The 576,716-nt window shown below is 35.7% G+C and overlaps 1 protein-coding gene and 2 non-coding genes across 3 annotated transcripts; 2 read left to right on the forward strand and 1 right to left on the reverse strand.

Annotated features, from left to right (window-relative positions):
* Window positions 1–8,414: 8,414 nt before the first annotated feature.
* On the forward strand, window positions 8,415–430,366 carry CFAP47 (cilia and flagella associated protein 47). Its single transcript, XM_072956043.1, has 64 exons — window positions 8,415–8,609; window positions 12,884–13,035; window positions 16,691–16,806; window positions 22,251–22,389; window positions 24,021–24,249; window positions 24,690–24,850; window positions 26,479–26,606; window positions 29,440–29,675; window positions 38,768–38,957; window positions 39,689–39,902; window positions 43,023–43,175; window positions 43,961–44,147; window positions 44,247–44,343; window positions 48,068–48,284; window positions 48,596–48,837; window positions 53,314–53,444; window positions 55,407–55,529; window positions 56,789–56,920; window positions 62,362–62,439; window positions 65,429–65,573; window positions 76,778–76,872; window positions 90,815–90,956; window positions 101,177–101,271; window positions 107,560–107,719; window positions 115,536–115,731; window positions 124,422–124,631; window positions 148,272–148,372; window positions 152,192–152,317; window positions 153,474–153,702; window positions 161,205–161,426; window positions 171,924–172,005; window positions 172,912–173,040; window positions 187,310–187,502; window positions 203,040–203,137; window positions 203,425–203,541; window positions 210,103–210,237; window positions 213,654–213,769; window positions 222,317–222,467; window positions 225,603–225,691; window positions 235,896–235,982; window positions 244,495–244,565; window positions 245,866–246,011; window positions 256,537–256,648; window positions 257,420–257,646; window positions 265,057–265,231; window positions 290,723–290,919; window positions 291,850–291,993; window positions 292,591–292,761; window positions 301,483–301,594; window positions 319,910–320,050; window positions 327,318–327,415; window positions 335,187–335,362; window positions 336,948–337,055; window positions 339,469–339,577; window positions 343,044–343,157; window positions 346,992–347,148; window positions 356,223–356,321; window positions 388,482–388,641; window positions 390,666–390,760; window positions 394,167–394,319; window positions 404,466–404,637; window positions 408,895–409,056; window positions 422,785–422,953; window positions 430,134–430,366. Exons 1-64 carry the CDS (start codon window positions 8,415–8,417, stop codon window positions 430,344–430,346), a joined length of 9,519 nt encoding a protein of 3,172 aa, XP_072812144.1. The 3' UTR covers window positions 430,347–430,366.
* On the reverse strand, window positions 51,718–51,822 carry LOC116278283 (U6 spliceosomal RNA). Its single transcript, XR_004187670.1, has one exon. It is a non-coding gene; the product is annotated as a U6 spliceosomal RNA (small nuclear RNA).
* On the forward strand, window positions 325,311–325,382 carry TRNAT-AGU (transfer RNA threonine (anticodon AGU)). Its single transcript has one exon. It is a non-coding gene; the product is annotated as a tRNA-Thr (tRNA).
* Window positions 430,367–576,716: the final 146,350 nt, after the last annotated feature.

The following is a 576,716-nucleotide window of genomic DNA, read 5'->3' on the forward strand; positions in this document are numbered from 1 at the left end:
TGGTATAGGCAGACAAATATTTCATTCAAGAGTGGTTAAAGAAGGGAAGATAAATTCTTATCCTGGATTTGTGTGTATAAAATACAGAAATGGCTTAGGTTACTCATGTTAAAAGTCATTTTGTAAGTATACAGTATATGTCTACCTTTATTATAATATGTTATCTTAGCAAGCATCAAGGAAGCCTCTTCTATATCATAGTGGTCAAAAATTGCATGTATTACATTTTGTGCCCTCTGTCCAGCACAATAAGACATGATATAACATGTAATGCAAGACCAGGAAATGTAGAAAAAGGTCAGCAAGATTTGAGCACTATTTCTGACCATACTTTAGTGGGCTTGAGCTTTAATATATTAAAACCTTAAAATATCTAAGTAGGAAAAATGGCTGTTATAATCATGTTAAGTGATCAAGAGTAGTATAATATATATTTTAATATATAAGTATATATAAAGACTATACATTGATAAATTTACTGAGAATATACTTAAGAACATATAATGAATGCATACTATAGTATATGTGTTTGTAATGTATGAGAGTATGTTGATCTCTCCAACTGGTTTTATTCATAGGCTGAGTGGCTAGCTACCTACATAACATGATAGAGCACTGGATGCTTTTTCTCTACTCTTTCATGGTGGTTATCCTATGATGGTCAGCATAATACAGTGATTATGGAGAACAAACTGTAGAGTCGTACCATCCAGCTACAAATCCTAGCTTTTTACTTACTAGCAGTGTGACCTGGAGCAATGATTTAACCTCTTTGTGCCTCAGTTTCCTCTTCTGTAATAGAGGAATAATAATAGTACTTCCATAGAGTTTTATGGAAGATTAAAAGAATTACTGTTTATAAAGCACTTTAATAAATGTCTGTGATGCACAGTACGTACCATATAAATATTTGTCAAATGAAAAAAATTAAAATATCATTAACTAAGAGGTAGCAATTATTAGGGCATACGGTCAGTTATTAGAACCTCCCAGTTAAGTGCTTTTCCCATTACTCACCTGCAACTTGGGGTCAAATTCCAATTGGAGAAGCTGGCTTTCATAGGGTTCTAGCCTTCATAAGAGATAGTATATATTTCCCACTTACGTAGATTGCATTTGTAATATATTTATAAATGATTTGCTAAGAGCACTAATTTCTTCAACTAATTGCTTCCATCTGAAACATCTTATTAAATAAGAATGAAAAGAATGTAGTGACCTCTCTTCCATGTCCTCCCAATACAATGGACTCTTTCGGTCCATTGAAATCACACTTAGTAAAATGTTGTGGATAATTACCTTACTTATTCTCAAGATGTGAATTTAGGATCTGAGAAGACTCCGATTCTATAGGCCTTTAAGTTTATGTTTGTGGCTGAAAAATTCCCTAAAGGGACAAAAGGGGTGAAGGAAGGGAGGCCTGGAATCTCAGAAGAATCATTAGCTAAAGAGCTATGACATGACATATATCGTCTTCTTAAAGAATAATGGAACCAATGCAACCAGTGAAAATTTGTATCATAGTTATTTTAGTGCACATGTATGTACACACACACACACACACACACACACATACACACCCTGAAAAGAACCCGATTCCCAGAACATAGCCACTAGTTGAATGTGGAGTAAGAACCTAACCTGACAATTTCCCATAAAAATATCTCTTCTCTGGCTGTTTCTCAGAATTGACAAGCATACTGCCTCCTATGCTCCAACACAGTCTGTTTCTTTTCCTAAGGTCTTGTTCCATTCTTCCTGTCAAGGTTGAGGATACTCTTCAAGAGAGAAGAGCTGGTCTGTGCTGTACCTACTCTAAAGACCTTACTTCTAGTATGGAAAGGTTATCAATCAATCAGAATGGATGCCAGTTACAATGAACTCCCTATGAGTATGTGAAGACTGAAGTTTAGCTCCAAATTAATTAATTTTCAGCAGCACAAGGGAGATCCAGTCTGTGTTTTTAACTAGACTCTACTGAGGACTTACTTTTACGGGAGATTGCCTTTCTGTTTTCTTCAAGAAGCCACTTTTAGGGCCTAAAGATCCTGACCTTTTCTTCAGCTTCAGCCTCATTCCATCAGGCCTCACCTAGGGTGCTAGCTTAGTTCTCAAACCTGGGATTCTCCAATCGGCCTCACCCATATGGGAGTGCTGGTCTGTCTGCTCTTTGGCCCTGCAGAAAGGTGTAAATTCTTTCCTCTCTGCTGTCAGAATTCATCTCTTCCTCTATACCAGGATTGTAAATGATTAATGACATCTCGCTTTTCCCCAGGATGTGGCTTGGCCCATTCATCGGTTGACCGGGTCACCCACAACAATCAACAATGCATATCCAAAAATCTGGTTTATTTGACTTTAAATGAAACCATGTGTGGAACATCAGCAGTTGTGATCATGATGTCCTGTGGCAGATCTCATGAAATACCTTGCCAGAAGATTTTCTTCATAATAAGGACAAAGAATATAAGGCCTAAAAATATCAAATTGTTATTAATGTGTCTAAACTCTTCCTTTCAATTTCTGTACTAGTCATGGACCGGGAACAAAGCATTCATGGACTGACACACTTCCGCAAACCATACTTTGAGATGTACTTCAGATGTACTACTCAAATATCTTTATCTCCTCTAATCAGATTCTTGCATAAGCACACACACATTTCCCAAGAATGAACAAAAATTTTCAGGGAAAGGATAGATTATAGGGGAAAATTCCATTTTCGGAGGATCAGATCCACCTAATTCCCATCACTAAATAAAGAAATTAACATCCCAGTTTGAAGGACTACTTCACTGGTTCAGAAATTCCCTACAGAGAGGCTCTCCAATCTGTTTTCATATCGTGGCACACATCGAAAATAATATCTGTAAGTCGCTTTGCGGTGTGATAGTCTGAATAAAACATTCTTGTCAGTTGGAATTCAATTTTCTCTTTCCCCCATTCTCATTTTCTTTGGGTGTGTACATGTGTACATGCAACACACAGACACATACTTCTCTTGAACACTGGAAATTGAGAACTAAATTTTGAAGTTTCTGAACCCAGAAGTTTTTCTCTTTGTTTTTCTCTTTTTCCAGAAGCTTTTCTCTTTATTATCAGAAATTTTAAAATTATTCTACTTAAGTATCACAGCATCCCTTCATGTTACATCACTAAAGTCTTGGTATCATAATTTCTTTTTTTCTTTTTCATCTTATTGATATAAAAGAAATGTCAGTCATTTGTGAAAACTACTTGTAAATCTGGTTGCAAGAGAGATTATTGAAGGTTAAGCTGAAAAAGAAAGAGGAATGAGGAGAAGGGAGAGTGGGAGGGTTGGGGAGATGAGGAGGAAGAGACAAAATAAGAACACTTTGAAAGGCTCCTGTATGGAGGGGGGCCAGAGGAGAGAATTTCTGCTATATGCTTACAGGTTGAAAAGGTAATTTATCCAACATTAACTTATATGATGGAATTAGATACACTACAAGTTACATTTTCTCCAACTATTACACAGGAGCAAAACTTTCCTTTTCCCACCCCCACCTCCCCATGCCTGCCCCAAGGCTAGAATTGCTGGAATTCCTGATATACTTAAGTCTCTAAAGATCAGCATCCTTTCAAAGATTTGCTGGGGTTTTTTTGTTTGTTTGTTCGTTGTTAGGGTTTTTTGGGGGGCGCTTGGTAATTAAGTTTATTTATTTATTTACTTTTTTAAGAGGAGGTACTGGGAATTGAACCAGGGACCTTGTGCATGCTAAGCATGCACTCTACCACTTTGAGCTATACCCTCACCCCAAGACTTGCTCTTTATTATCAAAAATCGGCTACTTACAAACTTATAGATAAGGAAAGCATACTGAAAATGAATATATCACATTATATATACACAGATACTTATTTCTTTTAGAACGTGTAATTGAAAGATTTTTTTCATTACCTGTTTTACAGGTTTTTCCTCCCCTTTGGTTACAGAATGGGTTTTTAAATTGTCTCATTCATTTCACCAGTCTCACAAGCCCCTTGGAAACAGATTTTTTATTCTATTTCAAATAAGTAATACCAATGGAGTTTTGAAATTCACTGGGGTCAAACAGGAAATAAAGTACATACAGAGATATAAATGAATTGAGGAATGATAGAGTGTTGAATCATTTGATGAACAATACCTTTCATAATCACCACTTTGAGCCTTTTTTTCACATTGAGTTCAGCCATCAACTAGTCACATTTATCAGGTCCTAATTTGATGGTGGTTGCAGTTTATAACTCAATAAACATCAATATCTTACTGCCCAATAAAATTTGATACAAAGCCTACACTATGAGACTAGCCCTGTCTAAAACACTAGTGTTACATGGTTCACCAAATTCTGAACTCAAATAAAAGGATAATAAGAAGTGGCAATTTTTTACTTCAGCAAAAGTATAAACTTAGAGGGAGAAATGAGGAAAATGGAATTGAAAATGTAGGACAGACAGAATGGGGGAAAATGCAGGGTATATTGAAACCATGAAAACAGAGTAAAAAGGAATTAAAATAATAATTAGTAATAATAAAAAATTTCAAGAAATTTCCTGGATAATAAACCATAACAGAGAAATGCCATTATGAATACAAATGGGAGAGAGAAAAATAGATAAATCAATCTATGAAAGTGATAGTGTATTTGACAGAAATTTTGAATCTCAACAAAAAATTCCCAAAGAAAAGAATAAAGGAAAGTGCTATGAAGAGAATTTATGTCCACTTGTTAAGTGTAGCTAACCCAGCACTGAGTAAAACTTTTGAGGAACCATGTTCTGAAATTCTTTTTGTGAATTATTTAATAAATTATGTTGGGGTAATTTGGATCAATATTTCACTTTTATGCCAGGACAAATTTCATATGGATGTAAGATGTAAATGTTGCAAACAAAACAGTAAAAGCACTGTAAGAAACCATGGAAGAAATTTTGTATAAGCTTGACGTAAAGAAGTTCTTCCTAAGAACAAATAAGGATACTTTTAACACCCTGAAGCCATAAAGTGAAAAGTATTAAAAAGCAAAAAAAATTATAAAATTCAGCCCAGTTTTTTCCTAACCCTTCATATTGGAAAGTCCTGATTTTAGATTATTTTATTTTGGATTGTCTTCTCCTTGATTCTTTTGGACATCGTTTTCCAACTCTGCTGACTCTTTCTTGAGATTGATCAACATCATTTCACACAAGATGGGAGATGGTCTTGAAGGAGGGTAAGATAATGCAGAAGTGACTATCCTGTTACTGTCAAGTGAAGCCTGTCCTGCAGAGAAATATTATACTGGGTAATTGACTTTTAATCCATTGCTTCACTCAGGAACCTGTAATTACTCAGAAAGCAAAGGTATTATCTGCCACCAGTATTTGTGCCCACTGAGCATGAGGGGCAAAGGCAGAATCACCACAGCAGTTTGGAGATGGGAAGGGTTGGCAGGAGTTTCAGATGACTAAAAACAAGATTTTGCGAAAGTTACAACGCTCAATCTAATAGGGTAGTGTTACTGAAACTGGTCCTCTTCATGGGAACATGTCCTTTTGAGTTCCTGCCCTGTGTTGTTGTCTGTATTGATTAGCTGCAGTTGTTCTAAAGGGACTCAAATCAGAAGTGGATTAAACAATATTTAATTTTAATTGTCTCTCAAATAAAAATCCCAGCTGGGTTGGTGGCTTTGCTCTCCTGTCAGTGCCCAGGCTCCTTCTGTCTTCTTACTCTGTCTACCTTATAGTGATCGGATGAACCACAGCCGTGTTTACAGTAAGCCAGAAAAGCAGGATGAGAGGAAGAAGCATCACATCCAATTTTAAGGCACCACTTTAAGGGTACAATTTAGAAGTGGCACACATCAGTTCTACTCATACTCAGAACTTATATGCATGGCCATATCCAGCAGCAGAGGAGGCTGTAAAACGTAGAAAATGTAGTCTTAATCTGTACAGCATATATGTATATATATAAATTCTACCATGGAAGAAGAAGAAAATGAATACTGAGGCACAATTAGCAATCTCTGCAATGATGTCTGTGTGTAGTAAGACACACTCATTACTAACAGTAAAGAAACTTACATCCTTTGACCTGGATCACTAGGTGGCTTTCTGTCATTCACTGTATGCCTTGTGAAAATAATGGGTTATCTTTCTGTTGGTTTATGTTACTGCCCTCTAATTCATGCTTTTCTGCTCTATCCAGGCATTAGTCTCATCAGTTTATTCTTATTGGCATGGCTTTTTATAATCTGGAAGAACTTTTAAATGAATGCAATCTTAGTGAATTTCATTGCATACTACTTGCTTTCAAGTTGAATATTATAAACACGATGCTTTCCACACTTTTAATGCTCTTGTGCTTAGAAAAGTTTTGTGTATCTTTTTTCAGTAACTCCTGTTTCTAAGTCAGTACTCTAGCCACTGTAATAGGTTTTTCTGGATTTCATTCATAATTCTTTCCAAAAAATGATTCGAACTTTTTAAGATTTTAAATCATCAGAATAATATCCACTGTTTTTTCTTTTTCCCTTTGTCACCAACTTTTTCAGTCCCTTAAACATGTTCAGAAGTAAATATCGAAATATTCTACTGGGGATCATTTTGCTTACCTCTTCAATGTTACCCTTTCCTTAGTGCTCAGAAACTCTACCCACTAGTAGACTTTGCAGTAGCTGGGTATAAAGTAGGACTTCTGATGTGTAGTTCACATGGCAAAATTTATACTCAATTGATAGGAGTTACATTTTTTCTTTTATATAATTAATTATATAGTTAATTCAATTAATTATATAGTTAATTCAGAGTAGAAGAATGGCAAGTCTGCAGTGGACATTAGGATGTCTGCTTAACTTTCAAGTTCATCATTTATTATAATGAGGAATAAAATTGAGCCTTATTTATAATAAATTATTCCAGTCAGAATGCCTAATTTTTTATACAGAAGTCCTGCCAACTATGCTGCCTTGGAAACCTGAACAAAGATGAACACACACATTTCATCCATGATATATAATGAATATTCTCCATGAAGCCTCCATATTAAAAAACAATATATGTAAGATACTTTTATCTTTTCAATTGCTATTAGGTAAAAGTCTCTTGTTCTTTTATTTGTCCAACCTTAAAGTAACTACATAATCATGTGTAGTTGAAAATTTTGGCTAAAAACCACTTCCAGTTTGCTAAAATATGCCTTTTATGGCCATTATTTGATAATAGGAATTGAACAATACATTTTGGAGTTAAACATGTGATGCAAATGTTAGACTACTTCATCTAAAATTTACATTTAGAGTCAATTAAAAAGTGGGTGAAAAAATCAAGAAGGCATAATTATAGTTCCTAAGGGCAATGGATTGAGCTCTAGGCATAGTGAACTTGGAGAGAGCTATGTGACATTCTTCCTTAGTTGATGAGAGTACCAACAGAATAGGGAAACAAAATTGTTCTCCATTTGATTTGCATGTCTATAACTTTAGGATCTACACAGAAGTCTAGACTTGAGCCAGTCTTATTGAGAATGGGCAGGAGACAATTTTGAGAACTCTTTAGAGCTTCCAGTTTTTGCAGAAATTGATGGAAGGGCTTTGTATGGACTGTGGTCTTGGTTCAGTCAAGTTCCTTGGGCCCCTGTTGTCCTTTCAGCACTGTGCAGTTGTCCTGCATAGGGGCTCAAAGATATGGACTGGGTTTGTAATGTGGGAGCATAGTAGTGATTAGCATAAAATTCCAGGTGTGACTCACACCTGCCACTTGTTAAGCCAAAATATATAGAATTTTGAAAAATGATGAAGATGCTTTTAATCAGTCAATTCATAAGAATTTGCAAATAATAATGACCACGACCACTACTTCCACTGTTTTCAACTATTGACAACAATTCTAAGAAATGTTAAAACTTGTCTTTATATTTTGGGCTGCTTTATAGTGAAGTAATAACTTATTTATCTTGGCACTATGGGAACCTTGTAAAACAGTTGTGGTTAAGTTTTCTACAAAGATATTTAGGTTTTGAAGGGTCAGTTCTCAAAATTGCCTCCTGCCCATTCTCCATAAGACTGGCTCAAGCTAGACTTCTGTGTAGATCCTAAAGTAGATGGTCTTTAAGCTTAATCTTGAGAGATCTAGGAGCGTGCCTATCCATCAATGCCATCTTAAAATCCTGCCAGACAATGCAGGATGAGATGCCTCTGGGATTTGGGCTACCAAGCACGTTTTCCAGTTTATCTGAAGACACCTGCGATCCTGGGGATTTTACGCCGGCAGCCTCTGTTGGAGTCGCCAACTTGCGCGATTTAGGCTGCGCGCCAAAGCTGGTTGGGCTGGAGGATAGCGCGGTGTCAGGCGGTTGCCTAGCGACAGCGTCCACCCTACTCCTGGGTCAAATCCGCAACCGTTTGCCGGCTCCCTAGAGGACGGCTATGGCGACCGAGAGGAGCTCCCTCGTCGCCCGGAACTTGGAGACCCTGAAGAAGGACCTGCAGCTGCGGGTGACCCCGTCGGAGGTGAAGTTCCTGGACGCGGTGGCCGGGAAGGTCTACCGCCTCCCAGTCACCGTACAGAATCTCAGCCAATGCAGTCAGAAGATCCGGTTTCAGGAGCCTGTCAAACCACAGGTAACACCCCCAGGGGTGTTGGAAGAAGGTCCTCAGGAGGGCTGCAGATTTGAAAAAGACCCCCTACCTGGGCTTCTAACTTATCCTGGGGAGTAGGCACCCGGCTCCTGCGGGCATGCCGGCAGGATTGAACTTCCTGGGGAACGGTGATTTCGGTGTCTCTGTGAATTATGTGTGCTGGCTGGTTTGGTGGTTTGCGTCGTTGTTTTTCCTTTTTGCTTGGGGTTGGGAGACAGGGTGGAGAAAAGTTATTCTGGAGCCTCCCAATTTCTTTGGGAGTTTCGAGAGAAAGAAAGAGGATTCCGTATCTCTCTCCTCTTAACAGCCCCAAATCTATGCTTCACGATATTGTAGATTTATGACAACAGATTCTCTGTTAGCTACCCTTTGGATCATAAAGTGCCTGATTACTCCAGATACTGTAGGATAGTGGAAAGGTTTATCATTTCACATTCTAACACACATTTGTTGAGCACTGGATACGTAACAGGCAGTGGGTGTGAGGAGTGTAGGATGCAGACAGCTCTGCCCTCACACGACTTAGAAACTAATGAGGGAGTCAGTACAGGTCTGATTATCAGCAAAATTAATATTCTGAGAGGCTATCCCTATCTTCTGATTTAAAAGTTGACAGAATTTCATCTCTGTCTCACTGTTATTTTAGAGTATCTGTGTGAATGAATATTAGTTTACTATGATAACCTGCTCTCAGGGAGACGCTATAGGACAGGTGATAAGAATTTTTGATATGTAAGTAATAACTGCATTTCTTCGTAGGATAGTCTTAATGATAAATAGTATTGAATGCAGCTGGACTTCGATGTGTAGAATGAAAAGGTGTCTATGATTTGGTTAGTTAAAATCACATATATACATAGAGAAATGTACAGTAATGGTTAGAAGGGAAATGAGTAAAAGGACTTTTATGCTCTACATTTTACACTTTAAAAAGTTGATGTACTGTTTACCTACACTAAGGAGCACAAATCTTGGAGGTAAAATGATGAATTTTTATATACATATATACCTGTGTAGCCACCACTTGGATCAAATCGTAAAATATTTCCAGCACTCCAGAAGATTCCCTACAGTACCTGGAATAATCACCTCATGGAGGTGACCACTATACTGATTTGTGACAAACCAGATTAATTTTGTCAGTTCTTGAGTTTCATATAAATGGACTCTTCTTCATTGATTTTTGTATTTGCGTGTTTTAACAGTAGTAATGTGTTTATTTTGTAATAAAATAGTACGTCATAGAGACTATTAACTACTCTTTAAATCGAGAAGTACGCGGTTAGTCCAAACACTAAAATTAGAGAAAAAGTTTATTATTTCACTAACTTAATACATATTTATTGAATAATTGAATGCATATCTGAAAATACTGTCTTTTAAAACTCAAGCTGGCAAAAAATCCCAGATGTGGGCAAACACTATTTTATGGATGTTCAGGAGGCACTTGTATGTGTGGTTTTTATGTAGTCAGAAGAAGAATAATATAATTAAGTTTTATTTCAGTTTATACTTAGACCACAGGTCTTGACATTTGTTGTAGGTACACATGGCAACAGTGACACGTGGGTTGGTAGAAGAATTACCAGAGTCTGAGAAAAGTTTAGGAAAGTTTAGTATTTACGCTGCTATAGGCAACAGTGGGCCACACGGGCGAGAGGTGCCTGCTTGAGTGCCGAGGGTGGGTGTGCAGGGTCTTTTATTGCAAGGAGGGTACTGTGCACACAAGGAGTAGGGACTGCGTGATCAATTGGTGCACAGGTACCTGATTGGTTGTAAGATCTGTCAAGGACTTCTCTGAACAATAGGTTTTATGACTTTGATCAGGGCAGGATGTGAGGCCTGTTGCCTAGGGTATTGTGAGATGGGCTATCTCCTGGGGCGATGAGTTTTGTTAGGGTAAACACACATCAAGAGATAATGTTTTCTGTGTTGCAGAAATGCAGGTATGCGAAGGGTCCTGCAGTGGGGAGTGGGTGTTAAGGTGTCAATGGATCCATGCACACAAGAGAGTGGTGGGGATTTTATGACTCCAGAGAGTGCCAGGGGGCTCCACAACATTGGCAAGAGAATGGCCCTCCAGGCTTACTAGTTAGGGGTCAAAGCCATGTGCTCAGTATCAGTGTCGACTTCTCTTTGTTGCAAGACCGTGGTATGCACTCCTGGTCCTTCAGAGGCATGAAGGGAATTAGGGAAAGGATAGATGAGAAAAAAGTGTATTAACTTGTCTTTGAGGGAAAAAGAAAAAGTAAAAACAGGGTGCTATGTAACGGGCATTGTTATCAGCAGTATTGTAATTACTTAGAACATGATTCTCCTGACAGACCAGTATTTGTTTTCCACCCTGACTCAAGATCCTGCATCGCCTGTGTGTTGAGTACCTACTGTGTGCCACATGCAGTGCCATATGCCATCTCTGGGTGGCTGTTAGAAACTACTGAAGACACAATCCTTATCTTCAGTGTTGTGCTGACTCCTGTGACCTCCGGTTCAGTCAGGCCAGTGTTACTCATCATTGTCCTCTTATTTACTGTGGCTCAGACTTCCTTTTCTATTGACCCATGTTTTCACCCCACCTCTCCCTCCCCAGAATCACTGCCTTCCAAATCTCACCCATCCTTAAGGGTCAAAGTGAATTCTTATTTTCTCAAACAAGTCTTACCTCCAGATTGTTTCCTACCTGGATACCAATTGCATTTACAGGCATTCTTTATAGTTTGGACCTGTGTCCAGATGACTCCCAGTAATTGTTCCTTTTACCTCAACAGTCAGTTCAAGAGTTGGCGTGGTGCCTTACACACCTTTTCAGACCACTGAGGGAGCTCAGAAACGTAGTTTAGCCCAAATCACATGCTGCTGAAGCGCCAGTTTCCCTTCTTGAAGACAGAGCAGTTTTAAAGGTAGATGGTCATACCTGATAGGTGGGCTTCTAGCACCCAAAGACCTATGTGGGGAGTAACCTATCTCTTGTTTTCTTACTATTTAGTGATTGTTGGGAGGTGGAGAGTTGGGCTGTGGTGGTTACGAGGTATTGGAATCATTGTTTGCTGAAAGTAGGATGCTTTCAGAGCAGTGCCATCGACACATCGCACCTGTGCTTTATATCACTCATTGCTGGAAGCATTGCTTAAACTCAGTATAGCATGAAAAGCCCTGAATAATAAATTTCCACATGCCCTCCATTGTTACTGATTGAAGCTCTTGCCCAACAAGGCTAGCTTCTTAGCTGCCTGCTGAGAGAGTATTTTGCTTATTATTTTCTCTGCTTGTGCCTGAGCTATTCCTGCCCCCACAGGGAGCACCTTTTTGCTGCTTCTCCACCTTTGACATCTATCCTCTAAGCCTTGGTTAAGTGCACTCCTTTTGAGCCCACAGCCGTCATGTTCTCTCATGGATTTTCGTGATACTTACATCTGCATCACTCATATGATACTTGATTAATTCCTGTCTTACATTATTTAGTTTTCAAGGGGTCTATAGTCTGCTTCCTGTAAGAGATTGTATTTTCAGGAGAGAGACTCTAGCTGTAGGGGAAGACCTTAAGTTTTAGAGTCAGATAGATGTGTGTTTTGAATCCTCACTGAGGCTTTAGCTGCACTGGACAGGTCCCAGTTTCTCCTCTCTTTGCTGGGAGCCTTAGTATCCGCCATACAGGACTGTAGAAGTTTATTCAGTGAGCTAATAGATGTGGAAGCCTGACCCGTCAGAAGGACTCCACACACAGCAGTTCTTCTCTTTCCCCCTTCAGATTTTTCCTGGAGTCTAGCAAATGTTTTTCAAGAACAAAAGTTCTTTTTCCTCTTTGGTCTATTCCTTGTTATATTTTCTCCAAATTGGGAAGTCTAAGTCCTTATGCAAAGAGTATATAAAATGTCATACGTATTTATGTATATATCTATGCATGTATGTATATATTATGTGTATATAGATTGAGTAACACTTTCATTAGATTATTCTTCTTTTTTTTCCCCTGTATTTTAATACCTCATACTTCTAAAGGAGCCCATGAGTATTAACATATTTCTCAACTGACTGCATTTTCAGTTTCAATTCATGTACCATTAAAAGCATATCTGAAGCCTCTAGAATCTGACAGGTAAAAATACGGTCATTAAGTCTTTGCCCTTAGGGCAGGAATATTGCCTATGCCTTGATATACCTCTTGAAATAATGTACACTCCTAACCATAGTTGCTCATATTATTTTCTTATTAGCAGTTAAGATATATAGTTTGATTTTTTTTTCTTCCACTGAAGTTCAAACTGCTTTTGACCAATCTGGATAAAGCCCTTGCATCTGGCCTTCAGACGACAGCTATAGTGGAATATCATCCTAATAAAGATGAAGACACCTTCGACCAACTGCTTATTTCAGTAGGAAATAAAACACTAGAGATACCTCTAATTGGGTATGTATTCTTCATATTTCATGCTAACATTTTGAGCATTCTTCAGATAAAAAGGGTCAAAGTAATATCATATGTTCTCTCTAATAGTGCTTTTTATTTCTACAGTTTCCTTACAACTGAACTTAGGGAACAAATTTTTAGCAAATTGTGGTGTTCAGAACAAATGGAAGACAAGTTTTCTGTTGTTTTTGAAATTAAAATCACTTTAAAAAAGTTCGACAATTGCATATATTCTTTTTTCCTTGACCTCACATCCTATTTTATTTCCACCATTTTTTTTGAACCTCTTGACAGCAAGATTTATTAAAGAATGCTATTTTTACTGTCTCCACAATCTCACTTTCCATTCTCACATCAACAAACTCTAGATGAGCTGTCTTCCCCAGCTTTCCAGTGAAATGGCGCTTGCGTGTTGCCAGTCTATAGCTACCTCCTTCGTCTTCATCTTATTCCATTTCTCAGTAGTAGTAGACACAATTAACCATTGCTGCCTTTGTGGGCCACTTTATTCTCTTGACTTCCCTTCTACTATACTTCTTCAATGATTGTTCCTTCTCATCCCACTTTTCTTTCTTTTTTTAAAATTTGAATATAATTGGCATATAACATTGTGTAAGTTAAAGGTGTATATGTCGATATGATACATTTATACATTGCAATATGATTACTGCCATGAGGTTAGCTAACACCTGTATCACATTACATAGTCATCATTTCTTTTTTTGTGGTGGGAACAATTAAGGTCTAGCCTGTTAGCAACATTGAAGTTTATAGTAGATTGTTGCCTGTGATGACTATGCTGTTCATAAGCTCATTGGTACTTAGTTATCTACCAGTTCCTAGTTTGTAGCTTTAAACATTTCCCCAATTCTCCTACCCACCCAGCCTCTGGTAACCACCGTTCTACTTTCTGCTTTTATGATGAATGTATTCTTAAATGGATTATTGTGAACTCATATTCACATTTTAATTTTAAATTATGGTCATATTTACTTCATGGAATTTTAAATAATGTTGATGTTTGGCTTCAAAAAAATCAAGATAGTGTTCTTTTGAGATTGGCTGAAAAATATCGACCACTATAATGAATATAACACAGAACTAAGTAACTGATTGGGAGATTAACTTTGATACAAGTTATTTATTTGACCAGAACATTGTCCTTTTCATTCTATGCAGAAAAAAGTACAGTTCTGTTCTTTATAAAATTACGTGTTAAAGTTATTGTTAAAATTTTTAAGTATTTTTTTATGTATGATCCTTCTTTTCCCCAGCAAAATATGATTCCATTGATGTTGTTGTTTTGTTTCTGTCCATCACTATGAGAGTTAATATTGGAATATTAATATTAATATTGATTTTAGACATGTACCTTTTTATAATTTCCCTTATGTTTTTTCATTTTCATAAACTAAAGTTAGATCTGCAATTATTTTGGTTCTCCACGTTGTTAAGTTCTGCTTCAACACAACATCTCATCTGCAAATCAAACAGTTGACACGTTAGGAAAGGATTAAGCTATTGCTTTGTACCGTTGTAAGATATTTATTTAACTATCAGAGCATACCTGAGTACATGGCATTGGTGTGTTGGTCATTCTTCTACAGAATTTCCTTCAACTGTGGCCCTAAGATTGAGTTGAATTGGTAATTCATCTTGCAGAGAGTATTAGGAATCAGGAGGCACTTCTCTTGATAGGTGGCTAGATAGTTTATTGTCCTCAGAGGTCAACTATCTTGACATGTTGTATTGCATATGGGGCCAGAACAAGTTTTTTATACAGAAGAAGAGAAACCAATAGGAAAGCCAGAGAAACAGTTATATATTACCATATTACCATGCCCTTACTTCTAAGGTAAATCATAAAAATGTATATGCACATACGTACATGTGCATGTTTGTGAAGATTCTTAGGAAGTTATTCTTGGGAGGAGGGATGTAGCTAGTGTTAGAGTGCATACTTAGCATGCATGGTCCTGGGTTCAATCCCTAGTGTCTCCATTAAAGAAAAAGAAAAAATTATTCTTAAGATACACATCCACATCCAGCTCAAGAAATAGTTTGAAAAAAAAGTTCAGCTTCACATTGTATATTATTTGTATAACTAGTTCCTCTTTTAGATCCTGCATTCTTTCTCAGTGCAATTATGTATACACTAAGGTCATTGATCTTTCCTTTTCCTGTCACAAAATTAAGTTTATGAGAAGAACATAAGTATTTCTTAGAACATGCAGCATATATAAAACAGTCCTAGCTGATCTCTGGAATGTCTGTACCTATCCAAGAATACACAACCACTTATAAACACGGATCCCAGAAAGAAGGCCCAGACCACCAATGCATAAAGCATTATTTGTGAATGTTTTGTTCAGGTATTTTTGTTTATGAATTTTTGTGTGTATGTATGTATATATGATTGTGTGTGTGTGTGTATATATATATATATATATATATATATATATATATATATATATATTTATACTTTGGAGGTTGTATCCAAAGTGGAGTAAATCACTTAATTCATCTGTTTGGCACATTATCTAAGGACTCAATAGATCAGTTATTACTATATTTACTATTGATGCTATTCTTACTATTGTTAGGTTTGTAAGGGTAATGTACGTGAAGTCTAACAAAATGGATTTATGGTTAAGTTCACAAGGTTTTATCTGGATAATTCCTTAGAGAAATCATTTAAGCTTTTTAAGTCTTTGCCTTTTCAACTAAAACATAGGAGCTGTAGTACTTGCCTACCTTTCAGGAATTTTATTAGTATCAAACAGGATAATATACTTAATGGTACTTTATAAACCATAAATTATTTATCTATCTATCTTATCTATCTATCTATCTATCTTATCTATCTATATCCATCCTTATGAGATGTGTATGTACGATTAGAATGGGTTTTTAAAATGCATATGAAAGCATATGTTAAAGATATGCTACAGTGAGCCCTTTAGAGACACATATGAAAAATCAGTTGTATCCTTTTCCTCTTAGACCTTGTTTTAGCCCCCAAAAGGTATTTTATCTTATCACATCTGCTTTTATTTCATCAGATTTGGCATCATCCAAACTACTTTGTTAAGATCAGTCCCACCCTTTTTGAGGAGGGACAAAAGAATGTATTATAGGCTTAGGTGGAGATTCCAAAACAGAGTTCCATATAGGTTTTGATGTACAAAAATACTGATTGAGATATGTAGGTAGATTCTCAAAGTGAGTACTTGGGAGGGTATACCGTGTACTTATGCGTGAAGTCTGATTTCTTTGTTTAAAATGTCTCATCTTTTTTTTTTAAAGAGTTTATAGGTTTTTATTTAAAAATATTTTTAGGGGGGTAGGCAATTAGATTTATTTATTCATTTATTTATTTTTAAATGGAGGTACTGGGGATTGAACCCAAGACCTTGTGCATGCTAAGCACGTGCTCTACCACTGAGTTATACCCTCCCCACCTCATTACCTTTTTTCATGTCTTTATTTCACAGTTCCTTTTACTGACAGATGTGCCACTGGTAGACCTGTAAGGAAACTGAATTATCTTCTAAGAAGTTAAGATTAAAATGTCTGTGTATGTCCTCCTGTAGATTTAACTATGAGGTTATAATTGTTAAAATTCATGATATGGTTCTATTTTCTCCTCCTTTAGGTTGATTCCATCCTGTCAACTGGAAATTGAGTCAGAAGTTAATTTTGGGATTTTGGTTGCCAATAATAAAGTACATTGTAAAGAGATTAACATCGTTAACCATGGCACAGTGCCAGGTAAGTACTTTCTGTCATATAAATTATTTTACTCTTTTGGAAGAAAATTAGTATTATTTGAAATGTACACCTTGTATAATTAATAGATTCTCTGATTCACACCACTCCCCACCCCCAAAATGATGTCTATCATTTGAGACAGCTCAACACTGAAAGTCCTTAAATAAGATGACTGTAGAAGACTGATAGGCAATTTCAGGAAAGATGATTCCACCTGCTTATGATTCTTATTAACACTACCTGACTCTCAGATGATTGATGATCTCCCTGAGGATAGAAGGTAAGATGGTGTCATGGAAGTGACATAGTCCTTAGTTATCCAGCGATAGAATCAGGGCCCAGTGCCTTACTAGCTGTGTGATCTGGGGCAAGTATCTTTAAGGACATTGAACTTCGGATTCCTCATTTATAAATTGTGGCTAATAAAATGTACTGTGGTTAATTATGTATGTACTTAAGATTATAATATGGTACGTATCACAGGCACTCAATAAATACTTGTTCTTTTTCTCTGTCACATTCAACTTTGAATTCATACGATGATGCCTAAAAGGCTCTTACTTTTTGTTGAAAGAATAAGTGTCTCAATCTCTCTACTCCAGACTGGATTATTTCTAGAGATTCTTACTGTGTCCAAAGAGTTTCCATAAAAGCATAGGGTGTGTGTGTGCACATGTGTGCACATGCATGCACACTCTTCATTGATAGTATACAGTAGGCGTAAAATCACGTATCCTTGCATTCTCTTGATTGGATGGTCCACATCTGGGATGGCAAGACTAATATTTCTGCCAAGCTGAGATGAGAACTAGCTCCACACAGGGAGGGCATTTCTCAATGAGACTGCTTGTTGGATACATAGAACAGGTCTTAAATCCAAACTAGTTTGTACACTAAGTGAGGATGTTCTTTGGGGCTGCTTGAATGGACAGTGGGAATTATTAAAACAGAGGCAGTCTGTCATTTTACTGATTTTCTTCCTGGGGTATGAATAAATAAAACTGAAAATTGTCCCTCCTTGAATGTTGCTTGTTTCACTTGGCATGCTTTGGTTTTTAAATTATTGAATTTCTGATGCCTGTGGGGCTGTGGAATTTTAAGCTCATTTGTGGTCTGACTTTAATATTAAGGATAAAGTCCTTTCTGGTGAGTGACGATGGGCTGTACGGTCCTTTAGGTTCTCTGCTTGTATTTTAGAGCAGTGATATACGTGATTGAGAGAATTTTATTTGTATTATTTTACTTTCTAAAATCTCTCTTAAGTGTTGTCCATTCCAAATCCTTCAAAGTTTTGTTCATATCTTGCCTTTATTCTAAAGTCTCACCCCAGTGTATAGTTTTACTACATATAAAAGTTATCTCTAAGTAAAACAAAAATGGTTTTAATTTTAATTGAATATTTAATATTATTTTACTTAATAAAATTAAGCCTCAGACCTTGGTCAATACCTTTCAGAAAAAGTAATCCACATTAAATTTTAGTATTGTATTAATATTTTGTGTGCATAGTATTTGTAGTGAATACTGTACTTGGTAAATTATAATTGAGTACTGTTAAATGTTTGTTACTATTATGTTACAAAGTGAAACAAATTGTCATCTATGAAACACATTTTCTTAGTGTTAATTTTGTCCCTCATTCCTGAAGTTGAATGCTGTTATTTTTTCCACCCTTAACCAAAATTGATTGTATGTTTTATATTCACAGTAGCAAGTGCCTGTAAAGTGTCATAAAGTCCTCATAACCCACAAACATAATATATAAATATTCACAAGAACAATAATGTATTTTCATGAAGAAAAACACTTATGCAGAAAATAGATTCAGTGACCAAAGATGATTTTAATAAAATTTTCAAAAAGGATTTTATGTGAGATATTTTATAGTTTTAGAGTCAAAGATCATATTTACCATTGTATATGTATACTTAATAGGGCATTTAAAAGCCACACTCAGCAGATTCATGTTTTGTACAGCTTTATTTTCTCTCTCTGCTAGTGTTGCTGAGGTTATTCTCTTCTGTTTCGTAGATCGCAGAGAATATCTACATAACAACTTCATGATGTTTTATTTTAATAGTCTATTATGGAGTAACCATCCATGGATTTAGCTGAACGTTGTTGAATACATTTGTTTTCTTACACAAAGAATGTCTCCTAAGTTTACAAAGTAGTACTTGTCTTTTCATTTTGAAGAGACATGGTTCGGTCTTTAAAATGTTTCTAATATTAGTGTTTTGTGAGCTGGTGAACTCCATGTTCTCTTTCATGATTTTATTGTTTCCCAGTATTTTATCATTAAAAATTGAAAAAACATTATTTGAACATGCCTTGAATTACAATCATTTCCCTCTTCCCCTCAGTATTCTTAAATATTTGAGTATTTTTCTGCTACAGCATTACAATGAAGAATAGTCTCTAAAGTCCCTAGTGTGATCTTTACATACCATTTCTGGGTTTGAACAGCTACCTTTTATCATCCCTCAGATTTATTTCCAGTGTTTTGCCCTAAACATGTGACCTTTCTCTTGCTCTTAATGCCCGCTGTCCCTCTTCCCCCGATCATCAGCATCCTCTCTCTACTTCACTGTCTAGAAAAGTCTGGCATCATCTGTAAGTCAGGAAATTTGCTAAAATGGACCAAAACCAGAAGTAGTCCTTGAGATCCTCCCTGACTACCCAGAGAAGCACCCACTACTTATTCTCAGTGCTTTTTGTTTGTTTGTTTTCAGTTTTGTTTTATTGGGAACTGATGTCATGGAATGTCAACATAATTTTCATGTGTAACACAATGTTGGGGATATAACAGTCATTCAGTAAGCCTTTGTTTAATCAACAATCTCTTAGTTTCCAAGAAGAACCATTAAGTTTTCAATGAAAGGTGATTGAACTCAGAAGTAACCTGTTTAATCCCATGTGAGCATTCTGAAGTCTCCAAAACTTAATCATTTGGAGATATGTGGAGACTGGTACATCCTTGATATGCCTTGATATGACCCAAGGAAACATAAAAAATAAAAAGCATGCATAAGAAGTAACGATGGCCTTGGGTAGGTGACTTGATTTTCAGTAGAATCCTATTAAACCACAGACTGTGGGCCCTGACTTGATCTTAGAAATACTTTTACACAAAAATCTAATTGTTTCTAAAAGTATTTTGGGGAAGTAAAGGCAAAGTGACAATGACTACTTCACCACTCAGTGCCTAAGTTGCTTTTCTAGAGAAGGTAGAACAATTCAGATTAAAAAAACACAGGTTTGTGCAAAGAATCCTTCATCTTAGCCACAGCTATGGGTGCCCTCACATCCCACGTGCTCTCCTAAGTGTCTTCAGCAGACAAGTCTTTTTATTTGACGTGGCTTATTAACTACATTTGACACAGTTGGCCACAGCTGTTGTCTTGAAAATTTAAAGAAAAAAACCCAAACTTTGGCCTTCTATGACCTATCGCTCTTCTATATGAAATAGTGGTTAATAATAGCTTAAGTCTTGAAGTGAGGTCTTTCAGGGCCCAAATCTTGCTTGCAATATTAACTGGCTGGGAGGCCAGGCAAGGAATTTACATTTCTCAAACATTCATTGCCTCATTTATACATTAGAAATAAACATAGTGCCTTCCTCCCATACTTGTGATGATGAATAAAATGCTTAATTATAACAATCTTTGACGTATATTAAGTGTTCAGTAAGTATTCACTATTGATGTTAGAATTACTCTTTTTCTCCACCTCTTTTATTCTCTTTTGTAGAGTGCTGTCCTTTTTTTCAGTACATTAAAAGTGAATCCTTAGGATTTGTCCTGGACACTCATGTTTCCTCAGTCAACCTGGCTCAAAGTGGTTACAGTAGAGGAACTATTTCACTGACTCAGCCTTAACTGAACTCATAGAGTTTTCTTTTTCTGGAGAATTGAGTCAATAATATTTATTTATAATGGATTTAATTGTACCAATTTTTGTTTTATTTTATGGCAGAAAATAATAAACTTTAAATATATCATTAACATGTCTCTAAAGTGATTGGATTAACAAATTGTGTTACTGTAAATTTGTCTTTTTCATCAGATCATCTCTGTACTTAGTTTTATCGTCTTTTTATATTCTGAGTAACTTTATTATGCTAATATTTTATTCTCCTAAGTTAAATGAATAATTTTGGAAAATGTTATCAAATGTGAGTTAAAAATGGTGAATTGGGAATTTTCAAGGTGATTTATTTTGGCAGCATGCTCATTTGTGTTCATATTGTATAATGATCTTAAAGAATCTCAGGACTGGCTACTTCCCATTTGTTGGACATTTTGAGCACTGCTTGGTGCCACGTACTATGTGGGGTACCAGGACCACAGGGATGAAGAAGAGTATCTGATCTCAAGGATTGCATGCTCTAATAGTGGCCCCAAACATTACCATAAATTATGGGCCAATTCTGCTTTCAGAATAAGAAATTTTTGTAGCTTTCTTCTCATATGCTATTTGGTTCTAGAAATCCATTCCTTTAGCCCTTTCCTTGTGTGAATTGCATTACTTCATCTCTAGAGAAATGGCAGTGGCTTTAAGTATGAGCCCTGTGGTCAGGAACATCCAAGAGAAAATCCCATCTCTGTTAGTTACTAGCTGCAGTGGTCAGCTGTTGCTATGTAACAAACCACTCTATGATTCTGTATCTAAAAAAAGCAATTAGTTTTTAATTATTCATTTGTATGCAGATTAGCTAGAACTTGATGGATCTAAGCTGGTCTTATCTGGGTGGCTCTGCTTAAAGCTGAGGCAGCTGGGGCTGTTCTGTTACTGCAGGCCTGTGAGCTGGTGGCTCTGCTCCGCAATTGCTCATTCTGGGGCACAGGCCAAAGGGAAAGCAGCTACTTAAGAGAAACACTTTCCATGATAGAAGTGCAAGGGAACACCTGGAGTTGGAGCTGGCCTGTTGTCACTCTAATCCCATGCTATTGGCCAAAGCAAATCACATGATCAAACTCAAAGTCAAGGGGTAGGAAAACATACCTTAGTCCCTGGGAGGGTAACAGTAAGGATGCAGAGAAGGGTGAAGATTTGGGGTTGACAGTCTAATCTACCACAGTCTTTGGACAAGTCACTCAACCTTTCTAAACTTCTATTTCCTTGTTTATAAAATGGTGTTCATGATTGAACCTATATCATAGATTTCATTATGAGGATTAAATAGAATAACATATGCACAGTTCTTAGTGTAAGTATTTGAACACAGTAAGCAGACAATATATTGTAGCTATTGATGAGGGTTGAATCCTAGCAGTAGGTTCACATTTGTTGGATGACTCCAGAGACTGGACTTAGGATCAAAACTGTGATTCTTGGTCCATAGTAGACCATATCCTCTGTAATGTGTGTCTGTCTCCTACTAAGAGTGTGAATGTAACACTGTAATGATCCAAATGTAAACCATCTACTTTTGTTCTCCTCAGGTATGTTTAAAACAGAATACCAAGGACAATTACCCATTGTCTTTTTTCCAAGTAATGGTATTGTGCAACCCAAGTCATCAATGGTTATTAAAGTGGATTTCTGTGCAGACCAGCCCATAATTGTAAATGAAGTGGCAAAGTGAGTGTATACTATGGTTCTTAATTCTAGTATAGCAGTTAATACTTTTCTGTTTCACTTTTCATCTATGCCTTTTGTCTTTGAATATATGTTAGCTTCTTTGTTTTTCAGTCAGCATTTGTCTCTACTGTTTGCCAAGCCCTTGGGATTCAAAAATGGGAAGAACTGGAAGATGGCATATGGGTCCACATAATGGGAACTCCTAGTTTAGATTTTGTGGAGGGGAGGGATTGGATCAAGAAAGGGCTCCACCAAGGAGGTGATAATAGAACCAAACACTTGTAGGTGAATAGGAATTAGCCAGGCAAAGAGCAGTAATGTGACTTGGGCTGAGTGTGTGTGTGTGTGTGTGTGTTTGTGTGGGGCCAGTGTTTTGGTGGTGGGAGTGGGTTGGAGGAGTGATTTCAGGCAAAGCAAACAGAATTGAATTCCTAGAGGTAAATAGACAGTGTTACATACCATGAGATCTGAGGCAATGAAGAGGCAGAGAGATGGAATGGAGGTGAGGAGTGATGAGAGATGGGACCAGAAGAACAGAATGGTGCAGAGTTCCAGTTAAGGACCTCATAGGACATCATTTTTGCATGCTGTATATCTCAGTTCATTAGTAGGATGTGCAATCACTTTGATGCATCACCACCAGTATTGACACAGTGAAATAGAAAATATCAGAATGCACCTCACATAGTAAGGACAAATGTTGTTTTGTAAAACTTGTTTCGGGTGTGCGCGGTGTGTGCGTGTGTGTACTACGTTGCAATATACAATACATTTCTTACTGAAAGTCATAGCCAAAAAATATTTGAGAAACAGTTGTGAGCCCTGATAGGAACTTAAGTTTTATTGTAAAGGCTCTGGAATCTTAGGAACGGTTTAAGATGGGAGTGTCTTGATTAGTTTGCAGTTTAGAAAGGATATGTTAATAGCAGTGTACAAAACAAATTAAGGAGTACAGATGTGAAGTGGGTATCCAGACTGGAAACTATAATAGTAAAGCAGAAAAGACATGATAAATTGGGAGTATGGCGGGAAGTGTTCAGATTGGAGGTACATTATGCAGGTAGATTTTACTAGATTTAGTGACTGGTTATAGAAAGGGCAGGTCAGAGGAGGTTCAGGTCTTGGGAGAAGGTCCTGAGTTCAGTTTTGGAATGTTGAAATTGATTTGTGATTTGCTTTGCAGAATCCTAAGATACTTTACTGTATAAGGAATTGAGGAGTTAGGGTGGAGATGAGGTTGGCTGATGGACTTGGGGAAGTGGGATCAGAATTCCAGAACTAGAGGAAACCATATAAATTATCCCATCTAACTCTAGTCTTTACAGAATGATTGGTTATATGGACATATCAGTAAGTTCTTTTGGGGGTCACTTCATGCAATTGTTTTCCATCTTTGTTGTTTCCTGGGGGCAATGAATTAGGTGGTACATATGCCATTCAACTGTGCAGATTCAGACAGACAGAAGGACGTGACAGTCTCTGGCATATCTGTGAAAGGAATTGCTCTTAGGCCTTTGAATTTTAATTATAATGTGATTTTGTAAAATTTCTGTTTATATAAACATTTAGGAGATAAGTAATGTATATAGAGTTCTAATTAAAATATATGTGTATAATTCATTATCTTGTAGAGTGAGTTTGCAAGATCGTCCAGATGTATTCTTAAATATCAAAGCTCATGTGGTTGAGCAGATTATTGAACTATTAAACATGAGTAATGGTGCAAAGTTGAAATGCATAAGATTTGGTTCTGTTTTCTTTGGAGCTTCAAAGATTGAACAAGCACTTCTGTACAATAATAGCCCAGAACCCATAAACTGGGTAGCCATAATGCAAGATGATTCAGTTGGAGAAGAATTGGTAAGTAAATAGTACAGCAGAGATTATGTTCTGAAACAGATTGTTTTGAACTGATTAATAACCAACAAGCCTGTTAATTATTCTAAATAGGTTTTAACATGAAGATAGATACAATTGCATTTCATGTGTCTTCAAGGGTGACCTCAAAAAATTCAGTAAATTAAGCTAACCTTGATAGTAATCTATATTTGAAGTAAACCAGGTAAGTACTACTTAAAGATGAGAGGCTAATTGTGGGGGTTTCTGTTCTAATCAATTTTTCAATAGTTCTTTAAATTTTATGGTGTGCCTTGATCAAATTTATGTATGTTACTTTAAGGACATATTTTCTATATCTGGATTCTGGAAATTCAATAATTATTTTATGACCTCATCTTAAAATATTTTATTGTGTTTGTGTTTTGCCTTGATACTCTTTGATTTCTGATTTTCTATTACAGGGTACAAATACTCGACAAAAAACAGTTGTTGCTTTAAATAATCTTACCTACTTAAGGAAAATAAAGGACATAGATGTTACCACTTTTATCTCCTGTGTTCCTAATGAAGGAAGGTTACTACCTTATCAAAAGATTATAATTACATTTTGTTTCAGCCCAAAGTAAGCAAAAATTAATTCCATTGTGATGTTACTTATTGATGTAAAGTACATTAACCATACATTTGTCAGACTGATTTTAATAGTAAAAAATGTCAAAAGGCACAAATCGGATTTTTCTTACTATGATTCTAAGTATTTATAACATGGTTAATATAATTTCCAGTATCTAAAATATGTTTCTAAATAATTCATGTTAAATTAAAAATCTCTCCAGATCTTGTGGAAATGAGGTGATGGAAGTGGGAGTTTGGGGTTGTTTTGGATTGTGGCCGCAAACCAGTCTGTTCATCCAGGACCCCACTGTCCCTACAGAAATAGTCAGCTGACGGCCAGTGGCATGCAGTGTGTTTTCAGTGCCTCCAGAGAGGATGCAGTGCTCCTCCCAGGGCCAAATGCTTACTGACTATCATGAATATTCAACCTATAGCAGCTGCTGGAATCAACCACACTTGCTGTAATTCATACAGACATTTAGGACTTTTGCCAATGTATATATTTCTGTATACTTGGTTTGATTATTTAGTTTGAAAATATATTTGGAAATGCTGTTATAAAGCAATTTCAGCTACACTTGAGAGGTTGCAATGTGTGACAGTAACTGACCGAAGTTTAAGTATGTTCACCTTTGTTTGTAAGAAGGCAACATTTAATGTATTTCTCTCTGTGGCAATAAGGTCACTTGGTGATACCAACTGTTTGTTGAAGACTAAGTTGTGCTTCAATTTAAGGAGGGTAATAAATCAAGTAATTGTTCTATTTGTACAATCTAATTGCCTTATTAATTATCCTTTCATGCAGGAAATTTCTTTGATGAATCCGTAAGATTCTGTTAATACATAATCTTTGACATTCTAAATATTCTTTTTCACTACAGCATGTTAACTTTGAAAGTCTAGCATAAACTCATAGGTATGAGTATGATTTGAAGTCTTAGTTAAAGGTGTCCTCAATATGCTGTTTGAATTCCTATGTAATATTTCACATCAGCCTTTTGTGTATGTGTTTGAGTATCCACTGCTAAAACGCTGAGCTCTAGGTAAGGAAGTAAAGATTGCCCGAGCACAAGCCTATTATGTAACCCATCTCTGTCTTTGGTCCTACTTCCCTTCTTCCCATCTTTCCTTTCCTTTTCTTCTTTGACAAGAGTTGGCTGCTACCGAATCTTACTCTCCAAATTTCTTGTTCTCCTCTGACAAGAATGTGGCTACCAGTATGTGCTGAGTCCATGGGAGGAGACAGAAATGTAACAGAGGTTTGCAGTTACACCTAGGGGTTAAGAAGGACTATTGCAGAGAATTGAACAGCAATGAAGTTTGCCTGGAAGGAAAATCATTTACATAGAAAGTGGCATTGGAACCAGACCTTGATAACTTATTTAAATTCCTCTTGTCTTGCATATCATCATTCACTCATTTTTTGGGATCTTTTTTTAGCCTGAGTGTAGCCTTCTTTTTGGCAAGTCTCTATGTCTTGTGCAGTAATTTTTGAAAATGGATCACAGTCATCTTTTTATTCCTGAATTTCATCTGTTTGCATAAATTTAAGTATCAGGTTGATATTTCCTTTTGAGAGATAATAAAGTATATCATCTTTGCTTTAGAAATAACTGATCATAATTTGTTTTACAGGCTAATCAGTGATGGTCAAATGAATAATGATCCTTCACACAGGCAGGACTATGCTGTCTTTTTAAGATTTGAGTCTGTAGGAAGTAAAGATGGATTTTTGAGAGATGATAACAGTAAAACCATCAAAAGTAAGTGTGGAATGAACATTATGATCAAATGTATAGGATTTTAAATTAAGAGTTTGGATGGCGATATTTGTAGAGGCAATTTAATAAAAATACATCATTATTGAATAGAAGAAAAATGCGAACTTTGGGAGACCTTAAAACGTCCTCTGTGGTATGTTTAAGAAGTCAACCTCAGAATCATTTACATAATAATTTTCCAAGTCAGAATTTAGATGACTTTATCTTTTTTAATGACATTAGATAAACATGATGATCTAGAGTTAAAGGAATAAAAAAAGAAAAAAAAATAAAACAACCTGGCTTCTTTTCCTATGTAAACCTAGGTTTTCTCTTAGCAATTTATATGGGAATAAATGACTCATTCCATTTCTGTCAAACCTTCAGCTCTCTTAGAATCTACATACAGTGACAGTCAAAGTACAAGACCTAGAGCTCTAGTAAATAGGATACAATATCCTATTATAGGATATTGATAAGTGCATGTGTTTTGCTGGCCACATGTAAAGATGCAGTACACTTTTTACATTTTCAAGTAATATTGGGTGGGTTGCAGTGAGGAAAAGGGAATTGGAGTTCACTTCAGCAAGACAGAGTAAAGAAAAAAATAAATATAGAGGCAGATGAGGGATGAAATCCAGAAAGGTGAGCCATGGCAAGTCAAGAGTCTAGAAGATTTGCATATCAGTACGAGTGATACTGAGCAAGGCTGAACCGTGTTCCTAGGGCAGCAATTGATTGCTGTTACTGTTTATGTCATGGTTCTAGGCTTGCAAGTTAATCTAGTTTTCAGTGGCTAGAGATAGAGATGCTATGTTTGCCTTAAAGGTAATGTAGTCTAGGATTGGCTAGTAAGACATAAGTGAGGAAATACAAACTCTTTTGGGGGATTCTAGTTACAGTGCTTTCTCTGCAAAACTGTTCCTTTGTTGCCAGAGGATGTAACTGGTGTTCCAGGTTATTGTCCTGTCCCAGAAAGAATTCAGAGACAAGACATAGTGGTTAAAAAAAATTAAAGTGAGAATTTATTAAAGGATGGATAGTACACTCTCAAGGGGAGAGCAGGCAGGCTCAGGTAAGTGGCTGCCCTGAGTTTCTTTGACAAGTTAGCTACATAGGGTGTAAAAATGAATGGGCGGAATATTTATTGGGGAGGGAAGGGTTTGGGGTCATATTCAATGATTTTCATCCCAACTCCACCTTCCCAAAGGGAGGAGGGATTTTTGTCCTTATTTGGTCTGGATCGGAAGTGTCATGGTGTTGGTGCCTAATGGGTACTTCTGATCTGCAAGGGTAATTTTATTGAGATGAGGGCATAATGAGCAAAAGGTTACATTCGGACCCTGGAAATTCCTTCCTTTTCCCACCTTTCTTTGTCGGTCTCCAGGTCACTCATCACCCCAAAAGGTGTGACCACTTTATCAACCCAGAGGTTCCTGCTTTTCTTTCTCTGTTCAGGGACCTCTGGTGCTTACATGATGTATGGTTTCTTGTATTTGGCCTGTGCCCCTCCTTTCTGCCCAATTCCTGCCATTTGGTCTGTGTCCCCCTTTCTCTGCTCATATCTAGCTATCTGCTTGCTCTAACACCTTGACTCCATTAGAGTCCACAATCCATAGTTCCTACCTTCTTTCTGGTATTTCCGAAACTTCATGCTTATGTTATTATCCAGCTTATATTCCATTCTCCATTAATTTAATTACCTTTTTTCCTAGTACACACAGATCTCTTGGCCCAACTCCCATTGTGGCTGAGTGGAAAATCTCTAATCTGATTAAATTCAACTCTCAGCCTACTCTAAGGCTGCATCTATGAATCTGATTGGACTGGAGAAAAACACAAAACCAGACTATGAGGTTTCACTATATATCTATAATAACTAATCCCAACTGGGTCCTTTAAGGTATTTGCCATCCCTGCTGCCTTCCTCCATTCATTTACTTTCTCCCAATCTGAGATTAGTATCATACACCTTCTTCTCTCAAAACTCCAGTCCTTTTCTTCCTTCATATTCACTCTAAGCTTGCAAATGCATTTAGTGACCTGATAAGACATTTCCATGTGGATGTCTACAAGGCATATCAAACTTAACATGTCCAAAAAAAGAACTGGTTCCCCTGTAACCTGTCCTTCCTGCGGTCCTGCCTGTCTCAAGAAATGACAGTTCCATCACTTCAGTTGCTCAGGCCAAAAACCTTAGCATCATCTTTCATCATGTGTTCAATTTCCTATGCTACATCCAATTCATCGGTATATTTTTTAACTCTACCCTCAAAAGTATATCTTAAATCTGATCATCTCTTACCATTCTTCCACTGCTTTTCCCCAGTCATACTTGGTTCCTGAGGGGTTTTGTTTTTATTTTTTTGAATGCGCCAAGCAATTCCTACCTTAGTGTCTTTGTACTTGCTGTTCTCTCTGTTTGGAATACTCTTTTTTCCTAATTTTCACATGATTTACTTCCACAGTCCCTTATATCTTTGCTCAGATGTCTTCGTATCAGAGAGATCTTTTGGGCCTTCCCCATATAAAAGATTAGCCCCAGGACATTGTACTCTGTCTTATCCTACCTTACCTATTTATTTTATTGTCACTGTCATCTCACTAGAATGTAAATTCTCTGAGAGCAAGAACATTGTTTTATTCACTACCGTATCCCCAAGGCCTAGGAGAGTACCTGGCACAGAGAAGGCTCTCAATAATTGTGTTGAATAAAAGATTGAATGAACTACCAATGTCTCATCAAGTCTTTCAGATGACATTATTAGCACTGAGCAAATATATTATGGATTCCTACAACACTTTTTATGTTAAAAAGCTATTATTACTTTTACAGGTGATCGATTTCAGAAAGTGGAATTAGCCCTGACAGGTTCAGGACTTCCTGTCTTATTACAGTTTGATCCAGGAAGGGTCCTTAATTTTGCACCTTGTTTCATTGGTGGGCGTTCAGAGATTCAGTGTGTTATGCAAAATCGATCTAAATCACTTCCTGTGATGTACCACTTTAAGAAAACTGCACATTTTAAAATTGATCCTCAAAGGGGCAAGATTGATGAAGGAAGTATGCAGGTAAGGTAACTATTCTGTGCTTTCACATTCTTTAAATATTTTAAGGTTGGCTAAAAAGCCACACAGAAGATTAAAAACTACATTTGTTGTACCAGTGTTTATAAATTATATCTCTTTTTTGTGGCCTAGTCATGAATACTTGTGTCTTGGCACCCACACAGTATCTATAATTATTTGTTAAGTGCCTTTCATGTGCCAGGAAAAGCATTTCACACTGTAGGGTATGTGAAGAACTGTAAAACATAGTTGTTGCTTCTAAGGATTTGTGTGTGTGTGTGAGTGTGTGTGAGAGAGAGAGAGTGTGAGTGAGTGAGTGAGTGAGAGTGTATTTATCTACGTACCCAGGAGGTTGGCCCCTAAGCTTAAATATCCAACACAGAGCCTTGGCCCTCCTAGATGCAGAAATGGGTCCTGGAGCAATGAGACCCAGAGACCAGAGGTGCGATGCATCTGAGCCAGCAGCTGCCAATAACAGAAAAGGAGGTGCTCCAGGGACTCATCCCAATCCTAGAAATGCCGACGGGAGTGCAGGATGCTTTGGGCCCCACTGCCAGATGGAAGGTTGGGCAAGCTAGGGTACACACATGTGGGAGAAGTGGAGGTTCAGTGTGACAGGCAGAGACTAGAGCCCTGGTACCCGCCCTAGTGCAAGCTAACCCAAGACAGGAGAGGCGGGATGGTGGCAGTTTGCCACTGAGGCGTCCAGGCTTTGCCCTTCTGTGAAGTGAGGTGGTATGGGAGAAAGTGGGCACTGTAGTCTGAGTACTTGCTGAGGGATGTGTGCCCCACTTTCCCCTCCCCCTAGCTCAGCTCTTCAGAGTCTCGCCTGGAAGGTACCCTGCAACCACTGGTCACGGTCATTGTGCATTTGGAGCCCAGTGAGGGGTGGTGGGTGGGGGGTCAGATTGGTATTGGGAGGCTCGTTGTCATCAGACAGGCAAGCGTCAGGTGGGTAGCTGTCCGAGTGCAGGGAGGATGACTGGCTTAGGCCTTGGTACAGGTGCTTGTGGTCATGGATTGACTCGTAGAGCGCCTCCAGCTGGCATAGCAAGGGTGTGTCTGGCCGCCGCAGGCCCAGTGCCACCTGGGGCAGCGCTGCTAGTTAGCAGGGTCCACGTGGGCGGCGTGGCGGCATAGCAGGGCTGGTCCTGCACGCTGGCAGCATTACTCGGCTGCTTGCAGCTGCGGCTGCGCAGGCGTGGGCTGGGCTTCAGCTCCGGCTCCAGCCACAAGCCCTCCGCGCAATGAGCAGACCAGTGAGGTCACTGAGTAGCGGTGAGAGCCTTGAGGGTACGCAGCCAGAGCCGCCAGGCCCCTTGCCAGGGGCAGCCCATTCGCGTTGCCTCCTTTCCTACAATGTTCGGCCAGCTAAGAGGTTTTTTTAAAGCACTAAAAAAGTGTAAGACATAAACACAAACGGGTAGTGTTCAAGAAGGCGGCAAAATAGGTTAAAAGAAATTTGTAATAAGGTGATAATAGAAACTCAGAGGACAATGTGTTAACTTCCAGCCAGGTAGAAAGGTTATGATTGTAATAGATGAGCCAGATCTTGAAGGTTGAGTAGAATTTTCAAATTGGAAATATATGGTACTTAACTGGCCGAGACCTTGCACTGCTTGTGCAGAGCAGAAGAGTTGAACACCGAGGCACACCTGTGAGCACCAGTCTGGCCTCTGGCTGTCAGGGGCTGCTTTGTTCATTCTCACTACTCAGCTCTTTCTCAGATCCTTTAAACCAAGAGTTGGCTGACCATGGTCCATAGGCCAAATCTGATCTTTTTTTTTTTTTTAAGTACACTGTTATTCGAATGTAGCCGCTCTTATGTGTTGCCTATTGTTTATAGCTGCTTTCATGCTACAAGGGCAGAATTGAATAGTTGTGAGTGTTGTATGGCCCATAAAGCCTAAAATATTTACTGTATGGTAATAATTTATAGAAGTTTGCCAAGCTTTGCTCTAAACAGTAGCAAACTTGGGTGCTTTCAGTTTTACCTCAGGTTCTTATGTTATCTTTCCTCCGCTGCATACTGATAGGATTCTTAAAGTTATTGATAGCTTTCTCCCAATTGTGATCAAGAACTTTTGTATACATGTTTAAAGGCACGCAGCTCATATATATAACTTCTTCCTTCATTAGGATGACACCCCCCTCCCCAATTTCAATAGAGCTGATTAGTCTTCACAGAGAAACCAGTGTTAACCACATTATGTGAAACATTTTCTTTTTAGTGGCTTCTTAGACTTCCTTTAGTCTAAGTCTCTTAATCCTACTAACATAATCCATTTTCTCCAGTAACATGCATATCTTGCAAAATATAGCTGATTTTCTCTGATCACAGAAACTGAGAAGGAAGGATCCCAGGAATCTGGTCAACTTCTCTTAGCCCCCAGCTGCAAGTGTTAAAGATTTTGAAGCTGAAAGACACTGATTATCAATTTCCTGCAGAAGCTATACCAGCAAGAGGGAGTGGGGGTGGAAGTTGAGGAAAAACATCATACACACAAAGTGGTGAGAGGAGCAAAATGAGTGAAAGAGTTAAAAACAGCAGTTTTTTAGAAAAGATGGGAAATAATAGCACAAAGGAAACAAAGGCTGAAGTGAATTTATAATGTGGAAGGATATGTCCTGCACCCTTTGTGATGCTATATTTTTGCTAGCTGGAATAAGTTCCAGAACCTATTCTGGCCTGCAACCTCAGTTTTGACTAGCATTATCTTAAGAATGGGCCAAGTACTCAGGAGACAAGAGACAATTTATAGTGTGAAATACATATGAGAAAATGATACCAATAGGCTATCTTTTAATATATGGTAGGAATAAAATTAGTGACAGTAGGTTAGGGATGTGTTGAGAAAATGAGTAGGATAGCCAACAATTTAAGTGGACATGATATGAAAAGGCTAATTCCATTGGAGTGTAGAGGGGAAATCTCTGCGTTTAGAGAAGATGCGTGTGTGATAACTGATAAATATGTGGATGAGCAGGTAATAACTCATTGTTGAGAAAGGAATTTAAAGAGGGTATAGTAAAGGCCGTTTCCTTCCATATTAAATGAAAATTGTTTTATTGACATAGGTGTTTAATTTCTATAATACAGTACAGACCTGAAATATATTTGCCACTTAAATTTAGGTCAGCACATAATCTTCTGGGCATAAAAAGGAATATATACTTTTGTGCATCTCTGAAACCGATTTGGGAATTTCAATTGAGAGGGGCTCTTGGGAACTCCCCATGGCCTATGTAATTTTCAAACTCAAAAAAAAAAAAAACCCATAGCTGATAGTTAATTTCCTAACATAATTTTTAGCCCTCTACATTTCTGGATTCCTCTAGCACTGATACGTTTCAAATTAATGAAAACTCAATCTAGAAAATGTGAGGGACATTGACTGCCATAGTCTGGTCAAAGAGTATTTGGAAGTGTGGTAAGATTCTTTTTTAAAAAAATACCAGCTTTGGGTGGTGGGGATATAGCTCAATGGTAGAACATGTGCTTAGCACTAGCAAGGTCCTGGATTCAGTCCCCAGTACCTCCATTAAAAAAAAATGTTTAAGTACCAGCTTTATTGAAGTATAATTCACAAACCATAAAATTTACATATTTAAAGTATGTAATTCAGTGTTATTTAGTATATTCAGAGTTGTGTGACTGTCAGCACTAAGACCATAACATTCTCATCACCTCAAAAAGAAACACAATGTCCAGTAGCAATCACTCCTCCTGCTCCCCATTCCCCAGCTCCTGGTAACTACTAATCTATTTTCTATCCCTATAAATTTCCCTGTTCTTGACATGGCGTATAAATACAATCATACAACATGTGGATGTTGTTTCTGGTTTCTTTGATTTAGCACAATATTTTCAAGATTGATCAATGTTGAAGTATGTATCAGTACTTCATTCCTTTTTTTTGACCAAATTGTATTCCATGGAATGAATATGCTACCTTTTGTTTATCCATTCATCAGTTATTGGGCATTTGAGTTGTTTCCACCTTTTAGCTCTTATGAAGAGTACTACTGTAAACATACATGTACAAGTTTTTGTGTGCATATATTTTCTTATGTATGTAGTTTTTTAACATCAAAACAAAGTGTGTTGTAAAACAAAAGGAAACATTAGACCTTGTAATATATATCAAAGTACTTTGAAGGGATGTAGCAGTAAATATATATTTTATAATTATTTGTCAATTTTATCCTCAACATTCTTGGTTTTTTTTGGCCTCAACTTTATTGAGGTATAATTGATAAATAGGAATTTATGTATTTAAGGTGTACAACTTGATGTTTTGATGTATTTGTACATTGTGAAATGATCACCACAACAAATCTAATTAACATATTCATCACCTCATGTAGTTACCATTTGTTTTTACTGGTGAGAACACATAAGATTTACCCTTTTAGCAAATTTCAAGTATACAGTAGAGTATTGTTAGCTATAGGCATCATGCTGTACATTATATCTCCAAAGTTTACTCAGTTTTGAGTGACTGAAACTTTGTACTCTTTGACCAGCATCTCCCTGTTTACATCTCCTCCCTGCCTATAGTAGCCACCATTCTACTCTCTCCTATGAGTTTGAATATTTTAGATTGCACATGTAAGTGAGATCATGTAGTATTTGTCTCTCTGTGTTTGGCTTGTTTCACTTAGCATGATGTCCTCCAGATTCATCCATCTTGTGACAACTGGCAGCATTTCCTTCTTTTTAAAGCCTGAACAGTATTCCATTATGTGTTTGTGTGTGTACCGCATTTTCTTCATCTATTCATCCATTGATGAACATTGAGATTGTTTTTAACCCTTGGCTATTGCAAATAATGCTCCATTTTTACTTGGGATATTTGTCTTTTTGTTCTTCTGCAAGGGTTCTTTTATGTATTCTGGATATAAGTCCCTTATTGAATGTATGAATTACGAATGTTTTCTCCCATTTTGTAAGTTGTCTTCTCATTTTCTAGCTAGTGTCCGATGAAGTACAGAAATTTAAAATTTTGTTAAGTCTAATTTAACTATTTTTTGTAGTATCATATATAAGTAGTCATAGACTTTCCAAGGTTATTAAGATTTATTTCTATGTTTTCCTCTAAGAATTTTAGCTCATACATTTAAATGTATTATCCATTTGAATTAATTTTTGGTGTTTGTTGTAAATTATGGTGTTATTTAGAGGTTCAAACTTATTCTTTTATATATAAATGTCTAGTTATCTCAGAATTTTGTCACACTTATTGAAAAATCAATTGACCATAAATGTAAGAGTTTGTTTCTGGACATACAATTCTATTTTGTTAATCTATGTTTATCTTTATACCAGTACCACAATGTACAGATCAGCATTGTAGTAATTTTTGAAATTGTAAAATGTGAATCCTTCAAATTTGCTCTTTTTAAGAAATATTTTTGACCAGTATGGCACCTTTGAATATCCATGTGTGTTGTAAAATAAGCTTACTGATTTCTGGAAAGCACACACACACACACACACACAAACCCAAAAGCTAGGATTTTTGATAGGAGTTGTATTGAATCTGTAGACTTATTTGGGAGTATTGCCCTCTTGCAATTCATGAAAATTGAGTCTCTTTCCATTTACATGTCTTTTTAAATTCCTTTCAATGATGTTTTGTAGTTTTCAGTGTATAAGACTTACAATTATTTTTAAAAGTTTATTCCTAAGTATTCTTTTTGATTCTTTGTAAACCAAATTGTATTTTTAATTTGCAGACTAGTCATTGCTAGTGTGTAGAAAGGCAGTCGATTTTTTTATATTGACCTCGTATCCTGCAACTTTGAAGTAATTTATTCTGATAGTTTTTAATGTATTCTTTGGGATATAAGATCGTGTTATTTGTGACTAGAGATCATTTTACATCTTCCTTTCCAACTTGGATGGATCTTATTTCTTTTTTCTTAGCTAATTGCCTTGGCTAGAACCTCCAGTATAGTACTTAAATAGAAGTGCAAGGGAGGATATTTTGTCTTTTTCCTAATCTAAGGGGAAAGCATTTAGTCTCTCTGTTAAGTATGGTGTTAGTTGTGGGTGTTTCATAGATTGCCTTTATAAACTTGGGGAAGTTCTCTTCTATTTCAAAATTTTTGGGTGTTTTTATTGTGAAAATGTGTTGTATTTTCTCACTTTTTCTGCATCTATTAAAATGATAAGGTGGGTTTTGTCCTTTATTCTATTAGGATGATAGATTACATTGGTTGATATTTAGATTTATAAATAAATATTTTGACAAACCCAAGATAAGTCACAGTTGTACATAGCGAATAATCCTTTGTATGTGTTGCTGGATTCAATTGGTAATATTTGGTAGAGTTTGGCCTATATCCTCATAAAGGACATTAGTCTAGTTTTCTTGAATGTCTTTGGTTTTGATACTAGAGTAAAACTAGTATCATGGAAGGAGCTGGAAAGTATTCTCTTTAATTTTTGGAATGGATTGTGAAGAATTATTTTTTTAATGTTTGGTAAAATTCACCATCAAAGCCATCTGGTTCTGGACATTTTTTGGTCAGAAGTTTTTGAATTCCTACTTCAATGTCTTGTTATTCTAGGGCTATTCAGATTTTCTATGTCTTCTAGAACCATTTTCAGAAATTTATATCTTTCTGAGAATTTGTCCATGTCATCTAGGTTATCCAGTTGGTTGGCATATTTCCTCATACTCCTTTTTTATTGATGTAGAGTTGATGGTGATGTCCTATCTTTTATTCCTGATTTTAGTAAATTGAGATTTTTGTTTTTGTTTTTGTTTTGTTTTTTGCCTTGGTGAATCTAGCCAAAGTTTTCTGTATCATTGATCATTTCAAAGACAGTTTCAGGTCTGTTGATTTTCTGTTGTTGTCTATTCTCTGTTTTATGTATTACTGCTCTTGTCTATGGAGGTTTAGGTTATTGATGAAAGGCCTTTGTCTTTTATAATATAGGTGCTTACTGCTGTAAATTTATTTCTAATCACTGCTTTTGCTGCATTCTGTAAGTTTTGATATGTTGAATTTTAGTTTTCCTTCCTCTCAAAGTGTTCTCTAATTTCCCCTGAGATATCTTTTTTGACTCATTGGTTACTTATTGTTTAATTTACACTTCTTTGTGAATTGCCCACATTTCCTTGTCTTTATTCTTTTTTTAAAATTTCTACACTTTATTGATATTCTCTATTTTGTGACGTGTTGCCATATTTCTTTTAAGTCTTTAGAAATGTTTTTTTTTTTTTGGTCCTTTGAACTTATTTACAATAATCGACTTATTTTCTTTCTGTAAAATGTCCAACATGTAGGTTTCCTCAGAGGCAGTTTGTATTTACTGCAACTTTCCTATGTATTGGCTATAATTTCCTATGTCTTCGGGTGTCCCATGATTTTTTGTTGAAAAGTGGGCATTATAAATAATTTAGCCACTCTGGACACCACATCTCCCAACAGGATATATTGTCATTGTTCTTTGTTGTTGTTATTTTATTTGTTTAGTGAATTTCTAGACTAATTCAGTAAAAGTTGTTTTCCTTGTTATGTACAGCCAATCAAGGATTGTTCAGTTAATTTCGTGGTTCAGCTAATGATTGGGCAGCGACTTTCTTAAATTCATTGAATCCCTATGTCTCACAGCTTTTGCAGAGTACCTCTATGTAAGTGTGTTGCATAGCCACGTCTTCAGTGTTCTACAAGGTAGTTTACAACTCTTTCTGATTTTAATTCCTTCTTGTACGGAGTCTCAAAGTCAGCCAGAAGTAACAGATAAGATCTTTCTCAAATCTTTCCTGGGAATGTACACCCTCCTGCATGTTTGTGTAACAGTCTAGATTCCCAGGAATATACTGGAGCTTTTCTGATATCCTCTGAATATTTTGTGGGGTTTTTTTTTTTTGTTTGTTTGGTTTTTTGTTTAGCCTCTTATTAACCTTAAATCTCAGGTTGCTGTAATATTCAACAGTTGCAGCTGTTTTGTTGCTGTTGTTTTTGTCTGTCTGTCTGTCTTTCTTTCTCTCTCTCTGTCTCTCTCTGTCTCTTTCTCTCTCTCTCTCTTTCTTTCTTTCTTTCTTTCTTTTGAAGGGAGAGTGGCCAAACCCTGGGGAGAAAGTTGTTCATACAGAGTGAGTTCTGAATCAAGTCAATTAAAGACATGCCCTCGTAGTAGGCTTTTCTTCCAGACAAGACACATATGAATAGTTCTCTGGGGATGGGGTTTTTGGGGAGCTTCAAACCCATTCTCCCTCAGTGGCTGTTAGGCTTATAGTTGTCACAGCTACCATAGTTGCAAGGCTCTTGTTTTTCAAAGAGAGCACAGATCTGGAAATAAGAGGTTGGGATTACAGTAGGTAAAAATGCCACAGAACCTGCTATTTGTTCAGAGAGTCAGCCTTTTTTTCTTAAATAAATACTCTAGATTTTGCAAGATTTTAGGTAATTTTCAAATACCTGAGAAATTGATTTTGACAATTTTCCCAGTGTCTTGCTTCTCTTTGTGAAGGAGTACATTTTTTGGAGGTCCTTAATCTGCCATTCTGAAAGTGCTTCAGTACCATTAATCTTAATTTTTTCTTAAGTAATTTTCTAATAATTTATATCTTAAAGGGTTGTCAATGCTGTATACATTTCTTAAGACTTTCATATCACCATGATAAACTAGCTTTCCTTAAAATATTATAAACAATATTTTTTGATTTGCTTTTTATTTTGTCCTAACAGTAAAATATTTTTTTCTTAATTCATTTGGGCTGCTATAACAAAATACCATAGCCTGCAGAGTTTATAAATAGTAGAAAATTATTTCTCACAGTTCTGGAGGCTGGAAGTCCCAGATTGGGGTGCCAGCATGGTCAGGTGTGGGCCCTCTTCCTGGTCACAGGCTTTCTTTGGTATCTTCACGTGGTGGAAGGGGCTGGGGAGCTCAGTGGACCCTCTTTTATAAAAGCACTAATCCCATTCAGGAGGGCTCTGTTCTCATTACCTAATCACCTCTCAAAGACCCCATCTCCTGATTCCATCACAGGGGGCATTAGGATTCAATGTATGAGTTTCAGAAGTTCGTAAACCTTCAACCTATAGCAGTTGGTTACTTTTCTTCTTTTTTTCAGAATGTGACTTGTTCATTCATTCCGCATCAAGTTGGAGTCTTTAATGTGAAGCAGTTTATAGAGATTATTGGCTCAGTGGCAGATGAAACTTTGCAGTCGTCATCACTGAAACCTTTCCATCAGATATGTTTATATTTCAGTAGTGTCTGTAAATCTTCCACCAAGAAAGTTGTGATGAAAATTAATCCTGGTATGCTATTGGGGACATTTATCCTTTATTTATTTATTTATTTATTTATTTTTAGTTAATATCAGGTTATCTTAGCATACTAATGCTTAGCTGTATATATCAAATGTGGTCTTATCTAGTGGTCCTCACCTTTTGCATACGTCTAGGCCTGTTAAAACATATCACTGTCCTACATCCCAGGACTGATTATTCAGTAGATCTCTGTTGGGACTCAACGATTTGCACTTCTAACATGTTTCCAGCAGATGCTGTGTGTGCCATTTTGAGGATCTCGCTTTGAATAATACTGGTTTAGTGATCTATAAAATTTATGGAATATTTAAATTGTTTTTATATTTTATTATTCTACTTTTTTGTTTGAGTCTGTAATATAAACTGGTTTTGACCATTCTATGGATTTTCTTGCCGCTGCTTTTCATCTAATCCTCAGTTATCTTTTATACACTGAACCATATGAAATTGCTGATATTCAGCTCCCTTTAATGTATAAAAATATCACTTTCATATGGGCCAACCCACTTATTCAAATTGCCATGTTTTAGTTTTTATGTGTGCATTTTTATTACTTATGCATGAATTATTTTGCTAAATTATTTTATGTGGATCCATTTATTAAAATTGTATGTTCTAAATGTGTTTAGGGGTTTAGCTTTAAGTTAGAACCAATGTATTAATTAGTTCATAGAAATTCAAAAAGCCATATTTAAATTTAATATTCAATTCCCTAAAAGGTATATCCCCTTTGGTCAGTAATCCTACGGGACAGTTTGTAGTGGAAAACTTGGTGGAATACAAGGATCATGCACCTGTTGCAATGCTTCAGTCAACTGCAACGCAAATTCACAATCATAGCACAAATAAACAGTTAATAAAGGATGCAATGATAGCCTTTCCCAATGACCGAGCTGCAAGTATCAGGTCTGGAGATGAGCATACACATTTCAGGTAATGTGCTGTATAAAAAATCTGAAATTTTGAAAAATGCGGTAACTAACATGACATGCAGAGATCTTATCAGATCCTGCTGTAACAAATTAATGATGGTAATATTGATAACAATAGTAAAATTTTATTTCTCTTTTTTTGTTTTTACATTAGAGGAGTGGTTGTTGAATGCTACTGTATTTGCTTTATCTAACCTCTCATCGTCTCTGTTGTGTGCTTGCCAGGACTTACAGATGGTTTACCAGATGATTCTTAAAATATGCTGTTGACAAGTATAAAAGAATAAAAGAAATAATCACTTTTAGAAATGTATAAAGTCCTCAGAGTAGTCATGTTCATTCATTATGGCTAAGAGCTTGAATTTATTTAGGATTTAAAAAAAAAAACTTTAAACTGTGATAAACCAGTCATCCTCATTTTCAACATCATCTTCTTCATCCTTACCATCATCTTTGTTCAGTCCCCTCAGAGTCACATTACCAATAACCTTTCCCAAATTTAACTAAAACCTCCCCAAATAGGATTATAAGTGATAGTAAACCTCAATTTGAATTTATTCAAATTTGAAAGAAATTTCTACTGTGAAGGAAAAACCGGGCTGATCTAATAAGATAACTCACAAGTCTAGGAATGTGAAGGAGAGGCTGGGCTGGCCTAACAAGATAACTCACAAATCTAAGTATTGGAATACTGATCTGAGTTCTGCTAGACTAACTTGTAAATCTAGGTTAATTAGTGCTGGTTTGCTGTTCATGTTTTTTGCTAGCCAGCTGAGTTTTCAAAGATACATATCTGGCTTTGGAATGTTGGTTTGCTGCCTCCCCGCCTCCACTTTTGTGATGATAATGCTGCTAAAGCTGTTCCATGCCTATTAGCCGAATACCCCAAGCTTGTACTTTACCCTATAAAATCTCATGGGGACGTCTTGGAGGTGCTCAGAGCTTCGGAGCAGAAGCCCCTCTGAGCCCGCCGGTAATACATCTGAGTACTCCAACCCTCCGAGTGGTGCTTGTTTCTTCACTGGCCTGTCGTTTCCGTAACACTACCTTGTCAGTGCTTAGTGAGACTAAACCAGTCATCCTGACATCTTTATCTGGACCATTTAGCTCAAGAATGGTTTTTACACATTTGAGGGCAAACTGGGTTTCTTTTCTTCCTGCTTGTATGTTACTAGCCAACTATCTAAACTTGATAATATCCCTGGGCTTTCTCTACTTGTCTCTTTACTTTGGGTGAATCTTCAAGCTGACTTACTTTTACAGCCATTTTCTTAAAATACCATTTGATTTTTTAAGCCATAATTGTTTTATTATCCACAGTTGGAAAATTCTGGGTTTTTATATAGTCTGTGTTATGATTTTATTTTACAAATTCCATCCACATGGGCCTTTATCTCTCTTTTTTATTTGACAAGTACCATAAAACACAGAAGTGTAAAAATTATTCAGACTCCATTTTTAAATAATTACACAGTATAAAAAGAGAAAATCCATCCCACTCTGCAGAGATAGCTGCTGAAAACAATTTTTAAACGTATTGTTTTCAATTCTCTCCTGTGCTTATACAAATATATCTATATAGAGATGGAATGTGTTAATTTAACATTAACGTTTTGTTCCTAAGTCAGTATTAATCAGATGGTGTAAAAATGCCAGGATTTTTTTGAAGAAGGCTAATAAGCATTTGCTTTTTATCCCATGGACGTAATTATTTTCCTCAATTTACTCTTTTCCATGCTAATAGAAATACAAAATTTATCCAGTTATTTTCTGGCAAGCAATTCATAACAAAAATTTAAGTAGTGAGATTTTATGATGTATTAGATTGTTGGTAATTATAATCGCTATTTTATTTTTTAATGTATTTCATCTTTTCAATATTTGAGAAGAAAGTAAGATAAGAACATTTTTGTCCAGTTTTTATTTACTGCTGTATGCCCTGTGTTTAGAATAGTGTCAGGTATATAGTAGGCACTCAGTAGATAGTTTTTTAAATAAATAAATAAATAAGGTGGAATGTTTTATTTACATAGTAATTTTTGTCCCCTGTACTTTGCACATTAAAGAAAAATCACCTACTCAAAGCTTCAGAGGTATTTCTTGAAGTTCATTCTTTAAGGAGCTGATAAGCATAACCAGCTCTTTGTCCCTTCAGGCATCTACTCTACTACTCCTTTCTAAGTCCCTCCTTTTCTCTTTGTTACAGACATGGGGATTTGAAGTGTCAGAACTATTTCTAGGTCGTAAAGGTGGTTGAGGTTCCAGAGCCTGAAGAGAGATTTAAGTATATCAAAACTATCTTTGAATAACAAAGCATTTGTTTCACTTTTTGCCGCACTCTCTCAAAAGGCTTTAACTCAGTTAAAGCTGTCTTATTATAACCATTGAGGAATTGTTGAAAATGGGGAGAAATATTAGATTAAATTTCATTCGACTATATATGACTACTAGGTTTATACTTCTGAATTAATTATTGAGGGTGAGGATTTTAATGATTAATAAAATTTGCTGAAGTTGGGGTAGACCAAGGCCAAAAGAAGTGAATACTTTTTGTTTCTATGGAAAAAATGTGGTAGGTGAAAGGAAGAACATGATCCCAGTTGAGTGAATATGACTTGCAGTTCTTTTTTGGATTTTTTTTTCATGTATAGATTTATTGTTGATGGGTATTTCATAAGGTCTGAGATGTTAGGAGAGTAGCATGATTTAACAAAAGAGTTCATTACTCTCTATATATTTTTTCTGATTTTGATCACAATGACATAAAAGTAATTAACCCTTAGGAAACACTAATCAGATTGAGATCTAGTTCTATCTATAATCTAGAACTGCCCAAATTGCCTGCTTGACTCATTCCCCACTAATGGGTTGAGGGTAGGTACTATTACATCCCAGTGACTTTCGTGATTTTCTGTGATTAGATTAATAAAACCATTAGATATCATTGTAGTTCTACAGGTAATAATATCTTGATATATAATAGAATATGAAGGAAAGGACTACAACCTGTCCTTTTCATCATTCTGTGCCCAAGTCCTGTCTTAATAGGCACTCAATAAATACTGATTGAATAAATGCAAATATATATATAAATATTAATATGAGTTGCCTCATATTGTAGGACAATTTTCACAAAGATTCCAAGATATACCTATGTGGATCCTGATTTTGCGTATACTGAATTTGAAAAAATAGATAAGAAAGCACATGAAAACTCTTACACAGGATACATTAAATATTTAAGAAATGTGCGCCTGCAGAAACAAGCACAGAGGTAAAGTTCACTTCCTCAGACTATATGAAACAGATCGTGGTGCCTATAGAGCCAGACTTTTTTTCTTTCCTCCTTAGTTTCTTTTTAGTGATTTAAATGACTTTTTAATCAATGAAAAGAGCAAAACACTCAACTACTTTAACTGCAGTTATTTTCTTTCCTTTTTTAAAAAAATATTTTATTTTCTAATGGAGGTACTGGGAATTAAACCCAGGACCTTATGCATGCTAAGCATATATTCTACCACTGAGCTATTACCCTCCCCTTCCTTTCTTGCTTTTGATTTGGGAATGTCTTAGGTGCACTTCCCCAGAAACAGACTTTGAGACAGGAATTCCAGCACATGTGATTTCTGAAGAATGTTCTTTTTGGAGAAGCCTGTACAGGATGAGGGAAACAGGGTAGGGCAGGGGAGGTAACTCAGAAATAATGTGTTTCAAATAAAGTTTACTCTCAGCCCAAAGCCTAGGGTCTCTTAAGCATAAATTAAGACAGGAACACGTTGTTGTTCCTGTCTTGTGCCAAAGGGACTTGTCTTTTGTGCTCCATTGTCGGTCATTGACTGTGAGCTGTCCCTGGATGTGGTGGAGTGGGTGCAGCTTCTTTGGGCAGGTGTTGGAGAATAGGGTCCCCTCAGCAGAGGGCAATTTTATGCAGATTAGTGCTTCTGTCTACTTAAGTGGATCTGAGTGGATTCAGTAACAGCATGCACTTTTTGGAATATTTGGATTTAATGATGCATTTTCTAAAAGACTTAGCCTCAATTATAATTATGATTTCAGTAGGAAACATACGTACTCATATAATGATACAGACATCGGATTACAACCAGCGTCAGGTCTAAAGTCACCCACACTCTCACAAGCGGAAATAGAAGAGGAGTTACCTTCAGCACAGTGTCGGATCAAATGTAACCAGTTGCTAAGTACCAGGAACATAGCATCCAAGGAGACAAAGTCTCTGAGAAGAAAGGCATGTGCAGTATTTTAAATTTTATTATACCATGAGAATTCTTAAATATCTTTTGTTAATGTTGAACAATTAATTTTAGAATAATGTAATTTCTTACAGGTTCTCAAAAGACTTAAATCAGAGCCATCTACAGCCCATGAAAAACATGATTGTGGCTTAATTTTGACACCAAAGCTAATTCATCAAGTGATTGTTGGTGAGAATCTATAAAAACCTACTGAAGTCTTTAGGTTTTTTTAAAAAAAAACAAAAACAGATTTATTGAAGTATAATTTATATTCCATAAAATTTACCAGGTCCAAGCATGCAAGTCAGTGAATTTCGGTAAATTTACAGGTTTATGCACCATCATCACAATTCAGTTTTATAATGCTGCTATTACCCTCAATGACAATATGCATTTGCTTCCTATTCCCACCCCTAACCCCAGGCAACCATTGGTCAACTTTCATCTCTATAGATTTGCCTATTCTGAACATTTCATGTAAAAGGAATCGTACAGAATGTGGTCTCTCTTACATTGTTTCTTTTACTTAGCTTAGTGTTTGTGAGGTTCATCCATGTGGTAGTAGGTATAAATATTTTGTTCCTTTTTATATCTAAATAGTATTTCATTTTATTAGAAATACTGCATTTTGTTTATCCATTTACCAGTTGATGAACATTAAGCTGTTTCCATTTTGAGGCTATTGTGAATAATGCTGCTATAAACATTGACATATAAGTCTTTGAGTGAACATATGTTTTTATCTCTTTTGGTTACGAGTAGAATTGCTGGATGATATGGTAAATTTGTGTCTAACTTTTAAAGAAATTGCCGAAAATTTTCCGAAGTAACTGCACCAAGTTACAGCCCCACCAGCAATGTATGAGGGTTATAATTTCTCCACATTTTCACCAGTAATTTTTATTTTCTGTATTTTTGATTACAGCCGTCCTAGTGGGTGTGAAATGTTATATCATTGTGGTTTTGATTCACATTTACCTATTGACTAAGTAGTTGAATGTATTGTCATGAATTTACTTAGAGAAACAACTATTCAAATCGTCTATCTTATTTAGGAAAATGTCTTTGCCCAATTTTTAATTTGAATATTTGCCTTCTTATTATAGAGTTGTAAGAATTATTTATACATTCTGAATACAAGTCTTAGCAGATACATGATTTCCAAATATTTTCTCTTAGTCTGTTGGTTATTTTTGCTTTTAAAAATTTTATTCTTTTATAGCCCATGCTTTTCATATCATGTCTAAAAATCTGTAGCTAGCTCAAGGTCAAAAATATTTTCTATTTTCTTCGTAACATTTTATAATTTTAGATCTTATGTTTAGGACTGTGATTCCTTTTGAGTTAATTTTTGTTTATGGTATAATAGTCTAAATTCATATTGTTGTGTATGGATATTCAATTGTCTCAGGACCATTTACTGAAGATACTATCATTCCTCATTGAATTGCCTTGGTACCTTTGTTGAAAATCAATTGACCAAATACATCACGGTTTGTTTCTGGAATCTTAATTCTGTTCCATTGATCTGTATATTTATCCCAATGATGGTTTTACACTGTCAATAAGGTGGCTTTATAGTAGGTTTTGAAATCAAAGTGAAAGTTTTCCAAATTTGCTCTTCTTTTTCAGGATTGCTTTGGCTGTTCTGGTATAAATAAGGTCTTATTAAGACCCACTCTTTCTGTCTTATTCTTGGATCTCTCTTAATATTTCTGGCTCACCTGTCTATTGCTCGCCCCAGCCTGTACTGAAACCTCATAATTCATGGGACCCTGGGGCAGAGTACTCAGGAAGTTCTTTCCTCTGTAGTGGAGAATAATTATTACTATTCAGAGTACTACTGTGGACCCGGGTAACTTTTATAAAAGAAAGATCTGGAAGGACCAGGCTGTTTCAAAGTAAACTTCCTTCCAGAACAGAGCTCAAGAATATTATAGGAATATGAAAATATCCAGCACCTAATGAGGTAAAATTCACTATGTCTGACATCCAAACATAGGTTACAAGACATTAAAAGAAACAGGAAAGTACAACCCATAATAAAGAGAATTATTAATGAATTAAATCTACCCAATACTGATACATATGTTAGCATTATCAGACAAGGACGCAAAACAGTTATTGTAAGTGTATTCTATTTATTCAAAAAGTTATACAGAGATATAGAAGATAAGCAGAAATGATCCACATGATCTTCAAATTCAGCACAATTCCAGTCAAAATCCCATCACGATCTTCTGTAGAAACTGACAGGCTCATTTTAAAATTCACGTGGAAACACAAAGTAGTTAGACTAGTCAAAACAATTTTGAAAAAGGAGAACACATTGGAGACAGCACTGCTTGATTTCAGGATTTATTATAAAGCTACAGTTAGCAAAACAGTATGTTATTAACATAAATACAGACCAATGAAACATAAGTCAGGTTCAGAACTAGATCTCTACATATTGGACAACTGAATTTTGACAAAGGTACAAAGGCATTGCAGTGCAGAAGGGATAGTCTTTTCAATAAATAGTGCTGGAACTAAGAGTCACACACACACACAAACACACACAAAAGGAGTTTGTATCCATACCTTAACATCATGTGCCAAAACTAAATGGACTAGATCATAAGTCATGTGCCTCCCGCTTTCTAGAAGACATACAAATGACAAAGAAACACATGGAAAAATGCACAACATTGTTTGTTGTTAGGGAAACACAAAATAAAACCACAGTGATACTACTATTAATCTATTAGAATGGCTAAAAAACGTACCATTTCAATTGTTGCCAAAGATGTTAGGAAACTGGTACTCTTGTACACTGCTAGTGGGAATGAGAAATTATACAGCCACTTTAAAGCAGTTTGACAGTTTCTTCAATATTTAAATACACATCTATGATGTTGTCTATCCATAGTACTCCCAGATATTTATCCAAAAGAAATGAGGGCATCTTTTCAGGCAAATGCTTATGCACAAATGTTTTAGCAACTTTACTAGCTTTAATAGGCCTTACCTGGAAAGAATCCAAGTGTCAATCAACAGATGATAGACAAACATTCACCTATAATGGACACTGTTTATTGATGTAAAGGAATGGACTATTGACACATGAAACATCCTGAATGGATCTCCAGAGAAGTTGCTGAAACAAACCAGAGAAAACCCTTCCATGTTGTTTTACTCCAGTCAGATTAAACTCTAGAAAATGCAGACTGGTCTACAGTGATAAAAAGTATTTAGAGTGGCAGTCTGGGAAGAGGGAATAGGAAGAATGGTGGGACAGAAAAACTGAAGGGTCACAGGAAAACTTTTTGGAGTGATGGATGTTGACTCTCTTCATTGTGGTGATTGTTTTGCAGGTGTATACATACATCAGCACTTATGAAATGCTACACTTTAAACATGTATAGTTTATTGTATACCAGTTAAAATTAAACCAAGCTGTTAAAAAAGAAAAGCAGGATAAGGCTTACTAGTTATTAACATTGTTACAATGTAAAAAATTTTGGCATTTAAAGGAGAAATCTTAAAACTTAAACAGTGAGTCAAGGAAAAGGTACCAATTTCTGTAAATTCTGGATAAGTGAACATAAATACGTTGATGGAAGTGGAAAGGGTGTTAGAATACATACACTTGTGTACTGAAATGAGTTATAATTGGTGCTAATAATTTTGTCATGTAGTTTTCCATATAATCAGTATATATCTGTATTGAATTTTGGCCAGTAACCTCTGAACATCAAATTACGGACATTTAGATAAAAGCTTGGTTGATAATTTCTGATATTATAATAAATATTTTAAGTACCATTTTAAACAAATGGACTGATTACAATATGGTATGAAAACTTAAAAAAAATAACTAAATGAACACATTTGTCAGCATTAAACTTAATAACTTACTTTTTTTTTTCAGGGCCCTCTGTCCTTAACTTTGGTGATGTTTGTGTGAACTCAACAAATACTCGTTTACTGCATGTTGTTAATATGCTCCCTATGCATATTTTGATCCAGTTAGATGTTAATTTGGTAGAACTTCGGAAAACCAACCAATTTTCCTATGTGATTCCACCTACAGCCAGTACTTATATTTCAGTGGTATTTGAATCTCCCAGCATTGGAAAATTTTGGAAGTAGGATTTATTTTCTAATTTCTATTTGCTAGAATCAAAGTGTCCTTTTGTGAAATATGTATTTATTTGCCCCAATAATTGTTGTATATATTTAGTCCCAAAACATAGAAACTATATGTGCACCAATTTGTAGATTTGTAGATTCATGTATCACTGGTAGTCTAATTAACATTTATAATTATTTTGATGTATTGTTTACTAAGAATTATGAATGTCAATCAATTATAAAAGCATTTTTACATGTAACTGAATTCTACCATTCAGTAAAGAGCTGTGACCCGTTAAATTTGGATGCTTTTGCTGTGTTACAGGTCTTTCATCTTTACAGTGAACAATATACCCAGTGGGCACATCCTAGTGATGGCAGTTGTCCTGCCAGTCAGACTGGAGCTATCTTCTAATGAGCTTGTATTGAGACCACACGGCTTCTTGGTGAAAACATGTTTCAGGGAAACGGTTAGGTTGTATAACCATCAGAATTACTTTGTCAAATTTGCATGGCAACCAGTAAATGCAGGAAAAGGGATAGCATTTTCAATTCGTCCAGCTAAAGGTAATAGTTTATTCTATTTGTTTGATTTTGACATTCATTTATTCATGTATTCAGGCATTAATCATATCTTGAGTGTGCACTTTATAAAGATGCCAGGAAGACAGAAATAAATTAGATACGGTCATGGGACAGTGGGGCCTGCCTGCTTGTCTGCCTCCCTGCCTCCCTCCCTCCCTTCCTTCCTTCCTTCCTTCCTTACTTCCCTCCCTCCCTCCCTCCCTCCCTACCATCTTCCCTTCCCCTTCCCTCTCCTTCCCTCTTTATTGCTAATTTAGGAATAGTCTTCATTTGGAATATAAGTACACAATACTTCAGATCACAGAGGATTCTTGGTTTGTAGAATTCTTGCCTTAGGTGTATTTTCTTGTGAAAAATCAGTCATTTCCAAAATCATGACTTTTATATAACTCTACCAGTGTTTGTAACAGGGAATGTTATAAACAAGCTTAAGTATTAATTTAAATTCACTTAATTTTAGTGCAGATACAGGTGGAGATGTTGACAAATTTAACAAGTGGAAGGAGAAGACTGTCCCTTTTTATGACTAGAGATCATTGTTATAACCATTTTTAATCTTTTTACTGATCTGGATAGATTTAGCATAATCCAAGATTATAATTTATTAAGCATTTGAGGTATCCTTCCATCAGTATTTACTGGATTGATTTGACCAAGCTCTTTTTTTGTTGTCATTATTAATACTGGAAATACTCGATTCTGCCTCAATCGAGAGAAAAGCTGAGTGGATGATCAGAGAAGAAAGAGAGTATTTCTGCTGATTTCAGAGATACTAGATAAACCTTTTCCAGTTTTTTTTGAACAGCTATCAGTTGTTATTATATTATCATCTGCATTCCAGCTGTAGGTTCTGATTAAGCACAGGCACTTGTCCTTGTATTTCTCTATCCTGACCAAGGCTGAGTAACTGGACTTTCCCCTTGGGGCAGCCGTGGAAATGCCATGATGAAGCTTCATTTGTCATAAGTCGAATTACAGTGTTATAAACTTCTCTGGTTTTTAGAACTCTGTTTTTTCAGAGGAGATTTTAGTATCTACTTTTCTTTGGGTTGCTCATAATACCTCTTACATTTTTTTTTAATCAAAGCACAAAAACACAAACACATTTAATTCCATATACAATGTTTGGATGAGTAATACCATTAGCCTTTAAGTACTTTAAATTTTTTGAATGATATCAAATGATAACAATACTCAAATCTATTTCGTATAGCATTGAGAGAAGTATGCATAATTTATATTATATACATAGATTTCTCTAATGTCATTTTCCTTTTGATGCTCAGAATAGTCATATGATAATTACTCAATTTTGTTTTTGCCTTATTGTGTAAATCTTTTCATTGAGTCATTTTTCTTATATCCCTTTTGTTATATTGTGTCGGGGAAGGAGAAATTTTTCTCTACCCTTCTCTGTTCTTCTGGTTGGTCTAAGAATTAAATTGACATGAAACAGATTAACAGGAGAAAATCAAACAAAAGTTTAGTAACATGTATCCATGAGAGAGACCCAGTAATAACTCTCCAGAATGGCAAAAATCCTAACCTCAAATACCGTCTTCGGCTGAAGACAAAAGAGGGTGTTGAGGGGTAGTGGTTTGGCGCCTCAGAGGGGAGGAAGGTAATTCACATGGAGCTGGAAAAGCAAATGTTTGGTAAACAAATGTTTGCTGGGCCAGGCAGAGACAGTGGAACACCAAGTGGACTCTGATGCCCAGGCCCAACTGAGCTTCCCCACCCCATCTCACCTAAATAGCCCATATTCTCTGCAGGTATCTCTGGTGATAGCTCTATTCTGGGAACTAGCCCGTTATATAAATCCTTTCAGGTAGTTAAGGGGGAGATCACAAGAAAAAAAACTTCTTGAATCTTCTGTTTCTTAAAAATAATAAGCTTGAATTAATCCTCATGCCAAAGAGATACATTTTATGGTGGCAAATTTTGTTACCCTATACTTGGTTTTACATCCTGCATAATACATTTAAAAAAATATCTCTATGTTTTTGTAAACTAAAATGAGTAGTTTTAAGTTAAATTTCATGTTGTGATTGTTCTTTCTCTCTGAGGCAGGATACATTTTGGATGTGTATTTGGATAGTGGATACTGTAAGGGAAAGATGTAAGAGTAGATTGAGATTTTCTAAGATAGAATTGATTTCTGATTTGACTTTCTTTAGATATTGTTCATGTTTCTGCTTGTTTTGTTACGTGTTCCTCCTTGTTGTCTTTAACCATCCTGAATCCTTGAGCCTATTCAGTCCTTAAACATGTCTTCAGTCAATTCATTCGCACTATCTTCCTCAATTCTCTCACTCCTTGGCCATTTGTAGTATGTGCCCTGCCAGTCCAGCCTTGCTCAGTTCAGCCATCCAATTTATTTCCCCTGTCCCCCAATAGATATAATATTCCTAGAGAAAAATATATAGCCATGCTGGTTGAAGGGAAAATATTGACCTCAAGGTGACCCTTCCACATAGATCTGTAATCCTTGTGTTGCTCTCAGCTCTTTTCAGCAAGCTCAGGGTGTCTTTATAAATAGCATGGACTCTCCTTTTTCAGTTACTTCCCATCAGTCTTCTACAGACACCACTCTTTTCCAGTACTGTTCATTGACTTTTATACTTCCCCCAGGTTTTGTCCTCCTGCAGAGTTCCTGCTCTTCCTTTGGTCACACCTCAGATGCCTTGTCCTAATAATGAAGTTTCCTCCACTTTCTTGGGCTAATTTAGAACTCCTTCCTCAACCATTTTTACACTCCCATTATGTATTTGTTTTGTCATGTACAGTTATTTGTTTAAATCCATCTCCTGTTGTGATAGATGTTCTTATTTAGAAATCTCTTTTCCTCAGACTTTTTTTTTTTTTAATCTGAAACACTTCATGAATTTGCATCATCCTTGTGTAGAGGCCATGCTTATCATCCCTGCATCATTCCAATTTTAGTATATGTGCTGGCAAAGCGAGCACTGCCTCAGTCTTTCTTGCCAATGAGATATGGACAGAAATTATTTTAGCTCTATTTCCCCTCTGGTTGCCAGCACTGTTTGAAGTCCTTCTACTTATATTAGCTTGTTTAATCCCTACAATGATTCTCTGAGCTAGGTGCAGTTGTTATATCCTCACTTTATGTATGAGAAAATTATGTTACAAAGGTTAAGTAAATTGTCCAAAGTCTCAGCTAGTACGTATGAGAGCTGAAATTTGAACCAGGGAATCTGACCCTAGAATTTGTGCTCTTTTAACCTCTATGCTCTGGTATGTTTCCACACCGAGGAAGGCAACATGATAAGGAATGGAGGTGTGGGAAGCTAGGAGCATTGCTCCTTGGAGGCATTGGTTAGCCTCTTAAGGCAGTCCTGGAATACCTGCCCGTGGACTTATGATTGCATAAGATAAATAAACACGTGTCTACCTAACCCACTGTAATAGGACTTTTTGTTACTTAAAGACAAATATAATCTTAATGGATCCACTTTAGACTATTAGCTCTTCCACAAGCAGTTTCTCTTCTTTTTATAAATTACTGTGCCGACCATAGTATTTGCATTCAAAAGTATTAATAATAGTATCTCACAGTGGGTGCTTTCTAGGCATCACATACTATGTTACTCCCTATACATGTGTTATCTCCCTACGTGGCCACTGCAGAGCTAGGAGGTAGGAATTATATCTTTTTTGAGACTGGGGAAACTACCATCGTATGAGAGGCAACCTGACTCAAGGCAAAGTTTGTGATGGTCACTCATCTCTCTGTTCAGTATCCTGGGCCTTTGAATCTCAGGTGATCCTCTCCTTGAAAAACAAACTTCTAAGTCATTCTTTCCATCAAGTATTATTTTCTTAGTCCAGAGGAGATGATGAATTTAAATAGGCAAAGCAGCTCACAGCAAATGTGCCTGGTATCTCCTGGGATCTCAATATATTTGAGTTATAGAAATGTGTTTACTAATAGGTACATCAGAAGTTACATCTCTAGGGATATGAACATTAAAACAAAAAAAAATGCCTCTGGTAATGGTAATTCTTTCCTCCAAAAATTGAATGAGTGTTGTTAAGTAAGTATTTCTGAGTGTTGGGAAACCTGTTGGGAGGGGGGTACGTGTGATCAGGGATCACAAATGGTTTTCTACCATCCATGTGTAAAGCCAACTCTAATCTTAAAGTGTTCACTTCATTGATAAATTTCAATTTTTTTGCCAAATATTGGCATATTTTTTGTTGACTATTTTATCTGCCTATTAAAATTGAAAAGATAAGGTATAATTTTAGATTTTAATCAAATTTTCTGGGTTTATACTCAATTGTTAACCTCTCATTTAGTGTTTTTCTATATTTTGAGTTTAAATAATCTGTTATATAAGGTTAGCACATTTTTATGCCAGCTCTTATTTTGGATATTAAAAAAATAAATGTGATTAATATGTGGTAAATTTCTCATTCTCTCTGAATCCTCTGTAGGCACTGTTGAACCACATTCTTCACTGGAGTGTGAAGTAACATGGCAACCGGATTTTGATTCGCCAGAGAAGGGAGAGTTTCTTCTTCACATCGATGAAGGAAACACGCTGACACTGAAATGTTTTGCACGTGTAATGATTTCACTTAAATACGATTTCTGTTTTGTGGGCTCTAAATTGGTTGGGTATACATATGTGTATATAGTTGGGTATATATAGTATGTTACTAAAAACTGATTTTGCATGCAGTACTTAGTTAACTAAATTATTTTAGCATCTTCTTGCAGCCACTTCTCTTCCATAAATGAAGACTTTGCTAAAAAATGGGTTATTTAAAATTAACTCAGAAATCCAAAGCTCTTGTGCCAACAATACTAGAGTGTTATTAGAACTTTTATAAATATATACCACCATGGGAGCCACTTGAAATTAACTTATGTCATTAATAAATGCCAAAGGAAAATAGAGAAAATTATAGTTTTGCTCTACTACCTATTTAGTATTCTAGTTATAATTAATAATTCAGTATGAAATGGATCATGTGATTCACATAGCAAGAAAATATGGAAAATTCTTATAGAATATACTTCTTGTAATAAAAATGTAAGTAAAATGAAGGCTGCAATATGTAATGTTAACTTTCTTTCTGTGGTAGAGCCCAGAAGGCCTTAACTTCATGACTCTTAATCACCAAGGATCCATTTTACTCGTGTGCCAAATTCTCCTCCCAGTGTTCTTAGTAGTTTAGCACAACCCAATACTCTTTTACTAAATCCCATTTCTGTCTCCAGGCCATGATCACATTCTTACGTATTTCAGCTATGAAGGCACTTATATCCTTAAGGTGTAAGAGATTCATCCAGTTTAATGATGGCTAGTGGCAGTCAGAAATTAGTAGTGTCTTTCCTCTGCTCCAGGCTTGAAATAAGCTGGGTCCTAGTGCTTTCACTGTGTTTAAATCACTTCCTATTCTTTTTTAAACTTTCTGTTGAAGTATAGTATATATACAGAAAGGTGCACATATTATAAAGTATGTATCACTCAGTTAATCTTTGTAAACTGGTAACGCCTTTGTAACTCACACCCAGATAAACCAGATCAAGAAACAGAACATGACTAGCATCACAACAGAAACTCCCTGCTACGCCACACTTCCAGTCACTAAGTGTCCCTTCCAAGGTCATTACAAGTTAGGTGAACTGTGAAGTGTTATGCTTAAGAAAGTAAAGATGGAGGAACATGAAATGATTCAATAAAATGTTCATTTAAGGTTTGTCATTAGATGTGAAGGACTTACTGGACCATTTCATCTCCTGTTAGCCTTTTTTGAAAGTTTATTGTTCCGATTACTCCAATCATATTCTTCAAGTAATTATAAGAATGTAGTAAAATCTCCTAATACAATAAGAAATAATGTGTATTAGATAAAGGCAATAGGGTCTGTTCTAACGAGCACTGAATGAGGAGTTAGAAATCTTGGGTTCTAGTTCCCCGTGGTTACTGTTTGCTTTCCTGTAAAATGGGAGAGGTGGATAATACCAACATTTCCAAAAAGTTTTCTGTGAACTGATTTGTGTAGGACAAGGTGAGAGAGTCCTGTGGCGAGGTAACTCAGTGAGTCCCAGTGAATGACCTCCCCATTCTCAGATGAGCAGAGTGTACATTATCAGCATATTAAGCCCTATAAGAAGACTTTTGGTAGATACATGCCTGGATAATCTCTTTTGGCACCTGATTTCCCATACTTCTGTGACCTTTGAACTTTTTCCTTTTGCGTTAACATTTAGTAACATGCTGTATGTAGTGGGGCAGGTGATCTCTCACATCCCCTTCAGTGATTAATCTCCATAATTCTCAGTCCTGGTTCTACTTGGTCCTTAGAGTTCTCTTACTACCCCTGCCTTCTTCAGTTGAGAAGGACATTTTAAATATTCTATTCTCTTTTCCTTTCTCTTAAGCACACATAAACTCTGATAACACTTTGTATTTTAGAAATTTCTGTGAAGCTGAAAAAATCTGAGTTATCTGGTAGAGGATAAAAACGTGTTTACTGTTAATCCAATTTTATTTTCTCTTTCTTCCTCTTGTTATTAGCTTGGTCATACCGAGGTCAGATTTTTAGAACCAAGCTTATTCTTCAGTAATAGCCCTCAAGGGTTAACAACTTGGAGGAAAGCCATTCTTCACAATGTAGGACCAAACCATGCTTATTTCAAGGTAAGGTAGAATCTTGGAATCTTATTTGGATCAGACCACATAATTTAAATTAATTTTTTGTTATGATTACTATGCTGTGAATACTTTAGTCTTTATAGATTGACTAATGCTAATATTTAGGTATTTCATATGAGATTTATTTGAGTACACTTCATCTACTTTGTCCTTTTAATGTCCCATAAAATCTGTTTCTCTCTCTTCCGCAGTCTCTCCCTTTCTTCTCCTCTTACCCCCTTTTTCTTTCTGTCTCTTATTTTGTTTTATGGGGAAAAAAGATAGATGATTTTAAAACACCAACATTAGAAAATACACATTGTTGATGTTACATTCCATATTTAATTACATACTTTTCCTTTTTTCCTCACTTTAACTCTGTCATCAGGAATGTTATGGTAGCAACTGGGATCTAGATCCAGACCATTCTAAAAATACTCTATTTATAGTTGTTGTTCCTGATTTAAATTGTGGGCTGAGTGGTGTTTAAAGTGATGAAAGAGTTTTTTTTTTTTCTTAAACCAAGAAACATGTTAAGATTTCCCAAATAGTCACAGTAGAGGTTAGCATTTGAGATCTTTCATTCAAGCTTTATATTTACATGTTTTCTCCTGCCCAAAGGAGGATACTCATTTCTCCTCTGTTGCATCAGGATTAGTTCTGTAGTCTTTTACCTTATCCCCCAGAATATCTTAACCAATTTCTCTTTAAATTATTCTGACTTAAAGCGTAGTAGATAAACCTAAATTGGCCTATGACAAACCACACCATAACTCTTTTGGTAAGTCACTTTTTTGAAAGTCAAAATGATACCTTAGACACTAGGCTATAAAGAAAGTAATGAAGAAGAGGAGGTTACTTTATTATTTTGCCTCCGTACTAACTTTGCTTTCAGTTTTTTAAGATCAGGGAAGAGGCAAACTATCAAAATAGTATATAGAATTTTGGCATCTCTCTAATGGATATATCTCATCCTTTCCTTATAAGTTTTGCAAAGTCTTGAAAACACTTCATATGTTAAATTTCATCATCCTATTTCAGTGGAAGATGCCGCTACTAAAAATTCTGTTTCTTGGATTTGGGGCACAAATTCTTGTTGAAATTCAAACCATTTGTCTGGTGGTTAAAAATCTATTGCAAACTCATCTCATGCCCAGTGCCTACAGGTCTGCTCTCTAGGTAGTGGTTTGGAGGCTGTCCTGTGAAAACTTTGATGCAGTAACTTTAAAGGATAATGTAGCATTTCTGCAAATTTTTGATTACAGATTTGTGACCAGAGTCTTTTGTCTACAATTAATATTATTCCATCACAAGGAATAATCCCATTGGGAGGGCTAACTGTTCTCAATATCTCCTGTACATCTACCGTGGCAGAAAAATTTGATACAAGAGCAAAGGTATGTTGATACATATGTGTGTTCTCACCTTATATGTGTCTATGTGGATTTGTTTGGTTAAGATATTTATATATAGTGGATATAATGCTATAAAATGTTATATACATGTTTATTCTTAGCTTATTTTAGTAATTTCTTCTAATGGGAATGGGTTTTAATGCCATGATACTAAAGAGTAATTTTTAAAATTTGTTATTTTTCTATTCTAAATTTCTAATTGAGTTAGCTCTAAAGAGGTGCAGTTTTTAGAGATCTAAAAAATAAGGAACCTTACCTATACCATCTATTGTAAAAATTCTTAGCACAGCTTGGCAAGAGGATTTGTGGAACATATTTCTAGTGTAAGGTTGGTAATGGAAAGTTCTAGTAAGTTAAAATGGATATCTTTACATTAATATGAGGCATTTTTCACATGAACTTGGAATGATATTTAGCATCTCTAACTTGTGACAAGTTCTCACGAGTTACAGAGCAAAGAATGTTTTTTTCCTTAGCATTAATTAGATACGTTAGGAAAAAATAATCGTTTTGGAATGATAATTTTAAATAGCTTTAATAACTGTATGAATTGCAGGCAAATTTATATATTAGGTTAACATCTATATTTTGTGGCACACATAAGATATTTTACTATTTTATGTTCTGGGAATTATGTAAATGGAAAGATACTACCTTGATTTTAGGGGCTTCTCTAGGTGTTCATTAAACACAATAAAACCTGTAAGGCCAGTCTATAATAAATTCTATTTATTATAAACTCATGGAATGGAATACCTTTTTTTCATATATATATATATATTATTGAAGTATATTCACTTTACGATGTGTCAATTTCTGATGTACTGCATAATGCTTCATTCATACATGAACACACATATATTTGTTTTCATATCCTTTTTCACCATAAGTTACTACAAGATATTGAATACAGTTCCCTGTCCTATACAGTATGAACTTGTTGTTTATATATTTTGTATATATAAGTTAGTATCTGCAAATCTCGAACTCCCAATTTATCCCTTCCCACCCCCTCCCCCCTGGTAACTATAAGTCTGTTTTCTATGTCTGTGAATCTGTTTCTGTTTTGTAAATAAGTTCGTTCGTCTTTTTTGTTTTTTTTTAGATTCCATTCCACATGTAAGTGATACCATATGGTATTTTTCTTTCTCTTTCTGGCTTACTTCACTTAATCTTAAATCTCAGGATCAACTGTATGCATTTGCTCACATTAAAAAATAATATGTACACTGTCATGAGATGAAAATGGTGAATAGCTTTAGATGTATCCCCCATTTTATCCTTCCATTTTCCATAACCATTAATTCTTAAATAATATGTAGCCAAATGTAATAAATACTGATTTGCCTGACCCCGAAATAAACTACCTCATATCTCACTTTTATAAAGAAATATCTATTGAAAGATGTTTATAAATTATATATTGTGGTATGCAGCCTGAGATTTGGGCACAATTTTTTTACATGCTATTTTGGAAAAACTAAAAAAATACGGCCACTAAAATGTAGATTTTACTAAAAGATGACATGCTGTATCTTAGAGGATTATGCTGTTTTTTACAAAGCTTACCTTTTTTAAAATTTTAATTTAAGTATAGTTGATTTACAATGTTGTAGTAGTTTTTGCTGTATAGCAGAGTGATTCAGTTACATGTATATATTCTTTTCCATGTTCTTTCCATTATGGTTTATTACAGGATATTGAATATAATTCCCTGTGCTATATACAGTAAAACCTTGTTTATTTTATGTATAGTACTTGATATCTTCCAATCTCAAACTCCTAATTTATCCATCCCCCACCCCTTTCTCCTTTGTTAACCATAAGTTTGTTTTTTATGTCTGTGAGTCTGTTTTTGTTTTGTAAATAAGTTCATTTGTATCATATTCTAGATTCCACATGTAAGTGATATCATATGATATTTGTCTTTCTCTGTCTGACTTACTTCACTTAGTATGATAATCTCTAGGTCCATCTATGTTGCTGCAAATGGCATTATTGCATTCTTTCTCTCTGGCTGAGTGGTATTCCACTATATAAATATACCACAACTTCTTTATCCAGTCATCTGTTGATGGACATTTAGGCTGTTTCCATGTCTTGGCTATTGTAAATAGTGCTGCTATGAACATTGGGGTGCAAGTGTCTTTTTGAAGTAGGGTTCCTTCTAGATATATGCCCAGGAGGAGGATTACTGTATCGTATAGTAAGTCTATTTTTAGTTTATTGAGGAATCTCCATACTGTTTTCCGTAACAGGTGTACCAGTTCACATTCCTACCAACAGTGTAGGAGGGTTTCCTTTTCTCCACACCCTCTCCAAATTTGTTATTTGTAGACATTTTAATAATGGCCATTCTGACTGGTGTGAGGTGATACCTCACTGTTATTTTGATTTTCATTTCTCTGATAATTAGCAAAGTTGAGAATGTTTTCATGTGCCTTTTGGCCATTTGTGTATTTTTTTGTTTTTTTGAGAAATGTCTGGTTAGAACTTTTGCCCATTTTTTGGTCAGGTTTTGTTTTGTTATTGTTGTTATTGTCCTATATGAGCTGTTTGTACATTTTGGAAATTAAGCCCTTGCTGGTCGCATTATTTGTAAATATTTTTTCCCAGTCCATAAGTTGTCTTCGTTTTGCCTAAGGTTTCCTTTGCTGTGTAAAAGCTTGTTAAGTTTGATTAGGTCATTTGTTTCTTTTTGCTTTTGTTTCTGTTGCCTTCGGAGACTAACCTAAGAAAAATTTGCTACGGTTTATGTCAGAGAATGTTTTGCCTATGTTCTTTTCTAGAGTTTTATGATATCATGTCTTATATTTAAGTCTTTAAAAGCTTACCTTTTTAACAGTATAATATAATGAGATTCATCTCATTAATCCATTCAACACACACTTACTGGTCACCCGTTACGTGTTAGTCTCTTGTGTAGGTGCTAGGGATGGAAAATTGAACAAGATAACTAGGGTCCTTGATCTCTCGGAGCTTACAGTCTGGTGGAGGATACAAACAAGTTAAAAGAAAAGTAAAATATTGTGTAATAAGTACTCTGATAGAGAAAGGCAACAGGCTAAGGGCATACCCAGGAGAGGTTTACAACCCATGCTGAAAGGATCAGGGGCAGTTTCCTAGGGGAAGATACATCTAAAGACACCTGAAGTTAAGAAGCCAAAGGAAAGGAATAGTAGTGGGGCGGAGGAGGAAGGAGGAAAGAGTATTGAAGGAAGCAGACATTGAATGTGTTCATGCATGGAGGAAGAAAGATACAAACAACTTAGTGTAGCATGATTACATTATAGATCAAATTGATGATAGCGGGAAAAAAATCTATTTAGAGACCTGTGTAAGTTTTAGGTCATACAGGTCCTTATCAACAATGTTAGGAAGTCTAAATTTCATCTTAAGAGCTAGGAGTTTTAAGCATGGAGATTTCACAATCAAATTTACTTTTTCAGACATCACTTTGGACATGGAGCAGTGTTAAACTGGGGCTAGTGCAGTTACTAGTTGGTGAAGATGTCCAGACAAGAGTTGATGGTGTTCTCTTTTAGGAAGTAGAATTCTAGACAAATTCTAGTCAAATTTAAGAGACGAATACTTAAAGCTTGATAATTGAAAAGAGGTCACATACAAATAAAAGAGGTAAGTCAAGAGTGAGACAGGTAATGGCAACATTCATTTAGAAGGAGATTAGAGGATGAGTAGCAGATTTTGGAGGGCAATCATGAGTTTGAGGCAATTTTTGGATCTCCATATAGAGATGTCTAGTAAAAAGTCTATCACATATACATATATATGTGTGTGTGCATATGTGTGTGTATATACGTGTGTGTGTGTGTGTATATATATATATATATATATATATATATATATATATATATATGTCTGAAGGCTAAGGATTAATCCTAGAGATGGTAGAGATTATTTCTGTTACCCTGTAATGACCAAGATGAGTGTAAGTGGATCAAATATATTGGTGAGAATAATAAACTTTGAAAGAAGTTGAATAATAAGGGAGAAAATGAAGACATGTGAGTTGGAGATGATCTGGAAAACATCACAGACTTTGAAGTCCCTATAATGTGTGACCTCCCAGAAAATGAGTAAGAAAGCAGAGATGAGGGAGGGTTGTGAGACAGATGGATGGATGAATGTATGATTTCAGAGGCTGTGCATTTGTGAAGGGTGATTCTGTCCAGGGTATTACTTAAGTCTCCAGAGATAAAAGGCCAAGGGAGCAATGAGCAAGGGTAGTGAGTTACGACAGCCAGGAATCTTCAGTGACTGATGAACATTGAGAGGTGAATAAAAGGTAGCCATGAGGGACTGAAGCACATATCAGTTTGTAATTCTTCTGAATCGTTAAATTATGCGTCTTATTTTAGTCAAGTATTTTGTTTATGTACTATATATTCTGTATAAAATATAGAAATCTTACAGTATTATGAATTTAGCAGTTTGGATACTAAGCCTGTCTAGATGGCCCATCGCTTTCCCCAATAATTCTGAAAATATGGTATCATGTGGTGTCTTTGCCTTTAAACAATGTTGCTGATTCTGTCCAGAGAGTGAAAGACACTCATATTTATTTCTTAGATATACTGTACATTTAGATTTGAATTTAGAGGTTGACTCCTTCCTATTTTTATACAGGCAGGGCTTTCAGGGAATATTATTTTTGTGCTTCTGAGATTTTGACTAAACAATCATATGTTCAGATAATCTACAGTTCTTATTGCAGGAATTATACAACTAAATTCCTCTTTCACTGTCTTAATTTTCTTGGAAGAGGTTCAGTGTTCAGACAGTTGTTGGTTCAAGTGTAGCTACTTCTGCTTTCAAGTTTTGTGACCTCAAGAAAGAGATGAAATACTTGGCCTCTCTAAGTCTCAATTTTCCTCCTTTGAAAATTAGGGTATTAATAGAATACTGAGAATTAAATAAGAAATAATGTATTTAGCACTATACTTGGCCCATATACTCTGCAATTTTTAGCTGCTCTCATTAGAATTATGCTTGTTGTGGATATTAGCATCTTTCTGTGGGAAGAAGTATGTTTGCTCTCAGTTTCTTGTTTGGTTTAATTTTGAGTAATCCATTGGAATTAGGCAAATAGAAAAAGATCGCTCATAGTTTGAGGCAATAATACTGAGTCAAATGGGTCGAACTCCTCACTCAGATTTACAAGCTGTTGGCTAGTCCCATTTGTGGTGGAGGTTTTTAGGAGTTGAACATTCGCTCCTCTTAGGAATATCAATTCTGTACCACAACAAATGGTATGACAGCTACTCAAATAAACGTTGTGATATTTATAATATGTTATAATTACTTAAATTATAAAATAATGCATAAATGCCAGGTAGTACTTCAGCAGTATATGATTATATTTTGGTGTGGTTTCCACAGAGTTTTGTATTTCTCCTAAATAGGTTGCTATTCGCCATGGAAATGACATAGACCTTAGGATTGCGGGGTCTGTTGAGATTGCTGATGTCGAAATCAGTCCGGTGAGTATGTTACCTGTTTGTATAATCAATTTGTGAGTGTGGTGGTTTTTATTTCTGTGTCTCTATTCAGCCCATTTATGTTTAAAAAATTTTATTATGTGGTAGGTTGACACATAAGAATTAATATATATATATAATGTAAATGTAAGTGATGAAGCAGAATATTAAATGAAGGTTTAAGAATTCACCACTGAAGTGAAGTATTGTAACAGTACCAGTACTGTTAAATCATGTCTAGGCTTCATCATGGTTCCACCCCTCTTAAGAGAAAACCACTTTCCTGAATTTTGTGATTATTTCCCCTTTACTTTTCCTGATTGGGTTACTGCATTTCTGAATTCCTTAACCATTCATCATTTAGTGTAGTAGATTTATTTTTGAGCTTATAACAAAGATAAATTGTATTTGATGAATTAGTTTTAATTGAATATTCAGTTTTTAAACTTCATCTTGGTTATGTGTAGCTCTGTTTTATTCATTGTCACTGCCGCTTAATAGTCCACTACGTAGACATACTGTGGTTTGTAGACTCTTTCCATTGTCCATCCAATTAAGTGTGTGTGGTTTTCTTTGGTGTTACAAACACTATAGCTATGAACATTCATATACATATCTTCTGAGGTACTTATGTAAGAGTTTCTTTAGGAGTGCAGTTGCTGAGATAAAGAATATGTACATACTTGACTTCACAGGGTAATTTCCATATTTTCTTCTCAAGTTTCCATTGAGCCACATTCCATTGCTCTGTAAGTTGTATTGTAAGACTTAATGTATGCCAGTCTATTGAGTATAAAATGATACCTCACTATGGTCTCGATTTGCATTTTCTGAACTATAACCAAATTTATTTTTTGAATTATTGTTCTGTACCCTGAAAAAATTTTGTTCCACAATTGGTAGAGTCCACACGCACAAGCTTTTTATTTGTTTGTTTCTGGCTAGGCTTTCAGAGTTATATCTGGTCTTATCTACTCCTAAAAACTTTCCCTGATTTTTCAAAACAGGCCCATATTGCCCTCCCTTGTGACATTTATAAGATGTTACAAATATCTTAAACTCTGGGAACATCTCCATTATAGCCATTGTCATATTATTTTCAAGTTATCTACACTTTTGTTTTTCTCTCCCAGTAGTACCCCAGCATCTAGTACCATTCTGGTCCTGAACTAAATTGAATAGAAATTGATGAGGCTGCTGGTTGCCTCAGGTAGGGCCTCACTATTAGTCTATACTTCAGTGACAACACCACACTTCTAGGCTTTAAGTTACAATTTTCTAACCTTTCTTTTATTCAGTGTTGAAAGGATGGTAAGTCTAGATAGACTGACAGATACTAAACTAGGTTGTCTAAAACAATGTTGATTCCTGGAGATTAAACCCTGTGGTATCCAGAATGCCTTTTTTTCCATTGCTATGGTGTCGCTCCTTGAACAATGTTAGACAAATATTGGGACTTTTACTACTGTATTTCCTAGCCCTAAAGGCACTTGTGGCAGGCTTTGCTTGTTGTAGTACAACTGAATAATTTATAGGGCTTTACATTTATATATATTTATCAATATTCCCTAATTATGTTGGATTTTAAACATAACTGCCTAGTTGCCTTTAAAAAAAAGTTCTAGTATTACCAGATATTGTTAGAGATATATCTAGTAACTATATGGCATAGGCTATTTGTCTTAATAACAATTAGGATATTTTATCCAAATGAGCCCATGGAAAAGGCCAGAATGGGATAAAAGGAGTGATATTTTGCATGTAGAAAGCATCAAACTCTTACTGCCTGTTTTGGATTTTACAAATTTCACCTGTAGAACTGGGGTGATATTTTAAGTGAAACAAAGAGTAGATAGTTGATATTAATGCAGTATTTTTCTGAACATTAAGGTACTGTTGCTTCTTTTCCTTTTAATGTTATATATAATTCTTTTACTAAGGAACGTAGGGTATATATAGTAACTCTACCAGAAGAGGAATCCTAGAGCTTTGTGGTGTAGGCCCACAGGATCCACTCAATAAACAATTTTTACATATTTAAACTTGACATCAGATAGGTGCCAGGGTTGCAAAAATGAATGACACTTAAGGTCCACTAGGCCAGACAGATATGTAAGCAGATAAATGGACTTTGTGATGTCACATTGTACGTAAATATGAAAAACAGAAGTAGTCCTGAGCATAGTGTAATTAATTGCGGTTTGCCCAACTGGCTTTTGGAGGATGCGTAATATTTTATCAGGCAATTACAAGTTAGAAAACAGCCTAACTCACAGGAGAGTCACCTTGATAAAGATACAGAAGGGAGAAGGGTCAGGTGTTGGTAGGAAATTAGTCATACAGCTTGCTGAAGTATGAAGGTGTAGAATGAGAATGGAGCTAGGTGAAGCTGGAATGTGAGGCATGGGAAGGTAATGGTAAAATTTCTTAGCCCTGCTAACTAACTTGACGTTGTGCAGATGAAAAAGAATCATCAAATGTTAACACAGGAAGCAATGTGGACAGATTTTCGCTTAATTTAATTCTGACTTAATTGTGGAGAGGAGAATTGGAGAAAGTCAAAATCTGGAAATGAAAAGTGATGAGTTAGTACTTTCATATAATCAGAGTAAAGAGGTGAAGGAGGAGGTAAAATTAATGGGATTTGGTAACTGATTACTTATAGGGGGTAGAGGGAGGAAGGAAAATGTAACTAGTTTTATAGAGTACTGTAGTTAATAATGTCCTTGATAAACGTAATAGTATTATTTTTTATTGAGGTATAATTGACATACAACATTTTGTTAATTTCAGACGTACAATACAGTGATTTGCTATTTGTATGTATTTTGAAATGTTCACCACAGTAAGTTTAGTTCACATCTATCAGCATAGTTAGAAAATTTTTTTTTCTCGTGAGTTCTACCCTCCTATAGTATAATTTTGAGTTTACGTTATTTTCATAGACTGTTACTCTACCTAATTATTATTTCTTTTTTTTTTAATATTTTAGGATGTATTTAACTTCAGTGGCACATATGTTGGCGCTGCCCAGATTATTCCATTTTTAGTAAAAAACAAAGGTATAACACGTGCCAGAGTAGAGTTTAATCTAGAAGATTTTGAAGGTTTTTCAGTGCATTTTAAAGACAAATCAGGTATATATTTTATACCATAATATTACTGTAAAAGCAAGACAATTTTAAGTTGTTCTAAGGTGTAATGTTAAACAAATACATTAAGTCAAGAGCAGTTACTCTTAAACATTTTTAATGACTCAGTGCATGTCTTTCTTATATTCTATAACCCATCATGGTTTTATTTCTAGAATTATATCAATATTGATATCAGAATACTTCAGTAATATATGACATATAACTGTGCATATTAGTTGATTTAATATAGTCAGTTAAGTATGTTATATATAAGTATATACTATAAATGAAAGTAAAATTAATTGCTAGTTTTAATTGTTCAAGAATTGCAGGTAAATGTCTTTGGAGAGCTCTCTCTATATGTTTACTCATGTATTAGGTATCCTTATGTCAAATTAAGCTTGAAAAGGATATACTTTTATGAGTACATTTCATATGTTTACTCTGGGTTTTGACAGACTTAGGTCTGTGGGCCAAATCTGGCCTGATACCTGTTTTTATTGGAGTACGGATAAACTCATTTGTTTGAATATTGTTTATGTCTGCTTCCATACTGTAATGGCAGAGTTGGATAGTTGTGGTAGAAACCATAGGACTTGCAAAGTCTGAAATATTTACTGTCTGGGCCCTTACATAAAAAGTTTGCCGATCATTGGTTTATTAATTTCTTCTTCAGTACATATTTGTTGAATACCAGTTACAGGCCAGATACTAGACTTTGGGTCTGTAAAGATAATAAAACATCTTATATCTTCTCCAAAAGTGAACAGTAAGTTTATCAATCAAGGTCTTGGTAGTGAACAAATGACTTGTTCAGAGCATTTAACTGAGGATAATTTAATGAAGGAATTATCTATGGACCTAGGAGCCAGATTAAAAGAAACTGACAAGGGCTAGAAGCTGCCACTACCTCTAGGTCTGAAGAGCAAGAGAAGGCCAGATATTATTGGATCCCATGAATGATGATACTGTGAAAGAGGCCATCTAATAAAAGGTATAATTGTAAAAAAAAAAAAAAAATGTAGTCGTTGACAGAATTATACCCAAGGCAGGGAAGACATGGGGGCATAAATGCATCCTGCCCTCCAATATCTTGCTGGCATCTCCCTGCAGTTGAACCACATCAGAGGTAGAAAAGCAAAGGGCTTACCTGAATCAGCCCGTAGAGGTCAGGACAGAGCAGAGGAGAGAAATATGGCTATTGGATGTAAGTAACAAATGGAGACCACCTATGATAGTAGAAGAGAGAGACAAAGAATTGGGTTATCACCATATAGCATGGTGTATACTGTAAGATAAATTAGTACATGGTGCTAAGGGAGCATATATTAGGGAAAAAAGAATCAGTGATAAAGAAAGATTTCTTGGAGAAGTTGATGCCTAATCTAGATTTTAAAGAATGTAGAGATACAGAGAAGGTGATATGTGAAAGAATTCAAGTAAAGGCCTAGGACTGAGTCAGTATAGTAAGTAGTCTGGAATATCTAGAGCCATAGAGAACAGGACTGGAGGGGTAAATGAGACTTGGGTTACTAAGGATCTTTTCTGGACATTTATCCAAGAGGTTAAGCAACATCATTAAAGGATTGATATCCAGGCAATGGTGTGAGTAGGGTTCCCCTTTACTAATTCTCCTTTTGGAGTACAGTTGAGAATGGGCCGCAGGAAAACGTGGGGGTGGGAGGGGCAAAACCAGAGACAGGGAGGTCAGTGAGCTGTAGTGGCCATTCAGGTGAGAAGTGATGAGAGTCTGAGCTCAGGCACTGATGCCAAGAATGGGAAGGAGGAGAGGATAAAGGTGCCAATAAATTAAAAATGCTCTGACTTAGGGACCGAGTGGACATGAGTATTAGGGAAGAGGAAGAAGTCTTGAATCGTTTCCAGCTTTTGACTCTAAGAGGTAGGTGATTGGAGGGACAATTCATGATTGCTGGAATGCGTGAGGGGGATCAGGTCTAGGTGAGCGTGCTGTTTGAGGAGACTGAAACAGCCCATGAATGATAACCATAGGCAGTTGGAAATACATAAGACCATGATACTCATTTTTTAAAAATTTCGGACATTGAAATTTTAGTTGTTTTAACACTTGACTCTCACTGATTGCCTCATGTGCTTTCATGCACCTTGCTAATGGCTCACGGACTCTTCATGATTATTTTTTAGTTACTCTGCGGAGAGCATTTCTTCCCACAATTCTGCCTTATTCTAGCTCCAGCTTCCCTTCTCAGCCACTGTGTCATCTTTTCAAATGCTGTCCCTACCTCCAAGCCTTTTTCCTCATACCTCTTCCAGAAAGTGGTCTCGTTCAAGCAGAGATCTTAGCACATCTGTCCTCTGAAAAGCTTTGCTGGTTTCCTATCACCAGTAGCAGTGGTTCTTAGCAGCAGTCTGCTAACACAGTCTAGGAGGTACAGGTGTTGACCTTAATAATCATTAACAATTTGCAATAAAATTTATATTTAAAATATCCTGAAAACATATTCTATTGTTATGACTGTCTTAACACGTAAATGTCCTTCTGTGACAAATCAGATTTGGTTTTTCACGTGATGGTTTTAGGACAGAAGGAAGGGGAAATACTGAGATCCATTCAACTATGACTCTGCCTTGTCTTTCCAGTCCCCTCTCTCATTATGGGCTCCATCGGCTGTCTCTGCTACAGCCTAATTGTGTTACACGTGTCCTCCCAGTGGCACTGGGATTCCCTCCTCCTAGGGTAGTTTTTCCTCTTCTGTCCCTGCTGCCTGAGATCTACCCTCTTTTATAAATTGGCTTCAACCTCATGCACCCTGTGAGTCTTCAGCCCCATTCCCACCCCCCCACCTTCAGTCTTGTTGGTCAAAATTATGTTTTTACCTTTGCTCCCTTAGAATATTAGGTTTTATTTTAGCACTAACCAAATTCTGCCTTGTTTCAAAAGGAGGTACGTATCTGTTTGTCTCCCTGACTACATTGTAAACTTCATAAAGTCAAGGACTACATTTCCAATTTGTGTTTTCTGCTAGAGTCCTCAGATATAGTTCTGGGCACATTATAGGCACTCAAGAAGTACTTATTGATGCTATCTTGGGTTATTGTATTTCATGAACTATATGTTTATATGTATTTCAAATATATTTACAAGTATCTATTTTTATTATATTTTCTATATTTGAGATCTATATCCATTTCCCACACTACAGTATTTGTATTAATAAACACATAATGGTTCATTTGTTTAATGGTTTTTATATCATGCAACAAAGTGAAATTCAGTAGGATGAAAAGGGTGAGATCAGTTATTTGAGTTTATTTTTACACAGGGGTGGTTGAAATGATCATTCTTTAGATTAGTCTGAAAACTTGAGGGATAAAAAAGGATTTTTGAAATTGTTTAGATGAGGACAGAGGTTATACTGTAGCTAGCATTTGATCTTTTAGGAACTTCTTTTAGAAGTTTATTTAAGAGGTTATAATTTTTTACTCTGAAGTTTGTACTGTCTGACAATTATTCCTGTATCTCTACCCAATGCCTTGTATCTGGAGTGATTCCATTTTGTTGAAAAGTTTCTTCATATAAAATTGTGTTTATTTTCTTTGTGAATTCCTTAAGGCATCAGAGGAGGTCTGGATCTTCCCTGCTCCATCTTCACTGGAGAGGGAAACTCAACTTTCTTGGACCTAAGATTCCATCAGTTATTTGACTTTGACCTTTATACCTTTCCGTATTCATATGAATATACCTGTGATATCCTTGAACTTTGGAGATTTTAAAAAATGGGTTACTGTCCCTGTTCTGCTAATTGAATTTATGTTTGTTCCATTTTTTTTTACATTTTTTATTGATTCATAATCATTTTACAGTGTTGTGTCAAATTCCAGTGTTCAGCACAATTTTTCAGTCATTCATGGACATATACATACTCATTGTCACATTTTTTTCTCTGTGATTTATCATAACATTTTGTGTATATTTCCCTGTGCTATACAGTGTAATCTTGTTTATCTATTCTACAATTTTGAAATCCCAGTCTATCCCTTCCCACCCTCTACCCCCCCCCCCGGTAACCACAAGTCTGTATTCTCTGTCCATGAGTCTATTTCTGTCCTGTATTTATGCTTTGTTTTTGTTTGTTTGTTTGTTTTTGTTTTTTAGATTCCACATATGAGCGATCTCATATGGTATTTTTCTTTCTCTTTCTGGCTTACTTCACTTAGAATGACATTCTCCAGGAGCATCCATGTTGCTGCAAATGGCATTATGTTGTCGGTTTTTATGGCTGAGTAGTATTCCATTGTATAACTATACCACCTCTTCTTTATCCAGTCACCTGTTGATGGACATTTAGGCTGTTTCCATGTTTTGGCTATTGTAAATAGTGCTGCTATGAACATTGGGGTGCAGGTGTCATCCTGAAGTAGATTTCCTTCTGGGTACAAGCCCAGGAGTGGGATTCCTGGGTCAATGGTAAGTCTATTCCTAGTCTTTTGAGGAATCTCCATACTGTTTTCCATAGTGGCTGCACCAAACTGCATTCCCACCAGCAGTGTAGGAGGGTTCCCCTTTCTCCACAGCCTCTCCAGCATTTGTCATTTTTGGATTTTTGAATGACAGCCATTCTGACTGGTGTGAGGTGATACCTCATTGTAGTTTTGATTTGCATTTCTCTGATAATTAGTGATATTGAGCATTTTTTCATGTGCTTTTTGATCATTTGTATGTCTTCCTTGGAGAATTGCTTGTTTAGGTCTTCTGCCCATTTTTGGATTGGGTTGTTTATTTTTTTCTTATTGAGTCGTATGAGCTGCTTATATATTTTGGAGATCAAGCCTTTGTCAGTTTCACTTGCAAAAATTTTCTCCCATTCCGTAGGTTTTCTTCTTGTTTTATTTCTGGTTTCCTTTGCTGTGCAGAAGCTTGTAAGTTTCATTAGGTCCCATTTGTTTATTCTTGCTTTTATTTCTTCTAGGAGAAAATTTTTGAAATGTATGTCAGATAATGTTTTGCCTATGTTTTCCTCTAGGAGGTTTATTGTATCTTGTCTTATGTTTAAGTCTTTAATCCATTTTGAGTTGATTTTTGTATATGGTGTAATGGTGTGTTCTAGCTTCATTGTTTTACATGCTGCTGTCCAGTTTTCCCAACACCATTTGCTGAAGAGACTGTCTTTATTCCATTGTATCTTCTTGCCTCCTTTGTCGAAGATGAGTTGACCAAAAGTTTGTGGGTTCATTTCTGGGCTCTCTATTCTGTTCCATTGGTCTATATGTCTGTTTTGGTACCAATACCATGCTGTCTTGATGACTGTAGCTCTATAGTATTGTCTGAAGTCTGGGAGAGTTATTCCTCCAGCCTCTTTCTTTCTCTTCAGTAATGCTTTAGCAATTCTAGGTCTTTGATGGTTCCATATAAATTTTATTATGATTTGTTCTAGTTCTGTGAAATATGTCCTGGGTAATTGGATAGGGATTGCATTAAAACTGTAGATTGCCTTGGGCAGTGTGACCATTTTAACAATATTGATTCTTCCAATCCAAGAGCATGGAATATCTTTCCATTTTTTAAAGTCTTCTTTAATTTCCTTCATCAATGGTTTATAGTTTTCTGTGTATAATTCTTTCACCTCCTTGGTTAGATTTATTCCCAGATATTTTATTACTTTGGGTGCTATTTTAAAGGGGATTGTTTCTTTACTTTCTTTTTCTGTTGATTTATCGTTAGTGTAAAGAAAGGCAACTGATTTTTGAACATTAATTTTGTAACCTGCTACCTTGCTGAATTCTTCGATCAGCTCTAGTAGCTTTTTTGTGGACCTTTTAGGGTTTTCTATATATAGTAACATGTCGTCAGCATATAATGACACTTTTACCTCTTCTTTTCCAATTTGGATCCCTTTTATTTCTTTCTCTTGCCTGATTGCTGTGGCTAGGACTTCCAGGACTATGTTGAATAGGAGTGGTGATAGTGGGCATCCTTCTCTTGTCCCAGATTTTAGTGGGAAGCTTTTGAGTTTTTCACCGTTGAGAACTATGCTGGCTATAGGCTTGTCATATATAGCTTTTATTATGTTGAGATATGTTCCCTCTATACCCACTTTGGCGAGAGTTTTTATCATAAATGGGTGTTGAATTTTATCAAATGCTTTTTCTGCATCGATTGAGATGATCATGTGGTTTTTGTCCTTTCTCTTGTTGATGTGATGTATTACATTGATTGATTTGCGTATGTTGAACCAGCCTTGTGTCCCTGGGATGAACCCCACTTGATCATGATGTATAATCTTTTTTATGTGTTGTTGGATTCTATTTGCTAAAATTTTGGTGAGGATTTTGGCGTCTATGTTCATCAGTGATATTGGCCTATAATTCTCTTTTTTTGTAGTGTCTTTGCCTGGTTTTGGTATCAGGGTGATGGTGGCTTCATAGAATGAGTTTGGGAGTATTCCCTCCGTTTCAATGGTCTGGAAGAGTTTGAGAAGGACTGGTATGAGTTCTTCTTTGTATGTTTGGTAGAATTCCCCGGTGAAGCCGTCCGGTCCTGGACTTTTATTTGTAGGGAGGTTTTTAATTGCTATTTCTATTTCCTTTCTAGTGATCGGATTGTTCAAGTGTTCAGTTTCTTCTTGATTTCAGTTTTGGTGGACAGTATGTTTCCAGAAACTTGTCCATCTCCTCTAGGTTATCCAGTTTGGTTCCATATAGTTTTTCATAATATTCTCGTATGATATTCTGTATTTCTATTTTGTTTGTTGTAATTTCTCCATTTTCCTTTCTTATTTTGCTAATTTGTGCTCTCTCTTTTTTCTTCTTTGTGAGTTTGGCCAGAGGTTTGTCGATTTTATTTACTTTTTCAAAAAACCAGCTTTTGGTTCGGTTGATTTTTTCTATGGTCTTGTTAATCTCTATTGTATTTAATTCCTCTCTGATCTTTATTATTTCCTTCCTTCTGCTGCTTTTTGGGGCTTTTTGTTCTTCTTTTTCTAATTGATTCAGGTGGTGGGTTAACTTGTTTATTTGAGATTGTTCTTCTTTTTTGAGGAAGGCCTGTATCGCTATAAACTTCCCTCTTAGCACTGCCTTTGCTGTGTCCCATAGGTTTTGAGTGGTTGTGCTTTCATTTTCATTTATCTCAAGGTATTTTTTAATTTCAGCTTTGATTTCCTCATTGATCCATTGTTTTTTCAATAACGTATTGTTTAATCTCCATGCTTTTCTTTTTTTCTCCTTTGTTTCTCTGTTGTTGATTTCCAGTTTCATGGCATTGTGGTCAGTAAAGACGCTTGAGATAATTTCTATCTTCTTAAATTTGTTGAGGTTTCTTTTGTGTCCAAGTACATGATCGATCCTGGAAAATGTTCCATGTGCACTTGAAAAGAATGTATATTCTATTTTTTGGGGGTGTAAAGCTCTGAAAATATCCACCAAATCTAGTTTTTCTATTGTAGTATTTAATTTCTCTGTTGCCTTGTTTATTTTCTGTCTGGCAGATCTGTCTAGTGATGTTAATGCAGTGTTAAAATCTCCAACTATGATTGTATTCCCATCAATATCCCCCTTTATCTCTGTTAGTAATTCTTGTATGTACTTAGGTGCTCCTATATTGGGTGCATATATATTAACGAGTGTAATATCTTCATCTTGTATCACTCCTTTAATCATTATAAAATGTCCTTCTTTATCTTTCTTTATGGCCTTTGTTTTAAAGTCTATTTTGTCTGAAATCAGTACTGCAACACCTGCTTTTTTGGCTTCTCCATTTGCATGGAATATCCTTTTACATCTTTTCACTCTCAATCTATATGTGCCCTTCTCCCTAAAGTGGGTCTCTTGTATGCAGCATATTGAAGGTTCTTGCTTTATTATCCACTCTGCCACTCTATGTCTTTTGACTGGAGCATTTAGTCCGTTAACATTTACAGTAATTAATGATAGATGTGTGTTTATTGCCATTTTGAACTTATCTTTGCAGTTGAATTGGTATATCTTCTTTGTTCCTTTCTTCTTCCTTTTGTGGTTTGGTAATTTTCCTTTGTATTATCATGGATTTTATTTAATTTTTGTGACTCCCTTGTAAATTTTTGACTTGTGGTTACCCTTTTTTGTAAATCTATTAACCTATACCCGTTTTTATTAAACTGATAATAACATGATCTCAAACCCATCCTACTGTTAAAAAAATTTAAAAAAAGAAAGAAAAAAAAATTCTATATTTCCCTGCCTCCCTCTCCCACTCTCAGTGATTTGTATGTCTTCTTTTATAATTTCGTGTTTTCTTTATTTGTAATTCATGAGTTATCACCTTTCCAGTTGTACGTTTCTCATTTCTGTAGCATCCTGCTGCTTTTCTATTTAGAATAGCCCTTTCAGTATTTCTTTTAGCATGGGTTTAGTGTTGCTAAACTCCTGCAGCTTTTTTTTTTTGTCTGTGAAACTCTTTATTTCTCCTTCTATCCTAAAGGATAGCCTTGCTGGATAAAGTATCCTAGGCTGCATCTTTTTTTCATTCAGGGCTTTGAATATATCTTGCCACTCCCTTCTGGCCTGTAGTGTTTGTGTAGAGAAATCAGCTGAGAGCCTTATGGGGTTCCCTTGTAATTCACTCTTTGCTTTTCTCTTGCTGCCTTTAGAATCATTTCTTTATCCTTGACTCTGGCCATCTTGATTATGATATGTCTTGGTGTGGGTCTATTTGGGTTCTTCCTGTTTGGGACCCTCTGAGCTTCGTGTACTTGGATATCTGATTCCTTCTTTAAGTTTGGGAAGTTTTCAGTCATGATTTCTTCAAAAACCTTTTCAGTCCCCTTTGATCCTTCTTCCCCTTCTGGGACCCCTATTATGCGAAGATTGGGACGCTTTATATTATCCCATAGGTCCCTTATGCTATTATCATTATTTTTTATTTGCTTATCTTGTAGTTCTTCTGAATGGGTGCTTTCTGTTGCCCTGTCTTCTAGATCACTAATTCGTTCCTCTGCATTAACTAGTCGGCTTTGCACAGCTGTTAGATCATTCCTCATCTCTGTCAATGAGTTTTCCCATTTTGCTTGGCTCTTCTTTATAGCTTCAATTTCATTTTTGACATATTTTATTTCTCTAAGCACTATCTCTTTTAATTCCTTCAGCAATGTGATCACTCCTTTTTTGAAATCTTGATCTAGTAGGCTATCGATGTCTATTTCATTGAGCTTTCTTTCAGGGGATTCCTCTTGTTCTTTTAATTGGGAAAGGTTTCTCTGCTTCTTCATCTTGCTCATACCTCTCTGGCCCTGTGGTTTATGGAGTATCAGTTGTCTATTTTGGATCTTAAGGATTTTATCTGTCTAATGCCTATTTAGGAATAGAACTTAGAAAAAAAAGAAAAAATAAAAAAGAGAAAAAAATAAGAGAAAGATTTTTAAAAGAAGGGAGAAAGAGGGTTTGAAAACAGTGTATAATGAATAATAGAAGAGCGGGTTGAAGCAGAGTATTAATCGGGTGGAGACGTCCTTTTAAAACCTTTAAAAAAAAAGGGGGTGGGGAGTTGAATATATGTGTTTGAAGCCTGTGTCTAATCAATAACAGGACATCAAAACCCAAGAGAAATAGAAATGAATTAAGAAGTAAAAAGTAAGAGAGTAATTGAAAATAGAACAGGTAAAAACAGATTAAAAAAAACAAAAACAAAAACAAAAAAACAAAAAAAAACCAAAAACAACAACAACAACAAAAAGGGGGTTGTCGGTGTTCTCCTGGAGTGTGTGTGCTTTTAATGTGATATCCTTCTGTCTTCGTCCTGTGTGGAAGCTCAGCTTGTTTTCATAGGCCCTCCGTTGGCGCCCTCTTCTGTGCTGCTCCCAGCACCTGTCGGCAAGCAGATCGCGCCCCCTCCCAGCACTGGGTCAGGTGCAGCTCTCCTCTGCTGCGGGCGGGTGGGTCACTGCCCCTCCGGATGCCGCAGTCAGATGTTGCAGACTGGCCAGGCAGGAGGGCGGGTCGTGCCCCCTCCCAGCACCTCGGTCAGGGGTTGTGTTCCTGCCCGGCAGGCGGGGGGCCGCTCTCCCCCTGCCTGCGCCACCCGGTAGCTCCGCTGCTCTGTGCGGCTGCGCGCTCTGCGCCTGCGCTCCGCCCTGGTCGCGCTCCGCGGGTGGGCTCGGGGAAGACTGAGGGGCAGCCTCGTCCCTGCTCCGAGCCAAGACCCAGCTGCTTGTTTGTCTTTGTGGAGCAAGTTCTCTGAGGGACCAGGGTGGAAGGATCCTATCTGCCCCAGGCTGTAGGCCCGTCTCAGTCTGGCCTTTGAGGCTGCTGAGCCCTTCGGTGCAGATGCAGGTTTCGCCCCTGCCCCCGCCTGGGTGCTAAGCGCCGGAGAATATGGCGGCTCTGCCTGGGCCCTGCCTCTCTTCCCCTGAAAAGTTTCCACGGGTTTTCAGAGATGGGGGTATGCACCCTTCCCCCGAGAGCACATCAACCTTGCTGTTTTATGGAGGGCCCAGGTTGTTCTGCCCTGTACACCCACAGCCACGGCGCCCAGCCCCTTGCAGTCCCCCGGGGCTGCCTCCGTGCAGCCGCCCCCGTCCTCCGCCCGGCTTGTGCAGCCTGCCCCTGCCCGCCACTGCTGGCCCGCGTCTCAGGCTGGGTGTCGGGGGGACGCTCTGTGCCCGTTTAACTTAGTTGTGTCAGACAAGGGCTGCTCTGTACAGATCCGAGCCTCGGAGGCTCCCCCTCCGTCCCGCTGGCCTCTCAGTTGGAGAGGGAAGACCCAGGGAGCAAGCGCCAGTCCTCCTTTGCTGCTCCCTCCCCGCGGGACCTGTCCCGCGCTGCTTTGCCTTTTGTTCTTTCTTTTTTCCTTTTCTCCTACCAGATTTTTGGCGTCTTTATCTTTTGAAGAGGGCGATGATCTGTCGGAGTTCCGCAGGTGCTCTGGTTGGCTGAGTGGGTCTGTAGATGTGGGTCTTGGTGTATTTGTGGGAGAGGGTGACTTACAAGCGTCCTTCTACTCCGCCATCTTGCCTCCCTCCTCTGTTCCATTTTTAGATGTCAGTTTTGCCGATAGAATCTTGGCATTAAGAGTGATTCTTTAACCCAGTAACCTTAGGCAGCCCCACACAGATATTTCAGCAACTGCCTCTTGATTGTTATGAACATTCTGTCTGATAAAGTTTCTCAAGGTTTCATCTCCACATTTAACAAAGGTATCATAGGTATGTATCTGGCTTTTAAAAAATATATATGTTCTATTTCTTGTCTTACAGGGAAATTCACAGACCCTGCATTTCCTGCCATATATTTTTTGGAGTTAGAGAAAGAGACATCTCTGGAGTGTGGCATGGTTTTTTCTCCCAAAGAAGTAAGTTCAGCTTTCTATTACTCATGTTACTGGAGAGTAGTGGAGTTGAGATATTCCTAACTAAGAAGCTATCAAATATCACCCAAGCTCTTTTGTAGGGCATCTTTTTCTAACTTGTGAGCATGCCTGGATATGCCCTTTAATTCAGTTAAATGATTGCTAGAGGTGTCTGGCTTATGCTTGCCGAGTATCTCAAGAGGTGCAGAGGGCAGACACAAGGAACCCATGGTCTTGTGGTCTCAGTTATGGTCTCTAGAAAATTCAAGGTATGACATGTTGTGAAGGAGAGAAAAGTTGAGGCTAACTGAAAAAATTGTTCATATTTGAGCCAACATATGCTTTGTACTTAAATTTGAGTGGAATATGCTTGATGCTCTTGGAATCACTACCTGAAATCACCAAAGACATGCTGTGAAGAAGGGTTGCTATGACAATGTTTTTTTGTAGTGTCCATTGAGGTTAGTGATTTAAAACACCAACAAAACCAACCAACAAACAAAGAAAAGCAAACTCCTTTCCTGGAGTGTGCTCAGGAGGAAGAGGTACCACTGGCAAAGTTTCAGAGGCAGTCTGATACGTTTTTGCTTTAGAGGCAACAGAAGTGCCAAGGGAGAGACCTTCTCACTGCCCGTGATACAGAAAAGCGTTTTGCCGCATCCTCCAAAACCAGAATCACACTGCTACGTGGCATTGAGAGTAGAAAACTCTTAAGTCAAAACACGTTTTATATTCCAGCATAACTGGCATGATGCCTTGCACCTAATAGGTGTAGAATAGAATGAAATAAGTGGAAGGAATTAATAATACAATAAGTACTGAATGCTAATAAAGTACATCGTCAATAATCCATTTTTTATTAAGGTTAGTAGACTACAGAGTTTACTGAGATTGAAATTTTGGTTTAGGAGCAATAATAGCTGTTATTTACCTTTTAGGAGGCAAAAGTGAAGAAAGTTTAAGGACATGTTCAGATTTAAGAAAATGCTGAAGATTAATTTTGCCTTCTTAGGTGCAGTGTATTCATTGGGATGTGTTTTGTGGGTTTTGTGCACATATGATTCACATGGAATGATATTGTCTACAGAGTTCACTCTTTTGTATATTAAAGTTTTTGACAGGTGTAGTGGATGAGGTACCAAAGGCTACTTTCCTGATATTAAAGAAAATGATAGTTTTGTATCTTATACACAACATCAAGTTGTATTAAGTTGCGTTACATAACATTAAGATACATACCATACTATATTTGGTTTCTACAGGTTTGTTGTAAAATAATTAATCATCTACATTCATGAACCATTGACATTTAGATAGATACTGTTTAGAAAGATTATCCAGAGGAGAGAGAGAGCATCTTAGCTTTTTTCTTAAAATCATCTTATGAATAATTCCCTTTGGCCTAATTTAGGCTATGAGATAATATCAGAATATAAGTATTCTCTAGATTTTCCTTTTATCTTTTCAACAAAGGATTTTGAAGTACATGAAATATTGTCAAGGTATGAAAATTATTTGTTGAATAATACAATCTGTGATTTGTCTTTCTCATTCAGACAAAAGCATAATTAACAAGTTATTTGAAGAGATTCAGAGGATGTTTATCTTTTTAATTTTTACAGTATTTTAATGTCTTTCAAAGCCTGCTCAACTCACATATCCTGTTTGTGAGTTTTCTCAGCATCAACTTACATTTTAATCTTGCGTATCAATGATATTCTCCTGATAATTAAAATCTATTGTCGGAATTAAATAGGAAGATTAGAAGAGCATAGAGAAAAAATAATATAAATCCTAATACATAGCAGTGACTTCTTACTATATTTTGAGGTATCTTTGTTTTTACTCTTCCTGCTATCTCTATGCCTTTATTTCTACATCTATAATTGTAATGAAATGATACTTTATGAACTATATTTTTAACCTGCATTTTTACTGCGTATCAATTAAAATGTTATGTATTCCTTTTTGTGTCATTAAGTATTCTAAATGCAATTTAATTTTTTACAGATGGTATATTGCATTATTTTATGACTATATTCTGTCATAGTTACTAAACTAATCCTTGTAACCAATCCCACACTTAAGATTTTTTCCCCTTTTTTTGTTGTCTAAATGATACTGTAAGAAACATCCTTGTAGATAACTGCTTTCACATTATATGTTTTCATTTTACCTTCCTAGAAGTAGAATGATTGGGTCAAACACATATTTTAGACTGTTGATATGTGTTGTCAAATTGCTCTTCAGAAAGGTTACACCGGTTGTATTATCTACCAGTAACAGGGTAAAATGTTACTCACTGTCTTCTTTGTTCAACTATAGCTATGTATGTACATATGTATAATGTTCTGCCAGTCTAATAAGTGAAAGGTCAATTTTAAATTGCATTTAAAATTCTTTGAGTCTTCTTACATAACAAACAACCGTATAGCAGTAATGATGTATTTACCATTTGGCCTGGTTGGTACTATTAAAATTCTTTTAACTCTCTGGTAGGATAACTTGCTTCTGTTCTTTTCTTTTAAAAATATTATTGGCCATTTTTCTGTTGTATTCTTCTCGATGAACTTTGGGAATCATTTTCTAAAATTTATAACCCAAAGTACTTATGGTAATTTTGGTTTATATTGCATTAAATTAATACAAAATTTGGAGAGAAGTGATTTCTGTATGAAGTTCAGCTTCATATTCAGAAATGAGATATGCCTTTTATATTATTTTATGCTACTCAGCAAATTTTTGAAATACTGCAAAGTGATTTTTCTGTGTTGCTTTGTACAGTGTAAATGATTGGGTTTTATGTATTGTTATGGTTTTATATTTTGAAATGATGTTGATGAGGTATAAAACTGTTTAAACATAAATTACTTTATCCTGCTTTCGAAGATTTTTTTCAGGAATACTGTAATAGACTACAAATATTATTGTTTGTCTCTTCCATTTTAATAATGATAATTTTTACCTATTTTTTCTTATATTACGTTGTCTAGAATTTCTCAAATATGGTAAAATTATTTTTCCTGCCTTATCTTATTTCCTATGGAGCAGTATGTTTTAAGCCTATGTTGGGAAATACCTGTCTAACACTAATTTAACACAAATTTTAATCCAAAATAAATGTAGACTTTTTTTACCTAGTCAGCTATTTATATGTCATCAATCATATTGTTATTCAAAGGAAGAAAACAATTTCATATATAGTTCAACATTATATTTGTAGCATTAGTATTTTTTTGGCACACATTATCTGTTCAGTGGATGAATGAACATACAGTGACTAAACCAGCACATTCATTTCTGAGAACTTGTTCTGTTGTTTCTTTTGGATACTTGGAATTGATGAGGAAAGGTTATGTGCATTTTAATTATTGCTACATATATTCACATTGTCACCACAAGGCTTGTATCAATTTATGTTTACATCAATAATCATCATTCAGCAAATGTTTATTGGATACCTACTAGGTATCTTGCATTATTCTTGACCTTGGGATTATAGTAGAAAGCTACATCGCAGTGTGGTAGGCTGTCTTTTCTTCCCAACTTCACACTGGGTATTATTATTTGTCAATATGAAAGACACACCTGAAAAAAATTCAGTGTATCTATTTTTCTTTTGTCACTTGTGCTTTTTGGTGTCATATTTGGGAAGCTATTACCTAACCCAAGTCATGAGATTTCTATGTTTGCTTCTAAGAGTTTTATAGTATTAGCTTTTATATTTAGGTCTGTGATCCATTTTGAATTATTTTTGTGTATGGTGTGATATGAGAGTCAAATTTCATTCTTTTGCCTGTGATGTCCATTTGTTCCAGGACCATTTACTGAAAATACTTGGCCCCATTGAATTGCCTTCACCCTCTTGTCTAAAATCAAAGAAATATAAGATTTTATCTCTGGACATTCAGTTCTGTTCCATTGTTCTGTATGTCTGTCCTTATTCCAGTAACACAAGGTCTCAATTACAGTAGCTTTGTAGTTTTTTTAATTGGAAAATGTGATGCACCAGTTTTGTTCTCCTTCAGAAGTATTTTTGGCTAATTTGTGTCCCATGCATTTCCATATGAATTTTAGGGCCACCTTGTCAATTACTGCAAAAAAATCTAGCTGGGATTTTGATGCGGATTATGAAGAGTCTATAGATCAATTTGGGGAGCAGTGTTATCTTAACAATATTAAATCTTCTAATCCGTGAACATAGCATGTCTTTCCATTTATTTAGGTCTTTAATTTCTTTCAACAATTTTTTTTAACATTTTTTATTGTTTCAACGTTTTGTAGTTTTCAGTGTACAAATTTCCTATTTCATTTGTTTCTAAGTAATTATTTTTATGCTATTTGTAAATGGAATTGTTTTCTTAATTTTATTTTCAAATTATTCATGTCACATATATAGAAAAGCAGTTGATTTTAAACATTGATACAGTATTCTGCAACCATATTGAACTTATTCATTAGTTCTTATGGGTTTTAGTAATTTCTTACAATTTCCTATATGCAAGAACATACCGTCTATAAACAAAATTTTACTTCTCCCTTGCAAATCTGGATGCCTTTCGGTTTTTTTTAACTGCCTAATTTCTGGAATCTCCAGTACAATGTTCAATAGAAGTGGCAAGAGCAGACAGCTTTATCTTGTTCCTGATCTTGGGATGAAAGCATACATTTTTTACCTTTATATATGATGTTAGCAATGTTACTTAAAATTTTTTTGTCAATTCCCTTTATCAGGTTGAAAAGGTTTTCTGCCTTTCCTAGTTTGTTGAGTATTTTGATTATGAAATAATGTTGGATTTTGTCAAAAAAATTTTTTGCATCAAGTTTGGTGATCACATGATTATGCTCTTTATTCTAATAACATAGAATAGCATTATATGGATTGAATTTTATAGCCTAATCAGCCTTACATTCCTGGGATAAATCTCCCTTGATCATGGAGTATAATCCTTTTATGTATTTCTGGATTCAGTTTCTTACTGTTTTCTTGAGGAGTTTTACATCTATATTCATAAAGAATATTGGTCTCTAGTTTTCTTTCCTTTAGCTGTCTGTCTAGTTTTGGTATCAGGATAATATTGGCTGCTTAGAATGAGTTGAGAAGTATTCTCTCTTCAATTTTTGAAAGAATTTGTGAAGGATTGTATTAATTCTTCTTTAAATTTAGTGATATAGTCTACCATTGAAGTCATGTGATCCTCAGCTTTTCTTTGTCATATTTCTTGTAAATTACTAATTCAGTCTCTTTGCTTTTCTAAGTTACCAATTTGATCTATTTTCTTTGTCATATTTTTTCTAAATTCAGTCTATTTGCTGGTCCTCAGCTTTTTGTCATATTTTTCCTAAATTTATTCTATTAGAGCCATTCAAATTTTATATTTATTTTAAAAATTATAATAACAGTCGTTTAATTGATAATTACATAGTACTTAGGGTTTATAAAGTACCGTAATATCTAGTGTCACTTAATTTCCATATAAATCCAATAAGACAAGCATTGAGACCTTAGGTTTTTCTCTTTTTTCCAATTATAGAAGCTGATGCACAGTGAGGTTTAGGGGCTTGTCAAGGCTAGCTGTTGATGAGCTGTACAGCTTAGACCATAAATGTTACGTCCTCAGCCTGCTGACCTGTCATGATACCATGTTAGGCATCCAAACATGATGAAGATAGCATGTATGGCCACAACATTTTCACATCCATTCTTCAAGCTTATTACTTTTCTCTGAGTCATTAGCATTGAGAATCTTGAATTTAATTAAGTTGCCATCATCAAAATGTCAATGAGCATTTTTAATAGTCCCCTTGCAGTTCCATTTTCCATATCCATAGGAAGAAATTTGCAGTCACAATTTGTTTCTTCTGGGACTAAGTTTAGTTAAGGGACAATTACCAGATGCTTAAGCCTTGAATTATTATCTACAAGGGTATCTGTAGAAACTAATAAAATAAAAATCCATAATACATTGCACAGAAGGGAGAGAAATTGATAGAAATTGTCATTACTTTTTAGAATATTCAGAAATACCTGGAATTAAATAAATACATATCTGAACAAGACAACTCAGTCAAATTCATATAATTGGAAGTGGCAAGATTATATTACTTGATACAGAGTTTTTGCCATCCAGATTCTTAAACATGGATAGTATTTCTGTGTCAAGTCAAATCACAGGCAGCCTTCTTCGTTTTCAATCTTTGCATAGATACCTCTTAGTAAAATTTTATAACATCCACAACAAGAGGGGAGTTCCTCTTCTCATTCCTCAGTTCTTTCTTTGTCAGTATTGCCTCTTAGATTTTATATGGATTTCATGAGTTTCCTCAGTCTTATGCCCTGCTTTGGATGGAGCCCATTTAATGTTGGTTTAATTTCCTGTTACTCGTTCTCATAGGACTGATGTTCCTTTAGTATTTATATTTTCCCTCTTGGGAACTTTCTGTTTTGCTAGAATTAGCTTCCCTTGAGAAAACTAAGGCCAGTAGTTCTTCCCTACTCCCCTGCCCCCGCTCCCAACCTTCATCTGTATTTTAATAGTTTTATCTACACTTTTTCCTGGCAAGTTTCCGTGTTTATTTTTTATTGAGATATAATTGACATAAAATATGCATTTGTTTTAGGTGTGGAACATGATTTGATATATGTATGTACTGTGAAATAAATACCACAATGTGTTTAGTTAACAGCCATCATCACATATAATTACATTTTTTTTTTCTTGTGATGAGCTCTTGTAAGATCTACTCTCTTAGCAACTTTCAGGTATAAAATACAGTAGTTAACTAGAGTTACCATGCTGTGTATTACATCCTCAGGACTTATTTATCTTATAACTGGAAGTTGGTACTTTTGACCACCTTCACCCATGGGTGAAGGTGATCAAATTTTCTATTTATTTATTTGTTATCTAAGTTATCTAATTTGCTGACATACAGTTATTCATGGTGTTCTCTTACTATTTTTATTTCAGTAAGCTATGTAAAAATGTTCCCTCTTTAGTTTCTGATTTTATTAAACTAAATTATCTCTCTTTTCACCTTAGCCTATCTGAAGGTTTGTCCATTTTGTTGATAGTTTTAAGATTCAGCTTTTGGTTGATTTTCTGTAGTGTTTTTGATTCTTTACTGTATTCATTTCCACTGTATCTTCTTTTATGTACTTCCTTCTGCTTTCTTTGAGTTTAGTTTACTTTTCTTGTTTTTTTTAAGGTGGAAGGTTCGGGTAATGATTTGAGATTTTTCTTAATTTGTTATATAGGTTTTACACCTATACATTTCCCTCTAAGCATTATTTTACCCACATCCCAAAAGTTTTGGTATGTTGTGTTTTCCATTCATCAAATGTTTTGCAATTTCTCATGTAATTTCTTCTTTGACCCATTAGTTATTTGCGATGTTACTTAATTTCCACACATTTGTGAATTTACCAAATTTCCTTCTGTTTTTGATTTCTAATGTAATTCTGTTACAATTAGAGAATATTCTTTGTATTATTTAAATAAGTTTAAAGGTATTGAAGTTTGTTTTATGACACTACATTGTCGTACGTTAGCTGTGTTAAGGTAAATCTAAAAGAAAGAACTAAGAGTTGAAAATGATTGCATCTGGATTTTTGTGCATGTTTGTATGTGTGTGAATACACAATAGTGGAGGGAAGGGAATGCTGATTTTCAAAATAAACTTTGTAAGATGATTTTTGTTTTATTTCCTTAAGTAATCACTCTTATAATTTTGATAAAAACAGAAACTCAAAATAATCCTTTTGTGACAAGTTAGTGTTTTGAAACATTGTTATGTCATGCTCTTACCCAGTGCTTTACATTTGTATCTTTCTCGTGCACAGAGGTAGACACACACACACACACACACACACACACGCACACGCACACGCACACACACGCACACTCTTCAGTAGGGAAAATAAATAATTTTAAGCAGTAATTTAATCTATAGGTTCTTAAATATGCTGAGATCAACTTACATCTTTTCTTAATAAGTCTATTTTGTGATTTTATATTTTTATACAATAGAAGAATGTACTATGCTTTTAATATAATCCTTTATCAACAAAATAATTTAGGTTAAGAGTCACTAAAAATTAGAAAAAATATATAATCCAATTTAAATCCATTATATGACTTTTTGGGAGGATACATATGCAATTTGATATTTTTATTTTTGAGTCCAATATACTATTGAACACTTTACAATTAAAAACTTGTAAATCTGTTTCTCACTATTTAGGCTGTGCGTCTTCTAGGGTTCTACAAATTGATCATAAAAGTAAAATTAATTGTGTATATATATATTTATAGTTCTCTGGAGTGCCACACATTGCTTAAGATTTTTAATTTAAACCACCACATTTATTTGGTGGTTTAAAGGGCGATTTACTTAGTATATTGGAGTATAACTCATTTCAACGATGAGAAGAACATAAAAAACCCTGTGGAGACAGCATACCCTCTGAGATTTTTGCTCATTAAATCTGTGCCAGTGAGATAGTTGATGATCTGGTTGCCAAGCATTTCAGATGTCCTCCACTATATTGATAGCTGCTTGTAAGTTATATGTCTTAGCCTGTGTGTGTGTGTGTGTGTGTGTACATGTAAATAGCCAGTGGGTGCTCTCTTGGTTGACCTATGTCACAGGAAAATCTGAAATCAGCAATAAAGGACTTGATTTATTCTTAGTTGTAACCCTTCCTTTCCTACATTGCACCAATTTAGGTACAATCAAAAGTGCTGGTGGACAATGGTAATTGTATTTGGCATCCTTGACTGGACTCGTTTGTTTACACTAAGTCATCAAACCCTCCTTTTATTGTGGGCCACTCACATATCTTCTGGACCAGTGAATAGAGTTGTACTTCCTTATATGGTAGACACTAGCCATATGTGGATATTTAAATTAAACCTGAAGTTAATTAAAATTAACATTTTATTTCCTCACTCAAAATACCCACATTTCAAACTCTCAGTATCCACATAGGACTCTTGGATAGTGCCGAGCATTTCCCATCACAGAAAGTTACATTTGACAGTGCTAGTTTAGATCTTTCCCTATTTTTACCCTTAATTTTCCTGCTGTCCTGGCCCATGTCCTGCCCTGTGGCCCAGGCTAGTCAGTCTGCTCTCATCTCTGCTGCTCTGTGTTTGTCCTAAAGCTCTTGAAAATGAGGGAAAATTGTTCACTATTGTATTTCTTTCTATCAACTTTTTGCCTGCCCTTTAAAGATACCCAACCTTTGGGGAGACATTTCACAGTGGTGATTCTGGATTTGTAATTATTCTTACAGGAAGCTAAGAATGGTCCTTCAGGGATTAAAAGAGAGAAAATTTGAATGACACTTGCCCCTTTTCTATTCATAAGCATTTTTGTTTGCCAACACTGGCCAGGGAGGACTGAAATCTTTCCTTCATCTGAATATCATTTTGTAACTGGAGGTATTCCTCTGTTTGAATGACATCTAGGAAAGTTCATAGAATGGCACACATCACAAAACTTTCAAAGTTTTCCCTCTTCATTAATTTTCTCAGTGGTTTTGCAAAGATACTCATTTTCTTGATTGTCTGGATGTATCACTGAGTTTCTATGTAAAAAATGTGTTGTAGCCTTGTAATTTTGTTAAGGGGATGAGAAGTACATGGGTGAGGAAATCATGAAACCTCTCAAGTTTGCATTCTCTTGGGAACCCACATCCATCCATCACAATCAGATGAGGTGCTGCTTTGGGAAACGTACTTTTAGATATTATTTGACTTTAAAATACACCCATATTATATTTTAAAAAAACCCAAAGAATAGGACAGTAACCTAAAAATATATACTGTTAAAATACATGGATGGGAATGTATTGATTTCTATAAATACTCAAGTTTAAAAAAAAAGACACCGGAAGAGGAAAAATAGAAATAAGACAAGATATAATTAGTTACTGATGGCTAATAATAAGAAATTCCAGGGGAAATAAGACCAAGAAGAATTTTGTTTTGTTTGAAGGACTGAAATATGAAAGCAGGTAGTAATGTACATGAAATGTATCTTTATTCAATTTACTTCTTGACATCTGTGTGCTGGTATCACTGCTGAAATAGATTATTATGGGGATGAGTTGCTTACTCTGATTTGTAAAAATAAACATCCATGGAAATAAAGCATATTAAAGTATTTTTGTGCTTCTGTAATTCTGTTATGAGAATAGATTATTTACAAAAGATTCTATGACAGGAGATGAAATTGGCAGTAGTGTGGCAAGTGTCTTAGTCTCTTCTGGCTACTGTAACAAAATACCACAGACTATGTAGTTTATAAATAACAGAAATTTATTTCTTACAGTTCTGTAGACTGGAAATCCAGGATCATGGTGCCAGAATGGTAGGATGAGGACCCCCTTCTGGGTCACAGACTTCTTGCTGTATCCTCACATGATGGAAAGGGCTAGGAATCTCTTGGGTTCTTTTATCAGGGTCTCTATCAGGCATCAGTTATAAGGCTCTAATCCCAATCATGAGGGCTCACCCCTCATGCTTAAGCATCTCCCAAAGCCACACCTCCTAATACTATCATCTTTGGGGTTAGAATTTCGACATGAGTTTTGGGGGGACACTTTCAGATCATAGCAGCCAGCTAATGTGAAATAAAAACAAAATGAAAGCCAAAGTGTTTACCTAGTAGGGTACTATGTATGGTGAGCTGTAAGTATATTCTATTATTTAGGTCTTCTTTTTACTTAAAACTTCTCAGATTTTCAGCGTTGTCTTTATGAATATAACACAGAAATCATCAATGCTTGTTGTCATGATCTTAGAATCTTATGTAGGTCAATGGTACTGTTGTTCTTCCCTTTCCTACGTTTAAAATATATATCATTTTTGCTACTTTCTTCCTCTCCCTCCTAGAAACTTAGCAAGAAACCATAGAGCAACAGGATTCTCTGCAAGACTGATTTTTTTTTAATTATTTGAAACATAGAAAATGTTGAGTTTTAATAAAAAATCAGCATGTAGATAAATAATAAATGGGTCTTCAGAAAAAATGAATTTTGATCATTTTCATGTTTTAAAACTTGAATAGTTTGAAATGCAGTAATATATAAATATTTTAACATTGACATTACTTCAATTGCATTTTCAGTTCTTTTATATATTAATTTTATTTTTAGAATTTTGAATTTCTAATAAGTTGTATTATTTATAAAATTTGCAATCTAATTTCCAAAATTGATATCTGGGGTCAGAGCCACTTCCATATCCTACACATATACCCTCCTCCTGGTTCCTTACATTTTAATTGATGAGCTCTAGGTGAGGAAGGAAATTGCCAGTTAGAATTCAAAGATTTCGGCCATTTCAGTTTCCAAGTGAGTTGTTTGTCTATCGGAGGCATCCATCTAAAAGATAAGAGAGTATTAGTAAGAATAGTTAACCTGTTTAATTTCAGTAAGTAGAATAATCTCTTGTGAGACTTAATATAATACAGTCTCTCAATCATTTTGCAAAAATAAACTCCTGTTTCTTATTTCTCTAAAATCTTAGATCATCAAATGTTGGATGTCAGGAATTCCTGGAAACCTTTGGTTGACCTCTCCATTTATTTATTTATTTTTTAATTATTAAGGGGCAATTTCTATAACATAAGATTAACCATTTAAAAGTCAACAATTCAGTGCCTTCACAATGTAGTATTACCACCCCCTCTATCTCATTTCAAAACATTTCATCACTCCAAAGTCAAACCCTTTACCCATTAAGCAGTTTGTCCCTGTCCCTCTTTCCACCAGCCACTGGCAGCCACCAATCTGTATGCAGTCTCTATGAATCTACCTATTCTGCATATTTCATTGGAAATTACCTCTCCTCAGTTTTTCTTGTGCCTGTTTGTAGTCAGCCTCTCCCCCACCTTCAGTTCGGGCAAACACTGATCTCGTTTTGTTTGTATAATTTTGCCTTTTCACTTATATATTACATAAATGAAATCATGAAGTATGATGGCTTTTCAGTCTGGATTTTCTCTCACTTAGAATAGTGCATTTGAAATTCATCCATATTATTATGTGTAACATTTGTTCATTCCATTTTGTTGTTGAAAAATATTCTCTTATATGTATTCACCAAAGTTTGTTATCCATTCACTATTTGGAGGGAATTTGGCTTGTTTTCAGGTTTTGGCAGTTATGAATTAGGCCACCAAAAACATTTGCATGCAGGTTTTTGTATGAATAAGTTTTCATTTCTCATTGGTAAACACCAAGGACTGGGAATTCTGGGTCTTATGTTCATAAGTACATATTAAATTTTCTGAGAAATTGGAAAACTATTTTCCAAAATGAATATAAAATTTCACATTCCTATCAGCAATTCATAAATATATTAAATGCTTGCATCTTTATTAGCACTTCGTAATTGTGATAGGTGTGAAGTGTTACCTTCTGTGATTTCAAATTGCATTTACCTCATATCTGATAATGTTAAACATCTTTTTATGTGGTAATATGTCATATATATATTTTCTGAATTGTCTTTTCAAATCTTTTACGTAGTTTTTCATTGGGTACTTCGTGTTTTATTAATCTTTGTGTGTTCTTTATATATTTTGTGTACAAGTTGGATCTTTTGTAAGAAATGTGTTTTTGGCTTGTAATTTTAATTTTTTAATACTATCATTAATAGAACAGATACTTAAAATTTGATTAAGTACAATTTAATTATTTTTTCTTTTATAGATGATTCTTTTGGTATTGCATTTAAGAAAGATTTTTCTCCTACATTTTCTTCTTCAAAGTTTATAGTTTTAGGTTTTATATTTGGGTCTTTGGGCCATTTTGAATTCATAGGAATTATTTCAATTTTATTTATTTTTAAGAATTATTTTTGGACTCATGGAGGATAAACTAAGTCTTATTTTGGAAAAGAAATGGTACTTTCAGTGTCACAGGTAATTTTCTTTTGGAAACTGTCTTTTTTTAAACTGCTGTTTTGTTGTATCCATAGTGTCTCATTACATCTCCAGAGCTTATTCATCTTGCATAACTGAAACATTGTGCCCTTTGACCAACATCTCCCCATATCTCCCTCTCCCTAGTTCCTGGCAACCACCATTGTCCTCTCTGCTTCTATGAGTTTGACTGTTAGATTCCACATATAAGTGAGATCATACATATTATTTGTGTTTCTGTGTCTGGTTTATTTCATTTAGCATAATATTCTTCAGGTCCATCCATGTTGAAAATGGTAGGATTTTTGCTTTTAAAGCTAAAAAATACTCCATTGTATGTATGTACCACATTTTTTAATCTACTCATCCTTTAATGAATATGTAGGTTATTTCCATATCTTGACATCTTGACTATTGTGAATAATGCTACAGTGAACCCAGGAGTGCAGATAGCTCTTTGAAATTCTATTTTCAGTTCCTTTGGGAAAATTCTAGAAGTAAGGTGCTGGATAATATGGTAGTTCTGGTAACAGTACTGTACTTTATACTTGAAATTTTTTGAGAGGGTACATCCTAAGTGTTCTCACACACACACAAAGGTAACTGTGTGAAGTGATGGATATGTTAATTAACTTGATGGTGGTGGTTTTTTCATTATGTGTATTTATATCAAATCTTCAAGTTGTGAACTTTAATTACATACAATAAAAAATGGAATCAGGTGAAATAGGTGAAGGGAATTAAGAGATATAAACTTCCAGTTATAAAATAAGGCAAAAGGATGTGATATACAGCATAAGGAATCTGGTCAATAATATTGTAATAACTTTATATTGGGACAGTTACTAGATTTATCATGGTGATCATCTCATAATAAATACAAATGTCAAATCACTATGTAGTATACCTGAAATTAGCATAATATTGTATATCAGCTATATTTAAATAAAAAAAACCAATTCTGTATAGCAAAAATAGTCACGGGTACAATGTATTTTTTGTCTGTTAGGTGGCGATTTACAAGTTTAGCATTCAAGTTCGAATTAATTTCTTCGCGGCTTCAGAACTTTATACCCAATGTTGTAAGTCAAATACTGCTATGATACCCAAGACAGCACCACTTATTCGACCATGTTACATTAAAGCTATTGGTATGTAATATGAAACATTCAATGATGTGCATAAATCAAATATGTACACTTAAGCAACTAGAAGTTTAAAAAATTAGAATATATTTATTTTTTTAAAAAAGAAATACTAGAAAGTAAATTTATGATTCCTGGGGTGAGACTGAATTTTAATAAATAGCATGGATATAATCTCAGATGATTTACTCTTGCTTCAAAAAAAGTATATAATTAAAAACAAAGGTCAGTTTAGTACTGTATTTATTGTGTAAGCAATTCTAAATGATTAAATAAAAATAGAAATTCTTAAAATACATTGGTTATAAAATAAAATGAAGAAAATTTTATTCAAGAAAAAAGTTTTCCCCAAAGGAAGGGGTTACTGAAGGACTAAGTATGAGTAAAGAAGGATAAGTATATTAAAATTTTCAACTATTTGTTGAATATTTATTGACTCATTTTCTCCAAATATTCAAGTATAAAACTGATGCACTCTGCAAACCATACTTGTGACTGGCTTAGGCTTTGCATTTTATTTTATGTGGTTGATTATTTTTCTTGAGAAGTTAAGTCTAGTCTGTATTGTACTATATTTCATTTTTGTGGTTCTGACATTAATTGTCATGAATAATAAAATAGTTATCAGTTAATAGTTGTGCTTGCAAAAACAGACATATGGATCAGTGAACAGAACAGAGAGCCCAGAAATAGTCCCACACACTTATGGTCACTTAATCTTCAACAAAGAAGACAAGAACATACAGTGGAGAAAAGACAACGTCTTCAGTAAGTGGTGTTGGGAAAACTGGATAGCCACATGTAAATCAATGAAGTTAGAACACTCCCTCACACCATATTCAAAAATAAACTCAAAATGGCTTAAAGACTTATAAATATAAGACAAGACACAGTAAATCTCCTAGAAGAAAACATAAGCAAAACATTCTCTGACATAAGTTGTAGCAGTGATTTCTTAGGTCAGTCTCCCAAGGCAATAGAAATAAAAAAAAAAGAAACAAATGGGACCTAATCAAAATTACAAGCTTTTGCACAGCAAAGGAAAGCATAAACAAAATGAAAAGACGACATATGGACTGGGAGAAGATATTTATGAATGATGTGACTGACAAGGGCTTAATTTCCAAATATATAAACAGCACATACAACTCAATAACAAAAATGAACAACCCAATCAGAGTATGGGCAGAAGACCTGAGTTACACTTGTCTCCAAAGAAGACATACGGATGGCCAATAGGCACATGAAAAGATGCTCAACATTGCTGATTTGAAGTACAAATCAGAACTACAATGAAGTATCACCTCACACCAGTCAGAATGGCCATCATTCAAAAGTCTACAAATAATAAATGCAGGAGAGGATTTAGAGAAAAAAGGAACCCTCCTGCACTGTTGGTGGGAATGTAAATTGGTACAGACAGTATGCAAGAGTCTGGAGGTTCCTTAAGAAACTAAAAATAGGCTGCCTCTCTCACTCCCTCCTCTTTGGAGACAGCGCACGCTCTGTCTATGGAGTGTATATCTACTTTTACTTTAACCTGAGCACCCAACCCCTACACTTGGTGGCCTTTCTCTTGCCATTTGAAACAGCCTACTGTGGGTTCTGGCCCGCAGAAGTCCCACCCAGATGGAATGAATTACTGGAGACTAGTTGTGTGATGGAATGCAGGAATTTAGGGAAAGACAGGGTGGGATCGAGATTGTAGAGTCTGGCTCAAGGTCTGAAGACCCTTTATGTTTTGGTAAATCATGTTCCTGTTGGCATCAGCGAGCCTTACAGCTTATCAGGGTGGAATGTATGAGAAGCAGCTGCTTAACATTTTTCTTGGACTTAGGCGGCTGTGCCTGTCTTAGGTTGCCCTCCTCTGGGGATCTTACCCGTCATTGGCTAACCAGCTTTCTCACCTCTGAGTCTGCAGCTTTTTGTAACTTGTTTACAATTCCAGCCCAAGGCTCGTTCCTTTGGGGGCCTACAGTTTATCTTTAGGGAAGTCATGAGAAGAGGGGAACAAGATACATTCTTATAGATACGTTAAAGCAGACCACCAGACCAGCCAGTTCCTTGCTTTAGGGATAGAAGACTATCTAACAGCAGGCACGCCCAGCGCTTATAGCCGAGGTCCTGGGCGAGCAGAGTGCTCTCTAAAACCTCAACTCTGCAAGCAAGGCAGTTACTAAGCACATTTGCCCTTCTTTAAGAAGACAAGTGGCTGGGGTCTGTTAAAATTTGTTAACCCAATCTTGGGCTCCCACAGCCTACACTCTATGCAATATGTATCTCTCTAAATAAACCTACCTTTACTGAAAAAAAAATAGACTTACCATATGATCCAGCAATCCCAGTCCTGGGCATATATCTGTAGAAGACTTTAATCTGAAAAGATATATGCACCCCAGTGTTCACAGGAGCACTATTTACAATAGCCAAGACGTGGAAGCAACCTAAATGTTTATCGATAGATGAATGGATAAAGAAGATGTGGTATATAGATATAATTGAATACTACTCAGCCACAAATAAAGAATGGAATCTTGCCATTTGCAGCAACATGGATGGACATAGAGATTATCATAAGTGAAGTAAGTCGTACAGAGAAAGACAAATATTGTATAATATCACTTTAATGTGGAATCTAGAATATGATACAAATGAACTTAATTACAAAACAGAAACAGACTCACAGACATAGAAAACAAACTTTCCAAAGGGGAAAGGTAGGGGGAGGGATAAATTAGGAGTTTGGGATTAACAGATATAAACCACCATATATAAAATAGGTAAACTGTAATGTCCTACTGTATAGCACAGTGAACTATATTCAATATCTTGTAATAAGCCAGATAGATAGATAAACTGAATCACTTTGTTGTACAGCAGAAACTAACACAACATTGTAAATCAACTATATTTCAATTAAAAAAAAACTATACTTGGCACCTAATAAGAGAAGCTTCATTGAAGTAGCATATACAATATAGAGATTTATTTCACTCTCATTTGAAATACAGAATTTGGAATTCCACAGCTGGTAGAGAGGCTCCATGAAGTTAAAATATTCTCCCTGTTTTAAGACATCTTTTTATGGAAAGAAAATAATTATCATCTAGTTTTGTTTTCTGAATTAGGTAAATTACTTTAATAATGAAAAATAAAATAAAATTTACTTTTTTATAATTAAAAATTAATGTATCATTAAGGAAAACTGGAAAATGTAGAAACAGAAAACATTATTTGGAATGTGACTATTTGGAGCATAGTGTTATTAATATTTGGTGTCTTACTCTTCTTTTGTTCTATACTTTGCTTTTTAGTTTTTTAACATAATTGGTATCTTACTGCCTATGTTAAGTTGAAATATGATCACTAAATTGAAAATTTTACTTGGATGTTACCGACTCTTACTAATTTTATAAATTAACACTGAAAACTACCATGGACTTTCACCCAGTGTCTGTTATAGATTACTTAAGCATAATCATAAGCATTTAGGTTGCTTCCTTTTATTTTCTGGCTGATATAAATATTGTAGTAGTGAACATTTCTGTGTATAATACTTTTTCCCTATTTAGATTTTTTTGAAAGTGAGAGTCTCTAAATTGACTGTATTCCTTTTAAAGTGTATACATATTTGTCAAAGGGGCTTTTGTAAATGGTTGTGCTATTTCATCCATCCTCCTTTGTCAACTCTAACCAACGTTGAATCTAAGAAATTTGATCTCTTTCTGTGTGATTAAGTTCTTCTTTTCAATTTTCATTTCTTTAATTGCTCATGAGGATGAAAATTTTCTATCTTTGCTATTAATTATTTATTTCTTCTGTGAAATATCTGTTCATGAACTTTGCCTTTGTCACTGAGCTTTTGTATCCAGTAAATGTCAATGACTTCTTTATTAATATAATTTTTTTCATATTTACTGTCAATATTTTCTAAGATTTGTCATTTGCCTTTAGTTTTATTTATTTTTCAGTAGATCTTTTTAATAATTTTATGGTGAAATCTAGTTATCATTTCCTCTGGGATTTCTAACATTGCTTTAAAGATTAGATCATCTTCCCCATGCACAGGATTGGTAAATACGTAATTCTGGAGATTTTTCCTATTTTTAATGGTTTAAAATTTGTTCAGTAATTTTTATACTTTCTCAAAAATATGATTGTATTTACACCAAGGGTCAAAATGTCAAAGCAGACTTAATTATATCATATAACTTATCTATACCAAAATTGACTGTTGATTCAAATGGTACAGATAAAATGAGGCAGAGATGTAGTATTTCTTCCTGTAGAAGTTGGCATGTTCAAACTTGTCCTTTTATCCCTCCTTATGATGCCTTTGGTTTTGAATTAACAGATGACTTTTGAATATTTGTAGAAAACTAGTTCTCAAAGGATGCCAGTTTTGTTTGGAGCTCCCCTAGTTTTACTCTCAAGAGTTATGCAAATAATGCCTATATGATAAGTTCTTACTCTTCTACCAGCAATGCCCCAGAAACCTATAAATTCCAGATATTTTTAACGGGCCATTTAGACTGATACTGTATGTCATGGTTCTTCTTTGAATAAGTCCACTGCTGTGTACCATTTTTATGTTTACAAGGAGGTATGGTCAAGTCCGTGCTTCTCTCAGCCATCACCTTGGTAGGATGATGATGCCTCAGTAAGAGGCTCACAAGCCTGCTGTTATGTCTTTACTCCAAAATTACATGCATTCATTTTTGAATTTAAATAATGCTAACCCAGACTTGTAAACCATTACTTCTGTCCACCTCAAGACTTATCCTGCACCCTCGAGGCAATGATTTTCTTCATTAATTATCTAATGAAAAGACTTATTTCATGATAGGTATCTTTACTCAGCTGAAACTCTTAACTCCTTATCCATTTTCCTAATATAATTAAATCTTTATTTTCAATTAAAATTTTTATCAGATTTAATTATTATCATAGAGTGTTCATTGTTCAGCCAAGTTGGGTATCATGCATAATTATTTCATTTCCTTTATTTCAACTGTTTTTCTGGAGTTAATAATTGCTTAATTGTTCTAAAGTATTTCACTGACTCCTCCCATCCCATAAAGCTCTATAATATGTTTGTCAGTGCAGTGTCCCGCATAGTCTAACCCACCAGATTATATGTCATGTCTTATTCTCTTGAAACAGCCCTCCTAGAACACGTCATCCTCCTGCTCAGCCAACATGAGCTAAATGCTTTCTTTCCTGTGGCAGAGCTTCTGTCAGAGACTTCCCTTCACTCTGCTTGTGGTGATTCCTTTTGACTCTTTTTTTTTTTTTTCTTTTTTTAATCTTGAATCTCATGTTTCCTCAATTCCTTACCTTTCTGTTTTCTTGGTTTACTTCATTGTTTTGGTAGATTATATCTTCAGGAGCTTCTGAAGGAAAGGTACAAGGGACTTAATTTTTGAGAAAATCCGTATCTGAAAATACCTTTGTTTTACCTCCCATGCTTGAATGATAATTTGGTTGACTGCGGAATTCTAGATTGAAAATCATTTTCCCTCAAAATGTTGAAGGTATTCTGTTTATCTTCTAAGTCCTGTTGTTGCATTTAGAAGTCTGATGCCATTCTTCTTTCCCATTTGTTACATATTACTGAATAGTTTCCCTTTAGAAGCTTGTAGAAACTTCTGTTTATCCTTGTACTTCGTTATTTCACAATGATGACTTTGGTGTGACGCTTTTATCTTTACCATTGTCCCAAGTTCTTGTGGCTGTTTCCAGTCTGGAAACTAATGTCCTTCAACATTTTATAAAGTTTTCCTAAATTGTTTCCTTGAAAAATTCCTTCCCACCATTTTCTCTGTTTCTTTCTCTTATTCCTATTTGTTGGATTTTGTATGTCTTTGATTATGTTATATATTTTAATTATCTTATATATTCTCTCTTATTGTCCTTTTCCTTCTCTTTTTTTTAATTGAAGTGTAGTCAATTACAATGTGTCAGTTTCTGGTGTACAGCATAATGTCCCTGTCATTCATATATATACATAAATTCATTTTTATAGTCTTTTTCATAAAAGATTATTATAAGATATTAAATATGGTTCCCTGTGCTATACAGAAGAATTTTGTTTTTTATATATATTTTATATACAGTGGTTACTATTTTTATATATAGTGGTTAACATTTGCAAATATCAAACTCCCGAATTTATCCCTTCCCACCCACTTTCCCCTGGTAACCATAAGATTGTTTACTATGTCTACAAGTCTGTTTCTGTTTTGTAGATGAGTTCATTAGTGTCCTCTTTTTTTTTCTTTCTTTCTTTCTTTTTTTTTTTTTTTTAAGATGCCACATATAAGTGATATCATGCAGTATTTTTCTTTCTCTTTCTGGCTTACTTCACTTACAATGACAATGTCAGGGTCCATCCGTGTTGCTGTAAATGGCATTATTTTATTATTTTTATGGCTGAATAGTATTCCATTGTATAAATATACCAAAACTTCTTTATCCAGTCATCTGTCGATGGATATTTAGGTTGCTTCCACATCTTGGCTATTGTATTTAGTGCTGCTATGAACACTGAGGTGCGTGTATCTTTTTGAATTAAAGTTCCCTCTGGATATATGCCCAGGAGTGGGACTGATGGATCACATGGTAAGTCTATTTTTACTTTTTTGAGGAATCTGCACACTGTTTTCCTTTTCCTCATCTTTTTGTTTTACTTCCTAGGATATTTTTATCTGATGATATTTTATGTCTTAAAAAATTATTTCGGTGATTTTAAACTAATAAAAGTTTTAAACCTTTTTATTATTTCTTACAGAATTTTTAATGAAAGCAACATTTTATCTCTGTATTAGAAATTATTTGAACTTTTTTTCTGTTGACTATATTGTCTCAATTTTTGCTAAGTCGAGTTTTCCTGTATATCTTTCTCCCTTGTATTGAGGAGTTCCTTAAAAGTCTCAGTTCTTGCCTGTATCTCTTAGGTTTATGAATGAGTCTCACAAGGGTGGCTTCAGTGCCAACTCATATCATTTCCTGACAATCTGGATGCCAATGAATGTTTTAGTTTAGGGGTGAACCAAAATATTAGTTTGTGAGACTTTAATCTTGAGCAGTTCAGTTTCTCTGGAAAATGTTTCTCTAATAATCTGTGTTGGGTAGAATGTAACTTTCTATAAATGAAATAGAGGCCTCTAAATGGTGACATAATATGGCAAAACAGTGCTTTAGTTTTAAAGACAGAACCAATCTATTATTTTCACTGATTATCCTCAAGTACCAATTTGCAAATAGGCAGAATATCTTAGATGTGCTGTTTTTTGGATATGTGCCATAGCATCATCTTTTCTAGGATTTCTCATGTCCAGAGTTGAGAGTGACACAATGATGAACACCATCTACACATTTCTCTTATCCCACATGTTCAGACTTCCTGCCAAAGCATCTTTTAATTCCAGTAGTATAATAAAACCACTTACAAGATACATGAGTTTTTGGATCAGAAACTGGTTTCTTTCCTGGACTTATATTCCCATAAACTTCTAAGATGCTTGAGTTTTCATTAAGGATGACAAATATCTCCAAGGTAAGTTTTAAAAAGTATAGATTTTCAATTCTGGTTTCTGGTGCAGCATGTAAGAAGCTTGGAAGTCACCACTCTATCCTAAGAACAAGTTAAAAATCAAAACAGACTGAAAAAAAAAACTTAGATCTATAAGTGAGGTCACAGGGCAAACTGATGCCTCTCAAAATGGAGAGGCTAATTATAGGCTAAGGTCACTAATGGGTGAATACAGAGAATCACAACTTACTGGAATGGAACAGAAATCCATGGGCAGAAGTCACTTCAGGAATCAATTCCTGGATAAGAAAACATGAACTGTAATTGATGAATTGCTGGAGGCTCAGCATGAACAAGTCTGAGAGAAAATTTCCTTGGGGCCACAGTCATGAAGGCCTCCCACATTTCTGTGAATTTTGCTTTTAGGAGCTTAACTTGGTTTTCTCAGAAAATAGTGGAGAAAAATTCCCTCATGCTTCTGGCAGTGGTGAGGAAGAGGAATTATTTTGAAATGTGCAGGAGCCGAGTCTTCTCTTCTGCTTAGCCAGGTTCTCCCTCAGGAGAAGCTATTTGACCAGATCCTAGCCTTTTTATCAGAACATAACTGACCTTGGGGAAGGGAAATATCCAACTCCAGTCCCCTGTAACCATCTATGTGGGAGAAGTGGGACAGAAAAAAAAGGCCAGAATTAGGCCAACATAGATATAGTAAGCTGATCTTTGACAAAGGAGTAGAGGAAATACAATTCAGAATAAATAGGCTTTTTAAAAAATTTTCCTGAACCACCGAACATCCACAAGCAAAAAAAATGAATCTAAATACAGACTTTATACCCTTCACAAAAACTAACTCAGAATGGATCGCAGACCTGAAAATAAAATGTGGAACTATAAAACTCTTAGAAGAGAACATAGGAAAAAAATCTAGATGACATTGAGTTTGGCAGTAACATTTTAGATATAGCAACAAAGACAGGATCTATGAAAGAAAGAATAAGCTGGACCTCATTAAAATTAAAAATTTCTGCTCTACAAAAGACACTATCAAGATATGAAAAAGACGAGCCACTGACTGGGAGAAAATATTTGCAGAAGACATATCTGGTAAAGAACAGCTATTCAAAATATAGAGATGTCTTAAAAACTCAACAAGAAAAACAAACCAATTACAAAACAGGCCAAAGATCTGAACATACACCTTACCAAAGAAGGTATGCCAGTGGCAAAAAAGCACATGAAAAAATGTTCCACATCATATGTTATCCGGGAAATGCAAATTAAGGTAACAATAAGATACCACTATACACCTATTAGAATGGCTAGAATCCAGAACACTGCAAACACTAAATGCTGATGAGGATGTGGAACAATAGGGATTGGTAGGAATGCAGTTGCTAGTGAGACTGCATTGCTGATGGGATTGTAAAATGATACTTCTGCTTTGGAAAACAGTTGGGCATTCATTGGTTTCTTCCCACACTAAACATACTCTTATCATATGATCCAGCAAATCACTCTCCTAGGGTATTTACCCAAAGAAGTTGAAAACTTAAGTCTACACAAGAACCTGCTTGTACATTTTTATGGCAGTTTTGTTCATAATTGCCGGAAGTTGGAAGCGACCAAGATGTTCTTCATTAGGTGAATGGATAAATAAACTGTGGTATATCCACAGTAGAATATTCAGCACTAAAAAAAAAATGAACTATTAGGTCATGAAAAGACATGAAAAACCCTTAAATGTGTATTAGTAAGTGAAAGAATCTAATCTCAAAAGGCTACATGCTGTATCATCCCAACCACATGACATTTTGGAAGAGGTATGTGGTTTCCAAGGGTTGTTGGGGGGAGAGAAATGAATGGGCAGGCCACAGAGGATTTGGGGGACAGTGAATCTCCTCTGTATGAAATTATAACGGTGAATAGATGTTGTTATACATTTGTTCAGACCTATAGAATGTACAGCACCATGAGTGATCCCTAATGTAAACAGTGGATATTAGGTTATAATGACATGTCATTGGAGGTTCATGTGTAATGAATGTACCGCTGTGGTGGAGGATGTTGGTAATGGAGGGGGCTGTTTATGTGTGGAGGCAGGGGGCCTATGGGAAATCTCTGTACTTTCTGCTCAACTCTGAATCTAAAATTCCTCTAAAAATAAACATTAAAAAATACAGCATTTTGCAGCAGGTAATAATATATTCTCTAATATATTTTTACAGATACTTCCATTTCTTATCTTCTGTAGGATAGCCATTTTCTCCCTAGAACTTTTTTGTTTCATGTGTAAAATGTTATATGATATTCCATCTATGTATTTTCCATTTATTCCAATAATTTTTCCTTCTATACTTCTTTTCACTTCTGTACTTCTGCATTGGTCATATTCTAGTATGGAGATCATTTTAACTTTGTCTATCTGTTTCCTGAGGTCAATATTTAGCATATTTTATACTCTTAATGTCTCCAGGATGTATTTTTCATTTTACTTATAATTAATTACCATTAAAAAAACAAAATCAGAACTATAGATGTGATGAACCAAGATATTTCTGAAATGTTTTTAAAGATAATTTTGTTTTCTGGCTATGAATATAAAAATGGTAGAAAAATTTAAAAATACAGTAAGAATTATCTATGAGCTTATGTATATTAATATTTTAACAGTATGTCTTCTTTCCTCTCATAGCATTGCAAGCCCCATTGAGATTATCCAGCACTGATTTTATGTTTGAAATCCCATCACATACTATGGATCCTAATAACAAGATCACAAAAACTCAGGTATGTATAGGTAATTGATGCAGTTTACAACTTTTTCTGATTATTTTAATTTATTGGGTTGATTTTAATTTATTGGGTTGATTACTCCCAAGCATGTGTTGTAAGAATACTTTCATTTTTAGAGAACTTGCATATATATACATATACACACACACACATATATATATGCCATATTTCTTAAAGTAATTGCCAAAGTATACAAACACATATAAAGCCATTAATTTTATACATGTGTATATTTAATTCAACTGTTCAAAATACATTAAATAGAATTAAATTATCCCTCTCCTTACACAAATGGAAGCTATGATTAAAATTAATGTGAAATATGTTCTGTAAAGGTAAGGAAATATGGCAAGAGGCAGTAATAAAAACCAAAAAAGTCCAGGTATATAGTAAAGTGACTTTTATGATAATCTACTCTTTTTTCTTAATAGATATCTCTACCTCTCTTCTAATTATGACCTCATTTAGAAAGTAAAAAAGAGAGAGATGCATAAGAAAGAAGCTCATGCATACATTGTAGAAATCTGTATTTGTAGTCCACCTTTTTGTCTTACATGTCACTTTCTTTGCAATCACTTTTGAACCTCTAAACCCTTGAAAAAATTATATGGAGAAAATATTAAACATTGCTTCCATAAAATAATAGCATGCTATATGAAATTATAGTTGGAGAACAGTAAAGGATCTCTTCTGAAATGAAAATGTGACTCTTTCAAGTATAAGAAGTTAGCAAGACTTCTAACTTTAATGTAACTTCAAGGATGCAAAAGATCTTGTATGTGGGGCTAAAAGGGAGGCTTTAGGGATGCAAATTGGGTTGAATTCCAGAGAAAAAGTCTCTTCATAAACACGTTATTTTGTATCATTGAAATTTTAATTCAGTTGCTATGATAAAAGATGATCTTGACAATAAGAACCTTCTCTTTTGAGTCACCTTGGCCTCACAGGGAAGGGAATGTGACTCTAATACACTACTTGGGTTTGCCATGAATGATGTTTATAGTCATAATAAAATATATAATAAGGAGAAACCTTAATAAATTTATGTAGCAGAATTAAAATGTGATTTTATGTGATGTATTATATGTAAAATAACACATTTATGATATGTAAAATGTGTATGTGAAGATGAAGTTGACAAAGATGTCGACTAGAAGGTTCTTGTCGCAGAAAGAATCAAGAAACAAGACACAGAAGTCAAGAAAGCAAAGCAAAGATTTACTAAGGGATAGATGGTACACTCCTAAGGAAAGAGCAGACAGACCCAGGTGGATGGCTGCCCCGAGTTTCCTTGGCAAGCTCGTTATATGGGTTTATAAAGGAATGGGAGAATATTCACTGGGAGGGAGGGATTTGGGGTCGTCCTTTCTGATCTTCATCCCAGCTCCACCTTCCCAGGTGGGGAAAAGGGATTTTTTTTTGGTCCTCATTTAGTCTTGATCGGGGAGTGGGATGAGGCCATAATGAACAGAAGGTTACATTCGGATGAGGAGTATCATAAGCTAAAGGTTACATTTGGTCAGAGGTCATAATGATCGAAAAGTTACGTTTGGATGATATGATTCCTGTCTTATCCCACCCTTCTGCCTCCAGAACACTTGTCAGCCCAGAATGTATGGTTTTTTAAATCAGTCTGGAGGATCCTGTTTTTCTTGATGTGTCCAAGGACCCCCATTGTTCACAGGATGTATGGTTTTCCGCCGTTTGGCCTGTGCCCCCCTTTCTCTGCTCATCTCCAGCTACCTACCTGCTCTAATAGAAAGGTTGGGGATGGTGAAAGAAAGAGGAATTAAACTCATTTTATATTGTGAGTAATTAAAGCATATTGTCTAAAGGTGACAGCAAAGGAACTATAGATACAAATATATTGCTTAAAATTACTAAGTGACTAATGGAAGAATTAAAATATATAAATACCCAGAATTGGAAGATGGAGAGAGGAGTGGAGCTGATGTAAATGAGCTAAATCCTCATCCTTAGCAGTGGGCAGTCAAAAGACAGTATCCAAACTGGTAAATCATGAAATAGAGCAACAGCCCCCAAAGTTGTCCAGTTTCTCATCCCCAGAATTTGTGAATATAATCCCTTACATCGTAAAAGATACTTTGCTGATGTATAATGTGATGAAGATTAATGACCCTAAGCAAGAGAAGTCTCCGAGAGTAAGTAGGTGGTCCCACTCTAATCACACCAGGGGCTGAAAACAGAGATCCTTTCCTGACTGTGGTCGGAAGGAAACATGATGACAGAAGAAAAGTCAGAGAGATGCACTGTTGCTAGATTTGAAGATAGGGCAGGGAGGCCACCAGCCAAAGAATGTGTCTGACCTCCAGAAACTGAAAATGGCAAGGAAATGGATTCTTCCCTAGGACCTCCAGAAAGTATCATAGTTCCTTCTAACACCTTGGTCTTAGTCCAGTGATATCTGCAGACCTTCTAAGAGACATGACTGTAATATAATAAATTTGTGTTGTTTTAAACCACTAAGTTTGCCGTAATTTGTTACGGCAGCAGTTAAAAAACTTAAAGTAAGCCCTATCAGCGTCACTTTTGGAATAAGGTTATAATTGTTAGAGAAAATTGAAATAAGAATTGGCTAAAATTGGTTGCTTCTGGGAAGCAAAACTATTGTTAAGAAAGAGTTGAATGGGTCAGCTGTTTTTTATAAGGACTTTTGAATGATGTACATGTATCATTTTGATTAAGTTGTAAAGAAAAAGAATACAGTACTACACATACTAAACAAATTAAACCGTCGTTCATAGATGACTGGATCAATTCTATTCTGAGGTTAGGATATAGAATGTGGATATTTTTTAGAGATCTTACATCATTTCCTCAATTTCAGAATGAGAAATGTGAGGCAGTCACATAACTGGGATGATACCCTGCTCATCTTCTGTATTAAAAGATGTTTTGTTTATAAGGTGCAAATGAACTTTGTTACAGAGTACACAAATATTAGAACTAAATAGATGTCTCAGTACTTAGAGACATCTAGGAGTAGAATTGACTCTTTTTTTTAATCCTTAATATTTGAAATCAATCAAGCATGCTTTACAAAGAAACAAAAGTATATTTTGTTATGGTGACAATTGTGTGGATCATTCTACACTCTTCAAATTTTGAAGAATAAAGGTAATTTTAAAAACCTAGTTGAAGGTTTTATTTTAATGGTGTGTTGCACTGGAAAGATGAATCTGCCCACCATTTAGGTTCATGGCTCCCAGATTTCCAGGGACATCACAACGATGTACTTTGTACAACCATAGAACATTTTTTAAACTAAGAAATTAACATTAGTAAAATATTATTAACTTTATTAAATATTATCTGTATTAATATTAGCTATATTAACTTTAGTAATGAATATTATTAACTATATTAAACAACAGACCCTATTCAGATTTTAAGGTCCTCTTACTGTCCCATGGTCCATCCAGGATACCATATTGTATTTAGTCTCCTCTGATACGTGACAGGCTCTCAATCTTGCTAATGTTTTGACTCTATCAGACCAATTTTAAATTGGTCTGGCTTTTTTTTTTTTTTTTCAGAATGTTCTTCGGTTTCAGTTTGTCTGATGTTTTCCACCTGTCTAGAGTGAGTTCTTATTTTCCATGGGTTTTGAGGAAGAATGTCACTGAGGTGAAATGTTCTTTTTGTCATATTATGTGAATGGAGTACATAATATCTATATGACTTACCACTGGTGATATATGCCAGGTTTCTCTACTGTACAGTTGGAGAAACTATTTTTCCCTTTTCACACTCTATGCTTTGGAAGTGAGTCATCAGTTTCTGCCCGTACTCAACGGGTAGGAATCAAGTTCCACCTTCTGGAGGGGATATTTAAATATATTATTTGGAATTTTTCCATAAGAAAGACTATTCCCTTCCTCCATGTATTTATTTATTTAATTACTTTGTATATCGTTATGAACTCATGTATTTATTTTGTAATTTCAGTCATAATCTAACAATACATTTTTAATTTTGTTGTTAATATTGTTCCAGCTTTGGCTACTAGGACCTCTTTTCCCTCCTTGCCTCCGTTCCTTCCTTCCAGCCTGAGTTCAAACTGGTATCTCTGATTCTAATCTAGTACCACAAGATTCATTCTAGTCTTTCTCCCTTGTTCATTTTTAACTCCTTTCTCTGACAGTGAGAAGTCCGGTTCTCTTATTTGTAATGTGTTTACTTATTTTCTAACCCTGATATCCTTAATAAAGAAGTTTCAGAAGTTTTAATCTGCAACCTGTTAAATTGTTGACACATTATCCAAGTAGAGTACAGTGTTTTTGAAGAGTACCTTTTTGTTTTTAGCATTATAGTTTCCAGTCAAAATACTGTTCTCCATAGTTACTTGGGCTACTCCTCTCCACTTCCGCTGACTTCAGTGAGGTTTTTTTTTTTAATGTATTTGTGATATAGTTTGTCACAGTCTAGACCATCCTGGGATCCCCAGCATCTTGATTGATTGTTTTTAATTTATATATATATTTGAGTTCACCCTTTGCAGTTTACAGTTCTATGGGTTTTGAAAAATGCGTAGAATAACTTATTTACTACTTCAGTACCATACAGAACTGTTTCATCACGCTAAGGTTCTGTGTGTTACTCCTTAATTTCTCCTTCTACCAACACTTGGCAGCAGCTGATTTTTTTCTATCCAGATAATTCTGCATTTCTGGAGTGACAGGTAATTTAATTATACAATATGTAGCAATTTGGGTCTGATATATTTTACTTAACAAAATATATTTAATACTCCTTTATGTTTCTACATGGAATAGTATTTCACTTATTTTATCACTGAATTTTATTCCATTGTATGGGTGTATTACAGTTTGTTTATACATTCATTAGTTGAAGGAAATCTTATTTGTTTTTCCTTCCAGTGTTTGGTGATTATGAACAAAGTTATTATAAACATTCATATACAGATTTTTATATGAACATAAATTTTCATTTCACTTAAGAAAATACTTACAAGTGGGATTATTGGATCATTTGGCAGGTGTATGTTTAACATTATTAGAAATTGCCTCACCTCACACCAGTAAGAATGGCCGTCATTCAAAAATCCAAAAATGACAAATGCTGGAGAGGCTGTGGAGAAAGGGGAACCCTCTTACACTGCTGGTGGGAATGCAGTTTGGTGCAGCCACTATGGAAAACAGTGTGGAGATTCCTCAAAAGACTAGGAATAGACTTACCCTATGACCCAGGAATCCCACTCCTGGGCTTGTACCCAGAAGGAAATCTACTTCAGGATGACACCTGCACCCCAGTGTTCATAGCAGCACTATTTACAATAGCCAAAACATGGAAACAACCTAAATGTCCATCAACAGGTGACTGGATAAAGAAGAGGTGGTATATTTATACAATGGAATACTACTCAGCCATAAAAACCGACAACATAATGCCATTTGCAGCAACATGGATGCTCCTAGAGAATGTCATTCTAAGTGAAGTAAGCCAGAAAGAGAAAGAAAAATACCATATGAGATCGCTCATATGTGGAATCTAAAAAACAAAAACAAACAAAAACAAAGCATAAATACAGGACAGAAATAGACTCATGGACAGAGAATACAGACTTGTGGTTACTGGGGGGGGGGGTAGAGGGTGGGAAGGGATAGACTGGGATTTCAAAATTGTAGAATAGATAAACAAGATTACACTGTATAGCACAGGGAAATATACACAAAATGTTATGATAAATCACAGAGAAAAAAATGTGACAATGAGTGTGTATATGTCCATGAATGACTGAAAAATTGTGCTGAATACTGGAATTTGACACAACACTGTAAAATGATTATGAATCAATAAAAAATGTAAAAAAAAAAACCAGAAGAGAAAAAATTCAAAATTATATTAGGAGAAACTAAAAAATCTTGCTGTGTTTCTGGGTGATTTTAATGGACTTGTTAACAATAAAAATGCTGTAAAAAAAAATTGCCAAATTGTCTTCCAAAGTAACTGTACTAATTTGCTTTCTCCCCATCATGAATGAAGTTTCTTATTACTCTGCATACTTGCTAGCTAGCATTGCTCCTTTGTGTACTTCTCATAGTTCTTAACAGGCTGTGAATGTATTTGCATACCCCTTTATTTGCCAAACATTAGTTTTAAAACATGTTATCTGTGATTACCACTTTTAATTGCTTGACTTTGTGCATAGGCTCATCATGTTGCTGTGGCAATAGAAACTAAATTTTATGTTTCCTATTATAATCTTTATAAATTTACTCTTTTTTTATGTGTGAACAGGATCTTGTCTTACATAATGTTTCCAAAAAAGATGTAAAGTGGACTTTGAAAACTAGTAATACTGGCAAACTTTTTAAAAATGGCATATTCAAATTTAGCATGCTGAGTGGGACTCTGAGACCAAATGAAGAGTGTAATGTTTCTATAAATTTCTGTCCAAGTAAGTACTTTTTTTCCCTGTAATTGTTGTTTTTTTATATATCAATTTATTCTTCACATATTATTTTATCATGTATACAGAAGTTTAGATTATTAGCTATATGTTCTTAAGACAGTTTTAAGAAATTTCTTACTAGAATTTTGTGGTAACCGTCATCATAAATGACTCCCAGTCATCTTCACCTCCTGGTACTCACGCTGTTGTGTAGTCCCCTCCCACATCACATAAAGCTGATATATGACCCATAGGATATTATGAAAGTGATGGTGTGTGACTTCCAAGGCTAGGTCAGAAAAGGCATTGCAACATCTGGCTTGTATTCTTGGATTGCTTGCTTTGGGGAAGCTGGCTAGCATGTCTGTTTATCTATATTTCTACTTCTTTTATATTTTTTTAAATTACAGCAACTTTATTGTACCTTTTTATAATTGGTATGGCACATTTTCTCTCATTAAACATTTATTACAGAAATTCTTGGCAGTTCTTATACATTTGCTTTTCTAAATGAACTATCAGTTATTTTTTTCCAGTTGCTAAAAAAAAGGCATATAATTGAATATTTTTTCCTTCAAAGCATAGTATGCTTTTCCATTAATTAAAGCCTTACTTCATATGTGAAGAACAAGAATGTCTTTTCCCTATTAAGTTATTTTGGTACCTTTGTTGAAAATCAATTGACCATAAATAGAAGTGTTAATTTCTCTTACTCTGGTCTGAGAGAATAGCTTGGGAACTATTCTCTTCATTTCTATTTTTGTGAAGATTGATATTAATTCTTCTTGAAATGTTTAGTAAATTTCACTAATGAAGCCATTTGGGTTTTGACTATTCTATGTAGGAAGATTTTTGATTGCTACTTCAATCCCTTTCTATAAGTCTATCCAGATTTTATATTTCTTCTTGAGTCAATCTAAATAGTTTGTGTCTTTTTAGGAGTTTGCTCATTTCATCTAGGTTATCTGATTTGTTTATATACAACTGTACAGTGTGTTCCCTTTTAATCCTTTTATTAAATTTCTGTAAATTGTGTATTTTCCCTTTTTTATTCATGTTTCTGTAATTTGAATCCTCACTATTTTTTTTGGTCATTCTTGCTAACAGTTTTTAAAATTTGATAATGTTTTTGAGACCAATGTTTGATTTCTAAAATTTTGTCCTGTGCTTTCATTCAATTAATTTCTGTTCTAATATTTACCATTTTCTCTATTTTTCTTTGGTTGTAATCTTTTTTTTCTTGTTTCTTATAGTGCAAGGTTAGGTATTGATTTGAAACATCTTTTTTAATATAGGCATTTATAACTATAAATTTCACTCTGAGGACTGCTTTAGGTGCGTCCCATAAATTTTGGTATGTTTGGTTTCTTTTTAATCTCAAATTATTTTTTTTAAATGCATCTTGTCATTTGCTCTTTAACAATTATGTCTTTCGGAGTGTGTTGTTTAATTTTCACATATTTGAGAATTTCCCAAATTTCACTTTATTATTGATTTCTATTTCTATTCCATTGTTGTTGCAGAACGTACTTTATATGATTTCAGTCATTTTTAATGTATTGAGGCTCACCTTGTACCCTAAAATATGGTCTACCATGCAGAATGTTGCACATATACTTGAGAGGTATATGCATTCTGCTCTTGTTGGGTGGAGTGTTCAATAGATGTTTGTTAGGTCTCTTTCATTTATAGTGTTGTTTAAGTCTTTTATTTTTTAATGATCATCTACCTAGTTGACTTATCACAATTGAGAGTAGAATATTTAAGTCTCAAATAGTATTATTTAATTTTTTATTTCTCCTTTCAATTCTACCAGGATTTCCTTGTATACTTTGTGGCTTCATTAGGTGCATATGTGTTTATAATTGTTATATCTCCTTGATGAATTGCCTGTTATCACTATGTATATTGTCCTTATTTGTCTCTAATAGCAATTTTTATCTTAATATTTATTTTGTCAGATCCTAGCATAGCCACTGTATCTCTCTTTTCGTTACTATTTGCATATATATCCTTTTCCCATCCTTAAACTTTCAACTGAATTGTGTTTTTGAATCTAAAAAGTGTCTCCTGTAAATGACATGGATTTAGATTACATTTTGAAGTTTATTTCACATATCTCAGCCTTTTCATTGCTGTATTGAATTATTTTACATTTACCTGTTAATCACTAATGAAGTAGGTTAAGGAAAGATTTACATTTCCCTTTTTACTATTTGTTTTCAGTATGTCTTCTGTTTTAATACTTAACTTCCTTTGTTTCTTTCAGGATAAATTTTTGAGTTTTTTTAAAGTGATTTCCCTGGAAAATACAATTAACATATTTTTTAAATGTAATTGTGATTAATAACAACTTCATTTAAATGGTATACAAAAATTTTGCTCCAATATAGCATCCCCCTCCTTTGTACTATTATTGTCATACAAATTACATCTTTACACAATATCCTATCAACAGTTTTATGCTACTTTATACGTTTTATAAAAAATCAAATGGTCAAAGAAAGTACTTACAAACAAAACTACTTCTATCGTTTATATTTGCTCATATATTTACCTTTACTCTTTATTTCTGTGATTCAGTTTGCTGTCTAATGTCCTTTTATGTCAGTTTCAAGGACTCCTTTTAGTATTTCTTACAGTAAAGATCTGCTAGTGGTGAGGTCTCTCAGTTTTGTTAATCTGGGAATGTCCTAATTTCTTCTTCTTTTCTGAATAATACCTTTGTTGGATATGGAATTCTTGGTTCACAGTCTTTTTCTTTCAGTACTTTAAATATGTCTTCACACTGCATTCTGGCCTTCATGGGTTTTGATGAGAAGTCAGCTATTCACGTTATTGCAAATCCCTTGTATATAATGAGTCACTTTTCTTTTTCTGCTTTCAAGATTCCCTTTTCTTGGCTTTTTGGCAGTTTGACAAATGTGTCTGAGGGAAGATATCTTTGAATATCTTACATGGGGTTCATTGAAATTCTTACATATTTAAACTCATGTTTTTTGACTCAAATTTTGTATGTTTTTGGCCATTATTTCTTCAAATAATCTTTCTGACCTGTCTCTTTCTTATCTCTGGGATTATCATTTTGCATATAGTGGTATACTTAATGGTTCCCCAGTTCCCTGAGACTGTTGAGTTTTCTTCTTTCTGTTTTCTTTCTGTTCTTCAGACTAGAAAAACTCAAGTGACATTTTTTTTCTTCATATTGGCTGATTCTTTATTTAGCCAGTTCAAATCTATTCTTGAATCCCTGTTGAGTGAATTTTTCATTTCAGTTTCTGTAGATTTTAACTCCACAATTTGTATATAACACATTTATGTATAAATGTATGTGTATATGTCCAATGCTTGAACTTTCTCAGGGACAGTTTCTGTTGACAGCCTTTTTATTCCTGTGTACGAATTGTTCACTGTTGTTTCTTTGTGTGTCTCAAAATTTTATTTTTAGAAATGAAACATTATAAGTAATTTGGCAGCCATGGAAATAGAGCCTCACCTCCATTCAGTAGTCGTTGTTGTTGCAATTTTTTGTTTGTTCTTATTATTGTAACTGTTTCTTTAGTGACATCCCAGAACTAATTCTGTAAGATCTATATTCTTTTTCCTGTGTGGCCACTGAAGTCTCTTAATTTAGTGCTTACCTAATGATTAAATAGTGATTTCCTTACTTTAAATCAATAAGTTGTCTATATTTGCTGAGGGATTCTGTACACATGTTGGGGCATGTCATTGATGGATGAAAGGACAAAGATGATGTGGTATATACTTACAATGGAATATTATTCATCCTTAAAAAGAAGAAAATCCTACAGTATGTTACATGATTGAACCTTGAGAACATTGTGCTAAGTGAAATAGGCCAGTTACAGAAAGACAATTACTGCCTGATTCTACTTATATGATATATCTAAAATAGTCAAACTCATAGAAACAAAGAGTAGAAACAAACTCAGAAACAAAGGTGGTTTCCAGGGATTAAGGAAGGGGGAAATAGAGAGCTGTTGATCAATGGGTGTAAAATTTAAGTTATGAAAGATGAATAAGTTCTACTGTATAACACTCTTTATATATAAAAATATTATGCCCTTAAAAATCTGTTAATATGGTAGATCTCATATTAAGTTTTTTATCACAATAACATTTTTTTTCAAATGTGAGAAATAGAGGTATTTCTCTGCATCTGTATATTTCAAATAACTAAAAATTCCTCGTCATTTAAAAAAAAATCAAAACCAAAACTGTTAGACCAAATCAGTTTCCTTTTGGACAAGTTACAATAGTACCATTTTGGTTTTTGACTTAAAATCTGTTTTTCTATCCACTTCCTGCCCCAGACTGTATCCCTTTATCCTAAATCTGATCCATTTTCTAACTTCTTTACATGACCTCCCACTTATGTGCAAACCAGGATTCCAACAATCTTATTAAGTAACTTGTCACCCTCAGGTCACAGGGCTTTGGATAGACAGGGCAGCATAATAAGCATAATAAGTAGTTTGTAGGGGTGTGGGTATAGCTCAGTGGTAGAGCCCATGCTTAGCATGCATGGAGCCCTAGGTTCAATCCCCAGTACCTCCGATTAAAAAAAAAAAACATAAATAAACCTAATTACCCTTTACACCTGCCCCCCAAAAAAGTAGCTTGTTTACTTTTTCCCAGCCTCTTGAAGACAGTGGGTCTCTAACTGACTTAAGATTTCTTCTAATTATACCTGTAGCATCTGCATTTTATTCTAGGTGGATTGGTGATTGATGATATTTTTGTTCTGCCATTTTCTCCACTTATAATGTGACTGTGGTGTAAGCCTCTTATTCCAAACCACGGTCAGGGCCTTTATTTCTCCTTCTATTTCCTTTGCCTTGTAGATGCAACCTTTGTCATCCGTATCACCTAGAGTAAGGCAGATATACTTTATCTCCATTTTGGCTCACTTTGTTATATTGGTCACCAAGTAGGGCTGCTTATATTCTCAGAGCTTTGAAAAGTTTTACTGAGGTAGTTTTTAGTTTTCACTCCCCCTTTATTGCCCTTCCTTGGACTGCTACAGGGATAGAGGCGGGGGCTGTGAAAGTATGTGTTACCCACACTGATCTCTAAGCAAATGTCCAATTCGTTCTGAGTCTGGACCACTGTTCTTGAATCTCATTTGTGTGGCTAGACTCACTCCCTTTGGAGAAGATTATTCTTAGTTCTCATGTAAATAGCCTCAGTGCTTCATAAGCCTAACTCTCAGGGCATGCATATCCTAGAAAATTCTCAGCATGAGGATCCCTACTACCCAAAACAAGAATTTTTCCACTAATGAACTTTGGGAAGTGAAAGTATTGACAACTAGCTTCTTTAAGCAGACCGGAGCAAAGGAACAACAGATAGTTGCTTGAAAAAATATCTATGAAGCTTGTTTTTCCTCTTTTTGAGGAAGTCTGTACTAGTATTTGTCTCTAACTTAAAGCATCTGCTCAACTACCTTTATATTTTACATGCTATAACTAGGGAAGCATACCAAATGCCATTTTCAGACTATTTTTCTATTTCAGCGGGTATTAATAATAATTTACCTGTTATTCTTCCTAATTATTCTTATGAAGCAGCATTAAGATTACAGCCTCTTATATATGCTGTTTGGGCTTATCCAGTTCTCGTGACTGGGGTTTTCCATCCCTCTGTCAGTTGTGGGCATTGGTCCTGACAGGTGGTGTGTGTCTCCTTCTTTAGAGGATTGTCATTGTTTGGAGGAAGATGCCTCATGGAGAGATGCCTAGGAGGCTAAGTCTCATCACCACTGCTCCCTCAGTGGCCCAGCCCACTGTCCCTCCAGTCTCAGATAGTTGTTTGTGAATTCACATCCCAGAGCCCCCATGTGGGATCAGGTTGAATCTAGATTCTAAAACTATACCTTTTCATGCTTCTCCTCCTGCTTTATTCTGTCCTTATTTTACTATGCTTTCGTCTTGAGAGCATTCCCTCAGTAAATCACTCAGTAAATCAGAATCTCTGGGACACTACGATATATTATACATGTGGCAATATAATAAAATACCCACGGCTAGCCATGTTAACAATAGAAAAGGCATGATAAGAACCTGTTAATGCTTTTAAGCTTTTTGGAGAGTTCACTGAGCTGTGTGTTTGCTCTCAGTAATATTCCATTAGCACAATGTTGCTTTAAATATATGTCCAGCACATCTCTTAGCCTGGCGTTGTATATTCACTTCAGATTCATGTGTGTGAAACATTACTTAAGATACTGTCATTAGTGGATTTTTAAAAGGTTTCACCTTTATTACCTCTGTTTAGAACTCTGAAAATATGATCGAATCAAATATTCGCTGCATTCTGAAGTTGACTTTGTAAAAATACTTAGGTTTCATTATATATTTCTGTGTATTTTGATCTCTGTCTTGTTAGTTGCTACTGTGTCTCATCCTAAACTAGTCCAGCTAAAGCCACCATCTGTATTTCTGTACAGAGCTTCTCCTTTCTGTCCCTATCTACATTTATTTCCAGATGAAATGGACTAGATTACTTTGAAGGAAATAAGACATATTTCCATTTGACTTTTCCTTCAGTGTGGGGCTGAGCCCAAGCAGTCAAAACTAGGGTATTCCTCCTTATGATCTTAGCCTCTCTTAAAAAAATTAAACATGCCTATAATACCTTTATATCACATATCTTAGATGAGAGAGATGGCATACCTGAGCTTAAAAACATGTGTTATTAAATTCTTGGTAGCCTTACACAAGGAACTCTCTTCTCCATGGCCACAGAAACCTTGAACACTTCTGAAACACAGAAATACTCTCAAAACTCAGTATTCACGGGTTGGGGTATAGCTCAGTGACAGAGTACATGCCTAGCATGCATGAATTGCTCAGTTCAATCCCCAGTACCTCCATTAAAAACAAACAAACAAACCTAAATACCTTCCCCCCAAATAGTGGTGAGATAAGAATAAAGTTACTTTAAAAAAAAAAAAAACCTCAGTATTAAGTATGTTTTTGAATTCTGAGATACTATCTGGAATTCATACTCACCAGATCACATTTTTCTCCCTATGAAACTTACGTTTGGGGAGTTAAGTCTTAAAAGGCATCATCTATGACTGAAACATTATGCTGTACACTGGAAATTGGCACAGCATTATAAACTGACTATACTTCAATTGAAAAATAAACAACCCCTCTGGCCCCCCCATAAAAAGGCATTGGCAACTTGCTGTGATGACTCTTGTGATCTGAGATTAGTCTGCAGCCTCCTGTGCCCTTTTCTCCAACACAGAATTTCCTTTCATTTTGTGAGTTACCATGTGGGCACTTCCTGTCTTTTCCTACCAGGTGAAATTGGCTAGTTGACCCTGGCAGCCTTTTGTCAGAAAGCACCTTCCTTTCCTCTCAGCATCTTCATTTCTTAGTAGTTCCCTGAGATCCTTATGGAAATGATCTGACCTCATCTTCATACTGCAGATACTGAAGGATGGACAGCTCCTGTTTAGGCAGAGAAAACAATAAAAAAAAAGAAGTCCTGTTGTACTGTTTCCCCAGGGTATATGTATTTTCCCATAATAATTAAAATCTACTTTAAGGAGACTTGCTCTCTTTCTAGACAGAGTACACTTTAGAAGATTTTTATTTCAGTGACACCTCATTACATGTCTTAAGTTCCTTGGCAGGATAAATCGAGTTTCTGGGTAATCTCTTCTGCTCTATTGAGCTATAACTGTGTGCAGTACATTTTCATATATAGTAAGGATTAAACTATATAAATGCTTTTTGGTGTGTGTGAACTAATCCGAAGTACTTAACAAATGTTTTTCTCTCACTAGAACATCCTAGAAAATACACAGCTGATATTCCTGTACGTTTAAATGATAATCCACTTTGCTATCGAATGTTGTGTCTGGTTGGAGAGGTAAAATTACCCAAGTTATTGTTTGACCCTCCTTTCATATTTTTTACTCCTGTTCCTTTGAATGTAACAACTGTGATGGATATCAACATTTTACCTCAGAACTATTTCAGGTAAATACTTAATGTGAATTTACCACATTTTCTGTAGGTGTTTTTTGTGTGTGTGTTAGTGTTACACGAGTCATGAACAATGCCTGTCTTCTTTCTATAGTTCGAGTGAACTACTAAAATATTTAACTGTACATTTAAATTAAAAATACCCCACAAGCCCACTTAATTATCTCACAGTTATTTAATTTTCTTATAAAAATCTTTGGTATGTCTCTCTTAATGGTATAAGATGCAAGCTTAAAAATTCAGTGTATTAGTTTTCTTTCACTGTATGACAAATTACTGCAGACTTACTACCTTAAAACACAGATTTGTTCTCAGTTTCTTTGGGTCAGGAGTCTGGTTAGTTTATGTCCGCTGCTCAAGGTCTCAAGAGGTGGAAATCAAGGGCTATAGCAGCAGTCTCATCTAGGTCTCAGTCCTCTGAGCTCTCTGGTTGTTGGCAGAATTAATCCTTGTAGTTGTAGGACTAAGACATCATTTTCTTTCTGGCTGTTGGCTTAGACAACTCTCAGCGCTTAGAGGCCACCCTCAAGTCCTAGCCATGTCATTCCCTATTCACAGCATGATATTTAACTCAGTCCAGGGGGGTAGATGCAACTCAGTGGTAGAGCACGTGTTTTGCATGCATGAGGTCCTGAGTTCAATCCCCAGCACCTCCATTAAAAAGAAAAAAGAAAAACTATATTTAACTCATTCCAAGCCAGAAGCAGACCATTTCTCTGACCTCTCTGTCTCTAACCTCTAAACCTTCTTTTAAGATCTTACCTGATTAAATCTGATCCACCCATGTTTATCTCTCTTTTGCTTTATTCAAAATCCATTGACTAGGGATCATAGTTACATATAGAAGATCCCTTTACTGTTGCCATATAGCATAACTTAATCACCAAAGTGATGTCTCATCATATTTACAGTTCTGGCCACCCAAGGGATTGGAATTACAGTTTGTACACTGAAGAACAGGACCCTTGGTGCTCATCACACAATTCTGCCTATCCTATGCATGCAGTATAGAGGAATGATATCTGGTTTCATTTTTTTAAAGATTTACAAACAGCCCAAATCCCAGTACTATATTGGCCCAGAAACATTATGAACCTACACAGTACAAAACAAATAGAGCGTATGTGTGTGCGTGTTTCTGTATATATATCTGTAGATAACTGCTGGGCTGCTGAGAAGTGTGGGCAGTCTCCAAAGGGCTCAGATCAAATCAAACCAAAACAGTACATACTTATAAACTGAAACCAGAGTAGAAGCAGTGAGCTGTATTAACATGCCAAATGCAGGCTGATTCTTAAACCTTGGGATGGCTTCAAAATAGGAAAACTTAATCTCAGATTCCTAGGATTAATCCAGGAACACTGAAAGAGGCTAAAGTGGTTCCATGTGAGTAAATTCTTCTACCTTTCAGTAGAAGCAAGCAACTCTTCTCTAGAACAATGGTTCTTAAACTTTGTTGTATATCAGTATCATCTGAAAGACTTTTTAAAACAGATTTTTTGGGTTCTATTCCCAGAATATACGATTCGGTATGCCTGGAATGGGATATAATAATTTGTACTTATAATTAGTTTCCAGGTGATACTGATCCTCTTGTTTACTTTGGGAACTTCTACTCTAAATGAAGCCATCCCAAGTTTTGACTCTTATTTCAGTTTCCATAGATTGCTATCAAGTAGACATGAGCACAGTGTCAAGTATTAGAAAACTCCTCAGGATGGAGGACACTGTAACTTAAAGTCAGCACAAATAGCCGTCTTAAGATTTAGACTCATAAGTAATTTAGATAATGTAATTATCAATGCAAATTATAAATAATTTGCTTAAAAAGATGGCATTATGAAAATTAGTCATTAACATGGAATTGTACAAAAGAGATTGGAAAATGAACCAAATATAACTTTTAGAACTTTTAAAATAAAGTATGTAGGGTAGAATTTTAAGAGCATCCACTAAACCTAAGATTGTACATGAGTACACAAACAGTGTAGAAATAAAACCTCAAGTTAACTTTATAAGAGAGAAAAAGAGAAGCATACTTTTAAAAGCAAGAGAAACCTTCAACAAAAAATGGTGGCAGAAACTGAATAGTTGAGTAATGCAATAAAGTGTAAATAAATTACTCTGACCAGTTAAAAGAGAAATAATAGAGTAAATAATAAAGAAAATCCAGCTGCCTATTAAAAGAAGTATATGTGAAACATAAGGACAAAGAAAGATCGAAACAAAACAGGGTTTCTCAACTTTAGAACTGTTGAAATTTTGGGAAGGATAATTCTTTTTTTTGTTGGAGGCTATCCCCTACTTTGTAGGATGTTTACCAGCCTCCCTTGTCTCTATCCAGTGGCATCCTCCCTCTGGAGTTGTTACAGAAAGAAAATGTCTGCACATTGCTCAGTGTCCCCTGGGGAGCAAAACCACTCACAGTTGAGGACCACCAAAATAAAATCATGGGAAAAGATATACCAGTATAACCAAAAGAGAGCTGGATAGCAATATTAATTTCATATATAATAACCTTAAGAGGTAAAACATTTTTAATATAGAAATCATTATCAAAGATGCAGCTCACCTAGAAACTATCAGAATTCTAAAATTGTGTGCACAATTTAAATGATCTTAAAATATATGAATCCCAAATTGAAATAAGACAAAATTAAAAACATACCCTATATTGTAGGATATTTCAGCATCTATCTCAATTACTGGTGAGTCCAGAAGACAAAAACATTTGTATAGATAAAGAAGATTTGAATAAGATATTTAAGAAGTCTCATTCACTTAATACTAATATTATTAAAATTAGTAAAAATAGCATTATAAAATACTGCACCTTGCAGTTAGAGAATACACATTTTTCTCACTTATACTTAGGATATTTACAGGAACTGAAAGTGTATCATTCTGTGGTGCAAGTTTAACAGATTTTCATGAGTTGGCATCATATAGACTATGTTCTCTGATGATAATTATAATTAAAAATCAAAATATTAACAGATATCCCATACATTCAGAAATGTTTAAAACACTTCTATAGAGTCAAAGATATATTGAGTTTTGCAAATCAGTAATAATTAAAATACTATATATTAAAACATGTAAACAACAATATTCATTGAGAATTGTAAGTGTATAACACAATCAAATGCTGTAAACATTGTTTGAGTATTAGAGACAAAGACTAAACTTGAAACAGCTACTGTGACTTCTCTTGCTTTCTTTAGACAATTAGACCTGCATCTTTTGTTAAATAAACTACATCTGTTATATGAAATAAACACCACAATTCCAATGGTTAAGCAAAAAATAAATAAGTAAACTTAAAGAATGCAGCAAAAATAATACTTAGATGGAAATATATACTCTTTAATGCTGATATTAAATTAAAATTGTTGAAAGCTTGAATTATTCAATTTAATAAATAAGACTAAGAATAGTAGATTAAACCCAAGAAATGTAGAAGGGAAGATTTAATGAGTAATTAAAGGAATAGAAAATGCATATATAGAAGATAGGCTCACTGAAACCAAAGGCTGGCTCTTTGAAAGACCGAATACAATGGACACTATTACAGTGAAGTTGAAAGGAAGAAAAAAAGGCACAACTCAATAATACTAGGAATAATGGGGCCTAACCATATATCCACTGGAGAAAAATGAGATAATCAAAGTGCTATGAAGAAATTTATTCTAACACATTTTAAAACTTAAATGAAATGGGACATTTGTAAATAAATAAATAAATAAATAAATAAATAAATAAAATCAATCAATCTGTCTATCTATAATATATAATTTACTAAAACCACATTGGAAATAAAGTCTTTGAGTCAATACTTAAAATCTTATAAGGAAAACACCATCCTCTGATGTTTTTACAGGCAAGTTTTACTAAACTTCCAAAAAATTGATATATCAAACCTTGTATAAATTCTTCCAGAGAATAGAAAAAGAGAGAATGTGCCCTAATTTGTTTGGTGAAGTCAGAATTTTTTTATTATAAAATCTGATAATGACGGTCTAAGAAAGGTAAATTACAGGCCAATCCCTCTTATAAATGTAGATGCAATAATCGTTAATGAATTGAATTTTATATATACACACATTTATAATATAATCTATATCACATATGTAATGTAATATTAATCGATCATGATCAACCTGGGTGTATCCTAGGATTGCAAGGTTTGCCTAATGTCAGAAAATCTAAAATATCTTTTTATTTCATCTACTGCATTGACAAATAAAAATACTAGTTTACATTACATTAAAATAATGATTATGATCATTTCCATGAAGAAAAAAAGAATTTGATAAAATCATGTACTATAAAACTATTAAACAGGAATAAAAGAGATATTCTTTAAGTTGCTAAAGTTTCCTATCATAAACCTACAGGAGACATTATTACATATTACCAGAATTTAAATGAATTCCCTTTAAATAAAATAGAAAAGACAAGGATGCCTATTATCATTGCCTCCCCAACACATTTTCCCAAAGAACCTAGTCCATTCAGGGAGGTAAGAAAAGTAAAATACTTCTTAAAAGTAAAATAAGAGTAGGAAAAGAAGCTTCAAAACCATCATTATCTATAGATTAGATGATTTCCATATAGGAAATTAAAAAAATCTACAGGCAAATTTTGAAAGCTATGAAGATCATTTATCAACACAGATAAATGTTAAGTCCAATATTTAAAATTCAGTGTAACATTTCAGCATAAAACATTTTGAACATGCAACTGTAAAACTACTATTCATGAAAACATTAACAGTTAAAGATAATAGAAAGGATTGTATGGAACTCTACAGAGAAAATTACAAAACTTAAGTCAAAAAACTCATAAATATATGAAGATTAATGCCATATTCATGAATGGAGATATTCAATATTATAAAAAGGACAGTTCCCCACAAATTAATTTAGATATTCCATGCAACTGCAATAAAAATTCAAATAAAACTTTTCATAGAGATTGACAAGTAAAATTCTAAATTTTATATGGAAGAATTAAGGGTCAAGAATAGCCAAGCCACCACCAAAGAATAATAAGATGAGAAGGGCTTGCCTCCCCAAATATCAAGACTAAATCAGTGTCAGTGGTTCAGTGAGAGAGAAAATAAGCCAAGGTATAGAACAGAGAGACTTGAAAAAGGCCGACACATGGATGGATACTGAATGTATGACAAAGGTAGTATTTTAGATCTTTGGAGAAAAGAGATTACTATTCAGTAAATGGTGCTAGAACAATTGATTGTCTGTATGGAATATTTCATACTGGATTCCTGTCTTAATCACAGAAATTCATTACACATAGATTAAAAGCTTAAATGTAAAATGTAAAATGTGAAAAAAATTTGAAAAAACAATTTTAATATCTGGGTAGAGAGAGATTTCTTAAACAAGACTTAAAATCATGCTAGCAACAAAATAAATAATAAAAATTAATCTGAAGTATAGCAAATAATAGAAATGTTGACAAAAATTATCAATAGGTAAGAGCTTTGAATACCTCCAAAGTTGCTTCTAGCTACCTGGTAATGTCCCTCAGAGGTTCTTGAATCATAAATGGAAAATAAACATGTGAAAACATAATTGATCTGTTTGTAAACTTGGAAATGTATATTAGAGACTGTACAATAAGATATCATTTTGCCTGTTCTAGGTAGGTAAACTTTAAAAAGTCAGACTACTAGTTATAGTGTCAATGAGTAGGACTACACTGGATAATACTGTATAAAGTTTAACATCTGCATATTTCACAGCCCAACCATTCCACTTCATAGTATGTACAAGAAAAACTCATCAGGGAAATGTAAATCAAAACCACAATGATATTATCACCTCACACCTGTCAGAATGGCTATTGTAAAAAGACAACAAATGATAAATGTTGACTAGGATGTGGAGAAATGGGAACCCTTGTGCACTATCAGTAGGAATGTAATTGGTATAGCCACTATGAAAAGCAATATGGAGTTTCTTCAAAAAACTAACAATAGAACTACCGTATGATCCAGCAATTCCACTTCGGAGTATATATCCAAAGAAAACAAAAACACTAATTTAAAAAGGTACACGCACCCCAACATTCATAGCAGCATTGTTTACAGTAGCCAAGATAAGAAAGCAACCCAAGTGTCTGTCAATATAATAGATAAAGATGATATGGTGTATACACACACACACACACACACACACACACACACACACACACACACACACACACACACACACACACACACACACACACACACACACACACACACACACACACACACACACACACACACACACACACACACACACACACACACACACACTGGAATATTACCCAGTCATAAAAAGGAATAAAATAATGCCATTTGCAATAACGGATGGACCTGGAGGGTATTATGCTTAGTGAAAAGTCAGAGAAAGACAAACAGTATAATTTCACCTCATGTGGAATCTAAAAAAGAAAACAAACTAATGAATTTAACAAAAACAGAAATAGACTCATAGATAGGACAAACTAGTGGTTACCAGAGGGAAAGGGATGGGGAGAGGGTCAAGATAGGGGAAGAAGATTAAGAGGTACAAACTACTAGGTATAAAATAAATAAGATACAAGGGTGTAATGTACAGCACAGGAAATACAACCAATGTTTTATAATAACTTTGAATATTGAATCACTGTGTATACTGTACCCTTGAAATTAATATAATATTGTAAGTCAACTGTACTTCAATTAAAACAGAAAGAAGAAAAGCTCTTGCACATGTGTACTGCAAGGTTTGTTTGAAATTATTTGTAATTGCATTACAAAGAATAGCAAAATCTGGAAACTACACAAATGTCCTGTGACAGATGAAGGAATATGTAATTTTCAATACATATGTACATGAATATTCTATAGCTGTAAAGTGGAGGAACTTCAGCATAAGACAACTTTATTAAGTATCTTATAAACAAAATATTGAGATTAAATAAAAGTCAAGGAAGACTACATATATTGATATCCTTTATGAAAAATTATGATAAGGAAAGCCAGACAAATTTGTATTTAGAAATATATGCCTGTCTACAGATAGAAAGAAATAGATGTGAAGAGTGGCTAGTTGACATGTTAAAATTATGTAACTTTTGAGGATTTGTGTATCACCATGTATTACAAATAAGCATTATTTTCATAAACTACCAGATCTTGGACCCATCTCAGATCTTCTCTGGTTCAGTACCGTATTTTACAGTTAGGCATTCTGCGATCCAGAGAAAACAAGTTCCAAGTGTGATGTAGTAGTTGAAAATAAATGAAAATTATTCATGTTGAGAAGCATAGAATGGCCTTTAGTTTCCTGCCGTTTGGCCTCCAAGATATGAGTGCTTACTTCTGCCTCAGGGCCTGTTCTAAATGCTATTTTGTGAGAGAATGTAGTTTTTCAACAATAACTCGACAACTCTGGGATTCAGTTTTTTCAATACCCTATCTTGTAAGTAGACTCTAAACCCTGCTGCTTAAACAGGAAATAGAAATGACTTGAATTATGTTGTGCTAGAAAGTTTTTCTTTTGTCAAGAAACAGTCTCATATATGAATTCATCTTTTACTCTTTCAGCTTTTGAGTTAATGTATAATGGTATCAATTTAAAAACTACCTCAAGTTAAAAGCTGTCTTATAAAACATGGTATAGTGAAATGAGTGTGTGAAAGGGACTAGAGAGATGATGTAACCTAGTCTTCTCATTATATATACAATAAAATCAACAGTGTTAATGACTTATCCAATGACCCTTAGTTAATTAGCAACAGAATTGGATTCAAACCTGAATTTATAAACTACTTTTTCATGTTTTATCAAGTGAACTGTATGGATTTCACTAACTCAAAGTTTCTTTCTTTACTTAGATCTTTTCTTGAGATCTTTCTTTACTTTTTCTCGTTAATTAGCTGAACAATCCTCATTTTAATTAGAATACTAGGGAAAATTTCCATCTGATAACACTTATTTGCTTTAGGAACCTACATATATAATAAAATAAAACAAAGTAATATGGTGAAATATTTATTGACAACTAAAAGTTATCAAGTATTAAGTAGAATTGAAAGTGAATACTACATACTGTGCTATTAAAAATCACCAACATTTTAGGTTGGCTAAATATAATATATAGTGAAATATGTGAACATCAAGTAGAATTTTTAATAGTAATGATTGAAAAAAATTAATGATGTATGTATACAAGTGCATAATAGTATAAAAATTTTTAAAAAATGATATGTGTATGCATTTGTTAATATTGTTTAGTCTACATGCAATAAAGCTGTAGCTATTAAAGTGGTAATTTTTAGTAAATTTTTGTCAGGACATATTTAAGGATAATACTGTTTTTATCATGGCTGTGATTGAAAACACATTATATTTAATCATGTTTTAACCCTGTTTTGAATTCTGAGAGGACAAAAAGAAGTTCTGATTATCTTATGTGGTTCTTAGTTAAATTAACATATTATCAGTTTTACTTATGTTGTGACCAGAAAATGAGAGCTGATACAAAAATATTTTTAGTAATTGGGCATATTATTGTAAATATTTTTTGTTTTAATTTTCCTAAAGATTCAAAAAACAGAGAAAAATGCATTTAAATCCAATTGTTTGTGTGTATTTTGAGCTAAATATTTTTTTTTTAAATCTCAAACAGAGATTCAACTTTAAGTGTCCAGATTCCCCCAGCAACGCTTCTTAATGGTGATGAGATTCAGCCTCTTTCTGCGAATTTTCCAAAAGGCCAAGTCATCACAGGCTCTCCCAGTGGAACTAGCGCTGCGCTAACATGCCACTTCAGCTTCAAATCATCTAAACCTGTGTCATTTTTCACCCATGTTCTTTTCTGCGATAACAGCAATAACCGGTAAGACATTTAAATGTAGATTCTTTTGTGTCTGACAGTGAAGAATAGTAGGTTTTTATTCTACACTATTACAAAATGTTAAAAAGAGAGACATCTAAAATAATGATTTTGGACATAAAGATTTTCTTTAAGAAGTTCCCAGTGTAATGATGCTTTCATGAGAAACAGTGTAATACTGGCTGCTGACATGTAATCTGGAGCTAGGCTGCCTAGGTTTGAATCCTGGCTCTGTTAACTTTGATGAAGTTATTTAGTCTGAGCCTCTCAGTTCCCTCACCTGTAACATAGGGGTAATAGCAAAATCTAGCTCACCTGTAATTGTGAGAAATTCATTGAGTTAATTATTGTTAAGTGTACAAGAACTGGGACAAAGGAAATAGTAAATGAAAATAAGAAACATCAGCATAAGGAGTTTTGAACCAATAGGACTTTGTTACATGTTCCTTTAACAGGCTCAAGGAAATTAAAGCACACCTTGGTTAAACCATGTTTCTGGATTTCAGATCTTGTAGGGCCAGAAATTCTCCTTTTATATTACACCTTGAGATTGACTCACCAAATTATGAGGTGAATGTGTAGAGCAGTAAAATTTGGTAAAAATGTTTATAGTGTAAAGTGAATTTGTATACTGAAAATGAATATGTACTCTGTGTGATAGTTTATTAACTTTGAGTGAGATCATTACTATATAGTATATTTATGGTCAAAGGATTGATTTCTGTGTTAGGAGTTAGAAGGATGTGAGTCAGATGATGCTAGAATGTTGCATCCAAGGCAAAGTATGACCGTATCCAGGATGCAGTTCATGTAGATTTGAGCTCTAGCTTCCGTGTCCCATTTTCATGTATGTTGATGGATCAATTCATCTAAATTACACCTCTCAGACCCCCATTTTTCTCTTTTGATGCTAAAAGTCCCTCTTTTGTTGACATAAAAATTTTTTTTAAATGGCATTGCTTTAGGCTCCTATCAAGAACTAAACTCCATGTCTCTGTCCTGGGAGGAATTCCGCCTCTTTGTATGTTATTGACCTTGTTCATAGGAGTTTAGCTTTACTTTGCTCTAGTCCACAAATTCACACTTTGCCGAAGGCACTACATAAGGTGTACCTTTGCACTCACCAGTAAAAATCAATAATAGCTTATCCATGAGCGAAGCTCTCAGACCACATTAACAGGATGAGGAAGGAAATAATTTCACTAACTGCTGTGCTAACTAGATGGTTTCTTGGATGGTGGTACAGTTGCCTCTAAGAGAGGCAGGAACAGATTTAATTGTTGTGTCATGTTGACGTCTGGTCAGCAAACAGGATGTAAGGAGACCTGAAAACAGTCTCTAGAAGGAGGAGGGTCATCTGTTTGATGATTTTTGTGCCTTTTCTTTTTGTTGTTGTGTGCTTCCTTTCAGCCTTGAGACTTGTTTGCTCTTAACTGGCTTTCCCCACCCTTCTTCCCTGACCCGAAACTCCATTTCAACCCTCAGCAGGTTTGGGATAAAGCAGACCTTTTGGAACTAATTTAAAAACTTTGAAAATCCTAAATGGGCTCCAGGAGGCTTTTCCATGTGCAAGGAAACAAAATCATGAACATTCCCTGGAACCTTAATCCTGGCAAATCCTTTTACTGGTGCTTTGTTAAGTCCTTATAAGGTTCTCTTTTGAACTCTCCAAAGCTGCCTGCCTTTCTCTTGCCAGGCATTCCATCTTTCATCCCATTGAGATAAATGAGGTCTTCCAGCAATAAATTCCCTAGGAACCTCCCTTTCACCTCAGCCTCTTTGGAATAAATTTGATTCTCATGATTCTTTTATTACTTTTCATCTTTTAGTGTATATTTATTGTGAGTAATCCTTGTGTACTCTGCCCAAGATATTGGGGAAGCAAAGATGAAAAAGAAAGTGGTCTTTCCTTGTTAGAGGTCAATATAATAGGGAAGGTAGACTTTAAACAAGTATTTGGTACCAATAGAGGTAAATAGAGAATGCAACACAAAAGGAGCAACTAATAATGTCCTGGGGTGGTGGGGGTATTGGGGATGGCTGCATAGGTCTTAAATAGACTCTACACTCTAGAATTAGGGAATTGATCAAGAAATATGCTCTGAATAGAATACATTAATGAAGATTCCATGTTTGACATCTGATCATGATAGTAATTAATGTCCACTCACTGAAAACTTGGATATTATTCATTTATTTTTATTTTTCTATTGATGATGTATTGATGAGGCAAAAACCCAAAAATTGTCTCCATTGTTATAGCATAAATAAAGTGAATGTTTATAGTTTCACTGAGATAGCCTGTGTTAGAACTACCATCAGCAAACAACTCTACAGAAGATATTTACTTAAAAATAAATTTATATAGATACTTATATAACTTTTAGATATTTTAAATTAATAGTGTTTGCAAAACGCTTCAAATCAATGTATGAAATTGAAACCTAGTATCAAAACAACTGCTAAAGTGCTCTTTTGAAATTGTACATTTCACACATCAATGAAATTTCAAAATGAAAAATACATTCCTTGTAAAAATGAAAATATTTTCTCACAAAAAGGAAGCATGTGCTTACTATTGAAATAAAATTATATCTTATTTTAGAAGTTTATGGTTTTATATGGGATTTTTGTGTCCATTTATAAAGTCACTTAAATGATATTGAGAATGTTTTTTCAGAAACTAACCGAACATTGTAAATCAACTATACCTCAATAAAAAAGGGAAAAAAAAAGATTTTTGAGGGAGTCAAGGACCACAATAGTAAAATACATTTCCTCTCCTTGCTCCTTTTTGAATTTACCTGTATTTTAGATTCACTTGTTATCTTCCTTATGTCCTCATCAATTCCATTTTTTCTTCTTGATTTTCCTTATTTTTACTTTTGGCATATGAAGTAACAAAGCAGGAGCGTGTGTGTGTTTTTGAGAGGCAAGGGGAGGGAAAGGGAGATTTATCTGAGTAAAATGGCTTCTTGAGTATCTAGAATATGTTTTGTGTTTTTTTTTTCCTGGACTAAAGATTTTAGTTTTTATATTGCCGTTATATTCGGAGGAATTTAGTTTATAATTATATTAAGTACATTTTGAACTTAAAGTTTTAAATAGGCTCTGCTCTCTAGAATTAGGGAATTAAGAAATATCCCCTGAGTGTGAGAGGGGATAAATTAGGAGTTTGAGTTTAACATTGTAATGTAGGAGACAACTGATAAATAATACCGCGGTTTAATAAGGAAAGTATATGAGTTTAATGAGATCGAGAATAAGGGATACCTCCATGTATCAGACAGATGAGGCATCTCTGAGGATGTGATCTTTGAGCAGATGGTGATATGAATATTTAGTTAGAAAATACTTGTAAAATGCTCAGAACAGTCCCTGTGCTAGTATGTTGTAATATGTGAGTAAATGTTCTAGACTTGGCATTAGTTTTACAGTCAGTATTCTAGATTTCAAGAGTGATCTCAGGGCTACTATAGTGATATGAGAGTGATTGGATTTCTACTATTCAGAGAGTAATTGGGTTCACCCTGGGTAAAAGATAAATCCCCATACAGACAGTTTTGAGCAGAAAGAGAAGGGACAGGGGTAGGAATCCAGCTGTCGTGAGGGTGAGAAATTCTTTGGATAATCTCCAAATCATCTATATTATGTTTCAGAATTATGTGTTCTTATGTTTGAAAATGTGTCTTATCTGGGAATTCACACAGATATCAAATGGATTAAGAGGTGCCATAATGGTGTAATCCCCTATTTTTCACTGTGGTTTCCACTCCAGATGAAGGACAAGGGAACATTATACCCTGAAGGAACTTGTAATTAGGAGAATGAAGTCTTGCTACTTGCTCTTGCTTTATAAGTTCACTGTTACTTTACCTAGACCTTGCAAAGACTGAAAGTTATGGCTTTGGGTGACTAATTTTATAGAAAGCCTAAGATTGCCAAAGATAGTTTAATATTTTCCTATAATTAACCTCATATATAATAAGGTATTTACATTGATAAAATCGAGAGTAATTTCTACTTCATGTTTCAGGTAACTAGGAGATTAACCTGAGTTAGCAGTGCCTCATTGTTAAAATAGCAAACATTAACTGAGAATTCATTATTAGGAATGTGGCATGTTAGAACTCTGAGGTTCTTCATGCATTGTTTAGTCCCCCAAATATTTAACACATATGCATTATACTCAAAACTCATTATATCTTCCATAGGTTTTTAGTGTCCAAATTTAATTTCAGTAACTTTAGAGTAAAAGAAAACATTTCATCTGTTTTGTAATAGAGGTAACATGAGTAATTGAAAATTCAAATTTCAGCCAATTAAAAGAAATCTAAATGACTTATATATCAATAGATGTGGTGGGGGTGCTATTCAGATATCAGCTGTTTTCTTCTAGAGCAGTGATTCTTATGGCTGGGTGCTGGAATCACCTGGGGTATTTTAAAAATACACATGATTCAGTGCAACCCAGAGACTATGATAAAATTTGTCTACAGGGTGACTTTTTTTTTTTTAATTTTAAAAGCTCCCTGCTGAATTCTAATGGGAAGCCAAAGCTGAGAATCCTTGCTTAAGGTTCTCCAACTTTACCAACTTTACATTTAACTCACTTGGAGGACTTGTTAAAACAGATTCCAAGCCCCATCCCCGAGTCCTATCCCCAGAACTCCTGATTTGGTTGACTCTTGGATAGGACCTGAAGATTCGGATGTCTAACAGGTTCCCATTTAGTACTGAGGTTGCTAGTCTGGGGACAGATAATTGAGCTTGTTTGAAAGGCAGAATTTCAGGTCCACTCCAGACCTAAGGAGTCTGTATATATTTTAAAAATATCCCCATGTGATTCATGTACACAGTAAAGTTTGTGAAGCACTGGACCTAAAAATAATTAATAAAAGAATGCTGTCCAGAAAGATTAAATAGTGGAACAGTTAAACATTTGGCAAGAAATAACACTACCATTAGAAAATGGTGTTGCTGTGAGACTCTTTAAATACCCTTCGGTCTTTTAGAGTAAGTTTGTTTTAATTTGCTAATACATTATCTACCTTAATCTGTTTAGGAGATCTACATTGTAAGGTATACTCTCAAATTTATAGCAGAGGAAATTGAAGTACTACTACTGTTATTTATCTTCTGGAACCTCATCCAGTTGTAGAGTGAGAGAGCCTAGATTTGTGATCAAGTTCTATTATCTCTATCATACAACTTTACTTCCATTTAACTTTTCAAGCCCTAAGATTTTATTGCTGTAACATGGTCAGTTTAGTAAGAAAACTGAATAAACTTATTTTTCAGTTACGATATGTCATATGGTAGTATATAATTGATTGCTTGAATAGGAAGATTTTGTTTTAATACAAGTTAAACCACCTATTATATTCTAACTGAAAGGCCAATTAGAAATGTACAGTAAAAATAGTACAGGGATATTTGGTATAGATGGTTGAACTAAAATCAGAGCTGCGGTTTAGCTGGTACATAGTATATATCCTTTCCAGTGGAAAAAATCTTGAAATATTTCTTGGTGGATTGGTAACCATGCAGTCCTAAGTACTCACACCCTGGGCCTGACCTGCCCTGACAACTTCTTCTGGACCTTGGACCCACTGAAGACCTGGTAACTAAAGGCTAGATACTGTCATTGCCAGAGTTCTAAGGATCCTGTACTATTTTGTTTTGAGTCTGTCTCTGCCTATCAGTAGTGATGCCATTGGCTAGAAATTTGAGGGCGCTCACCTGATCCCTTATTCCTTAGGGGAGCCTCCACAGACATTTCCCCTTTCTGAGCCATTGTGGCTGGACCTGCCTTGGTGGTTCCTATTATGATTGCAAGATACACTTCAACAACAGCTGTCAGGGAATTTTGAAAAAACAAGGTTTACTACTCATAGGTACTGAAGGGTGCACAGCATTCTTAGGGCCACACAGTGAGGTGGGGTTGGGGAGGGTAGAGATGGGGAGCAGGTGAGCACAGGCCTGTGTTCCACCTTTATTGGGGTCTAAGGTGGGGTGCCTAGGGTTTCACAGGTTCACTCTTTATTGGTAAATTTAAAATGTAAGTGTGGGAATTAAAGCACAGGAGGGAAAAAATAAGCAGTGAGTCTGGTCAGTTATCTAGGTCAACCAGAGCTTTCTAAAAAGGGGAATTGCATGGGTGGGGCTGCTTGGCTCTTTATCTACTGTGTTCCTGCCAGTATGTTTATTTGAAATGGATATCTTTGAAGTAGAGAAGTTCACAATCAAAAGTTTAATGTCAGACACTTAAATTACAATCAAAAAAGCTCATTGTCAGGCCCTTATACTAGATATTGATATAAACTTCCCTTTTAGATTGTAGGATTCATTGATATTTAGAGATGAATATTTTGAATATCACCCCCTTTTTTCTTATGAAATATAGTTGTCTTTCCAAATAGCAAAATTAATGTAGTTCTAATGACATCAGGAGCCAGGGGTCCTGTACATTTGCAATTGACTGGTGTTCAGAAGCTTCAGCGTCCTTAGCTGTAAAGCTGCCACTGAAGTGTCTGCTCTGTGAATTTCTTGGCACACAAACTCCTGGGTAGTGCCTGACTGAGTTGCTCACTCGAAAGAAACCAATACAATTTGTTGTTTTCTTAATCATGAGCAAGATATGGTTTAGCAGAATTCTTGGGCTTTTCTTAAAAATAAGTAATCACAGTCTTGTTCTCTTTTGCAAGTTACTGGTTTTAAGGTACAGGGTTATATATATCTTCTGATGTTAAAACAAGTACAATAAGGATTTTGCATATGCAGATGAATTAATGCATTCGTGGGAGCTTAAATGATAAATTATAATTTCTACCTTATTCATTAATATAAATCATTCCTTTCTAACTTCAGAGATGAAGCACACAGTCTTAATTACAAGTATACTGAACATTTTGCTGGTGGAAGAAATATATTTTAAAATGTGCAGTTGTTACCAAACTCAGGTTCGACTGCTCACTACTGGAAAGCCAATACTCTAGAGACAAGTGCTGGTTGGAACGGGAAGTTTGCTTTATTCAGGAGGCTCATAACGTGGGAAGAAGGCAGACTTGTATTCTAGAACCAACTCCAGAGGTTCTAGTTAGCTGTGAAAGCTTTTAAAGGGAAAAAGGTGAAGAAATTTCAGTTAATCATCAAGATGGGGACCAGATCCTTAGCCATCTCCCACTGCGTGCAGGCTTCTTGACTCGTGATGTTTCCTTAGATGCTTTCTGTTCATGCAGTTTACTTGTGAGGTTACTGCAGGGGAATCTGGGGAACAGATCTAGTTATCTGTTAATTATTTATTCTTCATTTCTATCTACTTCATTAAGAAAAAAATCAACAGATTAGGCGAGGCATTGAGTGATCAAAAGGTTTGAAAGATGTGCTCGGGGCCAAGGTTAGTTAAAATACAGCTTTGCTAAAGTGACAAGACAGAAGCGCCCCTTGCCGAGAGCTGCTTCCTGGAAAGGGCTCTTTCCTGCAAAGAGCTGCTTACACAGATCTCTTGTTTAAAATTCAGAACATCCAGCTCTTAATTTTATCAACTCGTTATGTATATACAGTAGCATTTTATCAACCTTGTTATGGATTAAAAAACATTTTTGATGCATAATAAAACTAGTTATGCTTACCTTGTTAAAGTAATAGGGCATTGACAGTAACTTAAATTAAAATTATGTAGTTTTAAAAGCATTCAGTACAGTAAAAAGGAAATGAGGAGTAAGGAAAACTGATTCTAATTATTGTTTACTCAGTGCATAATTTGGTTTTTGTGTAGGGTGTCCTTGGCAACTTTGGGTCTGTTTCTAGTATTTTTAAAAGTATTTTATCATGCCTCTCACAGAGACCTTACTGTTTTTGAAATAGTAGCAACCTGCATCACATAAAGGAGACCAGCAGAGAATGAATCAGACCCAGAGGCATGTGGAGCGTTAATGCATTCAGGTTAGCAAGGCCACTTGAGTAACTATAGTGTAAATTAGTATCTGCTCTTTATGTGCTTTTCTAGGATATTTGGATATTTAAAATAAGGATGTGATTGGATAGTTACAAAGATTATTTAAATTAATATTTAAAATAAGTACAGAAAGTGATTCAAGAACCTCTGAGGGACATTACCAGGTAGCTAGAAGCAACTTTGGAGATATTCATAGCTCCTCTTATGGATTCAGAAGAGCAGTGTTTAGGATATGTTCATCTTTTGGAGACTCCATTCTTAGCACAAACCTGCTGCCCATTGACAATGGAGCACCTAGAGTTTTAGCATTGTGGCTGCTGAAAGTCAGATAATGGGAAATCTCAAGGGGATTTCAGTAACCATCTAATAGATCATAACTGAAGACAGTGTTGGAGTGGTGCCTTGAAATATTATCTTTTGTGTTTGGGGAGGGGTCTGGGTTATGCATGATACCATGTCTACCTTTTTTGATGGTGTGAGTGGAAATAGAATGGGCAGTCAGTAGGGGGAGTACAGTTCATAAAGGACTATGCTTTGTTCTGATATAATCATCTATTCCTTACTCTTTGACCTAGCCTTATGGAAGGCAGTTTGTAATGGCACCTTCATTCTTTCAAGAACATTATTTTCATGGTAGATCTGTCAAAACAAATCACAGGACTATTGCACAGTCTCTGTTATAAAGTAGGATGTTTGTTTATATTTAACCAAAACAGAAGATACTGGTGTATTATAATAAACTGTCAATGGAAAAATGTTCATAATTATGATTTGTTCATTATTCACTTGTGTGGGGTTTAAGCTTTGTATAGAAATTACAAAAGCCCAAAACTTCCAAGAGAATATTTACCATATTATCTCAGATTTTTAAAATCATGGTACTTTTAATACCAGGTTGTAGAATAAAAAGTTAACCATAAATGAGGCGATTTCTCTCTTTTCCTCCTTTTTCTTCTCTCCAGCCCCATTCTCTTTGGAGTCAGTAATAGTTGGTTGGAGAGGTGCTGCCCTGCCTCGAGATTTTTCATTTTAGAGGAAGTTCCAGTGTCTTTCCCTTTGTCTTTTCCTTAGTAACTGTGAGCACCTATCTGGTTGCTGGTCTTCACAGAGCTTCTAGAAGTTGGACACAGTTGGCTGCCACTTTGGGACCTCCTAGTAGTCCTCTCTATCTCTCCTTACTCAGTCCCAGTCTGGCTGCCCAGTTCCTCACCTGTTTTTAATATGAATTGGTTAATCAAGAAACTATTTTAACAAGATTATAATATTTGATTGCTACATTTGCCTTATGCATAGAAAATTATGCATTTAAATAACAAACGGGAACACATGCTCATTATAACAATTCACAAGTTTACAAAAGTTTAAAACATACCATTGATCCCTAACTTCTCCAGCTTTCAGTTTTACACATGATCACATCATATATTAAAAATATGATGTCTTTTCTTTATCACCTTTGGCTTTACAAATAAATGCAACCCTATCTCTGTGTGTATACATAAATATATATATGGATTATTTTAAGATAATATTGTGCCTATTAATGTATGGCTTTTCCCCCCACATATGGGACCCAGTAGAATGGAGTGGGAAGGCAGACTGGGGTATGTGGGTCAGCTCTATCATTTTTAACACCTGGCTTCTGAGGTGGCTTCCTGCTGTGGTCGTTTCTAGGCTAATGTAATAGAATGCAGAGAAGGTAGGACACGAGTTTGTAAGGAGATGGACCGGAACAAGCACTCATCACTTTTGCTAATTTGTCACTGACCCAGGCTTAGTCCCATGGGCACATGTTGGTGTGTACCTGTGTCGCTGTGTGTCCTGCTGACACTTGAGAAAGGGGATTCTGTTTCTCTGAAGAGGATGGCCTCTGAGTGATGCAGACTCTACCCCAAATAGTAGCGGCTCTTTCTTTTTTTCAGTATTTTGAATATTTTGTTAAATTTTAATTTTTTTTATGTTTTATAAACCCTTATTAGTGTTCGAATTTGCATTTCCTACAGTCGGGCCTATCAGGCAAACTGCAGACTTGGTCTCTTCAACAGAAGTTCCACGACACCCCCCGGGCTCTGACACTGGCACCCAGTCTGCACCAACAGGCTTGGTGATGGTTGTTTTAGGAGGGTCTGTGTGGAAGAGGGTGACAGGACTGCACATCACCCCAACTTTCCTGAATTTTCATTTTGCTGCTCAGATATGTTCATCTTTTTCTGTTTGTGGTGAATCCTTGAATCTGTTTTTAAACATATCCTGACTTCTAGGTTTGTCTATTCTGCATTTCAAATTCCTTCAAACGAGTATACTGGTATAACTGTATCCTGATCTACTATGAATAAAAAGAGGTTTGTTCACATACTTCATGGTTTGGTGTTTGGGCTTTTTCTCTATTGAGCTGAAGGTTGCTTGCTGCTGTCCTTGATGGCTGACTCTAATCTTAGTTTGGGGATAATGTGGGGAGATATTTGTGCTAACCTTCCCAATTCTTAACTGCCAGCATTGACTCCATATTTGCAAGGAAATTTCCAGTCTATTTGAAATTTCTACTCAGTGGAAGTGATAATTCTATAATGATAACTTTCAACCACCCCAGCAGTATCAATTTGAGGGCATTTGGTTTACAAGTTGCTTTTTTGATTCATTGTTTAGCTTGTTTTGAAAGGTCTTTTTTTTCCTTCTAAAACAATACAGATCAAACTATGTGAAACTAATTTATGCATTTTAGCAAATCATTGTGAAGTAAACCTCGTATTTACAATTCTGGTCAGGAAATAGAGTATCACTGATGGCCCCGAGATCTCTTGTATATGTGTCTTTCCCAGTCACAACTTGGTTTAGATTCTGTAGTCATTAGTTTTCTGTAACTATTGCCATCTGTAGTTTGGGGTTTTTCATGTTAGATAGCTGATCTTCAAACCTAGGCTTTCTATGCTTATTAGAAGAATTCATTTACTTCCTTCAAGTTAAAAAGAAAGGACAGAATATGATACAACTAATTGAAATTTTTTTCTCTTTACAAATATCCAAATTAATATTCAACATAAAGCTAATGATATTACTTCTACTCCTCATTTAATTGCTTTTATTAAATGTATTGAACTATCTTAATATCCTTAATTTTATGTAATTTGACTACTTAAATTTCTTTGATCTTTACCTATAGCCTGAACATTTTCAGTATTCCAACCAATAGAAACTAATATAAAAAAAATGCTTTAGTCATTGTGTTTCAGAATTTCTGCAGACTGCTTAAAATTTATCATTTAAATGCTTGAATTTTATTTAAAGGTGAATGGCATTATAGTGAATCTTGGAGTATGTAGTCATGCCCTTATTTTCAAAGTAAAAGTGTTGTCTACTTGCATTCAGTTGGTTCCCACTTGATAAAACCATAACTTTAAAAACCATACTGTACACCTTGGTCATTAGGTATTCAAGTAATAGTTATTGCAGGAGATGAGTGATATGTGATATATATAATGAGTTCATACTAATGAATAAAAGTTGAGCATGGGGAAAATTGACTAAGACGTGCATTGCACATTTACTGTCAATAGAATTCCAACAAGAACCTCAAGATTCCTTGCTCTCAAAAGGGGCTTCATGGATTTAGGAGGGATATAAAGTTCTTAACTGGCCATTGTGTCTCTCCTTGATTAAATAGGACTGCTCAAATGATATATTGACCTATGTGTATCTCCTCTGTTATAAAACACACCAAGAGTTTTAGGTGAGCAATTTGTACAGCTTGCTGTGCCAGATGATCATCTCACCTGTTAGATTTTTCTGATTAGAAATCAAGATTGAGATGCATTGATGAAAATGGGAAGAGAAGGGACTGCACCTCCTACTGCCCCTTTAAGGTAGGATTTGCTGCCTAACCTAATAGAATGAGGTCAGCCACCTACCTCCATTTGTCAGCTCCTACAAGATCTTAACTGCAGGGTTCACTTAGTCTGAAGTTATACATCACCAGGCAAGCCAGCATCCACTGACTGGGTGAGGCAGGTTTAAAGGGCTGGACATTTCAGCCTAAACCTAGAAACTCTGAAGGGCAATCCAGAGCTCTCTGCCCAATTGGCTAAGGCCTCGTTGGATCTGCATAGCTGTTCTACATCATCCTGTTCTCCACATCCTTCAATCCTGCCCCTTCTTCCTGCTCTGTTCTCTTCCCATTTCCTCCCCCTTTCTTATATAGATGTTGATCCTAATAAACCTCTTAAACCCAAGCTTCTTCCAGCAAACCCAACTGTAATAATTAGAGATTGGATATTATGCTTGTGGGGTCCTGATGATGGCTATGAAGTAGTCTTTTCTTTTAGTTCATATGGATCTTGAAGATATCTATCACTCGGTCCATCCATCCATCTATCCATCCATCTGCTGCTGTATGCAGTCAAAACTTCCAGGTATTGTTTATGTGCTGTGTGCTGGTCTTTGCCTTTATGGAGCTTTAGTTAGATGAAAGCGGTAAGATATTCATGTGTTAGGTGACTATGAAAACACAAAGGCCAGAATTAAGAAGACCAGTAAATAAGCTCTCCCAGATTGATGCTGTGAAGAGGTACAGAACCATAGTGTTTGTAGTTACAATGGAAGAAGAAGATGATGACTGGAAAAGAAAAAGTGATTTTGATTGAATAAATATAGGGACATGGCAACTGATAGCAATGTCAGACTTCAGCAAAGCTTTGAAATGAAAGAGAATTAAAAATCAGCATATATGAGTGTAAGTTAGGTGCTCCACCTTCACTAATCTATCTTTGTAGCTGGCTGTACTTTGTTTTGTGTAATTGAATATTTTTGTAACTTTTATTTGTAAACAAAATATCCTATATCTTACTAATCTCCCAAATATAGCCCTTGTAGTTGTTAATAAAACTCCAAACCTTATCAATTTATTGAAACAGCCATGTGAATTTATTATGTTTTATACTCTCTTTGATGTCTCTCTTTCCTCCCACTCTCATACTTCTTTGTTCTCTTGACAGCTGTTTACTTTAGGGTTATTATATTTTAAGGATTTTGTTTTCTAATTTTCAAATCCAGTAGGAGATATTTGCCCTATGATCTTAATAACCTACTCCCTGTGACTGTGAGAGTTAGTCTCCAACTGCTTGTAGCCGGCATGTCAGTGTTTATAGATACTGGAAATTGATCTTTTCCAGGGTTTTGATGAACCACTTCTCTATTGCCAAGAGTCCTCAGCTGATACCACCCTCTGCAACGTAGTCTGGCATTGTTTCCACAGGGACTGTCTCCTGGTTTCCCAAGCCCTTGTGGTCATTTCATCATATCCAATTGATTACTAGTAAGCGTTCCTTTGCTTAGGTGCTAATATTTAGCCTCCAAGCTACTAATTTATAGTCAACAAATATTTGTCAGCATTGCATTCCTCTAACCAATGAGAATATATGTTTCATGGTGGTATTTTAGGCCTTTGGCCAGATGGTTGGGAAAATTATTTCTCACAAGGAATTCTATTAGAGGAATTTCCATCATGACACAGAGATGACCTCCAGTTCTGACCAACTCCAATCTTAGTCTGTGTTACTGTTTATTAAAACCCTTTCCTTAGAATAAATTAATTTCAGATGTTTCAAATCATAAATATCCCTTCTTTTCTGTTAGGTTCATTTAAAAAATTTATATATTCCTGAAATCTTCTAAGAGATAAAATGAAAATAGCCTAAAAGTTACCTACTCTGTGTTTTAGCTAGATCATGGCTGTTTTCTAGAGCAAAGTGCATGACAGTATTCTTGGAATGAATTAATACAAATGAGCTTGTTTTATATAACTTTATGGTGTCATGGAGGAAGTTATAGTGTTTGTTCCATTGGGTTGTGGATGTTGACCTCTATAATGTATCAAATAGCTAGAGTTTCAGCTCTGAGTTTTTTTTGGAATTAACCATTAAGTATACAGGGATGCAAGCAGCAGAACAGCTAATGATTCACCCAACTTAGAAATAATTTTTCAGTTCAGCTTTATTAGACATTGTTGCATTAATTGCATTATAGGGCAAGCCACGATATTTAGCAATTCTACTTTTGAGGGGTTGTATTCCTTAGTTAAAATAATCTGTATTTATTTCTGATTAAAGTAAATTTTTCCTGTATATTTTTGGAATGTGATAAATTTACATATCTTTGTGAAAACATAAATAAGCACATAGTTTATACATTAATAGTATATATATCTATTTACAATACAAATATGTCCATATGTAAATATATATAATTTTTCCAAACATGACCTTATTTCAGTAGTGATAAATTTTGGCTTTTGCCACATTTCTTTCTTGGAAACTTCATTTTAAAACTGTTAACAACTATAGTGTTTTCCCATAAAAACCCTGAATTAAAAATAAAGCATATTAATATATATTAATCAAAGTTAATGATTTTAAATTGTGAAAATAGGCCCTAAAGAGAGATTTTAAGATTTCAAATTTGATTTGTATCAGTTACGGGGTTATGTCCAGATTATTGGGCAGACTAAAAATGAGATGATTCTTGTAAAAAGAACTGATATATACTTCAAATATTGCTAAATGGACATAAATTTCTAGACTTGATGAATATCTGTGGAGCTCTTATGTGTCTAAAGAATTCTCTGCCCTTACCTTATTCTACTGTGATACAAATCAATAGAATATATTCATATGTGAAGCTTACTTCCATGGATTTATGCACATTTTGATCAAACCTGCAATCTCTTTGATGAAACCTGCAGTCACTAAATTGGTTAATAGCACATATTTGCCAGAATTATTAATATTCATAAATAACAGCATCTTGATGAACTGCAGATAATATATTGTGGTTTATTGCCATGCCCAGAGGAGCAGCTATAATTTTACACCTTTTCCCTCCACTCACAAAAAGATACTGAAAAACAAGTGAGAATTACATTATCACTGGGAATCTTTTCAGTTTGTTTTGATCTATTAAAAATAAATAAACCAAAACTCTGTAATTTTATCACTGATGAACAAGATGACAAATGATGTCTTCACTTGCGATAGATTTTTCTGTCTGGCAACATCATGGATGACCTAGACTGTTATAAATGTATATTATATTACCAGATTAAGACCAATTGACCTAACATAAAAGTGTTAGCTATAGTAAGCATTAGATATTTAAATAAACATATCAGTCCTGTTTTGTGTGTAAGTTTAGTTACATGTAAATTATTTTGCTAGCAGTTATTGAATTGAGTAACATTGTAAGTAAGTATGGGTAAGCTACTTTGGGAAAGTTGTTCAAGGATGTTTCTTTTGTGTCATAAATTCTTCTAAAGCAAATACTATCATCCAAAGTCATTTCATTATTTGTCTTTATTTAAATACTGTATGGATAGCAGTAAGACTTGTTTTTGATGATGATGTTGGTGGTAGTGGGTTTTAAAATGAAAAGAATTTTCGAAGAGCTGACCCAGATATTTTCTTCTCCTTCTATTTCTCACTTTATTCAGTCCTATAAATAGGAATCTTAAGCAGTGTTAGCTATAAACTCTTTTTTAACCCTTTATAGCCATTGCCAGTCTTCCCAAAATGTAATTCTGTAATTTTCTAGCTGCCTTGTGGCAAAAGATTTGGACAGACGGCCAGATTAAACTAAAGAGATGTGCTTCCAAAAACCACACCATGCAACCCTGCCCCTTCTTCTTGCTCTGTTTGTCTCCCTTTGAATTAAAACCATGTTAACTAGGGCTGCTTTTAGAATGTAAGATATGCCTATATATAGTGCAGATAGGAGCAGATCCTTAGTTACGATGAAAAAGATATAAATAATATCATAATATTTCTCATGGTATTTGACGTATTGTTGATAGACCATCACAGTACTTCATATAATATTGGAAAGTGATAAAATACTATAATTAGCAGGCCATTTATCACAGAGATTTAACATAGAGCTTCAATGTTTCATTTCTAAAGTGATTTGGGATGGCAAGCATAAGAGTCTCTTATCTTCACTATTGATGGGGAAAGAATTAGAGATGTATAATTAGAGTATTAATTATTCACCAGCTAATGACCAGAGAGATGAATAATGAGACTTTCCACATCTTACTTAATGAATTATATGTTGTCACCATGCCATTCAATATCAAAATTGTGATTTGCAAAAAGATAATTTGCATTTTATTGGTTATTCTCTGTAGTAAGCATAAACATTCTTATTTGACTTCTTTTTCTAATTTATAGATTTTTTTAGTTGGTTTTACCTTCTCTTGCTTATTATGGCTTTCTTTGTAGAATCCAGTAACGTGGAGAATAATCAAATAGGCTTAAAACAGTAACGGCTGATTTAGTATGCAGAAAGGTGTACAGTGTTTGTGTGTATGTGTGTGTGTGTGTGTGTGTGTCTGTCTGTCTGTCTGTGTGTACATGTGCTCATGCACTTAGAGTGAGGGAGGCAGATATATTAGGCCAATTTTATGAAGTTGAGTATCATAGATTAAAAATTATGAATAGTAGCAATTTCATTTCATTCAGTATAATATTTAAAGATATTTTTATGATACCTACAGATTTAGTAGAGATGAGACAATGCCAGTGACACTATAGGAATATCTTGTTTTTAAAATTGTAGCATCCAGAGGCGTCTTTTTGTAGTAACAAAAAATAAAGACAAGTCTAAAATAGCATCATGAGAATATTAAAGTAAAAGTGAATGAGAGTTATTTTGTGACCCTAAAACTGAAGTCATTTTTGTTTTATTGAAAAAAAATCTATCAGTCATAATTCTGGAACTTTATCACTATACTGCCGTGTATTTATTTTCTTATCTTCTCTTAATTGATTTTTAAAAACAGTTGCATAAAACAATATCTATAAAGTTGTATAGTTGAGCTAATAGCCTACAGAGACATTTTGTAAATAACATTGCAAAGCAGGGCAATAGAAATGAAACTATATGGAATAAGGAAATGACACTGTATAGTAAATTGAATCCACAGGAAGAAAAGATGAGAACCAAAAATGATAATGAAATCTAATATAAAAAGTATATAAATAGATTTTTCCTTTCTACTCTTAACATCTTCAGAAGACGTAAGATTATATAAAACAATAATTGTAACACTAGATCATTGTGTTTGTAACACATAAAGATGTAATTCTTTATGACAGTAAAAAAAAAATGGGCTACATTGGAGCAACATTTCATAACATATTGGAATTGAGTTAGTATAACTCTGGAGTAGATGCCAAGTTGACATGCATATTATAATCCTCAGAACAACCAATAAGAAAATAACTTAAAAATGCAGCTGAAAATCATGGAGGAATTAACATGGTATACTAGGAAGAATCCACTTAATACAGAATAAGGTGATGAAGAGCAAAAGAAAAAATGTGAAGCATACAGAAGACAGACAGCAGTTATAAATTCAAATATATCAATAATAATAATTTGAATGGATTAAGCAATCTAATCAAAGAGCAGAAATTGTCAGCTTGATTGGAAAAAAATGCTATTATATGCTGTTTACAAAACATACACTTTAGATTCAAAGATATGATTGAAATTAGAAGGATGGAAAAAGTTATACCATGTAGTTAGCAACTATAAGAGAAGTCGAATGGCATTACTAATACTAGTAAAAAGAGACTTTAAAACAAAAAAGGTGCCTAAAGAAAAAGATGGATATTTTGTAATGATAAAATTGTCAATCCATCAGGACTGTATAAAAATTATAAACAAATATGCACCTAACATACAGTCCAAAAAATCTATGGAGCAAAAATGACAGATTTGAAAGGAGAAATAGATAATTTAAAAGTAATAGTTGGAAACTTCAATACCTCAATATCCATAATGGAGACAATATCTAGAGAGAAAATCTACAGGGGTATAGAAAACTTGAAAAACACTATCAACTAAGCAGTCTTAATAAACATCTATAGAATAAACCACCTAACAGCAGCAGAAAGCACATTTTATTTCAAGTGCACATGGATCATTCTCTAGGACAGATTATATGGTAGGCTATAAAACAAGTCTCTATTTTTAAACATGATTGAAATCATACAAAATATGGACACCAACACAATGAAATGAAATTAAAAGTTCACAGCAGAATTTGGGAATTTCACAAATGTGTGGAAATTAAACTACATACTCCTAAATAACCCATGAGTCAAAGATTAAATCATAAGGTAAATTAGGAAGTATTTTGAGATAAGGGAAAATGAAAACACATAATTTCAGAATTTATAGAATGCAGCTAAAGCAGTGCTTAGAGAGAAATTTATAGATTTAAATACCTGTGTTCAACAAGATGAATGATTTTGCATCAGTAGCCTAGCTTTCCATGTTACAAAACTGGAAGAAACTAGAAAAAGAGGAGCAAATTAAATGCAAATAAAGAAGAAAGAAGGGAATAATTAGTCTGTATGTCAATAGATTAAATAATTTAGATGAAACTGGCAATTTTCTAAAAAGACATAAACTATCAAAACTCAAGAAGAAATAGAAAATATGAACATTTTTATAACAAGTAAAAAGGTTGAATAATTATTTAAAAATTTTTCCACAGTGAAAAGTCCACTCCCAGAGGATTTCATTGTTGAATTGTACTAAACATTAAAAAAAATCAAGACTAATCTTTCAAAAACTCTGTCTCGCAGTGTGCTTTTCACTTTTGAGACCTGGCTCAGTAGTTGTCAACCTTGAGAGCCACTGACATAGCTGCTTGGAGGAGCCCTTCCAGAAGGCTTTATACAACCCAAACACATAGTATATACTTTATATACATTAGGTGAAAGGTTGATGAGGTTCCATGATTATTCACATTTTTTCCATAGATTACTTATTACTTGCTTTTAATTGTGAATAATAATTACTAATTCATGTCCAGAATAAGCAAATCTATTGAGACAGAAGTTCAAAGCATGACTTCTAGGGGCTAAGGGGAGAGGCCAATGGGGAATGAATGCTAATGTATTTGGGTTTTATTTACAGCTTATGAAAATACCTTAAAATTAGGTAGTGGTGATATTCCATAACTCTGTAGATATATTAAAAACTACCAAATTGTACATCTTTAAAAGATGGATTTTATGATATGTAAATTGTATTTTTAAATGCTGCTATAAAATTGAAGACATCTGATGGACACCACCATCCTAAATGGCCAAGCTCAGCATCACAAATAATGAGGAACAGTAACCTGCTATGTTTCCTAATGCAGTTAAATAGCAGCTGTGCCACCATGCACAAGATTTTCTTGCCAGGAATGTTTAAACCTTATCCAGTCGTGAGGGGACAATCAGAGCAATTCAGACAACTAGCCTTGACTCTTAAAATATGTCAGTGCTATGAAGGATCAAACAAGACTAGGGGATTGCCCTCAACTAAAGGAGACTGAATTCAGTGGGTGATCCCAGTTTGGACCCTGGCATTATTGGGACTCCTGAATATGGGCTATAAATTAGATCATATTCTTGTACTAATGTTAAATTTGATGCTAGTGACAAAAGAATTATGATTATGTGGAAGAATGTTCTTGTCCTTAGGGAATACATGCCAAATATTGAGGTACACACACTTTTCCAGAAAAAAAAAACTGCAAGTAAAAGGGGAAAGAGAAATAAATGTGGCAAAATGGTAATTGATGAAGTAGGTGAAGGGTACATATGTGTTTATTAGTCTTTCAGTTCTTCTGTGAGTTTGGAAAATTTTAAAGTTGGGGACAGAGGAGAGAAATCATTAATGAGAAATGTTGGGTGAGCCCTAAATAACATAAGATAAAAATAAACTGTGCACTTCATATATGACTTTCCATACATTATGGTATTTACTGTTTGACTAATCATGCTAAATTATCAGTAATTTGTGTATAAAAATTATGTCTGTAAGAGTGGCCAGAAGTGTTTTATTTTCTTAATCCCATTTTGCATTGTCCCTGAAGGTACAGCAGTACCTTTTGTTTCTGTGCACAACTTCAAAATTTCCACCTCTAGGAGAATTTTTATGCATCCAACAGGAGGACTTATTTACATCAGTTTTGTAAATACTGGTTATGGTTTACTTAGAAGAGCATCTGAAGTCAAATTTTTCTTCCTGAGGGCCCAGGAGAATATTTATAGCTTCCAAAAGAGCCTTTTATTTAAGCCAGTTTTTAATGGGAACTTATGTAATTGAATATTATTAGAATAACCAGAAGTATTAAAAGGGCACACTATTTAATGAGATAATTGATGAAGTAAGTTAGTGAAAAAAGTTTGTGTTTACATTCATCATCATATATATGATTTTATGTAGACTTCCTAACTTTGAGCATTTATGCAAGACAGATCTGGAAGATAACCTTTCCTTTGCAGTGGTTAATATCATAACTTTGTTTCAGGCAGATTGAATTTGACCTTGAACCCTCTGATTTCTCAGTGTGTGACTTTAAACAACTATTGCCTTTTTCTGGACCTTGTTGTTGTAACCAAAGGCTGAGAAGGTTAATGATAGGTCTTCTCTAACACTGTTGAGAAGATTTATGTAAATGAAGTAATGCATGTTAGATGCTCAGCACAGTAGCTGCCACAAATAGTGTGAGCCCATATCCACCATGTTTATCAACATCTGTATCATATCAACTCTGTTGTTACCAGGAATCTCCATTCTGATTTTGGTCCAGTGAAGCATTCTAAATCACTCATGCCTGGGGGAGGGTATAGCTCAGTGGTAGAGCGTGTGCTTAGCATGCACGAGGTCCTGGGTTCAATCCCCAGTCCCTCCAATCAATCAATAAACTTAATTACCTACACCCTTCCCCCCAAAATAAACAAACAAAAAAATAAATAAATAAATCACTCATGCCTGAAAATTGCTATTTAAATCCCAGAATGAAATGGAAACCCATAATGTCAGAGTGCCTTTTCGTTTCACTGTTACTGTCATATTGAATATTTTTAGAGTAAATTCTCTATCACTAATGGTTCTTGTCTATATGGATTGGCATAGAGAATCCATAAATAATACCATTATTCTCTGATAAGATACCATAAAGTGCCCTATTTTCCCAGAAATATTTTTCTTAATGTGTGGCATGTTAGTATTACCAACTACAAGTCCCTTTTCTGTTTTAGTGAATTTTTAATAATAATGATGTCAATGTATAAAGCGTCCACATTCCCATATTGTATTAACTTGTATAATTTCTGTATCATGTGCTTGATAGAAGAATAAGGTCAGATATGGTCAAATGAATTTTGTATATGTTATTTATCCTTTACTCTGAAGAGCGTCTGAAATCACATCATCTCTGAAAAACTAGTTCTATAAAAAGAGATATATTTATTCCCACTTCATTCTCAGAATGAAATTTTATTTCAACCTTATTTTCCTTAGTTTTGTACCATTTTATAAATGTTTCAAGTGATAGTGCTTCTTTTGTTTGTTCAGTTGGTAGTTATCTTGGGTAGAGTTGTCCACAAGCTGATTTTTAGATGAGGACTCATGGGTACATGATTTATTAAGGAAGTGCTCCCAGAGGGGGGAAAAAAAAGAGTAAGGGGGTAAGAGAAGCAGAACAGGGAATCAGTCATCCCAAATAAATGTATATTTCAGTCAAAGTCCCAACCTTAGCTTGATCCCATAGGGTTTGCTAGAGATGAAGTTACATCTCACAATTTTTGCACTACTGGAGGCAAAGTCACCGGACTATCAAACTCCCACACCACAGAGGTGTGGGCTGCAAGAGGGGACCATAATCTCCTAAGACAATTGTGACTTTCAGAAGCTCCAGTAGTCCAGCAGTAATTCTCTGAAGAGGATCACAGTTAATTCAGCACGCCCACCTAGAGGATGGGAGCCCAGCACAGAGAGATTATACGCTGGGGGTAAGGACTTAAAGGCAGAACATACACAGCATTTGCTAGAGTTGTCTTTTTTTTTTTTTTTTCTTTTTTTTCCTCCTGCTACAATCACTGTTAAAACAAACTTAACATTTTTGGTTCTAAGATAGCGATGATGATGGAGTCTGTGGATAAACTGTGTTATTTAATCTACGAAATATTGTTAACCATTGTTGGTCAGTTCATGGAATTTTGATTGGTTGCTATGTTTAACATAAATACATAATTTGTGGAAGTAATGATTCATGCTATCAAGGAATTTAAAATTTCATTTTAAGGGGGAAATCATCTGGAAAAATAATTAAAGATAAAAAAACACAACTTAATCCTGAACAGGGCCATCTAATACATGTATTTAGATTGATGGAATGGAATGACTAGGGTTGGTTAAACAAGACAATGTTGAATCTGTATATTTTGCATAATATTTTAATACACATTAATTGATACAGGGAAAATCATAATACATTCCTTTGGGGGAAATATCATATGTAGTACTGAGGTAAAAATCAATTCATTTACATAAAACATGTTTATTTTAATGTCTTTTGACAACTCATGACATTTCAACTACAGATTTCTCTTGGTCTCATGCTATTTTATATTTTACTTGCATTAACTTGGGCTATAACATGAAATTTTATCAATTCACCTTGGCCAGTGACTATAAACTAGATAGAAGAGCTAATATGATAGCTGATTCAAGAGTAGAATTATCTTGATATGCTGTAGTACAGAACTGAAACCAATAAGGCAGTATTACAGAGATACAGATATAAAATAAAGTATTTCTATTAAAAAATCAGTTGCATGAGGACAGAGTTGTCACATAAGTTAGACAGGCCCAGTATAGTCTAAGAGTGTTTTGTGGCTGGTAAAAATAATAAGACAATTTCACAGTGCTTTCATAAAATAGAGTATGTGGGTTGTGGAAGGTAATGGTACTCACTACTGGTTGAATAATGTTTGAAGTATTGCTTTCAGTTCTCAGACACATTAAAGGGCAAACACGAAACAAAGTCATCTAAGAGAAAGTCACCTAAAGATGCTATGTGAAATATTTGGAGACCTTGTATTTGAGAGAACTCTTGATGTTCTCAATGTTTGCAATCTGGAAAAGAGAGTTTAGAGAAGTTACAGTGAGCTGTATTTAAATATTTGAAGGAATGTATTGTGGATTGTAGATTTTGTTCCATGTTTCTCTGAAACAGAATGCCTGGATATGAAGTCACAGTTCTCTAGATATGAAATGGGTTGTCTGTGAGTCATAAGTGTCATCCTTGTGGTGCCTCCCTAGTAGTAACAATCTGAGGCTAGATATCTTTTGTCACAGCTTCTATAGAAGAAAATGAGTAAATTAACTCTAAGGCTTCTTCAGTTCTAAAATTTCCTGAATCTGTTTGTGAACCTGCTTAATTACAAAGTATATTTCAGAGCATAATTAACAGAGAAATTTATCATCTCTGTTAAAAGCTTTAAAAGTAAATATTCTTGGGGAGGGTATGGCTCAAGTGGTAGAGTGCATGCTTAGCATGCAGGAGGTACTGGGTTGAATCCCCAATACCTCCTCTAAAAATAAAATAAATAAACCTAATTACCCCCCAAATAAATAAATAAAATTTTTTAAAAATTAAAAAAAGTAAATATTCTTAAACCATTAAAGCAGTAGGAGGTTAGGAAAAACAAAGTAGCTGGAAAGAAAAATGATGAATAATTCATGTCTTGATCATTAAAGGCATCCAGGACACTTAAAAAATCTTTCATTGTATTTACTGCATCTGAAAAATTTATTTTATTGAAATACAACGTTTTCACTTCTAGGTTTTCACTTCCAGTTGCTGCAGCAGCAGAAAACTGCATTCTTACTATTTATTCATATATGGCAATTCATCTTGATAAGCAGAAAATTATTGTAAAGAATGGTAAGTTACACATGACTATTGTCTCTAACTGTTAGTGTATATGTTCTTGTCATCCAAGGCTGACATCTAGAAATGGAGTGATTTTAAAATTAAGAGATGTTTACTAAACTTCTACCATTACCAGGGGCTATGTTTAACATTGAGAGTAGAATATGGCAGTGTCTCTTATTGCAAAAGTTGACATTCTAGTGAAAGATACATAAATAACTTAACACAAAGAAGATTAAATTAAGTGCTCTGTGTATGAGCTGATTGGCATCTTGGGAATGTGGGAGTGGTGCAGAGGTTATTGCTGATGTTGCCGAGTCCAGACTCGTTCTGCTCACCGCAAGATGGGCCAATAAATTGGAAGATGAGGTGTTGGGGCAAGGAATAGCGACTTTATTCAGAAAGCCGGCAGACTGAGAGGATGGGAGACTAATGTCTTGGAGAGCCATCCTGCTCTAGTCAGAATACAGGCTCCTTTTATACAAAAAATAAGGGGGTGTCATTGGTGGTTGTAATCTTCTTGCTGCAGGCATTCTTTGCTCTTACAGTCATCCCCGTTGGCCAGGTCATGTTGTCCTTGTAAACCTCCAACAAAACAAAGGCTATTCTCTACTCACTCATGTTGGAGGTTTGGATGACTTTATAGAAGAGATGACATTTGTGTAGAGTTTGAGGAATGATAATCTTGATTTGAACAGGATGATTTGGACAAAAGGTCAATATAGCAAAGACATGGGGGTATGATGGGAGACAAAAAGCAGAGAGTGTAAGTATGGGGCCACACCACTGCATCCTTTATTCTGTAACAGCGGGGCCCTTCCGTGGATTTGGGTGGTTTTGATCAGTGACTTAGAAAGGAAGCAAAGTTGGGATATGAGATGAATTAAAGTGGGAGAGTGATCAGTAGACCAGCTAGGAGTTGCTGCAGGAGAAACAGTGAGACAAGCTAAGAGTAATAGAAGAGAAGTTGCAGGCAGGGAACGATTTGAAATGTAAGACACAGAGGAGGATGCTTAATGGAGTACATTTCAGAGGAAGCGAAAGGATAGAGAGTGGGAAAAAATTCTCCCCATGTAGATTTTCAAAGTCTAAAGTTTCAGTGCTGAATTAGAGGTCTTTTCTTTGTTTTCTCATATTCTCCACTTGCTCCTTCAAATGATTACCACTCTGAAAACTCTTTAATCCTATTTTGCCTCAGTCTCAGGGGACAACCTTTTCCCTCACTTTTCAGAAAAACTGGAGACTATCAGGTAGGAACACTCTGAATTTCCAAATGCCAAGCATGCCTTGGAGCCCATCACAAAGTCAAGGAGACAAGACTCTCTCCTGCCTTGGGTCTTTGCTTTATCTGAATCTTATCTAGGGACCTTGCTTAATCAGCTAACCTTGCTTAATTACTCTGGCCCTCCAACTTCTGCCTCCTTCTCTTAGCTGCTTTGGGTGAGTGTGCAGGATGACATCTGGGAGGAAAGAGGAAACTGTATCCCCTTGCTGGATGGGCTTGTTCCCAAATTTAAGCCATGCATGTCTCCTTTATCAGTCAGATAAACCACTCAATTTCCTAGGGAGAGGGAGAAAACTAGCAAAGGAAACCAGGCTGTTAGATCCACTAAACTGCTGTCACTGCACTGCTGAACAGCAATTTACACCGTTGACCGCCCTACCGCCCCTTCCCTTCAAACTCTCTCTGGGCTTCCCCATACCATACTTCCCCAGGCCTCTTTTCACCTCTTTGATTGTTCCTTTTCAGCACATGTAGGTGACAAATTTTACATACATTCTCAAAATTTTAAACATTTTTCTGATGAATCTTGATGTTATATTTTTATATCCCTCTAATATTTTGGTGGGTAGATTATAACACAACATAATAGAGCAGAGGATAAAGAGTCACAGAACCTGGGCAGAAGTTCTATTTTGTGTTCTAACCTCACCATTTTGTCATATGCTTTTATCTTTAATTCTCAGATCCTCAAACCTCAGTTATTAAACAAAATGTGCATGGCAGGAGAGTAGCAAGAATTATTATCATCATCATCATCATCATCATTTCATTATTATTGCTATTATAGCTTATTATTGTTACTTGGCCACTCTTTTACATTTTTTATAATACTCCCCCCAAATAATGAAGAATTACTGTACAAAATATTGCTGTATCTTTAAAAGGAAAAAAATGAGTAGTTTTTGTGTTTGTATGATGATCGTTTAAAGTAATGCATCCATTTGGGTAATTTATATTACTGTAGAAAGACATCATGATTCTTAAATATTCTATAATATCTTTAGAAATATGTATAATAACTATTTATAATATGTATTTAGTGCCTCCCAGGCATATGGTGCTCCGTTGAGGACTTTATATTTTTTATTTCACTTAGTCCTCAACAACTCTGGTTCAATAATCTTACTAATCTCACTTTACAGATTAAGAAACTAAGTCATGGAGAGGTTGAGCACATTGCACCCAGGGAATTCTAACCAAATTTGTAAGACAACAGAGCCTACAGACATAGCTACTGCGCTCTAGAGTATATGTTCAGTAAAAGTGAAATCTTAAAACGTACTAAATATATCCAAACGTAAGGAATTATGATTTACTGGTTATAGTTAATATGCTGAATAAAAACTATCATATAAATCACTGACTTTAGTTGAAGGAAACAGATGTGGGTTTGTACCTCACTAGGAACTTTTTGTCATTTGATGGTGAGTTGAGAAGACACTGCCAAATGAACTATCATTCTGTCAACAACAAATCATTCTGTCATTGAATTTCCTAAGGCTCACTTCTGTGAAGTCTAGAGTGGCTTAGCATTCTGAAGATATGCACACCTGCTGGGTAAAAGTTCCCTGGCAAATTCTGAATGGCTTTGTATTGAAACAGTGGAAGAAACTTAGTATATTCCAGTTTATTTATATGTGTTATTGCCTATAAAGTAATCCTCACAACAAACACATGAACTGAGAACCTTTGGTTTCATTTTACAAATAAAAACACATGTTTCAGAGAACTTGTATAAAATAACTATGGTTTAACAGCTTTCAAATGAGATCTTTTTAACTGCACAGACTGTGCTTCTCTGACAATTAGATTATGAATGAGTGTGTGTATACACACATATATGTACACACATATGTGGACAGGTAGGCAGGTATGTAGGTAGATAGATAAATAGGTAGATAGGTAGGCAGGTAGATACCTGGCTTTGGGTGACATGTACTGCCTTTTCTTGGTCAGCATTGCCTTCAGTTGGGTTTGGATTACCATAGTGGCAAATTCTACTATATGCACAGCAACTATAACTAGAATAGAGGTCAAAAGCTGTACAAAATAGTATCAGCTTATAACCAAGCAGTGACTTCATTTCAGAAAATTAACTAAGAAAACCAGGAAGAAATTTCTTGTGTTTGTGACACTCTTCTTATATTTGATTGTGAACACTGTATATAGCAGTCCCAAAAATTTGGATGTAGAAACATTGAAAAGTTTTTGCATATTCTTGTTTATGCTAAAGTTGAACATTGTTCATTGTTCATAACTGATATACCATAATTATTGTCTTATTTATAAAATTCATTCAATTCAGAAAACCATATCACTATTTTTTTTCTTATTTGACATCTTATTTCATGTGTAATGGGCATTGAGACTTTTTCCATTTACTTTGTACTGTATATGTATATACATGTGTGTATGTATATATATTTAATTCATATATGTGAATATAATTTATATAATTATATATATATAAAATTCAACTTCAGTAATTTGATGATGAATTTACAAATGCTTGTTTGACCTACTCTGATCTAGTATGTCATTTGTAGATAAGGATGCCAGTTCTGTGAAGACTGAAGGCAAAGTTCTGCTTCCTAGCCGAGAGGCTCGATTACCCTCTCCTGCTCCTAGTAAATTTAGTGATGCTGGGCCTGCAAAAGGAAGATTATTTGTTGGTATGTGGCAAATATGTAGTGTCCCATTTAGACCCAATCCTTAACATGATCTGTTTAATATTATTTAATTCAAAACTTAGACTTTTTCAGGTAATAAAAAAATCTATGAAGAAAATTTGTCATTAGTTTTGAGTGGGTCATCTGCTTTGGGAGGTCTCGCCAATGATTTAGAGCAGAAATTCTCTATTGTTTTTGGTTCATGGTGTACTTAGTACCTTAGTACTTTTCCCTTAGGCCAAAAGATGTACCAGGCAGTTCCATTTATTGAATTGATTGGTAGAAAAACCCAAGAATATTAGTTCATATGTTATCCAACAGATGCTGTAGTGATACTTAACTAAAACGTTAAATATCCAGCAAAACCCCTATAAATTTGTTGTGCCCCTCTATACAGTTACCCTTGGTACATAGTTTGAGAACTGCTGAACTAGGGCTTGGTCTCCAAATTATTTAGCTGGGTCCAGTGTTGCCTATCTTAGAAAGAGATACAAACAGATAAATATATGAATTTGATATTATAATTAGCAATTAACTATTCAAATATTCCTTTATCTGAATTTGGATAATATTGAACATTTTCAGTTTTTATTGAATGGACTAAACCAAATTAAATATTGTGAGGTTTTGAAATGAGTTTGTGCTTGTACCATTACACAGGCAGATATTTTTGAAAAAATATGATAAAATCATTTTGCATTCTTGAAAATTTCTTTGACTCAAAAATGTTTTGTTTTATTGAAGTGCTTCACTTAGATAGAAAGTCATTTTGCATTTAAAACCAGTATTTTGTTTTTATTAGTTTTTCAGCTAAGGTTTAATTCTGTCTAAAGAGTAAAACTGAAGAATTGTCAAAATATTTTACATACATAATAAAAGGTTCCATTTGAGGGAATGTTTTCACATATCATTATGGCAAAGAGAAAATTTAATGCTTTTCTTTATTAAATTTATCTCTTTTTAAAGTATTTCTGTTGGGCATTTGAAAATAAATCTGTTTTCTTTATTTTGAGATATAATAAATTGACTCAGAATTTCTTTGAAAGTATGGAATAATTTGCAGAATAAACTCTATTTGTCTACATACAGATAACATTAGCTGACACTGTTTTACTGTATGGTCAAGTAACCCTTCTTTATAAACAAATGTGAATTTTAGGAATGGAAATAATACCTGAAAGATTGGAGTCAGGCAGAAGTAAAATGTCAAGGAGAGGCAACAGATCTGTGGAAAAGGAGGTGAAAAACGAGCAATTCTTTTTTCTTGAAGAAGGAACAAAAACATACAGCTTCTTTCAGAAGGTTGTAAATGCAGCTCAGACCTGGTTCAGTCTCTTTGGCTGGCCTGAAGGACCCCATTCTCTGTCTATTCCAGAGACTATAAGAAGGTAACAGCTATATGTTTATCTGAATCCCTTACTTTGTCTCATATAATAAGATAGCTATTTATTGGGGTTGTATGAAGTGAAACAACATTAAATCATTTATTCTAAACTGATGAATTATGAGGAGGCTGTTAAAGCAAAAAAATGCAAATAAAAATTCTTTAGTATGCATATACTTTTTTCTTCTAAACATCCTATGATTTTAGGCAAGCACTGAAAGCCTTTGAACCTCAGTTTCTTCAACTGCAAAATGTCAGTAGATGAAGTATGAGTAGGAAGAGCCCTTTAAAACTTGAAAAACTTGGGAACTCCACATTTCTATATAAATGAGATTCAATCTAGAGTATAGTCATGTAGACAGATAGCAAGTGATGTTAGTGAGGAAGACAGACAGTTTTTTTGACACTATCTCCTCTTTGACAATACATTTACCTCTTTCATGTGTTTTATTACTCAGCATATCTAAAATAGTTATAACTGCATTGGTTCTATCAAGTCACTTAATTCCCTTGTTAATTTTAATAGAAATGTAGGCACTTCCCTTGTTATAATATTGCTAGTGTAGTGGTTCTTAGAGCTTTCCTACCTCCTTTTTCATCCCTGCGGTAACTTGCTAGCACCATAGGGGAGAGTACTAATCTGTGTAGCTAGAAGGGCTGTATGAGAATTTTTGCATCTCTACCCAGGAGTGAGCTCGGTTACACTAAGTCTATAGTTTTCCCTTAAGTTTTCTTTTTCAGTTTTTTAAATAATAGGTCAATATCAGCTTTAGAGAATGGATTCACTAATATTTCATCTTTGCCTATGCTGAGGGAAAATTAATGCAGCAGATAGACTGAATATTTACAGACTCCATCATAAATCATCTGACTCCAGGGAATTTTTTAGAAAAGTTATTATCTTACAACTTTTCAGTTTTTGGCTTTGGTGTTCTACTGAATATTTTATCTATTTTGAGTAAATTTTAATGATTTATTTTCATTTTCAGGTAAATCATTGATAGGACATTTAAAATTTATCTAACAGTTGCAACTAGTGGTATTATGGTTTATATGTTTATAGTCTCTTCCTAACTTATAATTTTATTTTTTCTTGATTTAGATACACTTTTATGTCCCATATAATGGATAAGTTCTTGGATTCATTTATTCATTTCTGTGTTTTCTAAATTATTTAAAGCTGAGTTTTTTTCTTTGTGATTTACTTTTTCTTCAAACTTGAATGGCATGCTTATTTTCAGATCTATACATTTGTCTCTGTTCCACATTGGATGCATCCCAGAATTTTTTTCTATTAAGTGTTCTTATTTTTGTTGTTTTTTATAGAGCTTGTGATTTTCATTTTAATTTTCCATATTTTTTATAATGATTGCTAATTTGTTGTATAATATGTTATTGCATTCATGCATTATTATTTACTTGCCCATTCACATGAATTGTTTGGCATTTACTTATGTTATTTTGTTGTATATTTTGTTAAAAACAATGCAAGGTTGAACATATCTGTTTATAAATGGTAACAGACATTTCTGGATGTTATATAGGAAAGTTCACAGAGGTGGGCTCACTCAATCAAATAATAAAAGCTTTTAAAAATCTTTTATATTTTTAGATAATTTTCTAGTAAGTTTCTGTTATATATCCCTACTAATATTCACACTGGCCTTCTGGTTGTTTCCTGATGGAGTTGAGAACTTCGCTATTTTAAAAATTGGGAAACAGCCCATGCATACTACCTGGGGAAGGGCAGTTCTAAAGGAGTATGAGGCCTCTCTAGCCCTGGAAAGAAAGCTGCCCACAACCAAAAAACTTTGAATAAGGAAACACTTTCTCCAAGTGACATTGTTATTTAGTGCTTATTTTTTGATTTGGAATCTTTGGATCATGGACTCTCAGGCTAAGAAGATACTTTCTCAGGAACATGTAATGTTGGCAATGCTTACAGTCCTTCTTCGATGTCTCCTACATTACCCTATCATCTAGAATCATTCATTGTTTCTGATGAGAAATCTATTGTCATATTTCATGAGTACCATGTTCATTCTCTCAAAATTATTTTATGGTTCCCATTTTTCTGCTAATCTTTTTATCCTGCAACTTAATGGCAATAAATTCTGAGTGTGGGAACATTTTATATCATTCAATCTGCTTTGCATTCAGTAGCCCTTTCACTTACAAAACTAATCTCTTAACTGTTTTTCCCTGCCTCCTTTTCTGCTATTCCTGCCCTTTGTTGTCTCTCTTTTCTCTATCCTCTCTTTCTTAATCTCCTTTTAGAATGATGGTGAACCTGCATGACTAATCCTTTGTATCACTTTCAATTAAGTCTTAATGTTTTTCATCTTTTTCTGTATTTTGCTTTCTTATACTTGTAGATCTCCTTCACTACTTCTTCAAGTCTTCTATAACATTTTAAAATTGATATTTATAGTTTTGTTTTCTAAGAACTCTCTGTCATTCTTTAATTCTTTATTCTTTGTCTCTCACCCTCTTTTCTTTACCTCCTTTCCTCCTTCCTTCTGTGTTTTTCTTTCATAATAGCATCCTATTTTTATGTTATGGATGCATGCCTTCTCAAATATCTCTTCCATATGTAGTATTTTTATTAATCATCATGATTACTACCTCCCAGTTCACTTCCTTCCTCTGCATCTGCCAATTCTCAATTTAGAGCCTCTCTTAAGTTCCTCTGAGAAAAAGGGCTTCCTTTTCCCTTGTAGCATACTGCTGTGCAGTCCATCATTGTAACTTATTCCTCAATACAGTTCTATCCATTCTCTGTCTTACAGTCTTGAAAGTTTCTGGTATACTAATGTTTCTTTTCCTGATTTCATTTTTGTTGTAGATTTATTCCCTACCAATTTCCATTCCCACAGGTCATACATGAAAGTTCCAGTTGCTTTACATCCTAGGAAGTACTTAATATTGTCAGTCTTTTCAATATTAGCTCTTTCTGATGGTTGTTATTTGAATTGATATCTTACTATTGATATTGAGAAAATTTTTACATGTACTTGGTCATTTGAAAATGCTGCATCATAAAGAGTCTGTTCATGATTTTTTCCCATTAAAATAAATTGTATTCTTTTTTTCTTATTTATTTGTAGAAATTTTATGAATTTTGTATGTACGTTTATTGTTGGTTATATGTATTGTGAATATCTTTTCCCCAATTTTAATGTACTCTAATTTTTGAATACTTACCTTAATAGTTACTGCTTTTGTCTGGTCTTTAAGAAATCTTTCTTTCCCTGATACATGAAGATATCCTCCTAGCAGCTTTGTTACTTTGTCTTTCATGTTTGATGTTTGGGCCTCCTGGCATTTACTTTTACATATGTTGTGAGATAAAGGTCAAGGTATATTTTATTTTTCCCTATTTCTTAAAATATGAATATATGATTGACTCAGTACCAGTTATGGAAAAGACCATCCTTCCTACTCCCTTTCTACTGTACAATGCCTCCTTCCTTATAAGTTAAGTATTCATATAGTTGTAAATCTGTGTAGTATATTCCTTTGATTAATTTATATACTTATGCATCAATATCAAATCATCTAAAATTCTGTTACTTTATAGTTCTTGATATCCAGTAGTGTAAGTACTCAAAGTTTATTGTTCTTCAGTATCTTCTTAGCTACTTATGCCATTTGCATTTCTATATAAATATTAGAATCAATTATAAGTATCTGCCCCAAAAAGGCACCTTGCCATTATTTTTATTGTGATCGAACTTTGTCTATGAATACATTTAGAAAGAAATGACATCTTTGCACTGTCACCTTAATCTGAAAACAAAGCTTTTATCTTCCTTTATTTAGCTCCTTTAGAATTTATTGTAGTTATGATTTATAGTTTTCAGTTGCAGTTCTTGCACATATTTTGGTAGATTTATCCTTGGTTATTTATTATGTTTTGGAAGTTATGTTAAATGACATTTTTTCTTATTATGTTTGATTTTTCTATATGCTATGTATAAATAATGTTGATTATCATATACTGACATTTATTCAGTAGTCTTGTTAAGGCAACTTACTAATTCTTTGTCTGTAGTTTTTTTTTTTTTTATTTTCTGAAACGTATCTGCAAATGATCACTTTTTTTTTCTTTTTCACTTCTTACATCTTTGATTTCTCTTCCTTGAGTTAATACGTTGGCTCCAGTCTCCAGTTACATAATGAATGGTAGGCATCTTCCTCTTAATCTCAATTTTAGGAAGAAAACCTTTCAACATTTATCATTAAGTATGAGGTTCACTCTCTGCTTTTTATAGAGACCTTTCATCAGTTTATGAAGTTTATTTCTAGTAGTTATGAGTTTTCATAATGAAAAGATTTAATTTTTAAACTATAAATTTTATCTAAATTTGGCTGCATATTAATTGCATATTTTTATATATAATATATTATTTTCATTCCATTCTTTTTTTTTTCTAATTTCCGATGTGATTTATAAAAATTGTCTAGAAGCTTATGTTTGGTGATTTTGCTGTTGGTATTCAGCATAATTTCATTGAGGTCAGAGACCATCCCCTTTGAAATTTTTGGACATTTGTTTATTAGCCAGCATTTAGTTTTTATAGAAATTTCAACTTGAAAATATTGTGTATTTTGTAGTTATTGAAAGGTATTTTCCGTCTACACACATGGTACAAGTTTACTTATTATATTCTTTAAATAATACATATGCTTACTGATTTTTAAATTATCAATTATTAGGATAAATTGTTAAAGTCTTTATTTGTATTTGTTATTTGGCTACTTTTTAAAAATTCAGTCATTTTGCTTTACATATTTTGAAGCTGTTACCAAGTACGTTGAAATATGCAATTATAATATCTTCATGGTGTATTGCAACTTTTATGCCCATGGAATGTCTGTCTTTATACTTAGTAACGGTTTGTGCCTTAAATTCTAAGCTGTCTTATATTAATATAGGTACATTACTCCTGGTTAATATTTATATAGCATTTTTTGAATCTTTTACATAAATCTTTGTTTCCTATGTTTTTGGCTATGTCTCATTTTATGCCGTATACATAGCTTGTTTCATATTCTTCTTTAAATCTTTGTCTTTCAATTCAACTTTATGGTTTATATAAATTTAATATAAATACTGTAAATTTGGATTTAAGTCTATGATGTTTTCAAGTTCTTCTATTTTTCTGTCTACTCTGTCTTCCTTTTCTTTCCTTTTTTGCCTTCTGGATTGATTAAATATTTTCTTCTTATTTTTTGATTTATCCTCTACTAGCTTAGAAGTTAAATATACTTCTTACACTTCTCTTATTTTAATGATTACCTTATATATATAGCATACATTATTAATTTATTGAAGTCTTATGCTAACTAATAATTTTATCCTCTTCCCTGATATTACAAGGACTTATGATATTTTAACTTTATTTTCTTCCCCCTGACATATGCTATTGTTGTTGTGTATTGTAACCATATATATATATATATATGTCCCAGATTTTGTTATTAATCAGTCAGTATTTGCCCATATATTTACCAATTTAATTTTTCTTCATTCTTTTTGTATCTTTGATCTTCCAGATAAGATGATTTTCTTCCTCTCAAATAATTCTCTTTAAATATTTTAAGCCACTTGGTAACAAATTCTGTGTTTTGTTTCTGAAGATAGCTGTATTTTTTCACCTTTATTCTAATTATATAATTTTGTTTAGCATAGGATTCTAGGTTAGCAGTTATTTTCTTTTACCATATTTAAGATGTATTATTTTCTTCTGTATTCTACTGTTTCTATTAAGAAGTCATCTGAAATTAGAATTTTTACCGCTTTGAAGGTGTTTTGGTGGGGGGGGGTACACCTTTAAAATTTTCTCTTTATATTTGGCTTTCAGCAGCTTCAGTCTGAAATGCTCAGGTAAGTTTTCTTTGTAGTTTTTGGGGTTCATAGTGATTCTTTCATCTGTGATTTGATTTATTTTAATTGTCAATTTTGGAAAGTTCTCAGCCTATATCCTTTCACATTTCGTGACTGCTCCATTCTTTTGGGCTCCTCTTCTTTGCTCACTCTTCTTTGTTTCCCATCCTTTTGTCCATATATATTGCAGTATGGATACTTTCCAATGATCTGTATTTCAGCGCTTAGTTTGCTCTTCACTTAATCTGCTGTTAAAGTCATCCATTGCTCTCTTAATTTTACTTACTGGATTTATTTGTAAATTTTCCATTTAATCATTTTTATATAATGTATAGTTCTCCATTTAGTCATTTTTATATAATTATAGGTGGACGTTCTAAACATAGTACCTACACTGAATTTAAAAATCTGTGTCTTACAACTGTATCTGGGACCCCTGTGTGTCTGTTTATATTGTTTATTATTTCTTCCCATTTACACTCATTTTGTTGCTTTTTTTTCCTTTTTATTTAGTGATAGGTTATGTTTTCATTCTGTTTAGACCATTTATCTTTTTCGTAATTTTTGTAGAAATATTTTAAGGCCTATGATGGTGCTGATTTTCTTCATGAAATATTTCTTTGATCTGTTGGTAACGTCAGGATATACTAGGTTTACTATATACATTACTTATCTGGAGACTGAGAAAAGAAAGGTCAAGTAACTTCCATAAAGTCACAGAGTAAATGGCAGAGCCAGAATTTGAGGACTAATAGTCAAACCCTTACTTTTACTCTCTCTTGTGTATGCTATACAGACCTTAAACTGGAGAACTGCTATTCAGAATGGTTCCTTGGGCACTTCTTATTTGTCAGTCTAAGCTAGTGACATTTGTCACTTGGCTAGCAAATAAATATGCAATGTAGTACTAGATATTTGATAAACTGTCAGCATCAAGAATTGGTTGGAATTTTTTTACTCCATTTAATAATTAGCGTGTGTCACAAGTTGGTCTGGGAGGTTTCATGAAATAAAGATTGCATTGTCTTATTTAAAGAACAGAAAAATATGTGGAAACAATAGGTCTTTGGACTTTGTCTTTAAAATGATAATCCCCACTCATGTAGCCAGCGTACAGGATATGCCCTTCTAAGTATTTAAATATAAATATTGAGAAAATGTGTGTAAATTTGTCTTTGTATATACATGTGTGATGAATGTTTGAAATTTGTCTTGCAAACAATTATAGGTATGATTATTTTTAATCTATAGTGTACAGAATTGAGTGCAATGAGTTGAGATAACTTGTTACACTCACGTAGCTGGTAGGTAATAGGTCCAGAATTTAACCCTTATACTGTTTTTCTGAAGGACTTAACATTTTCTTATCACAATCCAATTTTTTAGACTTGACAATTGCAACATTAGATAATGATGTGTGCTTAAACAATTTATTGGAAAGCTCTCAGGTTATTAAAAAATCTAATTTTTATTTACAAAAGGTAGGTAAATGAAGTAAATTTTGTCATCTCTTATTTGATTTTAAATAGAATTTTATTTAGTCATTGAGAATGTTTTTTTTTCCTCTGTAACAAACATTTTGAGGTGTTTTTAATTTTAAACTTGTTCTCCCACAGGGATGTGTATAAAATACAATTCAAGTCATCAGCCAAATCACCCCAAAAATTTTCCAGACAGAATGACTTTTCCAGATATAATAAGACCATTTATGATGTGATGCTCCACTTAAGTGGAAAAATGCCACCTGGAATTAGTTCAAGTCAGTCTTTACCTGTGAATTATCCTGAAAGAGTGATTCAACTTCATTTGCAACATTCTTTACTTCTTGACTTTCTCAAGTAAGGGCCTGAATGTGCTAATTTTAAAATGTAATTGTGGTATGGATAGATAGATAAGTAGATAGGTGGATGGGTAGATAGACTTTGGTATTATTTGTCTTTTTATAAAATGTTTACTAAGTTCCTACTACATACATAACCCTGTAATATGTACCTTAGAAAAATAATAGAAAATAAGCACTTCATGACCTATGGAATTTATAATCTAAAGCAATGATTAATGTATCCATATCATTGGGATGGTGTGTTCAACAGATTACCAGCCCTTCCTCACAGAATTTATGATGGTAATTTGCATTTGTAACAAATTTCAAGTGATCCAGGCACTTCTGGTCCATGACCTCATTTTGAGAATCCTGATGTAAGGGAAATATAGAAATCCATTGAAAAAAAGGGAACGAAATCAATAAATTTATTCTTCAGATTACTGTTAGTATAATCTCAAGTTATGGATATTTTGAACTTTTAATCTGCATGTTAAAGTCTTCTAATATTCAAATAATAGGCAATGAAATTTTCCATAAATGTTGATAGAAAGTATAGGAAGAATACTTGTCATCATTAATGTCTGTGTTCCTCAGCAGAGATTAAATGGCAAGTGGCCAAAAAATGGAAACGCAATCTTCATTAAAAACCTCAGGGGAGTGTTGGTGGATTTATAACACTTCTGCTTACATTTGCGGTTTCCCTGTCCACTAGAGTCTCCACATCCATAGACAGTGTTATCACTCCATCTTCCATGCTCCTGTACCACTAAAATAACACTTGTTACTTGTCCTTGTTTGTATAATATGGTTAATATATTTTAAAATATAGCCCTGTGTTTTTATTTGTTACTTCTTTGCATTTTGAATCTACTGCATAGTTGGCCAGAGATGTTCACCTACTTTGGCAGGGATGGGGATTGAGGGTAATAAGAGGGCACTTACAGCAGGAATGCAAATAGAAGATTTGATGTTCATTTTTTAAAAATTTCCAGATCAGAATTTTTCAGTCCCTAGCAATCCTATGGTCTTAAAAATTAGACACGGTATGGAACAAAATGTATTTTCTTCATGTCTTTTGTTCTCACTATTATGTCAGTAGCCAAAACTGGCTGGACTTAAAAGAGATCTAGGAGTTTCAAAGTCACTGAAGGTGACTGAGTTAAGACCCAGGCAAAATGTTATGGAAGCTGACTAAATGAGAGGGACCCCACTGAACAGGCAGAACAGTAGGAGTGGCTGGCTCTGAAGCCACAATATTAATGAAAAATATATGAGGACTGGAGAGTGGCTGAGTCAGTTATGAAAGACCTTCTTGGTCCTGGGTGAGGCTAAGAGGAGAGACACAGGATCCCCATCTCAGGTGTCAGCAGCAAATGGCCACATGTGAACTAGGCTCCAGGCAGAGAGGGGCATTGTCAAAGAGCCTGAGGATCCAGAAAGGTAGTCACAGATGTTTATATAGATGTTAGAGTCCCTCTCCCCTACCTCACGAACACCCACTGTAGGGCTGATCCCTTTTCTCAGAGCTCTTACACAATCTGGAGATCTCTCCTTTATAAAATAATGTCAAGTTAAAGATACACAAAGTACATACATGGCTTTAGAAGAGACTCAAGAAAGTTTGAAGACCTGAAGTTGAAGCTTTATTTACTAGACAACAAGTCTACCTCTTCCGAGATGCCATCTTGTTGGGGAATGGGGAGGTCTGAAATTTTGACTGTTTATCCCATAGAACAGTTACTGTGAAGAGACTGTTCAGGTTAGAAGAGGCTTAGATATGTGAATATTCAGGTCTACATTTCCTGTATTCCTCTACATCCAATTTGGATGGGAGAATGAGAAAGATTCTATCAGTTAAGGAAAATAGCACAGCTGTGTATAACTGTAAATTACTATTTTTTATTGAAGTATAGTCAGTTTACAATGTGTTAATTTCTGGTGTACATCATAGTGATTCAGTTATGTATATGCATATATGTGTGTGTGTGTGTATATATATTTCATTATAGGCTATTATGAGGTATTGAATATAGTTCCCTGTACTATACAGTAGGACCTTGTTGTTTATCTATTTTATATGTAGTAGTTAGTATCGGCAAATCCCGAATTCCCAATTTATCTCTCCTTCCTTCCCCCCTCCCTGGAACTATAAGTTTGTTTTCTATGTGAGTCTGGTTTTGTTTTGTAAATAGACTCATTTGTGTCATTTTTACAGATTACACATATAAACACCACTAACTTATTCATGGGTCTGTGTACCCCACTAATTTGTAAGCATGCCAAAGACAGGAATCACATATCATTCATCCAGCATGTCTAACACTCATGGTCATTGATAACAGAATGGGGACCATGTTCATTTAATATTTAATTATTAACATTGTCTCTCACAGAGCTTTGCTTTTTGAGCTTATGTGGTAAATGGAATAAAACTTTGAAATTGGATCTCAGGGCAGTTATAAAAGAGTAAGCAAACATTTGTGAAATATAAAAATTAGGGGTAAAAGAAGAAGAGGTAAAGGATTTGCATCCTAGGAGAGGTATAACCAGTGAGAGAGGGTCAAGTTGGAGAAAGATGGGGTATATATTATGAATGCTATACATTGATCATTATTTACAATATTAAACTATGAAGTCCTAAAAATAACCTCAAGGCATTTATTCCATAATACCTATATTAGTTTGCTAGAGCGACCATAATGAAATACCTCAGACTGGAAGCCTTAAACAACAGAAATGTATTCTCACAGTTCTGGAGTCTGGAAGTGCAAGATCAAGGTGTCTGCAGATTGGGTCTCTTCTGAGGCCTCTGGCTTGGCTTGCAGGTTGCCACCTTCTTTCTGTGTCCTCATGTGGTCTTCCCCTGTGTGCACACCCCTCTGGTGTGTCTTGGTGAATCCAAATTCCATGGTTTTATAAGGACACTATTCAGATTGGATTAGGGCTCATTCTAAGAGCCTCATTTTACTTTAATCACCTCTTTAAAGGCCTTAATTCCAAATACAGTCACATTCTGAAATACTGAGAGTTAGGGTTTAACATAAGACTTTTAGAGGCACGTAGTTCAGCCCATAACAATACCATATGTCTTTTCTTATTAAAAATATTATGTGGTTGGATGTTATAGTTCACAATAAATTTTATATTGCTATATTTGAAATAATATGCTTAATGTTTCCTGTCTTTTGTGCCTGTTATGGACTGAATTGTGTGTCCCCAAAATTCACTTGTTGAAGCCCTAACCGCCATTGCAACTGTATTTGTAGGTAGGACCTTTAGGATATAATTATGGTTAATGATGTCATAAAGATGGGACCCTAAGCTGTCTTCCTGAGAGGTCTCAACAGAACCCAAATTGGCTGGCACCTTGCTCGTTCTGGGACTTCCAGCCTCAAGAACTGTGAGGAAATGAATGTGTGTAAGCCACCCAGCCTGTGGTTTTCTGTTATGACAGCCTGAGCAAACTAATGCAGTGCCTAACTTCCGTCAATATAATTTCACTTGTTTATACGCAATAATCATTTTTATGATATAATTATTTTTCATTGAAAACATACTTTCTTGATTTATAATTCCAATAATGTAAATCTCAGAACAGAAGCAAAATGCAAACATCATATACCCTGCATTGAAACTGTAAAGTAGGCTATCACATAAAATAGAACTACTGTAACTCTTACTTTCTAATTGCATTAATTTTTAAATAAATTATTCATACATCAAAATGAATACACTTAGAAAAACCAGCTCACTTCCCTTTATAAGTAAATTTAATGCTATTTGTGATTTCACTTCTTTTATCTTTAAAAGCTTTATATCCTTCTTACTTTTGCGTGACCATTATGGTATCTTATTTAATGGTGTTGCATCTGAGAATGGAAATATCTCAAAGCAACAGCATAAGAAGTGATTCTGAAACAGTGCACTGAATGGTTTAAAAGAGCATGACTTTTGAATGAGACAAAAGCAGGCTTAAATTCTAGCTCTTTTGTACTTCTGTGACTTTGCACAAATTACTTAACTATTTAAGCTCCAATTTCAGTATCTGTAAAATTGAGAATGATAATTCTTAAATTTATTTGGTTGGTAAAAGTGTTAGAAATAATAAAATGTGTATTACATAACACATAGTAGAATATTATTAATTTAAATGCAGTAAATCATGATCTATGGCTTTTATACGCCAGAATGTTTTCTTAAATTATTTTTAATATGGTAACCATTAGTGACATACTGAAAACTGACTCTTGTGATACTATTTCAGGAAACAGAATATTTTAAAAATCTGTTATTCTATTAGAAATAAATGTTTTGTTGTCATAAGTGTGTCTTTATTTGATAAAATGGGAACTTTAAAGTTTTTCTGGGTTTTTTTAACATTTTTTTATTGATTTATAATCATTTTACAATGTTGTGTCAAATTCCAGTGTAGAGTGCAATTTTTCAGTTATACATGAACATATATATATTCATTGTCACATTTTTTTCTCTGTGAGCTACCATAAGATCTTGTGTATATTTCCCTGTGCTATACAGTATAATCTTGTTTATCTGTTCTACAATTTTGAAATCCTGTCTATCCCTTCCCACCCTCCGCCCCCTTGTCAACCACAAGTTTGTATTCTATGTCTATGAGTCCGTTTCTGTTTTGTATTTACGCTTTGTTTGTTTGTTTTTGTTTTGTTTTCTTTTTTAGATTCCACATATGAGTGATCTCATATGGTATTTTTCTTTCTCTTTCTGGCTTGCTTCGCTTAGAATGACATTCTCCAGGAGCATCCATGTTGCTGCAAATGGCATTATGTTGTTGGTTTTTATGGCTGAGTAGTATTCCATTGTATAAATATACCACCTCTTCTTTATCCAGTCATCTGTTGATGGACATTTAGGCTGTTTCCATGTCTTGGCTATTGTAAATAGTGCTGCTATGAACATTGGGGTGCAGGTGTCATCCTGAAGTAGGGCTCCTTCTGGATATATGCCCAGGAGTGGGATTCCTGGGTCATAGGGTAAGTCTATTCCTAGTCTTTTGAGGAATCTCCATACTGTTTTCCACAGTGGCCGCACCAACCTGCATTTCCACCAGCAGTGAAGGGGGTTCCCTTTCCTCCACAGCCTCTCCAGCATTTGTCATTTGTGGATTTCTGAATGATGGCCATTCTCACTGGTGTGAGGTGATACCTCATTGCAGTTTTGATTTGCATTTCTCTGATAATTAGTGATATTGAGCATTTTTTCATGTGCCTATTGACCATTTGTATGTCTTCCTTGGAAAATTGCTTCTTTAGGTCTTCTGTCCATTTTTGGGTTGGGTTGTTTATTTTTTTCTTACTAAGTCATATGAGCTGCTTATATATTCTGGAGATCAAGCCTTTGTTGGTTTCATTTGCAAAAATTTTTTCCCATTCCATAGGTTGTCTTTTAAAACTGTTTTACTTACGGTTTCCTTTGCTGTGCAGAAGCTTATAAGTTTCATTAGATCCCATTTGTTTATTCTTGCTTTTGTTTCTATTGCTTGAGTAGACTGTTCTAGAAGAACATTTTTGAGATGTATGTGAGATAATGTTTTGCCTATATTTTCCTCTAGGAGGTTTATTGTATCTTGTCTTATGTTTAAATCTTTGATCCATTTTGAGTTTATTTTTGTGTATGGTGTAAGGGAGTGTTCTAGCTTCATTGCTTTACATGCTGCTGTCAGTTTTCCCAACAGCATTTGCTGAAGAGACAGTCTTTATTCCATTGTATATTCTTTCCTCCTTTGTTGAAGATGCGTTGACCAAAAGTTTGTGGGTTCATTTCTGGGCTCTCTATTCTGTTCCATTGGTCTATATGTCTGTTTTGGTACCAATACCATGCTGTCTTGATGACTGTAGCTCTATAGTATTGTCTGAAGTCTGGGAGAGTGATTCCTCCAGCCTCTTTCTTTCTCTTCAGTAATGCTTTGTCAATTCTAGGTCTTTGATGGTTCCATGTAAATTTTATTATGATTTGTTCTAGTTCTGTGAAATATGTCCTGGGTAATTTGATAGGGATTGCATTAAAACTGTAGATTGCCTTGGGCAGTGTGACCATTTTAACAATATTGATTCTTCCAATCCAAGAGCATGGGATACCTTTCCACTTTTTAAAGTCTTCTTTAATTTCCTTCATCAATGGTTTATAGTTTTCTGTCTATAATTCTTTCACCTCCTTGGTTAGATTTATTCCTAGGTGTTTTATTACTTTGGGTGCTGTTTTAAAGGGGATTGTTTCTTTACTTTCTTTTTCTGTTGATTCATCATCAGTGTAAAGAAACACACTGATTTTTGTACGTTAATCTTGTAACCTGCTACCTTGCTGAATTCTTTGATCAGCTCTAGTAGCTTTTGTGTGGACCTTTTAGGGTTTTCTATATATAGTAACATGTCGTCAGCATATAGTGACACTTTTACCTCTTCTTTTCCAATTTGGATCCCTTTTATTTCTCTCTCTTGCCTGATTGCTGTGGCTAGGACTTCCAAGACTGTGTTGAATAGGAGTGGTGATAGTGGGCATCCTTGTCTTGTCCCAGATTTTAGTGCAAACCATTTGAGTTTTTCACCGTTGAGTACTATGCTGGCTGTAGGCTTGTCATGTATAGCATTTATTAGAGAACTTTAAATTTTTATGAGTTTAAATTGAAAGCATGTGACTTAATTTTACCACATCCTATACTTGGTCCTTGATGATTGATTCAATAAATTAAATGCTGTAATTCTATAAGGTAAAAATTATAATGCCATTCTTAACTTTAGAAAGTTAGTTATCCTCTTGAAATCTAATGGAATATTAACTGTGAACAAAAGAAGGAGGTTTGGATACATAAATAAATTCTTACCATTTGTGCATTATAAAAATCAAACACTTTTCTGATAGCATCATTAAACTCTGTGGTACTTATGAGCATTGTGTTATTCTTGTAACATTATTGTTGGCACAGCTCCCAGTACTGTTAGCATTAATGTGGTGGTTTCTGTTTTGACATTTTAGGGTATGAGGATGCAGGTATGGAAGAATGATTTTGGTATTAAAGCCAAGCTATTCAAATTTATTGTTCTTTTATCAGCAAATACATGCCTATCAGGATATGTTGGCTGTGATAAAATTCCTCAACATTTAGAAAGTGACAGTATGGTTAATAAATTGGGTCATTAATCCAGGACATGTGCATATGTTTTATCATGGAAATAAATGTACTAAAGTTCAATATAACCATAAATGTTATTAGCTTCCCCATTTACATTTGATGTCAGTGAGTGAGGACTTTGCATAAGTAAAATTATATCTGTTTTATGGAATAAATGAGAAACTATAATTTTGCAGATTAAGTTTAGAATTTAATAACTCATTTAATTGTGTTTTCTTCTGCTCAGTGTAAACTTGGGAGAAGATTCAAATAGAACACCTAGCATGTAAAATGTAATCAAATCAATTACCAGAATCAACTCTGTAAAATTTACTGACCAGACATAAAATCTATTGATAAAACATAACTGAAAATAGTGTCTTATAGATTGATAAAGTTAGGCCTTGAGGTATAGACAACATGAAAAGAATGAAGCAAGTCTCATGTAAAGGGAGGAAAAATAATTATCCCTTTACCCTTCTAGGTTCTTGGCTGAAACCCAACCCACTTATAATAAAAGATTAACAGGAAAAAACAATCCAGTTTTAATTCCATATGTAAGTACCATTGTCCCACAAAGTTATGAGACTCAAAATGTAGCCATAAGATTGAGGTTTATATGCCATCCTGACCTAAGGTGGATAGATGTCAAGGGCTTCAAAGGGCTAGGAGGTGGAATTTACTGGAAGGTAAGAGGAGGCAATGTTTGGTAAAGAAAGGTTGCCCTACCATGCAGATAAGTCTCTTAGGTGAAAAAGTTCTCTCTGATAATAGTTCTCTACGTGGTACAGGCCCCTTTTCTCATGGAAGTTTCCTTTAGAAATGTAGATTTCCCTTACAAAAGGGCTACTTCTGTTTTCAGAGCTTTTCTTGTGTCTACCTTTTCTCAAAATAATTGGTAACCCCAAGAGGCATATTTAAGGGTGGTATATTCTGCTACCCATCACTTCATAGCAACATCTGTAAAGTACTTCTAAAGAGTAAAATTCCCCTGAGTAAATTTTGATCGCATTGGCTTTATCCGGCAATTCATGAATCGGGCAGAGTTCAGTCTAGCAGATAGAAAGGCACTCTGAAGTGCTATACAAGGCAAGAGATTTTCATGGGCAGAAGAGGGCAGGAATAGGAAATTGAACTGAGGCAGTGAGGGGGAGCAGAATATGCCACTCCAAAATGTGCTGCTTTGGCATGGGGATTGTTTTGAGCTGAAGTCAGCTGAGATCCAGCAGACTCAGGAAAAGCTTTTACCTCTCCCATAACTGCCTAAAAGAATTTAGACGAGAAGTGTGTACCAGGAATAGAGCTATTACCAGAGAGAACTTTACATCAGAAAGATTTATCTGCATGGCATGGCAAATGTTCATTTACCAAACATTTACTCTTCTTATCCTGTGAATTGTCTCCTTACCTTTTGAAGTTCCAGACTTCTACACCCTTCTTCTTAGCTCAGGATGGCATATAAGCCTCAACTACCTGACTGCCTTTGAGTCTTTATGTCTTTGTAGGGCTCCTGTAGGTACATAATTAAATTAATTTTTCTCCTGTTACTCTCTGTTATGTCACTATGATGATTAGACCAGCCAAGGAACCTAGAAGAGAAGAAAGGAAACATTTTCTGCCCCTACAGCAAAAGAGGGGGATTGGTTATACTAAGGTTACTTTCTTTCAGGGGATGGCAGGGGCCTATCAGGCAAATTACCTAAGTAATGATGATCTGGAGACTCCTGATTAACCGGTTTAAGATTCCATTTCTGGGAGAGCCAAAACTGTAATTAAGTCTCGATTTGGCAGCATGGGTCTTAGCATAATCAGCTCCATTTTGGGCCTGTTGTCTTTCATAACGCAAAAATGCGTTCTTCATCTTCAGTATGCTACTGAGAGCCTGCTCTCTGCCGAACACTGTGGAAAACTCAAATGAATACCATGTGGGATCCCTCCTCAAGAAACTCTCAGTTAAATGGTCTTCTGATAGTTTTTCTTAGGCTCTCACTTGCATTTGATAGAAGTGACTTTCCTCCTAAGATCCTGTTCTTGGCTTTGTATGCAAGGAAGTATGCCAATTTCTTCCTTTGTCCCTTAGATGTCTGTCTTTGTTTTACCTCTAGGATTTCAAGTTAATGGGGCATCATCTCATTGAATTCTTACATAGACTTTAGTCTGGTTATTCCTGCTAAGGAATGGTGTTTCATTAAAATTAGATTTTATTTAAACCTATAGTAATTCCAGGATAATGAAGATTCAGAGGAATAATGTTGATGCAGATAGGAAATGGGTCAAAATCAAAGAGAAAGAATAATGTTTGACTTGCAAACAAAGGAACTTTATGTGTGTAGTAGGATCTATTCCACTAGCTTTGACTGGCCCAGAGCCACAGTGAGCTTAACAACCCCAGAATCATAGCCTCTGCTTACATTCCCACAAGGGTGCCCGTCCTCTTTTCATTCATCTTTGTTATCTTCGAGGTTTAAGCTTTCAGAATCATCTTTCTGCTCCTGCCCCCACTCCCACTTCTCAATAGTTACAGGACTGCACACTGCTGAGGATGTTTACAGAGTTGAATTCTAGATGTGGCATTCTATGTTACATGCTTATGGCGAGTGGCGTTCTTTGCTCACTAAATGAGTTAAACTGAAACACCCAAATCCCTACTAAGAAACACTCCAGCGAAAATTATATTAGATGTCCATAAAGTGGTTCTGGGAGTGATGGACATATGCATGAGAAGACTTTGGACAAAAATATTTTAAGAAATAGGACACTGCAAAAAATAAAATCTAAAATGATAAATTACATATATGCTTTTAAATGTATAAAATAACATAAACAGATATTTGCTGCTTCAGATACTACAAGTTTATATAATCAAAGAGGCCAGAATTTTTGAGTATTCTCTGGAAAATTAGGTGATAGATTATGTTACATTGGGGTTTTCTATATTCAGGTATATGTGGTGATAGGCATTCAATGAACATTGGGTGACTAATGAGCTATCTATTTGATGTTTTATTATATTCAAACTTCTTCCAGGTATTTTTCAATTTTATAATGTTGTAACAGCAATAAAATGGTTAGTGTCTTGACAATAGGGGCCAAGTCATGTAACTCTATGTCCCATTCAGGGTAGATATGCATCATCATAGGTAGTTAGTAAGTTCTTTCTCATTATTCTCCAAAGGAAATATAATGTATACATTTAATTATTAAGGGAAGTTTTTAAATTAATTATATAAATTTAAATTTGAAAATGCAAATTCAATTCATAAACTATATGACATTTAAATATTTTCATTAAAGTTCAAATGCAAGTGATCTATGGATTATGAGTATTTTGCTATAAAAATTTGGATTTTTCTTTTTTGATTTTAGTGCTCAAGGAGCATGTGTTTCTCATATACTACCAGAATTTCTGCTTGAACTGGAAGATTATAAGAAGTGGATTGAAATTACAGTAAGAGAATATAATTTCTAGGAACAGTCTGCACAGTTATTACTGAATTTACTGGTTTGCAACCTTTGTTGGAAGATTTTATTTTAGAATCCTTGATTTTTTAGTTTATGAAATATCCTAAGGATTATACCTCTAGACAGCGCGCGCGTGTGTGTGTGTGTGTATTTGGCTAAAAATCTCTGTGGCATTCCTATATAGAAACGATTGCATGACTTTATTAAATACATAGATAATTGCTTCTTTTAAGAGATACAGAAATGAAGAATGGCGTGTGCATATATACATTTTTTTTGTTAAAATAGATTTTTAGAATGTGTATCTTCCAAAGAAAATAACGATTTAATATCCCCACATTTGCCACTTCCTTTTGTCAGTTTCAGAGGAGAATAGGGAGAAATTAAACAAGATATTCATATGCTTTTTAGTAGTATACAGTTCATTTTATGGAAAGCTATTGAGAAGGGGGATTATCTTGAGAAGGCTGCAGACTTTGAGGCAACTCTCCTTTAGTTGTGGTGCTATTGCTACAGTCACCCCGTGACATTAGCAGGAGAGCCAGGGATCTATTCTTTGGCACTCTGCTGAGTTCCTGGAGCTTAATCCGAAGGGTGTGGCTCTTTTGGGGGTTCAGAATTTAGAATAATTTTCCATCTTGTTCTGTCAGAGTGAGCTAGTAGGTGCATTGAATGAATAAATCTAGACCTCAAATAGGGGCTGTGTGTTCCAGAAAGTTACCTGTGTTGATAATTTGGTATTGGCATGTGGAGAATTAGAGATCTTGATGAATGGATAAAAAGGAAATGTTAAGATTTTATAAGAAGGAAAAAAAATCATATGCTAATTGAAACTTTGGACTTACATTTGCTTTGCATTTTAATTAATGTTGTATTATTTTATTTCTTAAAGTCTTCCACTAATACCTCGCCCAAGTTTTCCAGTATACCTAAGGAAAAGAATACTATTATTATAGATATGACTAAGTTTGAAGCCTGGAGTAAACGGTCATGGACAGATGTACTCCTTCAGATATACAAGGTAACTTTTCCACTCCTGTTCATTGCTGGAGTTTTTGATTGGTTTACATGAATAGTGTGTTAGTTAAGGTATAGGTAATGCTACTGTAAAAAATTAAAAAACACAGTGTCCTAAATAAGATAGAATTATTCTTTTATTTTCTCATGGAATTGTAGAAAAGAAAGTGGTTTAGAAATAGTGGGTGTCTCCTCCAGCCTCAGTACTGGGCTTTCATCTCTGGGTCAGTTTCTCAGAAGAAAAGGAGCAGATAAAAGAGTAGAGAACAAGTAAGTATCTTTTGAGGATGTCTTCTGAAAAATGCATCATTTCCATTTCACAGTCCATGAGACAGAATTCAGTCACTTGACCATACCTAGCTTCAGTGGTGGTTGAGACATGTAGCCTCTGCAACTGGTAGGTACAAGCATGTTCTGGTACCTAAAAGAAAGGATTATTGAATAGGTGTTGGTGAAAATTATAGTCTCTACCTCTAATGCATGGTAGACTCTTGCTATAAAGTTATTCTGGAGAGATATTAACTAGGAATCATACAACTGTAGATGAGACCATGTAGTGATGAGATTCTTCAATTTGCTTCATGTTAAGTTGCCTGTGTGGGTAAATTAACATAAATCATTGGTGCCTTCACACCCTGTATCTTAATTGCTTAAGCAAGAGCTGGTTTCAATCATGGAAATCATAACCTAGGTTTCCAAATAAGGCCCTGTAGTCCTTGCCCACTAAGACCAATGGAGGCTTTTGCTCTGTCCTCTTAGGTTGCAGCCACAGATAGGGTGAGCTGTAGGGCAGGGATTTAAAAGGAGAAAGAAGTCGGATGGAAGCAGCAATTAGCTGTTGAAAGGAAAGGACAAAATGAAAAACTAAGTAGTGAGTAGTATACGTAAGACTGTTGCCACACAATGCTATTTAAATGTGATCTTGTTTAATCTTCACAATTAGTAATCCCCAGTTTAGAAATGAGGATGCAGTGGTTTGCATGCATACACACTTTCTTCCAAGGTCACCTGATTTGGTGATATAAAATCATCTCATGTAGGTAAAGCTTATTTCTTCTTCATTATTCTCTGCTCAGGCCCAGGAGCCCAGGTTTCTAGGTCCCTATTGTCACCCTCTCCCAGTCTAAATCCATCAACGCATCCACCCACCTAAGCCTACCCTCTGGAGAGTTCCTTCTGATACCTGACTCCTAATTATTCCTCCTTTCCACCTTTTCTTCCCCCATCAATCTGTCCTGTCTTTCTTGCTGGGTATCAAGAGGAGAAATCTTGTGATTTCTTGAGTAATTCCTAGAAGAATATATGAGAGTATTTGTGACTCTTGACCAAACTTAGATTTGGGAAAAGATAATTTTCTTCTTTTCTTTCTTAACTGCATGCTGTGTCATATATAATTTTGTCTACTGATAAAGAGGAGCAACTCCAAAACAGAAGAGCTGCAAATGTCCTGGTTTATGGACAAGCTAGTCCTAATCTTGGTTTGGAGGCTTCATTCACTCACACATTCCTTTATTCCCGCATGCATGCTTTCATGTATATGTCTAGTTCATTTCACTCATCTTCCCCAACCTGTAGGTCTATGAATTTAGATACAAAGTGTCGCTTATAAATTCAGAGTTTAATAGCATGTCAGCTACATAGTAGGTGCTCAACAAATACTTGTTGAATGAATTTATTGATCAGCTGTTACAGTTCAGGTACTATTCTAGGCTCTGGGGGTATAAAAGTAAATTGATATAGTCTGTTGCCTCAAAGATTTTGTATCCTGGAGTATATAAGCAACTAAATATATATAATTACAAGGAAGCATGACAAATGCTATGACAGGGTAAGCCCAAAGAACTAAGGGTAAGTGCACATAGAGAGGAACCTAACTTTCCTGTGCCTTGGAGCAGATTTCTAGGAAGAAGGTGAATTTAAACTGAGCCCTGAGCAGTGAGAGGGATTTTGCCAGGCAAGGGAGGACATCCGTTAGAGAGAGAAAAAGAGAGTACAATTTGTGTGACAGAGGTGGTGGATGAGTTTTTCTGAGGAGTTGGGCAGTAACATTTTTCAAGACAGTGAATTCAATGTGGAAATGACTGAGGTTAGACAAAGCATTGTACATTCTGAGGAATAAACACAGTGTGGCTGGGGGTAAGAGGAGTAGACTATGAGCCCAGGTAGAAATTAGATCGTGGTTGACTTTATAAGCTAAACCAAGGAATCTGGACTTGATGGATTTTAGCACAAGGTCAGTACAGAAGTCTTAAAGGGTTTTAAACATAAGGTTGATATGATCAGCTTTGCATTGTAGAGAAATCACTCTGGTACGGTGTGGAAATTGTTGGGGGATATATTTAAGTGTCTGGTGTTAGGAATGCTCATGGTAGTAGGAAAGATGAGAAAGGGGCAGCTTTCATATATATTAGGAGTAGAACTCAGTAAGACTTGGTAAATGACTAGGTCTTGTGGGAGTGAAGGAGACAGAGAAGTTAAGGATCACAGTGGGTTTCCTGCTTGGGTGACTGAGTGGAATTTAATTCCAGTTACTGAAATATAGGAAAAGGAATAATAACAGAATTTTGTTGGGGAGCAGAGGGAGGGACAAGGCAAAAAGGCATGATAATTTAATTTTGATCCTCCTGTATCATGCTGCCTGTGTTGTAACAAGTGGGTTGATCCTTTAGGCAGGAAAGAGATCTGGACAGTAGCACATGATTGAGATTCTTCACTGACTCTATGATACATTCATAGGCATGGATGGTTGCCTAGTAGGTCATCTGTAGAGCTATGTTTCTCCATGTATTGTGTCTAAAGCATGGCTAACCCTAGTGACCGTGTTAAATCAGAAGTAGATTGATGCTTTCACTTAAAAAAAAAAAATAAGCAATGTTGAGATGAGTTTCACAAGTTATAAATAAAAGATCGTGATTTTCACACAAATCCTTTTAGATTCTAATTGTCTCTTTCCTCGAGGTCATGCCTCTACTTCAGGAAGGCCTTTGTCAGTTATTTTTTGCCAATAGTTTAGGTAACAGGATATAGCTTGTCTCAACCAATTTGATTTCATGTCATGTGGTTACTTTTGCTTGTTAAATTTGCATGTTTAATTGTTGCTATTGTCTTGCATTATATTCTCAATTCACAAAAATGTATTAGTGGCTAATACATTTTTGAAGCATTGGAGCATAAGGGAGGTGAAAACAATAACAGAAATACTCACACTCAGAATGAGCTGAAAGAAGTAAATGTGATATTTTCATGAAAGAATCTGGAAAAGAAAAAGGTGATCAGAAATAAATATCTGAATAGTAAGTTTAATTTAACTGTCTAGTCACTTGTTCCCAGTGTATTGTCTGTCAGAAAGTTTTTTTTTTAACATTGGCATAACTCTGTCAAATATTTTAACATTTTTTAAGAGAAGTGAGTGATCTTTTTGGTTAATTAAACACATTTTCCCTAAGCCAGTTCAAAATCTCCCTTTAATAAAACTGGAATATATGGTGCTAAATTTAGGCAAAACAGTGATTCTACTGAAGCTTTATTTAAAATTGCATGCCTCTATGGAAAGCAAACAAAAATAGTACAAGGGATTTTATCTCTGAGGAATATTTAAAAGGAGCTCCAATAAAATATGTTTGGACATAAAGCAAAAAAATTGGTGAAATTTTTCTATTAAATGGCTTTGCAGGATGTCCCATAATGTCAGTGGAATGCAGCATGGAAATAATTATTCTCATATGATATAACAAATGTTGAACATCTTTTTGGATATAACCATGTATAGGGAACATGTGAATAACACTTTGTACATCTGTGATAAATAAGCACTCCACCTGGGTATCCAAAGGAGATTGGTCCCAGGACCTCTGCAGATACCAAAATCTGAGGATGCTCAAGGCCCTTATATACAATGACATAGTATTTGCATATAACTTACACACATTCTCCCATATACTTTATTTTTAATTGAAGTATAGTTGATTTACAATATTACATTAGTTTCAGGTGTAGAGCAAAGTGATTCAGATATATATATATATATATATATATATATATATATGCATTTATATGTACATTTCAACTTCTTTTCCATTATAGGTTATTACAAGATATTGAATATAGTTCCCTTTGCTATACAGTAAATCCTTGTTGTTTATCTGTTTTATATATAATAGTGTGTATTTGTTAATCACAGGCTTCTAATTTATCCCTCTCCCCCCACCCCTGATTCCTTTGGTAACCATAAGTTTGTTTTCTATGTCTTTGAGTCTGCTTCTGTTTTGTAAATAAATTCATTTATATTATTTTTTTACAGTGCATGTATAAGTGATATCATGTAATGTTTGTCTTTCCCTGACTTATTTCACTTAGTATGATGCCCTGTTTATCCATGTTGCTGCAAATGGCAAGATTTCATTCTTTTTTATAGCTGAGTAATATTTTATTATGTTCCTTGTATAAATATACCACATCTTCTTTATCCAGGCATCTGTTGATGGACACTTAGGTTGCTTCTATGTCTTAGCTATTATAAATAGTGCTGCTATGAACATTGGGGTGCATGTATCTTTTTTAATTAGAGTTTCCTCTAGATATATGCCTAGGAGTGGGATTGCTGGATCATATAGTAGCTGTATTTTTAGTTTTTTAAGGAATTTCCACACTGGCTGTATGAACTTACATTCCCAACAAAAGTGTAGGAGGGTTCTGTTTTCTTCACACCCTCTCCAGCATTTTTTATTTGTAGGCTTTTTGATGATGGCCGTTCTGACTGATGTGAGGTGACACCTCACTGTAGTTTTGATTTGTATTTCTCTAGTAATTAGCAGTGTTGTGTGTCTTTTAATGTGCCTGTTGGCCATCTGTATGTCTTCTTTGGAGAAATGTCTATTTAAGTCTTCTACCAATATTTTGATTGGGTTTTTTTTTTTGATATTAAGTTTTATGAGCTGTTTGTATGTTTTGAAAATTAACCCCTTTTTGGTCACACAGCTTGCAAATATTTTCTCCCATTCCGTAGATTGTCCTTTTGTTTTGGTTGTGATTTCCTTTGCTGTGAAAAGCTTTAAGTTTAATTAAATCCCATTTGCTTATTTTTGCTTTTATTTCTTTTGGCTTGGGAGACTGACCCAAGAAAACATTGCTAAAATTTATGTCAGAATGTTTCGCCTATGTTCTCTTCTATGAGTTTTATTGTGTCATGTCTTATGTTTAAATATTTAAGCCATTTTGAGTTTATTTTTGTATATGGTGTGAGGGAGTGTTCTTACTTCATTGATTTACATGCTGCTGTCCACATTTCGCAACACCACTTGCTGAAGAGATTGTCTTTTCTCCATTGTATATTCTTGTCTCCTTTGTTGAAGATTAATTGACTGTAGGTATGTGTGTTTATTTGTGGGCTTTCTGTTCTATTCCATTGATCCCTATATCTGTTTTTGTGCCTTTACCATGCTGTTTTTATTATTGTAGCTTTGTAGTATTATCTGAAGTCTGAGAGGGTTATGCCTCCAGCTTTGTTCTTTTTCCCCAGGATTGCTTTGGCAATTCTGGGTCTTCTCTGGTTCCATGTAAATTTTAGGAAAGAAGAGAATCCTGCAAATAAACCTGAAATAGGCCAAAAGATAGAAGTAACACTTTATGGTATCATGAACAAGTAGGAAAGAGAGCCTTTGAGGGAGGACACAGTTAACAGTATAAGATGAAATTGAGAGGTTGCTTAAGTTAATGCTTAGACATTCCCTTGATTTTTGGACAACAAAGATGCTTGGAAGACTTTCTGGGCACATTGGTAGTGATGAGTTGGAGAAGGTCATTAGTTGGGCCTTGGTTTGATGAACAAATGAATGAAAGAAGGTGGAGACAGTGAGGGTCGAAAATTTCTTAAGAGTTGTAACTGATAGAGGGACCAGATAAAAGAATCCAGGGGAATCCAATTTGGGGAGAACTCTCTAAAAGCTGAGTATAAGTGAGCATGTTTTGATATTGCTGAAAAGGAATTGGTCAGAGGGAGAAGCGAAAATCCAAAAGCCAAAAAAGTAACTGATGCAGGATTTTAACAAAGAAGATGAAAAAGCCTGGTATCTAGTTCAAGAGAAGGGACAGCTCATCCATTGTGGCTGTAGAGAAGTAAGGAAAGTGAGTGCAAATGCAAGAACTTTTAGATACGTGGTAGGACACTTGAAGTGTTCAGTAAGATGTCATCCTTTTGCTCTTTGAAATAGAGATGAGGGATTTACTCAGAAAAACTAGCATATAGGCTGAGAGGGAATGGGTTCAATAAAGTGATTAAGGAGCCAGGAGCCACTGTGAATAATGGGAGTGAGAAGATAAGAACACAGGGATTTCTGGGCCTGCAGACTTCATCTTCCAATAAGGATCAGGTACATCTCAGGTTTCTTGGAACCCCTGGCAGTGACTCTGTGGATGATGTTGCTTTGGAGCTGAGATTAGACTGATGCTGTGTCATTTACCACCAGAAAGCTCCCCCTGTAGCCTCAGTATCTTCTTAGAGCTTTCTCTCTACCTCTAAGCGGAAACTTACACCTTCTCCCCAGAATCACTTCCTTTCTGGTCTTCTTGAATAGGATCTGTTGATGAACAAGCTTGAATGCTTTTTAAAAAGTTCTTTCTCTCTTCCTTTCTTTTTAAAAAATATTTATTATTTTCTTTTTTGTAATTCTTATCCTATGGAATTAAATTGTATTTGCTACAACAGATTTGTGATCCCAATGATATTTAGACTTAAGAATGACAAGAAGTTTTGTTATGATGATAAACATTTATGATCTATTTGAACAATGTTTATTATATCCTTCCACTTAATCTATTAATGGAAATGAAAGCTTCTAAAAGTTAAATCTTACCTGACTCTTGCTGATTCCTACTTAAAATAAGTGTACCTTTTTCAGATAAATTTTTGAATTAAGATTTACTACATGTACATAATTTGGAACACTCTGTGATCTCATAACAGATTAGTAAAATTAAAATTCGAGCCCATGTCATGATCTACATATTACTCAGTTTTTTTTAAGGGGCGGTGCTTCACATTTTTCATTGTCATTCTGTTTGTTCACTATGACACCAATATTATTTTTAAAATATTTTCTTTCAACATAGTCTAAAACTATAAGAATAATTTCTTGGTGGAAAAACAGCTTGAATTTTAGATCAGGCAAAAACATTTTAAATGCAGGTGTGTTACAACCTTGTTTTTAGATACTTTGGAAAGGAGTTAAATTTGGTAGCATTTTTTTTCATTCTACTTTTTACACTTTACCTTTTATAATATTTTGAAATTCAACCATTCAGGATTAAATATTTTTCTAAATACACTTGAACTACAGATTGCATTGTTGTATTGTCATGTCCCTATTTCTAAGCACAGTAACTGGCTTTTTATTATGCACTCAATGCATAGTAATTGAATAAAGGAGTAGACATAAACCTTTTTTCCTATTAAATAGAAAATAGTTTGTGTTTGAAACATTTTTGTGACCTCAGTATCCTGTACAGTGGTGACCACAGAACTGTATACAGACCTATTTCTCCTCTAAATGGTGCTCAGATGCTAGATGATTTTTTAGCTTTTAATAGTTTTGTTTCTTTATCCATTTGTCATATGACTATATCCTCTCACTTTTTATGACTGTTATCAATACACGTGCTTATAGTAGCTTCTTTTCTTGTTACTTATAATTTTTTTGTGGCCTAAGATACTAGACATCCAAGCTTATTACATTTTTCTGTAAAATCAAAGCAAATAGGCACTGACTTAAAGTGCACAGCTTTTTATAAGTGGGGAAAAAGTAATGTAGACTTTGAGACTTTACAGACTGTAGCTCAGAACATTTACATATGCATTATGTACTTGCTGTCTTGTCTGCACGAGATTTTCAAACATAGCTGAGATTTGGATAGGTGAGTTGTTACTGCGTGACCTCTGATTTTCATCTTTATTGTAGCACAATAAAAATCCATAGTAGATGTGATATTTTAAAATCTACTTTTCACCCATATTTAAGGATGCCCACATCCTTTCAATCCTTCAAGGATGTTTCCCTCCATTTGTCACAAAGACTGTGAGAAAACTCAGTCCATTGCTAACTTACTGCTAATGCCTTGGAAATGTCTTTTGCATAGCCAGTCATGGAGGGCCTGCTTCATTTCACCAGCAGCATGGCCTTGGGTTTGGTTTGACAATTGAAAGTGTTAAATACACTAGACTTCGCATAGCAACATGTTAATTTAGCTTTAAGGAAGTATACAAACTAGGTAACGACTGACAATGCGCAACAGCTAAGTGGAAGGCTCATCACTCAGAGCATAGCTTCCAGTGTCCCACGCACTCCACACTCAAATCGGAAATATACATGAAGATGGAGCCTATTGGGCATGGACCATTTCAATTCAGGGAAACCTTTCAGTCTGAGGTCCTTTCAATTTTCTACTCATACAACACACTTAGGGTAATGAGTGTAGGGGTAGAAGATTTATCCTTCTTCTGCGTTTCTTTAGCTGGTCTAATAATTAAATTGACATAAGACAGGAGAAAAATGAGTTACATACATATGGAAGCCCCATAAGAATATGAGACAGTCAAGCAATTGAGGCTTATATACCATCCTGAGCTAAGGGGAAGTGGCTAAGGGCCTGGGACTTCCAAGAAGAGGAAGAAAATTCACAAGAAGATGGAAAGAACAAGTGTTTGGTAAATAAATGTTTGCCCTGCCATGGAGATAATTCTTTCTGATATAAAAAGTTATTGCTGGTCATAGCTCTCTTCCTGGTACAGGCCTTCTATCTAAAATCTTTTAGGCAGTTAAGGGAGAGGTAAAAAGCTTTTCCTGAGTTTGCTGGATCTCATTTACCTTCAGATCAAAACAATCCTCATGCCAAAGTAGCACGTTTTGGAGTGATACTCCCCGTCATGACCAATCATTCATTACCTAATACAAAATCTTGAAAATGAGGTATGGGTGCTTGGTCCAGTACACAGTCCTCAACTGAATTCTCTGTTATCTAGGATCTGGTATACTCCTATAAGTTCCCTGAGTTCGTGGAGTAGAGACACCAACCAAGTGTTAAACCACCAGGCATCCCTGAGTCTAAAAGATTGATCATAAACTGGCTATTGATTCTTTCCTTCTTATCAGCATTGGCCTGTTCAAGAACATTCTTGAGAACAAATCAAATTACCTAAATAAGAAAATCCAGATATTTTTATGGGCAGTGATAAGATGAAAATTGTCATCTGTTTTCTAAGCCAATTGGCGAAACAGGTTAAATAACACGTAATTTAAAAAATCTGTCGTTGAAAAACAATAAGCCAAATGTAGTGTTGAAAGTCATGTGGATTGGAAGTACATATGACAGTGGTTGGATAGCACTCCGTATATGTAATTATATCCTGCGATGTTGTGATTTATAATGAGAAATAAAAATTTGATCTTTGTTCCCATTTCTGGCACAGAGCTCCTAAAACCTTCAGAATTTCTTAAGTAATGAAGGCGATGAAGGTGTCTTTTATTAGGTTAATGATGTGACTTTTGGAAAGCCCCTGGGTCACCTAAGGACTAGGGCTGGCCAGCAGAGGAACCAATCATGTGATTAGAGAGTTGAAACTTTCATACCCATCCCCTGATGTTCTAGGAAGGAAAGGGGCTGGAGGTTGAATCATTTGCCAGTGGTCTGTAATTAAATCCATTGTGGCTGTGTAATGAAGTTTCCATAAACACCCACAAAAGGACAGGGTTCAGAGAGCTTCCAGGTTAATGAACATGTGAAGATTGGTGAGACTGGTGCACCTGGAGTCTTAAGGCATGGAAACTCCTTGCCCTTTCCTGTGTACCTTGCCCTAAGCATCTCTTCCAGTTGGCTGTTCCAGAATTATATCCTTGTATAATAAACTGGTCATCTAGTAAGTAAATTGTTTCTCTGGGTTCTGTGAGGTGCTCTAGCAGATTAATTGAACCCAAGGAAGTAGTCATGGGAACCTCTGAGTTTTAGCTAGTTTGTCAGAAGTGTACATAACAACCTAGACTTTTGACTGGCATCTGAATGGAGTTGCCAAGGAGGGAATTATTGGAACCTTCAGTGGATAGCCAGAAGGTCAGAAGCAGAGGTAACAGCTTGGCCTTGCACTTGGTATTTGAAGTGAGTGCAGGGGTGGGGAGTGAGGGGACAGCAGTCTTGTAGGACTGCACCCTTGACCTGTGGGATCTGAAACTACCTCCAACTAGGTAATGTCAAAATTGAGCTGAATTGTAGAATACCCCTGCCAGTGTCTGAGAACTGCTTATTTGTGCAGGGAAATCCTTCTCCCTCCACACATTGAAATTGGGTTCAGAACCCAAAGATATACTATTAGCAGTTTTGTCATTGTTATTTTTGAGTCTTTGAAGTACTTTGTGTGGATTGTATGTTAAGTAAAAAACAGTAACACTTCTTGCACATAGTGGTTTAGGGTTTCCATGTGATAGAGTTGTATTTTGCATGGTTTATTTTTCATTTTATTTTCCTAGGAATTTATCTTTAGAATATTTTACAAAATTAGGATTTTATAGCAGAGTGAAAACAAACAGATCTTTCACCACTGGTAGTTTGTGAATCACTGCTGTAGAGCTAAGGACTCAGGGTGGTGCCTCTTCTTGTGTTAAAGGTCATACCCATCCTCTCTGTGGGTCCATAATTAAATCCATATTTGAAGTCAAGGATCACTTGTAGATCTTGTCTCATTTGCAGAGTGGAGGTAAGAGATGACAGATGAATCCTGAGCCAATTCAGGTTATTAGCCCCAAACATTTATCTCAGCTATACTCAGATGATTCATCATTTGGTGATCCCTGAGAAAGGGTAAAGGGTCCTTTTCAAAGGCTTTTAATTGCATTATTATAGAATATGTCATCTGAAGCCTAGGAACTCTGGATCACATAACTTCCAGAAAGAAGAAGTTTTGTTACACTTCTATCAAAAATGTTTAAAGGATGCAATTCACATTTATAAATGACTGTTCTTATTTAGACATATGCCAGTTTAATATCCAAAACTTAGAAATGGATTTTTTTTATTGAAGTATAGTCAATTTATAATATTGTGTTAATTTCTGGTGTACAGCATATGATTCATTTATATATACATATTCCATATATATATATATATTCCTTTTCTTTTCATATTTTTTTTCATTATAGGCCATTACAAGGTATTGAATGTAGTTCCCTGTGCTATATAGTAGGATCTTGTTGTTTATCTGTTTTATATATAGTAGTTAGTATCTACAAATCCCAAGCTCTCAGTTTATCCCTCCCCTCCCCCTTTCTCCCCTGATAACCACAAGTTTGTTTTCTATGTCTGTGAGTCTGTCTCTGTTTTGTAAATAAGTTCATTTGTGTCTTTTTTTTCCTTTTTTTAGATTCCACATATAAGTGATATCATATGGTATTTCTCTTTGTCTTTCTGGCTTACTTCATTTAGAATGACAATATCTAGATCCATCCATGTTGCTGTGGATGGCATTATTTTATTGTTTTTTATGGCTGAGTAGTATTCCATTGTATGAATATACCACAGTTTCTTTATCTGGTCATCTGTTGATGGACATTTAGGTCGCTTCCGTATCTTGGCTATTGTAAATAGCACTGCTGTGAACATTGGGGTGCATGTATCTTTTTAAATTAGAATATTCTATGGATTTATGCCCAGGAGTGGGAATGCTGGATCATATGGCAACTCTGTCTTTAGTTTTTTAAGAAATCTCCATAATGTTTCCCATACTGGCTACACCAATTTACATTCTCACTATTAGTGTAGGAGGGTTCCCTTTTCTCTGGAAATGGATTTTTTTGTGAAATTTTTAAATGGTTCTCATAATGGCAAAGTTAAGAACAATTCTGGCACAACAGTAATTGTTAAGCTATAGTCATTTGGAACACTACATAGTATAGAAATGTGTGAGGAAATGAGCATTTTTTTTCCAAAGTTAAAATTAACATTTTCTTGACTATGAAAGTACTTGCCACAGATTGCATTCTCCAAGAAGTAGATGCAGACAAGGTTGGAGTCCAAGTAGTTTATTTGAGAGGTATTCCTTAGAAGCATGGGTATTAAAGTAGGGAACTGAATCAGAGAATATAAGGAAGCCAGTAACAGATATAGTTTCAAACAGGTTCCACTGTGGGCAACTGAGGCTTAGTCTGACTGGGGATCTGTAAGAGCATCGAAGAGTAAGTCTCAGATTTATCCCAATGGAATGATGAGGAAGCTGGAGTATTTATCTACCAATTCCCTGACCATCATTGGTAGAGGGATGCTTCTAGGGTCATTAATCATATGGCACTCCTGGCTGAGTGTACTCCCATGTACCAGAATTAAAAAGCTCTCCAGCAGAGATTTATAGGTCGTTACCTACAAAGTAGGTAGATGAGTAGCCGTCAGAATGGGAGGTGAATGCTGAAGAGATATGGTCAGGGTACTGACAGTATCTCTAAAGCACATCACTCAGATTGTGGTCTTCACACCAGTGCCATTGGAGAACAATCTGTCACAGGTTTGGGATGAACCAAGGAGCTGAGTTTGTACTGTAATGTTAACCAAATGCTCTGACTCCTTCATTGAGAAAGTCTTAATGCATATATGTAGGTTCTGGATGGGATCTAATAGTACAGCAACACTTTTCAGTAGTTCTGTGCTATAGTACACTGCTGACCAGACACAGATTTCTTTACTTAATCTTAATGATGCTTAATTATTTTTAAATCAGATACATACCTTCATAATCAAACATGTGTTGTATATGTAGTGACTGGTTCGATGGCATAAAGATACCAAATTCTATGATATAGGGTAAAAATATGCCAAAGTAGAAATTGTATATATTTTTGTCATCTTAAAAACAGACCTATTAAATAAATATCAATATCAAAATTAATGTGACTTGATAACTTATTACTTTGATTTTCTGAATTTTTCTTTTATAAGTTACATATGCTAGAAAAGAATAAGGAATTTCAGAGCTTTGTGTTTTAAATGAAATGGCATTTTAAAAAAAACTGTCCTTAAATCAGTTACTTTTTTCAAATTAGATAATGCGATATTATGATTTATAAGAAATACATATTTGGTCATCATATGACCAAAATATATTTCTTATATATGTTTGGTCTTTGTCCACGGTTCCTGACATACAGCTTCCACAACCCTTGAAATCTCCTGAGTGATAATAGCAAAGGGAGTATCCTTTATTTGGTCTGTTCCTCAGTTCTGGAAATCCCTTAAGAACCATAAAAGTGGCATGGGTTTCTGGTTATTCATGAGGATCTCCTTTCCACCATAATGGAGTTTATGTTAATAAAGTGACTTTTGGAAAGTACCTAAAGATGGGGACTGGTTGCCAGGCGAACCAATAAAGAATAGAATATTTGGAACTTTCATTCCCACTTCCTGATCCAGGTAGGGGTTAGGTTCTAGAGCTTGAATCAATCACCAATGTCCAGTGAGTCCAGTCATGTTTTTGTAATGGAGCCTCCATAAAAACACAAAAGGAGGGGGTTCAGAGAGAGCTTCCAGGTTAAAGAACCAGAATGCTTCCATATGCCACCATGCTGGGCCCCAGACTCCACAAGGACAGAAGCTCCTTTTCTCAGTGTCTCACCTTGTGTATCTCTGTATCTGGCTGTTGATTCCTATCTTTTAATATCCTTTGTAATAACCCAGTAACCTAATGAGTAGAAGAGTTTCCTGAAATTAATTAATTGAACGCAAGGAAGGGGTCCTTGGAACCTCCAGTGGATAGCCCATTGGTCAGAAGCAGAGGTAGCAACCTGGGCTTGTGATTGTCATCTAAAGTGGAGGATGGTCTTCTGGGACAGAGCTCTTAACCTGTGGAATCTGATGCTACCTCTGCATAGACAGTATCAGAGTTGAGTTAAATTGTAAGATCCAGCTGGTGCTGAGGAAACCTCCCCCCAGCCACCCTTCCACACAATTCACATTGGGAATTGGTGGCCAGAACCCTTAGGTCATAAGCTTCTTCTTGTAAATTATATAATGTGGTTACGTACAGACTAGATGCTATATAGAAGCAAAAGGTTGGGAATTTAAAATGAGCCTTAAGGGGTCATATGAACTATTCTTTTACTCTTGAAAAGATATAATCAACCAGAAAATACTGATGCCTTAGTTTATTTATCTACCAGTCATATTTTCCATTTACTCCTGAAATACTAATTTTTATTTTGCCATTCAGGTCTAGTAAAAGTTCTCTCTCTCTTTTACCCAAATTTCAGGTTCTGGTACTATCCCGGGTTGTACCACACAGCATCAATAATCTGCCCCCTATACATGTGCAGAATTCACCAAAAGTCAATCCTTGTTTTGTATCCAGCAACATCTATTCTAATTCTGAAAGGATTCTACTTAGTTGGATGAACACGAATTATGAGAATTCCAGACATGTTATTTGGAAAAACTGTCAAAAAGGTGAGAATTTTTTTTCTTTAAATAAATTAGCACAAATTGAAGTGTGACAGTGTAGAAGGAACTGTGGGACCAAGCCAAGAATCCATGGATTCTAGACCTGACTACAGCATTTACTGTCTTCTACAAACGGGACATCCCATAGCATTTTCAAGATCGGTTTCCTTACATGTGTTTCGGAGGGAGAAATTTCCCCCTTTACCTGTCTTGAATTCTTGTGGCTGTACTAATAATAAAAGTAACACAAGACAGATTAATAGGAGAAAAAGAAACAAATTTTAATTGTGTATATGGAGATCTCATAGAAATGATACCCAAGACATGGTCAAAGTAGGCAGCTTTTATACTTTTTAGACAAAGAAACAATACATTTGTGAAGAATTGACAGGATGAGAATCTTAGGCTTTGGGTGCTTAATTAGTGAAGAATCTAAGCAGAGTTTGGGCTTGGGGTAGTCAATTAAAGAAGTAATAAGGTTTGTTTATACAGACTTCTTGGCCCAAATTCCCCATCTCTGGTGATGACGGTGTCCTTCTACCTCCAGATGCAGGGAGGGCACCTTTCACAGGAGAGATTCATCTCCTGCTTTTAGGGGGGGGTAGTGTCAAATTGTCCCTCTTGTATTGGCTATTTCTTCAGTAATTTGAATTCAAAATATCATGCCATTGAGGCACATTTTGGGGTGGCCTGCCCCTGGGCCCCAACACATGTAAAACAGAAATGATAAAAGATGCTTCTTCAATTTATTTTGAAGAATAAAATGATAAGAATAATGTAGAGATGCTCTAGAAATGAAAGGATAGCCTTAAAAACACTGCTGCCATTTTCAGCTCTATAAGGTATAAAATTTAGGTGACACTGCTAACACCTCATACATAATTAGTTGAGGTTAAGTGAGAATTGATTAGAAAATGTCTTCCATGTCACTGTGACAGTCATGTTGGATGTCACTAAGTGCGCTAATGCTTCATGAATTTTGAGGGGGATGTCATATTAGGTCCATATACCAAGACCAGAACAGGTGGGAGCTCCCTGGTTCTGCCTTTGAGGAATGAGGCTTTATGGATTTCTACCCCCAAAGCCTTAGATTCTTTGAGAAAGGTCCAATGTACTTGAATAGCTGTGTATATTTCCTTCATCATAAGCGTTGATTGTAGTGAGAAGGGGGCATGTGCACGTTGGTTGTTTCTTTGGCTTGAGTTCAACTCCTCCCTTCCAAGTATATGCAAACCTGTTATGTTCAGAATGGGTTGTGTTTTATTTTTTATACGGAACCCTCAGAGTTGAATCTAAACTTTAGAAGTAAGGGGAAGATGAAAAGTGTTATTGAACATGAGACTGAATTACAGTTGTTCCTAACTTAAAAGCACTACTTTAGCAAACATAGTGTCATCAAGATTGAAAGAAATATATTGATGTATTGATATTAGAGAGCAATAAACATGTATTTTATTATCTTCTAATTGACATGCTGATAATATCAAACAATTTGCCTTGAAATGGCAATTTAATTAGATTCATATCTCATAAACAAGTATTTGGCCCATTCAAAAATGTAAAAAACATAGTGTAAAGTAGATTGATTACTAAGGAGCAGCACTTTAACCAGAATGTAATAAGATATGTGCATATATTAGACATTAATATGTTTATTTGTTATAAATTATTATGGTTCTTGTTTTTTTTTACCAACAGAATGGTCTGCACTAGTTAATTTCAAGGAGTTTGCTGCATTTTTTAGAATAATGCATTATGGGCACTGGCTTATTTCCTGCTTTATTAAACACTGAGTCTCAGGCCTTTGCAAAGCTGTTGCATTTCCTATTCCCTCTGCTTGGAGCTTTATTTTCCTGGATATCTTCCTAATTCCCTTGCCCACTTTACTCAAGACCCTGCTCAAATATCCCATTATCTGAGAAGCTTTCCCAGTACCCTCTCTAAAATAGTATATCCTTCAGTTCTTCTCTTTCTTGCTCTATTTTTCTCCACAGTGTTTATCCCAAATAATATTTATACTCTGCCTCTTCCTGTAGAGTGTGAGCTTCTTAACAGGAACAGTCTCTTCTCTTTTGTTGTTTACTGGTATAATCTCAGAAAAGTGCCGGAAAATAACAGATGCCAAATATTGTTTGAGTAAATAAATGAATGAAAAAATGAGTGACTAAAGGGACACCTTCAGATTTCATGTATTTTTCTACTCTATCCCAGATAATTGAATATATATTAGCTTACTCTTTTGTACCTTGTGGTGCCAATGCAGGGATCAGGTTGAATGGTTGAGGTAGAAGGAGGCATTTTCTGTGTTCCATGTGTACAGGTCTTCATGGTTAGTAACTGTGGAGGTCCATGAGAAGAAACTGTTTTGAGGGATTTCCCTTAGGTTAACTTGGACTGAGCAAAAGTCATACTCAGTGCCACAGGTTTTTACCTTTCAACATTGCCACTTCCTCTACTTATCCCAGCTCCATTGGTAAAGTTCTTACCATGCTTACAACTTGGTGAAGTGGTGGGTGGAGGGTAGACACACAGGGCTGCACCTCAGACCTTTTGATTGAATAACTCTGAAGGTGAGGCCCAGCAGTCTGTGTTTTAGCAAACCCTCCTCCATGTGATTGTGATGCACAGTAAACTATAAAGCAGTTAGACTGTAGTATCACAAAAAGCAGTTTTATTAGTGCTTTAAATTGCTCTCAGAATGGTATTTGTTCACCAATTATATTTCAAAAAATTCCTTTCTTTAAACAGTTCCTTTGAAGTAATAATGGCTGAGAATTTCCCCAAATTAACGTTAGACATCAAACCGCAGATGCCGGAAGCTCAGAGAATACCAAGCAGGATAAGTGACCCCCAGATTTTATTCCTAGACCTATTATATTCAGACTGCAGAAAATCAAAGATAAAGAAAATATCTTGAAAAAAGCCAAAGAGGGGGAAAAACCACCTTACCTATAGAGGGACAAATATGAGAATTATATCCAACTTCTCCTCAGAACATGCATTCAGGAAGAGAGTGGAGTGAAATATTTAAAGTGTTGAGGGCAAAAAAAACTAACCTAGAGTTCTATACACTGTGAAATTATCCTTCAGTAGTGAAGGAGAGATCATTGCAGAGAATAGACAATGGGCCTTGCTTACACATTTTTTGTGTAAACTGATCAGTTGGCAGCTTGCATCCTTAAGGACAGCATGTCCTTGATCAGCCTGATGGAGGAACAAATAAAGGATATTTTTAGTTGTCTATGGATTTCTCAAAAACTCCTTAGAGTTTAGCAGTGAAACCAACACAACAGATTGTTTACATAATACATATCTGCTGAGGTCTTATCAGCACCTCTGCTTCAGTTAGGACAAGTCTGAGACATTTCTGTCATTAGAATTTAAATAAAATTTTTATTCATTTTATTTAACAAACCAAAAAATAAGAGTTTACCCATTTCTTTCACCCTTGCACCCCCTACCTCTTGTAATCACTGATCTGTTTTCTGTGTCTATGAGCTTGAGTTTTCTTGTTGTTGTTTTAAATTCTACGTATAAGAGAGATCATATGGTATTTGTCTTTGTCTGTCTTATTTTACTTAGCATAATGTCCTCAAGATCCATCCATTTTGTCACAAATGGAAAGATTTCATTCTTTTTATGGCTGAATAATATTCCATTGCATATATATTCCACAATTTCTTCACCCATTCATCCATTAATGGGCATTTAGGTTGTATCTGTGTTTTGGCTAATATAAATAATGCTGCAGTGAACATGGGGGTGCATATATCTTTTCAAATTAGTGTTTTCATTGTCTTCAGATAAATACCCAAAAGTGGAATTGCTGGATCATATGGTATTCTCTGTTTAATTTTTTGAGGAACTTCCATAATGTTTTCCATAGTGGTTGCACCAGTTTACATTCCCACCAGTAGTGTACAAGAGTTCCCTTTTCTCCACATCCTCCTCACCAAAACTTATTTCTTATCTTTTTGGTAATAGCTATTATAACAGATGTGAGGCCATAACTCACTGTGATTTTGATTTGCATTTCCCTGGTGATTTACAATGTTGAGCATCTTTTTATGTACCTGTTGGGCCTCTGTATGCCTTCTTTGGAAAACTATCTATTTAGATCTTCATTTTTTCAGTCAGATTGTTTGGGGATTTTTGCCACTGAGCTGTATGAGTTTTTTTATATGTATTTTAGATACTAGGCCCTTATCAGTGATTTGCAGTTATGTTCTCCCATTCAGTGGGTTGCCTTTTCATTTTTTTGACAGTTTCCTTTGCTGTGCTCTCTCATTGGAATTTCTTTGCAGTGATGAGACTAGGAAGGACATGATAAGTATGGGAGCCTTCCTCTTGAAACAGGAAGGCGTGTTGGAGAGCAGTGAGTAGTCAAGTTGGGATCAGCTGGCTACGAGTCCCAGCCATCTGATATGCTTTGAATATCAGAACAGTGTTTTAGGACTTCATTCTTTTGGCCTTGGAGAGTCATGGGAGATGGCTGAGCTGTGGTGACTGCTATGATAAAATAGGCGTTTAGTCTGACAGCAGCAAGTCCACAGATTGAAGTGTAGCACATCCTATGCTTTTGACCAGCACACCTGAATTTAGTGCTGAGAGCAGGCTGAGATGTCTTAACCCTGGACTTGCTATGGATTTGCCCAAGAGTACGTGCTACCAGGCAGCAGACAAAGTTTGTGAAAGTTTCATTTTCTAACTACAGATGGTTTCTGGGAGCCACTTTTTAAAAAAAGGAATGCAAAAAGATACTCATCCAGTGTTTGAAAATCCACAACATATGAGGATTTTTTCCTAAGTATTGTGAAAGTCAGAAAGCGTTTTCCAAGCGTCTCATGTATATGGGCAACCTTTTGAGTGCTTGCCAGGAGGTGCATTTGTTCTTAAGCTCATCCTACTGTTCCCAGTAATGTTTTGTAATGTATGTACTTAAGCCTTTTTATCGTGAACACTTTTAGTTTATGCATTTCACTGGTGAACCATTTTTCACACTTTGGTGACAGTATGTTCTTCAGTAGATCATGCCTATGATAAAACATCCCTGATGTTATTCCTTTGGACCCTTTGCTTCAGTTGCTACATTTGACTCCTAACGGAAATTTTATTGTCCGGTAATCACCTGGTGATTGTGTGAGCAACAACGGACCATTTTGTAACATAAAGTTTAATTTCTGACAAGACTAAGTACTTTCATTTTACTACACTTTTAACAAAATCCCCAAATTGGAGCATTTTGAAGTGTCTGTTCAAAGGAGCTTTGTTGTATAAAATAGTGTCTTATTTTGCTCATGCTTATTTCAACATTTTTTCATAAAGTAATAATTGTAGTTCTTATGAATGAAAAATACTGTTTTTTATTCTATTTTCTTTAGTTGAACAGAGTTATAACTGTGTTTGGCAACATTTATCTTTCATTTTATGTACCATCTAAGTGTGCCCCTGATTTCATTTATTATATAGTAGTTAAACAGTATTCAGTACATGTTTGGGAGATAGTATTGGCCTTTTAAAATGCTGTCTATTCTTAAAGCTAATGTGGTATTGAGGTCTTAAATTTGTGTATATTGGTTGTTTCAAATATGTCTAATTTTAAACTTTATTAAACCAGAAAACAGTCATTATTTACAAGGAACTTTATATTTTTTCCAGAAGTTCCAACTCAGCCGTATAATGTTCAGCATTAAATATTTATCATCAGTGTTTTAAGATTGAAATACCCACAGACAATAGAAATAGTATCATCTGACATTTTAATGTTATATCTAGACTGTTTGATTTTGGGAATGTGACTGTCAGCAATATGTAGAAGTCATGATTAGTGTGAAGCTTAGCACTAAATTCCGAGAAATGCCAAGCAGTCAAACAAATGTGAGAACAGAAAGTTTAACCGTTTCCAATGGATTAGCTGTTGGTTTAGTAAATCAGAGTGAACCAAAGTAATAATTATGTGTCCAGGAAAATGGAGGGTGTAAAAATTGCCCAACAGCTAGACCACATTGTTTCTTTCCCTTTCATATTCATACCTACTCAGTGTCATTGCCTTTCAAGCTATAGAGACCACTGGGACCACATCTGTAGTTGAACAAATTCCCTTTAATGCTCATTGCAATGTAGGAGACCACATGTTATGGAAAATCATGGGGTGTCTCACAGTAAAGGCTATTATGAAAGATTTTATAAGATTTGTGCATTGGCTAGGTAAACTGGGAAAGGTTCAAGGTGTAGGGGAGCAGAATTTGCCACCCCAAAATGTGTCTCTTTGGAATATTATTTTAAGCTGGTTATTTTCTAAGAAACAGCAGATCTGAGAAAAACTCTGGAAACCAAGTATGTGTTATCCTTTTGTAAGAAACATTTACAACTGTAAGGGAAATCTTCATTTGTAAGGTTATCTCCTTTTCTGTACCAGGAGAAGGATGACCAAATGTCTAGAAATTTACCTATGAAAAAGACTTAAATCTGCATAACAACCATACCCTTGTTTACTGTGCTTTCCTTGGACACCTTCCATAACTGACCCTCCCCACCCTCAGCATCCTGTCTTGTCTTTAGCTGAGGATGCTATTTAAGATGAGGGCTTCAGCCATTTTGGTGCATTGCTCAGTTTTTCCGAGTCTCTCCCATGTATGCATGTCATTTAACTTTTGTTTGGTTTTCCTGTTAATCTGTGTCATGTCAATTAAATTCTTAGCCCAGCCTGAGATGTGGGTAAAGACACAGTGTTCACTCACTTTAGCCAGGAGAGGGGAATGTTTGGTGTTTTGTGGATTACACAATGAGCTTGTTTTTATTCTATGCTTAGAAAAGGTTATGAAATGCTCTTGTTTTGTCTCATTTCATCACAGTGGTAGAGTGACCTTGTATCACACGGTCTGTAAGTTTTGTAAGACTATTTCTGTCAAATAGAGAATAACAGGGCGTGGCTGTGAGTATCAGCTCAGCTCGTACCAACACCAAAGGTCAGCTGATACTGGGCAAGCGCTCACGTGTCAGGGGCCATTTTTCTCTTTTTTCAACAAAATCACCAGGTAGAATTTATTAAGAATTATGCTTGAAACATGACTTCATCTGAAATGAACCTTTAGGGCCTGTAAGAAATGATAATTTATTGCATTAATTGCTACTATGATTTTGTGATATTGTGAATTATAATAAGGACTGTACATTTGGTCTTTCTCTGGGTTTCTAGCACAGAGCTTCTAAAACTCATGGAATTTCGTAGGTGGAGAGACAGATAATGAGATCTTTTGTTTTGTTAATGAGATGACTTTTGGAATGCTCCCTAGATCACCTAAGGATGGTTGTGGAAACAACCTTATAATTAGAGGGTTGGAACTTTCAGTCCCACTGTCTGTCCTCTGGGGAGGGGAGAGGGCCTGGAGGTTGAATTGATCACCAGTGGCTAAGGATTTAATTAGTCATGCTTACGTAATGAAGCCTACATAAAAACTCAGAGCAGCAGGGTTCGGAGAGCTTCTGGGTTAGTGAACACATTGAGATGTGGGGAAAGTAGTGGACTTGGAGAGAGCACGGAAACTGCCCCACTTCCCACATACCTTGCCCTGTGCGTGTCTTCCATCTGGATGTTCAGTTGTATTCTTTATCATATCCTTTTATAATAAACTGATAAACATGAGTAAATGTGATTCATTCTAGCTAGAAAACTGAATCTGAAGGGAAAGGAAGTCATAGTAACCTCCGATTTATAGCCAGTTGGTCAGAAGTATAGATAACAACCTGAACATGTGACTGGCATTTGAAGTGCAAGGAGGGTCCTTGGAACCTCCAGTCTGTTGGCCAGAAGAACAGGTGATAACCTGGGCTTGGGGTTGGCCTCTGAAGTAGAGGACAGTCTTGTGTGGTCTGAGCATTTACCTATGGAATCTGTCTGATTCTATCTCCAGGTAGATAGTGTCAGAATTGAGTTGAGTTTTAGGACACCTGGCTGGTGTCCTGAGTATTGCTTGGTGGCATGGAAACCCTCTCTCTCTCCCTCCCCAACCCCCCCCACACACATGCACATTAAAGTTGGAATTGTTCTCAGAATCATTTTACATTTGTAAATAGATGAGAGCATATATTTTTAAGAGCAAGGGTTAATAATCTTTATCCCCTTACATTTACTTAGTTTAAATAATTAATATTAAAATAGTATCTGCTAATAGTTGACAGCTTAACTCTTTCTCCATTGTGGCAGTGGAGACTGTAATCCTGTAACCGAGTATTGACTTGTCTGATTCAGTGTTGAGTCAGTATTGACTGACCCAGTATTGACCGAAGTCTTAAAGGTTAGGAACCATGAAATCAACATCAAGTTTCTTAAAAATGTAAAAGGGTTGATGAAATGAAGCACAGAGAGATAACTTTTTTTTTTTCTTTTTGGAGAGAGAGTTGTTGATCTTGAATTTGTTGACTTTGGTGAATGTTTTTGAATTTATTCTGTACATTCTATAATTTTTTTATTCCTTAACTGAATGGTAGACATTTGTGTTGTTTCCATTTTGTGGCTCTTATGAATAAAGCCTCTATGAACATTTACATACAAGTCTTTTAGAGAGATATGTTTCCATTTCTATGAGGTAAATACCTTGGCGTGGAATTGCTGAATCGTATGGTAAGTGTATTTTTAATAGTTTATTGAGATATAACTCCAATACCATAAAATATTCATCCATTTACAGTGTATGATTTAATTGTTTTCAAAATGTTGATAGAATTGTGCAACCATCATCACAGTCTAATTTTAGAACATTTTCATCATCCCCCAACAGATATAGGATATAGCTATTAGCAGTCACTTTTACTCCCCTAGCACCAAGAAAGCACTAATCTAGCTTGTGTCTCTATGGATTTATTTATTCTGGATATGTCATAAAATGGAATTATATAATAATTATCTTTGAGACTGTGTTTTTTCACTTATTCAAGGTTCATACATTTATATATAATATTCTGTTGTATGCCTGTACCACATTTTGTTTTTCCATTTATCATTTGCTAGATAGTTGGGGTGTTTCTACTTTTTGGCTGTTACAAATAATGCTGCCATGAACATTCATGTACAAATTTTTGTATAGCTGTGTTTTCATTTTACTTGAGTGAGTCATAGGAGTGGAATCTCTGGGTCATATGATAGCTGAATGTTTAACATTTTGAGAAATTTCTAAACAGTTTACTAAAGTGCCTGTACCATTTTCCTTTCTCACCATCAGTGTATGAAGGTTCCAGTTTGTACACATCCTCACCAACACTTGTGACTGACTACAGTCATTAGATGTGTGTGAAGTGGTATTTTATTTGGTGTGAATTGCATTCCTTAGTGACTGATGGTGTTGTACATTCAGTATTTTCAGTCTGCAGTGTTTTTTCTTTAACTTTGTCTTTTTATTATACTTTAAAATGTAATAACATAAGAGCCTCTCAACCCTATCCACCACCATGTTTTTCTAAAATTAGATGGTTTATTCATTTGCCAGGCTTCCAGAGTTGGCATTGTAATAATAAAATTTAAAAACAATAATACAGAGAAAAAGTTGAAGAAAATGTATTATAAAAATAAATATTCAATAATTAATATTATTTAATATTAAAATATTTTTATATCATAGGAATATTTATCATTGCATTCAACATAACTGGAGACTCAGAACAATGAAAGCATATAATAGAATTTAGTATGAATGTGACATTTCAAAATCCATAATAAATATATTAGTTCATTTGGTAAATAGTGCTATGTCAGTTGGCTGATACTTTGTAATTAAGGTAAAGTTAACTCTGTACTGTATACTAAAAATGAATTATAACTCTATGGAAAAGTAAGTGTAAAGACAAAGAATGTAAAGTAACTTGAAGAAAAAGTAAGTTAATCTGAGTTTGGGATGATAATTCATTTTTTAAAATTCTGGCAAGAACAGAAGCTACTAAAAATATTTGTTTAACAAATATTTATTAGGAACCAATATATATGCCCAGCCCTGTTCTGGGGATTAGAGATGCAGCAGAGAACAAAAGAGCCCAAATCCCTTCTGTCATGTAAATTATATTCTAGTAGAAAGAAGTCAGCTGCCTGGGCCTTGGAATTAAATCTAGCCTCTGAGGTGGCAGGTGAGAATTTTTTCAACACTTTCACAACTTGATTCATTAAAACCCTATTATCTTTGTGATTGGAGCCCTTAGTTGTTCACTGAACTGAAAAAATAGTTAAAGAAAGAGTCATAAACAATATATATACACATATATATGCATTTTTATAATGAATACTATGAATTATCTAGATAGATAGATATGTATCTACATATTTTAATATGGTAAGTTAAATTAATTTTTAAATGTAAACTAAACTTGCAATCCTGGAACAAATTCAATTTTGCCATGATAGCTAATAATTTTTTTAATACTTTGCTAGAATTAGTTTACTAATACTTTAATTTTTGCTTCAATTTACATGAGTTACAATTTGTAAAATTTTATATACATTTTAGTCTTTTGTTATAATTTTATGCAAACCTCCGTGATTACTTGGAGAAGAGTCCCTCTTTCGTAAGAGTTTCTATAATAGTGAAATTGCTTATTTCTTAAGTTTTGTAGAATTTATTGATAAAACCATCTGGACCTATTATTTCTAAGAGGGATGGTTTTAACTAAGTCAATTCTTCAATTGTAATAAGATTATTCTTATTTTCTTTTTTCCACTGAGTAAGATTTTGTGACTTCTTAAATTACTGAAAATCATCTAAATTTTAAAAATGTATTAGCATACTCTTATTAATCATATGCAACTGCTGTAATTATTTTCTTTCTTACATTTGATATTGTATTCTTATACCTTCTTGTGCTTTTAATTACTATTTCTCCATAATAATTATCACCTTGGTACAGAAGTGTCTTTACTTTCTTTCTAGTTCAATGATGCACTTATATTGAAATTCTACTAAGTATAATATACATTACCTCAATCTCATGTGGCTGATCTTATCATTATTATATGCAGCTGATTTTATAATTATTTAGAGTTCACATATCCTAATAGTTTAGCTACCTTTAGAAGCAAGATGATTTCTGCATTAAAGCATGGATTATATTGCATTTCCAAAGTGTTTTAAAAACCAACTTAAAATATACTATGTTATCTGTTATAAATACAGGCACACAAATCCTCAAAACTACTAGCAAACAGAATCCAGCATCATTTAAAAAGAATTCATTAAAATTACCAGATGAGATTTATCCCAGGAATAAAATATTGGTTTAGCATATAAATACCAGTCAATGTGATACACCACATTAATGGCATAAAAAGGAAAAAAAAAACATTTCAGAGGACAGAGCAATAGAAAGATCACATATCTAGCAGGAGACTTCACCAAGAATATACAAAAAACACTTAAAACTCAACAATAAGAAAACAGGGGGGAAGGTATAGCTCAAGTGTTAGAGTGCATGCTTAGTATGCACAAGATCCTGGGTTTAATCCCCAGTACCTCCTGCAAATAGAAATAAATAAATAAAACTAAAAAAAAGAAAAAAAAACCCAATTAAAAAATGGGCAAAGGATTTGAATAGACATTTCTACAAATTAGAAGATAGATGGCCGATGAGCACATGAAAAGATGCTGTATGTAACTAGTCATTAGAGAAATGCAAAGCAAAAACCACAGTGATGTAGCACTTGACACCAACTAGTAAGACTAAAATTACACACACAAAAAGGAAATACATACTATGACAAGTGTTGGTAAAGATTTATGAATATTAGAACCTCATACATTGCTAGATAGATTGTAAACTGGTGTGCAACCACTTTGGAAAACAGCAGTTTCTTTAAAATATTGAAAGTAGATTAACAATATATTCTAGAAATTTCACTCATTGGGTTATACTGAAGATAACTGAGAACATGTTCACACAAAAACTCTTATATAAATGTTTATAGCAGTATTATTTATAATAATCAAAAAGTGGAAATAATCCAAATACCCATAAACTGATGAATGGATAAACAAAATATGGTATATTCATAGAGTGGAATATTACTTAGCCATATAAAGGAATGAAGCACTGATTCATGCCACACCCTTTAACCTTGAAAACATTATGCTGAATGAAAGAAGCCAGAACAGAAAAGGATACATATTTTATGATTCCATGTTTGTGACATGTCCAGAATAGACAAATCATAGCGTCAGAAGTGGGTTAGTTTTTTCCAGGGGATGAGGGCAGAAGGAAATAGGAAGTAACTGACAGCTAATAGGTTTGGGTTTCTTTATATGTTGGCAGAAATATTCTAAAATTATATAGTGGTAATGATCTCACAACTCTGAAAACAATAAACAACAATGGACTGGACAGTTGAATTAGGTGAAATTTATTATATGTTAATTATATATTAATAAAGCTGTTATAAAAATATCCTGTTACAATCACCAAAATATTTATATAATTATATTGGTAGAAATAAGTGAATGCACTTAGTCCTTCAGTGTGTAAAATGATTCAATTTTATGTTTAATAGCCATATCTCTAATTCACAATACTGTTAAGACCAGCATTTTTATCAATGTAATATTTCTGAATATTTGACATGATATAATCTAAAAACATAAAAATATAACTTTCAAATTAAAATTTTTAAAAATCTGCAGACCATCACTTGAATTTTCTGATTCCTGACAAACGGGGACCAGATTAGACTGCTGGTTCTCTCTCCAAATAACAACCCTAGACCAACATTTCCCTGACAGTAATGTGAGTGTAAATCACTTGGAGATCGTGTTAAACTGATTTTATGTTTTAGTAGGTATTGGGTGGGGCCTGAAATTCTCCATTTCCAACAAGCTTTCAGTTGATGAAAGTGCTGCTGATTCACATAGCACACATTGGGGAGCAAAACCTTGGAGTAGAGAGGAGAGTGGCCTAGATCAAAGGAACTAACATAAAAACATACTATAGTTCTAGAAGCTTCTCTATAGATTTTTTGGGATTTTCTACTTGACTGTCATGTCAAATTCCAGCCTCATTCCCAGGGTTAGAGATGGGTTTTTTTGTTGTTGTTGTTATTTTAAGTTTTTTGGTAGCTGCAGTGAGTTTTCACCAGGGCCCTAAGGATAAACTGGTGTAAGAGTTTATCAAGGTTGTAGAATGGATATATGATCAGTATACAAAAATAAATTCTATTTCTATATAATGGCAGTAAACAATTGGAATTTGAAATTATATACATATAATTTACCATAGAATAAAGTGGCTTAAGTATAAACCTAAGGAAATATCTGTGCGATGTATGTGCTGAACATTACAAAACATTGATGAAAAAAATCAGAGATAACTAAATAGAGAAATATACCATGCACATGACATTGGAAGACTAAATACTGTTATGATGTCAAACTGATCTAAAGGTTCAATGTAATCTCCATGAAAATCCTGTGACACATTTTGACTCTAAAATTTTGAGGGTGACCAGACTTTTCTGTGTGGAAATGCGGTGGTAAATACATGACAGTATCTCTCTCAAAATCCACAAAGGGTGAATGTTAGTGTGTCTGTTTTTTTTTTAATCAACCAATACATAGAAGTAGTAATCCAAGATGGAATGCAGACTGTGACAGATGAATCTAACTGCATTACAAGTGTTTGACAACCTCACTGAATGTGATGGAAAAGAAAGGCACTGACTTAATTATCTCTTGAATACAATACCATGACTGCATAGTGTAGAACTAAAGACAAAAAGAACTCTACATATGTATGTTTCTCTGGTTTCTCATAAGGGGATGGCTTTGCAATTTTAAAAATGCTATGTACGTCTACTGTGGCTGAACAATTAACAAAGTAAATCTGTTTTAGATAGTGAGAGCCAGGTTTTTCACTGTTGAAAAAAAGAACTTAGAAATGAGGAAAGGGGAAAGGAAGGTCATAATGAATCCTGTGGTGCTGGATTGTAGTTGGTGGAGCCGAAAGTAACAGTATAACACTTAGGTTTTGCTATATTGTTATCTACTCATTAGCTTCTAGTTAGAAAATGCTTCTTTAGTTAGGAAATTTTTCATTAGTTATTTTCATCTTGTGGGTGTAATCTTCCCTCAAGAAGATGTTAAACCCTTACAGGGGAATTTCTATCCCTTCTCTGATGTCGGTACAAAATAAGGATGGGATATTTAGGGGACACAGTCTATATCCACTGCTAACTGACTGACTCACTACAAATTTAAAGGGCTAGTAAATTGCCTTTTTCAGACTAAAGTTAGAATTGTTTCTAGTTCATAGAAAAATGAATATTGGCTACAGAGTTGAGACCCTTTGCTTTCATTAAAAATCATGGGTGGCAAATATACATCAAGAAGTACATTTAGGTTATAATTATTCAGCAAACTGGAAGTGTCCATTTTACAGTAATTACTTTGATTGTATCACGTCTTCTATCAGACATACAATAATTTATAGGTTTCTGTCAGGAATAAAGTACTTGGAAAAATATGTTGTTAGCTGTATGTTAGTTGAAAATTCTTAGTGATTTTTGTTTGCTAGGCTGATTTGGCAATAATCTGCTATAGAAATTGTGTAGAAACTTCCAAGTTTGCAGCATCTCAGTTGAAAATGCACCAGGCACTGTTTCTGTGAAGTATCAGGGACATCTATGGTTCTGGAAAAAAATTAAGTCTTCCAGATCCAGATGTAAAACAGCCCTACTTTGTGAAGTTACATACATGTCATGAACATATCCCATCATGATTTCTTCACAGAAAATGGGAATCAAAGGATTTGCGGGGATTTATGAAGATTACGTTTTTCCCCTTGTCTTCAAACAAGAAGTCATTTCAAACCCTAGGTCCCTTTGGAAACATTTTAAAAAAGAAAATGTCACATTCAACGTAGCAGTAATTTCTGATGTCTAAATCACCCTCCCACCCTCCCTAGTATAGGACAGTCTCTTTATCTAAATATCCAGATACTTTCACTTTTTTTTCTAATCTCAACATAGCAGTCATTTCTGTAACTGAAAATCCCTTTTATTAGTCTTCCATCTTGTGTTGTCTTTTATAGGTCAGCTCTTGTTTCTTTAAGCTGTAAATCTCTAACCCCTTCCCCATACTTACCCTACATGTGGAGAAATTAATGCAACATAGCGAAACTGGCCCTGAAACTTTAGAGTTACAGAAAGCCCCATGCCTTCTGAACCTCCTTACCCATGTTGATGATCATTGATCAAACATTTGAACTTCAGAGTACTCAACAGAATGGTTAATTTTGAAATATTGGATTTTTCTTCCATTACTGTATGGTAGTTATTCTTTAAAGTGGCTGCAGTAGAAATAAAGGAGACAGCCTGCAGTTGCCCATAATATGTTACAGATACATGCTTGTTATTAAGCTTCTGAGGTTTAAGCTTTGCTTTTATTTCCAAAATATCATGCTTTTTCTCTTCTAGGCAAAGGCACTGTTTTCGTTGACTGTTGGTCAAATGTCCGTAAGAAGATATTTTTAGGAAAGCAAAATTCTTGTTATATTTATTCTCTCTGTTTTTTGAAACAGGTGTTATTCCGTCTGAAAGATGGATAGTAAATTTTGATAGAGACCTTGTAGATGGCCTTGTTTTTGCAACGCTGTTGGGAGCCTATTGCCCATTTTTGGTAAGAGTCATTTTTATGTGGAGTAGCCTTCTCTTATTTGAAAGAACTTAGTAATTATAATTCAAAATATTTTCTGCAAAGTAATTCTTTTAAGTATTTTAATTTTTAGTCACACCTGCATCTGAATGGCTAGCATTCCCTTTTTGTTTATTCTTGTATTTTGATTGCAATAGTCTGCTTGTGACAAATGTTAGTATTTAAATTATTCTTTGCTGAACTACAGAGAACAGTTAAAAAGCAGTAATTTTTATTCCATTTCTAAAAGGTTTGATTGTTGTCTTTTCCAGATTGAGTCTCATTTTGTAAATATGTACACACAACCGAAAAGTTCTGAACAGTATCTGCACAATTGCTTGATTATTGTGAATGTTCTCCGTGAGATTGGCTTTGACATGGACATACAGGTAGGTGCCTTAAAAGCACACATCTATAAATATTTTATGAATTTCTTCTCTTATTTTTTCTAGCTTTATTAGGTATGATTGGCAAATAAAACTTACATGTATTTAGTTTGTACAATGTGATTTTTAAGGTATATAATGTGATTATTTAATATACATATATAATATGAAATGATTATCATGATCAAGTTAATTAACATATCAACATCCAGCACCTCACATAGTTACCTTTTTTTGTTTTTGGTGAGAAAACTTAAGATCTACTCTCTTAATCAATTTCAAGTGTACAGTCCAGAATATTATTAAGTATAATGACCATATTTTACATTACATCCTCCAGACTTAGTCATCTCATAACTGAAGGTTTGTGCCTTTTGACCAACATCTCCTCATTTCCCCCATCTGCATCCGCTGGTGACCATCATTTAACTCTCTGGTTTTTTGAGTTTGGCTTTTTTAGGTCCTGCATATAACTGAAATCATACAATACTTAGGAATCGGATTGCTAGACCATATAGTGTTTCTATTTTTAGTTTTTTGAAGAATCTCCATACTGTTTTCCATAATGGCTGTACCAATTCGCATTCCCACCAACAGTATACAAGGGTTCCCTTTTCTCCACCTCCCCACTAACACTTGTTATCTCTTGTATTTTCAGTGATAGCCATTCTAACAGGTGTGAGGTGGTATCTCCTAGTGGTTTTGATTTACATTTCCATCATGATTAGTGACGTTAAGCATCTTTTTAATGTACCTGTTGACCATTTGTTATATCATCTTTATAAAAATGTTAATCAACTCCTTTATCATATTCCTTTGTTTATTTTAAAGCTAAATTGAAATAGTCTTTTCATAGGATATTGCTAAAATGGGGAAATTGAACTATGACCTCATTGAAATCACTGGATATTTTTCAGTGTGTGTAATTATGTACATCTAAGTATGCATAATAAGCAAGTAGTTCTAGTGATAGGTCCAGTCTTCTTGAACCATGGCAATAAAGTTTAAGTGCTTTATTAGTATTACCTGAGCCCTAAGAATGAATTTAAAAAGCATAGTTGTTTGAATAGAGATGTTATATTATCATCTTATTTAGTAAGAAAAAAGAAAATGTTTGACTTTGTTTTAAAATAAATATTTGTCTTGAGGTCACAATGTCAATGTAGATTTTTCTTATGTTTGGACCTCCAACTTCTAATTCCATCAGGCCTTTCACATCATGTCCTCGATAGCAACAATAGAAACCGTATTATATGCTTACCATTTTTGAGCCCTTTGTTACTTTAGAGTAATGAAGTAGCATAACAAATTGATTCCTGACTTTGAAGAATATACAAGCTCATTGAATTATCAACATATATGCAAGTTAAATGATAAATAATGTTCTACTAATTTAATTGTCAGTGTAGGAAAAAAATAAAATGTTTAACTCAGATAAAGGAAGAGACCAGTATGCTCTAGATTGATCCACTAAAGGCTTCCTGGAGAAGGCAGGACTTACTTGGGGTCTTGAATGACAGGTTGGATTTGGGTTGGTAGTGGTAAGAGAGAAGGAACGTGTGTACCTAGAGGCATAAGCAGAATGTAGAATGTGGACAAACAACATACATGAAGAAAATTGTGTGAAAAGGTTGTCATAGCTGAAGTTTGGGAATGGAAAAATAGACATCGACATGTATTGGGATTTTGGATATCAGGGTAAAAAGTCAGGAGTTTACCATGTGGGTCTTATGAGGATAAAGGTGTTTACTCCTATAACAGTGCTGAGGATGGACTGAGAGGAAAGGGAAAGGAGACAAGGAATACAGAACAATAAAAATGCAGTTTCAGTTGACTAAGGAAAAAATATTTTCTCTACTCATCTCATTTTAAGGGGGACTTAAAATAAACTGATATAGGAGACATTGTGAGGTTTCCAAGATTGGTGACCAGCCACAAAAGGACACAGAAGGACCACACAAGTAACTTGAGTTTTCCATTCTGTGATGCAGAGAAATTGATGATGCCAGTGCCCACCTGTGGCTCAGTATAAGGTGCTTCCTTACACCTGCTAGAGAAATGATGTTTCATAATAGCTTGCTTTTTCCTCATATTAAAGTCACTTACATGTAAAGTCAGCTTGTACCAGGTCTGACATTTATCTTTTATATTGGTAGAGTTGTAAAGAGATACTGTAATCAAGGATTTTGATCAGAGAGTTCTTTTATAAGAGTTTCAAAGATAAAATCTAATTAAATACTTTAGTTTGGAGGACGAAAAGTATTACAGTTCCTGTCAGTTTGACAAATTGAATCTCCTCCATGAAATATACTGGATAGACCCTGCAAGGGATACAGATATGGTTTAACCACACTCATGTCTTCAGAAATGCTACTGACTAATAGCGACAAGTATGTGAAAAAAAGCTGGTACAAAGCAGATAGCTTATGCCACAAAGACATAGAAACTGTGCTATGGGAATCAAAGGGAAAGAGAAACCATTCTGATAAGTGAACCAAGAAGAGTTGTGTGGGACACTGGGTATTTAAGGTGACCTTTGAGAATTTGGTAGGGGTTCACAAGAAACTTAAAATATCTTTGTTGAGAAAATATAATTCATCATACACTGTGATTCTCTCCTTTGCTTTTTGATTTCCTCAGATATATTGACTGAAAAATCTTTATTTTATTGTGTATCCAAAAAAGATTTTAATATTTGTGTATCTACTACATAAAAATGTAGAGAAGATACCCTAGATTTGATGAATGGAGAAACTGACAATTAACTTAGTTAATAGTTACAAAGCTTTTTAACCAGCCAATTGTATTTGCCTAATTTTTTATCAGACTGAATTTACTAACTACATTAAATGGCAAGGTTTAAAAAAAAAATCACCCTTAAATTAACTTAACCATAGTGAATTAATGCTAATGCTGATGCTTAGCCCTGGTCCATATTTGAATCTTGTGAAATTCACCATTGGACTTATTTATTAATGTTTAAGTTTCTTATTTATTATATCCTTCTTTACACCTATTGAATAAGTTGGATAAGTTTCTATGCCACTGTTATGTCCTGTTGAGGAATCCTGCCAGCTGGAAATATAACAGTCACTACCTATCCTCCCTTACATGACATGCTTTATATTTAAAGGAAAAATATTGTACAAATTATTTGGATTCAGCATAGAATTTTTTTTATTCCCTCATGTAGAGAGATGGATATATATTTAACACTTCTGGAGATTTTACTACACATAATTCACTGAGTAGTAATGGAAGCTAAGGGTGAACAGATAGTCTAACCTTTCTCTTAAAAATTTTGTTCATTTATATCAACTTGGATGCTTTCAGCCTTCATGAGTAAAAGTGTTTAAAAAATTAAAAAATTCAGTATTTAAATAAGATGAATTCAGGCAGTAGAAGATAATAGGAATATTTATTCAGTTCCTCAACAAAGGTATCAGAGATTCATTTTTCCTCAGCTCAGCCTTCTCAGCCTAATGGCTTTGTTTTAAGCATGTGTGCTAATAACCACAAAGTTCCTACTGAAATTCTTATGTAACACCATCATACAGCTATTCTTGGGGCTAGTTGAATAGCACCTCTTCTTGTGCGTCTGATGTTCCATAAGGCAGGCTTTCCCAGTGGTCTTGCAGTTTACTTTCGATCGTGTATCATTGACCATGATTGCATCCCATGCTCATAGTTAAACCAATATTTGATGAAGGTAATGAAACAGCCACAAAAATTGGGATTCTTAGTAGAGAAGAAAGAATGAAATTGTTATTGGGAAGACAATCAATGGTATTCTCGGTAGGATCACACAGCATGTCAGTGGGTACTGCTAGTTATGGTTGGTGTCTAGTTTTAAAGGTGGTGATGTCTTGAAATCATAGCAAATTAAACCCAACATGAAGCTCCAGACCATCTCATCTCTTCTAGTTACTGATGAGGACACTGAGGCCTAGGGAAACCAGTTGATTTAGTCAAGATTATGGCAGTGTGCTGTAACAGGACTTAAATTTAGTTTACTAGATTTCTATTCCACCATTTTTCTCTATTATGGCTTTTTTTTCTTTAAATTCCCTGTCTTCTGTTAGTCCAGTAGGAAAATATCATCGGGGAAAAATAGATCAATACAAGTGAAGTTCTTCTAGGTTAGAACTGTATAGAGAAAGTAATGATTATACCTTTTAAAGGTATCTCACATGAAAATCTTGTTTAAACACACCTAACTTATTTTGATGTTTGGCTTTTTAAGCTTAGGGTTGACTAAAATACAATTTCTTTAGATTATTTTCATTGAAATCTATCATAAAGAAAGGTAAGAATGCTCTTTTCTGTGGTTTTTCAGTCTAATACCCTAATTAACAAATATATTTTTCCATTAAGGTAAACATTTTTTTCATTTCCAAAATACTACATCTTCATCCTATTACACATTTTTCTTTTTTTCTCCTTTTTCAGTTTTATTAGGTAGAATTATTACAGTTTGACTGCACATACACATTATATTCCATTTAAATACATATATACAGTAGACTGCACATCTTTTTACTTTACGTATCTGTACTAATTATTGTTTCTAAGAACAGGTTAGATCTTTAGCTTTTCAAACTTACATAGTTGTCAAAGGAATAAAGCCAACTACAAAATAAGAACCAATAGAATGCAGTAATCCAATCATGAAGGACAGTCAAATGTGCTTACACATTTATATTTTTCAAAGATGAGTTTTTGGAATACTTTTATATTGCTACCTCCATTATTTTATGCTGTATTCACTAAAACAGTGTTCAAAAGACATTTACTGACCTCAGACTTGGGGCCCAGAGTCTTCTGCCACTAATTCTACCCCTTCCCCAAGAAGCACATTTCCCATCATCCTTGATAGTCCTCTTTGGATCCTACCTGGAGGCTGGCCCATCATACAGGGCCCAGCTGGGCCATACTCTTCACTTTGTGGGAAACTCTGTATTCCATTTTTTAGTTTGTTCTTATGTTGAATAATTTTCCTACATTTGTTGACTAACATTGTCTTTAGTGAAGAAATGTGAGATGACAGAGTACTGATGAGAAACTTTGGGGTCCTGGTATATCTCTCAGTTTCCCCCAAATCATACTCACTGGCAACTTTCTACCTGCTCCTCTTTCCCTTCCTAATAATTCCCTCCCGAGGCACCTTTATTGGTTAGCGTTACTGCTTATTGACAAAACAAGAAAGAACAAACCTTTTTCATCTTTCAAAGAAGGAAAAAAAATGTATTTGGGGACATGGACTAGCAGATGATCCAAGGGGCTATCATTATTCTCTGGTAACTGCTACTAAATTTCGGAGTCAAGTGCTTTAGTTCACATAACACAGTAAGTATCTTTGGCTCTGGCACTGTTAGCATTCTCAGACCAGGCCCAGATCATTTGGAATGTGTGCCACTAAGTCATAGTAGATCTTTAGTTTATGGAAGTGTATGGAGCTCTGTGTTGATTGACAGTGACAGGGTTGCTTGCTAATTAGTGGTGTTTTATATGTCTTTGAATCTTTGTCACAGACCAATCCCAATACTTCATCGCTATGAATACTTCTTCCCCACTACCTCTACCTTTTTCTAGGAGATCATAGATGCTACATAAACTGATAGAATCCTTCTTCCTTCTGTTCCTGACTCTACATTTTGGCTTCAATAGACATTCTGGCTATGTTGATTGTCCCTGGTGTTATTCCTCTGTAATTCTGGATTCTATCTCAAATCTCTTCGAACAGCCATCACTAATTTATCTTGTTTATCAGTACAATTACATTTTCTGCCTTATTATGAATTGTCTGTTCTGGGCCAAGTACTCATCCAAGCACCCTCCTTCCCCTGCACCTGATCTGCCTGAATTGTTACTCTTGTGTTATTTCTTGTTCCAAAATCACGTCTCTCGCTCTGACACCCACGCCCACCCCTATGTGGCCTGGCCCTCCTTAGTCTTTTCTCCACTACTTGTCCCTTCTTACCTTATGCATGATGCAAATTGTACTTCTTTCCTGAACAAACAGTATACTTCCTATATCCTTGCCCTGTAGTTCTTTGCCTTTCTGGTAGGATATTCCTTTTCTTCGCACGATATCACCAGCCTATTTAAAATCCAAGCATTCTTTGAGGCCATCTCATGTGCTACTTCCTCCCTTGGGCTATTGCTTGATAATCTCTTACCATCTTTTCCCTTAGTACTTTGTGTACTTTTGTTATCTTTTACTGCATTATATACTTTAAGTCAGGAATGATATCTTAGTCACATTAGCCAGTATTTCTAGTGCATAGTATTTTTCTGGACTCTGACTAGCTTTTATGGAGCCTTTGAGGCTGTGAGGTCATTGTTATATTTAGAACACATCTAATTCATCTTTTAGCACATAGGTCAAGCTGCTTTGATTAAAAGCACTATTCTGTTTGCTGTATCTCCATTTCAGTGTCATTGTCAATTCATAACATTTTAAGATGTTTTAAGTAATTCAATAATTGATGTACTGTGCTTTAGGTCTTTTTATATATTTTATCTGTAAATCCTCTAATTTATATTTCTTTTCTTTGAAACTAGGCCACTGACATCTGTGATCCTAATCCAATCCTGATGCTCATGTTTTGTGTCTACATGTATGAAAGACTGCCTACATATCTCCCCAAGAAGGTGGTGCCCTTTCATTGTACTCTTCATGAAACTGTGCTGACAGCGGTAAGGATATCATTAGGACCAAAATATACATGGAGTTAAACGGGGTTTTAGCTGTTTCTTTCCCACTCCAAAATTAACAAAAGTATCAGTGTGATATATCATACAAAAGCCTTAGCAAATATTGCTCCTTCTAAACCAAAGGTATAACAGAGTGAAAAGGAGAAGTTTTCCTTAATAATAATCATCACCCACAATGGAATGATGACTCTTGCATTCATTTCAGGCATAGGGTGGGGAGATGGAAAATGAAAATTAAGCACTTTGAAGACAGATCTTTTCAGGAAACTTGAGATCCATTTCATGTACAAAAGGACTGACAGCATAAGTGGAAACTTGTGATCAGAGTGTGCCTGACTTCCCTTTAGGGAAGTTTACACATCCAGATGGATTTTCTTCAGATGAGGATATGGAAAGGGAAGTAATAATGAAAGCACTCCTAAGCAGGACCACTTAATTCCTACTAAAGGATTTTATGTATCCTGGAGCTGTTACATGTGTAACAGTGAATTTTTTAATATTCAGGAAAAAAATAAAAATGAAATTTGGAGTCCTATGACCATAAAAAAATCTGTATAAATATGTCCATGTTTTGCAGATGTTCACTTTAATTGAGAAATATCTTGTCAGGGATCATCAATCTCACTTCGTTTTTCAAACAGTTTGTTTCATTTGAATACTTGTGAAATATCTTCTAGCATACAAGTTTTGATTGCTTGTATTTATCTAAGACTATTCCTTTTACTAGTTTTCCTAAAATCTTCAACCAGACTTGCACGTCTCTCCTTGCTTCTTTCTCAGGACAGTATGGGCTGATAGAATCTTACTATGTACGAAAGATAATTTACCTCTTTGGTCGAATCATGTTTATTCCTTTCCTCAGGCTATTTAAAGTATTCCTCCTCATAGTCAGTTTGTGGGGTGGTAATCTTATACTTTCAATGCAAAACATGTCCATATCTGGTCTTCTAAAGAGATGTCCTGGTGCTGTTTGATTTGTCAGTGTAACCTCATTGGGAAAATAACTGCAGCATCTGTGAATGTCTGAGTGATGGTTAGTAAGGATTCAGTTAAAAATCAAGAAAAAGTCAGGTCCTTGTCTCAAAATGTAAAGGGCTCAATTTAGGGAAAGGAAAGCCACTCCTCTTGATTTTCTGTTACCAAAAATTGAGACATGATCCCTTTATTCAATTTTATTACTTTTCCTTTTTTGTTGGAAAAAGAGATACACAACTCTTTAGAGAATTTTTTCAACAGTATTTTCTATGATAATTCACTAAGTGTGATGATATTTGAGGACTTCGGGTACTAACTAGTCGAGAGCTGTAATTATATTGGAGAGGCCTTCTGACTTCACAGTCAAATTTCTGAAGAGTTAGAAATGCTTTACTTAAGCCTGCAGAAGATAGGAGGACTCTGAATTAGATTTAAGCAGTGATTTATTACACTTAAGTAATATTACTTATTATTACTAGTTTTCTAATCCTGTCCACATGTTTGAATTTCTTTATGTCATTTGATTGGTATTGTTTTGAAAGAGTAGCTAATAACACAAGTTCATTTTATACATAAATTTTATTTGTAATGTTAAAAATCAACTGAAAGCATATTAAAATGGAAACATGAAATCTTTTCACAGTTAACTGTTTACTAGAAATAATGTTTACACGTTGAGATTATAGATGAGAACATACAGACAGCTTTTGAAGGAAACTAAAAATTGAAAAGAAATGCAAAATAAAATATCAATTACAAGATGCTTTGATTTTAAATTTCATTGAAGAAAATCACTGATTTGGAAATCGCTGAGAATCTATGGCATCATGTGCCCATGTGCATGAACAGCACTGTAAATGGCAGTGCCTAAGTCGTAGAATGTCCTTCTCAACACTTTCAACCCTCCAGGAGAAAGAAAAATCTGAAGCAATGGCTACTATAATTGAAAAAGTATTTTTGTAGCTATATGTCACATATAGAAACATAGAATACACATTGGGCCCATTAAACAATGTAGTAATCAGTGAAAAAATGTAGAGTGCGGTGATCTTCTGAGATATTTTTAAAAGCAGTTGAAGTCTTTTTTTTTTTTTTTTAAACAAAATTTATACAGGAGCACAATAGTAAGGGGATGGCTGTCATTGCTAAAGGGGAATTGAGGCTCCAAAGCTTGCTTGCTTTCCTTGGCTGACTTTCTTTTCTCCCCATCTGCCACTCACCACTCTACATGAAATCCAGGAGTTGGGTGGAATGACCACAGATGGGCCCAAAGCCTTTGTGTCATTCATTCATTCATTCAACATAATGAGAGTGAGTAGCTTCCTTAAGCAATCAAGGCTGCTTATAGAAGTTCCAGGACTATAAACCAATAACAGTTCATAGTGAATCTACTATTATTTTCAACATTTCCTTCCAGAAAATGGAAATTAGCTCTCTGTGACTTAAATCACTAGATCTGTTAACTAATACTTTAAATGCACACATACATACATAACAAATAACACTAGCATTATCTTCCCTCCATTGTTACTGAGATCTATAGGCAGTGAGCAACATGAGACCCCCCAAATTTGTGGGAAAACTGAAGGTAGAAACTCTTCAGCAACAACATACTTGTCATGGTAGTTAGGTTACCAAAGTTCTCATTGAAATATAAAAGTAGTTAATCTTTGAACAGATCTCTACCACATTCTATCTATGACTGTAGTTCCTGGACCGCGTAAGTGCAGTCATCTTTTCTTTACTCTAGTTTGGCCAGTCATCTACTTCCCCAAGGTCTTCTCCCTCCTCTGGGTCATTACTTTCCATGATAACTTCATGTCTTTCTAATGTGTGTGTTTTTTAAAATCCCCATTATAGTTTACATAAGCACTTAACGTTTTTCATGAAATACTCCCTGAAAATAAAGTAACTCCTTCTCAAAAATGGTTGGTGTCAGGAAGGAAAAGACAGCCAACCCTTAGCTATACTACCACTTCTAGATGAGGCTACCATCCTTTTCATCTTGGACCTCTGATTTTAAACCTTAACTCCTTATGATGCTTTCTACACTGAGCAGCCAGATTAACCTTTTTATAAATTGGATTATATAAGCAATAAATTCCCTTTTTAAAATTCTTCAAAGATTTCCCTTTGCAGTAAGATTAAAATCCAAGTTGCTAACTTTGGACTTGAAATTTTGGATGATCAAATTTTTTTATATCTGTCATGTCCTTACCTGAAAGCTTCCTCTCCCTGCCCACTCTGAAAAACACACACACACACACACCACACTATCTTTAAATACAAAGTCTGCTTTCTTCCATTTAGTATACTAAGAATAAATAATGATTAAAATATCTCTTTGATAAAAATAAAAAATTTTAAGTTATATATTTTTAAAATTCATGATCTCATTTATACTCTCTTCTTCTTCAATATAGATTCTACTGAAAAATCCAAGCTTCAAGAGATTAGTGTATAATGCTACAATTGTCGGAAGAGATGCCTCTGATTTCTCCCTCTCCCAGGAAGGGAATGTTGTGACAATTTCCCCAAAGTAAGTTTGTTTTTTTTTAAATTTTGTTTTACTGAACATATGAACCCTAGAGATTTAATGTGTGTTATAATTATAAAAGAGTGACCCAGATTTGTTTTTAGTATGAAATGAAAAGATCATCACTCCAGACAGAGATAAATTATTCATATTATTGAGATCCCTCACCAATTTTGTTAAGACAATTCTAACACTATAAAGCATCTGCTTTTTATGTATGCATTTAATTTTAGTTTATGTTGCATGCATATGCTCCACAGAGAATAGACTCTAAGTTCTTTATGTACTATAGTTCTGTTTCCTGCAGGAAATGGGAGTCAGTGTGTGCTAAATATACAGTATTTAGTTGCTTCTGATTATGAAAGCACTGTGTACTTATTGTAGAAAATGTAGAACCTATGAAAGTAGGAAGAAAAATAAAAGTAAAAACTAATTATCTTGCCTCAAAAGACACCCCCAATGTTGCCATTTTTCTCTAGCCCTTCATAATCATTGTATATGTATATCTGGTACACTCCTAAATTGTGATAGTATTCTGTAAAGTCTCATTTTTATCTGATTTTGTTCACATGATACTTGTTTAATGTTTCTACTCCTCACCCATTCTCAAATAAAGAACAAATGAAAACCTCAGAGAATAGTCTTCAAAAATTAATTATAAGCATAATATGTTACTCTTCCTAGATCAACAAATCCTATTTCATATGCTAATAAGTGTTAATGATGGCAAATGCTCTTATTACATAATACAAGGATGATATGAGAAGAGCCGTGTCAGTACCACAAGGTTAGACAGATTTGATAACCACTAATGGACTTGAAAAAGAAATGAATTTTAGGCTTGAATTTTATTCTTTGCCTTTGTATTTGATTATTTTTTACCTTGTGCAAAGCGACAGATTATAACTACTAATTATTTATTTAGTTATCTTTTTGGTTTTTGAACTATACATTGACCTGAATTACCTTTCACATTATAGTCTTTATTACTTCTGGTATATCAAACACAGAAATAATTGGAAAGGGGAGCCATTTTTAATTGTGTTTTAAAATATGAAGGAGCCCAGTTGCAGTAGTGCCCTTGGCTTGTGTCATTAGCTTGTGCTCATTTTCTTCAGTTGCTGCTTTGCTGCTCCATGCTAAAGGAGTATATCATTTATAAAATGTGAATATTCATGGTCTGAACTCTACCCAGATTGAATTAAATATGAGAAAAACAATTCTCCACTCACCTGTTTCTATATTATAAATCATATCTCAGAATAAAACTCCTTGTAAAAACAATCCACTCATTTTCCTAGTTATACTTCTATGTCTGCTATAAAACACAATTTTGGTGATACTAGTTCATTTGGATATTGTCATGGTACCATTTGTCTTCCCTCAGTACTTTGATCATTGAGATCTATTCTGTCCTTCAAATAGGATGATACAAATGAAAAGGATTAAGGTTCCCCTCTTCCTGCTTTGTTCACTCATAAACCTAATAACCTCTTCCAGTATTTCAGAGCTCTCATTATATGGAAATTCTTCCTAACAACTGCCCTAAACCTCTGATGTTTTAGCTTAAGACTGTATGTCTTGTTAGTGAAGCTAACATTTATAGTTTCTATTTTTAATGTGAAACCTGTATACCTGTGTTGTTGAAAATTTGACTGTTACAGAAAAATATAAAGAAAACAAAAATTGCCTAGAATCTCATCAGATAAACACATTTAATTTATTAGTTAATTTCCTTCCAGTCTTTTTATATGTACAAGCATATGTTTATTATAATATATGCATAATTGGATATTTACAAAATAAATGCAGTATATATGTAAATATTAAAATACTTAATACCTGTTAAACATGTGCTCTGTATGATATAGTATGCACTTTATGTACCTTTTCATATTTAATCATCCTGGCAACCATATTAGTGTCTTCATTTTATAGAAGAAAACATTGGGCACAAGGACATTGTATCATTTACTCACTTTTCCCTGCTATTAAATGAAGTAGAGATTCAAAACCAGCCAATATAAATCCAGAGTTGGCACTCTTATTTAACTGATAGCTGCATGTACTGTGTGTGTGTTTATATCATATTCATACAACGTCCCTGGCATTCAGTTATTTGTGGTTTGACTATTTGTAAGAAATCCTGAAGATCTGTGGCACATAATTGTATCACTTTTGTTTCTCCAGGAACTCGTCTGTGAGAATATTTCACTTGGGTAAACCTAACAGCCTACTTCCCATTAATTTTTTAGCAGTGCTTTTTTTCCTTTTTATTTACCATTGCACCTTTTATGGTTTATATCAATAGAGACATATTTATAAATATTAGCTTCATGAGGTTTTTAACACATGCCAAGTGACCATTAACTGGGCATATTTACATGGATACATACTCCCACGTGTAATGATGAATAAATGTATTCATATTTTGACCACATTGTACATATGCATATATTCTTATTTTCAACTTCTTTATCTTTTTTTGGTCAAAATTTAACTTGCACCTGCTTTAATAACTCAAATATGTAGAGGAGTTTAACATGCAAAGCAAGTCCTTCTCCCCTGATATCCCCACCTCCAGAGATCCACTACTTTAGCACCTACTTTTAACTCTTTCAACTATGTCTAGTTTTAGTTCTTCCAATGGTTACTTCCATAAATATAAATAATCTGTGTATCTTTGCCAATATTTTTGTTATATCAACTTCAGAAATAATGTCTTGATGTTTGGCTATAATATTTAATGATCTTGGTTACTTATTCCTCTAGATATATTGCCCTCCCACCAAATGTCACTAGTTATATCTTCTATTCATTACTGTTCCAAGAGTACAAATGTAGATTGTAAATATTTCTTATACTATCAATATACAAACTATCTGTTGCCTCCTTTTTTAAGCTGAGAAAATTAATAAATTCTAAAGAAGTACGTAAAATCTTTCCTTCAGGTATCTCACATTCTAGAGCGCTTTACCTTTCATTCTTATTTGGCCTGATAGCTTTCCAGACCTATTGAAGAGATGTCAGTATTGGTCAATGTTTATTTCTCTTTGGATAGAAATGAGCATCTGCCTCTTTCTTAGTGTATTCATTTATTTGCTAAAAAAAACTGCCTTTATGAAACCTTCTAAAAAGTGTGAGAGAGGTAAATATCCCCAAATTTTGGTTTTTCAGCATACCTTTTGACTACATTTACACTTGATTCATATTTACTTGGTATTTTTCCAAGTTGAAAGGATTTTCCCTCATAACTCTTGAGATAATTGTTCCACCTGCCTCATAATATTTGGTGTTTGTGATGAGAAAATCTGTTATTCTGTTTCCCCACACCTCTGGAAGTTTTTAGAATCTTTCATTGTGTTCTGATATTGTTCTGGAATGCATCAAGGAGGGTCATTTTTTTATTCACTGTCTGGGTACAGTGTGAGTCCTTTAATTATGAAGTTGTTTTTCATAAGCTCTGGAAAATTGTCTTAAATTATTTCTTTCATCATTTTCTCTGCTCTCATTTCCTAACCTTTAGTTGTTGGATATTGAACCTGTTAATTAGGTCCTCTATGTATCCTAGCTTATCACTCATATTTTTCAGGTCATTGCTTTTTCCTCTATCAACAAGCCTCCTTTTCCAACTGTTTCCTTTAGGTAATAGAGAGAGAAAGAGAGAGAGCCAGAGAGAGAGAAATAGATAGATAGATAGATAATCTATATGCATTTGTAAGAATACTTTCATTTTCATTGGGTATGTCTATTTCACAGCATCTTGTTCTTAAATTAGGGTTATAGTATCTTCATAAATGTCTCTGACTTTTACATTATGACTTTTGCGTTCTCTATTACCTCTGTTGTTTTTATTTTATCTGAGGTCAGCTGATATATTTATCTCGGTCTTAGTGTTTCATGTTGATGGATATACTCTAATGACTTGTGATACTTGTTTATATATAATATGGCAATAGACAACTAAATTGTGATCCTGTATATGCACAGGTTTGTCAATTGGTCGACTTCACTAGGGTGAAAAACATTCTATTTTTATGCCCAGTTGCCTGGCATCCTACACTGGCCCTAGGAAGAATATGGTTGTCTGAATCCTATTTTGCCCTCCATATAACTAGGTATTTCTGGAAATGGCTTCTCCAGAAGTCTACAAGGCAGCTTTGTTTCTTATATTAGCCTCTGTGCAGATGCTCATCGATGATTTCCTCTAACTAGTAGCTTTAAAACAAACAAAACAGACAAACTTTTATTATCATTTTAATGAGATTTCTCTTAGAGAAGCAGTGAATCTGGGTTTTAGATGCCATTGTGGCTTAGAACCCTTTTATCATGTCATTTATCAGTTAAATGCTGGGCTTAGATACTGACACGTGTTGGCTTTATGACTCAGCCTCATTTTTCTTATTTGGAAAATGGGGATCAGAATATTTACCCATAGTGTTGTCAGTGGTGAATGTAATTATATAGGCAAAACATCTAGTTCTGTAACTGGAACTTAGACAAGCAGTACATATTTGCCTCCATCCTCTAAATTCCAAGTGCCCATAATTCATAGATGAAAATATATCAACACTACTCACAAAGGTTTATAGTATAGCAGAGTGCCACACAATCGAACACGTGAGGATATAATTTAATAGTTGTTATATTTGTGGATGTGTGTATAAAACTAGAGGAAAATACAAAACAAAAGAAGCACCTAAGTGTTCTTAGGGAAACCCCAGAAAGTTTCCCAGAAGATACAAAGCTTAATTCTCAGTATGTATAGATAACAGACATTCACTTCTAGATGCATTTTATTTTGTAGGCTCGAATGCCATTTTTAAGTGTTTTTAAAAAATATCTTTTTTGCTCGATTAAATAATTTTGAAGTCTTTAGTTTTTATACTTAGGTTTCTGAAAATATTTTGTTTTCCTAAAAGAAAATATGTAGGATTATCATTATATATATTATATATTATATAATTATGTGTACCACATCCTGCCTTAGAGTCTGTCTAAATCATGATTAATAATGGCTCTTTCTGCCAGTTGTGGATTTAAATTCCCTGAGATATAATTTATACAGAAAAGATTAAACAGCTCCACCAACATATAAACAAACATATTTCTGCATCTAACTTGATGACTAAATTTAGCTATAATCATAGAGTCACTGTCATAAAAGTGAAAATATACTTTGAAAAAACGATTCTCTTTCTTTTTTTCCTCGTTATTCTCATTGAGCCATCTGGGCACTGACATTGATGTGTCATATATTTATTCTCCATCTCTTCCAAAGGCCAAGTTGAAGTAGTTTATGAGGTACATGTAATATCAAGGAGATTTTTTTAAATGAGGGAAGGCAGTTGGAGCAGAGAGAAAATAAAAGGTAAGAAAATTAAGATAAAGGCCATAATTATGATACACATGTCTGGATACCTAAGACACTTATGTGAAGTGGATGACCCACATGATTCTAGACTTTCTAATACACTCAGTAAGGCATATGCTCCAATATGACTACCAGATTTGTAAAAGGAATATCTACACTCAAGAGAAGCTCAAATCTTCATGGTCCTACAACCAACCATCGGCTTCATAAAAAGGATACAGTATTTTAAGACGTGTTTCATAGAACTTAAATATAGTTCCATGAACTTATTTACTTAGTACATGTTATTTAGATTATGGTCATTCTTCAACACCCTTTTTCATCATCTTCCATGGAGAGCCAATCTATTACCTAGTCATACTAATTTTACCTTATGTATCTTAAATTTGGTGTTTTTCCCTCTTACCCACCTCTTTCATCCTAGTTTCATGTACTGTCATCTTTAAACTGGGCTGCTACAGTAGATCATAAAAGGCTTCTCTGCAATCCATCCTTTCTGTTAGAATAGCAATAATCTTTTTTGATGTAAATTTGGTCATGTTACTCTTCTGTTTGAAATACTGCAATAGCTTCCCATCACCATTAGGATATAGACTGAATATCTCAACATGGTCTGTGGCCTTTCATGGCTGGCCTTTAGCTATATCTTCATCACTAATACCCTTGCTCTCTAAGCTTCAGCACCACTGGCCTTTGGTAAGTTCTTCAAACATATCATAAGTCCTTATACTAGAGGCATGGATGCCTTCTTTCCTCCCCTGCTCGTTCTGCCTAACTCATTCTCATCCTTCATATCCCACCTGATATATCACTTCCTCTGATATCCTTTGGACTATATCACACTCTCCATTATGTGCTCTCATACCCCTTCATAGCACATACAGAATTTATAATTTTCGCATTTATTTTGTGATGATATAATTAATGCCTGCCATGTCCTATAAAATGTAAGCTCCAAGAGATCAGGAATAGTGGGGTTTATTTTTAATAATTACTATATCTCAAAAACGTAAAACAATGTCTGGAACATTGTAAGTTCTCTGTAAATATCAATTGAATGAATGAATGAATGAATGGCTTTATCTAATAATGAATTTTAGAATATCTAGAAAAATCTTAAATCACTCACAGGTATCTTAACACATAATTTGAGCATATGCACCCAGAAAAAGATCCCAAAGTCAAATATTTTTGTTCTCAATTAAATTTAAGCCTATGAGCTTTTCATAATAGCCAAGAAAATGTCCTTTTGTGCAAGTTGAGGGGATTAATAATACTATATCTGAATAAAATTGTGAAGGAAAAGCCAGGCTGGGCTAACAAGAAAAGCCAGGCTGGGCTAACAAGATAACTCACAAATCTAAGTATTGGAATACTGATCTGAGTTCTGCTGGACTAACTTGGAAGTCTAAGTTAATTAGTGTTGGTTTGCTGATCATGTTTTTTGCTAGCCAGCTGGATTTTCAAAGAGACATATCTGGCTTTGGAATGTTGGTTTGCTGCCTCCCTGCCTCCACTTTTGTGATATAGATGCTGCTATAGCTGTTCCATGCCTATTAGCCGAATACCCCAAGCTTGTACTTTACCCTATCAAACCTCATTCGCACGTCTTGGAGGTGCTCAGAGCTTCTGAGCAGAAGCCCCTCTGAGCCTGCTGGCGTAATACATCTGAGTACTCCAACCCTCCTAATGGTGCTTGTTTCTTGGTTGACCTGTCGTTTCTGTAACAAAATCATCCCCACTCCTGCTAGATGTGAACTTTAATTTTCCCTAAAAACAATTTTGAGAAGATTTCAATTAATTTTTAAAGTCCTTCATTCACTTTATGCTGCTTGCTAAACTCACCTATTCAACAGAAATTCCTCACAGGTTCTGGGGAAGTTAAGCCAAAGTTTAATGCCGAGAGAATCTATTTCCATCTCCATTCCTGAATGTGTGTGTCCTAAGGGAAGGCAGTGGGTGATAGTTTGTACAAAGTTAACTGTGGTAATGATGTATGAGTCTAACTATGGTAAAAGCCAGAGAAAAAGCAAAGGTAAAAATGTCCCCAAGGTTTAACACCCACAGCTGTGGCAAGGCAAGGCAAGGCTGAAAGATTCAGCCAGTAAAGAAAAATTGAGCCCATTTTTCATTTGGAGAATTCATGACTTACATAAACAGTGAAAGTGAAAGTTACCAAAGGGCCCAGATTCCTGTATCCCTTATGCAGAGTGACACCAAAACAAGAGAAGCCAGATGACTGCATCATGCATACTAGGATACCTGTTGCTTATAATCAATTTCATGCTTCAACTAAGCAGTTTTGTAGACAGTAACTCTACCCTGAAGGGAGCTAGGTGGCAAGCCTCAGGCCTCATCAGAATCTAGGAGGCAATGAGAAACTGTCTGCTGATAGCCTCTCAGGGAAGATAGAGGGGCAAGTGATAAATGTTCTTGGAGCAGTGCTTCAGGAAACTCCATGCTTTGTGTTATGAGAGGATCACAGAGCTTTCTGCCAAGACTTACATTCACCACAGTTAAGCTTTGTGTCTGTGGTATCTGTTGTTATGCACGGTTGCCAGGGTGCCATGATTTAGTCATTCCCCTAGAAACTGAGAAGTGAAATCTCCAACTCATAGATTCTTAACCATTTTACTATATTTTACACTAGAAAGTTGAAAATTAAAGGAGATGGATGAGTTTTCCTTATTCTTTTAATTAAGTATATCTTTCAAATAAAAGTCATGCAACTTATACCATTATTTTGATTTGAGGTTTGAATTTTATTTTCACCCAGTTATAAGTATTTTTTCTTAATTCCTACTTTCTCATTTTTTTTCCCTCCATGTGCTGTGACTAAGAATGTGCCTAATCAGTAGCACAGAATGTCCTATGAAACTCACACAAAAATACATGTATGATTTCCTGTGGCTAGCTGTTAGAAAACCCAGTGTTTGGTAGATTATACATACATTTGGAATTTAACTTTCGGTTTTACAGACTGGTTCAAGATGTTTGGACTGATAACAGTAACTCAATTGTAGCCTTCCTAAAATCTGCAGCAATCTTTAATTTTATTGTGGAACTGAGTATATTAACAGAGGGTGGGACCTGAACACATGGTCGGCACTGAATAGTGGCTTGTTAGTTGTCTTTTTCTCAATACAATATTTTCTCTTTTGTCTTTTATTAAATAGAAACCAAACTACCATCACTCTGAAATTTACCAGTCACTTCCTCCATCCTGCTGAAGCGTCACTGCTGTTAATTTCCAAACAGAAGGATGGAATAGGAGGTACTACGATGACTTTTGCCCTCAAGGGTGAAGTCGTCAGTTTTAAAGCCATTGTAAGTAAATTATACTGATTTTATATGTTTTTGTGTCTCTTCTCAAGCCATGGAGTGTCCCAAGCACAGCTCTTCTTCCAAGTTTTATCTTTTGGCAGCTCTTGTTCTTTGAGATTGTGTGTGTTTACAGACACAGATGTGCACATACTTACATTGCACAGTATTTGGCTTCTGTAGCTCTGATATTCTTACTTTGATATTCTTTCTTTGGAAGTAAGTCTCCAATTTTATAATAGAAGTTGAAGGACTTGTATTTACTTTATTTTTTAAAATTTTAATACAATTTTACAGGTTATTTTCCATTTATAGTTATTACAAAGTATTGGCTCTGTTCCCCATGTTGTACTGTACATCCTTGAGCCTGTCTTACACCCAACAGTTTGTACCTCCCCCCACACCTATGTTGTTCCTCCCCACCTCCCCACTGGGAACCACTAGTTTGTTCCCTGTATCTGTAAATCTGCATCTTTTTTTGTTATATTCATTAGTTTGTTGTGTTTTTCTGATTTCGCATATGAGTAATATCATATAGTATTTGTCTTTCTCTGTCTGACTTATTTCACTTAGCATAATGCCCTTCAAATCCATCCATGTTGCTTCAGATGGCAAAATTTCCTTCTTTTTATTGCTAAGTACATATTGTATATTGTGTGTGTGTGTGTGTGTGTGTGTATGCGCATGTATATATATGTATACATGCGCACACACCCCATATCTTTATTCATTCATCCATCAATGGACACTTAGGTTGTTTCCATATCTTGGCTATTGTAAATAATGCTGCAGTGAACATGCGGGTGCGTATATCTTTTTGAATTAGTGTTTTGAATTAGTGAATTACATACCCAGAAGTAAAACTGCTGGATCGTATGATAGTTCTATCTTTAGCTGTTTAAGGAAGCTCCATACTGTTTTCCATAGTGGCTGTACCAATTTACATTCCCACCAACAGTGTACAAGCGTTCCCTTTTCTCCACATCCTTGCCAACATTTGTTATTTGTGTTCTTTTTGATGATAGCCATTCTGATAGGTGTGAGGTGATATCATTGTGGTTTTGATTTGCATTTTCCCGATGATTAGCGATGTTAACCATCTTTTCACATGCCTGTAGTCATCTGCATTTTTATGGTGATTTTTTGTTTATTTTTTTATTGACGTTAACATCAGTTTACAACATTATATCAGTTTCACGTGTACAACCTTATAGTTCTTCTACTGTATACCCTAGAGTGTCCTTACCACCAAAAGTTTACTTTCTATCCATCACCATACAGTTGATCACCTTTACACTTTTTGCCTGTCCCCCCTTAACCCCAACTCCCCCACCCCCATAACTACTGCTCTATTCTCTATATCTGTATGTTTATTTTTATATTCCAAATATGAGTGAAATCATGTAACTGTATTTGTCTTTCTCTGTCTAACTTACTTCACTTAGAGTAATACCCTCTAGATCCCTTCCATGTTGTCACAAATGCCAAGATTTCATTCTTTCGTAATGGCTGAGTAATATTTCATTACACACACACACACACACACACACACACACACATCTTCTTTATCCATTCCTCCATCGATAGACACCCAGGCCAGCTCCATATCCTGGCTGCTGTGAATAATGCTGCTGTGAACATTGGGGTGCATGCATCTCTTCGAATTAGTGCCTTCATATTCTTCGGAAAAATACCCAGAAGTGGGTGTAGTCATCTGCATTTTGAAAGGATTTGTATTGACTATTAAGGTCGGCTTTTCAGGATTACATTTGTGCCTTTTATCAAGGAGTCATTCACTATACTCATAACAATTTACATGCCTTTCTGCCATGGAGACTTGTGATTTAAGTTAAAGCAGTCCCTGAGCTATGTCTGTTTTCAGTTAAATTAAGATTTGGTGGTTTACACAGCCAAGAAAAACATTTCTCTTTTCTGACAGGAATATTCATCAGTTTACCTTGAGTGTCCTATGGAGCAAGTCTGTTATAAAGATAATGCTAAGACTGGCATTCAGTGAGAGGTGATGATGTTCCAGGCAGAGTTCTAAGTGTTAATATCTCAAAGGATGGGAGAGAAGGATTTTTAAATCTCTATAAAATGGTTGTGATATTGCTGTGATTGCCATTAGTTTGTCTAAATATTATTTTCTACTGTGGGTGTATGATAAAGAAGTAAATTTATGTTGCCAGATTTCCATATGGATTATAAAGAATTGTAAGTGTGCGGTGGCCTGAGTGGGAAGTATGAAGAGTGACTTTAGTAAAGGCCAGTTGTGTGAGGAGAGCATTAAGACACTCACATGGACAGAATGGCTTATTAGATAAGGATACAGAGCGGGCATTTGATTGTACTGAGATGTGTATTGTGATCTTCTAATTTCCTCCTGAACAATGAACCTTACACTTCCCAACCCTGTCACATAAATTCTCTGAAACAAACCATTGCTTTGCCGCATGTGTCTAAGCCACATGCATGGTGTTAGCCTGTCATGAACATGGCTCTTGAGCAGAAAAGCTGACACCTGAAGCTCATGTGGTCTCTGTTTACTTTTTGGTCTTAGACACCAGGAAGGTATATTGGATAATATTGGAGAAATAGGTAAGGACATGATTAGTCTAAAATAGCAGAATTCCTGGAATCTTTTCCTTTGTGGAAATCTTTTGGGAAATTTGAGTTGTAGTTTCATATTTTTACAGTAAAAATATGTCAGTGCAGCCACCACATTATAAACACAGGCATGCCACAGTCACATACACTTAAACTCAGGTATGTGCCACACCCATACACACCTGCCTCTTCCTTATGTCATGTTTATTAGGTATATAGATGATTAATTAATTTGCACATGTAAAGTCATGTTCAGTCATTAACAAAATGAATTTTAAGGAAGTTAACTTGGGAGACACTATTGTGACAAATCATTCAGTTGTTAGCACAGGATTATGGATCAGTGATGAGGTAAAATCTATTTTTATTCTTTCCCACCCGGATTTTAGCAATGCAATGTTAATATAAATTAATGTTACTGTAATATTTAAATAGACAGTTTTTTAGGAACTTTAAGTTTATATTTCATAATTCAGGATATTCTTTTTTATTATTAGCATGTAATATGTTTTATTTATTTATTTTTTACCTTAGGCTGTTATAAAATGTGGATCCCCATGTTATAAATGGGAAGAAATCACTGTGAATGTTGAAAACCCCTTCCACGCTGCTGGAGACTTCAGGTAAGTTATTGTTTTGATGTAAATTTATTGCAGTTAGCATGTCCAGTCTTAAGTATGTAATTTTCTTCAACCTGAACTATTTTGAGGAGAAATTTTATGTATTTACATTGCTATAAATTTATAAGCCTCAGCCGATAAAATAGAACAAATAATGAAGGTAAATCAGTTTTCCTTGAAATCCTATTTGATCTCTACAAAGTTAAGGTCAATCATGTCAAATTTGTGAATTTTGATTTAACAGAGACAGAATTGACTCCCACACTTCTATCCACCAGATCAGTAATTCTCAAATTCCTTTATAGCAGCATGTGATTCTTTCATGCTGTATAATACTTTTTTCACATGTTGTATGATTTGGTTTGCTAGTATTTTGTTGAAGGTTTTGCATTTATAACCAAAAGATTTATTAATGTAATTTTCTGGTGATGTCTCTGTCTTGTTTTTGTTTGTTTGTTTTGTTTTGTTTGTATCATTAATACTACACTCAGAGAAAAATTTCAGAAATTGTCCTTTCCATACTATTTTTGGGGAGAGTCTGTGAATAAATAGTATTAATACTTCCAAATGTTTCATAGAATTCACAACTGAAGCCATTCAGGTCTGAACTTTGTTTTGTGGGAAATTTATTTTATTATTAATTCCATCTCTTTACTTGTTATAGCCTAATCAGGTTTTCAACTTCTTCTTGAATCAGTTTGATACTTTATGCGATTCTGAGAATTTTGCATTTCCTCTAAGTTATCTAAGTTGTTGGCAAAGAAGTTTTCATAGTATTCCCCTATAAACCATTTTACTTTTTCCTTCAGAGGCAGTAGTGATGGCCCCTCTTCCATCCTTTATTTTAGGAATTTGATTCTTCTCTCCTTTATTCTTGATCAATCTAAGATTTGTTAATTTTATTGACCTTTTCAAAGAACCTTCTTCTGGTGTCCTTAATATTTTCTATTGTTTTTATTTATCTTTTTTTAAAAAAATCTTTATTTGAGGTATAATTGATATGCCAAAAACTACACATTTAAAGTATACAATTTGATGACTTTGGACATATGCATGTACTGTGATACTGTCATCACAATCGAGGCAGTAAACATATCCATCACTTCCAAATGTTTCCTTGTATTCCTTTTTGTTTGTTTGTTTGTGGTAAGAATGCTTAACATGAGAATTGCCCTCTTTAACAGATGTTTCAGTGCACAATACCATGTTGTTAACTGTATGCACTATGTTGCATAGCACATCTCTAGTACTTAGTCATCTTGCATAAATAAAATGTTACACAACAACTCCAATTTCATCCTCTCTTCATCCCCTAGCAACCGTCATTCTGTTCTCTGCTTCATGAGTTTGACTATTTTAGATACCTCATATAAATAGAATCATACACTGTTTGTCCTTTTGAATGTGGCTTATTTCACTTAGTATAATGTGCCCAAGATTCATCCATGTTGTCACATGTTGCAGGATTTCCTTTTTTTTTTAAGACTGAATAATATTTTCATAATAGCCATCCTAAGAGGTGTGAGGTGATATAGCTTACTGTGGTTTTGATTTGTATTTCTCTGATAATTAGTTATGTTGAGCACCTTTTCATATACCTATTGGCCATCTGTGTATCTTCTTTGGAGAAAGGTCTGTTCAAGTCCTTTGCCCATTTCTAATTGGATTATTTATCATATTATTATTATCATCATTATATTATTGAATTGTTGGAGTTTCTTATAATATTTCAGCTTTTGTTGCCTGTGCTTTTGGTGTCCTATCCAAGAAGTTATTGCCAAGACCGTTGTCAAGAAGCTTTCCCCTTATGTTTTTCTTCCAGATTTACAGCTCTGGTCTTATATTTAATGATTTCATTTTTTGAATGCAGATATCCAGTTTTTCCAACATCTTTCAGTAAGGAGACTTCTTTCCCATTGTGTATCATTGGCATGCTTGTCAAAGATCAATTGACAGTGTACTTGGGGTTTATTTCTGGGCTATCATTGTTTTGTTTTTATTTTTGTTTTTGTTTTTGTCATATGTCTGTCTCTATGACAGTACCATTACTGTTTTAATTACTGTGGCTTTGTAATATATTTTGAAATCAAGAAATATGATGTCACCATCTTTGTTCTTCTTTCTCAAGATCACTTTGGGTATTCTGGGTCTTTCATGGTTCCATATGAATTTTAGAATTTTTTTTCCTATATTTGTGAAGAATGCATTGGGATTTTGATGGGGGTAGCACTGAATATGGAGATGGCTTTGTTTAGTATGGACATTTAAACAATATGAGTCTTCCAATTCCTGAACATAGAATGTTTTCCTTCTTTGTGACTTTTAATATTTCTTTCATTCTATGTTCTGTAGTTTTCAGTGTACGAATCTTTCACTTCCTTAGTTAAATTTTTTCCTCAGTACTTTATTCTTTTTGATGCTGTTGAAAATGAGATTTTTTTTTTAATTTTCCTTTTCAGATAGTTTGGAATTAGTCTATAGAAACACAACACTTTTAGTGCTGATTTTGTATCCTGCAACTTTACTGAATTTGTTTATTCTAACAATTTTCTTTTTTCTTTTTACTTATTGATGAAGTCTTTAGGGTTTTCTATAAATAAGGTTGTATCACCTGCAAACAGAGATGATTTTTCTTCTTCCTTTCTGATTTTGCTGCCTTTTATTTTTCTTGCACAAACGCTCTGGCCAGGACTTCCAGTACTATGTTGTATAGAAGTAATGAGGGTGGACATCTTTGTGTTCCTTTAAGATCGTAAAGGAAAAGCTTTCAGTTTTTTCACTATTGAGTATGAAGTTGGCTGTGGGTTTGTCATATGTGGCTTTTAAATGTTGAGGTACATTCCTTCTACATCTTTATTTTTCCCTTTATTTTTCTTCTTTTTACCATTTGACCCCCTTCACCCATTTCTTCCACCTACCTAATCCTCTGACTCTGACATTTACTAATCTGTTCTCCATATCTATGAGCTTGTTTAAAGATTCTACATATGAGAGAGATCCTGTGGTATTTGTCTTTCTCTGTGACTTACTTCACTTACATAATGCCCTTGAGATACATCCATGCTGTTGCAAATGGTAAGATTTCATTGTTGTTTTTATTATTGAGCAATATTTCATTATATATATATGTGTGTGTGTGTGTATATGTGTGTGTGTATATATATATATATATATATATGTATATGTATATCACAATTTCTTTATCCATTCATCTGTCAGTGGACTCCATTTAGGTTGTTTCCATATCTTGACAATTATAAATAATGCTGCAGTTAACATAGAGATGAATGTATCTTTTATTTATTTTTGGGAGGGAGGGTGCATGTATCTTTTAAGAGTTAGTGTTTTTGTATTTTTCAGATAAATACCCAGAAGTGGAATTGCTGAATCATATGGTAGTTCTATGTTTAGTTGTTATAGAACCCTCCAAACTATTTTTCCATAGTGGCTGCACCAATTTACATTCCCACCAGCAGTGCACAAATGTTCCCTATTCTCCTTATCCTCACTAACGCTTATTGTTTCTTCTCTTTTCGATGATAGCCATTTTAACAAGTATAAGATATATCTCATTGTGGTTTTGATTTGCATTTGTCTCATGATTCATGATGTTAAGCATCTTTTCATGTGCCTGTTAGCCATGTGTATGTCTTCTCTGGAAAATGTGTATTCAGATCTTCTGTCTTTTTTTTTTAAATCAGATTATTTGTTTGTTTGTTCTGCTGTTGAGTTGTATGAGTTTTTTTTTTTTCTTTCATACTTTGGATATTAGCCCCTTATCAGATATTTGATTTGCAAATATTTTCTACCATTCAGTAAGTTGCCTTTATATTTTCTTGATGATTTCCTTTGCTGTGCAAAAGCTTTTTAGTTCGATGTAGTCCCACTTACTTAGTTTTGCTTTTGTTGCTGTTGCTTTTGCTTTTGGTGTCAAATGCAAAATATCATCACTAAGACCTATGGCAAGGAGTTTACCTAAGCCTGTGTTTTATTCTAGGAGTTTAATGGTTTCAGGTCTTATGTTCAAGTCTGTAGTTCATTTTAAATTACTTTTTGTGGATGGTGTAAAATACACATGTATTTTTGTGGCTGTCCAGTTTTCCCAGCACCACTTACTGAAGAGATTGTCCTTACTCCATTGTATATTCTTGGCTCCTTTGTTGTAAATTAATTGCCCAAATATGTGTGGATTTATTTCTAGGCTCTCTATTCTGTTCCATTGATGTATGTGTCTGTTTTTATGCCAATACCATACTATTTTAATTATTACAGCTTTCTAATGTTTGAAATCGGAAAGTGTGATAGTTACAGTTGTGTTCACCCATTTCATTTTTCAAATGATTTTTCTTTTCCTTTCTCTTTTGCTTCTCTTTCTGTTAATTCCATGACACATATGTTGGTACATTCAATTGTGTACCATAAATTTATGTGATGGTTTATATTTCATTATTCAGTTTTTCTCTCTGCTCTTCAGACTTCACAGTCCCTATCAATTTTGAAGTTTATTACTTTTTTTCCCTGCTAATTCAAATCTCTTGTTGAGCCCCTGTAGTGATTTTTTACTATCTGTTATTGTAGTTTCCAAATCCACAATTTCCATTTGGTTCTTCTACTCATTTCAGTCTCTTTTTTTTTTTTTTTTTTGATATTCTCTGTTTGATGTTCCACTGTCACCATGTCTTCCTTTACCTCTTTATTCATAGTTTCCTTAGTTTTTGAAGCCATTTTTAGTGGTTTTTGATTTAGTGTTCTGTTGAATATGGTAGCTGGTCACTCTAACAGTCAGTTTTTCTTGCATGCCTCTTTTATTGTTTCTTTGCTTGTTCACAATTTTTATGTTGGAAACTGGACATTTTTGAAAAAATATTGAGTTCTGGTCCTGTCTCCCATAGGATTGTTAATATTGTTTGATTGTGTAATTTTTTTACTGACTAGCTGGCTTATTTTAGTGATGTCTACTCCCTCCTCGCCACATAAAACACACACAAACACACACACACAGTGTGAAGCTTCTGTTGGTGCTTCTGTGGAATACAACCTTAGGTATGCCCACATTCATTCAGGGATAACAGTGATTTTGTTAGCGATTTCTTTGACTGTCTCTTTCTCTGTCCACACCCAGCTATTAAATTCCCCTAATTCCAATTCTATGGAAGGCATAAATTGCTTCTCAAATCAATTCAATCAAATCCAGCTCCTTTGAAATAACAGTTCCTTCAGTCAGTGTTTGAGATTTATTCTGACCCCAGGAGGGCTCCTCCCAGCTGTCTCTTTCCCCAGTTTTCTCCAGCAAACTAGCAATGCTACAGTTTAGCCTGTATCTTCAGTTTACCAGTCTCCTCCCAATTGCCTTTCACCACACTGCTCTATTTTTCAGAGGACCCTTTGGCTTAATCTTCACATGTTACTGAAAATGGAATCAGTTCCTTTGTGAAGAGATAAAGAGCTGTATGTTTTAAGGCCAGCTTCTCCCTCTAGGCAGAATCTCCGAGCCATGTCTCTTGGTGGAAGTAGGGACAGTGGTACACTTTTCTTGGAGTAACACCCCACATTAGGCGCTGAATGCTACATGGAATGGGGAATGATAGCTTCATGTCTTCCTGGATTGCTTCTTACAGCATGCAACCACAACTTTATAAACCAGGGCAAAGGCAATTTCACACCCATGTAGAGCCTGTGATCCATGATTGGGTCCTCAGCCGAAGAAGGGAGCCCCTCAGCCCCTCTCAGCTTCTTTTGCCCAAAACTTAGCTTCAGTAACACATACTGAGGACAGGAAAGAAAATGTTGCTGTCATACATCTCTGAAAAAGATAATTCTCCAGCTGGGAGCTAGGAGAGGAATGAGCCCTGTATTCTTAGCTGTACTGGTCTAAAGTAGAGTTTCTGTCTTAACTGAGTGAAGGAGGAGGAGGAAGAGAGTGGTCTTGGTTCATACGCCACAGACTACACCTTTTCTTACTGAATTTAGTAAATATTATTGAATAGTTTTTTTTCCCCCATCTACTGTATGCCCTTAGGTTCATTTCCAGAGAGTTTAAATCATTTATTTTCATTCTTTTACTCATTTTTCTCAGAAGTAGTCCATGGAATTCTCATGCTGTCATGCTGAAACAGTGTTTATTTCAAGTTCTACTTTGTTATTTGTATAGCCACTCCAATTCTCATTTTGTTATTGTTTGCATGGTTTTTTTTATTCTTTTGTTCCCAGTTTATGTCTTTGCACCAATGTTTGTCTTTTTACTAATCTATTTTTATCCACTTCGTGGGTCTCTGCCTTTTGATTAGAATATTAATCCCTTTATAATTAATACCATTTTTGATACAAAAGGGTTTATGTCTGCCATTTGATACTTGTTTTCTATGAGTCTTATGTCTTTGTTTGACTATTTCTTCATTACTGCTTGATTTTGTTTTAAGTATTTATTTTTAGTGTGCCTTTTAAAATTTTTGTTTATTTTACTGTATGTTTTCACATTTTTTTCCTTAGTAGTTATCCTGAAGATTATAATTAGCATTCTAATTTCTAAAAATCCAGCTCAAATTGATACCAATTTAATTTCAATATAGTTCAGAAACTTTGCTTCAGTCTATCTCCTTTTCCTAGCTCCTTGTTAGTGCTATTATGGTTATACCCATTACATCTTTATACAGTATAAGCTAATAAAACTGTTTTATATTTATTATCTCACACTGTTTTATTTTAAATCAGAAAGGAGAACAAAAGTGTTGCAAATAAAATACATTTATAGCTTATTTGTTTTATGTATTTACCTGTGTAGTTAACTTTGTGGTTTTTATTTCATCACGTGGCTTAGAGTTCACCTCTAGTGTTGTTTTGTTTTAATCTGAGGAAATTCCACTACTATTTCTTGTAGGGCAGGTCTGTTAGCAGTGAATTCTTTCAGTTTTTATTTATTTGACAATACCTTAATTTCTCCTTAATTTTCGAAGGACAGTTTTGCTGTATATAGTATTCTTTATTGGCTGTCTTCTTTCAGCACACTGTATACATCATCCCATTGCATTCTGTTCTTTAGAGTATAGGTGGGAATTCAATTGTTAATCTTATTGAGAAGCAACAACAGTGTTGAGTCAACTTTGTCCTGCTTCTTACTGTGTCTTGGCCTTTCAACATCTTGACTCTTGTTGTCTAGTTATGGAATCACCTTCAGTTTATCCTATGTAGAATTTTTTGTGCTTCTTAGATGTATAAATTAATATTTTTCATCAAATTAGGCAGGTTTTCATCATTTATTTCTTCACATTTTCTGTCTGCCTCTTTCTTTCTCTCCTGTCTTTTCAGGATTCTGATTAAGCTTATGTTTGTCTGTTTGATAGTGTTTTACTGTTCTCTGAGGCTCTGTTAATTTTTTCTTTATTGTTTTATCTTTCCTTCTTTACAATTAATCATTTCGCTTGACATATCTTCAAGTGCACTCATCCTTTTGCCACCTCAGACCTGCAGTTGAGTCCCTCTAGTGCTTTTTTATTTCATGTATTGTACTTTTTAAGTCCAGAATTTATAACTAGTTCTTTTGTTTAATTTCTCTTTATTGATGTTCTTTATTTGGTGATACATAATTGTCTCCGGTAAGTGAGAAAGTTGGGGTTGACAAGTAGGGTTGAAGATCTTTGATATATTTTGGGAATCTCCTAAGCTATTGCAACTCTGCCTTTGGGCACCTTGTCCCCCCATCTTCCTTTTATCTTTTGGTAGGCTCTTGTTTGATCCAGTTGCTGTAACAGCCTTAGGCACAATTGCTACTGATTGTTTTCAACAGACATCTTGGGGATAGGTGTTTTCCTTTGAGTCATTTTGATTAAGGACAACAGCTTGCAAATTAAGCTCTTCTAGAAAGCCTTGAGATGGGTTAAATAGTATCAGTGATCATGGATGGGACTCTTTTGAAGAGCTCCAGTCTCAGTCTGTTCCCTCCTGTGGCTGCAAGCTGAGAATTTTTTTTTAACAAGTACCTTGGTTGCAAGGCTGCTAGTTTTCAAGGCTACTGCAGAGTTATGAAGAAGAGGAGGGGAGTTACAACAGAAAAGTTACAAGGCCACAGACTCTACTGTTCTTACCGAGGTTTGGCAGCTCTTCTTAAATAAACACTATTCAGATTGTTCCAAACCTTTCTTTAGTTAACTAGGGTTCTGAAAAAGTTAATTTGGACAAATTCTTCCAGTGTTTTTGTTGCTTTTATACAGGAGTGATTATATGGTGGTTCTAAGCCATTTCCTGCCTTTCAGTTCCTGGTGGCTTGGTTTTATTATTTAAAATATGGGTTTTGTTGTAGATTAGACTCTTGCTTCTCAAAGTGTGATCCTTGAGTAGGCAAAATCAACATTGCCTGGGGGCTTATTGGAAAACCAGAACCCTCCAATCCAGTTGCATAAGAACCTGCATTTAACAACATCTCCAGAGTATTTGTTCTATAGTATTAGAGCAGTGCTGGTCTAAGTCAAGATTGCTCAATGTTTAATCCATAGACAGGCTTTCTCAAAAACATTTGGAGAGCTTATTTTAAATGGAACCCATGCCAGACTTTACTCAGTCAGAATTCATGCAAATAGAAACTTAGGAATCTGCATTTTGAACAAACGCTCCAGATAATAATAATACACACTGAAGTGTGAGAACCACTGATTTAGAAACTACAGTAATTAAACAGGATCTTTTCCCATTTTAATGGCAGTTTATATTTCATTGTTACAGTTAATATATTTTTTTAAAAGCATGTTTATTGTAATTAAGCAGGGACTTTTCAAACAGAAGTGTGTGGAATGCTATTTCATTTCAAAATGGTACATGTATAGTATATGAAAAATCTAATATATATTTTATTGGTTTAGTCTTTTTATTTGTGTGTCAAATTGTATTATCCTTGTGATTGGTTTTGAGCCAGAACAAATTATCTCCCAAATAAATTGCCCAGTGATTCACCATGGATTTATAGAAATATAAAGAAACATTATAAATGTTTTCTGCCTCATAATTATATGAAATTTAAATGAGAATTTAGTGCATGACTTAAAATTTAAATTACTCTCTATAGAGGAATTCTTTCTACATTTGTTTAACTGTAACTTTACAATGATATAAGCAAATCTCTTAGTTTGATACACAGCTTACGTTGTTCATAGTTTACATTTTATTACAGTTAATTTTGTCTGTTTAAAACTTTTTAGTATTTAATAGTTATAAAATTCCTTACAACCCTTATAAGAAAGCATCAGAAATATCAAGTTAAAAGAAAAGGACAAAAACTGATGTTAGCATTCAGACATGGGGATATACAAACGTGTTGCATTTTACTTTGTGTGTGTATATTTGTGAATATGTGTGCTCTAAGACTAAAACATTTCATTAATTTTATTACTGATCTGTTTTTCATTGTAAAGCCAGTATTGTGAGATCTTCATATTATCGTTGCAGAGTAAAATAGATTTCTTTTGACAAACCAAGTTTGGATAAATCTGTGCTTAACAATATTATATAGATTTTGTACACTTCTGCAGGAGGAATTAGATATTCCTGACATAACTCTTCATGGCCTCTTTCACCTACTGCTATAGCATCATTTCCACACTGTCCTCCACTATATTGTGGGTAACCTAAAACAGAGAGGATAATATACTCATGTTTGTATTTCCGGTACCTAGTCCCACACCTAACACATAATGGAGTCTCTATAAATGTTTCTTGAATGAATGAGCATTATTATGTAGGAAAGACTGAATTTCTGTATGATTCCAAATAATGGCATAATTATTAATGAGTTAATTTAACTGGATGCCCGCATCTCATGTCTACTACTAAAAGAAACATTTCTCTTTTCTGGAAATAGAAATTATTAAATGTGTATAGCTCTGATAATGTATTAAGATCAATGTGTAATTTCCTATTTTTTTCTGGAATATAATTTGGGTGGTCATTTATGCTCTAAAGTTCCTTGTCATGAGAATTCATTGTTGCTTTTCTATATAAAAATATCATTTTTTACCTATTTCCATCAAAGATCTTTTCTTTGTAACATATATTTTAAATTGCCAAATGAGAAAACACAGAGTTTTTGAACTATAATTTATTCTGATTCTAATTATAGTTTATAAATGATTGAAAATAATTTAAAAGAAGAATGTTTTGTGGTCATCTGAATTTTGTTACAGTAAAATTCAAAATAATCTTTTTTTCCCATTTATTTTAGAGTCATTTTGGTGGAATCCTCAACACTTAACTCTTTGCCATCCCAATTAACTGAAACTGGACAATTTGTTGACCACATGAACGATGGGTAAATGACTATATATTTTATACTCATAATTATCTGAGGAAAAATTCTGAGAAATTAGCATTCACATAAACTTGTTATATAATTAACAGTGATTTTCATCTATTGAAATATTTAATTTATATGTATAATTTATATTATTCACAACTTTATTCTCTATGTGTTACTAGGCTTATTTTCATGAAAATTGAATACATATGCACTTGATTAAATACAGTGATTCTCATTATTCATGGTAGATATGTTCTCTAAAATTGCCACAAACATTTGATTAGTGAATACTGAACCATTACCTGAGAAGAAATATGTATGATTACATAGATTATAATAGTAAATCCTAAAAGCAACGCATCCTGGTAGATTCTACTTTCTTTACACGGAGAAAATGAAGTTCAGAAGTGTTAAATCACTTGGCTGAGGCAGTCCCACTCACAGATGCCAGACAAGGGTTTTAAACCCTGTCCTGGCCCCAGAGCTAGAGTATCTTATACTTCTGAACTGCCCCCTACTGTCTCCATCTTCTGCTCATCTCTGCAGGAAAACTGAAAGAGAAAGGCCCAGTGTCACCTTGTTTAACCTCAGCTGGGAACTTATGTGACCAGCCACTGGAACTTTCCACCCCTCTGCACATGCCCACAAATAATTGTGAAAGCGCCATGGGTATTGATTTTGGGGTTACAAATCAATTTTCGTAAGGAGGTGAATTTGCAAATACTGAGTTGGTGGATGATGAGGATTGACTATGTAAGCTTATTTGACCCATGTTATGAGGTCTGTATTTAGTTTAGAAAGGAACTTTGACTTCTGAATAGAGAAGCAGAATTTTTTAAAAGTTCAATTGCTTGATATGTCTCATCTGGTTTAAACTGTAGAATAGCTATTTAAAGTGAAATAGAATAAAACAAGGTTACAAAGGTTGAAGAAAGTCTGGCAGGAAGAAAATACCAAAGAAATGCTTGTATATGTTGACCATTACTACTGTGTTGTTAGTTTATTTTATGCCATTGTCTCTGTGTAATACTTGACAGCATCAGTGTCATCCTTTTAGATGCAAAAACATTCCAAGAAGCAAGAGTTTGGCAATGCTGATACTATAGAAATTCCAATGTTAAAGACATCAGAACCATTAAAGTGGTTGTTCAGATCTTGCTAAGATTGAAATGAATATAGTTTATTTTCCAAAAGTGTATTATATTTAAGCCAGTTGTTTTAGAAGATTATAAACATTGCATTTATTAGAAGATCTTTGATTTCTTCATTGGTTTTTCTGTGAGAACAATTGTTAAAGGAGAAAACGTTTTTGTCTGACTGAATTTGTTTCATTGAATGCTAATTTCATTCTTAACTAAGGCATTCAAAGTCTTCCTTTCACATTTTGCTTTAATGAACAATAAAGTGTGAATTAATACATTGTGCTATAAGGCACCATTATAGATACCATAGAAATAGAGTATTTTAGGCATTTCATCTTAATTTCTTTGTAGTATGAAATGCTAGTATTGCTTTAAAAAAAAACCTTCAGTAAACAGTTCACCTGTACTTTTTTTTTTTTTTCCAATCCCTTGCTTCTTGATCAAGAAGTTGCTTTGTGGTCCCAGATTCTGCCTGAATGGCTTTGAAAATTTTCTTCACATTATTTACGAATAATTTATAGTATCACATATTAAACGAGAGTTAGATCTCAAAGAAATGCTGTAGGTATCCATGAGCACAAGTAACTCAAAGTTGGATCCTTTAATTGAGCAGCCCAATTGATTCTACTTTCATAATTTGGAATGCAATATAAAAATTCTGGATCCCAAATTTTAGCATGGTTTTTATTCATACACTATTCTGGAGTGGTTTTGATTATACTCAAAATTCCAGAATTATTGAAGCCATAGACTCTCACATTGCAGGTAAAGATGCCTTTTTATGTTATGCATCTCAAATCAAAAACAAAATAGAATGAACAAGTATGAAAGCACTTATAATTTAATTTTGGGAAGGAAGGAAACTTTGGAAATATACAAAATAACTCCCAGTGCAGCATGAAGCATCGCTTAAGAAGTATGTCTGCCACAGTCTCAGACTTTACTGATCATTATTTCTTGTACGGTCTCTTCCCATCATATTCATAATACTATACTTTCTTAGTTCTTCTCTCAAACCTTCCAGTGAGAAAAGAAACATAAAGATGCAGTGATATTGAGTGTTGGGTCATGGGGAACATGATCCAGTATAGAGTGGTCATACTTTGGCAGATTAGCTCTCAAAGAATAACTCTGAGCCTTTAGTTTAAAGGAGTGAGGATTTACTCCATATACCTCTCCCAGATCAAAAGCAAGGGTGAGACTGACAAAGGCAAAAGCCACACAGTTCCTCTAGGAGAAGGGCTGGTTCTTGGTTTGTCCTTTGAGCACTGATGTGGGTTGAATACTGAGCCCCAGATTCATATGTTGAGTTAGGATAGTCTCAAGTTCGCCAAAAGGCTGCCTTTCTGACAGTTCTGAACAGGTTTATTAGAAGCATGACTGTGGCTCCTTCTTCTAGGGTCTTGACTCCTTGTTGTGTGACACCTCTAGGCTCCAATGCATGTAGCAGGCGCATCTCTATTCACCTTCAAGGGGCATCCAAAGTGTCCAGAACTCCAGCAATCACATCCATGTTATAGGCAGCAGAAAGGAGGGAGCAAAAGGATGAGTGTGCCCTTTGTCTATTAGGGAAGCTTCCCAGAAATACCATGTAGCACTTCTGTTTGTAGCCCACTCATCAAATCTTAATCAGATGAGTGAACCTAGCTTACAGGAAGATTGAAAAACTGCCCTTCTCCACATATACATTAAAATGACATGAGGGTTTTGTCCAGGAGGAGGGCATGGCCAGTGGTTACTGGGATAGGGAGCCGACAGTTCCACCATGAGAGGACATGAAAGGAAGTTTTACCTCCAGATAACACAGCGTTATCTCATATTCCATCAGTCTTGCTTCATCAGCATAATGAGGCCTTTTTATCTTTAAATATGTATGTCTTTATACACACACACACACACACACACACATATCTTAATAAAACAATACTTAGCAGTGTGACACATCCTGTTTCTCTTAAAGATCTCCTTACTGTTTGTCTTAAACAGATTTCCAGACAAATAAAGTTTAAGAACATGCTTTTTATTTTATTTTATTTTTTTAAGAAACATGCATTTTTTTCCTTTTTAAACTCTTTTTATTTTTTAACTTTTTTTTATTTAGTTATAGTCATTTTACAATGTTGTGTCAAATTCCAGTGTAGAGCACAATTTTTCAGTTATACATGAACATACATGTATTCATTGTCACAAATTTTTTTTTCGCTATGAGCTACCACAAGATCTTGTATATATTTCCCTGCATTTTAAATTGTGACTAGAATGGAAATCTGGTGCAGTACCTCTCTGATTAATTTTTGTATGTAAGACACCATATAATAAGCATTACATTGTCTGAGTAGAACCCTGGTCTAGTCTCTAAGTTTAATCATCAAGATAATATAAGAGAACAAGAAAATGTTTTTAAAAATCTCCATAAGCTAACTGGATTTTTTTTAAGCTTTTTCCAAATATCCTTTTTTCATCTTTTTAGAGACATGATAATATTGCACTTCCCCACTGATGTTGAAGTTAGACATGAACACATAACTTAATCGGCCAGTGGCATGTGAGACGTGCTCAGTGTTTTTTGTTGGTTTGTTTTTTGTTCTATTTAATGGAGGTACTGGGAACTGAACCCAAGACCTCATGCATGCTAAGCATGCACTCTGCCACTTAGCTATTACCCTCCCTTGCCAATATTTTTTTTCCCAAGTGGCAGCTTTAAGACCCAGTGAGCAATTTTTCTTGTCCCCTTTCCCTACCACAGTTATTAGAGAAGCACATATAGAAATGGAGGCCTCCTTCACCAAGGATCTCTGAGTGTATCCTCTCCACCTAGGATGGACATGTAGTGTGAACAGGAAATAAACTATTGTGTTTATCCACTGAGCTGTGGGGTTGTTACTGTTGCCTGACCTCGCATATACTAATGGATACTCCTCTTCAGAGTCACTTCAGTTAGTATCTCCCAAATAATAAATTATCCCTTCTCAAATGAGCCAAGTGCTGAAATTCTTTCAGGTGGCATAAAAAAGGATCACCTATTAAAAACTTTCAAACATCTCTATAAACTTGTCTTCTTAAGCAACAGATACATATAAAACAACACATTTGCAACCACATGGATGAGAAAACTTTATACTCATCATTCGTATTTTACTTTATGGGAACATGATCCACGTGCATAAGCAAGAGCAGTGAAGAAGTTTATATTCTAATTAAGTCCCATGGATTGTCAGAAGGGATCAGGACAGGAGACTGATTTTAGCCACACTGTAAGATTGAGTGATGGCTCAGCCGTGCTCAGAAATGAGCACTTTGTAAATAATTTCGTACAGTGATATGATTTGCTATTTTTTTCCAGCAATATCAAATTATTTATCATTGAATAAATTCTCACTAAGTGGCACCTTAAGCATTGTTCTTAGTACTGGAGAAATGTTGGGATAAATAAGTCACAGATCTGGCCCTCAAGTTGCCCACCATCAAGCTGAGAAGAAACAAAAATCTACACAAATGGAAATAATTATACAGGGCAGAATGCATTCAGTTGTATATGTTATCCATATATATATATGGATATAATATAATATATTCATATATATATATGTGCTCTGTGAGCTAACTGGCAAGGAATATCACTTTGTAGATATTATTGCGATATTCATGGAAGAGAAGATGTTGAAGAGGAAAAATTAGGTCCTAATAACTTTCTTCTACGCATACCGCATGTTCTCCTTTATCATATACAAACTGGGATCTGAAGTATGAGTACTATCTTGATGGCGGAATCTAGAGCAAGGGGAGGACTTTCCTACAAGTATAGAAAGAACATAGGAAGAGGGAATTGAGGCAGCATCGGAGGAGTGGAGGAGAGGCAGTTAAGGGGAAGTCTACGGCATATGCTTATAAATATGGACTATAGTGTCAGCATGGGAAAGTGTGAATTCAGGTTGAAAAGTTGTTGAAGTGTTTGTCATTCTGCTTTGTACTTCTTTCTTGTAGAGCTGCTTTGCATGGCCGACTGGATACTCTATGAACTTAGGGGTTTCATCATTCGTACTTGTTCCCAGAATAGCTTGGCTCAGAATAGCCACCCAAATCAAATAAGGCCCTGGTGGAGATATATTTCTGAGTCTTGATTCTTGCTTAAAAAACCAAAAAAGCTGGGTTCTGGAGAGCCATGATTTTAAAATATTTCTTTCTACTACACTGAATAATTAGTAACAATTAGAATTAAGCAAGTCTCTAAGGAAAGCAGACTGAATCAAAAGCCAGATGTGTGTACTAATAATCTGTCATGATCCTCTTGCTTTAGATTTAGGGTTTCATACCCGGTTTTAATGTCATCAGGCTCTTTGGCAGTCTGATTTGAAGCCTGTTCTATATCATAAAATAGTGTTTCATAAATACATAAAATAAGATGCAAGGATTAAGAGTGTCTTAATCTACTTAGGCTGCCATAACAAAATATCATAGAATGGGGAGCTTAAACAACAGAAATTTATTTCTCACAGTTCTGGAGCCTGGGAAATCCAAGATACCAGCAAGCTAGGTTTCATTCTGAGGCCTCTTCTTTTGGCTTACTGGCAGCAGCAGTCTCACTGTATGCTCACATGATCTTTTCTTTGTGAATGCAGAGAGAGGGTAAGATCACTGGTGTTTCTTTGTATAAGGACTCTAATTCTATCTAATCAGGGCCCCACCCTTATAACCTCATTTAACTTTAATTACCTTCCAATAAGCCCTGTCTCCAAACACAGCTATTTGGAGAGTTAAGTCTTCAGTATATGAGTTTAAGGGTGACAGTTCAGTCTATAGCATAGAGGAAATAAAAGTCTAGTAGATTATCAAAATATTTTAAAAATTGTAATATATTAAATTACTTCTTCATTAACACAGCACATAATAAAATCTATTGGTGGAGATAACTACTATACTTTGAAAGTAGTAGTGAAAGTAAATAATAGCTCAAGATATGTGCAAGAACTGAAATGTGCTATCAACATATCTGTTGATTGTTTGGTGACCAAACCGTAGTGTAGCTAATATTACTATGGTTTGGTTTAAATTGCTCTTAAGAGGTAGTGGAAATCAAGATTGGAATTTTTCCCCATTTAAATTCACAGATTCACTCTGTTCTTAGACCACAGGTTAGCACCCCTTGCTTTAGAGACTTCTCAACTGTTCATGGGCCAAAGTAGTACAAAAAGCAGCAAACATTCCAGTTTAACTGCCCTCCAGATGGCCAGGAGGCCCTTTTTTGACAAACTCCTGGACACATGGAGGATGGACTGAATCTAAAAATTGATCCTCTTATATTCCTTCCTATGATGTGTAAAAACTAGTGTTGAACCAGATAATTTGCTCTTTGGTTTGGATGCAGCCCTGAGTGCCAGCCCAGAAGTATGAAAGCTTATACTAAAGATCTTCCTTCCCTGTTGAAAAGGCTTGAGTAGGAGGAAGTCATTCTTGGGGCTGACTTATTCATGCCCTGAATAGAACCAGTTCAGTGTCATTTTGATTACATTGACATTTCAAGAGCTATGTGCTCCTATTACAGAGGAAAAAGAAATGTCCTCCCTTCACACCTTGTGAGTAGGTTCTACTCCCTGATTTTGGCCCATTACTAAGTTAGCAGAAAATATTCCATTGCTTGATCTGTGTTGTTTTGTATAATTTTCACCTCTTTTGATGCTGCTTCTTCCTTACGACCAAGGCTTTAAAATGCTCCCTCTGCCATAGCTTCAACAGTAATCAGTGAGCATCTAGGAAAATGATAGCAATGGATTGAGGGAGTAACAAAAAAGTAAATGCGTTGTTTTCTGTTCAGTTTTTAGGACATGCAGGATACTGGTTTTGTAATTAAGTTGGGTTTAACACCAAATTTCTAGACTCAAGAACTTTGATCAGGTAAAATAGAATTGTCCTGAGCCAGATTACTGTATTAAATTATTTTCTGGTGAAAAAAATCTGAATTAATCATCATAATCATTAGCTTTGTGAGCAAGTCAATAAAATTCTTAGGTCTGCAGTTTTTTTTTAATCTATCTTTAGCATAAATTGTGCATATAATTTTTCTGGGTTTGAGACTCTCTTTTGAGGATGAGGCAACTCTGATTTGTTCAGAAGGCACTTTCATTAGCTGTTCTCCAACAAAACAGGTAAAGAAAAGAAAAAGGAGATGAAGCCTAAATTGCTCTGCTGTTCTCTTCACTATGAAAAAAAAAATTGACTAAAGGGCTAGTAATTGCAAGTATTGAGCCAAATGAGATGTGGAGATTATCTGAGGATTTTAATCAGCTCTTCTACCCAGAGCTCCATTATCAAAGAGATGGCATCAGAGTCGTATATTGAGAAATAAGCATTCTTTTTTGTTCTTTCCACCCTTTGTATAATCTCCCTTATAAATGCTGAAATATCCATCTACTATGTCTATTATAGCCTTCAAGTATCTATCCAATGCTCAAATTACATAAAATATTAGAAGTTCTTTTTAAATGGGGGGCTATTACTTGAAGTGCTAATCAGAGTGCCTGGAGTAGAAGTAAAGTAAAATAATGACAAGATGTGGTAAATAACCTTATTATTAATGTAGTGTAAAGAAAAGATAGTGTTTGGAGGAAAGGAATGTATATGGTTGGAAGAGCATTACTTAGAAATAGTGTAGTTTTACAGTATCATATTCAGACAGAGCAGCTGGCAAGGTGAGAAAATATGGAGTTTTTATATTCTCAGAAAAAAATCAAACAATATCTTAGAGCCCAGATACTAATTGATAGCAAAATAATAATGAATACTAAGAGGAGCAATTTGGACAAAATTGATGGGTCCTGGAAGATGTGGAACCTTTCAAGGGAGGCACTTGCTTCAGGCTGTGATCTGCTAATTAATTTTCAGAGCTGCAGGAAGAGATTAAACAGCTGCCCAAGTCTCCTTCTGCCTTTACACTAAAGAAGCCAGTATGGAAACATTAAGCTTAGAGAAAAGACTTTCTCAAGAAATAAAGTTCTAAAACCATTTTTGGAGAGACTACCTATGTCGTCCTCAGTTGAGACCACCTACTTTCGAGTCTTGGGATTTGGGGTTTTATTATTTTGGTTAGTATTGTCAAATGTTTACTTCTTTACAGTATTTGAAAGTAAAAATGAATTGTGTTTACCAAATTTTTTAAAAAGCAATGGTGAAAATATGGATGATTGTTAGTTTCCTTTTTCTTATTTTTAAAATTTCTAACATGATATAAACATAAAAATGGTATCTGAAATACATCTGTGGTCTTTGCATATCATAGTGTAGATAGCCATAATTTTTAGTAATCTGTAAGATTGAATTAAGATAAGAGTATTGTTTTTGGGTTTTGTTTGTATTGTTGATGTTGGTTTTCTATCTACTTATGACAGTGGTGCTGTGAGTAGCGGTGAATGTGACGTTGCTGAAGGCTCTTTCCATGCCCCAAATGCCTTAAAAACCTGTGAGTGCCTCAAATAAAAGCTAATTTATTTGTTTTCATGTCTTATTCTTATGTATAGAGCATCATATGAAATGAAATATTCAGTAGTTAGTAGTGATGACCAGAGACAGAACAGCAGGCTCTGGGGATTGCTGGCCCATTGGCAGGCTGAGGTGTTGATCCTCAGCCTTTTCTGTTCATGACCCTTTGGAAAACTGTCCACATCTTGCCTTTCACTGCTAAATCTTAGCTTCCTCACCTGCACAGTGAATGTATTTCAATAAATGACCTTTATGTTTCTTTCAGCTTATTCTGAACTGGTTCAACCTATTTAGGTGACAGGTATCACCATGTTTAAAATTTTAAGGAGAACACAGATTTACGTTGTTTTTTGAAATAACTCTAGATTTAGAAAATATAGATAGAATGGTGGATAGGAAAGTAGATACAGAGATGTTCTGGTTATCTCTAGCTACAGAAAAAACACCCCAAGTGTAGTGGCATTAAACAAAATGTATTATAATTATTATCTCTCACACTGAGCGGCTGACTGGCCTCAGCTCAGTGACTCTTGTTCAATGTCTTTCATGCAGTGCAGTCAGACTGAGGGTGGGGCTCTTGGCCTGGACACTTACCTGGGGCCTCTCTAGATGGCCTAGGCTTCTTCACAGGAAGGCAACGTGGTTCTAAAAGCAAGTGAACTAAGAAGGAGAGATGATTAGAAAGAAGTTGTGTTACATTTTCTGCTCTAGGATCAGCAGTCACACTGCTTGATTTTGCTCCATTCCAACATATTTATTCCTTGGGATAAAATCACTAAGACTGGCCCACAGTATCCCCACATTCAAGGCAGTCTTGAGGAATTTGTGAATGTATTTAAAAAACCAATAGAGAGAAAGAAAGATAGATAGATAGATATACACAGTCTTTTATTTCCAGTTTAAGTTGTCTGTTACATCTGTGATTTGTATAGTCACTTAGTTTACAAAAAAAGTTGAAGATTCTAGGATGACCTCTTTGCTATATATATGTATATAATATATATCCAGGCTCATTTTAAGTACTAGTGAAGTTCCCTTTGTTTATTAAAGAATCTTTTATAAAGGGTCATAATTATGCATTTTCATTATATCAGGCTTGGGCGGGGTCACCCATACTTTCATTAACAAATGAGTGCATCATCTTGTAATTGTTTGTGCTAGTGCTTTGAGCACTTTTTAAATTCATCCTCAAACTTTAATCACTGAATGAAACAGCTGCTTTGTTTGAACAGCACTTAATGAAATGATACGTCAACAAGCCCTCATTTATGTTTTGACAGCGATTAAGTCCCATTTCATCAAAGAGTTCTTCTGCTCTACACACACTCTTCACCTGGGACCAAAAGGGACTTCCAACCTGGAGCTCTTCTTTCTTCCCTTTGACATGCACATGCGCTACTGTGTCATCATCCTCAGCAACAAGAAGGTGAGCACAGAGCTGTGTTGTCTGCTTTCATCACGGGCTGACACTTTAATGGAATAACCAGTACAGGCAAATTGAAGGCAGCTGAAGACTCTAGAAATGTAGATGGCAGTTTCACTCCTCTAGTTGCTAAACAAAGAGCTTATCCTCAAGAATAAGCAGAGTTACACTGTTTGCAGGTTAATTTTAGAATGGCTGGGTAAGGAAGTCCCATGGGAGCAGAGTGGGGGTGTGCCTACCCAACTGTGCCCCGTCTGTATTAGTTATCTCTGGTTGTGTAACAAGTCACATTTTCCATGGATCAGAGATCCAGACATGACCTAGACCGGTCCTCTGTCTAAGGCCTGTCAAGTCTTCAGTCAAGGGATTGGCCCATGCTGGGCTCTCCTTGGAAGTCGCTGCTTCAAAATTCTCTTAGGTTGTTGGGAGAATTAATTTCCTGGCTCTGGGATCCATGCATCTTGCTTCTTTAAAACCAGCAAAGGAGAGAGACAGAGAGAGGGAGAGGGAGAAAGGGAGAAAGGAAGATGGGAGAGGGGGAAGAGAGAGAGAGGGAAACAAAGAAGAGAGTCTATAGAGGAAAAGTTTTTTGGTATAAGCCTTTTCCAGAAAGATACTGCCATGTGTTGACCTGAGGAGGGAATTTATTACCCAGGAGATAGCCTCAAATATGTAAGTTTTATATCAGTTATGTACTATATTGAATGCATATGCAGTGAAATAATGGTAATTGGAAAGAGATATTTTATTGACCTGTTGTCTATAGGATCATTTACACATGAGAAATAGTCTAGCCTGTTAACTATGTAAAGAACAGTTTAATTTTACACTGAATTACCACTTAAGAGGGAAAAATATGCTATTTTATAGTGATTCTACATTTGTTTTTCATTTCTTTTATAAAAAGAATGTAAGATTTCACTGAATCCCTCTATGTAAAAATTTGTAAAAAAAAAAAAAACAACTTTAGTATGACCAGTAGTTTAATAAAATGTTTCACAATCCCTTTTTTATATCAATTTATATTATAGCCCTAGAAAATACTAGGGTTAATTCTCAGCATAAATAAGAGGATGATTTTATTCTCTGAATTAGACTATTTGACTATTAATATTTACTTCCATAAATTTTATCTAAATTAATCAAAATATAATTGCCCTTAACCTAGCATCTCAATTTATTAGAACACGCCTTTTGATTACATATATTTTGTTCTTGTCAGAGAAAATATTAGGAAAAGCAATAATCGTTAAATTATATTGCTATCAATTGAGAAATAATGCCCCTAATCAAAAGTATTGCATTGAATTACAATTACTTAAGTTGAGAAATACATCTATTAATTTATGCATTCAATTTTATTGCTAATTATATTGAAAAATGCAATTACACGCTTAAATAGATAATCAAACATCCAAGTCCACCTAGTTAGTGCCTGTTCTTATTAAATCTGTGATAACTGTCTTGCCATTAAAAACCACCTGTTGAAACCTATAAAGTAATTAAGCCTCAGTTTGATAACTTTCCATGTGTAAAGCAGAAACATTTCTACTAAAACTGCTATCAGGGGTATGTGATTTGTTTCATTTTGGCTGTTCCATTTGAACTTTCAAATAAAGAATGAAATGATTTATGTAATAGCTGTTTGAAAGTAGAAACGGTTTAACAAAACTTCCATCAGTGTTCATAGAAATTCTTGGATTAGGGAAGAACCTATAAAAGCCCTGAAAATTCATGGTATCAAATGCTAGAGATCCAAAGAGATTTCTGCTCATGTGTGGACGGGGTAGATTGAATGGAGGAACCTGGAACAGAATCATGCCCCAGTTTTAAAGGAAATGCACTTTCTGGGAAGAGGGGTTGACAGACCCCCACCCACAGCACACGAACACTGCACATGCAAAGCCGTGTATTGACATAACCCGTGTCTTCATGATGGTGCCCAGGTAAACATCCCCTCTGAATAGTCCTGGATTCCCACTTGGCATTTCTAAGATTGTCCCTATGAGAGAAGCAGGGGCGTCAGGCAGGGGTCTTTGACATGGGGCCTCGGTTAAGAGTGGGTTCCATTTGTAGCTGTTTGCTGTGGCCTGAGCAGCCTTCTTCCACCAACACATGAGCCTTTTTATTGAACCAAACCAGACGACTTCTCTCCCCTGTAGATTTATCTTCCAGTCCTTCATTGTCCTTTTCTGTCTATGAAATTTGGTCAAAACAAATAGAAACCAAAGGCGAGGTATTGCTGCCTTGAGGAAGTAGGAGCCGGCATCCCTGAGCACCTTAAGCAATGCAGATTGGTCCAGGCCCGTACCAGGGCCCCATACACCAAAGAGAGTGTCAGCCTTGCCAAGTCAAATCAAAAGCTGAGAGGGCAAGGGTGCCCAGTCCCAGGTTGAAGACCCTGCAAGGCCTTCTTGTTGATACATAGTTTACCACAATTTAGTCTAAGGCTGTGCCATACCAGTGGTTGAATATATTGCATGTCCCTCTGGCCATCTCCCTGAGATTTGCATAAGTAAGTGGAACCTCTCACTTGACTTTTTGCAATGTTACTCATTTCATTCTCCTTCTTTCTGTCTCTGCTGATGCAGAGATTAAGCTGGCAGTCTCTCATATATATTTGTAATTAATCTATAATCTGTATGCAGCTTTTTCCATCATAATTAATGTACAGACTTTAATAATATGGATTTTTGCTTAATTTTACTGAATGTAAAAGTAAAAACATTATATTATGCTAAAACCTTTATGTAGTTTTACATTTAGGCATATGAGCTTCAGTTTAATGAAAGTTATTTTTATAGCTAGAGGGACAGAGTATTATTTATAAGTGGTTTCCTTTATTTTCTGTGACTTTTAAATGCCAGCCACATTTCACTCATCCTTTGATTTTTCATTCAATTTGTTACAACCACTTTTTTTTCCCTTTGTGGTAACTACACTCCTCTCCACAGGCCATACCCCTGAGTTGTTCCTGATGAAACACAGAGAAGATGAAATCTCATCCGTAAACACTTTGAAACATTTATTAACCTCAGGATGTCTATTGGCAATATGGGGGCAGGTTAGGTGAACTTTAAAGTCTCTATCAGTGCAGTAAATGTGCACAGAGTTACGCGTAGCTTGTGCCCCTTCACACTGCAAGGCCTTCCCCTCTTCACCCACCCTCCTTTCCCCTATTATTGTGAAACCGTCATCCTACAATAAGCACTGCAGCCTTTTCAAAAAAAACATGAGACTAAAATCTGAAAAAGAGAATTTTGTACCCAGTGGTAGTTATTTATTCTTAAGGGTCTTCTCTGGATTCTTTATTGATGCAACCAGTCAGTCTGTAAAGATTCCACATACCTCTGGGGTACCAATATGTCAGCTCCACGGGACTCTACTGTAAATGACATGTAGAACATGAGAAAACAGTAATTCCTATTTTCCCAAATCCATGTTAATTTCATGTACCCTCTCATCCTTTTGTTTTTATTTGATATAATTGACAGGTAACATTGTTTAAGTTTGAGGTGTACAGTGTTGGTTTGATACATTTATATGTTGCAGTATGATTACCACCATACATTTATCACAGTCACACAATCCTCATTTCTTTTTGTGTGTTGAGAACAGTTAAGATCTTGACTCTTAGCAACTTTGCAGTTTATAATAGAATATTGTTGACTATAATCACTATGCTGTGCATTAGATCTCCAGAATTTATTTATCTACTAATTGCAGATTTGGAACCCTCTCATTCTTGAAGGAAACTACAGAATATGGAGAATGGCTTATTGCAAGTTTTAAAATTTGAAGCAGTCAAAATGTATTCTCAGTAATTTCATTTTATTATTCTGTTCACTCCTCCCAACACAGTTTAATTCCACCTGTATGAAACCAGTTTTCTAGGCATGGAGAGAGTGAACACGCAGAAAGGGCAGGAACACTGAACTCAAGGGAGTCACATTCCAGTGGAGAAGACAGACTTGCAGAAGGCTAGCCCAGCTCACACAGAAAGTTGGTGTTCATTTGAAGTAGGCGTTCCCTCCAGGTGGTAGAAAAATGCTTGCTGAGCATGTAGCACATTCGTAAGAGTTAGAAAAATGCATTCCTACTTTCAGTGGGTGTAGCCATGTGCTGGGACAACTGTGCCCTCAAAAAGATGCCCCTTGCAAGACATACTTTTTTCTTGTGCACACAGTGTACTGGAACATGTCCACTTATTTCTGTAACACAGTCAGACAGAGTGTGACCGTTTCTAGACTAGAGGGAAGAATGCATAGCAGAGGCAGGGATAATTGATTAATAGAGGAGTTTGGTTAAGAAGGATGAGTAGAAATTTGCAAGTCAGCAGAATCTGGGCAGAGAAGTATGCTCAGGAGAAGATTCTAAGAACACTAGGCGAAAGAGCTAAGCTTGAAATTTCATGGGTACTTGAATTGCAAATTCTGAGAATGGAATGTTGAAAGTGACAGAAAATGGATTGGATGGATAAGTCAGACTGATAATGAGGAGTACAGTGAATTTTAAGTTGAATAGCAATTTATTGTTATTATTGAAAGCAGGAACCCAATAGAAGGTATTGAGCCCTAGGCATAATCTGATTTCATTTTTGCTTTAGAAAACATCTCTGGGGCCAATACAGAGAGTAGATTAAGAATTGGAGGCAGAAACTGGAGACTGAGAGACTGGCTAGGAGACTCTTGTGGTCTATTATGCTACTCCACACACCTCCATTCTACCTTGCCTTCTTTTTTCACTTACTAGCAGTAAAACAGAGAAGCATGTTAGAAACTGGTGAAAGAGGAGGTGGCGATGTTGGATTTGGGGGAAAAAAGAAGGGAACAAGAGACAACTGTAAAGATGAAAATTGATATAAAGATCAAACTTAATGGCAGTTTGAGTGATCTTCACAAGTGAAGGGAAAGCAAATTTTCATTTACTTGCAGAGCAAATGCGGGGCAAAAAATTTGAATAGAAACTTCTGAAAAATACAGTGATAAAGGCAAAAAGAGATTATTAATCTTGTCACAATAGCTTCTAGAGTCTAGGCCCAGCTTCTTGCTTAGAGAGTTGTTTTCCTACAATATACTGTTTGTTTTTTATTAAACAATCAATTTGTATTTTATGCCATTTAAATATATGTTGCCTTCTCAAAATGTGTGTGGAATAGTCTCTCAGGCATGCAATTAAGATTGTGTTAAAATGGTATTTAAAAAATTGAACTTTTTAATGCAGGCATATAAATCTTTTTATATGCCTTCTTCTCACCCTTACTCAATCTCTTAGCTCAATCTTTCTATGAAAAATAGTACTTTAAAAGAACAGCAATTATTCTTACTGGTCAGCTTCATGTTGTAATTATTACAACATGAAGTAGATAGTCACCTACAGTGATTAATGATTTCTTTCTAGTGTATGGAAATTACTGTTTTAGAATTTTAGCTTAGGTCTCATGTTTAGCCATAAAAATAATGTTTCAGCCAATTCAAATAAACAAATTACAAAACCTAGCAATATCTAGGTCCAATATAAGAGAGTAAGTAGAACTTAAGACCTATGAATCAGCATGGCGATTTGATTTCCGTCTAAAAAAATTTTTTTTTAGAGATTGGGTTTATTTGTATCTGGAGGGCATCCATGATTTGGTCAAGGTTACTCAGCTAATTAGTAGCAGAGCTGGGATTAAAACTTTCCTACCAATTCTGTGTTTGTGTCCTTCCTTTCTGGTTAATTTAATGGCTGGTCTTGTAAAACTGCATGAACTGTGTTGTTTGAGGCCTACATTTAACTCGATACACAGGAAGAACAAAATGTCTTTTGTGAGGTGTTCTTAACATTGTCAGTGGGCTTTGGCATCTTTCTGGAAAATATATCAATCCAAGTAAACATGCCAACTGGAAAATATGAAATTAAGAGCAGAAAGGAAATTTAATAGGCAACTACTAGAACAGCTCACATTGACAAGTGTCTGTTATGTGTCAGATAATTTTATTTCCCATGTTACTGCCTCTAGACTTGGAATGTAAAGAGCATCTCTACTTTAAAAGTGTTCTTTATTGAGTTTGTATTCCTTTCCTGGTCTGATTTTATTTCAAGAAAAGTAGAGGGAAATAATTAAATGATACTACAAATGACTTTCGTGAATAATTTGCTGAAACAGGCATTATTTTTGATTTTATTAAGTTTCTTTTTAATGAAAAAGAACTTTGAATGTGAACAAGTTAGACAAAATACCTTTTTGAGAAATGCTAATGTATTGTCTGTGTAAGATGTGAAATTAAACGGAATTAAATAGAGTCTTAGTTACTGATATTTCAGTTGGCTAATCAATGGCTAAGAAGCTGTTTATAATTTATTTAAGGAAAATATTCTGGCAAATAGTTTGTTCCTTTTGTATTAAATCCAGTGAGTCGGTATTTGTTTTCATGGAGTGGACAAGCTCTGGTTTCATTCACACGTACATTAAAAATATATATATAATTATTGTAACTCTATACTCACCACATCTGATTTCTCATAGAGACTATGTCAACACAGATCATCAATAAACAATCTATAGTAGGAATAGAAAAATGTTTTATTTGAGCCAAACTGAGGACTATAGCCTGGGACACAGATTCAAGAAGCACTTGAATTGTGTTGCCCAGACTACAAAATGGGACAGGCTTATATAGGCAAAAATTTAAAAGTTACATAAGTGGTCAACAATTAGGATTGGAGCTGGTAAGAAGTAAGGGTACTTGTAAAGGAGGGATTGGTTGGGGCCTGAAATGGTTGCACAGTTACAAGGGGAGACCTTGAGTCCACAAGTTTGCAGCTGGCAGCTGCTAGCAGTTACTGTTTTGAGAATGGCTGGTGATGTCCTTGAGTCTGATATAGTCCAGAATATTCAAGTTTTCAGTGATGGAGGAATATGTCTGCAACTATATCCACAGTGGCCAACCACCTCCACTTTGAATGCCTGAACCACAGTTACTCCATTTTGATTTTTAAATACATTCTTTTCTTTTAACACGTTGATCGCCATGTCACCCAAATCTGGGTGACAGTTGTGTTTCCTTAGGGGCATCCAATCCACAGTGGAAGATCAGTGTCCTAATGGTTAAGGCAGATGTAAAATTCATGTTTTGTCAGGCCATAGACAAGCTATTCTAGTTAGCATAAAGGTCAAGCCTAGTCATATATGAGCCAGAGTGACTTCTGCATACTTGAATATGTGAGAATTTCTTCCATCAACTATATTTTGGGTAGAACTGATTTTGAGATAAAAATAAGTAGGATAAAAAGTTAAAATGAAAGTAAAATATTAATATATTGTTTTCTCCAGTCTCTGTTGAACTAACGCATTTATATTCTACTTCAAGTAGCATTGAAAATTTTGCCATTAGTGTTGATAACTCAGTTGTATGTAGTAGAACACATATACATACACAAAACACATTTCAGATTACTAGCTTGGATTTATGTTTGCAAAGAACATGGCTGCTTAGGAAAAATTACTTTATGAAAATTGTATATAACATACTATTTATTACCCAGAGTGCACAGATTTAAATGCTAAACAACTTAAAATATTCAAAGTTTTCCATATTCCTTTTTTTCAGCATGAAATGAAGATAATTGTGGATTGTAATTAATAAAATTGTACAGAACATACTTTCATATGAAAGTAGATGACAAAATTTTCTTATAAACAAATCTCAGCTAAGGAGGGATAATGAAGCAATAAATAAATTGTCCTCACAATCAGAAATTGTTCACTTATATTGTTTCTAGATTATTTTTCAATTTTTGCCATTTCACTTATCTAAAATATTTATAGTAGTTTGACATATTTTCATTATGTAATCAGTTCACTTTTATTTCATTGATGTGTATATTGCTTGCTCAAAGGTATCTTTGAAATAGCCTCTCCAGCATGCAGCTGATATTGTTTTAAGACTGTGGGACAGTTCAAACAAGTTGCAGTCCCAGCTTCAAAGTTACTTTCCTTTTGCTTTCCTAGTGGTGAGTTGCATGCTCATTACAAGCTGATTCCGGTACAAGATTCTCCATTGTGTAGTTTAAACCTGAATTTCTCAGCCTTTGTTTTCATTGATCCTCTCAAGCCTTGGCCCCCTACTAAATATTTTCAGTCAGAGCTGCATTTTTACAAGATCCTCAGGTGATTTATATGCACATGAAAGTTTGGGAAGCCTGCTCTCACTCCATTTAAATGGATCTCTTAAGTGCCTGGTAAGTGTCAGGCAAAGGGTTAGGGATCATTCTAAAGATGTATTTGATCAAACAGTATATATATAAATAATAGAAAAGTAAGTTGATCACATGATAAAAATATACCAAAATATTGTAAACATCTTAGACAAAAAGTGAAATGGCAAAAGTTGTTAAATGTTACCTCACAGTAGTCCTCACCACATCTCTACTGTCATTCTACTTCTTAAAATATAAACATTTAAAAAAAAGACTTCCAAACAGAGAAAGACAAATACTGTATGATCACTTATATGTGGAATCTAAAAAATAAAACAAACTAGTGATTATAACAAAAAAGAAACAGAATCACAGAGGTAGAGAACAAACTAGGGATTACCAGTAGGGAGAGGGAAGGGAAAGGGGATACAAAAGGGGTAGAGGATTAAGAGGTATCAACTGCTGTGTATGAAATAAATAAGTGACAAGGATACATTGTACACAACACAGGGAGTAGAGCCAGTATGGTATAATGACTATAAATGGAGTATAACGTTTAAAAATTGTGAATCACGATGTTGTACACCTGAAACTTAGATCATATTATAAATCAAATATAGCTCAATAAAAAAGGAAAAGAAAGAAAAGACTTCATTATGGAAAATGTAAAGCACACAGAATTGTAGAAATAAAACTGCAATAAGTCATTCCCTGTACTCTCTGCTCAGTTTCAACAGTGCATGGCCAAACAGGTTTCATAATTATAATGAAGCCAATCCCAATCATGACATCATTTTATCCACAAATAATTCAGGAAGTAGCTCTACAACAAAAAGACTGATTTAAAAATATATATATATATATATATAACCATGACACCATTACTACTAAAAATATTGTAAATTTTTTCCTTAATGACATCAAAAATCTAGGCATTCTTCATATTTCCCTGATTGTCTCATGATTGTGTATTTTTTTATTATTATTATTTCATTTTAAAGTTCTTTGTTTGCAGTGTAGGGGAGGAAAAATAATTTCCCCTCTACTCTTCTGAGTTGTTTTTGGCTAAGACCCCTGTAATAAAAGACAGATTAACAAGAGAAAAACAGAAGTTTATTAACATGTATACCTCATGTATACATGGGAGATACCCAAGGAAAAAGGAGTAACTCCTTGAGGTGGCTTTGAATTCAGGCTTATATGCCATCTTAATAGGGAAAGGAGAGGAATGTTGCAGCCACTTAGATAAGAGTAAATGATTTTTAGGAAAGATGAATGGGCTCTTAAAAGAGTAGATAAAAGATACAATAGTTTGTGACAATGTTTGGATATGATGTCAACTTCTAGTCTCTTCCTGGGACAAGAGTCAGTCTTCCCTGGTTGATCAAACTCAGGGAAGGGATTTATGATAATTGAGTTCCTTTTGGAGGATCTGTCTTTAGGCAGTGAAGGGCAGTTCAGAGAAAGCCTCTCTCTGTGTTTGCTGTTTTTCAGGTGGCTACAGCTCAAATAATCAATATACCAAGGCAGCATATTTTAGGTGACATGTCCTGAACTGCTACAGTCATTATTTGGGATGACATATTCTGCTGCCTTGAAGAATCAAGATCTAAATGTTTATCCATTGTGATTGTATGATATGTCATTTGAGACTCTCTCCTTCTCCTTTTTCATTTAATCTCGAGTTCCTAAAATGGAAGTGTTGTTCATCCCATTTTATAAGGGAGGAGTCTGGCACTCAAGAGATTCAGTAAACTTGCCTGAGTTTTATTAGTAGCTAGTAAATGCCAATGCCCAAATGAAAACCAGGATTATCCACCTCTCTTGATCTTTCACTCTATCATGTTGCTGCCCTTGCCTTGCCCTCACTTTTATTTTTACTCTCTGTTTTAGTCTTTTCTACTTCTTACCTGAAAGATCTTCAGACCCTCACATGCAGTTTCAAAACCCCCACTTTGACATGTAGACTCTTGGGGACTCAGACACCCTGCAAAAATGATGTCACTCCCATCCAACAATAAATCACAGAATGAAGGAAAAGATTTTCTCCTGTGCTTGGGTGTTTGTTTTAAGCTAGCACTCTTTGGAGGATATTTGTAGCTATAAAGATTAAGTGCTGTCAGTGCCATCCTGGGACGTTCTTAATCCATCTCTGTGTTCTGGTTGCATGCGGAGTTTACCTCGTACTTTGGTAGGGTTGTATTTAATCCTTACCCTTCTGCATCCATTTAGGGCCTATGTTGTTTAGTAAAGCACGATGCATGTTTTTATAGCACACAGCTTACAGGTGAAACGTTTATCCTTTTCCTGAGCTTTTATAATATATCATTGTGTGGTTGTCTTTCAGATTGGAGAACTAATATATGTTTTGGAAGGAAAAGGTATGCTCCCCTTGCCTTCCAGATTATTTCCATTGGATTCTTCAACTCCACTTGACTTCAGCAGTTCTCCTGACGAAGGTAGAGTATCTGTGCATTTTGTTTCATTCATAATGTTGAAGGATGGGGCCTCATATAGTCACCTAAGCATCCTCACAGCAGGTTTTTCCATATATGATTCCATTTTCAAAGGCTCCCTTTTAACTTTATGATGTCAGCATCCATAGAATAGAGCACCATTTTAACAAGTAAGAAAAAGGCAATTGTGATTCTTCTTAGAATATTTTTTAGTCTTCAGGTCAGTATTGAAATTTGGCATTTAGAATATTTACTCAGCAAAATCTTCCAGTTTCCAAATAATCTGGAAGTAACTACAGTGTCAAAATTCTGTAGATGGCAGTATAACCTGTACTTCTCCCCTACGTTCTAGTTTACAGTGTAAGGTTGTTAGTGAAAGAAAATGGCAGGTCTTGCCAGTCTTTGACAGATGTCTTCCTTTACATTTATTTCTGCTCCTCCTGCCTTCTCATCTCTGATAGGAATACAGTGGCCACAGAATTTTTTTAGCAAGGTAATGATGTGTCTCTGAAAGAACCACTTGACTAGAATTCTTTGTAGAGAATACCAGTAGAGTATCTTTAATTCCCGAAGACTTACTCTTGAATTACTTAATTAAGACTATAAAAAAGTGAAAAAAAAAGACTATAAAAATGTATTTCCTATTTATTTTTCCCCTGGTTAATGGAGGCCTTGACTGCAGTGTTATATTTCAGACCTCCCAAGTCCATTCTGGATAACAATGTCAAGGGTAGAAATAACCATTGCAGTCACAAATGTTTTTCCTTCCCCTAGTGCCTACTAACAAAGATCCAGTTCTATACCTGAAATCCAAATCCCATCAAATCCTGCTTGTGGACCTTAAATTGCCACTGATAAATGAAGCCAAGGAAAAAGCCTTGACTTTTGCAGCCCAGCAACAGATATCGAAGATAGAGTATGAGAAAAGGTTGATCACCGGCACTCTGGAGAGCAGCAGTATCCGCGTGGCTGTTGCCCTCCTGGGGCTGAGCAAGATTGAGGTGGGTACGGAGGACAGAAGACGTGCTTAAATTAATCTCTCTTTAAAAATAGACAGGGCTCTTACTACTTCATCATAACATTTTTATGTAGGAAAATGATGAAAGCTGATTTTCCCCAGGGCAGCTCAGTTGCTTTTTTTTTCTTTGACCTCATTAAATAATAAATCTTAAACAAAACATTCTACTGGGTAGTTTTAGGCATTACAGTATAGTGGTCATTTCACACAAGTTCTCAATTCTAGCTGTACATCTGAATGCCCTGGAGAAGTCATTACCAGTGCCCAGGCCCCACTCCAGAATAATTAAATATCAGTCTCTGGAAGGAGGTGGGTGGGGACATGTTCTAAAAGTTGCCCAGGATATTCTGTTAAGGGTCTAGAGACGATTGTCCCTGGGGTCAGATTACCAGGCTGAGAATCCAGACTTTAACACTGTCCAGCTGTCTGACTGTGGGCTGGTTGCTTAAAAATTCTCAGACTTCAATTTTGCTGTTTTTAATCTGCAGATACTGATAATCCTTGGAAGCTAAGTGAAATAATTATATAAAATGCTTAGCATAGTAGCTGGTATATAATAAGTGCTCTCTAGACATAAGGCGTTGTCGTTATGACCATGACTATTACTGTAGACTCCATTATTACAGCTTGAATTCTATTTTATAGTTGAAATAAGGTACTGTCAGTCTCCACAAAGGTGCCAAGATGATTCCTCTGAAACATAAACCTGATCACATGCTCCTCTGGCTTTTCCAGCTCACATCAGGGTGAAAACCAACATCCTTCCCATGGTCTTACTGACCCTCCTAGTCAGACCCATCCCCTCCCTGATCTCAGTGTCTCCACTGGACCCCGTTCCCTCCTGTCCCTCGCTCAGCACAGGTCTCTTCTCAGTTTTTCAAACACCTGAGGAAGGCCTGCTCCCCATGGCCTTTGCAGGTCCTTTGTTGCTCCTCCCTGGACCGTGAGAGGCTGCGTCCCTCAGGAACTTCAGGTCTGCTAAAATGCTCCCAGTGAGGTTCTGCTTTACCAACTTAGATTTTTTTAAAAAATCCCTTAAACTTCTGTGAGCCACTCTCCAAACCCTAAACTCACTTGAATTTTCTCAGGTAGCATTTACTGTCTGAGAGTAGTATATCTGTGTGTTTACTCTTATCTCCAGCAAGGGAATTTGTGAGAAAATGTTTGTTTAGTTAACTTTCATATCACCAGTGCCTGGAAAAGTGTGTCCTGAGCCAAAGGAAGTCACTAAATCTTAGTTCATTGAAGAAATGGATGCGAAATGTTTTCATCCTTGTTGTTTAAGATTTACCTTCATTTACATATACAACAAAAGATTTGGCATTATAGGGGTGATTTCTTCTTTGATTTTTCAGAATGTTAGAATCAGTACAGTCTAATCACTGATATCTAACCATTGATGATATTTTATGTATGACGTGGATTTTTTGAGTTCTCATTAGCTGGAAAATATCCAGGGCCAAGACTCTGAACACCCTCCGGACTAACCCATCCACTTTGGACATTGAAGAAGCCAATGGCTCTCTTCAGCTCATACCAAAATGCTCACTTCTTCTACAGAGCAGTGCATTTGGGAAGGGTTTGGTTCAACTTTCAGCGCACCATTACGATAAAAATGTTCAATAGGGGGCTTTTTCAAACTTTAAGCTCTCTCCTTCTCTCTCTTTTCCTTTAAATTCATTGCCTTCATTCTTACCTCTTGTCAAAACATTTTATTTGTTTGTTTGTTTATTTTAATTTTTTATTGGGGAAGGTGATTAGGTTTACCTATTTATTTCTAGCGGAGGTACTGGAGATTGAACCCAGGACCTTATGTGTGCTAACCATGCGCTCTACCACTTGACCTATACCCTACCCCCAAAACATTTTATTTAAATGTCCATGAATCTCCTTTCTATTATTTATGTATGCATATAGTTTCTGTCTTTCTCTCTGTTCTTTTAGCTTCCTCCCTGGAATCCAGCACACTTTGTATTTCTTTGTGCATTTACCAAATTATGTTTTGTAGCGGATTTATTTTTCTCTTTACCTATTTCTCCTATCAGATTGTGAATTTCTAGAAATCTCAAAACTTTTGTGACCTGTTTTTTGTCTCTCCCTCAATGTCTTGTGCATGAGGAGTACTGTCATTGTTTAATTTGAATTACACATGTGCCTGAACAAACAAATGGCACCTTAAACCTGTAGTCTTCGTTGTATAGGCCGAGGTCAATCCACATTGCCTCATAGTCTGATTTCTCACAGTCAGAATCATCTTTCTGTTGATGTATCCTTATTTCCCTCCCACATTTGCAGGATGAGTATCTGTATGTCTGTGTTATTAAACTCAGATTTGGCTGCTCGCGGCTCAAAAGCCAGTAATTGAGAGGCAAGTGTCAGTAGAAAGGAAAGGTGCTTTAATCAGAAAAGCTAGCAATCTGGGGAGACAGTGAACTCATGTCTAGAGACCAGCTCCAAATATTCTGCTCAGCCATGACAGTTTTTAAAGGGGAAAATGGGGGTGGGGGTGGGGGAAGAATCTGAGTGAATCATCAAGGTGGAAGGCTGAATTCTGCTTCATTCTCCATTGTGTGCAGACTGGTTGACTCTTCAGATGTGATCTTGCCCATGTGATCTGACTATAAGATTGCTTACGGGGCCACTGGGAGTAGAGAGCTAGTAATTCTTTAACTGCTTAATTCTTCATTCTTTTTATCTAGGAAAAGAATCAACAGGTTAGACAAGGCATGGTGTGCATTTGGGAGAGCATAAGTCAGGAGTTAGTTTCAATTTCCTACTGAACTCATTCCTTTAACTAGGTTAGCGTTAGAAGGGGATAAAAATGGGTGAAGAGAAAAGGGGCAAAAGAGCTGCTTTCAATTCCCCACTGTCAAACATCACTCCATTTCTATGGAATTAGGAGTGAAGTTCCGTCTTGTGTAACTTCTTCATGCTGACATAGCACACCATGTTTTCAGAGTGGAAGATGTTAACATGGGTCCATAGCATCTCTTTGCTGACGATTTTAGTTCCCCACTTACATATATGGGCAGAACAAATTACAATTATTTTGATGCCCACAAAGATATAGATTATTATAAGCAAAAATGTTAATCCTCTTCTCTTAGGGCTAGTTTTTGGAACTGTATTCTGGCCATAGATTCAAGTACTGCTCAAGGTGGAGAAGCTTATGTCATGGCTGCATTCTGGTCATCATACAATTAACTTTTTTCCCTCTGGTGGCAGTTACAGTATCTGTAAATCAACTCAGGAATATGTATCAGGCATTGAGTCTGTCAGTCTGTTGTCCCAATGATTAATTGCTCGGTTTTGTCCTTTGTTGCGGGGGTGGGGAGCTTGCAGAATTCTGAACAGTTCTAGCTCAACTTCTCTGAATTTTTTGGTGGACATAATAATAATTGTTGTTATTATTTGTGATTAAATCTTGACTTCTTTCAAATTTAAATGTTTAGTCTCTAAATTTAAAAATTGATTTTTTCACCCAGAAATTACTGTTTTCTTTGAATTCTGTGAATATCATGCATTTTTTTGTTTCAGCAAGAAATCTCCAAATGCATAAAATAACTGGAGAAAAGTTGAATGTGCCAGTTTAAGAAAATGAGAATGTGTAGCACCTTATTTTGTTTCTCTCCATGTAGTTACAGAGGTTTGCTTTCAAGTGCAGTTATCCGTGCACTCTTGAAATATAGTAATGCTAATATTTTTACAGCAGGACAGTAAACAAGATTAATTTTAAAAACATCCCCTACTTGCATAATATTTTACTTTTTTTCCCTCAAATGCTTTTCTGTGCACTTTTCAAATTATTTCAGTGACCCCATGGAAAAAGGTAGAGATGATAGAATTACACTTATAACACAGAACTGGAATGGCCAAGGCATAAAAAGACCTAAGTTGCCCTCACTGACAGGGCAGAGATCGCAGCCTAGATCAGGGTAGAGACATTATTGTATTTTCAAGCTAGAAAACAAATAAAGCTGGACACTCAGAGACACGTATTACAACCTCTTACTTTTAGAGACCTGTAAACACCCCAGAGTAGTAAGATAGTAGCACAAGGTGACACAGATTTGTGACAGATTAGAAATGGGCTTAGGTTTTTCCCTCCCAGTCTGTTATTCTTTTCCTTGCCTGCATAGCCTGTAGATCATACGTTCATTTCTTAGTTTACTACCATGAAATTGTATAAGGGAATAAGTGAAAGTCTAGAATTCTCTGTTATAGCATAAAATAACTTGTAACAAAATCTAAAATCATTTTGAAATAAATCTGTTTAGAACTAAATCTAATTGAATAAACGTAATCACTTTTCTACCAAAGAAAAGTGACATGTATGACTAATTTTTTATTCTACAGTGCTGTACAGTTGGAATTTTTGGAATATTTATAAGGTAGTAACATTATGATGTATCTACTTAATGTACCCAGAGAGACAGGATCTTTTGTCAGGAGCGTGAATTTCTGGTACTTCACCACTTAGCACTCGTGTATTGAAACCATATCCTCCTGGCCATTAATAAACTAACTCTAATGATACACTCAGTGGTACTGGAAGGATGCAGAGCTTGCAAGGGTATTTTCTTATGTTTTCTATTAACTTCCTCAAGTTTATGGTTTAAAAGCCATGTAGTGTTCTCTGGGATAAATGGCAAGGAAACTCACTGAAATTTTGAAATTTGTCATTTTAAAAAAGGAAATCTAAGAGATTCTCCTGGTGAGGATTTAGAAGAATAAAGAAAAGGGTTTTGTATAATTTAAGTGCACTCCAGATCACATAGTGAGTACTTGTCCTTAGTGCTAATGATAAGCAAAGCTGGACCCTAGTTATAAAGCAAGGATAGACTTTATTCAGCAACTGTTGCAATAGGGAGTAGGATCCAGCATGAACTAAGCTGTTTGTAACAGAAATAACTGGGAGTTTTAAAGGGACAATGAGCAGTGTCTGGGAAGTATAAATTTACAGGAAGCAGGAGGGAGTTGACGGAAGTGACCTGGACTTGTTAATTGATGCTTATCAAGAGGAATAAACTTCTGAAATCTTTATGACAGGAGGTGGGTAGTGATGCAAGTTAGAACTAAGTACCCACCTGCCTGGGATCATTCTCTCCATGAATTTTTGCATTTCAAAGAGAGGGCTCTGAGGTCCTTGAGAATACATCTCCAGTGGTAGATTTACATCTCAGAAGGGGAGAGAAAGGATTTATAATGGCAAGCTTTCTAAAGTAACTGCTCTAGGAGGGGTTCAGAAGCCTATCTGCCTATCCCCAGATTTTAGCTGGAACAGTTAATTATCCTGGTAGCATTGAACTTTCCCAGGTAGGTACTTCAAGGGTGTCGACTGAAATAAAATCTTGTGTGCAACATGAGAGTTGTGAGTTTAGTTTTATTTGGGGCAAAATAAGGACTATAGCTGGGAGACAGCGTTTCAGATAGCTCTGAGGACCTGCTCTGAAGAGGTAAAGGGAAAGTCAGGATATATGTGATTTTGGTAAAGTGGGGAGTACATGCAATCAAGCACACATTTTTTTATTTGCAGAAGGTCGCTGGTAGTCTTGTCAAGGTTACTGCTGGTCAAAGAGCAGATGTCACTGTTAATGATTTTAGTGCCTTTCTAGATCTAGATATGAGGAGATGCCCTCATATCTAGAATTTGGGCTCATAAAATCTTCTCCCGAAAATATCTGACTATCTGAAGGCCTATTCCACCAGTTTTCCCAGAGCATGGAGTTCCTCGTTCCTGATCCCCCACCTCAAACTCCTTTCAGGGAGTTTGAAGGTCAGCAGCTACAGCAGATCATGACTTAGTCCCTTGTAGAGGTAGATGGCAAGTGCCAGTGTGAGTCAATCCTTTAGAAGCAGATGCCAGGTGCCAATTTTTAGTTGGAAAAGGGGACCTGAGTCATCCTAGGGATATGGCCTTGAGCTGTTAGAAACTATGTTAGTGCTGGTTCAAGTCTCTTAGTGTGTATGGATGAAGGAAATGGATGGACAAAATCCTTTCTGCTGAGAATGCATTTTTTATAGGCTAACATTGAGGCCTAGTCGAGAAGAGAGCTTGGAGGAACCTGACTAGAGTTTGATCAAGAGAAGAGAGTCTGTCAGTACGTAGTATTTTGAATGACTTGCAGATACAGAAGGCAGATGATACACGTTTGGGTAGAGAACTAGTTGCTGATATAAATAGATAATATGTTCATAATGACTAGAAAGATAAACCAAAACAATGATAAGTGTGAGTGAATTGATTTCTATTTCTGTGTTTACATGATTTTAATTGCCAAAATAAAGTAGGGAGAAAATGTGACTTTGTGAGAAAAAAATCCTTGTGGATTTTACAGATAATGAACCCAGTGAATGAGATAATTGCCAGGGGAACTGAAATTTATTTTTGCTGTGTAATGATATCATGATTGCAGTCATGCTGCTGATGATGATGTGGACAACAATGGGGATGATCATGATGGCCAACATTTATTGAATAATTAAAATGTGCTCCAAGAATCTGGCATTTGTTAACACTTTAAATACTCCCACCAGGGCTAGGCAGTGTGAACTACTATTGCCCATATCTTAGAAATGAAGACTTTCCAGCTTTGGTTAATCACCTGGCCAAGCTGACTTAGAGTTGGGGTACAAGTGCAGACAGTCTAGCTTCGAGAAGGCTTGGTCTAACCATTACGCTGTACTACGGTGTTTAGCAGTAGAACGTCCTGATAAAAATAAGTGATTGCATACCTCTGTGCTTTGCATTGCTTGGCTCACTCTTAGGGAGCTGGATTTATCTTCAGTGTCCTATTTTAAGAAGGACGGTATTGAACTAGATTGTGTCCAGAGGAGCGTATGTATGGGGTTAAGTTATAACTCACATTATATAAGTCATGGTTGAATGGACTGAAAATTCAAACCTATTTGAAAGGGTTGTTTGGAGGTTGGTGGAGGGGCAGGACCTGGTCTTATATGTACATAAATATTTTTTCTCCAAATTGTCATTAGCAAAAGGGAGGGGACTAATTGTACTATTAATAAGAATAAGCTGATGCATAGATGTTAAGGAACACAAGGTTCAACTCACGGAGGGAAGTACTTCCTCAGTGCTGTTCACCAGTGGAATGATTTCTTCCTAAGACAGTGAATTCCTCAACACTGAAAGGATTCAGGCTTGGGAAATTGAGCATCTCTTAGTAAAGGATGACTCCCTTGAGTCTATGAAACATGTTAGTGTTGCCTTCCACCAAATAAATAATAGTATGTCTAAAGAAATTAACAAATTACAATCTCTTGAGGGATTTTTTTTTCCCAAATATGGAGTCTAAATACTTAACGCTATCTTTTGTGTTTTGGAGATAAAGAGTAAGAGAATTACATTCCAATTTTACTCTCTGTTTATTTACAGACTTGTATACTCTTTAATATTTCAAAGCTGAAGAGGCCAAATTCCACTTCATACAATACAGAACTAAGCCTTCCACAACATTTTAATTTCCCCAAAACAGTCTGCATTCCTCAGGTTCCAGGAACTCAAGTTAAATTGACTCAATCTCAAGGAATTAACTCTGCAAATAATACAGGTAATCAATAATGTGGAGACTGCAATATCTAGCACTGGCTCAGGTACTGTGAAATACTAAAATGCGAAGAAGAGATTATTTCAACTAATAGGATATTCCTAATATAATTGAAGAAATAGTTCAGCTATATAAATACCAATTGTTGACTGATATTTTACTTTATAAATAACCAATATGCATCATAGTCATTTAAATTATGTACTGAATTTGCGTGTCAAATACTGATACTGAAGTTTGCCAACCTGTCCTTGTTAAAGAGTGGTTATCTGATTAAGACAATAAGTGCACTTTGAGAAATGTGAGCTCTTGCTTTTAAAGTGAACTTGGTTACAGAAGTTGCCCTGAAGTTGAGTCTGAGGCTGCCTCTAAAGGATGGGAGGGATTTTGACAGCAGGAGATACCAGAGGAAAACAGTGCTATTTACAAATAATTTATCTTTCATCTGGACAAGGGCCTTTTTTAGTTGGATACCTAGTTTTGGTTTCTTTTATTTTGTATATTTGTGATCAGGCAGGACTAAGCCAGATTTAACAGAATGTTAATACATTTACATTATTAATTATAAGTGTATAAGTGATAAGATACAAACTATATGACTAAATAATTTAAAGTACTCAAAATTAATTTATACTTTTTCTTGCACTTCTTTTCAAAGCAGTGGATCATAATAGGAATATAATTTCTTTACTAGGACTTTTCATTTGTTATTTTACTATGGCTTTGTGTTAACTATAAAATATTTCTGAATCTGAGATGGTGATTGCAAATGATAAGGTACAGGGTAGTCTGTTCACTTTGCCTTCCTAGGAGGTCTGAGATCCCAGATTCAAATGCCAGGTGACTAAGCAGGTAACAAGGATTTATGAATTGAATCTGATCTACAGAAATAGGGATGCTGGAGCCTATGGCGAACTGAAGAGTAAATGCCCTGTCTACACATTCAAATTACAGAAAATAAAAATAAAATCTTGAGCTGGACAAGCAAGTGTGAGGGCACGTTTGACCAGCTGACAGTTTGAAACCTCTCATGTTAAGTTAAGTTTTTGTCTTTTTTTTAACCTTTATTACCTCCAGCTTTTCAATGGGCTGTTGAATTTTTAAATGAAGAATTTATTTTCAAAACTTTTTAATCCCTTTTGAGATAACTGGGTAAAGCTGTGTGCATTATAAACCCAGCTAGGACTGTCAGTCCAGGCTATTCATTTATTCAGCCATTTATTCATCAACACTACTGAGCATTAATTCCTTTGGGCAAAATCATGAAGATTTCCATATTCATCCCTTTGAAAGACTAACAGATAAGTAGCTCTCGTAACACGGTGGGTAAGTGTTGACAGAGAGGCACTTATAGGTGTGTTTACAAATAGAACTAACATTAATACAGTTGATTAAAGAGGATAATTCAAATATTGAAGAATTTTCAGTCTAAGAAAGCATAAATAAGGATACATAGCATAGATTTGACATGAAACTCACAGTATAGGCTTACGAATGAAGACTATGGTATATTAAGATGCTGTTTAATTATATATGTGTGAAGTAGTTTACATTTAAAAGTCTTTCACTTAGTATTTTTCTAAGACTATTATTTGTCCTTCATCTCACTGTTAACTATCCATTTCAGTAAGAAGATTATTGTGAAAATTAGGAAAAATAGAACTGCAAACAATTTTAAAGGATTATGCATAGAACTTTTACAGTATAATTGGCCAATCATGATTCATGTCTAACTTAATTTTCTATGCAGTTGAGTTTATAGAGGAAGCTTTCAGCCCAAGTTTCTGTTTTCATTTCCTTCAGTATATATTTAAATAAAGTAAGTTTACAAAGACAGAATATTCTAAATTGAGATAGTAGCCGGTCAAATCAAATACATATCCTTAACAATGTACATTCGGTTGTGAAGCAGTAGACTTCATTCATAAAAGGAAAAGAATGTCAGCATTTTAACTTTAGTAAATAACATTGTATTAGAATTTGAGGTAAAGAATATTAGAGTTAAAGGTTTAAAAAAGTTAATTTTATGGCATAAACCAATTTCAATAGAATATACCAGCAAAGTCCTAGCAATAAATATGGTAATAAAGAAATACATCTTGTTTTTATGGGAGGATTGGAAAAGGAAAAAATGGCAAGTGTTTATGTGGAGAAGTAGAGATAGCCCAGTGTTCCTGCTAATTTCAGGAAAGGAGCGGAAATAAGATCATATAATCTCTCAAAGTTCTAAACTCATTAAAAGAAAGTAGTTTTGACGTCTTCTGCCCTTTCATATTAATGTTGCCTAGTAATCTTTACCTTTTTGAAATTCTTAATGAAAATCCCACATTTCTGATTAACAATAGCTGTTGCCAAAATTAGTAAAAAAAAATAATTTACTTAGATCCATATTTATTTCAGCTCCATCACTTAGAAAAAATATTTTTTCCATTCTACCATTTAACATTGTGATGCTTTCACTGGAAGGAAATGAAGCTATAAAGAAAGTGCATGTGTCCATAATAGATGCATCAAACTCTGTCCAACAGATGTACATATATAACAATTTCCCATGCAAAAGAAACATCACTTGTCTCACTTCCCAGATCTCAGAGATCCTCTGACTCCTTTATGATACTGGATTGGGGTAGGTCTAATATTTATTGAGCACTAACAGTACACAAAGCACTGTGATGGTTGGCTTGTATACTTTTTCTCTTAATCCTCCTGATAGATATTTTTGTCTCACACTGTTATCCCTCTTATCAGACATCCTCTTCACTCCAGTCTTTTCCCCATATCCACCCTCCTCTGGGCAAATGACTGCACCTTTTCTCTCTTGGAAGAAAAGGGGCAACATGAACACATATTCTTCCTTAAACCCTCCTATCGCCTTCGTACTAGTCTCTGAATAGTAGGAATCTTCTCTATCAACTTTGCTATATGTATCTTTTATTTTATCTCAGAACCTGTTCTTGGGCTCTTCTCCATATTTATCACAGCTCCATCTTCTGTGAGAGTAGTCCCTTCACTTTCAGCTCCCAAGCGTTCTCACATTTCAAAAGCGAAAGAAATTCATGCCTTTCCCTTGGCAAACATACTTCTCAGTAGAGGGATCTACATTTGCAGTTTCTGTTCTTGCATGACTAGTTCTTAGCTTCTCCAATCTAGCTTGTGCTACCGCTGTAGCAATGCAGTTAGTTGCTTTCAGTGGACCATTCTCAGTCTGCATGTTACTGGATCTCTGTAGCATTCAACCTGAATGGTTAAGAATCTACTCTTAGAATTATAGACATTTGAGGTAAAGGCTTTATCCTTGTTCCCTGCATTTCTTCTCCATCCCCTTGGCAAGATTTCTTAGTCTCTTTGTGAGTTCTGTTTATTCCATCCATATGGAAATCTTCAAGGCTCTTCTTACCCTCCTGGGGCTATTATTCCTTTTTATGCATCCCCTAGGGGACTTTGTACACTCCCATAATTAAAGTGGCCATTAACATCACCAGTATTTATTCCTGCCCTTTTCCTTCTTTTTTCAACTTACATGTTCAGAGGCAGACTAGACATGCCCACCTAGATATATATGATACAGATGTATAAATAGGTAGGTAGGTAGGTAAATATAGAGATATATCCCTCAAATTCAAAATGAATGCACTATAATTCTCCATTTATTTGTTTCTCATTACATAATCTTTATCATTTCATATGGTAGGACTTGACCTATCTCTTATCCTAAAAATCTGGGCATACTACTTGAAACTTCTTTCTTTTGAGCCCATATCTGAAATTCATCTTGTAGACCTAAAATTTTCTGTCATTTATTTCCTTTCCTTTTTCTGTACTGCCACTGTTATAATTCAGGTGTTCATCAGCTCTTCACTAATGGAGAAAATAATTGCACCTGTCTCTTCTCTCGTAGATGAAAATTTAATGAGATAACGTATGTTGAGAATTTAAATGCTATATGGTATACCTAATACATATTGGCTATTAATAATATTCTAATCTCATCACCATTAAAGCACTTCATCTCTAGGCACAAGAATTATTAAATCTGGCCATGAAATATTCCTGAAACATTTAGTGATTTCAGGTGCAGATTCACAGTGATACTAAAGGAGCATAAACTTTCTGATTCTTCACTTTTTTGACCCCCTTTTCTGGTCCCTACACCTACTATTATAGTTGTAGTTTTATATTCTTTTCTCTTGAAGAATGATCCCTAAATTGTGAAAGCCTCAGACTGCATAAAACCTGCACTTTCACCTGGTTGTAGATATTGATTTAAAATCTCATCTACTTGTGGTTCTGAGGATGTTGAAATTTATGAACAGGAAGAGTATGTTGTTACAGACCTCAATAGTCATAGGTAGGCAGGAAAACTCTAGTGGATCCAGCAGCACTTATCTAAGTCACCTCCCCAGTGTGGAAGTTCCTCTATGTTCTATGCCACCCGTGAAAACTATATGTAAGGACATTTAAAGAAAAAGCCCTGGGTTGGTTTTGCTGATCTGCTTACACAGAGCTCAAAACCCTCATTCTTAAAAATTATCACTTCAGTTTCTAGCATCTTTTATTGACCCAATTTCTTCTCTCCCAAGGGATACCTGACAGACATACTGGAAATGCATATTGTAGGAACACTATTTTCCTTCTCTCCCTCCTTCCACCTAATTCTGACTTTCCTGATTTGGTAATATTTACTAATAATTAGCAGTCAAATAGGTGACAGATATCCACTAAATCCTTCCATGACAACTGTTTAATGCAAAGTGATCATAAACATATAGTAAATATTTATTAGTAATAGCTAACACTCTAGGTAAGTTCTGGTAGGTTTACCCATTTTACAAAGATTAAATACATTGCTGTAATACCTAAATTATTCTTCAGTATGAAAAAGACTGTAAGATTATTATAATAAAAATGAAACTAAATTCCTACTTTAAGTTTATTAAATATTCTTTGAAAAATAAACTCTACATCTCTGCATTCTATCAAATAACCACAAAGGTATTTCAAATAGAATAAAAAAGTAAACTTCATTTAACAGAGTATCATTTTAAATGTTAGTTTTAGTGATTAAACTGAGTTTAATTGAAACAATCTGCTATATTGTCAGCACTGCCAGTGGTCACCTAATGTTAAAAGTGTACTTTAATGTTTCTCAAAATACCTTGAGTTAAGCTTGTATTTTTATTATATTTATTATATTTGGTTTTGGCAAAACCAGTTTTCAAATTTGTAAAGACTTTTGGAAATAAAATTTCTTTAATTCACTTAGGAATATAATTCAAATCCTATGCATTTTTCACATAGGATCACCACAATTGTAAGCCATCAAGTTCCATTACAGTCTATGAAAGAATAGGATTATCTTTTGGAAGGAAATTAGTAATCCATATAATACATTGAAATATCTCAGGAAAAGCAAGGGACACACAGCTCTGTTGTTGATCTTTAAATTTATTTTTAACTACAAATATAATAGGTTCTGTTATAATCTAGTTACTTGGAAGACTTCAAAGTATAGTCATATAAGGTAATACCTGTCATTTGAATTTACATCAAGTGAAAAATATATAAACTCATTCTCAAAACTCTATTCTTCTATTTATTTAGGTATTTTATCTCTAACAGCTTTATTGAGGTTTCATTCACATACCATGCAGTTTACCAATTTAAAGTATATAATTCAGTGGCTTTTAGTATATTCATTGATATGTGTAACCATAACCTCACAAAGAAACCCAAGACCCTTTAGCTGTCAACCTCTCATCATTTACACCTCCTTGCAGCCCTAAGCAATCATTTGCTTTTTCTGTATATAGATTTGTCATTTTAGAGATTTCATATAAAAAGAATCATAGAATATGAGGTATTTTGTGACTGGCTGCTTTCACTTAGCATAATGTTTCTGTAGTTCATCAATGTTTTGTCATGTGTCAGTACTTCATCCCTTTTAATGGCCAAATAATATTTTGTTTATCCATTCCTCATTTGATGGACATTTGAATTGTTTCTACCTGAATAATGTTGCTGTAAACATTAGTGTACAAGTTTTTGTGTGCATGCATTTTCATTTCTGTTGAGTATTATACATATACATACATACACACACACACACTCATAGCTGGGAGTAGAATTGTTGGATCATATTGTAACTCTATGTTTAAATATTTGAAGAGCTGCCAGACTATTTTCAAACTGGCTGTACCATTTTGCATTCTACCAGTAGTGTATGAGGGTTCAAAGATCTCTGCATCAACATTAACACTTGCTATCATCTGACTTTTTTATTATAACCATCCTGATGGGTGAAAATGATACCTCATGTTTTTTTTTAATATAAATAATTTATTGGTATTTTTCTGTATATGTATTTTTATTGAAGCATGGTCAGTTTACAATGTTGTGCCATCTCATGTGGTTTTGATTTGCATTTTCCTGGTGTCTAGTGATGAGCATCTTTCCATGTGTTTATTAGCCACTTGTATATATCTTATTTGTATAAATGTCTGGTCATATGCTTTGCCCATCTTTTAAATTGGATTGCCTTTTTATTATTATGTTGCAGACATTCTGTATATTCTAAACACAGTAACTTATCAGATATATGATTTGCAAATATTTTGTCCCATTGTATTGGTTGTCTTTTCATTCTCTTGATAGTGTTCTCTGAAGCACAGAGTTTTTAATTTTGATGAAATCCAGTTTATCCATTTTAGTTGTTCTTATATGCTTTTGCTTTTCATATCATAAGAATCCTTTGCCAAATTCAAGGTCATGAAGCTGTAACCCTCTATTTTCTTCTAAGAATTTTATAGTTTTAATTCTTGATTTAGTTCTTTGATCCATTTTGAGTTAATATTTGTATATTGTTTGAGATAAGGGTCTAACTTCATTGTTTTTCATGTGGCTATCCAGCGGGCTTGTCAGCATTTGTTGAAAACATTGTTCTTTTGGCATTAAATGACCTTGGCACCCTTGTTGAGTATCAGTTGACCATAGTTACATTGTTTATTCCTGAATTTTCTGTTTTATCCTGTCGATCTGTAGGTCTATCCTTATGCCAGTACCACACTTTTCTTATTCCTATTGCTTTGTAGTAAGTTTTGAAATCAGAAACTATGAGTCCTGCTGCTTTGTTCCTTTTAAACCTTATTGTTTTGGCTGTTCTGGGATCCTCACAATTCCATATGAGTTTTAGAATCAGCTTGTCAGTTTCTACAAACAAGCCATCTGGCATTCTGATAGGTATTGCACTGAATCTATTGATCAATTTGGGGAGGATTGTTATCTTAACAATATTAAGTCTTCTGATCCATAACCATGCAGTATTTTTCCATTTGCTTAGCTATTCCTTAGGGTTTTTTTTTTTTTTGGTAGTTTTAAGAGTGTAAAAAAAAAACTTTGTACTTCTTCTGTTAAATATATTCCTAAGTATTTTATTCTTTTTAATGTCATATGTATAGATAAATGGTCTTATATCTTCCTTTCTGAAATGAATTCTCTTTATTTCTTTTCCTTGCCTGATTGATCTGGTTAATACCTCCGGTGCGTTAAATATAAGTGATAAATGGGGATATCCTTGTCTTCTTCTTGAATTTAGAGGAGAAGAATCCAGTCTTTAGAGTATGGTGATAGCTGTAGGGTTTTTGTAGATGCCATTTATGAGATTGAGGAAGTTTCCATCTATTTCTAGTTTATGTCATTTATGCTAGTTTTTGACACACAATTGTTTATAGCATTTTCTTACATTCTGTTTTATTTATATAAAGCAGAAGTAATGCCCCCACTTTCATTTCTGATTCTAATATCTTGAATATTTTCTCTTTTTCTCTTGGTCCATTTAGCTAAAAGTTTGTCAATTTGGTTTATCTTTTCAAACAACTAGCTTTTGGCTTCAGTGATTTTTCTCTAATATCTTGAATATTTTCTCTTTTTCTCTTGGTCCATTTAGCTAAAAGTTTGTCAATTTGGTTTATCTTTTCAAACAACTAGCTTTTGGCTTCAGTGATTTTTCTCTGTTGTTTTCTTTATTTCATTAATTTCTCCTTTAATCTTTATTATTTTTTTATTCTACTTCTTTTAAGCTAGGGTGCCCTTCTTTTTCCAGTATCTTAAAGTGGAAGGTTAGGTTCTTGATTTTAGATTTTTTTTCTTTTTGTTATAAGCATTTATAGCTATCAATTTTCCTTAAGCACTGCTTTAGCTGAATCCCATAAGTTTTTGTGTTTTACCTTCATTTTCATTAATTTTAAAGTATTTCCTAATTTCCCAGGGTTTTTTCTTGACCCATTGAGTGTTTGAGTGTATTAACAATAAAAATAGATGTTTTCAAAGGCATGTTGAAATATTCTGAACCACACAATGCAAATGTAAAGCTTCTCTCTTCAAAACTAGAGAAGATGCTCCAGAACTCCGCTTGTCCTTCCCCACCTCCTCTTGTATCCCCAGCAATGGTTCATGAAGCAGATTCTCATAAGGCTGGGGTGCTGGTGAATCCAGTTTGAAAGCCACTGATTTATTCCAGCATCCACATTTATAGATGTGGATATTAAAACCCAGAGAGGTTAAACAGTTTAACTAGAAGCAAGTTGTTTGTGGCAGAATTCACTGTGAACATATATCTTCAGCTTCTTTGAACAAAGATGCTGAATGATGGAATACTTTATTCAGTGACTATTTATTGAGAGCCTTCTGTGTGTAAGCAATGTTCAGGCCCCAGAGATATAACAGTGAACACAATAGAGAGGGTTCCTGTCTTTCAGAAATTTGATATGGGAAGTTGTCCCTAGTGTTTGCCATCCTTGGGGCATATGCTTTGAATAGCATTTTTATTATTGGTTTCCACTCTTCTGTGACTCATTCTTTCATTCCATCTTGTGACTCAGGGATTTACTTTTTCAGATAACTAGCCAGTTAGATGTAGTGAAAGTGATTGTAACATAGAGAAATATGGCTAATCACATGAGAAGTTAGCCCAAAATTTGACTTCAGTAATACTGTTTTAATAAAGAGGATATCACCTCTGATTTTCAATTTCAGATGATCTACCAGTTATGAGTAACCAGATTGACATACCATATGTGTACAGTTGTCAGCCCTTTTCATAACTCTCAGCCATTAATATTTTAAATCAATTGTTTTTACCGCATAATAGTGATTGAAAATGATACATAGTCTTCCCCTGTTTGATCAATTTTTTTTCTAATACTTGAAGGTTCTTGAATAATAGTCACTCTTTCTATTTTTCAGAAAAAACAAAGGTACAGTTTTTTTAAATGAATTCATTTTATACTTTCATGTATGGTGGTTCAAAAAGGGATTTTCATTAAGGTGTATTAAATTTCATGCAGAGGACTTTAGTAGTGAAATTTAGAAATCAGGCAGAGTAATTAGATAAGTTAACCATACTAGATAGTTTAGAAAAATCTGATTTTGCTTGTCACTGCTATATCATTTTGTTTGTTTTGGTGAACAAAACATAAAACTTTTTTGCATTTTTAAAAAGTGAATGTCAGAAAAATAATGTCTGGAATGGAATTTTGTCTTAAAGTTTGTGGGCAGTTGAATGCAATGGATGCTAACTTGTGGCACGTTCCACTGTAACATACACGTAGGTGTAATAAAGCATAAAGGAAGTATTTGAAGTCAGCTTCTTTTAAGCATTGTGTCTATGATTATTTGCCATTCCTTTCTTTAGTACATTTCTTCATTTTACTATTAAACACAGAGTCTTAGAGACTTTTATTTTGTCTTTTATGCTTCAAACATTTTTTTTGATCTTTGTCTTTTGTGTTTTAATAAGTAAAGTATCATGACAGATACTATGATGATAGTTCTTCTGGAAGAAAATAATAATCCTGTCTTTCCTCAGGGAGGTGCCTCCTGACCGCCTCTGGAATGTGGAGGGCTTCCCCAGGTGCACCTCACCATCTCACTTACTATAGAAGTATCTGTGGATCAATCATTAGGAAAATGGGGGTCTGGTGATGCAGTAAAAAAGGGAGTGATGTTAGTTTCAGTAGTTGGTAGGTGAGTAGACACTTAAAAGATAAAACCATGAATACCTTATCTATAAATTTCGAGGTCTGACCATTAATATTTATGTTTTAGTGATAACTCTCCTTTCTGTCATTTTTTTATCCTAATCTGAGTCATTGATATGTGTCATCTTTGGAGAATGTGTTCAAGGGCAGTAACAGTCCTGTGCTCACCTCTCCTGATCATGCTTCAGGGCGCAGAGCTAATGATTACAGTATTGTCCTCAATTCACAAAGCTGTCTAATGGCAGTGCTCACAGATTCCTTGGCTGAGTCAGAGAATTGGATCATGTACTCTTGTAATCTGGCCTCAGTCCAGGCAGCCTCAATGGTGGGCAAACGATGGCGCTGCTGAGAATTTTCACTCCCATCTCTTTCCAGTTCAGGGTACCTCTTTTCCACATCTTTTCTTTGCCTCACCTGTGGGGGATTATAACTTGATTGGAACACTGAATTTCTCCCTTCTGTATCAACTCCCTTTTACAAATATCACATTGTTCTTTTCATTTTATTTCAAGCCAGCAACCTTGGTGGTTCTCAGAAAAAATGATTTTAGACTTGCAGTTAATATTGTGATTTTTGAGGTGAATGTTATACAATAATATATAAATCTTTACCAAAATATTTGAGCCATAATGATGTGATTCCCACAAATCTCAAGACATTGGGAAAGAAAGAACTAGAAATGCTTATTGGAAAAGTTAGGGAAGGATTTCTGTAGAGGAATGATTACTTGTTTTGACTTGGCATATTACCTGTTATCTCACATATAAAAATAATTTAATTAATAATTTCTATATCTGTATCTAAGTTGTGTTGCTTTTCATTTAATTATTTGTCCTACAAATATATCATTAGTTGTAATATTTCTACCTCTTCCATCTGTTACTCCAAAAGGTAAAGACCCCAGTTCTTGTTACACCCAATAGATAAGTTTACAGTCGAGAGATAATGTGTTTGTTGTGTAGTGAAAGATTTTAAAAGATTTATTTAAAAAAGGAAAAGTACACCTCCAAGAACAGGAGGCAGGCTGATCCAAGGGAGGAAAAGTGGCATTTTTTTTGTCTCCTCTTCCTCTTATACCCTTGCTTAGTGGTGGTCTCTTGATTGATTCACAGCTCTTATCTCTGGAGTGCTTAGTCATGTTTGGGCCCTTTACGCATGTCCCTACCAACATGGTATATACAGAAAAACCCATGGCAGGAGGGGCGGAGAGCAGCTAAACTGAAATGTTAATTACAATACAATGAACATTGGGTCATGTCTGGTTAAGTCCTTTCTGCTACTGTGCAGTCATGGCTGTCGGGTTCTAACTGGTTTCTTGCTGGCATTCATTTAGAAGAAACAAAGTCCTTTTATGCTGGAGGCGGGCATAATGCCATATTCTGGACCATCCTCCCACTTCTCCACCTATCTGTCCAGTGCCCCCACTTATCTAACTACCTAACACATTCATCAGGTTTTCTTACTTTTTAAAACTTACTTTTGTTACAAATTTTATTATATTTTATTGAAGATTAAAAATGGTTTCATTCATTCATTTGGATTTGTTTTTAAGGGATTCAAATGATAAAGAAATCAGACTAAGTTCTCCTCAGGAAGCTTATAGACTCCTGTAAGTTATAGCAGTGGGTTCATAATCCTGATACACAGTTCAAACTGTGTGCCTCTCTGTTATGTGGAAACTTGGCTGACCTCTTGGTAGGTGTCTTGCCAAAAGACACAACCAAGCCAAAGATCAGGAGAAGGAAGTGATGCAGGAAAAACAGATGTGGGGTGTGAGGAGGGCCATGTCTTGGGATGTGCCCCCCAAGTGTGGGTCCGTGGCTTCACACAGGAAAGAATTCAAGTGTGAGCCACCGTTAAGTAAAAGTAGATTTATTTAGAGAGATACATACTGCATAGAGTGCAAGGCAAGAGAAAAGCAAGGAAAGAGGTGTGAGTTGGGTGCTCAGGTTAAAGTAAAAGTAGATACACACTCCACAGACAGAGTCTCCAAAAAGAGGGAACGAAAAAAAAGGCCACTAGGCATGGTGTTGCCAGTTTTTATGGGCTCAGGAGCTTCACATGTCTATAGGTGGGACCATTCCACCTGCCCTGGGGAAGGGGCTGGGATTCCCAGGCATTGGGCAACCGCCCATTCTTTGGCCTTTTGCGGTTAGCCTTGGGACAGTCATGGCACCTGCGGGCATGTTATTTATCACGATGTTACAATGAGCATATAATGAAGCTCAAGGTTTACTAGAAGTCAAACCTCCCACCAACTTAATCCTCAAGGCCAACTGGGAGTTGAATCTTCCACCATTTCGGTGTTAATTGCTGTCATTCCTTGAACAGCTGTGCCCTGCCCCCTTCCATCCTGTCTCAGAAGGATTTATTACTTGCACCAAGTAAGGAGAACATCAGGGATCTTTCCCAAAGCAGTGTCTCCCTGAACAACAAAATTGGGGAAGTTTTAAGCTAAGGGTTCCTACATATTCTTAAAGGAGCTTGAGCAGAGTACAGCCTTAGTTGATTGAAGTCATGAGGGTCAGAAAAGTTCAACATCATCATCCCTTAGGTTCCGTTTAATCTGGTGGTTGAGTGCTCGAGAGGGAATTTAAGTTCTGCAAAACAGTTTGAGAGAGTGCTTTAGGCTAGTCTTCACCATTAAAATAGAACTGGAAGTCTTTCTAACTGATTTGTTATCTTTGCTGTTGTTACTTCTCTTGCCTAACTTTGTCTTTTTGTTCTCTTAAGACCATCATTGCTGAGACTTGTTCAAGGGCAAGTATTATGGTTAGGCTTAGATCATACAGTGGCTTAAGCTAAAAAAAAATGGCCCCTCTGATTTGCAAATTAACTACTATTAATATAAAATTGATTAACAACAAGGTCCTACTGTATAGCACAGGAAACTATATTCAATATCTTGTAGTAACCTATAATGGAAAAGAATATGAAAAGTAATATATGTATGTATTTGTATGACTGAAACATTATGCTGTACACCAGGAATGGACACAACGTTGTAAAATTACACTTCAATTAAAAAAAAAAAAAGGGCTTCTTAGGTCAAGAAAGTCATTCCTGGTTCTATTTCTTTGGGGATCCCTTACCCTATCTGCTTACACTTTCATTGTGAAGGTAGCCATTCCCTCTGTACATGCCAGTTACTGAGTCAATACATTACCTCTGTGGCTCCTGCTAGTTTTGGTTAGGTTTCTGACACTTAAAAATGAAAAGTGATTTGAGAAATGAAGAATCCAAAGCCTATATTCTTTCCACATTGCCACTAGTTGCCAAGCCTGGTTGTACGTCAGTGGCTCCTGGGTGTCTTATAAAATACAGATTCCAGCCCCAAATCTAGACCTGCTGGGTCATTCCCAGGTTGGAAGAGGCCTAGGAATTTGTATTTAAACAGCTCCCCTCCAGATGACTGTCATTGTTAACCCAAATAGAGTTGGGGAACCACTGCTGCACAACATAATGCTACTGCTTTATAAGTGAAGAAAGTAAGACCCAGAAAATTTAAGTCTGTTCAGGAAGCCATATGAGATTGTCACATCAAATCTCCTGAGTAAGCACTTAGGTCTACTAAATCTTTGTCTATTGCTGTTTCCATTATGCTGTGCTGTATAAAATAGTCATACTGCTCTTTATTCTTAGGTTAGTAATTGTCTTAGTTTGAGTACCCTAGAAAATGGTGTCTGAGGCAAGAATTAAATACTGATGCTTTAGTTGGGAGGTGCTGTCTGGGAGGAAGAAATTTTCCTCTACCCTTCCAGGTTCTTCTGGCGGGTCTAAGAATTAAAATGACATGAAACAGATTAACAGGAGAAAAATCAAACCAAGTTTAATAACATGGAGACATGGGAGAGACTCATGAAAACTGAGTAACTCACCAGAGTGTCCAAAGCCCTTACCTTAAATAGCATCCTCAGCTAAACACGAAAGAGGATGTTGAGGGTGAGGAGAGTCAGTTATGGGAGGTGACCAGGAAAAGCCTAGTGAACAAGGGTGACTGTGATACAGAGTTAAGCCATTGCCTTCTCCACTGATAATGAGTTTCTAGAGATTTGGTCATCCTCCTATTGCTGGTACAAAGAGGAATTCACCTTTATACATGGAGATTTCCTTTACAGTGTAAATGTTTCCTACAAAAGGGCAGTCCCTACTTGGTTTTCAGAGTCATTCCCATGTCTGCTGTTTCTCAGAAAATAACCAGCTTAAAATAATTAATATGCCAAAGTGTCATATTTTAGGGTGGCAACATTCTGTTCCCCTGCAGTGCAGACTCAGGGCAATGAGCGTGAGAAAAAAGAGAAACAAGGAAGGGAAGAATGGGAAGCAAAACAATGAATGGTGCCTGGGCTGCTACCTCCATGTCCACTACTTACCTCCATGAAGAGAGACAACAGGTCACTCAGCAGGTGTCACTTTTGAAAAGCTGTATGACGAGAAAGTGCCCCTGAGTAGTCAGTGTGTGAGAGGAAGGAAAGGAGTTTTATCTACATGTTTACCTCTTATCTCCTGCTCCTGTTTGCCAGATTTTACTCCATGGGAGTTAATGGTCCTAGGTTTCAAGGAGACATCCCCTGGCCCTATGGAATGCCAGTTTCCGTGCCCTACTGTGGCAAGTGGAGCCAGAAATTCTAAGATTGGGACTGGTCTACCTGTCTGTAGAGCTGCAGCCAAGAGGTTGGCTCCATTCATTCTGGAGGAAGTTACAGGTCATCCTTAGGCAAAGGTACATGGAGATGGGATGAATGGTTGAATTTGCTAGAGGTAGTGGAACGAAGGGAATCTCAGGAAGCACATTAAATATATCCCCTACAGCAACGTTGTCTTATTGTTATTTTTAAGTATTCTATCAGTTACACTGTCTGTCTGCAACTTTCAAAAAAGACACTGTGCAGTTTGATTCCCTTTCCCCTACCAGCTCTACTGACATGCCACAATCACAGGCCCTGAATCAAATCTCATCTCAGCCCTGGGATCTAGGGGCCCATCTCTGCTGACCACCAGTCTCCAGTGTCATCCGTCCTGTCTCATGAGTACTATTCATATTACCAAACTGAACTTGAGTCTGCTCGCCCACACAGTAAAGCCAAGCTACCAACACCAGGTTGTGGAGAAGGAAAGTACAGTGTTTATTGCAGGGTGCCGAGCAAGGAGTCTAGGAAGTTAATGCTCAAAAGCTCCAAACTCCGTGATGGGTTTTAGGGAAGGGGTTTTAAAGGCCAGGTGAGGGAGAGAGTCATATGGTACATGATCAGCTGGTACAAAGTTCTCTGACTTGTTAACAGTGGTTAACATCATCAAATCCTCAGGCTCCAGCTGGTCTGGGGACTATGAGCTCATGGTCATCATGCAGTTAACTTCCTCCATCTGCTGGGGGTTTTAGTATCAGCAAAACAGCTCAGAAATGTGCATTAGACTTACCTTTGTCCTTCAGGGAGGAACTAAATATTCTGTGATCACTGTATGGGTGATTTTTCATTTCACTTGTTACCAGTTTGCCTGACCCAATTTCTATCTTTGTTGCTGATTCTGTATGTTCACATTCTTTCAGTTATTAATTCTTGAGCCAGCCTTTTGTAACCCAGGGAAGGTCTAGGAGGCTAAAAGCTTTCTTCAAACAAGAGGCAGGCTGAGGAAATTGGGAATGGGGTGGGTGAATCTGTCCTGAGAAGGCCCCATAGGGTCTTGCTTGGTTCCGGTTCCATTCTGACCCTAAATCTGGCAGCCATGGCTTCTCATTGATATGTTCTCATCCTTGTGATGCAAATCCCTCTTTCCGGTGTGTTCTAATACCCAGGCCTAGGTTTCTACTTTATTTCTTAAAATACAGACATGTTGTTGCCAGACTCCCTCCATGGGTATGGTCCACTCTTCCTGCCATCCACCCTTGTTCTGACAGCCCCAAGACCCCTCAAACAAAAATCTTGCCACTGAACTTGGGATCCTGGGTCTTTCTTGACTGGATTGGCCACTGACATCAACCTGACCTAGTTCCCCTTTTCTCTAGGCCACTTACCTGATTATAATTTCACCTCCTCCTTTTGAAAATCCCACTCATCACTGTTATTTGACTAAAACGCCTTTCTCATCTGGTGGTCTTCCCACACCCATCCTCCCATAGTCAGAGTTTACCACTTGTTTAGTTGCCGGTGTATGTCCTGACCTAACTTTGGGTTTTCTGCCAGCTCCAGGTTCTTTCTTTCTACTCTGCACCATGCAATAATGAGACTTGGTTGTGTTTTATATTATGAAAGAAAATACACTTTAGAGAGGAGGGTAGAGCTCAGTGGTAGCGTACTTAGCATGCACAAGGTCCTGGGTTCAATCCCCAGTACCTCCATTAAAAAAGAAATATATAGATACATAGTTTAACTCACATAATTTGCATAACCAAGTCAAAATAATTATAATATTCAAGACTGCGTATATTCTTTATCCTTATAGTTTTAATATAAGGTATTTTCAGTTCGATAGATGTCTTAAGTTGCCTTTTATTGTTTTATATCTGTGTACGTAAAGGCTGCAAGTAAGAAAAGAATGTGAACTTTTAAACAGTGTCTTATTCTTCCTACTAGGTGTTCAATAATGAACATATGCTATGCAACAAAACACTTAGAGAGGCATTTAATCAAAAATTGTATAAACCTTTTCCCCTGGTCTGAGTCCTAGAGAATGTGCTGTTTATTGGCTTGCTAACAGCTCATTCAGACTAATTTGCACACTTAGTAAATCAATCTACAAGAACTTAAAATTCAACTCTGTTGAACGCATTTTATTTTTAATACAAGACAATTAGAGAAAGTTTATGGTTTTCAGAATTGAAAATGCAAAACACAAAGTTAATTTGCTATCGGTAGTCCCTTACTTCCTTCCTCATAGAGGGGTTAATTGGAAAGTGAAATCTTACTTCAGTTCTTTTCTTTTGGAAATTTTGTCCTCTGGGGGGGAAAAATTATGGGAAAAAGACAACTTCCTAGTTAAAACACTGGCAAAGTTACCATTCCATAATAGGCTCTCTCCTAATTTTCCATTAAATGATCCATGAAGACATACAGAAATTCAGAAAATCAGTAGCAATGGAAAGGAACGATAACAGCCAGCCGTTTGCATAAATCCTATGAGGAATTCCCAGTAATTACTGAGCTGGTGTGGCCTGATTGAAAAACACTTTTAATAACCTCCATAGGCTGATGCTCAATTAAAACATAATTTAGGTATGAAGAGGAAGCTATCTAGCCCCATGATCTGCCTTTTCCTCAGAAATTTATTATTTGCACCTACTAGAAAACTAGGAAGCTGCCTCCCAGTTGCATACCTCCTGATACATAGTAGGTGTTTTAAAATATTTTTCTGGTAAATGTGTATGAGATACTTTCCAAGGTGTCTTTCTATGGACACTTTTTTTATTTGCACTTCTGTTAAGAAAATACACCCCACTGGACTTAAAATTACTATACCTGTAAGGGAAAATGTGGAAGAACATCATTGTTTCATAAGGATGTGTAGAATCCAGTATGCAGATCTGGTAATGGTGACAGAGATGGGAAAAGTCCAAGTGATTTGTGGTGCATGTTATTGGTGGGATTAAAGTTTATCCATTGATGAGAAGATAATGAGATTTCCTAAAATGTAAATTTTCCCCTAGATTATTGGAAAACTTCCAGTGAATGTTAGAATATAGCCTCCCTATATCTAATAGACAGATGCTTGTTTGATAAGGGAATTGGCTCAAGGGTATGCACTGAGCTACCTCATTATTTAGATCTAAGAGATCATTGCGAAATGAAAGGGAAGTGAGACCCTATACAAGTGAGCACTTAGGAAAGATAACACTCTCCTATTTATAGAAGCAAGTGAAAAAAGAAAAGACATGTTTTTTTAAATGCTAGAAGTTAAGAGGGCCACCAAAATTTGCACTTCAATGGGTTATCATGAAACAATAGAATGGCAAAGACTAGAGAAATTCTGAAAAGCAACAAGAGAAAAAGACACATTATTTTCAAAGAAACAAAAATTACACTGAAGGTGGAATTACCAACAGGAACAATAGAAGCCAGAAGACAATGGTATTATAGTACTGATGCAAATTAACTGTCAGCCTAGAATTTTAAATCCCAGTAAACTATCACTCAAAGAGATAAAAATATTTTCACTTCAATAATGAAATTGGGACAATTTAAAACTCACAGACATTTGCTAAAAGAACAAAGGAGGATCTACTTATGGATGAAGGAAACTGAGTTCAGAAGAAAAAATTGGGATCCAAGAGCAGTGGTTAATAAAGTAATAAGTGGGTAACTCGCAATGAACGTTAACTATGGAATTAATAACACATAATTCAGGAGATATAAAAACAAAGTGAAGTCAGTTACTGGACAATAATTGTATAAGGAGGGAGTTATTGCCATTATAGACATGTAAGTTTTTTGTATTTTGGAGAATAGGTTTGAACTATTTTAAGACTTTTTATTTAACATACGAATGTTGAAAATTTGGGACAACCAAAATATATTGAACATATAATCTCTAAACCAGAGGAATGTGTTGAAGGAAATAAAGAAAACTTGCTGAGTCCAATAGAATACAAGAACAGTGAAGAACTAAAGAAAAGACATAGTAAAAAGAGGACAAAATGAGGTATTAAACACAAATATATCATTAATCACAATAAATATAAACAAACTAAGCCAAAAAGTTGATATTTACACCATGTAAAGTGAAGTACAGCTTTATGCAATTTACAGAATTACCTGGTAAAGTATCCAGAAACTTATGCTGGGTACTGACTAATCAAAAAATAGCTAGCATAAGTATAGAATAAGTAGCCTGTAAAGCAAATAAATGTATTACTTTAAAAAGGAATTATCCAGTGCAGAGAAAAAGTTTGAACTTATTTCCACTTAATCACATAATCTCAAAATGTACAAAACAAAAATTGGCAGGTATGGAAGGAAAATAAACAAATCCACAATTAAAGTGAGAGATTTTATTCTACGTCTCTCAATAATTGACAGATCAAGCCAGCAAAGCATTAGTAAGGCCCTACGAGACTTGACCAGATAAGTTTAGATATTCCTAAACCTATTAAGCCCAGCTTGACTGTGCTGGAAATAATTGGGAATTCCTCCCATTTACTTATTATAGCATGTTGATATCTCTCTGTGGTCTTTTTCCTGTGCTTTAGGGCACCTGGGGGATGTATACGTACTGCCTTTCAGCAACATATGCTAGGGAACTGCACACCAGTCTTTTCTGCTTGCAGATACTTAGAAAGTTCATGGGGAGGCAAACCCGGTATTCTCAGCCATTTGGAGTTGGTTAGCAAAGAAGGTCACATGCCAGTCTCTTAGCATCCCCCAGATTTTCTTTTTCCTTCCTCAGTTCTACATTTCCTCTCTCCTTTATTTATATCCCCTTTCCTTCTTCCTTTCTTCTTTTTTTCCTTTTTCCATTTTTCTCTCTCTTCCTAGCGCTCTCTTTCTTTTCTCCCTTAAATATTATGTTGTTTTAGCTCTTCCTGGTGATAGAAAAGCCAAAGTAGTTCAGCCAGCCTCTTTTGAAGTGCTAAGACCCATTTTAACCAATATTTCAAAAATTGAATGTCATTAATTAGTATGGGTCTTTATCATTTTAAATTATTGTTATTTTATTCAGAAGTAGAATTAATTTGACAATTTTAGTAGCTCAGCCATTGAAGAAAATAGTTTTTACCTGAGTGGATGATACTAATGAAAAAGTTTTACAAAATAAATCAAGCACACCCTAAAATTTGGAATTGGTAAACTTTATTCTTTTTTTATATGAAATCTATTGGCACACTTATTGTTTTTGATATTAAATGGGTAAACTCAGTTAAGAGAAATCATTAGCACACAGTGAACTACTTACTTTGCCAGGGAATTTGTGAGGCAGATGCTCATATGCTAAAAAGAACATAGTGAAGTAACTAAAATGCGTCAAATTCCAATTATCATGTGATTTGGTCCTTTATGTTGGGGAACACTTGGTAGTGGGCAGGTGACGTGGGTTGGTAAAAAGAATTTACCAAACGCAAGGGAAAGTTTAAGAATAAAGGAAAGTTTAATAGGTTTGCTGCTATAGGCAACAGTGGGCCACACAGACAAGAGGTGCCTGTGTGTCCACCGAGTGTGAACATGCAGGGTCTTTTAATGGGGATGGGGCTGTGAACACAAAGGGACAGGGGAACAGATTTTTGATTGGCTATAAGTGAGATGAGGGGCTCTGGTATATGGGAGGATAGTGGATTTATGACTCCAATAAGACGGAGATGTAGGCTGACACAAGCAAGGTAGTAGAATTTATGACTGATAAGGAGGAGACATGGACTGAGACAAGTCAGCCTGAGCTACGGTGAGGCTAGCCATTTCCCGGGGCTGTTAATTGTGCTATGGCAAACACATGTTATCAGGAGTTTATCTTCTGAAGAGGATCAGGCTGATGCCTAAGGGCTGGAAGTTTGGGGGCCTCAGGTCCTCAGCAGGCACCAGTTGGCACTGTACTTTACTTGTGCAATAGGGAGAAAATCTACACTGAAACTTTCCAATAGTAGATGGAAGTGGGATTAGCATATAGGCCTAAAAATTATCTGAAAATATAATTACTCATACATTAATTTACAACTAGTAAATCTCCATTATAAATTCATTTTATAAATGAATTCATATCATAAATATGGTTATTTATTCTCTTGATACTTCATTTTCTGAATTAAGAATTTCTGACTGTTACTTGCTAATGATATACCTAAATAAAAAGCTATAGGAGATAAGACCAGTTTACTCTATTCCTTAATCTCATCCACATTTCTGATGTACTTTCATATGATCATGGAATGTTAAGGCAGGAAAAACTTAAGAGATCACTTAATCAAATTATATTCTGTAGAGCCCTAACATTCTTCTAAAGTGCTTTTATTTGTCTGTAGGGGGGTCTGTGGAAGTGTGGGGGAGCTTCTCGCTTCTAACTTCAACAGGTTCGACTTTAGATTAATTAGTTTTATATATTGAGATTCTGTCTTGGGTATTATTAAGACCCAGTACCCCCAAGCCAAAAAATAAAATGTTTGAAAGCTACTCATCAAATCTCACTCCTTAATTTAAACAGACTAAGAACTTGAGTTCTAAAACAAACTTTTAAGTTGTTTGCCAAAGATCACACCATATAGAAAAGGAACTAAAACTAGAAAACAGAATTTTTAACTCTCAGTTTATTGTACCTTTCACCTCACCAGTTTTATACATGCATCTTACTTTGCAATTAAGACATGGTAGATTGTTTCAGTAAACGCCCAGGTGGATCATATCTGCCTGTACACCTTTTATGTTGTCTCCGCACCCTTGTCTTGGCCATGGGACTTGCCTTGGCCACTGGATTATTAAGGAATGTGAAAGAAGCAGATATATGATAACCATTTGTAGATAGAGCTCTCATTCTTTTGCTACTGGTAATTCTTGTGTATTATATGAAAAGTATTGTGCTCATCTCATAGAAGGTTAGAGATCTCATGGAAAGAATTCCCAGTTGAGATCCCAGTTCATGAGTGAGCCCAGCCAATACCACATAAAGCAAATAAGCATTACCAGATGAGGTCAAGCCACAAAATCATGAGCAAATAAATGGTCGTTTCTTTAAACCACTAAGTTTTGTGGTAGGTTGTGTTGTGAAAGCTGACCAAAACAGCAGTATTGACTTACTGTCCCAAACATGACCTATTCTAGGATCTGAGATTGCACATTTTTATAGGTTATTTCAAAAACTGTAGATCACACTGACTTCTTCCAGTAGCTAATGTTAGGCAAAATTAAATATTTTGTCATTGGATTCTTTCTTTATGTTCCTTTATTTTCTTTAGTAACTGTAATCTGTTAAATTTAGGTATATTTGGTGATCTTTAATTACAAAGCGCTAGCAACTCCTGCAGTTACCAGGATCAACTGTAAAGAAAAGGCCCCAAGTTAGCTATGTCTAGTAGAGTAAGGATGGAAGGGACAAGTCCAGATTGTCCCTAACATTTGTAGTGCCCAAGCCAACAGTGCAGATGGAAGCCCATATACCATATGCCTAAATTTTAAAATTGGTAAATCAAACTAACAAATTTTTCAATAGAATATAGTCTGTTATCCCACCTTGGCAAATATAGCTTTATATCAACCTAGAAGACTAAGTTTGAATTTAGAATTCTTGGCCTCCTCAGAGATTTGTACTAGACTATGACAACCCAGGATAGCTGGGCCTCGGCCAGGTGCCCACCCTATTCTCTTCCTCCCTTGAACTCTAACGTGTACCGTAAGGGGTCTCCTGTACAAATTGGTGAGTACCTCAGGCCCCATAATCTTGGTCTACATCTTCCCCTGAATAGGCACCTCTTCAGTTATTCTTCAATTCTAGGAGTCTTCCAACAGGAGGACTGACATGAGGAAGAATTCTGTGCAGGCAATGGAAAGGGACTCAAAGCACTTTGGATTGTGAATAGTGGCATCCCATGAACTTGGAACGTGGATCGGGGCTGGGCTCCATGAAGGCCTGTCCCATTGGGCCCGCTTGCTCCATTGCACATGGAGAGAGTGCCAGAGGAGATTCAGAGTAAGGCTCTATAAAGCATGAGGCCCATGACAAGAAGCTCTTTTTCCTTGGTCTAAGGGTATGTGTTAGACTGGGGCTCCCCAACAGCAGACCCTGAGATCAGACCTTGAGAGCCAATAGTTTGAGAGGTGATCTCAGGAAGCGTACGCAGGAGTGTGAGTAAGAGTCAGCAAAGAGAAGCCAGTTCAGGGAGTGTTAACGAGCAGTTGCCACTGTGAGTGCTTCGGGTGCACTTGCACTGGGTATCTCTACAAGTTGGTGTAGAATTCACCTCAGCGTTATTCCAACCAAAGAGCAAAAAAGGCTGGGTTATTTTTCCACCACTTTGATAAATTATTTGTTGAGGACTACAGTTGCAGGCGTTAACTGTCACTCCTTGCCTGATCGTGCAGGGAGTTAAGCACCCTCCTAAGACCAGAGAAAGCCCTCGAGGAGAAAGGAGCTGTTTTCCATAAAGCCATTGGCCTGCAGGGAGGATTTTAATGCTAAGGGGACCTGGCAGGGCATGGACGACATCTGCTGCAGTGCAGAGTTGGAAAGGACTTTGAGAAAACATGTCCTTAAAAGAGAATGATGTTATGGTCGCCCAGTGTGGCCAGGAAAATTTCCAAGTTTATAAATATGAAGCTAGTCTCTACCTCTGCTATTTTATATCTAAGGGGATGTAGATACTGACTGATGACTGCCTTAATCTAGAATTAGCTTCTTGTTATTAAACTATCGTATAATTCAGAATTATATGATTATACTCTTACTTACTTACATTCCTAGCATGAATTAATTAAATTATTTCAGATGTTAAAGAAAAATGAACAAATATTGTTTTAGCAATACATGTTCAAAAATAAAACCATTATTTTCATGAATCTCACTCTTAGGATGATTTACTTTTGAACTTGGAAGGGAGGGAGCTAGCACTGTGTATTCCTTAGCGTCTTGGCTCATGAACATTTCATGAGTTGGAAAGTGGACACTTAAGACTGTCCTTGGCTTTCACTTTCAGACTCCGTATCCTTAGAAAATGAATATTTTTAAGGAAAAGAAAATGGTGTATAATGTAAAGCTTTTTTTAGAAGCTTTATACATGAGCTCATGCATTTCAATTATTGTTTACTATTAAATGGCTGATTATTCTTTATCTTTGATGAAAATAATAATTACTGCTGAGTTGCTTAAATCTCTTATTCTAAGCAGTTTAATTTTATTTAAATTGCCTAATCTAAATATTTTTATTTCAGTCTGTTCATGCAAGAGAAAAATGGGGTTTCTTCCTTTCTGATACTAAAGCAACAAATTTTAATCAAATAATTATCTCACCTGGTTTATTCTAACAGTGTTGCCACAACTCAGATACTACGCTCAGAATGAAAGTTATCAGTGAACAGCAGAGGCTAAAATGTGCCTTGAGTCCTTTTGATGAGAAAAAAATTTATTCTAAAATTAGATTTGTACTTGAATAAGGTAGAATAAAAATAACATTCTTATGTGCCTTTGTTTCCTCCTTAGACGAGGTGAGAATCTTCGATTTTGGTTAGCTGTAATATAGATTTCAAATGTGATCCACCGTCAGTGTTTTTTAATATACAATATATAGCATTGTACAGAACATAATATATGACACACAGCAATATACAACACAAAATATATTCTATGTAATATATAATGAATATTTTTTATATTATATACCACAGAACATATAACTTATAACATACATATACAGATCCTCAATTTGTTTTCAAAATGATTTAAAGCAGTTAATGTTCTTGCAGAAATGACTGGTTTTCTTGGCATATAGACTTCAGTGTATTTGAAAACAGGTTTGCCATTTTTACCATTTGAGGTGTTCAATGTAAGTGAATTAAAATTATAGCCAGTTAATGTAATACTTGTCTGATTCATTGGTTGATAAGCTTGATTTGTTTTCCTGGTTTCAGAGAATTTCCTTGCACAGAATTAGATTTCTAAGAAACTTTTATCACTTGTTTCTCATCTATTACCCAAATACATTGGCTTTAGCAGTGAAATTTGTATTACATTCTTATACTGCATCCTCCTTTAGGGTTGAGAGTGTTTTATAACTTTTTCATTTCATGGAAAAAAGAAAATGGTGACCTTCAGAGAAAAAGTTGTGTTCCTTGGAAAGGAAGGACCAGCATGGATAGCCTGCCCACCATAAGAAATGATATTAGCTATTAATTATGCTAAATGGTATAACAAAGTGATAGGAGAAATATTCATTGGACATGCCTCTTTGGCTTCCCGTGGTTATTAACTATGAAAAAAGTATTTCTATATGCTGGTCAAGTTGCAAATTATTTTGATTGCTATGGGACTGAGCATCCATAAGTCATAGAAAGGTGGCAGATTAATAATGCTTACCAAATATTCCATATATCTCTCAGTTCTCAGCCCCTGCAGGCTAAGCTAGAACTATGTGGTTTGTTCTGCCTAGTTAAATGGAATATGTATTGCTTTTGGGCTGAGCACTGGAAATCCTTGAGGAAACTTCCAGCCATTCTTCTTCCCCAAACCTGTCAACAAAGAAGGAGAGATGTTCCTGGTAGTACCGCTGAAAGGTTGTGGTATCTTTCACAGCGTGGGTCCTTCAGTGGCTTTAGGGAGCACACCTTCCTGTGACCTATGCAGGATATATTCTGTCATTGATTTAAAAAATAATAATAAACTTGCTTGTAATGCCCAGGAGATTTAGGGATAGTGTGTTACCTTGTTAGAACCAAGTCTCTTCTAGATTATATAATACAATTAAATACAATGATATTAAATATTGCTTTACTTCAAAATGAATTTTAGGAAGTATACAATTAAATGTGATTAAACCATTTTTTAATTGTTCTGATAGCTGCAGATGAATATGTTCCAGTTCCTTTATATTTCATTCCTGACTATCCTGGACGCTACCCTTGTAAAATTTTGTTGACATCAAAGTATGATGTGCGTGTCTATTGCATTGAAGGTGTGGTGAATAAAGAACGTGCAGAGGCCAGATTTGATTTTGAAACACCAGCATTTAAAGCCCTTACCTACAATATTCCAATAGTAAGTTCAAACTTCTTTTTTGGTACTTTTCTTCATTCCCATTGCCACTGTCTGTCTAATTAAAGTCCTTCCGACCCCTCATCTGAACTATTGCCACTTCCTAATAGCATTGTGTGCTGCCATTTGTTTCTCCCTATTGATGTCACAGTTTTGTTCCTGAATATAAATGTTACCATATTACTCACCTGATTAATCACTTCTGCTGGATCTCTTTGCTTAAAAAATAAATTCTAACTTCCTTAACCTGTCATCAAATTCCTACTCAAAAGCCATGCCTTGTGGTTCCACTGAGCAGATTCGTGGTCTCTCAGATCGCTCTGCTCCAGACTCAGTTGTAATCTTACACTTGATTAAGATGGGTTCATAGACACTGAAAACAGTGATTGACTGTAGCTTGGCTCTCTATTAGTCAGTGATAATACAGCATAGATGAAGGTAATATAATTATAAGGACTTTTGAATTTTTAGACTGAAAAATTGTTTTTCATCTGTTATTAAAGATATAACAAAAATCTTCAAAACATAACAGTTTGTTCTCATGGGATGTGTAAGCTTTGCTATTTGAGCAATCTGTTAGAACACTTTAGGTTACATAATTAGAAGTGGAATGTGAAGCACCAGGACCATTTTATGATTTTAACAATGATCAGTAAGTCAAACAAAGGAATATCCCTCTAGGTAATAAAAAATTTATGGATTAACCTGTTAGGCAGTGCTCCTGTATGACACTGAAAGGGCATATAGTCATCCTTATCCCTTATGTTCATATTTTTGATAGTTGTTCTTAATGAATATGACTTTCAAATGTTGATTCTTAAGAATCAGAAATACAATATCTAATTTTATTAAAAGTATTAAGAATTATTATGTAATTCACCTTCATCAGCATCATCCCTCTGATACTTTTCTGTCTTTATTTTCATACTTTAGAATAATGAAACAAATAATGAATGGAAATATCAAGTTACTATAGAAGGAAAATGGTTTTATGGACCTCCTGTTTTACATGTTGGACCAGGTGAAACTGCACATTATCCACTCACATTCAAACCTATTTTGGAATGTGTGATTATGGTATGAACTCACTGATTATTTTCCTCAGCTTTAATGTGTCAGTAATCCAGTGTATGATGTTAACCTATATGATTTATGATAAATTTTCTTGCAGAAAAGTTGTATTTTCCATGAATTTGATCATTAGTGTTTACTCTGCTTGGAACTTTATTAAATGTTTTAATGTGAGGAATAAATATTCTGAAAATCAGAATGTCATTGGCTGTCAATACGTACATCTAGATTATTTTTTAACACAGCATATTTAACAAAGTAAGATCATTACTTTGTTATTCAGTAAGGAAATTTGTACTTTAACAAACATTTTAAGACATATTTCTTTGACAAGGATGTAAATAGGCATGTAATTGCTATGTATGAGAATGCCTATTAAACCCTGTCACTTAGAGAAAGTAAAGAGAAATAAAGAGCTTTTCATAGGAAATTCATCTTAATTTGTTCAGTAGAAGTATTTAAACATAAACTGGAAACGTCAATGGCTAGCACCTCCTTGAAAGCTCATTTCATTAATCAGATTCAAGATTAATAGGATAGAAGAGGTTGTTTGCCATCTAACTGTGACTCATGTAGAGCTGAAATTTGGCTGATTTGTCACAGGGCAAACTTATTCTACAAAATGAAGATGGTATGGAACATGTCTTTGACATAAAAGGGATTGGAAAAAGACCCTTGGCCTTGGAGCACATCACTGTCAACTGTCAAGTGGGGGAAAAAACAAATATATCCATAATGGTGCCCAATTACACATTGACCATGCTAACATTTAAGGTAAGTTTTTTTATTTTTTAAATTTTTTTAGTATGAAAGTGTTTTCAGAAGGAGTATACTGAATTATATGAAATTTTTAAATTGAATTATAGTTAACAATGTTGTGTTAGTTTCTGATGTACAGCATAATGATTCAGTCATATATATATTATTTTTTATATTCTCTTTTATTATAGGTTATTACAGGACATTGACTATAGTTCACTGTACTATACTGTAGGACTTTGTTGTTTATCTGTTTTATATATAGTAGTCTCTATCTGCTATCCCAAACTCCTAGTTTATCCCTCCCCCTCCTTTCCCCTTTGGTAACCGTAAGTTTGTTTTCTATGTCTGTGAGTCTGTTTCTGTTTTGTAAATAAGTTCATTTGTCTCATTTTTTTAGATTCCACCTATAAGTGATATCATACGATATTGTCTTTCTCTGTCTGACTTACTTCACTTGATGTAATAATCTCTAGGTCCATCTATGTTGCTGCAAAGGGTATTATTTCATTCTTCTTTATGGCTGAGTAGTATTCCATTGTGTGTGTGTGTGTCTGTGTCTTTGTGTGTCTGTGTGTGTATAAAATCACAACTTATTTATCCAATGATCTGTGAATTATATGAAATTTTTAAAACATTTAATTTTACTTAACTTGGTGAAGCAGTGTCACATAAGGAGATAGAATTCTCCTTTTTATTAGTCCAACATCTTTTAAATGTCATTTAAATTATAAAGTCGAGTTAGCACCAAACAAGTTTTATATCTAAGTATTAGAATATAATCATAAAACACATTAAAATCTACTTATTTGAGTCATATTATTTTCAGTTGAAGAAATTATACATGATAATAAAAGATATTTTCAAAAAAACCTTTTAAACAGCTTTTAAAATTGTAATATGATACCTGTTGGTCTGAAATTTCAAAAGTGTATCCTGTCATTTACCAGTGTGATTAATAGTGGGAATGTGAAGAAATGCAAAATTATTTATATCTTTATTTTTTATGAAGTTTTGTACTTGTCCCTCCTCACTTGATTTGCTTAAGCAAATCAGAAAATAAATTTTTTACTGAAGTACAGTTAGTTACAGTGTGTCAATTTCTGATGTACAGCACAGTGTCCCAGTCATGCATATACATACATTTATTCATTTTCATATTCTGGAAAATAAATTTTTCTATTCCCCACTCTTGCATTTATTTATAGAATCCTCAAAGACACTTAAAATACCCATCCATCACAGCTGCCTGAATTCAGTTTTAGACAGAACTTCAGAAGTTTGGAAATTCTCTGGGTTTGCCCTCTGCTTTTTTGGGCAATCTTGAAAACTGTGTATGTTGATTTTCTTCTTCTTTCCTTACTGGATTGCACAGGGAGTAAATCCTATGAGTGAAAATCTCATCTTGTCAATCCCCAGCTAAAACTCTTCAGTGTCATATCTTGCCTTCAGGATCGAGTCCATGCACCCTGAAGTGGCTTTTACATCTTTCAGAAATCCATCTGATCAGCTGCATCTCATACCACTCCTGGCTCCAGCCACACTTAGGCCGTTGTATATAGTATTGCCTTTTGCTACTTCCTGGAAATCTGTATCCAATTCCCTGCCTTCCACTTCGCTGTGTCTGTCTTCTTCTCATTCTTTAAGTTAAGTCTTAGATGCCACTTTGCAAAGAATCCTTCTTGATCCTCATAAACCTGAATTAGATGCCTTTCATATGTTTCCATGGCATTTTTTTTTACCTGTCCCACTATCATGTACATTACATCGTATTGCTGTTATCTATTTATTGTTCTCTGCCAGATTATAAACTGTGAAAAAAAGGGCATGCCTCTCCTATACATATTTTGATACCTAGCATAAATCATAGTATCAGGCATGTAATAGCTTTTCAAGGAAGATTTGTTTAATGAACAGACACAAATGTAATGGGTGACATTTCACATGGAAGGAAGGAAGGAGAGAAGGGAAGAAAAAGGAAAGGAAAGAGAAGGGGAAAAAATCATGACTATGTGGATTTGCTATAAATAAGGAAAAAATCATTTTTCCACCACTCCCTTTCCCTTTCCGGAATTTACTGATGAGCAAGGAATCCTGTCTTAAGAGTTGGATGAAAACAGGTTAAAGAAAAAATTCTCTAACTTCATAACATTATTTATTTCATTTTGTTGTGGGAAAGGGTGATGTCTGTAGGCTTTTTAAATTTTATTCTTTTTGAATGAATGCATTTTTTAAAATGTAGGTCTTTAAGAATAATAATTATGCTACATTAACGGTATTTTTCTAAATAAATATAGAAGTAGAATTCTATTCATAACAGAACTATTCTCCCAAGAAATAATAAAGTCTTTATTTCTGTCATTTTAATGCACAAATAAAACTGAAGAATCTGGCTATTTTACTTTTAGAATGTAAATATTCAGTGAGGCCCTTTCTGTAATTAAAGATATTATGTATTCAGTTCATTAAATATTATTTCATTAAAGTATTAATAATACTGTTCATCTATTCCAGTTCTTCCCTATGTCTATATTTAAAGAGCACCAACAGTTGTAAAGAACAGGAACATATTTAAGACCTAAAAAACATTTATTCCTAGAGACATTATGACTCAATAAAGTATCACCTCTCTTAATTTGAAAATCACCATTGTTTTTCATCAACACATACTAATGAGCATTACCAATTTTCCATTTCTTTTCATTCATAATGTTTAGTTTAGTGCTGGTATTTCAATGGAAATTCAATCAGGAGGCAACTGAGATGCTGCTGAGGAGAAAGGCTAGGCTGAGAATCTTTGCTTTAGAATGTCAGGTTTCATCATGTACTTGCTTTGAGACCACTGAGATGCTTCTGATTCTGCATCTTCATTCTTTGATGTGTAAAATGAAGTTGACTTCTGTGCCTTCAGGGCCAATTCATGTTCTTCCCCACCCTCTACCCCTTTCTCTCACTTTCAATACCTTCCTCTTCGTTGGATTATTTTTCTTAATCTATAAATATTCTCAAAATTTTCCATTGTAAAAGAAAACCTGTCTCTAACAATACTCTTTCAACTATTATCTTCTTTATTTTCTGTGATTGCTAAACTTCTTGAAAAAGCAGTATTTACATGATCACTTCTTATTTCATGGTTTTCCATTTGGGGCTCCTTTACTGTTGTTGACACTGCTGCCACGAAGATCACCCATGACTTTTGGTCAAGAAAAGTTAGTTCTTTTCCCATGTTGTCTATCTCAAAATGTTACCAAATAATTGGCCTCTGCACCCCGAAAAGCAAATTCAAACTCGGAGGCAAAGTTTGGGAGTGAAGAAAATAGCAGCTTTATTACTTTACTGGGCAAAAGGAGTCACAGCAGACTAATGCCTTAAAGACTGTGAACCCATCTTGCGATTGGGGCTTGGTGATTATGTAGGCAAACGGGACGGGGTGCAGCAGTGATATCAGCCAACACTGTTCTTTTGCAAGAGTTCGTCAGGCATCGCAAGAATTTCAGGTGGTCCACCCAAGGGTCATCTGCCCACAGCCTTGCCTATCTTGATCTAATTCGTTTGGTGTCCCAGGGCCTTCTGGAAGATCTGATCATTTTCCTAGGGTTATCATTCTGTGACATTCTTCCTGGAACATAGCTTCTGGCTTTAGGTGCAAATTATTTAGGGTGAAGCATAAGTCACAGGGTTGGGGTTGCTAAGCACATAATCAATCAGGCAAATCAAACAACAGTAGTAGCAGAAGGGAAAACAGGTTAGTCAGCTAGGTAGAATTTGAAGAAAAGACACTAATCAGTCATACTATATTCTTTGAGCTGCCTTAGCATCAAGGAAGCTATTTTGACTCCTTCAACAACTGTAGGATTTTGGCACTGTCCATCTGCCTTCTTAACACTCTTCACCATTTATTTTGTATCATTCTGCATTCCTTATTTCCCTGCCATTGTTACTTGTTTGTTACTTATCTGGTTCTTTTGTTCCTCTAACCTAATTTTTTTAATTCAAATTTCCATCTTCTAAAGCTTTCTTACTTCTGTATAGCATCCCAGTTGGCAGTTTCTTGGCTTCAAACTATCATTTAGTTACAAATGCCAAATTCATACTTTCACACAAGATGTGTTAGCTTCAGCCCCTCGTTTTCAACTGCTTGCTGTACACCTCCACTTTGACAATCTTCTAACAACTCAAACTTGGTATATTCTTTTCATATCTTTCCCTTGTCCTATTTTTCATTGCTGCTATTAATCATTTTTATGATGCCTCATATTGTTTTTTTAAAAGCCTTTAACATGTATTTAATCTCATTGCTACAAGACTACTTTGTAATAGAAGGTTGGAACTTCCTTAATATGAAAGAGAAAATAAAAAAGCAGAGAATATAATTGAGATACAGGTAAAATCCTATGGCATTTTATCAAAGTGACCAATAAAATAGTTACACAATAAGGAAAATAGGAGGCAGAAGATCTGGGATTTCCAGAATAGTAGAGCAAAGGGTTTCATAAATGTATTCCTCCTTGAAAGCAATAAAAAAAACACTCCCAAAAGTTCTCAATATGAAAATTTTCAAAGCTTGAGCTTAAAGACTTAAACAGCATGAGGAATATTTACTCAAAAAAAAAGAAAAAAAAACTTCTGAGGAGGGGAGAGTATAGCTCAGTGGTAGAGTGCGTGCTTAGCATGCACAAGGTCCTGGATTCAATCCCCAGTACCTCCATTAAATAAATAAGTAAACCTAATTATTCCCCCCCCCCAAAGAAAACAAATAAAGTTATTTTTAAAAAAAAAAAACCCTCTGAATTTTGGTAAGAGCAGGGTGATTTGTAGCATTTTGACTTGGCCACTCTCCTCAGCCCCACAATCTTGCAACCACAATCGCTGGAAATTAAGGCCAAAGTAGAGTTGTAAACTACCCGAGTGCTGAAGGTGTGCCACAGCACATATGCCATGCTCCTTGACTAATGGTAGAAGATTTACTGTTTCGGGCATTTAAAGAAACCTGTGACAAGTTACTGGCATACCTCAGGAATATTTGGGTTTGGTTCCAGACCACCGAAATAAAGTGAATGTCACAATAAAGTGAAATTTTTGGTTTCCCAATACATCTAAAAGTTATGGTTATACTTTACTGTAATTTATGAAGTATGCAGTAACATGTTGTCTTTAAAAAAAAAAACAATGTATACACCTTCATTAAAACATACTTGATTGGGGGGAGAGTATAGCTCAAGTGGTAGAGCGTATGCTTAGCATGTACAAGGTCCTGGGTTCAATCCCCAGTACCTCCTCCAAAACTAAATAAACCTAATTACCTCTCCCCACCAAAAAAAAAAAAAATTTTTTTAAAGTAATTAATTGCTGAAAAATGACAAAACAATTACAATAGTAACATCAAAGATCACTGGTCACAGATCACCATAACAAATATAATATTAATGAAAAAGTTTGAAATATTGCAAGAATTAGCAAAATGTGACACAGAGATATGAAGTGAGCAAATGCTGTTGGAAGAATGGCACCTATTGCTTGACACAAAGTTGACACACACCTTCCACTGGTAAAAAATAAATACAATTAAGCGAAGCACAGTAATACAAGATATGCTTGCACTGCTGACCACTAATCTATTCAGTGGGCACACACGACAATGATTGTGGAATTCATAGACTTAGTCCAGAAAAATCACTAAATCAACAAATAACAAAACAACAAAAACAAGAGCAGCATAAACAAACCATGATGAGATAGTGATCTGATTTCAAAAATGACCACATTATCCTATATAAAAATCTACATTTTTCAGCAACAAAAATTATGACACAAAAAGGAAACAAACAGAAAAGTATGACCCATACACAAGAAAGTAAGCAATCTTTAGAAGTTGTCTCTGAAGGAGCCCACATGTTGGATTACTGGGTAGAGACTTTATAATAAAGCCTTTGTAAATACATTCAGTGAACTAAACTAAATCTTATTTGAAGAATTAAAAGCTTCAGTAAGCAGGTAATATCAGTAAATAAATAGAAATGATAAAAAAAAAAACCTCTGGAGTTGAAAATACAGTAAAAGAAAAGAATCATTCACTATATGGGCTCAAGATATTTTCTCATTTCCCTTGAGATTTCTTGGTTATTTAAGACTGTTGTTTTAAATTCCACCTATTTAAGGATTTCCCAAATTTCTTTCCATTTTTGATTTCTAATTTAATTCTGTTGTTGTCAGAAACGTACTGTGTATGATTCTAGCCCTTTTAAATTTATTGAGGCTTCTTTTATGTCCTAAGACATGGACTATCCTAGATAGTATTCCATGTGTGCTTGAAACATCCTAAAAGACACCATGAATATTCTACAGCTAACATCATACTTATTAGTAAAACATTGAATGACTTTCCCTATGGTTAGGAATGAGACAAGGATTTCGACTCTTGACACTTCTGTTCAACATTATACTAGAGGGTACCAGCTGGTGCAGTTAGTTAAGAACAGAAAATAAAGTCATGCACAATGAAAAGGAAGAAATCATACAATTTCTATTTGTAAATATCATGACCTTATAAATAGAAAACTATACCAAATCCACTAAATATACTATTATACCTAATAAATTAATTCAGACGATTTGTGGAAATAAGATCAGTATACAAAATTCAATCATCTCTATACACTAGTGATGAACAATCCAAAATGAAATTAATGACCATTTATAATAGTACCAAAAAGAATAAAATGCTTAGGAACAAGTTTGACGAAAGAAGGTAAAGATTTATACACTGAAAACTGCAAAATATTATTGAAGATTAAAGAAATTCTAAATAAATAGACATCCCAGGCTCATGGATCAGAAAGCATAATAGTGTTATGATGACAGCGTCACCCAAACATACACAAGTGCAACACAATGTCAAAATCCCAACTGATGTGTTTGCAGAACTTGATAAAACAATCTCAGAATTCATATAGAAATGCAAGGGACAGAGAAGAGCCAAGGTAATCTCATGAAATAAGAAAAAAATTGGATGACTCACACTTTCTGATTTTAAAACTTCCTACAAACCCTTAAGTACAGAACTATCATATTAAAGAAAATTGGCATAAGGTGGACATGTAGATGAATGGAATAGAATAGAATGTCCAGAAACAGGCATTTTTTAATAATGGCCATTCAATTTTCGACAAGGTTACCAAGAGAATTCAATGAGACAAAATAGTCTGTTTAAATAATGATGCTAAGACAAGTCTATAGTCATATACAAAAGAATGAATTTGGACCCCTAGCTTGTACCACGTGTAAAAGTCAACTCAAAATGGATCATAGACTACAATTTAACAGCTAAAACTATAAAAATAATAGAACAAAACATAGGAGTAAATATTCATGACCTTGAGTTAGGCAGTTACTTTTAAAGCTATGACATCAAAAGCACAAGGGCCAAAACAGTAAATAAATTGGACTTCAAAGTTGAAATGTTTGTGCTTCAAATGATACCTGGAAAAAAAAAGAGAAAGCAACCCACAGAATGAGAGAAAATATCAATGTATCTGATAAGGGCCTTGTTTCTAGAATTTATAAACATCTCTTAAAATTTGGTAATAAAATGACAAGTAACACATTTTATAAAATGTGTGAAGAATTTGAAGAGACAGTTCCCTGAAAGAATATGTAAATGAACAATAAGCACATGAAAAGATACTCAGCATTATTAATCTGAGGGAAGTGCAAATCAAAATCACAAGGAGATACCACTCACTAGGATGGCTATGATCAAAATAACAGACAATGAAAAGTTTGAGAAACGATGTAGAAAAATAGGAACAATAATGTAATGTTGGTGGGAAAGAAAAAAGGTACAGCCATTTTCAAAAAGAATTTTGAAAAGTAGTAATTTAAAACGTTAAACATCCATTTATCATGTCCCAGCAATTCCACTCGTAGATATATGTCCACATGTCTAGAGAAATGAAAATCTATGTCTAGTCAAAAACTTGTACATGTTTTCATAGCAGCATTGTTCATACTAGACAAAAATGGAAACACCCCAAATTTCCCTCAGCTTATCAATGGATATACAAAATGTGGCTTTCATTCAATTTAATACCCTTCATCAGTACAAAGAAATGATGTCCTGATACACACCACCACATGGATGAACCTTGAAAACATTATGCTAAGTGAGGAAAAAGCTAGTTACAAAAGATCACATACTGTGTGATTTCTTTTCTATAAATTGTTAAAAATAGGCAAATCTATAGTGGGACAAAGTAGATTAGTGTTTGCCCGGGCAGTGGCGGTGACAAGATAGAAGCACTCAGTAAAATGAAAGTGGCATTTCACAAACCAGAGTTGTGGTCAAATGCTGCTTAAGTATCATTTATATGCTATAATAAAGTTGATGTAGAAATTCATTGAAATGGTTCATCTTTTGTACATCAAATTGCATAAAGAAAATAGTGCATGGCCTGTAAAAGATACTCTAAGCATCAGTGATCTTATTGCAAGTAGCAAGAGGAAGTAAACATTGTTCTTTTTGTGAGAATCATTTCATTTGTTCTCTTTTTCCCTAGATCTCAGATTTTTCTTCTCCCGTATGTATTGTTTTCCTGGTTTGCTTTTCATTTAAAAGTGAACAGTTTTCATGGAAGTATTTAAGTGAAATTTCATTTTTTTCTATGCTCTAGCTTGTTACACTGATTTCATGTAAATCTTAACATTATATAATTCCTGTTTTTGAATTCTCTTTTCTAGGTGTCTTCAGATCTTCCAATGGTGTGGGGAAAGCCAGACATCACCCTAGACCCTGAGAATCCTGCTCCATATATTCTACATGTGTGCCCTTGGAAACGTGGTATATTCAAAGGTAACAAAATCATTAATAAAATATTATTAGCCACCATACTGGGAAAGATGCATGATGAGAAGAAATTAAAATGTAATTTACATTTCCCCTTTCTAATAAATAAACCAGAGGGAAAGTTAGTTTTCCATTTCAGTCATTACCTTTCTAAATAATCAGAGCTTTGGAGCATACATTTCAAGTCTAATGCTTTACTCTTTTGTCCATTTATTTGAATTTATTTTGGGGACCTATTCTTAGAAGCAGAAGTATTTAGTTAAGACCTTTACATTTAAAATTGTGACAAATACTTTCAAATAATAAACCAGTTTATAAACCAGACAGCATCCTATGACAATATCTGTTTATAGGACTAGGTATTCTAAAAACATGTACATATGCTTAATTGATACATGAGAAATTGGTTAAAGACTTTGATATGTGTGAAGTTTTCTTCCTTTCTCTTTAATAAAGCATTCATTTATACAAATTGCCCTAATGGTCCCTGAATAGAATTGCTTGCTTGAAAATGGGAGTGAGGGGTATTCCTACAAGCTTTTGTTGGGAGAGGAAGTGAGAAGTGTAGAAGAGTAACAAGGAAGAGTTGAGTGACTGTAATTCAGCAGAGGAATAAGTTATCCTTTCTGGGGGAGAATTAAATGCCCCATGATAACTAGATCCTGCTGAGGAAATTATTAAAATGTAGGTAAGTGGATACAATTTACAAGTGTAGAAAGCATGCAGCCAGTAGCAATCTTGTACTCTCTGGAAGTCCTAGCCTCTCATCCTTGCTTGCCTCAGCAAAGAATGTTTTAGGGAAGGGTCTGTTCCTAGCATAGGAGGTATAGAGGGCTGCTCCAAGGAAGAGAGTGGGCTGAATGCCGGTGCTATTAACAAGCAAAAGGAAAATTTCAGAATGGCACCCACAATGATCCAGTTACTCCCACTGCGATAGAATATGCTGTGAGTGAAGAGCCAGCCCACCTACCCCTACTCTCTGCTTCCATTTGGCTTGACCTCACATGTCACCATAGTCATAGCTGTTAGCATCTTCTGAAAGCTTCCCGTCACTTCTCAGGCATTTGGCTTTATGAAGCCCATATATAATTCTCTGCGTGACAAGTAGATTTTGAGCTAGACTGAGCCTATTCCAAGCATTTCAATAAAGTAGCATACTTTTGCCATTTTTAATGTAAGTTGAAGATTTGAAGTGGTTTTAAGAAATACAAGTTTTGGTTTTTATTTTCATCATCAAATAACAATCCTAATGATGGATTTTCCTTAGCTGTAGAATTTTAATGAGTCTTTTATAAAGGGGAGCAGGTCATTCAGAATTGCCATTACTATTTTTGATAAACATAGTAAATCTGAGTTTCCTGTTCTATGGAAGGCAGTGAGGTCAGCTGTGTGTGAGAAGGAACATAAGAGGAACTCACAGTGTGGAACATTGTTGAATTAGGAATGTTTGGGACTCTCTTAAATAAAACAGAGTCCCTGATTCATGAATCAGACTCTTAAAGTTACAGAAATGGAGGTAAGAACTCAGTAATCAGATTTAATGTTTTTCCTTTGTATAGTCATTTTTTGTTGATTTTGGCAGAATTTCTGAGACCATAAAGTTTCAAAACATATTTTCACTGATCAGATATGGACTCTTTTAACATGCTGGTTTGAAGGATTTTAGAAGAAATTTGGGGACGTTAAAGGCAACTTAGGGTACAGTTAAGTGAAGATGAATTAGTCAATATTGCTGGCTACACAAGAGATTTTACAGGCTTCATAATTTTGAAAAATATTTACAAGACATGATGATGATTGTTCTTCCCAGGGCGGTCCCTTATAGTTGGATTAATGTTGCTGTTACGACTTGGACAAGCTAAGCCTGTAAAGAAGGCAAATTCCATTTTTATTGATATTACTGTTGGAAGGTTTTTATAATATTTTAAGAGATAAAAATGTAATTGCTTCTGAACAGTTGTTAATCTGATATAACATAAAGAAAACTAGACTAAATTTTTCATACATATATGAGAATGTTCCTATTTGTGCTGGTTAGAGAAATATGTCAGTGTGTGTGTGTGTGTGTGTGTGTGTGTGTATCAGTGGTCTTAAAAAAAAACTTTGTGCCCATTTTCAATTCTGTTCTTAATTATATAACAGTCATTTACAAAAGACCTGTAATTTGGAAAGCCTTGTTAAGTACAGTAGTTTTAAACAAAGCTGACATTCAACCAGTTATACTGTTTGTTAAAATATTTTAACAAATGCTTTTCCTCCTATACTTAGTTGTTTGAGTGCCACTATGATGTAAATTTTGACTCTAGCCACCACAGCCCCTCCCTTAGGCCCCCCCCCCCCGGACTTCCCAACAATTCAGCAGCAACTAAACGGTTAACACATGACTCGTAAAGGTGCCTCAGGACTTTGATCCATTGTCCTTTCTGATTGGTCAGAGCTGGAATATAGGTTTGTTAATTATCTCAAATATGACCGCTGGATACGAAGATGTCATATGGCTCCTGCCTCCTAGGTTCATATCTGGTGGTGGAAATAGATACCCATAAATCATCTCAATACAAGATACACACCCATACACCAGAAGTTTAAACATGGCACTAGGAAGCATGGTAGGAAATATTAACCCTAACAATGGGTGTCTGAGAAGGCTTCTTAGGGGTTTGATCTGAACCTTGAAGGATGAGCTGGATTTATCAGCCAATATGGTGGGGAGGGCATTTCAGCAAAGGAAACAACCTTACTGAAAACACAGAGATGCTTTCTGTAAATAGAAGACAGAGAGAGGAATGTGTCTGGAGTGTGTGTTTGTGGTTGCCAATGCAGAGTGATGGACAGAAATACAGGCAGACTTTGTTAGACCAAGTTTTGTTTTACTTCTTATGGCAGGGGGAGCCATTGAAGGTTTCTGAGGGGCATGAATCAACTGAGTTTTAGAAAGAAATATCTGAAGGTAGTATATAAAACAGGAGGTGCAAGAGAGGGCAGATATATCAGACAGATCATTTAGGGGCCTTTAGCAATATTCTGGTTGATCAGTTCTCAGTATTAGTTTGTGCTTCTTCTCTCAAAACCAGACCCAGAGAAAAGAGTTTAATTGTGAGTAGTTTATTTGAGAGATGATCACAGGAAGCACACTGACAGAATGGGGAAGTTAGATGCTGAAGGGAGAAAGTCAATAAAAAGTAAGCTAGGTATCAGATTACTGCTGAGAACTGGCGAACATCACTGGGAACTTTCTGAGAGAATTGTCATACTGAAGGGTAAGGATATTGGGGTGGTCATCCACTAACACCTATCCATCAGTGACTAAAGTTTGTTCTTAGGGCAGATCCCCATGGCAGTGAATCCCCACTGGAAGAGAGTCTTAGGAAACCACTGATGTGTATGGAAACTGTAGGGGGGGTTTCATGGGGCACTGAGTCACAGGTAGCATATACTAAAGTCAGTGTCATAGCATATTGATTGGTAGGTGGAAATTTTGAGAAATGCATGGATTTGGAATTATCAGACAGCCTGCAGTGAGCTGCAACCATTTTTGAAGTGTGCTTATGGGAAATTTAAATTTGGATGCCTTTTTGGCTGTGGAACAAAAAGTTAAGATTTATCATTCTAAATGAGAGTTAATGGCAGACGGAACTAGGCCAGTGATAGTGGGTGAAAAAACAGAAGGGAAGGTTCAAGAGAAATAACAGTGGAAAATGATATTTTAGCAGCTTGGGTTTCCAGGGAATCAAACTCTGAGATGGGAGCTTAACCTACAGGACATTTATTAGGGAATATATTGTGATCAACACTTGTGAAAGGAAATGTCTGAAAGTATATTGACCAAAGGGAGAAGTTGGATTTCCAGACAAGCACAGTGAAGGCTTTTAATCAACTCACTGGGAGCTCTGAAGCTAGAATGGCCCTTTGGCATTGTCCCAGATTAGAAGTATAGTGGGCCTTTATGCTGCTGTGTTGATCAATCATTGAAAGTGGGCTATGTGTGGAAGGAAGTTTGACCTTGGATGAGGCTTTTTTTTTTTTTTTTCATGCCAGGCGATGCTGAAAGGGGGCTGACCTAGTGGTCATCTTCCAGCATCAGTCCTTGTAGCAACAGAAATAAGCCCTTCATTCCTGAAAAGGAGTATGATTGATGCAGCATAGGGTCCACCACAGCTGCATTTGATGAAGACTGAATACGGAGAGATAAGAGAGAAAGGAGAATCAAATGTACTTCTGATGGGGAGCACCTTTAAGGATGGTGACAGCATTAACTGTGAGAGAGAAGTGATTAGCAGGAAAGATTTGCTAGTTAGGGAAAGCCCAGTTCTATCTTGATTTCATTATTATCTTTTTGTGTCAGTAAATTTAAGAAAAATGGAAAAATACTGTATCAGTCAACCTAGATATAAATATGTTGAACCTTAAAGGAAAATAGATACACAAAACCACACAAACAAAAACAGCATGTGTGAAGACAGAAATGTGTTAATCACTAAGTACATTAAAACATGATGGCTTAATTCTCTCCTTGACAACCGGAAAATGACCTCTCTAGTCATTAGAATGCAAAAAGCTAGTATCAGTGTCCATTATTCCAGGATTAATATGTAACAATACATGGAAATGTAGTAATGGCCTGTCGCTTATTTGTAGTAGTGAAATATGCAACTAAATTTCCATTTGTCTCAGGTAGAAGCTTGATTTCTTGCACAAGACCAATATTTAGGTGAAGATGATTAGGTCTTAGTGGTTAGCCTATACTTTAGTAACTATAATCCTTAAACTTATTTTGATTGCAGTAACATAGTATGATTCACCAATATGATTTAGAGTTGGCTATAAGCATGCATGTTCACAACACAGAGCCACTCACTGCCAATATAGCACTAAGAAAATGAACTTGTGCGTGTAAGAATTAAGATTGTACAATTTGATATAAACAACATATATTTTTCTAATAATTTGCTCCAATTGCTCTTCAATGATATACATAGAGCACCTATCTTTAGCATAACTCTTCTGAGTTCCTTACGAGGATGCACTAATCAACTCAGTGGACTTCAGCTTGTGTATATCAGGGTCACAATAGGACTTGAAAAAGCAAATTTTAATAACAACATGCAGATGACTGTCTAAACTTGTAGGGATACCTCTAGGGCCCCTTTTCTGTGAAGAGAGATGAAGAGCTGTGAAACTAAATAATTAATTTGGGGTTTGGTAGTCCAAAAATATAATGTGAAATCTGAGCCCCAAACCATACAAGCATGGGCTCCTTAGCTGACAGTTTTGTTCTCTGATTCCCAGTTATGGCCCTGAAAGGCAAGACTCCACGCCACCACAGAGTAGCCCGTGTCCCAGAACAATTACCATCTCCAGTGAGAACTCAGTAGTGTGGATTTCTGCTTTCTAAGCTTGTATGTGTATTTAACTTAAAATTTTCAGTTGAGAGAAGTTTCTCTATCTCTTCCAATAAATTGTCAAAATGGCAACCCCTAAATATTTTTAAACAGCTTTTATCTTACTGTTAACTAGTGCAGTTGATTTTTTTCAACCTCAGACTTCATAATTATCCCTTATGAACTCCTACTTGTGAGCAACAGAGTTTCATCTCCAAGGGAAAAGCCTTTAGAAATTCTTACTATCGTTAATGACATTTACTTGTGATCCCAGAAAGGGGTGGGGAGAGAAACTTGGGTAGTTGAATATCTTCTCTTTGTCCACAGAGTTGACAGAAGTCCAACAGAGAAAGGCAATAACAGGGGTTATTACTTGAATTATGAGTCATATAAATGTATGAACAAAAATCAGGCTGAAATCATTTAATATATTTATCATAGCGTGGTGGCTTAAAATTATCTCTAAACATTACACAACAAGAATATGTTTATACCTAAAACTAATACAATGTTATATGTTAATGTTACCTCAGTTTAAAAAAATAAAACACATTGAAAATGTTTTAAAGAATATTTTCATAAAATATTTACTTAACAGTGTTAAGTATTTAGATGTTACAGAACGCCGTATGGACACAGTTCAGTGCAGTCCCTAAGGCATTTTGTTTATTCTACATTAGCAAACTAAACACAGAGAACCCACGTTTTAAGATGGTTTCTAGTCAAGTTAGTAAATTTAGTCTCTACCCTGAACATTCATGATAAAGTGGTTTTAAATTTTCTCTTATATCCGGGACCCTTGACAAGCTGATAGCTCCAGTAAGTAGATAACAGTGATCATGTCAACGTAGCCCACAATTACCTTGTATTTTTCCCAATAGCAGCTGAAAGAAAGTGCTTCTTTACTTGCTTTTTCACTTGTATTCATTCAGTTCAACACAACTGTGAATTATAGCTAAGATTCATTTCTGTAGATTTGCAATTCGGAAGATCTTATGCTGGAATGAGATCTATTATGACACTGGCACAAGAAAGCCTTTTGAAAACAACTGCAAACAAACCTTTAGTTAGCTTTGCTGAAGACTTTTTAAAATTTCTTCTTGATAAACTTCTGTTTAATGTCAAAACAAATGCTTAATGTGTGCATAATAAAGTTCTTATGTTAGACCTATGTTTAAACAAGATAGAAACAGTTTTTATATTTGGCATCCCGCTACTCTCTGATTTAATGCCCTATCCAGAAAGATATGTACTCCCAGTTGCCATCTTTGAAATACAAATTCAGTTCAGAATTTGATTTCTAATATTGTATGTGATGAGAAGCCTGTTTGTTACCTGGATTTTCAGACTGTGCTGCTGAGCAAAAGTAGTGCTATTTAAATTTGCATTTTTTATTTAAAGTTTAGGCAGTGTATTTATCCTAACCACTATGTTGCAGTGGCAAAACTGCACATCTTTTACTTTGCTGTTTCTTATATTACTGTTGTGTTGCAAAGGAACTTGTTCGTAAGTCACGTATGACTTTAGCCTCCAATTATATCATTCCCTGGTAATGTGACCTTGATAATATACTTAACCTCACTGAATGTCAGTTTTCTTAGATGTAAAATATAGATAATAGCTAACCTTTCAGGGTAGTTATGGGCATAAAAATGTGCCCATATGTGTATGTGGAAAGTGTTTGTCTACTAGGTACTCAATTAATGTTTATGACTCTTACTTAATATACTAACTCCCATTTTTGAAAATTCCCTAACATGTTATGGATGTATGAGAGGATTTAGTGCTTTTTTTGTCCCCACTCTCTCCTACTTTGTCTCATTGAAAATACCAGGGAGGGTGCTATCGAAAGCTTGGCTGAAACTGATTTTGGATCTTGCTGGCTTGTTCCCACCAGGGTCGTGGACTGTGCATAGTTATAGAAGCATAAAAACAGATTAAATGCCACTGGCCTTTCCAAACAAGTGTTGACTGCTCTAAATGTAATAAAGCATTTTCATGCTCTTTTAGGTGAAAGAAATGGTTGGCAAAAGCAGGGCCTTGAGGCACTGCAGAGAGAATGAATTGGGTTTGTTTGGATCCTCTCATGGTCCCCTTGGCTCTCCTGTTTGCTTTCACCATTTCTTCTTTCCCAGGCAGCCTCTGCTCTGATGTTTCGTGAAAGCTCTAGCCACCTGCATGGTATTACCCCTGGAGGCTTGTGAACACTAGACTTATTCTTGCTGCGCTGACCCCAAAATCACAATCAACATTAACTATAGTCTCAAGGTCTACGTGTGTGTTAGTAGATCAATGTGTGATGGTATATCCTGCATTTTCTGCCTTTGCACGGGATGGTCTGTCCTTTGAGTGCCAGGCTAGCCCTGGCCTCCAGGCCAGCACCTGGCACCCAGCAGCAGGTATCCAGTCAGTATCAAATGGAAGAAGAAATATGTTTCCAAATAAAATTATTTCTAAAATATTTTAAAAATTGCTTATTAGAGCAATAATAGGAGTACAATAAAATATGAGAACAAGGAAGATTTAATTTGAAAGTTGCATATACTCTGTCAAGCTGAAGGAGACACTCCCACAATTCCAATGTTTGCCGTGGGGCCCACAGTTAATTGGCACAACCCTCATTTGTGATTGTTGATTATGTATTAAAGACATAGTTCTCCCTGGGAGTGCAAGGCAGGCTGTAGATGTTCCATTGAATATAAATTAAGATTGCTTTTGGAAGAACGCTCCAGTGGTTTCCAAATCCACCCATGATATTCTGGTTAAAATCTTTGTATTTGAATTTTGAACTACTGAGATATATATGTATATGCATATAATTATTATTGAAAATATAAAACTTTCTCTCTCATTTCCTCACCTCTTTGTCTTATCCCTCCTCCTGTGTGTGTGTGTGTGTGTGTGTGTGTGTGTGTGTGTATCCTGCTTTACTGGTCAAAAGAGTTTGTGTATTTTGTAAGAAGTTATTTATAGGAAAATGAAAATATGATTTGGCAAATTCTTGGCTTTTCTCATGTAAAATTTTTACTTAAGAATCTCAGAGGGGGAAAAAAAAGAATCTCAGATGGGTTTATTGCCTATGATTTATTCATACACTTTTATGAAAATTTTCAAATTCAGAGCATCCTTCAAAAATACTTTCTAATTTCTGAAAAATTAAACATGACCTATTGAAATTACTAGGGTTAGAAAATCATTCAGATATTCTGAAACTTTAAAACTTTTTTTTGTCTTTTAAATTTTTTTTGTTAACATGAAACTACTTCAGAAAATTTTCCAAGTACTTAAACATTTGCCTCTTACTACTACGCACTTTTCTAAAAAATGATCCTCCCCTTTTTATTGCATGGATGGGGCCTAAGGATGCTTTTTAATGCTAGATTCATTTTTATCTCATACAGAAATTAATCATAGAAATACATTTTAAATTAAATGAAAAAAAGTGAAGACTTTACATGGAGACTTAAGCCACTTTTACAATGCAGTAAATCCAAACAAATGAGCAAACTATTATATTTGATATCAATGAAGCATGCATGGCTTTATGGAACTAAGAGGAGATGTAGATAAATAGAGATTTTAGATAGATAGATAAAAGTCTTCTGGGTATTTCAATCTGATGACGAGGTATTTCAATATGATGATGATACTCATTGGTGAACTGTAAACTTCACTTACATATTGTACTTATACAGTACTTCCAGTTTGGGGTGACAGTTCTCAGTTTGTGTCATTATCCTGCTCAGAAGTGGTAGGTGTAAACATATAGTGTAGGTATCTGAAACAAGTAGGTAGGTATCTGAAACATATAGTGTATTTTTAACAGCTTCATTGCAGTATAATTGACATGCAATAAGTTGTACATAGTCAAAGTACAAGTTGAGAAGTTTTAACATATATATACAACCATGAATCCATTGACACAAGTCAGATAATGAATATACTTCACCCCCAAAAGTTTCTTTGTGTTCATTTTTAATCCTTTTGCCTCCCCTCCCTTCCTGCCCAATGTCACCCTTGCTCTGGACAATCATTGATCTGTTTTCTTTCACTTTTTAGGCATCTTATTGCATTGTATATAAATAGAATCACAGAGTGCACCCTTTTTTGGCTGTTTTCTTTTGTGCAACATAATTATTTTGAGATCCATCCACACAGTGTATGTATCAATAGTTTATTCCTTTTATTTCTGAGTAATAGTCCATGGAATGGATATATCACAATTTGTTCATCTCTTTACCTATTGATGAACATTTGGGTTTTTGCCTTTTTTGGTAATTAAGTAAAGCTGATAATGCGCATTCATGTGTATGTCTTTCTATGGGTATATACTTTCATTCCTCTTGGGTAAATCACTTCTGTGTGGGACGGCTGGATAACCATGGTAGCTGAATGAATAACGTTTAAAGAAACTGCTGGACAGTTTCTCAAAGAGATTGTTCTTTTTTCCATTCCCACCAGCAGTGTATGAAAGTTTTACTTTCTCTACATCATTGAACATACTTAGTAGGGTTAGTCATATCAATTTTCTCCATTTTAATTTGTGTGTAGTGCTATTACAGTGTGGTTTTAATCTGCATTTCCACAATGAATAATAAATTATGTTGAGTATCTTTTCTTGTGCTTGTTTGTCATTCTTATACCTTCTTAATTGAAATGCTTTTTCATGTTTGCCCATTTTCCCCCCATTTTGTTTGTTTTCTTATTTTTTAGAGGCCTTTTTAAATATATTCTGGATACATGCCCTTTATCAGATACATGCTTTAAAATTTTTTCTCCCAATCTATAGTTTTCCTCCTAATTTGTTTAGCAGTGTCTATTGAATAGCAGAAGTTTTTATTTTTTCCAGCTTTATTGAGGTATAATTGACATATAAAAATTGTTTATATTTAAGATGCATTGTGTGGCAATTTGATATACTATACATTGTGAAATGATTTTAAAAGCTTTTAATTTTAATGAAATGCAGTTTATCAGTTTTTTCTTAAATGGATCCAAAAGAAACACGTGGTTTTAATAGCAGTCTAACTGCTTGCCCCAGTAGTGAAAGCATGGGTTCTTGCTAAAGTTAAAAGATAATCAACCATCCTCTATGTCAGAAATCTGAATCCTGTAGATTTTAATAATCCTTTCCTATGGTTTACATTAGCCTGTTATACTCATGTTAAAACTGTATTAGAGAAAGAACAAACAATATAATACCACACACACAAAAAATGGAGCCTGTAGGCCTACTATTAGGTGCTAAACTGCTGTACATTTTATCATAAAAAGTAAGAGCATAGAAAGAGTGAGAGACAAGAGCTCTCTTACAGAGGTTGTGGCCACAGCACTGGGTTTCTTTATCAGCCGTATAATTTTGTTTTTTTGCCTTGCCTTTGGTCCCCTAATGAAGGAGAAATAAAACAAAAGAAAGTGAGTTAGAAATAAGGTTAAAATGAAGAAAGAAAAAAAAAAGAGACACAAAGAGAAAGAGGGCTAGTAGAGGATTCCTTAGGCTTTCATCTTTAGTCTTACTATTCAAATTACAAAGGGTAGTGCAAATTAGAGAAACAATGAAGATCCATTTGATTGTGTGTAATTTAATGTACATAGAGCAAATACTCATGAAGAAACTTCTTGATGGAATTAATGTGCCTGCAGGAAATTTACACGTGGATAAAATCCCAGCCATGCAGAAATTTTCCTTAACAGTACTCCTCTTTAGCGACAGGGAGTGGCCAAGCTCCAGTGGAAGGAGCAGGATGGATGTGAGGAGACTAGGTGCAAAGAGGTCAAGGACCTTGCCAGGTTTCACTGTTGCCATGGAAACCTGCTTTTGGGGGTTTTCTCAGGGATGAAATAGTTTAGGTGATCAATGAGCAGTATCTGAAACCTATCCTTTTAGGTCAAAATAAATATTTTGTAAACATGTGAATGATTTCGCTATTTTTCCAATGAAAAGCCCATTCATTCTGTGGTATATTTAGTGATGTTTAGACAGGGCTTAATACACCATTTCCTATAGTCTGTCAGGTAAATATATATGCGTTTTTCACTTACTAACTATGTGACCTGAAGTAAGTTACCTAACCTTCTCTACCACCCAGTTTGCTCAGCTTTAAAGTAAGTCTAATGAGGAATTAACTCATGTTTATTAAAGGGGTTAAATAATAAAAAGGAAGCATTTAGCATATGTCTAACACAGAGTAACCCTCTCTTCAAACAGGAAAACCACTAAGTCAATGATGTTGTATCTTAGAGAGTTGCTTTTACCACTGCTATTATTTCTGTTACAACTCTAGTTTTTCCAAAGCAACCTAGTCATTTTCCTATCATTTTGATAAACTCGAGCACCAACAGTCAAGCTTTTATTTATTTTTTGTTCCCTTTTGGATTGGTTGGCCTTAGCCAGAATAGAAGAATATGGGAAACAAAGTAATCACATACACATATAGTATGGGAAAATATTACCATCTTTTGAAACACATATTCTCAACTGTTAAGTAGTACATTTGGTTTGAAGGTTCATTGCTAACAGTTATGTTGCTGAGTCTAAAGTTATTCATTCTTCATAATAAAAGTTTACAAGAATTTGTTTGTCTGTCCTACCATTGCTAGTTAATAACCAAAAATAAGGATGTAATTTTAAATGTAATTGTTTAGAAATAAAATTAAAATTACATTGCCAAGAAAAAGGTTTTTCACTGGGAAAAAAAATGATCTCTAAATTAGTGGTATAATTCTAAGATACATTGTTTAAAAGTGTTCTTTCAGTTAAAAAAATAAGCTACTAAATAGACCTGTAATTTCTTCCATAGTTCTTTTCATCCATTTCTATTTTTTAAGGTAAATACTTAATTTCTCATCCTGGTCTATAACATATGATCTTGTAATATGCATACAAGGCTTTTGAGTTGTTTTACAAATGATTGTCTAATTTCTATTTGCTATGTGGTAGTAAAAATGCATTTACATTTAAATGGGTCTATTGGAGGGAGAGAAAAATAGGCTGAGTATATAAATGAACTGAAATGAGAAAGAATGGAAAATGTATACCTTTAATTCTTGAGAGTATTTCGTAATATTTGAAGTATTGATTAGGTTTTCTCATTATTTAGTGTACACCTATTATCATATGTAACTTTATCCAAATAATTATTTCATCTAACTGAATTGTTTGGTTTCCTTTTCGAATTGTTCATTGCTAGTGTGTAGAAATTTAACTGATTTTAGGTATTGATTTTGTATCCTGCATATTTGCTGAGTGTATTTATTGTCTTACTTTTTTTTTCATGGAATCATTAAGATTTTCTACATGTAAGATCGTATGAACAGATGATTTTACTTTTTCCTTTCCAATTTGGATGCCTTTACTATTTTTTCTTGCATAATTGCTCTGGCTGGAAATTCCAGTACTGTGGCAAAACCAGACATCTTTGTCTTGTTTCTGCTGTTAGAAGGAAAGTTTATAGTGTTTCACCACTGAGTATAATGTTAGCTGTGAGTTTTTCATATATGGCCCTTATCATTTTGAAGAAGTTCTATTCATAGCTTATTTTTATCATGAAAGGCTGTTGAATTTTGTTAAACACTTTTTATCCATCAGTTGAGATCATGTGTTTTTTTCCTTCATTCTGTTGTTGTGGTGTATTACGCTGATTGATTTTGGTATGCTGAAACACCCTCCCTTTATTCATTCATTCATTCCTGAAATGAATCTCATTTGATTATGGTATATAATCCATCTAATAAGCTGCTGAATCCAATTTGCTAGTAGTTTGTTGAAAATTTTTGCATTGATGTTCATTAGGGATATTGTATTTTAGTTTTCTTTTCTTGTACTGTCTTTCTCTGGCTTTTGTATTGTGACAATGCTGGCCTCCTAGAATAAGTTAGGAAGTTTTCCCTGCCCTTCAATATATTGGATGTGTTTTAGAATAAAATGGTGTTAATTTTTCTTTAAGTATTTGGTATAATCAAACAGTGAGGCCATCTGGTCCTGAGCTTTTTTTGTAGGGAAAGTTTTGATTACTGATCTGATTTAGTCTCCTTACTAATTTTATAGCTATCCAAATTTCTATTATTTCTGAGTCAGTTTTAGAAGATTGTGTGTTTCTAATTGTCCGTTTCGTCTAAGTTATCCAATGTTTCAGCACATAAGTGTTCATAGTGTTTTTTATTTTGGTAAAAACAATGTGAATGTCCCACTGTATTTCTGATTTTATTGATTTGAGTCTTTGCTATTTTTTCTTAGTCATTCTAGCTAATGGTGTACCAATTATGTTGATCTTTTCAAAGAACAAACTTTCGGGTTTTTTTGGTTTTGTTTTTCTCTATTGTTTTTCTATTCTCTATTATTTACCTCCACTCTAATCTTTATTATTTCCTTCCTTCCTTCTCCTAGTTTTGAGTTTAATTTGCTTTTCTTTTTCTAGTTCCTTATAGTGTACAGTTAGGTTGTTGATTTCAGATTGTTCTTTTTATTTAACAAATACATTTACTGCTATAAATTGCCCTCTGAGCACTGCTCTTTATGCATATAAGTTTTACATGCTATGTTTTCATTTTCAGTTGTCTCAAGATATTTTTAAATTTTTACTGTGATTTCTTCTTTGAAATATTGACTGTTCAAGAGTATGTTGTTCAGTTTCCTAGTCTGTAAATTTCCCATCTTTCTTCTATTATTGATTTGTGATTCCATTCCATAGTGATGCAAAAAGATGCTTTGTACAATTTCAGTGTTTTAAAATTTATTAAGATTTGCTTTGTGGCGTCACATGTGATCTATCCTAGACATTGTTTCTTATTCATTTGAAAAGAATATGTGTTCTGATGTTGTTCTGTGTAATGTTCTATATAAGTCACTTAGGTCTAGTGATTTTATAGTGTTTTTCATGTCCTCTGTTTCTATCCTGATCTTCTGTCTAGTTGTTCTGTCCATTAATGAAAGTAAAGTATTGAGGTCTTTAGCTATTAGGATTAGCAATTAGCAATTAGGACTGTCTATTTCTCCTTCCAATTTTTGTTAATTTTTGCATCATATATTTTGGGCCTCTGTTTTTAGTTGTGTGTATGTCTATAATTTTTTATGTTCTTGCTGAATTTAATCTTTTTAATTTGATAATTGTATATATTGCAAAATAATCACCATGATAAGTCTAAAGTCCATCACTATACATAAATACAAATATTTTTTCTTGTATTGAGAAATTTTAAGACCTACTCTCTCAGCAAATTTCAAAATATAATACAGTATCATTAACTATAGTCAAGATGCTGTATCTTACACCCCCGTGACTTAGTCATTTTATACCTGGAAGTTTGTACGTTTTGACCACCCTTCACCCATTTCACCTACTGCACCCCCCACCCCCTTGCCTCTAGCAATCACGCATCTGTTCTCTGTATCTATGAGATAACTTTTTTTTTGGCTATTTTCTGGTTTTTTAGTGAATTGAATCTTTTATTAATATATAGTGTCCTTATTTGTCTCTTTTAAACTCTTTAGGTATCTAATAAATGAATAGTATCCAAAATATTTTTAAAAATATTAAAACTCAACAACAGGAAAACAGCCCAATTTAAAAAATTGTCAAAGATCTGGGGAGACACCTCACCAAAGAAAATATTCTGATAGCAAATAAGCATACAAAAAGATGTTCAACATCATATGTCTTTAGGGAACTTCAAATTAAAATAACAGTGAGATACCACTATATACCTATTAGGATGACTAAATTCATAAGCCCTCACAGCACCAAATGCTGGCAAAGATGTAGAACAATCGAAACTCATTCATTAATGATAGGAATGCAAAATGGTACAGTGGTACAGAGCTTTGGAAGACAGTTTGTCAGTATGTTACAGGACTAAACTACTCATAACATGATCCAGCAACCCACAAGCCCATTTGGTATTTATCCAAATGAGTTGAAAATTTATGTCCACATGAAAATCTACACATGACTGTTTATAACAGCTTTATTCATGATTGCCAAAATGCAGAGGCAACCACAATGTCCTACAATAGGTGAATGGATAAGCAGTGGTATATCCATATAGATGGGTATTTTCAGTGAGAAAAACAAATGACTGGAAGACTGAAGGAAATTTAAATGCATATTGCTTAGTGGAAGAAGCCAACCTGAAAATGACACATTCTGTATGATTCCATCCATATGACATTCTGAAAAAATGTCAATGCTTGCCAGTTCCTTGAGGGGTTGGGAGGGAGGGATGAATGAGTAGGGTACAGGGGACTTTGGAGTCAATGAAATAGTTCTGCATAATTTGTAACAGTAGATAGATTAAATTATACATTTGCCAAAGCTATAGAATGTACAACACAAAGAGTGAACCAGAATGTAAGCTGTGGGCTTTAGTTAACAATGGTGTATTGTTATTGGCTCATCAGTTGTAAGTATTGTACCACGCTAATGAAAGATACTTGTAATAGGGGTAACTAAGGTGGGTATATAGGAATGCTCTGTAATTTACACTCATTTTTTTGTAAACCTTAAACTGTTTGAAAAAGAAACAGTTACTATCAGCCATGGTCTGGGAACACCCCTACTAGGAAGCACACTTGTTCATGCCCCAGAGGTGGGCCCACTGACTTATGTTCTGTCTGCACATCTGGAAGCAGCCCTATAATCTGGCTGTAGCCCCTCACAGCTGCAGTCTGGAAGCAGTTCTTCTTGCCCAGGGAACTAGTAACTTAATCACTGACACATGTGAAAGTGATCTTACTTAAAAATAGGGTCTTTGCAGATATAATCAAATTAAGATGCAGTCATGCTGAATTAGGGTGGGACCTAATCCAGTATGACTGTTGTCCTTGTAAGAAGAGGAAGATAGACACAGGAGAAAACACCATGCAAAGATGAAAGCAAATACTGGAGTGATACGTCTATAAGCCAAAGAGTGCTGGCAAACAGCAGAAGCTAGGAGAGGGGCATGGAACAGATCTCCCTTGGAACCTCCAGAAGGAACTAACTCTCTTGGCACCTGGATTTCAAACCTCTGGCCTCTAGGACTATGAGAAAATAAATTTCTGTCCAAATACCAATTCATATTTGTGTGTATCTTTTAAACACCTACACACATACAAAGTCTCCTCCCACACACAGTGGGTCACATGAGATATAAAATTCTGTAAACAGCTGCTCTTGCTCAAAGTATTATGAATGTATTTTCACTTCAATTTTCATAGATTTTTTTTCTTTTGACCAGATGAACAATAATCTAAATGTGTGTATATCTTAATTCATGTAACTAGTGGTAACTAGGTGGAAATCAAGTCCCTATTTTTTTTTCTGCAGTTACAGATAATACTGCAAAGCATCATTGTAAATAATTCTTTGCACACTATGCTAGTTTACCACTGGGAATAAGATTTAAGATATAAGCTATTTATGGGATAAAAAATAGAACTGACATGTTAAAGGACATACACATTTTCAATTTTTTGGATGTTGCAGAATTGCTTTCTAAAACAATTTAACAGCAATTTTTACTCTTACCAGTAGTGTCTGAGATGGGGCTGTTACTCAGTACTCTCATCAAAAATGAATATTATCAAAAGTGTTAAGAATTATCAGTTTGAAAGAGTAATACAGTTTTTACTTTTAATCCCTGAGCTTTTGTCTTTTTTTGGGGGGGGTAAGTTTTTTGAGTCTATATTCCTATGTATTACCTCTATTAAATTTTGGTGTGTGTTATTTTAGTTTTAAATATTGAGCTGTACCTTTATTTCCTACTTGTCTTTATATTTAATTCTCTAAAATTTTAAATAGCATGAGAATATTGTATTCTTTGCTAATTTGAAAGATGCCACGTGTTGGTGCCAAGGTATTGCTTTGATTTTTTTTAAATGTTTAATGTCCATGAATTTATTTTATGCCTTGAGTCATTTTTGGTAATTTATGTTGTATATTTCATCCATATTTTAATACTGAACCTAACATGGTATTAGTGCTTGTGTGTGTGTGTGTACACGTATAAACATATAAAATACATACATTTATACATACATACGTTAGATGAAGAGAAGGCTTTTTGGAAATTGGGTGTTATTACACCATGTTTCAGAGGGAGAATTGAAGATGAAGAGAGTGGGGAACGTTACAGTGTCCAGATCCTTGGATAGACTAGAGCAGATGGCGTCTAGTGCACAGGTCCAAGAGCTGGTCCCAGAGAGGAGTGTATCTATCATTCTTGTAGGAGGAAAGCCCGAGGATAAAGTCACCCATGTGGAAGGGTTCGTCAGTGTGGTGTTGAGACTGTGAAGAAATTCTTTCCTAGAAGTGTCCATTTCCTTAGTGAATTAGAAACAAGATGATCAGCTAGGAATGCAGAGAAGGAAATGTTGGAAGCTTGTGGGGAAAGAAGATTTGAAAAATCCTTTCCATATGTGTATTAGCTTCAGTTTAAAAGTTCATACCAATCTTTTATAAGTCAATTTTAGTGTAACAAAAATTCCAGATGAAAAGTGCCAATTTTTGATACTAATAATTTTTGTAACAAAATTTAATATTTTACATATTAAATATTTAAAGGAAAGTTCATCCTTAGGATACTGAACAAAATAAATATCTTAATGAGTAAATGAGTGTTAAAAATGACTTAGGGAGAAAATATGTAAGAGCACTTAACCCAAGACCAGTATATTTTCTGAAAGTTGACATAGTTCTATTATTTGCTACATTTTCTTAATTACTATGAGAAATCTGATTAAAAATTACTATTTTAATGGGCATTTAAAAAATGTTTCCTTGAGCTTTACATTAAGTTGTTCTGTACCACCATCAGGTTTAATTCTGATACTAACAGCTAAATTTACGTTTGGCTTTATATTTATTAATTCCAAGCTAGAGCACCTTTAATACCTAAAACTGACCTTTCATCTTAGAAAACTAACCTCTGGGTTAATCTGACATCTTGCGCTTGTGTGTTGTAGGTTCAATTTCATTTTCTGTTAAAAGCAAACAAAACAATAATCCTCAGAAAGACTCAGATGAAGATGAAGATGAAGATCTAATACCCTTTTTTATGAAATCGTTGTCAGAACCATCCAACAGATTCAGTGAGGAATTACCAGGTAAATTTATTATTATGAAGAGCTTCATGATCAGTTTTCATAAACCCTCATTATATGCCATTATTCATGTATAAATCAGTAGATACTTTGCATTCATGATATGTACACAAATATGTGTTGCATATATCTGTAAGAATTGTATTATTTCAGAATTAACTTTATATAGTTTACTTTATGGATTTGTACTACTATTAAGATTAGTGGATTATAATACTTCAGCTTGAAGGCTGCCTACTCTTTCAAAAGTAAAAAACTTCACAAACATTTGTTATTAAATGAAACATTTCAGTAAATTTCTGACAAAATGTTAATGAGTATTTTAACAATGTAACATGTTCTTTTTACTTCAATATCAGAGATGACAGCAGTCTTCCTCACATGCAAAAGAAAGTTAATGCTATTGTTTTCTATTCCCATATTATACTGTGTTAAACACGATACCTTTTCAGTAGAAATTCAAAGGAAAATGAGATTGTGGAGAGTTGGAATAGATAGGGCAAGTTTCCTAGAGACTGGGTAAATGAGTTCTCTTAGAGGTGTGATATAATACAATAATCTATATCTATAGAGAGAGAAAATTTAAAGAATTGGCTAACATGACTGTGGGGACTAGCAGGTCCAAAACCTGTAGGGCAAGTGAGCAGGGTGGAAAATTGGGTAAGAGTTGCTGTTGCGGTCTTGAGTCCAAATTCCCCAGGGCAGACCGGGCAGGCTACAACAAGTTCAGGCAGGGCTTCCATGTTTCAGGCTTGACTTAAAAAATTGCTTCTTCTTCAGGTAACCTCATCTTTGCTCTTAGGCCCTCCAACTGACTGGAGTTGGCCCACTCACTTTAGGCAGGGTCATTTACTTTACTCACAGTCTACTGATTCAAATGTTCACACATTAAAAAAAAAAAACCTTTCCAGTTACATTTAGATAGGCGTTTAATCAAACTGGACACCATAGTCCAGCCAAGTGGACACATAAAACTAATCATCACAGAATACATGGGTTGAGTGGTTTTAGGCACTTTTCAAAATGGTTCAGAAAAGGAAGAGCAGTTGAGGCCAGGTAGGCCACCGCAACAGCTTAACTGGGTTTGAAGTGACGAGAACAATGTCTTTTACAGTGACAATGGGGATGGAGAAGTTCTACAAATAGAAGTTCTCTATCTGGAGAACCATAAAATATGGAAAGCATTTCAGAGACAAGTATTAAATGACTCTCTTGAGACAGAAGATAGAATTGATTCCCAAAAGTTACAAGATTTATTTGTATCTTGGTAAAGAGAAAAATACTAAGACAGAAATTCTGAAGCATTGTGACTTTATGAAATTCACATTTGTTAAGTAGAGCACTGGGGTGTTGGACAGTGAACCACGTTGCAACAAAAATCACAAGGGAAAGTGAAATAGAGGAGTTTATTACTCACAAGTCCTGGAGCAGGTGCACCGCACACTTTGAGGAGATCAAGACAGAGTGCAGACAGAGAGGAGGGACCTGGAGCACATGCCTTTATTAGTGTCTTTGGGTGAAGTGCTTTAGAGTTCCCTGGCTAAGGCCAGATCGGTCAATTCAAACCAAAAAGAGTGGGGTTTTGGTGAGCTTTGTGGGAGTCTGATCTAAGAGAAAGGCCTGGGAGGCTTGGGAGAGTGCTTATCACAAGGGTAGTTGGGGGAGTCATGTTAGGAAATTACATTTACTTGTGACCATGTGGGCTGTTACCTCGGTCAACTAGGTACTAGGGTTACTGGGTTACTGGAGTCAACTGAAGACCCTTGCAGGCGGCTTGGTCACACCAAATAGATGCAGAGGCAGCAATATTGTGGCATTGTTTACTTTAACTCTCAGCAAGAAGAAATAAAAATGTCTGGGAGATTATAATGCTTAGCACAGTTTTGAACTTCCTGGTTTTGGTGTTACTGCAAGACATATACATGGCAATATCCAGTCATCAGCTGAATATTTGGAGTTATAATAAGGTGACAAAATAATAAAACAGGTTGTAAAGCTGCAGGGTTTCTTCAGTTGAAATTATGCAGGTGAGGACAAAGAATAATGACTGTTGTAGATGGATTATGCTAAGAGGTAAACCGTCATCAAAATCTAAGGCAGAAGAACCATGAAGGAAAATCAAGTAGAAGCATTTAGTAGAGTTTCAAAGAAAATTAGAGTATTATGGTGTCATGCTAATGGGCTAAACTGCAATGATATTTAATTTTTAAAAATCTAAGCTGTGGGATGACAGGTTGTAAGATAGAATAAGAGCTAGGAAAAATACATCTACAGATACCCCCAATTCTTCAGACAGGCCTTCCCATATTCCTACTCAAATGGGGTTAACCTTTCCATGCCCTGTAGTAACCTGGGTCTTTTTCTTACTGATTGCTCAGCATACATTTCTTTTCAGTCAGAAGAGTTTCTGTTACACAAAATGAGTAAGTTCTGGAGACCTCACGTATAGCCAGGTAGTTATAGCTAACAGGGTGGCAACTTATACTTGAAATTTGCTTAGAAGGTAGATCATTTTGTGTGTGTGTCTATTCAGGTTTATTAATTGTGCCACATGTACCACTTTGGTGGGGGTGGTTAATAGTGGGTGAAGGTATCCATGAATGGGGGCAGGATGTTTATGGGAAAGCTCTGAACCTTCTCAGTTTTGCTGTGAACCTAAAATTTCCCTACAAATTAAGTACTTTTAAGTATGCCATTGGGACTGTGATAGGTATTACATTGAATATACATCACTTTGGGTAGTATAGACATTTTAACAATATTAAGTTAGAAGGTAGATCTTAAGTGTCTTTATGTTCCATGAAAAAAGGATAACTATATAAGATGATAAATCTGTGAGTTAGCTTGATTGTGATGGTTATTTCACAATGTATATGTCTATCAGATCAAGTTGTACACCTTAAATATGTACCGTTTTTAATAGTCAGTTGTGTTTCAGTAAAGCTGGGACAAAAAAGAAATGACAATAATTAAATAAGAAGTTTTTTAACCTTCCAAATAAGGAAATCTGAAAAATGATGGTGATAACACCCAGTTTAAGCAAGGGTCAGGTTGAAAGAGACAATCCTATGCATTAAATGGAAATTTGAATTGCTAAAATTTAGAAGAAGGCTTTAACAATGTGTTTAAAATGTTTGAGAATTGTTTATCTCCTTTGATCCAATGATTTCATCCTAAGAATTGTTGGAATAAAATAATCAAAGACATACACAAATATTTTTATGTAGGAACATTCCTTATATGATCTACTATGTTAAATAAGTGAAATGTTAATTTTTTAATTTTTAAGTTTTATTTAAAATATTTTTGAGTAGGTATGACCTGCACATAAATTTTTTTAACTTTATTGAAAAATAATCGACATACATCACTGTGTAAGTTTAAGGTGTACAGCATAAGGGTTTGATTTACATATGTTGTGAAATGATTACCACACTAGGTTTAGCTAACATCTATCTTCTCATATAGATACGGTAAAAAGAAAAGAGAGAAAAAAGGAAAAACAATTTTCTCATGATGAGAACTCCTAGAATTTACTCTCTTAACAACTTTTCTGTATATCGCAGTATTAGCTATAGTCATCACGCTGTACATTACGTCCCAAGTACTTATTTGTCATAACTGGAAGTTTGTACCTTTTGACCACTTTCTGTCATTTCCCCTTCCCCCCACCCTCTGCCTCTGGTAACCACGAATCTGATCTCTTTTTTTAGGAGTTTGGTTTTGTTTGTTTGTTTGTTTGTTTTAGATTCCATGTATAATTGAAATTATGCATTGTTTGTCCTCCATCTGACTTATTTCACTTAGCATAGTGCCTTCATGGTCCACCCATGTTGTCACAAATGGCAGAATTTCCTTGTTTTTTTTATAGCTAAATAATGTTCCATTGACTATATGTACCACAACTTCTTTATCCATTCATTCATTAATGGAGTCTTAGGTTGTTTCCATGTCTTGGCTACTGTAAATAATGCTGCTATGAACATGAGGGTACAGATAACTTTTAAAGTTAATGTTTTTGTTTCCTTCAGATATATTGCCAGAAGTGGAATTGCTGGGTCATATGGTTATGCTGGTTTTAATTTTATGAGGATCCTCTATACTGTTTTCCATATTAACTATACCAATTTACAGTCCTGCCAGTAGTGCACAGGGTTCTCTTTTCTCCACATCCACGCCAGCATTTGTTATCTCTTATCTCTTTGTTCATGGCTATTCTAACAGGTGTGATATGTCATTGTGGTTTTCATTTGCATTTCCATAATGACTAGTAATGAACTTAAATTTAATAGTTAATATTCTCTGAATGATAGAAGTGTGCATATGCAAACACATATATATGGATGTATAAATTATGTGTAATGTGTATATCCCAGTGTATTTATGTATGTTTATGTCTATCTCTATATCTGTGTCCTTATTGATATATTAAACCTGAAATTTTATACAAAAAAAGTACTTTACTCTTGATCATGAGATAATGAATGATTTTTATCTTTTTAAGTTTTTCAGTAACTTCTCAAATTGCCATCATGAATGCTACCAATTTTATAATTAGAAAAAAGTTTTAATATGTTTAAAGCCTATAGTTAAACAATGTTTAATAACTATAATTTTTGTTGTCTCTTTAATAACTTATCATTAATCTCACTCTAACCAATAAATTCATATTCATTGTACATTTTTAGCACTGTAGGAATTGTATTAGTTCCATGACAGTACTACCTTATGTGATAGTCACAGGAATTACAAGTAGTAGATGTTCTTGTCCCTGCAATAATTAATTTTATGAGTCAACTTGGGTGGGTCACAGTGCCCAGATATTAGGTTAAACATTATTCTGAATGTTTCTGTGAAGGTGAGTTTGAATGAGAATTACATTTAAATCTTTGTACTTTCAATAAAGAAGATTGCCCTCCATAATGTGGGTGGGCCTCATCTAATCAGTTGAAGGTCTTAATAGCATAAAGACTGACCTCCCCAGAGCAAAAAGGAATTCTCCCAGTAAACTGCCTTTGGACAACTCTATCTGTTTCTTGGATGTCCAGCCTGTTGGCCTAACCTACAGATTTTGGACTTACTAAGGCAGTTATTTGAGCCATGCAATACAGTTTGATACAATACAATGCCATTCAGTGCCTTACAATACAGTATAATAATACAGTGCAGTGCCATGTAATGCAATGCAAAACAAAACACTCTTTTTCAGAAGACAGAAACTGAGAATTGCACGGGTCTTGGCTCCTTATTTCATAGATGGGGAGGGGGTATAGCTCAGTGGTAGAGTGTGTGCTTAGTATGCACGAGCTCCTGGGTTCAATCCCCAGTACCTCCACTTAAAAATAAACAAGTAAATAAACAAATAAACCTAATTACCCCTCCTCAGAAAAATAAAATAAAAATAAAAAATACATAGACAAGGAAATAGAGGCCCAAAGAGGCATAATGATCTACCTAAGTAACTTATTCAAACATAGCAGTTCTTGAAATCTTTAAAATTTGACAATATTGATATGAATATGCAGATAATGAACTGTCATTAGTCATTGTCAAAGCAAATGAGAAGTCATCTTAAATTGTAATCTAGTTCAACACTGAAGAATAAAGAACATCAAAGTGAGAAGCTGAACAGATAAGAACAAATGGAAAGAACCTGGGTTTGATGCCGGTGGAAACCCTGCTACACAGGACTGTTGTGGTGGAACAGGGTCTGGTTTCAGGATTTGGGAATGTGACTTTGGACATCACCGGGGGCAGAAAGGCCTGTTTTTAAAAATTTAAAAAAAAAAAATTGGGAACCCAGATGTAAACATTATTTTCTCACCTCTTAGTCTTGGTCAAAACCAAAATTCAAGTGAGTAAATTTGAAGATCTAATTAACTTTATTCATCAATTCATTAAGCAGATGGCATCCCATCTAGAAAATAAAAGCTACTCCCAGATTTTATAGAAACTAGGAAAGAGGTGGACAAGGAGGTTATTTGCAAAAGAAAACAAAAGATTGTTTCAGGGCAAAGTTACCTCTCTAGTGCTGACCAGGAAATTCCAGAAATTTCATTCCTGGGAGAGGTTGAAACTTCAGTTAACTCTTGGTTTACTGACCTAAGGGTGAGTGGCTCCACCTTGAACCTGTTATTTCTTCTTCTTTTTCCTTTTTTTTTTTTGATAGTTCATTACCCATCTTTTTTGGGGTCTAAATTGCTAGGATCCTCTTTCACATGCCCAAGAAACCAGGAAGCTCATGAACTATTCCTGATTTTTAACCTAGGCTATGTTTTTATGGTACTGAAAATGTACTCTATTTGAATTTTAATACCATATTTAGATACTTCTACTTAGAAGTTGTGAATACTTTGGCAATTTGAGGGGAAAAGAGTGGTTATGTTGGGGTAAGAGGTTCTTGTCCCAGAAAGAACTTAGAGACAAGACGCAGAGGTTAAGAAAGCAAAACAAGGATTTATTAAGGGATAGACCCAGGTGGGTGACTGCCCCGAGTTTCCTTGGCAAGCAAGTTATATGAGTGTAAAAATGGGTGGGCAGAATATTCACTGGTGGGGAGGGGTTTGGGGTCATCTTTCCTGATCCATCTTCCCAGGTGGGGAGGAGGGATTTTTCGTCATTATTTAGTCTTGACTGGGAAGTTGGATGAGGTAATAATGAACAAAAGGTTACATTCGGATGAGGAGTATCGTAAGCAAAAGGTTACATTTGGTCAGAGGTCATAATGATCAAAAGGTTACATTCGGATGGTTGGGATTCCTGTCCTGTTCCACCCTTCAAGACTCCAGAACACTTATCAACCCAGAAGGAATGGTTTTTTATCAGTCCAGAGGATCCTGTTTTTCTTGGTCTGTCCAAGGACCCCCATTGTTCACAAGATGTATGGTTTTCTGCCATTTGCCCATGTCACCCTTTCTCTGCTCATATCTAGCTACCTGCCTGCTCTAACGATTACTTCTTTCAAAATATTAATTCTTAACTGAAAAGGAAAACACTCTCATTTTTGTAGGGCACTTAATGAGATACTGGGACAGGCATGAGGCAGGGAGCTTTTCACAGTCTGTTCTCGTGGCCCTGCAAGATGAGGCTTCTTTTTTACTGCTCACAAACTGTGATGAAATCACTTTTCACCCTCCCCTCAGATCTCTTGACAAATGAGTCCATCAAAAAGACTTTGGAAATGATATCTGTTCATGTTTCTCAAATTTTTATATTAAGTATGGTATTCTGAAGCTTATATTAAGATGTGCTGTTTTTTTTCTTCTTGCAGATGATACTATTAACAATTATCGAGTCTGGTATTATCTTGAGATCCATAGCACTCCTGCACCACCGTTAAAAACTACTAAAGTGGAAGGTACTGCTCTGGTAAGAGACCATTGAATATTTATAGACTCTGTCTTTTTGCAAACAGTTGGAGCTTTTGTTGTGTTACTGAACTCAGGTTCAGCTGCTCAAAAGCCAGTAATTTGAGATGCAAGTGTCAGTAGAAGGAAAAGGTGCTTTAATCAGAAAAGCCAGCAATCTGGGGAGACAGTGGACTCATGTCCAGAGATCAGCTCCAAAGATTCTGCTCAGTCATGACAGTTTTTAAAGGGGAAAATTGAGTGGGAAATCTGAGTGAATCATTGAGGTGGGAGGTTAGGTTCTGCATCCTTTTTCATTGTGTGCCGACTGACTGACTCTTCAGATGTGATCTTGCCCATGTGATCTGCCTATAGGATTGCTAAGGGGGCTACTGGGGGTAGAGAGCTAATCATTCTTTAACTGCTTCATTCTTCAAGGCATGGTGTGCATTCGGGAGAGCATAAGTCAGGAGTTAGTTTCAATTTCCTAGTGATCTCATTCCTTTAACTAGGTTCTTTTAAGGTTAGAGGGGTACAGAAAAGGGCGAACAGGAAAGGGGCAAAAGATCTGCTTTCAGTTGTATACCTAAATCGATGTCCTTAAAAAAATCCATGTTAAATGAGCATATTTGGATAAATTATTCAAATTATAACAATTTTATTTTAAATCCAGTAATATGCACCTTAAATGCTTATAGAAAGGATCTTTCAATTCTATGGTATCGTAATGGCTGTACTGATGAGCATTTTACCTGCGTGTTTCAAGAGTTACTAGCGCAGACTTAACCTTAGCCTGTGTGCTTTCCTCACACATATGATGAAAACAGGATTGTACTCGCTAGACTCTTTCAGTATTGCTTCTCCCTGGTTTCTACAGCAGACCTTTCACTTTGAAATACATTTCAAGCAACTGTCATCAAGTTGGGTTTTTAAATAATAGTGACAAAGAATAGGATTGTCTTATGTGAAGTATTAAAGTATTAAATCCTGGACTAAATCCATGTCCAGGATTATTTGATAAAGTCAAATATTGAGAGTCTTGATTTCAATGAAACATGAGCACAGTATTGTTATTAATCATGTTTTAATTTGATTTACTTAATTTTATTTAATTATTGTTAGTACTCATTTATTTAAATCAAATTTTTAAATTAGCCATAAATAATGGTTATTTTCATTTTTAAATATGCAGGTGAATTTCTTCAGAGAGTGATTATTTAGAATCTTCAACTTTTGCTCCAGCATAGAAAATAGGACTTAAAATACTTTGAGTCTATAAATCAATTATTTGCTCACCTTCTTCTCCCTGGGTAAATCTCTGTTGAGGCATAGAAAATGGATGGTTAAACTACTGAAATGCACTCAAGTATCACTTGCAAAAGCTTTCTTTTCTATGTGGAAAATTATTTAATATGATGATGATAGAATCACTTCATTCAGTGAAAATGCTTATTTCCATGACCCTGTTATCACTGCAGAATAGAATCTTTCTTAAAGACTATTCTTAAATGGCATAACGTGAATTATGAAACCACTTGCTGTGGAAAATGATTACTGGAGGAAATTTTCCTCTGCCTTTGTAGGTACTTCTGGCTGGTCAGAGAATTTAACTGACATGAGACAGATTAGCAAGAGAAAATCAAATAAAAGTTTAATAACGTGTACATGGGAGAGACCCAGCAGAACTGAGTAACTCGCCAAATAGCTGAAACTGGCACCTTAAATACCATCTTTAGTTAGAGACAAAAAAGGATGTTGTGGGTAGTGTTGTGGGACTTCTAAGAGGAGGAAGGCAATTCACATGGAGATGAAAAAGCAGATGTTTGGTAAACAATGTTTGCTGGGCCAAACAGAGGCAATACGACACAGAGAAGTTTTAACAAACAGACTCTGCTGGATTCCTGCCTGTCTCTGCATCTAGTTCATACTAGTCTACGGTGATCACTCCCTTCCTAGAACAGGTCCTCTGTCTGTCTCCTGTTAGGCAGTTAGGGGGAAGGTCAGAAATTCTTCCTGAATCTTTTGGGTCTTGATTCTTTCCAATTTGAAATAATCCAAGTGTCGAACAGACATTTTGAGGTGGCAAGTTATGCTCACATATGACAGTTATCTCTTTATCAAGACACAGGAGAAAAAACAACTTTTTAAGTAGGTCCAGAAGAAATTGGGACCATGATGTGGTACTTCAAAAAGGGCGACATTGGCTTCCTTACTAATAAGGAACAAAACTTAGCATCAGCAGCTACTAGATTGCTTTGTCACTGTAAGCTGGTGTGCTGTACTAATTAAATGTTCACTTTCAACTGAAGTTGGTGAAGGGGAGTCATTTTCAACTAATTCTACCCACATAGGCTACCAATGACAGTGATGTTGTTGCCAAGTTATTTACATTTTCCCACCTTTCTAATAGTAACTACCTAAGGTAAAAACTTATCATTAGCTCTGTAACTTTCGGACATGAAGATTTAGTTGGTAGGGATGGTATGGGTTCTTTTAAATAATCCCATCAAATAAACCTCTGTGCACTTTTTTTTTTTAATGACTATATTCTGGATTGGACCCAGGACCTCAGGCATGCTAAGCACACACTCTGCCACTGAGCTATACCATCTCCTGTGTGCATGTCTTGAAGAGGAAGCTTTCTGAATACTTCAGGAAGTACACTAAAATGATTGTCCTCACCTATATATTGTTTCCTAATTTTTTTTTTTACTGCATTTGCTGTTTTTGCTAAACTTTTGAGAAATACTTTACTTAATCCTTAAATCATCAGCTGTGGCAATGGAGCTTCAAGACACTCAGCCTTCTCTGATTTTCCACCTGCATCTTAGCTTTTGTGGCATTCAACCCAATTTCCACACTTTCCCTAGAGATGAATCACCAGTTAGAATCTCTTAAAGCAGGGTTTTTGTGAGAAATATTTACTCCTTTAGGCACACAAATTCCGTTATTTCTTATAGCCAGTTCCAAAAATCAGATTATATTCACAGTAAACAACAATTGGTTGTTAGTAGTCCATTCTCTTTTGTGTAAAGTATTTAGTATTTCTCTTTGAATTTCCTTCTTCCAGTTTTACTGAGATATAATTGATATACAGCACTACATAAGTTTAAGGTGTTTAAGGTGCACAGCATAATGATTTGGCTTACATACATCATGAAAGTTTAGTGAATATCCATCATCTTATATAGATACAAAATAAAATAAAAAGAAAAAGTTTTTTCCCTGTGATGAGAACTTTTAGGATTTAGTCTCTTAACACCATTTTTGTATAACATACAGAATTGTTAATTATCTTTATCGGGTTGTACATTATATCCCTGGTATTTATTTATTTTGTAACAAGAAGCTTGCACCTATTGACCAACTTCATCCAATTTTCCCTCCCCCACCCTCTGGCTCTGATAACGACAAACTTGAGCTCTTTTTCTATGAGTTTGTTAGTTTATTGGTTTGTTGAAGTGTAATTGACCTACAACACTATGTTAGTTCCTGGTGCACGACATAGGGATTCATTATTTTTATACATTATAAAATGATCACCTCTCTCTTGGAAATTTTAACATGTAGTGCCTTCTGTTCCATTTTGTTTGAACACAAAGATCTCTTGTATGTCATATAGTTTGGCTGTGGGAGAATGATGAGAGTAATCTATTGCCTTCCCGTTGATGGTCACTATAATCCCAATATATAGCAATGAGCTAAAAACAAATCTTGAGTGTGTCAACGACACCTTATACGCTTTAAGTTTTAAATCAGTCGTAGCCTTTATAATATTTGTTCTATTGTCAGTGACAGTTGCATGACCATTTCTTTACCTGGTTTTTCATTCTATAAGTAACCTTCAGTTAAATGCATTATGTTGTTAGCAATGAGACCCAGAAATCTCTCCACAATCTAGTAAGAGAGGAGCTTAGTTAAAAACACTATTAATCCACTTGGTGTTAAGTATAATAACATATGAGTTGCCAACCATTTCCAATTAAGTTTCTAGTTTAAAATTTTAGCCTCCGTCATATGAAAAAGCTGTATTTTGAGGTATTCACTTTGTTATGTATTTTCTTCTTTCCTTCTTATTTTTATATTCTTTATTTTTTTCTGTGCCCTGTCACAGAATATATCATGAATTTTGCACGTTATTGAAATTTTTCTTCTTCATATAATGTTGAAGTAGCAAAAATTAGCATTCTGCTTTGAATGTATCTTGACAAATTGTGAACAATTCTTAAGTCAAATTTAAAAAAAAATCTCTTTGCCTATTTTGTGTTAAATAACTGTATATATATATGTGTGTGTATGTATGTGTGTGTGTGTGTATGTATATATATACACACCCATGTAAGAGATTGATTCTCTCTACATATAGGCAAATATATACATATATAGGTGTATACACACACACACACACATATATATATCTTATTATATCTGTATCTAGAGTGAACCTATCTTAAACAGCCAAGCAGGAGGATACTTCCTAGGAATTTGTCCCTGTAATTAGATAAATATCTGTTTGTCACCGCTTTTCATAGTTTTTCCCCCCTTCAAGGTTATGGGAAATGTCTGAATACACATGAACAAACCTGTAGACTGTTTAGGCATTTCTGGCTTTTTCACAACTCCTCAGTGCCTATCAGTGCGTCCTCACCCCACGTCATCCCCAGTCTGGTATTAGCACCCACCTCGATTGCACCTCTGCATTCTGTATGCCTCAGGTTGGGTGGTGAAGGATTGGAGATGATGGGGTGGGGGTATGAGGCATGACTTCTGTAGGGACAGTGACATGCAGATGGCAGTAGCAGAGGAATGACAACGGTGTTTGTAGTTTATAGCTATCTACCTGGGTCGTCTGAGTTCTGTACTGCTGACGCTGACTTCAATTTGGGAAAATCACCGAGACAGTTTATAGTTATCACTTCTTCTGAACTACATAGAACACTTCAAAATACCCTTCAGGACAGTTTATGTGTTGAGTTGGTAATGGTTTCAAATTGATTAAATTAAAATGAAAGATTTCGTTAATACTATGTCTTATTTAAATTAATATTACTTTGTTTTTGGAGCTCAAAATTAATCCTTGTATAATGAACTCATGATTATCTTCTAGGAAAGGATATGGTGAAAAATACTTCTTGCTAATGCATATTGAATTGTCATTGACTCAATTAGGCTTTTATGGAGAAAAAAAAACCCATAATCTTTATTTGCTCTGACCCAATGAGAGTAGGAAGTGATGAAGTTTTCATTACAAATACTCTGAATTAAAATTTTGCTCTTCAGAGAAGGTATGAATCTTTTGTTATTTTTGAGACTCCAGAGAATTAGGTTGCAAGGATTCTCCAGAGACCGCAGTGCTGCTTAGTGCTGGTAGTTCAAAGCAGTTGAGGATTGCTGTCTGGAAGGCTGCTCTGTGAAAGATTTTGAGGGGGCATCTAGACCTACTGGATAAGAAAGAGTGAAGTAATCAGGTAGTGATACTTGCCATGGATGTGTCAAGGAAGAGCGGTAACAAAGATGCCCCTTAGCTGCCAGCCACATTTCCCAAGAGATTTGGCTAACCACGTAGAATGTCACAACACATCTGTAACAAAAAACATACTTCTGTTATGTGACTTACAGTTCACAGAGGAAACAGATTTAAAATGGTTTTGTTTTATTTTGAGTTGAAAATTTATATCTGATAAAAGACATAGAGCAATTCAATATTCCAGTACTTTTTTCCTCTTTAGACCAGAGTTTTACAATGTACAGGTCTCAAAATGAACATTTTTTAAAAATAAATGAATACAATAGAAGAGAAGAGAATAGAAGTATCAGAGAAATCACATGTGGTAAGAGTAGGGACTGTTTTGTGAAACTTTTTTTTCAGTGGTGTGTGTATATGGGCCAATGGTGATAGAAAATGAATTACTCTGCTGGTGATGGGGAGGGTACAGCTCAGTGGTAGAGCATGTGCTTAACATGCATGAGGGCCTGGGCTCAACCCCCGGTACCTCAATCAATCAATCGATCATAAATCTAATTTCCTCCCCTTCCCCAGAAAAAAAACGAATTACTCTGAAAATCAGTGGTTTAGATCTTAGCATTTTTACTTCTCTGAAGAAGCTGTAACATTGTCTTAAACTGACGCTGATCTTCTCAGAAAAATATCAGAGTACTAGACCAGCACAAATGTCTAGTCCAAAATTTCATTTCTGGACAAGACATTTCAATTTTCTGTTTAAAGACCTGGGCATAGTTTCTAGGCCAATATATGGTTGTTGTTATTTGTTATCATGGCATATTCCTTTGGTTTAGTTGCTGATTTGTGTGACTCTCAGAAACTTTGTAGGAGGCTATGTTCTTTAACAGTCTTATAAAATCTGTCAAGTTACCTAGGAAATAGTAAACTTTGTGATGCAATGCCATTGTTGAGTTCTTTGTATTTTATATTTTTTCCTTCTTTATAATTATGAACCCTGGATATTTTACTATAGGAATTTAATGCCCATTTATTTTAGGAATCTATGATTCTAGTACGCCCTGAAACTATCTTAGATGGTCATTTTTATTGCATTCATAAATAAATCTGATTTGTAACAAATGGTATCTACTGTAATCTAGTAATTGTAAACTTGTATATATCCTTGAATTCCATCTTTCTTACCAGATGTTGTTTACCACACTAAATGCTATTTCCATCCCCCTAAAATATAGTATTTGTCCACTCATAGTTTTTAGAGGTAATCAAGCAAATACTTTTTCCATGGATGAAGCTGTCATGTCTCTTGAAGGTACGTTTTGTGAATAACTCTCTCCGCATCACCACCCGTCCCCACCAACTTATCAAGGATTTTTTTGTCACTCCTGTAATGTGATTTTATAAACTTCAAAATAGCTCCATGTTCTAAAGTACATCCATTTCCAAGCTTTAAATTATGACTAAAATGTCCAACATTCTCAAATTTCATTTGTTTAAGGCATTATAGACAACTGGTCTTTGTTAAGACTGAGATACATCCTGCCTATTTAATCACATTTAATACGTTTGCTTCAAGTAGTGGCGATCACGGCCGTAGTGGGATGAAATATGTCATTAGCCAGAATGAATCAGAATGCAGATCAGAAAATGTCTTGGAACCTGAAGAGTGCCTTCCAGGACTGAGTGGATGTAGCTTAGGAGGCAGGACAGGAGAAACCAGACAGAAGGAAGGAATCTAAACCAGGAGGGAGTCATATCATCAGCATAATTTGAGTTCTTAGTTGAAATTGTACCTAGAACTTGATGCTCATGTAGAGAGCTGCTTAATCGTGTGTCCTCTGAATCAGCAGCAGCAGCCACAGCTTTTTTAAAATAGAAGTTTTTGAGACCCATTCCAGATCTACTGAATCAGAATCTTTGAGGAAAGGGGCCAGTCCTCTGTATCTTAGCAGCCTCTGCAGATGATTCTTATGTGTCCTGAAGTCTGAGTGCCACAGCTAGAGGAAACATTGACAGACAGATCTCACAGTAATAATGGTACTAAAGAAAAATATATTTTAAATGTAATTTTGCAGTTTCCTTAGCATTTTGCTCAATGGGTCTCTTAGAGTATTTGTTGTTGAAAAAAACTAATGTTACCATGTACCAAGGCTAAACAAGGAAAATGTATGAGAGGTTAAAAATGAGTGAGATACATTCAATAGTGGATCAAGGAGAAAAATAAAACACATGACCTAATGTTGTGTAAAAGTTTTCCTTGCATTGGCTTCCATAGGACAGTGACTCTGTGCTGACACTAGGAGCTGATTATGTTTTTGTTTTGTAATTCTAGGATAATGTTTGTATCAAAATCCCTCTCTTTAATCCAAAAAGGAAAATAATTCACATAAAGGTGCGCTTATCGAGTGCTGCGTTTAGTGGTAACAGGAAACTTTCCCTGTTTCCATTACAATCTGTCAAGTCCGTCATAAGGTATACTCCAGCGACTACAGGCTGTAAAGAGGAAAGGTAGGATTTGAGTGTGGCATTATGTTTTATTGTTGATCCTTTGAAATGAATCTGTAAAATTATTTATTTGCATGCTGTAATCATTCAGATTGTACTTATTCATAGTTTTAACTTTAATACAATTCATTGGTAAAATGTACTAATTCAGAGTTACCGTTATTTTTTAGTGCAAAAATATTATTTGTTAGACTATCATGTTAAATAATTCCTAAATTGCTCCTGATATACTCTTTTTCATTTCACTTTTAAATAACCATATTTTTCTGTAAAAACTGAACCAAATGAAAATGATTCCATAAGGACTAAGGGGTAAATTTTCAATTTTCCTGGTGAAAATTCATTTATATTTTATATTCTCAATTAAATACAGATCACTAACATACACCCAAATACATGCATATATTAAGAGTGCAATGACAAGTGTTCTCACAGCATAATTATGAAAAACTTTCTTTGCATTGTGTATTCATGTACACACACACAAACACATAGCCTCTATGCTCATGATTAACTTAGCTTATAGTAAAATAATCAACTTTATTTGTTTCAAAAGTCATCTAATTTATTCATTGTAGTTTTAAAGATTATACTTAGTATTGGTGTGTACAATGCATTCCATTACTCTGAAGATGCCCTTTGCTAGTTTATATGCTCTTTCAGAGTTAGAATAATTCTTATTTTAATGAACAATGAATAAATGAATATATTTGTGAAATTTCAAAGGATAAAAATTTTATGTGAAGCATGAAAATGTAAATTATAATGTATTATAAAAGGCACTATTTTGATAGATTACCATTAGAAATATGGGTTCGTCTTCTCCCCTCAGTGTGACTATAGAGGCTTTGTGAGCACAGACTGAATCTTGAATTTTCTTTATCACCATACATTAAAAGATGTACTTTGGGCTGATACTGACTGACTGCCTGCTCTGTTGTCATCACTGGAACGTGTATTTTACATGCATACATACCTAAAATTCTCACAGTAACCGTAAGAGTTAGAAATGATTGCTCCCATTTTATAAGTGATGAAATTGAAGTTCAAAAAGTTAGGTGACTTGTTCAAGGCCGTACAAATAAAAGATGACAGAGCTGGAATACCAGCACAGTTTTACTTTTAGACTGTCACACAATCTGTCTCTGTCTTCCCAAAGGTGAGCACATACTGATGATAAAGGAAGCTCTCCAGAGCTGCATGTGACTATATAGCCTTCATATGAAAATGTGCATGTGTTGGACTCAACAAACTAAATTTGATTTATTCACAGTTCACATGCAGGACTTTGCTTGATATAGCTCCTGTAAGACATTTGAATCACCTCTGTTTAAGCATTTTTCATTGATTCAACAGGAATTTATTAAACACATAGTAACGATAACACTTTTTCTTGAATAATGAAGTGATTTTCTCACCAAAAATGGAAACAATTTTAAATATATCTACAAGAGTAGAATGTGTCACAGAGTAATTGTCAAATATTATATTTGAAACTACTTATTTGGGATTTGTTTTTTTCCTGCCAAGTTCATATTATGCACAAACTAAAACTGCTGACAAGATTTTGTATATTTCTCTCCACCAGCATTATTTTTCAGCCTCGTACAGGTATAGAGTTTTGGTATTTACTGAAGGTAACTACTGATGGACCAGAACCAGCCATACTGCCAGAATTAAATTGTGACCTTGGAAAGTAAGTTTGATTTAATAGATAAAATTATTTTGTGGAAGAAAAAAAGTTTATCTAAAAGAGTATTGTTATAATGCATTTAATCTTTTAAAATAAGACATAAATATATATTTTACTAATTGATTTACTTCTCCAGGGAAGTTTGATATTTAAACTACCCTGTGGAATATATATAACTGAATCACTATGCTCTATACCAGAAATTAACAAAACTTTGTAAACTGACTACACTTCAATAAATATATAAATAAACAAATGCACACTATCCTGTGGAAAACATGTGTGAAAGAAAAACAGCTCAGGACTTAGTAAAGAGAGGCTTTTCTTCAAAATGATTATTGCAAGGGAGGAAAAGGGACTATTGAAATAGTTGGAGGGGTAGTTGGAGGGGGACTGTTGCAATTTGGAGATCATTCACCTCTCAGAAATCTACAAACGTCTCAACAGCAAACGGAACAGGCTTTTTCTTTTCTAGGCTCAAGGAGGGGTAAGCAGAGATAACCAGAGTTCTTGGAGGGAAAGCTGGACAAGGAAGGGAAAATGACCAGTAGGGACTGATAGGAAAAAGGTCTCTCTGTGGTCAGTTGATCCCCAGGAGAAGCCCAGTTGGGAGGCACGTTGCACATTTTTTGTGCTTGCTCAAGCTTGGGAACAGAGTTCAGGGGCCTGTAGGAAAGATAGAAGGCTGACTAAAGTTTAGTTACGGCGAAGCGGAGGTTAACCAATGGGCAATTGAGAATACTTGGTCCCTTGGTTAATACCATGTGCCCTTGAGATATGACCATTTCTATTTAGGTGATTGAGTTCCTGTTACATGTCTGGCACTAAGTTTAGTGCTGGTAACCAAGGGGCAACCACAATTCCTGCTTTTAAAGAGTATGTCTTGATTGTGGTGGTGGTTTTATGGGTGTGAACATCACTGCAAGTGATTTATTGAGGAGGTGAACCCAGTAAGAAAAAGAAGTAAGAGAATAGGGAATGTAGAATAAGCAAAGGGAAGAAGCTAAGCAAGGGTGTGATTGCAGGTAGAGTCCCAAACTTGATCTGGTCCTGCAGAGGGCTCTGGAGCATAAATCACATCTCAGAGTTTGTCTTGGCTCGATGCCAAGATTCTAGGCTGTTTTTTTCTTTTTCTTTTTCTTTTTCTTTTTCTTTTTCTTTTTCTTTTTCTTCTCTCTCTCTTTTGTTTTTTAAATGGAAGTACTGGAGATTGAACCCAGGACCTCATGCATGCTAAGCACACACTCGACCACTGAGCTATTCCCTCCCCAAGGTTTTTGAACTCCCATACTAGTCACTATAAGCTTCCTCTGGATGAACTATAAATTCCCAGGCACTTCTGCTGTGGGGCTGAGGAGGCTTCAGGACCCCAGGGCAATCATCTGAAGGTCTCAGATGGAAGGTAAACAGCACATATGTGAAAGTTGGGAGATGGGGACAGAGACTTGGTAAAAATCTTCTAGGGAAACTAGGTAGAGTACTGGCAGTGTCTGCTACAAGTTATTTACAAATTTATTTCTAGATTTCTGTTTTTTCTTGTTTTAATATATATACAGATATGTGAAAACTATATACATGTATGTAGGTACAGTTGTTAATAAATGTAAGAAAGTCTTGTGAAAATACTGGGCTGAACCAATTTTACAGTCATGTTTTTTTTTATCCTACTAAAAATTGTTTACCTTTTTTCTTTCTTTTTATGTCTTTGAGTTTCTTTAACATGTTTTCCTAAAACTTAATTTCTTTTTATCTAAGTCAAACTGTATATAGTTTAAAGTCACATAGTATTAAAAGATGTTTGATAGTCACTATTTTTTTCACGAGTCCTGTCCTGGATCTTTATCTTCTTCCCAAGTTTGCATGGTGTTTAATTGTACCCAATTGCCTTACAATTCTTGAAGATACATATTGGTGTGGCTCTATTTTTGTAAATTCTTTTCTGGATAGGTGGGGTCTCTTTCAATATGGAAACACTGAGATATTCTAACACACCTGTAGAATGGCTAGAAGTTTGAAATCAAGGTTTCAGCAGGACTATGCTTACTGTGAGACCAAAAAGGGAGACTCCTTCTTGTCTCTTCTGGCTTCTGGCCATCTTTGGTGTTCCTTGACTTATAGATGCATCTTTACCTCCATTCTCATATGGTCATCTTCTCATGTGTCTTTACATCATCTTCTTATAAGGATACTAATCATGTTGGATTAAAGTGCACCCTACTCCAGTATGACCACAGCTTAACTAATTACATCTGAAATGACCCTCTTCCAAATAAGGTCACATTCTGAGGTGTTGAGAGTTAGAACCTCCCTGTATCTTTTAGGGGGATGCAGTTCAACCCATAATAGTCATCAAGTTTGTGAAGTTATTGTTGAACAAGATTATGAACAACTTCACTACCTTTGTTTTTCCTTCCAGGTTTGCCACTGAGATAATTCATGTAGACAATCCTACACATGAAACTTTAGAATTGCAAGCAACGAACAGTAATCCTGATCATTTTGTCCTGGAGATTAACCGGTCACCAGTAAGTATATTCAGAAAGCCAAGCAACCTACCACTACTAGAACATTTTCCAATTCTGATTTGGGGACACCGTGGAGTATTAGCATTTGAATTATTAATCAGGTTTCAAATGATAAAATTTTTAAATATCACACACATATATATATCCCCAATTTTAATTTTATCAAGAAAACCAATATCATGTCCCTATTAATTTTTAAAATTATATGTGCTGGATTAATGCTCATTATCACTGAACTCTAAGTAAACTGGTTGTGCTTTATTTCTGACCCTTTTGGTAACCAGTTTTTGCAGTAGTTTCCCAATACTATGATTTTGACTCAACAGTCAATCTATGTGTCCAAGTCTCAAGAGGCCAGTTCTTTTTAGCCTTTCCTGAGCTCCTACCACCACTCCCTCTCTACTTCCTGACAGTGCTGACAGCACCTCTCTCCTTTCTCTGCCCCATTTTCGCATTCCTTGATCCCTGGCAGAGACTAGAGCTGGTCAGTGGGCCTCAATCACTCTCTCCTCCAAGTAGCAAAACAAGATCTGAAGGTTTAGCATCCCTGCCTATATTTCCAAAACATATGATACCAAATATGGAAAGTGAATGCCAAAGCATGCTTTCATTAAACTTCAAAATGATAATTGCAATAGATTATTTTCTTCAGAGGACCTCACGGTCCTCATGAAGCCCTTATTAAGTAGATGAGATATTTAAATGAAGGCTTTTACTGTTTGCTCTTTGATGATTGTTCAACAAATCTACAATGTGATTTCTTCATTTATATTTTGAACACCTGTCTCTTGTCACTCACTGGTTGCCAGCTAATATCATGATAAGAAACTTGTTCTTAACTGCCATAATGTGTCAGATCACATGTTGCTAAGTATTACATTGCTAAAATTGGTGTATATAGTTTAATCTTAGAAAAATTATATTAAAATATGCACACGTATTTGTATTACTTAACACCATATTTTCCATAAATTAAACAGAATATGATGTTCACACTATAGTTTACATATAACTGAACTTATTCATTAGTCAGTGGTGTTTTCATGTCCTTTGTATCACAACTTTAATGGAAGAATCTAATCTGTGGCCCAAGAGAAAATAAATGCATTATATTACAAACGCCTTCTTATACTGCATAATGAAAAAGATGGTCTCCGCTTAACATTTCCAACCATGGCTTTCTAGTCCATTCGTTCTTTTATACACTTAGCAAATATTATTGAGCCCTGAATAAACAATTAACTTTAATATTAAGAAACAGCTCAAAAACAAATTTATAGATGAGAAAAACACCAGTATATGTTATAGAACAAATAGGAACACACATTAATGGTAATGATAATAAATGGAAAGTATACTATTTATGTATATAGGTTTATAATGTATATATCACTTTACACACACACACACACACACACACACACACACACACACACATATGTATATGTAACTTTACACCTGGTTTTGTTGCATAATATTCACGTTTACATGTTAAGGATTTTTAAATATTGGTGATGAGCCATAAATGCTTCAATAAGTAAGCATAGATTGATTATCATGGCAAATAATGATATTAAAAACTTTTCCCTCCATCTATATATTATGAAAAATTTCAAAAAGATACAGAAGTTGAAAGAATAATACAGTGCACAAACTTAACACCTTCTATCGCGGTTCCTATATTAATAGTTTGTTACATTTTTTCTGTCTTTTCTCTCGTACATTTCTTACTATTTAATCTGAAGGTAAGTTGTAGATGCTATTTCAGCACAAAGTCATTCAGATTATATTTCTGAAGAGCATTTAGTCTCATGCATCATCTAGTATCCTGTCCAAATTTATGTTTACTTAACTGTCACAAGAGTTTCTTTCGCTCTTAAACTAGGATCTAATGTTAGCTCACACATTGGAATTGGTCCTCATGATGACACTTGTTTGTAATAAAATGTGAAGTTTCATAAATTTCCTGTATTTAATATATTATATATATGTCCTATCACACTAAACCTGTAGGTTTGCTACAGTTAAATTCCAACCAACAGTGTTTATCTTTCTTTCCTTGAAACCATGGGAGATGGACTTTTTAGTGAATTTTAGGTGGAAATAAAGCAATTTTATTAAGTTATTGCTTGAGTCTATACACTACTTTAGTCTTCACTACATGCTTCTGACAGATATTTATAGAAGAAGAATTTGAGGCCAGAGAGGCTAAAATACTTAAGCCACATGATTAGTAAGTGATAGAACTAGAATTAAAATCTAAGTTAATGTAGTATTATATATTCTTCCAATAAAATGGATGATTTCTCATCTGTCTGTCTATATAGAGGAAAGAGGAGAAGAAACCTTTTTTGTCACATTTGCTAAATTGAAAGAACATATAAAATGCAACCTTTCTTACTTATTTTTTTGCTGAAGTTGATACTGAAGTTAAACTCCTTAAATGTACATTAAGTCATAACTTGAAAATATTCGAGATATCAGAGGGAGAGCCAGCTGGAGACTGAACAAAAAATTTACTGTAGATAAGCCATATATATATAGATATAGATACACACACACACACACATATATATATACACATACACACACACACATATATATATATATATATAATAAGGAGGTAACTGTTCTAAAATTAAGTTTGTGGGGTTTTTTTCATGATCATTTTGAGTTTATTGAACATCAAGTGCTACATTCTATAAGGATTGAATGACACTGCTAAACTGCAAGTTTGCTTTTTTACAGGTTATCTGGCAAAATACATGAGTGAAAAAGTAATTGACTTACTTTTTCAAACATTCTGTCATTCTATAAATGTTGATATTAAATATTACATCATTCACAGTGTAGCCTTTTGATTACATAGGATCTTCAAGCCCTCATTATATTATGACAGAGTTTCTGGCTTCTTTCACCATCTCTAAAGAGGTAACTCAGACTAATATAGTTCAAATTCAAATTATTCGAGCAGGTCACACCTTGAGGGTATGTATGATAAGACAAAGAGAAAACGTTATTGTACACCAAAGAAGCATCTCTTACATCTGCACTGAGACTTAGTTCGTTTCTTCTGACATCACCAAGACTACAAATTGGGTTCCCAGGGGTTTGACATGTATCTTGGGATGGACAATAAACTAAGGATTCTTAAATAAACACATGTTTCTATTATTGCAGATTCTAATTCAGCTTAAAAAATTAATCTTGAAAAAAAATTAATCTTGATTTCTTTTTATAGATCAATGTGGTCATTTTCTAGGTGAAGAACATGGTGTGAGCACTTCTAAACACTGGTTACCATGGGCTGTTTCACAGGTAGTCGCCAAGCAGGCACACTGAGAATGGTTAATGTGTACAAGGCAACACATTAATCATGCAAATAACAACCCTGCATATATCTAGTGCACAAAGATGCTGGCTCAAACAAAAGTATTGATTTTTATTTCTCTTTCTTCTTTCTAAGTGTACACAACTGATCATACCTCCTCACTCCACCATAGACATGCTTGTTCACTTTCGTCCTTCTGCTCTTGGAAGAACTGGCCATCAGACTTCCATCGTCTTCCACTGTACTCAGGTATGCAGAGTGCTCTTGGACCAAGACAGGTTGATTAAATGTCAAAGTCAATAAATAAGTAACTCTAATTCATCCATTTGACATCTTTGCAGGCAGAACAAATTTATTGTAAATTATTATTTAAATGAACTTCTAAAAATATAGTATACATCATGTATGTGCATATATTTAAGAAAATTTTTAAATCCTTAGATCACTTGAATGAAGGAGACTGTATGCCCAGATTTAAAACATAAGTATTTTAATGTAAATATTAAATGGCTAGCATTTATGTTAATTTTCTGACTTAGATTTTATTACTCAAGTTCTCATGAACTTAAATATAAAGCTGTATAAAATGTAGTCTTGCAAGTATTACTCTGTTTTTGTCTGAATATAAATTTTAAAAAATGATAGTTCATTTTTAAAGCATCTCTAAACTTACTACATGCCATTCTAAGAATTATTTCAATTCATCGCCACCATAGTCCTATGGCAGAAGTACGGTCAACCCCATTTTACGGGTCAGGGATATGAGATGCCCAGAAATTAACATCAGGCATCTAGTAGGAGGTCGAACCCTGACCTGAACCCAGGACATCTGGCTTCAGCCCATCTTCATGACTATTCTCACAGCTACCTACAGATTGCCGAGTCATAATTGTATTACTACCAATGAAAATTTTACATATGTTTTTACATTTATTATTATTTTTTACTTCTGGAAGTGATGCAGGAGTTAAGTAAATGGAAGTATATACTTTATATCCTATGGGACACCAAGGAACTTTCAGAACCCTACCATCTGCAAGGCAGTAGAAGCAAATATAATACAGGGGGTTCCCCATGTCAGTGCAAGACCTGTGAGTAACTGACGTGCCCTCTTTTCCAAAAAAAAAAAAAAGTCATTTAGAAAAAAAATTTTTTGAGGCTATTAAATTTTCTACATGATTACTGACTTATACATGACCTGAAGCAATACTGTGGAAATATGCTTGACTCTCAAAATATTAAAGGAATAGTATCTCAAAAATATTAAAGAAAACAGACAAACAGTAATCCTTCTCATACAAAAGGGAAGGTATAGTAGAGATCACTGTCTTTCACAGAAATACTTTTAACAGGGCAGATCTTTTAAATCATTGCTTCATAGCAGGGTCAGCCCCTTCATCTTACTTAATTCTGGGGGACAGTTTAGTTGCTTACATTTTCGGTGGCAACTGTGTCTACTCAAGGTATCTGGCACATCAGCATGGCAATGATCAGTCCTCCGTCTTGATAGCTTTAGAAAATCCTGTTTGATTTCAGTTACCCTAAGCCTCTCCTTTCAAGTTGTAGCAAATCTCCAAGGTTTTATCTACAGTCAGACTTAAATCAATAACCATCCTTTTAGCTACTGAATCCAGACCGCTTCAACCTTTTCAATGTATTGCCCCAACCTTTGTGATTTTTGTTGCCTTTTCTTTTTGGCTTTTATTTTTCACTTTCTATGCTTGAATCATTCAGGACTTCCTCTTCTTTTAATTCATCTAGTCGACGTTCGTTGCAGGCAAAACCAGTTCATCCTAAAGTATTAATTGAATGAACTTTTTGAAATACAGTATGTATTATATATGTGTAGGCATTTAAAGAAGGTATATTTAGAAATAAAATGTTAGGGCTTACTTTTCTAAGAGTTTGCAATTACTTTTAACCATCAGGGAAAAACAGATTTCTGTCCCTCTCTTGATTTCACTGATAAATATCAACTAACACACACACCTGAGTAGCTAGCTGATTAATCTAAAATCTAGTAATGACAATGCTAATAGGATAAGTTTTAGCTATTTCTGAATATGACTCTTTGCTGAACTTAAGGAAATGGCTACGGTTCATTACTTGTTTCCTTTGTTTCTGATTTGCATCCATGTGAAGAACTCTGCACTGTGAAAATCTAACTTCACACAAAAGTTGTTTGTATAGATTTTGAATCCTGAGATGAATTTGGTTAGGACATCACAACTACAAATACCATAAACTCATAACAGGCCACCAGAGTCTCTCAATGACAGTGTGTTACTGCGTAACAGAATAAGAGGAACACTGATCGGCAGCAAATGTGATCATCAAGCCTTCTCCTTGGTATCAAGCATGCTGTTCTGAGCTCTTCTTTCTTGGTTTTCAGTTTTTTGATTGTTATTTCCAAATAGTTGCCATTATTTATTTCATTTGTACTCAATTATGTGACTCACTGTGTCCAAAGGTCAGAATAGTGAAAATGAAGGAAAAAGAGGTGAAATCAGAGTGATTTTATTACCCAACATGTATCTATGATCCTTGTAGCCTGTGTCTCTGGAAAACTCTGTTGATTGTTAGCAAGCTTGAATGCCCTTAAGCTCTGCTCAGCGTGAAAGCTACATCTGCTGTCTTTTACCTCCACTTGTTTCATCTTTCAGAGTCATCGGAATTGGCTCTTTAATGGTTTTATTGTGTTTCCTTTCAAAGAAGTTTGAGATAAAGATGCACTAAAACTGTTACTTCTTTTTTTTTTTAAAAAAATGCACCTGTTCTCTGGGATGCTTTTTAATTTCCCTTTGTACCCAGGTGGATAATGTAAGCAATGCTAGAGTGATTGTTGGATACTAATGTCCAAGAATGGTGGGATGTGGTTCAATTTAGAAGCGCCAATATTCCAGGCCACTTGGCAAAATGTGAAAACATGACCTTCTTGGTTTTGTAGTTTGGCTCATTCCCAGTGATTAAAGTAACCCAATTTCTGTCCTCCAGAATTTGTTTTGTAAAATAGCCAAAAAGTAAGTAATTTACATAAAACAGTTGTTAATGTAGTTGAACTCTGACGCTTGATTCCAGTCAGTCAATTACATGTGATCAAATTGGGACATCATAAGTGAAAATCTAGTGAACTTACGCTGGTAGAATCTCTAATTAAAAGTAATATAGTCATTTGAAGATACATGCAGATAAAACTTGCCTTTAATTCTCACTACTGTGACAGTATTTTATAGATTTTCTGTCACCACCTATCCTACTTTGAAACAATCTTAAAGCAAATTTCCATGTTTTTATTGGAACTTAAGCTGGGAAACCTCTATGTAGTTTGAGAGGTGATAAACTAGGACATTGTTCACTGCTTTTTATTTAATGATCTCTTCATTCATCAGTAACATTAGCAAAGTGTTTGGTACAGAATGGAGTCTCAAGGGACTTTTATTCTAAATGATACAAAGGGAACATTTTCAAACAGATCTTTGTGGGCTTATGAAACTCAGATAAGAACAGTGGCCACATTCAGTCTCCTTCACTAATTTTTGAGCCATACTTTTCATAGTATTTGATAATAGAACATACACTCTACTAGGTGATGGGTATAAATAATATGACAATTAGTTGTACACACTTCTGTTTAATGGGATTTTAATCTTTGCCTCACCTTCTTTGCCTTGATGTGATAACCAAATTTTATTTAAAATTCTCCCTAAGATTGTAGAAACTTCATACAGCAATTACTACCCAGTTTGTTAGATAAACTGATTAAAAAAAATAAAACCTTGAGCAGCAATGCATAGTTTTCATTAAGATTTCTCTTTTTTGTTGTTATCAGTAAACTTATATACATTGAAATATGTTTAATACTTGAATATTGGTCTCTTGCCTTCTTTTTTTCAGTGTGAAAACACACTGATTTTTCAATAACATCAAAAGCAATTTGAAAAAGAAAGGAAAGATTAAAACAATGCATGTTAAATATTAATAAAAGACTTTTCTGTTAAAATTTTTATGTGTACTATATTAAGTGTTGCAAATAAAAAGTATGCAGTTAGGACATACATGTTATGAATGTTTACCTTTAAACAGTTTAAAGACTGGATATTCTACCTCTCTGGAGTAGGACTATTTCCCCAGCCTCAAGAAATAGAAACAATAACCACATGCCTTCATTTTCAATCATCTATTCTTATACCTTTTCAAAATCCCACCAAGGACGATGTTTTAATTGATATCATGCTAACAGGTGAGTTGTTTTTCTTATACTTTACGTATGTTATTTTGTAAGTATTAATCAACCTTATTCTATCCTAGAGTCCAAGGATTTTAGAGGTAGTGAACACTTTGGAGATCCGTTATCTCTACAACATTATTTTATTAAAGAGAAAACTTAATGGGTAAGAGATGAAGTTTTGTGACCAGAATCACAGCTCTTAAATGATGGAGCCAGAATTGGAAATTAGGAATCTGTGTACCAAATCAAGTTCTTCTAATTTTATCTACAAATCCAAATACATGAATAAGTAAATTTGTACAGTTCCTATGGTGCTACTCAAATATGCCAATGCTTATTGCTCAGAAGTTTACAGAAATTCCAGTGTTCTGATTTTGTTTCCTTTCCCCCTTTTCTTTATAAGTAGATAGTGTATTTGGATTAAATTTTGGCTCCAACCAAGAGTGTTCCTTTTTTCATGTCATATTGAAGATGTATGTTTTTAAATTTGATTGTATTAAGTGTTTGGTCACTTTGGATTAAATGACCTAATAATGTGAGTCTGAAATAAAAATCAACTCTTTATAAGTTTTCTTAAACACATTTTAAATCTAAAATTGGACATTAATAATTTTAACTTTTCAACTGTAATTACTGCTTCTAAAACTATTCCTACTACTATGATCTATTTTATAAAGTTCAGTTTCAGGGCTACAAGGAACACATATGTTAAGGTTTTTTAATGTAAATAACCAATTTACTCTCCAGAATGGTTATACTGTTGTAATTCATGCTGCCATCAGGAGTCTATTACAGACATTACTACCCATTTTCTTGAACCTTGTAAGCCCTGAGTATAAGCATTTTCCTTAATCCCTGTCAATCTGATTGTGGGAAAATTGTATCTCATCATCATTGCAAATTTACAATCTTTTTTTGTTAATGCTGAAGCTGAACACTATCATTGACCTATTGGAGTTCTCATCTTTCCTGATCATCTCCTCATGCTCTTGGTATGAAATAGTTAAGAAACATGAAGAACATAGTTGTCATCTCACATAAAATTCCCTAATGAATACTATGTGATGAGAAGAGACATACAGTTTAGTAAATACTGATTGCAGGCTCAAGGAAGCCAGCATTTTAATATGAAAGAGACTTGAGCATAGATATAAACAGAAAGAATAAGCCACAGTTGAGCAAAAGTTAAAGCTATAAAGGAGGTAGGATTTAACTGATGGGCCAAAGCTCTGGGAGGACTCGAATCAGAGTTGAGGGAGAAGGAAGAGCCGTGAATAGGAGGGGCATTTGTACCTTTGGACAAGTGGAGATAAGGTAAAACAAATGTGAATGTAGATCAAGTGTAGATAGTAGAGGGGCTTTCGTATTAAGAGCATTCAGGTTTACATTTTTCATCTGCTGTGAAAAGCAGATATATTAAGAGATCTGAAGAGTGGCACAGTGGTTTGAAATAATTTCTGGAGGGAAAGGAAGATGGAGCTGACAAAATTCAAACACAAAAATGTAACTGGCTGGGGTTGCAAACCACAAATTTAGGTAGGTACCAAGAAAATTTGTGTTTGTGAAGTTTATACCACTTGTAGGGCTCAGAATTCCCTGGTGTGGAGGCACTCAAGGCTGATATGGAACTTTCCAGGGAATAGAATTTTCAGGGTAATTGCAGCCAAATCACTTCATAACTGTAAGAGTGTTATAAAAACAGATTGGATCAAGATTTTCATATTAAAAAGTGGAATAATTTGTGGCTTCTCAATTTTCTTTAATTGATCTAAAATGTTTTCTGCTGTATAACAGGAAAAAGCAGTAAGCTTGATCATCGAAAATGTATTAGTCTTTTGTAGTTTAAAACAGACTCTTTTAAGTAAACTCACTCTCTCTTGGGTGAATGTTTAAACTCTCAGGTTCCCCCCTTTTTCCCTCAACCTGAGGATGTTAGAGACCAAGAAAGACACTGACCTCTGGTATCTTCCTCTCTTACACTTTCTCTATTACTTGATGAAAAGAATCCTCCTTTCCTTTTCTTGATGATGAAGTCTCTCTCTCTGTTATAACCTCCTCCTTCTTCCTTTTGTGGAGTCTTTTTTTTTTCTAGCCACCATGTACATGTCTTCTTGTACTCATATTCCTTGGCAATCTGGCCTCATAATTTTACCTGAATTGAATTGTTGAAGGGCCACAAGGAAATATGACTGACAAGAAGAATAAAAATATTTAACAGATATGCCAAATATTCTTATTAGAAAAAGTACTACATTAATGCCTACTCATTTAAATATTTATAAATGTATTAAAATTATTTCATGGTAGGACCATGCAACCCCTTGCTGTCTTTCAAAAGAAGATGTAAATGTTCCTGCTGATGCTACAGAATTCACAGAACCCCCTTAGGAAAGTTGATAGCAAGACTCATAATATAGCACCAAGAGAGGGGTTGATGCATGTGAGAAATCTCACAGTATTTCAGATCCTGCCTTCCTCATCTCTTTTATAGATAGACAGACAGACAGATAGACATATAGATATAGAGTTATAGATGTATAAGATATGTAGATAAACATATCTTTCAAAATTCACTATTTTTCCAAGAAGGCAATATTTTTAAAACTGTAAACTCATTATCACACTTTTATATTGCCCCACTTCTCTGATGTCTTTTCTGCTGCTGCTATCTTGGCTCTTTTCATTTTGATCCCTTCTCTCAGAAATACTGCCCTTGGCTATTCAAAAAACTCTTTTAATTCTGTTTAATTAAATTCTGTTTAGTTCTTTAATTCTCCTGTGTGTTGTCTCTGTATGTTCTTTCAGTTGACCATTATGCAAGGCAGGGTATAAAAAAAGATTGTATTTCAGGGGTCCATTCATATTTTAATCTATGCCAACTTAAAAAAGTGAATGAGATAGGGTGGCTAGAGAGGAGATGTCCTAAATACCTGGAGAATAGTAGAGATGTATGCAAAGCAGGCCAGTAAAGAGTCCCATGAGGACCAGAATGCTACAGAAAAGCTTTCAAGTAGCCTAGGAAACTAGGATTTGTTCTGCATCACTGTGGCTATGCCCAATCTTTAACAAAAGACTCTGGAGTTTTTTTCAACGTGGAACCTGAGGCTTAGAAATTTCCTGAAGCCATACAATGAGTAAGTGATAAAACAGGGTCTTGAACACATCATGTCTAGCTATCTTCTCCAGGACCACCTGTCATTCTAAGTTGACTGATTATAAGTGGTACTTTAAAAGCCCCGTACTGATAAGGCTCTAAAGAATGTCACTTGCCTTTCTTTTAGCTTCCTCCCCCTAGATCTCAGTGAAAGGGGCCTCCCTCTGTCCTATCAAAGGACCTCAAGAAATGCCCCTGAATGTCCCTCCTGACACACTTTTTCAGCTCTTTGGGGCTCTCCATTCCCTTTTTAACATTGCCATTATACAGTAGCTCTGTCTGATCCACACATGCTTGGATTTCCTGTATTGGCCTCTGGGTTCAGCCAGGACATGTTCCCTTGCTCAGTGACTGGCATCTATGGGCTCAGTTCCCACAGTTCTCTCTCGTCAATAATTATGTCCTCCATCCTAGCCCCCTACTTGTAAATTTACCTCCTACTTAGCTGGAAATAAGGATGGAAAGAGGGAAGGTAACAGTGAATGGAAAACAGGGATCTGAGTTAAAAACATTACAAATTAGGGCCCAATGTACACGTTAAGAATTTGAGGACACATCTCCATTATATGTATGTCTGTGCCCTTGCTCATATAACCATATTACAAACCTGCTAATTTATGTGCTTGCTAATGGCAGGGGTTATGTTAATTCATAGATTTCTTCCCACCTAAATGAGTATTTCAGTCTTGGCATGTATGTTGATAAAGCAGGAATTGAATATTCCATCACTGGCTATTTATCAAACATCTGTTTTGTGCTGAAAACTGTCATATGCACATTTCACAACTACCTCATGTTTGGAATATACATATACACAAACATATATACACTTTGTATTTTGACTTTGTGTGGTATTCTCCTTGTGAAATATCACTATGGATTATATACCCAAAAGTTACATGAATGCATGAAGCAGTAATTGATGCATGCAAGTAGTTGCTTTGATTACTTCTATTAAAGTAGCAATAGTCTTGAGATTAGTGAATCTTTTACTTAATCCAAATTTAAATGCAATGTTAATGGTTTGATTCTAATGTTTCAGTATAAGTGGACTCTTTTCCAGATGTCAGTAGTTTTATTGAAGAGCAGAACAAAATAACAGTAGGGATAAAGGTGTGCGTGCCAATTGATATAATTATCAAATATCAACTTCCACTTTGGGAGTTGATAAAATGTAAACAAAGTACTAATATAGCACAGTTATGATAAGTTAATCACACTTATGGGATGTGGAGGGGCAATACCCAGTGCATTTGATTTCACACATTAAAATTAGTTTATGAAAATTTTGGCCCTGGAGGCCCTCTGAATCTTATCTAAAGTACCTCCAGAGTTGAATACGTATTTATGTTAAATGTGTAGTGATCATTGCCAGTCAGGGTGTGCATAGCTTTATACAGAAGAGAGATAAATAGGTGTAAGAAGGAGTCCCACACTCTCAAAAAATCTCCCAAATTCAGACGGTCAACTATTTAAATATTTGATTTAACAAATAAGCAGTACTGGGTGATTTGAGATTGATGGGCAGGGAAATATGTAACAGTCACTTTATGTTTTAGTTTAATCGGGTTATTTGTCGTAGTTTGCTTTGCTCATAACAAATAGGTAACACTCTTGTTCTATGGAAAAGTAGATGTAAAATGATTGTTACAGCCACTTTTCAGGCAAGTAATCTGAGACTCAACTTGCTTATAATTTAATTATTTTTAGGTACTGTTTGGGAGCTTTAATCTTTGGAATTCCTTTTTTCTCCTTTAGTAGCTCTTAAAATTCAGTAAGCAGTAATTGGAAACTTATCAAAATTTAAATTTCCAGGTCCGCACTCAGTTATTCTAATTCATTATGTTTGGGGTAAGACCATCACAAGTTATTCCAATGCAGGCTGTCAGAAGACTACACTTTCAGAAATGTTGATCTTTACATAGTGGTCTCAAAATATACCTCATTTAGTAAATGTTTTTCAGCCTTCATTTCAATGTATGTGTATTTACTTGTAAAATATTTCCACGTAGTGTCATCAACTCATATATTTAATGTCAATAAACTGATCTCCTTTTCATAGAGAATTAAATACATGTAATTTATAATTTTTTTCATGATCCAATAGTTCATCATATACAAATCCCATTTTACAAATAATAAAATGTGCTTCCATTTAATAAAGCTGTAGGTGGCTTTTTTCTTGGTTTTTTTTTTTTTATTTAGTCTTTAATCCCCTTTCCATAGGACACAACTTTTTGTTTTGAAAAATGTCACAGCTACAGATGAGCACAGTACAATGAATAGCCCTGTACTTTTCATACAGATTCATCTCTTTCATCAACTGTTAACTTTTGGGGAACTTGCTTTATATCCTTTCTCTATCTCTAGACATATAATTTCATCTCTAAAGCATGTATGGCCTTAGAAAAAGAACTTTCTCCAACATAATTGCAATACTGTCAAATCCCCATCACACTGTTGCATTTAATCACAAAACATTCAATGTATAAAAATGTGTAGAGATTTAAAATTGGAAGACACAAGTGTGAACTTGGGCAAGAAACATCTCTCTGTATATTTTTTGTCTTCTCTATCTCCTAACACACTGAAGGATGTACCAGATAATCTCTAAGTTTGCTTCTAGCTAGTGATTCTATGATTCTTTGATCACTCACTGTGTTATCTGATGGCCCACTCTTTATTCAGGGAGGCTACGTGATCTCTCTGTTTAAAACAATGTCATTGTCATATTTCCGAGTAATGTCCCTGAGGCTGGGAAAATAACCAAAAAACCCAAAAATGTTAACAGAAATGACTCTGTCTTCCTTCTCTGAATTTCTCTGTATCCAGATCTCTAGTAGGAATTTAATTGCTTTTACAAGCAATTTAAAAATACTACAGCTAGTGTCTGTATAAATTCATAGCTCTTATATCAACAGAAAAGAATAATCTCTCTTTTTCCATTTCTCTTTTGCATTGAGGACTACTGAACTTGTTTGCTGAGTTTTTGAATTATAGCAAATCTTTATTGGTTTTGAGAAGACATTCATTGAAAGAATAGTACCAGAGCAGACTGGAAAACAACACCTCCAGACCCCCTTTTTTTCTTTTTTTCTTTCTGTTATTTATTCCATTATAGTCAGAAGAGCACAATCTATATCATTCATCATCATTTAGAGTATTTTAAATTTATTGAGGTTTGTTTTATGACCCAGGATGTGGTCTATCTTGGTGAATGTCCCATAGAAGCTTGAAAAAAATATGGATTCTGCTGTTGTTTTGTGAAGTGTTCTACTTATATTATTTAAATTCTGTCAGTTAATTTTGTTGTTTGGATCTTCTGTGTCCTTGCTGATTTTCTGACTATTAGATTTCTCTACCAGTTGCTGAGAGAGGGCTATTAAAATGTATAACTAAAATGGTGTATTTGTTTATTTCTTCTTTTAGCTCCATTGATTTTTGCTTCATATAAGTTGAGGCTCTGTTATAGACACATAAGGATTGTATGTCTTTCTGGTGTATTGGTATTTTCTAATTATCTATTGTCCCTCTTTGTCTCAAGGAATTTTATTTTCTCTAAAGTTTGCCTTATGTGATATTAATGTAAGCATTCCTATTTTTTAAAATTAACATTTATTTACATGGTACATCTTTTTCTATTCTTTGTCTTTCAGATTACCTACATAATTAAATTTGAAGAAGTTTCTTACAGAATGTTGTTAAAACATGTTTTTATATATATTTATAATCAACTCTACCCTGGCTACCCTTTCCCTCAGCCTGCTACCCCAACAAGAGAATTTGAGTGCCACCTGTTTCTACCAAGCAAGAGATAGAAAATCAGCTCCCCTCCCCCCTTTTTTTTGTCTGCCTCTCTTAGCTGATCTGCACTGGAAGCTTCTGTAGTGCCTTGTCTTTTTTATTGTCTCCATTAGTTTTTGAACATTTTGTTACTTTCTGGCACTATAAAATGTTCCACTTGCACCTTGTATTTAACTTGCTGTAAAGCTAGAATTAGGCATATTTCCAAGATTTGCTTGACAGAAATGAGGTATTTAGTATCTGAGATGTGCTTATTGCTAGATGTGCTCATTGTTGCTGGGATGTCCCTTTCAGTGGACAGAGCAAAGAAATGTAATTATTAAAAATCATTATTTCATACTGATACCTCCTCTTCCAGTCCTACACCATAGGGTTCTTTATTCACCTCACTCTCACTTCTCCCATATGAAAAACCTGGTTCCCAACACATCAGTTCAATACTCATTTGCTGTGTCATAGCCATATACCCCTTATTTTTTCAAAATTACTATATTCTTTTTTTATTATATATTTTTATTGAAGTATAGTCAGTTTACAATGTTGTGTCCATTTCTGGTGTACAACATAATGCTTCAGTTATGTATGAACATACATAAATTCATTTTCATATTCTTTTTCACCATAAGTTACTACAAGATATTGAATACAGTTCCCTGTGCTATACAGTATGAACTTGTTTATCAAAATTACTATATTCTTACAACTACGAAAAAGAGAGAGAAGAAAAGAAAAAGGAACCAAAAATTACCAAAGTTAAAGCTATCTCAGCAGTTACTTTTTCCTCCTAGCATATATTGCATGACAATAGAACAGTCAGAGAACTGTGGCCCAAATATTCTTTAATTAATTCTTTATTCTATGTAGTTTTGTTAACAGTTTATACAGGGATGGATTCCTTATTTTTTAATTTAAATTCAGTTTTAACATTCGCTTTTTCAAACTCTTGAAATTTTATTTTGTTTCTGAATTTGTGAAACATGTATTGTTCAAAGCTCAAAAGTGTATCAGAAGTCCTAGTTAAAGAAATCTCATTCTCATGTCTTTACCATCCACTACATTCTTAAGCAGCTGGATAGATGACCATCTTGACCATCTTCATTTGATTCTGATTTATCCATACTGTGTGTGTCTTTGCAAAAATGAGTGTATATGAATAAATGCATATATACACACATAGTTCTAGTTCTCCCTCTATCTCACACAAAGGTAGACTACTATATAATTTCTTTTGCCCCTTGCTAATTTCACCTAATAATGTGTCTGGAATCATAGTAAAATACTTAATGGACATTTTTCTCATTGGTTTTTGTGAGTTTTTAGTACCTCAGTTTTTTGCTGCACTGTTATTTATATATAAAATAGTCTCCACTACGTAGATCTTTTCATCATTTCCAATAATTTGCTATACAAATAATACCGCAAAGCATATTCCTGTACAAATAATGCCTTTATATACATATTGTTTCATATTTTAAGTATATATTTAAGGTATATTTCTACAAGTGGTATTCATGGGCAAAATGATAAATAAATATACAATTTTCCTATATGTTATAAAAATCCCCTTCATAAGTGTTGCAACACTCCCATTCTTTTCCAAGGCATCAGCTGATAATCTGGTTCAGTATACTTAAAATTATCAATGTCTATCATTACAGAGCTTTTTATCTTTTATACGTATTAGGACTAAAAGCAAGTACTTGGTATGTAGCCTGTAGGTATGTTTTGTATAATTGATTGATTTTTATATTTATTACTTTAAATTCTTATTAATGTTGTAAAATGTATATTTTTGCATATGTAAATATTAACTACTACAATCAATTTTTAGACAGTGGGCTCAAACAAGCTCACACTAATACCTGTTATTTGAATAGTTTATAGTAAAATTCCAAGAATTTATGAGTTAATTTTATATTATTTTTTAATATTATAGAGAAAACTATTAATAATGTTGAATATATTCTTCAAAATGGCATTTAAATCTTATTTTAAAATATACTCTGAAAAATGATCATCTGAAAGATTTCCTGTTAGAAGGAGGTTTGGATTCTATTTCAATCTCCACTGATGTTTTTCCTCTTGAAGGTCACATTGAAGTGTAATATCTCTTTATTATTGTCATTAGCTCATGAAAGGCCCAAGAATCTTGTCATGGCTCAGTACTGGGACAGCTTCTTTGAAAAGACTTCTGCCTTCAAGTTTCATGGTCTGAGTCACACAAAAGGTACAGGATTTTTACCTTATATTCTGTCATTCTATATGCTGTCATATTTCAGAAATGATGAACTATATGTCTTGTGTTAATAAATATTTCATGAAAATTAAATATACAATAAAAATTTTTGATACAAATTTTACTAAGTTGACAGAAAAGCATGGATAGTATAACCTCTAGGTATATTCATTGCATCTTTAGTTTTTCATTCCATAATGCATAAATACAATTTGTAAAATATTTTGTCTCTGAGATTTTCGAGTGGTTGACAGTCATACCACTTAATACAAAAGCGTGTGTCAAAGATTTACGAAAATTGAAAATACCAGTGTGCTAAATAAAGCTGCTCACATTTATGAAAAATAATTGTGTCTTTACAAAGCTGATGATTCTCTGAAAATTTATTAGAGGGTATATATCTGTTTGTATTATATATATTGATCACCCCCAGCTGCATACTTATGAACAGGAAAAAAAAATACAAGACATAAGAAATAATGAAGTTGCTTAAAAATCTAAAGCTTACAAAATATGAATTTGCTCAAAATATTTTTAGTCACAAAAAACTTATCATAATAATTATGGTAAATATAAAATACAAATTATCTTAATATAATTAATACAAAAATAATGACTAAAATTAGTAACTACTAATAACATTCCAATGTAAGGTGGGTTCATGACTTTCTTTTATATTTGCTATAGTCATTTATATCTGCATCCTAAATCTCATTAATTTATTTCATTTAACTCTCACAACACCTACATGGTGTAGGTGTTATTATTCTTCTTATTGAATCAAGGAGATTACAGTTCAGAAAAATTAGCTTACACAAAATCAGAGCAGTTGCTTATTGGCAAAGCTGAACCACAACCACAGTGTGTCTGGTTTTAACATCTTTGTTTTCGATTTATTTGCAATGCATTAAAAAGAGTATGACCTACAGTTCACAAAAGAGGAAGTACAAATGGCCAAAGAATAACTGAAAATCTGTTCCACGTCACTAATACTCAAATAGATACTTCTTTAAATGATAGCCAACTAAGTTTTTCTTTTTTCTTTATTTTTCTATTTTAATGGAACTAATGAAATTGGAACAAACAGTGATTTGGGGAGTACAAATCACTACATAGTGTCTGAAAAGTATTTTGTAATGTACATAAAGCAACTTAGAAATTATCACCCTTTTGACCCAGTAATTCCAATTCTGGTGAGACCTTTTCAAGGAATAATCAAAAGATGGGTTATTTATCCACAGAGATGTTTGATATTAAATTGTTTATAATAGCAAAAAAATTGGAAACCACCTTAATGCCAAATAACAACTTTGTTATATTTGTAGTAAGTATTTATATGTCTGCTTAAATTTTAATTTTACTTATCCATTAAATATTTGTGACATTTTCTTTTTTTAAAATTTCTTCCATTGATTCTACACTTTCAAAGTCTTTCTGCATTATGAAATCCAACGAAAATTTGCATATATTTTCTTTTTTTCTTCTTCTACTTTGTTTATAATGGGGAAAGAGTTATAGGTAGGTAAGCGTCTTTTTCATTTGCTCCTTTAATTCATTCAGATTTTGCCTTTTTGCTATGTAATCACAATATAATTTGATCCCCCTTATTTAACTAGCAAGATCTTCATCTTTTCATTGAATAGTAATTATTATTCTGTTGTTTTATTTTTGCAGCGTGATATCCTATATTCAGATTATATGTATTGTCTCGTATAGATCTGTATTTCAGGTCTCATTCCAGTGCCATACAGTTTAAATCCTTCAGTTTTATGTTTTCTTATTTTATTTCCTTTTTCATTGTCATTTAAATCATTACTTTCCTTTTATCATTTATTTATCCTTCTAGAAAAAATTTAGAACAGTCTTTTAACAAGTTCCAAAAAGTCCAAGTAACATTTGATTGCAATTACCTTAAACCTATAGGCAAATTTGAGACCTACATCTTTACAATATTTAGTCTTCTTACCCAGGACCATTCATTTCCTCAATAATAATAAAGTCCGTTTTTGCATGACAACAACATAAAGCTTCCTGTGGCAGTACTCTGATTTAAGTAATACAAATAATGGGTAATGGTGATCAAAAGATACATACATACATAAAATGGTGGGAAATCATCTACTTTAAACATAGAATTGTTGATGGGAATTATGGAAATTATTGTTTATTTTACCAAAGTCAACAGCCTTATTGCATTAGTTTATAAAATTTTCATTTTTGTTTACTAATTTTGAACTGCTTATATACTGAAATGACTTTGGTTGGTTTTTATTTATTTTTTTAAAATTGCTGGACTTTTGTTCTGCAGGAAGTGACTTTTAAGCTATTTTCAAATTAAAAACTAAATAACCCAGTTGGTAATTATATGTAATGTAATTTCTGTGCAACACAGAAACCAACATTTTGTGTTCCAATTTAAAATTTTCTAATTTGAAAAATAGAAATTATAAATGCACTTTCTTAATTATAATTTATATTGGTCTTACTGTCTTTAGATGGTTTTCAAATTTAATACAGTTTTCTGCTGAATTTTTCGATTAGTGGATACCCTGCCTGTGCAGTGGGTTGATAGTTCAAAATATATTCCCTGCTGATCTATATAATAAGATCGCCAAAGGGGTTTATTTATTTTCTATAAACTTCTTATTTGGTCTGGTATTCTTACATGGTATAATACTAATGCTAAGGATGTTCCTGATGATTTGGGGAACATAAACATTAAGGATACAACAGAAATAGGATCTCTGCTTCTTATATTACTATTGGCATTTTTAAACTTTGGGATTTGTTGGCCATATTGTAAAAATTGCCTCTAGGGATAATCTCGTATACCATGTAAAGCATTTGTATCCTTAAAACTAAATCTTTCTACATCTACATGGAACATTTCCTTGATGAATATTTGAAAACTGTAAATATTTTCTTATTCTTGATCACTGTTTACCTGATTGTGTAGAGTGGAACACAGATTTCAAGGCATGAAAATAACTATGATGTGGGAAAAAAAGAAAAGAAAAAACAAGTTCTATTCTCAAATTCGGGAAGTACCAGCTTAAACAAAGATTTCCTTATAACAGCGTTTCCTAGGATTCTCTCTCTCTTTTTTTAAAATGGTTTGTGTATTTCCACTTAAAGGGAATGCTGTGTGTTTTGAACATTTATCTGGCTGAAAAACATACTTTTGTAAATGTTGTCAGATGAACTGATTCAGCAGAGAGATTCTAAACTTGTATCCTCCAATTTGCCATATAATGTGACAGTGCATTCAGTTCAATTCAGTTAAGTGCTAGGCATTAAAGGGAGACCACGTGACAGCTGGTAAGACTAGTATATGTTCCTCAAATGTGAATGCTGCTGCTTCAGTCCATGGTAAGCTAGTCTATGCATCATCCCAGTCTCAACTTAACTTTATAACATTTTGATCTATATATGATAGGACATGGGTAAAAATAATTTCTATAAATATTCCTCATATTAACTTTCTGAAATTTTAAATTCCCTTGCATTTATGAAATCCCTTAATAAAATTGGATGGGTGAGTGAATGGATGGATGGATAGATAGATAGATAGGTAGTTAGATATGGACCAAGACTAGAACTCTAGCCATTGACACTCTTTTTACATTGGAAAAAGACATTCACATCCATTTCATTCCTCTAAGGCAACCTTTTTTTTCCTAGAATTTTTCTTCCTTAAAATGAGCTCCATACTAGGCTATAGATAACTAAATACTTCATTTTGTTTTTAGTAGATTCACTGTTCTTTTTGTCATCTTTCTCTTAAAACTGTTGTCCAGAATTAGACAGGAGGGAAAAAAGGGTCTTCCTATTAGTGAAGAATCTTAACCTGCCAGGTTTTCACTTTAATGCTCATCCTTGTCTACAGATCTACTTAGGTCAAGTAAGCAAGAATGAGACAAGAGTATAGGTGAATTGTGATCTCAGAAGACATTCTTCTACAAAGCTGTTACATGTATAAGACTTGCAGTGTTCTTTTTCTCTTTTGCTAGGAAGTAATCAAATGGCACTGAAGCGAAATCAAGATTAAACTCTTGAGAAAAAATCTTAGCTGCAACATTTTCATGGGTCCTCTGACTGTCATAGTTAAAAAAAAAACACAGGGAGGGGCTAAGGGATGATCATTATTAAATATCATAGTGCAGCAATAGGGAGAGGGAGTAAGGTACCACTTTACAAATCTATATTTGTAAAAAATTAGATGTAGGACCTGAGGAAGGGAGCCAAGCTGCAGGGATAGGGCATTAGATTTGTAGTGTGAGAATCTATGTTCTGGTTTTGACTGTAACATCAAATGTTACAAACTGTAACATTAGTTTGTGCTGGTTTCTGCACTCTCTAGACCCTGAAAAAATGAAAATCAGTTTTACCTAATAAGATGCTTTTTGAAGAACAAATACAATTGTGTATGTGAAGAAGTTTCTTAGCACTAAAATTAGATACAAGTATTGGTTATTAATATTATTTATATAGATGGAAATAGGTAAACCCAAAGATGGATTCCTGATTTTCTTCAGTTTTAGAAGAAACAAGACCTAGCACACTGCCAGTGCATGCCAGGATATATATTTCTGAAAAATGAATGAAGAAATAAACGAGTTATTTTTCTTCTGAAATCCATTTGCTTTCTGGGTGAAACAATGACTAGGCAAATGATTTTAATCTTCATCAACTACTCATTGATGAAATAGTCTTGTTGCCTTGGTGAATACCAGTTTTCTAGAGAAGGATTTCTTACAGAAGAGTAGGTATCTATTTCTATATTTACATCTATATTTTAAAAGTATCCAGTTTTGTAGATAGCTATATTTATATCTATATTTTAAAATAATTCAACTTTGTTCTCCCTTTTTGATATCCCTAATCCTGTATATATTCTACTCTTATTCAACATTTTAATTTAAAAGAATATCACCAAATTTCAGTTGTTCATATACTACTTTTGCAAATTTTGGCATTCTCTTTTATCACCTATATAACAATTTACCTAATAGTATTTTAATTGAAAACAGTGTCACTTGTTATGAACAGTAACAATGGACTCTGTTTCAAGAACTATTTTAAGCACTTTACAAATACTAATTCATTTAGTCTTCATACAACCCTATAAGATAGATTCCATTAATACCCTTATGTTAAAGATGAGTATACTGAGATGTGCAGGAGTTCTATTCAAGATCAAACTTACAATATGTGCTGGAGCTTGGGTTTCAGTGTAGGTCTCAGGCTCTCTTACCCAACTCCACAATACTGTTATAAATAAAAGACAGCTGTAAAACATCAACCAGTAAATAATAAAATAAAAATTTTAAATATCTGTCCAAGTTTCAGTCAGAAGTATCTTAAATCTCACTATTGCAAAAGAAGTTTTCCTGGGAAGCAGTCTCTGAGGAGGAGATTAGTGTACAGGAAGTGTATTAGGGAGTGGTACGCTCAGGGTCAGCAGTGCTGGGGGAGGAACGGGATGAAGCAAGACTGAACAGAGGGCAGTGGGAACAAAGATGTCAGTTCACACCCTGGCAAGCACCGAAAGTAGGATAGCCCTTCAGAGAGTTGCCCTAATTTGGGAGGAGAAGACCAGAATTTTAGACCTCATTTTCTCACCCCCCAACTCTTCCCCCCACCTCACCCCCGCCATCAGTCCATCATGAAAGGTAGTCTGCTCCTGGAAAAGAGTTTAACCTTGGCCTGGTGACTCTCTCCAGCTGAAGGTAATTCGCCCAGAAAGCTGCTGTCTAGGTGCTATATACTGTCAATAATCTTGATAGCTTGAGTCATAAAGTCATGAAGATATATTCCTCTTTTTACTAGAAGCGTTATTGTTTACTTTTCCTGATACTAATTTTAAATATGGTAAGCTGTTGGGGTCAAGGTTCATTTTATTCATTATGTATACCAGATTGTCCTAGCACCATTTATAGAAAAAGCCATCCTTTCCTTGACTGAATTGCTGTGACACTTCTCCTAAATCCAGTGGCAGTATATGTATGAGTCTGTTTCTGTACTCTGTTCAGTTGTGGTTGTCTAGTCCTATAACCTTGCCCCAATACCTTATGTCTTAACTACTATGGCTATATGGCAAATCTTAATATGTGGTAACATAAATCCTTCAAGTTTTTCCTCTTCAAGATTTTCATAGTTATTTTAAATCGTTTGCACTTTCATAGTAATTTCAGAATCAGCTAGTTAATTTCCAAACACACACAGGCACACAGATACACACACATACCCCTGTTAGGACTTTTGCTTCAATTGTATTGAGACTATACATTGATCTGGGGGCAACTGGCATCTTATAAATACTGAGTTAATGAGTCTTTCACTCCAAGAACATGGTATTTCTCTCTATCTGATTTATCCAAATGGCTATCTATTTCTTTGAGATTTATTTAGAAGCCCATCTAATCCCTACTGATTTGATATGCCAACATTATCATAGACTACACTGCCATATGTACTTAGGTACTTTCTAGGTTATCTCTACTATTCCACTGATCTGCTTTTAAGAGCCAAAGCTACACTGTTTTAATTAGACTTTATAATGTGCTTTATTATGTGTTAAAGGTAGCTCTCTCATATTACTTCCACTTTTTAAGATTTTATCGGCTATTCTTCCCTGTTTATTTCTCTATATGAACCTTATAATAAACTTGACCACCTCTAGAGAAAACCCAATAGAAAATTTATTGGGATTATTTTAAATTTATAATTTACATGATAAGTTTATACATGCAGGAAGAAGTGCCGTTTCTGCAATATTGAATCTTTGTGTAGATGCCATTTTATGTATTTTTCACTAGTTCATCAGCTTTGTGCTTTCAGAAACATTTAAATTTTATTTTTAAAATATTTTTTCATGTGTTCTAATGGATGAATTATGCTCAGAACCACTTTAGATCACCTGTTAAAATAGCAATAGTATTAACAATATATCTTATTCTTTATGTGATATTAGAGCAACAGAAAATAGGCAGTTTGTTGCCACATAATACAAGCTACTTTTCTGATTATTTATATTTCATATTTTATTACTGATTGTAAGTGTAACAGCTCAGTATTATATTTTCTCTTACTACTTCCTAGATAACAAAAAGTCTTTACTTAAAATGATGACACTTTTCTCTGCTCAAGAATAGAAAACCTTTCATCATTTTCATGAGAAAGATTAATATAATTGGAAGTATTATTGTATAATGACTTTAGTACTCTTGATATTCTATGATGCAGTGGTAAAAGGATTAGCACACTACTCAAAACATTTTACACAATGTTAATAATTTCTGTGAGGGCTAATTAAATTTTATCTCTGATTTAGAAGGAAAGATTTAGAGCTTCAATTTAGATTGTTGTCTTCAGAGTATTCACATTGTTAGGGAATCCTACTTCTGGTTAGATAAAGATTCCTGGCAGAAAGTGCCCCTTTTAAATGATATTAGGTTGTTGTACATCTGCCAGTAATTTCTAAAACTTTTCTATATCATCAAATAAGCAACATTTTTAATTGAAATATAATTGATTTACAGTATTTCCTGAGTTTAAGGTATACGGCAAAGTGATTCAGTTACATGTATTTTTTCTTTTTCAGATCATTTTCTGTTACAGGTTATTGTAAAATATTGCATGTAGTTCCCTGTGCTATAACAGTAAATCCTTGTTGCTAATCTATTTTATGTACAGTAGTTTGTATCTGTTAGTCCTGTACTCCTAATTCATCTCTCCTCTCCTCCCTTTCTCCTTTGGTAGCCATAAGTTTTCTGTGTCTGTGAGTCTATTTTGTATGTAGATTGATTTGTATGATTTTTTATATTCCATATAGAAGTGATGTCACATAACATTTGTCTTTCTCTGACTGACTTACTTCACTAAGTATAATATTCCCTAGGTCCAACCATATTTCTGCAGATGCCAGTATTTCATTCTTTTTCTTGGCTGAGTAGTGTTCCATAACTTATCTTCATAAGCTGGTTATCTCTCGATGGACACTGGGTTGTTTCCATGTCTTGGCTATTATAAATAGTCCTGCTGTGTACATTGGGGTACGCATATCTTTTTGCATTAGAGTTTTCATCTATTCCAGATACATACCCAGGAGTGAGATTGCTGGATCATATGGTAACTCTATTTTTAGTTTTTTAAGGAACCTCCCTACTGTTTTTCATAATGGCTATGTGAATTTACATTCCTATCAATGTAGGAGGGTTTCCTTTTCTACACACCCTCTCCAGCATTTATTATTTGTAGTCTTTTTGATGATAGTCATCATGACCAGTGTAAGGTGATGCATCATTGTGGTTTTGATTTGTATTTAATAATTAGCAATGTTGAACATCTTTTCATGAGCTTGTTGGCCATCTGTGTGTCTTCTTTGGAGAAATGTCTATTTAGGTCTTCTGCCCATTTTTTGATTGGGTTGGTTGTTTGTTTGATATTGAGTTGTATGAGCTATTTGTATATTTTGGAAATTAATTCCTTGTCAGTTACATCATTTGCAGATATTTTTCTCCCAGTGTGTAGGTTGTTTTTCCACTTTGTTGATGGTTTCCTTTGCTGTACAAATGCTTTTAAGTTTGAGTAGGTCCCGTTTTTTTATTTTTACAAATCCTTTGCCTTGGGAGACTGACCTAAGAAAACATGGATACCATTTATGTCAGAGAATGTTTTGCCTATGTTCTCTTCTAGAAGTTTTGTATTGTCATGTCTTATATTTAGTACTTTAAACCGTTTGAGCTTTTTTTTGTGTATGATGTGAGTGTGTATTCTGATTTCATTGATTTACATGCTGCTGTCCAGGTTTCTCAACACCACTTGTTGAAGAGACTGTCTTTTCTTCATTGTATATTCTTTCTTCTTTTGTCAAAGATTAATTGACTGTAGATGTGTGGGTTTATTTCTGGCCTCTCTTTTCTGTTCCACTGATGTATAAGTCTGTTTTTGTGCTTAATACCATGCTGTTTTGATTACTGTAGCTTGTCTGAAGCCTGGGAGGGTTGTTCTTCCAGCTTCATTTTCTTCAGTATTGGTTTGGCAATTCTGGGTCTTTTGTGGTTCCATATACATTTTAGGATTATTTGTTCTATTTCTGTGAAAAATGTCATGGGTATTTTGATAAGAATTGCAATAAATCTATGTATTGCTTTGGATAGTATGGCCATTTTTAATGATGTTAATTCTTCCAGTATACAAGCATGGGATATCTTTCCATTTCTTTGAATCATCTTCAGTTTCCTTTATTAGTGTTTTATAGTTATCAGCATATGGATCTTTCACCTCCTTGGCTAGATTTATTCCTAAGTTTTTTGGTTGTTGTTGTGATTTTTAAATGGAATTAGTTTTTTACTTTCTCTTTCTGACATTTCATTCTTAGTGTAAAGAAATGCAACAGATTTCTGTATATTAATCTTGTATTCTGCTGCCTTGTTCATTTATTAGTTCTAATAATTTTTGTGTGGAGAGTTTAGTGTTTTCTATGTAGAGTGTTATGTCATCCACAAATTGACACTTGTACCTCTTCCCTTCCAATTTGAATAATTTTAATTTCTTTTTCTTTTCTGATTGCTGTGGCTAGGACTTCCAGTACTGTGTTGAATAGAAGTGGTGAGAGTGGTCATCCTTGTTTTGTTCCTGAATTTAGTGGGCATACTTTCAGCTTTTCATCATTAAACATTATGTTGGCTGTGAGTTTGTTATAAATGGCTTTTATTATGTTGAGATATGTTCCCTCTATACCCACTTTAGTGAGAGTTATTATCATGAATGGATATTGGATTTTGTCAAATGCTTTTTCTTCATCTATTAAGATGATCCTGTGGTTTTTGTCTTTTCTTTTGTTAATCTTATGTATCACACTGATTGATTTTTTTTTTATGTTGAACCATCTTTGTGACCCTAGGCTGAATCCAACTTGATCACAGTGTGTGATCCTTTTTATATATTGTTCGATTTGGTTTGCTAGTATTTTGTTGAGGATGTTTGCATCTATGAATTGATCAAAGATATTTGCTTGTGATTTTCTTTTTTTGTGGTATCTTTGTCTGGTTTTGATATCAGGGTGATAATGGCTTCATAAAATAAATTTGGTAATGTTCCCTCCTTTTCAACTTAAAAAACTTCTTGATATCTCCCTGAGAGATAATTCTTTCAATCTATTATTTGCTTATTGTGTTTGATTGTAGTGTTTCTCCCATAAGCTTTTTTGTAATGTTATGATTAAATAATCCTGTCTTTTATATTCCTTAGGTCACCTCTCTTGGTTAGAAAGGTTTTCTCCTTCAAAAACTATGAAAATAGACTACTAAAATTTTTTCCAAGACTTGTAGAGTTTTTCAAAAATATTTAAATATATAATTCATCTGTAAGTTATCTTTGTATTTGGTATGCAGAATTTCCCATTTGTTTTCCCTTTAGCTAGGTATCGAGTTGTAATTGTATCATTTGTGAAATAAACCAGCCCTTTCCCACTAAATGGAAACACCACTAAGATAATTAAGATATAAATTATGTCTTGTATATTATTAAAATTAATGCAAATCAACAATTTATATGGATATATTATCATAATATAATATACTGATGCAATTTAAACACATTAACTATTTAATATATTAGTTATGAAATATATTAATTGATACATGTTACTGAAATAATATATTCATAAACACGTTTCAAAGTTTATTTTTTATAATTTTGTTTTTTCATTAATTTTGTTATAATCACCCAGTAACTATTTTTAAATTATGGTTTTTATAGTGTGTGCTAATATCTCATATGGCTAGTCCATTTCTTTATTCTCAATATGATACATCAAAAACCAGGGCTATAAAGTATTAATTTTGATGTTGCCTAAAAAATAGCCCATTGTGAGCATAGAGTATCTGGGAAGTAAGATCAAAATACTATCATTGACTTTATTAATCCATCTTAAAAAGATAATTCTTACAGTTTTATATGTACCTTTTGGTAAGTGATGCATTTTCTCTTCTACTTTATTGCCTGTCTGTAATATTTAAATGATGACACTTATCAGTCCACTTAAATGCTTGTTTTCACAAAATGGTTTCATAAATTCTCAGGAGAGGATTTCATAGTTACAACTCGGTTACATTATTGCCAGGGAGTGCAAGCCAAAATCTTTCTCCAGAATGAAAAAATAAAAATTTTCTTTTTTTTATATTTGTGATGTTTATGTATAAAGTATAATCCTCAAAATGAGAAAGTATATCTTTAAGCAATATGAGTTATGCCAGTGATGATTCAACAATACAATATTCTTTTTTGTACATATATATATATATGTATTTATTGAAGTATAGTCAGTTTACAATGTTCTGTCAATTTCTGGTGTACAGTATAGTGCTTAAATCATATATGAACATACATACATTCATTTTCATATTCTTTTTCACCATAAATTACTACAAAATATTGAATATGGTTCCCTGTGCTATACTGCAGGAACTTGTTTTTCTATTTTATGTATATTAGTATCTGCAAATCTCATACTCCCAATTTATCCCTTCCTACCCACTTCCCCCACTGGTAACCATAAGTTTGTTTTCTATGTCTGTGAGTCTTGTTTCTGTTTTGTAAGTAAGTTAATTTGTCTTTTTTTTTTTTAGATTCCACATATAAGTGATATCATATGGTATTTTTCTTTCTCTTTTGGCTTTACTTAGAATGACAATCTCCAGGTCCATCCATGTTGCTGCAAGTGGCATTGTTTTGTTATTTTTATGGCTGAGTAGTATTCCATTGTGTAAATATACCACAGCTTTATCTCTCCATCTGTCAGTGGACCTTTAAGTGGTTTTCGTGTCTTGGCTATTGTAAATGGTGCTGCTGTGAACATTGGGGTGTATGTATCTTTTTGAATTAAAGTTCCCTCTAGATATATACACAGGAGTGGAATTGCTGGATCATATTGTAAGTCTATTTTCAGTTTTTTTATGGCCTCCATACTGTTTCCATAGCAACTGCATCAAACTACATTCCCACCAACAGTGTAGGAGGGTACCCTTTTCTCCACACCCTCTCCAGCATTTATTGTTTGTAGACTTTTTAATATTGGTCATCCTGACTGGAGTGAGGTGGTACCTCACTGTAGTTTTGATTTGCATTTCTCTGATAATTAGCGATACTGAGCACTTTTTCATGTGCCTATTGGCCATTTGTACGAACAAAACAGTATTCTAATTCAAGTACTAATCCAGATAATAAACATGAAACCAAAACTCTTTCTCAAATCACTTTATACAGGTAGGATAATATACAAATATGTCGGATAATAATTTTGCTTTTATTGTTGCTGCCTCTTTCATTGTTAATATTGATATTCTTCTAATTTTGAAATTTTTGCTATAATCAAGAGAAGTTACATACTCAAAGAATATATATTTTAGAATTTAATAGTTTTAAAAGAACAACCGTCTTTTCTCAGTTATTACTCACTGGATATTTTGTGAAGTATAAAATACTAGCATTTTAAAAGAATATATACATAATTCCTTGCCAGTGAAAATCCATTTCATCAAGAAATAAAAGCTGCTACCTTTAAAACATATTTTTAATAAAATGACTTCAAAAAATAAAATCAGCATCTCCAAAAGAGAAATAGACCAAAATGGATTAAAAATCAGTACATCCTTAGGTATCGCTGTATAAACGAAATTCCATTATCTTAAATACCATTTAAGAGAAATATGTTTCAGAGAAAGTTTCTTTGTAATGAAATATTTTAATGACCCAGTAAATGGTTTTTAGATATAGGGTTTTGTTGAAGTGATTACAGTGAACTCTACCCTGCCACCAACTAATACAACCTTAGGCAAGAAACAGCTAGACCTTTTAAGTTGTCTCATTTAAAAAACCTGGCCCTTGGCATTTCCAGGTTCTGCTCAGCACTGTTTAAATGTTTAGTAATATAAAACGGACTGTTCACACTCATAACAACAATGAAAAGATGGAAAAACTGAAAGGTCATATTCTTTTTAAAAATCAAAAGTTGAAGTCACAGAGAAATCAACTGGCCCAAAATCTAAGCAGACTAGTGTCTGCAGAGAGGTATTAGATACAAGTACTGTCTTATCTGTGGATCGAACTGTAGTGGCACACTTGTAAGAAGAGTTCAGCTAAAGAGTTGGGAGAATTGGGATACTTAATGTTCACTGACAAAGGAGTAGAAAGATCCCAAGGGTTTAAGATAGAGGGACAGTAAAACCCTCAGAAGCTTTCCCTCCTAAAACCTAACAGGCACTCACACACAAGACTGGAGAAACTTCTGAAAAATTATCCTTTGTGGTGCAGACTAGAAGGAGGGCCTGCAGAGTTTCTGAGAAAGGAATGAAAATCTTCTTGGACTCTTTTCTATATTCCTATGAAACAAAAGCCTTAACCTACATGGTGAGGAACAACAAATACTGTAGCCTTTAGGGAAGAGGTTAAAAACCCATTTCAGCTGGAAGAAGGATAGAGGTAAAAACCTTCTAATCTTGGGAAGGAGCAGGAACATATGTAAGACGTAGAAAAACAGCTCGCACAGGAGCAATAAAACTGAGAAGATCACATCCCTAAGACCAGGGGACATGATGCCTGCATAAGAATCAGGCTTAATCAGAACTGCAGAGAACACTGGCCTCACCAGTTCCACTGCAAGATTACCAAGCACTGAGTCACAAGTAACACTGAACAGGTTACAAGAGGCAGACCCTGTATGAGGTCCAGCATGAAGGGAAGGCCCAAAGCTGAAGGTGGAACAGACATTAAGAAAAAAACTCTTTGGCAAACTAGCCCCCACACTAAGCAAAATTGTATCACTCTCAGCTAAAAAATTATGAGACATATAAATGACAAGGAGAAAATAACACTTCTCAAGGAAAAAAAAAATCAGTTACGTAGACCTGAGCTGTGACATGGCACAGATGTTCACACTATTTGATAAGGCATTCAAATGACTATGACTAATATGAATGAAAAAGATGGATAAGGTAACAGATTGGATTAATTTCAGCAATGGAATGGAAATTATTTTTTAAAAGAATCAATAATGTTAGAAATGAAAACACAGAGAAAAGGTATAAATAATGCCTTGGATTAATTGGCAGATTTAACACAGTCAAGGAAAGAATCTGGAATTTTCAAGTTAGGGCAATAAAAATTCCACTAACTTAAAGAGAAAGTAAGACAGGAAAAAAGAGAACATTGAAGAGTTGTAGAAACAATATCTGACAGTCCTACATACTTGTAATTCAAGAAGGCAGAGAGATAGTAAGAATACCACAGATGAGAAGAAGAAACATTTGGAAATATAATAAGTCAGTTTTTTTAACCTAGGAAAATCATATTTAAACTGCTAAAAACACATAACAAAACAAAAATCTTGAAAGTAGCCAGATTTTTCTGTTTAAAAAAAGGCACGTTACATACAGAAAAGACTTCTCTTCATAAACCATGCAATCTAGATGATAATGGAGTGACATCTTTAGCGATTAAAGAAAAAAATACTATCAATTCATAATTCCATATCCAGCAAAAATACTTTTTATATATAGAATTTTAGAATTCTTCAAGTCAATTTCCAAAAACCAATGTATTTCTATATATTAACAATGGACAATTGGAGTTTGACATTAAAAATGTCATTTACAATAACAACAAAAAACCTTGCAATTAAAAAAATCTAAAAAAATATGTACAGGAGCTATATATCCAATAGTAGAAAACACTAATGCGAGAAATCTAATAAGCCTAAATAAATAGGCATGTCATGTTCATTGATTGAAGACCAGATATTGTTAAAATGTCACTGCTCTCCAATTTGATATATAGATCCAGTGCATTTGCAATCTGTTGCTCATCAGACTTTTTTTGTAGGTATTGACAAGCTCATTGTAAAATATGTATGAAAAACAAAAGAACTAGAATTTCCAAAAAATTTTCAGAAGGAAAAACAAAATTGGAAGACTTAAATTCACAGATTTTAAGATATACCTGAAAACTGTGTTAATTTGTATTCACTAAATATAGGCATAAAGAGCAAATGAACAGAGGAGAAAACTCAGGTTTACATTCAAACATATATAGTCAAGTGGATGTTTTGGGGTCTGAAGAAGTACTAAAAACATAATTGATATAAACAAGGTTTAGTGATGAACAAATTAGAAGGTGAACATTCAAAGAGAAAGGGGTATTTGCACCATCTCAAAGTATTTCCACAAAATATTTACTAAGTACAAAGGGGAAATACTAATTCTACATTGGAGAACCTGGTAGATACCACCTTAACTAAATAATAAAGATTATAATGACCAGTAATAAAATATAGCAATATCATATATCCCCTGATAATTGGACACTGAGAAGGGAAAATACTCTCTCTGGTATTATTCCCCCAAATTATATCCTCAATCTTATAATAAGAAAATATAAGACAAAGTCAAACTGAAGGATAGTTCTATAAAATAACTAATCAGTACTCTTCAAATGTGTCAAGATCATAAAAGACAAGGAAAAGCTGAGTCACAAATTGTAAGAGACTCAGAGGATGTGGGCTTTAAATGCATTGCAGAATCTTGAACTGGACCCTGTGATATAAAATAACATTAGTGAAATAATTGATGTTATCTGAATTAAGTATATAGATTAGTTAATCATATTGTACCAATGTTACTTTCTTAATTTTGATAATTATACATTTCTGAATAAAAAGTTTTTAAAAAGCTGTTGGATAATACCATGTTTGGAATTATTCCAAACACCAAATATTTTTGAGTTTTATTATTAAAAATCTATGACATATTTTATAATTTCTGGAAGACTGTGTGAGTCTTTCTTTGTGTGAGGTAAATTTAGGATGATAATGTGATGATCAATTGAGTTTGGTTGGTACATGCATTTTAGTATATTGAATACTTATTGCCAAAACTTCTGTACAGGATCATTACACTCTATCATTATGTTTACTTCCTTCTTTATGCTTTCAACTCTCTTGTCTATCTTCCTCCTTCTGTTCACTTGGTAAAACCACAACTGTGGTGAGTTAGTCAGTGATTGCTGCATTAAAACTGCATAACAAACAATCCCATGATCTAAAGTCCTATAACCAGAAACATTTATTTTTCTTGTTCACGAATCTACTGATAAGCTGGACAACTCATCTTGAGATTGTGCATTCAGGTTCAGGATTGCTGGATAGGTTTACTCGTTCTGGGACATACCTAGAATATGTTCTTATTGTGACTGGAAGAGGCCCAAGAGGACAAGTGGAAATACAGTATACTTCATAGGGTCTTAATTTGCATACTCCACCTGCACCTGGATTCCACTGGTCAAATTAAGTCACATTGAGTATCCATGGAGATGGAAGATATATTTTCCCTACCATAAGACCAGAAACATGAAAATATGGCCATGATTGTATAATTATGATAAGGAAGAGGAGTGAAGTATCAGGAAAAGTGATCCAGTCTACTACATCAGACACAAACCAAAACTACCTTTTCTACACTCGCACAAAGAGCTAATTATGGCTGAAAGACAAAGACAAAACAAAACAAGATAAAAAAAATCTGACTTTACTACCATGACTAGGGCCAAATTGTTTGTGCCTCTGTCACAAGCCAGCCCCTCCACTTGTGTCCCAGGTCCCACCTCTTCTAATTTCTACAGCGACCTTACCTTTCAATTACTTCTCACCTATATCTTGTGTTTCCATTGACTGGATGATTCTCACAGTATTTACCAGCATATTGTAATATCAGTATATATTAAACCAACAGCTTGACCTATTGGCCCCTTCAGCTATCAACCTATTTTTCTCTTCTTATTTGAAGCAAAATTCCTAGAAGGAGTTGTTTAGATTCATTGTCTGTACTTCTTTTTTTAGTTGAGGTATAATTGATATATAACATTACATTAGTTTCAGGTGTACAACATAATGATTTGATATTTGTATACATTGTGAAAGGATGACCACAATAAATCTAGTTAACATCTCTCACCAAACAATGGTTACAAATAATGTTTTTTCTTATGATGAGAACTTCTAAGATCTCTTTTAGCAACTTTCAAATATGCCATAAAGTATTATTAACTATAGTCACCATACCGTACATTACATCCTCATGACTTATTATATAGCTGGAAGTTTTTGCTTTTTGACCCCCTTCACCCATTTTGCCCACCCACCCCACCTTCCCCTACCTCTGGCAACCACCAGTCAATCTGTTCTCTGTATCTATGAGATTGGTTTTGTTTTTGTTTTAGACTTCACATATAAGTGAGATCATATGGTATTGTCTTTCTCTCACTTATTTCACTTAGCATAATGCCCTTGAGATCTATCCATGTTGTCACAAATGGCAAGATTTCATTCTTTTTTATGACTAAATAATATCCCATTGCATATAAAAGGGTTTTTTTTATCCATTCATCTATCAGTGAGCACTTAGGTTGTTTCCATAGCTTGGCTATTATAAATAATGCTGCACTGACTGTTGAATGAATAATGCAGTGAACATGGGGGTAAATGTATCTTTTTGAGTTAGTGTTTTCATTTTCCTTGGATAAATACTCATAAGTGGAATTGCTGGATCATATGATAGTTTCAGTTCTAATTTTTTGAGGAACCTCCATGCTGTTTTCCATAGTGGCTGCAGCAATTTACATCCCACCACAGTGCGCAAGGGTTTCCCTCTTCTCCACACCCTTACCAACACTTGTTATCTCTTGTCTTTTTGATAATAGCCATTCTAACAAGCATGATGTGATATCACATTGTGGTTTTGATTTGTACTTCCCTGATGATTACTGATGTTGAGCACCTTTCCACATACTTATTGGCCATCTATATGTCTTTGGAAAAATATCTGTTCTGACCTTCTGCCCATTTTTTAATCAGATTGGGGTTTTGCCATTGAGGTATGAGTTCTTTGCATATTTTGAATATTAATCCCTTATCAGATATATGATTTGAAAATATTTTCTCCCATTCAGTAGTTTGCATTTTCATTTTGTTGGTGGTTTCATTTGCTGTGCAGAATGTCTTGACTTCTTTTTCTCCAGTTCTCAAACTTACTTCAGTGAAGATTTAATCTTGACAATTTGAGATTGCTCTTATCTAAGAAATCACAGCTTTCATGTTTCATTATCTATAGGTCAGTGGTATGTCCTTATATCTCAGTAGCATCGACATAGTTGACTTTTCTGTCCTTAAGATGTTATAGTCACTTGGCTTTAGTTTTTCTCTTATGTCGTTGTTCAGTCCTTCTGAGTCTTCTTTTCTGTCTCTTATTTGCTATCAGAATTCTAGATGTTAGCTTAATTTAGGGCTTAGTTCAGTCTCTTCCCCAGTTACAGTATCTTCCTGGATATTTTTTTCAGGCTTGTAGAAACCATTTATATATGACCTCCAAATTTATATCTCCAACTCTAAACTTCCTCCTGAGTTTCAACTGCATATTTTCATCTTCACATGGATATCTTGTAGTTGTCTCCCACTAAATATTACTCTTGATATACCTGTCTCCCCACTCATGCCTGTTTATTCCCCAAATATTTCTCCATCTTAGTCACCATTATTTATCCAGTTTATCTTTCCAAAAACCTAGGAGTCATACTTGATTCCTTTTTTTCTCATTGCAAAGTTCCAGCCCATGAGTAGATACTGATAGCTAAGCGTAAAGATATATCCCATTTTTGACCACTTTTTAACCACCTCAACCACTTTCACCCCAGACTGTACCACTTGAACTACTGCAACAGCTTCCTTTATTTTGGTCTTGCATCCTGTACTCTAATCTCCACACAAAAGACAGAGTGATTTCTTGTAAAACTTAAATTGGGTTGTATCACTATGCTGTTTAAAACCTCCACATGTTTTCCAGTTCATCTTTAGGACGTAAAGTCAGAAAGGCCCACGTGATGTGATCCATGCTTTTCTTTATGACCTCACCTTCTCTATTCTCTCCTGCCCTTCTCTGAGCTACTGACTGCATCAAAATTCTGAGCTACTTCCTATTTAAGCCTGTAAGTTGCTCACCCTTCTGCTTGGAACACTCTTACCCCAACTTTTTGTTGAACTTCCTCTATATACTTGAAGCCTCCATTAAATGTCGCTTCTTTAGTGACGTTTTCTCTGAAAGGAGCCTCCACTAATTTTCTCTCCCTAAATAATTAGCTTAAAACCTATTATATAGTTATCTTTTTACTTATTACTCTTTTTCTCCACTAGAAGTTAAGTTCCATGATGTGAGGGACATTTTCTGTCTCGTTTCCTGTAGTATCCCCAGCGACTAGAACAATTCCTTGCTCAATCCATTCAGGTACTAATATTTATTAAGATGTCAAGATCTCAATCTAAGTTCTATAGATACAGAAGGGAGGCAAACAGACAAAAATGTCTGCCCTCTGGGGATTTATATGCTCATGGAAAGAGGGAGACAATAATCAGATAAGATGAGGGGAGAAAATGGGCAGGGGAGGGAGATAAGAACAATCCTAGTGTTGGAGGTGCAATTTTGAATAGAGTGGCTAGAAAAGTCCTTACTGAAGGGATAACATGAATTAGCCTGCAGAGATGGCTATAATAAATTGCTGATAGAGTCTTATCAGAGTCCATGCCCTCTGTGTCTTGTGTAAAACCATACACTATTTAGCAAATTTATGGATCACAAAAAAATAGAAAGAGAAAGCCAGTATGCTAGAGTGCCAAAAGGATATTTAATATCAGTGTTCTCCAATGTTTGACTGTCATCTTCAAGACAAAGTATTAAGGAAATCATAGAATGCCTGACATGTGGGTTCAAAGCATCAATAGCATAAATTGAGTTTGGTGGTGTGTAGCTTGGGAGCACATTTTTGAGTTTGGCTGGCTTCATTCTTGATAACATACTTTGTAGTAAGACTGTCTACAAATTTAAAGTCAGTTTCAGCCATAATGGTAAAATTGCTTTTCTCAGGTGCAAGAATATAAGTAATTGCTACAAACTACTGTGCACTAATTATACTATACGTAGATAATTTGGGTCAGTTAAACATGTTATCTTTTAAGTGCTTCTTTGCATGGATATTGAGTGATGAAGAGTCTTCTTTCCTATCTCAGGAGATGGCTAGTAAATACCTGATAAATAACTAGACAACTGTACTTGTAGCCGAAACCTCCAACTAGACCTATTGATTGAATTTACACTGATGCTGCCGAAACCAGATATAGTTATAGATGTTAGGAAAGGATGAAATTGGAAATTTGGAAAATTTAACATTAAGGATAAAACAAAAGCAGCATGTTATAACCTAAGTAGAAATAGTGATACCCCAATGGGCAGGTAGTCCATAGAGATAGAAATTCAAGGATGGTATTTAGAAATCCAGGAAATCATTCATCATAGGTTAAATATAACACATAGCTGACCTTACTGGTTTGGGATCACCTATTAAAGAACCCCATAGAGACAAAATAGTCAGGATCTTAAATCCTTGCAAGTCTAGATAACTAGCAAGACACTGGTGAACATATAGAACTGAGTCTACTGCTTGAGGAGATAAATTATAGTGAACATGGAAAAATAGCTGCTTCAGTTTTGGAAGACAGAATTTAATTTTCTGTATTGCTGCTGAGAGCAGAAATTCAACCAGAGACTGGCAGCTCTAAGCCATGGAACTAGGGTCTCCAACAAGGAAAAACCCCTAATTTTGCTTCATGAAGGAACTGACTACCTTAAGAAACAGAAACTCCTCATCAGATGATGGGTCCAAATGGTTGCTGAGGGCCATCTCCCATAGACTTCCTGCAGTATGTTCCTACATTCACTGGGAGGTTATACATGAAGACTGTTAAATTAGAACTCAAAGATTCTGTCATTCTATATTGATGGTATTAATAAAAGCAAATCTATATAGGTTTATTTGCTTTGAGAACAATTACTCTAATTTTGATACTAAGTGTTAAATGTTTTTCTTTAAAAAATGGAATACTGTAAGAAAAATGTAGAATAAAAATAGAAGTAAAATGAAAGGCCAGTTATATACTTTTCTACTAGTTTTGGAAACCAGCAAGTTGTAAGATAGAAAATGAAATTTTATTTTGAAAAATGGAATATATTTCCTCAAGTTTTATTGATCTAATGGTGTTCATTATGTTGGAATCAAATATCAAGTTCTGTTTTGGGGGAAACATAATAAAACACGCTTAAAATTGAGCATTTATCCACATGCATAACATAGAGAAGAAATCAGGGTAAGAAGAAGATCACTGGCACAGAATCCATTGGTTTTGGAAAAACAATGCATTAGCTTCTGTGCAAGAGCCTCATGAGATAGAAGCTGTGAAGAAAGTATGGAGAGATAGTAAAGGCGTTGACAACGTTAGCACATTTGGGTCACTTTTGAAAAACAATGCAATTTTGTTGATTTCACATTTTTGTTTTAATTCTTAGACTCTGATAAGTGAAAATGCATTCTAAGCAATGCCTTATTACCTGTTTGTTGCATTCTAAAAAAACAAAATTCCTGCTTTATGCTAGATAAATATTAAATTTCTCATTATGTTTATTTACTTTTATATGAGAAAATATATCAGACTCCAATTTCAGGGTAGATATTACGTTCAATCGGTGAAGTTAATTAAAATCTCTTATCACTTCAACCCGTTATTTAGAGCAAAAAACTTCCAGAAATAACAAAGTATGTTGGATAAGGAGAGTTTAAATTGAAAATCAATATGCATCTGTCAAATGTAATCAGAGCCCTATCTGATATGTCAAAAATCCAATTACACCTGAACTGAAATTGTTACCATTTTTTTCTTCTTTTAGCTGCCACCCTCTGTATATTTAAAAGTAAAATCAAATGGATATAAGTTGTCATGGTCTCCATGAGTAGGAAATAAGTACACAGTTGAAATTCTACTGTCACCAGCTCTGTGGGCAAGTCAAAATGTAATCTTACAGAAGAATTAGATTTCTGTTTTTTTACTTATCTTGTAAAAGGGATATTATGAATGCATTTTAGGAAAACATCCATTGTAGGATTTCCCTATTTTGACTAGGCACAACTTTTCATTACTTTTTGCCCCTTGTACTCTTCCTAAATTATGGTAGCTCTAATGGATTGCCTTTCCTACAGTAACTGGACGTGTTCTGAAATCCCTAACCCATTGGTAAGAACAGAAGAAGCCATCTTTGAGTGTTATTCATCTTATTATCAAATGTAAATGGTGCTGTGATCCTATCACAACTTCTTACCAGGAAGAAACTGATAGGAGCAAAAATCGAAATGCTGAGACTTTTATCTTGCAGACAGACACTCAGTTTCTGAGTATGTTAGCAAATTCTCAGCATTTGACATTGGTTATTTGTGAGAGATGAGTTTTGAGAATGCTAATAAGTTCATCTATAGCAAAGTGTATGCCTATGTTTAGGTAGGTAGTTAAATAATATTGGATAATTGGTGGATCATTTTCAGTCTATAAGCAGATCCTTATATGTCATGTATATTTGCTCAGTTATCCATTCTTTTCCACCTCCAAAGTCTCATCCACAAAGATAGTGGGCGTGTGAGATCTTAACACCACCATCTATCTTTCTTCCATCTGGAAGTAAGTGTATATTTATCCTTCTTTATATCTGTTACCATATGAACACCTGTTCTTCTGGGTCATCCCTCATTCTCAACATTCATATCCCCAATGGCAGTGTACATCTGCTCTTTCTTATCACAAGCTTCACTCCTTTCCAAATCCTAAGACTTTACTACATCATCCTCTATAACTTGTGCTCTACCAATAGCCTCCATCCTAAACCTGCTTAGCCTATTTACCCTACCTTGCTCATTCCTTCCCGCAATAAAGGCTCGTGGCCATTCCCCCACCCCATGACTAACTCTGATGCTTCCCCATGTGGCCCTACATGGCATGCCATGCCTCCTTTTTCTAGAGATATGTGAGTATAAAACTTCTTCCTTCATGACAGTCATTTCTGTATCTGCATGCCTCACCATACTGGATTAAAACAAATCATAGTTACATTTTAAAACATAAGGTATATAAACTTCATTCAAATTAGTTAAGCATCGATACCCATGGACAGCAGTAAGTTGCATATGTGTATTGAATTACCATTTTAAACACCTAAGAAAATTGTATGAAGTGACAGACTCAGAAACACTATTAATCAGTTAGAATCCTAAAATATGTTCAAGTAACCCATGGAGACATCACTACAGATAACCTAAGATGTTAGAAAAATAAGGCAGTATTATGAACAACTCTAAACACATAAATTCAACAACTTAGGAGAAATTGATCCATTTCTAGTAAATGCCAAACTACCAGAATCTACCAAAGATGAAATTGATAATATTAATAGACCTTTATTACAGACATTGAATTAATAATTGAGAAGGTTCCAAGAAGAAATCTCTAGGCCTGGATGGCATCACTGGCAAATTCTATCAAACATTTAAAGAAGAATTAACACCATTCTTTCTCAAATTCTTCTAAAAAAGAGAAGAAGAAGGAACATTTTCCAAATTATTCTATGAGGGCAGCATTACCATAATGTAAAAACCAGAAACATCACAGTTAAACTGCAGACTAATACCATTCATGAAATTAGACATAGAAACTTCAACAAAGTATTGATAAATTGAATCCAAAAACATACCCATGATCAAATTGCATTTATTCCAAAAGTAGAGACTGGTTCAATATTTGAAATTCCATTAATGTAATTTACCCTGTTAAAAAGACTAAAGGACACTGGAATTTGATACAACATTGTAAAATGACTATAACTCAATAAAAAAAAGTTAAAAAAAAAGACTAAAGGGAAAAAAAATCACAGGTTGATGAATATAGAAAAAGCTTTAGAATAAACCCAATATCCATTTCTTTTAAAACTCTTTATAACCTAGGAATAAAAGGGAACTTCCTCAACCTGATAAAGAGCTTACATGATAAAACTACAGCTAATGTCACCTTCAGTTATGAATCATTGAATACTTTCTCTCTAAAATCAGCAGTAACACAAGGATGTCACTCTCAGCACTTGTTCATCACACTATCAGAAGTCCCAGCCAGTGCAATAAGGCAAGCAAAGAAAATGAAAGGCAAATATAATGAAAGAAAGAAATGAACTTTCCTTATTTTTCTATCACATGATTATCTAACAGAAAATTCCAAGGAATATTAGAAAAAACAATCTTGTAGAAGTATTAAATGAATTCATCAAGGTCATGGTAAATAAGAAGGACATACACAAAAATCAATCATTTGTATATAGTAGCAGTGAAAATGTGGAAACTGAAATGTAAAGCATATCATTTACAATCTCTCCAAATAAATGAATTACTTGGAAGTAAATCTTACAAAACACATACAGGACTTGTATGCTGAAAATGACAAAATTAAATAATATTTAAATAAATGGAGAGATACACCTAGTTCATGAATTGGCCATCTCAGTAAAGATGTCAGTTCTATCCAAATTGATCTATAGGTTTAATGCAGTTCCTATTAAGGTGCTCACACCTTACACAAAAATTAACACAATGTTAAACAAATAGTCATTACTTTTTGCCAATAACAAAGTCCATATGAGGAACAATTAATAAATTGAACATCATCAAACTAAAATATTTTGCTCTAGCCCATGAGAAGATGATAAAGTGGAAAGCTGTAGAATGAGAGAAAATGTTTGTAAATCACATTTGTAACAAAGGATTAGTATCTAGAATATATAAAACATATTGAAAACTCACTAATAAAAATGCAATTAAATTAGAAAGTGGGCAAAGAGCATGAACAGGCTTTTCATCAAAGAATATACTAATGGTTAATAAGCATATGGAAAGGTGTTCAACATCATTAATCTTTAGGGAAATGCATAATAAAAGCACAAAGAGATTTCACTACAAACATGTCAGAATAGCTAAAATAAAAAATAGTGACAACATCAAATGTTAGGAAGGATGTAGACAAACGGGATCACTCATCCATCGCTGGTGAGAATGTGAAAGAGTACAGTCATTCTGGAAAACTGATTGTTTCTTAAAAAAGTAAACATGTAACTGCTCAACTATCCAACAGTTACACTCATGGGACTTTTATCCCAGAAAAATGAAAATTTATGTCTACACAAAAACATGTGTGAATCTTCATAGCAGATTTATTTATAATAGATATAATCTGAAAACAACCTAGGTGCCTTTCAGTGTGTGAATGACTAAACAAATGGTGGTACATGCACCACCGAGTACCATTCAGCAAGAGAAAAGAATGAAGCATTGATAACCACAATGACTTCATTGACTATCCAGGGAATTATTCTGAGTGAAAAAGCCAACCACAAAAAATGTGTATACTATATGATTCCATTCATATAATATTCTTGATGTGAGAATATTATAGAAATGAAGAATAGTGGTATAATGATTCAAGATTGGAGTACGGGGGAGAGTGGGGCTATCTATAAAAGGTTAACCACAGGGATCCTTGGGGTGATGAAATTTCTATATCTTGACTGTATCAATATAAATATTTTGGGTTTTGTATTGTATTATAGTTTTACAAGATGTTACCATGGGAGATAACTTGGTAAAGCGTACTTTCATTTCTCAACTGCATGTTTATAATTATCTCAAACATTTTTGTAACAGATAAGGATTATATCATAGTATGAGAGAATAATCAAAGATAAAGATATACACTATGTTTGGCATCTGTAATGTCTATTTTTAAGAGATAAAATATACATCATTTATGTTTATATGTTTGCTAATAATCATAGCTAAATCAGCATTTAGAAAAGAGACATGCCTGTTAGGGTGTAGTTCAGTGGCAGAGCTCATGCTTGGCATGCAGGAGGTCCTGGTTCAATCCCCAATACTTCCATCAAAAAAAAAAAAAAAAAAGAGAGAGAGAGACATGTATGTTTTTTCCTTATGAGAGATAATTGCCATGTCTCATGTTGATTTTAGTTAACATATATCATGTAGTTTGACAATTGGTAATAAAAATATTATTTGCAGAAATCATGTTTTTGAAATTAAATGTTGCTATTTGTAAATTGGAAAGTGTCTTCAAGAACTCAGTGTTTCGTGACATTTAATCTGTGCTGCTGCCTGACATAAAGCATGCCCAGGTCTCCAGGTAATTGTCATGAATGTTTATTAAATTATGTTGGCAGCTGAGCATAATTTAACATTTTTTATAAAATCTCCCTTCCTATTGTGTCAAATGACCAAGTTTCCACACAAATGAGCTCAAGTTCCAGTCACACTGATTTGTAATTACAATTTTTAGCAAAAAGCAGGTGGATTTCTTAGCTAGTCAGTGAAGCCACTGATTTTATTGTAAAACAGAAAGCCACAGCTTTTGTTATGCAAAGATGCCTAGATGCCTGCCCTTCAGAAAAATCTCTATAACCTGCAATTTAAACCTACTTATACCACTAGAATATTTCTAGGAAGAGAATGAAAATTGAATGTACTAAAATACTTTATAAGGTCTGGGCTTATAAAATGGAACCCACGGCATAGTACCATTTCTCTTTTCTGTCATTTAATGCAGTTTTCTTAGCTTCAGAAATACAGGTAAATATTCTGACAGAGAGAGGACTGACATCTGCTTAGGATTTATAGAATTTCAGGCTTTTACAACAGGTAGAGTGGTTGACGGTTGTAGAGATGGATAGATGGAAAGGGAGATAGAGAAATGAGTAAATTGTGAGTGAGTGATGAACTTTTGATGGGATACGGTTTTCCTTTAGTGAAATGTACTATAGTACAATTTCCTACAGTGAATTGAAACCTGATGACTACTACTGACATCCAGCATTTCCTCCCTTTCTCTCATCTGGTATTCATTCTTCCCATTTCATTAAGAATATAGAAATCAAAGGTGGGGAGGGGATAGGTCAGTCGTAGTGTGTGTGCTTAGCATGCAGGAAGTCCTAGGTTCAATCCCCAGTACCTCTACTGAAAAAAAATTTTAATAAATAAATAAGTAAATAAACCTAACTACCCCCTCTCCCCAAAAAAGGAATATAGCATCATAACACAGTCTAATTGTCTAAGCCTTCCATTACATCGACCAGCCTAGTTTTATTTTCATCCATGTGCCTTGCCTCCCCTCCCTTCCCATTACATTAGAAAAGCTCTCTGTCCTCTGGGACCAGCCCTCTACTTGTTCACTGAATGCAACGCCCCCTCAACTATGTAGAACTCTCCAGCTTTTCCCTCTGTCTTCTCTGTAATAATTCTTTTTTTTTCCAGTTAATAAATGTTCACATTTTATTGAAACTCTCTGTAATAGTTCTTGTGGGGATTATGCCTATCAACCTAGTACACATGCTCACTTTTTCCAAGCTAGTCCTGTTAATAGTATCTTCTTTGGACAACTTCGTTATTATGTCTCAGACATTAGCTAGCTCTATAAAAGATGGATGGGGTAAAACAGCAGTAGTCCCTAATCCTTCATGAAGAAAATTCAGTCTCTGAAATGCCCTTCTTGCTATTCGATAGACGCCCCCATTCAATACACATAACTTCAGTCCACGAGGTACAGGTAGGAAGGGAAGAATGCTGCATCCCTAGCTTTTCTGTGATCATAGCAGCCAGGTGGCACTCAGAGGCAAGTTTCTCTATCTGCTCTATGTTTTGAGAGCCTAGAATTAGAAACTCTGTAAGCAAGTTCAATAGCATCCCATGCCTCAGCCTCTGGGAAAACAGAGGAAAAGATAATTTCATGAATACATGCAGCTAAGGCTGCAATAACAAAACACCAGTGTGAATGACTTAAACAAAATAAACTTATTTCTTCAGTTTTGGAGGCTAGAATTCAAAATCAAGGGGCCAGGAGGTTTGATTTCTTCCGAGGTGTCACCCCTTGGCTTGTAGATGGCTGCCTTCTCACTGTGTCCTCACATGGTTTTTCCTTTGGGTGCGAGCATTCCTTGTGTGTGTCTGTGTGTCACAATTTCCTCTTCCAATAAGGACACCAGTCAGACTGAATTAGGATCCACACTAAGTCTTCTTTTTACTTAACCACCTCTTTAAGGGCCCCTCCTCAAATGCAGTCACATTTGAGATACTGGCAGTTAGGGAATTGGGGAGGGGGACATAATTGAGCCCATAATACCTCTGAAGAATCAATGAATGGATTCTTCTCCAAATCACCACATTAACAATTCTCTTCCATTGTCTAGTGATATTTTAAAGAATATTAAATCAGTTATTGAAAATATGAAGTATTCAAGTAGAAACTGCACAGATTTCATGTGTGAAAATGGTTGATGAAAAGTCACGTTCTTGATGACTTGATGTTTTAAAAGTAAAAACTTGTATTCTTATTTAAATTAATCATTATAGCAGCAGCATGGATGGACCTAGAGATGACCATACTAAGTGAAGTAAGTCAGACAGAAAAGCAAATAGTATATCACTTATATGTGGAATCTAAAAAATGCTATAAATGAACTTATTTGCAAAACAGAGACAGACATAGAAAACAAACTTTATGGTTATCAAAGAAGAAAAGGACAGATAAATTGAGAGTATGGGATTAACAGATATACAGTGCCATGTTTTATAGATAAACAACAAAGATTTACTGTATAACACAAGGAACTATATTCAGTATCTTGGAATAAACTATAATGGGATAGAATCTAAAAAGAAAAAATATAGATACATACATATGTATATATAACCAAATCACTTTGTTGTATGCCTTTGCTTTCACTTGCATGAAACTAACACAATATTGTAAATCAACTATACTTCAATTTAAAAAAAGACATTTGACAAAAGTAAAAAATAACTGAATTAATTAATAAAAATAAAATAAACCACTATAGCAAAAATAATAGCATAACTTAGGGTGCTAGTATGTTTCTTAGTATCTCTTTGATTTTCTGACATGGGCTATTTATAATTTCATGCTAAATATTAGAAATTATGCTGTAGGGAGTAGTAATATAATACCACTAAAGTGATAAAAAATTAATCTCCCAAGATGAAATACTTTCATTACCAAAATGAGGATTATGTTCACTTTATGCTCTTGAGAAGATTTTCTTCTAAGAAGGCAAGAAATCTCATAGCCATTAAAACATTGTACAATTTCTATATTTCAAATTGGAGATGAGTGCATAAATATTTTTAACACCTTTAATCAAAAGAGCAGTCAAAATAGCAGTTTTAAAATACACTGAATAAAATTTGAATGCTAAGTGCAACTAGGCCATAGCAGATTTCAAAAGCAAAGCAGTAGAAATAATAATAATAATACAATGGATGTCACTCTTTTTAATATTTCTCTGATGCTAAATGTGACATTATTAGAGTTTCAAAAATTCTATAAATAATGTATACTTCTCTCATAAAATATATAAATACATAAAATCAATTATGTAAAATAAAATGTGCATATTTTCCCCCAGATGCTTATTAGGATTATGAACCTCAACAATGGTAGGTATGATAGAAAAAAGTAAATATATCTGTAGTTAGTTTGTGTACTTACTATACAGAAATGGACTAAAACAGAGAAAGATAAGTTTAGAAAATATTTTGAGTTTACAATATGTTTTAGTAGATTGTTTAACCTAGTGAATAGTATAAGGCCATACTCTCCCATATTCTTGCTCTGAATAGACCAGGAATGGAAAAAATGTCAGTTATCCCTAAAGTATAAATGCAGGGTGATCCCACTGAAAGTACATTTGCCTGCCCATTCCCTTCTTGGAGCTAACTGTTCATTCCAGATTTAGAAAAATTCTTTCAAAAAATTAGCTGAAAGAGGAGGCATTTCGTCCTAGTAGAAAATAAAGCACCTATAATTAAAACGACGAGTTACTTACACATGAAGGGAAAGAGCAAAGAAATCTAGGGAACCCAGAAAAAGACCAAAATACGTATGGAAATGCCATGCAGGGGGCATTTCAGATCGTTGAACTTTTAAATAACTACTTATTTTTAGATAACTGGTTCCATATGGAAAATCAGCAACATTGGACACATTCTTCATTCCTTACATGTGGATAAATTACAAGTGGATTGAATATTTAGCTATAAAAATGAAAGCATATAAGTATTAGAAGAAAACATAAATTCTTTATAAGACAGAAATGAGGGCAGCTTTCCTGTCTCTACTCAAAGTGTTGCAAAGGACAACAGAAAAACCACAGGAAATAAAGCTCACTTGTGAGACATGAAAGGAATTTTATAAATTTTCAAAGTACTTTTCGATGTTAAGTGTCGGTGATTTCTTGGAAGTTTATTAACATCACAGCAGTTCTTACTGTTCAAACATACAATAATACTTAAAGAAATGTATGATGAATTCAATAGGGAACTATAGTTTTGTTGGTAGACTGGTTAAAAGTTACAGCCACAAATAGTGTGCTAGATTTTTCATTAAATAAGAATGTTATAGCATTATTTTTCATTGCTAACATTGTAAGAAAGCATGGTGTTAAAGTGGAGTACCCTTTTGTATCTTTGTCTTGACTCTTTACACCATCTAAATGTCTGGGTTTATTTTTAGTCATAATTATTTTTAGTGGTAATATACTTTTGTAACTGTAAATGATCATTTCTAAACTTGATTTCCTTGGGGATGCATGTAGGGTTTATTTGACTCAGCTCTGCTGTTTTTGTCCTATTCCAGCTCTTTATCTTATCTGATTCTGGCTCTTTCTGTTCTTACTCATTTGAATGCAGTGATTCATTAAAAATACAGAACTCATAAAAACCAATTTGAAGATAGCAGAAACTGTTCAGATATCATAGTGAACAACACAATCTTTCCTTGGGACCTTTGGCAAGTTATTTAACCAAATTGTCTCAATATCTCCATCTCTAAAATGAGAAACGTAATAGCACTTATCTGTGGTGATTTTCTGAGAATGAAATGAGATATTATATGAAAAATGCTTAGCAGAGAGCCTAGCATAGAGTCAGTAGTCAATAAATATTAAGTAGTGATCATATTAATTATTACTTATTATTAATGATGATAATATACTTTAGAACATTCTCATTTCCTGAAGGAATAAAATTGAAAAATTGAACATTTATAAGAATTTTGAATTGGGATGTTTTGCAGACGGGCCATTTTCTGTTTTCTTTCTTGATGTTCTTGATAGTTAAGTATTCTTACTTGAGATAAAATGGCTTTGAATATCATTGACCTTATAACAAAGAGTTTTAAAAAATATAATATAGTCAGTAATCCCTTATTTTCTTGTGAAGAAATAGTGTTACTTTTCAAAATAAAGAAAGACACCCATCACGTGGAAACCCTCTCTGTTATAAAAGGCCAGGAACTCGTTACTCTTCCAACTGCTCAATACTTGTCCAATAGGTAGAGGGGTTTTTTCTAGGTATGATCTCATGACCATCTGCTTCTGGATCTCTTGTGGTGCTACTTAAACATGCAGGTTTGGGGCCCCCACCCAGATGGAATAAATCAGAATCTCTATAGTTGCGGCTTAGCAAGCTCCATATCTAACAAGTGTTTTGCATATGGTACTTATGCAAAGCAAAGATTGAAAAATTCAAATCTGTTGGAACACAGGAAAATGCCGTCAGTTTTTGTCTTCTGGTTTTGACAACCTGGAGTCGATGCCACTTTCTTTCACAAATAAGCTTTGGCTTTCTTCATGGATCAGTTAAAGAAATGAACAATTTACTGGTAGCAATTTGGGGGCTCCAAGTGGAATCTGGAGCTATTATGGTCTAGAAAAAAAAATACACAAGAAATTAAAGAGTCAAAAATTGCTGTGCTTTGTCTTATGCACAATGCAGTAAGACTTGAAAAAACTATGGCTTTTATGGTTCTTTGATCACTCTGGGAAACCCAAGCCATCACTATCTACATTTCCTCAACCCTTCCAGCCTCTTCAGGAGAACCTTCTTGCCTCAGAATAAAATGTGTTTTTAAAAGGATTGATGACATTTGAGGAAAATTAGTGAAGCCAGTGAAGTGCACTTTTAATTTAGCATAATGTATTTTTTTGTCCAGGAGTGATTTTGAAAAATTTAGATAATCAGTAAAGGAAATGTTATTTTCTGCTGTTAAAATTATATTTCTGAAAATGTTTACCACATTAAAAATCATTTTTGTGTTTTTTTTAAAAACAGAAATTGCATTGCCTCCTAAAGGGACCTTAGATATCCAAGTGTTATTTATGCCCCAAGTTATGAAATTGCAAAAAACAATGGTTGTTGTTCAAATGAAGAAGGTAAACAGAGGAAGTTGGCTTATTGACAATTTTAATGAACCGCACGAAGAGGTGAAAAGGTAACATTTAAATAAGATATTGAAGGAACATGATTTCATTTTGACTGGCATTGATGTGATAGGTTTCTTTTATACATTATATGATGTAAAGTTCATGATTTTATGTTCTCTGAAACACTGAAATTTATATATGTAAGAGGAGGATAATATATTTATTATGTGAGTATGGTATGTATCATTGCTCATTTGAAGTTCACAGTGACAGGCAAGTCAGTGTTAAGTATCGTATCTCTGAATCACAGTCAGATACATGTAAAGGGACTCCTTTTTGACTTGGAAAATAATTACTGATAAGACAATATCTAGAGAGCAACCTGGAACAGCTTATCAGGGCGAAATACAGGACTTGTAATACTGGCATTCGCCAAGTGATGGCACTGTGCCAAGTGGATATGACATCCTTGCGAGATATCACCAGGACTAGGGCATGCTGTGTCATTACCAGAATACAGGTTACTGTACTCTCTTTGCTTAGCTGAAATATAAGCAGACTTCAATAATGATGCAAAATTTAAATATTTTTATCTACTTTTATAGTTTAATTAAATAATGGTCTGGAAATCTTTTTTTTTTCTTTGTTCTGAGTGCCACTATTTCTCATTTCCCTGGAGACTGTTCTCTCTCAATTATTGCTCTCCTTTATCTTTGACCTTTCTTTTTTTGTATTTTTTTATTGGAGCACAGTCAGTTACAATGTGTCAATTTCTGGTGTACAGCACAATGTCCCAGTCATGCATATACATACAGGTATTCATTTTCATATTCTTTTTCATTAAAGATTATTGCCAGAAAAAGAAAGAAAAATACCATATGATATCACTCATATATGGAATCTAAAAAAAAAAAAGAAATAAAATGGACGTCTTAAAAGGAAATTCTTACTATGTCCTATGTGTGCATAATTCTTCTGCATATTCAAAAAAGTCGTTCCTTTGGGGCTTAGTATCCATTCTTCCATGCTTTTCACCGCTCCTGCAGTCAAAACTGCCTGCATGAGCTGTGTAAAATGAAAACGAGGAGGCCCTTGTTCAAAAGTTATGAAGAATTTCAAGACATTAAACAAGCATGAGCAATTCCAAATGTGGAGTTCATGTACTGTTGTACAGGTCACAGGCCCATGAAGTTGGTTCTGCCTGTCATACCTTATGTTCCATTTTTAATAAGAAAAGCCTGTTTTCAACACTAATGAGAGCTATTTTTTAGTATTGCTGTCCTCCTCATGGTATATGATGGACTTAGAATAATTTGACAAATTCCCTTTCTCTTTCAACTGATATCCCCCAAAAGTAAATTTCTCATCACTTTCTGAAGTCCTGTACTTAATGGCATTTTTTGTGTTTTGTGCTTTGCCTATCCAGTGTAGAATATAACCCCTGGAAACTGTATTACCTCTGATTAATCATAGTTTAGTCACATCAGTAAATACCAATAGTCATCTCTCGGTATCCATGGGGGATTGATTCCAGGACCCCTGCAGATGCCAAAATTCATGGTTGCTCAAGTCCCTTATATAAAATGGTGCAATATTTGCATATAACCTATGTGCATCCTCCCATATACTTTAAATCACCTCTGTGTTACTTATAATACCTAATGCAACATAAATACTGTGTAAATAGCTGCAGCAAATGAAAGTTTTGCTTTTGGAAATTTTCTGGATTTTGTTTTTAATATTTTCCATCCGCAGTTGGTTGAATCTGCTGGTTCAGAACCCACAGATAGAGATGGCCGACTGTACCAACTTTTAAATGTAGATAGAAAAGTTCTTCAATTTTAACTTGCATCTCACAATGGTTGTGTTACATTTTTCTCTGTGATAATTTCCCAGGGTTTAGTTGGAAATGTTTATAAAAGCAACACTTACAGAAAATGTTTTGTATTTCGTACTTAGTTTCTCTCTGCCAAATTTGAAATACACAAGCTTTGCTAAAATACTATTAGATTAATAAAGAATATACTCTTTTATGCTAATAGTGAAAGTATTTATGTTTTTGTTCACTCTTAATAATTTAATTTCTGACTAGGACTATGGGACTAGACAGTGCAGAAGTCCAAGAAATATGCTGGACATACCCTATTATTGGATTCCCACAGGCACCATATCCGAAATGCCCTCAAGGTAAGTATATCTTAGAGTCAGAGAACACCAGGATTTTAAGTGATCTTAGAGGCCCTCTAATCCCATTTTTTCTTTGTACAAGTAAGAAAATCAAGATCCAGAGAAAGCAGGTTGTCAAGTGACCTAGCCCTATTGGTGAGAATGCTCAGACTGAATCTGATCTCTTAGCAATAAGTCCAATGATCTTTTCACAAAATCATTCCATTCCCTGTTGCTCTTCCTGTTGGTAAAACTTGGAAATCAACTAAGATTGAGGTAACATTAACTTATATCAGCCCTTTGTCCTATAGTCTGTCATGCACTCCGAGTCCTGCACTACATCTATAAGATTCCTGGGTACCTTGGTTCTCGGATCACATTTAATCACCATATTCCAGCTTCTTGTGTAACTCATCTAGGAACTATCCTATGGGGACAATGATTCTTCTGTTATTTGTCCCGGTTACAAAACTTTTATGACGTTCTCCCAAACCCAGTCAGAATGAATTGAAGTTTTCAGGGAGGTTTGCTTTGGCACCATGCATACAACATAAAATCCCTACTGTTAAACTGCCTTTCTTTTTCTCAGTGACCCCTTTTTTTATGCACATACTCCAGGCTTCTCTCAAATTTCTTTAGTTTTCCTTTCCTCAGTACTCTTCTCACTTCTTCTGCATACCTTGATTTTTCTCATTTTTCTTCCCAGGATCAACCTAAGAATCACAAGTCCTCTTAAATAACCATAGGGTGAAATTTTGTGCCCCAACGTCTTACCAAGCTCTAGGCATAGTTCTTCATGACTAAGAAAGACTGAATTGCACAGCAAAGGGTTATCTATTTTCAGTCTCCTCCTTGAGTGACACAGATAAGCTAAAAGAAGTCTTGAAATTCTGAATTTTCCTTCCTCCTCCAATACCTGTCTTTTCTAGTGAAAAAGACCTCGTCTTCTACTTATATAAGTTATATCACTATACTTAGAAGAGAAAACAGTAAGTTTTGCCTGTGAATAACAGCATTTCCCCAGATATATGGGTTATAAAGAAAGGCCAAGATTATATATTCCCTTATGTTGTTTAATTTTAAGTGGAGTAAAAATCCACATACCTAAAAGTCCCTTTGACAATAAATGTCATTTGTTTTACTTGAAGTATTTTTACTCTTGAGTTAAAAAATTATCAACACATAAATATTTGAGATATACTAAATTACCTTCAGAATGCTTCACAAGCATATCAAAATGTTTCTTTTATTTCTTCCTATATGATAGTTGTTTGTACATTTTCCATAGAGCTGAGCAGTTTAAAATTTATAATAGTCATCTGATCAAAGGGATGTAATACAGCCTAGACACTACTCTGTTGGAATTCTAAAGCGGTGTTGTTCATGTCTACTCCAGACACTGTTTGTTTGTTTGTTCCCAGACTAAAGATTTAAAGCAGATATTTTTTAGTCTAAAACAAAGCCTATGAGACAATAAATCATAAATTCCTTGCACAGTTTTCTTCAACGAAAGTTAAGTATGCTTCAGAAACATAGACATTTTCTATCAAGTCACTTCTCTTGGTAACTATTAGATTTTTAAATTAAATGTGAGTTCTGTAAATAGCCTATGTTACATTAGCACAACCATCAGTGTTCTGAACAGATTGTGTACTACTTATTAAATCATTTTACCAAAAGCCTAAAACCTATTCCAGGAATTATTTTTCTCTTCCAATGCCCTCAAGAAACAAATGGGTCTGATTTTATAAATAAAGATTATTTACTTTCTGTGCAGTCCATTCTTCCTTCATAACAACACATCATAAACAACTTATTCCTTTCTCTGCTCAACTGTATCACCATCAATGTTTATTGTTTCTTTTCTGTATAATGTATCTATAACCCAGGTTATCCTCAAGCCCAATGTACTTTTCGTTGTACTGATACCCACGTTTTCTCTTTGTGCATTCTCATCTGCTCCTGTCCACTGGGGCGGATAATTGGGAAAGAACTCCACTCCCTGTCACAGTGTAAAGCCAATGGAATGTGTTTTGGAATGTGAATCCATTGAGATTTAGTAATCCTGCCATTGCTAGGGCACTAATTTCCTAAGGACTTATAGGACAAGACATGATACTAATTGTAACTTTGATCACACTAATTTCCAATTTAATGCTTTAAGACTGAAGCTAATTATAACCAGAAAAGCTTGTGCATTTTCCTCAGCCATTTCAACCCTCTTAATTTACATCTAACTTTGTACCCTTATTGTACATTTCACATACTTAATTGTAAGTCCAAAATGTTCAATATCAACCTGTAAATTTTAGAATTAGAATAAATTTATTTTAAATATTTTTATGCTGTAAATGTGGTATATGACTCATACATCTGAGGGCATTATCCAGTTTTGCAGTTGAGATGAACTTACTGTTATTGGTGCCACAAAAGCTTAGTGTAATACATTTCAAAAGCTTTTTGATACTGTGATTCCCTTTTTACCTCATTTTCAATCTATGTCCTATATGTATCTGAACTGATAAACATGTAAAATTTAATATACTTTGAAGAAACAATATTCTTAAATATGGACTCTATATACATGGCTCCATAATATTATAGAGCTAATACCAAAGGAATGTATTAATACTTCTTTATATAATTAGTAGTTGTGTATAGAAATAATATTTTGGTTTCTCACAATATCACTAATAATTTCTTAACTCTATATAAGAAAATATTAGAATGTAATATATTTATAGAAATACATAGTTATATATTAGTTTAATGTTTTAATGCTGTACATTAAATTAATGTGTAATCACATTTTAATATTAATTTTAAATCATTCACTACACTTTTATTTTTCAGTGTTAAATAGTGTATTTTGTACATTTAAAAGCAGTTCACAAGTAGAAATCATAATATTTTACATAAATAATTTAAGTGAATTATAAGGTCCATGTAAATAAACTAATATTTTTAGTTTAGGAAAAATATTTTAAAGAGAAATATTTTTAAAGTCTTACTACAAACTAAATATGACAGAACTTATTTTTAAAATTCTTTGAAGGTATTTGCTGTCGTATTATTATATAAGTAAAGTTTGGTATTTACCACAGTGAATATACAGATTGCTGAAAAATCTAGCTCATGAATCAGATTTCTCCATCCTAATATAGTCCTCTATACTCTAGTGTGTATCTTCTAGATTTATCTCTTGTCATTGCTATTTTTACATATCATTTAATATTCATCTCTGCTTCTAAAATGTCAGTGTATGTAGACACTGAATGAGTGTATGTGTGTTCCTACCAGATACAATGACATGTCAAAGTATGCCAAAGGAACTTGTATTTTTTGTAACATAATTCATTTTTTTCTATCTGAAGAATGATCATATAACCCAGGAGTCAAATTAACTGTAAATATTTCTCTCTTGAAGTTGTTATAAACTGTCAATCCAGGAAGCAGGTAGAAGAAGAGGTGGAAGTCACAGTGGATGGTGATTTTTCTGGACAAAATCCTATCTTAGATCTGAGAGACTTTATAGTGATTCCGAAAAGAGAATCATACAATCGTTATGAAGATGCTGATGGTAAGAGAACTACCGTCTTGGGTATAAAAATTATAATAAATAAAAACTCCGTTTCCTTAAATTGTAGGTTGCTGACTACTCAGTTACAAGCAAATCCTTGCCCATTTATTTTTCATTTACAGTATCATTAAAATAGTGCCCAAGGAGTAGTCAGTTATGTTGGTTCTCTTCACATAGTAGCTTTCTCCAAAATGAAAATGATTATGGGTATTAATTGATTTATAGAATTAGATTGTGGTTTTTGTCATCAGTAAGAAAAGAAAACGCTGTAGTAACTGTAATTTTCATTTCCCTTCACCTGTAATTTCTTCCTTTACTCTCTTTTCCTGTTTTAAGGAATGTGATTGAAGCCATGTTTAAATTTAGAAATACAGCCTTGAATAAAGTGTTTCTTATTTAAAGAAATAGAAAATTTAACACAACTTACAATGTAATACCCGAATATATTTTATATGATAATCCCTCTGACATTTAGAGTCTTAAACAAGAAGTTTTTAAAAGTTAATATGATGATCTAGCAAAATCAAATCCCAGTGATGCAAACTTTATTTTTCATCTATCTTCTAAATGAGCTAAAGGAGAATGCTCCTATTTAACACTGAAAGGAAAATTCCCATGGCAGTGTTTTATTAAAATCAAGGGGAGAAATCTGCGTCTATGTATTATTTAAAAAGCAAATTGGGGAGGGGTTATAGCTCAGTGGTAGATCGTATGCTTAACATGCATGAGGTCTTGAGTTCAATCCCCAGTACCTCCATTAAAGAAATAAATAAATAAATTTAACTACCTCCCCCCAAAAGAAAACACAAAAGCAAAGCAAATTAACCACAAAATTAAGTATGAAATTCCTTACAGAAACAAAATATGTTCTCTGGTTTTCTCATTTATATCTATAGTTTTTATTTTGATCTCAGTAATATCATCTCTGTTTCTGATCCAATTATTTTAGTCAAAAGAGAATGTAAGTGAGATATCACTGAAGAGAGGGACAGAGAGTATATACAAAAGTATAGAGAGGATATGCAAGAGTTAGTAAAATAGTTTTTATTCTTTTTTATAGTAGTGGCTATTCCTGTTAAGTAATAAATGCTCATTTTATGCAATTCAAGAAACTCCTCAATAGGGATAGCAACCCCTCAACTCAGTTCAGTCCCCGGTACCTGCATCAAAAGATGTATATGTATTACTTTGAAACATATAAAATTACCAATAGTCTATCTATTTTTCACCCATAAAAATATCTATTTCATGTGAAATCACTGGTATTTGATCATTTCTTACCTACAAAAAATGTTTATGTGATTCAGTCTATATCAAATAATCCAGAATTATGTTCACCATTTGTCCCCTACTGTCATCCCAGCCTCTTATTTCTCTGGGTCATTAACCTGTTACTCAGCCAAGTGGGATTGCATGCTATTTTCATACATTTACCCTACACTTCTGCAGTGTGGTCTATATCTAGGAGATAGTCTGTTCTGCCCATCTTGCCAACTTCCACTCCTTTCTTATGGAAACAGCCTCCACTAGCCACGTGATTCTTCTCATACTTCAATCGTATGCTGTCCCTCTGGCCACAGTGGGCATCTGATGGAGATTGGCCTTGCAAGTCTTCCCTGCCTCCCTCACATCTTTTGTAGTCAACACAGAAAGTCTGTTTATCTTCATTTACTGAAGCTGCAGTATGGAGTGGGGAGTATTTCTTTTCCTCTGCTTTTCTCTGCAGACCTGCTTGTCTCCTTACTTTGCAGGCCTGTCTTCTCTGCCTTACTCTTTGACTTATACATGTGGCTCATTCATGATCCATCAACCCTTCCTTTCACTTCACAACAGTGTGGTGGCTTCCCAAAAAGGTCATTCAGAGGTTCTGTTATTTGCAAATAAGAATTCTACAGAGTAAATATAAAAAAGAATCTGGAAATAATATTCCATAAATGAATTATGAAAATGTCGGAATAATTTTCCACACACACTCTTACTGTAAGATTTGGAAGGCAATATTTTAAAACCTGGAAAAGGATTTATGAAATGATTACCTATATTATATGTACCCAGTGTATTTCATAAACTCTTTGGAATTACCAAAGTCGTTCACACTAATTATGTTCTTTTTACTTACCAGCTAGTTATTGATAGTATGAAGTATGTGATATCAGAACATAGTATACTATTATTGGGTTGCACAGTGAGATGTTTAATTTTTAATTATATTAACTTATTAGTTATTTTTTCTCTTTGAATTTTAGTTTCATAATTGCAAAATGCTGACTTAATCACAGAGAGCTTAATTTATAAAAAAATGAAATAAATGTATATGAGGAGAGGGGAATTTTCCATCACAAAGCCTGTTTATTCTTTACTTCGAAGAACTGTCTGTTAATAATGAAATCAGACTGATGCAAACCATTTCCATTTATCTCAAAAACATTATTATAACTTGGATACAGATTTTGCCTTAGTGAATCATGTAGTAGCATTAGACAAAGATAGGAAGTCTAATCTTTAAGTAATGAAATTCTGTCGGTGTTCTTTTCTTCAACCAGTAGCCAGTACTGACAGGGAATTTTGTTTGTGCATATCAGAGATAAGAATATTAGTGTAGATTAACTTCAGAGTTCAAATGTGTAACAGAACTGCCAATTTCCAGTGATAAATATAAGTATTTTCTTATTAAAGTAGAACGCGATTCTAATAAGCAGCCAGCCTATGGTAACCATATCCCAGTGAATGTCCAGTTCCTTTCTGTAGTGAAATCACTGTTTTGTGTGTGTCATCCTGCTTTGCTTCTGTGAATTTTAGTAGGTGAGTGTTCAAACCTTGATTTTTTTATTTGAAATCTGTACTGTTGAAGGCAAAATGTTGATGCTTCTATGACATTAAGTGTAAAGGAAGCTAAAGAAATGCTTGTATTTAAGAATCATTTCAACATGTTCTTGCTACTTTAAATTGCTTAAATTGTACTCTTGTCAGGTTGCAAGTTTAAAGAAATTACAGTTCTGATCATAGAAATTGATTAAATCGTTATTACCTGGAAAAAAATTCATTTCCTACTAGATGAGCAGAGTCTATAAGGAAGCTGTCAGCATCATTCTGAGAGATTTGAATGGCATGTTAGAACCGTCTTGCAAATAGCTCTTGAAAGTACCTTTTGACATGGCTCAAATTTCAATGCTTCATTACTTTTCATGTTGAAAAAATAATGCTTAATATTGAATACAACTATTTGGAAGGTTTGCAGGCTTACCTCTTCCCATCATTCCCTCTGAAATCACTTTTTCTCTGCTCAATACCACCAAACTTAAGAAGCTCATCTATTTTTTGGCTCAAGACATTTTAATGTGTGAAGGTTTCTTTCTGTTCTGAAGCATGTCTTGCTCTACAGAAGTAGATTTGTTCAGTCTCCTCTCAACTTTAATGTTTGTCTGTCTTAATGTCTTTTCTCTGAATATTCAATAAATCAGTTGACCTCTCTCTTGTCTGAATTCCTTAAAAGCATCTGGTAATAACTGGATTCCTTTCACTGCTCTTATTCCAGAGATGTAACCAGCTTGCCTGCCCGCCTTCTCTGTAAGTCTGCCTGCTCGCCCTTCCACTCTCACCTATTTCTTTATGAAGGAACAAGTCTGGTCACAAGCCTGAATACTATTTTAGTCTTTATGCACAGGCACACCAGCTGTTTCCACCCATGTGTGTCATTTCATTATAGTTTACTCAACACATTAAATATAATTCAAAAGTCATGTTGTTTATGCCATTTGTACTTCCTATAGTCTCTTAAATCCCTTATGATGGAAATTGAAGCACTTCACTCTGTGGCTTGGACTGTGATACACTTTGAGGTGTGATCATTTATTACACCCTGTATTCCCTCATCTGAGTTTATAACTACCTGAGAAGTAGAAATGTAGAATGTAGAAATAGGGCAGATAGAGCTCAAAGTTACCTTTATTATAAAGGGGAACTGGAAAATGACTTAGTATTGTGGATTCATCTGGGCATATTAATACCTTCTACCCAAATTTAGTGTATTTGCCCTCAACTGGCCAGTTGTTGACTCCCTACAGGAATAAATAACCTACACATGAAGGAGGAAGAGAAAGTGTGCATCCTGCATCAAGATACCAGGAAAGAAAGGGAATGACCTGCTAATCTGCTCATGCTTCATTTCTTCACCCAAATTCACTGATCAGATATGTTGCTTTTCTTTGAATGGCAAGTCATGATGGAGAAGGCAGATTGGTGCTGAGACTTTTTTTTCCTCCTCTACTTTCCTTTTCTTGTGAGCGAATAGGCCCCTCTATGTAAGCGTAATGAGTAGGAGGTAAGACTCCCCACCACTCCCTTCCCCTCTTCCCTTTATCTTTATCATCTTCTTTCCCTGAGAGTCCAATAAAACTATCAAACCTCATTAAATGAAAATGCCAGGACCTCTTTGCTCTCTTTCCACTCTGACTGCTCACACACACCACTGAGTTAACGAGGATTGATCACGTTCATCTCTTTTTTATTCAACAACAATCTAGGGACCATCTTTACCGCCAGGTGTTATGCTTTAGTCTCAGAGATGCCAAAATCAATGGGACACAGACTTGTCAAGGAATTCGCAGAACATCTATCCACCATGTTGGATTTATGCACCTGTACTATTTTATTTAAATCAATTGGTATTGCCCTGCAGGGATACTATTATACTTGGATTTTAGACTGTATTTTGAAGTGTAACTTCTATAAGATTACAAATTATACTCTGTGGGCAGAATTTCCCCTGTAACTGTGTTTATTCTTCCTAAGGAACTCCGGGTCCATGCATTCTTTGTTTCTGTCTAGGGATTAGTTCAGTGACTTTCTCTTTGGGACTCTATCTATAGGAGTGTTTTTGTCATTTAACTAAAGCTGCCTCTTCCTTTTATTCCCCAGGTGTTCTGTAGCTTGAGGCTATTTTCCTTTTGATTAATCTGTTGTCTTTTTTGAGCCTGATTTGCTGATCTTTGTGTCACATTGGTCCCATTTCACCTAACACCAGTCACCTTCTTGCATGTTGTTCGCATGTCTAATGTGAACTCCCATGTTGGCTTTGGTCTGTAACCACAAACAGGTCCTGAGAAGCCTGTCATTGGTCTTCCCATGACCCTACATTGGCCTCTAGACTTGATCCTTCCCTCTGCTTCTCTTCATTTTGCTTTCTCTGCTCAACTCACTCCTTCAAGGCTTCTGCCCAGACTACTGTAATGAGACTGTCCTTGACAAGACTGTCAGCCTTATCCAGTATGCCTAAGCCTGCAGTCAGATTTGTGTCCTGAGCTTATTCAACTCAGCAGCAACATTTACTGGTTGATGCAGTTGAAGTACTTTATGCTCTTGACTTCCATGACTAGCCTTATTAATCTGTCATCTCCCTGGTTATCACTTCTCCATCTCTGTTTCTGGCTCCTCTTCCTCTGACCAGGATCTAAATGTTTAAGTGATCCAGCACTCTTCCCCGAGGGCCACCAGACTCCCTTGCACACTTTCTGCACATCCGGATTATGACACTGATGGCATCTTCTCAGCTGTTGTGCCACCTGACAGGCCTGATATTCTAGGTTGTGAAATCCGAAGTCAGACAACATAGGTTCTTCCATTTAGTCTCTGTAGGGCCTTGAGAAAACTACTTTACTTCTCTATAAACTTTGTTTCTTCAACTGCAATACAGAGATAGTAATGGTATCTATTTCATACAGTATTTTTCAAGATTAAGTGTGGATGAATACAATCCTTCAGAGTGCCTGGTCCTTAGTGAGTGGTCCATGAATGTTAGATATTACCATTATTATCATTTAAAGCTCTAGTTGGGTGTTCTGTGACAGTGATGTACGAGAGGGCCCATCATCTTCAGCCACTAATGGATGCTATTTTGAAATGGAAACATGATCTTTCAGTGTCATTCAGTGGGTTTTTCTCATGAAAACATAAAAGAATATTCTATCAAAAAGAAAGTGCAAAAATATGATTACCTAAACCTTGGATAGAGTCTGAAATTGAGTGCTAATTGCTAAAAGCTCAGATAAAATATTTATGTTACAAGAAGTTCCTTTATCTTTTATTTCTGGTCATTTGTTTAAAATAAAATGTGTAATAAGAGTATCAGCTCTGTGGCTGCTTTCTTCCTTTAATTTTCATTTTGTAGTTTACTGTACTTGCAGTCATGTCAGAATTTGCAGTTATTTTAAGTTAATCAAATGTTTGGTCTATTAAATGACCTTATAAAAGTGAAGTGAAACATGTCAATGAACTACCCCTTCAAAAAGATACACAATTTTTTTTAAAATAATAAGAGTGTGCAGATGGTACATTCTTCATTATCGGTTCAAAGAAAATAGCTTTAGGCCATTTATCCAGTATCTATTTTCTTTGAAGTCCTCGCTGTCTTCATCAAGTTTCAAGTTTGTCTTCAGTACTCATTCATTCCTTGTGTGATGATTATGTTCTGTCAAACAACTGTATATGCCTATTATTAATGACGAGACAGCTACAGAAATTTAGGGAAAGAACATGAGTAACAGTGTTTATTATACTTTGATATTCATTTCTCTATAATTGAGACATTTTCGTTGGGATTACTCTGGAATATAATTCTTACAGATTAAAATGTACCTGATATAAAATACCTAATTTCAAAGATATTTGGTAAATAGATTGATTACAGTCCAATGCTTTTTGATTATTTATCATGTTTAGGCAAAGGTTCTCTTTTTAAAAATTACTAATGTCTTCCACATTGAGTAAAATTCAGTCATTGTCCTGAGAAAATCTGCCCTGAGAAAAACAGGCACCCTTGGCCAACACAGCTCCCACATCATGATTTGTTGACACGATACAGGCATTTCGTTGAATGATAATTCTTCAGGGATCATGTTTGGGTGGGAGACATGCTCCATTTATTCAATATAGTGACTTTGCTGCCATACTCAAATGATTATTACCATTATTATTTAACGAGACAATAGATGATAGATAGGCAGGCAGATAGATACAGATATATTGTACTCTACAATTCTCTGAAACCTGTTTGATTAAATATTTTGTATGTATGTTAAGGGCATGAACACAGTACTGAAGTGATAAGCTCATGATTCTAGTTATCTGTCATGACTGCTTATATAGGTTCTGCTTCACACATCACAGGGCATTACTTGGTCTTAATCTGCATGTTTCTCTCATCCTTGTGCAGATCACTGCCTGGTCTTGAACTACTGCAGAAACTTCATTAACTTCTCCCCTAATCTCCTTTTGCTCAGTTTACCATTAAAAGAGCACATTACTTCCATATTTCAAACATTCATTAGGTTCTTGTTATTCTTACAAGTCTCAAGTCTTCAACATGCCCTGCACGGTCTTGCCTACTTTGTCTGTTTCATCTCTTGACAAGTTCTTCCCACTCCCTTTGTTCCATCTGCTTAAGTTCTTTCTCAAATGGGTTGAGTTGGTTTCCACCATGGAAAATTTCTCCATGCCACTCTAATGCCTAGGAGGCATTTTCTTTCTCTCTACATCCAGGTAACCCTTCTCACCTTTCAACTTTGATGTATTGGTCTGCTCCTCAGGACCTTAACAGTCAGGCTCCCAGGACCTATGCTCTCATAGCTTCCTTCACTTCTCTATAGTAGCTGTTATCATAGTGGTCATTTCAAAACTAGTGGTATCATTGATAGTTTATTGGCACTTCTTTCCTCCTAATCATAATCTCCGTGAGGACAAGAACTTTACTTGTCATTTCAAGGAAAGCTTTCAATTATTATTCATTGATTGAATAAAGAAATGAAAATATAAATGATAAGCAAAATGTTATGTCTTTAAAGTATGTTTAGATGTTGGCTGAGGAAACAAACTTATCTGCCTCATATTCATGAATTTAGCCATAGCTAGGAAGTTTTATTGGGGCAAAAGCTACAGTCCTAGTGAACAGTTCACGAAAGTCTTCAGAGAATGGGAGACAACTGAAAATTGCAAGTGCTTATGACAAGCCTATGTATTATAAGACAGAAAAAAAAAGAAATTAGTAAATCTTTACATACCTGTTAAAACACAATTGAAATTAAATATATATCTCTCCTATTAATTTTATGAGTAAAAAAGGACAATATTTTTTTGTATCAAAACAATTTGTTACAATAGTCCCAAGGACTGTTGACTCATAAGTTTGAAATTGTAATCTGTATTAGGAGAAACTGCATTTATTATTATTTTTTTAGAAATGTGCAGTTATTCTCTCAAAGTTAGGAGCTGTTTGTCATGAGTGGTTAATTTTATCCAAAACTCAGATGATAATTTACGCTGGCCCCACTGACTTAGCTCTTGTCAACCCAATCCACATAAAAATACTATACAGATTTGCTCCAAGTTGGGAACATAGCAAAAGGCATGTTTTTAACTTGATAATATGACTTCTGAAATAAATGCAGAGACTCCAATAGGTTAGCTCTAAGACACAATACAGAATGTCAGTTTTTTACGATTTTGTGTAACCTGATTTTTGTCCCTGTCCCTTAGGTACTCATATCAATATATTCACATTACAGACAAGGGAGATATATATAGTTAGAAAAAATACTAATGTGGTTCCTACTTGCTTCCTCCCACCCCTTGCTGTTAATCACTCCTGTATTTTGTACCAGTGGATCTTCTTATGATTGGAATTATGACATCCATAGTGACAGATTACCCACAGGGGGTTCAGTGCTTCTGAAACTAAATTTAGCTTCTCATTTCCTATCTTCATTCTGACACAGCCATTCCTATAAAGGCTTCAATAATTAAGCAGAAACAGATGTACATCTCAACTACGTACAGTATTTGCTTTGAGAAAATATAATGTTATTTGAATGCAGTGGAAATTCCATCTCCCATTAAACACTCAAAGTCTGAAATGCTGTTTCTGTGTATGGATTATGGCTTCCTATGGAGCATTTCCATATTCCATTCTGAGAACAAACAGACACGTTAAATGTAGACACTCTGATTTTGCTACAACACAGAATGGTTATTGTTAGGAACAATTGCCGATTTTGTCAACAGGATGAAAATTAGCAATTCAGGAGGTCAGAGATATATTTTTACATGTGGAAACAGAAAAAAAGAGATCCTGCAATGGTGTGAGTCAGTTGGTTATCTTACATTAATAAAGTTTACTGAGTAATCATTTACTGTGACTTGGGTTTGTTATAGCCAAGCTATTTTTCAGAGTTGTATCACAGAAAATATAATCAGTTACTTCTGAAAAGTGATCCGATTTCTGTTATGATTGCTTAGAGAAAAGTGGCCATCAGTTGTGTGAATCCAAGGATAACTTTTAACTTTACATGCTATAGACAGACTTTAGAAATCAGCTCACCTGTGGACCAGGTCAAGTCACAGTTCTCTAGACCTCTCTTCCATGATCTATAGACAACGAAGTTCTTGATTCGTGACCTGGGCTCCTTTCGTATACATGGAGAATAAATATAGCAGATGTTTGTGCTTCTCTTCCATATGCCAATCTTGAATTAAAGATATTTTTCACATGCACCTAACAAAACCCTGCTGTAACTTCCCTCTGGTAGCCTACTGGTTAAGAAAATATGGTTAATCATATTGTCTGTCCCCAAGACTGAAACATGGAAAACTCTCTTTTACTAAAATATTCCAGAGCTTTAAAATCCCTAATAGATTGGGATGCTGTTTTAATATTGTTTAAACTTAAATCAAATTGTTCTTTATAAATTACAAGTCTATAGGCTTTTAATGCATTTATTATATAGAGCACATCATATTATTTGTTTTTTATAGCAAATATTGATTATTAGTTTCCATTTGACTATTTCTTATTTCATAAATCAGAATTTTAAGGATTTAAGGATGGTGGGTACATTTTTAAAATAATCCTTCATTTATTTATTTACCTTGGGTACATTTTTTTAATATTCCTTCATTTATTTATTTACCTTTTAATAGAAACATACTGAGAGCACTGTTGTTTACCTGATAATGTGCTAGGTATTATGAACACAAGGCTAGATAACATATACCTTCTCCCTCCCTTTAAATACCTGTGCATTACTGTTGAGATATGATTGGTTTTCAATCTATTCATATTTAAATTAAAATGTATTTTCATTTTGATTTTCCTAGATACATCTAAGAAACGTGAATTTGAATATGAAATTCAGTTTGAATCTGAAGCTGTGAAGGCTAACTTGGAATCCTGTGTGGCTTTATATTTGATGAAAAAATCTTATGATATGAAGAATGAAAGGATAACATTGGTCTTCAGTTTGATATTCGCACCAAAGAAACCATTGACGTAAACCTGCTTTTATACCTGTTTTCTTTAAACAATGTTATTACTCTTTTACACTAAATAATGTTAGTTTTTCTTTCCATCTTTCTGAATTTGGATTGCATTCCTTCTTTGATGCTGTGGAGGTAAATATTTCAGGCTAGATTATTTCTAGCTATCAAGCCAGGGAAAGTATTCTGATGGAAAAAATTCCAAATTATCAGAAATCTAAGATATCCTTCAAGAATTGTGACCTCTCTGAGGTCATTGTGATATGATATTAGCAAACAGGGGCAGTCAACTTTGAAAATAATTTTTTAAATTACCGATATGGTGCTTTACATTGGCAACATGATATCTCAAGATACTACTTCTCAGAACCAGTTCAGATGATGAAAATGCCTAAACTATGTTCTTCTTTTTAATTGCTGTCATTACCCTTTTACCACCTCAAACCATAACACTGCACATTCTTTAGTAACGTATAAGAGGATCACAGTAGAATCTGTGAGAATAGTGTGAAAGCTTTGAATTTCTGTCCTCTGGGAAATCTCATCCAGTGTCTTAATATTCATTCTTTAGGCAACTAATTCTTAACATCTACATATACTGTATGATAGGTCGCATCTGAAATAGGACTTTATGTCTTAACGCAGAGATACTGATCAGAACCACAGTATGCACAAAGTACAAAATACAGCCTGGCATTGAAAAAACACTTGAAAGTATTACTTGTGATTTTAACCTTTTCTGTAATTTAACTGTGTATTTGATGAAGCCATGTGTGTTTTAAAAGTGGCTTTGAATATATAGTCCAATAACTAAGAGATACCAGAGTCATCTTCAGGAAGCAGTAATAAAGTCAGGCTGCAAGCAGAAAGTATACTGTAAACATTGACATTACCCTGTTTTATCTTCTCTTTCATTTTCATAGTTTTATGTGTTTGTTAGCATTTTTTCACATTTAGCTTCATATTATATTGATTTAGTGATATGGAAATTACCAGCAACAACCAGAAGGGGAAAATGTTATCATTAGTGAATATGAGCAGAACCAATGTGAAATTATATTCATTCAGCGTTTTGTTGATTTAGAGCTTCTTGGTGAATATTTGAGAAACTGATTTAGGACCACTTGTATTCACGACTTAAAATTTTTTGTGAGTGTTTTCTGATGTTCTGATGTTAGGTAGTTTAATAATTCTATTTTGTGCACATATGTATATCATTTGCTTTTGTCATTCCTTTTTCCATATATATTTCAGGTGGTCCACTGCAAGACGCAACATTAAATGGCAAAAAAAAAACACAAAATAAAACCAATAGCTCTAAATTATGAAAAAGAACAAGAAAATAATTATACCTAAACCATGCTTTACCTAGATAATTAAACTAAGTATTAATTTAATTATTCTATTCCTAGTTGATAAGGTAAAAAGGACAGCAAAGTGTTCATGTTTTGGTAAAAGAAAATATAACATTGTTTCATAATAGTAAATACAAGGTAATTTTTCATATTCAGCCTTTCACAGGAGAGCACTGACATTATAAAAATAATGCTCAGGACCCTAAACAGTGCCTTTACAAAAAATACAATAATAAAAACAGAAATACTATTCCTAAAGGTTTTACTTTTTCTTTCAATAAAAATTAAGGGTCTAATACCAAAACATAAAAAAATCAGTAGTTAATATTATCATGAATCAGTTTCATGATTCTAATTTAGCACAGGTCTGAACATTTTTTAAATAGAGAAATGGTAGATATCATTTATATTAGGGTATCCTGAGAAATAAGAATTATCTTAGCTCGACTTTTTCCTAGAACTGTTCCCCTGTTCAAGAGATGAACGAACAGACTGAGAACCCAAAGTCCTATTTCATACGATTTGGGATAGAAAACTTGCCATAGGAAATAACATATATGTACATTGTTAGGAATCCACAGTATTGACCATAAAATAGTTCACTGTGTCATCCCTGAAACTGAGTGGTCTTCCTCACTTTGGGCCAAAAAATTTGACTTGGTGGCTTCCCACTAACTCAGAGAATTGGCTGCTGAATGAAATTACTCAGCATTGTTTATTTGATCGTATTCATTCACTTATTCAGAAATCTTTTCGCATCTACAAAAGAGGCAAAATCCCTGCACTTTTGGAATAGATAGTCTAGTGAGAGTGATGGATAAGAGAGAATTAAATGGTAAACAGTAACATCTCAGATTGTCCTGAGAAAAAAATAAGGGGAAATAGAAAGCTATGAAGGGTGTATATCAGATAAGGTAGACAGGCTTCCATGAAGAGGTGATGTCTGAAGAAAGACCTTACAGATAGGAAGAGCTTGGAAGGGTATTTGAGACAGAGGAGATTATAAATGTAGAGGTCATGATACTGGAAAGCATTTGATATGAACAATGAGAACAGTGAATGGTTAAGGAGGCCAATGTTTGTCTAACATAGTGAGCAAAAGAGAAAGTAACCAGTTGGAGAATTTGACCAGGATCTGATCAAATAGGGTCATAAGGCTATGAATTTGTCTTTTATGTTAGAAACAGTTGGAGATGAGTAAAGGATAAATATTTGAGGGACCAATTTAGGACAACTCATGTACATCATTCATAAAATTCTGTAAGTGCTGTGTGATAATCTGATGTAGTTTAACAATTGTTTTTTTGCATATATGTACATATTCACTTACTTCTGCAATTCCTTGCTCCACATGACTTTGGGGTGGTTCAAATGAAGATATAGAGTTAAATAATAAAAACTAAAATAAAACAAATCACTCAAAATGGTGGAATTCCTCTCCTTGTGAGATGGTTAAGAGTAGAAGTGGGAAGACCAGTTATTGAAATAGTGCTTTTGAAATAGCGCTAAGAGGAATATGGTTTCATTTACTAAGACAGGAGAGTGAGAGAGGTATAGCTTTAGAATTTGAATTTTGGGGTATAAGTTTAAGATGGTGTATCAGTCATCATGGGCTTCATTATATTGCATGATATTTCATTCTTTCAATGCAATACACTTTATTGTTTGAAGCAGTCTACTGAAGGAATATTTTTAAAATTTTGGTACTAGTTTTTTGATAGTATAAATAATGCTTCAGTGGGCATCTTTATAAACATCACTTCTTAAAATCTTTGAGGCGTATCTCTGAGGGAAATTACTGATAGTGAATTAGCTGGTTTAGCATGTGCAGCTTTCAAACTTGGTAAGATAGTATCTAATTCTTCCCCAAATGGTTGAATAATTTTATAGTCCTATCTAAAGAGGGCAAGAGTTCCTAGAACTGTTCTGACATTTTTATATAAGAAGATTGTGATATCTCTGTCCAATCTGATATATATTGCAACCACACAGTTCCATGTTTGAGTCATTTCTACCCTAAGCAAGCCAACAAACGTAACCATTCCTCTGCTTCAGCTCCTGCCCTGTGTCTCCACTCTCCTTCATAGCCAAGTGCCTAGAAGAGCTATCTTTACTCTCTTTGTTAATTCTCAACTGCCATCGATCATATGTTATTGTGTAAACTGTGGTCTTAATTGCAATTTAACTTTTAAAAGCTTCAATTTAAGTCATTTTGTGAGGCTTTGTAAGTGTTCACAGAAAATATATTTCTTTTATGTGAAGCAATTGTTGAAAATTTTTTCTCATGGTGTTTTGTATTGAACAGAAAATCCCAGAGAAGGTTATAGCTCAGTGGTAGAGTGCGTGCCTAGCATGCATGAGATTCTGGGTTCAATCCCCAGTACTGCAGTTAAAAAAATAAATAGATAGATAATTAAACCTAATTACCTCCCCCATAATAAAGGAGTGATTGCTGCCCTAAAATGTGAGCAGAACTTGTATTATAATATATTAAGTATGCATATGAACAGAAAATCTCCATATGCAATAATACCTTTTAGTGTAACACTTGGGTCCATTTGCCATTGTCTCCTCATAATATAATGTTCTCTGATGGTTCCAGAAAATTTGCAGAATCAATCCTGCATATGTTACTGGTTCTTAGCAAACAGTGAGTAAAATTACTAGAGAGTAAATAAGATGCCCTACGAAATAATTACCTCAAAGGGAGAATGATAATGTGAACTGAAACCTACAAAATTTTTCCTAAAATGTAATTAATAGTCATCTACATTTTTTTAAGAATTAAAAGTCTCAGTGTTTTTCTGAAACCACAGGTTTTTACTTACATTTTCACCTTAGATATTGGTCTGCTATACTGTGTTCTCTTGGCTTGTTTTCCTGTAGTATCCTTACAGTCTCTTTTTCTATTCAAGGTCTCATGTTATGCTGGCAGTAGAGTGCCTAACATATGGGATCTGGAGGTTTCCCATGATGCTGGTTGCTACTGAGCCTGATGTGGATGACGTCATTGACATCGAAGGGGTTGGTTTATTTAAGGAATCTACTATTGACTTAAGGCTGACAAGTCAGACAAGGTAATACATCAAGCAAAAAGTATGTAACTGGTTTTGTGAATGTAATTTATGCTGAACTGGGAAACAAAATTTAAGATGTAAAGTTTTACTATGTCACCTGTTGCTGATTAAGCCAGAGCAGTATTGCTTTTATGAATCAAAGCTTTATATATTTCATATTTAGTATTTAAAAATTAGAAAATGAAGTCTGCAAAGTGAAGACCAAAAACAATAAGAAAAAGTAAGTAAATATTGATACTTAGAATACTATATTTTCAAAGGATCTTTTAGTGTATTTTTTCAGATTGTTGGAATGTTTTTCAGTAAATTTTAATGGTTTGGGGTTATTAAGTGGTTTAACTAAGTAGAGATGATGCATAATGTATACTGATTCCATTTTCTGCATTACTATGCTCAACCATAGCATTCTTTGTAACACTTGTGATAACATAGCCAGCATGACAGTACTTCTACCTATGACACATGTGAAATATATTTTACAGCTTTTTTTGAGGTATAACATACACAGCATGAAATTCACCCATTGTTGGTGTACATTTCAATATTTTTCTGAAAGCGTACAGAATTGGCAATCTAGGTTTAGAACCGCGTTCTAGATTTAGAATCTTCCATCTCCCCTCAAATGTCCCTCAGGCACCTTTGCTATCAACCCCTATTCCCACCCCCAGCCTCAGGCACCCAGTGGTTTGCTTTCTGTCTCTTTAACCTTGTCTTTTCTGGATATTTTATATAAAAAAATCACCCAATGTGTACTGTTTGTATTTAAATTTTTTTGGAAGCAGTTTTAGGTTTCCAACAAATAGAGAGGAAGGCACAGAGACTTCTCATATAGCCCCTGTCCCCATACCTGCATAGCCTCCCGCATTACCAACTTCACTCACAAGACTGGTACATTTAATAAGGATTGACCTACACTGACACATCATAATTACCCAAAGTCCATAGTCTGCCTTAGAGCGCATTGTTGTACATTCTCTGGGTTTGGACAAAAGTATAGTGACGTATGTATATCATTATAGTATCACGCAGAGTATTTTCACTGCCCTAAAAATCCTCTGTGCTGTCCCTATTCATCTCTCTTACCCCACCCCTAGAAACCACTGACCTTTCTTGTTTCCATAGTTTTGTCTTTTCCAGAATGTTAAATAATTGGGATCACATAGTATGTAGCCTTTTCAGATGGGCTTCTTTTACTAAGTAATATGCATTCGAGGTTTATCCACGTCTTTTCATGCCTTGATAGCTCTTTTCTTTTTAGCACTGAATAATATTCCGCTGTCTGGATGTATCAGTTTATTTATCCATTCATCTACTAAAGGACAATTTAAAAAGTGAAGATTTGCATGGTGTAATGTTTTTTATACTTTTACTTTCAATCGACCTTTATCACTAAATTTGAAGCGTATTTTTTGTAGACAACATATAATTGGATAATCCTTTTAAATTCATTTTGCCAGTCTCTTAAGTTCCATGGGTGTGCATTTACATCACTGACATCTACAGTAATGATTGATGTATCAGGTTTATTTCTGCGATTTCATTATTCATTTTGTTTCTTTCATCTGTTTTCCTTTTCTTGCCTTTCTATTGATAACCTGAACTGTTTTTAGAATCCACTGTTATTTATCTATATTGATTTTTTAAATACATATCACTAAATAGTTTGTTTTTAATAGTTGCAGTATTACGATACTCAAATGCAACAATTCACAGTCTACTGCTATAGACAGTTTGCTACCTCAGGATAAGTGTGGAAACCTCATTTCCGTTGGTTCCTTTACCCTCCCCATTTTTTAAATATATAGTCACTACATACATTGAGCACCATGTCCGATGATGTTATAATCTTTGCTTCACTTGTAAACTGATGAGCAGGGTAGTCCATTATACCTACCCCTATTCTTACCCATTCCATTGTTTTTGCTTCCCTCCTACAGTCCCAGCCTCCTCCTATTTTAATTTCTCCTTTGTTAAGGGAACTTCCTCTAGCTATTTTTTAAGATTAGCTCTGCTAATGACACATTCTGTTCACTTTCCTTAATCTGAGATTACTCCTTTGTTAATGAGGACTATTTTTGCTTGATATTGAATTCATGGTGTTCATAGTTCTCTCCCATCATTTCTTGAAAAAATGTGCCACTTCCATCTGGATTGTATGGTTTCTGAGGAGAAGTGTACTGTCACTTCAACAGTTGTTCCCCTCTAGGTAACATTTCATTTCTTTCTAGCTCCCTTCAAGATGTATTATTTGATTTTAGTTTTCAGAAGTTTGATTATGATGAGTCTTGTCATGTAATATCTGCTGTCACTTTTAGTCTCAGTTCAATGAAGACAAGGACTAGGACTGTCTTGGTCAGTGCCAGATATCTAAGGGATGCTTGATAAGTATGCCCTGAAAGAATGAAAATCCCCAAGCACTTTGGTTTCCATGCCGATAAGTAACAGTTATCACTGAATATAAATTTGCCTTGAAGTGCACTTAGCGACAAAACAGAAGCTTGATGTCTTTCTTCGGTTTCTGGAATTTAATGGCACATAGAATTATTTGCTATTTCTTCTAAGATACCTTTTAAAACTCTTTAAAAACATTCTATAAAGTTCATTCATAATACTTTAAAGTGTCTCTTTGTATTCTTATGTACTGCACAAAACTCTTATGTCAATATATTTTAAGTCTTTTCAAAGTAAATTGTTTACTGTAGTAAAAAAATGTAATGGGTTAATCAGCTCCAGATAAACACAGTTATGGGTATGATTAGAGCTCTGCTCTTTTAATAACTTATTAAATATTCTTAACTATTTGGCCTGTATAATCTTCTCAGGTGAGTTTTAAAGTATTCCCTGTGCGATCAGCAGTGCAAAAGTGAGTTTCTTTTTATTGGCAGGCAGGAAATTTTAGTATCATACTTATTTACTTTGAGAAAGCTGCCTCTTGGGCAGGGAAATCAATTTTCCTTCACCTAGGGTTTTTTTTGGATATATACCTGGCATTTGGGGGAAGGGGAGGTACCTGTGACTTACTCATAGAGTTTTAGGTTAAAAGTCTAAATTCCTTCATCTACTTTTATATGTGCATCTGGCCTACACACACTTGGGCTTTGCTATGGTTTTTGCTACTACAGGTCTGCTTTGCATGATCCACACCACATTTCCCATATAGGTGAAAATTTACTAAAGAGATGCACGGTAGATGCTACCTAGAATATGAGAAAGTGGGCTGATTGCATCACCTGTATGGGCCTTTAATGAGTAAACTTATCTTTCTTCTTTCTGGGTTGTAGAAAATAAATAATCAATAGAGTTCAGAGTATTTGAGCCATTATGTTCTGTACTTGTTAATTCATCACTCTATAACAATTTCCTGCATTTAATTTAATAAAAACATAGGAACTAAAGCATTTGAATTCAAAATAACACACATTCCATCCTTCATTGCCTCACTTGTGACTACTTTTGACAGGTACAATTATATAATTCAATCATCAGTTATGACAGATTATAATACAATGTCTGAAAATTTTGGATGATACTCATAAAGGAAAGCGCTCAATAAAGATGTAAAATGAAATGGATGAGTTTTCTGGAAGAATATCATCTTGATTATTTCTGTCTAAATTGAAAAATGAATCACGTTCGTTAGTCTACTTTGTCTCTAAATCTAATTGGAAACTCTGCCTACATTTAGGGACTTGGAAACACAGACCAAGGCCAATGTTTACTGTCAAAAAGAAGGAAGGACAGGAACATGTTACATCCTACTGAATATCCACATTAATTCAGATACCAGTATGGTTCATTGGCTCAATGTCATGAGTAATGTCATCCCAGTGATTAAGTTAATGCTAATTGTTGGCTTACAGTGCCTCTATTATTAGCTAACGGTGCCTAAATGTAGTCTTAATAGAATGCGTGCCTCAAGTAATTGGATTTTGTACATGGTGACTGGTTTCACACAGGGTGTATTTCAAAAGAACTTCAGAGCATTTCTTGACATAGACCTAGCTATGCAGCATCACTTCAGCCAGTCTGCTGGTTACAGGAGAGTCCCTATGTTGACTTGGATTTATGAAAGGGAACATAGGTCCCACCTTCTGATGGGAAAAGTATTACAGAATGTGCAAGCATGCCACAGTGGAATCTGCTTAGTTGAATATTTTAAGCCTCTTCTAAGTCAGTAAACTCTCTCCAGATTCCTCCCAGTTACTGTCATCAGATAGAGTTCTTTGAGTGGCAAGGCTCAGATCATGGTGGGTGACATACCACACTGCAGAAGGGGATGAATTAATTTTCTCCTCATGGATCAATTTTCTGGGGCAGTTGAAAACTACCCCATGCCAAGTCTGTCTTTAAATTTATTTTAAATGATTCAGTGATACAAAAAGGCTACTCAGTAGATTCAGTTCGCTTTCCATCCCTAGGGAGGCTATACCTCAGTAGGTATTAGAAATCTCAAGTCATTCACAAGACCTATGAAATGAGTGGGGGAACATATGGGATAGGCTGACACCATATTCCGGATTTAACTAGCTTCCCCGTGAACCAACTCAACACGCAACATCTCCTTTTTCTTTCTGATCAGAAGCAAAATAAGTTTTGAATAAAAATGGCTCTATGCCCTGTTGACTACACATTTTTCTTGTTTGCTGGTCATGTTGGGAGGAGAAATGGGGAGAAAAAATGCATGACAAGCCCTGAGGTGCTGGGTATTCTGTCTCCTAAATTAAGTGTTCTCTAAAACATAAGGGTATCCCCAGAAGAGGAGGAAAGAGGAGGGGCCAAGGAAGACTATTTTAAGGAGTACATTTCTATTTATATTTTTATTATTTAAAAGGACCAGAGTTTGTCAAGGGATAATTTTAGGTATGATGATTCAGGGATGTCAAGTACTCTGAAGAGTTAGGATAAACATGTAATAGAGTTTAAATTATCAAAACAGATCATCTGTTATTCTTAATTATATTGTTTGTAAAAGAGCTGAAAAGACTTTGTTCCCAGTAAAGATCAGAGCTGTGTTAAATTTAGGACTTCAGTGATTGAAGTAATGGCTCAGTTCCGTGATTATGCATGACCATCACATTTTCCTTATTCCCTTCTCTGCCCAACCTAAGAACAACACAGTAACCACAATAGTAAATATTTGTTTCATTCCTACTAAATATTTAGTGTATATAGCATTATTTCATTTAATTTTAAAAATACTGCTAAATAAATATCACTGTCTCCAATTTACCTAAGATACACATGTCTTTACACAATCACAGCAAGGAATGAAGTAAATTACCAGATTTGGTAGTGTGCAGTGGGCAGGTTATCCGGTTTTGGTCAGATGCCTCGGCTCCTTTCTTTCCTCCTCCAATCCCATCTCAACAGAGAAACCTTTGTTCACATCCCTATCCCAGCTTGGTATCCTGTGAACTCCAGATTCAGGCCATTCTGAACTGTGGTAAGCTAAAAAACATGTCTGACCCCCAAGCTATATTTTCAATATTGATAGCTCTGGGAAAGCTGATCAACATTTCTGTTCCCTTAGAGGGTTAAGTCCAGCGTTAACTTTGGCAGATGTAAGCAGGATAGGTACCCTCTGGGACAGTATAATGTAAGAAATGCCACATACAGAAAGGAATAGTTCCTATAATTATCTGTCTTCACTGAGATTTGAAATTCTCCTATCAGAGACTTATCTTTTTGTATTAAGGTAGTTTTTAAATTTTACTTTTTCCAGTTTTATTGAGGTATGATTGATGAGTAAACATTGTATATATTAAAGGTAAACAATGTGATGATGTGATATAATATATATTGTGAAATTATTCTACCAATCAAGGTAACCTGTTCAACACCTCACATGGTTACCTTTTCGGTGTGTGTGGCAAGAACACTGAAGATCTCTTTTAGCAAATTTCAAGTATACAATACATTATTATTCACTATAGTCTCCATGCTATACATTAGATCTCCAGAATTTATCTAGGTTATAACTGAAAGTTTGTACCTTTGACTAGTATTTCCCTATTTCCCCCAACCCCGAGCCGCTGACAACTCTTGTTCTACTCTCTGCTTCTGTGAGTTGGGCTTTTTTAGATTCTGCATTTAAGTGAAATCATGCAGTTTGTTTTTCTGTATATGGCTTATTTCACTTAGCATAATGTCCTCCAGGTCCATCCGTGTCCCAAATGGCAAGAATTCCTTCTTTTTATGGCTAAATAATATTCCATTCTGTATATATACCACATTTTCTTTCCCTATCATCTGTAGAACAACACTTCAATTATTTTCATACTGTGGCTATTGTGATTAATGCTACAGTAACATGAGAATACAGATAAAACTTTGAGATACTGACTTCATTTCCTTTAGATATATACCCAGAAGTAGGATTGCTGGATCATATGACAGTTCAATTGTAGTTTTTTGAGGAAACTCCATACTGTTTTCTATATAGTGGCTGTGCCAATTTTAAATCCCACCAACAGTACTCAGTAGTTCCATTTTTCCCACATTCATGTCAACATTTATTTTTGAGTTTTTCTTAACAGCCATCCTAACAGGCATGAAGTAATGTCCCATTGTGGTTTTGATTTGCATTTCCCTGATGATTAGTGATGCTGAGCAGCTTTTCATGTATTTGTTGGTCATTTGTATGTCTTCTTTGGAAAAGTATCTATCCAGGTCCTGTGCCCATTTTTGAATAGGGTTATATGTGGGTTTTTTTGCTGTTGAGTTGTTGGAGTTCCTTATATGTCTTAGAGATTGTTTTCCTATCAGATACATAATTTGCAGATATTTTCTTCCATTCCATAGGTTGCGTTTTCATTTGACTAATTTTTTTCCTTTGGTATGCAGAAATTTTTTAGTGTGATATAGTCCCACTTATTCATTTTTGCTTTTGTTGCCAGTGCTTTTGATGTCATATCCAAAAAGTCATTTCCAAAACTAATGTCAAGGAGTTTTCCCTTAGGTTTTTCTTCTAGAATTTTTACATTTGACTTTTACGGGATTTAGTTCTTATGTTTATGTCTTTAATCCATTTTCAGTTGATTTTTGTTAGTGGTATAAGATAAGGGTCCAGTTTCATTCTTCTATATGTGGTTGTACAGTTTTACCAGCACCATTTATTGAAGAGACTATCCTTTCCCTGTTGTGTATTTTTGGCAACTTTGTCAAAAATTAGTTGATTGTATATGTGTGGGCTCATTCCTGGGCTCTCTGTTCCATTGGGCTATGTGTCTGTATTTATTCCAGTACCACAGCGTTTTGATTACTTAGCTTTGTCATAAATTTTGAAGTTACTAAATGGTAAGCCTCTTGCTTTGTTTTTATCTCTCAAGATTATTTTGGCCACTTAGAATCCTTTGAGATTGAGTAGGAATTTTACAGTTTTTATCCTGTGTCTTCAAAAAATGCCATTGGGGTTTTGATGGGGATTGCATTGAATCTATAGATTGCTTTGGGTAGTATGGACATTTTAACAATATTGATTCTTCCTAGACATAAACATAGAGGTATCTTTCCATTTATTTGTATCTTCTTGAATTTCTTTCATCATTGTCTTGTAGTTTTTTAGTGTACAGATCTTTAACGTCCTTGGTTAAATTTATTTCTAAGTACAGTTGACTCTTGAACAATACGGGGGTTAGGGGTGCCAACCTTGCAGGAGTTGACAGTTGGCCTTCCATATCTGTGATTCCACACCCACAGACTGAACCAATCGCAGATTGTATTTTGTAGTACATGTATTGAAAAAAAGTCCATATATAAGAAGACCCATGAAGGTCAAACCTTTGTTGTTCAAGGGTCAACTGTATGCTTTTTTCATGCTATTTTAAATGGGATTGTTTTCTTAACTTTTTCAAGCAGTCCCTTTTTTAGTGTATAGTAATGCAAATGATTTTGTATGTTGATTTTGTATCCTGCAACTTTACTTAAAGAATTCATTTATTAGTTCTAACAGTTTTTTCTAGAATCATTCTACAAATAAAATCATGTCATCTGCTAACAGAGATAATGATCTCGGAGGAAAAACTTTCAGGTTTTTCAACATTGAATATGATATTAGCTGTGGGTTTTTCTTATATGGCCTTTATGGAGTTGAAGTAATTTTATTGTATTCCTAGATTTTTGAGTGTTTTTATCATAAAAGTGGGTTGGATTTTGTCAGAATTTCCTTCTCCATGTATTGAGATGATCATGTATTTTTTATCCTTCATTCTGTTAAAGTGGTTTATCATATTAATTGATTTTCCTTTTTTATTGAGGTATAGTGACTTACAATGCGTCCATCTCTGGTGTACAGCATAATGTCCCAATCAAACATATACATACGTGCATTTGTTTTCATATTCTTTTCCCTTACAGGTTATTACAAGATACTGAGTATAGTTCCCTGCGCTATACAGAAGAAACTTGTTTTTTGTCTATTTTTATATAGTAGTTAATATTTGCAAATCTCAAACTCCCAAATTTATCCCTTCCCATCCCCTTTCCCCCGAGTAACCATAAGATTGGTTACTAATTGATTTTCTCATGTTGTACCTTCCTCACATCCTATTGTTAAATCCGGTTTGGACATGTTGTATGATCCTGTTAATGTGCAGTTGAATTCCATTTGATAGTATTTATTGAGGATTATTGCATCTATATTCAATAGGGATATTAGCCTGTAGTTTTCTTGTTGTATCTTTTTCTGTCTTTGGCATCAGGATAAATTAAGTTTGGAAGTATTTGGAAGTATTCCCACTCCTTCTATGTTTTGGAAGAGTCTGAGATAGATTGGTGTTAAGTCTTTAAATATTTGGTAGAATTCACTATCTGTTCCTGGGCTTTTCTTTGTTGGGACGATTTTGATTACTAACTCAGTGTTCTTAATATTTATAGATCTGTTCAGATTTTCTGTTTATTCATGATTCAGTCTTGGTAGATTACATTTGTCTACGGATTTATCCATTTCCTTTAGGTTATACAACTTTTTGGTATGTAGTGTATGTAATTGATTATAGTGATCCCTTATGATTGTTTCTATATCTGGGGCATCAGTTGTAATGTGTCCTTTTTCATTTATGATTTTATATATTTGAGTCTTCTTTTATTTCTTAGTCTAACTAAATGTTTGTTGATCTTGTTCTTTTTAAAAAAACAACTCTTAGTTTGACTCCTTTTTAATATAAATTATAGAATTTTCATTTTGAAATTTAGTCCATAAGTATGGCCACAATATGATTAAAATTCTAGTTTTCTAAATGAAATAGTATTTTATTTCTTGGATTTAATGAATGAAACTGCCAGGCTTAATTAGCACAAAATACACATAGTGAGAACATAATTTTATCAACAAAAAGAAACAAAAATAATTTCAGTTGTACTACTGGACAGCATATTTAGACACTTATTTTTTTAAATGAAAATACCATACCAGCAGAAGAAACCATCTCCACTTGTTAAACTTGGTTACCCAGTTTGAGTCTTAGGTGATTTTTTTCTATTTTTTCTATTATTTTCTATTCTCCATTTCTACTCTACTCTTTATTATTTCCTTTTTTCTACTAACTTTAGGTTGTTTTTCTTCTTTTTCTCATTTCTAGAGGTATAGAAATAGGTTTTTTATTTGAATTTTTCTCTTTTTAATGTAGACATTTATCACTAGAAACTTCCCTCCTAGTACTACTTTTGCTGCATTCCGTAAGCTGTGCTATGTTGTGTTTTTGTTTCCACTTGTCTCAAGATATTTTCTAACATCTTTCTGATATCTTCTTTGGCTCAATAGTTGTTCAAGAGTTTGTTGTTTAAGTTCCACATATTTGTGTATTTTCCAGTTTTCCTTCTGCTATTGATATCTAGTTTTCATTCCATTGTGATGGGAAAAGACAACTGGTAGGATTTCAGTCTTCTTAAATTTGTTCATACTTATTTGTGACCTAACATGAAATCTGTCCTTAAGAATGTTCCCTGTGTACCTGAGAGGAATGTAAATGCTGTTGCTATTGAGTAGAATGTTCTGTACATATTTGTTAGATCTCTTTTACCTACAGTGTTGTTCCTGTCTTCTTTTTTCTTATTGATCTTCTGTTTGGGTTTTCTATACATTATTGAAAGTGGAATATTGAAATTTCCTACTATTATTCTATTGCTGTCTATTTCTGTCTTCAATTCTATTATTCTTTGGTATATATATTTAGATACTGTGATGCTGGGCATAATATATAACTATAATATATATAATTGTTATATCATTCTGGTAAATTGATCCAGTATTAGATCCTTCTTTGTCTTCTGTGACAAGACTTTCTTTTAAGTCTACTTTGTCTAATATAAGTAAAGCCATCTATGCTCTCTTTTGTTTACCATTTGCATGGAATATCTCTTCCTTCCTTTTAACTTTCATCCTATGTGTATCTTTAAACACAAAGTTAGCCTCTCATAGACAGCGTATACTTGGATCTTGCTTTTTATCCAATCAGCTACTGTATCTTTTGATTGAAGAGTTTAATTGATTTATATTTAAAGTAATTAGTGACAGATAAGGATAAGTAGTAGTGCCATTTCGTTGTTTTCTACATGTCTTGTAGCTTTTTTGTCCATCTTTTCTTCTCTTGCTCTCTTCCCTTGTGTTGTATTGATTTTTTTGTGTGTGACATGCTTTGATTCCTTTCTCATATTCTCTTAGGTATCTTCTATAGGTGTATTCTTTGTAGTTTTTGTAGGGCTTACATAAAGCATCTTACAGGTTTAACAGTCTATTCTAAGCTGATGAAAATTTAGCCTCAATTTCACATAAAATCTCTACACTTTGTGAGTGATGTACAAATTACATTTGTATATTATGTATCCATTAATATATTTTATAATTATAGTTTTTTTTACTTTCATTAACTTTTATACCACAATTAAGTGATTTATGTACCACTATTACAGTATTCAGTTTTGTGTATTTTCTATATATTTACCTTTACCAGTCAGCTTTATACTTTAATATGCATTTGTGTTGCTGTTTTGAATCTTTTTATTTCAACTTGAAGGACTCCCTTTAGCATGTCTTCTAAGGCAGGTCTAATGGTGATTAAGTCCCTCAGCGTTTCTTTAGCAGGGAAAATATCTGCTTCATTTTTGAAGGACCATTTTGCTAGATGTAATATTTTTGATTGGCAGTTTGTTTACTTTTTATCACTTTGAATGTATCATCCTACTCACTTTAGGCTTGCAAGGTTTCTGCTGAGAAATTTGCTTATAGTCATATAAGGGTTTCCTTGTATGTGATGAGTTGTTTTTCTCTTGTTATTTCCAAATTCCTTTTTTGTCTTTAACTGTTGACATTTTGATTATTGTGGAGTTGATCTCATTGTGGAGTTCTTTCATTTCATCCTATTTAGAAACTCTTGAATCTGTATGTCCATTTCCTTCCCCAGATTTGGGAAGTTTGGGGCCATTATTTCTTTAAATAAGCTTTCTGCCCCTATTTCTTTCTTCTCCTTCTAAGACTCCTAATGTGTATATTGGTCCACTTGATGTTGTTGTTTAAGTCCGTTAGATTTTCTTCACACTATTTCATTTATTTTTCTTTTTGCTCCTCTGCCTCTGGCTAGATAATTTCAAATGACTTTTCTTCAAGTTCTCTGATTACTTCTGCTTGATCAAATCTACTGTTGAACCTCTAGTGAATTTTTTCAGTTCATTTACTGCATTCTTCACCTCCAAAATTTGTTCAGTTTTTTTTAATATTTCCTGTCTCTTGCTGAAATTCTCATTTTGTTCATGCATTGTTCCCCTGATATTGTTGAACACCTTCATGGCAGTTATTTGAATAATCTGTCAGGTAATTTCCTGTTCTTCCATTTCCTTATGGTGTGTTTCTGGAGATTTGTTCCTTTAACCGAGTAATATATTTTTTCTGTTTCTTCATATTCTTTGTAACTTTATGTTGGTATCCATACATTTGAAAAAACAGCTACCTCTCCCAGTCTTTACAGACTGGCTTTGTACAGGGAAGAAGCTTCAACAATCAGCCCAACTAGAGACTCTGGGGCCTCTCAAATCTTTCCTGTGGATGTGTCTTTCTGAACTTTGTGTGTGAAGTGTGAATATTACCAATTAGAGGCATTTGCCAGTTTCTATTTTTTCAGGAGTTTGTAATCTCTTGCTCCCTCTGGTATCTGTCTTCTATACCATGGGCACTCTGAAGCAGCAGCACACTGCTCAGATCTTTTTTTGTCTTCAGAAGTTCCCATGCATCTAGAATGTGTCAGGCCTCATTAGTACTTCAAGATGCGCAAAACAGCAGCCAGGCCCCCAGCAGTACCCTAACCCCAGAAGTCCAAATGTTGGATGTCTGCTCTGCTCTTCTCTTTTCTTCCCCTGGCAGAAGTAGGAGCTGAGAATTTCCTCCAAATCATGTGGTACTGTGCTCGGGAGGGAGAGATGGTGGTGAGAGTGTGCCACAAATTTTCCTCCTGGCTTCAAAGCAGCTGATTTTGTACTCACCTAAGGGGAAGAAGCCTCTTAACTGGTTTCAGAATTTCTTATAATGGAAAGTGGTGTGCGTGTTGTTGAATTGGTGTCTCCATGGGACCAATCTGGGGCTTCCTGTTCTGCCATCTTGCTCCCATCACCCCTCTGGATATTCTATTTTATACATCTCTTACTTATTGGGCCATGCATCATTGCCTAGCACTGATAATAAAATGTTTTAAAACAGTAAAAATCATAATGATGACTGTATTAATATAAATTAGTCCTTACAGAGCACTTTCCACATGCTGGGCACTGATCTAATGTCTTTATAGGGATTATTAACTTCATTTAACAGCATGAAAATTGAGGTACAAAAAGGCTAATAAGTTGCCTAAAGTCAGCCTCCCAGATAGAGCTAGGATTCTGATCTAGGCCATCTGTGTCCTTAGTCCACTTTCTCAAACCCTCTGCTATGATACTGAATATGCATTTGCTGAATGGATCACTGAATCCCAACCTGAATCTCCCATTTCCTTGTCTATGTTTCAGTGTTGGATCTGTTTTAGGAAACAGTTCTTTACCTTCTGCCTGTATCTACCCTGTCCGTTTGGATTTTAAATTCCTCACAACCTCCTAGGTACTGTGCCTCTCTCCTGCTTTATTCTACCAAGAAGTTCCTCAATTTCTTTCACAGTCTTCATCTCAAATGTAATCTAGCTTGACATGAAGATGGTCAGTTGAATCTTAAATGTCATTCAGTTCATTTCATATCATAGCAACTCATCTCCAGGACCAAGAATCTTAAATGAACCTGTAAAGTACTTTCATCTCAATTAGCAAGTGGAGAGTTGAAGGAAAATGAGCAAATATCACGTTGGAATAATAGTAAAAACAAAGGCTTTATGAGAGCTGTTGTGGTCAGGGATTTTAGATGTTAATTTATTTCCAAATGATTGAATTTTCATTTGGGACATTGAGTCCTTCTAATTTTTATAGAGACAGCCTTTTTTATTCTTTGTATACTCTAAATATAAGGTATGATTGAAAAAATCTTTAAGATTCCATTTTTGTCACCCTGGGATGAATGACACTCTTTAGTAATTTAAAAAAATGTCTCCTTACTGTTATTCCATAAGCATTCCATGAAATAACAAGTCTCAGACTCACAGCTGCATAGCAGCACTAAGGTTCAACTGTAGTCTTATGCAGCAGAATATAAAACAAGTGTTGTCCATCAAGTTCTCATAAAGAGAATGGGGTAATGATAGTATTTATATTTTGTTCCAGAAATCCTGAGCCATTTACTGCATACTTCCTACCTGGCAGTGATCCTGAGTTTTATGTAAAACCGCAGATTGGAGAACTTCTTCCTTATGACACTGAAGGAACTCTCATCATTGTGGCTTTTAAACCCCAAATGTACAGCAGGAAGTACAAAGCAAAGTTAGTAATTGAGGTGAGTTCTATAAAGGTAATAGTAAAGGATGTTTGATGTCACAAAAGTCACTAAGTGACATTGGGAGAAAAGGTTTCAACTAATGATCACAGATAAAGAATAGCAACATTATCTTGCAAAAGTCAGCATATTTCAACTTCTCTGTCTTGTTTTAGTTTCCTTTTGTCCAATAAAGAACGTTTAAATGTGAAATATAACCAAAAAAAGTCATCACCAGTGAAAAGTAACAAATTATTTTCTTCCAATTATGGAAAAGGTAAATAATGACTGTAAAGTGATTTGTGTAGTTGCATGTTATTTTCCATAATAACCTATTCGAAGAGTTTAGTTGATTAAAGGTAGAAATATTGGAACCTTTTCCTGGCTTCAATCCCTAGTACCTTTTCTAAAAATAAATAAATAAGTAAACCTAATTACCTCCCCCCTAAAAAAAATTAAAAAAAATAAATATTGGAACCTTTGATTAAGGAAGGCATAAGGTGTTGTCAAAATGTTAAAGTCTAAAATGAAGAAAATTAAATAGAAGATAAAATTTACTTTGAATTGAAAAAACACAATGTGAAATGGGCAATTAATGTAAAATAATGTTAAAGTTACCATTTATTAAAAGTTAAGGTAAATAGAATTCTGAAAATGTATCCAGTAAGCAAAATTTCTCCATAAAATTTCCCACATATCTGCTAAGAACTTCTAGGCTAAAGACTACTTCCAAGTTATTTCTGAAAAGATGCCTATTGCCACTATTTTCAGTAGCACAGGCAGAAAGGACTGGTAGTCATGTTTCAAGACACAACTACTGATGCCACACTGATCACTAGACTTCTGAATCAGACACTAATTAGGCAGCACCATTGGCAGAAGAAATGTGTTGTCACTGTTTTAATGAATAGAGAAGAGGAAAATGTTGATTATTGCTTGAGCAAATTATTTATATTTTTCATCTTTCTGAGAGTCCTTACAAACCAGGTAATAAAAATATAAAACCTCTGGAGCCTTGCTGCACACAGGCCTGTCCTGTGTTAATTCTTGATTTAAGATAATCACGTTGTTGTACTTGCTTCTTTAAAAATAATGACATAATTTTACTCTAAGAGGTTGAAACGATATTTTAAAAAGTAGATTTATAAATACAATTATATTCAGCTTATAGCATGCAGCGAACATTTTTGAAATTAACTGCTTAGGAGGTTTTACCAACAAAATTCTGTTTCTGATTTCCCCATGCAGATTTGGCAGTTAAATCACTGATAGCAGACCTGAAGGGTTTCTGTGAGAGAATAACTTAGTATATGGGACCGAATGAGAATATAACATTTTCATTTAATCTGAAGTGGTATAGTTTGATATAGCATATGTGGGAAGAATTGAGTTTGAAATGTGTTTTAAGAAATCACTGCTTTGTTGATTCTGTGGAGAATTACAAATATGTGTAGAAACAGAATAATCTACATGCACTCACCATCCCACATGAACACTTATCAACTCAAGACCAGTCCTGCTTCAAGTATGTTCCCACCCCCTTCCTCCCTTCCCATATTATTTTGAAGAAAATCCCATACATCCTATTATCTGCAAATATTTTGTATTAATCTCTAAAAGACAAAAATCTTAACCATAATACCATTATCATATCCAAAAATTAACAGGAATTCCTTAGTATCAGTACATATCGGATACTCTTTTTGTGTTGAAATTTTCAACTGACTCATGAATCTCATACTTTTAAATTTAAATAAATTAAATATTTTATATAGACTTATAAAAACTACATAGAGTCCTTTGAATCCTTCTCCCAGCTTCTCCCAGTGGTGACATCTTACATAGCTGTAGTAAAATATCAAAACAAAGAAATTGTCTTTGATAAAATACTGTTAACTAGGCTAGAGACCTTATTCCTTTTTGGTTTGTTTTGCATTTTTTACATGCATGCGTGTGTGTGTGTGTGTGTCTGTGTCTGTGTGTCTGTGTCTGTGTCTGTGTCTGTGTCTGGTTCTTGGCATTTTGAATCCACGTCTAGATATGTATAGCTGCAAACACAACTGAGATAGAGATCGCTTCTGTCACAGCAGAGGAAGCATGTCATGCTAACCCTTTCTAGTCACGTCCAACACCATAACTCCTCTCTCACCCTGGCAACCAGTAATCTTTTCTCCATCCCTATGATTTTGAACTTCCTAGAGTATTATATAAATGGGATCATGTAACCTTTTGAGGTTGGCTTTTTATGCTAACTATAAGGCCCTTGGGATTCATAAAAATTATTGCATATATCAAATCAGTGATTTTGAAATCATGGTCACTGTCTTATCTGATTCCACAACCCTGCTCTTTTTTTTTTAACTTTTTTTTTATTTAGTTATAGTCATTTTACAATGTTGTATCAAATTCCAGTGTAGAGCACAATTTTTCAGTTATACATGAACATACATACATTCATTGTCACGTTCTCTTTCTCTGTGAGCCACCACAAGATCCTGTATATATTTCCCTGTGCTGCACAGTACAACCTTGTTTATCTATTCTACATTTTGAAATCCCAGTCTGTCCCTTCCCACCCCCCGTCCCCTTGGCAACCACAGGTTTGTATTCTATGTTGATGAGTCTGTTTCTGTTTTGTTTGTATGTATGTATGTATGTATGTATGTATTTATTTTAGATTTCGCATATGAGCAATCTCATATGGCATTTTTCTTTCTTTCTGGCTTGCTTCATTTAGTATGGCATTCTCCAGGAGCATCCATGTTACTGCAAATGGCGTTATGTTGTCGGTTTTTATGGCTGAATAGTATTCCATTGTATAAATATATCACTACTTCTTTATCCAGTGATCTGTTGGACATTTAGGCTGTTTCCATGTCTTGGCTATTGTAAATAGGGCTGCTATGAACATTGGGGTGCAGGTGTCATTTTGAAGTAGGGTTTCTTCTGGATTTATGCCCAGGAGCGGGATTCCTGGGTCATATGGTAAGTCTATTCCTAGTCTTTTGAGGAATCTCCACACTGTTTTCCATAGTGGCTGCACCAAACTGCATTCCCACCAGCAGTGTAGGAGGGTTCCCCTTTCTCCACAGCCTCTCCAGCATTTGTCATTTGTGGATTTTTGAATGACGGCCATTCTGACTGGTGTGAGGTGATACCTCATTGTAGTTTTGATTTGCATTTCTCTGATAATTAGTGATATTGAGCATTTTTTCATGTGCCTGTTGATCATTTGTATGTCTTCCTTGGAGAATTGCTTGTTTAGGTCTTCTGCCCATTTTTGGATTGGGTTGTTTATTTATTTCTTATTGAGTCGTATGAGCTGCTTATATATTCTGGAGATCAAGCCTTTGTCGGTTTCATTTGCAAAACTTTTCTCCCATTCCGTAGGTTGTCTTCTTGTTTTACTTCTGGTTTCCTTTGCTGTGCAGAAGCTTGTAAGTTTCATTAGGTCCCATTTGTTTATTCTTGCTTTTATTTCTATTGCTTGGGCAGACTGCCCTAGGAGAACATTTTTGAGATGTATGTCAGATAATGTTTTGCCTATATTTTCTTCTAGGAGGTTTATTGTATCTTGTCTTATGTTTAAGTCTTTGATTCATTTTGAGTTTATTTTTGTGTATGGTGTAAGGGAGTGTTAATAGCTTCATTGATTTACATGCTGCTGTCCAGTTTTCCCAACACCGTTTGCTGAAAAGACTCCACAACCGTGCTTGTAAAGGCAACACCATGATGTCTCACATGATAAATGTGAGGAATTTTTAAATTTAATTCATTATCTAAATAAAAATTATTGTTTTCATTATTATCATCTTTTTTTAAACTTTTAGTTTGAAACATCAAGTCAGTAATAGTTGTAACGTATGAAACCTATGATCTTCGTTGTGCTTTACTTGGAAATAAAGATTTTTTAGAAAAGTTTAGTTAAATACTAGCGTACACAAACTTCAACAACCATGTCAGCAAGCTTCATAAGTTTCCTCTCAATTAAACCATATTTAGAATGATTAAACACTGCCTTTTCCACACTATTAAACAAGGCATATAGCACTAGCTTTTTTTTTACTTTAAAGTTTTTGTTGTAAAACAAAATACAGAAAAGAAAACCACTAAAAATAAATGTGTATCTTAACACATATATACAACACCACTCACATCAGAGAATTTTACCAGCCACCATAGAAGCCTATCGAAGTGTCCCATCCAATCAAAGCTGCCTTCCTCCTGCCAAAAGTGACCACTATCTCAACATTTCTCTTGGGTTTGTTTATGGTTTTATCACCCAAGAGTGCATCCCTGTCTAATATAAGTTTAAAATTCTTTTTAAAATTTTATAACTTTTTAAAATCTCTATTAATCTAAAGGTTCCCCCTCTTTCCCTTTATTTTCCTTTCAATGTAGCTATTGAAGATAGGCCTTTGACATGCAGGTAGATATGTGACCTGTATAGTTTCTGATGGTCAAGATTTTAGTTGATTCCATTTTTGTGTGTATGATGTTAGCTCTAGCTTTGAGAGACTTCAGTTAGCTTGGTCAGATTGTGATAGAAAGCAGTGCTACTCAAGGAGAGTGAACAGTCTACTCAACTTTCCGTGTTGGACATGATGACTCTTAAATAATTTCTATAAAAGTGTGATAACTATCAGAATTACCCAAGATAAAACATAATAATGCTTGTACAAAACTTATATTTTATATAGAGAGGGACCTGTTATAACTACAGACATAACTAGACATGAATATTACGTATGTAAATGCATTGCTTTTAAAGGAAATTTATCATTGTTGTGAAATTGTGGGAAATGTCAGAATATATATATCTTGGTTTGTATTTCCTCATAAGCAGATTCTGAAATAAGTATTTAAGTCTAGGTAGCATATTTACCATGTGATCTCAAGAACCAGCTGAAGGGAAGCCAGGATATGAGACAGAGCAGGAATAGATAGTAATAGATATCTAGGCAGTTACTAGAGTGGACAACTGGAATTTAATCCCATGGGAGTTCTCTGGGACATAGTGTGTAACCCACACCTTAGAATATTCACACCTGAGGGGACTAGGGAGTTAAATGTTTATACACCAACTGCCACTGTTCAATCATTGACTGAGGAATGTTCCAGGGATTGTTAATTCCCTGGCAGCACAGTAGCCTTCTGGAGTGTTTGAAAACTTCAAGTCAAAGAGGTGCAGATACTGGCAATTGGAAGTTGGGGCAGCAATGAAATGGAAACAGCTGAAGGGTGTGAGTTGGCAGAAAGCACATCTGCTAATGGATAAGCAGTTGTTTCCATTGATAAGAACGTGCCCCTTACAACATAGCTTTGGTTGATCTCTTTTAAAACTAGAGAGATATTACTTAAATATGAAAAGTTCATCTATTTAAAAAGTATTTTTTAAATTCATTTAAATAAATAGTTGAGTATAATTGTCAATTTGGCATTCTTTTGTAAGAATCAAGACAGTGATTCTTTGAGGCTTTAGCAACACAGAAGTATTGATTTTTTTCTTCTATTAACTTTTGCTTTTTTATATATATTTTCAAAGGGAGATTGAGTACAGAAGATAATAGAGCTATATCTTTAAATGTTTTCAAAAACAGAAATGAGTAACTTTTAATTCGCAGTTTGAAGACAGCTAACTATAGATATAATAACTGTAATATTTAATCTTTATAAAATAAAGATGTTCTTATTAGCATGAAGATTGTTGGGATAAAGGACATGAACAACTTCTTATAAATATATTTGTATTTGGATTATATATATTTTATACATACACACACATACACATGCACCATCACTTATTTGAATCTAAGTTCAGATTTTAGATTTAAATTTAAAATCTGCATTTGAATCTTAGTTGAAATATGTACAATAACATTTAGAACTTTAAAAATAGTGTCTTTATGGGTAATTATTTTCAGAATGTTGTAGAAATGTATTGAGCACAGGTCCAGATCCCTACATGTAGTTCTCATTTGTACCCACTAGATTCCAGATAGGAGAGTACATCCCTTCATATAGCTCACTTCTGTGGACGTACTAAGTGTCGAGCATGGGTACAGGTCCCCTCGTGCATTTGTCCCCATGAAGTGAGTCACTTATAGTGTAAAAATTTACAATGTCATATGCACAATCACCAAAATGTAGCTTTGTTTTTCAAACTGAATATCCTTACATGAATTCAAATGGTATTTAACCCAGTTCTTGGTTAAATGTATAGTTTTTAATTATGCTTTTTAATATCTGGTTTTAAATATGCAGTTTTCTTGGTTAAAAAGTATATTTCTAGGTTTGTTCTGCTTTTGACTCAGTAATTCTGAATACTTAATTACTATGAATGCTGGATAGAAGGGCCAGTTATGATTAAAATAGGCCATTCCAGATGTGCAAGAAACTCCTGCATTTCACAGCCTTTGACACATACCACATTACATATCAAACACTGATATTACTGCAATATGCACTTGGCCTGCACTTGTCCTGAATAGTTTTCTGAACATACACTGTACAACTCTTATGTGAGGAAGAAGGCCTAGGTAAACACAAGTAGCATCAGGAAACTCCATAAAAGCAATGAGATTTAAGTATGAGCATAAATGTGCAGAAAATGCTAAACTGCCTAATTCAATATTGCCATCCTGTCCATACATGCAGAAGGAATGAAGGGTTTTAAAATAAATCCCTATATAAATTATACTGAGTTGAATTTAGAGTATGATTGTCATTAATGATTTTATACCATGCTCAGTAATTTCAAAGAGTTATATTAATTATGTACTTTCATAATCTAAAAAACAGAAGCTTGGCATATTTACAGGTCAGTTCTATAGCCACAGTTAAATTCCCATGGAAAAGTTCATCTTGTGAGATGTGATTTCCATTATGTATAGTTCAAACTGGGAAACAGTTTCATGCAAACCAAATAGATTCCTTCCCTTTAGATCAGATGGATATACTTAGTTCACCCACAGGGCAGACCTCTAAGTGTAAAAGGCCTTTTAGTGAAGGATTCTTAATGCATAAAGCCAAATGCTTTTCCTGAATTTATTTGCCGTGTTATTTATTACCAGTGCAGTTACAGTTTTGTACCTTTCCCATACCTTACATGGAGAAGGGAAGTGTTAATTTGGTTAACTTTTTCCTGCATTTTTCTCTGTCCTTGGATATTGCATATAAAATTTCTTCTCTTTGTTTCCAGACAGCAGATATGTACTGGTTATATGATATCAATGGGTTACCTCCAGCTACCATACCACCAGTAAATGTAAAAGCCAAAATTGACAGTACTAACAAGATGTTTGACAGAAAGCCAGTTCATCGGCGCAATTTTATCTATGAAAATTCTCAACTCATAAGGACGGGGGTATCTTCTACCATCAAGGGTGCTCCTTTGATGTTGAAGAAGAAATAAAAAAAGTTTTTTCCAAAGTATTTCTTGGTCTTACGTAAAGTTGAATATATTTTCGTGATTCTTTTCTTTTTATTGAAGTATAGTCAGTTTACAGTGTTGTGTCAATTTCTGGTGTACAGCACTTTGCTTTAGTCATACATGAATATACATATATTCATTTTCATATTCTTTTTCACTGTAAGCTACTATAACATATCAAATATAGTTCCCTGTGCTACACAGTATAAACTTGTTTATCTATTTTATATATACCAGTCAGTATCTGCAAATCTCGAACTCCCAATTTATCACTTCCCACCCTCTTCTCCCCTGGTAACCATAAGTTTGTTTTCTCTGTCTGTGAGTCTGTTTCTGTTTTATATATAAGTTCATTTGTCTTTTTTTTTTCATAATTCTTATTTCATCTTTTGGAATATTTCTGAGGAATACTATAATTTCAAGTATAATATGCCTTCTATATTTTCTTTTTTAAATGCTGACTAAATGTATTCTCTGAGTATGTTTTAACTAACTTCTGAGTTATGTATGTGTTATAAAATGAACTGGCTGCAAATATTGGGATTCATTCACTATTAAAGTACAGGAGTACATTTGTAGTAAAACTAAAAGATGATTTCAGCTTACAAATCCATGCATATAAGTGTATATAGTCCATACTGAATCTTCTAATAATAAAGATATATTTCAAAATGATCCAGGAGAAAGTTTATATTCTTAAAGGAGAGTAGGTGCTTGGATCTTATCATTGAGGGGAACTAGAATAATAAACAGCCAATATGGACTGTCTTTACGACAGTTTGACACAAAATGACTGGCTCTGCCACAAATCACTCATGTGATTTTAAGGAAATCACTTGCCTTTTTGTGCCCTATTTCCTTGTGTGCAAAATGAAAGAATTGTACTAGGAACAAGAGTTGGCAAACTTTAGCTAAATCTAGTCTACCACCTGTGTTTATGCAGCCTGCTAGCAAATAATGATTTTTATATTTTTAAATGGTTGAAAAAAATCAATAGAAGTATATTGAGTAATGTAAGAAAATCACATAAAATTTAAATTTCACTGTCCATAAGTAAAGTTTTATGGGAGCACAGCCACAGTCATTTCTTTCTGTATTGTTTGTAGCTTTTGTGCTATAACAGTGAAGTTAAGTGGACAGAAACCACATAGTTGCAATGCTTAAAATATTTGCTCTCTGGTGCTTTATAGAAAAGGTTTAGCAACCCCTGTGCTAGGGCAAGAATGAACCACTGTCAGTGGATTGATCATAATTTCTTCACACGATATTCAGTAGAATTCTGGGAACATGTTTATGGGATCAATTAGTCTTGTTTGCAGTGATTGAAGTAGAGGAGAATAGAGGCCCAGATACCCCAGATTCGCCATCCCTGGAAAGGACAAGAGGTAAAATTCTGTAAACCTTTAAAAGCTCTCTGAAGATGTTTGAGTATAGAATCTTACATCATTTGTCTGTCCTTTCCTCTGCTGTACTGTTGGAGGTGGGGGAGGTGTCAGTCTCTGAATATGTTTCTGACAAAGCCTTCATAAAACCTCTCCAAAGTCTTAAGAAAGTAAAATTGCATTAGACATGGACGTACTTAGAGATCTAATTGTGTTTATATTTTAGTGTTTATGGTAATGTGTAACATTGAAATAATCCAAACCTCTTTATATTGAGCCTTGTGAGAGTCACATTTGCATTCCTATCTGAAATGCTCCAATAATTGAAATTAAGGCATCCAGAATGGAGTGCATTTGGATTTGACTTTTCTCGGTCAGAGAAGGGAGTAAAGATGAGATACTGGAAGACGTGCCATTAACTGTTTCATGTTGTGAATATTTCAAAAATACTTAAAATTGTGATGCTAGATTGTCAGATTTCAGATTTTATCCTAGATGGTACCTTCTTTGGAAGAGGTATCTATAATTGGAAATGTCAGTGCAAACTATTATTTGTCCAAATGCAAATGGAGTGGGAGCAACTAAAAGAGACAAAACTGAATAGTGAATAAAATTTTAAGAATCAAAAGGTGTTGGGAAAGGATTTAGGGTGAGGAGACTATTGCATTGTATACTTTAGACCATTTCTTAGTCTAGCACTTGTGAATATCAATGGCTCTTAAAATCAAAGAGGGGTATCCCCACTCTCATCACTTCTATTCAACATAGTATTGGACGCCCTATCCATAGAAGTTAGACAAGAAAAAGAAATAAAAGGTATCCAAGTTGGAATGGAGGAGGTAAAATTGTCACTATTTGCAAATGACATGATACTCTATATAGAGAACCCTGAAGTCTTCACACAAAAATAATTAGAACTAATAAATGAATTCAGCATGGTAGCAGGATACAATATTAATATACAGAAATCTGTTAATGTTTCTTTACCCTAATGCTGAAATATCAGGACAAGAAAGTTAAAAAAAAAATCCCATTTAAAATTGCACAAAAAAATTAAAATACCTAGGAATAAACTTAAAAGAAGATGAAAAACTATACACTGAAAACTATAAAACATTGATAAATGAAATTGAAAATGATTCAAAGAAATGGAACAATATCCCATGCTCTTAGATTGGAAGAATTAATATTGTTAAAATGGCCACACTACCCAAAGCAATCTATAGATTTTATGGAATCTATATCAAAATACCCATGACATTTTTCACAGAACTACAATAAATAATCCTAAAATGTAAATGAAACAACAAAAGGCCCAGGATTACCAAAGAAATCCTAGGGAAAAAGAACAAAGCTGGAGATATATAACCCTTCCAGACTTCAGACTATACTACAAAGCTACAGTAATGAAAACAGTGTGGTGTTGGCACAAAAACAGACACACAGATCAATGGAATAGAATGGAGAGCCCAGAAATAAACCCACACACCTACAGTCAATTAACCTACAATAAAGGAGGCAAGAATATACAATGGAGAGAAGATAGTTTCTTCAGTAAGTGGTGTTGGGAAAACTCTCTCACACCATATACAAAAATAAACTCAAAATGGTTTAAAGACCTAGATACAAGACATGACACCATAAAACTCCTAGGAGAGAACATAGGCAAAACATTCTCTGACATAAATGGTAGCAATGTTTTCTTAGGTCACTCTCCCAAGGCAAAAGAAATAAAAGCAAAAATAAACAAATGGAACCTAATCAAACTTAAAAGCTTTTGCACAGCAAAGGAAACCATCAATAAAATGAAAAGACAACCTACAGAATGGGAGAAAATATTTGCAAATGATGAGACTGACAAGGGCTTAATATCCAAAATATACAAACAGCTCATACAATTCAATATCAAAAGAAAAAAAAAAACCCAGTCAAAAAATGGAAAGAAGACCTAAATAGACATTTTTCCAAAGAAGACATCCATCTGGCCAGCAGACACATGAAAAGATGCTCAACTTTGCTAATTATTAGAGAAATGCAAACCAAAGCCACAATGAGATATCACCTCACACCTGATAGAATGGCTATCATCAAAAAGTCTACAAATAATACATGCTGGAGAGGGTGTGGAGAAAAGGAAACCCTCCTACATTATTGATGGAAATGTAAATTGGTGCAGCCACTATGGAAAATAGTATGGAAGTTCCTTAAGAAAACTAAAAATAGAGGTACCATATGATCCAACAGTCCCACTCCTGGATGTATATCTGGAAAAAATGAAAACTCAAGTATCTATCATTTCACTCCTTTGTTTATGCCCTTACTTAACAAACAGATGCTGTGTACTACTCCAAGCTACATTCTGTACTCAACCTAGAGAAATGAAAACAAAGGAGCACTGACCAGACCTTTTCTGCAAGTGGTCCATGACTGGTGGGGAACACAGGTGTAAGCAGGTAGTTTCCAGACCATATGGAAAGTGCTGTGATTGAGACCTTGTCGTAGAAAGGGGAAGGTGGCAACCTGGCTGGGGAGTAAGAAAAGGCTTCACAGAAAACATTACATTTGACCGGGATGTTGATGGAGTTGGAGTCTTCCACGTATGTAAGGAGAAGATGGGTTCACATTTGGATGGACTACTTTTAGGTAAATAAAGGACATTTATATTGAAGTGGCCCATTTAGCAGGTGGATATATTCATATGGAACTTAGAATATGGGTTTGATTCTGATATAATTTTTTTGCCTTATTGGTATGAGTCAAAAGCAAAGCATGATAATGTTTAGAGAAAACTTGTAAAAGCAGTGGTTCTCAAACGCTGATATACATTAGAACTATCAGAGTTGATTGCTAAAAATGCAGTTACAAGGTTGACTCTCCTTCATTCTGATTCATTATTTGGGGCTAAATGCAGGAATCTACATTTTAACATGTGTTTAGGTGTTTCTAATGATCACATGTTAAGACAAAATATTGAGTAAGAGAAGAGGACCATAGATATGACTGTGAAAAACAAACACTGAAGGAGTAGCAAGCAAAGGGCAGAGGCAGTGGTGTAAACTGAGAAGTTGGTTAAAGAGAGGAGTGTCTAGATCCTGTTCCTGATGTTGGGGTACACCAATCAGGGGTCTTATCCCCAATGAGCCAACCAACCACACAGCGAAGCATAGTTCCTACAAAACAACAGGATATTTACCATGGGAAGGAGAGGGTTAAGAGGGGACTATGAGAAGCCTGGGGAAGTTTTGAGTTCTATCCAGCCTCCTTGTAGAGAAAACAGATTGTTGAAACATACATTCAGGAAAAACAAAAGGTCATTCATTTAGGGTCTTTGTTCAAACCAAAATCAGTATTGTAAGGGTTTGTTTGTGGCAACTTCCCTTTAGTCTTTTTGTTTCTAGAAATATCTTCATTTTGCTCCTACTTTCGAATTATACTTTCTCTGGGCATAGAATTCTGGGTTCCTAATTGTTTTTCCCCTCATCACTTTGAAGCTGTTACCCCATCTTTTATGGCCTCTCTTGTTAATGAGAAATCTGTTGTATATCAAGTTTACCTAAAAGGTAAACTTTTCTTTTCAGGTTTTACGATTTTTTTATTCTTGATTTCCTGAAAATTTCTCTAATATGTAGCTAGCAGTGAGTCAATTATGTTGTTGTTGTTATTATTATTAATTATTGTTCTGCTTGGTACTCAAAGTGTGCTACCAATTTGAATACTTAATCTCTCTTCAGTGTCAAAATTCTCAGCTAATATCTTATCAAATATTCCTTCTGTCTTGCCTGCATTCTCTATATTCTGGAAAGAGATCCCAAGAGATTAGGGCCTGAAGCTTAATTGTAAAGGGTCTCAATAGATCTTGTCGGAATATTAACAGCTTGTGCATATATTTTATCTCTTTGCTTTGCAGTAGATGAAGTGTTCACTGCTGTCTTCCTAGTCACTAGTAGTCTCTTCAGTGGTGTTCTGCTTAGAGTTTACCCTGTCTATTGATTTTATTGTTTATTTTGATGATAGTCTTTATTTTTCATATTTCAGGTTTTTTATATTTATCTTTTAAGTATATGTAACTTCTTGTTTAATGTTTTCTTGTTTATTCTTTAGTAAGATTTTCTCTTTGAGTATCCTAGCTGTGCTTACTATAAAGCATTTGTCAAAATATTCCATAAAGTTAACATCATGAAGAGATAACTCCTGTTCTGATGTTTGTCTTGTTGGTTGTCTTTCAGTATTAGATCTCTTCATGCATTTTAGGATGGTGGATCATAGGCTTATTTAAGAGGAACATATTTTTTTTGCTTTGCATCGTTTTCTCTTTCTTTCACTCTCTGGGCTCCTTCCTTCCTGACAAGAAGTTATGAGGCTACTTCCATGAATGTCCTGGGGCCCTCAGATAAGAAAGCTGCTCTCATAATGCAGGCTGGGGCCTCTTCCCTGGTAGAAATATGAAGGATACAGGAACTCATTAGTGAGCCTCAGGCAGCTCTGGCTTACATTGCCTGCAGCTCCATATAAATTGTAGCCACAGGCAGCAGTTGTATCTTTTCACCCTATTTTAGGAATCAGAGCCCATGGATTTAAGCAGAGAGACCTACCCCATTTCTCCATTGCACATAGAAGACCTCAGTCCTTCTTATCCCAAAGGAGATGAACTTCATCTCCCACTGCCTGCTTTGGAATATAGACCATCAGCTCCATTAACCTACTCCAGCTTTCTATATTGTCTTTTGTCTATGAAAACGTTTATCTTGTCTAAGTCTCTTTGATTCTTTATTTTTATGTTGTATACATGATTGCTAAGTTTTTAGAGCCAAAGGGTATATGTCAAAGAAGGAACAGAAACTGCCTTTTTACTGATGTCTCTGGGTTAATTTTTAACTACAAATTTTATTAGAATGTTGGAAATATAATTAATAAAGAAAATCCAATCACTTTCAAGTAGAAATAGCTATGGAGTTTCTAGAGTTTTAATTATATAGATTATTATCAGTTACTAAAGTTTTTTTTTCTCTGTTTCCGGAGATGCTTAGCTTTTAAAAGTGTTGTGTAAAAGTTTACAATTCAATCAACTAGTGAAGGATATTGCAACTGGTTCTGTCTCATCAACCATCACTGAAAAGGGCCTTGGTCTCTACATGTTAGAATTAGATAAGTACTTTTTATGCTTTTTTCTGCCAGAGCTAGCATATTCTCAATGAATACATACCAGATTGTTGGATCTTTATATCTTTGCTTATTAATTAACATGTTCCAGAGTAAAACTCTCAAGTACTCTCTATTTTTAAGCCTTAAAATATTGTGTTTTATAGAGTTTTAAAAGAAGGCCTTCTCTTTTTAAAATTATGTCTGTCTCTTACAAGAAGCACTTTACTAAAGTGAAACCTTAGCCAATGGTTTAATTTGTAAGGCAGCATTTTTATATTGACAGGTTAGCAATTAATTATTCAAGTGGACTAAGACTATATTAATGAATTATTAATTCACTCCTCTGGATCACAGCTGAGAAGGTTCCCTAATACACCTCAGGTCACTGACCACATGAATCCCATTTCTCCAGGTAGCCAGCAGGGCCCTGCTCCCTATGTGTTTCCATCTGCTTAGAGTCCAAGGGGATAAGACTTCCTTAAGCTTGTCTGATACTGAGCTTGCTCCATGATCTAAGGATATTGACTCCTCATCTCCAATGATTCTTTTTTCCTTCCCTTCATAGGTCAGATCTTCCTCTAGTGTTCAAGCCCTAGTCATAATCTACACCCTGACTCAGCCGGGTCCAAATCAGACCTGAAATTTTCTCATGGCTCCTGCCTAATTACTTTTGTTAATTACCAGCACCTCCCATTCCCCTCCCTCATTGCATCCCTGAAGATGGGCCATTTGTCAATCTGTGTCCTATGTCCTATCTTATGCTGTGTCTAGAAGAGAAGTCTTTATATAGTATTGAGGGTAGTTAGTTTATTTGGGAGTTGATCAGAGAAAGCACCATTAGGGGAGTGAGAAAGGGAGATGATATGTGGAAGGGGAGGAAGCGGAAAAAAAAAAGGGTGAGTTAGCAGATTTGTTCTCTGTCCAAATGGGGCTCACTCCTCGGGATCTCTGGAACCCAAAATGGAACATGCCTCAGAGTTACCCCCCGCCGCCTTTCTCAGAGCTAAGTTGGGCCCATATTTATCCTCGAGTTCTCATTTGTCACTGCTAAGGGTTGCTCCCTAGGAGCATTTACTTTCTAAGGGCATTGATTCACACATACATGAAAGAAAGCCCTTAGGCAGAAGTTTGCAATGGAGCAGGGTTGTTATGCAGTAGACAGTGAGTGTTCAAAGAGTATGGGAGAGGTACTAACAGGAACTGATAGATCATTCCCATCCACTAATGCTGATATAGCAACTGCTGACATCCATACAACAGAGAGATGAGGGCATCCCCACTACACGCATAGGCTGTCTAGGCAAGTGGTACTTGAAAGGCACCAAGAAAGGATTCGTCCAACATTGTCTGCTTTGTTCATGCCTTTAGTTCTCTCTTACCAGTAGTTTCATGTTGCACACCATCTCTCTCTAAAAAGACAAATAGCACTGAACTCAAGATCTGAGTCCTCAGTATCCATATTCATCCTACCACATCCACACTCAGTTGGGAAAAAGCATGAAACTGACCTTGGAAAGCCATCAGGGTCTTTCTTTAGGGATTGGGCATTGGGATGGGAGTTCTTTCAGTCTCAATTATTCAGTTAGGTAATTTGGGGAGCTGAGGTATGACAATGTATGCAGCAGACAAAGCATCAATAAGGCCCAAATTCAGATAGAGAAATAAGGTAAATGTACAGAAGGGGACAAACTAGAGATGCTATGATACGTCTTGCTTACTGATGGTATTCCAGTGGCTTGTTCATTCCACTGGGGAAGTCTGTCTATAATGCTTATCCTTGTGTTACACCTGAATCCTTCTGACAGATTTCTCCTTTACACTTAAACTTATAGGCACTAATTCTTTACTCTAAATGTGTTTACCAGATGGATTTCCTTCTGGACCTGTTTACAGAGAAAGCACAAGAATACTGATACATGTAATAAGGGGTATAGGAGGTTGATGGCCTCCATGTTTTACCAAGGTCAGACCAAGTTGGGGTGAGGGAGGTGAAGTATATAACCAGATACAGAGAGAAATAAATACTATGTGGTACCTTATTTATATATCTGTGTCAAGTGCTGTTTTTCATTTTTAACATTTTTATGTTTGTGTGGTAAAGTATACATAACAAAATTTACCATTTTAACCATTAAGTGTACAGGTCAGTGGCAATTGCTGGAACTTACAGTAATCCTATTATTAATTTTGTGAGGAACCTCCAAACCGTTTTCCACAGTACCTGCACCATTTTACATTTGCAACAAAAGTAAACAAAAGTTCCAGTTTCTGCAGGTCCTTTCCAACTGTGTTAACAAATATATGTATGTAGACATTTTTGTATTTTTCCCTTATTTACTTTCTGATGCCTACAGGGTCTGTAATGATATAGCATGTTTTTTTCCAAATAGAAAAAATGCTAACCTTCTTCCTGCTTTTCATCATTTTATTTTTTAATTTGTCTTTCTTCACTCCATTTTTTGTTTCTCTGTTTATGATCTTATCTTGCTGTGGGTTACTGGTACCTTTTTAAAATCCCATTTTGATTCATCTAAAGTGTTTTTAAGAGTACCTTTTTGTATAAAATTTTTATGACATCTTTCTCATTATATATTCATAACATCAGTCTACTGATGTCATTTCATTAGTTTGAGTGAAGTGTAACATCCTTACTTCCTTTTACCCTTCCTTGTTTATTACATAATTTTAGAACATTTCCTCTACATATATCTAGAACCACATTAGACAGTGTTATAATTTTTTCTTCCAACATTGACCATAAGTTAGAAAAATCAAGAGAAGAAAAGTCTCTGCATTTACCCATATTGTTTGCTCACTGTATTCTTTTTTCCTTTCTTATGGTCCAATATTCCTTCTTTTATAATTTTCTTTCTGTTTAGAGAAATTCCTCTGAGTTTTATTTTAGAGTAGATCTCTAGGTGACAAATTCCACTAATTTTCCTTTGTGTGAGTATATCTGGGCCTCCTTCATGAACAATATTTCCATGGGGTATAGGATTCTAGATTGGCAGTTCTTTACTTTCAGCACTTAAAAAAAAGTGTCACTTCCTTTAGCCTCCATGATTTCTAATAAGAAATTAATTGTTATTCTAATTGTTTTTCCCCTGTAGGTAAGGTGTCATTTCTCTGAGCTGCTTTCAAGATTTTTCCTCCTTTTTCATTTTTCAGAAATTTGACTCTGATGTGTGTTGTTATGGGTATCTTTGGATTTATCCACTTTGGAATTTTATCAACTTTTAAAAGCTGTAGATGCACGTCTTTTGCCACATTTTGGACGTTTTCCTCCATTATTTCTTCAAGTACATTTTCAGCCGTATCCTTTTTCTCCTCTCTTTCTGGGACTCTCACAGCATGAATATTAGATTTTTGTTATAATCTCACAGATTCCTGAGACTCCATTTTTTTTTTAATTCTCCTTTTCTCTGTTTTTCAGATTAGAATTAGAATCATTCTTCTGTTCACTAACCCTTTTTTCTATCCCTTCCATTGTGCTGTTGGGCTCATCTGATGGGTTTATTTCAGTTACTGTGTTTTTCCAGTTCTAAAATTTTGTTCTTCCTTATATTATCCATTTCTTCCCTGAGACTTTCTACTTCTTTGCTGATACTGTTGTTTCAAACATGTTCATAATTCTTGTTCAAGCTTTTATTTTTTGTTGCAGATGGCTGCTTTGGAATTTTTGTCAGATCATTCTAACATTTCTGCACCTTGATGTTGGCATTAATTGTATTTTTTCATTCAGATTAAAATCGTTCTGGTTATTTATATGAAGAAGGATTTTTAGTTGTAACTTGTAAATTTGAGGTATTATGAGATCCTGCATCTTGTTTAAACCTCCAGTTACAGTTGGTTTCATATGATACCACTCCAGCAGAAGGCGGGACACTGACTTGTTATGCCAAGTGAGGTTGTCCCGCTTGGCCTCCACTGACACTCAGAGGGTGGGAGACTTCTCATTACTGCTGCGTGGGGAAGAATTTCTGCTCTCCTCTTGGCTTCCCCTGTTACCTCTGTGGCAGGGAAGGCTAGGAGTACCTGGTTCCTGCTCCTCACATGGCCTCTAACAGTACCACATGGAGGGTGTCCTCATCATGAGTGAGAGGTGGTGAAAATCCTCTCTACCACCCCAGTTGGGAGGGCAGGAGCATCCTGTTGCTGCAGGGTGTGGATAGATGTCCAGGCTTTCCATGCAGGTGGTCTCCCCTGACAGTGCTGAGGGCAGAGCCTTATTACCGCCTAGCAGGGATGAATATTAAAGTCCTGCTTCCTACTCAGCCTTCACTGACACCACTCCTGTGGGGGACTGTGATTCTTCCTTACAACCTGCCAAGTGTGAGTGTGAAAGTCTAGGCCCCCATTTGGCCTTTACTGGTGAGGGTGAGTGTAAGGCTACAGTTTTTTTCCGTAGTATTTGGCTGGAGTAGAGAAGTTATTGTTTAAGTTTTCTGTCTGCTAGGCTGACCTTTTCTGAGTCCTTTCTCTGAAAGAGCAAGCTTTCCTTGGGAACTCACTGACACATTATTCCTTGAGTTCCAAGGTTATCCTTAGCCTATCTGCCTCCTCTCCATCTTTCAGAGTTATATATATAACTATTATATATGTAGTTATGTATATATATATACACATTTTAGTTGTACTCATTGAGAGGAAAAGGAATAAATACATCTACTCCAGCTTCCCAGAAGACGAGGTTTAGCTTCATATTAATTTAATTAACTCAGAGAAAAAAATAACATGAATGCTTTCAGTTTCCTCCAGCATCCTTGTCATCCATTTATTTCAAAAGTCAAAAGGGGCCCTCTACTCTATGAGAAACCAGCTTTCAGCATGACTCATAGACCCTTTGGGTGTTTTTCTGCTATCTGCTCCTGTCTTGTTAACACCAAAAGAACTTCTAAAGTGTAGGGGCTTGAAGTTAAGCCCAGTGCAGTTAAAGTGAAGGGCACTCTGAATTAATCAGCCTCTGAACGCTGGCCTCTCCAAGATTTCCCAGCATTTGAGGCCAAGCTTCTCTTCATGTCTACTGGTGCCCCACCTCACGACACAGGCTTAGGAAACCCGAAATAGCATCTCTCATCCCCTTTGTACATTAGCACCAAGCATTTGTTACTGAGATCATTGCTATGAACTTTGTGAAAATATGTTAACTTTACTGTTCCTTTAAAAAATTTATTTTATCTTCCCTTACTGTAAACTTACGAAAATAAAACAAATGCTTTGATTAACTGAAGCAGAGAATCAAGCATAATGTCCATAATTCCATAAGAAAAATGACCTAGTTTTGCCTCAGTATTAATTTGCCTTTTAAAGATTCAATAATTACATATTTTTCTGAGGTGACTTCTTGCACTAAAATAAATGACTATAGTGTCTCATTGCTGACACAGATCACAGTTTGTTGCTAACGGAATGTTAACTGCTTTTTAAGTAACTCTGAATAAATCTGCTGATCCATAAAAGATTCATCTAAAAGGAATTCAATTTATTTTCTGACTCTACCACTTCCACTGACGTGAAAAGTCTTCCAAACTCCTCCTTGTTTCAGCCAATGCCATGCTGAGAGTGGCAGCTGGCTTGTAAAAAGATATTTTAATTGGGAGAGGTGACACATTTAATAATATGTCAAGGTTACTATTTAAAAAACAGACACTCCCCAAAAGAAAAATGATCTTTAAGTATGTCCTCTGGTGTAAAAATCAGCTCCAGAGTATGAGGGTTTGCTCCATTTCAAAGATCAGAAAGGCAGTGCTGAAAAAGAAAGCTGAGATTTCCGAGGACAAAACCTGTGACTTCAGCTTCATCCCTGGGAATGAATTCCCCATGTGATTTTGTATCTAGGGCAACTATGACAGAGGACTGTGCAAAACTTTAGCAAAAGCAAAAGTCAGTGCCTCAGCAGATGTCTTTGTGGCCTGAATTTCCTGTGCTAGAGCACTTTTCCTGCCTTGTGTACCTTTATACAATAGTCCAGCTTGGTGGAAAGTAGTCCCATCCAGACTATGGTTTGGAAATAGGGGGCTATACCTTTCTTCCAGGTCTGCATATTTATCATTCTTTGAAAAAATGATATATCTGAAAATGAGAGATACATGAAAAAATTATGAAATAAGATATTTATCTGTATAAATCCCCAAAAGATAAATATTTTATTAAGCAAAGCTATTCTCTTTGAGTTATACCACAGTCCTTCAAGAATAAATACACCTTTACAGTTACTTAAACAGTAGCTTACAAGGAGCTGTATAAATTGTGCTGACTGACATACAGGGATTCAGGCTGACAACTGTTTTTTAGTTGTTAACTTCTGTGTTTTAGAAAACAATCAGTTATATGAATGAGTGACATATCACAATGAAAAGAGATGATACTAAATCTGCGTCAGGGCATCACTTGCTCTTAACACAGCATTTAAATCTTATTGCCCATATAGAACCTCCAGAAATAAGGTCCTTCTGGGACCAAGGTTGGACACTTGGAAATCTGCCAATCCAAGTGTCACTTCAGTGGGGCCTTTCTACACTACTGGATATGCAATTTTATTTCTATTAAAAATATTTTAGTAAGTAAACAAATCTCAAGTATAAAGCTCAGTGAATTTTTACGTTTCCGCCTATGATACCAGTACCCAAATCAAGATACTGAACATATTCAGCTCTCCAGAGAGCTCCTTCGTGTTCTCTCCTAGTTGGTACTTCCCATAAGGTCACTACGATTGCAAATGTTGTCATTACGAAAGAGTTTTGGCTGTTCTGAACCTCATATAAATGGAGTTTTATCGTTTGTCCTCTTTTCTGTTTGGCTTTCTTTCACATAATATTTTGTCTCTAAGATTCATCCACATTTTTGCATATATCAGTAGTTTATTCTTTTCATTGTGAGTTATATCCCATTGTATGAATATGTCACAGTATTATTATTACTATTATTATTATTATTATTATTATTATTTGTGTTGTTCCCAGATTTCAGTTATATATGTACAAAGCTGCCAAGAACATTCCTGTCTGTGTTATTTGGTGCACGTGTGTAGACATTTCTGTTGTATATATAGCTAAATAAGGTTCCCAGACCCAATTCCAATGTGTGCGTGTGAATGCTTCCCCACACCAAGGAATTCTCATACTCTAGCAGGGCGTCCGAGAATTCAACTCAATTCTGACACTACCCAGTGATAGAATCAGATTCTGCAGGTAAAGGGCTCAGTCCCACAAGACCACCCTCCACTTCAGACACCAGTCACAAGCCCAGCTGTGCTTGGGCTTGTGGCAGACCGTACCTGTACTTCTGACAGACCATCTACAAACTGGAGGCTCCAATGACTCCCTCCAATTCAGCATGCCAATCGGAATTCCGGGTTGTCACCTGGACTTCTGACCAACTGGCTATAAATCAGACTTTCTCATGACCCCCTCTTTGGATTTGATTAATTTGTTAGAACAGCTCACAGAACTGAGAGACATTCTACTTACAGGGTTATTGATTTATTATAAAAGACTATGATAAAGAATACAGGTGAATATCCATGCATAGGGCAAGGCATGGGGAAAGGCTGTGGAGAGCCGCCACCCTTGGGTGGGATCTAAAAGTCACTCTCCCTGAAGCAGCCTTAGGAACCAAAGACAAGAGTCCAAATATTATCCCATTGCTCTTATTGCTCAGGAAATTCCAAGGATTTGGGATATATATGACAAATATAAATTTTGGTCATCGTGTCAAGTTGAAAATAAAAAAAGCACACCATAGGAGCTGTGAGTTGAGATTATTCAGTGTCTTACTGAGACTATAGCCTGGGAGACAGCCTCCCAGATAGCTCTGAGGGACTGCTCCAAAGAGGTAGGCTAGCAGTCAGGAGCTATATATATATATGTATATATATATATATGAATTATTTTGGCTGAGAAATACAGGTAATCAAGTATACATCTTAATAAAAGGTTACTGCTAGTCACAGGGATCAGATATCTCAGTTAATGATTTTAGTGCATCTATGTATGCGAAGATGCAAGAATCTGGGGTCATTGAAATTCTTCCTTAGATGTGCATTTTAACTAGCTAGGGGCCTATCCAAAACACAGAGTGTGTCATCCTAAATTCATTTCAGGATGTATTTGTAGATCAGTGACTGTAGTAGCTAATAATTTAATCCTTATGGAACTGGAATGGTGGGCAATATTCTTTATTTATGGCTGCATGACCAAATTTATATATTTTATAAATCGTGATATGATGATAGCAAAGAATGGAAATGATGGATCATATGGTATTGTTTTTTAGCTTTACTAGTTACTATCAAAGAGTTTTCCAGATTGGTTTTACCAACTTACCCTCCAACCATTGATGAAGGTGAGTTCCAGCTACTTTATATCTTTGCCAACTTGTGTTACTGTCAGTCTTTTTAATTTTAACTATGCTGGTGGTGGTCTACAGATACCTCATTGAAGTTTGAACTTGCATTTCCTGATGACTAATGATGTTGAGCACCTTTTCATATACTAATTAGCAATCTGAATTGACAGCAGATTCTTTTAATATAAAAAGTATTGTAAGGCCTCAGGGTCCATCCATGTTGTCACCTTGAGGGCATTACACTAAGTGAGATAAGTTAGAGAAAGATAAATACTATATGATAGCACTTGTATGCGGAATGTAAAAAAAAAAAACTGGACTTATAAAAAGAGAGAGTAGAATGGTAGTTACTAGGGGCTGGGGAAGAGGAAGGGGGAAATTGGGGAGATGTTTCAGGGCACAAACTTGCAACTAGTAGATACGTACATTCTGGAGATCAAAAGCACAACGTGGTGATTATAGCCAACAATACTGTATTACAAACCTCAGAGTTGCTAAGAAACTAGATCTTGATTGTTCTCAATGAAAAGAGAAATAACTATGTGATGTGCTAAAGGTGTTAGCTAATGCAACTGTAGCAATCATATTACAATACATAAATGTATAAATGTATAAATCAACATGTGCCACCTCAAACTTACACATTATGTCAGTTGTCTCATAAAAATGTATCATATTTAATATTTTCACTTTTCTTCATAGATCATAGATAAAAATAGCTGTCACTTCACAAATTCCCTAAAATCATTCTTCATCACTCCAGTTTAATAAACTTGAAGAAAAGAAACCAGAATCCCATTTTAAACAGGAACAGGTCAGTGTTTAGAAAGTACTGTAACTGCCAGGCTTTATCTCAAGACAGAGCTTTTTCGACCTTTTACTTCTTGTTCTGTGCTAATCATAAAATGTGCAGAGCACAATGTCCAGTACAAATAACCAGAGAGGTGTGAGACAACACTGACTAAATTAGTTATGTCCCAGAGGTGATAACTATTAGAACATTGCAAAGGTTAGGAGTTTAGGATAAGATTTCATAAGCCATGATCAGTGGCATTTTATTTGACACACATGGGTGTTCTATAATTTTGTCTGAGCACTGAATCATAAATGCATATGTATTACTTGTAATGTATATGCATATGAATATGTATGTGTACTACAGAGAATTATTTAGAGACACGTGCTACTACGAATGGGCATTCATCTAAAAAGTTCTTAATACATTAAGCCTCACAAATTATCTGAGGCACATAAATGGCAGAAACTATGCACACTTCTGAAAACAAGAGACTAGAGTCTGTAGGGGAGCAGAATTTGCTACCCCAAAATTTATGTCTCTTTGGCACATGAATTATTGTTAATAATAATTAATGATCTAGCACATGAATTATTAATTAAGCTGGTTATTTTTTAGAAAGCAGCAGAGATAGAAAAAACTCAGATAACCAAATGGGAGTTAACTTTTTGTAAGAAACACTAACATTGATAAGGAAAGTCTCCTTTTTTTAAGTGTTGTGTCTCCTTCACTGTATCAGGAAGAGGATGACTCTAATCCCTAGAAAGGCTTATCAGCGGAGAAGGCAATGACTTAAATCTGCATAGCAATTGTTTACTGTGCTTCTGGTCACCTCCCATAACTGACTCCCCAGCGGCTACATCCTCTTTTGTCTTTGGCTGAGGATGCCTATTTAAGGTGAGGGCTTCAGTCATTCGGGCAAGTTACTCAGTTCTCCTGTGTCTCTCGCATGCATACATGCTATTAAGCTTTTGTCTGATTTTCCCCTACTAATCTGTCTCATGTCGATTTAATTATTAGACCAGCTAGACGAACCTAGAAGGGGAAAGGATGATTTCCTTCTCCCTGACAAGTCTCAGGGAGACTCAGGTCCTAAGTGAAGGCAGAACTCCATACTCTGGCACGAAAATTGAGTCAGGTGGTGGTGTCTAACCCTAACAACAATTAACCATACTGAGAGTTTGACTTTTGACTGGAAATGCAGCCACCTCCACTCCACAAGGAGGTCTGAATCTTCCTGGGCCACCACATAACCACACAAGAGTTGGCCACAAGTGCTAAGGTGGTGTCACCATTACTGGCTATTCATATGAAAGTTAAGTGCAGCCGGAACGTGCTTTTGCCCTAAAATCTGGTGAGTCTGACTTTAATTTAAACAATTGAATATAGTGTCTGTCAAGATGAGTTCTGAAGTCAGACTTAATAACCGTCTGAGCCTTCATTTCCATCACTGAGCAACACTGCAAACTGAAAATTAGTAGAGTAATAATACAAAATACAATTTTTATTAGCATTTTGGAAATTCTGAGAATGCCTGTCTCTCAGGAGAAAGTGCAGGAAAAAATTAAGTGTTAAGTACGTTAAGAAGTCCTTTAGATGGCCCATTGTTGGATGGTTGGTCATACTCAGTAGATTTGTGGGGATTCCATATACATTTCTGTCCACTAGTCTTTATTCGCAAAATTCTCCAAAATAAGAAGTTTTAAAAAGCCCTTAAAAGTTAAAAGAATATGTAAATAGAAGAGGAAACTACTGTAGAGCTGTAGTTCTCAAAGAGTGGTTCCTGGGACGAGCAGCATCAGCAGCTGTGTGGGATCTTGTTTAAAATGCACGTGCGTGAGTCCCACCTCAGGTGAACTGAATCAGACTCAGGGTGGGGCCCGGCCGTCTGTGGGTTTAACATGCACTCCAGGTGATTCTGATATACACTAAACCGTGAAAATCGATTATTAATGTAAGGAAAATAGTATTGGCCCCTGTTGGAGGAGGTCATTGAGAGGACGTGACCGCTGGTTGACCCTAGAGCTGGACTTGCGCAATCAAAGGTGCCTTACACCCCACCCCCACCCGGAGCTACTTCAAAGACGCAGCCTTAGATCGTAATGTGTTATTGAAAAAAACATCTGGGCATATATGTGACTGAACGTCGTTAAAGCCTCTGTATAAACTCAAGATGCTGGCGGTCGGGTGCAGAAACCTACTGTCTTGAGGCTGCTGAAAAGAAACCTTACATGTAAGTTCTCTTGTTTTTTTAAACCTGCCGCCTACCAGTCTGGAGTGGTCTTTCTCTCTTTGGCTTCTTCTTGCCATCCCGGTACCAAGGCCACTCTCAGATTTAACCAGGGAACGCCCAAGGTTTGAAACCAACAGTCTGGGAGTTAAGAGAGAGGAATTTCAGTTTAAGATCAACTGGTTTTATAACCTTGGACAAGCCATTTACCTTCTCTGAATATCAGTTTCCTCATCTCCAAATGAAGTCTGGATATTATGGCCTCCTGGGCGCTTTCTAGTTCGGCGTTTGAGGATGACTCTGATACACATAACTTAGGTGAGAAGCTGTGGTCTCTGAGAAACTGCTCTACAGAGCTTGGAAAATTATGAGTCTTGGTTACCTATGCAAACTTCTAATAATTAAACAATTGTTTTTAATTTATGGGTTCTTTGTGTGTAGCTGGGAGAGTTCATTTTCATCTCCAAATACAGTTTGAAAATGGAAGTATTGTTTCACAAATAGAAAGTATTTCATGTTTTTCATTACAATAGTCATTGGTGTTTTACTGTTAAGCATAGATGACTTGGGGTAATTTACTCGTGTTTTTATAGCTCTGCATTCTATTTGCAGAGTATGGACTTAGACTTTCTGTAATACTTAAGAAACTTAACACATATGCTCTTAATTATAACTATTTATAGATAAGAACTTATTGTGAATCTAAAAAGTGTTGTTAAAGGACTTTTAAGCACCAGACCTTGTCAGGTGTTCACACAATTCAACCACCTTCTTCTGGTTCACAAAAAGATGTTAAAAATTCAAAGTGTGAAACTTTGGCTACTTGGTGTTATCTTCAGGGAGGGCAGAGATTAACTGAACCAAGGGTCAGGGAGTTAGAATAATTTCTATGAAGCTCCACAATTAATTGCCAGGGTGTTACTGAGGCTGAGCATTGTAAAGTAACAGCAAAGTAATGAGAAAAATCAGGCATATTGGACTTGAAAGTATGTAACTAAGGGCCACATTGGGAAGTAGGAGAAGCTAGAAGCTGATTTGCTCAGATATGATTGAGTTACAAGGAAGATGGCCAGATACTCCTTTGTTATTACATCTTGCAACCTCACAGATGCTGGTAATAGTATTGGGGTCTGGGAGCCACCAGGGCAGCTCTTAGCATTACTGCTTACTCCTTTCAGTCACTATGAAAGAGCAATTTCATGGGAGACCTGGAAAGCATCAAGGTGCTGGGACCTCCTGGTTCAGAGAATACAGTATCCAGGCCTGAGAAAAAAGGTCAACCCTTTTTAAAAATCCACAGGAAGCACCTTCCATCCCATAATGGTCTGTTATTTATAGATTTAATGCGTCTTGTGGATAAAGGAGATACTTCTAAGAAAACAAAAAATTATTATCTAATCCTTGCAGATATTGACAGCAGTAGCCTGGAATTAAGCTACACAAGGGGCAAATGTAAGGCTTGCAGTGCTGCACCTATGGAGATTTATAACAAAGGCACAGATGAGTGATTTTGTGCTATAAAGCAAATTAAATCCCCATGGATGCACAAACCAGCAAAGAAGAAACAAGTCTTGGTGTTTGAACTGGTCAGGGTCTCTAGGTGGGTGTTCTTATCTAGAGAGTATTCAGAGAACAGGGAAGCGGGGACTGAATCTGATGCTTATTTTATTCCCAAACATGCTGAGGATATAGTGATAGGAACAGGAGGTTCCCAAAAATACCTAATCCTGACACACATCTGAGATATGCCTGTTTCATCTGATTGTTAGAAGTTGGAAAAGTGTTCGCATAATGTAGTCATCCCATACATCTGCCTGGTGACCCTTAATAGTTTGCATTCAGAGAACAGAGCAAGAGACTTCCAGTTCCCAGCAAGATGGGGAAACCCCCTTTCTTCTAGGTCTTCAGTCTTATAACTGGAAGCCCTGAACTTAACAAAACAAACAAGCATAGGAAGACACTCTGACAGCCAAACAGTGAGGTGACTGGGGACCTTGGGATTTGAGAAACAACATGGTGGTGATTTCCCTGGTATATTAGTCTATTCGGTCTGCCATAAAAAAAAAGAGCAGACTAGGTGGCTTAAATAACAGAATTAATTTTTTTCACAATTTTGGAGGCTGGCAGACCAAGATCAGGGTGCCCGCAAGATGGATTTCTTTTTATTACTAATTTTATTGTGGTTACAACAGTTAACATTTAATGTAAGAACTTAAGAACACTTCACAAAAATTTAAGTGTAAAATATATTATTATCATAATCCCTAGGCACAATATTGTTCAGCAGATCTCTACAAATTATCCATCTTGCATAACTGAAATTTTGTAACTATTGATTATCAGCACCCCCATTTACTCTTCCCCTCAACCCCTGAAAACCACAATTTCATGATTTACTTGCACGGGTTTGGCTGTTTTCCATATCTCATATAAGTGGAATCATGCAGTATGTGTCCTTCTGTGACTATCATTTAACTTAGCATAATGTCCTCCAGGTTCATGAGTGATGTCACATACTGCAGAATTTCCTTCTTAAAGGCTGAATGATAATCTGTTGTATGTATAGACCACATTTTCTTTATTCATTAATCTATGGACAGTTATGTTGTTTCCGTATTTTGGCTATTGTGAATAGGCTAGAATGAAAACATGGGACTGCTAATATGTCCTGAAATTTATTATGGATAAATACCCAGAAGTAGGATGGGTGGATAATAAGATTTCTCTAGTTTTAACTTTTTGAGAAACTGCCATACTGTTTTCAAAAGTGACTGCACCATTTTGCGTTCCCATCATCAGTGTAAAAGGGTTCCAATTGACCCGCAACATCACCAACATTTGTTGTATCTTATTCTTTTGATAATAGCCTAACACGTATGAGGTGAAGTCCCATTGTCGTTTTGATTTGCATTTCCCTGATAATTAGTGAGCTCAAGCATCTCTTCATATGTGTCGGCCCTTTGTATGTCGTCCTTAGAGAAATATCTATTCAGGTTCTTTATCCATTTTTAAATCAGGTTATTAGGGGTTTTTGCTGTTGAGTTACAGGAGTTCCTAATATATATTAACCCTTTATCAGATACATGGTTTGCAAATATTTTATCTAGTTCCTTATATTGGGTTTTCATTCTGTTGTTTCTTTTGCTGTGCAGAAGCTTTTCAGTTTGATGGAGTCTGTCTTGTCTATTACTGCTTTTACTCCTTGTTTTGTGTCATATCCAGGAAATCGTTGTGAAATTCAGTGTCATGAATCTTTTCTCCTATGTTTTATTCTAAGTTTTACAGTTTCACATCTTACGTTTAAATCTTCATTTTGAGTTGATTTTTGTACATGGCATAAGTTGTGTATGGCATAAGTTAAGGTTTCTATTTTGTTGATCTTCATGTGGATATCCAATTTTCCCATCACCATATGTTGAAATAACTAGTCTTCCTCACTATTTTTGCCACACTTGTCGATCAGTTGATCATGTATGCATGGGTTTATTTCTGGGCTCTCTATTCTGTTCCATTGATCTATATGTCTTTATACCAGTAGTGTACTAGTATGATTACTATAGCACTGTAATACACATAGAATATACAATACACATAGAATATACAAATCAGGAATGTACTACCTCGCTCTTACAAATGTAGCTCCTTGAGATTTGGAAACAGGGAGGAAACATCAAGGACAAAAGGAATATCCCAGACCCTCCCATCACATACACACATATAAAGTGTTACATTGAGGGAAGGAAAAGTGAGAAGGGGCACAGACCAAAACCCCTATCACTCCAGTCCTCTTGACACACAAACCCAGTGTTAACTGTAGGATATTTAAAATAATAACCAGAATATCAGAGTTTTAAGAAGGATAATATTTAATATGCAGATTTGCCCAGTTATATAATAAGGGACTGGAAGAGGGAGAACTTGAGATTTCAGAGTTGAAAGTAGTTAAAAGAAAGACTATTTCACACTTATAATTGAACCAGTTCACAGTGGTGTTACTGAGGTGGGAGGCATGAGGGCATTTTGCCCTGTCAGGGAAAACCGTTTTATCACTGGCATTTTAAAAAATTACTTGGCACATGCTGATTAAAAGCATAAAAAAATCTTAGTTGACTTTTATTCTTTGCAGTTTCCCCAGAGACAGTGTACTCCCTGCACTTGGAACAGTCTCTACCAAACCTCCCTCTTGTTATAATACCATTGCTGGTTGAGACTCCCCAAAAAGACATTTACACAGGCTTGGTTATTTGCTAGTAAAACAAACCTCCTTTTCCTAGGGAAATAAAATTTATTTAGGGGTGGAGAACTTTGTAGACATTTTATAATCTCTGGCTTTGATTTTAAATCATTTATATTTTTCCTTAAATTAGTTACAGGTTTAGCCAGATACAGTGGATCCCTGGGGTCCTTTGGGAAACAGACATGGAGACAGAATTATCTTTGAGCATAGAATTGAGCATAGAAGATTATCATGGAACAATGCCTGAGAAAGATAAAAGTGGCGGGGCGGGGGGGAGTAGGCAGAGAAAGCCTTAGACCATGATGCAGATCTGACAAAGTCTCAGGCAACCCAGTAGGGAGCTAGGGAAGGAGAACTGCTTGTTAGTGGACCCCTGTAATGGGCATGAACAACCAGGCTTTCACAACCCCACTCTCGACATCCGCTGACTGGGGACTGTCCTGGAAGAGCATGGCATCAGCTGGAAAGATGTCATAGTCAGCCCCAGCTGCTACAACACATCCACCACAGACTGAGTGCCTTAAACAAGCCATTTATTTCTCATAGCTCTGGAGGATGGGATGTCCAAGATCAAGCTGCTGGTTGTTCCAGTGTGTAGTGAGGGCTCACTTCCTCATTTGAAGATGGCTGTCTTCTCACTGTATTCTCACATGGTGGAGAGCAGGGAGAGGAAATAATCTCAAGTCTCCTCTTAGAAAGGCACTAATCCCATTCATGAGGACTCCTCCCCCGTGACCTCATCACCTCCCTAAGGCCCCACCATCTAATACCATCACATGGAGGGTTAGGATTCAACCTTTAGAAAGATACATTTTAGAAGGATACAAACATTGAGTCCATAACACCTGAGGTGGATCCTGAAGGCAGTGCAGCTCGAGGCTGTCGGCCAGCCGCGCCCCTTGCAGCTGGACAGCAGTTCTCTCTTGAAAGGAGACTGAGCTGTGCATCTCCCTGGCTGCCACGCCTGATCACACGTTCCATTTCTGCAGCCCCAGCTTTTCTATTAATTTTACAAGTGTAGTAAGTGCTTTGTGATGCCTCATTAGATATTCATCCCCCGCTTCTCTACAGCCAGGTACCGCGTGGATACCCAGCATGTGCAGTGGTTAAGAGGCGACAATCTAGTAAACATGGAGCTGGAGACGCTGTGTGACTTGACTCGATTCTGTGTCACATTTCAGCTTCTTTTTGATCAGACAAAGCACTGATTCTCTGACAGAAAGGAATATCTTTTATTTATATTTAGATGTTCCCTTTCCCTTCTCACCCCACATAAAAAAAATTACAGAGCTGGCAGGACAGCTGCTGCCCAGAAGGATGACAATAACTTTTGTATGTAATAGAATGACTGATTACAGAAGGTTTTACCTTATTCCTTTCCTTCCACAGCCATATAAACAGGCTTTGTGTTGCTTGCTTTTGCTGGTGATTCTGAATTTGGTTTGGAAATCAGTGTATTTCGTCTATTTTCTTTATGAAAGAAGGAATAAAATCTGCTATAATAAGGGATAATAAAAGAAATGTGGAGAATTATAGTATTTTTTAAAAAATGAACCACCACTTTTCTAGGACCTCCCACTCCAGTGACATCTCCAGAAAGCTTATCTTATTTCCAGCACTACCTAAGAATGGCTGGCAGCAAGATGTGTTAGAGATTGAAGGAGTCAAGCACTCATATATGAACACAAATTTAGGAGAGGAGGAAGGAAAGGGAGGGAGGGAGGAAAGCAGGAAGGCTATAGAAAATAATAGTGCACCAAAATTTGAAGGTTGGGAGGCTCCTCTGAGTAACTTTAATAACAACTTTCCTTTTGTCAGTGGACTGAGGATAATTTTATGATTGTGGGATGCTTACATACAAGATCAGGACATCTAAATAGAATAGGGAGGGCCAGATGATAGCTGGGATGAAACATGAAGATCAGAAACTCTTAGTAGCTGCCAAAGAAGGACCTGTCCTTTGCAAACTTTGGAAGAGGGAGCAAATAATCACTGTTAGCCGGTAGCATCCCCTGGTGGTCATCTGCAGGGTAAGGCTGGCGAGTCATGAGGCTGTCATTAAACCTAAGTGAATAAGAATCGCTTATTACAAAGGATGTGGCTTCATCTCCGAGGGTGTCCACAAATGGATGCCTTTCATTGCTAGGAGACAGCCACTGACTCTCGACTTCCTGAAGGTACCAGGAGAGCTGCTAGTGGGGAAGCTGAAACAAAGACGCACGGGGGCTTCCTGGAAGGCTCTTTGATGCAATTGATTATGATGTTCTGTGGGATAATTTACTTGTTCCAAGTGCATGATTAATGGAATTATTATTCATGATTAGGAAATGCCCAGAGAGCAAAGAACACAAATAATGTTCTGACTTAGCTGTCAGTGATTTTCAGACTCACGCTAATAATGCCCAGGAAATGCATCGGCTCTAGCATTTTTATAAAAATTTGTTAGGAATGCCATTTCTTTATAGCACTCCAGTGCTGTGGGCAGTGTATGTCCTGCCAATTATGTCACCTCAAAGCACATTCTTCATGGCATCCCTTGCACAGAGGAGACCTACCAGATAGTATTGCGTAGTTAATTATGGCCTTTCTAGTAAACAGTGCCACCCTTTTCTCTTATTCCTCCTCATCTCTTCCTAAAATCATGTGTACTGCTGGTCCCTTAAGGAGACACATCATATTGGGGGAACAGAATTTGTTAGCTACATGCTTATCCTCTAAATAAGAAAGTTTTATAAGGCCAATCAACTCGATTTTAATGGCTTCTCTTCTTGTATTGATGGAGGAAAAGAATCTGAATAGCTTTTTGCTGTAGAAATTGCTCCAACATTTTTTTTTGTTTTCTTTACCACGATTACTCAAAATACTGCCATACTCAACATGGCAGAGTACTGCAAATGGCAGTGAGCTAGAGAAAGACCCCGGTCAGAGTGAAGGACCATTTGAAGAGTCAGTCGCCAGCTTCTAGTGGAGTATCTGTGGGATACAGCAATCAGAAAAGCCTGGGCTCCCCTGTGTCCAATGAAAGTTAACAGGGATGAGACGGAGGCAGATAGCAGGCCTCAAACACATTTCACAGTTTGCTTCTCCTTTTGAGTATGTGCTGTAGGATTTTCAAAAGAATGTGGCTCCCATGCTATATGCAGGTGTTTGAGTTCCTGCAAGTCTGGGAGCAAGAAAGGGAGGAGGCAGGGAGTCCCCTGGTATGGACCAATTCAAAGCAATCTAAGTGCAAAAACTAAATATGGTTAACTCAGGCTGTAAGAAGAGAGAGTCCAAATTTTGTTCAAAGCTGACAAAAAAGGATGACACTTGATTCTGCCTCAGAACACTTAAAGATACAGTTGAATTCCATAACTGTATCCCAAAGTGGGTCACTTTTGCTTATGCCAAACTAAAACACAATGGAAAGTGATAAAGGTTGAGGTAGTTCATTCCTACCAGAGTTTGGGCAGAATATGTCTTTTCAGCAGGTCTAGTTAGTTGCTCACTACTGAAAGTAGGGCCCGTCGTCCAACATCACCTCAGAGCTTGTTAGCAATGCTGAGTCTCAGGCCCACCCACACAGCCACTGAATCAGAATCTGCATGTTTACATATGTCTTTCTGTGCACATTGCAGTTTGGAAAGCCCTTGCCAAGGGCGCTTGCTAAAGTTAACATTGTAGTTGAGAAGGTATGCCCAGAAGATGCATACTGGGCTGCATAAAAAGCAAGAATAGATCTACTTAATATCTTACTTAATGTTCTTTTTTTGAGATTACTTTCTTTTTAAATCAAGTTGATTTCCAAACTTTTGAAAAGACAGGTTGAAATGATGTTCCATGGGAAAGACAAAAGTAAGACTTTTCCATCCCTGGGCAATATTTTTAGTGAGCAGTGGGCTATTTTCAGAGAAAACATTGGTTAGCCCAAAAGTTACATGAAGTATTATAAATAGTTGGATTCCTTTTTTCCTTAGCGGGCAGCAAGCAGATTAATTCATGGGTGCTGCCTACCTTATTTCACAGGGCTCTGAAAATTATTTTATCACATTAAGGAGAAGGGGTTGTTAACATACAGCGGGTTCTTTTTAAAAATGAGGATTTGTTTGTGCAGGGCAGTGTAAAGTCTCCAGGAACTAAATATAAAAGAACATTCTATTCAACAGCAGCAGAATGTCTGTTCCTCTCAAACACACATAGGATATTCTCCAGGATACAGCATATGTTAGGTCACGTAACAAGTCTTAACAAATTTAAGAAGATTGAATCATGAATACATGTACGTATATGCATGACTGGGACGTTGTGCTGTACACCAGAAATTGACACATTGTAACTGACTATACCTCAGTAAAAAAAAAAAAAAAAAAAAAAAAACGAAGATTGAAATCATACCATCTATTCTTTCCAACCACAGAAGTATGAAACTAGAAATCAATAATAAGAAGACTGGAAAATTCACAAATATGTGGAAATTAAATAAAACACTCCTGAACAACCAGTGAATCAAAGAAGAAATAAAAAAAATCTTGATACAAACGAAAATGAAAATACTATGTGCAAAACTTAGAGGATGTTGCAGAAGCAGTTCTTTTTTTTATTTTTTGCTTTTTTAAAAAATATTTTTATTGAAGTATAGTCAGTTTACAATGTTGTGTCAATTTCTGGTGTAGAGCACAATACTTCAGTCATATAGGAACATACATATATTCGTTTTCATATTCTCTTTCACCATAAGTTACTATAAGATATTGAATGTACTTCCCTATGCTATACAGTATAAACTTGTTTGTTTTTTTTTTATATATTAGTATCTGTAAATCTCGAACTCCCAATTTATCCCTTCCCATCCCTTTCCCTCTGCATGGTAACCATAAGTTTGTTTTCTATGTCTGTGAGTCTGCTTCTGCTTTGTAAATAAGTTCACTTGTCTTTTTTTTTTTGTCTTTTTTTTAGATTCCACATGTAAGTGATATCATATGGCATTTTTCTTTCTCTTTCTGGCTTACTTCACTTAGGATGGGGATCTCTAGGTCCATCCATGTTGCTGCAAATGGCATTATTTTATCATTTTTATGGCTGAGTAGTATTCCATTGTATAAATATACTACAGCTTCTTTATCCAGTCATCTGTTGATGGACATTTAGGTTGTTTCCATGTGTTGGCTGTTGTAAATGGTGCTGCTATGAACATTGGGGTGCATGTATCTTTTTGAATTAAGGTTGCGTCTGTATATATGCCCAGGAGTGGGGTTGCTGGATCATATGGTAAGTCGAGTTTTAGTCTTTTGAGGAACCTCCATACTGTTTTCCATAATGGCTCCACCAAACTACATTCCCACCAACAGTATAGGCGGGTTCCCTTTTCTCCACACCCTCTCCATTATTTAACATTTGCAGATTTTTGAATGATGGCCATCTGACTGGTGTGAGGTAATACCTCATTGTAGTTTCGATTTGCATTTCTCTGACAATTAGTGATATTGAGCATTTTTTCATGTGCCTATTGGCCATTTGTATGTCTTTATTGGAGAATTGCTTGTTTAGGTCTTCTGTCCATTTTTGGATTGGGTTGTTTGTTTTTGTTATTAAGTTGTATAAGCTGTTTATATATCCTGGAAATTAAGCCTTTGTCAGTCGCATCATTTGAAAATATTTTCTCCCATTCCGTAGGTTGTATTTTTGTTTTGCTTATGGTTTCCTTTGCTGTGCAAAAGCTTATACATTTAATTAGGTCCCATAGCCATCCTCCACTGCGTGCAGGCGTGCCGACTTCTCATGATCTTTTCTTTAGATGCTGTCTTTTTCACACAATTTGTTCGTGAGATTGCTGAAGGGAAAGCTAGGGAAGAGCTCCAGTCATCTGTGAATTACTTATCCTTCATTCCTACTTCCTTCATCTGCGGAGAAAATCAACAAGTTAGGCAAGGCATTGTGTGATCAAAAGGTTGGAAAAACATAAGGACGCCTGATGTTTAAGTTAGTTATAATGTAGCTTTCTTAAAGTGACAAAGCAAAAGGGGTTTCCTGCTGAGGGCAGTTTCCTCCAAAGATCTGCTTACATAAATAAGGGTAAAGTAGGAAAGGAAGACTGTACTTGAATGAGAGGATCATGAATTGGTAAAGAAAGAGAGGTCGTGGGCTCCAGCATGTAGTTTTGTCTTTTGCAATTTTGCCTGGGACAGCCTGGCCACCCAGAAGTGCAAAAGACATATTTCTCAGGTTATAAAGGCATAATTGTGGGGAAAAAAAGCACCAACCCCAATCTAAAAGACTTGAGCTTCACCAGTGGCAGTGATGCTGCGTGGAGAGGAAGAGGTGACAGCAAGGCCTGAGCAATCTAAACGCGAGGAACCCTGCCCTCCCTAATGCTCGAATGCAAATCCCAAGATTTAAGAAATATTGATCGGTAAATATTCTGCTCTTATGTGAGTCTGTATTGATGAATCAGATGAAGAAATGACTCAGGGAATACAGAGGCAAAGGCCAATAAAGTGAAAAAAATAAATTGCTTCTACAGGTGATACTTGGATTCACCTATCGAAATATATATTACATCTAATAAAGCTGGCAGAACTTCCTTTCAAATATCTTTTAAGCTGCACATTCATCCCTGAGATCTTTGATTCTTAAACGACGTAATTCATGTTTCCTGAGAAAAGTTTATCTACATTAAGATATATGATTTACTCTGGGCCTGCTGGCCGAGAGGGATATTACTTCCCATCTAAGGGGCTGTAAAAATCCCTCCCTGGAAGTCCGTTTTCTTGGGGTTCCCTAAAAGCAGAACCTGAGACAAGTCTTTTATTTGAAAGATATTCCTTTGAAACTCTTTAAGGGATAGTGACGTGAGACAAGAAAGGGAAGAAGCCATAAGCTGTGTGTTAGTAAGGCTGTGACCAGCACAGACAGTTGGAGCTCAGTCCCCCTAGGGAGCGCTGGCTTGCCCAGGGCTGGTTGAGAGCTGCTTCTTGGGGATAGTCACTCTCTTGGGCACTTTGTTCCGCCCCCTAGGGAGACCCAGGTAGCTGCAAACAAAGCCCTCATGCAGACGTAGCAAGTGTTTGCCACAAGCAGCCTTTGCACGGTGAGGTGAGTGCCAACAGTAGAAAAATTGGACACTGCGGCATCCATCAAGGGGCCCAAATCAGTTGAGAACACAAAAACTTCCATTTCCCGCCCAGAACAGTCTAGACTGCCTTGACAGAAATCTTTGAAAGTGTCTCTTCTTCTGCAAGGCCAGTTGACATGCCAAACATGTTTCCCTGTGACAAATATCACATAGAATGGAGACAGAGGCCAGATACAATTTTTGCAAAGCAATTGGCATTTCTACAATGTATGACCAAGACACATCCACTTAGGAAGTTCATTGCTCATTAAGTATCCTACTGACTTCTCAGGGGCTCGCTGGGAATTTCCAGTGCGTGATAATTCCTGAGCGGCACCCCTTAGTGCACAGTAGAAGGGTATTGTTCTGTATCACGATCCCCTGCTTCACACAATCTGTCAGCAGCCAGAGGGATGCTGTTCTCCCCTATTGACTCTCTCAGATGTGCAGCTTCCCCAACGTTATTGTTATTGTCTCTGTACGTTGATTTTCTATCAGGGTTAGGTCTGTGGGGAAACTAGGTTCTAGCTTTTTCCCCAAAGATGAATCTCAGTGGTGATATTAACACATTGCACTCAGATAAAAACACTTGGTTTTTACTGCTGCAAATATGAGCCATTTGCAATACCAGTAAACTTTTTCCTGCAGCATGAGGATTCTTTTTGGAATTTTAACAACAGGTTGGCTAATATTTCAGTTGCTAAAAATATGGGTTTTATTTCAGCATTATTTTATGAAGGGAGAACAGTTTTTCATCACAGAGGCAGCACTAGTCTTCCTTTATTATTTACGAGTCTTACGAAAGGCTAAACTCGGGTGATGATTTTGGCTCATTTACAGTAATTTCAGAACTTTTGAATTGTGCCACTCAGAATGGCTTATGAAAATGAAAACATCTCCCGCTGTTTACTTTCTGCCTAAGTTTCTTAAGAATAAGGACGTTTTATTCCATAAATGTAATGCAGTTAACAACTTCAAATAACAAAACAAAGACATAAGAAAACTGTAACTTTGAACAATTTTTTTATCTGTAAAGAAAGGACACTAGAACTCCATAAGCTTGTTATGAACTTACAAAGTTTACAAAGCACTGATAGTGATATCTATATAATTTTTAAACAAAATAAATGTCTAAATCAGCTTCCTTTTTTATTTTTCTGCTTCCTATTTATATTAGGTACAAAAAGACCTATGAATTTTTCTACAAAGATACTGTATAAGTTAAAGGAAATTCATTTTTGCATAAGTTTTATGCTTTATGACATCATCAGAAACAGTCTTATGGTATTGGATGGTATATAAAATTGAACTATGAATATTGCCCTATCCCAATAGCTAATTTTGTGAAATGGGGTGTTCCAGAATTTCATTCATATTATCTATCTCTAAATTACAGCCAAGTGCTTTAATGGAATGAACACTAAAATATGACCTTGGTTTTGTCCTCTTCAGTTAGTTAGTTGGCTTTGAGACATCAGAAATTCCTTTTTTCTCAATTTCTATAGACTGAGGAACTCTGCAAGTTACCTATAAAATGACCTGATAAACTCACAAAGATGCTTTCTGTTTCTGTTTCTAATATTCTATATTTTTGTACCTCTAAGTTTTTATGTTTTGTTTTGCTTTGGTCTATTAGTCACCTTGGGTTGCTACAACAAAATACCATAGACTGAGTGGCTTAAACAACAGAAATTTATTTCTCACAGTTCTGGAGGGTGGGCATTCCAAGGTCAGGGTGCCAGCAAGGTAGGTTTCAGTTTAAGACTACTTCTCTTGGTTTATAGGTGGCTACAACTCACTGTGTGCTCACATGACCTATCCTTTGCTCACACAATGAGAGAGAAAGGCCTCTGGTATCTCGTGATCGGGTCATGAAGACCCCATCATCTAACCTTAATTGCTTCCAAAACTGGGCAGAAGACCTAAACAAGCAGTTCTTCAGTGAAGACATACAAATGGCCAATAGGCACGTGAAAAAAAAAATCAATATTTGCTAATTATCAGAGACATGCAAGTAAAAACTACAATAAGGTATCACTTCACACGAGTCAGAATGGCCATTGTTAGAAAGTCCACAAACAGTAAATGCTGGAGAGGATATGAAGAAAAGGGAACCTTCCTAGACTGCTGGTTGGAATGTAGTTTGGTGCAGCCATTATGGAAAACAGTATGGAGATTCCTTAAAAAACTAAAAATAGATTTAACATATGCTCCAACAATCCCACTCCTGAACATGTATCTGGAGGGAACTCTAATTTGAAAAGATACATTCACTCCAGTGTTTGTAGCAGCACTATATACAATAGCCAAGACATAGAAGCAACCTAAATGTCCACCGACAGATGACTGGATAAAGAAGCTGTAGTATCTTCATACAATGGAATACTACTCTGCCATAAAAAAGAATAAAATAATGCCATTTGCAGCAACATGGATGGACTTGGAGAGCATCATTCTCAGTGAAGTAAGGGCAAAGAGAAAGAAAAATACCATATGATATCAGTCATATGTGTAATCTGAAAAAAAAAGGAAAAAGGACACTAGTGAACTCATCTATAAAACAGAAACAGACTCACAGACATAGTAAACAGTTTTATCTTTACTGGGGGAATGGGGATAAAAGAAGGGATAAATTTGGGAGTATGAGATTTACAGATATTAACCACTATATATAAAAATAGTTAAAAAAACAAATTTCTTCTGTATAACACAGGGAATTGTATTCAATATCTTGTAATAACCTTTAATGAAAAAGAATATGAAAATGAATATATGTATATATGTGCATGACTGGGACATTATGCTGTACACCAGAAATTGATTCACTGTAACTGACTATACTTCAATTTAAAAAAAAAAACAGATAATGAGTTATCAGATATCTGGATAGCAGCAATGTCCCAGGTGCAGTATATACACTGAAGCAACAGTATATGGTGCTTTGTCCTTAATAGCTTAAGACACAGAATGTAGGCTTGACCCATTTCACCATCATTCTCATGGATCCACTTGTGAAGTCTTTAGTTCTGCCAGATTAGAAGTTGCAGTTCCCAGAGGGAAATTAAACTGACAAGGACATATGAGGAATTCCTCTGAATTGGAAGGTGCGATTACCACCTCTTAACCTGAGACTCCCTTTATCGGTTGGAAAGCAAGAAAAGAGTTCCTTAACTGGGTGATGGAATATACTTTGATTCCTATGAAGAACAAAGATGCTACTGCATAATAGGAGCAAAGGCAGGTGTACCTTGCCCCCATGCGTTTCACTCGGGCATCTCTTGATGCTTCTATCCCAAGAGATTAAAGTACAAATGGACAATTTTAGCAACACCAGCTCAAGAGAAGAAAGTCTAATAAGGGCATAGACCACTTGGAAATGAAGTTCTGGCTCACCCTACCAGACAAGCAACCCAGATGTGACTAAGTACTGGCAGATGATGAAAATCTGGGGTTTTGATAGAAGATGATGAGTCTCTATTACAGCCTCAAGATCAGTTACAGCAGTAGTCATAAAAGTATTCCTATTTTTAGACTATAGCTGACAAGGATTGAATTATCACCTTCACTCTCAGCGTGCTAGTAGACTGGAGGGTTACAATTGGGCAACCTGGTTTTTGCACTTCCCCAGATTCTCTTGGACCTATATGACCCCACAACCACCATCAAAGACTTTCCCACCTTAGTGGAGAGCCTCATCCATCACCTTTGTGCATACATCTTACACTGCCAGCTGTCTTGGCCTCTCAGGGTGATACTCGGCTTCCACCTGGTCTCAGAGCAGGAGTCACCACAGCTTGGACACCCCAGGGCTACAATCCAGAGAAGCTATTGCTCCTCTCACCCCTTCTTTGTTTATATGATGTCCTGCCTTCTGGATGGGGAGATCTGACTTTGCCAGTGGTTGCCTGGGGGAGCTCAGCAACACCCCTGAAAGCTTAGAGAATTAATGTTAAGTAAAGCTTGAACCTGTGTGATATAGTGAACAGTATTTTGTTAGAAAATTCCTACTCATTTTCTTCTTCTCACATATTCTTCTGAAATACAGTGGCTTCATACAGCCTCTTAGGAGATGGTCCTTAAGAATAAGCAGACAGCTCCATTTTCTTAGGAAGCTGTGGCCAGCTTGCTGATGCAACCTGTTACATTTATTTTCCTTTTATTGTATGTGTTCTTTTTTGTCTCAGCTCTTCCCCTTTCACATCCGTTGCTTCCCTGCGATTTCACACTCCTATCATCCCATTTTTAATGAAACATTACAAGTTAAACTTTGTTATAAGCTCCATTTTCATAATATAGACTAAGATAAGGATGTTCAGTGAATCTGTGCATGCAGGCCGAGAGTCGTGTGTAAGGGGGAATCCTGGGGAGATGAGAGAGATTCTTGTCATGAACAGGAATAGGAGGGCACGAATAAGGAAAATCACAAAGATAAATGAGGTGATGTGAATTGCATGAAATAGAAGAAAAAAATGGAAACATGAACATCATGAAGGAGGGAAATTACTCACCAGATTTCAGCATTTTGTTTCCCTTGAGGTTTTTCTTAGGGACAAGGAAGGATAATGAATTTAGAATATGAAATGAAGAGTCTTGTTGGCAGAAAGAGAATATGTACTCCCAGAAGAGAGCCGGCTGTCAGGAATTTGTCTTTCTTCTTGCCTTTGATTTTTTAAAAACAATTCCATGCAGATATGTATATTAAGATCAATAATGTTATATATTGCAGTAAAACAAAAATGTGGGTGTAGCCTTGGTAATTTACTTCTCAAGTGAACAAGAAGCAAACAGTATAAAGGAAGTCGAAGAATATTTATCATGCAATGGTCTTCTGGTCTTGGCTCCTTAGGGGGTTTGTTTTTAGTCTGTTGGATCCTAGTTTAGGGACACCAATAAACTAATTTTTAAAGTTTTCCTTTGGGTCACATCAAATTGAAAAGTCTTCTGGGATCACAGTGCAAATATAACTGTGTATCTCTTCTATATCAGTTATTTTCAAACTACAGTATGTATCCAAAGCATGGGTTTATTAAAACATAGATTGCTGGGTCTCACATTCAAAATTAAAACTCAGTTCTGAGGTGGTGCTGAGAACCTGAAATTGTAAAAAATTTCTAGGAGATATCAACATTGTTGAACTGGAGACCAAACCTTGGAGGAGTGATGTTATATCTGAGTCTAAGACATTTTAAGACCTATGACTGCAAAGGGGAAAAAAGGAATTTTCTTACTGAATATCTATGGGAGACTGTTAGAAGAACAAATGTGAAATTTAGAATCAACACTTCCCGGAGAGATTTACGCTGCAGTGCTGCAGATGACTTCCCACTTAGTTTCCTTGAACATTTGAAAATGTTTTTACATAGATGTTTCATAAATAGCTAGTAGGTGCATTGTAATTCTGTATGTAAAAGATCCATCTTACAGAGATTTTTTTCCTGCTACATAGGCATAAAGTAAATCTTTCTGGAGAACTATCTGGGTGGATTAACTGGGATACCTTTAAAAAAACAGCTTTATTGAGTATAATTGATATACAAAACTGCATGTATTTAATGTATACAACTTGATGACTTTGGAGATATGTGCATACTGTAAAATCATCACCACAATCAAAATAATAGACATACCTATCGCTTGACTTCCTTCTGTTCCATGGAGGTGAAAAAATGTTGAAGCATGTATGTTCCTCTTATTTTTCTTCTTATAGCAAATCTGATGCCCTCAAGCATTTCTCTGAATATCTTTTGTAAGGAATCAAAGAGGCATTGAAATATTGCTGTTTGGAATTATCAAATCAAAGCAGTAGCAGCTGTATCATAGGGTAGAATTTGTCTTAAAATACAGGCTAGAGAGGTTCTGAGACAAACAGGTTTTCTTTTTTCTGATTCAGGAGATAAAAATGGACTAGACCAATGTTATATATCTTGGCTTCATATTCGAGCTTTTAAAAGCCAAAAGCCTGGCCTTATTCCAGATCGATTAAATCAGTCTGGAGAGGAGACTCAGGCATCAGTGTTTTAAAGATTCCTAGGTGATTCGTATGATCAGCCAGATTGAGGATCAGCTGTCCAAAAAGAAAACAGGTTATTCTTCTCACAGAAATGTTAAACAGTCTGCTAGCGGCACCAGAGTGCCGTTTTGCAGGATGCAAAACAATCTTTAAAAAGAAAATTTGTGTTTTCTTAAACTAAAGCACTCAATTTATTGAGATACTTGAAAAATGCTGAGAATATATTCTCATTTTTATAATGACCCCTGTAAAGGAGAAAGGTTTATATGAGAGACTGGGATTGGGAAATGGTGAGGCTCCGTGTTTAGGCCTTTAGGAATTTCTAGGGATTGAGGGATAAAAGAAGGAATAGAAGAAAAGCCATGAGAAAGGAGAGATCAGTGGAGCTTTAGAGGAACAGATAGGCCCTGGAAAGGACTGTCTGGTTAGGGGTGAATGAGAGAGCAGCAGATGGCCACCATACCTGCACACTGTTAAACTGCACAGGACCCCCGTTGAAATTGAGTCATGGGCACCCACTGCTGAACCACAGTTTCAAGGCGCCTTACATTGCCTGGGCCCTGGGACTGAACAAGCATCTGAGAAGGACTCCTTTTCGCAGTGGCTATCACTTTACCTAACAACCTCCAAGCAAAAGTGAGTCATGTTCATGCCCTTGGCCTTCTTGTGGTCCACATCCAAATTCCTTGCCATGGATGCTCCCATCGAAACATCTCAGAGTCTGTTTCCTAGAAGGAGAAAATGTGTCTTGGACTTAACTGAGAGGTTGTAATGATGGAAGAGCAAGCACAGCACTTGTACTTCAAGCCACTTATGATGTATAAAGGCAGCATGAGGATCCTGAAATCAGGCAGAATCAAAGCATAATCATTCTCATTTTTCCTTTGTCACCCCTCTGCCTTCCACAGAAGAAAGTTCTGAAGTGGATAACTAACTAGGTTTTATATGGGAGAGTTTCTGAGTGAAAGGATAGAAAATCAAGGATCTTCATTTAAGCCAAAAGTTAGACTACCCCCCCCACCCCCGACACCAAAAAAAAAAGAAAAGAAAAGAAAAAAAACAAAGGGGGAGGGAAGACTACTGCTGTGAGATCCAGGATGGGGATGTGACTGGGGCCAGCGTGACCAGGGCCACTGTGACTGGTGAGGCTGCGTAGAGGGAATCGTGGGGCCCTAGGGTTGCTGATGTGGCTAGTTTCCAAGAGGGAATATTATGCCGTTAAAAAGACATTTCTAGGTAAAGAGGACAGGATTTCCTTGCTGTCCTACCATTTTTTGGCAGTGTTGTACTCTGCTCTCTTTTTCTTCATAGTGAAACCAGATTTGATAAAGGACTTCATCAGTCATTAATACTTGGTGGGTGTTTAATCTCACCATGTTGGCTCTCCAAAGATTATGTGCATTTCCATGCCTATCCTATAATTACAGAAGGAAAGCTTCATCTGTTTTAAAGTAACTTTAGCTGCCAATTTGAGTTACAAATGAATTTTGAGAGAAAAGAGAAATTTTCCCAAATGTTCTTTATTACATCACTCAGGAAGTTGTATGTGTTAATTTTTAAAAGAAACATTGTTGTATAGAAAGAAAACTCCTATCCTCAAGATTATACATAGAAAATATAAAAGAAGGAGCAAATAGAAGAGTGAAACCATAAGAACAGAATCTCATGTCAAGATCTATAATAAATGGAGGCTTGAGAAAGAAATGCTAAGGATAAGAATAAATCATTTCTGAATTACGTTTGCAATAAGTGGAGTAAGAAAAGAGATGGGCCGGTGTTATGATAACAGATCACAAGAAGGAAACACCTCATCTCCTGCTACTTACGGCTTTTTTTTCCCCCACTGAGTAGAATGATTTTTAAATAAAAAATTGAAGCACAAACCTGTAAACTCAAGAAAAATTCCAGGCTGAAAGTTCGTAAAGTATTTCAAGGAGAACAGTCCCCAGCTGAGGAGGGGTATGTTCTTAGAGTACTTTCTCGTTCTCTCTAGCTACAGTTTGTGAAGTGAAATCTGGGTAGGCAGCCTGCCCTTTCCTCTCCCGGTGTTCTCCTGCCAAACTGTCAGATTAAAAATCCACCTAAACACTTGAAAGTGTGAGAATTATGTCAAAAATCAATTTATAAAAAATGTTTACTTTCTAGAGTAATATATAATAAAGTTATCCAAAAAAGTTTTAATGGTCTCTGAAGAATCAGAAAGATGTGAAATTTGTCAAAAAGTTGGAGATGGATACATATATTTCCAGTTTTCAGTTTGGGAAAGAGAATAAATTATCTGATCTGTAGTTCTATTAGAGTAATATCATTAGAAAGCCAGCCATTACTGTGGATAAATAATAGGATTTTTAATTACTGTGTTTTGAAAGTGAGCCCTAATCACAAGAATATTACATAGGTCCACTGAGAATAAATTATGAAAAGTTAAATTTACTTTTTTAAAAAGAACAACTAGACTAATAAAATACAGGATATATATCCGGATTTCAAGAAAGTATTAGAATGTCCTGTTTTCCTCCTAAGGGACAGAAGAATAGGAAAATTATAGCTAAATTATCATAAATTTAGGTGATTTCATAACTGGCTGGTATACTGTGGTTAAAACATTGCTTATAAATGATTAGGCATGGCGCAGAAACACACCACGGAGGCATTTCCACAGGTCGCCATCTTCAGCCCTTCCTTCTTCGTTTATGTCAGTACTTTGGGTGAAATCGAAAAAGATTTGTTACTTCTGTGTATACATCACAGTAAGTGGTGTGAAATAGGCTATGTTCAATGGCTGAATAGAAATTTAAAAAATCCTTCATACTTAGAAAGGTGAAGTGGACCTACATACAGTCATATTTGTATTTATTTTTTAACGCCACAGAGAGAGAGAGAGAGACAGGTTACACACATGCTAAGAACTGTTTAAGGACAGAACTGATTGCCCTGAGAAGCAGTGGTTTTCTCTGGCATTTGCTGGAGTATAACTCGGGTAAGCCAGCCAGTGACTGGTTATGAGCAGAATCTAGAACTGCCAGCAGGCTTTAAGGAACCTTCCAACTCTGAGAATGTTCAATATTTCTGAAGAGCCTGCCACGAGTAGGCCACTGTTTGCAGCCTTGTCGTGGATTCAGACACGAGCCGTGGCCTTTCACTCCCTCTCGCTCGGGCTGCGCCGGCAGGTCGCCCTGTCCGCTCTGCCTTCCCGAGGTACAGCGCCTGAGCATTGCTAGCATCTCCACCGGCACCAGCCTGGTCCAGCGCACCTCTGGTCCGAATTCCCGAGTTCTCATCCCTGAACAGCCCGGCTCCTCCCCGCCCCTCCGGTCTGCTCCCCCCAAGGCGGCTTCCTCGCTGTGCCTCAAACACGCCAGGCGAGCTCCCCACCAGGACCTTGGCGCTTGCTGTTTGCTCTGCCTGAAGCTCTTCTGCCAGACGCGTGCCTGGCTCCTTGATCGCTTCCCTCGTGTCTCTGCTCCAAAGTCCCAGCTCAGGAGCCTTCCTCCGCCACCCGAACTGAAGTCGGCTCTCCCCACGGGCACGTCACAGCTGCCTCTTTTATTGTCTTCTCTAGCACGTCTCGCCCCCTCATACACTACATACGTTAGTCTGAAACCTTGTTTGTGCGTATCCCCAGCAGCACGCGAGCGCCATGATTTTTATCTGTTATGTTTTCTGCCGTCGCCCTAGTGTTCAGAACAGTCCCCGGCCCAGAGCTGGCAGTCACCACCAGTCAAAGGAGCGGAAGAAAGGGAAAAAGTCCGAAAAGGAACCAGCCATACTCATTATGCACTTCTTCAGGGCCTGGCACGGTGCTGAGCACTTTGCATGCAAATGTGTCCTTGAGTCCCTGTGACAACCGAGCCACAGGTAACAGGTGAGGAAACGGAGGTTCAGAGAAGTCAGGTAGGTTGTGCAGGGTCCCACAGCTGGGCACCGCTGGGCCAAGATAACATTAAAGGGTCCACAGCTCCACCACTGCCCAGCTCACTAGATCAAAAGTGTGTCCCACCTCACCCTTCACATCATCCCCAGCCTGATCAGAGGGGTGAGGAATGTGTCACCCCCAGGAGAGCAGGCCTGTTGACTGTGATTCTGTTACATAGGGAGAGATCTAAGGCATTTGCGAAGTGGATTTGGTAGATTTTACTTGGTGCTGCATTTCAAGGAGGTCAGAACCTCTGGGTTGCCATGGTAATGAGAGCAGCTGCTCCTAAATTCATTTCCTGTCTAGTAATGATCCCTTCTCTTTCGTTTAAGCTAGACGCTCATCTGGTAACTTACCATGTGGCTGTCATTAGTGTTGCTGATTCTGCTTAGACCCTTGTCTGATCTTTTTCTCTTTTAGTTTTGGAAGATAGTTAACCATATTACAGAAAACTTGGAAAAGATTTTTAAAAAAGAAAAATCATCATCTACCCCAACACTACCTCACTGGCATTTTTTAAATTATTGAAATATAATTCACATGCCATAAAATTCATCATTTTAAAATATGCAATTAAACAATTTTAGTATAGTCAAAGTATACCTACAAAGTTCTGCAGTCAACACCAATATCTAATTCCAGAACATTTTTACCACCCCGGTGAGCAACTGTACTCGTTAGCAGCCACTCCTACTGTCACAGCCTCTGGCAACCACAAATCTACTTTTTGTATCAATAAACTTGTTTGTTCTGGACATTTCGTTGAATGGACTGGCTTCTTTCGCTTAGCATAATGTTTTAAAGATTCATTCATATTTTAGCATGTGTTGGTACGTCATTCCTTTGAATTGTCATATAATACTCCATTATATAGATGGTTACACCACATTTTTGTTGATCCATTCATCAGCTGATGGAAATTTGGGTTCTATCATCCATTCTGTTTATTTTTCGGAGAACACTTCTGACTCCACCATCTATTAAGACTTTGGCAATGTTTATGAGACAAAATAAATCACTTCAACTCTCAATGATACTAATAATCCTTATTTCATAAGGTTTTCTTTTTAATTTTCTTTTTTGTTTTTGTTTTTGAGGATTAAATGTAAAAAGTATGTACATAGTCTGGTACGTAAGGATTTCCTAGGAATATTTATGTCTCCCCATAAATTGCCTTCTTTTCCATTATGTTGTTCCCTGCCCTGTTGTACAACAGATTCCACTACTTCTAATGAGCACTCTTAGAGGGACATTTAAAATTTTTAATTTTCAGGAAATAACATGTAACCAATAGGAAGACAACACTGCTATATGTAAACTGAAACTCTTCCCGTGACCGTGGCTAACTCAAATGACAATCTCTTATAAAATCTCTGCCTCCCTCATTGTTAGTGCTGAGGACACAGGATATCTCTGTGTGTTGGTGCCAAAACACCACTTGAAGTTCATGGGCCAGTCTCACCTACCGCACTAGACTCAGAGTCACCATTCCCAGAACTTATTTACATATGTAAGTGTCTCATGTCCTCTACTCTCTGTTCAGTCTCCTCAGAAGCTCAGAAAGCTCTGTCTCTTATTAACTGTGAACTTCAATATCTTTGTTGCTTCCTCTGTGAAACACAGATGATAATAGATGAAAGTTCATAGTTATTGTTAAGTTTAAATGAGATAATGCCCACAAGTGCTCCACAGCACAGCTGACAGGTTGACCAATCAAAGAATGAATACCTGAGGCCTCACAAGAAAATAAAAGATAAATTTTAATTGCCTTCCCTCATTGTCTACTTTTTCCCCCTTCACTTACATACTATTTGACCCATTTCTATTTTTTATTAAAGTATAGTTGATTTATAATATTACATTAGTGTCAGGTGTACAGCATAGTGATTCAGTTGTTTTTTTCTGACTATATTCCATTATAGGTTATTTAGGTTATTATAAGATACTGAATATAATTCCCTGTGCTATACAGTAAATCCTTGTTTATCTATTTTATGTGTAATAGTTGGTATCTGTTAATCCAATACTCCTCATATGTCCCTCCCCACACCCTGCCCCCAACTTTGGTGACCTTAAGTTAGTTTTCTATGTCTGTGAGTCTCTTTCTGTTTAGTATATAGATTCATTTGCAATATTTTGTAGATTCCACTTACAAATGATATCACATAGTATTTGTCTTTGACTTACTTTACTAAGTATAATATTCTCTAGGTCTATTGATGTTGCTGCCAATAACAATCTTTTTTATGGCTGAGTAATATTACACTGCATATATATACCACTTCGCTTAAACTAATCATTTGTTGATGGACACTTGGGTTGCTTCCACGTCTTGGCTATTATAAATACTACTGCTATGAATATTGGGGTGCATATGTCTTTTAGAAATGGGTTTTTTGTTTTTTCTGGGTATATACCCAGGAGTGGGATTGCTGGATCATATGGTAGTTCTGTTTTTAGTTTTTTAAGGAACCTCCATACTGTCTTCCATAGTAGCTGCACCAATTTACATTCCCACCAACACTGTAGAGGCGGTTCCCTTTTCTCCTCACCCTTTCCAGGATTTATTATTTGTAGACTTTTTGATGATGGCCATTCTGAATGGTGTGAGGTGATACCTCATTGTGGTTTTGATTTGCATTTCTCTGATAATTACCACTGTTGAGCATTTTTTCATGGGCGTGTTGGCCATCTGAATGTCTTCTTCCTTGGAGAAGTGTCTATCTAGGTCTTCTACCCATTTTTTGATTGGGTTGTTTGTTTCTTTTCTTTTCTTTTCTTTTCTTTTTGATATTGAACTACATGAGCTGTTTGTGTATTTTGGATATTAATCTCTTGTAGATTGCATAATTTGCAAATATTTTCTCCCATTCTGTAGGTTGTCTTTTCATTTTGTTGATGCCATTTCTATTCTTATTTTTCTTTACAGAGAGGAAATAAGTTTCCTGCTAAGCCCTTGCACCAGTCTCCAAATTTCAGTCTCTGTAATTTTCTGTATTGCCAATCACTACCACTCGGTGTGTGCGCACATGCACACACACACATGCGCGCACACACACTCTGTTTGGCATCATATTTGATAATATTTGATACTTTTCTGTTATACAGGTTTGATTTCTACATTAAGAAAATTTATTCTTTTTCATTCTTATGTACCTAGCCACTTACTGTCACCTGTTCAGTTTCATTGTTTTACTTTAATAAATGTTACTATGATGAACCACCTTGTAGCTAAAGTTTGTGCATATTCATTATTATTTACTGAGACTAAATAGCTAGATTTTAAATTTCTTAATCAAAGGGCACCTATATTTTGTAATCTTTTGATAACACATTTGAATTGCCTTTCAGAGAGTTTATACTAATGATCAGCAAATATGACACTTCATTATCTATCTCATTCATCACCCACCAAAAGGAAGCAATATAATATTTGCTAATTTTATAAGCAAAGATAATCTAATTGTTATTTTGCCATATGAGTGAACATAAATTTATATACTGATTGAAATCTATCTATTCTGTGAGGAATTGCCTATACGTTTGAAATCCATTTTTCAACTGGGATATTTTCTTTGTTTTTTTGTAATGAATGTTAAAGATGTTGAATACTGAACTCTTTCTAGGGTTTCACGCTGGCTTCTCTAGAAGCATCAGAGGATCAATAAGCTGGTGATTGATTGGCTATCTTCTTTCTAAGGATTGTCAATAAGCTGTTCATAGGACAGAGTAGGGTATGTGTGAAGCACTAGCTGGTCAGCAATTCCCAATCTGAGAATAAAATGCTTGTTAACAAAGCAGGATAACATCTAATTTTGAGCAAAATTTTGAGGTGAATGAATTTTGCATTTACTTTCTTATACTAAAAACTACTTGCTGAACACTTTTCACCTGCCACTCTTGGAACTGGTTATCTTTGAGAAGGTCAGCCAAGTTTTTAAGCTTAATTCTGGTGGGTACTTCCAGCCCTTAGTGCTCATATACTTTCTGTTCAGTATCCTGCCCCAGTTTACCGACATCCCTCTGCCTTGGGTCCCATCTTCATAGGATATTTCCTTATGATCTTGAACTCAACTCTTAATCCAAAGTAACATACTTAAGAGTATTCTTAAACATTTCAAAACAAAAACATTTCATTCAGCAGACATTTACTGGGCTCCTGTTGTATGCCAGTCTTTATATTATCTCCTCTGTGTACCATATATTCATTCTCATAGAGCCATCCAGAAAATAGTACTTCAACCCAAAAGATATCAGTTGAACAATTAAAGACAAGCTGGTAAAAGAAATACTCAGATCAGGCAGGGTAAGGATGCAGGGGAGGGTAAACTTTTTTAAGTTGTTTTTTAAGCCTCATTAATTGGGCTTGCTCTATCTCATATTGGATTTGACAGTCCCTGCTACCGTGTGTTTTTTTGAGCTGGAAGGCATGATGGCTCTGATCAGTAACGGTCGGAGGAAGAAAATAAAATGATCATTTCTAAAGTCAAAGAGGGTCATGTCATTCCAAAACAAGCAGGAGAGCCAAAACTTACAAATAGCATTTGTTTAAGCAATAATGCTTGCCCAGTATATAAAAAAGACAGTTGTTGCCAGTGGGGTTGTTAATCCTACTCACTTGAGATATTAACTTGAGGAATCATATTGTTAACCGATCAAGTATCCATCTTGAAAATGTCTCCCCTGTGTTGAAATTGGCTGCATGTAGCATTGCAGGCTAAACTAATTCTTTTTTTTTTTTTTTGCCATTTAGGGTTCTAAAATCCACCATACATTAAAGATTCTATCCAAGCTTCCATCCTCATACAAGAGTTGATGAACCAGGAGCTTTTCTAATAATAGAGAGCACTACATAAATGAAGTGTTCACTCCATAAGTTCTGTTGCTAATGAGATAAAATCACTCTAGATAAATAAAAGTGATTGTGCTCTCTTACAATTGATGATCAGGAGCCACCAACATCTTTCATATGGTGAGACTATAATAAATTAGTGTTGCTTTCAACTTGTGTAGGGTGCTTTCCTGAAAGTAAAAAAGTTATTTGACATTCAGAGGGGTTTTTTGCCATCTAACCTTCATTAAGTTTCTAACTAGTTCCACAAGAGGATTAAACCAGGAATGTCTGTATGTAAATGTCAGATTCAATTTCCCTTAAAGCTAAAGAAGTATCCCTGGGTTCCCGACTGGCCTCACGTGGATACTCATCTTCACTGTGGTGGGCTGCATCAGAGACATTTTTAAATAGTGCCTTGAAACCTCTTCCTGGAGGGGAAGGACAAAGGTTAAGGTTATTAATTACTAATTTAATTTCTTAATTTGATATAGGCCTATTCAGATTGTTGATTTCTTATATGAGTTTTGGCAAATTATGTCTTTCACTGAGTTGGTACATTTCATCTGTGTTATCAGATTAATGGGCTTAGTGTTGTTCATTGTATTCCTTCATCACCTTGGATTTTGTAGTAATGTCCTTTTGATTTCTGATATAGTTATTTATGTCCTCTCCCTTTTTTTCTTAGTTACTCTGGCTAGAAATTTATCAATTTTATCAATCTTTTCAATGATCAGATTTGGTTTAGTTAATTTTCTTCTTTTAAATTTCATTGATCGCTGCTTTAGGTTTTATTATTTATTTGCTTCTACTTGCTTTGGATTTCATTTGCTATTTTTTCCTAATGTTTTAAGGTGGAAACTTAAATTATTGACTTAATATCTATCGTCTAACATACAAATTCAGTGCTATAAAATTTCCTCTAAGCACTGCTTTCTTGGCATTCCACAAATTTTGTTAAGTTGTATTTTCATTTAGCTCAAAGTATTTTTTTATTTCTATTGAGATTTCTTGTTTGACCCATGTGTTATTTAGAGCTATGTTGTTTGATCTCCAGGTGTTTGGGGATTTTCTAGCTGTCTTTCTGGTTGCTTTCTAGTTTAATTCTTTTGCGATCTGAGAGCAGGCTTTGTATGATTTCTATTCCTTTTGTTCAGGTATTTTGTTTGTTTGTTTGTTTTTTCCCCCAGAGTATGATGAATGTTCCATGTGAGCTTGAGAAGAATGTGAATTCTACTCTTGGATATAGTCTATAGAGGTCAATTATATATATATATATATATATATATTTTTTTTTTTTACGGCTCTTGAGTTTAACTCTTTCTTTCCAATTTCTGCCTGCTAGATCTGTCCACTTCTGATAGAGGAGTGTTAATGTCTCCGACTATGAATTTGGATTCATCTATCTCTTTGCAATTCTTTTTTCCTCATGTATATTGATGCACTGTTGTTAGGTACATGCACATTAAGGACCATTATGCCTTCTTGGAAAATTGACCTCTTTATCATTATGTAGTGCCCCTCCTTATAACTTTCTTTGCTCTACCATCTGCTTTGTCTGAAATTAACATAGCTACTCCACTTTCATTTGATTAGTGTTAGCATGGTATATATTTCTCCATCCCTTTACTTTTAATCTATATATGTCTTTGTATTTAAAGTGGGTTTCTTATAGACAGTATATATTTGACATTCTCTTATCTTTTAATTGTTGTATTTGGGTCATTAATGTTTAAAGTCATTCTTGATAAACCTGGATTAATAGCTGCTATGTTTGTTACTGTTTCCTGTTTGGTGCCCTTTATTTCCTATTTTTGTCTTCTACTATTTTTCTGTCTTTTGTTGTTTTAATTGAGCATTTTATATGATTCTTTTCTCTTTTTTTAACATAAGAATTAAACTTCCTTACTGTTTTTATTGGTTTCCCTAGAGGTTGCAATACATGTTTATAACTAATCCAGGTACATTTTCAAATAATGCTGTACTGCTTCATATGTGCAAGTACCTTATAAAAACAAAACAAAATATTCTTAATTCCTCCCTCCAGTCCCTTGTATAATTGCAATCATTCATTTCACTTACACATATAGTATATGTATATATATGCATATATAATAACCTACATTATAGTTATTATTATTTTTTAATAGTTTTCTGTTAGATAAATTTAAAATTTAAAAATTAAAATTTTTATTTTACCTTCAGGGACTGCCAAACTTTCTTCCATAGTGGTTCCCATTATCTTAAATTTCTACCAGTAACTCATAAGAGTTCTAATTTCCCTATATCCTTACCAATATTTGCAATTTTCCACTTTTTTGATAATAGTCATCCCAGTGGGTATGAAGTAGTATCTCATTGTGGTTTGATTTGCATCTCCTTAATGACTAGTGATGTTGAACATCTTTTCATGTGCTTATTGGCCCTTTGTGTATCTTCTTTGGAGAAATGTCTATTCAAGTCTTTTGTCCAGCTTTTAATTGGACCACTTGGTTTTGTTGTTGCTGCTGAGTTGTAGGAATTTTTTACATATTATAGATATTAATTCTTTATCAGATATATATGATTTGCAAAATTTTTATCCCATTCTGTGGGTTATCTTTTCACTCTCTTGATACTGTCCTTTGCTGTACAATAGTTGTTAATTGTGATTGAGTTCAATTTATTTTTTCAACCTGTGCATTGAGTGTCATATCCAAGTAAATTTTTACCAAATCCAGTGTCATTAGATTTTCTCTTGTCCTCTAAATTTTATAGCTTTAGCTCTTACATTTAGTTCTTTGATCTGTTTTGAGTCAATTTTTATGTATGTTGTGAAAGTCCCACTTCATGTATTTTTCATGTGGCTATCAGGTTTTCCCAGCACCATTTGGTTAAAAGACTGTCTTTTCCCCATTTAATGGTCTTAACAGCCTTGTCAAAAATCATCTGACCCTATGCAAGAGGGTTTATTTCTGGGCTTTTTATTATATTCCATTGATATATATCTGTCTTTATGCCAGTACCATACTATTTGGAATACTGTAGCTTTTCTGTATGTAAGTTTTAGAATTTCAGTAAGTTTTGAAAGAGTGCTCCAACTTTCTTCTTTTTTTCAACATTGTTTTGGCTATTCATGGTCTCTTGAAATTCCATATGAATTTTAGAATGAGTTTTCCTGTTTCTGCAAAAAGTCTTTGGGATTTTGATAAGAAGTACATTAAATCTGTAGATCTCTTTGGGTCATATTGTCATCTTGACAATATTAAGTCTCACAGTCCATGAACAGAGACTGTCTTTGCATTCATTTGTGTCGTCCTCAGTTTTTTCAGTAATATTTTTTAGTTTTCAGTGTATGTCTTTAGTTTCCTTGATTGAATTAACTCCCGAGTATTTCATTCTCTTTGGTGCTACTTTGAATGGAATGTCTTCCTAATTTTCATTTCAAATTATTTGTTGTTAGTGTATAGCAACACAACTAATTTTTGTTTCATGATTTTGCATCTTTGCTGAGTTTAACTTTAATGCTTTTTTTCATGGCATATTTAAGATTTTCTCCATATAACATTATGTCACTTGTAAAAAGTTCATTTTACTTCTTTCTTTACAACTTAGATGACTTTTATCTTGTCTTATTGCTCTGGCTAGAACTTCCAATTATATGTTGAATACAAGTGGCAAAAGCTGGCATCTTTGTCTTGTTCACAATCTTAGGGGAAAATTTTTCAGTCTTTCACCATTAAGTATAATGTTACCTGTCATTTTTGTCAACCATTATCATGTTGGAAGTTTTTTCTTCTATTCCTAGTTTATTGAGTTGCTTTTTTTTAATCATGAGATGGTGTTGAATTTCATGAAATGTTTTTTTCTGAATCTATTGAGATTACCATGTGATTTTTTAACCTGTATTACATTAATTGAATTTTTATATGTTGAACATCTTTGAAAGGAAGTATGTTTTAGCCTTTATTACATTTGATGAATTTTTGTATGTAGAACCATCCTTTGTAGGTTGAACCATTAGAAATAAACTCTAATTGGTCATGCTATATAATTCTTTTAACATGCTATCGACTTCTGTTTGATAGTATTTTGTTAACGATTTTTGCAATATTCTTAAAGGGAAATTGATCTGTAGTTTTATATTCTTATAGTACCTTCAGTTGGCTTTGTTATGAGGGTAATGTTATTCTCACAGAATGAGTTAGGAGGTTTTCTCTCTTGTCCAGTTTTTTGGACGAGTTTGCCAAGAATTGGTGTTAATTCTTTAAATATTTAGTAGAATTCACCATTGAAGCCTTCTGTTTTGTTACTTTTACTGAGGTTTTCATTACTGATTCATTCTTTTTACAAATTATTGGTCTATTCAGATTTTTCTATTCTTCATGTTTCAACTTTGGCAGGTGTGTTCCTCAGAATTTGTCCATTTAATCTAGATTGTCCAGTTTGTGTAAAATTGTTTATAGTATTCTTTTATAATTCTTTTTACTTTTATAAAATTGGTATTAATATCTCCACTCATAATCTAAAAAAAAAAAGAACATAAATACAAAACAGAAACAGACTCATAGACATAGAATACACCTTGTGGTTGCCAAAGGGGTGGGATGGGGTGGGAAGGGACAGACTGGGATTTCAAAATGAAGAATAGATAAACAAGATTGTACTGTTTAGCACAGGGAAATATATACAGGATATTGTGGCTCACAGCAAAAGAGAATGTGACAATGAATATATGTATGTTCATGTATAACTGAAAAATTGTGCTCTACACTGGAATTTGACACAACATTGTAAAATGACTATAACTCAATAAAAAAATTTTTAAAAAATCTCCACTCATGTATGATTTTAGTAATTTGTGTCTTCTCTATTCTTACTCAGTCTAGCTAAAGGTTTATTAATTTTGTTGATCTTTCTAAAGAATTAGTTTTTACTTTAATTGATTTGCTCCATTGTTTTCCTATTCTCTATTTTATTTATCATCCCTCTAATCTTTATTGTTTCTTTTGTTATGCTACTTTTAGGTATAGTTTGCTCTTCTTTTTCTAGTTTCTTAAAATGTCATGTTAATTATTGATTTGAGCCCTTTCTTCTGTTAAGATGTGTTTGTAGGTATAACTTTCCCTCTTAGCACTGCTTTCACTGCACTCTGTAAGTTTTTGTATATTTTGTTTTCATTTTCATTTGTCTCAATGTACTTTCCAGCATTTCTTGTTATTTCTTCTTTACTAACTGGTTTTTTAAGAGTAGATTGTTTAATTTCCAAATGTTAGTGAATTTTCCAAATGTTAGTGAATAGTTTTCTATTACTGATTCATTGTTTCACTTGCTCATGATCAGAAAAGATACTTTGTATGATTTCAACCTTTTAAAATGTCACTTTTGTGGCCTAATATACTGTCTGTCCTAGGAAATGTTCCATGCATACTTAAGAAAAATACGTATTCTGCTGTTGGGTGGAATGGTTTGTATATGTCAATAACAATATTTTAAACATTCAAAATTTCATCTCTGATAAGTACTTTTCTCTTGTGGATTCTCCTCTGTATGCTAAATTCTTATTTCATGGTTGCTCTGAGCTATAGTAAACATTCAGGAAATAGCTTAACCTAATTCAACACTTGAGCGTATTTGCTGTTGCCAAACTGATAAAGTGAGATTTGTGTTGTACGATTTAATGATATCTTGTGGGACTACTTCACAGCAGACTTATTTTTCTCTGAGTCACTGAGAATTTTCATCAGTGCTGGGTCAATTTGTGTCTGATATGCTGCTTATTTTAGCATGCTAGATCCTAAAGATTTTCGTCTGCAGCAGCTGAGTGTCATCAATGAGAACATAAGTTTTCAGAGAAGCTAAAAACAAGAGCTCTCTCCCATGATGGTGTTCAAGATCCTGAGAGAAGAATGAGCCTCAACTTGAGGGGCAATTTAAGAGCAACAATAAGGTTTTTCCAGTTCAGTAGCTGGAGTGGAAAGCTGGATGTTCCCAGATCAGGAGCTGGCATCACTGGGTTAAGCATGGCATGATATCTCCAAGGTGCATCCACAATGCGATTAGCAGTGCCCTGGCATTTGAGAAAGGGAAGGATTCAATGGCAAAAGGCCATATCATGGTCCTCTGACTTGCAGAAGCAAATATGATTCATACTTAGTATTATAAATTGGAGTCGGCTACATTATATGTCATCAAATCCAAGTTCAGATTGCTTCAGCCTTTGTAAACAAGGTCTTTCTATCAACAGCCAGTGCTTAACTGACAAAGTATCATAATGAAGAATAGATAGTCCAGATGGCTCTATTTATGCTCTTTTGGATGACTTCTTATTGTCATACTTTTGACTCAGACTTAGAATTACTAACCACATCTATTTTTCCAAGGACACAGCTGTTCTTTTCAGGTGGCCAATATTTTTCTCAGCCTTAATACAGTCAAGCTACTGTTATCTGACTTAGACTGATGTGCAAAAAGTTCCAGACGGATGAAAACCAATAGGTGTACAAAGGGCTTGAAGCGTGTAGAGGAAATCATGTAGTTGAAATCAATCTGAACTTTGTAGCTGTCAGAACTTGGCAAATTCTTCAGTCTTGCTGAATTTTCAGTCCTCTTTTTAAAAATGCCAGTTATAAAATGCACCACATACAATTGCTATAAATTTTAAATGAAGATATATAAAAAGTATGTAACATTATCTCAAAAATATGCATATAATATTCACTCAGGAAACTTGTTTAGAATTGCAATTCTATGTTCTTACCCTGTAACAGGTTGAGTGTTTGTGTCTGCCCAAATTCATACACGGTATTTGGAGATGAGGTCTTTGGGAGGTAATTAGGTTTAGATTATGTCATGAGGGTGGGGTCCTCATTGTGGAATTAGTGCCCTTATAAGAAAAGGAAGAGAGAGATTCATATTCTCAATCTTTCCCCCCTCCCTCCCTCTTTCTCTAAAGGAGCACATGCCAAGGAAAGGCCATGTGAGCACACAGGGAGAAGGCATCTGTCTGAAAGTTAGGGAATGGGTGCTCACCAAACACCAAATCTGCCAGGACCTTGATCCCCTGGACTTGTCAGCTTCAAGAACTACGAGAAATAAACTTCTGTTGGTTATGCCACCCAGTCTGTGGTATTTTGTTACAGCAGCCCAAGCTGACTAAAACACTCCCACACCTGGTATGTCCGGGACATGGCCCAGGGATCTGCATTTAACAAGATCCCTGGACAACTTTAGTCTTATAAAAATTAGGACATATCACTCAGTAGAGATAATCATAAATAACAAAGATAATTTTTTAAAACTATGGGAGAAACAAGCATGGGCGGATATGATTTCGGCAGCTTGAAAAAAACATAAGAGCAGTCACACAGCTCAATTGGTGTGGATACCACAGGACTTGCTCCTGTGCTGTTTCTTTATCATCAACAGAAATACTTCACACACCACACACCACACACACACACACACACACACAACCCAAAATGTGTAAATTGTGTAAATTCTACTTCTCTAGAAATAGACTCTGTCCTGAGATTCTCATAGATAATCAAAAGTATTTAGAATGAACCATATAAAATCACCTATTCTTGAATGATTTTGACCTGGGAAATAGTAATTTCTTATGGTTGAATCTAGTACCATTTCCTCTATCTTCACAATTTAAAAAAATAGTTCCAATTGTACTGTCTCCAGTATTCTTCAAAATACTGTTTTAAAAAGCACCCCCAAAGTGGAGTATGCTAGAAATGTGAGACCCAAAGTTGAAAAGCAACGAGTTAAAATATTTTGTAGACCTGTGTGTTTTGGCGATGTGAATCATTTAATATGTAAGGTGCTTTTAAAAGATTTTCCAAATGCCACTTGGACAGTCTTATATTGCTTTGAGTCATATACTGCTCAGACATTACTTAAACATGTACATTTTTCCAGCTAGAAAACTAGCAAGAGTCAATTTGAGACAACCAACTGAATGGCAGTTTTCAAATTAGAGAACGGTTACAGTCAGACATGGATTTCCTTCTAACGCTGTAAAATATAGTGTAATTCTCATCTATTCTTTTTCTATACCCATTCCTTTCCTCATATGCAAGTGGATTCCTTAAGATGATTTCTTCCTTTTTCCTACATAGGTACATGAAAACAATCTTCCAATGAGAGCACCACATCGCCACCATTTTACTTTGAACGTCTACGGAACTAAACAGAAACTGATTCCACGTGGACTCAGGTAAGCGGAGCTTCCTCCTGGGAGCAAACCGTCTCTACTCTGTCTTGTTCAACCAGATCGCACTTTGCTTGCTGACGGAATTTTGTGACTCCCCATCCCCTGGTGTCAGCTATTGATGAAAGATCAGACTCTCAAGCAGTGACATCAGTGCCCTTGATGGGTCCCCTCCCTTCCACACTTATACACACACATTTGCTCACCTGTCAGCAAGAACCAAGATTTCTGCCTGTAGTTACCATCCAGGCCCTGGATAGTTCAAAATGCCCAGCTCTCTCCTCTCCCCTAACGAGCTCGGCAGACTCCTGTAGAGCTTACATAGGAATCTTTTATTTCTGGTTATAAGCATGAGAAAAAATTTGACTTATTAGGGCAAAGAATAGGAAGCATAAAATGGTAGAATCAGTCAGAGCTTGATGATTCGTAAGTATTCACTAAATGCAAACGGGGAGTAAGGATGGAACACAGACCCCTCTCCTGCTATGTAATGTAGGCTCTTTACCTGTATTTTGTCAGTTTTTACTGTGACATTATGGGGTTGCTATACTCACATTGGTTTTACAGATGAAGAATCTTGGGGTTGAATGCTAAGGACCAAACAGGCATGAGGAAAGATTTTTGAGGTCATTGATTTGTGCACTATCTGGACTATGATGATGGCTTTATGGATATACTCATGTTCCCAAACTTATCAAACTGTGTGTTTTAAACATGTGCAATTTATTTTATGTTAATTATACTGGAAAAAACAAATGCAATGCTATATAACGTGTCCAAGACAGCACAGAGAACAGTACTTCTCCTGTCTCACCTCTGAAACCTATGTTCTTACTCAGCAAGCCTTGCAAGGGGATACTGGGGGGATGGCATAGCCTAGATGGAAGGAAAGGAGGTGGAGTGAAAAGGAAGATGTACATGCATTTTGGGCTTTCTTAGAATATTAGCACCTCCTCCTGATGTGCAAATCAAGGAGAAAATTGAACCTCAGAGTATGATATATTGATTCTAAGTTGCCCAGGTTAATGTCATTGGTTTCTGGGGTAGAGATGCTGGCAGCTTTGGTCTTTTCGCCCTTGATGAGGTCCCTTCTCAAAGGGAAAATTCTGTGCCACAACCACAGCTTTAGTACGGAGGCAACTATTAGTTGGAGACTGGGATGCCTGTCGGCCTTCAAAGAGAGAGAAAGAGTGCAAACTCAAAACTGCTAAGTAGTAACTTCTGCTGGGGCTCAGGTTTTGAATGTCTTATCACAGTTCTAACCCCATAGCATGTGTGGCATATAGTAGATGCTCAATAATTCTTTTTTGAATAAATTATTAAGCAGCCAATTAAAAAATTCCAAGTGCCTCCTTTATCATTAGACTTAATTCAATAGTTACAATGCTATAGATACGGTAAAATATTTATTTTGGAAAAAGGCAGAGATGAATATCTAAAATCAAGTCTGGGAATGATCTAAAGATTTCAGTTATCTATGCTTCCACTGTGAACTAAAATCACACCATTTATATTATAATCAATCATTCTTTGCAACTGCATGTTACAGTAAATCCCTGGCTTTTATTAGGGGCAGATTTATCCTCATTAGCAAGCAAAAAAAAAAAAAATCACATTAGCTTTTAGCTTGCTCTGCTGGTTTTCCCACAAAACTCAGATGATCATAACTTCTCTAGAGAAATAACACTTCCATTTTTTGTAGATATTCATAATTAGTTCTATTTCCATAGTTATTGAGGAATCATGGAAGTTTTAGGCATTGTAGCTACATTATACATTATAGGACACAAATCAAGTAAGTCGTGAGGTGCATGTGCCAATATAATTTCAAAATTGTAAGAAAAATTCATTTTCTCCTATCCCACTGAAAATAAGTAGTTTAAATTAGAAAAGGAATCATTTCAATCCTTGATGATGGAGACTTACAGAAACTGAAATGCTATTGAAAATTGGGCATTGGCCCAAGTTCTTTCGTTAGCTCCGGAGGTCACACCATGTTTGTGTGAGAGAGAGTATGAATTCACTGGGTGTGGAGGGCTGAGGTTGTTAACTTTCAAAACCTCTCTCTTAGCAGACAAGTTCAATCAGCATAGAGAGCACAATGAGGCATGGAACTGTTATGTTGCATCAAGAAGCAAAGTCATTTATTCTTTGCAACACCTAAAACCGAACAAATGCATTTCTGAGGTATGAGAACATGTATTCCACACTGTAGGCTAAAATTCATTTAGCGTGACCGATAAAGTTTCAAAATGATATTGGGAAGTATGCCTGTTTAGATGGCTTGGGTGTAAAGTTTATAATATTAGGAGAGAATAGAGGATACTAGGCAGAAGGTAGCAAAAATGGGACAGAAATCAAGGATTTCATAGGAAAGAACCCATTACTATGAAATGATTGAGACCCTTTTCTCTCTTGTCTATGCTGGAAAGATTTTGCTATCCATGAGTTCTTTTGTTTAAAAATGTACTTTTGAGTCTTAAAGAAAAAAGCTAATTGAATTGTGAAAATCCATCAAATTGCCTCTACAATTCCTTTGAAGAAAGGCTTAAACTGTGTTTTGTTTGTTGTCTGTGTTGAATAACAACAATATTAGGCTTCTTCATTTGATTTTTTTTTCCTTTGCCATTTTCCCGCAGTGAGATTCTTTCCACCTTAATCCTTTCTCATCCATAGTTAATAGTGGATAACAACATCTTGATATTTTCTCTCTCCTTCCCTCCCTCTCTCCCTCTCTCTCTCTCTCTCTCTGTTGTATACAAACAAAATGATGTGAGTAGCAACATGCATTTAGTAATACATTTAGGAAAATGCGGAACGAGGAAGGATTTGGTCTACTGTCCTGCATGGCTGCCTATACCGGTCCTACCCCTTACCAAAGGGGAAATTAAGGCCCAGATCATTCACTGTCGATACTGAAGGGGCCGGAATGTGTGCTATGGGAGGCAGCCTTAGCCTTAAGTAGACCCTGTTTGCAGAGAAGGAGCCCGTGGAAGTGAGAAGGAAGGAGGGAAGCGAAGGGGACGAGGAGACCCCGGTTCCCAAGCGTGGAACGTGGGCGCGGTGCTCTGAGTGTGTTCCGCGCGGCGTGCATCCCTGGGGGTTGGGGTCCCCCAGCGGCCGGTGGAGGACGTGCAGTAGGAAGCAGATTGGCACTGCGTGTGGTCTGATTCGAGAATAATCTAGAAAAGGAGTAGTTAGAGCTGATGATGACAAGCTGACAACCACAGCTGAGATTGTGCAAAGGCACAGGCGGCGGCCACGGCAGCTTCTGCACAGGCCACGGCCAGAGACTCGAGGGGCCCGTCCAGGCTCGAGCCTTGACAGCCCGTCTTGAAGCCGCATCTTAGACCCAAACAAGTTGCCACAGCGCCGCCTCTCCCTCTGGAATCACTTGCACTGCATTGAAACACAGTCCCACCTGACAAAGGCCGAGAATGGGCCATGCGGCCGCCTCTCCCCGGACAGCAGATTTTATTCCTCATGCCCACTTAACTGGGCAGGTCCAACAAGCGCCCGAGGGACGGGGACCTGCCCGCGAAACTGACGCGGGAGCCTGCGGGCTCGGCCCCGTCACCTCCACGGCCCCGCGAACACGCCTGTCGAGACCCGCGAGCGCCGCCGAAAACCGCTGCGGAGCCTGCGTCCGCCGCCCTGTGAGGGGATAGGGAGCAATTCTGAGTTCTGGTGAAATGAGCCCTGTGTCGGCGTCAGACTAAGTGAAAGGAGGAATCTGTATCCCGCTCCAGGGAGAATATTCACAATCACATCACGTCACCTTCTGCACTGGTGTGCTTATTTCACCCTGTGTCCCGGGAAGGAGGGCTCTCCTGCAAGGAGCGGTCCGCTCTGCTGTTCCCGCCCAGTGCTTTTCACATTTGAATATTAGCACTTCGAATCATGTGTTTGGTTAGCACACAGCTTAGGAATTCTCAGCATTATTAACATTTAAAAGTCTAACATGGGTCTTTTAAAGACTCTAAATCTTTTTCTTTGGCTTTCTTTTCCAGTGGGGATGGATGTCTGTTAAAATAAGAATCACACCAAGTATGAAAACATTAATTGTAAGGTATATGTGAGATATATACATATCTTATAATAGAAGCTATAAAGGTATGCATAGATATAAGGTATTTAAGACATATTTATGTGATACATTTAGTATGTATGCATGATATAGAGTAAATATCTCGTAAATACATGTGATAGATTTAGTATATATGTATATATGTGCACACAAGAATCACAAATATAAAAATATTGAAGATGCATATATGAGATATATGCATATAGTGATATATTTAGTGTATATACATGTATTTACATACAATACAAATATATATGAAAGCCCCAGTATAAGTCTTTGTTGGGTGTCCTAGATAAAATTTTAACACATGAGATGGGGAGTTATATAGTTCAGTGGTAGAGTGCCTTCCTAACATGCACAACGTCCTGGACTCAATACCTAGTACCTCCATTAAAAATAAATAAATAAACCTGATTACCACCACTACCCCCCCAAATTTTTTTAACACATGATAAGCACCTCCTGTTTCTTAGAAGAGTTTAAAATTTATCTGGGTATGTCCATAAACACTTAAATTGAGAATTATGTGACAGGGCAGTATGAATGATAACAGTAATTATTGATTAGACTAGTATTCATTTTTCTTTATAAATTATCTTTGCTTATTCATATATCCATGGAAATATTGCCACAGACTACCCATTTCTTTTTTTCATTTTTAATTTTATTTTTTATTGAAGTGTAGTTGATTTACAATATTAGTTTAAGGTGTACAGCAAAGCAATTCAGTTATACATATACATACATACAGAAGTATTTTCTTTTCAGGTTCTTTTCCATTATAGGTTATTACAAGAAGTCAAATATAGTTCCCTGTGCTATACAATAGGTCCTTGTTGTTTATCTATTCTAAATATAATAATGTGTATCTGTTAATCCCAAACTCCTAATTTATCCTTCCCCTATCCTTTCCCCCTTGGTAACCATAGTTTGTTTCCTTTTTGGTTTGTTGATTTTTAAATGTTATTTTGAGAGTCATCAAACATATAAAACTGGGGCCTCCACAATTTTTTACCTGAAGAAAACCTACTTTTCACTCCACTAAAAGGGAAAAAAATTACCAGGAAACAGGAGAGAGTTACAATAGCTGTATATAACTTGGAAGGGCATCGAGGGAAAGGCAGGTTGAACTGACACTGTCCTGAATCGGCTCAGTATGAGAAAGGCTAAGGACCTGAAGGTGGGATGGCTGCAGTCAGGCCTCCTGGCGCAGCCTGATCTGCCTTAGAGAGTGAGCAAGTGGTCATAAGTAACCATTTGAAGGTGGTTTTATTGCAAAAAAAAAAAAGGACAAGTCCTATTTTTCTATTATTTCAGGTGATCTATTTATTATTTGATGTTTAATAAAGATTAGCAAAAACCATTCATCAGGTTGACCCCCCAAAAAATAGGATTTTACCCATAATATATATTTTTCCAGCTAGTAAAATATGTAAAATGTCAATTTTAATATAGTACTCTGTAGGTATTCATAATGGTACATCAGAACATAGCAAGGCATCCATCCAGTATTCTCCCATTTAGAGTCTCACTGGTTAAAGAAAACTTAGTGGGTGCAGATTTAATAGACTACAGATTTAGGCCTTATGTGACAAAATGTAACTTTTCTTTCTTTCCAGAAATTAACTTAATTTCTATCACAACATACTCTATACCAGCTCCTTGTTCTCTCTAATGCAATATTATTATTATTATTTAATAATATCTTATCATCACTTCCAGGTAAACCTAGTTACTTTGGTGATTTTCGCGGTCATTTAAGCTTTGACTCAGAAATTTTCAGGATTTATACTCTTTTTTTCTTGGGGATTGATGTTAAATCCTTCTGGCTTACACAAATGCCACTGTGTCCTTGGCGGGGAGACAGTGTTTATTTCCCCATCTTGCTCTATGTCGGTCCCATGCTAGCATCTAACGTGCTGTAACCCATGCATTATGGTCTTGGGATCTATCTCCTCTCACCCTGCCTTCAGCAGAAACTCACAAACTTGCTGAATCCCAACACCAGTGCAAAATGCACCCTTGGTCACAGCATTCCCTTCAACTAGCTTGAAGACATTTACAGGTCTGCCTGCAATTTCTCTGTAAACTAATATCCAGGTCTTCTTGGGTTCTCATTTGAGTTCTTGAATGTTCTCTGTTGTTTGTCTGAAACCATGGGACCCATAAGAGGGACAGAGGACCATTGCCCCTTACGCCTGTAATATGCTACCCCACCATTTCTAATCTTGTGCTGTGTCTCCATGATTCTTCAGGGGACTTTCCATCTCCCTTAGATTTACCAAGGAGACTGTCATACTTTGAACCATGTTTCTGCAAGATTTATAGGTTGAAGACCTAACCCTCAGTGATCTTATTTGGAAATAGGCTCTTTGCAGATATAATTAGTTAAGATGAAGTCATCATGATGGGCTCTAATAAAATATGACTGGTGTCCTAATAAAAAGGGAGTTTTGGAGGCAGACATGCATATAGGGAGTATGCCCCGGGAAGATGAAAGCAGAGCGATCAGGGTGGTGCTTCTTACCATCCAAGAAATGCCTGATTGCCAACAAGCCACCTGCAGCCTGGGGAGGGATCTGAGACAGAGTCTCCCTCACAGCCCGCGGAAGGAACCAGCCCTGCGGATACCTTGATCTGAGACCCCCTAGCCTCCAGAACTGAGACAGGACATTTCTGTTGTTCAAGCTACTCAGTTTATGGTACAGAAGCAAACGAATATAGAGGCCTGTACTCTCTCTACCTTTGTATCACCTAATTAAAAAGATTTATTCCAGTTTCCCACCCATCAGACTAAAAAATGGCGAGAAGGTGGGTCTCCTACAATGAGTTTTACATGTCTTCTTCCTTTCTAAACTCTCCTGTAGATCAGAGCACTTGTTCAACAGAGATGCTGAGTGCCCTCTAACGCCAGGCAGTGTTCATGCTTTGGAGCTCACAGAATATTGGGCAAATACAATAAATGAGTGAACAAATAGTATACAGTAAAGTAGAGAAAAAGGACAGAGTAAAAGAGATGGGAGTTATTTTTATCAGTGGTAAAGGTAAACTGATAAACTGTCATTTAGGGATCTGAGTGAGGCAAGGAACACACTGTGCCGTCACCTCGATGTTAAGCAGCAGAGATAATACACAGCAAGGTGCAGTACATCTTTCTTCTGCCTTAGGGTGGGAGTGCATAATGAGGTCATGGAAGAGGAATGTTAAAAGTACAACTGGGTAAATATTTACTTGGAAGAATAAGTACGCCCAGGAATTGTTTCATTCCCTCGTTTGTAACATCAGAGTATTTGTATTTATCAAATTCTGACTACAAGACTTGGAATATAAATTCTCTGAATTAAAAGGAAAGAAAGCTATCATAGACAAGGGGTATTAATCAGGGAAGTGTCAGTATTTTATAAAGTATTGGATTTCATCAGAGTTTAGACAAGATGGCAGACATGACTGGCGGAAGTGAAAGTGGAAGAAATATTTAAAATCCACAGAGGCAAAGAGGAGCAAAGCAGGTATGATATGAAATGAGATGGTGGCATGCCAAATATATGTTACACTTGGGTAGAAAGTCATTTTTAACACCCTATTGATCCATATAGAAAAAGATTGTCATTAATCATCATAAGATAAAAATATATAATAGAAAAACAGAGAATGATATTTTTATTGAAATTTTTGTATATCAAATCCTATTAGTTAAAAAAAAAATCCTGTTAGTAAACTTAATATCTATCCAGTTAGGGAACTGATTTTTTTTTTCTGTATCAAAATCTACTTCATTTTTTTAAAGAATTTATTTCTTTTTCTTCTCTTTGTGCTTGTTTAAAATTGAAATATTGTCGATTTACAATGTTGTGTAAGTTTCAGGAATACAGCAAAGTGATTCAGTTATATATATATATAGATAATAAAAATAGATGTATTTTCTTTTCAGATTGTTTTCAATTATGGGTTATTACAAGATATTGAATATAAGGAATTGATTTTTTTATTCTTTAGCTTTAAAAAATTAACTATGTTAAAAGAAGACTAAATTTCAATTATAAAGATTCAAATTCATAAAAATAGCTCATGTGCAAACCAAAGTTTTCACTTAACAAAAGAAAATTATTATACTGTGCAGTTCACACTGTTCCTCACTGTTTAAAATTTTAAATGCACATGAAAGTTGCAACTGGTCACTTAAAATGACAGAATTGAGATGACCCAGGTTTCTTTGCTTGGTTACTCACTGTGCCAGCATTGTTCACTTTTAATCTCTTGTTTAAACACAAGGAAATGCGGTGCCATAGGGATGAGTGACATGGGCTCCTACTCCAGCAAGCTTGCAGGGCTCGAAACCTAAGGAACTCTCTCGAAGAACATGTGTAGTTGAGTCCCCGTCCGTTGAGGGCTGACTGTAATGGGGATTTTCCCAGTTCATTATCAATGTTTATAAGGGGGTAAAAATAAAGTGTATTCATTTAAAGCTTTTATCTATAGTAGTAAAATTCGACAGTGACCACAGAACTTAGGCCAACCAACGAAAGATTTCTTCACTTAGGAATATTTTCTTCCAGATGTTTAGAATTGCCCATCCTACCTAACGAACAGCTTACATAATAGACTTTTAGTTAGTTTTGTTATTGTTTGGTTAAAATCTCGAAAGACAATGTATCCTCTTGGTATGAGCTCTTGGGGTAGACAGACTGTTCCCAAGGCCAGGTGGCCCTTCATATGCCATCAGGAGAAGTTGTGACATTCAGCTTTATCAGTTATTCATGGTAGTCCTCGTCTCTGACTGTGGAAGCTGGCTTACTTCGCCATCCATTACCCTTAAGGCTAAAAGTGTTTTATGTTTGGAATGTTTGCATTTGGGGGAACTTTGAAGCTCCATCTTTGAAAACTGTATAAAAACCAGTTGACAACATTTTTTATTCATTTGGTAAAAATAATGCAATCAAGTTGGCTTGAATAGTTTCTGGTCTGAAAATCTCTTGAGTAGAAACGTGAGGGAGAAATAATCCATTCTGTCTCTCAGCTTGTGTTTTTTCTGCTGGATGTTTCACAGACCCTACCCCTTCCAAGCTGTAGTGAATGTCCTGTATCAGTCCCTTCCCTGCTTTCCTCTCCTATCTTTCTCTTGAGTGTAGACAGACAAGAGGAAGGATGGAGTGACAGCCTTATTGGAAGGTGACCCCTCCACATACCCAGGGTGCCTCCCTAACTCAACGCCTCTCCTGCCAAGTTCTTTGTTCTCATACACATAATTGATACAATTAATGGACTAGCGGTTAACCAGATGCTAAATAAAATTTCCTTTTCTTGGGCAGATATCTTTCATTAAGCTAATATTGTTTTATTATATAGAATGTCCCTAGAAATTTTGGATCCTTGCCCAAGAAGCTTGGTTGATAGAGGTCAGTCTTTCTACTTTACTGGTGACATTTTTTTAACTTTTTTAAATTATACACTATTTATTGAGGCTGATGAAATATTTAGCATCACAGAATTGTTGAAGGGTAATATTATATGTAAAGGATACTTCCTGCTGCCATTTTGAAAAATGTCTATATGTGACTAGATGCAGATATAGAGATATTACAAAGGGGATTCATTTGGAAATTCAATAAACTTCAGCAAAATTAAAGAAAGGTATTAGAGAGCAATGAAATTCAAGAGTGAGGCCTACTACTCACAGGAAGACTTAAATAAAATGTAATGGTGAGGTATATAATATAGGAGTAAATAAAGATCAAAAGAAATAACCAGGTCAGTAAAATCAGTAAAGAAACTTTCAGCTGGGGAAAACTTCCCAGAAAATTTCTTTTTTAAACCCCCAGCAGACAATCTTGTTCCTTTTCTCAATATCCATCCATGTTGTTGCAAATGGAAGGATTTCCTTCTTTTTATGATTGAGTAATATTCCATTATAAATATATATATTACATATTAATCATATTTTCATTATCTATTCATCCATCAATGGGTATTTAGTGGACATTTAGGTTGTTTTCATATCTGGGTTATTGTGAATAATGCTGCAGTAATCATGGGAGTGCAAACATCTCTTCAGGTACTGATTTTTTTTTTTTGGATATATGCCCAGAAGTGAGATTGTTGGATCAAATGGTAGTTGTACTTTTAATTTTTTGAAGAACCTCCATACTGTTTTCCACAGTGGCTGTGCCAATTTGCATTCCTACCAACAGTGCACAAGGGTTCCCTTTTTTCCTTATTCTTGCCAACATGTTATCTCTTGTCTTTTTTGTAATAGTCATTCTATCAAGTATGAAGTGATACCTCATTGTGATTTTAATTGTTCCTGATGATTAGTGATTTTGAGCATCTTTTTATGTACCTGTTGGCCATCTCTATATCTTCTTTAAAAGAATGTCTATTCAGGTCCTCTGTCCATTTTTCAGTGAGATTATTTGGTTTTTTGCTATTGAGTTATATGAGTTCCTTATGTATTTTAGATATTAACCACTTATCCAATATGTGGTTTGCATTTACTTTCTTCCATTCTGTAGGTTGCCTTTTCATTCTGTTCATTGTTTCTTTTGCTTTTTAATTTGATGTAGTTCCACTTGTTTGTTTTTGCTTTTGTTGCTTGTGCTTTTGGTATTACATCCAAAAAGTCATTGCCAAGGCCAATGTCAGTGATGTTTTTCCCTTTGTTAACTTCCAGGAATTTTATGGTTTTAGGTCTTACATTTTAAGTCTTTATTCCATTTCAAGTTAATTGTTTTCAATGGCATAAGATAGGGGTACACTTTCATTCTTTAGTGTGTGAATATCCAGCTTTCCAAACACCATTTATCAAAGAAACTATCCTTTCCCCATTGAATATTTTCAGTTGCCTTGTCAAATATTAGTTGACCACATACGCATGGATTTATTCCTGGGCTCACAATTCTGGTCCATGGAGCTATGTGTTTGTTTTTGGCCAGTACCATACTGTTTTGGTTACTGTCATTCTGTAGTACATTTTGAAATCAGAAAGTACAGTGTTTTCAGCTTTGTTCTTAAGATTGCCTTGGCTATTTTGGGACTTCTGTGGTTTCATGCAAATTTTGGAATTGTTTTATTTCTATTTCTGTGAAAAATGTCTGTAATTTTGATAGGGAGCTTAAATTAAGTCTATAGATGGCTTTGATTAGTACGGGCATTTGAACAATATTAATTCTTCTGATACATGAACAGGGGTATCTTTCAATTTATCTGTGTCTTTCAAATTTCTTTCATAAACATGCAATAATTTTCAGTGTACAGTTTTTTTACCTCCTTGGTTAAATTTATGCCTAAATATTTCATTGTTTTTGATGCTGTTGTAATTGGGATTGTTTTCTTTATTTCTTTCAGATATTTCATTGTTAGTGTATAGAAATGCAACTGATTTTTATGTTGATTTTGTATCCTGAAACTTAATTTTTTTTTATCACTTCTAGCAGTTCTTTGATGGAGTCTTTAGGATTTTCTATATATAAGATCATATTATCTGCAAACAGAGATAATTCCATTTAGCATTTCTTGTAAGTCAGGCATAGTGGTTATGAACACCCTCAGCTTTTGTTTATTTGGGGTTATCTTTGTCTCTCCTGCATTTCTGAAGGGCAGCTCTGCCTGGTAAAATGTTCTGGCTGACATTTTTTTTCTTTCAGCACTTTGACGATGTCACTCTGTTCTCTCCTGGCCTGCAAAGCTTCTGCTGAGAAACATGCTGATAGACTTACGGGGGTTGCCTTGTGTGTAAGGAAATTTTTTTCTCTTGCTACTTTTGAAATTATCTTTGTCTTTGATTTTAGACAGTTTTTTAATAATGTGCCTTAGAGAGTATCTTGTGTTGAAATTTTGGGGCAATCTATGAATTTCATGAACTTGGATGTTAAGCTCTCTCCCCAGATTTGAGAAGTTCTCAGCCATTATTTCTTTAAATAACCTTTGTGCTGCTTTTTTCCTTTCTTCTCCTTCTGAGACTCCAATAATATGTAGATTATTTCTCAGTGACATTCTTAGATTGTTTCTCTTAGTAATCTCCCATAGTTCATGTAGGCTTTCTTCACTCTTTTTCACTCTTTTTTTCCTTTGTTCTTCTCTGACTAGCTCATTTCAGATGATTTGCATTCTACTTCACATATCTTTTTCTTCCGTTAGATCCACTCTGACATTGATACTCCTTATGCATTTTTCATTTCTTCATTGTACTCTTCAGCTCCAGCGTTTGTTTCATTCTTTGTTATTATTTCTATCTTTATGTTAAACTTCTCATTTTGTCCATGCATTGCTTTCCTGATAACACTGAATTGACTATTTTTTGTAGCTCACTGAGCTTTATGAAAACAAATATCTTATTTTTTATTGAGGCATAATTGGTATACAACATTATATTAGTTTCAGGTGTACAATGTAATGGTTCATTATTCTAAAACAAGTATTTTGAATTTTTTATCAGGCAAATTGAAGATCTCCATTTCTTTTTTTTTTGAATTGATTATTTTTATTTTTATTTTTCAAATTTTTTTAACTTTTTTTTTTGTTGAGTAAGTCATTTTACAATGTTGTGTCAAATTCTAGTGTAGAGCACAATTTTTCAGTTATATATGAACATACATATATTCATTGTCACATTTTTTTTTTCTCACTGTGAGCTGCCACAAGATCTTGTTTATATTTCCCTGTACTATGCAGTATAATCATCTCCATTTCTTTGGGGGTCAGTTACTGGAAAATTGTGTTCCTTTGGTAGTATCATATTTTTTCATGTTTCTTGAAGTCTTACAGTACTGACTTCTCATTTGAAGAAACAGTCACCTCTTGCAGTTTTTACTGAGTGACTTCAGAAGAGAAATACCTTTCTGCAGCTTTCTCAGATTTTTCTATGGAGGTGCCTGCTCCACACTTCTCATTCCCTCTTATGGAGAAACCTTAAAATTGTATAGCTTCTGTCAGTCCTGCAAAGCCAGTCCACGTGCTGATCACCTCCCATTTGCTCGTTTTCCAAGCTTGTTATTGTTTTATCACTGATCACATCATGATATATTTGGATGGAAAGCCTTCTCCTTCCCCAGCCAGATGTGAACTCCTTTAAGTTAGGCCTGTGTGTTCTTCGTCTTTGTACTCTAATTCATGGAAAATTCCTGGTACACTGTAGGAGCTGTTCTATCAATATTGGTGGAATACATAAAATGAAGATTGAGAATTATCAACCTCATGCTCACAGGCATATCATCATTTGGGGATTTTTCAGAAATCTGTCATTGGTGTACGTTTATTACTAATGGAGTACAAATTGATGTTAATTCTCTGGAATTCAATTTTGCAATATGTACCAATAGCTTTGAAATATTATTCTTTGAGCCATAATATCTACTTTAAGAAGTAGCACAGGGAACTACATTCAATATCTTGTAGTAACCCATAATGAAAAAGAATATGAGAAGGAATATATGTATGTATAGGTATGACTGAAACATTATGCTGAACACCAGAAATTGATGCAGCATTGTAAACTGACTATATTTCAATTAAAAAAAAAGCAGTCCTCAAAAGGAAATTATAGATGCTACAGTAAAAGTTTTTTTTTCAGTGGCAACTGATGGTTACACGACTCAAAATAATGCAAACAGAAAGTGGAAGTGTGGCTGCTTCTAAAGCCACAAAGAATACTAAGGGAGTTCAGAGTTGCAATACCCATGGCCCAAGGTCAAGCAGTCAGGACCAGCACATGCAGGACTTTTCCTGGACTTCATTTATCATTCCTCTCTGCTTGTTTCACTTGACTTCATTCTTCAGATAGGTTTCCTCTCAAAGAAGAAAATACAGCCCCCAGCAGGTACAGATTTCCACCCTGTCTGCTTTAGCAACTCCAGAGATAAAAGAGCATTTCTCCTCCTATTCTCCTAGCATGTCTCTATCAAACCAGAAAATTCTCGGATTGACCTATACTTAGGTCATGAAAACACCCCTTGACTAATTATTGTTTCCAAGATAGTGTGATAGAAAGTGTTGGTGAGCCAAGACAGGGATATTAGATGATTAAAAAGAGAAATATATAAAGCACATATCTACTGTGAATTAGAGGATTATATTCCAGCCCATGCACCACATTACAATATTAAAAAATGTTAAAAAACAGATTCCTAACTATAGCAATGTAGTTAAATCAATAATGTATTACCTGAATACAGTAAAACAGTATACAAGCATTAAAAGTCCTTTTACAGAATGTTTAAGGATATGAAAAGATGTTCATGATAATATAACAAACCCCCCCCAAAAAGATATAAAATATTTGTAGTAAATACACCAAAATAATTGGAGTTATTGTTACAGTATAGAACTAAAATTTATTTTCTTCTTTGTGCTCTTCTGGATTTTCTGAATTTTCCACACTGATTGTTAATTTTATAATAAAAATATATTTACATGACTGATAAATAGCAGGAAATAGGATATACTGGCTGATCTTAGGGGTGTCGGGTGAGTTTGCAGAGAAGCTTATGGAAATACAATAGTGCCTGTTTTACTACCATCTTTGTAGGTGCGAAGTGGTGCTTAAAGCTTGGGGTTGTAAGAGTGATATGTTTGTGTTTCTTATTAGAACTTGTTATAGGAGTATGTGGGTGTTGCCAGAGTCTCTGCTGGAACTGGCCTTTGAGCTAAGTCATCCAAGAATTAATATCTTGTCCATAACATGTTTTAAAGCAAAGCCAAATTATCTGTTGATGGACAGTGCATGTTGAGGAAAATTTTTCAATTAAAATACATTGCATGGCTAGTGACAGGGCAATCCTGGATCTCATTGTCAAATGGGAACATTATGAAGCAGCAATCATTTATTTTATTCCAGCTTTATTGAGATATAATAGACAAATTAAAATTGTGTATATTTAAGGTATACAGTGTTACAATTTGATATACATAAATATTTTGAAATGATTACCACAATCAAGCTAATTAATACATAGTTACCATTTTTTGTGTGTGGTGAGACTATGTAATTATGATCTACTCTCTTAGCAAATTTCAAATATACAATATAGTATTAACTGTAGTCACCATGCTATATGTTAGATATCCAGAACTTAGTCATCTCATAAGTGAAAGTTGGTACCCTTACCCAATATCTCCCCCTTTCCCTCACCCTCTAGCCCCTGGCAACACACCATTCTGCTCTCCTTTGAGTTTGGCTTTTTTTAGATTCCGTATATAAGTAAGATTATATCATATTTCCTTTGCCAAGTGCACCGAGAATACACAATGGAAAGTTTATAACTGGAAATTTATACCTTTTGACCACCTTCATCCATTTCCACCTTCACCCATTTCACCCAGTTATAAAATGAATAAATCATGGAGAAGTAACATGCAGCATAGTGACTATAGTTAAAAATACTGTATTGTATACGTGCAAATAGAGTAAATCTTTAAAGTTCTCATCTCAAGAAAAAAAATTGGTAGCTGTGTACAATGACAGATGCTAACTAGATTTATTATGGTGACCGTTTCACAATATATACAAATATTAAATCATTATGTTCTGCACCTGAAATGAATATGTTATATGTCACTTGTATCTCAGTTTTAAAAAAGAATACACAGTGGGGAAAAGATAGTTTCTCTTCAGTAAATGTTTTTGGAGAAATGGTCTATTTAAATGCAAAAGAATGAAATTATACCATTGTCTTATGCTATATGCAAAAATCAACTTAAAATGGATTAAAGACTAAACTATAAAACTCCTACAAGAAAATGTAGCAAAAAGCTCCTCAACATTGGTCTTAGCAATGAACTTTTGAATTTAACACCAAAAGCACAGAGGACAAAGGCGAAAATCAACAAATAGGACTACATTAAACTAAAAAGCTTTTGCACAGCAAAAGGAACAGTCAAAATGAAAATGCAACCTACAGACTGGGAGAAAATAATTGCAAATCATATACCTAATAAGCAATAAACATTTTAAATATAAAGTCCTAATTTATGGAAGTCTTTTATATTTTCCATTGGGACAAATAATATGAAACCCTGTGGGCTGACACCATAAGGTGAGAGGTATGAAAGCAGGTTGAAGACGTCCGGTTCCACTTCAGCAAATTCAAGAGAGAGCTAAAGGTGTCCTTAATCCACTGACTATAAAAATACTGAGTGTAACTTTGGCAACCACAAGAAATTCAAATTATTCAACACTGATATCTCCATGAATTATAATGACTTTAGGGGAAGAAGATATTGTTAAGTTTCTCAAATATCTAGTCGAAAATGTTTTGAAGCTGTGGAAATCTTAGTCATAAACAAGTCTTATTTCACGAAAAGCTTGGCAGAAATCCCAGCTATAAATGAGCAAACGAATGTCATTAAGATGAGACCGTATTTAGCGAGAAGGAGTGCCTCTGTGTTTATGCCGAAACTACAGTTTTCTTCTTTGTTGTATGAATATTTAAGTAATGTTAATAGCTGGTGATTTTTTTTTTACTTAGGTCACTGATAATACTAAGAAAATGTTCCAAACACAGACAAATGAGAACTATTTCTTAGACATCTGCTTTTCACCTCTATTAATGTAAAAATTGAAAACATACTGGGACTGAAGCTGAGTTATTTACCACCTCAACTCAGCGGACAATTGCCACTCCTCTATGACAGTTTGAGCTTTAAAGATCTAGTATAAGATAAAATGAAATACAGCTCAACAAGTCTCTAGGGAAAAATGGGTCAGTCTTATCACTCTTGATTTGCACTCCCTTACAGAACTCACATCCCCTTTAAGGTACAGCTTCCACCAGTCAGTATGATGGATTTTTTAAAATACATTTTTCCTACTCCTGTTTTGCTGATCTTTGGCCACAAGTTGTTTAGAGCCTCTCAACTTGGAGCATGTGTCTAGGAGAGAGTGGAAATAAAACAAGCAAAAATCAAAAAACCCAAACTAAACCTCACCCTTCATCTGTCTTTTCAGTCGTGGCTTGTCTAAGTGAGTCTTTACTTTTATGGAACATGACCTCGCATCTCCCAACATTCGGTATCTGTTGCCACTTTTTAATCATATTTCTTCCATATATCACATCAACAGTTAGGTTGACCAGTTTGTTTTCCAGGTCTCAGCAATTGCTGCCCCTCATTGCACGATGCCTTGAAAACAAGTTTTTCATATATGTGGCAAGTTTTTCTTTTTAGTTTGTTTTATGTGAAAAGATAATTTCAGTCCTTATTAATGTATTTTGGCTGGAAGCAGAAGTATAGTGCCATTAAAAAAAGTATCATCTCTTACCCCTCTCTTCTTACCAACAGTCGGGCTGATCAGTTCTCTTTAATGTTTTCTGGGGATCACCCCTCCTTTCTGAAGCCCTCAATTAAGTTTGATTTCAAACTACCTATAGGAGGACAGCATCCACTCACTGACTCTCCCAGCCTTTGTATCTTCCTTTGTCAACCTGCCTTAAACAATATGGCGCCAGTCAACAGTCCTAGCACTTATGAGTTCCAGCGGTCACAGTAGAAGCAGTGACCGTGGAACAGAGAGGCTGCTCTCATATTTTTGATTGGGTCTGCTTATGCAAAACCAGATGGAAAGTGGAGGAAATCATTTGAATAATTCAAGCCAAGAAGGTACCATAGCCTCCATTTGTTGAGTGTTTCAGGTAAAGAGTCTTTGGGCTTAACATGTGTGGAATCACCTAAATGCTCCATTTTGTATCTCACCTGTGGGAACAGTTTAAACCTCAGGTTCCGTGATGTGTATGTTTAAGTGCTTGAAATTAAATAATCCCAGATAATTAACATGCACATAAAACTGGCATCTACAACTTGATATGACAGATATAGCCAGTTGCTATTTGACTGTGTCTTTCTTAAGCAGATACTATAGAAGTTGTTTTTAATATTCCTATTTCTGATGTCTAGGGCATTGGGCATCATGTTTCAGATGACCAGTGACTGCTAAGTGAAAGAAACAAGTGGATTGTTGTGGGCCTCTCATTTTTCTGGCCTCCAAAAGACTAAAGGGATTTTTGAGCAGTATGTATACTGATGATCTGTGAATTCATTAGTTTATTCTCACAGGGAAATATTAGAACAACCCAGTGAATATTTGGTAGATTCAGCTTCTGTTCTTTGCTGGTGCTCTCTCTTCCAGAAACTTTTTAATAACAAAATTATTCAGGTGGAAAAAGCATATTCTAATGCTTTAAGCTAATGTTGGTTCTTAAGCAGCTTTTGTATCTGCTTCAAATGTGTCCTGTTGGATCGAGGGCAGACTGTGTAGATGCAGATATTGGCGACTCTGATCTCCACAGGGCAGGGGTGAGTTCACTGCAGAGTCTGGCCCATTCCTGACTCCATCAGGGAAGATGGAGGGCTTCTGCCAGTCTGTTCTGACTCTGTCTGGGAAGCCTGCTCTCACTTCTCAGTGGAAGAATAGATCGTATGGTTAGCTCATCTTAGCCGTGGTTGTGTGACAAGGCATAAAGCACTAGACCTACAGGGTTTTACTTTAAGGATTACTAAGCAAGTCCTTTTAATAAAGGAGGAGAGAAATACTGTTTCTTTGCAACTTGACAGGTAACGATTTATGTTCTTATCTTTACCTGTGTCCTTTGTGTTTATGGATGGAGAGACTGAGCTCAGGGCTGACAGCCTGGACCACTGCCTATCACAGAGGCCAGCATCAGGCCCTGCTTTAACTGCGGCAGCTGGCTGGCCAGGGCTTACCTTGGGAGCCATTCAGGTTTCATGCTGGAGCATCTAGAAAGGGGAAGCCAGAGATACAGAGATGTTTTAAAGGCCATTTAAGATTGTGGACATACAGGAGGGGAATACAGTGTGCTGAGAATTACAGGACGCTCTGGTCCTCTCAGATTTTCCACAGCCTTCGTGAGAGGGCAGTACCAAGGGAGGGCGGGAAAGGAAGACACACTGCTTATTAGGACATGGCCAGAAGGAGGGCTGTGATAAATCATCTTCTTGGGCACGATGTCTCTTCCATTTCTTTGGTCTAGCAAAAACAGTACAAAGGGTGGTCCCCAAAAGATTAAAAATAAGATGTTGTGACTCCACTTTAAATTATGGGAACACTTCAGTGTTTTCTTTTAAGCTCTAGTCTTAGTCTTTTAGAGAGTATAAAAACCAAGAGGCATTACTTTAAAATATCAAGAAAAATCAGTATCCCAGGTGTTGTTTGTAAGTGAAACACATACTGCCTGTGAGGTGAGGGTGTGAGAAAAGGAAAATTAAAATAATAATAAGAGAGTCATAGGGAAAATGACAGTTTTATTAAGTCGTTTGAGAGATACCTCAGAGTTGCAGCATTTTTTTGTAAACAAGTGGTCTGTATCTATTGTCAGAATGCAAAAAGGAAACTCACGTATTGCTTCATGCCCAGGTCTGGAGGACAATAAAAAAGCAAAAGGAAATAATTGAGTATAAACTTTGGAAGCCTAAAAAGTAATAAATATTTGAAAGGTTAGTACAGAGATCCCCTTATTCCTTGGGACCATGGAACCTGCTGACTTAATCAATGCAAATCACAGCAGGTTGCTAGGCAATGCATGTCCTGGTGCCAATCAGGTGATTCTGTTATTCTTTGTCGAGTACATATCTCTGCTTTCTGAGACTATCTATCATATTTTGTTCTTTAAAAATGCAGTGATACTGCTTTAAAAAAAAACAGTTAAGACTATGATATCTCAAACATATATAATTTTCTTGAGAATTAAATATGTGTGTTCCTGTCAAAACTGGATCATAAGGTTTTTAGAAAAGAAGATAAAATAGAGAAATGTCAATATTGGAGGTGGCTTTCAATAAGCCGATTAGGGAAATGGGGATTAACACTGATGCTAATGCAATTTATGTGCAGAACTCCTTTTTAACATATGTCCCTGACACCTTCCAAAGTCTCATGATCTCTAGGGGACAAACCCCATTACTGAGTTCATTTCAAAGTGCTTTGAACAGAAATCTACATGAATATATGGAAAACTAATTCTGAAATTGTACTTTCACAGTAAGGAGCACCTCATTCTTCCTATAACAGCATGCTCATTTTTTTTATAACATAGGTCATATTCTTTATTCACTGTCTGTCTCCAGCTGACTGTCAGCTCCCTGAGTTTGGGGATCTCATCCTTGTCCTTCCTGTATTGTTGGAACACAGCATCATGTTCCAAACACAGTCCGAGGTATATAAATGTTTGCTGGGAACCAAATTCATACAGATGCAATTATGCTAGTATAAATATAGTGCAAGCTTAGTTTTATTTCAGCTCTGCCATGTGTGTTCTCTTTGGACACAAAACGTTCTTCCTAAAAATATTTTAACTTGGAATTTTAATTTTGTGAATAAACTAGAATAAATTATATTTTTTTCTATCTGACTTCATGGATATAAACAGCCTAATCTATACATAGAAATGTTTGCACTTCTAGTTTTAGCACAAACACATAAAGAGCATGGAAGTCATTACACCCACCCTTATAATCAGAAGCTGGACAAACTGGAAATGAATGACTTTTCTTGGACCCATCAAAGAACTAAGGTCACGGGGCAAATTGCTACCCCCAAGTCTAAAGAGACAAGCACATCTAAGAAACAACCAAAATCTGTTCACCTGGAGAAGAATTAGCCTGAGAGTGAGAAAGTCGTAGAGGGTCTCAGGAGGGGAGAGGCTCCTCGCTTTTGTGGGCTTTATCTTTAGGAACCTTACCAAGTTCTCGCAGTGAAATCCAAGAAAGTTGCCTTCACAGCTCTGGTAAGGAAGAGAGAAGAGTAACCTTCATGAAGTATGTTCTGAGCCTTCTCCATAACAAAATCTTGCCGGAAAAAGGACTTTCCCGGGCCTTATCATAGCTGGAAGAAGGGAATTTCTCCCGTTCTAGCCTCCTCTAATCTTCCTGTCTCACAGAAGAGGGGAAGACACAGTCAGCAAGATTCAGGACTTCAAGGAAACATGTTGTGATGGTGCAGCCAGGGAAGGCACCGTAGGGCTGGGGCTGGGGGCACGGGGTGGGGGAAGCTATGCCACTGGAAGAACTCTAAGGAGGCCGTAATACACAGGGCGCCAAGACACTGAGATTTACTCAGAAGATTATAGAATATGCCTCCATTCCCATTCCTTACCCATTCACCAACAGGTTTCCAGTATAATAACAGTGGGTAACAGTTGAAATAGCTGCAGGACAGACTCTCTGAGGAAGAATACTTAGGGAAACCTTAAGTCAAGAGAAGAAAAAAGGGAAACCTTAAGTCAAGAGAAGAAAAAAAAAAAGACAAGGACACTAGAGGACTTTGAACTTTCTGGCATCTATAGCTACACCAAACATAAACACAGTCAAACCCTCAGCAAGATTACGATAAATGCACACTAAATGCTTGTTTACCTCAGTTCCTGTTTCCTGATACATCACGTTCAGCTTTCAGTACAGAATTAGAAGGCATGCTAAGAGGCAAGGGAAGACTGAAGAAATGAAACAAGTATCAGGACCACTCTTAAATATGGCACAGATACTGGAATTATTACAAAATAAGTTTAAAATACATGTTAACTGCTCTTGTGGGGAAAAAAGCGATGCCATGAAAGAATGAATGTACATGGGCAGAGTAAGCAAAGAGGTGGAGATGCTAAGAAAGAATCAAAGGTGAATGCTAGAAATAAACAAACAACGGCATCAAAAATAAAAACTTGCAGTGGCTTATCAGTAGGTAACGAATACATCTCAAATTTAAATGCAAAGAGGAAAGAAGAATAAACATTACGGCATCCTAGAACGGGGATACAGAATCAAGAAGGTGTAAATTATGTGTAGTTGGAGTGTCAGAAGCAGAAGAAAACACCAAACAAATGAAACATTTGAAGTATTCATGGTCCACAACTTCGTGAAATTATTGACATACCCAAAACCACAGATCCAGGAAACTTGGAGAAAACCAATCAGGATACATGCCAAAAACAAAACAAAATAACAACCAAAAAAGCCACACCTACGCACATCACATCTAAACTAAAGCAAAGGCAAAGAAAAAGATCTTGAAAGAAGCTGATGGTGGGTTGTAAACACCTTGCCTATAGAGCAACAAGAATAAGGAGCATAGTAAATTTCTTGTGAGAAACCAGGCAAGAAAGATGCATGTAGAATAAAATGTTTAAAGTGTCCCCCAAAACCCTCGATTTCTGTATCCAGAATTTTCTTTCAAAAGTGAAGGAGAAATAAAGAGTTTTTTAAACAAAAGCTGAAGGAAATTATCTTAAACAGAGCTGCCTTATAAGAAATGTTAAGAAATTTTTTTTCAGACAAAAGGAAAATGACATAGATCAGACTCAAACCTACATGAAGAAAAAAAAATGGTAGAGAAATAAATGAAGGTAAAATAAAATATTTTTTCATAAGCTTAACATATAAAATATAACTCTCTAAAGCAATAATAGTAGCAGTGAATTAAAAATAAAAGTTCATGAAATTAAAAAATATATTAACAATGAATTGAGTGATTATAGCATATGTAAGTGAAGTGAATGATAGCAGTCTCACGGGGATGAGAGGGATGATTGGTAATGTTCTTTTATAAGGTACCTGCGTTACACATGAAGCAATATAGCGTTATTTGAATGTGGACTTAGAATAGTTAAAATTGTAAACTCTATGGCAACCACTAATATTTTTAAAACGAAATATAACTGATAATGCTAAGAGAGGAGATAGAAAGGCGTCATATTAAATGAAAACTTAAAGCCAGAGAAGGTAAAAAATGAAGGGAAAAAAACTAAATAAAAAGTATTTAGAGAAAATATAAGATGTACATATGATAAAGGACATAGATGATAAAAATATCTAAAATATGCAAAGAACTCTTCAAACTCAATAAGAAAGTGGGCGACAAATATGAACACACACTTTATCAAAAGATATACAAATTGGAAATAAGCATATAAAAATATGCTCAACATCACATCATTAGGAAATTGCTAATTAAAACATTACACACCTCTTAGAATGGCTAAAACCCAAAACACTGACAACATCAAATACTGATGAAGATATGGAGCAACAGAAGCCTTCATTCGTGTTGGTGAGAATGCAAAATGGTGCTGGCACTTTGGCAGACAGCTTGGCAGTTTCTTACAAAAATAAACAATTTAATCAGATCCAGCATTTATACTTCTTGGTATTTTCCCAGTAGAGTTGAAAACTTACATCCACACTAAAAGTTGCACCTAGATGTTTCATCAACTTTGTTCATAATTGTTAAACTTGGAAGCACGAACGTGTACTTCAATAGGGGAATGGATAAGCCATGGTGCATCCATATATGAAGTAAATGCATATTGCTAAGTGAAAGTAGCCAATCTAAAAAGGCTACATAATGTATGATCCCATATATGACATTCCAGAAATGGCAAAACTGTGTAGACAGTAACAAGATCAGCGGTTGCCATGGACTTGCAGGGAGGGAGGGAGGGAGGCGTGATAGGCGGGGCACAGGCGATTTTTAGAGCAGTGAGATTACTGTGCTGCATGACTCTGTACTGGTAAATACATGTCACTATACAGTTTTCAAAATTCGTAAATGTAAAATACGAAAAATGAACCTTAATGTAAACCATGGACTTTAGTTAAAAATTATGTATTAATACTGGCTCATCAATCGTAACAAATGTACCACACTAATGCAAGATCCTAACAGCAGGGAAAACTTGGTGGACGTGGGTGGGGAATGGGAGTTGAGGAGATACATGGGAACTCTCTGCATTTTTTGCTCAGTTTTTCTGTGACCCTAAAACTGCTCTTAAAATCTATTAATTTAGAAAGATAAATAAAAGGAATTAGCTGTCAAGCTGTGCAGAGGTATGGATGAAGCTTAAACGCATAAGGCTAAGTGAAAGAAACTAGTTGAAAGGCTACATGCTGGATAATTCTATCTATAAGGCATTCTGGGGAAGGTCAAACCGTAGAGGTGGTAAATTCAGCAGGGATCGCTAGTAGTTTAAGGATGAGTGAGGATTAAATAGGTGAAGTTCAGAGGATTTGAGGAGGGAGTGAAACTATTTTGGATGATAATGTAAGGTAGGTGCATCACACTGTTCATTTGACAAAAGCCATAGAACTTTCCAGTAGAAAGAGAGAGTCCTTATGTATGCAGCGAATGAGCTGAGGTGATGGTGCCTGCTGCCTTTGTAACACTGCTTCTGTGGGCAAACACATTGTGGGTAAAACAGCTAATTTAGAAATGGAATTTGAGGACATAATGTATTTATAAATTGGAGTCAGTCTGTACTTGGATTTTTAGTTGAATATTGGGGTTGTCATTGAGAGCAGTATAAACATGCAGCACTTCAAAAATAACTACAATAATGACAATGATAATAATAAAGAGGAGGAAGAGGAAGAAGAAAAGTCATCCTGAAAAGATTCAGTACAAGAGGGGTTTAGAAACTGTACCTCTATCTCGTTCCTCATCTTCTTCCATCTCTTTCTAGATTTGTGCCTGTACAAAAGCAATTGCTTGCTTCATTTTTTCCTTCTGGTTTGATGCCCATATTCATGGGAGAATAGAAATGTTTTCCTGTGCCTTTGGTGCGGTGGGATTATCCCTCATCTCCTGAAAACATCTGAACACTGTATTAAAGCAGGTGACCTAGAAAGTCACAGATTCAGATCTGCTAGTTTGTCTTCACTTCTTTCAACGTGCCAAGGTCCCTCAAACCTCCAAGTCTTTGGCCATGCTGTTCCATCTTTTGGAATTTCCTTTCCTTCTCTGCCTATACTCCGGTCTTTCTGGCCAGTCCTTCCTAGTCCCTCAAGAATCAGCTCACTTGATGCTAATGGCTTCCCATAAGCATCTTCACAGTCCTCGGGCTGACTCAGGAGGTGCTCTGTTTTTGTCTCCTCATGCAGCAAGCACTGCCATGACGGGGGCTCTTCCACGTGTCCTCTTCTCTGTGCTGAGCATCTTGAAAGTCAGGGCTGCTCAGTGCCTGGCCTTTAATATCTGTGAAATGAGTGCATGATCTCGTGATGCTGAAGAATGAGAGGCTAAGGCTGAAGGTTAAGGAAAACCTTCAAAGTGCTCTGGGAATGAAGGAACAGAAAGTCCACGAGAAGAAAAAAGCCATCAGGGAACTAATAAATTTGTTTAGGATAGTCCACTAAATTTCTGCACCCTTTTCAGAAAAAAAAAGGCTTGATTACAAGCAAGTAAAAGCGTAAGTTACCAGAATTGATGGGTTCAGATCCAGCCAGGAATAGAGTATTAAATTCCTTTGTAAGAAAAGCAGCAGGAAGCCTTATCTGCTGGTCAAATTTATTGGTAGGTATTTGCAGGGATGTTCTTATGTGTATTATTCACCAATTGCTTTTTATGAGTAAGTCACTCCCACCTTAACCAGGCACCAGCGGCCAGGTAGTTGGCAGCTGCGGACAGCGCCACATCTACTAGACTGAGGAGGAAATGGGTTTTCTCTGTTTCCCTGGAAGGACCCGTGGAAATCTGCTACCACTGGGGGCTGCTCTACTGGGTGTGTAGTGATGATGAAACCGGGCACTGAAGTCTTGAGTTTTATCCTCTCCGGGCACTCACAAACGACTCCTCTTGTGACAACCATCTGAAGCAAATCAAGGGTAAAGTAACAGAACCTGACTGGTAACACCACTCGTGATACTTAGGAAGAAAGGGGATTCATTGGCTGCAGGAGATAATACTTAGAGAGGGGAGAAGTGAAAACGGTGAAGGATTTGCAGATTCAGCCTACACGGCACGTTTCCAGCACAAGCTCCTTAAAGGTGTTTCTGTGATGCAGTAATCAACCTCCGGCATCTAAACTGGCCTTTTATGACCTGGTTCAAACACCTGTCACGTGGGGGTTCACTTTTTAGTGTGCGCGATGGTCATGCAAATCCCTCAGCACACTGTGCTGTGCGCTGTTTCAGAAGGTCCCCTTTTGGTCAAACAAACCAAAATGCTATTTCTGGGATTATTTTCTTTCCATCATCAAGATTTCTCCTTCATTCTGCTACATTCTCCAGTGAATTATTGCTTTAGAATGCATGGATAATATTTCTTTTGAAAAAATACTTGTAAATCTTCACATTTTACTTTAAAATCAAACTGAGATTATAGGAGAGAGATCTGTAATCCATCGTAGGAAGGGAAATTTACATGAATGCCGCATAAAACATTCTAGAAAATGAGATCAGTTCTTCCTATGTGCTAGGACAGGATGTGGTTTTCTTCCTCCCGTGAAGTAAGTTACAAGAATTTACCTGAAGAGATGCTTAGACATAAAATATCACAAGCAAAGTGCAGCCATTTATTGGGAGGGGGAAAGAGGAGGAGAAAAGTCCAGGTTACTAGCAATCATGTGAACCAAGAATTTACCAGTGATTAGGACCATGTCCAGACAGAAACTAGCTATTTCCTCCCCACAAGCTGCTTTCAACTTGCTCTTTGAACGGGAATAATATATGGGTGAAAAATAATTTTGAGAAATGCCTCATGGCATAATATTTGAATCCATCCATACCTTTTTGTCTTGCTCACCTCACCTAGGCCTAGGGGAGGGGGTTCTTTTCCAAATCTATTTTTGAGCTAACAAAAAACTAACATTCAAAGCATGCGCCACAGCTCAGTCGTTTATACTCTCACTGCAACAAAGGATCCTAGTGGAGGCTGCCAACTGCAGCCTTGCATCTTGTTGGACACAAAGATGTGGACTCTTGTGCCGAGGAGTCAGAGTGCCTCTCTGGGATGTGGGTTCCGCTCAGCCCCTTTCTGATGGGGAAGCTGTGAGGACAGGAGCTGTCAGAGCCAGGCTGAAGCCCTTGTGGAAGAAGCTGGCTTTCAGAAGATGAAGGAGACCACCGCAGAGCAACAGAGCCCGACAGAGAGAGCACCACTTCCCACCATCCCAGGGGCCTGGCCGCACCGCCGCCCACCTTCCCTTGGTTACTGGAGTCAGTAAAGTCCCCTTTGTGCTTAAATTTGTTCAAGCTGAGTTTCTTTCTTTTCTTTTCTTTTTTTTTAGTAGACTTTATTCTTTTCAAGCTGAGTTTCTAATATAGTCCCTGACTAGGATCGTTAAGAAAACTATAGATTGTTTTGTTATTGTTATTATTGTTTTTTAATCCTCTCTTCCTAATACAGTGTTCAATATGATGTAGAAACTCAGAAAATAAAAACATAAAAAATAAATGGAAAAGCAGCCTCAAATACTAAACCCTGCCTCCTCTTTCCTTTCTCTAACGTGAATATTCTTTGCAAAGTGGTGTGCTAAATATACTGATAATCCCAGCAAAACAGTAACTTCTAAATAGAAATGGGAAATTCCGCTTTACGAAGGAAGGTCAGACTTACATTGTTTATCTTTTGAGGAAGTTTTCATAAAAGAGAAGGGAAATCTGTAAGACAGGTTTCAAAGAGACAGAGGAGGCAATTGGTAAAAGATAAAATGTCCAGAAAGGAAACTACTGATGGACACTCAGTTTATGTTTTTTTCTGTTTTGATATGGTTTTGGTTTTGGGTAATATGTTTTGGCCTTTACTATCTTTGGAGGTGCATTTTACTATACCTTCCGTAGTTTTAGAATTGGTTTATACCGAAGGGGAGCAGAATATGCCACCCCAAAATATGTCTCTTTGGCATTAGGATTATTTTGAGCCACTTATTTTTAAGAAATAGATACAGGAGAAACTCTGAAAACCAAGTAGAAGTTACCCTTTGTGAGATAAATTTAAATTTATAAAGGAAATCTCCATGTGTGAGAGTGTCTCCTTCTCTGTACCAGTAAGAGGAGAATTCTAGAAACTCTTATGAATGGAGAAGGCAACGACTGAAATCTGCAGAACAAACACACCCTGTTTACTGTGATTTGCCTGATAACCTCCCATAACTCCCCCCACCCCCAACATGTTTTGTCTTTAGCTGAGTGTGGTAATATTGGTGATGGTTTGGGCCATATTAGGGAGTTACTCAGTTTTCTTGGGTCTTTCCCATGTCCACAGCAGCTATACATGTGTTTAAACTTCTCTTTGCTTTTCTCCTGTTAATCCATATTTTATTATACCAAAAAACTGAAGGGTAGAGAGAAAATTATTTTTCCTCCCCAACGATTGATTACTCAAAGAGCTGACTGTAGCTACAGGTTGGTGTAGCATGGAGAAACAATTGTGGTTTAGACCAACATCTGTTGATTGAAACTTCAGAGTCATGTACTTTTTTAAATAAGCATTTATTAAAGGAATTTGAAAGCAATTCTCAAGCACTTGGCATTGAGTAAGAAATTCAGAAGGCAAGGGAAATGGAAGTAGTGACAAGTTCAAGGAGAAGAGACAATAAAAGAGAAATGGTGACAAAATGCTGGCATAGGAATAGAAGGGAATAGATGAAGTATAAATTTTTTAGAGTGTACCCTAGCATGAAATCTTTTTTTTCTGTGTTAAAAAACACTTAACAAAATTTAAAATCTTAACCATTTTCAATAACCGCATTGCTGTGTAACAGATCTCCAGAAAATTTTCATCTTGTAAAACTGAAACTCTGTACCCACTGAAAGTGTTAAAGAATGGAATTCAGCTTAGTAAATTTTAAAGATCTTATTGGCTTTATTCAATGATTCATGAACCAGGCAGCATCCAATCTGGCAGAAAGAAGGGAGCTGTGAAGAGCCGCACAAAATGAAAGACTTATAGGCAGAGGGGAGTAGGAACAGGAAAATCATACTAGACAGAAAAAGAGGAGGGGTGGTTATTCCAAGGTCACTTTAGGCAGTGGCAGGGGTCTGTCAGGCAGATGATCTAACTAGTGCTGGTTAGGTGATTTCTGATTGACCGGTTTAAGATACCATTTGTGGGAAAGCCGAAACTGTAATTAAGTTAAGCCTCAGTTTGATGATGTGGAGCTTAGCATAAACGGCTCCATTTTGGACCTGTTATCTTGATTTTAACAAAAGATAGCCCCCTCCCCCTGCCCCTTTCCCCATACCTGCAGGTCCTGGCGACTACCATTCTATTTTCTGTTTCTAATAATTTAACTATTTTAAATACCACCTGTAAGTGGAATAATTATAAGTGCAATAATTGTTCTTTTGTGATTGGCTTACTTAACTTAGCATAGTATCCTCATCCATATTGTGGTCTATGATGGGATTTCCACCTTCTTAAGGATGAATGGTACTTCACTGTGTGCATATGCCACATTTTTTTTATCCATTCATCAGTGTTGGATATCCACCTCTTGGCTATTGAGAATAATGCTGCAGTGAACATTGGATTGCAAATACTTCTGAGATCTTGTTCTCAATTCTTTTGGATATGTACCTAGAAGTAGGATTCCTAGATCACATGATAATTCCATTTCCGATTTTTGGGGGAGCCTCCATACTGTTTTCCATCCCAGTTGCACCATTTTACATTCCCACCAACAGTGTACAAGGGTTCTCTGTACATCCTCACCAACACATGTTACTTTCTGTGTTTTTGTTTTTGACAGAAGCTCATTGAGCTTCCAAAAGACAATTGTTTTGAATTCTTTGTCAGTAAATTCTCAGATGTCTGTTTCTTCAGTGTCAATGTCTGGAGATTTATTTTATTTTTTGATTGAGCCATATTTCCCTGTGTCTTTGTGCACCTTGTTGTTTTTTGCTGGGATTTGGGTATTTGAAAAAACATCCACCTCTTCCAGTCTTTATGGAGTGACTCTATGCAGAAGACCCTTACCAGTCAACCGGGCTAGAGATTCTCGGGGCCTCTCACACGTTTTCTGAGGATGTGTCTCCTCTGTGCCTGTGCCTGTGCCTGTAATGTCCTAACTATACAGATTTTCCAGAATTTGTAGTCTCTTGTTCCCTCTAGTTTATATTATTGTTCTCTAGGTTCTTTGGTGCTGCTACAAGCCACCAAGCTCTACTTTGTTCTCAGCAGCCCCCAGGCTTCAAAAATAAGCTGGTTACTCATCAGTACTCTAAGTCAGGTGAGACAGAATCCGCTCCCTCAGGCAGGCCCCTCAATAGCTGGATTATTGGGTGTATGTTCCACTTTTCTCTTTCCCTCCAAAGGAGAAGCACTGAGTTGAGCGTTTTCTTCTAATCACACCAAGTTGTGTGACGCTTTGGGAAGGGCTATCATGGGTGAAATGCAACAACTTTTCTTACCCATTTCATCGTGGCTGTTCTTGACTTTGCCCTCTTCTGGAGTACTGAGTCATCTTAACTGGTTTCTGAAGTTTTTGTGAAGGCTTTCTGGACGATATATTGTTGATAAGTCAGTGTCTCTATGGGGAATGGGGTCTGAGGGTTCCTATTCTGCCATCTTGCTGACATCACTCCTAAATCTCTATTTATGTTTTATGACAAGGATCAAGTCACAGAGACAAGAGAAATGAGTTTTATATACTGCATAATTATTTTAATAGTTGACCTTTCTTTAATGCTTAGTATGAGTTTGACACATGGTATACAGACAATACTGACTTACAATGGTTCAACTAACAATTTTTCAACTTCGTGATGGTACAAAAACCACACACATTCAGTCAGAACCATACTTAGAATTTTGAACTTTGATCCTTTCCCAGACTAGCACTATGCCCTACAGTACTTTCTTGTGATGCTGGACAGTGGCAGTGAGACACAGCTCCCAGTCAGCCATACCAGCAGGAGGGTAAATAACCAATGCACTTAAAACCATTCTGTACCCATACATCTATTCTGTTTTTCACTTTCAGTACAGTATTCAATAAATGACATTAGTTACTAACACTTTCTTACAAAACAGGCTTTCTGTTAGATAATCTTGCTAATGTAAGTGTTCTGAGCACGTTTAAAGTAGGCTAGACTAAGCTATGATGTTTGGTAGATTAGATGTATTAAATGCATTTTCAACGTATAGTATTTTCAGTGATGAGTTTATAAGGGTGTAACGCCATCATAAGTCAAGGAAGATCTATATGATAAAATTCTCACATCTCTATCAGTAAGAAGTCTAGATACCACTTCCCTCTCTCAACTTACCAAGTAAGCAAACTGAAAAACAGGGTGGCCTAAGGGTGCCTTTCTAGTCAATAGTATGAATGGGGTTTGCAATAAGGCAATCTAAATCCATGGCCTGTGGGCTTAACAAGTTGCTTCAAAGTCTTGAGTATTTTAAACTGTAGGATTATGGGAAAGCCGAAAACAAACCAACAAAAAAGCAAAACAAAAGCCAGGAAGTCATTTAGTTCAGTGAGTTAACATGAACTTTTGTTTAACACCATAAGAAACCAAAATAAGTCACAAGTCACAAAGCATTAAACAACACAATGTAACTATATATACAGAACATTTTCAGAGGTTCTTAGACTTTGGGGGAAGAAGAATGTTTAACCTAAAGTTGATTTAAATCTGATAATTGTACCATTTAAAAACAGCTTGATTTCCACTAGTTTCTGCACAGGATCATAATTCTGTCTCTGAAGTAGTCCCAGATTCCTATTGGAAAAGCCTTGATTAAAGTGTATTAACAAGCCCTGTATCTGTTTGCTCAAAGGAAACTTCCATGCCTACTCAGGGACAATTTTCCACACCCAATCAGATGTAGAATTTTTTTTAAGTTTTTATTAAAGTATAGTTGGTTTATAATGTGTTAATATCTGTTGTACAGCATAATTTTCAGTTATATATACATATATATGTGTGTATATATATATTCCTCTTAATTATAGGTTATTATAAGATATTGAGTGTAGTTCCCTGTGCTATACAGTAGAAACTTGTTGTTTATTTTATATATAGTAGTTAGTATCTGCAAATCCCAAATTCCCAATTTATCCTTCCATCACCCCCCTTGCCCCCCTGGTAACCATAAGTTTGTTTTCTATGTCTATGAGGCTGTTTTTGTTTTATAAATAAGTTCATTTGTCATTTTTTTAGGTTCTGCATGTAAGTGATATCATATGGTAAATATTTGTCCTTCTCTTTCTGGCTTACTTCACTTAGAATGACATTCTCCAGGTCCATCCATATTGCTGTAAATGGCATTATTTTATTATTTTTTATGGCTGCTTAGTATTCCATTGTGTGTGTGTGTGTGTGTGTGTGTGTGTGTGTGTGTGTGTGCGCGCGCGCGCGCATGCGCGTGCGCGTGTATGTGATATATATGTATATCACAACTTGTTAATCCAGTCATCTGTTGATGGACATCTAGGTTGCTTCCATGTCTTGGCTATTGTAAACAGTGCTACTACAAACATTGGGGTGCATGTCAGACATAGAGATTTATGGCACATTAACTCACCCCAGGATAACTTTATGCTCAAACCCCAAAACCCAGCAAAATCCTACAAGCCAGTTTCATCCATCCACCCCCTCACTAACATCTCATTCAACTTTCCCATGGTACGCAGTCACTTGTGGAATCTTCTCTCTTCCAGCGCTCAAGATTCAACTTTGCTATGTTCTCTTTATTGTACACAATAAGAACAATTTCTAAGACTTATTATGTCAATAAATTGTCTCCAACTACCTACTTTTTCTGTGTTACCCATTTTGCTTTCTCCCTTTTTTGTGTTTTGCCATTTTAGCACTTCCTATCAGATGAAAGAGAAGACTGAGGGGTACTGACCAGAAATTTTATTTATAGGTATAACTTTTGCTCTAAAGTTCCAGTGCTTAGAAAATGTTAATCTCATTTATCATATCTTTACAAAGCAGACAAAAACTAAGATAATTCTGGGTCACACACAGACAAACAGTATACTTTGTTTCTTGTTTATAATTTATGGCTTTCTTGATTATCACTCACCAAGGGCTTAACTGATTCACAAGCTAGTGGCCTCCAAATTACCCCCCTGCCTACAGCTTCTCCCCTTCCAACCCTTTAAATTTAACTGCATCAGGAAATCACTGCTAAAGGTAAAAGAATAAAAAATTAAAATAGTTTCCCTAAAGCACAATTTCTAATAAGCAAAGCATATATGAGAAAGTAAATTTAAGTGGAAGGTACAAATGCAAGAGAAAAAAAGAACCAACAATAGAGCAAAACCTCAGTAGAACTTCAGATGCAATTATGCACTATTGCTGAGCAGAGTCAGGACTCATTAGTTCTGGGGGAAAGTAAGAATATGCGTGAGAGGAAATAAAGCTGGTTGATTCTGCATAGTGCTTCCGATTCCCTCGGCAAATATTACCATTTCACTCCACTTAAAAAAATTAAATGAATAATGCTTTTTACTGGCCCTTGGAAAACTTTCTCTATGCATCGAATGTTATTTAATTTGCCCTCAAAATCCTCCATGAAATAGTGTAAGGGTATTTATTACCAGTTTTAATATTAGTGGGTAGGACTATGGCTAAGTAACTTGTTTCCAGGTTAGTGAGGGGCTATCAAAGTCAAGTCTTCTGCCTCCTGAAACATTCGCTTGGCAGTACAAAAGTAAAGTGATAATTGTGGATACATCTACACGATACCAAAATAACAGATGGATTTAACTAGAAAAACAACATACACATTTATGGAATTGTATACACAAACAAATATGAACTGACAGGTTTTTCATACTTTCATTTTAATTTGGGTGCTGTGAGGATACAGCTGAAGTGTGACAAAGCCCATGATAGTAGTTGAAATTCAGAGCAATCAGTTTTAGAAAACATTTATTGTGTTGATAATCCACACTTATTGTACTTTTTGACACATACTTATTAACAGAATTTGTTTCCTGTCACTCATGTCTGTCCTTTTAATGGCCCTCACAACTGAGCATTTCCTATGCCTGAAATACAGCAGAGTGTGAAGTGCCACTAATTTCTTTCAATGTCATAATTTCAGAGCAATGCCTAGAGAGTAATTAAGAGCTTCGTTCAGTGTCATGGTGACAGCTTGGCTCTCTTCGATTGTACATAAATCAAAACTAGAGGGATTGTGTATGATGTAGAAAAAAGAGACCTGGGTTGGGTGACACAAGGAATTATCTTTGTCCCAGGGTTCCCAAACTCAGGTTCAGCTGCTCGCAGCTCAAAAGCCAATAATCAGGAGGCAAGTGTCAGTAGAAAGGAAAGGTGATTTACTCAGAAAAACCAGAAATCTGGTGAGGCGAACTCATGTCTGGGGACCAACACTGAAGATTCTGCTCAGCCATGACAATTTTTAAAGGGGAAAAGGGGACACAGTCTCACTTAATCACTAATATAGGAGGTCAGACTGTCATTTTTCCATCGCACGCAGACCTGCTGACATCCCCTGATCCTCCTTCGGATGCTGTCTTGCCCGCGTGGCGCGCCTGCAGTTGGGTGCTCTCTTGCCTGTGGGGTCTGCCTGCAAATTTGCTAAGGAGGAAGCTGGGGGCAGAAAGTCAGTCATTCTTTAACTACTTAACTCTTTACTCTGACTCCTTTTAATCCAGGAAAGGAATCAACAGGTTGGGCAAGGGATTGCGTCCATTCAGTAGAGCAGAAGTCAGGAGTTAGGTTAAATGTTACCTAGTAATCTCACTTTTATAATGAAGATTTCAGGGGAACAGAAGTAAACAGGGAAGGAGCAGAAGAGCTGCTTACACTAGCTGGACCATCACCTTCAGGAAAGAAGTTGGAAATGTCATCTAGCCCTATTTAGCCTCAGTTCCCTCAATTTCAGAAAAAAGGGAGAGAGGGAGGAAGGAAATGGATGACAGGGGTCAGAAAGAAATGTGGGAAAGGGAAAGAAAGAAATAACAGAGGGAAAGAGAAAGGAAACAGTAAATAAGAGAACAAAGGGACACAATTTCTGAAGTCAGGGAGTCATTACATATGCCCGTAGAATTCATGTCTCATCTGCCGCACTCTCCCACTTAAACAGAGGCGTTTTTGCTATGTTCATTCATTCAACAAACATGTACTAAACACCTACAACTTGTCAATGTTATGCTTTGCACTGGGGATACCACAATAAATAGCACATCATGCCTCCATTCAAAGTTTCCAGAGTGCAGTTAGAGTAATACGTAAAAAAGACAGTTATATCGCTGTCACTTCACTGAATGTGACCAGTCACGAAGGGAATATTTTTTCCATAAGAAAGTGGCATTTGTTTTGTTTCCTTTCAGTGCTCTTCAGGTGTCACTTCTTTGGGGTTTTCTGATTTCTCCACAGTCTTTAGGCTTCTCTGGATCTGGAGCAGACAGCAGAGCAGCTCAGGAGATAGGCTATTCTTGGCCATAATAGGATTTCCTGAGTGTCTTGCCAGAATCCCCTTTAATTCTGTAATTTCATCTTCCCGTTCTTTTTCTGCTTTATTTCTCTTCATAACTTTTCTCCCCCTTCTCTCAGATTTTCCTCCCACTAGACATCCACTCTCTATTGGTGAGGAGGCTGCCCTAATAATTATCATCACAGGGGCATTTCTCCTAATGGTTCTCAGCTGCCTTGTCTGGCAGTATGGACTATGGGGCTCACCACACAGATTTTTGGACTCTTATCTCTGCAAGGAGCCAAGGAGTGATGGCTTGGGCCAGTACCTAGGTTCATCCTGCTGTTGGACCTAGTGTGATACATCTGTCCTCTGTTTTACCTGCAAAGTAATTAAACTACAAACAAAATCTCTAGGTCGCCAGAGCTGTTTAGGTCCAAATACTCTTGCCATCTGTGTTCCCTGAAAATTATTGAGTGCCAGATTGTGCTTGGCAGGAATTTTCTGTTCTCCAATGAGGCATTTATCATTCAGCAAATTCGGTGCTTTCCAGCTCAGTGCTTAGTCAACGTCACAGCTCATGTTATAGGTTTGGAAGAGTGCTGGTATTTCTATGAGCAGGCTCAGAAATACTTGAGGCAGTGTTTTTACATGTCATCCTGCCAAATCCTCCAACAGATGAGTATGCTTGCTTCCTACTCACTGCAGATGATGTTCCAAAGCCAAGACCAGGAGACAGACTGCAGTCTCCAGTGGAAGGGTGGTTCAACTACTGGAAGCGAACGTGTGGATAAATAAGCCCTATGACCTGCACCAACGTGGTCACACACATCTATTCATTCTTTTCAGTAGATACACAACAAGAACAGTCAAAAGGTTTGAGATGGGTAAGGGCTGAACAGGACCCGAAGCCTTCCTTCCAGGTTATAATAAAAACAGGCTTCAGATCAAACCCTAGTATATACTTGTTTATTAATTACCCATTATGCAGTGTCCGTAAAACAGTTCAGTCAGCTTGGAAGTGGCACCTGATAACTGCATTTTTAACAAGCATCTTAGATGATCCTGAAGCCCACAAAAGTGTTAAAATCATTGCTTCAAGCTGTGCATTCATCAGAGCTGATGCCTGCCTTCACTGCCTCGCACGGAGTCTTTGGGAGCTGGAAGAGACCGAGGAAAAGCTGCCAGAAGGAATCCTTGGGAAGGTAACATTTGAGGCTGATTGGGTGTGTATTACATGTACTCTTCAGCTTTGTTTATTTTACAGAGCATAGAAACTATCATTGGAGATTATTTTTAAATACAAGAGCTTGGAACCTAACCCAGGACTGGAGAACCTGCATACTTGCTGTTGGAGAGTCACATGTATTTTGCAAAAGCTCTGTGGTTGATCTAGTGCACAGCCATGCTTGTGAAACACTGATGTTGAGCTAGCTGTGTTGACCAGAAGCAAGTAGACCGCCAGTTCTGTCTCCAGCAAAGATGGCTTTATTCAGGATCAGCAGGGTTGCAATTCGAGTCTACAACCATGGAGAGCCACATGCGAATCCCCATCTAGCAAGAGGAGAATTCTTTTTAGAGGGGAAAGGGAAGCTGGACTGGCTATAGTAAACAAAATGTTCATGGCTTTTCATTGGCTGAGTCCTTGCCAGGGAAGAAGAGAAGCCTTTCTTCTTTGTACCTGTTGGACTCTGCAACCATCACAGGGTGTGAGAGCTCCCCTTTTGGTTTCCTGACTCTATTTAATTGAGGTTTCCATTTATTTTTTACAGCTTGAAGCCACTTTCTATTTCACCTTTCCAAGGTTAGAGTTTCTGACAACTAGAAAACACTGCACATTTCTGTTCCCAGAGTTGCTGTTAATTAGCACTGTGATCTCAAACATGTCATTTAACATTATCACAGCTTTGGTTTTCTCACAAGAAATCCTTTTAAACTCGAGTTAATACAGATATCCCAATAAAATGTTATTCATTTTATCCCAGCCATTCAGCTAGCCACAAGTCTTTGTTATAAGTTTGGCAGGAGGCGATATTTTGACAATAACCAGAGTTTTTCTTTCTCCTGTTTTTTTTTTAAAACAATTTTGGACACTCATTGGTTTAGGGGTATTCCTTGAGTCAAGAAAGGGCTAACTCAGCTGGGAATTAAAGAAGTCAAGTGAGTTTCTAAGAAGATTTTATAAACTCATGAAACACATGAGTTGTGAAAATCTGGCATTCCAAGAAACTCAGCCCTGAAGAAAGCAGGGCTAGAGTTTATGCCATATGTGTTTAACTCAAAAGATTATATGAGGATGTCAGAACAGTTTCCCGACTATAGACAGATAAAGAACCTGTGTATTTGGCAGAGGTGATCAAGGGAGTGACATTGTGGATTAAATACTCCAGGGTCACCTAATAGGGTTTGGTGTGTGTGAGAAACCTAGACAGAGTTAGTGGGACCCAACCATAAAGAGAGGTTAGTGAAAGGCCCCTGGAGAAGTCCCAAAGCCGCTTTAGCATCTGAAATCTAGAGCCGCAAATTGTGAGTGCTCGTCCCTCAATGTGGTGAGTCAGCGAGTATCTGGAAGTGGCCTGTTCCCTTCAGAGGAATTATAAAAATGGCTAAGTGCGGGCTGGAGACTTAAGAGCCCTCAAAATGGCAGGAAAATGAAGGCACACATTGGTCTGCAATAAACTGGCCATTGCAGAGCAGAAAAGATATGGGCATTTGAACCATAGAGGTAGTGGATCGATGTCAATCAATAAAATCGATTAATATTATACATCTCAGCCAAAGCCAGCATGGGTTCTTAGTTCCTATGTTAAGTTATACGTCATCTCTCTCCCTCTCTCTCCCTCTCTCCCCCTCTCCCCCTCTCCCCCTGTCCCTCTTCCCACTCTCCCTCTATCTCTCCCTCTCTCCCTTTCTCCCTCTCTCTCTCTGCCTGTCCCAAATGCCAGCTTATTTATAAATCCCCCAGGAATATAGACCACTCCCAGGATAAATAGAAGGAGAGGGAAGACAGGAAATTCTGAACTCAGAGAGTGCTACCCTAAGAGAGACTGAGTTTCAAACAAAAACTTACTGAATTTGCTGTCGATATGAAAGATTAAATGTTCTACCTCTGAGCTAAAATGAAAGCTCAAGTTCAAAATTCAGCTCAGTTACAGAGGCAAAAAGATAGGAACACAGTTACTCAATAAATATTTCTCTACCCCAGAATGATAGTGCTTCCCTGACTAGAGACAAATTATTTACTTATTATCTAATGTCTGTACCCTTTGATGAGTGTGGTAATTAAGTCTCTGTTGAGAATTAAGTATCCTAAAATAGTGACTATCTGTAGAAATAGTGACAAAACAGCTCCTGTTTGGGTGGGGGACAGATGACATCCCCAGCACCCACCACAATCTGACTTAGGCCAATTTGGTTTTACACAATCCTTAGTTTATTTTTGACAAACAATTCTGCCCAAAAGTTGGAGGTGGGGAAGGGTAATTGCTTATTCAGAAACTTTTCTGTCAGAATAACAGGTTTTAGAACTAATGCTGCCATATATACAGACATAGATTAATGAACCATATTCCTAAACAAGTAGCAGGGGAAAATGACCTTGGGCTCCATTCCAAAGGGTAAAGTCTACCAACCTCATTAGATTCTTTAAAACCCTGTGCAGGGGTGAGCAGTATCTCCCACACTAGATTCAGCCAACCCATAAACCTTAATTACTTTTTATTTCACCTATATGAGTCCATTTACAAAAAAATATCGTTCTAGTCAACATGCCTATTTCATCAATAAAATTCCATTTCTGGCATTTTACATGATAATTCGCAAAGCATAGTTTGTTGGCTGAGAAACAGGGAACAAGGCACTTTCATTAGCTGCCCCTCGGGTAGGGACTTCTTACTTGATTGCCAGCTGACCACGCTTAGACTGTGCATTGTTCTTTAGTGTGATATCTGGACCTGAGTTAGTGTTTGAACTAACTTTTTAAATAATACGTATAAAATATATGTGTGTGTGCATCAGGGTGTGTGTGTGTAGAATTTTTAAAATAAAATTGGTATATAACATATAATTTTCAGGTGTACAGCATCATAATCAACATAAGTGATCACCACCAAAGGCCTCATTACCATCCATCACCATACAGTTGACTCCCTTCGTCTGTTTTGCTCACTCCTCAACTCCCTTCACCACTAGTAACTACCACTCTGTTCTCTGTATCTATGAGTTTGTTTTTGTTTCTTTTGTATTTGTTTATATTCCACATATGAATGAAATCATGTGGTATTTATCTTTCTCCATCTGATTTATTTTACTTAACACAATACCATCAAGGTCCATCCATATTGTCACAAATGGCATGATTTCATTCTTTCTTTATGGCTGAGTAGTATCCCATTCTGTCTCTGTAAATACCACATCTTCTTTATCCATTCATCCACTGATGGATATTTAGTTGTTGTTTCCACATCTTGGCTATTGCAAGTAATGCTGCAGTGAACATGGAGGTACGTATATCTTTTTGAATTAGTATTTTGGTATTCTTCACATAAATACCCAGAAGTGAAACATCTGGATCATATGATAGTTCTTAATTTTCTATTCTTAATTTTTTAAGCAATCTCCATTCTGTTTACCAATTTCCATTCCCAAGAACAGTGTACAAGGATTCCCTTTTTCCACATCCTTTCCAACACTTGTTATTTCTTGTCTCTTTGATGATAACCAGTCTAACAGGTGTGAGGTGATATAGCTCACTGTGGTTTTGATTTGCATTTCCCTCATAGTGATGTTGAACATCTTTTCATGTTTCTGTTGGCTGTTTGTATGTCTTCTTTGGAAAAATGTCTATTCAGAGTGTTCACTCATTTTTTAATCAGATTGTCTTTTTGTTGTTGAATTGTATGCGTTCTTTATATATTTTAGATATAAACTGCTATTGGATGTATGATTTGTAAATATCTTCTCCTATTCAGGAGGTTACCTTTGCATTTTGATAATGGTTTCCTTTGCTGCCGTGCAGAAGCTTGCTTGCTTGCTTGATTTTGCTGTATCTCACTTGTTTATTTTTACTTTTGTTTGCCTTGCCTTTGGAGTAAGATCCACTAAAACATCGTTAAGACCAATGTCATGAAGTTTACTGTGTATGTCTTCTTCTAGGAATTTTGGGTTTCAAGTCTTACATTCAAGTTACTTTTTGTATATGGTGTGAGGTGGTGGTCTAGTTTCATTCTTTTGCATGTAGCTGTCTAGTTTCCCTAACACTATTTTTTAAAGAGACTGTTACTGAAAAGTTTGTGTGCCCAATGCACAGTGAGACCAAACAAACTGAAATGCTGGAGTTTGGAAAAGAGAAAGGTTTATTGCAGGGCCAAGCAAGGAGGACAGGGGGCTCGTGCTTGAAAAACCTGAACTCCCCGATTGTTTGGGGAGGAGGTTTTATAGGCAAAACTTGGAGGGCAGCAGGGTGTGTCACTTTCTTCTGATTGGTTGGTGGGGTGGGTAACAGGGCAGTGCTCCAGGAATCCTGTGCTCAGCCTGGAGTTCCATCCTCCACCTGGGTGGGGCCTTAGTTCCTGCAGGAGAACTCAAAGGTATGTTGTTATATATCTTCCATATCTTCCTTGAGGAAGAACCAGGACCTTGTCCCAAGGCTGCACTATTGTTTCTTGACTGATTCTGCCTTGTCTCTGCATTCCCTCCCTTTCCTGATGAACAACTGTTTGAGTCTGCCCTTTGGATCTCAGGGAAGGTCAAGGAGGCTGAATGAAGCCTATTTCCTACAAACAAGAAACAGGAAACATGGAAAGGTTTGTAGCCGGGAGGAACCCACAGGGTTCTGCTCGGTATCAAGATGGTCCTTTCTCCATTGTATGTTCTTGGCTCCTTTGTCATAAATTGCCTATATATGTGTGGGTTTATTTCTGGGCTCTCTATTCTGTTCCATTGATCTGTGTGTCTGTTTTGATGTCAATACTGTACTTTTTGATTACTATCACTTTGTATTAAAATTTGAAATTAGGGAATGTGATACCTCCAGCTTTGTTCTTTCTCAAGATTGCTTTGGCTCTTCAGGATCTTCTGTGATTCCACACCAATTTTACAATTATTTGTTCTAGTTCGGTAAAAAATACCATTGGAATTTTGACAGGGATGGCACTGAATCTGTAGATTGCTTTGTGTAGTATGGACATTTTAAGAATATCAATTCTTCCAATCTATGAGCATGGAATGTCTTTCCATTTTTTAGTGCCTCCTTCAATTTCTTGTGTGTAGAATTTTAAATAAACTATAGAAAGTATAAGCTCCCTGCCCACTGTCATCATGTAGGTGACCTAGATCCTGGGTGCCATTTACAACTCCTTCCACTGAGAGGGGATGTTCTCAACTTTTTCCATTGGAAGTCAATGATTGTTTCTCCCAGGACACTGCATCTTCTCAGCACTTGCTTCGTTTCCCTCTCACCTCAACAAAGAAATTTTAATCCTGGTAATAGTAGTGTTCAGTCTTAAATGACCTTGAGAAAACAGCAGAGAGCGTTGTCTTTGTTTGGGAAGGGCACTTACAGTGGTCTGATTTCAAAATACAAATCTTTGGCCGTGCTTTCTTGTCTAGAGAAGAGTCTTGGTCTGTCTCTTGGCATTAACTGGCTCCAAATAAACATAGGTAAGTACAACTCTCAAGCTGTCTCAATAATATGTTGACCCTGCTGCTGAAGTCTCTTGGACCTCAGTGACCTCCTAATCCTGAATTCGTGTGACTTTCATATTACTGGCAATGTTTTCTTAATGGTTGTAGCTTATTACATTATTTTTGGTTTTGCTTTCTTGTTTTTTTTCTTAAAGAATACAGACAGTAGGATGTTGTGGTATAATGAGCGCTTTAGCTGTCATGGAAATGCTCTCCTATTCCTGTGATATTGTGATTTACAAGAAGAAATATATATGTGTCTTTGTCCCCTATCTGGCACACAGCTCCTAAAACCCTTGGAATTTTTTAAGTGATGAGAGCAATAAAGGTGTCTTTTGTTATATTAGTGAGGACTGCCTCTGAAGATGAGGGCTGGTTGCCAGGGAAACAATCATGTGATTAGGGCATTAGAAATTTTAGTCCCACCACCATGACCTGTGGTGTGGGAAGAGAAACTGGAGGTTGAAGCAGTCACCAATGGCCAGTGAGTTACTGAATCATGCCTATGTAATAAAGCCACCATTAAAAAAAAAAAAACAAAAGAATGGGATTCAGAGAGCTTCTGGGCTGATGAACGCATGGAGGTCTAGGAGAGCGGTGTCTCTGGAGAGAGTATGGGAGCTTTGCATCCTTTCCCCACACCTTTCCCTGTGCATCTCTTTTATCTGGCTGTTCCTGAGTTACATCCTTTTATAGTAAACTGGTGATATAGTAAGTAAAACGTTTCTCTGAGTTCTGTGAACCACCCAAGAAAATTAGTTGAACCCAAGGAAGGGGGTCATTGGAGCCTCCAATTTATAGCCGGTCAATCAAAAGCACAGGTGACAACCTGGACTTGCCACTGGCATTATTACCGGAGAACTGGATTCGCCTCTTGGTGGATGTCAAGCCAGAAGACACAATCAAATCTAAGAGTGGGACAAGGAAGGATTTATTACTTGCAGAAAATAAGGAGAACACCTGGGATCTTTCCCAAAGCAGTGTCTCCCCAAAGAGCAAAATTGGGGAATGTTTCAGCTAAGACTACATGCATATTCATGAAAGGGCTTGGTTGGTATATGTATATTCATGAAGGGGCTTGAACAGAGGAGTATTCAGCATAGAATTGGGGCCACAGTTGACAGAGTCCAAGTTTTAGTTGACTGAAGTCACAAGAGTCAGAAAAGGTCAACATCATCATTCCTTAGGTTCTGACCATTCTGGGGTCTCAGCATGTAGTCACCATCCTCCGCCTGGTTCCTGCAGAAGTGAAAACTACGTATCAGCTTGTTAGGTGTATCCCTTGAGGAGGAACTCGGACTCTATTTTATCGGTGAACTATTGCTTCTTGATGGTTTTTCCTTTGTTCCTGCACTCTTTTGTTCCCTTAAGATCATTAATTACTGAGACCTGTTCAAGGGCAAGCATTGTGGCCAGGCTTAGGTCACAAAATGACTTATGTCAAGAAACTATGCCTGGTTCTCTTTATCTGGAGACCCCCTATCCTGCCTGCTTACAGCATCTGCAGGACAGGGCAGTTTTGTAGGACTGACCTGTGGGATCTGAGTTAAATTGTAGGACACCCAGCTGGTGTTGGAGAATTGCTTATTGATGTAGGAACACCCCCAAACACATACACCCACACATAGGAATTGGTGACCAGAACCTTTCATTCCCAACCCAGGAGATGACTGGGCTTTTAAGCTCAGGTGTGGACTCCTACTTCTTCCTGAGAAACCCAAATTGTCAGGTAACACACGTATACCTTAAGCTGAAATTGTCTTTTCCTTTCTCAGAAGTTTAGTACTTGCCGGAACAACTCAGAGTTCATGTAGAGGCGTTCATGATGTTTTCCCGCAGCCATAAATGTTTTCCCTTAAACGCTGAACTCCTACGTCAGCCCTGGGGATGCGACGGATTATGTACTAATCTTACACTTGGTCTCATTACAATCCATTCTTTCCAAGTCATTAAAGACTTCGAAGAGTCAGTCTCATTTCTCTCACAAGGTCAGAGTTTGGCCGCAAGCTGACTCATGCCCCTTCCTACCTGGGGTTAGTATTAATCCCTGAGACAGAGAATATTGCACAAAAATTCTTTAGAAACTCAGACCAGGCCCCACTTAGTGTACTACAGCTACCAAAATCAAAACATCTGGTGTACAAATATTTAACTTGTGTTATGCTTTAGCCAACTTGACCTTCCATTCCCCAGTTTGGAAAGATAAGGATACAAACCTGAACGTTTATGGTCAACTCAGCCACTTGTAGATTTCTGTCAGTATTATTTAGAGAAGAAATTCTGGATTTTAACCTTCATTATCTTTTTTCCTCTGGGCTTATGCTGTGGGTAGAGGTGAAGGGGAGCAGAATTTGCCAGCCCAAAATATGGCTCTTTGCTATAAGGATTATTTTAGGCTGATTATTTTTAAGATATAGCAGACATAGGAAAAGTTGTGAAACTGAAGTATGTTACCCTTTTGTAAGAGACATTTACATTTACAAGGAAAATCTCCATTTGTAAGGGTGTCTTTCTCTCTGTACCAGGAAGAGAAGGATGACTCTAAGTCTCTAGAAACTCTTATCAATAAAGAAGGCAATGACCACCCTGCCACTCCTGCCCCAACATACACACACAGCATCAACATCTTCTGTTGTCTTTAGCTGGAGATTGTATTTAAGGTGCTTCTTTGTGCCATTTTGGGAAGGTACTTGGTTTTCCTGAGCACCTCCCTTGTATAAAGGAGGTATACATGTCATTAGACTTCTATTGGTTTTTCTCCCATTAATCTGTCTTTTATTATAGGGCAGCCTCAGCCAAGAACCTAGAAGGGTAGAAGGAAAATTATGTTTTCTCCCTTACAGTGGGACACCTTGTACTGTCATGTTAGGTTTTCTATTTTGTCCACAGCCACTTTCGGCATACTATGGCCTCTGCTGAGGTGCCTCTAAATTTGTCATCAATCCCTGATGAGATGTTGATCTCTGGTCTCTGATGCCAGATCTACAAGGGGCATACATCATCTTCCTCATCTAAAACACTGAGTCCCCTGAAATCCACTGAGTCTTCCTCAGACTATGTTCATATACCTTTCAGGTTCACCAGAAATCTTTTGTGATTCAAAACCTGCAGCATTCTCAGATAGCCATCCTAGATGCAAAAAAACCTTGAGAATGCAAGCACCTAGGGACAGTCTTAGGATTTCTCCACAAATACACTTGACCTATGGCCATTTCTACTGTGAGGCTGTAGGTGTTGGCGTGTTGTACTCTTGGGAGTTACCAGATAGGAAGTGAGGCATAAATCATGTCTGTGATCCTATTTCATCACAAATTGGGAATTCTGCTGTGGCTCCGCATAGCTGCATCCCCTTCTGGACTTACCCCCAGGATGCCCTTTGTCTCCTTTTCCAGTTCTATCTTCTCTTCCAAGGAGTTATATTCCTAGAGTTGGAAAGACCAGCTCTTCCATCAATATGAGTTCTTTCTAACCTGTTGTTCAGTGCTTTGGGGCTTACATCTCAGTGTTCAAAACAAAGATTTTGGAACACAGGAAAATGTTTTCTTCTTTCCAATGTTAGAGTAGACACAAATCAAAATAAGGGAAAAATTAATTCTCCATGATATAAAAAAGGAAAGAAACTTTCCCCTTCCTTTTCTTAGAATATTTCCTTTAGAAAACTTGTAGTTTTATGTATTTTTCCTGCTCTTCAAGATGTATATAAGGGTTTTTAAAGGCTAAATAAGCCTCTTGCCAGTTTTGCAACCCAGAGATATTTTTCTTAATGGCTTGGAGACTTCTCTCTGAAATGCAAGCATTAAGCAAGATCTCATCACTATCTTCCAGTGTCCCTGAGATTTTGACCTAGGCATCTGACACTAAGTTGTAACTACTTACGTATTATAGTGATGTGAGAAATTATATTATTTCTTTGGACAAAAGCAATTAGCTAACACAGATGGTTACCTCAATTACCAAGTAAATTTAGGATAAATTATGTACAACAAATGGCAGTGTCACATCCTCTTACTTGAAGATTAGTTATCATTTATCTTAAAAACATATACATAATGGGTTATATCTGCTTGGCTCTGTAAAATGGTAACGTTTCTGTCTTTGCAATCACTTGAGCTGATGTCTGTGATGCACTTTGCAGTCTGATTTATTGCTTATTCAATAATAAAACTGTTTTCTTGCTCTTGTACTTTTGTAAAGAGGTTTTCTAGATTGGCAGAAAATGTTTCCGATCATTTCTCCAATACAGAGAGCCCACCTCTTAAAAACAAAAGCTTTAGATATCAAGAATATTTTATCTGAGTTTTAAAAATTCCATGGAAAAGCAGCTATTTTTCTTTGTTTGTTCCATGCTAAAATGCTATACATGTTGAGTTTCAGTTTCTGACAATGGTAGGCTAAATTATTTAGCTGAAGTCTCCCCCTAAAAAAAAACTCAAAACTTTGGATAAAAATTTTAAACATCATGTAAAAGCATCAAAGAGTAAGTAGGGCTATGGAAAAATTCCAGGCCAAAGTTGTACTCTAAAATGAGCACCCAGGGAGCTTAGGACACAGAACACTGACTCTCACCTCCCCCTCCGTCACACCCAAAGACTTTGAACTTCCTTCTTTTGGAGGGTTAAGATCTCTGGCTTGAGTAAGGATGAAGGATTAGGGGCAGAAAAATTTTCCCTTCTTTCCTTCTAGGTTCATTGGCTGGTCTAATAATTAAATTGACATAAGACAAATTAATGGGAAAAACAAACTTAATTACATATACATGGGAGCTCCATAAAGACATGAAGACACAGAGGTGGTCAGGTAATTGAGGCTTATATACCATCCTGAGCTAAGGAGAAGTGGGTAGGTGTCTGGGGCTTCAAAGGTAAGGAAGACAATTCACAGACAAGTCTTTGCCATGTCATGCAGATGAGTCTTTCTAATGTGAAAAGTTGCCTCTTGGTAATAGCTTTTTTCCTGGTACAGGTCTCCTATCTAAATTCTTTTAGGCAATTAAAGGAGAGGTAAAAACCTTTTCCTGAACCTGCTGGGTCTCAGTTGCCTTCAGCTCAAAACAATCCCCATACCAAGGTGGCACATTTTGGGGTGACATATTCTGCTCCCTCTGAAGGGAAAGAAGGATAGAGGGGTACAGAGGTAAGGACCCAGGGCTTTCCCAAGCAGGAAAGTCCAGGATCCCAAAGGGTTGCAACCTTAGCATTAAAGTAAACCAGAATTAATCTCATCCCCTGGATGTACAAAAAAGTCATGTTGGTGCGCAGCCCTACTGTCAATTAGCTAAAGCAAACAAACAAACAAAAATTTACAAGAGATAAAGAGGAAGAAACAGAATCAGTTCGTAAAGATGAAAGTCTTATTTCATTAAGATAAAACAAATTAGATACATAGAAAGATAGATCTAAAAGATGCAAAATTACAATGAGAAATGGATAAACCCAGTAGTCACCATGGGAGATTTTAGCATATGCCTCTTTTGGTAATTATCACACAGGAAATCAATTAGGATATAGAAGATTTGAACAATTAATAGACATTGCTTAATGGTTGTGTGTGTGTGTGGAGGAGTGCACAGGTGCACACATGTACATTATTTCACCAAACAGAATTCACATTATTTTCAATCACACATAGAATACTTACAAATATTGACCACAAAATGGCCATACTTAATTTTTATAGCAACTGAAAATGGAAGTGATTACCATAGAATCAGAGAAGGCCTTCCTCTGGCAGGGGAAGCTAGGAGGGTGGGGGAGAGGTTGTGATTAATAGGTAAATGGGATGGTTATACAGGTATTCGCTTTCAGTATTCCATGACACTATGCTTTGATGTTTTATGGATTTTCTGTATGTTTGATACACTACACAGTAAACTTAATTTGAAAATAAGGATAACACTTTTACCATCTTCCTAGGTAATACAGTGAGCTTGTGCACTTTAACTGATCTCATCCTAACATGTAATGCTGCCTTGCATTCAATTCTGTTTGTAAACCTATTAGACATTAGTAATATTTTAACACAGTCAATGTGAATCTACACTTGTATTTAGTATTTTTTTGTTCTTCCTCCTTTCTTGTGTCTTAGACCTTTCACCTGGAATCTTTTCTTCTCTCAGAGTATACCTATAGCCTGAGAAATCTGATAATATTCCAATTTTAAGTAGATGTTTACATTTTAATTATTTCTTTAACTTTATGTTTTATGTACATTTCTAACTATAAAATTAATGAAATACAGAAATACTTCTAAAAGAATAACTTCAGATTCTATTTTGTCAAGTATTTTTGAATATACTAGTTTAACTCTGGTTCCATTGTTGGCTGAGTATAACATACATATTTTCCTGTTGGTTTCCTCTCTAGTATGTAGTTGGCCTCAAAATGAAAATAATTTATTAGCAAATTGTGATGCTTTCCCTAGACACCACCATATCCAAAGAGATATGTAGAATTATCAAGAAAGTGTGAGATATTTTTGAGGGTCATGGATTTAGAATTAAAGTTTTCACTTCAGTGTTGGATGTTGCCATTTTGGTATCTGTCTCACTTTACACAAGTTCCTTACTCAATTTGAATTTCAAATTATGTATAATGGAGGAAGTGATACAATTTGGCCTATTTCACAGAACTGATGAGAAATACTAATGAAACAAAATAGGTGAATAGTCTTCATAAAATAGTTAAGTAACACTTGACTTTAAACTACTAGTATTTATGTAGATGTGGAGGAGAAAAAATGAAAATTAAATCTTTTGTGTAAACTGAAGATGAGGATATATTTAGGAATGTGGCAAAGCATTATGATGTAATGGAAATAATAGGACATTTTGAGTCAGATATAACTAACTGGAATGATTTAAGTTTCTGCCCTCCTGCCTGCTAGCTCTAGAATTTCCTACAGTTAACTTTTCTGAGTCTCAGTTTCCTCATCTGTAAAATGGAAATAATAATGTCTCACTGATGCTTCATTTACTGTGAAGATTGAATAGGATACTGTGTGTCTATAGCGCCATCAATGTTACCATGCAAATTAAGTAAAAGAATGGTGAGAATAGAATGTGGTTGTGGTATTGATAGGAAGTGGTCTATTCAGATCAGATTCTTCCCTGAAAGTGAGAAGGGACTGATAAGACTAAATTTTAAAATGATACAACTGTATACTCCAGGATTTATCAGGAGGTTTTAGAAACAGTCCCTGGGTACGCCTTTGTTCTTTGCTGAAATTTGCTTTATCAGCTTGTCCCAAGATTCCATTTCCTTTTCTCTCCCCTGGCTCCTGCTGGCTTGACAGGAAACATTTTTGCCTAGAGAAGATTTATACTTGAGCTCTCAAGGGGAGAAATGATGGGGAGGGGGAGTGTTTGCAGACAGACCCTGCATCCAGGGCTAAGATTGCTCCACGGTCACAGATCTGAGGGCAGAACCCAATTTGAGAGCAAGAGTTGCAGAGCCCGCTTCTACCTCCCAGCTTTCTAAGAACACCTTCCTTCCACTCTGCTCTCACTCCACTGCGCATTCCCATCGGGAAGATTGTCTGTGAAAACACACACAGAAACCGGCACACCTCCTTCGTTGCTTTTGTCTTCCATTCATTTTCCAACCAGTCTCCCATCTATCCTTCATGCCTTCAGAAAGCAAAACAGTAAACAATCACAGTGAAAAAAAATCCATACTAAGGTAATTTCTTTATCTGGAATAAAGTCCAACAAAGAAAGGGATAGAGCAAGAGGAAGCAAAGGGACTGTCGCAGTGGGGAGAAAGCTTTCATCATGAGCTCTGCAAGCCTCGCAAGGGTGAGACACGAAAGGTTTTTCTTTCATGGGAAGGAATAAACAAGGCTAGAAATAATTGGGTGTGGAGAAGTTGGATGAAAAGGTAAATCAGACATGAGATCAGTGGACATTTTATCTTGAGACCGTTCTATACACAGGAGGGGTTATATGCTGGCTCAGGCTAAGGATGGGTTGGAGTTCAGGGATCTGGAGAAGTAGAAAGGCTTAACCAAAGTCTAGTTAACAGGCATTTTATTCTAACTGATCATTAGGAAAAATCAGTTCAGCTAATCTTTTATGAGACAAAGAAGGAGAATTTGGAGGGTCTAAGTCTAGCCTTGTCTTAGAGAAACAAGGGGAGCACTATGAGTCTTTTCTCAGTCATGCAGGGAAGGGTATGTCTGCAGTAAGCCATTTCCTTGAACACAAATGGCTGTGGTACTGAACCATACTTGGGTCCACTAGCCTGCACGCAGTAAGCCAGTCTCCTGACGCTGGGTAGTGGTGAAGGAAAGGGCAGCATTTATTGTAAGGTGCCAGACGAGGAGTCCGGGGCAGCTAATGTTCAAAAAGCCTGAACGCCCTGATGGGTTTCAGAAAAGCATTTTTTAAAAGCAAGATGAGGGAGAGGCGTCCCAGGGCATGTGATCAGCTCGTGCACAGTTCTCTGATAGGTTGATGGTGCGATAAGAGGGCGGGATCACAGGGATTAACATTATCAATCCTCAGGCTCCAGTAGGTCGGGGGTTACTGCTCATGGTCATCAAGTAGTTGACTTCTATTTGGTGGAGGCTTTAGCATCTGTAAAACAATTCAGGAAATGTGCATCAGATACTATTATCTGGGTACTTTAGAGAGGAGCTAAAGATTCTGGGACAGCTGATTTACCATTTAAATTACTATTTAAATTCTTAGCAGTTCTTCTGCCCAACTGCTATTTTTGGCACTACATGTTCACATCTTTTCAATCATTAATTCTTGAGCTTGGCTTTTGTGACTCGGAGGAGACATGAAAGATTACAGCTTTTCTATAAACAGCAAGAGGCGGAGGACATGGGGGAGCAGTCTGTCCCGGGAAGGGCCCACAGGGCCCTGCTCAGTTACAGGTGGGAGAGAGTTCTTTAACCATCAGTGTCTTCCAGGAGCACAGGGTTCAGACAAAAGTCAACATTGTTAAAAAAAACAGAACAAAGCAAAACAAAACAAAACAAAACAAAAAACAAACGGGGAGTACAGACACTTCTTCACCAGTTGAGTTTCTCTTCACCTTTCTGTTTGCAAGGCTGACCAGTTACTAAACTGACAGCCTCTATCTTGACGCCATTGCCTCGGATGATCCTTAGCTCAAAGGGAAAAGCAACACCAGGTTTATGATTCAGACTGAAGGATTTTACATCTGCTTTTATTCACTGTGGGATGTGATCGAGGCACAATATAACAAAAGCTGGTGTTTGGTTTTTATTTCTTTGACAGTCAAGGGCCCAGGGAATTTTGTAGAAGGCTTTGTTCAGAGATGCAGACAGACCAGCAGACACTGGGATTGGAGAACTCTCAGCAGGTGCCGGACACCAACCATAATCTTGGGTTTCTGGTCAGGACACCACTACTTACTAAGGGAAATCGCAAGAGTGTTTATGGCCCCAGGTTGTAAGAGATGCCTCGATATTTGTAGGCAATTATTATAGGAAGGTAGGAACAAGGATTAAGACAAAAGCCCAGGTGTCAGCAGGACAGTTAACTTGATTCTGAGCCCTGTTGACCCTCCTCTCATTGTTCTATCAACCTTACAGCATTTGTCAAGTGGTAGAAGAGAGGACAAACAGCGGAAGTATAACTAGCCACAGTCAACACTGGTTTTGTGCTTAACCATTATAGACGAAAGGATTTCTGTGTTTTGTTTTGAAATGAACGTCTTCGAGTCACAAATTTATTTTTTGAAAACAGGCCCAAAAGGAGAAATTTAACATTAAGAACCTTCTCATGGGCAAGTAAATTTATGCCACATCTATAGTAGATGTGTTACCACATGTAGCAAGGATAGACACAGATACTGAGCTCAACGTCGGAGGGCTAGTATGTACTTTCCAATTTTGTTGAATAAATCCAATTTCCTGTAATATATACTCCAACAGATAACATTTTCTATAGTAAACAGGTACAACAAGCCCCTTGTTGTAATTACAGTCTTGAGGTTAAGGATTATATTACACCAGCGATAAAAATAAAACTGCAAATGAAAACAGAATGTTACAAGAGAGTTTCTTCCATTCACAACAAACTTGGCAAAAATCAATTTTACAATGACAGGGTATAAAGAATATGTATAGATTAAGTTAAATCAGTACATGGCTAATGCTTTTTATACCTTGTGCCTTAATGGTAATTGTTTTGTAAATATTTCTCAGCCTTTTCTGACAAAGAGCCCTGTATCCTGCATTCCCAAAAGCACTTGTATCAAAACCAATTATTTCCCCTGATATTTCCTTCATAAATACTATTGAAATATTTGCTTTATGGTTTTATTTTGGCCAAAATGAATCACAAGATTTGGTGCTTGAACATTTCCAATTCCACACTATACTCTAGACAATTTTCTGAAGCATTTGTCAAGTATTATCTTATCTGACCTTCCTTAAAACTTTATGAACCTAGGGATTCTTAGTCCCATTTTACAGATAAGGAAGCTGAGGATAAGAGAGTTGTTCCACTGTTATGTGCCAGAGCAGGGATTGGGACCCAGACACTCTGCTTCCAAAGCCGTCTCAGAGATGTAGGGGATGGTGGCCCAAGAGAGCACGATGATAGAGTCTGAGGCCCAATTTGAATAAGTGCTTTAGCTGTAAAGATCTCCACATGGAGTGTGGTCTCCATAGATACTTGAATAATGTAACAATGTGTATTGCATAATAATATATATTACATTATTATGTAATAATGATGTAATAATAATAATATATTACATTATTATGTAATAATGATGTAATAATAATAATATATTACATTATTATGTAATAATGATGTAATAATAATAATATATTACATTATTATGTAATAATGATGTAATAATAATAATATATTACATTATTATGTAATAATGATGTAATAATAATAATATATTACATTATTATGTAATAATGATGTAATAATAATAATATATTACATTATTATGTAATAATGATGTAATAATAATAATATATTACATTATTATGTAATAATGATGTAATAATATATTATTATGTAATACACATTGTTACATTATTCAAGTATCTATAATGATAATAATGATGTAATAATATATATTACATAATAATGTAATACATTATTATTTAATAATAAGGTAACAATGTATATTACATAATAATGTAATATATTATTATTATGTAATAATAATGTAACAATATGCATTACATAATAATGTAACTATGTGTAATTTGCCAAATCCAATTCAAATGGACTTTGAGGTTACCTGGTAGATGACTGATTTTGTAGGCACAATTATTCCCAGTACTTTTCGTTAGTTGACTTACAAACTGTTGGGAACTGATGGCACCAGATCATTGAGTAGTCTGCTTCTTTTTTACAGAAATGTATCTAGACTAATTTTCATAGCAGAAATCCCAGGGAGGGGAAAAAAAAACCTTCTACACATAATAACTCATTAGGATTAAATGAATTCTTGGCAACTGAGACAATTTATAAGCATGTTTTAATGATACTGCTCTTTCAAGGATAGTAATGAGTTTTTTTTTTAATTTTAGAATGGGTATATTGCTGACAAATTATATCCCATTTTCCACTGAATTTTTCTATAATATGAAAGAATGTTTGTGCCAAGATATAATGATATCCCATTTAAGAATGAAATTCACTTTTATTTTTTTATTTTTTATTTTTTTTACATTTTTACACTTTTATTTATTTAAAGAGAAGGATGATAATTTGGGGATGACGTTTGAATAATACTCTAATTTACCATATATCAGTTTCTCCAGAAATTAATAGCCTAAAGTCTGCGCAGAACACAATAGTTCTATCCACTCAAAGAACAGGGACACTAAGTGATTTTGAGGGTCCCTCAAAACCTCTAATTTTATGATTATATTTAAAGAAAAGACAACCATATGGGGATATCCACAGGGAAGAGCCAGGGAAGGAACTTGGTGCTGGGAATCCAGAAACTGATATTCTAATTCTAGGATTTTACAATAACTGAGGAATCAGGAGCAAGCCATGACCTCGTAGACCTAAGTCTCCTATATTTAATATGAGGAGACTGAAGTAAATCATTTCTAAGATAGGCTATAAAATTCTACAACTTTAATGCATTTGAATCTCATTGTGTGAAGATGATTTTGGATCAAGTTACTTCTAAGTTACAGTTTTCAATTTTCAGATCAATAATGTAAAGAAAATATAGAAATGAATTCATTTTTTCTACAGTTTATATACCTACATACCTGTTCTGTGAATAGAATTCCAGGCTCTATTTATAGAAAAAATATAGTTTAGACAACCAAAAGAATATAAAAATGGATTTATACAACTGATAAACTCAAGTACCTGCAACCTGGGAATTATATTTACATGAAGATGCCAATAATCTGGGGAAAAGAAAACATGTAATGTCAGTACAAAGAATATCTCTTTCTTCCTCCCAAAGGAAACACCATAAATGGTTAAGAGTTTTCATTAACATTATTGGATGTGCAAAGAAATACTTGAATGCCTCAAATATTGCCCTACATAAGCCACTTGATATTCTAACTGAGAGTAAGCAGTTTCAGATTTTTGAAACTCTCACAGATTAGAGCACATACATTTATGGATGCCTCTTTTCAGGATATTTCCCCAACATCTTGTCATCATGATCCGCTAATATTTCCAGAGTCTTGCTTGATCGCCTTGAGGGCAATCTAGGCTACCCTGGCATTGCAAGCACCATGTGAACCACATTATGAGAAGGTCAACAGCATTTTCTTTTCCTACAGGCTGAGTACCGTGTTATTTGAATGTAGCCTCAACATGAACTCACTTAATTCCGGCAGGGACCAACTAGGATTAGACTCTGGCTTTAGAAATTCACATCAAAAAACATTTCCTAAATCAACTAATCTGTTATTGTTGACTGGATTAACCACATTTCCCCCTATCTCCCTTCTATATGGAATACCCTGCCTCATCATATTGTCTTTCTGGAAAATTCCTATACGTTCCATGCAAGATCAAATGTCACCTCTTAGAAGTCTCCCAAATTCCCCCAGGTACAATCAATTGCCTTCTTCCTTAGCATCCCATAGCATGTTATTACACATAGCTCCATTAGAGAACTCACATGCTACACATCTGTATGCTTCTCACTGCTCAGAAATTGATCAAGGACTGGTCCATCAAGACACATTCTTGGAGTTCTTGGAGGGTATCAAGGTACGAGGATTTGATAAAGCATCACTAAAATAAATTGGAATTGGATTGGTGATTAATTCAAGCTTGCCAAAAACTGCTTGCACAAATCATGGTATACAAACTAATGTAGATTGTACTTCAGAGTAGAGATTAAAAGAGAAAGGAGAAAAGGAAAAAATAAAAGAAGGAAGGAGGAAAAGATGGAGGGAAGAAGGATGAAGGGAAGGGGAAAAAAAGGAGGAAAGGAAGGAAGAGAGGAAACCATTGTTAGTTTTTAATTATTATATTTGGTGTCAGTCCTATGTGATTTCATGATATACATACATGTCGTTTCACCAACCCTGATATAGTAGGCTCTTTGCCGTAGTAAACTGATTATTGTCACTAAAGATAAAATGATCTTACATGATTATAGTTGCAAAATCTTGATCCAAGATGCTTAAAACTTTTTCGTCCTGATTTTTGATTTGGCTGTATATTTTTAAATTTACCATAGGTTTTCTGATCTCTGGTTCTCCATTTTTCTTTCTATTCTTCAGTAATATTTCTTGTTTTTTTTTTTAACTAAACACTTCAAAAACATATGACAAGATTTTAATAAGATAGTAAACCAAGTCACTCATTCATAGAAAAAAGCGACCTTATTTGGCATTATTTGATTTCAGAATTTCATATTTCAAATGTTTTTGATGAGCACTCCTTTGCAGAGGAGTTCAGTATTTCATAGATTCAGTGGAGCATGGGAAAGTATGGTGTAAATGTTATTATGATAGCAGGTCAGAAAAACAAGAAAGAAAAGTATACTATTACAAAGTATATATTTTGGGCAAGTAAAATACCTTATGAAGTTCTATGTATTAACTTTTATAGAAGAGACAGATATTTTAGAGCAATCTTGTCATCAGCCTACCCCCCTTAAGTTAGTCCTTCCTGTGTCACTGTCACATGCATCATTTTGCCATTGCTACGTGGAGTCTTCTCCCTGCAATGACTTCTGGGTTAACTTTCATGTTTTCTGGCTTCATGATAAATCCCAAACACACTGAGACAAGGGTCACGTGCATTTTTATCAGTGTTTCCTCTGAGACATAATGTATTTTTCTGGCAGAGCCGACAATGAGGATTCTGGAAGGTAATCTGATAGCTCCTCTGATTAATGATGTCGCCTCAGGTTTCATTCACTTCTTATTACATTACATCATTCTTTGATGTGAATTCTGACACGAACCACAGACTACTCTGCCTTGCTTTCCTGAGTCGGGCTGCTCGCTTTCTGCAAACAAACTCCCAGACGTTGGCTTTGTTGCCAGCTGTTGCTGACATTTATGACCATAATCATGGGCGATTCCTGCGAGATTGAAGTTCGCCAGTGGGCAGCAGTGCCAATGCCCAGTGGAAAGGAAGCGTTACCTATTAGAGAACAAAGGGGACTGTTGTCACCCAGAGGGCAGACACTGATGTTAACATTTTCCAGTGGAGTGAGTTTTGTACATTATCAGTTTATGAAGAAGTAGTAACCTATTTCATCACATCGGATTTCAATATTGGAATCTGGCTTAAGATTACAGCTTCTTGACTTCATGGCAGCATTTCAGCACACAGATGTGGCCATGAGGATTCTCCCCAGATTAAAATGTTTAAACAAATTAGTTGGACCTCTTAAGTGACAGGGTGTGATGTTGGGAATCATAACAGCGAAGAGCATTGCAAACAAAGCGTTCACCATCTTGCATCTTAACTTAGAGCTAAAGTGGAAACTGAAGCACTAACACAGGGACCGAGGAGTCGGGGGACCGCTCCTGCCCCACGGCTGCTTCCGAAGGACGTCATCACCGAGGTGCTGCCATTGTGAAGCGGCAACGGCGTGGTTATGCGGCCTGGGTTGCATTTTAGTTGCATCACTCCTGTGACACTGAAGAAGTTATTTCCACCTCTTAGCACCTCAAATTTATCCTCTGTAAAATATGACCTAAAAACCCTGCCTTTTTACATGAGTATTGTCAAGAGTATTGTGAAGAGCAAATGGAGCAATTATGCACATGTTTTAGAAGCAGCAAAGTGTTATTAAAATATAGCTTATTATTAGCCATTCGCACATTCCTCACCCGTTCAGTGTTTACTGAACACCCACCATGTGCCTCTGGACCTTCCCTTTCGTCTCTCAGGTGGCTGACAATCCCTCCTGCCTGCCTGGCCCTACCCACACCCACCACCCTCACCCCTGTGTCCTGATTATCTCTGACTCATCCTTCCAGACTCGGGTTAAACAACATTTGCTCTTCACATCCACTCATGACCCTCTTCAGGCAGTTGATTATTCCCTCTTTAGTGCTAATGCTCTACCAAGTGTGCACCTAGGATTTCATGTTTTATCATAATAGGTTTTGGTCCCTCTTATATTTGTGAGATCTTTTCTCTCAAAGACTGCAGCGTGTTCGTTTTTAGTATTTTCAATGCTGAGCAGAGGATGCTGGGAGACTGGTGATGGAGGAGCAAGCGGCAGGGAGAAGAGGCCTATGGGTGTGGTCCAGATTATTTCATCATTTCGGATTTAATACATGGATCCTGTGTTAGCAGGGGAGGCTTAACCCTGTGCTTTGTGCATTAAAGGATTTATCCCTGTCTGTCCACATTGTCTAACCAAGTAGCCACGTGAGCCACCATGTACTATCAATTTAATGTGACAGCATGCAGCACATTTGCTTCAACTCTCTTGGGAGGAAGGCAGAAAAAAAGTTTAAATCCACTTCAGGCCTCCTAGATACCTAAGGAGGTTTTTATGAACAAGGGTCACTGTACATATATATATATCTTTAAAGTGTCTAGCATGTTCCAGGCCCTTTCACATTGATGGTTTCTATTTTTAATTAATACATGAACATAATTATGAAATATAAGTAGTTCAAAAGAATATATAAGGGAAAATAAATCTTCTCACCTCAGACCCTCAGGTCTTTGGCGTCTATCCCCAGAGACAGACACAAAGATCAGTTTCTAGTACAATCTTCCAGCTCAGTAGATGATAAATAGATAGAGGTAGCGAGAGATACACATACACACACATAACTGTACATAGTTACAGCTACAGATAAATAAAAGGACATGGATATATATGTACCTATGTTTGTATAGGACATATGCTGACAAGGATAGATAAGATATAGGAATAAAATAACAGCTTTCTGAGTTGACACAACTTGGTTTTGTGAATAGAATGGATAGGAATGAGAACAACGAACTAGAGAATGCTTCAGAATTTTCTCCTTTCTGTAACTGGAGCCGAGCATATAATATGTATTTTTAATGGGTGAATCTTGTTAATATCCAGACTTAGAGTCCTTGATGGTCCCAAGGCAGGATGCACACTCTGAAGGGTCTTTGATCAGTCCGGCCTCTGGTTGATGTGGGAGTACACATTTCCCTTATGTTGGTCTTTCTTTACATGGAAAGGGGATATTGCTATTTCAGTTTAGACAAGGATATATTTTATAAGTACTGCGGGGGAACACAGCTCAAATAGTTAAAGGGCTTCTCACTTGTGAAGAGGCAAAATAATCTGACTTTTATCTGTTATTTATGGAAATTTTGCACATTTTTATCTTCCAGTTCTGCCATTCATCTATTATAGGTTACATACCATGAGAATTCCTATAAAATTGCTGGCAAAGTTATACATACATTTTGGTGGCTTCTTATACTTAGCTGGTCATCAAAATAAATTTAAGGAGATAGATTTGTGGATGGCTCAGTTAATTGGATAAGTATTCTGTGTTCATAACTGATAGATAGACGTATTATATAAGCTCCTTCTTATAGTAGACCTGCCCATTTTGTTCAAGAGTCTGAAAAAGTGAAAAAATGCTATTCGTTAAAAGCATTTTCATACCACTTTTAACATTAAATTAGCATAGATCCACCATAAAGCAACTTGGAATTAAGCTGGCTTTTTCTATTGGGTTAATAAAGCCGTAAGAATTTATGTATCTGTTTATGCATTAAAACATTTTCCATTTGACAGTATGATGTGTGTGATCCATTGCATGCAAGAAAGAGCAGAATAAGCTTATACATAGTCAATTCTTTTGTAAAAAAATTTGTGATTTTTTAATTTATATATTTTAAATCTCTTTTGTAAGATAGATAATAGCTTATACATTGCTTGTAATTTAAAAAAAAATCAAGGTTTTCTTCTACCCTGTTCCCAATCACATTACTCTAACATTAACCTTAGTCATCAAAGGCAGCAAATGCCACAAGTTTCTTTCAGAATGATACCAGGCAATGGATGGATGGATGGATGAATAGATAAATAAATAAATAAAAATAAATATCACACACAATGCTATACACATGTATATCTTTACTCACTCATATATAGTATATTCATCTATTACTTATCCGTTTTCTGCATATTTCCTTTTTCACCTAAAAGTTGGAGATTGGGGGAGGGGTATAGCTCAAGTGGTAGAGCGCATGCTTAGCATACACAAGGTCCTGGGTTCAATCCCCGGTACCTCCTCCAAAAAACATGAGTAAGTAAACCTAACTGCCTCCTCCCACAAAAAATTAAAAATTTAAAAAAATGAAAAATTTTTTTAAGTTAGAGATTCTTTCATTTAAGTACATGATGACTTTATTCATTCTTTTCAATAATATTGTCTTCTATGGATACAGAGTCATTTTCAGAGCCTGTCCTCTATTTATGACCATTTGTTTCCAGATTGCTGTTACAAACTAAGCTGTAAGAATAATCTTGTACACATATTATTTCCCATGAATGCATGCAAGTGTATCTTCAGAATAAATTCCTGGGTGTGGAACTGCTGATTCCAAGGATATGTGCATTTGCAGTTTTGATAGTTTTTGTCAAATTTACATTTCCTCCAATAATTATGAAAGTGTCTTACCCCTAATACATATTCACAAAAAGAGTCACTGTTTTATTCTTAACCGGTACAGTCCATTTTACTTCCATTTCAGAAGTGTATAGAATTTGGGTTGGTTCTTGTTGCAAGCAGAAATGCAAACTGTCTATGTATGCCTTTCCCCTTCTTGGGGGTATTATTGTTTCGTTAATTAGAATAAAATGTTTTGTTTAATTTAAAAAAAATTAAAATAAAAAAATTAGGAAAGACATCTGAGAAACTGCTCTGGTAGATACTGTTCCTCACCAAATTGATTGACTGAATCAAAGATCATTTCCATTTTCCTATTAGAGTAGCTGAGATGTTTTTTGTAGAATCCAAAACATTTGCTTGATGAAATGTTACTACCTCTTTCTCGTATTAAATCAATCCTTTATTTCCTGTGACTGCTTTTATTCCTCAAATATATGCAATACTTATTTTTATATGCAGTAAATACATACAAAATATTTTCCTAAAGCAATCTGAATTTGAATCCTGTATGTTGGAAAAATTTGAAAATTAATTGACCCACTAATTAAATCGTTACTTAGACGGTTTTTTTTAAATTCATGTTTAAAAATCTTTTTTATTCAGAGAGTATGAGCAAGAGAGATGAGAGTCCTCAGGACTAATGAAATCCATTTATAAGAACCTGGTGACTCCCAAGGTGATAACAGTGGGTACTCAGTTTCAACAGTCAGTCCTAGCCTCAGCATTTTAAGATTATTATTGTTGTCATGTGATCTTAGCTGTGTCCAACCAGTTCCTGCCCAGTTTTTGAGCCTGATTCTTCACTTTTCTTCCTGAGTCTATGCTGTCTTTCTGTGAACTTCTTTTCTTGCCTAGATTGACTCAAAATTAGATTTTTGCTTTTCCAAAACAAAAAATTGGACTGAAATCAATAGTAAATAGGCAGTTATTTAATTCCTGATTCATAATGGTTTGAGTTGGTTAAACTGCTAATGACCTAGAGACAGATATTAACTGCCAACATGTTATGAATAAAAAGCATGGAGATGACAAAAATATAGATCAAAACTTTAAAGTTAGTGATTAGAGCTAGTACTTCATATTGAGCCCTCCCACATACCAGTTCACATTGTGAAAGCACTTAAAATTGCTATGATTCAGTCTTTAAAACTGAAATTTTAAAAAAACACAGCTTCTAAGCAATTTTGAGAATATTCAATATATGATTGTTAGAATTTTCTTATCTTTTTTTAACAACTTGATAAAATTTGCTACTTCACCAATATTCTTTTTTTAACCTACAACACTATGTTAGTTCCTGTTACACAACATAGTAATTTGATATTTCTATGCATTTGAATATGATCACCATGGTAAGTCTAGTTATAATATGTCACCATGCAAAGACATTACATAATTATTGACTGTATTCCCCTCACTGTACATTTCGTCCCCTTGAATCATTTATTTTGTAACTGAAAGTTTGTACCTCTTAAGCTCCCTCACCTATTTCCTCCCCTAGCACTTCTCCCCTCTGGCTGTTCTCTTGTATCTATAACTCTTTTTGTTTTGTTATATTTGTTCATTTGTTTTACTTTTTAGATTATATTTAAGGGAAACCATATAATACTGTCTTTCTCTGACTTACTTTACTTAGCATAATACCCTCTATGTTCATCAGTGTTGTCAAGATTTCATTCTCTTTGAAGGCTGAGTAATATTCCATTATATATATATACACACACCTCATCATCTTTATCCATTTGTCTGTTTTTGGACAATTATGTGGCTTCCATGTCTTGACTTGTGGGAAAAAAATGCTGCTTTGAACATAGGGGTTCATACATCTTTTCAAACAGATGTTTCCATTTTCTATGGATAAGCAACCAGGAGTGGAATATCTGTGTCATATGGTAATTCTGTTTTTAATTTTTGATGATCTCCGTACTGTTTTCCACAGTGGCTGCAGCAATTCACATTGTCAACAACAGTGCACAGTAGTTCCTGTTCCTCCACATCCTCACCAACCCTTATTTGTTGTATTTTGGATAATAGCCATTCTGACAAGTGGGAGGTGAGATCTCACTGTGGTTTTGATTTACATTTCCCTGATGATTAATGATGTTGAGCATCCTTTTGTGTGCCAGTTGGTCATCTTTATATCTTCTTTGGAGAAAGATCTATTCATATCCTCTGCCCATTGTTTAATCAGATTGTTTGGTTCTTTGTTGTATGAAATCTTTATACATTTTGGCTATTAAACCCTTATCAGATATGTAATTTGCAAATATCTCCCATTCAGTAGTTGGCCTTTTTGTTCTGTTAATATTTTCGTTCACTGTGCAAAAGCTTTTTGGTTTGATTTAGTCCCATTCACTTAATTTTGCTTTTGCTTTGGTTTCCTGGAGGGAAATATTCAAAAAAATATTACCAAGACCAGTGTCAGAGAGCTTACTGCCTGTGTTTTCTTCTAGAAGTTTTATGGTTTCAGGTCTTACATTTAACTTTTTAATCTACTTTTAATTTATTTCTGTGCATAGTGTGAGAGTGTACTCCAGCTTCATTCTTTTACGTGTAGCTATCCAGTTTTCCCAGCACCATTTATTGAAGAGGCTGTCTTCTCCCCATTGTATGTTCTTGCTTCGTGTGTTGTAAATTAATTGCCCATTTAAGTCTGGGTTCATTTCTGAGGTCTCTCTTCTGTTCTGTTGATCTGTGTGTCTGTTTTTGTGCCAGTAACATACTGTGCTGATTACTGTAGCTTTGTAATATAGTTTGAAATCAGAGAACATGATACCTCCATCTTTGTTCTTCTTTCTCAAAATGTTTTGGCTATTCAAGGTCTTTTGTGTTTCCATACAAATTTTATAATTGTCTGTTCTAATTCTGTGACGAATGCCATTGATATTTTGGTAGTAATTGCACTGAATGTGTACATGGTCTTCAGTAGTATGAGCATGTTAACAGTATTCATTCTTCAATCCATGAACACAGTATATCTTTCCATCTGTTTGTTCATCCTCATCTTCTTTGGTTAGGGTCTTATAATTTTCCCAGTATAGGTCTTTTGCCTCCTTAGTAAAATATATTCCTGGGTATTTTATTCTTATTGATGTCACTGTAAATATGTTTGTTTTGCTAAATTCTCTTTCTGACAGTTCATTGTTAGTATATAGAAATATGGGAGGAGGGATATATAAGGAGTTTGCGATTAGCAGATACAAACTACTATATACAAATTAAACAACAAGGTCCTACTGTATAGTATAGGGGACTATATTCAGTAGCTTATAATGATCTATAATGAAAAAGAATATGGAAAAGAATATATATATGTGTGTAACTGAATCACTGTGCTGTACACCAGAAAATAACACAACATTGTAAATTAACTATACTTCAATGAAAGGAAAAGAAATGCAACAAATTTCTGTGTATTAATTTTGTATCCTGCAACTTTTCTGAATTCACTGAAGCGTTTTAGTAGTTTTTTGGTAGCATCTTTAGGATTTTCTAGGTGTATTATCATGTCATCTGCAAATAGTGGCTGTTTCAATTCTTCCTTTTCAATTTGGCTACATTTTCTTTCTGTTTTTCATCTATTAGCTGTGGTTAGGACTTCCAATACTACGTTGAATAAAAGTGGTGAGAATGAGCATCCTTGTCTTGTTCCTGACCTTAGAGGAAATTATTTCAATTTTTAATCATTGAGTATGATGTTAGCTGTGGGCTCGTCATATATGGCCTTTATTACATTGAGGTATGTTGCCTCTGTAAATACTTTGCTTAGAGTTTTTATCATAAATGGATGTTGAATTTTGTCAAAAGCTTTTTCTGAAGCTTTTGAGATGATCATATGTTATTTAATCTTTAGTTTGTCGATGTAGTGTTATCACATTGATTGAATTATAGCTACTGAATCATCCTTGCATCACTAAGATAAATCCCACTTGATCATGATATATGATCCTTTTAATGTATTGTTGAATTCGGTTTGCTAATATTTTGTTGAATAACATTGAACTGTATTTTTCTTTTTTGTGTGGTATCTTTGTCTGGATTTGGTATCAGGGTGATGCTGGCCTCATAGAATGAGTTTGGAAATGTTCCTTCCTCTGCAATTTTTTGGATCAGTTTGAGGATAGGTGCTACCTCTTCTCCAAATGTTTGGTAGAATTCAACTGTGAAGACTTCTGGTCCTGGGCTTTTGTTTCATAGGAGTTTCTTTATTACTGATTCATTTTTATTGCTGATAATTTGCCTACTTTTGTTTTCTATTCCTTCCTGGTTCAATCTTGGGAGATTGTACAAATCCTAGGAATGTGTCCTTTTCTTCTAGGTTGTCCATTTTATTGGAATATAGTTGTTCATAATAATCTCTTATGATTTTATTTCACAATCTTGGAAAAGTAACCTCTTATGGAAAATGTCCTATGTGTCCCAGCAGCGCACTGTCCTCTTGTCACCAGAACTGTATGCTCTAGGGGTGGCCCCTATGTGGGCTGAGTGGGTCCTTCTGTTGTGATGAGTTTACTACTGTGGGCTGTCGAGTAGGCATGGCTGGCTCCTGGTCCAGTTGTTTGCTAGGCCCTGCCTTGTGTGGAGGCCACCAGCCACTGGTGGGCAGGGCCAGGTCACAAGGAGGCTGGCTTTGGAGCCTCAGGGGGTTCCAGTTCTTGTGCTTGCCCACTGGTGGGTGAAGCCAGTTTCCAGGGTGGTTGGTTGCAGGGTTAGGCATCCTGAATCAACTGGTTAGGAGCTGGTGTTAGGCAGGGCTGGGGCCCAGGATGGCAGGACCTCTGGGCTCAAGAGCCCGTGTGGGACTAGGACCCCTTGCTCCTTGGGGAGAACCTCTGTCATTGCAATTATCCTCCTGTTTGTGGGTCGCCTACCCAAAGATATGGGCCTCAACTATGTCATGTCTCCACCCTTCCTACCCAATCTTGGCCATGAAAAGAGTTTCATATAATTTTGCTGCCTTTGTGAAGCAGAAATATGAGAAAATTCTCTGGCTCAGACCCCAGTTTCTGTCAGGCTTTATATTAAGACAGTTTGTACCAAAAAAAAAAATGTGTATTTTGGTGTTTTAACAAAATCAAGGGTAAATACCAAGTCCCATAATGCTACTCTTTTCAATGAAGCAAATATAGTATATTTGAAAATCTGAAGGTCATTTAAGACTCTCTGTCCTTGACAATTGGCGTGCAAGTCTGTGAAATGAATTCATATTTGCAGAATATGGATACTTTTGGAAGAAAGGCCTAGATTAAATGTCATTCATTACTTTAGAGATAAAATTAAAATGAACTCAAAGAACAGAGCCCATAGTTTACTTTACTTCATGTTACTTTATTTTTTTCAAAAAGCTGTCCCTTTTAAAGAATTCTGCCTGCTGACCGTGTTAGGATGTAACATGCTGTGCTTGTTTCTCTCATCGTGTTATGTGACGTCGCCCACCAGGAGGTCTGCATCACTGGGCTGTATTTCCCATTGGTATGTCAAACCTGTGACATTTCTTCTTTGTCAGTCACAACCATGAGAACAAATGAGCCCGATGTGTCTGAGGAACACGTATATGCCACACCTCGCCAAGCACACACATATTGTCACTGTGTAGAAATCAAATAGAGTGAATTATGACAAAGCATTTGATATAGTATGTTTATAACTGGTCCTCATGTTTTATGCATTTCAATTTTTCACACTTTAAAAAAATAAACCATATATAATAAATAGGAGAGAAGGGATAGCTCTTCCTTGTAGTAGAATTCCAGTTAATAACTAAAAGCACCAGAGAATTACCACTGGATGATGAAATTCATAGGCAAAAGTACAACCAGCATTGGACTATTTTCCTGGTCTCAAAGTATCTCCACATATGATACATATGAATAAAAAGGGAAAAATGACAACTTCACAGTTCAGGGACCCAACAGACACCACCTTGAGTAGTGGATCAAGGTTGACATTGCCAGTCATGATGCGTACCATCTTCCTGCACCTCCCCACGACAGGCTGCACTGAGAAGGGCCAGCATCCCCTCTGACATCCGGCTGGTTCTCCCTGCAGACTTCCCTCTGAACTCTGGGCTCCTTCACTCTTCCTTCTGCTAAGATGACCTCCAACCTCCTACACCTTATAGGTCTATCTAGTCTCAAGACCATTTCTCCAGGAAATTTCTAGGTGCATCCTCTATTCAGAAGGCTGAGTTAGTCTAATGGGGGATATGAAAAGAATAAGATGCACTGTTGAGCCTCCACAACTTCAGAGCTTGGCCAGGAATACATAAATGTGAACAAGAATACATGTAAATATACAACAAATGTAGCTAAATTCTATGACATGGGTAGAAGCTGTGTCACCAGCACTAGTGAGCTGGGCGTGGACAAGATGAGCACTGGTATGATTTATCATCACGATTAGTAGACTATTTCTTGAGATCCTGTGTATCAACTACAGTGTACTTATTGTATTAGAAAATCAACGACCAAAGAAAGTCATTCACATGTCTAGACAGTGAGTTACAGACGTCAGGGTACCGTTTCCACAAGGGTGAGGGAAACACCTAGAAGAATATGTGTTAAAGATTGTGTGTTACAGAATGTGAGCAGAGATTGAGTATAGGACGTGGAGAAAGTTACCAGTTTGTCTTTGAGGATTGAAAATGGTGATACAAAAATTACAAAGGAAGCACTATTGCTGTCTAGACACAATTCCCTCGTTTCTTCTGGGAGCATTAGGTCTGTATCCTGGTCAAATCTTTACCCTGCTTTATAAAAAAATTTTAAAATGAATTCTAATCAGTACTTGTGTGGTGCTTTACCTTGTACAAATGGCTTTCTCTTACACTGTTTCATACATTTCTCGCAGTAATTCTGGGATAGGTATGAGAAATACTCTCAGTTCATACAAGAAGGCTGAGCCTCAGCAGGGGCTGCTATTTTGTCCAAGTTAACCAGGTCTAGTACATAGTAGACCAAGTTCTCATACCATACCTCCTGCCCCAAGGTCCAAGATTTTCCCATAATACCCCCCAACTACTCAGAAACTAGCTGGGGAAACAACCTGTCCATAGCTGTTGTCTGAAGATTTTTGATCTAGCTTCTGTGTTTAAAATTCTTGATTCTCCAGCAACCCAGAAATGAATGATGGGGAATTTCTAGCAAAACCTAAGAAAATACAGCCTTGAAGGTGGTTCCCTGGAATATAATGTTAAGAATCATTTGGGATGGTTGCCAGAGGGGGAGAGGAGGTGGGTGAAATGGGTGAAGGAAGTGAAAAGGTACAGATTTCCTGTTATAAAATATATAAGTCCTGGAGATATAATGTACAGCATGGTGACTATAGTTAGTAATACTGCACTGCATATTTGAAAGTTTCTAAGATAGCAGAATATGTTGTACACTTGAAGCTGATATAATGTTATATGTCAATTATACCCCAGTTTTTAAGAAAAGAAATGCAGTTTCTGGTAAACACAAAAGAATTCAGTCTAACAGCCAAAGAAATACAAATTATTATTCAACAAGATATTCTTTATACCTTTATTCAAATAAAAATAGTGTTGCCAAGGGTGAAATGAAAGCTTCCTTTCATACAATGGTAGCCTGAAAAAACTTGTAACAATTTTATGAATGGTAACTTTGCTATTTAAATCAAAAGCATTAACATGCTTTATAATCTTGCACCCTTAAACTTCAAGGGAATTTTCCTCAGGAAATAATCAAATTCTCACCCATATGTACATGTCAGGAGTTCAAGGTGGCAATATCTTTTAAGAGCAAAATCTTTGGAAACAACCTATACTTTTAATAATTAGAATTGGTTGAATAACTATTGTGCATAATTATGAAAAATGTTTTGCAGTCATTAAAAAATGTGTTCTTGAATCACACGGGTAAAAATGTGCATCTTACAATGTTAATTAAGAAAAGTAGAGCCAAACTAATTAAAATTTTGTCAGAGAAAAATTATAAATATATCAATGAAGAGATTAAAGTCTGAAAGAAAAAATATTTTTGAAAAAGAAACAATTGGGGGATGTTTTGCCAAGCCAAAGACCTCTTCTCTCTCCTGAGGGCTTCAGGGAGAGTAACCACCTCTTTCTTCCTCCACCCACTCTTCCTGCTCAGCCCCAATTCTGGGTGCCATTGCCTTTCTGGGGGGATCAAGGAGGCTGACAAATGTGTTACTCTTCCCTTGAGCTGCTCATGACTTTATCTAACTTAAAAAGTGAGAATGTCTTTGGTATATAGTCCTTTTTTGATACTCTCCAGGAAAGACAAGTTGTGATTCAGACAGTTCAGTTCAATAGATTGTTTTCATGAAGCTGCCACATCTTCAAAGGGTGACTCAAATGTGCTGCAGCCTGAGAGAAGGAGAAAACAGCACAGAACAGGGACAAAGGAACCATACAAATGTCCTTCCAGAGGCTTTAACTCATCAGTCATTACCCACCTCCATATATAATTCAGTTTATAGCATTAAAATGCGTAATTACTGTAATTACTCGTATTGTTGGTGAAAACATTTGGCATTATTCTATAGTATGGTATCTCCATAGCTTCTTCCTTTGAGGGAAGTGCTGGTGTCGGATGATTTCTTCTCAAGCAGTGCACTGATATTAAGTGGAGAATGGAGGCTCATTCATACATAGGCTTTCCCATAACCACTCACAACCCCATCTTCCTCCTGACTCATCCCTAAGAATCCTGCCATTTTCCTGAACCAATCACTAGTCATATGGAACTTTCAGCAAAGTATTCATAGACTGTGTGCACCAGGAACCACCAAATCAAGAAGGCTGATTAAGTGTGGAGAGTATCTGAGGGTTGTGTGATCACAACAGTAAACATGATGAGAACGAGGAGAAAATAGAGTTGATGATCTGTCATCCCATGTTCTAATTCCCCAGTGACACCACTTTTCTGGCTTGGGTACCTGTTTGGTCTATGTTACATTATTTTGTGTGCCTAAATACATATTTCATTTTGGAATTAGATACCCTCATTTCTGTCCTTCCAGTCCTATCCTTTTCACTCCCATTCCATGAGTTATTTTAACTGCTATTTCTAAAGTCATCACAGCTTCCTGTGGAACTTCCCTCTGTTAAGCCTTGGCTAGTAAATCAGGCATCCTGGCTGCATCTTTTGAATCTCAGTGAAGAGTGAGGAAAACTCATCACTTTTGGGTGGAAAATTACTTCTAGAAGCTGGGAAGAAACAGTTCAAAAGTGCAAGAATGGAATATGTTAGCTTTTCTTTGTGACTACTTCACTCAAATGGAATGAATGGCCCAAAAGGATGCTGACTTACGTAAATAAATTGGCACTGGTTTTCCTACAACCAGGTTTTCTCTAGCCATGGACTCTGTAGAGCTCTTGTTTGATCAGTTTACAAGATAATGAATATTCCATTCAGTACAATCTCCAGGGGAGCCACAGCAGCTTTTTTGGCTATCTCCTGTAACACTTAAGGTAGTGTTGTAAGAAATGGGCCTTTGATAATTGTTGCTAATTTGTCTTGATTTTACTGAGGGTTTAGTAATGTTTTTATTTTAATTAATTTTTGCTTTATTTTTTAAAACACCCAAAAAACGTTGTGTTTGATACCATTTTCATGTATCATCTTTGTATTTTAAAGTTAGGAAGAGTATGCCTATTTATTTTCTTATCATGTGAATCAGTACATTGCTTGCATCAAATACCATCTGCTGCATAAACTGTACTCAGCAAATGCCCACGTATGTCTTTTGCCCCAAAGGTTACTATTAGTTCTTGACCCTCACCGCAAGGTCGTATGTCAACACTGCACAAGCTTTGTCCTAGGAAACATTTCCACTGAATCCTGATATAAACCAACACCTCTGAAACCTAAAAACTTCCGAAATTATTTTCTTAGAAATTTTGACCCGTGGACTTAAAGGAGTGTGAGCCTATGTACAGTCTCCATCTGTCGCAGAGTGAAACTTCTTTGTGAAAAAAAAAACTGCAAAAATGTTAGTGTTGTGTATTGGTTCGATATGATTTCAAATCCACTTCTTTATGGGAAAAATGAACTTATTTTGAAGAGTGAACTTGTTTTGGTCTAAAACGGAAGTTATTGTTTCGATATCAAGATGAAATTGTGTGTCAGGATGTCATCTGCCACGTCTGTGGTTGCCAGTAAGTGCGCATTAGCTCAGCGGCTGAGGGGTGCTGCTGGGGGCTTGTTAATAGAAACATGAAGAAGCAACAGTGGTGAGGGGACATTGAGACTAAATACCTGGAGTGTCTGAGGACAAAGGGGGAATTTCAGTCTGGGCAAAGTTATCCTTTGCTGATCGAGCTCTCAGAAGACTTTAGGGCATTAGCTCCTGCAGTGGTAGAGCTGACTCTCTTCCCAGCAGTGGTGAAAGCCACGCAGTGGCCTCTGAAAGGAATCGTCTTCCCTGCCAACACAGGCGCCATCATTCCCTAGCCGTGGGCTCTGACAACAGAGGATTTTTGTTTTGTGCTGATAGTTGAAAGTCAGCTGTCTCTCCCAAGTACAACCTCCTATAAAGGTCCACCTTGGACTAAATTTGGACTTTATTCCCTTCATCTCCCCTTGCCTGGATCAATAATGTGATTAATCTATCATTGGATTGGCGTATTCTTTCTTTTTCCTTTTTTTTGTCTGTGTCTCACAGACATAGAAAACAAACATATGGTTACCAGGGGGAAAAGTGGGTGGGGAAGGATAAATTGGGAGTTCCAGATTGGTAGATACTAACTGTTATATATAAAATAAACAGCAAGGTCCTACTGTACAGCACAGGGAACTATATTCAATACCTTGTAGTAACCTATAGTGAAAAAGAATATGAAAACTAATACATATATGTGTATGTATGACTGAAACATTATGCTGTACACCAGAAATGGACACATTATAACTGACTATACTTCAATTTTTTTAAAAATGGAGTATTATTTCTTTACTGGCTCATTAAGAGACATTATTTTATATGCTACTGGCTTGTGAAATTATTATAATTCCCACAGTGAACCTGTGTTAAATAAAATGTTGGCAAAGGCTCAGTCTCTGAGCAGAATTTGCCATCAAGCAAATCAGTTGATGTATTTGATTCCCTGCTGGCAGAATTACCTAAAATATGCACTATCCACTTCATTTTGTTTGCGAAATATTTTGTTTTTTTAAATTACATCTGACCAAGGGGGCTTCAGGTCAGAGATTGGAGGCCTTACACACACACATATGTGTACATTTCATAGGACATAACCTTAGGAACTTTCTGGGTGAGATAAAGATAAACAGGCCTCTTTTTTGATTTCTTATGTCTTTTAATTTTTTTATTTTCCTCATGACTCTCTAAGGTAAGATGTGGTCTGCAGTATTTCCACACATATTTGAGTGGGTAACCTCCTCATCAAGGGAGCTTTTTATGTACCAAGTCATCAACAACACTTTTTTTTTTTTTTTTGGAAAAACCACATAAGGATAAGACTAACTGTCCTACCCCAGCAAGACCAAATGAGACAATTCGCTCATTTCCAACACTCACAAAATTGCACTTGCAAAGTCATCTATAAGGTCCACATTGCCAAATCCATGGCCATTACTCAGTCCGCATCTTCCGTCTTGTGCTCTTTGACATTGCTGATCACCCCCTTCGTGAAGCTTTATTTGGCAGCCAGGACACCATACTGTCCTGTTTTATTCCACTACTTCATTTGCTGCCATTTTTGTCTCATTTGTTAGAATAACAACTTCCTAATCTCTAAATGTTGAAACGCCTCAGAGTTCACGTCTCAGATCTGTTCTTTTTCTTTCTGTGCTTATTCTCTATGTAATCGAATTCCCAGGTCCCTAACTTTACACGCCAGCTGTATCTGAAAACCACCATCTGTGTATATCTACCCTAAACCTCTGTACTGATAGCCGGCTGCTTTTACTGTGAGACTTACTAAGCTTCTCAAATTTTCCCTGTCGAGAAATTGAACTCCTGATTGCTCCCCTATTCATATCCAGTGCTTTCCCCAGTGTTCGCCCTCTCAGTATGTCTAATTTACTAACATTGTCCAACTAGCTCTTTGAGGGAGTGTTTGATTTGCCATGAAATGCAGGTAAGTAAATAATTGCACTTTTAACTTTGCAACTGTTCAGCCTTCATTTTGAATCCCAGTTCAGCATGAAGGTAAATAATTCAGTCATCACCATTACAGAGTTTTCCTCATCAGGTCAAATTTCAGCTCAGACAGTTGAGGAGTTTTGCATATCCCTCCTTTCTCTTAACGTGGCACATACATTCAAGGGCTTATATAGAATAGTGGCATTTTAGAAAACTCCTGAATCTGGACTGTCAGCAGATCTTCATGTAGATTACCTCTGGAGGGGTAGGGGGACTTGACTCACCTTTGGTCACTGGCAGTTACATACATTGGCACCTGACTCTGAGGTCTACCATTGTCTCCGGGCTCTATAAGTCCATCCACTCACTCTGTGTCCTGTTTCTCTCAGTCATAAGGTCCTTTACAGAACATCGCCATCTCTCAGCCCTTCTGCAACCCCTTGCTGAGAGACAGGGCAAAGCTAAGGAAACTCTCAAATGCTATCCCACGAAGAAGATTCTGGGTATGGTAAGCCATCTCAGCCCAGATTATTCCTGCTGCCATTTCTCCTGAGTGCTGTTTTCTGAGTCTTTCAAAGCAGTCATTTTTTTTTAACCACACTGTCCCTCTCCTGAGAAGGAAGAGGGGAAATCTCAGAGCCCCTCACTAAGGGATCCACATGGTCTAACACTGCTGTACTCTTCTCTGTCTCTCTCTTACCCAGACTGAATTAACTGTGTCTAGTCTCCAGGTTAGGCAAATTTGTGTTCTTATACATTCCATTCATTTTCAAATACATATTACAGTCTATTTCAGGCAAATAAGATGATAGGCAACCAACATACCTCCATCCAGCTTAGATATGAAGCCGTGTTGATTGAATTAAAGACACCTGTATCAGTTTGGATAAATTAGCAACATACAACCCCCAAATTTGAGTGGCTTAAAATAGCAAAAGTTTATTTCCCACTCACACCTAATGCTCTGTATGGATTGGCAGGGGTGGTATCTCAGTGAGGCCTCTCAGGATTCCAGGCTGAGAGAGACGCTTCATCGCAGTGTATTGTCTATCATGTCTTTCTTCCTTTCCATCCTTATACTTCTTTTTTTGTCTCTGCACTTCCCAGAACTGAAAATGCAATATTGAAATATAGTAGTGATAACGGACATGGTTTTCTGTTCCTCACTTTAAAAGGGGTGGTTTTAGCTAATCACCATCAAAGGTAAACTTTTGTTGTGGTTGATGTTTTGGATAACTTCCTCCTTCTTTTTCTAAACTATTGTTTAAGCCTAAAAATATACTTCTTGATTCTTTTAGAGATTTGTTTTGATATTCAAAACCAAATTGATGGTAGTGAAACAATTTTAATTTTGCAGTAGCGTTCTGGTCTATGTTGCCAGTCTTCTGGGGCAAGAAAGATGGGATGTCTCAGCCTCCTAGTCTTGTTTTATAAGAAAGGATTGTGTGGTTCAAATAAAAGGAATTTTCAGAAATGACAGGTAAATCAGTTACTATACCAAGCTATTATATCACAAGATGACATGACATTTATGGGATAAGTTTTTCTATTCAAAATGATACTGCTAACATTCATCCTTATTGCATATAGCTGCTGTTCAATCATTTATCTGTTACTGTTTATCCATTTTCTTGCTAGTAGTTGTTTTCAGGTTTTTATAACTGGTTACAAGCTTCTTTGGGCATTCCTGTTCATATCTCATGATGGTGGTGGTAGTGGTGGTGGTGTACGTGTGCAAAAGTTTCCTTGGGGCGTATGATTAGCAGGGAAATTGCTGGGCCATAGAGTATATGAATGCTCATCTTTGCAAGGTACTGCCAAGTGTTTTCCAATGTGGTTATACTAATCAATACTTCTTCCAGCAATTCCTAAAAGATCACGCTAATCTAAGTCTTCTCCAACATTTGGTATTATCAGATTTCTTACATTCGCCAACAAAAAGGGTACGAAATGCATCTCATTCTAGTATTGATTTTCATTTCCTTGCTCACACTTGTGGCTGACTTTCTCACAATTTTTTCCCTATATGTGCTTCTTCCTCTCTGAAGTACCCGTTCATGTCTTTAGACCTTCTATTGGATTATTTGTCTGTTTCATCATATAAGAAAAAAATTGGATTGAAAAAGTCAAAGACACTTCAGAGAAAGAGGACAGCTTTTAAGGTCAAATAAAAGATGGCAATTTCAAAGAATAAATAGTTTCTTCAGCTTCAGCAGCTAATGGTCAAGTGATGCTATGCTGGACTGTGGTTTGAGGACTAATTCCAAACTAATTTCGAGTGAGATTTTTTTCAAAAAAATTTATTTTTTCCTTTTAGTTCTGTTTGAAAAAATAAAATTCAACTGAGAAAGATCTAATTGGCTTTATCGAATAATTCATGAATCATGAGCATCCCATCCAGCAAGTAGAGGAGAGCTCCAGAGGGCTACAGAAAGGTAAAGGCTTTTAAAGGCAAGACAAAGACATCATAAAGAAACAAACAGAAAGATTACTTCACATTAGATCATCTCCTTTTGGGGAAAAGGGGGTCTTATTCCTGGGGAAGATTGTAACTGCCTTTAGGTTAATCTTGGTTTTAGCACAAGTGACTCCTTTTGGGCCTGTCATTTCTTTTTTTAACAGTTCCTATTTGGGTTCAAATCTAAAATTTTTGTCTGATGTTAAGAGGACAAAAGTGGCTGGAAGGTTATTTTGTTAGTAAGGTGGAAAGAGCCATGACTGGGCAGAACTGAGGGGCAGGTGACGTGCTAGATGTTCCCCGGTGACCTCGAATTCTGGGTTTTTCACACCTTTGATTAGTGCCCTCAGGAAACTTAATAAGGGACTATTGACATGAAGTGGACAAAATTAACAAAAATATGAAGGGGAGTTGTGTCAGTGAAAAATTAATCAGTCAATTGAAGAGATGGAAAATTTTATTCTGGCCAAGTTGCGGTTTATAGCCTGGGAACAGCATCTTAGACAGCTCTGAGACTGTTCCACCTGTTAGAAGTCCAGGCACAGTTATACAAGTGTTTTGTTTTTTGTTTTTTGAGACAGAGGGCTGTACATTAAATGATGTACTATTGACAGTTTACACAGTCCAGATCTAAGCATCATCCTGGCCCCTTACAAGATCAAGAAGGAATGTTATCTTTTAAGAAGTTGTCCTGTTGCTGCCAGGAGAATGTTGCTGTTTATGGCTGAGCAGGTGTTTCTGCCCATGGGGGAGGTTTGGTCGATGTATAATGCAGATACACAGTGAACAGTAGAGGGGGAGAGAGGGGGCCAAAGGGCAGAGAAAAAAATTTATATATATTGAAATTTTTTTGACTTGCCATAAAGTAGGAATTTAATTTCATAGTTGAATGTTAAGTATCTTTATAGGAATCTGTTTCAATGTTTTGACTCCAGAATTATCATAGAGTGCAACATAGAAATACCATTATCTCTGGTTTGCTGCTGCTTTGGTTTGTTTTGCTAGATGTATATGCACCCTGCTTCAGAATTTTTCAGGGTAGTTTTTGTGGGGAGGAAAAATAATTTGCCCTCTACTCTTCTAGGTTCTTGGCTGAGATCCTTTCACTCCATAATAAAAGATTAACAGGAGAAGAACAGAAATTTAGTAACATGTATACCTCCTGTATACACGGGAGAGATGGAGGAAAACTGAGCAACCCTCCAGAATGTCCTAAGCCATTTAAATAAAGCCACCTTCAATAAAATCTCCAGCCAAAGATGAAAAATGGTGGGGCAGAGGAGGCCCGTTGTAGGAGATGACTAGGAAAGTCACAGTAAACAGTGTAAGGTTGTTATGATGCAGATTTAAGTTGTTGCCTTCTGCATTGATAAACATTTCTAGAGATTTATTCATCCTTCTCTTCCTGGTTGCAGAGAGGGAGACATCCTTACAAATGGAGATTTTCCTTTATAAATGTAAATGTCCCTTACAAAAGGGTAACTTCTACTCAGTTTTCAGAGCTTTTCCTGTGCCTGCTCTTTCTTAAAAATAATAAGCATAGAATAGAATAATCCTTATGCCAAAGAGACCATATTTTGGGGTGACAAATCCTGTTCCCTTTATTTTCAATTTCCATTATTATAAGTCAGAGAGAGAATGTAGGTGGAAATAAGTGTTCAGTGAATAAATCTAATTTCTGAAATTTTACTCTGAGTAAAGAATAGTGCTGCTCTTATAAAAAGTCAAAGATAACACACATTTATGGAAGTGTGTGGTTGAGGCCCAATAGAAGTCTGAAAAAGTGTGTTGTAAATGTTTGAAGAAAGTGAGCAAACAAACATCCAGCAGGAGGAAAAGGATGGACACAGCATGTAGAACTAGATTTTATGTCCCTGTTTCACCTACTTGAATTCCACAAAATGAAAAATATTCCATGGACAAAAGGATAGAAAAGGAGTTGGAATTTCAGAAAGAAAATACTTTCTATCAAAATATGATAATATCAGTATTTATTAAACAAAAAAGATCACAAAATCTACATGGTTTCCTTTTCTACTTAATTAGAAAAGAACAGGGTATATTTGAAGTGGGAAGAAAGGGGGCAGGGAACTACCACTGAAGGAATGACACAGCAACTGAGAACAGGACAAACTGGTTAGAACCAAGATGCCGGAAGACTCGACCTCTAGGAGACCTTGAGCCTCATGGTGCACCCACAGGCGCCGTGACAGCTCCTAGGCTGACCATATAAGGTCAAAAAGTGGGTGGGGTGGGGCATTTCCTGGAAATCCTTGCCCCTTTCCCAAAGTAGTTGGAATAATCCTCCTACCCATTAGCATGGGAGATTACCAAGCCCCAAAAACCTAACAACTCCTGCACCACGTGGCCGCTCTGGCTCGCTCTGTCATGTTCACCTTCTGAGACGGCCCACACTCTGCCTATGGAGTGTGTATCTCCTAAGCCATTTTCCCTTCTGAGAGAGACAGACCACACTCTGTCCATGCACTGTGCAGCTCTCTAAATAAACTTACTTTCACTTTACCATGCCTTGCTCTTGAATTCTTTCCTGAGCGAGGCAAGAACCTATTCTCCCCCAACATATTGATACTTGCTTTAGATGGTAGAAGTCGATATTTGGTAGGGAAAATACTTGGTTTTCATCAACTAATGGGATATTTCCAAGAACAAGAGAGGGCAAGCCAGAGTGTGTTGTTTGGGGCAGCAAATTGTCAACTGAAAAAAAAAAAAACCCTGCACAATGTAAGATCAGTGAATTTCAGTTTTATTCAGGACCTTATTGAAATCTGTAGCCTGGGAGACAGCCTCTCTGATAGCTCTGAGGAACTGCTCCAAAGAGCTAGGGTAAGAGCCAAGATACATATAATTTTTTTGGCTGGGGGATACATGTAGTCAAACATTAAAAGACTACTAATAACAAAGAATAGATATCTCAAACTAATGATTTTACTGCTTCTCTATATATGGGAAGGTGCAAGAATCTGGTTCATCACTGAAGTTCTTCCTTAGATTTGCATCTTAATCTTTGAGGGGCCCATATCCAAAGCAGAGGATGCTTCATCCTGTTTCTTCCATTCTGAATGCCCTTCGGGATGCTTATTGGTGGGTGACTTCAGTGGGTTGTGACTTAACCCTTTGTGTACGGGGATGATGAGCAACACTCTTTGTTCTGTTTACAAAATTGTACTCAGAGACTGAGATTGTCTTTGTCGATATTTTATTTAACAGATTCACCGCAGGAATTATAATAATTTCACAATCCAGTAGCATGCAAGATAATGTGTCTTAATAAGCTAATAAAGAAAGAACATACTCCAAATGATAGATTAATCACACTTTTGTTCCAGGCAAGGAAAAGATGAAAGGGATAAAGTCTAAATGTAGTTGAGGTGTACCTTTCTAGTTGGTTCTTGGTAGAGTGGGCTTAGCCACCCACAAGCTGATACCCAGTTACGAATGCAAAGGCGAAAGCTCCCTGTTGGTAGAGCACGTTGCTGGGGAAGGAAGGCTCCGCTTTGGTGGACAAGATGGTCTTCATGTGATATGACTGCTGCATGATTTTCACCATTGCTGATGGAGGGCTGCCTTCCTGCAGCAGGAACTAATGCCCCAAGGTCTTTGGATAATTATTTACGTCAGGAAAGGGTTGCTCTGCCTGGATTACTTAGACAGTCCTCACAAACCTTGGGTATTTCCAGTCTAAGTGTCCCCTCACCATAGTTGCTTCTTCATCGCTTCTTACTGAGAAGCCCTCAGCAGTGCCCCTCAGCAGCTCAGCAGCTGAGTGCCTTTTGGCAACCTCAGATGTCAATGAAGACATCCTGACACAACAGTTTCACTTTTATATCAAAGCAAATTTACTTACAAAAACAACTTCGTTCTTATAGCAAAACAACTTCACTCTTAAAAACAACTTCATTTTTATCATTAACAACTGGATTTGAAATCATATCAAACCACTACACAACACAAAGCGAGAGAGCATATATAGGTACAGATATATGAAAAGATATTTAGGTAAATAGATCTATCTGCAAATAGGTATAAACACATGTGATATTATAGCAATTTACAATAAGAAATATATATATTTATATATAGGCATAGAAGTCCTAAAATCCTAGGAATTTCCTTAATGATGAGAGCAAGAAGTGTCTTTTATTATGTTAATGAGGCAATTTTTTTGGACCACACCTAAAATTAGGGGCTGGTTGTTGCCAAGAGAACCAACCACATGATTAAAGGGTTGGAGCTTTCGGCTCCATCTCTGGACCCTGTGAGAGGGGACCGAGCTGGAGGTTGAATTAATTGCCAAGGGCCAATGATTTAATCAGCAATGCCTATGTAATGAAGCCTCCATAAAAACCCCAAAGGAACACAGATCAGAGAACTTCCAGGTTTGTGAATGCGTTGAGATTCTAGGAGGATGGTGCATCTGCAGAAGGCATGGAAGCTCTGAGTCATTCCCCATACTTTGCCCAATGCATTTCTTTCCATCAGGCTGTTATTCAGTTATATCCTTTTAAAATAAGCTCTTAATGTAGTAAGTAAAATATTTCTCTGAGTTTCGTGAGCCGCTCTAGCAAATTAATGGAACTCAGGGAGGAGATCGTTGGAACCTTGGATCTATAGCTGGTCAGTCAGAAGCGCAGGTGACAACTGGGCTTTGTATTGGCATCTGAAGTGAAGAGGGGAGGGTAAGGCAGTCTTGTAGGACCGTCATCAACCTATGGAATCTGATCCTTTCTCAGGGATGATACGTTAGAATTGAATTGAATTGTAGGACACCGAGCTATTGCCTCAGAATTAATTGCTTGTTGGTGTCAGAGAAATCCCCCCACATTATAATTGAATGAGCAGGACCCAAATAATGTATTGGAGAAATGTGAGAGAATGAAAAGTTGCACTGTATAGTAGAAAGCCAACGATTAAACACAGAAAGAATAAATTTGGTACTCATCATAATAAAAATTAATTCAGGTAAGAATCACCTCCAGATTCTAAAATTAGTGGGTAAAAGTCTACAGAGCAATAAAGTATTGGCATTGTTTCAAAGAGTCTCCTCCAAAAGAGACAGAAAAGTACTAATTTCATAATGGAGAACCCTGGCAGGTACCACTTTAACCAAGGGATCTAAGTAACATCACTTGTCCTGTGCCTCCTGATATAATGCACTAAAAAGAATATACATCACTACTGTCATCTTCCTGGAAAAAGAAATGCGTAGCACCATCTAAGAATGAGGTAGCAACCGAAAACCCCAGAGAGAGATATTCTACAAAATAACTGGACTGTATTTTTCAAAAATATCAGTGTCATAAAGCAAGTCAGAAACAGTTTGAAATGTGTAAAATTCCTCACTGCAGAGAGTGTAATCTGACTCCTGAACCCTTGGAGTTGTGTTGAGTCTTCCATTTAGGCTCGCCATAAACTCTAAATGGTGTCTTTTGTCACCTCTCGTACCTGTAGTAACATAGGGTCTCCTGGATTACATGGGCCAAGCAGTAGGACCACTTGCATTGCCTCCTGTTCTGATGCAGAGCCCTTTTTTGCCCTGGGCCCCCTCAAAACTGAGACCATTTCGTGTCACTCAATATGTGAGCTGGAACAGCATTATCAGTTATGAATTTGTCCAGAACCCAAAAGGCCTTTTCAGGAATTGTGCTTTCTTCTTTGTGGAACAATGTTTGAGATGCAGTAATACGCCCTTTACTTTGGATAAGATGTGCTGACGTGTCCCAGACCACTGGACCCTGAAGATATTTACCAATTTGATGAGCCCCTCTCTTTGAAGAGTGTGTACTCTACCAGGACTTTCAGTGTTCCTTACACTTCTTACTGGTCTAGTTAGTGGGATATAATGAATCTGTTGGAAAATTGTGATGCAGAATGTCCAGACAGCTCAGGTGTCTTCAAAGGATAGGAGACTTAGTATAGACCTGGAACCAGACTGTAAACATATATTGTTAATCTGTTCCCAGTAAATGCAAACTATTTATGATCCTCCCATCTGATAGAAACAGGAAAGAAGGCAGTAGCCAAGTCAGTGACTGCTTACCATGTGCTTGTGGTTGTATTAATCTGTTCTAGCAGACCAGAGAGGTCTTCTGGAATAGGAGGGGCAATTGGGGATATTAAATGTTTGAGTCTGCGTTAGTCCACTCATGTAATTCAGAATGTGTTCAGATCTTGAAAGCACTAGACTGGTAAATTAAATGGAGACATGATAGGGCCCACCAATCCTGCATTCCTTAGGTGCTGCTACCTTCGGAGTGTAGCATTGATTTTCATTTACTGTTTTGGTTGACCATTGGGGTAATTTCTGAAGTTTTTACATGGCCTTCCCCACTATCATAACTCTTACCCTACAGGCCAAGGAACCAACGTGGGGCTCTGCCAGCTACCAACATTACCTATTCTAATTGCATATTTTGTACTGTCTACCCAATGGATTAACTGTGAGGTGAACCTGGGCCGGGGCTCCATTTATCACCTAGCCATTGTATGTCCTAACTCTTACAAGGGTCCATGTGATGCCTTGAATTTCTGGATTCCAACATCAATTTGGACCCTGTATTTAGTAGTCTTTGGGATGTTTGTGTATCTGTTTGGCTTAGGGAACTGCTACTTAAGTAAATGGCCATAGTTCTAATTGGGAGAGCACTGGAGGAATTACTATTGTCTACACTTGTCATTGTTTTGAAGGGTCCTTCTTCCTGGAGATGAGGACTCTGCTTCAATCCAAGAGTTATGATTCTTAAAACTGGCTCAGTTCAGGAAACTGAGCGAGGGATGGTGACATACTGGGCACTAAGTCTCATAATCTGTCCTTTTGATGGTACCAGTGGAACAGAACCCTTGTCAGTTGCCTGTCTGTTTGGTTCCTAGAGGTGCTGTATTCTGATAATCACCTTCATAACCTTCTAGGGGTGAAACTTCCCTGGCTCTGTCTCTTCTGCTCATAGCAGTAATGTCGTCCACATGACTTCTGATAGTTATACGCTGCTGCCTGTTTATTGTTTTAGGTTCTTACCACCTTCTTTGCTTTCATGATCTCAATGTTTATCGTCTCCTACCATCAGCCTTTACGTACAGAACAAAACAACCACTGAAATTTTTAGTGGTGTAATGTTCCCTATCACCAGCATATTTCTTACCATTTAGTTTAAGATGTATCCTCTGATCCCTAATGTGAAGCATCTTCACCTGGTGGGTTTTCAGATACTATGTAGTATACCCATTCTAGTATGCAAACTTTTATGAGCATTTTAATACCTCCCCCCCACCACTGTCTACAGTGTTATGTCTGCTTTTTCTACCTCAATTATAAAAGCTATCGCTTTTCCCATGCTTCACTTGTTCATATAACTATGGGTCCTTGTCAAGGTGTTAAATCCTGGATCCCAGAAGAGTGCTCACAAATCAATAAACTTGTCATTCTCTAACTTTATGTTCTGCCCATACTTGACCCAGTGCCCTGTGATTATAGCCCTTTATTGACTATTACAGCTCTTTCTTTTATATGTTGACTAGGTACTTCAGAACTTTTATAACAGTCCCTTCCCCCTTTATTAGACCTAGAATGTCTCTTAATGAATTATGTTGTAAATTAAATCTAGTTCTGGATTAATATCCAGGAGAAAAGACAGGACAAATTCCTGGGGAGGGAGGTGCGTATTGCCCTATAGAGAGGAAACTTCTGTATCGTTTTCAAACACTCTTCAAACAAGGGCATGGGGCTAGCCATTAATAGGCAGGAGTGGTCCACTTCTGTAGGTTCAGAGAATTCAGGGAAAATTGGAGTTTCACAAATTTCTGGGTGTATTAATCCAGATGTCTGTAGGTTAAAAGTTTCTAATTTCTAATATTTTGTGTAGGATTTTGCATCTAGGTTCATGAGAGAGACTGACTCATGGTTTTATTTATTGTAATGCTGTTTTCAATTTTGACACCAAGGTTATACTGTACTAATAGAAGAATTAAAAAAGTATCCTACCTTTTATATATTATTGCTGTTATTTTTTCCTTAAATATTTGATGGAGTTTATGAGTAAAACTATCTGGGGCTAGACAATAATTTTGTGGGAGTGAGAGTAAGGTGATTTTAAATTACAAACTTAATTTCTTAAAAAGATAAGGATTATTTGTGTTTCCTATTTCTTCTTGTATCATTTTTGGCAATTTGAGTTTATGATTTTTTTGTATTTAATTTAAAATGTCAAATATATTGCTAAAACGCTATTCATAATACCTTCTCGTGTGGTTTTAATACCTTCAAGTTTGTATTGATGTCCTTTTAAAATTTCTGATATTGGTCATTTTACCTCCTCTCTTTTTATCATGACGAAATATGCTTACTGTTTATTAGTTTATATCAGATATTCCAAAAGACTGTTTTACCTTTTGTTCTCTATTGTATGATTGTTTTCTGTTTAATTAGAGTCTTTCTCTTTAGTAATTGTGAAATAATGCTTTCCTTATCTTCTAATGTCTATTAAACAATATATTCTTTGAGATAGAGTCCTCCCCAGTTTGTAATGTATTTCAAGCAATGATAATACATGCATTAATTCAGTGTTCACGTGTCTTTCACCTTTTCTAAGTAGCTGTATGTACACATGAACAGTGGCAGAGCAGTGAGCATCTCTCATAATGTCAGAAAATCCTCAGTTTGGGCTCTAGATGGATTTCTTAGTGGTTATATTAACATGGACAAAGTAACGTATTTCATCCTTAATTTTCTTGTCTATGAAATGGGGATACAGCATATTCCTATTGAGATTATGGAGAGAATTAAGTGCAAGAATCTATCTAAAACTCAGCCCTTTCTAGGTTAATTAAAAATGTTGGTCTCATTCCATTTGTTTTGTTTTGTTTTTTAAATGCAGAAATTAATAGCCCCTACAAGGTAATATGTAAATCAGTACTTAAATGAGACTAGAATTCAGACTTCCTAACTCACCATTGAGTTAAAATTTTTCCCACTGAAAAATCATTTATGAAAGAAGGAAAAAGCCATTTTCAGTGTTGGCTCTGAAGTTATCACATAGAGGCTAGTTTTCACCTTTGAGTATTTCTTATAAAGCTAATATACTTTTTCCTGTTTACACATCATTATTTTCCTTTTTTTTTTACATTACAACGCAATCCTCAATTTCAGCTACAAAATTACCTGGTTGTGTTTCTCCATACCATTAAGCAAAACACAGCTGCCCTGCAAAAAATTAAGGAACAAACTCTAATTTATAAATGTCACCCAAATCAGGTTGCAGTCCTCTTTGGCATAATTATGTTTGCAATTTTCCACATCAGTATTCCCCTTTCTTGGCTGCAAGGCGTTGTTTTAGGAAGGAAGTGTTTTGATCCTGAAATATATTAGGAGGATAGGGAAAGAGTAGTATCAGTGCTTTGCTGCCTGGATTCTGCATTTTGTATTCAGGATTCTAGAAACATTTGATTGAATTTTAAATTTTAACATAATATTAAAAATTTTTTAATGGTAATAAAAGTGAAATCTATTAATTCAAATGTATAAAAATTGTAATGATTCAATTCTATCAGATCTTGTGCTGACACAGTAACTGATTTTAGGTTCAGACCTTAGACACTATTCTTTTTTGTAACCCTGTATCGATTGTAGTTTATAAATTGGCAGTTCTTCTTAATAAGAAGAAGGGGAGGGAGGGAGGCTGGAAAAAAAAAACCTTGATAGCTTGCTTACATACAGTGGAGTACAGGATAGTCCATTATCAGAGAATAGAAAAGCTCTAACTAGAGGAAGTGGAAATGAATGCTGAGCATGAATAACAGAAAACAGTGACTTGGGGCCATCAGTACAGCCTCACATACCATCATTTTGGTTGTCCTTGATCCAGGACACTGAGAACTATTGGAAAAAGTAATACATTTTGAGTTGTAGGTAAAGGGACATATGCATCCCCAGTAAGTGCCCTTGTTAGGGGACACAGTGCTGGACTTGTGGTGCAGACCCAATAGGAGAGGAATTTGGAGCATCACAGAAGGTTCATGCCAGAGAACTGAAGAAAAACCTTCACAGATCTACCTTCATTCTGTCAGGAAAAATGTTTCATTAGTCATTAAAGCAGCTAAATGAGACCTAGCTATAAAGTCATTTAGTTTCTGATGCAACTTTTTAAAGTTATCTATTTAAATCAACAATAGAGAAGATTATGATGTTCTACTCTTTAAGGAAGTATCTGAGCATCAGAGAAGTACCTCGCATCACCTATTAGAGGTAATAGAGCACTACAAGGAAGCACCTAAAAATCAAAATCTAACAGCCATGATGAAGTTAGGGACAGCCTTTGTCATGAGTGAGTTTATGACCACTTCTCAAACTCTTTTGCTTTGTATTCTCTTCTTCATTACATGTCCATTGCCTTTGGGAAGATTATGAATATCAGAATTTGATCTAGAATCCTCTTTTTGAAGAATTCTTGATATGTCAGTGATTGTACTTAGCCACAAAAAAAGATATAGTTTCATAAGATTTTACAGCCATTCTCAAAAGAATTTAATCCAGCCCCTTCAAACAAGCAGATAGGACCCTGATGTTACCAAACACAAGTTCATGTGCCTGACGCACAGTGAAGCCAAACAAACCGAAACTTCGGAGTCTGGAGCAGAGAAAGGTTTATTGCAGGGCCAAGCAAGGAGAACAGACGGCTTGTGCCCCAAAACCCCAAACTCCCTGAAGGGTTTCAGCACAGCATTTTTAAAGGCCAGGTGAGGGAGGGAAGCCCTAGGGTGTGTGAACAGCTGTACACAGTTCTGATTGGTCTATGGTGAGGATACAGGGTGGGGTCACAGGGGTTAACATTGTCAATCCTTAGGTGCCAGTAGGTCTAGGGGCTCATCAAGTTGTTAATTTCTTCCATTTGGTGGTGGTTTTAGCATCTGTAAAACAACACAGGAAATGTGCGTCAGATATTATGATCTAGGTGCTTTAGAGAGGAGGTAGAACAGCGGATATGGGGGACGAGTCTGTCCTGGGAAGGCCCCACAGGGCCCTGCTCACTTACACTGAGAGATTAAATAACTTGACCAAGATCAATGAAACAGACGAAATTGGAGTTAGAAGAAGGAGAATCCACTTCTTGTCTCATACTTTAATGTCTCTGGTGCATTAGTTTCCTACCTAAACTGTTTAAACATTTCAAATCCTTTTTCGCACACAATACACACACACACACACACACACACACACGGAACCAAGGGCCTAGGGAAACAAATACATGTCTATATAATTACAATCTGCGTAAAATAATCCAATTGTAGTTAGTTCCGTGTGTGTGCATGACCATGAGCAAATTAAGTTTATGTGCATAGAAAGCTGTAAAAGCAGGCAATGTTAGGAGGTAGCATTAAATTATGAGAGCTACTCATCTCCAAAAACATATGCTTAGTGTTAAGGACTGACAGATCAAAAAGAATGTATAGACATATTGCATTTTACTTTCATAAAAAATTCTAATGAAATGTGGTGATTACATCATGGCCAACGTGGAAAAGATGCTGGCCGGAAGAAGTGTACACATCTCAGTAAGCCGAAAACTGTCTGAACAGCCAAATCCCTAAATTAATAGGCTTATTTCAAGGTGGAAGATTGGGAAATGTTCACTTTGGTGCATTCACCAGCGTTGCCTCTCTTTGAAATCATTTTTGAATGACATATTGCATCATAGTTTCAGGAGCAACCACAGGGGAGTTATTTGTCAGTAGCTATCAGTGTGAGATTTTAGTCTGAGTCTGAGAGTTTACCCTCCTTGCAAGTTAACAAGTTAGTCTGTCACATTTTGATGGGTGCTGGCAGGAGATACAGAACTCCAAGGGCAGAGACAGAGGTCTTTCTTACAGCGCAGCAGGCAGTATGAGCTTCGTGTTTGCATCTGTTCCCCTTGTCCCTCAAGTCCTATAGATCTGGTGTGGAGCAGTCCTGATGGAGACTGCACACGGTGGGTTCGTGTCACAGCTGAGGAACCCTGAGTGTAAGAAACCAGCATCCTTTATAAGAGACTGCTGGCAAACCTACCTACCTTACCCCGAGGGGGACTTTGTCTTCATGGTCCTGGAGAGCCAGCACATCTGTCTTCTGACCAAGGAGTGAGACACTCCCTTTGTCCTCCTGTTGCAGGAAAATGGGGTGTGAGAGGATAATCGGGTCCCAGGCCTCAGGCGAGTCCCTGGGATGTGCCCTGCCAAGTAAGGGTCCTTGGCTTTGTGCAGGAAAGAATACAAGAGGGAGCCATAGCCAAGTGAAAGCAAGTTTATTTAGAGGGATAAACAGTCCACAGACAGAATGCGGGCCATCTCAAAAGGCAAGAGGCCCCAGGGTATAGGGGTGTTTAGTTTTTATGGGCTGCGTAATTTCATATGCCCACAAGTGGGAGGAGAATTCCAACTATTTGGGGGAAAGGGCAGGGATTTCCAGAAATTGGGCTCTTCCCCACTTTTTGGCCTTTTATTGTCAGCCTAGGGTCTGTCACGGTGCTGTCGGTGGGTGTGTCATTTACCATGCTCGAGTATTACAATGAGCCTATGAAGAGGTTCAAGGTCTACTGGAAGTTGAATCTTCTGCCATCTTGGACCTAGTTGCTTTGTCATTCTTTTAATGGTTGTGCCCTGCTCCCTTCCCTCCTGTCTCACTCCAAGGCTGTTTGCTTATCCAAACATCCTTGAAAAGAGAGTCCAGAGCAAAGCTCCCAGTGCTTCTACTTAAAAGACTTGCAGGAACGTGAGGGAACCATGGAAAACTGTTTCCCAACAGGTGGCTGTGCCGTCAGTCACTCACGAATGTGCCCAGATAGTTCTCGATGAACCTTCCCTCCAAGAGGACACCTTTTCAACTTTGCTGGGCCAGAGGATGGGCTGTGACCATTGGCACTTGCCTTCAGGAGCTCCCGCCTAAAGATGACAAATCTGAAATCCTGCATGCTTGCTCACAGACCCTCCCAACACTCCCAAGGCCCGTGGCCCTCACTTCTGCAGATTCCTCCTTCTGTGCTGGTGGGAACAAGTGAAGCGGAAAAGAGGAAGGATGCTGTGATAGAATCATTTTATTGCCCAGTGGCTTTATGGACTTCCTCTCAGGACTTTTTCTGGCTTCTACCGTGAAGCAGGGGTGTGCCACCTGGAGTCACACAGCGGTCACCTTCTGGAGGAGGGAGGGAGATTAACCCACTTCTCTGTGTGAGGGGTCGGGGGTGATGGAGTCTGAGACCATGAGGTCAAATAGCCATCACATTAGACACTGTCACTTTTTACTGGATTGAATTTAAGGTTTCCCCACTTAGAGCTTTTTACTGGTTCATCATCTGTGCGAAGAGGTAATAGAGGCAGCAATGTAATGAACATGGAGCCACCCCAAAATAGCTAGGGAACCGGCCCCAGCACCATCAACAACGGCCAGATTTCGGAGCTGGAGGAAATTCACAGTTGGAAATAAGTAAACCATCCTTAAATAGTAGTTTATCAAGAAGTAGCCTGCCTATTATCTGATTTCTGGTTCAAGGGTTAGAAGTCCTAACTATTTCCCCTCCACCTAAGGTGCAATTAGCATGCTTAAAGCTAGTCAGTTTCCTACTTAATTGTAGAGAATTCACATGCTAATGTGGCCACTTGGTCCCTGATGATATTTTTAGTTCCTAAAAACTCTGTGCTTATCATTATAAAGTATTAACAAACAAGAAAAAACTTTTTTTTTATTGTTATCTTTTAACAGAGTATAGCATCAGAGCAGGCTTAGGTGAGAGTTCCCTGCCTTCCCTCCTTTGTCACTGTCTTCATCAAGGGTGCGCTGAAAATTTTCCTTGTAGCGTAAAGGATAGATAGGGATATTGAAACTCTGGAAAAGAGAGAATTCTGCACCAAGTGATGCCAGTCATTTATTTAAATTAGCTCTGACATTTGAGTCCCAAGCTATGTCTGATTTGACTCATTTCTGGAAGATTTTATTTTAAATGGCAAGTGAGACCTTTCAGGATTTTTGTCCTTTTTCGATACTGTGATTCATAAGAAATATGTATGTGGTCTTTGTCCACAGTTCCTGGCTCACAGATCCTAAAACCCTTGGAATTTCCTAAGTGATAAGCGCAATGGCAGCATCTTTGGTTATAATATTTGCTCTCTGGTCCTCAGTTCCTGAAATCCCTTCAGAGCCCTGAAGGTGAAATGAGTGTCTTGTTATTCATAACAAGCTTCTTTCCACCACAACTGGATTTATGTTAATGAGGTGACTTTTGGTAGGCTCCTAAGGATGGGGCCTGGTTGCCAGGGAAACCAACTATGAATAAAAGGTTGGAACTTGTAGTCCCACCTCTTGATTTCCTTGCAGGGCTGGAGGTTGAACCAATCACCAGCAGCCAATGATTTAATCAATCATGCCTATGTAATGAGGCCTCTGTAAACACCCAAAAGGACTGCATTAGGAGAGCTTCTGGGTTGGAGAGCACGTGGAGATTTGGGGAGAGTGGCATGCCTGGAGACCGCATGGAAGCTTCTTGCTGCATCCTGTATACTTTTCTCTCTTCATCTCTTCCACCTGGCTGTTCCTGAGTTATAACTCTTGTGTAATAAACCGACAATCTAGTAAGTTTAATGTTTCTCTGAGTTCTGTTTGCCACTGTAGCAAATTAATTGACCCCAAGGAAGGGGTTGTGGGAAGCTCGGATCTGTAACCAGTCAGTCAGAAGCACTGGTGATGACCTGGGCTTGCTGTTGGAGTGTGAGGTAGGGGCAGGGGGAGCGATCTTGTAGGGCTGACTCCTGAACCTATGAAATGTGGTGCTGTCTTAAGGTGGGTAGTGTCAGCATTCAGTTGAATTGTAGGACACCCTGCCAGTGTCTGGGGAACTGCTTATTGGTGTGAGGAAACCCCCACAGCCCCCCGCACTGCAACTGGTGACCAGAACACTATTACCTTTATAGCTGCATGCTTTGACTTCATATTTGTATATATATTCTTCAGAATGACACTAACCTATTTGTGAAAGATGAATGTTCTTTCTAATCTATTAATCTTGCTTATAAATCTGTTTTACATGTGAGGCTGGAATATATATCACAGTTACCAGAGACTAGAGCTAAGCTTTCATTCAAGTTCAAGTTAAAAACTCTGAATTGATGTGAATTCCTTGAAGCCTGTGTCCCAACTCACTTGAAATTATTCATCTTTGCAAATAAGCCTTCACCTTTCTTTGTGCTTCATATTACCAATGTAATATTTTGTTGGATAAAACAGAAATGGAGAAAATTGGGTAGAATGATGTCAGTTTTTTGTCAAGTGGTAACATTCAGGAATACATGATTGGACTAAAGCAGGTTTCCTGTGTGGTTCTGAGCAACTCCTTTGTCTGTTAATTGCCCCTACCTACTAGCACAAACCTTATCAAATTGAATTTGAAGAATGGGTCTGGGATTTCCCAGTGTTTTGTTTCCAACCCTACATCTTAATACATTGTGCTCTTGAACTTACTGATGACTCTTTTTGCATGAAAAAGGTAGGAAAATCTCTACCCAAGGGCACATAGTCCTTTAGGGTATGGATTAATGAGCTTCTCAGATTCTATGTAAGAAATTCTGCTTCAAGGCTACTTAAAATTTATTGAAATGTCAACCTATTTTCCACAAAACTTAATCATGAGTTAAATGCAAATTAAATTCAAATTCCAAAGGCAATGACAAAGAACCTATTTAGAAATCTTGTATGTGAGAAACAAGTTTTGAGGTTTTGTTTCTTCTGTTTTATTTTTTGTTTAGATGTATGATAACTTAAATAGCTGAATGAATTTCACCTAGGGTAGAGATTGCTTACTTTGCTCAGCTGAAATCATCGCTAATGACTGACATTGACTATATTTTCTGTGCCAATAGACAAGTGATGGGGTTCAAGGCAGGCCACCCCAAGATGAGCCACTCTGGCATGCAAGCTAATTTGAGCTGGAAACAAGCAAGGCCCAAGAGACTTAGGAAGAGCCTAAAACTTCCCCCTTACTGCCTCAGAGAATTTAAGATGGGAGGCCTATCCCAGGAAGAAGCTATCACCATTGATAATTGTAATGACGGGTGAATTAGGTGTGGTCGACAGGGAGAAACCTGGCAAGGCCCATTTGATCAGTGTCCTCTCTGCATCTCAGTGTCTTTGGATGTCCAGCAAACATTTCCTTTCCAAGCATCAACTCTTTTTATCTTCCTGTGAATTAGCTAACTTCCTTCCGAAGTCTCTGACCCCTCCTTCCTTCTCCTTAGTCCAGAACAGTATATATACCTCACCTTACATTGTTGTCTTTGGAATTCTTCTTGCTTATGTGGATTCCCCGTGTGTGCATGTAATAAATTTGATTTTCTCCTCATAATCTGCTTTATGGCATTTTAATTGCCAGCCAAAAGAACTAAGAGGGGAAAGGGGAAAATTCTCCCCCACACAAGTTTACAATTCACACTACCTCTTCTGTATTATACCTTTTCCAAATATTCATCTGGTAACATTTCAGTTAAAAGGGAAGATGGATTGCTATTTATTCTCATAAATGTTTACTAAATTATTTACATACGTCCGTGTGTGTGTGTGTGTGTGTGTGTGTGTGTGTGTGTAGGCATTTGTTAATGTCTGAGGGGTTGGTGACTTGCCCAGGATCACATAGTCTCTCCATGTAAGAACCTGGATTCTCTCATGGGACTGACTACCTCTAAATCCTATTCTCCTGCTCTGTCCCCATCTGTCAAACTTTCCTATCTTCCATTCTGAGCTGCCTCTTCCCTCACTGTGTTTAACCATGCTTTCTGCTCAGAAAAGCCATGAGAGAGGTTTTCATAAAAGATATCTTCAAGATAACATTGCTTTTGTGTTTCCTTCCTCTAAACTTGCTGGAAATATTTCAGTCTTTTATCCTGTATCTTTTCCCCAAATCTATCTCACAGGTATAATCTCAAACCTCATTTTTCCCTGTTGATAAAAAGGAAAGGAGATGGTTATTGGCCTTTTTTAAGTATCAAAAATTTCAAAATAAATGTATTTGCTTCAGTGTACTTTAATACTAAAGTGTTTCAGCAGTGATGCCATAACTGTTGACCAAACTCAGCTGCTGGCCACTCAGAAACCAATGATTGAGAGGCAGATGTTGATATAAAGGAAAGTTGCTTTAATCAGAAAGCCAGCAATGTGAGAAGAAGGTGGACACGTGTCTCGAGACCAACTCCAAAGACTCTGCTTAGCTGTGACAATTCTTAAGGGGAAGGAGGGAAGCAAACTCAGTTCATCATTAAGGAAGGAGGTCAGATTCTTGCTCATTTTTCCATCGCTTGCAGACCTGCTGACTCCTGATCTTCCTTTGGATGCTGTTTTGCCCGCGTGGTCTGCTTGCAGTTGGATGCTATCCTGCCCGCAGGGTCCACCTGCAAATTTGCTAAGGGGGACACTAGGGGGTAGAGAGTCATTCTTTAACTACTTCATTCTTCATTCTTACTCCTTTTAGTATAGGGAAGGAATCAACAGGTTAGGCAAGACATTGTATACATTCAGTAGAGCAGAAGTCAAGAGTTAAGTTAAATGTTACCTATTGATCTCATTATTATACTTAAGGTTTAAGGGGAACAGAAATAGGCAAGCAGGAAAGAAGCAAAAAAGCTGCTTACAAATCCCCCACTTGAAAGATATCACTCCATTTCTACGGGATTAGGGGTGAAGATCCATCTTGTGTAACTTCTTCTTGCTGACATAGGGCACCATGTTCTTAGAGTGAAAGATGTTAACATGGGTCTGTAGCATCTCTTTGCTGACAATTTCAGTTGCCTACTTACATTATGGGCAGAGCAAGCTACAATTCTTTTGATGCCCATAAAGATGTAGGTTATTATGAGCAATAACGTTAATCTCATTCTCTTGAGGCCAGTTCTTGGAATTGTTCTGGCCATAGATTCAGTACTGCTCAAGGCGGAACAAGTGAGGTCATGGCTGCAGTCTGGTCATCATGCAGTTAGCTTTTTCTTTCTGGTGGCAGTTACAGTATCTGTAAAAGAACTCAGGAGTGTGCATCAAATGCTGAAACAGTCTGTGACTCTGTTGTCTTAATAATTAACTGCTTGAGCCTGTTCTTTTGTGACTCCGGGAGGCCTGGGAGATTTCAGATTTTCTATAAACAAGAAGCAGGGGACATGGAAGGGACTTCGTACTTGAGGGTAGGCGGCGCTGTAGGATTCTGCTTGATTCCATAACCAGCTTGATGTCAGCAGCCCCCCAAATTAAAAGGCATTATGTCTTTCAAGTGCAGCTCTGATTATTCTTCAGCCCACCTTACTCTACTCTGTCCTTGTCTGTCGAGTTGGGGGAGCAGAGGAGACATCAGGGAGAATCAAAAAGTATTCTGCAAATGACCTGATACTTGGTGCTTCATTTACTGAAGGGTGAAAAATTGATTGCAGGGTTGGATGAAGATTGCAAGATGTGGTCTAAATTAGATCCAAACCCCTTCAAACCCCTCAGAACACTATTAACTAGGCTAGTGTTGAGTAAGTATTTATTGAGCACTACTGGGGTGAGGCTCCAGGTGAATACTGGGTTGATAAGATTAGTCCCCACCCTTGAAGATCTAATGAAGAAGCTCGTGATGAAAGCTTGATCCTTCATCCCCAGGGCTTGCATAAATTGTGATTTAAATATGTAACCAGCAGAAAAAGAATACAGAGAGGCAAAGGGGGCAAATCTATATTAGAAAAAAAACAAGTCATTAAAATGAGGGAAAGAGAAGAGTGATTACTATATCCCTCCTGGATAGTTTCCCTGAGCATCGAATATTTCAAAATGTCCCCGATTTGTACTTTGATTCTAAAGCTCTGTGTCTCTGAGAGTTTGCTGCTAACCCAAGAATCTCCCGTGGCCCCGCCCAGACCCATGAGATCAGAATGTCTGTGAAATGAGTCTGGGAAGCTGCAGTATGAACAGGAGCCTCTGGGTGATTTTATCAGGAAGCTTAGGAAACATTGCTGTAGCTGGTGCCTGACAGTCCACCACTCAAGCTTATCTCTTTGATTTGAGCAGCAGATCTCAAACTTTAGCTTGAACAAAAGAACCTGAGTCTCCGCTATTTGAATATAATCCCTCTAGTTTGACAGATCCCTGGAAAGGTTGGGGGACATTCATGCTAAGAAGGTTAAAGTTACTGTATCCCCACCCTCTCGAGTTGGATTGAGTGGGCTGTGGTGGCACCCACTGATCATTATTTGGACAAGCATGTGAAGAGATTCTGATGAAGGTTTTTCTGGAAGGTGCTTTGAGAAATATTGATTTAACTGGGATTTATTCCTCCGGAGAATAAACACATTCCATTCTTGTATTTTGGTGTAAAAGAAGGATTCGAGAATTGGATTTAATTCCAGGTTATAAACCCAGTAGACTGTAAACTCTTGTGAGGACAGGAATTTTTTTTTCTCTCTTGTTCAGCAAGGTACACCCAGCACCTGGAAAAGTGGCTTTTACATAGAGGATGCACGTAAACTCTTTGAATGAACTCAAGGTATAAAGACATCATGTCTCTTACTCTTGCATTCCCCCCACAGCTTGTAACACATGTCATAACCAGAAAAAACTCACAAGTGAATTTACAAACAGCAGAAGCGTGGTGACAGGAGTAGCAGGGATAACTCTGAAACATTGGTGCCTC

Source organism: Vicugna pacos, chromosome X (genome assembly GCF_048564905.1).
Source record: "Vicugna pacos chromosome X, VicPac4, whole genome shotgun sequence".
Taxonomy (NCBI): domain Eukaryota; kingdom Metazoa; phylum Chordata; class Mammalia; order Artiodactyla; family Camelidae; genus Vicugna; species Vicugna pacos.

Coding starts and splice junctions, on each gene's coding strand:
- CFAP47 (XM_072956043.1), top strand. CDS start 8,415: ATGGCGACCGAGAGGAGCTCCCTCGTCGCCCGGAACTTGGAGACCCTG. Junction 24,851..26,478: donor ACATTTTGTTTCAGCCCAAA/GTAAGCAAAAAT, acceptor TTTGTTTTACAG/GCTAATCAGTGATGGTCAAA. Junction 48,838..53,313: donor TTCAATTCGTCCAGCTAAAG/GTAATAGTTTAT, acceptor AATCCTCTGTAG/GCACTGTTGAACCACATTCT.